At 34.5% G+C, this 576716-nt stretch overlaps 1 protein-coding gene and 1 non-coding gene across 4 annotated transcripts; one reads left to right on the forward strand and one right to left on the reverse strand.

Moving 5' to 3' along the window:
• The first annotated feature begins 31306 nt into the window (after positions 1-31306).
• NAV3 (neuron navigator 3) lies at positions 31307-363862 on the forward strand. Of its 3 annotated transcripts, XM_069491594.1 has the most exons (40): positions 31307-32103; positions 122270-122387; positions 123012-123064; positions 142601-142673; positions 144828-145008; positions 167579-167647; positions 170821-170960; positions 184752-185775; positions 195206-195321; positions 215218-215326; positions 216027-216410; positions 222410-222529; positions 270222-270354; positions 271124-271394; positions 272299-273007; positions 274999-275487; positions 279950-279991; positions 281439-281599; positions 288477-288665; positions 296815-296867; positions 299221-299244; positions 301728-301805; positions 310265-310348; positions 319766-319877; positions 325933-326054; positions 327012-327032; positions 327715-327887; positions 328178-328243; positions 329775-329928; positions 331101-331275; positions 337202-337299; positions 339839-339934; positions 340204-340372; positions 341519-341754; positions 349323-349477; positions 350717-350788; positions 351362-351558; positions 352494-352612; positions 355904-356107; positions 361234-363862. In XM_069491594.1, the coding sequence occupies exons 1-40, from the start codon at positions 31861-31863 to the stop codon at positions 361351-361353; spliced, it is 7152 nt and encodes a 2383-aa protein (XP_069347695.1). In that variant the 5' UTR covers positions 31307-31860; the 3' UTR covers positions 361354-363862. The 3 variants fall into 3 exon arrangements, with proteins under 3 accessions (XP_069347695.1, XP_069347696.1, XP_069347697.1); XM_069491595.1 differs by lacking the exon at positions 328178-328243; XM_069491596.1 differs by lacking the exons at positions 327012-327032; positions 328178-328243 and having other exon boundaries at positions 31861-32103; positions 361234-361677.
• A 110785-nt stretch (positions 363863-474647) lies between these two features.
• On the reverse strand, positions 474648-474754 carry LOC138397654 (U6 spliceosomal RNA). Its single transcript, XR_011235788.1, has one exon. It is a non-coding gene; the product is annotated as a U6 spliceosomal RNA (small nuclear RNA).
• Positions 474755-576716: the final 101962 nt, after the last annotated feature.

The raw sequence follows: 576716 nt of genomic DNA on the forward strand, positions 1-576716 counted from the left end.
AGAATCACAATGCAACAGGTAAAAATATGCTGCAATCAATTCTTTTCTGTGATAGTCTTTGCCTTAGGTCAACACTGAGTGTGTTCCATAGACATAGCAGCACAGCACACGGGACAACAGTCCTGTGGGGGGGCTCCCTTGTGTGACCTTGGCCAGGTTTTCAAACCCCGCTTCGTGCCTGTTGCCTCATCCATAAAAATGCTAACTTGGGTTACATGATCTCTAAGGTGTCTTTCAGCTCTAAAAGTCTGTGAATCTGTCAATATACTTTGACTTAATGAGTTTTGCACATTGAATACTCCTGAAAGCATTTAGCTTTTTCCTTTTTTTTTTAACAAAGACTTTTTCAGGTGTTTCCTCCTCCTCCTCCTTCCCACCCCCTCTTTTCCTCCTCCTTCCTTCTATTATGTAGAATTTGTAGAGATTCCAGGCTGGAGTACTGCTCTCAGGTTGGATAAATAATAGAATTTCCATTTCTAAGACACATTATGAGATTCTAAGAGATTGATTTTTTTTATGGTAGGTTAAAACAAAACAAAAATGAAAAGCAAAAACTTAATTTTGCCCCCTAACTGAACTCAATTCTCCATTCCGTTGATCTTCAATCTCATTCCTTTCTCTGCCCTCTCTAACCTTATGAATGGTTTCCCTTTCTACCCACTGGCCCCCAGCCAGAGTATGGACAACCAACCTAGATGTGTCCCTCTTACCTCCTACCGCACTCTCAGAAAAAGCCATTCCACTTACTTAGCAGAGGCTGTTCTACTTAACATATCTAATAGTTCATTCTCCTTTCCATTCCATTGCCACTGCCTTATTCAGGCTCTATTCCTTTTTTTCCTTTTTAGCTTGGATTATTCCAGCTAACCTGTTTCCATTATTCAGATGTCAAATCCCTCCAATAAATTCTCCACTTCTCTGCCAGAGTGGGGTTTCCTGGAATGTATTTCTGATTTTTATGTCCAGTTTCTTACCAACCCTCCATTGGCTGCCTCCTGATATGTTGCTTGGTTTAGTCATCATTAGCTGGTCCTTTCCCTGACCCTCTACACTCCATCTATTGCTAACCTACTTTCTTTTCCTCAGTGCTTTTTGTTGGTACTTGCTGTTTAGCTTTATCCTCCTGCTCCCACTCTGTAGAATACCTTTCTTTTCCTCATCTGCTCAGTATCTGCCAGGTGAGTACCTAGCAATCTTTCAAGATAGAGCAAGTCTCTGTTTAGCAGATTCCACCCCTGTGATACTTCTCTTACTGCCCCACCAGCTTACACTACCCCAAATTAGCATCTCTTTGGTGCCCCTTCTATCATTTGTAATATATGCAAGCATTAAAAAATGTTAGCAAATTTAGTCAAAAGACAACTGAGTTGCACAGTGGACACATGCTATCTTGACCTGACCTGGTCTTCTTTACAAAACCCACAGCTTCTGATTCGCCAGAAAAAAAAAAAATAGATATGATATGTTAACTGGCCCTTTAGGTGATACTCAGCATCTCTAGAAGAAAACATTCAATCTCTGATTTCTTAGTCCTCTACCCCCATTTTAGGCTTCTTTCCCAGATTGGTCTGGATATAAGGTGCAGAGGAAAGAGTGATTTTCATAATCATGTCAGTAAAGAATCAGAGTTTTTGTATACCGAAGCACTTATTTCCTATGATCCCTGGAATTATGACCCTTGTCTTCCTGGTTGCTGATCTTTGCAGGTGAGGTCTGCTGCTTATGTAATCTGCCATCTGGCCCCATGGTTTGGTCAGGGCCCACTTTTGTACACTGATTTTTTTTTTTTTTTTTTTTTGAGACAGAGTCTCACTCTGTTGCCCAGGCTAGAGTGAGTGCTGTGGCATCAGCCTAGCTCACAGCAACCTCAAACTCCTGGGCTCAAGCGATCCTCCTGTCTCAGCCTCCCGAGTAGCTGGGACTACAGGCATGTGCCACCTTGCCCGGCTAATTTTTTCTATATATATTTTTAGCTGTCTATATAGTTTCTTTCTATTTTTAGTAGAGATGGGGTCTCGCTCTTGCTCAGGCTGGTCTCGAACTCCTGAGCTCAAACGATCCGCCCACCTCGGCCTCCCAGAGTGCTAGGATTACAGGCGTGAGCCACCGCGCCCGGCCTTGTACCCTGATTGACCAGGCCTTCTTCTAGCCCTTACTTGTTTTAGAGACTCTCTAACCTTTGAGACTGTCCAATATTTGCGTCTGTGGCTCTGGGCATTTACTCTAGCCTGTGGGATTCACCACCAAGGGGGCCCTGTGGTAGGCCCAGTGACTCTCAACTCAGTGTCTAGGCAATGTAAGAACATTCAGGAGTGCAAACTAGAGCCTCTTTCCACCTGACCATGCCACTCAGGGCAACCTGTGCTGACTTGAGGCCCACCTTTCCTTCATGCCTTTCTCCACTTAGCTCATGTTTATAAAGGCATCTCTCTTCACTCTCCCCCTCCCCACATACACCTGTTTAGTGTCTTCCCCCAAAGGAGTAGGAAAAGGAAGGAGGAATAAAAAGCAAGAAGCTTGATTGCAACTTGGTGCTTTCTTTGTGCCTGTAGGACAACAAGAAGGTTTCTCTTTTACATTGTCATTTTTTCCTTCTTGATTCATTCTTATGGGCAGGCTCTAATGATAAAAAGGTACTTTTTTATTTTTTGCATTATAGAACAGATTCTCTGATAATATCCAATATGCTTAGGTCTTAGAATATGGTTTAAACATACTGTCATTCAATCCTTATAACTCCCCTAGGGCATAGGTGCTATCATTATTCCTATTTTACGAAGAAGAGCTGGGTCTCACAAAGAGTAGTAAATATCCCATTGTTCACATCAGGCACATGGCAAAGCCTAATGCCCCTACAAGCTGTGTGTTTAGTAAGCCCTCCGTATTCTTAGGTCCTGCATTTGTGGGTTCAAACAACAACAGATTGAAAATGTAGTTAGGCCTATGATGGTTGTGTTTGTACTGAACATGTACAGACTTTTTTTTCCTTGTCATTATCCCCTATACAATGCACTATAACAAATATTTATATTTATAGCATTTTCATCATAATAGATATTGTAGGTAATCTGGAGATGATTTAAAGTATATGGGAGGATGTGCATAGGTTATATCAGAGACTTGAGCACGTGCGGATTTTGGAATCTGCAGGCATACTAGAACAAATCCCCTGTGGAAAACAAGGGAAGACTGTACTACTCTAAAAGACTGCTAAATACAAGGCATCTTATATTCTTTAATTAGTATCATCTATTATTATTCTCACCCTCTGTATGCTGCAGCCAGACTTAGTTTCACCTAATTCCTTTAAATTGTCTTTTTTTTTTTTTTTAATATGTATCTCTGAACCATCTGCTTTTGACCCTGTTTGGAATGCTTTATCCTCCGCAGTGTAACAAGTATAAACCTCAGTCCACAAAATGAGGTGGGCAAGAAATAAAACAATCTTTTTTCATTTTAATTTCTATTTTAACCAACATCTGTCAGGCTGGCAGAATATTAATCTTAAGCCTTCTCTTAGGGCTCCCTTATACACCCACCTACCATAGTAACCAAATATCATGTAGGCCTAAGGCACTGGATGTGGGTTTTTCTGGCCATGTGAATGCATCTTCCAGACCACAGGCTATAGGGAGCATTGGCCAGGAACCCTGCTGCCCTACTCTGAAATCAATCCATTGCCACGTTTACACACTTTCCAGGGGCTGCTCCCACCCATATTAAGTATGGCAGGGATATTAAGGCGAGCCTGTTTCTGGAAGACACAGGATGTCTTTGATGGGCAACTTTAGTTCAGTGACTCACAGACAATTTTGCTGAACCTTCCTCAGATTACACGGCAGCCTGAGACACTTCCATCCTACTCTGCTCCATTGGGGTCAGACTTGTATTATAATCTGAACACAATCACAGTCTTTTTAATGCTCTCACCCTATTTTTTTCTCATAGGTGTTTCCCTTAAAGTCTTGTTACATTTAGTCCTGTCTTTTGTCTGTTTCCAATAAAACCTATACTAATACTGGTGGGATTTTATCAGGAAGTAATTTCATTCCACCATTACTACTTAGAGGCATAACACTCAGTGGACAGGTTACTGTGGCCCTTCAAGGCTGCTGGGCCTTGGCTGATTTATTCCATGCTTTCAATGCATGAATCTTCTAAGATTCCTATGGTCCTGTGAGCCTAGTTACCCCAGGAAGCTAAAAGCTTTTTTAGGCCTTGCTAATAACAAACTGCCCCCACTCACATACCAAATGAAGAAGCCCTCACTGAGCTTATACTCTAGTGAGAAAATATAGACAATAATGAAATGAATGAGTAAATAAGTAAAATATTTCAGCCAGTAATCTTAGAAGAAAAAAATAATAGAGCTGTTATGTAAAAAATTGGGTAATGTTACACTGAGATTAGGAAGGTTTCACTGAGAAGGTATTTTGCTTAAGATTTGAAAAAGAAGTAAGTGGTAGTTATTTTTTAATATTTCCTGTTTAAGGTATAGATAAGTTGTGTTTTTGAACTTATTATATTAGTGAGGAAAAGCACTAAATTTGAGTTCTAAAACCTGTTCATAGTCAAGTCTTGTTTTCTAGCTATCGGTAAAATTTTGGTCAAATAGGTAAACTTTTTAGGGTGTCCATTTCCTTATTGCACTTAAATAAGATGGTTTTCAAGATCCTAGTTATCTGGCTATTGATATAAAAGATTACTCTAGCCAGCCATCTATCTAAAACCATGTTATTTTAACGTTGACCTTAACACTTTCAGATCACAATGCAGTAAAGTCAGAGATACAGGATTACCTCATTTTATTGCACTTTGCTTTATTGCACTTCATAGATACTGCATTTTTTTTTTTTTACAAAAGGAGGGTTTGTGGCAACCTGGGATCCAGTAAGTCTGTTGGTGCCATTTCTCCAACAACATATTTTCACTTGTGTTTCTGTGTCACATTTTGGTAATTCTTGCAATATTTCAAACTTTTTCATTATTATATCTGTCGTGCTGATGTGTGATCGGTGACCTTTGATGTTACCATTGTAATTATTTCCCGCAGCACAAACCATGCCCATACAAGACGGTAAACTTAATTGTATGTGTTCTGACTGCTCCACCGAGTGGATGTTCTCCTGTCTCTCCCTCTCCTCATACCTCCCTATTCCCTGAGACACAACAAATAATGCTGTTGAACACTTAATAGATTAGATTATAGTATAAATATAACTTTTATATGCCTGGGAAGCCAGACAATTCATGTGACTCGCTTTATTGCAAATTACAATATTCACTTTATTGTAGTGTTCTGTAACTGAATTGGCGGTATCTCTGAGGTATGCCTATATCTGGATTTGAGTGGTGTCTTGCTTTTGTCTAAGATGAGTAACCTTGGCAAAAATTTTCAGCTTCTGTTCCTGTAAAATAAAAGCCCTATTTCATGCTGTCAGAATGGAGATAATATATGTACAATGCCCAGCACAAATGACCTAAATGGTGGATAAACAATGTCTCTTGTTTTTTTTTATTTCATTTACTCCTCACAAAATCTTCATTGAATATACATTATTGTTTAAATGTAATTAATTAGAAAACTTAAGCATACAGAACTCAACTTGCCCAGCTACCAAGTAGCAGAGCTAGTAAGAGTATTAATTAAGTTGTTAGGCTTTTGCTTTTGTTTATAGTTTACTTTCTACATGTGGTCTTGTATCAAAGAACACATTTGTGCATTCTCGTATGTATATGTTAAAGTTACTAAAATTTATTAGTATATATTTCATTCTATTATATATTTTAGGCAAATAAATTAGTATTAGTTTTATAATTTTTAACATTAGTTTCTTGATTTACTTTTCTGTACCTAAATCTTAAACATAAAATTTTTAAAAGGTAAAAAGTAGTTTACAGATAATTTATTCAAATAGCTTTTGTGATGACTGAGGAAGAAGTTAGGTTCAAAGTAGGTAAAACAAATTGGATATTTAACTAAATTTACTTTGGTAAAGGCAAGTTGAAATTAAGCATTTGCATTGATTTATTTTTCTTTTTCAAAACTCGTTGTGATATAGAAATACATTTATTAAGTGTAAATTAATATTGTTTTAAGATTATAAGCATAGCAGAATACATAACTATATAAATATGGTTGTAAAAGTAGAAATTATGGAAAAAAATTTGATTTAATAGCTGTGGGACTTTAGACAAATTGTTTAACCTATTGAGGCTCACTTTTCTCATCTGAGGAATGAGGCTAAGAATAAAACCTCTTTTATAGGCTGTTGTGAGAATTAAGGATGCCTGAATGTGTAAATGTTAGTTTTTTATCATTATTTTTAATATAAAATATACTAATTGCTATGATTGTTTGGGGAAACTTCCTTTCCTCTGACTTCATGTGACTGTGAGGAGGTTCTCGAGGGCAAGAGTCACGTAGGATTAGATTTTGTTTCTTTCACTATATTTATTATCAATGTAGATGTGCTATAAATATGTATCAATGAATGAATGAATGAAATGGAACTATTCTTTCATCCAAATGAATAATTTAGAAATTATTTCCCTGGAGGGGAGATACTGTGTCAGTTAGCTTTGCTACATAACAAAACATCCTTAAGCCATCATTTGGCAGCACATTGTGCCGTGGCTCAGCTGAGGTGGTGCTTCTCTGCTCCGTGTGCTTTGGCTGCATTTATGCATTTGCAGTCAGCCAGCTGGTTTCTGACCTCGCTCAGATGGTTGGCAGTTGGTAGAGGTTCTCATGTGGGCCACATATCTGTAGCAGCCTACCTTGAGCCAGAGCAGCAAGAGAAAGGGCACACCCTGATGTTCAAGTGCTATTAAGGCATCTGTTTTTATAGCATTCGTTGATTTGCCATTGGCCAAAGCAAGCGTAGGAGGAGTCAGTGTGAGAGAAGACAAAACAAGGGCATAGATAACGGGAGAAGTGATCCATTGGGGTTCCTTATTGTAGCAACCTACCGCAAATATAATTTTGAGTCTACTTTGTTTTATTGGATTTTTACCTTATGTGAAATGCTTTGATTAATATTCATGCTCATGAACCTGATTTTAAAGATTTTAATCAACATGATCCCTTACTTATAATTATTGTGTAATTCTAACTGTGTCAGAATGTGACTGAGGCAACCTTTAGTGTCTATGACTGGCAATAATTACTAGGAAAGTATTCCTTCCCTGATGATAATGATGCTAATGATGATGACAACATGAGCCCTTACTGTGTGTCACACACTATGCTAAGTTCTTTACATACTACCTTATCCTATTCTCACTGCAGTCTGTCTTTTTTTTTAAAAAATTTAAGCATGAAAGTGATGTACAAAGAGGTTAATGAATGAATATCCCCACCATCATATACTGGCAAGTGGTGGTGAAAATTGACTCCTGTTGGTCTAATGTCAGAACACACCCTTTTGACCACTGTACTGTATAGTATCACAAGTGTTATATGCATAAATATGCATGTATAATTTTTACATATGTATATATCTTAAATATGTAATTATATTTTATATTATCTTACTTCTTAGTTATAGTGCTATTGTATGTTTTGATTCTCCCAGAATCTCAACAGTAATCTTGGTGAATACTGGGAGTCAGTACCACAAAAATTACTGACATGATTATATGAATGCCCTAAAAGACATCATTTGACCGTCACATCTACTTGCTTTCATAGAAGTGTAACTTAGTTAAAACATTCCAATAATGGGGGAATAATAGTTTGGTAATAATAGACTGGTACTCTCATGGAACATCAATGGTGGTGTCACGAAATGGCTCTTGGGGCCTTGAATTTGGCAGCCAGTGAGAAGATTCCATTTGGCTTGCTAAGCATAGGTAAAGGCCAAAGGGAGAAGGAAAGAGCAGGAGGGGCTGTGTATTTATGGGTGGTCTTTAGAAATGAAACTGTTCCTAATGCTGAAATGGAACTTGGAACTCAATTCCTAAAACTAATAATATGAGGTTTTTAACTCTGCAAATCACACCAACTTCAGTTTGGCTGCTGTTGTAGGAAAGTGTTTCCTGCGATAGTGTAAAGTCAATGGATACTGGTGATTGTACAGTGGCCCAGTGTTCTTAGGATTCATATTCTTCTTCGTAAATGTGAAATTTTTGATGATTACTAAATATTTATAAAATAGGGCATTTACCTCATAAAAATACTTGGCTTAATTTTAGCCTTAGTTTTCTAATATTTACTAACAAATGAAAGTAAATGGACATTTTTCTTGTGGTTTTTAAGTACAGTAGGGACTACTATGGTCTCTACTAAGAATGGTTATGTACCTATACCTTTAAAACACACTTTGGCATCTGTAGAATTGGCTCTTATCTATGAGCTTATACCAGAATAAATTGTGAAGAATTAATTAGGGAATATTTTTAAGATATGCTTTTCGTGGATACAGATTTGTGAGATAAAACAAAGAGAAAACAAGTCATTTTCTTCCTGTGCTCTTAATGAAAGGTAGATTCTAGCAGTATTTAGGTTTTTCTTTCTTTACTTTCAAGTCCTTTTAGTTATCTAAGATGATCCTCGTCACTTATTAGTGTATTACAACTACTCATAGAGGGTTCTAAGTTTTTAAGAGGCAATTAGGGAAAACCATGAAAACCATCTTTTCTCACTAGAACTGATACCTGTTTCTTTGTTTTACCTGCCTAAGCATTAGAGTCTAAAAAATTATTTTCTAATCCAGATTCTAATTCAGATTGACCTTAGGTGCAAATATAACATGCCAGTCTTAGTTCCCACAACAAAAAATTGGTAAGATAATAATTACGTACCTCATAGTATGGTGGTGAGGATTCAGTGAACTAAATATTAATACATGACAGCAACCTGGCAGAGTGACTGTCACATAGAAATTGCTCAATTAATGGTGGTTTAGTCTATAGCATATCCTAAACAAGTTTTTTTGAACAAAATTAAACCTTAATTGAGAGTAGTTTTGGATAACTAAATTTTTAAAAATTATTATTACATAAATTTGGTTTTTCTCTCCTATTTTTAAAATTCATATAGTCACCATTTATTTGCCTCTTGCACATGCAGAGGGAGAAAGGGGGGAGTTATATTTACCAAGATTTCTGAATTTATGGAAATTTCTGTTTTGACAGTGTGTACTCATGGTACTGATTTTCAGAGACATACAAGGCAATGATATGTCTTTTTTATTCTTTTTATCTTTGAATAAAAACAGAACTTAGGATATATTTATTACACTAGGACCCTAAGAAAGTAGTATGCTCCATCCAAATTAGAAAATAGTATATAAAACTTAAATGTTTTTCCTTGGGCTTTGTTCTTACTAATACAGAAACCTGGAGTTCTTGCTATTACTCAATCCCCAATACTCCAGTTTATTGCCTGGAAAAATTAAGATCTATCTCTGACATCCTAGCTGCCCCATTTCCCAGCCCTTTGCCTGTTACTCCCTTAGCACATCAGAGACATCGATCTTCATTCTTTAACGATTTCTAAGCAGCTTGGTTCTTGTCTTAGCTTCCTTTTCAGTTAGTAAGCTGCTGAGTGACAGACACAATGTCTTACATCTGCCTGTTCTTTATAGCACTTTTGCTTATATTTGTTGCTGATGAAGTATTTGATGAATGATCATGGCTCTCACGGTCCCCACTTTGAACATCCTTGAATTATACATGTAAATATAGAAGTGAGTTCCTTCTGCCCACACACTAATCCACTACAAGTCAGCTGCCAAAGCTTAGATGCTCTCCAAGCTGTCAAGTGAAAGCAAATATTTCTTCTTTTTGTGAATGGTAGGGGACAGGGGTAGACAGAGGAGCAATGAGAGCTACCCAGGCTTACTTGAGTGTGAAAAAAATAAAACTCTGAATCTAAAACATAAAAAAAAAAAAGTGGGTTAAATCACTATTTAAAAGAAGCCATCTTTTAAAAGGAGCCTTTGACCTTAAAATGTTTGCATAAATATAAGAATATAAGAAATGATTCTAGCCGAGAGAGCTTGATATATCTTTTGATGCTACCTATATCACCTTTTTCTGCCTTTCTCTCCTTTCACAACTTAGCCTAGACTTTGAGGTATCACTGAACAGGAATCAGCAAAAAAAAAAAAGATACTAATAATGTTCTGTAGCAAATAAAATTTATCTTTCAATTATAATTGACTCTAGGAAAGAGAAGCATAAAGGGATTTGAAAAGTTAGATGTATCATGAATTTCATATTAGGTTAATTATGTGATTTACATTTATAACTCAACCAAGGTTATCTGTGATTTTTATGAAGGAAAAATAGACAATCAAGAAATGTGTTTTCTGCTACTCCTAGGTAGTCAAAAGGAAAACATACCTCTTCTCTGAAAGATTCAAGTAATTCTTTTCTAGAAATGGATTCTAGAGTAATGTGAATGTGTTTCAAGTACACTACACTGATGAAGCCAAAACAACTTTAAGAACAACACTTGTCTTGTATACTCAGTAGTTTGAAAACACCTTAAAATAATTTAAAGGGGCACATATAATATCCTATATTCAGTGACATTCCAATAACAAAAATCACATTGGTCAACTTTCTTTCTTGCTATATTTTTTACATGTTAGCCAATGAACCTGAGAAGTAAAGTTACTATTTTTCTTGTATTTTTACTAAAGAAAAAAGTTCAAAATAAAAAATACCTTTATGTGTGTATTCCTTTCTTTATATTTGAACTCTGACCTTGAAATTGGGTTAAATTGCTAATTTCCATTTTATAGCAAAACCACCATTGTGTGGTTTTTTTCCATGGTGATTTACAAATCAGTTTGGTTTCAGTGTTTGGCGGATATGTACTTGGTTGGTATATCAGATATGCTTTTGGTTGGGTTCCTGATTGCTCCAGTGCAGCACAAATTGAATTGCCAAATATTTTTATTGGCTTGTCATCTTTGCTGTTATAAAAATAATAAATTAAGGATCTACTAAAACCATATTCTCAAGTGCCTGAACTATTCAAACTGTGTTGCACAGGATTGATCTAAGTTTTGCCTTCTTTTTCAGTTTAATTTCAGATTCTGTTGGTTAACTTTTTAAACTTGTAAGTAATTTTACACTTTTTTATAGAAGACATATGTTTTTATACCAATAATCTGACCTTTTATTACTTAGTGAATAATTTATTGGTTTAAATTGACATTATATGGTCCCATTAGTAGATTGATAACTGCTTTAGGATCATAAAATATTTTAAAAGTTGAAGTGATCAGACCAACAAGAATTGAAGAGATTTTCTTTTCCAGGATCAAATACTTTTTGGAAATACTAATTAAAATAGCACTAAGAAATTTCAGTTAAAAGGCTGGCAAATGTGTTCCTTATTGAACCTCTTCATTCAATAATGTTTTCTTTACTCTTTAAAAAGTATTTCTGCCTAACCATTATAAACAAAAATAGGCAAATATTCAAATTAAGTTTTCTTTTTTTACTTTACCACTTAAAAGTTTTCTTTCTGTCAAATCAGCTTGATTGTTGGCTTATTTTAATTAAAAATAATTATTTATTTCAATACACTGCAGAGGTTTAAAAAATAAAACAAATATCTGTATAATCAGATTCCCCTGATGTGAATACTGATAAAAAATATACAAGGCAATTAGATTTCTGAAATGGAAAAATTTAACCTTATAATTTCAAAATGTTTCTCTAGAAATGATACCTTACACAGGCATAATAGAAGGATTTTTAAAATTTTAAGTATAAATGTCTAATTAGTATTAATAGTTATTAGATGCTAGTGCCAATTTATCTACATTGAATTCCTCATTTTCTACTCCTATTGCATACGAATATCTACTCATCATTCATCTATTCTTTTATTCTTTCAGTATCACTTAAGAGCATGATAATTTTCATAGTATCTGGCCATGTTTTCTATCATACAAAAACCCCTCTCCTCCAGAATCTAATTGGAATCTAATTGCCCTTGTAATCTAATTGGAAAAACTAATTATAGGCCTAATAATTAAAAGAGGGCACAATAAAACATGTGTTAAAGGAAGCCTTTTCTCATCACCACTATCCCCAAGTCTCCGTCAAATGATTTAGTTGTATATTCTGAAGGAATGTGTGTATGTGTTTGTGTTTGTGTGTGTGTGTATTTTAATCAAAGCACTTTCCTTGATTTGATACTAGGCCTTCTTTAGTTTGATTATATAATTACATAACATTCCACAGTTGTTGGAAGGGGCTAACCTAAGCTTTTCCAGCACCTAACACAGTGCCCAGCACATAGTGGGTGCTTACAAAATACCTGTTTACTGAATGAATATGAAATCCAACATAAGCACTCAGAGAGGTGAAAGTTAACTTGGGGTTAGAATTGTCAAGGAAGGTCTTAAGTGAATGACATTTGAGTTGGTCATAGAAAATAAAAAGAAGGAAATAGGTAGAAAGAAGAAAGCTAGGCATTCACTGTTTAGGAGTAGTGTAAAATAAGATGACATAAAATTAATCATTTTAAAGTGAAAAATTCAGTGACATTTTAGTACATTCACAATATCAGGCAGCCACCAACTCAATCTAGTTCTCAAACATTTCCGTCACTTCAAAAGGTAACCTGGTAACCAATAAGCAGTTACCCCACATCCCTCGCCCTCCCCAGCCCCTGGCAACCACCAGTTTGTCTCTATGGATTTACCTATCTGGATATTTCATGTAAATTAGAGTCATACAATATGTAAACCATTGCGTCTGGCTTCTTTCAATTAGCATAATGTTTTCAAGTTTCACTTACACTGTAGTTTGTATCAGTACTTTGTTACTTTTATCACTACATAATTCATTGCATCTATATACCATGATTTGTTTATCCATTCATCCATTGATGGACCTTTGGTCTGTTTCCATCTTGTGGCTTGCATGAATAATGCTGCTATGAACTGACATGTACACATATTTTTTTGAGTACCTGTTTTCAATTCTTTTGGATAAATGTCTTCCAGATGTAGAATTGCTGAATCACATTTTAGTACATTATGGTGATTTTAGAAAAAAATATGACCTACTATGTATTTGATAGTAGAACAGATAATTTTGTAAATATCAAAGCTATATTTAATTTGTTAACTGTATTAATGGAAAACTTATTTTCACATTTATGATTGTTTCAGTCATGACCATATCCCATTATAATGATTTTTTTTACTGTATATGAGTTTAAAATAGAAGTTTTACTTCTTTATTTGAATTTAGCCCGTAAGCTTTTTATCTTCTTGATACCCCCAGTTAATCTCCTATTAAGGTGATTCTTGACTTTGGAGATGCTGGCTAATTCATTCCATCATCACCATATTTTTATTCACCCTCACCCTTGACGTTTCTTCATCATATTCAGCAAATTGATAAACATGAGAATACATAATTTTGTTCCATTCTCCTTGGATTCTTTCATTCAGGGATATGTTCTTCATTTTGCGTTGTATTCTTTTACTGCCTCTACTCCGAAACAACATCTCATATCCTTTGCTAAACTCCCTGCCATTCAAATTCTGTAATTGGAACAAACTTTAACTTCAAGTTGTATTCCTTCAATTTACCTTATACCCTCCTTGGACTGGACATATTGAGAAATCCCATTCTAATGGAAATCAAGTCAATTAATGAAACATATAGATAAGTAAAGAATGAAATGTTTATTAAAATGACTTTCATTTCCCCCCTCCCAACTTTCATTATCACTTCAGAAATCAGATACTTAGTCCCAATGAAGGATTGAGGAATTTTTATTTCTAACGCAATAACAATTATAATACATTTGATCATTGAGCAAACTTTAGGGATTGGCAGATATTCTTTGTAAATAAAAAGTCACCAAACTCTTACAGGTAATGAGAATACTCTCAGCCCTTGGTGCCTGGTTAGAGTTTACATACAAGCAAGGAGCCTATATGCAGAGGACACCATTTTTTTTCACCTGCCCAACGTTGATTCTTTTGCTGATAGCACAGTCGTTTTACTTTGGGAGACCAGCTTCCTGCAACTGGATACTGACTTGGTGGGACTATATATCAAGGTGTTCTGCCTTTCCTGACTGCTGGGTAGAAATGTGAATTAAATTGCTTTTCCGGGAATGTGATCCTTGAGCAGAGTAACAAACAAATCTGGAATTGATCTTAGAAGGCCTTGAAGAAATTGCCCGTTAGTTCCTGCCACTCAGCTTACCAGACCTCATTGATTTGGCATTTGCTACAGTTCTGTATGCAACTTTGCCTCCTCCTTCCAATAGGTATATTTACACTTGAGGGACTAGCCCTAATCCTAAAGTTACCTTACTGAAAATTACTTGAGAAAAAGAAAAAAAAAACATCAAAATAAAAGGCTTAGGAAAAACAGAATAAATGTGTATCTAAGAGAGAGTTCATAAAGAAGCAGAAGGCTAAGACTGGCCAGCAACCACAGACAGTATTAGATTGGTTCAGATGACTAATAGCAAGCACTTAAGGGATTAGAATCTGTTACTAATCCAAAATATTTCAGTGAAGAGTGGCAAACTGTAAAACTTCAATTCCCTCATTTATTTCAGTAATAATTTTCTCGTATCTCTAATGTAAATACATCTCAGTGAATCCTTAAAGTAAAGCCTCTTTCTTGCATTTACCCTTATAGCATTTTACAAAATAGTGACATACAAGGTAGGGTCACCACATCAACAGTAACAGCAACATTTAGGAACTTGTTAAAAGAACAAATTCTCAGGCCCCTCTCTGGATCTACTACTTCAGAGACTCCAGGGAGGGGGCCCTGCTATCTGTGCTTTGGTAAGCCTTCCAGGTGATTCTGAGGTACACTAACATTAAAGAATCACTGGTCTAATATCAGAGGTTGTCAGACACAAATCTAAACTCCTAGAGGAGGTAAGGTACAATATCCAAGAAGACTCATGGCCCTTCATACATATGTTGAGGGAAAACTCAACATCCCCTATATCCCCTAACATTTTCTGCCCTATGATGAATTTCTCAAGGGTCAATTGGGAAGATGTGGCCTCCAAATCAGATATTCTGCTTTTTCTGCCATGGTTTGATATTGAACTCTACTTCCACTAAACTGTATACCATGCAAATTAAAAGAGAAATAAATAAAGCAACACCAAAGCAATGGAGATCTTATTTGAAATGTTACACCAAGAAAACAACAATAAGAGGAGGTTGAATTCAAAGAGAATTACTGGGTTAGAGCCAATATAAACAACTGATGAGTGGTAAGCAGAGGCAGTTAAAAAAGGAAGGGGGAAAAAAAAAACAAAACATCCTTTGGAGGGGACTGGGTAGAGATAGTCTGTAAACTGAGAAAGTGAGTCCTCAATAGCACAGGCCTACTTTGCTCCTTAATTAAACTGAAATTGTCAATTAGTGGGGCTCACCTGTGATTAAAAACCAACAGCAGCCAAAGAGTAAAATACTGGATGTGACAACTTTAAAGCAAGCTAAGACTGTATGTAAGCTTTTTACCTTGTACATGGTTTTGAAACACTGATTAGAATGCTGCTGCTAATGAGTGAGGTTGGGGATTCAAGATCATCTTGCATGTGAATCCCCAATGTCAGGAGAACAAGAATTATTTTCTCCAAGAGTTAAGATGTATGCAGCAAGATATGCTGACTTTGCTGTCACTTAAACTGGCACTGTTAATGGAGGGGTCCTTAAAAGCTGTCAAGGGCTGGAACCATCTTGGCCATCAGAGTGTATAGCAGCAGTGCAATGGATGAGATGGTAAGCCCCGATGGTGTAAGGGTTACATGTTTCTTGAATTTCAATTTTGGCTCTATTCACTGAGTCAGACATTCTTCATTATTTCCAAGTAAAGTTTTTAGGCCGAATAAATAGATAAAGAGCAAATAGTTTGCAGACAGTAATTTTAATCATAAGTGACTATTTAGCTTAGTACAATCTTTTAATGATAGGATTACAGTGAGTTATATTGTTTATATTGAAGCAAATGAAGGTCTGCCTTGATCAGGGGAGGGTACGAGCGTGGGCAGTGATGCAATTACTTTAAAAATCCAAGTGGTGAAACTTGACTATCTTGCCCTGTGAAAATGCAGTTATGTGATTATGCTACTATTTTCTCATTACTAGAATTACAGCATATACATTTTCAGGAGCACATAGTAAATACTGACCTTTTCTTTTAAATATTTAGGCAGGCTAGGGATCTCTACTATGATTAAATAAGTTTAAATATAATGCATCAAAAAATCCTGCTACAGCTCCTGATGAATGACTTTCAAAATTATCATGTATATGTTTTCCAACAAGTTGCAGCTTTTAAAATTACATTGTAGTCTCATATAATTATCACTTTATATTAGAACACTTTAGTTCTAATATAAACTGTGGTCATGGCTTACTGAGATGTCATAATTCATCAAATCTTTTTTCCCCCACATCTCATCTCCACATCCTTTCCAAAGTGTACACTGTAATTTTTAGATTGCCAAGTATGACCTATCGAAATGAGAACTTGGGTGTGGTACTTAGCAACTTTTAGATATACCAGTAAAATAAGAATCTAACACCCAAAGAAAACTGGATAATTTTCTATTAATATTTTATGATATTTTGGAACTTCTTTTGCATATGGAACAGGGCAGAGTAAGAAATTGAAATGCATTGTTTTATGTGTCTTAAGCTGGTCTCATATATCAAATGATTTTAGGAGACATGGAGTTAAGAGCAGAAGTATTGAGAAATGTAAGATAGAATTTCAAAGGCAGGAAGAAGCCTGATGGGAGAATAATTAAGAATGAATTGGTAGAAATTCATGGATAATTGCAAGGCATGCTGAGGGTAGAGAAACTTGGTATTTATTGGAAGGAGTTAAGGATGAAGACTGTTAAAAATACTAGAAGCAGGAGGTCTAGAAACACAGACCATGATTTTATGACAGATTATGCTGTACTGTCAATATATTATCTAATGTATTCATCATTATTTTCAGACTTGTTGGCTACTCTGTATATATGATTCATGTGTAAATAAGCATTTAGCTCAGTAAGAGAAGTTAGATTGTTAGAGAAGAATTCAACAGCCTCCTTCAAAGTGGATATGATGGGAAATGGAAATCGCTGTTCTCACTTTTCGGCTGGAACTGATATTGGGTCAGTTTTTTCAAATAGTCTCAGAGATGATGACATTTAACTTTTTTTCCTATGAGTTAATTATTAAGGTATACCCAGTAATTCTTTATCCAATGTAACCACAAATTATTAGACAAATGTAAGGTAAAGCCACAAGGTAGCTTCTATCTGCATCACTCTTGCGTGGTGCCTAGTTGCAGACTCCGCTCCTCTGCAACTAGTAGGCTTTGGACATCACTTACAGACACAATGGCTTGTGCTGGATAGCTCCATGTTTACTTCTTTTTATCATCTGTCACCCCTTGAACCCCCACTCCAAGCCCATTATATCAATAGGCGAATATGAAAAAGTTATTTGACATAAATAATGAGGGTTTAGGACTTTGTTTCAGTTCAATTCTAAACATCTTTATGATCCTTTACCTCTTAATATTTAATATATAGAGAGACATTTTCCAGGGATCACTTAAAGCTCACAGTTCCAAGGGAGCAGTAAAGTGCCATATATTTGTTAATTCTAAAAATTCTTGCTTATTGACAAACTGAATTGAGAGAAGGTGTGCCTTTATAGCTGGTATATTACCTGCTACCATCAAACTGTGGTTGCTCTTTTTACTTTTTTTATTTCTTTTTTAATCTGTTGCACTATTCCTATCTTCTGGGTGGTTATTTACTGACCCTTATTCCTAATTTACTACATACACTTTGGTGATCAATTCATGGAAGGATCCTTGCAGGGGCTCAGATGCTGAGGGAGAAATGGGATCAATAAAATGTAAATGGAAGAGAGCGAGAAAGAGCCAGCAAGATTTAAAGCTTATCTAAATGGAGCAGACTATTTTAAATTTGCCTGGAATTGCTGCACCCTCTTTAAGATTCACTAGTAATTTTACACTTTTATTGAATATTATGTGAAGGAATAATAAGCCCTTCTCTTTGCCAAAGATGCTTTGTTTAAATCAACTCCTCTGGGGAAAAACTCAAGAGGAAAAGCTGCTGAGTTTACTTAATATAAAAAGTTGGTTTGTTTTCTTTAAAGCAGTTTCCTTGATGGCACTGTTTGTTGATTAAAGTGCTCTGCAAAGTTCTTCTAGTGATTCTTTCAGGACTACACTATACTTTTGTCTATTGCTGAAGCAAATGTTAACCTCACCTGAGATTTCTCCAGAAAAGCATTTTCTCTTTTTCAAAAGCTCTTACGATTGCCAGATGTGCAATTAAATGGTCACTTCACCTTTATTATCATTTTTGTGGCATGTTATTTTGATTATTTTTCTTGTGTATGTACACTGTAGAGGTATGCTTACCATGTGCTTGTTATGTAAGATAGCTTTTAAAATCCAGCTTTGATGCAAGCTGGTGGGGAAAATCACTACTGCTCTCCCATTTAGCTCATTTAACCCTCAAAGGTAAAGATATCTGGATAAATGTGTTCCTAAGGATCTTTCAACTGTCAGGAAATATTTTTGTATAGTTCTTCCAACAGCGTGATGGAAGAGGCCTACATCTCTAGCACCTGACCTTGCCACTAATAGCTTTGGTCCCATTGAGATAGTACTTTTGAGATAAGGTACAAGAAGCCAGTGAATTAGAAGCTGAGGTGTGGTATAAATATATGTAGAAAATAGGCTTTTTTGGGGGGGGGTGTAGGGGAAGGGGGAGAAGAATGTAAGGATTCTTCTTCTGATGAATATAAACAAAAAAATTTAAGGAAAATGGAAGTTTAATACTTTAAATAACAGTAATCCATACAATTTATTTTTTCTAATGTTATTCTCAGAGAAATCCTAACATATTGTTTCATGAGATTCTAGGATATGTATGGTAGAAAATGTAAATATACCATTATTACAGAAAGAATCGTAGAAATAAAACTTCTAGAATGTACATGCTTTCAAGCATGGTTTTTAAAACTGTCCTATGACAATGATATAGTCTCTAATGAGCAGTTTTAATGTTTAATAGGAAACAGAGAAATTGGTTTTATGGGAGAAGAATCCCTCCCATCCCATTAGAATTATGAAACTTTCCATTTGTGTTTGTTCAAAGTTTATTGTTTTGTTTTGATTGGTTTGGTTTGCCTGTTTTTCATCAGAAGGTGTAAAAAGTTGGCAATGTCTTTTCAGGGAAGAAGAGTGTGTGATTGCTAACACACTTTGTTTTCAATGACCTCATGCATAAGTTAGCACTTCTGTTAGAAAAGTGTGGAGTAAATCCACGCATTTAAAAGAATCCAGGTTAGTATTATATCCAATGGTCTCCATCAGAAAGTATTTAGAGGGGAGGAAACAAGTAACATATTACCTTTCATTTTTAACATTTCATCTTTTGTCCTTTCTGCATATGAGGGAAAAAAACTTTTGCTCTATCTATTCCAGAAATATATGTGAGGAATTTTATTTTGCTTAAATAATATGAAAAGAAATGTATTAACTAATATACCGAGTTTAATTAGTAAAAAAGTTAGATTATTTTAAAAAGTTAGCAAATAGCTCATTTTCTTGATTCTATATGTTACAAGTTCACATGTAATGTATATTATACCTATTGTTGATAGATTTCAGCCCATCCCATTTTTAGCAAATCTGATATACTTTAGTCCATTACATTTTGGCTGTGCAAATTTCCTCCACAGTCTTAAAATTTATTGCAAGTATTTTCGGTGACTAAGAAGAATCCATCAGTGAGAGTGAAATCAATTGATTTTAAAGTTTCTTGTTATTATAGAGATTGGGAAAGAGAGGATTTGTGGCTGCAATAAATGTTTCTGGGACTTTTTTATGAGACCAGTAGGAAGCTTATAAGATTTTAGTTGGTGTTTTCCCCTCCTTTCCTTTTTCCTTTTTGTCTGAGCTATGTATAACATAATTATGATATAAATAAACTATTCAGTCTGAAAATATGGGAGTTGACTAATAATAAGAATTTTAAGCTGAGATTGCTAAGGTCAAACTACATCTTCTTTAGATGAAAATCTAATTTATCAGTACCTATTTAATAGAAAGTTATCAGCAAATTTTTCATTATTCTCGTTTTTTTAAATTTGTGAAATCTCCCTAATTCATAAAAAATACAGGTAGTGAATAAAGCAAAATATAGTGAAGTTTTAGGTGCTAAACTTATCAATTTTTTCTACTCTCATTCTTGCCCCTCCCCCTAAATGTTATAAATACTTTGTAGAAAGATCAAGGGGGGATCAGAGACAGAATATCTTGTTAAAATATTTAGCAAGAAAATATGGATACAGGGAAAAATGAAGGAAACAAAACAGCCTTAGCCTAAACTTTCAAATTTGCTCAATATTAGAAGCTCATAATACACATATATAATGTTAGTAATAAAAAAATTCCTGAATGAAAAGTTATATTTGTAGAAATCTATTGTGCCTTTTTAACATTATGCTTTTTCACTCAGCTGTTCTCATGGTCCAAGAATTTGAAACAGAAAAGAGGATATTTTAGGGTAACATATATATGGTTAGTAAAATCAATAAGCAAGAAATACGTAAGAGTTAGGCAGCAGCTTCTGTTGTTGTCAGAGATTATTCATCCACTATGAAATTTCTAGAAAAGGAATCCTTGAGATTCAGATAATATGAAAGTAAAGGGGAGGTATATCTGGAAATTAAGATTTTAATAAGAAAACTGACCAAAGAAAATGGATAGTGAGGTCAATAGATGAATAAAATGTTAATACACCACCATCTGGTAAGAAGCAGACAAAAAGGAAAAGAAAAACTTAGATTCGTTCATTCAGATTTTTTTTAAAGTGTACATGAAAGTTACATCTTTTATGATATGTTTTCTATTAATATATATTTCTGAATCTAATGGATTAGATGTCTGCCTAAGTCCATTTGGGATGCAATAACAGAATACCACAGACTAGGTAATTTGTAAGAACAGGAATTTATTTCTCACAGTTCTGGGAGCTCAGAAGTCCAAGATCAAGGAACCAGCACCTAGTGAGGGCCGCCTTGATGTATCCTCACGTTCACGTGTTGGAAGGTGGAAGTGGAAGAAAGGGTGAACTCCCGCCATTGAGCCCTTTTATAAGGGCATCCAGTCCCTTTCATGAGGTCAGAGCCGTCATGATTCAATTACTTTTTAATACTGTTGCATTGAGAACTACATTTCAACATGAGATTTGGAAAGGACAAAAACATTCAAACCATAACAATGTCTCATAGAGAAACGTGATTTTCTAGTTATTGGTCTCATTTTATTTTGGGGCTATTGAGAATATGGCCATTGCATATAGCTGTACACTGTACCACTATAGATGTGAAAGGCATTACTGCAGATGTTGGCTCCGAGTCACTACTTTTGTTCAGTGGAATAAACAGGTGCTTATAATGAATATGCAATTTTATGTTGCTTCCTATATGAATATTGCCATGATATTTCCTTAAGTTACTTTAATAGTATTGAATAAAATATTCAGAATAGTAGGAGAGTAACAATCAGACACAATGTTTTCATTATTACACTTTCTAATTTTCCATTCTGACTTTCATGTCTTCAGGCAGGTTGAATAATAGGGTAGCTTGCTGAATCTCTCAGTATTGCTCTTTCTGTCTCATCATCTGTCTCTCTGTCTCTGTGATGCACACACATACACACATACACATAGGTGTTTTGAAATATCCCAGAGTTCCTAGTAAAGTGTTGCATGATCTGACAAAGAAAAACATTTCAAGCTAGTATTGGGTGGCTTTTCTGTGTATTCTCCTTTAATAGATCTGAATGTTAGTTATATTTGAAATTCAGAGCCTGTGCTGGAACTAAGGGCAATATCTTCTCATTACAGGGAGTTATTAGGTCATTAAATATGAAATGTCTGATTTCAAATCAAAAGTTTAGTTTATTACATCTCAAACAAGAAGCAGTACAATTAATCAAAGTGTGCAACTAAACTATTGACTAGTTTTGCCATTGCCATCTTAAGGGTAGCTTGTTTATACCATCAGCAAAGAAACCTGGAGAGTGAGCGGTGATGAAATTGCAAAAGGCATTTTCCACAGCTTGTTTAGAATTGAATATTTTTCCTTGCAAGTTGTCCAAAGCCTGGAAGAAGTGGTAGTCAGTTGATGCAAGGTTTGGTGAATACGGGGGATGAGAGTTTCCAAGTCCAGCTACTGTAGTTTGAACAGCACTATTTTTTGGGGTATGTAGTCTTCCAAGAGAATTGGCCTGTGTCTATTAAAGAATCTCAGCTGCTTAATTGCAAGTATCCTCATCATTTCATCAAATTGATTGCAGTGGACATCTGCTATAATCGATTTACCAGGTTTCATGAAGCTGTACTGGATAATACCAGTGCTGGACCACCAGATACCAGTTGCTTTTTGTGATGACTATTCAGTTTTGGATTGTGTTTTGACACTTTTTTATCCAGCCATTGTGCTGAATGGTTGCAGTTGTCAAAAAGAACCATTTTCCATCACACATAACAATACAGTATAGAACTGGTTCATCTTATGTCATGATAACAGAAAAGGCAAGCTTTGAGAGGATTTCTCTTCTGGCATTTGTTTAATTCATGCAGTACCCATCTATCCAGCTTCTTTACCTTGCCCATTTGTTTCAAATGGTCCAATATTGTTGGAATAGTAACATCAAACCTTGCTTCCACTACAGCTTTCAGCCCATCATTATCCATCTTTGTATCAGGTCGCTCACGTGGCTCATTTTCAAGGTTAAAATCATGACAACAGAACTTCTCAAATCATCAACATACTGTGCGTTCATTAGCCACATCCTTCCCAAACACTTCGTTGATATTTTCAGCTGTCTATACTGCATTGGTTCTATGATGAAACTCATACTCTAAAATAACACGAATTTTTGACTTATCCATGATTTCACAAAAATTTCTCTTAAAAAAAAATCTTTGAAAGATAATCACAAGCCAAAATATGTGTTTGAAAGAAAGAGGGTATACCTTCACAATAAATATAAACCAAGAAGTGTCAAAGTGAAATGTCAGAGATATCAACTGTCAAACTTAGTACTTAAGGAAATTGGACACTTTATGCTTAATAACCTAATACTTTAACTCATGATTTGTGTTAAAGTCATAGTCTAATTATATTGGCACCCCACGTTAAAACATAAAGTTTAAAAAGAGAACTTAAGGAAAGATTTCTTCTCAATTCCTGAAAGAAGCCTGGTGTACCCTCAAAATATCTGAAATAAAGCAGAGATAGTTAACTTTGGACTCTGAAAGGGGAAGAGCAATGGATACGCGTAAAGTCCTAAGATGCTTGAGTTGTGAAAATGTGTAATATTCCAGCTGATAGTCCTATAAATCTTTTACAACCATAAGTTACCACCTTTGTAAATGGCATCTTTATTGATACCTTTTAAATGTCTATGCTTTAGCATGTGACCTTTTTTATTTAGCCAATTCTTATTTATTATCTTTAAAAATATGTGAAAATAATAAAATTGGTAAGGGAACAGTAGTGAAAAAGATACCTTTATAAAATAGTGTTATTATACATTGTTACATCTAAAATTATTTGACTGCATTTCCCAGGAGCAAACTGTTAAAACTTGGTTTAAGGTGGCTTTTTTTTTTTTTTTCCTTTATAACACCATGTATCTATGTACATGTATGGTAATAGGAATGGTTTTTTCAAGTATAACTATTTTTAAAGTTATAAATATCCTTTTTGATATTCACTGAGATTTGTAAGGTCTGCTGTCTTACTGGAGCCTTGAAATTTATCTGGCAAGACTTTCTAAGTCATTTTGTTCTAATAAAGTAGCGGTCCTTTCTCCAGATGTGTATATTTTTTACTCTGAGAGCTGATATCCTTAAAGAGAGAGAATCAACATGCAATGCCTTTCCAAAGCTTACTACATTTGCTTTTCATTATACTTTATGGTTAAGAGACCTTCTGAATTTGATAAGTTTTATTGGCTCAATTAACTATATCAGTAGCATATAGTAAGGAAGCCTGTAGTATGGTAAATGTATGCCATGTAGTACATACAAACAGTTTCCACCTCTCCTGAGAAGTTCCTCATTTTAGTGGACATCATGTGCATTCTGAAAAAGCCATTAACTGTTTTGTTATTGCATCCTTTGTGCTCTTCACCTGCCTTTATATTTTAGCCAGCTGGCTTACCTCCCTTTTCCCTGCTTCAATAAAGATGCATTTTCACTTATTGCCCCTCTCAAATATACTATATGCCTAACACATCTCTATGCATTGAATTTTTCTGAGATATCTGAGAAAAAATGATGCCAGTGGAAATTCTGGCAAGAAACATTCTAAAATAAACCTTAGTGTACTAAGTGTTTGAAGCCTGATCTGGAGAATAGTTTTCACTTCATGCTCACTATATCTATCTTTTAGTATTTAAATTTCATCATTAGACCTGAAGATAATCTAACTCAATGAAACATTTTGCAACCTGTCACTACAAATTATTTTTTCTGTGAAGTTTAAGGGAAGTTGTTATCTAGATGAAGGATAATAAAGAAATGAAGTTTCTTGAACCATAATGTGAAACTAGTAACACAAAATACAATTTCAGGATGGCTTGGGGAAAAACAGAATTAAGAATCTGACTCTTGTGCTTCTAACTATTATAGACTAACGGGGATCATACATACCTCCCCCCACCTTAACTAGAAACTGGACGAAAGTATATAAAAAAACATTATTCATCCATTGTACAAAAGATAACACAGGTTTATGGTCCCTGAAAGAATAATAGTCAAAGAGGAAGTTTATGATTGTGCCAGTTTACTTCCTGAAGGCAATATCCAGCCCACAGAGTAGGGATGGAGAACTCAAATACAGTCCAAAAATTGTGCTGAGTCTCAGAAATAGGGATCATAGTTTTGGAAAGCCTAGAAGGCTAACTTTTTGGACAGAGTACTAGAAAGGACAGAACTGCAGGGAGAGAGAGAGAGAGAGAGAGAGAGAGAATATGAGAAAGAGAAACTCACACAGAGAGATAGAGTATGTGAGATACAGAAAAATAGAGTGAATGAAGATGAACACTGGAGACTTACACAGGTGTTCCTTCTAGTCTTTGGGAGAGGACTTATATGTACAAGAGAAAATAAGCAAAGGCCAAAGAAAGAACCAACAGAAAGCAGTATGATAAAAAATTACTAGAGCTCACACAAGTTTGGGGATAGTTGGTATTTCCCTAGCCATAGTGAAGAAGCCATGAGACAATTGTTAGCTCTACAGAAGTGTATTTCTTTATGGGTGGTGCTGACTTAGCTCTTGACAAAAATCGAGGCTGTACCTTTTTTAACAATGTATGAAAAAGTCTCAAAAGCAAATTAATTTTGCACCATAACAGAGTCAAACACTACTTGAAATTCAGTATAAAACAATGTGCAATTCAAAATGTCTATCATTCACTAAAAGATTACCAGGCGTGTGAAAAAGCATGCCTGGTAACATGACTCATATCCAGGAGAAAAAAATTCATTAATAGAAACATTCCTAAAGAATGGCTGTGATGATGAAATTAGCAGACAAAGATGTTCAAACAACATTGTAAATATGCTCCATATGTTCAAGAAGGTAGAAGAAAACATAAATGTGATGAGGAGAGATATGGAAGATATAAAAGATACCCAAATGAAACTTCCAGATATTAAAAAATACAGTATCTGAAATAAGTAGGACTATAATAGATTAAATACTATAGAAATAAAGATTAGTGAACTTGAAAACATAGCAATAAAAGTTAAGTGAATGCAAAATGAAGCACAGAGAGTTTTTTAAAAAGACTTAGAAATTAAATACCTGTGGTACAAAAGCACATACGGAATTTGAACCCTAGAAGGAAAGGGGAGGCAGAAATTACTTTTAGAAATTATGGCCAAAAAAGTTTCTCAAATTTGATAAAAACCATAAACAAGGCCAGTGAACATAACACAACATGAACAGAACATAAAAAGTAGCAAAAATAAAATCGCTAAAAATGAGTGATAAAGAAAAAATCTTAATAGAAGTTGAAAAAAAAAAAAACAGCCAGGTCAGAGAGGGGACAAAGATCAGACATACAACAGACTTCTCCTCAAACTATACAAATGAAAAACAATAGAGTGGTATCTTTAGTGAAGAAGGAAAGTTGTTAAGTTAGAATTCTATACCCAGAAATAAATCCTTTAAAAATCGGAGGCAAAGCAAACTCTTTTTCAGTCAAACAAAAGTTGAGCCAGTTAATCACCAGTAAATCTGCAATAAAAAAATAAATGTTGTAAAAGATTGTTTAGGGGGAAGGAAAGGATACCAGATGGAAATTTGCATCTATACAAAAGAAAGAGCACTAGAAATGGAAATTATGTGGATAAATATAACATTTTTAAAATTTATTTCTTTTTAAAAGATTATTGGAAATAGAAAATAATAATAATATGACAATAGCACAAGAATGTACTGAGAACCAAAAAAATAAAATATTGTGAGATTTGTGTATTATATATAAAGAGATATAATATGATTTGAAGATTTACTCTAATAACTTAATGGTTTATGTGGCAAACCCTAGAGCAAGAATCAAAGAACAAGGTGAAATATACATCACCTACAGGAAATCAACTTTATAAAGACACAGATAAAAGTGAAAGTATGGAAACACTAATCCAAAATGACACCAAACACTAAAGAAATGAAAAATATTACAAAAATAGACTTTCAAATAAGGAATATTAACAAATATAAAAAGACTTCTCATTATATATAATAAAAGAGTCAATTTATCAAAAGGAAAAGCAATCCTAAATGTGTATGATGTCAATGATATAGGTTTAAAATACACAAAGCAAAGACTATAATATTGTTTAAAGGCAGTGTTAAGATGACAAAATGGTGTCAAGAAGTGAGAGGAGTCTGAGATTTTACCCTGCTTGCAAGCTAACAAGTTAACTTGACACACATTCATGTATACTGGCTAAAGACATTAAACTTCTCCGCTACAGAACAATGACAATTTACTATTCACAGCAATAGCAGTAGCTAGAATATCAACATTTTCTTGTGCTGGTTGCCCAATCCCCAGTTTATACAGTACAAGTGACAAAGACCAGGTTATGCCTGCATAAGCAGTGAGAAGAATTGCAGGAGAGGAACTTTGAGCTTAGGGAAATCTTTATAATTAGTTGCAAGCAAACCTGTCTTACCTTTTTTTTTTTTTTTTTAAAGGTAGACATTTTCTATATTATTAATATGATGGATAGTAAACAAACTTACTCTTTGCTTTAGAAGTAAATGTCATCTGTATCTTCCATGGTCATTTGCTACTCCAGATCTTTGAAAAGGTATTATAGTGGAATATAAAGGGACATTTAGGGCCTCTGCTCATAAAACTGCAAAAATGTGAGAGATATCTGGAGAATTGTCTCCTAACAAAAGGCAAGCTACAGACTAGAAGAAAAATATTTTTAAAATATGTATCTAAGATAGGATCTGTATCCAAAGTTTATAAAGAACTGTTAAAACATCAGTATTGACTAACCAGTGATATTTTGTCTTTTAGTAAGCATGCTTTTATGTTGACAATTGCTACTCTTTCTTATGAATAATAGTTAGCAAATTGCTATATTATGAGATTTTATTATTTATTTTTGAAATCACTGATATTAAAATTTAGTCAGGTTGGAGCTCTATAATTGCTTAAGACTCTGTCTTAGCTTTAGAAGGTGCTTCTAGAGTCATTGCTACTTTTCCTGTTAGATTTGATAGGGAAAATATGACAAATATTTACTTTCTTTTAATTTTCAGAATTTTCTCCCCTGAGTTCAGTCCTGTTAATCTTTATGATCCTGGCCATATTACACCTCTTGCTTTCTCTCTCCAATTCTCAAGACTGTAATATTTCCTTTGATAGTAATAGCTAACATTTATTGAGCACTTACTATGTGGAAGACTGTTCTAATTATGTCATAGATTTATTTCCTTTAATCCTCACAGCACCTCTGTGAAGGAATACAATTATTTTTTCCCATTTTATAGATGATACTGAAGCACAACAACTTCCAAATTCACACAGCTATTAAGGAAACAGGGATTTGCTTGCAGACAGTGCCATGTTAGAGCCATTTCTGAACACCAAACTACAAATTCTATAATTTATAGATATTAAAGTCTAGTGTGTAAGAGAGCCAGTTTATTTAAATATAACTCTCAGAACTTTCCCTCTCCCTCGTGATCCTTACTTAGTGGGTGCTGTGGTCTGAGTGTCCCCTCTAAACTCATGTTGAAAGAGTTGTGATGAAATTAAAAAGTAGGACCATTAAGAGGTTATTAGGCTATAAGGAATCCACTCTCATGAATGGATTAATGTCATTACAGTGGTCTTGAGTTTATTATAAAAGTGAGTTCAGCCCTCCCTGTGTCTCTCACGCACATGCTCTCTTGCTCTTCCACTTTCCACTATGGAATGATGCAGAAAGAAGAACCTTACCACTGGTGGGCTCCTCAGCCTTAGACTACTCAGCCTCCAGTATTATAAGAAATGAATTATCCAGTTTCAAGTATTCTGTTACAGCAGCACAAAATGGGCTCAGACAGCGGGTTTGGGATGGATCCAGCAAGCACTCCAGGTGGTGGTTCATTGACAAACCCATTCTGAATTTCACAGGATACAAAGGTCACAGTTACTGTAGAGAGTAACCATGAGTTTACAGTAACTGTGACCTTGGGCTAATTACTTAAGCTAATTACTCTGAGTGCCTTTGTCTCCTAGTCCTCAGAATAGTGATGTTCTTTTAGGATGAAATGAGATGACTGGCTCCTGCCACACAGTAAATCTTATTTAATAGGTTTATTTGTTATTGTTGCCTTTGATGGTGGATGTTATTGGAAAAAATCAGTTGACAGTGGCTACTAATGTTCAACCCTGTACTTCACTCAGAGTGAAATGATAATGTCTAATATACAAAAGGCATTTCAAAGTGAAAATACATCCTATTGAATGTGAACTTTTTTTTCAATTTCATTTTTCCAGGAATTAAAATACAGTGTGTTCTGCTGCAACATACGTTTCTAAAATACCAATTAGATTATTTGCAGTTGGTAAATAGGACAATTATGTTGGCATAACATAGAAGCTGTGTAGCTTTATATATGATTTATTCTAGGTAAAGGGAGGCAGAATAGTCAGAATAGAACTATAACCTTGGGGAGGAAAAGAAGCCCTTAGATTGAAGTGTAGTCAACAGGAGTTCTTTTCGAGTAGTTTTAAGAAAACTTTAAAAAATACAAAAAAATTTGAGTGCTTGTATCTGGGGCTCCCTTGTCAAAGGGAGATATTTCTGGCCTTGTGTAGCTCTTAAATATTTATAGTGTATATTTGGAGGTTATTCTGACCCTGTGCCCATTTCAATGGCAAGACCATTGGCTTGGAGTTTGTCTCCCAACTGGGTTTTTTCCACCAATTCTAATTAGTGTTGCAAGCATTTCTACTCAATTTTTAAAAAAATAATTCTGTGCTGAGCCACTTCTGTAGGTGGTCCAAATTATCTTCTAAGGTGTCAATATTATTTTTCCTAGGTATCTACTCCTGAAGTTTCATGTTTTGAATGGTCTTTCTAAAAATCTGTTTTCCCAATAAGTTCTATTATTTTAGATGCCATTTTGTTTGCAATGTGAGGATTATAGGATGCATATATCTTGTTATGACCTAAAAATCCCATTTTAGGAGCACGAACATCTCCAACTCTGCAATATCTTCTAGTCTCTGGAGCTTTTAGTGTGTTGAACGGTTTGTAAATTATAAAGTAATTTACTTCCTTAGAGAGATTGTTTCATTTGACACCACTAGTGTTGTATTTGTTTCTTATTATCCTACTGTGTAAAGCCCACTTGAGTTACTTTTTTAAACATCTGCAAGATTTCTAACTGGCATTTCAGTTTCTTCTATGCTGCATCAACAAGAATATATACATTTTATTTTAGTTATTGGGTCTTTTATCTATAAATCATTCCTTCTTACATGGAAGTACATAATAATTTATAGAGCTGGAAACAATAGGTCAAAGATTATCATTTCTTAACTAAAGAGAGACATTTTCACTATAGAGAAATATTTTCTATAAAATAGTTATGATTCTAGTAATTGCCACCATTTATTGAATGTCTACTCACTTTTTGAAGAAATTTACTTACAATATTCAGTGAATACAAAAATTTTTAAAGAAAATAAAGGAAAGAAACAGTAGTAAATCTTTGCCTTACAGAATTCTCGGACAGAAATATGAGAGTTGAAACAAAATTCTTATTAGACAAAGAATTGCTATTGAAATCACAACATTCTCACAGAAATATGATTTTTACTAAATGCTGGAGGAATTTCTCCCTGTACGCATTATCTAAGTGCAACCACTTTCAGGACAGTAATGCACAGTCCATTAGATGTTTTCTTAAAAATTCCCTCCTTGCTGTTACAGTTCCGGACTTTTAACAGAAATGGAACATGGGACAATTATAATAAACTAGTTTTATGAATAGAAGCACCATTGTTCATTGTCATTAGATATATGTTTGGACACTTCTTAGATGCTTAGGATTTTAATTTGGATTTAACAAGTTTGAATAACAATGTTATTTTAAATTGTATTTAAAGTTAAAATAGTATGGTCTCCCCCACTTTCTAGCTTCATGATTTTGGTCAAATTATTCAACATATCTGAGTCCTAATTATCCTTTCTGTAAAGTGAAGGAAATAAATGTGCCTATACTTTGAGTTATTCCAAAGATTAAGTGTGAGAATGCATAAAGTGCTTAGCTTAGTAACTGCTATTTAGTACATTCCACATAAGTATTAGCTGTGAATATTTTTATCAGCATCATCATTATTATGAAATTTAGAAAAATTTAGTGTCTAGCTCTCTGTGTTTATCTTATTTTCATAACCCAAGCAGGCATGGTCTACTGAATGATTTAGCTGCTTTAGCTAGTTGCACTATTGCATGAATTTAACCTGATTTCATGGGATGAAACAGAATGAACACTGTGGCTCATGGCTGTCAGTAGTGAAAAATAGCTGGAAATCAGACAAACAACTTTATTGCTGAGATTATTTCCGGGCTAAAAGTTCTTCCAACAGCTGTTTGTTTTGGCCATTAACATGTCCATTCTTTTTTTTTTTTCTTTTTTTTTAAGCTGGGGAAATATGATTTTCTTTAAAAAGAGAATGCAGACTGGTTATTTCTGAAGTCAGGAAGAACTCCTGTCCTTCCACTATTGTGGTCTTTTGGCTGCTCTTAAAGTTGGACTGAAGGGCTTTTCCTTTTGTTTTTTTCCTCTTTTTCACTCTCAAAGCTCAGACTCAGACAGCTTTAGTGAGAAGAAAAAGCAAATCTAGGAGCTCTTCAATTTTAGAGAAGGAGCTTTGTAGCAGTTACCTTCAAGAAAAGTTTGCTCCCCAAAGGAGTATTTAGTATTACATAGACACTAACTCATTGAACAGAAAAGGGGGGAGGGAGGGGAGAGAAGGAAAGAGAGAAAAAAGGGAAAGGGAGAGAGAAAGGGAGAGAGAGAATGAGAACATGAGAATCCCAGCCAGCAAGGAAGAAAGATACTTAACTAAAGAAGAAGGGAAGTTTTGCCTCTTCCTGAAAGTTATGTTATTAGTTTTTTTTAAAAAAATCAGGATGACTGCTAGTTTTGTTTAAAGTATTTGTTCTGGAAATACTAAAGTTGGAGTCTACCAGACTGAGGTTAGAAGCATTTTCTTTGGCAGCGAGAAGATACTTTTATAGAAGCCATGCCTGTACTTGGGGTTGCCTCAAAACTGAGGCAGCCAGCTGTTGGGTCAAAGCCTGTTCATACTGCTCTTCCGATACCAAATCTTGGCACTACTGAGTCACAGCATTATTCTTCAAGACCTTTGGAACTTGCTGAAACAGAGAGCTCAATGCTTTCTTGTCAGCTCACATTAAAATCAACCTGTGAATTTGGAGAGACGAAACCCCTCCAAGGAAAAGCCAAGGAGAAAGAAGACAGCAAGGTTAGTGGCTGAAGGTTACCTGCAGATTTACATAGCTAAAATGCAAATTTCCTTTTAGGTAGACTATAAAATATGTTATGAAATGGGGATTCCTATAAAAACTGTATTTTTAGTTTGTAGTTGCAAAAGTCATGGACAAATTCTCTGACTATGCATATATTGTAATCACTGAATACTACTTATTGATGAATGCTTAGTCCTAGATATTGCTCTATCACTGAGAACTGTAATCAATCACAAATGTAAGAAAAAGACTAGTTTTATGCATATTACAATGTAAAAGAAGATTTATTTGTAATAATCTTACATCATCACTTTCTCGAAATGTCATTTGCACTTTAAACAATTTCTGTTTGAATATTTATATCCTAGATGCTCTATTCATTGCAACATGAGGAAAATGAAATATTATTTTCCTTAATACTGCACATTTGTCTGGATTTTCACTTGTAAATTGAAACCCTACTGTTTTACTTATTACTGACATCGTTTTCAGTCATTTAATTTATGACATTTTGTGAGTAGTAGCTCATAGCCTTAGGTTTCTAAGGCATACTGCAGTCGTTTTCTCCTGAAGCTGAAGGCTAGCATGGTCCTGCAGCTGGTGAACTTCATGGGGATTCATTTGTACCTTGAGCAGCATCACTTTTTAATGCAGCATTACCTATGATGTCATGCTTTCCAAAGTCATCATTCTCACCCCTGGCTTCTTAAGAAATGTTTTGGTTTTAGTTTCCCCAAATATAAGTTAGAAATAATTTAAGACAAAAGATAAACTTCATAAAGAAATCAACTCTGCAAGTGCAAAAAGAAAGCCATTCCTTTCATCTGCTGTGCCTGTTCCATCTCTCTTCACCTGTTCAGATCCTTTAAGCTTCAGCCCAAATGCAACTTTATTCATAGTCATTGCTAGCTACTTCTTCCTCTCCTTTCTTCTCTTCTGGTTCTTTGTCTGTTGAAACATTTGTAGCGTCTTTATTTATTATTTTGTATAATTACCTGGATCATTTGTTCTATCTCCACCTAAATTGAAAATATGTAGAAGGCAAGGTCTGTATCTTATTCTGTGCTCCAGCTACTTCCCCCAATGCTTTATGCCTGATAAGAATTAAATAGTAATTGAATGCATGAACATAGGAATGAGTGAATCAATGAATGAATACAAAATTATTCTGAGAAAGATTTAGGTAAGTTTGTTAATCTCTTTGGATCATTTCTTCTTTAAAACAAGGAATTTGGAATGGATGATTTTGGGGATACTACATCTAACAAAGTATTGTCTAAGTGAGAAAAATCAGGTAAAAGAAAATATTTTATTAGAGGCATATAGTTCTTAGTCCAATGTGAGCAACGCAGAGTAAAAAGTAGGGAAGTGTAAATCATCAGCAAAAGACTTAAAATGTTTAACTTTCTGCACATAAATAAAAGCAAGTTCCATACAATTCCATTCTAATATTCTGTGTACCCGCAATGACTTGTACGGCTTCAATGGAAAGAATAGAAGGACTCGTTCCTCTCTGCTGCTCGTGGCCATCTTCTCCGCAGGTTTAGTCAAACTTCCATTTTGCTAAATGGTCTTGGCTTAAGACTTGACCACTATAAGTACTGTTTTCACTAGAATTTTGGTTGATCTCTTTGGTTAGCAAACATATTAATCAAACATCTGATATTCCAATAAGCCTCTGTGGTAACAAAAGTTGTATTTATAGGGATGTTTTTACCATGCCACTTATCAGATTAAAAACTTTTTCAAACAAATGTGAAGAACGCCTGGTCAGCATTTCAGAATATTTCTAAATGTCAAAAAGAAGTATATTTAGAGGGTTTTCTTTAATACTTTTTAAAAAACAACTGAAGCAAATAGAAAAAATGATCTAAGGTAGTTATATTTGAGAGAACTAGACTTGGCTGCAAATAGTAGAAAACTTGGCATAACAATAGTATAACCAAGATAGGTGTTTATTCCAATTTGATATAAAAGAAATCTAGAATTAAGCCATCTGTGGCTGGTAGGATGACTTCATGAAGTTGACAGAGAACCTTGCTCTCTGTATTTCTGCCACCATTATATGTTTGTGGCATATACCTCACAGTCTTAAGGAGATAATTGAGCTGCTCTCAATTAAAAAGATATACCTTGTTTAATTAAAGATTCTTCTACATCTCATTGGCCTAGTTATAGTTCCAAAGGCTTACCTAGCTGCAATGGAGACTGGAAAATGTAGTGTTTATTCTAGGCAGCCATGTGTCCAGCTAAAAATTATGGGTTAAATTTCTAAGAAATAAGAGACCATGGATAGTACCCAAAATAGATGACTGTCATCAAGAAGCATTTATGTGCAGTACTCTGCTAGTCCTTGCACAAAATGATCTTGCAGTCTGGTATGAGAAAACAAACCTACATATAATGATGTCAGAAATGTATCTTTAATCCAGCACTCCCTCGTTCTGTTCTTGCAAATGCCATCATTCCACTCATCTAATCTTGAATTCCTAGGCTGATATCTGGTGAAGTACATCACCATCTCATATCCCACGCCTTGCCATAAACTTTAGGTTTTAATTCCCTATTATAGCTTGGATTTATCCCCTTTTGCACATTCTTATCCTTTGGCCCTTGTTATATATCAATTATTTTAATAGCTCCAAATCGATACCTCTCCTGTGTCTCTCCACCATTATCCATCTAATGCATTCACTCCTGCTTAATAATAACTTTATTATAGTATCTTCTTATAATATCTTCTGTCAGGCATTCCAGTCTCCCAATTGTTGTCACCTCCTCTTCTGGCATAGCTTGATCTAGCTACTGTATCCCAGATGTCGTCTTCCTGGGTGTCCCAACTTCTTCAGACTGCTTAGTCCTGCTAGAAAATCCAGCACAATATTTTAAGGGCTTATGTTTTCCTTAGCTATATCTTGTTCTGATTTCTTACTTATCTTGAATATTCTAATCTCTCTGCTCATATGGATTTGTTTTTCCATTCTTCCTGGGCATTCACCCAAATAAGAAACAGAGTCACTTAGCCTTGGAACCTTTACTTATGAATCTGGAGGTGAAGGTTAAGAAAGAGTGTTCTATTTCATCACAGCCTAGAAAACAACATAGAGTTAAGCATTAGACATCCCTGTTCATGAAAGTTTCTTGGCCATAGCTATTGCTGAGAAATCCTCCCTGGCCTTTACTTCTCAATCCTTAGACTCCTTACAATTTGGTTAGCCCCTATTCTAATTTCCAACTTCTTTCCAGTCTTGGGCCCACTTATTCCTTTCCTTTTGGATTCCTTATTCAAACTCAAGATTCTGTTTTACATTATTATAGAAAGCAATTATTTTTGAGTACCTTCCCTGTACTTTATAGAGACTTTTTATTATTGTCATAACATTTTCAAAGAAAGCATTATTATCTACATTTACAGAGAAATAAACTAAGGATTAGAGAGAGTGGGAGATACTCATAAAATCAGATAGTAACTAGCACCAAAATCCAGAATTTGAATCCAAATTTGTCCCTACAAAGGCTTTTTATCTCTATTACCTTATTTATATTTTCTTTTCTTGATATAATGGCAATATTTTTATAGGTTTACCCTATCTTTCAAATTTTGGTGCTCTTTAAGACTCATTTCAAAAGTCAAAGACAAATGTAAATAAATTGTTATATAGGCTAAAAGGAAGGAGAGTTTATATACAGTTGGGGAGATCTAAAGAAATTTCTTGAAAGAGTAGTGGCATTTATGTCCGTGGTAGCATGGATGTTTGTTTAATATTCCTACTCATTCTGTAAGTTGGAAGGGCAATCAGGGTAATGTTTATTCCTTAGTATCGTGTTCACATAAGACTAGCACTAATGCTCTGAAAACAGAAGATGTTCAAATGCATTACTCAAATTGAATATTTAAAAAAAAATAAATAGCAATATAGACAAGCAAATATATGAATAGTATTGCAATAAGGCCAATTATTCTTTAGAACTTTAGGGCTGACAGAAATCTTCTTGAATGGAGCATTCATAATAGACTGAGTTGTTGGAATTTAATGGGCAGATAGGACTCAGATATGGTCAGGAAAAGCATTCTTTTGAGGAAAGGGTTACAAACAAGACCACCCACTGAGTGAACTGTTATAATTGGAGCAGACTATTTGTGGAAAGTAGAAGGGTTGGGTCCGATTATCAATGTAGGCAGACTTCATTAGGTAGACAGTGGGGAAACCTCTTATATAAGAATGAGACAAAATGATACTGGCAGTGATATTTAGGGGAAACCATTGCAGAAAGGTTTTAATCTAAACTAATGTTTATAGAGATGTACTATATGCCAGGTTCTGGGCCAAGCACTTCATGAAGTATCCTGTTCAGTCCTCACAATAGCCTTATGATATAGTCATTGTTATTATCCCCATGTTACAGATGAAGACACTGAGGCTCGGAGAGGTTAAATTACTTGCCAATATCTCAATGCTAGAGTGTGGTAGAATAGGGATTCAAACTAAGGCTGTGTTGTTACAGAAGACATATTGTTAACCAATAAACTAAACTGTAACAATAAACATCTGTTGGAGTTGGGTGGGGCAGGAGGGCTATTGATTGACTTGATTTCTATATAGAATAATAGGGTTTGTTTTAAGTACTAAATTAGCATTGATAGTGAATTGTAAATAAATCACTGGTTGTGTGAAGTGCCTAGAATTATCAGGAGAAGATAATTAAATTTACACATGGTCTCTATTGAATTGTTTGAATAACAGAAATAAATAAAAGGAATCCCATGATAGAAATATAGCAACAGATGTCAATAAGAGTAGATCGCTGGCTCTGGCCTCCAGCTGTTTCCTTCTTGGAGAAGTTGCCTGATTGCTGAGGATGTCAGTGCTCCTGTTGGCTTGCTCATATAGTAGCATTTCCAGAACTGGACAGGCCTACAGCTGCATAGGTCAGCTCTCAGGTCCCTAGATGATTCCGCCTTCCTTGCCTGTTTCTGCTGTGCTTGCACATTTAGTTATTTGTATTTAAAGAAATAAGATTATTTCTTTTTCTAGTTATAATTCTTGCTACAGGTTTCACAGTTAAACTGCTGTGGTCATTGTAATTGTTTTTCCCTTTGTGATAGCAATGGTATGACAATGTTATAATGGTGCTTGAATATTAACATTTTCTCTACTGGCAGAAGGCTCAGGTATTCATCATTATACATTTACTGTTCTGAGTAACAATTGGTAGAACGATGGCAATCTGGCACTGTTGTCTATTATTTTAGTTTATGAAGTCTTTAAAGATTTATATTTTATACTTTAAACCATAAGATTAATTAAAATTTTGATGTCAAATATGTGATTAATTATAATTGAAAAATCTCATACAAATTTTATATTGTTCTTTTGCAAGTGTCAATATTGTGTATATATTTGATGCCGATTTGCTGAACACATTTTATTAGTTTCCTTCTTTCCAATGTCATAGCCATCTTTCTTTCCTTTAACAAAAAAGAAGGCACTAAATATATTGTTTATGGAAATATAAAAATAGGTATGTTATTAATTTAATCAAAACAATTGCTATATGTTTGATATTTATGCTGTCACATCACCAATTACCCAGAGCCAATTTTGAACTTGAAATATTAAGTGACATAATTAAAAGAACATTGTAGTAAGAGCTCAAAGATTTAAATTACATTTTTTCTACTAGATCCTAAAAGGTTAAATCATTTAAGCTGTCTGAACTTCAGTCTCTGCCTCTGTAAAAAATTAAGTGAAATAAGGATAATAGTTCCTGATAAAGCCTTTCTAATGGTAACATTTTTATCTTCGCCTTTTCTCCTTCTTCCTGATTTTATACCATTTCTCTTATATATTCAGTGTCTCCTTTTTCAGTGAATCCTTTGGATCAGAATTTTTCAACCTTGGCACTAGTGATATTTAGAACTGATAATTCTGTTTGGGGGGCAGGAGTGGGAACCATTCTGAGCATTGTAGGATGTCTAGTAGCATCCCTGCCTCTATCTGCTATTTACCAGGGGCATTCTGCAGTTGTGACCACCAAAAATGCCTCCAGACATTGTGAATTATACCAGCGGGGAAGGTGAAAGTCAAACCCAGATGAGAAACACTATTTTAGAATCAACATCCAATAATGCTTAGGTCTCTACTATTTTAAATAATAGTTATTACATAAATTCTTTGCCTAGGCCAATGTCTAGAAGAGTTTTTCCAACATTTTCTTCTAGAAGACCCCAAAGGCAATCACAGTAAAACAAAAATAAATAAATGGGACCTGATCAAATTAAAAAGCTTATGCACAGCCAATGAATTTATCATGAGAGCAAACAGACAACCTACAGAATAGGAGAAAATATTTGCATGTTACACATCCAATAAAGGGCTGATAACTAGAATCTATATAGAACTTAGGAAAATCAGCAAGAAAAATTCAAACAACCCTATCAAAAAGTGGGCAAAGGACGTGAACAGAAACTTTTCAAAAGAAGATAGACTAATGGCCAAAAACATGAAAAAATGCTCAACATCTCTAATCATCAGGGAAATTCAAATCAAAACCACAATGAAATATCACTTATCTCCAGTGAGAATGGCCTTTATCAAAAAGCCCCAAAACAGTAAATGTTGGCATGGATGCAGAGAGATAGAAACACTTACCGACTGCTGGTGGGACTGCAAACTAGTGCAACCTCTGTGGAAAGTAATACGGAGACACCTCAAAGATCTACAAGTAGAACTACCATTTGATCCAGCAGTCCCATAACTGGGCATCTACCCAAAGGAACAAAAGACATTCTATAAAAAAGACATCTGCACTAGAATGTTTATAGCAGCACAATTCACAATTGCAAAGGTGTGGAAACAACCCAGTACCCATCAATACAGGAGTGGATTGATAAAATGTGGTATATGTATACCATGGAGTTCTACTCAGCCACAAAAAATTATAGTGATCTAGCACCTCTTGTATCATCCAGCACCTCTGGATGGTGCTGGAACCCATTCTACTAAGTGAAGTACCATAAGAGTGGGAAAACAAGCACCACATGTACTCACCATCAAATTGGTATTAACTGATCAACACTTAAGTGTGCATGTAGTAATAACATTCAATGGGTGTTGGGCAGATGAGAGTGGGGAGAAGGGGATGGGTATATTCACACCTTAGGGGTGCGGTGTGCACCGTCTGGGGGATGGACACGCTTGAAGCTCTGACTCAGGTGGGGCAAAGGCAATATATGTAACCTAAACATTTGTACCCCCATAATATGCTGAAATTAAAAAATTCAAATAATAGTAATTACAATAATAATAATTTTCACCCCACTTCAGACAATCACTCCATATTTTTGACTTTGCAGAGATGTTTCTTGAAAGTGTAGTTTATGTTCATTTCCACTGTGACAAGATTTGCATTTGCTTTACTTTTCTAATCTCTGACTTTTATTCTGTTTTCCTAGAGGTTACCAATGGCTTCTGGAAAGACATCTCTTCTTGGTTAACACCTTACCTCCTATCTTTATCTTGTCTGCAGCACTGGACATCTGCTGACCACAATACTCTTTTTGGAAAGTTCCAATTTTTACTAGTAAAGTGACCTTTACATGTCAATTAATATTTAAGTCTTAGTTTCTTCATCTGTGAAATGAGGACAATAATATAATCTATTTCATAAGATTGTTGTGAAGATTAAATGAGATATTGCATATAAACTGTGTGTCAACAGAGGGCTTAGTGCACAGTTGGTAGTTAACATTTATTACATATTAGTATTCTAATATTACAAAAGTATCTAATAGTTTAATATAGAAATTAATAATACAAAGGTTTAGTAGGAGAACAGAGGAGGCAGTGATTAATTCTCCATTTATGGGGAAAGTAACATTTCAAAGATGTCTTGAAGAATGAATTTGATTTAGCCAACAAAATGTAGAAAAAGAATATTTTAGATAGAATAGCATTTACCAAGGTATGAAATAGTGTGCTGTGTCTATAAAACTGCAGATTTTCCACCAACCCTAGAATGAAGGGTGCAAGCAAGAAAGATGAGGTGGATTCAAGGCAGTGGGAAGATGGACATTAAATGCCCCAGTGAAGAGTTTGGACTTATTCTATACAGGATGGGAGAAGAATGGTCAAATAGCAAAATGACACAAGTTGATATTTTAGAAAGAAGATGGTGAAATGAGACATGGAAAGATCGGTAAATGGGAAAAACTTCTAAATATAAAAGCAAAGGACAGCGTGATAGAGCAAAATTTTGACAAAAGTACCAAGCTCAAGAGCAATAGAAGAGGAACAAATCTAGTAAAAAAGCTATGGATGTTTGGGTTAATTTATTAATTATCGACAATCCACAAAATTCTACATCTTGAAGGCTAAATATATTTTCTCCATGCAGAAATGTTTACTTGGAAATGATAATTTGTGAATTTAGCAGCAAGTAGCAATTAGAACTAATGATAATTATTAACAGTTAAGTGCCTACTACATACCCAATTTATTATTCCAATTAAGGAGCTGTAGAAACTGAGCTCAAAGTGATGCTAGGGTGGAGCTGGAATTCCATCCTCAAATTCTATTTGACTTTTATGTCCTTACTCTTTCTCCCTCTGTGTCTTTTTCTCACAACAATGTATAAACAATAATCAAAATCAAGGTTGGCCGGGCGCGGTGGCTCACACCTGTAATCCTAGCACTCTGGGAGGCCGAGGCAGGTGGATTATTTGAGCTCAGGAGTTTGAGACCAGCCTGAGCAAGAACGAGACCCCGTCTCTACTAAAAATAGAAAGAAATTATATGGACAGCTAAAATATATATACATATACACACATATATATGTATATATATATAAATTAGCTGGGCATGGTGGCACATGCCTGTAGTCCCAGCTACTTGGGAGGCTGAGGCAGGAGGATTGCTTGAGCCCAGGAGTTTGAGGTTGCTGTGAGCTAGGCTAATGCCATGGCACTCTAACCCAGGCAACAGAGTGAGACTCTGTCTCAAAATAAATAAATAAATAAATAAATCAAGGTTATTCCTTTCTTTCTTTGCAAATACATAAAAGGAAAAGAAAATCATGGATTCTTGCCAGAAGCGCTGAATTAATCTTTGACGAATTTCACTTTGAACAGTTTATTTTCCCCAATTTCCACTGTTGGTCTGTTTTTGCTTGAGAAACTGTTCTTTTTTGGATTATGAGTCTGTAGGAGAAATAGAGAAATTTGGTATCTATAGGAAGGTTCATTAATTGGTTACATGGCAGGACTTCCCCACTGCAAATCATAGAATGTTTTGTTAAAGTGTGTTCAATTCTACCAAAGTAATGTTACCAGCTGAGAGGACCATGTAAAAATTTACCATTTTTGCAGTTAAACAACATGATGCTGTCCCCATTTAAAAAAAAAAATAGAAATAGGGTATCTCTTCTTTTTGCCATATTTTGATATGCTAAAGGAATCTTGTAAATCTGAAAACCTAGGGTAGGCAGGTTCACAATTTTTCATAATGAAATGGGTTAGAATAAATTTTATATGCAATCAAAATAACATTTTACTAGTTAAGGCAATGCTAACTTCTATATTAGATAAACCCTGAGTAGCTTAAAACAGTAAGAATTTATTCTTCACTTCTTTAATGGTCTCAAAGGCTGACAAACTATATCTCACAGGCCAAATCTGCCTTTTCACCCATTTTTCTAAAATAAAGTTTTTTGATCTTTTTGTTAACACAGCCATGACACTGGTTTATGTGTTGTCCATGGCTGCTTTTGTGCTATAATGGCAGAAATGAGTAATCACAATAGAGACTATGGCTTGCAAAGACTAAATATTTACTACCTGGTCCTATACAGAAGGTGGTTGCGGACACATGCATACGATAACCAGGAAGCCAGGTTTCTTCCAGCTTATCATTTCATCATGTTACCTCTAGCCAGCCATCAGTGAAAGAGAGAAAACTGAGGATTGCATAGGAGGCTTAGAAATTCCACATGTCACTTCCACTCAGTTTCGTTGGTCAGAACTCAATCAGATGACAACACCTAATTGCAAGAGATGCTAGGAAATACAGTCTAGCTGTGTGTCCAGAAATTAAGAGAAATGGTTTGGTGAACTAGTAGCCAGCATTTAGTTAGCTAGAGACTGGCTAATTAGATGTTCAAGATTAGGCAAAAATTTTCCATATTAAAACTATTCTAAAGTGCTCAAGGTTCTCTTCCAGATTATCAATAAATTATCTAGAATTATAGGGATGCATCTTTAATAGCAAGACATTGAATAAAAGAACCATAACTACACTCAAGTTACTAAATATACAGAAATGAAATCTTGCAGTTAATCTAGTTTTTAAAAAGTAGACTAGGCCTATTTATACAAAAATATAATATAAAAAGTGTACTATAGTCTCATGACTCTTCTGGATGTTTCCAACCTTATGATTTTTCTAACTACCTTCAATTTCTCCTGTTCCAACCTGCCCATCCAAACTCATGTGCTGAAAGCAACTCTCAGTCCTGCACCCTTGCTTCTACTTGCTTCCGTAGTCTGTTTTTAGCATTCTTCTCTTGCTAGACCTGGAAACTCTCCATCAGAGCTGGGAAGCAGAAAGGCCAAGGCAGTGTAAGATCTGAATTCTAGAGGTGAAGTTTAACAAATCAGGGTGGAGTCAGGTGTTACTGCATGAAGATGACATTTGCTGGCTTCTACATGTTGCCACATGGGTGGCTGCATAGTTGTGTATGGGAGCCATCTCTCTTTTGGCCTGGAGACACTCTGTTACTTCTGTTAGCACATTGTAAATTGGTTCTCAGGGGACTGAGTGGGAATATGTGAATGGATTATTGAAAAACCCACCGCCAGTATTGAAAGAAGTAACTCATGTTATAATCTTTTCAGACCATGGTAAGTAAATATAAAGAAGGGTACACAGAATAACCTCTTTTCAAATTCAAGGTGAATTTCTAAATGACTTTACTGGTCTTTGAATTTAGTTGGGAGCATATAAGACTATATCAATTCAGGATTTTACTTCTCCTTGACAGTGTTTGCTATTTAGTTTTAGCTTGAATCAAGTTAAATTAATCACTTTTTAGACTCTAAAAATTATTCAGATTATGTATTTTTCTTTATTCTCCCTGAATGTTCACTTTTTAAATGTAATCTTGCCATGCCTTTTTTGGATAATTTATTGAATTTCTACAGAGTGATATTTTTGCAGAACTTTTTATGTTAGTATTTTGACCCATATATTTTTTGGATTCTGTTTCACATTTCTTTTCTCTTCGAACCATCTGCTTTTTATAGCTATGTCTTCCTTCCTTTGGCTAGCTTTTTGATATCCACACTTAGGTGTTGCCTTCTTCTATTGAATATAAGCTTTATCATTATCTCCAACAATATGTTCTCCAAGCTATTTTCCTCTGATTCCAGCTAGACCTATTGTATTCCAAGAAAGTCTGCTATTTTAGTAAGTGTAAACCCTTCCAGTTACCACCTTTAGGTTTACATGGTAGATCCTAGGTAATTTTTCTTTTCTTATTAGTCATTTATCTACTGTCTGTATTCATATAAAATAGTTTATATTATAGGCATTGTAGAATGCCTATACTTACAACTGGGGCTCTGTTTAGGTATCTACATTTATTTTTTGCAACATTAAATTCCTATTTAATATTACCTAGAAATATTAGAGAAGATTGTAATACAGATTTCAACAGTCATAATTTTAATTATAGGTTTGGGGTATGGTTATTTTATTTAGAACTTCTTTCCCCTCTCTAGCTGTGAAAATCAAAAATACTTCCAGATGATGCCAAATTTGTCTTGGAGGGGAGGGTTGCCCCTAGTTTACAACCACTGATTTAGATCCTGTCTTGTTTGTGAAAAAGATTTAGTGAAATTAAACAACATACACAATATATAAGGTTTTAAAACATATACAAGTAAAATGGGACTATAAGAAGAAAAGACTAATACAAAAGGATAAAGCCAGAGGAAAGGCTGATATATAAAATGCGTGCTGTGAGACTCTACGGTTGTTAGTGGTTATGGGCACATTTGGGTCTGAGCTGTCGAGTTGCTGTTACGTGAAGGTTAAGTGAGTGATTCCCTAATCAGCACTTGTCTTAGTCCATTTGTCCTGCTACAACAAAATACCACAGACTGGATAACTGATAAGCAACAGAAATTGATTTCTGACAGTTCTAGAGGCCGGGACATCCAAGGTCGAGGTACTGGCAGGTTTGGTTTCTGCTTCCAAGATGACGCCTTGTTGTTGCATCCTCCACAGGGGAGGAACGCTGTATCCTCCCATGGCAGAAAGGTAGAAGAGAGTGAACCCACCCTCTCAAGCCCTTTTGTAAGGGCCCTAATCCCATCCCTGAAGGCTCCACGCTCATGACTTAATCAGCTCTTAGAAGCCCCACCTCTTAATACTATCACATTGGTGATTAAGTTTCAAAATACAAATTTTGGGGGACACATTTAGACCATAGCAGTGCCAAAATCATGAGGTAATATTTGCTCAGAAGATTCACATCTTTGGCTTTTTCTGTTTGTGCAATAAATTTTTCCTAGGTGCATTTATAGAGGTAGTACAATATAATTTAAATAAGAATTTTCTCAATAACATTTTTATTCCAGATTTCGGTTATTGTTTTTTACCCTTATTCTTCCGTTCTGTATGAACTTATTTTAAATTTTCATTTTAATGGTTCTATTGAATGTTTATCCATTGGGAAGAATGAATATATTCATATACATGTATATGATACATGCACATGTTTAATCATCCTATAGTCTAACTATACAGAGTGTATGTTGCATACAGCATCAGGAAAACAATAGTATGATGAGAGATCGCTAAACGTCTAGCCAGATGGTCCAAATTGGAGGTCTGGGTCTTTTGGACTCCACCTGTGTAATCTCACATGCTTTTACTAAATTTTCTCAATTTTAAGTTTAGAACAAGAAAATGGACCTTACCTAATTTTGGTCAGAATTAAAAGCATAGTATATATTTAAAATGCTCCACATATAAAATATTATTCAAAGTAAGATGTCATCATAACAATGTTAAGCCACTACCTATCTTTTTTTTTTTTTTTTGGAAGTGGGTGAAACTATAAACATAAACAGAATTTTAGCATAAGGTTATTCTTTTTTAAGAATATTAATAATTTTAAATCTAAGGAGAAATTTACATACAATTTGTATAAATATGTTAATATATATGTTATTTAAAATTTTCTGCCTCCATCCACTTTAATGAAATGAATAGTGGATCTTGAGGAATATGGATACAACTCCATAATTCAGATAATCTTATTTTGAATAAAAACAGTCTCAGTCACTACTGAGCTGGAGCTCAGATTTGCTTATGCTTAGATTGGGGCTCAGTAAAGCCTGAGACTGTCCCTAGAAAAGAGGATTATGTGCTCTTAAACTTTGACCAACGACCTATATCATCCTAATCTTGAGTGACTTTATTTTAGATTTTGCTATTGCACTTAAAAGAACCTAAATACTTTGTTTCCTTTATTGCTGGAAGCATATACTCTTGGAAAGAAGAATGTCCCCAAATCACCATGTTTTACTTCACCATTGTTGAATGATTTTCCATCCTATATTTAAGTAGATTATATATTTTAAAGGAGTTTGCTATTTTTTCATTTTGCCATTTTTAAATTTGACTAGGCAATTCTTTAGTATTAAATATACCAAAATGCTAGATTTAAAAATTCACTGCATTTTCACTCCAAAAAGCACATAGAAGATTACTGACCTTTGAACCAGGTGCCAAATTCTGGTTGAATGAAGATTGGGGAGGAAAGAGAGGGATAGGTTTACATAGCTAAGAACATGGATTCACTTAAGAGGTGATAAGCACCCCAAATCCATCCAATACAAAGTGACTAGAGATTCTATAATGTCAGATCCTCCTCCATTACAACCTATTAGTGGAGGTTCAGATTTTGTGTTTAGTGTTTTATTTATGAACTCTGAGATTCTATTGTCAAGGAGTTTATTCCCTAAAAGTTCATCCATTTTGTCTTTGCATAATGCATTAACTCAAGAGATTTACAATTAGTGGGGATGCTAAATACTGTAAGGTAATTCTGATAGGAAAATATCTTGAAAGATAAATAAGAAAATGTTTGATTAAGAAATGAGTTATCATGTAGAGTGAGCAACTATACTGGTTTTCTTGAAACTGTCCTATGTTAACGCTGAAAGGCTCCTCTTTGGGGAATCCCTCAGTCCCAGGCAGACTGGGATGATTGGTTACTCTAATTATGAAGGAAATTTTCTTGATTTTCTCTTTGATTTTATTCTGGCTTTTCTAATAGTCTAATTATTCTAATTTTATAGTAGCTGGAAATGTATTTTATATTTATCAATTTTAAAATATATCATTGCCTTATTAGTCATTGTTTGATGCTGTCAGTTCTCTATAACAGATTTAATAGGTCATGTCCTTTCTTTAACAGCAATTATTCAAATTAGGAGTAGCTTCTTTGGAGGTTTTAAGTATTCAAAGAATGATTTTTTTAATGAGATTCACTTGTATACATCTGTTCCTCATTCCTTATCTGCACCATTTTAACCAGTGTTGGCAATGAATATACTGCTATTTCCTTTTGTGAAAAAAGCTTAGAATGGTCAATAAAACAAAAGTATCTTAGTTCCCTGAGTTCATCAGGCAATTTTCAACACAAGTTCTTATGGGCCCTGAGTTAAATATGATGATATCTTGAGGTACTTCAGTGAGTTTGTTTTCTCTACACCTTCAGAGGCTACACACAGAGATCAGGACATATTTTACTTCGACAGCATACTTATTCCTTCATAAGACACACAGGATGTGGTCTGGGAGAAATTCCACACTTTAACAATAGACCATTGACAGAATGTTTGGGGAGTACAAAGAGGAAGAGAGCATCTGTCTACACCCAAAATTATCAGAGGCTTTTCTGTGTGAGAAAATCTTAGATTTCAGAAACATGTTTTTTAAGGTCACCATTTTCCTTCTCTGTTTTTATTGGATGAGGAAAATTGCCTTCAAGATAACAAAGCATTTTAAATTCAGGGGAGGAATTTCATCACATTTTGTCTAGTTATCCCAGGCACGAAACACATTTTCTGTAGCCCTTATGTATAGTCTGTGTGAATTAATCTGAGAAAATTAAAAAGGATGGGAAGATAAAAATCCAACTGTAAAGTAGCGATGCAGAGGATTCAACAGGAAAGAAGTCCTAATAGGAAGAATAAATGGGGAGTGATCCAGGTGTTGATTTTATCTACAATTCATTGTGCATGATATTTTCTCATTCATTCTGCCTGAGACAGAAGTTACACAGAGTATGGGTATCACAATTACTGATATTTCCCTTTCTCTTCTGTAGCCTTGATCACATAATTAAATTTTTATGAAATTTACTATTTCAAGGAGTTAAAAGGAAATCTCTGATGTCTTATCCTTGTGTTCCTTCTGTAGCATATTTCAGCTTTTGGAGGAGCGTTCCCATATATAGCACCCCATCACAATGTTGACTTGTATGATCACATCCAGTTGGTGCTGCAGCCAGTAAGTTGAAAGGAGAGTTAGAAATGTATCCCAATGTCTGCCTGTCTTTTCCGTCCTTCCTTTCCAATGTTGTATAAACCTTTTGTTCAACTTCTTGCTACCTGGATCCTCTAGTGGCTATGTTGCTACTCTCCAAAAGTCTTGCCAGAGGGTGCTTCCTATTATGCAGTAGGCTTTCATTTACAGGACATCTATAAAACCACGACATGGATAGTCAGAGTAGCAAAGATGTCCTTCTAATGAGTGTGGTAAAACTTCAGAGCACATTCCTTAGCTAAGAGAAAGTGCCGCATAGATGTGTTTTAGGATGAGTAAGACATAAGTCAAGGTGTGGGTCTTAGTTTCCAGCAGAAAACAACACTTGGATTTCCTGGCAATGTATTTATGTAATGACTGTGGTTTCTTTTTGTAAACTGTGTCTCAGACAGGGAGGAAGAAGGAACCAACTGGATTGTGTAACTTTATAAATAGAAACAGCCATGTTAAAATAACAAGACTGCTCTGGGTTAAGCCAGTGAATTTTGCTACTAGCAGTAAAGCTAGGCCACTGAATGAACCATCCAACAGAGTAACTTCTTAGGTTTGCCCCAAAATGCTTAGTGGAAAAAATCAGTGAGAACCTCTTACCCGCTTTCTATTGTACTCCAAGTATTTTAGTCCAAATAAATCAAAACCTTTTCTCTGCTGGATATAGTCAAGTTGGAGACACACAGGAACTTTGTCCTCCACTACAAATATTGAATAATATGCTCTCACCATTTTTAATACAGCATATAATTTACTAAACTTTAGAACAGTTTATCCTGGCAGTGGCATAAAATAGAAAGAGGTACCTACCTTACTATCTACTGAACAAATTATATGCTATGTTTGCCATATGTTCTGGAACACTAGGTGATTTAAATTCCATTGCAGAACCCAAGTAAAAGGAGAGAAATCTCTTCAATAAAGACCCCCCAAAAATCAATCTTATCAACGTGATTCCATTCAATTTGATATATACTTGAAAAGAGAAATTTGTGCTAGGTTTGCCAATCACTCAACGTTTGTAGATCAAAAGTTTTAAGTCTCTCAGTGAAGATTGTGTAATAGTAATGTTTTCTTTAATTTTGGTGGCTAGTCCTTCTCAGACACAGTTGACAAACTAATCTTCTTGAGTACAACCATAATCTTGGCAATCATTCAAAGTTCCCCTAATCTAATTGAAATTAAATTTCTCATTTAAACTCTTTCTTTAATTGAAGGCTGATTTGATTCATGTTTATGACTCCTGAGATTCCCTAACACAACGTCTTGTGTATAGTGGTAACTTAAACATATTTGTTGAATAAAAAACAGTGATTTTTATAATTTTATTCTTTTGACTCATGATTTGCTTCATGTGTTTTTCAAAAAGAGCTGTTCTAGACCCTATTTATTCATGGTTCCTTGAATATAAATATCAGCTCTGCTATTTCTGTATGAGTTGAACATCCCTTACCTGAAAATTCAAAATCTGGAAAACTCCAAAACCAGAAACTATTTGAGCACCAACATGATGCCACAAATAGAAAATTCATCACTTGATCACATGATGAGGTGCATCTAAAATGCAGTCAAAATTTTCTTTCATGTGCAAAATTAGTAAAACATATACAATATAAAATTATCTTCAGGCTATATGTATAAGTATTTATGAAGCATAAATGAATTTTATGTTTAGACTTAGGTTTTTATCTTCAAGATATCTAAGTGTATATATGCAAATATTCCGAAATTTGAAAAAATACTAAATTAGAAACCCTTCTGTTCACAAACATTTTTGATAAGAAATACACAACATGTATATCAGTGATCCAAAGTTCAAACCTTTGTAATTTTGGCCATGGTATAGTATACTGTGTCTATCTTGAGCAGTGCTACCCCAATCCAGTGGTGGTCACCGGTACCTCCAAATTTATATCATCAAACAGAGAATATTGAAAGTGGAAGGGAGAGTGAAGGATATTCTAATGTAAGTGTCTCCTTTTTTTACATGAGTAAAATTAAGACTCAGCAAAATGAAATGGACTATCTCATAGCTGTGTCTTTTTTAAAAGTGCACATGCCCATATCCTGAGTGTCCCATTTGTTGACAACTGTTACTTAGGTTACTCTAACAAACCTGCTTTGGAAAATGAATATGACTTTAACATAAAATTAAAGACTCAAAGTCTTATAGAAAGCCAGACATAGCCATGTACTAGAGAATCAGTAAGGAAATAGAATATGTTCAAGTTATGCTCCAGTACCTAAAAGTATCTTGGCATTCTTTGATTTCCTTGTAAGAACATAACTGGTGAGATCACTCTATTAAATTACAATGTCCATTCTCTATTACCAGGATAGGTTTATTGATGTTAATAGAGTTTTCCTTGTCTAGAATGGTGTATGATATGGATCTTTCAGTAATTGTAAGTCCATTGTAGTGTAGTAAGTCAGCCAAGTGCATTGTAATGTTTGTTTTCCTTAAGGGGATTTAAGAAGTGCTACTTCTCAGATGTACAAGAACATGTAACTCACTATTTTCTATAACATGTCTCTTCTTGCTTTAAAATCCCCATTCCTGTCGGTGGTAGTAGAAAAGAAGGTTGATGAGGATGGGAGAAACCTAAATTAGACTCTTTTCTTTTGGTTTAAGAAAGTCTCATTAGAGTAAAAATTTAATACATTTGAAGATAAAATTTCTTGTCAGTGCTGTGTTTCCTTTTTCTATGACCTTTCTCTCTTTCTCATTTAGAGCATCTTCAGATGGATGGATGCAGTGTATGTAGGGAAGGTTTTGTGTCCTCAGGGTAATGGGGGATGGAGTGATAAAAGTCTCTGGTTTGCTTGCTGCCATCTACATCCTTGATGGTCTCTGCTGAGTTGGCCCCATCCAGCCTGGCCACCAGCCATGCTGTTCTGTGAGACTTGGGCTTTGCACTGTGTGGACACCTATTTCTGTTAACCAGAGCTCATATTCTGCACCTGCCTCCTCCTAATGCCAGCTGTCTGGGTACACTACTCCTCACAGCATTTCTGCATAGCTCCACTGGGACACAGAGGCACTTCTGGATTCATGCATATCAGAAATACTATCTCAAGCCCTATCTGCCTAACTGTGTTGTTGCCATTTTGCCTTTACTGTGGCTATTCCATAATGGCAAGAAGCACCCTGCACTGTGGCCCCACCAACTACCAAATGGTAAGTGGGGCACAAGTCCTCTCAGCTTTCATCCTGTTCTTCAACCTATCTGGGAAATTTTCTTACCCAACAGGCAATCCTGGCCTATTCCCACGGATACGGAGGCACTAAATTCCTTCTCAAGAATTCCAGTGGTATCTTTTCTTAGAAATACCCCTTCTGAATCTCCTCGTTTCCTTTCTTCTATTTGAACTTTTATTTATCCTCGTGGTCACAGTTAGATTCTCTGAAAACACATCCTGCACCCTTTGCGGTGTGTTCCAGGGTACCACTCTAGACTCTGGTCTCCAAGATTTTTGCATTTGATGGATAAAAGAAAGTTTTTGAATTCAGAAAATACTTTCGCATTCAATGAAACCTGACTTTTAAGACTATTTTGTCACTATGGACTTAAAATTTTTTTAATAAACTTAAGTAATGAGTTCTTTGTTATAGACTGAATTCTGTCTTCTTGAAATAATAAATGTCATTGTTTCAATGGATGGAGGGATCTATAGGTCAACTAAGAAACAGAGGTAAAGAGGAACAAAAAGAATGCCATTTAACTATCTCAAAAATACATACTCCCTCCTACTTAAGTATAATGAATATATACATCATAATATGGCAAAACTCACAATTGTGGTTTTTTTCCTAGACTATTTTATGCATCGTCTAATACTGGCCTCAATTTTCATATTACTGCAACCTCATAAAAGACCACTAACAATAATGGCTATCATTCATTAAGCAGTACTTGCCAGACCCTGTTGCCTTAAATGCATTCTTATTTAATCTTCATGTGCACTACTATTATCCCCATTTTACAGATAAGGAAACCAAGGTATGAAGCAGCCAAGCAACATGATAAAAATGACCTAGATACTGCCTATTATGTAATTCCCATGGATTTAGCTTGGAAGAGGAAGAACTATTATTACAATAGCAGGAATTGAACAATAGCTTCATTTAGGAAATCAAAGCAAGAGTATAAAATAAATGAATAGCCTTTAGGAAATAAAAAGCTATTTGTTAAAGTATGGATAGATGTGGCTTGCCCATCACGGAGTTCATGTGTGACAATGGATAACTGATTTTCAAAATAGCAGTTTAAATTCTAAAAATTGCTATCATGCTTACAAAACATAATAGAGCATATCATTTACCATAAGTTTGTGAAAAAGAGTACTTAGTAAAACATTTAACTTGCTAGAAAAGATTTTTAAACCTTTACCTTAAAATTTTTATTGACATAAAATACACACCAAAAAGTACACATTTAATAAATGTGTAGTTCATGAGTTTTCATACAAAGAACACATTTTTGCAGCTAGTTCAGAACAGGAAACAGACATTTACAATTTCTGTCTGACATTTACAATTACTATTTAGATTATCTATTCTCATGGATATATATTATTCCACTATGTGAATTTTCCTGTAATTTACTTTTTCATTCTACTTTTAATGTGGGCATTTGGATGGGTTGCAGTTTGGGGAATAATGTTGCTGTGAACATTCTTGTACATGTTTTTTTGCAAACATAAGAAACAATATCTGGTGGGTGGATACATAGGGGTAAAATTGCTTGGTCACAGGCAATGTGTATACTCAGCTTTGCTGGATACTGACACAATTTTCCAAAGTGATTGTACCAAATCACTTTCTTTCCATCTTGAATATATCACTAGTTGCTCCACACCTCTGCCTACCAGGTATCCCCATTGCTATGAGGCCACAGATTCTCAGCATTGTCTGTGTAGTGGGATTTCATTGTAGCTTTCATCTATTGTTCTCTTAGGACTAATGGAATTGATCATCATTTCATATATTTAATTGACCGTTTGGATGTCTTCCATTGTGAAGTGTTCACCCAGGTTTTTTGCTCAATTAGAGAAGTGAGTCTCCTTCCTTAATGGTTTATAGCAATTTCTTATATTTTCTAGACATGAGTCCTCTGTTGAATACATACTTTGTGAATATCTTTCCCCACTTTGTGGGTTACATTTTCACTCCCTTAATGGTGTGTTTTGAAAAACATAAATTCTTAATTTTAACATAATCCAGTATGTCAATTTTTTGTCTTGTTTATGAAACTCTGCAGTTCAAAGGTCACAAAAACTATTGTATGTAAAAAAATTATTAGAAATAAAAGACTGAATGTATACATTTGATAGCTACATTTTAATATCTATACTAAAACATGCAGAATTGGACATTGCATAGAATAAAGATAATCTTGCCTATATTTTTGAAAATGTCAGATTTTATTTTGTGTTAGATGACTTTTGAATCCAGTAAAACTTCTACCTTAATGTACGTATGCCTTTTATAGTCAGTTTGATAGACTCCTTCTAATGGCCAGGAGTTAGTATTTCACAAGGTTTTTCTTATGTTGAGGTAAAAATTGCCTCTCTGTAACTGGAACTTACTGGTTACAGTTTACTGATATATTCTTTCTCTCATTTATTTATTCAACAAATATTATAGGGGTCCTATCATACCACAGTCTTGTATAGGTTCCAGGGATACAAAAATGAATAAAAGCCTCAAAGAACTCAGTGGACATTGAGAAGTGGATCAACAGAGGTAATCTTTTTACAACCCACTAGTTGGTGGGAAAATGAAAATACCTCACCTTATCGTTCTGTTCTCTGAGTAGAGGCTTTCATCTACTCCACACAGGATATGGATTCTAGATTCCTTATCCTCTGGTTATTCTTTTTAGACATAGCCTAATTAGTTACTGACAACTATAAAATTAAAATTAAAAATTACTAGAAATCAATTGTCCACATGATGTTTTACCAGCAAAGACACTGTGGTTCTGTTAGTTCCTACAGCTAGAAAGCAGCCTGTTTGATTTAGCCCACAGCAGCTTTATCACATTTTTGGCAGTGCTTCATGCCATTTTCACATATTAAACGTGAATAAATCTGAGTAAATCCCCTAGATCTTATTCTTATGATTGCTGTCAAGCCAAGTATCTTCCAACTTTTTCAGTTAATTTATGGATACAAAAAAAAATTGCTGACGATTAGAAGCTTTGTTTTCCAAGAATATTTCATGATGTAAGACAATGTTTTCGATTTAAAGGTAACTGAAAAACGGAGGATATAAAGTTATGTAATCATGATAACCCAATCATGTGTGTGTGTTGTATGTGTATGTGTTGCAATAAATAGAAGTAAGTGCACCAAAATATTTATGGCAATTACCCTGGATATGTTTTACATATGATTTAAAATCCAGCTATGCTAATTTCAAGTTTGTGTTTTCTTATCAATCATGCCATCTATTCCCACTATCTTTCCTAAATCTTTAAATAGGATGAGATACTATCTAAATGTCTTAAATCTAAGCATCTATTACTTAGAAATATTGATTAGTATATCCTTTTGGATGTCTTCTAAAACATTGAAATAGACAATGATCATTAATCAACATTCTTTAATTGTAATTTTCTAAATATTTGTGAAATTATCCATCTGTTCCATTGTATAGCCTGAATTTCAGTATATGTTTCGCAAAAAGTTGGTGAAATCATCATCAAAAGAGCAGCTGAAATCAAAATTCTATGTCTTTGTTATTCCCTGGGCTACCAATTTAGTAACACTATTGCAAATGAAAGGTTAGTTTGATAGACTCTATTCTTAGTGAATATATGATATCTCTAAAGGGCATTACATTATTTTTCTAATTTCTCATGAGGTCCTTGTTGGATAAGATTGTAATATATTATAAAAATTCTATAATACTTTGTAGCTCCTTCTATCAAGGTGGGGTACAGGAGTCTATTTCTTCCCATCTTGAATCTGGACTGGCCTTTGAATTTACTTTGAGCAGTAGAATGCAGTTGAAGAGATACTGTGAGAATTTTGAGCCCGGGCTTAAGAGGTCCATAGCTTTCCCACTTGCTGCTCTTGGGAACTCTACACAAATAAACATGGACTAGTCCGCGAGATAATGAACGGCACACGATCAGGGGCTCCCACCAACAGCTAGCTAATGCCACACTCCTGAGTGAGTTGTTGACTGCCAGCCCATTGCAGACACATGAGTGAGCCCAGCCAAAATCAGCAGAAGGGCCTCCCAGATGACCTTAACCCAAATTGTCAACCCACAGTATCATGATCTAAAGGGTGATTCTAATTTTAATTCACTAAATTTTTGATGGTATATTATATAGCAAGTGTTGACTGATGCAGATATGCACTCCGCTTTCATAATAAAGGGTATAAAGTTTATTTTACATGTAAATTTATTATTAAAATTCACTTTTTCTAGAAGTATTGGTATATTACAGTCTTCACTTCAATATAATTTTTTTCAGAAATTCATTTTATCATTGTGCATGTGCTAGCGAGTGAAAAGGAGCACTATATAATTATTTTTACCAATGGATACATATACCAAGAACTTGAAAGTTCCTGCTATTTGTTCTCTTTCAGGAAAAAGTAGGGCTTGTTGCTCTTTGCTGTCTAGGAACTAGAGTATTCTTGTTATTTATTTGTTCTAATAACATGAAGCTGTTTAAGTTTGAGAATAAATAACACTTTATCAAAGGATAATGACATGGTGAAATTAGGAGGAAATACTGACAAATGGCTCATAAATTCTGTGTGCTGACTGTTGGGCCGTGAGCGCCGTTTCCTCACATAGGAAATCCACTGAGATTTGTTGCCTTTGTTCTAATGTGTACAATTACACATGGGAAATATCTATTTATTTGAATTAAGAATATATTTGGGTTAACTCAATCTTTGAATTAAAATGTTAACTCCAAAATAATTTTAAAATATTATATTTTACAATATTTTCTAGTGGAAAGAATGCCACAGAGTTTTGAACTGATGTAATAAAAAGTAAAATAATAAAAATAACATCCTTAATATTAAATCAGTTGTCAGTAATTGTGAATATATAACATTATGTTAAGTTTAAAAGAGGAAAAATACAGTTAATTATCTATTAAATTAGTTTTCAGTAATTGTGAATATATAGCATTATAATGTTAAGTTTAAAAGAGGAAAAATACAGTTAATTATCCACATCTATTTTCTAAACAATATTTGAATATTATGATACGGCTTTTTAAAAAAATTTTCCCAGACACATCCTGGAATTATGTACTTTAAAGTTGGAATGGTTTAAATTGAAAGTAAGCATTTATGTTTTCTGAAAGTAAGCTTTATAGATCTTGAGTGGCTCTAACTTTTCGGGCTTCCTTTTGACAATGAAAGGATAAGAATGATTAAATGATAGTTGTTTAGACTTCATTCAGCAGTATCAAGTATTTAAAACTATTTTTATGACTTTGCATTGAATAACTTTTTTTTACATCAAATGCGTTCATTCATATAATCTGAAAAATGAGATGTCAGTCTAGGGAAATGTTAACCTACATATTTCTGATAAATGTGGAGGAGAATTCAATTATGGAAGTTGAAATCAAACTGTTTTACATACAAATGCCAGCTTTCCCATTTAGTGAGGGAATAAACTTGTATATGTTACTTAAGCTCCTTGTGCTCTAGGTCTTTTGTCATTAAAATGAAGATTATAATAAGACCCTCACAGACTTTTTGTAAGAGTTAGACATGTTTTTTCAGTGCCTGGAATAATATGGGTCTTCAATAAATGATAACTATCATATCGGTTCTAATTTTCTTTGAAATCACAATTATAGGGTATTTTTGTTGTTTTATTTTTAGTAGGTAGAGATGATTGCATGAAATAGGAAGGTTGAAACTTTTTGATTATTAAAAGTTTCATTAATTTAGAAACTAAAATAAAAATATAATCAATTCTGTTCAGCAATGTATTCAGATATTTTAACTTGAAATGTTAAAATAGCATCATTTTGGTTCCTAACAGCTCCTTTTCTCTGAATTTTAAACCATTATCTGTAGTCATACATGACATTTTTGGAGTTTTTCATGAACAAGAGAAAACAAGATTTTAGGAAAATGTCTGCCTTTGGTGATCTTTTCCTCAAAGGAATTAAACATATTTCACAGTTTCTGCAAAAAATTAATTACATATTCATATATAAAATCATGTCTGAAAACTAGGGATAATAAATTACTGCATTATGTAGATGAAATGTGTGGATGAAAAATGACTCCCCACACACATCCTTGTATTTGCAATGCCATAGAGTTGCTTAAGTTTTTATGGCACAAAAATTGATAAGTTTTGTTGTTGTTTTGTTTGGTTATTTGTTATCAGTATGCTTTTAAGGGCAGAGACCACATGGGTAAAAAGGACATTCACTTTAGCTACCAAAGACTACCCATGCAATTTGCCAAGAATAAAAATACTTTTTGCATTTTAGACAAAATACAATCCATGTTTATATCATGGGCTTAAGAATTTCAAGGGGTCACTTCTATAGGAGAGTTCCAAGGGAGTTAGGAATTTGGCCTGTGATTTTTGTTTTTGGCAGTGGCTTCTGAAATAAAACACAATCACTTATAATATTTCAAAAAGTTATCCATCATCCACACTGTAAAGTACATTGCAGTATTTTAAGCTCTGGAGTATGGTTTGAAAAATTCACTATTCATGGGAGGTGGAAAACATGAAAAGAAAATGAAAATGGGAGACAGGGGGTTTAGGAGGAATTGGGTTCCATGAGGATGAAGAATTTGACTCAAAATACATATGTTCCAGGAAATGTTTAGTGAGGACTGTGTTGTTAATTAAGATTTCCAAAGGTTCATTAATACATCAGATTCTTATGAACTATAATGAATGTAGCTACCATATTAAAGCTAACATTTAAGACTCCAGCTGTTTTCATACAAAATTTTAATAGAGATTTACCAGAAGAATTGGTGAGAAAATAGCTCTGTTGAAGATAGATTCAGAATTCACAGCCATATTTTATTATACTATCTCATTGTGGTTTTTCACACCATGGGAATTCAACTTCCAGAACTAGGAGAGCCTCTCCAGTTTCATTTTAGTCTGACCACTTTTCTTCAGGGAAGGCAAAGGCTCACAAATCAAGTTTGCTCATGTTAAACCCCAGAAAAAGATCTTAAGAGAAAATCTTGCTACATAAGCTTGCTTATCCATATAACAATAGCTGTTCTACCAAAAGCCCAATCCAAAGAAAATCTAACAGAATCATATTAAGTGTACAACTGGATATGCAGTGTTTAGCAGAGAAGTTTCCTGAATAATTCTGCTATGGTTTTCTACTGAGGAAGATGTAAGGTTTTTTACCTTAATATAAGCTCATAAAACTTTTGTGTCGATTGACTGGCATTACAAGTTGGCAGGTTATTTCTTCTAATTTATTTTCACTATAATTACAGAAAGTGTAGATCCTTATTCTGTTTTTACATGAATAATAGTATGTCATTCCCAATAAATAGTTTCAGTCTGCATACCAAAGGATGAGAAGTAGAAGTCACTTTCACAAATAATTGAGATATCTCTTCAATTTTATAGAGAGGGTAGAATAAAATTTCAGTTCAGGTATGACTATCTTTAATTCATGCAACTCACAGCATATTTTTGTCATACTCCTAAACTTCCTTTGGTATTCAGTTATGTTTCTAAGTTGCCACCTTAGAAACTATATTGTAAGGCTCTGGAAATTAATATTACAAACCTGTCTCAGAAACAATCTAACATATAACTCCTATCTTAAAACTATTGAGTTTTGTCTTGGAGAAATATGTAGCCCCTTGAGATATGGCTTTTGGTCCCCAGGGCAAAGGCTTTATGATGTAGTAATTTTTCAGGCTTAAGGAAAATCAGATGTAGCTTTCTTAGAAGAACAGTTTGTTAGTTGAGGCAAAGACTATGGTGATATCATGTTTGTTTTTTTTTTTTTGCTGTATCTTTCTGATTTTCAAGAAAATACTTAAAAGGATAATTTTGCCCTGAATTTGCACCCTGACACGCATTCTAATTCTTCTATTTTTCTTTTCCTTCTGCCCACACTGTCACAATTTGCATTATTCTTTTGTACTTAATTCTATTTCATCATAAGTTGAATCAACTTGTGCTAAAAAGTAAAGCACATTTAAAACATTTCCCTGTTTGTTAAATAGGAAAGTCCAGAACCTTGTCAGCATGCTTCTTTTTCTGTCATCAAACACATAAAATATATATTTGTATGTACTTATTTATGCATAAATCATCTCTGGTAGAATGCATAAGAAAATGGTAACAATGATTGCCTCCAGGGAAGAAATGGCAACTGAAAAACTTAGAGATAAAGGATAGAGGTGAGCTTATTTTACCTTTATATATATGTATATTTGTATATAAATATGCACATTGTATTTATATATAAAAATTTTATATTTACAATTTTATATATTATATGCATATATACATTATATATGCAAAAATAAAGCATGACTATAAACATAAACATATAAACATGTATATACACACATACATATATACTTTGTATTGCTTAAACTTTATAATTTCAAAATTAGAGAACCTCTATTAAAATATTGAGGAGGCTTAAATAATAGCTCTTATATCCATTTCATACTTGATTTAGAAATAGCCATTTCCAATGCAGTGCCATACCAAAATACACAATCATAAGTATGCAAACAAAAAAAGTTTATATTTACTTTTCTAGGTGCTAGACAATATTTCTTTTCTCTTAAATGTTTTCTGGGTGTAGGGCACAAATTGCCATTATTCAATATAGTATTATTATTTTGGGGTTAGAATAAATTGCATTATTTTATTTGAGTAAAATACAATGCTCCCAAGTCTGCATTTGACATTCAAATAGAATAAAGTTAGCCTTTACTGTCAAAATATTAGATGCAGATGTTAATGTCTAAAGTTAGGCCTAAGATTTTAAATAGAGCTCCATATGGTTTTATAACCAAATGGGGAAGGTTGCTGGCAGTGCCTCATACGATTTTGAATGGCAATGAACTTAGCATTTCAGTAATTCTTAGTCAAGCTGTTTTAATTGGCCTTTAAAAGGGAAATAAAGGACTTGAGGATCAAAACTCTCCTTCGTAGAGTGGGTAAACGATCATTTCAGTCTGAATTATTTGGCTATACTCAATATTCATTTGATGTATGTTTGTAAAGAAATGCAAAAAAGTAATTTAAAAGCATAGCATTGGAAAATTTCATTAATTTTTTTCTTAATCATGGAAACATTTGTCCTGAGCATTCATGTGCTTCAGCTGAGAGTTCAGTTTGAAGCCATAACCATGGTTGTATCCCATATAGCAAAGATAAAATTAGCAAATGATTATAAAAATCATATAGTCTTGTGGTATTTGTAGGGTCATAATTGATTAAAATCTTTCCCAGCTTAGAAAGAAGAACTGTATATCTTTCTTCTTTTTTTTCTATTTGTGTAAACGAGTATATGTATCTGTCCACGTGAAACTATTTTAGTTAATCAAACCTGACCAGAAGTTTTGTGACTTTTTGTCTACTCTTTTTGTTATCATATGGCATATGTCATGATTAGAGAAGACAGTATTTAGTTAGTTAAATTGATGCCATTGACATTTTGGTCAAATGCTAAGAAATCTGGAATGATTGAGCTAGTAAAATCAGCTCGTATGTCTCTCTTACAAGAACATTATTCAAGCAATGCTTCAACATTGCATGTAGAGTTTCATGCTGTATTGTGAAAACATGAAGCAGACAGTTAAATAACAAATGAATTATGACCTGCTGAATCCCCTGGACATTTACAATCTGCTACATAAGCAATAGGATGCATAACTTAGAGTTGGTATTACCTTTTGTCCAGATATTCATAGAAGCCTATGTGGTTTTAAATTGTCCAGACTGGAGAGGGGGTAGATTATGGAAAAAACAGAAATCATAGGCGGCCATAAAGAAACTTCCTGAAATCTTAAGTAATTTTCCTGAAGATTGTTTACTATTCTATATTTTATCACTTATTGTGTTAAGACTCCATAATTATAAAAATTAAGTTCATTCTTTTGAGCCATTAGAAAATAGACCTCCCTCCCCAAGACTAAAATCAATGGAAATAAACATTAGGTAGGATTTCAGTCATTTTTGTCAGTTGATATAAATTATATTTGTCTAAAGTACCTTTAAAATAAATACCATCACATATACAGAAGGAATTTCACACACAAAAATAGATACCTCTGCTGTCTCATTTCTGCTATGTTTTCTGATTTTTTTCCCCAGTGGATAATATTGTGATAGTTTTTTTAAATAACAGGCAAATGCAGTTTTTCTGAGATTTCTGTAGATGTGGGACACACATTAAAATAAATTTTTTCTGGTCATGGATCTTAGGAGGAGGAATGAATAATGTAATAGTCCTCTAATTTTCTATCATTAAAATATTATTTTTTAATGCTTTTAAGTTAAGTGTATAGCAGAGAACAGTTCATTACTTATTTCTGAAGAGTCTTTTGTTCAAAGGAAAATTTGGTGGGACATCTTAATTATCTGAAGGTTAATGACAAAGATAATGAGATATCTTGTCTTCCTTGAATCAGTTCTGCTTGTCAACGAGAAGAATTTGTTTTGCATTTTGTAATGCCAGAGGAGTCTGTGGGGAGGTGAAGGGAAAGTTGGAGGATCATCAATAACTGATGCTGAATCCACTGTGGCAAGCCTGTAGAATCTGTTGAATAATTTGAGATTGTTTACTTTGGCTTGATGTTTTGTTCTGAGATGGAGAAAACATTTATTAAATCAATAATCCTTTCTGTAATCCTTCCTAGCAAGGTCCAAGGGGTGTGCCAAGCAAATGATAACAAAAAAATTATAAAAAGGCAGCATCATTATTCTTTCTGTTTGAATTCATCGATAAATGAAAGCCCAAAGGGACAGTATCATTTCATTAGTGTGATATGTGACCTTTCTTAAAAAACATTATTTTGCTTAAACAATAACTTATCTAATGTTTCCATATTAATCAGGCAGAAGTTTCTTGGATGAGGCAACTATTTATTTTAGGACCTGAATGGGAACAGGATAAAGGAGGATACTGTCAGGCTCAATTTTAGAAGGTCATGTAAGCTGCACCTTTTTTTCTTTATCATCTTAGAAAAGTAGGAATAAAGTATTCCATTTTTTTATTTCTATAATATTAAACATTGCAAGTTACCATTCTGAGTTCGCTTTCTTCTTGGTTAATAAAAACTTTTTGCTCATGACTTGATGAACTGTATGCATATAGTTAAGGAACTGATGTCTTGAATAATCTTTGTTAAATATTTGCAGCTGCTCATACCAAGCCAACAGGTTTACATTTGAAATGGAAGGGCTGGGAATGGCCATTGTCCAAATACTATGGAAAGGAAATGCAAAGTGTAAACACACAACAATTTTGCTAAAGATATGCAGATCAGAATACATATTGGTATGACAAAGTTAATTTTTAACTTATTCATTTAAGGATTGTTAGAATGAATCATCTATATTTAAAGTTGTAGAAGTTTAATTCTCTTCAGTAGATGTCAGAGATATGTTGGGAAAATATTCTCTGACTACTAGTTGAACTTTTATGGACTACCAGGTATTTTTGATCACTTTGTATTTCCAACTTTATAGTCACTATTTATTTGATAGACAACTTTTTGAAGTCTTCATAATTATTTCAGCTATTTGTTTCCTATAATAAATAAGAACATAAGGTCCTTTCACTGGACATTCTTGCAAGATACCTTTAAAATCTACTAGCTTGGGTCTGACATGTCTCACTCTGTAATTTTCTTTTTGCTATGATTTCTTGAATTTATTGACAAATATTTATGGTAAATATTTAGGGATTCCTCCAGTTAGCAGTATTTCTGTAGTCTTTAAAGTATCCTTTTAGGTAAAAATGTTTGAATTTCTTACATTGGGGGAGAAAAGAAATTTCTATAATGAGAAACAGTTATGTTTTAATGCTACACTGAGGAAAAAACAAATATTTGAAAATAGGGCAATCTAAAGTTAAGACTAAAACAGTAACCTAAGGACAGTTTATTCACAATTAAATTTTGTGTTTATTTTTTATAGGGTTATCAAATCAGAATACAAGAACAGGAAACAAATCATTTAAGGGAGTCATGCAAGGTAATTAATAGTAAGAGCTCTCTTAAAGGCAAGTGAAGACATGGAAAAATTTTTTTTTAAAGACAGAAAAAAATAGTAAGAGATCTCCAAATTCTCAAATATTAAGACAAGTTACTAAGATTTTACAGTTTAATTATAATCACACAAGAATTTTGAGAAATGACTTGTGAAAAATTTATTCTGGTTAATTACAAGAAGTATGCCTTTTGATTAGGATTTAAAGTCCTCATATTTGAGGTATGAAAGGTATATCACAGCTCTACATTATTCTTGAATAGCTCAGTGAATAACTCATTTAATAAAGTTAAATGAAAAGAAATCCTTTTAAAATCTGATTGAAGTTTTAATGTATAGTCAATTTCTTCCATCAATACTGGAAACATCCAACCCCAATGAAGATAAATTTTTGAAAACCTCTAATCTGTATTTACTTTCCTCTTCAAGGTAACCAGGATCAGACATCTAGAATATTTTAGAGTATTAGAATAAAATGTGAAAGACTACAAGAATGGTAGCAGGCCATGAGTAGAGCTTTGACACTAAACCCTTTAGTAGACTCAATGGCGTCATAAAAACTAAAACACTGAAGTAATTAGTTTGCGTAACTGTAGTATGGTAATTGAATGGACCATAGAGTGATAATGTGACTCCATTCCTGAGACCCAAAACAGTGTAAAAAGTAGGGAACCTGCAGTTGTGGACTGTACTGACCCTAGTAGTGCTTAAGTATGGCTGAGTCTAGCTAAGTTACTAGGGAGGACTAGCAAGGGGAGTAGACTCACACCAGACACTGTCCCACATCTCAGACACATGCTCTGCATTGTGTATCTCCTGGCCCTATTATAAACCAAAGTGGAAGTGATCTTAGCCAAGTTTGAATCATTTTCTCCCAGTAGTCAAACCTCACAGATAATTCTAACAACGAGAGCTATTAAAATTGGAAAGAACTGGAAAATACAGCAGCAGCAAGCTGGGATCACTGGATTACAGTGTGAGAGGAACAACTAGGGAATGTGTTCCTATGGGCTAAAATAGGCATTTCTAAAAACATTTCTCAACTGTTGCATGAAAAGTGGTTAATTTACATAATTGTATGAGTGCCTTAAACACCACCATGTGTAAACTACTCTTGCAGATCAGTGCACACCATATGTAAAATGATCATTAGGAGGAAAAAGTGACAATGCAAAATCTATGTAATATGGAGGTCAAATTGAAGGGCTTTGGACAGGGCTGATTCAGTTCTTAGGTTTAATTCTTCTCAGTCCTGTGACTTTGGGTTAATTGTCTAACCTCTCTAAGCCTCAATTTCCCAACTATTAATATTATGAGGACTCAATAAAATAATGATATAAAGTTGTTGAAATAAGTAAATACCCTATTTGAGGCAAGGTTTTTGAATATAATAAATATCAAGTAAAAACAATATTGAATTGAAAAATATATTATGGTAATGATGGTTTTGATGAAATTCATCATGCAGTGCAAGTAATATATTATGCCCCAAATCATTTATTGAATAAATGAAAATTTGTCTTAATAGATGCGGCCCTGATCATGTCAGCCATTTTGACACATCCTTGGGGTTTTGGGAAGTACCATTTCCATTTGGAGTTTTCTTCCCATGCTCTCAACCTGGTTAAGTCTTACTTACTTTCAGATCTCAGTTTAAGCTTTACTTCCTCGGGCCCAATTTCCATGACCGCCAACTTAACTACCATGGGAGAGCTGCTGTGGAGCAAGTTCATCTAATACCTGTGATGCTTTAAATTATTGATCTTTAAATGGAGTTAATAATACCTTTCTTACTGTGTTATCATAATAAGTAATTTATGCAGGCAGGGGCACTTGGATCAATAAAAAATTGTTTCATTCTCCTTATATTTTGTAGATTTTGTTACTCTGCTCAAAGTTGAAAGTTTTCGTGAACAGTGTACAGAAGTACACATTAGAGGAAATTAAAGGAAACAGCACAACCAAACTATATTTCATTATAGGCAAATGGATTTATTTAACTTATAAATAAAAGCCAATTAGCACGGATAGAGTTTTATGCAGCAAGATTTTAGCTGCTACCAGTAGAGATCAAAGGGAGGTCTTTTGGGTATTTTTTTTTTAATTTTTAAATTTTTTTTTGTATTTTTAATACAGAAAAAACATTTTGAAGAAAAAATATTTTTAAGAAAGTACCTCTAACTTCAAACTTACAATAGGCTATAAACATTTAGCTTGTTATTCTGTACCACTCCATACATAGTTGCCCCAGGACCTTTGCACTTACTGTTTTCTACCTAAAATGCCCCTAGCTATTTATAAGGGTCATCCCCATATAGCTTTCTGCTCAGATGACAGCTCTTCAAAAAGATCTTCTGTGACAACACTTCTCAAAGAAGCACCGCCTCACTTTTTTTTTTTTAAATAGACTTTATTCTTTTAGGACAGTTTTAAATTTACAGAAAAACTGAGACTATAGTGCAGAGACTTTGCATACATTATCTTGCTTCATTGTTTTTCATAGCACTTAATGCATTACAGTTATCAGTGATGATGCCCCTGCATTCTAGCCAGGGTTTCAAAGCAAGACCCTGTCTCAAAAAAAAAAAAAAAAAAGAAAAGAAATAATGTAAATATGAAAACAAATTTAAAAATGTAATAAATGTAATTAACTTACATTTATATCAGTATTTTATTGCCTTTTTTGCATTATAGTATTATATCGTATCATGAATCATTTCATAGTTGATAATTTTGGATACGAAAATTATACAAGATCACCAAAGTGAAAGTGATGTTCCTAATATATTTTATGATTACATGAACTGGGCATTGCTCCTCAACTTCCTCAACATTGAAAACATGAGAGAAAACTAATATGAAATAAAAAGTCTATATAGCTCTAACTTTTAATAGAGTTCAAAGGGCTCATGGCACTCAGAGCAGAAATATGGGGAAGTGGGGGAAACCATGAATATACATTGAGGTCATTCATGAATGAGATGAAGTAAATGGCCTTTTTCTTCATGAATGAGTTATTTTTTGTCAGTGTTTCTGAAATTGATTTAAAATAGAGAATTTCTCGTGGTATTTAATACTGCATACACACATAAGCATTTAATTCAGTGGACAGGCCTTTGTCACTAAGTATGATGAACTATATTTGTAGCATCATTTAAACACACAGAGGAAGGTCTTTTTCAATAAAGAAAATTATAAAGATAATGGAAAAATCATAGACCCTACAGTTTGACACAAATATGTTTCATTTGTATTTCTTATGGCATACTGAAGAAAATATTGATGAGTTATAAGCCATTTTTTGGCTCTTTCAGTGTAGTGTGAGAGTTAATCTTGCCAATCAGTTTGTCAAACCTTTCATTAAGATTTAAGGTTAAAATTTGGCTTAAGGTTTGGCTGCCTACTTAATTTTTTTCTGCTTTATATGTTTCTGATGGAAAGTCATTTTTCCTCCCTCAGTTCTCCATCAAAATGAAAATGAATTCTCAGTACACACTTGAAAGATATAAGAATGGATACTTTTGTGTTCTTAATGACAGTACTTAAGAATTGTCTTGATTTTAAATATAAGAATCATGCCTCAAAACATTTTACACGCTCCATGAACATCTACAACCCTTCCTCAAATGTACGGAAAAATTCACTGAGAATTTTTAGGTAATATTTTGAAGTTAATTGTAAAGGTCTTGAGTTGCTATATTTCAAGTTTTATAAAAGTGCAAGATACATTAAGCTTTACACATTTCAAGAAATATATTAAAGAAAGATAAATGAGAACATTTTTATTTCTTCCCTGCTCATGCCATCTCTATGTTCATATCATTTGGGATTTTAATTTCAGTTATTATTACATATTTTAAAAATAATTAAAAATTTAGATGAATAATTTCAAATGGTCTTTGCTCACCAGTGTCACTTTTGACTATTTTAATAGATTCATTTTTTAAATATGAGAATATATTCTTTACTATTTCTAATATGATTTTGTGTCAGTATATTTTGAGACCTGGCATATTTAAAATTGATTTTATATCACTTTTATATGTAATGAATAGCTTGGCTGGATATAAAAGAGTAGGTTTATAGACATTTTTCTCAGAGCTTTGTTGACATTGCTTGATTGTTTTCTTATGTCCAGTTTACTGATGGGAATCCTGATACCATCAGATTCTTGCTTCTATTTATATAATCTACTTTTTCTCTCTAGAAGTTTCAAGATATTTTATGGATCTTTGATGTTTCTTTTCATTGTTTTCATACAGTGCGTTTAATATTCTATTCTATTTTAATTGGGGTAATACTGGTGGTGTTTCCACAAGGCTATGTAATGTTTTCCCTAGTACATTTTGTAAGCCCGGGATATGTCTCATTGTTGTCATTGTTTTTGCTACTTTGAATGAATCCCTTGCTAGCACAACTGCAGGTGCTGTGACTATCATGGAATATAAATGAAGTCCATCTAATATTCCATTTATTAAAAATAGGTCCCAGACATCTCTATGTGATACCTGACATTGTTGTTATGACCCCAGAGCTTAAGCCAGACTAAATAACTTGCTAAAACTTGCTGGCTATGAGACTTCTAACACAGCAAGGGAATGGTTTTCCTGGCTATGGAAGTGCCCTACCAGCAAATAGAACCTGGGAAAGAAAAGAAATAACAGAGGAGATTACATGCACATTGTAGCTGCACCTGACACACCCATTTGGAGGCACTCTTTGGGACTCCCAGAAATAACCTGAATATACTTTCAAAGAGGTCATGATCGTGTGAGGTGGTGGGGAGAGTGGCACTGAAATTTGAGATGTGATCTTTTTGGAGTGGAAATTTACAGATAGGCAAGGGCAGGAGGTTAGAATGATCCATATAGTAATGGATTAGAGTTGGAGACATCAGTATGAACTCTTGTTCAGCTTAATATAGTCACAAATTGTTAAATATGTCAGTATTTATAGATACATGGGGTAGTGTACACACATATATATTTCCTTGCTCTGTCAGCTCATAAGGGTTAAAAACAAGATACCCCAGTAGCAAGGAGCAGACCTAAAACCCAGACCTTGGTTTCTAATAAAGAAACCAGGGCTCCTCAGAAAAATGGCTGATTCTAGAACAAGAAATGCACAGATGATCCTAGACCATCTTGTAGTGCCATAAAATAAGGAAGTGCTCAAAAAAGAAAAACAAAACATATTGATGGGAATATGTCAAAGCAACATACAGAAGTCAACTGAAAAGGCTCCCAAAGGCCAAACCTGGAACAATTTGAGTAAGAAAACAAAGTTGTATTGGATTGTAGCCCAAATTGTAAAATAAATATCCATGAGTCCTTACTTATATAAATAAATTATTGAATAAATAAATATTAATAAGCAGGTATAAGACTTCCAAGCAAATGATGTAGATTCTCCACCTACAGAAAGAGAGCGTAACTCGCCACTCCTTAAGTGGGGGCTGCACACAGTGAATACCTTCCAAAGAAGTACAGTCTATAAAATGGGGACAGCGTGGGAGGGGCGGGGAAAAACACCTTTATGGTGGAGAAACCTGACAAAGACTACCTGAGCCAGGTGATCAAGGTCAGCATCATCATATTGATAATATCATCCTCTGATATGATGTGAGAAACACGGCAATTTACCTCTGTGATCTTCCTCCCCAAAAGCTTACATCCCCAGTATAATGATGAGAAAAACATCAGGCAAATTCCAATAAATAAGCATCCTACAGCATAATTAACCAGTTCTCCTCCACATTGTCAAGATCATCAAAAACGAGGAGCGTCTGAGAAGCCTAAGGAGACACGCCACCTAAGTGTAATGCGGTGTCCCAAATAAGAACCTGGAAAAGAAAAAGGACACTAGTTGAAAACTACGGAAATATGAATGAAATATGGACTTTAGTTAACAATGTATCAATCTCAGTTAATTAATTTTAACAAATATACCATACTAATGTTAGATGTTAATAATGGAAGAAACTGGGTCCAGAGTAACATGGGAACTATCTGTACTCCTCAATGTTTTGTAAATCTTAAACTAGTCTAAACATAAAGTTTATTTTTAAAAAAGGTAATGTCATCTGATGGTGAGGTCTCTGGTGGCAGGTGAACTTATACATGCTGATTACATTTGCTCTGTTTTAATTCTATGATGGTTTTTAGAGTTCCCATTAAATCTACTCTTTGCTCTGGAAGCAGCCTTTCACCATCAAATTCTGACCTGAGCTGCTTTCTGAGAATGGCTAAATAAATTAACCTTTACATCAGCCTCATGCGTTCCAGTAAAATGTTTATATGAAGGAGAACTAAATTTGTAGATTTTCAGTTCCCAGTTGAGTATATTTGCATCTGCTGCCTACACACACTTTGTCGCAGACAGCTATTTATTTTTACTGACCCTTGCAGGGGGAAGAGCTCTAAATATAAGGAACACGACAGTGTTTGGAGGTTGGCATCTTTATGCCACCAAATACAGCTGCTGCTAGAAGAACTATTTATGAGTTAGGAGGAGTTGCGACACAGTCCAGATTAAGCAAGTAGTTCTGGAAAGTCCCCAGGCTCAAAAATGTCTTGTTCACATCTTCAGGGAACCATAGTATTTTAGAGCAGCAAGTTGTTTTGGTAGATATCTGAATCAACTCTTTATATAGTACAGAATTTTTGCTCACAGAATTCATATGAAATGGGAAGTAAAATAATATTTGATCCACAGGGCTACAGGATGAATGAGGATCATGTATGTGAAAATTATTTTACAGCTATAATGTTATCTGCATACAGATGTACATAATTACTATTTATAGTTATCAGAGTTCACTGCCTCAAAAGCTAGTCTGTTTGACTTTTGATTAAATATAACTTTTTAAAGAGCACTTTCTCTTGTGAAGCCAAAGTTATCTTTTCTATAATTTTGTAATACAAAGCAGGTGATAATGAAGTCCTATAGATGAGTTAAAATGCTGGTCCTTCTACTTATCAGCCAGGGTCTTGGATAAATGATTTAAATTCTCTATTCTCATTTTCTTCATTGATACATAATGGTGGTAATTCATGCCTTACAGAGATATTTTTAATATGATCATCTGTGTAAAAATGTGCCTTGCTTAAGTGTTTCATAAATGGTAGAAGTTATTATTAATATGAATTTACCTTTTATGATTCAACAATAGGTGAGTGTGAATAGGATCCCCAAGCCTTCCCACCTTTTCAATGGCATGTCATAAAAATATATGTGAACCTTCATTTGTAAGTAATACAGAGGTAATGAGTGGCGTAATTCTGTTCCTCTTATTTTCTTTCTTGTTCTGGGAAGACACCAGCAGGAAGCCTGAGGGAGAAAATCTTTCTTTGGCAAATATCTGTGTCTCATCGTGGAATCACATTATGTAAAATGCAATTTTCAGGAAAATGGACAATTCTGTTAGCATGCAGTTACTTTATAGAGACTTCATATTAAGCAGAATGGGGGATAAACCTGCAGGCAAGCAGAAATCTGTTAAACTTCTCCATCCAGAGCCTCAGTGTTGTGTTGCTCAGACTAAGCATTGGAAACTTCAGTAGATACTGAAATGTGAATGGCCTCCTCTGGAATTGTACTATGCATTGATGCTGTCTCCACCTACCCTGTTGATTAATGAACAGAGATTTTATAATTATAGTTATGTGCTGTCTGATGATATTCTAGGCAGAGATGTACCACATATATGATTGTGGTCTCATGAGGTTGTAATACTGTACTTTATTTTTATTGCATCTTTTCTAAGATACAATAAAAATGATATGTTTAGATATGCAAATACTTAACATTGTGTTACCATTGCCTACAATATTCAGTACAGTAATGTGCTGTACAGGTTTGTGGCCTAGGAGTAATAGACTATACCATATAGCCTAGGTCTGTAATAGGCTATACCATCTATGCTTTATGTTGTTCACACAGCAACAAAATTTGCTAGATACATTTCTAGAATGTATCCCCATCACTAGGTGACACATGATTATCTTTATTTGTTATTTTTGTTTATTTATTGTAGAGATGAGGTCTCACTACATTGCTCAGGCTGGAGTGCAGTGGCTGTTGACAGGCATGATCATAGCGTACTACAGCCTAGAACTCCTGGATTCAAGAGATCCTCCTGCTTCAGCCTCTTGAGTAGCTGGCCTTGCATGACTATATCTTTAAGGCAGAATGCCCAGCTATCTATGCTTTCATCTTTCCTTTGGGCTAACTTAGTGGGTTTTAAACTTCACTTTGCGTAAATATAAGAGTTTATTGTGAGTATAGCACTTTCTAAAAAAAATTTTATTGTAATGATTTTGACCTTAGGAGCTAGCTTTAAGATCTCTCTCTCTCTCTCTGTCCCCCACTCAAATGCTCTTCTTTATTTGGAGGTGAAATCTTAAGTTACTATTGTGTTTGCAAATGGTTAATCACTCAGGTGGACTCTTCCTTGAAGTGTGTATCAGGACCTGATTTAATTATCTACCAGCATTAATAGAAAATGGGCAATCTTTTATAGCTTTCCCACTGGTCAGCAAAATCATTTGAAATTACACTTGGTTGAAAATCTATTTTCTTCTGACATGTTGACTAAGAGAGAGACTGTGAGAGAAAGAGAGAGAACATGTGCACTGACTGATTTCATAATAGAGTTCTATTTTCTTTCTCTTTAAGATGATCTCTCCTGCATTGGGCTTTTGCTATGATCTGTGTTTACTCCATTGGTTTTCTGTTTCTCTTTTAATTTTCAATTTACCACAGGGAAATTGGAAGTCACGTGTTCAGATGGAAACCTTTCATAGAAAAGAGTGATTGTATTTTCTTGATATTATTTTATAAATGAGGCACAAAACAAACTAGGTTTGGCCATCTGAAATACTGGTTCATGTTATCTTGTAATAATTTAAAATAAAGCCAACAGTAACCTTTCTGGGAGGCATAGCACTCAACTGTAGCTTCGCTATTGTTTGTAGCCCATTCAAGTAAATGAAGCAGTCCTGGTTTCTAAGACCAGTTGATTTATTTAATAACTAGGTAATCTTTAGCATGTTGCCTAGAAGCAATGCTAATTCTTGATAAAAGGGAGAATGGTCACGCTTGAAGGTTCTGACTTGGGGAGGGGGGGATGCGAGGAGGGGATGGGTATATACCTACATGATGAGTGCAATGCGCACTGTCTGGGGAACAGTCACGTCTGGAGCTTTGACTTGGGGGGACAGGTGGTACATGGGCAACGTATGTAACCTGAACTTTTGTATCCCCCATAATAAGCTGAAATAAAGAAAAAAAAGATAGTATGTTTTTCAAAGTTCTCTAGAGGAACAGAACAAATTGGATGGATAGATAGATAGATAATAGATTGATTAGAGGGGATTTATTATTGGAATTGGCTCATGTAATTATGGCAGCTGAGATGTCCCATGCTAGGCCATGGACAAGCTGGAGACCCAAAGATGCTGGCAATGTGGTCAGTCTATGTCCAAAGGCCTCAAAACCAGGGATGCTGATGGTGTAACTCCCAGTCTGAGGCCAAAAGCCTGAGAATCTGGGGACCCTGGTGCAAATCCCCAGAGTTCAAGAGCTGGAGAACTTGGAGTTATGATGACCAAGGACAGAAGAAGAAGGATGTTCAGCTCCAGGACAGAGAGAGTGAATTCACCTTTCCTCTACTGTTTGTGTTCTATCCATGCTCTCAGCTGATTGGATGGTGCCCACTCACATGGAGGGCAGATCTTCCTTATTCAGTACACTGATTCAAATGCCAGTCTGTCCAGAAACACCCTCACAGATATACTCAGAAATAATGTTTTATCAGCTATATAGGTGTTTCTTAATCTACTCAAGGTGATACCTAAAATTAACCATCACAGGTAATTCTGATTATTTCATTATTTTGGCAGTTCTCAAGTTCATGATTAATTGCATAACACTTTAGAGGGAGGAAAAGAATCAATGACAATTTCAAATTATTATTAGATTTATCCCATTTTCAGAAATGTTATGAAAAAATTGTCTTAGAATAAGTATGATGATAAGTATGTTGATGATGATGGATGAACGAATTCTGAAATCTCATCTTTATTGTTGGAGAAATCTATATTTATGGAACACAATATTTATTGGGGATAGTATACAAATGTTTTGTTGTTTGCTTAAGGTAAGTGAGGCCAATCATTTAATTATCCCATTATTGCTCCTGAAAATGAGGTTATTCCTACATAGTTTAGGAAAAAAACAATTAAAATATTAATATTTCTAGGAGTTAATAAGTGATTTTATACACTGAAGTATGACTGGGCATTTCCATTTATGTCACAGAGACACTTAAAATGGAAAAACTCTTAATATGTACTGTTCTCATTATACAGATGATCAATCTAAAGTCTGTGGAAACTAAGCAGTTTGCCAAAGTTTGGACTGTTACTTGCTTTTTATAATTATATATGTATATATATATATATATCTTATTTTCAGAAAAAGAAAATGAGAGCAGTTCATAACAATACCTTGTATAGAATAAGTACTCAATAAATTCTTAGTTTCTGTGTTGAGTAGTTGATCTGTTAACACGCACTTAAATACACTGGAGTTGGCCATATTCTTAAAAGAACATTGCTAAAGCAAAATAATCCATTTGCTGTTTGAATCGTTCCCTAGCTGTCCTTTTGCTTAAGACTAATTATAATCCAAAGTGAGATATAGTTTTAGTTCTATTATCTTTCTCACTTTTCTTGATAATGGCAGCAACTAAATCTTTCCATTAAAAAACTTTTATTTAAACAAATACTACTTTTTTTTGGTAATTCCTTCTCCCCCTTAAAAGCAACATCATTTATCTGTTGATCTAACCCACATATTTATCCCTCATTCCTGACATCAACTCAGTTACCAAGTCTTGCTTATTTTATGACTTAAATATTTGTTCAGCTCCCGACCCCCATTGTCTATCTGTGTTATCACTGCCCTAGTTTCAATCATTATCATCTCTTGTTGTACTCTCTAAAGGTACCTCATTGATAGTTGATAGTCCCAATGTGGTTTTACTGCCTTCCAGCCAATCTTTCACCTGCCCTCTGAGAAATGTAAATCTAACTGTAACTACATCTATATGAATGCTCTCTATTGCCGCAGGGTGAAGTTCCACCTGCACAGTGTGGCATACAAAAATGCCATGACCTGGCCCTGCATTCATTTACGGCCTCATTTCTCTGCTCTACTAACACTGAATGGCTTCTCCCCATTCAACCTGCTGTTTGGTGGTTACATTCTTTCCCCCTAGCTCCTTTGAACTTCCATACCTTCCTCCACTATTACCACAATGTACATGTCTCTAGAGATCTGAAACTTAACAGGTTATACTGAATATACATTATCCATCTCTGATTGTAAGTCCCTCATGGATAGAGACCATGTCTTATTCATATTTTTTCAATGGATGTAATTTATTTTAATTTTAAAATATCTCTAATTGGTCTTGGATGGCATATAAGTATTTTGTTGTTTCCTCACTAGACAACTCATTGGTGAACTCTTCATTCTCAAAGACATAAATGCATCCCCCATTTTTTGATATTCTTGCTTTTAACGATGGTGACTTGCTGAAAAAAAGCAGCTAAATTTGATATACATTTTATGTCATTTTCTTCATCTTTGTGAACTTGGAGATGCTTTTTTTAAAAAAAATCCTTTCTTCTTAAATATCTAGAACAGTACCTAGCAATAAGTAATTATTGGCCTGATATGAGCTATATAATTGTGGTTCCAATCTATTGTTGCTTTTTGCAATGATTTATAGCTCTCCCAATTGATGTTAGTCATCATATAAGCTTAAATTACCTTTGTATGAGATTTTTCAATTGTTTTCTTTTAGCATAGCATGGATTCCAAGCTCTGAGAAGGGAACATTCCCTTCTAGGCTAATGGAGGTTTGACAACAGTTTTCCATCCTCACTAAACAAATATGCATTAAGTTCCAGGTATAATGTTATAAACTAATAATAAAAAAAATGATCTTGCCTTAGAGAAGATGCCATTATGAGAAGCCAGAGGAACAACTCATGTAGTATCATATCTTAGATGCATTTAATTAGGAATTCAATTATAGCAGTTAGTAAGAAAGGGAGAGAATGAATGAGAGTAGAGAAAGAGCATAATTCAAATTCTATGGCAAAGCCCACCATTATATTCAGTTATCTCCTTCAGTGATTATGAGACTCACTTAGCTGGTTTCAATTTCTACACAGTTATATAGGGTTGTATATTTAAAGCTATGTATCTTCTACTTTATAGGGAACTTAACGGTTTTCAAGGGAAAAATCGAGTATGAGTAATTTTTACCTTATGTGGTAACTTTAAAACAAGTATCTAGGGAAAGATCATTACAATGAGTTTAGTTTTATCTAAATCTGTATATATTTTGGTGTTTCTGTGACACCTGTTTTTCTCCACTAGATTATTAACTCCATTATAGCAAAGACCATATCCATTTTGTTTACTTTTATATGATTAGCATTTAGCAAAAGCCCCAAGACTTAGTGGTAACTTGTTAGAGCAATGAGTGGAGTCATTACATGTTAATCTTCATTTTTCACTTTTAGAGACTTATTTAGATAGCTGTAATACTTTTGTGGTCCTTAATTCTGAACTTATTTTTATAACTTGTAACTTATCTTTTTATAGTTTTATATTCAATATATATGAATTAATTTATTTTTAAAATAAATAGTAAACAGTAAAATAGAACACCTCATTTCATCAAAAAAAATTGGTGAAGGTTAGAAAGAGGTTTATTAAGGGATAGAAACACTGCCCAACAAAGCAATGAAATTGATGTTATTAGAAATTTGATAAATCATCAGTTTTAATGATTGTTCATTTAATTATCTCAGTTTTTATGTGGCTAAAGGGGAGGGAAGAGGTAATGGGAACCTGTTGAATATTGTAGTTGTTATCTAATAAGGCAAACAATAAAGCATATCTAAAGACACACAGGTTTTAGTGTTATTTTTTTCTCGTAATGAATTCCTTAAGTGCCTTTTGGTTATGGATCTTTTAATGAGGAATATGGGGTAACATAATTAATGATGACTTTAATCATGGCTTTGCAAAAGATAAAAGGATGTTACTAAAATGTATATTTTATGCCCATCCTGTGTAAGTGTTGGTGATTTCACAAAATTATTCAATAGATTAATGCAGTGATCTCAATCGCTTTGATTTTGTTTTGAAATATTTTGTCTTAATACGGGAAGATACCTTAAAGTACTGAGGAGAAGCACAAGTTTATAGTCTCATTAAATGTGACCCTCAACTATTAAAAGTAAGCCTTTGGGTCACAGTCACATTCTAGCTGAATGATCTGATAAGTATATGAAGATTCTCAAGTTAACCTTGCTAAAGATTGATCTGTATGTATTAAGCAATGCGTATATGGGATGTAGAATTGGCATGAGTTGCTGACTGTTCCACAGCTTCACATGTTTTTATCTTGGTTTCCTTAGAGAGGTAAGTAGTCATATTTTGTGCATGTGGATGGGGCCAATGTTCTTCTGCTCAAGAATTTAGCCGAGTACTCAGAGGGAACCACAACTTGCTGTATATAATGTGGACAAATAATTTCTTCAAAAAAGTTTTAGGGCAGGTCTGGCTGATTGAGTGTTTTAACAGCAGAATAACCTCAACCCCTCTCTAAACCTTCACCTTTTAGACTCAGCAGGATGAGTTAACATCCACCTTTTGTTTGGGGTAATAGTTTATTTTATGTCAACTTGATGGGGCCATAGAGTGCCCAGACATTTGGTCAAACATTATCCTGGGTGTGCATGTGAAAATGTACGTGGATGAGATTAACATATGAATTGGTAGAATGAGTAAAGCAGATTGTTCTTCCTAATGTGGCTGGGCCTCATTCAATCACTTGAAGACACTAATAAAACAGAAAAAGCTGAACAAGAGGGAACTTCACCTGTCTGACTACTTAGGCTAAGACATCAGTCTTCTGTCCATGGACTGCAGTTTGCACAATCTGCTCTCCTGGTTTTTAGGCTCTTGGACTTGAAATAGAACAATACCTCTGGCTCTGCTCAGTCTCTAACTTGCTGACTACAGATCTTGGGACTTCTCAGCTTCCATAATTATGTGTGCCAATTCCATACATCTCTCTCTGTCTCTGTCTCTGTCTCTCTCTCTCTCTCTCTATATATATATACACACACACACATATCCATATACGTGGATAAATAGATCTCCTATTGGTTGTGTTTACATGGAGAACCTTGACTAACATAGGTAGACTTACCTAGGATTGAAGTCCTGGACAATTCATGGCAAATGTAACTATGTTATTACTTTATTTCAATAATAACAGTAAATATTCTTTTGCTCTGCATTGGTTCATGTTATGCTGAAATCAGTAAATTGTGTTATTTCAAATAAGAAGCGAAGTACCTTATCCTTCATCTTCATCACCATTAGTTTCAGTTAGGATTAATGACTATTGAATAGTTGAAACACAGTTGTTGCTAGAGATGTAGATTAATTAATAACTTTGGGTTCTTATTAATATGACTCCTAGGTCCAATTTATATATTTAGGGTAGAAGAAGATACAATCCTCACATTAGCATAAGAAAATATGACCGATAGTTACATTCTTCATATGCATCTGGTATCTTTTTCAGGATATATGTAGAACACATATTATAAATTTGGACTCTAAGTATATGCAGTAGCCTTTATTCTTGTCCTATACTAGTCTGAAGCCCAACTTGTATAATTATTCAAAACTGAACCCAAACTCAGTAGGTGGGGAAAATAAGGAACAAATCTAAGAATTAGAACTGGATCCTTGAATTTTAGCTTATGTTAGTCTCATAAGTCTTTGTTTTATGAATTCTTTTTCTAAACAAATTAAAATTCAAATTTAATCAAATCTTAGTTCTCAGTTAAATTTTTTGATCATTAATTGCCTGAGTACTTCGCTATTTGCAGCCCATTTCAATTTCTTTAATTTTAAAGAAATTAGGAAGTAAAGAAATAGGATAAATACAAATTTTATGCAGTAATTTGTATCTACTTTATATCTGGTTATCCACAATTAGAATTATAAAACATGTCTGTTTCTTACCTTATCTTTTTAATTTAGTGATAACATCTGTTTTGCTTTGATATCTATATAGTATCCCATAGGGCATATGGCCTATTCTATTTTGACTTAGAAAAATACTACTAAATCTCAATGTAACAACTATAAGGTTAGAATTTAAAGTATGTCAATGACTTCTTACACAAAGTAGGCACTTCATAGTAAATGTTAATTGAATATATCTAAAAGTTTCTCACCCAGCTGTCTCTAAATTTTGTAGGAAAGCTGCACAAATTCTCCTGAAAGTAGCTTCAAGTCACATCAACCTGAAATGCCTATAACTTTGCAGAAACTAGTTCAAAGGGAAGGAATTGTGCCCAATATTCTAATATGATAAATGATTTAATAATTTAGACACAAGATAGTTCTCCAAAGCAGCCTGTGGTTAGTCAAATATTTTCCACTCTTTCTTCTCTTAAGCAAGATTATCGCATTTCATAAGCAGGACTCCCTGTTAATTCAGTGTTCATTATGAAATATTAGAATTTTCCTTGGAATTGCTGCCTTAAATATTGGTGAGTGAAACAAACTGAAATAAAAATAACTTAAATATATTTTTACCAATGATTTAGATATAATCATTTATATCTGTGCTTTGATTCAGTATGAATTTACTACCAAAGATTATTTTGATATTAATTCAGTAAATGTTCCTGTGGTGAACATCGTTTTTATATTTTGTTGAACTCAAAATATTCCATAAAGTGCCTTGTCTTATATTTCCTTGTTTATATCCTTGGCAGATAAATATATGTAGTCTATTTGGGCTAGTGTCCATCTCACTTCTCTTATTCTGAAATCTAAATTTTTTTTCAGGACTCTAACAAATTTCCACTCCTATTATTATTTGTGACTTGTTACATTTTATTTAAAACAGTAACAACTGAAGTTAAAGTGACTTAATATAATGCATTGTGCCATAAAAATAAATAAACAGAGCCAACAATTTAATAACATTTAATCCGTGCAACCAAAGCCTACTTTAAGGACCTGTACATGATCCCTATAGTCAACAGCTATAGAGATGGCATTAATGTCCTGCTTTCCAGTCTAATGCCCTTCTGTGTTGTACTCTGCTGCCTTGCAGAGAAGAACCATTCATCTTAAGTGCTGGTATCCCCTTGTCCATTTATTTTCCTCCACATCGAAAGTGTCATTGATCCCTGCATTCTCTCCCATCTGTTCTGTGACCAACAGCCTTGCATGTGTTGTTTCTCATCCACTAGTCCGGAAGAAGCCTCTGAGATGGCAAGTCATTTTTCCAGTCTTTGTCAGTTTCATGTGTTTAGAGGAATTGATCTACACAGAAGTTTCTGAAATTCGTTACACCAGGAAACACTTTGATAAACATAATTTTTGTCAGATTATCATATTGAAAAGATACTCACAGATAATGTGGAGAAATAATTCAAACTAACGTTAAAATAGAAGGCAAATGGTCTCATAAATTACGTAATTGTGAAAATAAATGAGCACAACTTGATTTGGGTTAATATACAATAAAGATGTTGAGTTGTAAGACAGGGCCCATGATATAACCTATAATCACTAAATAGAAGCATTCAATGCAGGTGAATTGGCCAGGCTTGTCTATATCTTCTTGCTGATGGAATATGATTTCTTTGTGTGTCAGGTGATCACCAAAGATTTACCTAAGTTCATGGAGGAGTCATGTTCTAAAATTATTATAGGCCATCTGGATTTTATTTCAGCCTTACCAGTCACTAGCTGTAGATTTTGAAAAAATTATTTAAACCTATTAACTTCATTTTCCTCATCTCAAAATGGTGATAATGATGATAAAATATAAATAAAGTGCTTAGTACAGTACCCAGTAAAAAGTAACAGATATATGTTGGCTAATAAAAGGAAAAAAATAGGGGCAATGATTTTTAAGTAGGTAACTAACTGACATCAATTAAGTAAGTGAAGTAGCAAAGACTATAAATAATGAGTTTCATGATAATCATTCAGTGCCATTGAGTGACACCTATTAATACCTTATTGGATGTTAGTTTTCTGATGAATAAAGGTTTAGAAGTACTGACTTCCTTATAAGAATTTCCTCTATGTCCAATTATAGTATTTTTCCTTGCATGGTGTGGAAAGAGTCTTTAATAAATATAAAATAGATGCAAAGAAACATAAAGGGACCAATGAAAGGAAGTTGGAATTTTTAATAACCCAGGGAATGACATAGATAACCACCTACAGCTTATATCAGACTACATATTTTTTAATCTCAAAGTTTATAGAGGACCCATACTATCAAATCAAACATTTTCTTAAGAGTTTACTGTTAAGCAAGACTTTCTCCAATATTCTACATGAAGTTTTTTTCTCAAGCATAAAGCTGAGATAAGTGCTTGATGTTGTTAAAAAAAAAAAGACCTAGTTGAATCTATAATAATATATTTGTATTAGAGTTGAACTGCATAAAGTACTTATACTGACATTGCCTTATATGTATATTGATAGAAAGCATCTTATTAAAAGTGAATTGATAAAAAATAAAGTTTATTGTTTTTTAAATCAGATACCCAGTCTAAAAAAAAGATGGGAGAGTGATTGAAATTGTAGGCAAGCTTAATCTGACTTTCAAAGAATGAGTTTTGCTCGAAAACAAAATCAAAGGTAATAAATAGAATTAGTTGGCAAGAACAATACCTTGCTCAAATAAGGCTTTGGGTTAGTAACTACAGCAACTTCCATTCAGAATTTCTCCAGTGGTGTTAACAGCAAAATAAGGATGTCAGAGCTGGACATCTTCGGGTGTTTTAAGAGTTTTCATTTAATAGCTGATGTAACCATAATATTGCTCTTCTCTGTCTAGTTGTACTAATGTATTCCAAGAAAATTGTAGACCAAAGCCTATTTTCAGAAGAAAATACCAAGGATGACATAAAACCAGTTATTTTTGCTCATCAGTGTGGCTGCCTTCCTCTGATATACTTACCTAGTTTTTCCTCTCAAATGCATGATTTGATCTACTGGATTCCAGAGCTTCAGCTTCCTCCTCACCTCTTGACTTCCAGAAACTCCAGCAGATTGACTGTGGTTTGTTGACATTGGAACTTCACCCAGCACTTTCCCAGATATGTTTCCAATTGACTGTCAAGATGATGTTGCACCACCCTCCCAGCATGACAGTTATGAACACAGCCTATAAAGGTTTCTATCCCTCAAATAAGATTCAAAATAAAGTTTATAAGCCAAGTAAAGGTTAGAGAAAACATACATCTGTCATATTTCTTTAAATCTTACTCTAAGTGATATTTCATTTTAATATAAAATTTCAATAAATTGGGTTTGGAAAACAATAGTATACCCGTAGTAAAAACATAATGGGCTTGCTTATTAGAAAGAAACAAATTATTTGGATTTTATTATTTTAACCCACACTACCAGTTACAGCCAGCAAAATTAGAAAGAACTAGCCAGTATTTACCACAAGAGTTGAAAACTCAAATAAATCTCTACCAAGATCAGACAAGATCCTTATCTTAAAGAGTAAATGAGCCAAAAATGCTGAGTATAAGAAGCAACAAAATGGGATGAGGAGAGTTGGTTGACTGAAGAGTACAGGCTCCACATTCAAGGGACAGCTCCAGCTCACTGTTGACATGCAAGAATGTGGGCCCAGCTGTAGCCGGATCTTCTCATTTCTCGAAAGATGCCAGAAACCTAGAATTTCATATTAAATACTTTTGAATTTTAAAAACTGGTTAAAATCTTTTTAAGGCACTGTGCTTGCCAAACACAGCATCTTTGGAAAGCTTCATCCAGCTTACTACTCTCCTCTATCAGATATTCTTCCTATATTCCTATGTTCTTGAAACCAAATTCCCCACCTACAGAGGACTAACTCATTAAAATATTAGTAACATAAAGCGTATTTGAAAGGAATATGTGACGGTGAGTTTTGACAGAGGAAAGAGAGAAAAGGACCGGAAGGTTTCTTGGAAAATGCATATTTTCACAGATTCATCTAATGTGCATGCTTAGCATGCTAGTGACAGAAATGGGACATCCAGTATGAATACAGTAATCAACAAAGGAAGATGAAAAGTCAACAGGGACTCACTGGTTTGTCTGAGGCCACTTTGATTTTAAAAATTGGTTTAGAAGGAATGGTTGTGTGTGCATATGTATAAGTATGTTGTGGAAAGGAGGGAGATGGGGATGGTAGATTGTGGATGAAATAATTTTTGAAACGGGCTGGTCAATTATCTCATGATAAATAAGAAAGGGAACATTTTTTGATTTGGGGGCATGCAGCAAGACATAAAACTTAGAATCTACTGTCCAAATACAAGAAATACAACATATCTATTTTTATTTTTTTTTTATTTTTTTTTTTTATTTTTTTTTTTTTGGAGACAGAGTGTCGCTTTGTTGCCCTGGCTAGAATGAGTGCCGTGGTGTCAGCCTAGCTCACAGCAACCTCAAACTCCTGGGCTTAAGCAATCCTACTGCCTCAGCCTCCCGAGTAGCTGGGACTACAGGCATGCGCCACCATGCCCGGCTAATTTTTTCTATATAGATTTTTAGTTGCTGTATAATTTCTTTCTATTTTTAGTAGAGACGGGGTCTCGCTCTTGCTCAGGCTGGTCTTGAACTCCTGACCTCAAGCGATCCACCCGCCTCGGCCTCCCAGAGTGCTAGGATTACAGGCGTGAGCCACCGCGCCCGGCCCAAGATATCTATTTTTATTAGAACCTGCCTTTCTATTCTTTTGCCTTTGATTTTATATTGTTAATGTCCTCAGAAGTTCTCTTCTCAGTGGAAACTTTTACTCTTGAGCTATGTATAAAACATGTTAAGTTGTACATTTTCATAAATATTTAAAAGTGTCTGCTTTTAAAGTGGGGATCATGATTCTGTTTCAAATCTGCTTCCTTCCATGCCACCCCATCCTCTACTACTCTACATATATATACCCTTTTGTTTATTTGTTGTTTTGTTTTTTTTTAAATCCTGTCTGGAAACATTTACCCAAATGTTCCTTTTTGAACAAAAGACACAGATCTGATAAAAGGAGTCATGTTTCCCACTTCTTTGCAAAGAACTCATATAAAAGTATAAATTATAATTTATAACCACTGAAAGCAGGATTTAATTATATTCTGACCTTTTGTGGCCATTTGGTTTGCCTTTTGATCTCAATTTCCAGTAAAAAAGAAAAAAATATTTTATGCTATTTTAGGAGGGTGAAAAAGTTATGAAAATGAGAAAATGATGATGTTAGAAAATTAATGAATTAAGCCATATAGTAAGGTTGAACTTTTAATTTTATCATCATTTCTAATACCACTAACCAGGATTATTTTGAAGAGGCAGATCACTACAGCCTCATCCTTAGTTTGATTGTCAGGCTACACAGTTAATCTAAAAGATTAACTTTGAACCCACAGGTTCACTGTAGGTAGATATAAATATAGTTCATGGATCTGCCTGCACATTAAAACCAGTTTCATAGTGTAAATATTAATGTAACAAAATACGGTACCACCAAAGGATCCCAAACAAAGGCTCTTAATTGTGACTCTCTGTTTTGCTTAGATGTGTTTTACATTAGAAATTCAATTCAAGTACTGTATGCCAGGTTCTGTCTTAGGTACGGGGAATAGAGAGATGAATAAGACCAGGTGTTACAAAGTCAAAAATTTAAAGGGGATTAGCAGGTAATATAAATGATTGATATGGAAAAAGTATAGAACCTGATACAACTTGGTCTACATTGTTTTCCCTTAATTTTGACAGAGACATGGGAGAGTATGGAAAAATATTTCTCTAGTAAACAAATCAACATAACAAATGCATGATGAATAGCTAATGGTCTCGGCCTCCACCAGGGATGCACTTGGTAGTGAAGATGGCTGTGGGGAATTGGAAGGAACGTGCCTCCTGTAAAGGGGTACCTGTCACTCAGCTCCAGCTGATGGTTGCCATGTAAAACTTTAGGTTCTTCACTGCCAGATGTTGTAAGTATTTTAAGAGAACTGGGAAACCCAACCTCGATGTGAAACTCCTGCTTTTTCAATGTAGAATCTAAATTGCCTGGGGCAAACAGAGCAAAGCTATAGGTCATGGCCTGAAAGAGGCAAAGAACAGCCACAGAAGATCCACATTGGGCTCTTGGATTGCTCACACTTCAGTACCTCTGGGATTGAAGTGTGGTCTGAGGACCAGAGGCTTGGACATCACCTGAGAGCTTGTTAAAAATATAGAATCTCAGGCTCTGCTGCAGACTAACTGAAACCAATCTGCAGTTCAACAAGCCCTGAGATGATTTATAGCCTCATAATATATTTGACAAGCACATACTGGTATAGGAAGGCATCTGGAAGAACAAATTGATTTTTCTCCGAAGACTTTGACTTTGAATTCTTGGCCTTTCCCTTTTTCTTTTTCCTGTGCTTTCCATAGTCACTATGGACTATATCATGGATACTTACTCTGTTGTAGAAAACAGCTCATCTTAACTCTCATGCAAGTAAATCTTTAGTACCAACTTCTGGCAGTTTCAGTAAATGACTAGTGCATACTAGCATATCACATTACTCCTTTAATGTGATGGGAAGTTTGTCTGTTAACTGGCATTCTCCATATAATCCTAGAACTCTGACCCCATTCTCTACTGCCCTTTCGCCTCATCATCACTCTCTCATATTTCCTATGTCCATGAACAAAAGGGTCTTTTTCTAGTTTGGCCTTGGTTATACTTCTTTTGGCTTCAGTTTCATGAATTGATGTTACTTGGTTGCAGCGACTTGAATTGCAAGCTGGTAGGCTGTCTTAGACTTAGTACTCCTCTGGCTACTATGGCCTTTCTTCTGCCTTTTTTCCTCCATCAGTTGTACCTATAGTCTCTCTAGCCAATGCTGGTCTCTTATTTTGTCCTTTTTTACTTTTAGGGTTGGGGATTGTTGGCAGATGTGTGGGTGGGTATGTATGTATAATATGTCTCTATTCATTGGTATTCTTGCTATTCAAAGCATTGCAAGAATTGCTACAAATATAATGAGGCCACAAGAGAGGAAATCTATGTATTTACTAAAGATTCTACTCTTGTTGAACTCAACTTCCAATCTCATGTTCCTTTGTTTCTTCATAGCTCTGCCTCCAAATGGTCTGCTTCTCAGCTATCCTCATACTGAATGGCTTTACATCATTAATAATTTTTATTATAAGTACCTATATTTATTTGATAATTCATTGCTTTTAGTAATTATATTTCATTTGTTTCTTATAATAACCATTACAGATTAGGTATTTGTGTTCCCATTTTATAGAAGAGAATAAGATGATTATGGAAAATAGCTAACTAGACTAATACCACATACACTTGAACAAATACTATATTTCTGGCATTTGGTATTTTTTATACTGCATCATGATTCCTCTCCCAAGCATGAGAAAGCCTCTTATAAGACATTTGCATTTCATTTCATTTTTCATTTCAACTTTCATCAAGCTAATCAAACAATGAATGTAAGTTTTTATCATAGGCTTAAGCATATCAAAAAATATGTAAAATCAGCAGAAATATATTATATATTACATGATCCTACAATGTTTGTAATCAGAAAATTAATAAATTCTGGTAAGAAAATATATACATATACTAAAATTGAAATAAGGTACTTTGATGCTTTTCAGAAAAACTAGATCAACTGGTTGAAGATATAGGTCGTTTAATTTTAAGTAAATAATTTTAAAGATAAAACAGTGTGCTTATTCTTTCTATAATTATTTATTGTGTTCCCTCAGTACCGATCACTCACTGTCCTAAGCCCAGGATTTGCACAGTGGGATGACAAACATGAGCTCCGTGACATCATAGGGCTTACGATATACTGAGGAAGAGAGATAAAAACAATCAACTTAATTTCCTATCAAAATAATTATCCTTTCTACAAGTAAAATTCACTATAATTGCCTACATCTTGGATAACATAGGTGACCTTATTACATATAGCTTTCAGGACTTTCCACTCTTATTACTTAAGAAATACATTTTGTAAAGCTTTAGCTGCCATAGATCCTCTGAGGGATCTGGGCAAAGTAAATTGAAAATCTACAAAGAGTTCATGATTCTGGATGTCATTAAGAATATTCATGATTCACGAGAAGAGATCAAAATATCAATATTAACAGGGGTTTGGAAGAAGTTGATTCCAACTCACATGGCTGCCTTGAAGTGGTTCAAGATTTCAGTGGCGGAAGTAACTGAAGAGGTGATGGAAACAGCAAAAGAACTAGAACTAAAATTCTAGTTCTTAACTAGCAAGAGAACTAGAATTAAAAGTAGAGCCTTACATGTGACTGAATTGCTGCAACCTCATGATAAAGCTTGAATAAGGTTAGGAGTTGCTTGTTACTGATGAGCAAAGAAAGTGGTTTCTTGAGACGGAATCTACTCCTGGTGAAGATGCTGTGATAACTGTTCAAATGACAACGAAAGATTTAAAATATTACGTAAGCTTAGTTGATAAGGATTGAGTCCAATTTTGAAAGATGTTCTACTGTGGGTAAAATGCTATGAAAAAGCATTTCATGGGACAGAGAAATACTTTATGAAAGGAAGAGTCAATTATGCAGCAAACTTTATTGTTGTTTTATTTTAAGAAATTGCCATAGCCACCTTAATCTTCAAAACCTCCACAGTGATCAGTCAGAATCCATCAACACTGAGGCAAGACTCTCCACCAGCTAAAAGATTATGACTCCCTGAAAGCTCAGATGATCATTAGCATTTTTAGCAGTAAAATATGTTTAAATTAAGGTATGTATATTTTGGGCATAATGCTATGCACACTTAATAAACTACAGTATAGTATAAACATAACTTTTATATGCAATGGAAAACCAAAATTTTGTGTGACTGGTTTTATTGCAATATTCACTATATTATGGCAATTTGAAAGGAAAACTACAATATCTCTGAAGTGTGCCTGTATCTGAATCATAAAGTGATGCATAATTTATACGTTCAGAATTTAAAAGTTTATATGCCCTTTTCAAAATAAACTGTTCATTCACTAGCTACCAGAGACCCATAATATAATCAACTTAATTTCTATTCCTAATACCTATTTTTCTTCTGTTTGGTCTGATGTTTCCTCTGTTGTATAATAATTGCCCTTCTTTTCTTTGGCTATCCTCTTGAAAACTTGACTCATTTTTTGCTCTTTTGACCTTTAAGCCTGGTAAATAGACTTCTCGGTGGAAAAGACTGTTTTGGTCTCATCCAAGTTCCTCTAAATTAGAATCCCATTAAAACTTCTGTGTAGGTTGCGCCTAGTGCCTGCTTCTTTGCTTCTTTATGGAAAGACAGCTTGGCAGGTTTATTGCTAGATTTATTTAATCTTTCTTTCAATAGCTATCCTTAACTCTGCACTCACAGCCTAGTCATAGTGAGGGCAAAAGAAGGTACAAATTATGGGCATTAAGGAAATTTAACACAAGTAACTTCAGCAGTTATAAAGTTCACCTAAGTCAAATGTGGAAAATGAAGCTCTGGAGATAGCTCACTCTGTATAACTCCTCAAATCTGTACTATCCTTGCTATAGATCCTTCCTTCTCTGGTTCTTTGAATCAACCATATTTTTTTTCTTTTTTTAGCTATATGCCTCTCCTCTGCGTGAAATTCAGACTGAGCTGTGGCTGCCCTTTTGTAAGTCTCAGCTGATCTACTTTGGCTCCTTAAAGAGGAGACTTCTCTTTAGTTTCTGTTTGGAGTCCCAGAGTTTGCTTGAATATGCAGCTCTGAGATCCCCCAGTACTGTCTTTCTGAGTGGCCCGTGAGAGGTGTCCTTTGGAATTTGCAATAGCTGTCCACCACGTGTATATACATACAGTACTTGGGAAAGAAGATATGGGAATTTAATTGGCAACTTCATCATAGATGTCTATACCTTTATCTCTGAAATCAGTGATTTATAATATATTCTGAATTGTTATTTCTGGCAGTGTATTCTAGTTGTTATACATTGTTTTCAAAAATTATCTCCTGAAACCTTAGTTGACTAGATATTTTGTTGGTAGTGGAGCTTCTCTTAATTATCTCTTGCTTAATCATCACTAATGAGGATACTGTTTTACCTAAAATTCGTTTCCAGACTTATTGTTCTCACTCTCTGAACTGGTCAGTCCCATAAAACCAGGGACTGATCAATTTGATTGAATAAACTATTTTGTTGTTTTTAATGTTATGTAGACAAACCCTGATATTGAAACTGAGCCTATGAAAAATGCTGAAAAATGTGGTAAAGATTATCCCAAAAGGTAGGTGGTCATGAAAACCAAGCCAACAGGGAACAGAAAGGCACAGCAATACTTATTAAATTTACTTTAGAACTACTACCAGATTCTCTTTAATTCTATCCTAACTTATTTTGGGCTTAGGACCAAAAGTTGTTTTCATGACTTTTTCATTACATTTATGTCTACTCTAATTTTCTTTCTACACTTTATCTGCACAAGAGTTAGTGTTTGCTTTCTGCAGTGCTGGTAATGCCATGTGATTGCTTTAATTCTAGCAAGTACCTTATTTTAAAAAATACTAAGAGATCTGAAATGAGTATGTATTCAATGCACAAATCAGAGAATGAAGTTATTCTCATACTTACTGCTCAGTGATAGCAAAGTCAATACATTCTCCCCATGGCCTCCAAATGCCTTGGAGTATATCTCAAAATATTTTATCAAAAACTCACCTTTTGGAATAGCAAAATATTATATGTATCTTTAGGGACCTGGTGTTTTTCGAATACCAACTGGAATCTCAAAATCCAGATTCAAGATGAATAGATGTATTATAAGTTATAGAGGTTACTTTGGGGGGAAAAAACTACAAAATGTAGGGTCTCTGTATTTATTACTGGTAATATACAAGTGGGAAAAATAGTTTTCTTTTCTATATATTCTTTATATCATAGTGGTTCATTTTGTTTGAAAGGATTTCTGTTTAGATTTTAGATCATTATCTTAATTTCTCTACTTGTGGGGGAAGAAAGTGCCATATACATTTAAAAGTAGAGAAGACCTTCAAAATATATTAGTGAAATGACTTCAACTTATAGGAGTGTAGAAAACCTAGAGAACTTGTGTGATTTGTCTGAGTATGGGGGTTTGGTGCTATAACTTATTGTATTTTTTTCCTTTTTCACATTTACTTTCAAATATATTTAGTTTATATCTTCTGCTTATATATTCAGTTATATATTAATATTTATATCTGCTTGATTTTATGTCAAAATTTAATGCATTTCTCCTGGAAGTTTTTGTAAGTAACTACAATGCAACTCAGATTTTAAAAATAATATATTAGCTTTTGTAATAGTAATTATTTTATCATTTAATAGAAGCCATATTAAATATGGCTGAGCAGACCCATAAAATATTAGCACAAAAATTACTACAATAGTTTATTTTTGTGTGTTGATCACAGTGGTAACTTCCTGAGCTACCTAGAACATTTAGATTGCTGTTAACTACTGGAATGGACATGGCTTGGTTGCCTGCAAGCTCCCTTCACTTGTGAGTATTGTCCCCACAATCTTCTGAGCAGTTAACATGTCTTGAGACCTTGCTTCCTCTGGTCATTTCTGATTAGATAAAGAGTGGACTTCTGTTCCAAGCTATACTGATTCTGTTTTCTTTTCCATGAAAATTGTGAAGCATGAGTGTAAGGTAGATAGCTACAGGCTCTGGATTGATTAATTCAGAAACGTCAGACCTGGATTTGCCATGGATGTGCAGAGCAAAGAAAAACAATTTACCTACGACAAGAGAAGAATGAAACAGAGAAAATCAGGCATGAAAGACATTAGAGATAAACACAGTCAAGCAAACCGAGAGACAGACAGAAAGACAGAGAGAGAAATGAGAAAAAGCAGGCAAGCCTTCTAATTAACTTCCAATTACGTGCTTACAGTTTTTCCAGATCAAGCAGACTGTCCTTAAGACAGACAAACCTTTCAATCTTTGTAAGAAACTCCCCCTTTTAACTAACTCTTTGCATGAGTTTATGTTTATTGCAACCAACATTAAAAAATATTGCTTTTTATATTGAATGACACATTGAGACAATCATTAAGCCTACCAGGGAAGGAAAAATTACTGGTAGGAATGGACTTGGTTTGAGGATCAGAAAATAATCTCTGGGCAGTGTAGCAGAAAACTCTTACTTTGAGCCAGGCAACCTAAGTTCAAATCCCAGCCATGCTACATACTAGCTGTGTGATTTAGACAAGTTTCCTCACCTCTCTTCCTCAGTAAAATAGGGATAATAATATTATGTTGTGAGAACTTAATAACTTAGTTCATAGGAGGATTCAACTGAATCACTTGCACATAGTAAATCTATATAAGCGTTAGCTATTGAACTATTAATACTTACATTTTTATTAACTAGGAATAAAACAGCCAACACTATATAACTTTGAAGAGTTATAACCTTACTTACCACCTCTTCTTACTACTTAGTAGTCACATCTTTTTTCATTTCCTCACCACCATCCTGGTCTACTTATATGGCTTCAGCCCACCTCAGGTAGGCTTCCCAGACTCCATCATCTCCACTTTCTAAGAAGTTATCCTGATTGTCCCGCATCCATCAAAAAATCTAAAATCTGAATTCAAATCTGAAGTTCTTTGTCCAACTTTCTGGATCTTTTGCAATATGGTTTTCCGTCACCCTCTTCTCTGTCCCCTTCAGGCCATTCTTCTTCCTGTCCCAGGCACCTGTCTTCCATCTCTCACTTCAGTAAACTTGTTGTGAGTTTCCTGTGTGACAGGCTTTATTAATACTTGCTATTTGGTAGACAAAGGTAAAATACCGTCTCTCACCTCATGGACTTCTACAGGGTGGAGAAAGCATGGACAGTACAGTATATTGGCCTATTTAATAGTTAAGCTACTAAAGGATCATAGAAATAGTATTCCTAATTTGGGAGAAGGGCTGGGGAGTGTGGGCTCAGTAAATATGAAAATTTTCCCTGAAAAGATCTGACTTAAAGGATGAGTTAAAACTTGTTAGCCAAACAAATGTGGAAAAGGGCATTCAAATCAGAAGGAATAGCATGCACAAAGGCCTGGCATTAGGAAAGATGATGGTTCATTCAGGTAACATGTGTTTATTCCCAACTCAGTGTCTTTGCAAATTTTATTCATCTATGTGGAAAGCTGTTCCTCCTTGTCTTTCTACAGGATGAGCTTTGGGTGAAGTAGTTTCTGATAGCCGCCAGATGAGAGTTGTTGGTAGCCCTGTTATCTCTCAAGATTGAGCTCAATTTTTTCTCTTCTATGAAACTTATACAATCCAGACTTCCTGGTTCTTCCCTTGGGATAACTAGTAACACAAGTCACTAGTTATTTCTATCATATACTTTTATATCATTTTCAATTATTATTTTTTTTTTTATGTAAGAGTCCTCACAACAACCCTATAGAGTAGATATTATTGGACCTAATTTTCAGTTAAGAAAGCTAAGACTGAAGCATCATTTTCTACAACTATAAACACCTAAGCAATCGTTAATGTATGAATATATTAGATACATGCATGATACTGGGAAAGTTAACAAGATCAGTAAATGTTAACTGCACTATTTCTTATCTGTGTAACATTACATGTGTGTCACATATTTGTAAGTAGATATGGATGTTTATGAACTTTTCTTTCTCACTGTGAGTCCCTGAATAAAGTTGGTGGCCTGTGTATTAAACACAAAGTGGTTGCCACATAATTTTCTTCCATAATATTCTGAAGGGCTAAAAATAAACTACTCCTATGTAGAAACTATAGAGTTGTGGTTGACAGTGGTTTTTAGCATATTTTCTTATATTTTGTTATTTTAAAACATAATAAGCTGTTGTATGTAAGTAGCAATCACAAATTATATGTTTATTTTTTAGCAGGATGTTCCAAAACAACTTATATTCAAAATTGCTTGTTTCCACATAGATTACTAATTGTATATCGGAAAATAAACATAAATATTAAAATCACTATATTGTAAATATAACATAAAGCCAACAACATATGCCTCAAGAAAGTATTGGAGCTGACATATGGTTTATGACTTCTTATGGACTAAATATATTGCACTTCACTGGAAATCTTGGAAGTCTTTTATTTATTTATTTAAGCAACATAAAATTGTTTCCAAATGGGCATCACTTACCAAAATGCACATAAATGTGTTTGTGAGAAGAAGAAGAAACAAAGAAAAAAGTATTTTTAAGAGAAGAAAATGCAATTTAAAAAGAATATATCCTTGTTACTTTTTAGCTTCTGATGTCTAGGCAGTTTTGTTGATTATATTATTTTCATTTTATGGTAATGTTTGGATTTTCCACTATTTTTTCTGAAAATATTATTCCTGAAAAAAGCACATACTTTCTTTGATAACTGGCTTAGATATTGTTAAAATACCCTGATTAATGGATGGATTTTTCCACTGCATTACTATTCACAATATTTTGGAGAAACATTCAGCATACCCTTCTAAGAGATTTGTCTCTTTGCATAATTTATAGATCAGATTGCTCTTTTTGTATAATAATGTCACTTGATTCTTGCCCATGAAAATAGATTGAATAGTTTGTATTTAAAGAATTTAACAGTAAAAACAAACCATAAATTCCATAGGTCACTAAAAAGAACATAGATGTGGAAAAAGACAGACTGGATCCAAATCATCACCCTTCCATTTGTTGTTTGACCCCATTCAAGCTACTTAATTTCTATCAGCCTGAGAATAATAATATCTGCCTGATAGTTTTTTTGAAGGATTAAATTAGATACTGAATGGAAAGCCTCTTACTAAATGTTGCAAGTGCTCAAAATGTGGCTACTGTTATTTTTAGAGTTACATTTGTGGGTGTAGGATTTCACAACAATTTGATAATTAAAGATGACATAATTTTTTTAAACAAGAAATAAAAGTCACTATATGTGTCTGAACTTATGTAGTTGAGAATTTTTCAGGAGCATTTTTCCTCCCTGATCTTACTAAAACTTCAATTCAATTTAGGGAGGGCTGTTTGTATCCAGATAATAACTCCCTTCCACCCTGGTCAAAGTTGATCACAATGAATACTTGATAGGAGGAAAGAGCACAAGAGATTCTAACTCTAAATCTGTAAAAAAAAAAAAAAAAAAAAAAAGAAAGAAAGAAAGAAAAAGAAAAGATAGAAAAGAAATAATACGTTACTAGGAAATTTTAGCACTATATGCTGATGCTTGTAATAATGGAAGAAAGACAAACTAGCTTGTTATTTCTCTTTTAAGTAGAACTAGTTCCTTTGTGAAACATTAGATGATGCAACATACTTCTGCTTTTTAAAATCAGCTACTAGCATGGAGTTCAGCCACCTTTTGAATGCATCGCCCATTATCTATAATGATCTAATGGAAATGGAGAATTTATTTTATGATTTTCTTGTGCAAAAGATTTTTCATGAATGCTTTATATATTATATAATAATCTCTTCAATCTTTATGACTATCAAAGCTTTCTATTGAAATGATTGGACTGGTATCAGAGTCTATAGTTAGAATGTAAATTTTTAAAGGTCTAAATTTACTTTAGTCACACAGAAATGAATATCCAAAAATGAGGTTTTCTATACATTTCCCCTGTGGGATAGATAACCTTTAGAGAAAGAAGATATATTATCATACATACATATTCATTTAAATTTGTTTGTTGCTGTCATTCTTAAGATATCTTTACAATGTTCCTAGTATTTTTTATATTAAGGGTTTTTTCAGAATAGCTCTATTTTACTCTCAAGGCATACTTAGACTATGTCGCATAGGGAGTTCAATTAGACAGAAAATCGGAGTATTCTTATGTGTAATAGATTGTCAAAAAGCTATCACTATTTAAAAGCAATCTTTTACCTGTGTCTAAGTTTAGTTTGACCTGCACTTCAGCAACTGGCTAGTATCTGGCCACCAGCAGCATTCCTTATCTCTGAGAAACCACAGTTAAACTCACTCTGCACCTGAGATTGATGACAAGGCAAGCTCCTGGGTGCCCAAACAAGTGACCTCTGTGGAAGAATAGGGCTGAAAGTACCCAGGCTGCGACCTTTATTTTATGTCCAGGAGGTCCACTGGAGCTCAGAGAACAGTGTGCACACCGTTAGCCTGGTAGTGTGCCTCCAAAGTCATTTTACTTGAAATTTGAGATGTGAAAGAAAAGATTGCAAATAATAATGTAAAACATGAAGAAAGAGCAAGATATTGGGGTAGTATATATGCTAATCAGTAGAGACAAACAACGGAAGAGTGGAGGGAAAACCTTCAAAACTTCTGTATTTGGAAGAGAAGTGAAAATCATAAAATAAATTCTCCATTTCCAGTAGATCATTATAGATAATGGATGATGCATTCAAACGGTGGCTGAAGTCCATGCTAGAAGTTTTATACTTCTACCAGACAGTATGGTTCAGTGCCTAGGAAATAGTATGTGCAAAATAAAGAGATCCTGTATCAATGGAAGAATAAATGAATGCCTTCAGGGCCGTCATTTCAACCAAACATTAGCTTCAGAATAACTGAGTAGCAGTGTGCTTATAAAAAGTGATCAAATATCTCAAGACTTTTTGGTAAAACAAGGTCAGAAACAGGTGATCTGTTCTACTTTTAGGAAATTCTACAGTTCCCTTGAGGAAATAGGATTACAATCTGGCATTATCATAAAATTAACCTGTTGACCAGTAAGAGCATGAAATTTTGCCATCAAATAAATTTATAAAACAATTGATCCATCATGCCAGAATTGTTCAAGATTTTCCATCTCTGTCTTGTTGCCTATGTTTCTGTTAAAAGATCAACTAATAAAGCAGATTATAGAAAATTTTGTTTTATTGTCAATTTAAACTCAGAATTGTATCCTATGCTGGTCTTTTTCCGCAGCATCCTGGCAAATGATCATCCATTCTATATACAAAAACACCTATCATAATGGTAATGCTCCTTTAATATTTTCTAACTTAAAAATATCTGCAGCCTGATGGAGTGAAAAATTGCTGATAAGAATTCATCAAAAACCAGTCTTCCAGACTTGAAAAATGTATTGGAAGCATCAATTATTTATAATAACCTATGTAAATTTTGCATTCTATTACCAAATGTGTTTAACACAAAGTTAACGGTTTAAATAACTTGCCATTATATAATTTTCAAAAAAGTTTGGCCTGCTTATCAGATAGATGCTTATGCCAGTGATCACGCATTTTGTAACTCCAAGGTGTTCATACACTAGTTTCAGAAATACAGGCTTTGTAATCAAACAGTTCTATGTTTAAATCAAGCCTTTGCCTCTGATTTGCTGTGTCGTATTGAAAAAGTAGCTTAACCTTAGCAAGCCTTCTGTTTTTCACCAAGTTAAAAGGGAATGTTTTATTGAGTTTATGGCAAGCATTACTTGAAGCAATGCCATGTAAATTTCCAAATACTGTTGGGGATTGAATTGAGCCCCCCAAAGAAGATGTGTTGAAGTCCTTACCCTTGGTACCTATGAATGTTACCTTATTTGGAAATGGGTCTTTGCAGATGTAATTAAGATAGGATCAAACTGGATTAGGATGGACTCTAATGCAATTACTGTTGTCCTTATGAGAAGAGGAAAATTTGGACATAGAGACCTAGACAAAAATGTCATGTAGCATGGAAGCAGAAAATGGAGTCCTACCTACAAGCCAAGGAACTCCTCATAATCCTATTATACAACATGGTGTTAATTTGAAAATAGTTGTTCCCAGTGAACAAGGTCTGATTGCTAAAATGATCTTTTAATTTTCCAATGCTCACAAATAAATTGCTCAACTTTAAGCTAGTGATATGCAAATATACATTTCCCTAGTTTTAAAAATTGGATCAATCTCTACTTTTTAAAAAGCATACTATTATTATCTATGTAGTATTTAGTTTATAAAACATGTAAACATGCATTTTCTAAGAACTTTGGGAAATAAGCAATGTGTACTTGAAGATTTCAGTACACTTACAGTTTTGATAATTTTTTAAATTGCCTTTTCTCTTCAGTTATTTCAGTGACTCTTAATAAGGTTTTTTTATTTTCAGGTTACCAGTTACATTGGAGTCATGATTTTGTTTAATAGGTTCCAAACTCAATTTATGACATGTAAAAATGTGCATGGTGAAAAACACTCTTAAAATAGTATACTCGGCCCCAAAACATGATGTATATGGTTGAGCTATACATATTTACTTTATATCTCATGTACACAGCAATTCTTATGCTCAGAGGAAAGCCACTTAGCCAGACTGAAAGAATGAACAATAGAAAGAGTCTGTATGTCTAATAGTAGTTAAGTCAGTAGTGATGATTGGGGCATGGACAGAAAATTCTAAATGGTTCCTATAACATTTACTGTTTTCAATAAACTACTAAATGTTTAATATAGTTTAATAAGAATGAAGATTATGATGATTATAGCTAATATTTATCTAATATTTAATCATGCACTAGGCATTGTTCCAAGAGTTTTATATGTACTATATTAACATAGTTTAATTTTTTAAATTATCAGGATAATTTGACTTAGAGAGCTTATAGTTTATTGGGAGATTAGACCCCGAATTCAGGGATTGTGTGTGAATGATAGTAACGCTACTATACTATCCTTGGTTGAGAGGCTGAAAGCAAAATAGAAGAGTGTTTTTATCCTCTCTCACTTAAGTTCTATCTTTACCATATTACTAACTAAAACGTTTACATGCTTCTTAGCTTGTGCTGGGCTTCAGACCTTTTTATATAGGATTTTAAAAGTATATTTCTTTAGTTATATTCGCTTTCATCTTTCTGATGATTGTGCATATCCTTTCTCAGTCTGATCTATCTGGATCTTGGGTTTCTCATGAAACATATTTTTTAGTACTGTGCCTACTGTATATGGATTCATCAAATGTTGACTTTCTTTCTTTTTTTTTCTTAATTCTTTATGGATCTTAATCATATCCAGAGCAGAAATCCCCTTCCACCTCTGAGCCATGACATTTTAAGGAAGCCAAGTTGAGGTTTTATGAGAGGCTCTGCTTTTAATTGAATGAAAATTTCAGCAGATGTTTAGCTGGTTAATGTTTCCCATAATTTTTACATGTTGAATGAATGCCAAGTTTTTAAACTGCTTTAAGAAAAAAATCCTCTAACAATCTCTTCTGCAGACTAATACCATTGGTCTTACTGGCACATAAAGAGACCATGTCTTCGATTCACCGCCAGGAGCTTCATTCATTCATTCCCTCATCAAGCATTCAATCAGTCCATTATTTGAAAATGTGTAAAATGTTTTTGGAGGTACCCAGATGATTTATACTGCTTGTGCTTCAGCTGGACTTTGTGTTTAGCAGTTACTTTGATATCTTAGTGAGGGGTGCTCTCTAGTGTTTTGCTGCAGATGTTTTCATGTCATGCAATTGCAAGATAAATATTTTTGCTTTTATCTAAAAATCACATTTAAAGGGCAACTTTTTGTTTGGGGGATTCCATTAAAATAAATTATGGTCACAGGCATGGATCGGATTCCCTCAAAAGGTTAGCTAATGCCCTATCAGATGACCTTGTACTCCTTGCTTCCCCCCCAACCCCCTTATATGAATATGGAGTGACAGTACATGGAATTTTGCCTAGTCTATTGTGAAGTAAAGTTAATATTGAATAACTTGTTTAAAACAATTTTCAGATATCTGTTTTTATGCAGAAAATAGACAGTTTAACCTCAAAACAATAAACTAAAACCTTTTACCAGGTTGAGAAATGCATAGGTACCTTGTCTTTGTTTTAATGATCTGGTGTTTTCAGTTTTATGCCTAATACTTGTGTTTCATTATGCATATTATTTGTAAAATAAACTAAGTGGTTTTTAAAAATCCAAGCCAAATGCATCTCCATTAATTTCTGAAGATTTTTTGTTTAGTTATGTATGTTTAAGAGATATGTTACACCTTTTGCTTTCCAGTTGTCAGAGCCTCGAAGATACACTAACAAAATCTGAATGTCTTCCTTCATGCCTTATAATTTTCCTCTCTTCCTTTTCTGCAAAAATTTCTCCACCCTGAATTTACTTCCTGACCAGCTGCAAATTTTCTTTGGCTTTTTCCTCCTCCCAGAGTCAAGTGGCCTAATTTTAGTGTGCAATTAATTTTTGTTTTTAAATATAATAGTGGATAAATCACATATTTCACTTTATATGCTTTATGTAGGAGAATGCATCAGTAGTCATTGTGTGAATGATTAAATGAAACCCAACATTTATATAACAATTAGAAATTGTTCCTGGCATTGCAAAGAAGTACGGAGTTTGTTTAGGGCTTCTCTGAAATTTTTACTTGTATGGCCCTTTGGAAATTTGTCAAATAAATAACAGATGTAGAGATTATCAGTTACTGTTGAATGTTTGACAAAAACAGACATGCAAGCCAGGGATTTCCCACTGGGTCTCTTCACAGTTACAAAAAAGAAAAAAAAGAAAAAATCTTCCAGCCAGAATCAATTAATTCATCTAGATAGTGTGTTCTTTGTATCTTTTAATGTAATTTTGCTATTTTATATTTGCAAAAATTTTGTCAGAATAGGGAGAGTATATTTTCTATGATCCTTGAAGATAGTCACTCTATCTCTGAAAAATAATTAAATTCACTGCATTAGTACTTCTCAAGTAGGGCTGTAAAGACAAGGGAGTTGTAAAATCAGTAAGACCTTTGCTATGTACTCTATGGCCTCATACATTATTAATTCACTCATTTTATCCCATCAGTATTTATTGAGCACTTCCTCTGAGCTAGACCCCGTCCAAACCACTGGTGATACAGCAGTGAGTAAGATAGAGCGCTGGATGACATGAATCTTGCCTTCCAATGAGAGGGTGGAGGTAATTAGGAGACAAAGCTATAGTGTATCAGGTGATGATGATAAACACTTGAAGAAAATAAACCAATATAAGGGGTTAGACAGTAATGGAATTGCAGCAAGGAGAGACTATTTTATCAAAAAATTTAAGGAAGGCTACTCTGAGATGGTGGAATTTGAGCAGATGCATGGTTTATATGAGTAAGTAAGCTATTTGGATATCAGTAGAATAGCATCATGAGCAAAGAGAACAGAGAATGCAATGCCTTGAAGCTAGACTGAAGTTATTAATATATAGGATTTAGACTGCACCAGAATTTTTTTAAATAGCAAAACAAAAAGGACTATTTATTATTTAAAGACATTGGAAAATATGTACAACTGGTCCAATATTTCATTCAGAGAAGAAGAAAAACAAATCCAGAGACTGTTTTGAAGGGAAAGACTAAAGCCTTTTTCTGGTTGTATCTTATATATTCCAGGTCTTCAACTAAAAAGTATGGGAGAAAAGAGGAAAGAATGATTAATCCTACCAAGAGAAGGACAGATGTAAAGTAACAGAGTAAAAGCTATTAGGCATTAGCTGAAATGGGTGGGTCAGTGGTTTCCATAGATTTTAGCAGGCATTTTCAACAAAGTTCCAAAGTACAAAATTGACTGAGTGGAGTGGCTCACCTGTCATCCTACCACTCTGGGAGGCTGAGGTGGGAGGATTGCTTGAGGCCAGGAGTTCAAGACCAGCCTGAGCAAGAGTGAGAGCCTGTCTGTACTAAAAAATAGAAAAAAATTAGCTGAGCGTAATGGTGAATGCCTGTAGTCCCAGCTACTGAGGAGGCCGAGACAGGAGGATTTCTTGAGCCCAGCAGTTTGAAGTTGCAGCGAGCTATTATGACACCACTGCCCTCTAGCCTGGGAGACAGAGTGAGATTCTGTTTGAAAACAAAACAAACAAACAAAAAAAACCCCAAAAACAAAATCTACATAATATATAATAATTTTTCTATTGTATAAAAGATATTATATACTATGAATGACATCCTACCTATAGTATCCAAAGACAGGGCATTTGCAAAGACACGTTGGATTAAATCTACATCCTTCCATCAGCTTTTTGAGGTAGATTACAATAGATGCTGATTTTCATTATGATCAGCAGAAAAAATTATTACAAATCATGAATATAAATGTTGCTATCATCTCAGTGCCCAGAACACCATTTTTTTATTGTTACAATGAGTGTTAGAGAACATAGTCTTTTCAGAGTCAAGTTTTTAATGTGTAATGTTAAAAAATACCGAAGACACGGAAGATAGAATCCAATACTAGAAGATATAGAGAGCAGAATTCAGTCACATCTCTGGCAATATTACAAGTCAAGAAGATATTTACTGTTAATTTACTGTTAGGTCTAAATATTCTTATAGACATAGTATTAATTATTATATGAAAATCATAATGAAAAATAAAGCTAACAGTTTAAAACTTTGATTATATACTACATATACATTTTTATTTCAAAACACAATAGCTAATGATGTAACTAATAACTATTGTTTGTCCATTCCGTGCCAGATGCTATGGGAAGAGATTTACTTGTGTTATCACTCTAACCTTCACTATAACTAAATGATACACATACTATTATTACCTATTTTTACATATGAGGAAATTGTGATTTAATTAACTAACTTGACCAAAATTATAAAGTTATTAATTGCCAGAACAGGGAGTGTAGTCTAACCTCTCTCCAGAGCCCATATTCTTTACCACTATTTTAATTATTAACTTTAAATTAAAAAACTATTGATAATTTCTATCAGGATATTAAGAAAATGCAATGTGAAAGAACAAGGATTAAGTACGCACCTTTTATGTCATCAATTTTGTTCAATTATTTAAATACATTACTGAGGGTTTTTTCTCTCTTTGGAATTTATGTAGTTCCACATAACTAATGTTTTGTAGGTTTAAACGGTTCTATTTTCTGTTGTTGTCTTACTCATGGTGCTGGGGCATTGCCTGTTTCTCTTTTCCATTCCCACCCCTTTCCTGAAAGCTATATTGTAACCTACTTGCGAATGTCTGAATCTGTGGAAGGCACTGGTGGGAGGTCGAAGGGCAGGAAGCAGAGAAAGGCCAGAGTATTTCTTGATACCCCCTCTTTCTCTTCCTCTCGCTTTTTCACTCTCTCTGCTTTTGCTGGTGGGTTGACAGTTTATGCACTGAGTATGTCTCTTCTTCTGTGGTCTCATATCCTCCCATCACTTAAACCTAGCTTCTAGGATTTGGCAGTACCACACCACCTTTTCCTCTTGCTGCAGAGGTGATGGTGGCTTCCTGTTCTTGCTAAAATCTGGGTTATTTGGACATTCCCTGTTTTCTTCATGGCTGTCCTATCATTTCAGTTCATAGCCCCAAATTAATTTTTTTCTATTTAAAATATCTAGAGGTGTTTCTATTTTCCTGACTGAACCCTGACTCATATAATGACTTTTTGTATCCAAAGGCAGGGATCAAGTGGATCCTTATAATTGATAGTTTTTATTCATTAAGGTAAAAGAAAGAAATGGCATTTAGAAAAACTTTAATTCACCTGCCACAGTCAGCAGCATTGTTTTCCAGAAGTAAAGTCAACAAACTATATAAAGTTCAGATTGAGTTAATCAAAATCGAGCATTAAAACTTGAGTTTAGACCTAAAGAACAATATTTTGGCATCTCTCTTTCCATATGGAATGGTTAATTGTGATATTATGCTCTTCCCTCTGAACCGTAAGAGTTCCACTGGCTGTCATAATTAGAGTGCTTCCTAAATGCAATATGTTAAACACCACCTTGTGACTCTCCTTTTGGACAAGTTTCCATGGTCAGGGCTATTTTCTTTTAGAAACTGTATTAGCTTGCGTATTTCATTTACATTCTGTTAGTTTCATAAAGAAAAGCCATTTGGCTGGGTATCATTATAGCCAGCATTTTGGGGACATTTTATGCCAGTTAGTCTAGAGCTTTTGTTGGTTATTGATTCTGTTAGCACATTCACACTTATTTGAGTTATTGGGAAATGTATCAGGCAGTTTTTGCTAAGAAAAAAAAAAAAAGACTACCCATGTTTTAAAACAGTAACCATTTTTTTAGTTCACAACTTTGTGGCTTGTCCATTTAGGCTATGCTTATCAGGGAAGTCCATCTCTGCTCCACGGGCTCATTCACGTTTGTGGTCAGCTACTGGTAAGCTAGGTAATTGTTTCCAGGTGTTGTATGGCTCTTTGCAAGCTGGTTTATGATGATCTTATCTGATATAGTTGGGGTGACTGAAGCATCTCTCCACCTGGTCTTTCATGATAGTCCAGGTTTGTTCCCCCGACAGCTCAGAGTTCCAAGAGCAGCAAGCAGGCAAGACACACTGTGCTAGTGCTTTTCCAAGGTCTGCTTGTTTCATGTGTGCTAAGGGCAAATTGGGCAAAGACAGTCAAATAACCAACTTCAATTCAAGGTTGGGGAAATACACTTCATATATTTATGGAAAGAGTGGATATTGTGACCATTTTTGCAATCTAGCACAGAGAATGTATACAACTGGCCAGGTATTTCATTCAGGCAAGGAGAATGAAATGAACCAAAGAGCTGGTTTGAAGGGACCATATGAGAAAAATATTTTCACAGACAGCAAGATAGAAGAAGACTTAGAAACTTTAATTTAGGTTTGGAATGAGTATGAATATCATAGAAAGAGAACAAACAAAACAACTATTTGATGTCTATGAGCAGGGAAATGGATTCTTAGAGAGCAGGCTCTTAAGCATGGAATAATCTAAGGTGAAGGTCAAAGTGTGGTCAAGGATTTCCTTGCTTTGCTGAATCTTGACAAGGTGTCCACATTAATTGAAACATTGGTTGCACCAAATTAGGTAAACTTATGTGAATTGGTATATTTAAAACTTCCTTATCAGAAGGCCCACTTGTATATTACTAAGTTAGACTTAGTAATATATTGGGGTGTAAGAGTTGGATATCCAGCTTAACTTCTGAAAAATCTCACATGGTACTATTGTAAACTCTGCATTGGGATAAAAAGGAAGATACCCTGTCAAATTAAGCCATTGTCTCATGTATTTACCTACCTTTTAATCCTCTTTTACCAAAATATATAAGTAAGGAAAATATTCCAAAGTCTGTAATGTAGCTTATTTTTTAAACTCAAATATGTCACCTGGCAACCACTGAAGCACATCTTTATATCTTTCAAGGCAAAATAACTCATAATAATTTAGCAAACATCTGTTTTCTTATGAGAATAGGCATGTTTTCATTGAGACAGTCTGCGTGCACATTGCTCTCAATGCAGTTACACTCCCTTTGCTTTATAGTCAATCAGATTAACAGAATCTGGCTCTTAAAGGGCCACTGTTTATTCAACTCTATTGAAAATTTAATTGAGCTTTGATTGTCTGGTGGCCTTTTGTCATTGTGGGGGCTTTGTGAGTGGAATTTGAAGTGAACAACCCATAATTTCTATAGAGGACTGAGTAATCATTTATATTTCAGTTTTAGAAATGACACTGTAAATTTGGCAGGTTAAAGCTTACCACCATTTTAAGCAATATTCATCAAATGCATTTAAAATTTAGTATAGTGTTAAGAAGTTTGATACCTATGGTTAATATTTGAGGCTCTGACACTTATTATCTATGAGACCTTAGTTTCCTCATCTGTAAAATACAGTAATAATACTTTCTTTAACATGAAGCTTTGAGAATTGCACTAGTTGTGCCTGTGTAGAGTATAGCGTAGGGTAGTAGAGGGTAAGAGCTCCATACATCTCAAATGTTACTATTACTGTTACTCAGCTATATATAATTGGCACTCTGAAACCCATAATTGATATTTTGAGAAAAAGTATCATGCCATATATTGTACTTCATTTTCTCAGTTACTTTATTCAAACCAAGTAATTTTCTTTTGTTTGAAAAAAATGAATATTGTTTTACCAGTGGTCTAAAATTGGATATGAAGAAAACAGAAAAGGTAGATTTTAAAAACGTACAATAAAAATCCCAAACTATAGAATGAATTGTCCTAACTGAACTTTTAACTTATAAATTTTACGAATTTTATGAAGAAATGCTTCATAGCAATTTTTTAGAAGAACAACTTGCTATTGTAGAAAATTAAACTACTTTGTTAGGGAAATGTATAGTGTGAAAATTAGAATTATCAGAAAGATAGGTAGAAGCATTTGAGCTTACTTTTATGTACTAGTATTCAAACACCTTCTGGCTCATATACCCAAATATTTGCCATCTTTCTCCACTTGATTTGCATGCATATGTCCAAATGTTAAACAGTAATCTTTGTTACAAAAAAGGAAATTATCAAAAAATATTACACTTGAGATGCCTCTTGTCTTGGAAAGAGAAGATTATCAGAAAATTAGGTCACATTGATGACTATTTTGTCTTATGAATATGGATAGTAGTAGACTTTCCATTGTCACCATTCAGATTTACATGGGTTATCTTTCCATATCCATGTCACAAAGGGGAAAAGTATGGCTATAGGTATTTCCAAGTAGAGAATCTTGGGCCTATTTTGAAGACTTGGGTTTCTAACTAACTCAACATGACATGAAAAGGACATCCCTTTCTTAAACTCATCTGCCAGTGGAGAAGCTGAAATTTAAGTCTAGGGCATGGAAAATACTCAGCAGACTTTTTAAAAGGCTTAACTTTAAATCTAAGCTAACTATTTTCAGAAAAGATGGGAAACATTTTTTTTATTACTATAGCAAATGATGATACATATATTTAAGATATGGAATTCTGTAAATGTCAATATTCAACATTTAATTTGAAATTTTAAAAACTAATAAATATTTTTCTATTAAGACAATACCAACTGTGAAATAGTTGATGGGGTCATAGAGATACAAATCAAAATTCTATGTTTATTCTTGATGAAAATGTTGAAGAATGTGGATTAGCCACGTAGCCACAATCCTGAAACCCAGAATTAGCCATGCTTACCCACTCATAAACATTGGCAGCCTGGAATAACCAACTCATTATGACTATTAATATTTAAGCATATTAGGGCCTGAAAATAATGCTCTTAAGAACTGCAGCTTGGAACTGACTTCAGAAAAATTGTCTTACAATAAGTTTATTTCTCATAGCTAGATTCCTTTCCTTGGAGTTAACATAAGCCTTCTAATGTGAAAAGATGAAAATGGAAAACATAGGGTCAATTTTACATATTCTTAAGAGATGCGGTTATTTAATGGCCATACAAGGGGGTACAAGGCCAAACACCTTGAAAATTTTTATTGTTCTCCTTTTTATCATTTACAACAACAAAGATGGTATGGTGCTATTGAAAATGTATGGGTGTTATAGAGAGAGAGAAGCAGTTTCAAACCTAGCTCTGTGACTTACTTATAGAATTTGGGCACAGTAGTAAATGGATATGATCCTTAATTGTTTCATGTGTAAAATGAACATACTAATGCTCATCTCATAGGGTCCTTTGGAGGAGAAATGGAATTATATCTGTAAAGTGCCCAGTATATGGGCAGTAAATGCTGTACTGGGGTGGGGTGTCCTTCAAAACTTAGTGGGGACAAAGGTAATTACATCAAAGCTCTGTCTCTTAATTTTTGTATCAGTGAACTTGAACTGCAAGAGTTTCTGGTCATTTGCTTAATGGAAGCTACTGCCTCCATCAGTCCTGAAAACACTCCTTAATTTAGCCAGCAGTTCCAATTATCTGTTTTCCCAGAAGATGCCAAAATAGGTGTCCTAATATGGTTCCCTGGCTCTGTGTTTTAAAATCTTTGAGCTGTGAGCCAGAGAGTTTGAAAACAAAACAAAAAAAAATTGCCCTTTTGAAGGCCAGTGCTTTCCTGCAATCTCCTAACTGCTCTTCTGTTCCCTCAGGCTTCTTTGAAAGTCCAGTTCTTGTGTGATACCTTGAACCTTTAGTTATTCAGTGACTTCCACTCCTCTACTTCTGTGAAAATCTCTCATCAGTGTTTACTCAGACTGCAGTAGTTACTGTGTGCCCACACTCTGTTATCCTACAAAGGTGATGGTCTGACTGGACCTGAATGGGCCATTCCAAAGTACCTTGCCCAGAGGTGGGGAACCTGCAGCCTTAAGGCCATATGTGGCCTTCTAGGTCCTGAACTGTGTCCTTTTGACTGAATCCAAATTTTACAGAACAGATCCTTTTATTAATAAATTCTTGTTCATCTTTTATATTTTCATTTTACTTTTAAAATGAATGTATTTAAAATACCAAAGAATAAAATAAGTTTCAATGAAATGATTATCCCAGATTGACCAGCACAATTAGAACATTAGTAATCCTTAAGGGCTAAATTGAAGGCTGCCATACTCATCATTCAGTTCTAACTTCTCCTACCTGACTGGTGCCACTACTGCAGGAGGCTGGTTGGCGAGAGTTTATGGGGGTCGACTATGCCAGTCTGTTATCAGCTTTTGATAATGGTGCACTATGTTTCTGTTTGAAATGGAATTTGTGAATAGTTGCACAGCTCAACTGTATTTTTTAATTCTGTCTACTTAATGGCCCATGATGTCAAAGAAGACCAAGAGAACACTGAAGGAAGAAAACATATTTTTAAATGAGAATTGGGAATTGCAATATTATCTTATTTTTGCTAAAGATGAGATGATTTGCTTGCTTCATGATACTGCAATATCAACATTAAAGAAATTCAATGCTCATCAGCATTGTAGCACTCATAAGGACCATGCATATTTTAAATTAGAGGGAGAGGCCTGAAAGGTTGTATTCCAGAAAGTGAAAGATGAAAAGCAAAAGCAAAGACAATTTTTTCCAGCAGCAACAAGACCTGGAAAAAATGCCACTGAAGCAACTTATAATGTAGCTTATATACTCAGTGAAACAAAGGAAGCCATTCAGTGATTTAGAAATTTTTGAAAGAATACGTTGTCGAAATTGTAGGCTGCTTAGACCCCAATAACGTTTCAAAGTACAAACAACTAAGTGCCTCTTTCAAGGAGAACCATAATTGATCAGCAGCATAAATTAGACTTCAACTTAATGGAACAATGTTATACAATACTTCAAAAGGAATATATTTATTATTCAATCACTTTGAATGACTCAACTGATACTACTGACTCAGCACAGGTTTTATACTTTATTCAGGTCATAATAGAAGATTTTCTTTGCTATGAAGATTTACTTGCATTGGGCACTCTTGAGAACAGAACATGGGGAATAGATATCATCAACAACTTTTAAGATAAATGTTGCGAAGCTGGATTGAATTTGGTAAATTTAATGAGTGTATGTACAGATGGTGCACCTTCCATGACAGGAAAACATGAAGGGTTTATTGCACAGATTTAAAAAAGTATTAATATTAACAGATCCATATGCTCTCATTTCTGTTCCTTATATCTTGCATCAGCAAAATCTCAATGCTAAAGCTATTAAGTGACACTTTGCAGTGAGTTATAAGTATTATTAAATATATCCAAGCAAATGCAACACAGCATTGTCAGTTTTGTAACATGCTAAAATTGTAACATGGTAAATTATATAAGGAACTGTGAAGTATTCAATGTGGATTTGCCATATCATTCTGAAGTGTGTTGGCTATTGCAGGATCAGGTGTTAGCCAAAATTTTCTCTCTGTGAGAACAGATAGTTAAATTTTATGAAGAACAGAATCAGCAATGGGAATTATTGAAAGAAGATTTCCATAGGAATGCAGCATTTCTGTGTGATATCATGTCAAATCAAAATGACTTGAATATTTCTTTGCAAGGTAAAACTAAATTTGTATATAATATGTGGCAAAAAAATCCAAGCATTTCAAAAAAAAGCTGTCTTTTATCCAAAACACTACTTCTTCGAAAAGAAATTGATGAACATTTTCCCCATCTAGCAAAGGTCATTGATGAGAAGGATGATATATGTAAATCATTTGAAGAGTATGCAACTGTTACAGATCTATTAATTGGAGAATACAATGAAAGGTTTACTGACTTTGAGAATCATGACATCACACTCAAATTAGCATTTCAGCCTTTGCTAGTTGGTATCACCAATGCACCTAATGAACTACAGATGGAATTGATTAAGCCCTCAGTAGATGACATTTTAAAGCCATTGTTTGTTGCTTAGATCCAATTGAAATATGGAAAAATGCAGTAGAATACCCATGCCTTTGGCAACATGCCCAAAAGATGTTTTCTTCCTTTTCAATCACTTATTGCTGCAAATTTACATTCTCCTACCTAAATCAAATCAAGTTAAGGTCACAGATGACTGACACCTGTCTAGAGGATCAACTGAAACTGTGGATCTCCATGCTGCAACCAAATATTCAAATGCTTTCCAACAAAAAGCAGATACAACAAAGTGATTAAAAGGTTAGTTAACTTTAAAATTAACAAATAGTTTTCTTTATTTTTTTTATTTTTTTTTTTTTTTGAGACAGAGTCTCACTCTGTGGCCCGGCTAGAGTGAGTGCCGTGGCATCAGCCTAGCTCACAGCAACCTCAAACTCCTGGGCTTAAGCGATCCTACTGCCTCAGCCTCCCGAGTAGCTGGGACTACAGGCATGCGCCACCATGCCCGGCTAATTTTTTTGTATATATATATATTTTAGTTGTCCATATAATTTCTTTCTATTTTTAGTAGAGACGGGGTCTCGCTCTTGCTCAGGCTGGTCTTGAACTCCTGACCTCGAGCGATCCACCCGCCTCGGCCTCCCAGAGTGCTAGGATTACAGGCGTGAGCCACCGCGCCCGGCCAGTTTTCATTTTTTGAAATTATTAAGTACATAACAGATTTTTATAAAATAATGTACATTTGTAAGTATGTCTTATTGAAGTTTCTTAAATGTGGCCTTATTTGATTACAGCTAAATCAATGCAGCCTTTCAACATGAAAATATTCCCCACCCCTGGCCCCGCCCTTTCATACCATGGTGCCAGCCTAGATCCCTACCTTTGTTCACATTGACTTTATTCTTGTCCCTTTGGCTTATGTCCCTCAATCAAAAAACCGTTCTTGTTACTTGTGGTTCTCACTATAGGAATAATAAACAATAATGAATGTTCATATTACTGAATAGAATCCAAAGTCTCACTGTACTATTTTTTCCTTAAAGACCAAAAAATGTTCTTACTGATTTTCTTAGAATACCAGTGAGGTAATACTTTGAAATCAATTTTTATTATATAAGGAATGTAATATTAGAGAATATTTTTAATTATAGAGAAAAATATTGGTAATCTAATCACCCTCAATATAAATACTGTTATGCCTTGCATTTGTTTCTAGTATTTTTATATGAACACTTCAAGGTTGTTTTATATTATTTTCTTTTTGCATACTTTTTCATTTTGCCACACAATTATCATAATTTTTATTTTTCATGGCTAGCTAATATTTTATAAGGTGAATAAGCATACTTTGATAAAAAATAATTTCCCTACCACTAGGTATTTATTTTAGTTCCAATTTTTAAATATTCCAATTAATATAAATTTCATTTTCTTGGCACATAAATTCACACATAAAAAGGAGAATAAAGGATTGTCACAGAGGTATATGGCAAGCCTAAAGTCAATTTAAGAAATAAAAACACATTTTCTGTCATTATAGAATGCTACCTGCTACCTGCTAGATTATAATAGTGAAGGATTCTGAATTTTACATGCCATTGGTTATGTTTATACATACACTCATAAACACATACACTCAGAAATGTCAGAGCTAAAATAGAAAAGAGGGAGTGATGGATTTAGAAACTGATCTTGCAAATTTTTAAAAATATATTTTACTGAAATTTGGAACTACCAGGGCCATGGAAATAATGTCATAGATGATAGTTTTCCTGAATAGTTCACCTAAATCCATATGACCTCTTCTGCAGGTCTGTAAAGTAGGACTGTAACACCTACCGTGTTCACCTCAAGCGAGTATTCTGCAGAAAAATGAGATAACCCATTTGTAAATTATAAAGCAATATTAGGATATTAGATATATTTGGTACTTAGTCCTATTTTTATGATTGTTTACAGAAAAAAATGGTTATAGTAAGTGGAAATTTGACCACCTTATGCCCACACTCCCACCCCAGTACCAGTAGTAACAGATTCAATGGAACTTTTGGGGAACCAGGCTCCGAGTTTCAAAAGGAAGAGAGAGGAGTTTCTAGTGAGAAAGACCTTATAATAAGTGCTCGAAAGATGTAATTAAATGAATTGATGAAAAGATAACCAGAAATGAAGAGAAGGTCCTCTGCAAAAATTGTAGGTACAGGACCATAGTCTCTGCAAGGGAAATAAGAATTTTGGGAATGGATTTTACCTCACTATCAAAGTCATAATTGAATTCTTGTACATAGGGGAGTTGTTCTGCTAAGTGTCTTTGCAAGAATGTCTGCATATTTTAAATTAACACCAGCTGACATAACAAGCTCCCAGATTTCAATGGCTTTACACAGTAGACTTTTATTTCTCACTTACACAATCACAAGTGTTTTCTGTTTCTTGGGTGTGGAGTTGGGATACTTTCTTTTGTATAGTCACTCAAGAGCTGAAATTGATGAAAGTATACATTTTCATTAGGTGGCCCCATTGTTCCACCTAGATATAAACTCCCAGCTGGCCTATGGGCAAAAAGGATGGAGACTAGAGTACAGTATATTTTTATGGGCCAGGATTGGAAGAGGTGCATATTATTTCACTTTCTACTTCATTGGTGAGAACTAGTCCATGTTTCTCCACCTAAGTGCAAGGAGAGGAGAGCTAGAAATGAAGTCCTTGTGTGAGAAGCCGCTTGCTAGAGGATATTCTATGCGTTGGAAAGTGGAGCACAAATTTTGGTGAACAGCAGCTAAAAGGTAATAGGTTCTCTGACAAGGGGTGGTAGTAGAGGGACCTTCAATCATGAGGTAGCTGGAAGTGCACCCCTGGTTGGGTCAACTCCTTATAAAAAATAAGCAGTTGTACAAGTATCCATTTTCAAAATACATAGTTAAATTATAGTGTTCCTTGGAATATATTAGGTATAAATCAAATATGGACACAGAAATTCAAGATAAGGGTATTCCATGGAAATAAGTTAGTTTCTGTGTCTCATTAATGTAATTAAAAAGCAAAAAGTAGTTGATGTCAATATTGGCAAGTGCAATAGTTATTTGAAATTCCTGAATGTTTGGGGGAGATATGTTTTTAAATGTAATTCATGGGTAGTGTATTCCATTGATTGTAATAAACATGACTTATATAAATCATTTTGCTTTTGCAAATGTTTTCTATTATAGTTAATGCTCACAATAATCTTATGAGATAGGCCAGGGGAGATAAGGATATGATTCCAGCATTAAAAAGAAGAGAACTCAAGATCCAGTAGTAAGTGGTGGAACTGGGAAAAGAGCCCAGAATGATGACTCCAGGCTCTCTACTTTCCACTTCTGATACCCTCCGAAAATTCAACTTTATTTTTTGGGGGTATGAAAGGAGGTTGCAGAGGTGGAAGGCTGGGAAAAAAACACTAACTTACATCAGCTTCCCTACCTAATGAGAATTTTTACTTCTCGAGTCATCCACACTGACTGAGTGTTTTAGACCATGTTTCACATATCTGTTGAGAAACAACTTCAATCAGAGGAATAAGTTTAAAAGGAAAGACATTCTCTAAAATTTGGTTTGGAGGCTTGAACTGGAAACATTGGCTGATTGATTTAAAATCCTTGATTTTTATTTATTATCTTGTATTTGCCTATGAACATTATATGAAATCATATGGTCAACAGTCTGTCTTTTTTTTTTTCTTTTCTTTTTATTTTTAATTTACCTAAAATATTCCAATGCTTTTTAAGGAATTCAGATGAAATCCTTAGCATTCTAGCAATTGTGCAATTTAGCAATTGTGGTACATTTCAAATGGAAGGATTTCAGGATGAAATTTGGAGGTTTTCAAGGTGGCTGTTAATGTGATAACTTCGGAAAGTGTGGATGCTCTCTTAGTGATCATGTGGGTGTCTCATTATTTAAGCAGGATCAGTTTGCAGTGTGACAAAGCTGCCCAGTAGCAGCCAATGTAGGCTGATGATCTTGCAGGTGTGTGGATCTAGCCCCTACCCGTGGTGATTTGGAGCTATAACATGTCATTGGAGCAAAACCAACCCCCGGGAACTGATACGTAATTGTGTATGCTTGGAATAAAAATTAGATCCATCACGGTGTCCTTAGCAAATAGCAAATTAGATGACAGATCTCACCAATATGTTTTGTTATACTTTGTAGTAGTTTTAAAAATTTTAAAGTTAATGAAGTTAATGTAACAAGAAGGAAGAAACGAACGGTAGCAAGAAAGTAAACATTTTTAAGAGCCCTCCCCCACTTTTTTCCCTGGAGATTTCACTACTGCTGCCCATAAACAGTTGATGGATTCATTAGTAATTCTGGGGTGCGGCATTTTTATTTCTATTACTTTTAATTGTGGCATTTTAGCCCAGCAGGCAGTGTGTTCTTTCTCAGCTTCCAAGTTCTATGTTTTAGCCCAAGTAAATGTAAACAGTGCCTTGGCTACCTCTTTCTAAATAAGTAAATAAATTTTTAAAATACTCTTTGGTACAGTTTAATATTCAGATTTTAACTCACATCGTCATTTACGTTATTAGACTTGCAAACTGTTAAGATGGATTCCCCACAGAGCTCTCTAGAATTGCCAAATGTTGTAGCAGTCAAAGGGGACTTTTCCTCATATTTTGAGATGTATGTAAGAGGCAATGGCAACAATTGTGGAAGGCTAGAGTTGTAGAAGGCTTGTAAATGAAATAATTCCTTTTGTATGGGCTGAGAGTGCAAATCTTGAGTCAGAAAGGGTTCTATGCAGTACTGACTGTTGTAACCTTGGAAAAATACTTTACCTCTCTGTTTTAGGATCCTTGTCTTTAAAATGAATCAGTGGTACCTTCCTCTAAGGGAGCTTTGAAGACGGAATGAGAAGTGTTTAAAATAGTGCCTTACTCTCAACAATATTATTAGTAGAGACTACATCTTGGAGAAAGAATGTTATGTAGCCCTTTCTTGTCATTGCTGCCAGTAGCAATGGAAATGCAATTGAAATTAAGTGAAAGAAAATTGAAATTACAACCAGAATTGTGCCCTATCACTGTAATATCCAACTTCTTTTTCAAAAATTTACATAATGCCATATTCTTTGTAGGAGAAAATATCATTAATCAGGCCCCACGCACTTAAGATAGGATAGATGTTTTTTCATTATGTATTTGATTTCTGCCAGAGTGTTTGATTAATTGTCCACAATGACCTTTAGGTTGCCCAGGATGATTATATCACATAAAGTTAGAGGAGAAAAATGCTGACCAGGGTACCAAAGTATTCAGTACATTTGCAATGACAACAAGGATTAGAGAACAACACATGTGGCTTCAAATGAATGCTGAGGAGTCTTCAGAAGAGTGTGAGGAGTGATGATTTGCACAAGAATTAGGGAGCTCCAATGCCAGAGGGGGAAAGACCAGGCAGTCATCATTGCAGAGAATGCCTAGCAGGTTTTCAAAATCGTCTAACCTCTTCTCTACCCCAGCCTTCCCTTCCCCCTCAAGGACAAACTACATGCCTTGTCCTTTTTGGTGTTGCCCACAGGGCTAAACACAGTACTGCTTAATACATGTTGGCTGGTTTGATTTTATTATGGATGACACTGTGTTAGGGCCTCAGTTATTTTCTCTATAAACTGCATGTGAAAAAATCAGAATGTACTGCTGTTAGCGTAGTAAACCTTACCGTTCTTTTCTCATCAGCTTACATTTATATCATTTCTGTTCATCTAAAGATTTCGTATTCCAATCTGAAAATAGAGAAATGTCATTAGATTCCAAGTCGATGAATTGTGGCTACAAATTTAAAGAGATAAATGCTGTTGCAAACGAAAATAATATAATTTCAGTTCTAACAAAATCTGAAACTAGTTAAGGGGTGCATTTAGTGTCTGTATCCCAAAGAAGGGTCACTGGGATGGGTAGGGTTGGGTACATGACAGTTTAGGAGTTTGATGTTGATTATTTGTCCCATCCGGTTTTATGGGCAAAATAAATATAATAGTATGCCAAGATTTATTCTCTCCACAGGTAGAAAATAACTCTCAAAGAACTTGAAAAGTTAAATGCAGTAATAATGGGAAATGATAATTATGCATGTGAATACAGTTGTTTCTTAAGACTCATAATCTCTTCATGTGGAATATATTATTAGTAATATATGTGGCATGTACCAGAATTTTAATATGTTGGTAGTTAAGGAATTTTATTCTTTGCAACTAAATCAAATCTTTTATTTTAAAAAATAAGGAGATATATATATATTTTTAAAAACCTAAAAACAAAGGCATTTTTAGAGTTCTCTCATAGTCTGTTGAAGCCACCATGTTGCACAGCTCTGGGTGCATCATTTATATGAACTATGTGTTGTTGACCCTATAAGCTAGAAGCCAGACTTTTGTGAGTCTCTACTAAGTGGGAGACACTGAGATTTGGCTAACCCGAGCAAGAAATGTGGATTCTACAAACCCTGAACGAAATCTGTTTTACTTCAATTCCTGTTGATCCTACTCCCTCAATATGCCTCTTCTATATCCCCACACCTTTGGTTTGAGGCCTTTTCCTCTTACTCTCAGACTTTCAATAGCCGTATTTTTAAAAGAATAATTTGTCTTGTTATTGGACTATTAAAGTGAAATAATGTTTAAAGTTTTACAGGTAAACAAACAAAAGCTGTCCTCTGATCTCCCCACCAGCCACCTCCTTTCCAATAGAAGAAACTAATTTCCACCCATTTAGCAGTTTCTCATGGTCATTATTTTTATATTTGCAAATAATATGGTATAATACCCTAAGTTATCAATTTTGAGATTATCTATTGACTTTCTAGGATGGTCTGTGAAGACTTAGCTCATTATATTCTCCTTTCTCCTGACTCAATCCCCAGTATACTTACTTTATAATTTTCAGTTAAATTCATACGGTTTTCAGGTTTTCATTATTGTCATGTAAATACTGTTCACTGACAGACGAAGTGCTGTCTTATCATTACTGTCCCTTTCTTGAACAAAGTTTGTTGTGTTTCTTTCATCTAGAACTAATAATAATTACCTCACATTTTTATTTGCATAGTTTGTTTTTAATCTTAGTTAAAAAATTATTTTTTTTCTTTTCCAACAGCTCTATAAAGTACATACTAGTACAATTTTTGTCATTGTCAAAACTGTTCAATAATGTATCAGTTTTAGTATTTCCCTGGCATCAATAGTCCCAGAATCATTTTTCTTTGTTCCATCTAAAACGATTGCTCTCTAGGTCTGCTACGTAGCTGTTAGATTGGAGTCTCCTTTGTCATCAACTTGGAAAGGACTTTTGCCTCCCTCTTATATTTGGCCACCTGTGTGTTGTAGTTTATTATTTTTATTTCTAACAGCTTCCTTGTAAGGGAGGTATAGAAAGTATTTTTTTTTCTTTTAGAATTTTTTGTATATCTTTACTTTCCTACTTGTTTGATAGTTTGAGTATAGGATTTGAGATTGAAAATCATTTTCCTCTAGAATTTTATAGGAATTTCTGTATATCCTCAGGTCATAATGTTGCTGTAGAGACTTTTGATGTCATTATCATTCCTGATGCTTTCAAGTTACTTTGTACTTTTTTGATATTTTTTGTACCCCACCTTCCTGAATCTTTTAGGATATTCTCTTTATCCCTGATTATTGTTATCAGTTGTTATCTTTTTAACTGTGCCTAACACTTTGATAATTTTCTTCTACAGTTTTTTCTCTTTATTTTTGTAATTCACATTTCTTTGTCATTGGACTTACTAAATCTATTCTCTAATATGCACATATTTTTTCTATTATTGCCCAACTTTTTGCATTTTGCTCTACTTTCCTATGGATTTTTTTCAAATTAATTTTTCAGTCTATTAACTTTAAAAATTTCAGCTGTCATATTTTCAATTTGTAAAATGTCTACTTATTCCCTAGGTCTTCAAATATATGTGTGTATGTGTTAAGTATATACATGCATTGTCTGTATGCAGGTATTTATCATTTCTTTTCCTCTGCAATCTGTGGTATGCAACATCTCCCTTCTAGCGTAGAGTATTAATTATAATTTTCTTAAAGTCCTCTTCAGCTACTGGCTTTGTCTCTATTTTATTCTGAGTTCTTTCTAATTGTCCATTTTGGTATTTGCATTTTATTTCAAAGAATTTCGTCAAATGTCTGGTAACCCTCCTATCTCTGTGTATCAAGTATGAGATAATAAATAGCTACTTGGAAACTATTTGTGTGCTTGTGTGTGTGCATAATTCTTAGTGTCCTCTGTTTGTCATTTTAGGCCATCCAATGGCCAGTTGGTTGATTCACTAGGTACCATGAATGTCAATCAATATCTGTTGATCTTAGGGGCTATCATTGTTAAAGATGGATTTTTTAATCTTCTGGCTAGAATGAGAGTGGGGGATATAGAATCCTATATTCACGAAGGAGAAGGTGCCTATAAGGAGAAGTCAGTTGCTGGCATCTCAATATCAGTATACATAATTTTATTTAATTCTTCTGTTTTCATTCCCGTGCCTTCACCCTTTTGTCTTCCTGGTAATCCTAAATCTGGATTTTTGCTAGAGTCTATATTTTATGGCTCTTGATGGGATGAGAAGGGCAGGTAGTCACATAATTCTTGAATCCAGTTCATCCCACCTTCCATTTGATCTGACGCTCACACTTTCTGAGCTGTTCTGGGGTTTGGTGGGAAAATCTGTTCACATGACTCTGATATCTCCCTCTGTAGGCTCCTGTGGGTTTAATCTTCCTTTACTAGTCTTTGCCAAATCATGTGTCATTTTCTCATCTGCTTTCCATATTCATATATTGTGGTCATGAAAGATAGAGTTTGAGGTTTGATTTTTTGTTCCTGCTGTCCTGAGGGCAATTTTCTAGTAGATAGAGAGCAGAAAAGTATTTATTTCACCGTTTAGAACATGGAAGCCCTTAAGCAATCTCCCTTTAATTCAGTTTTTCTTTGCTCTAAGCTATCTTTTATAGCTGTACGTGAGGTAGAGTTTAGAAAGAGAAGCATGACTGTCATTTTTATGTCCCTTACTTAAAAATAAACTTTCACCTAAAATTTTTCATAAAACCCTCTTAGCTTTATATATAATTCCCCTGTGCCTCACCCTTACCTGATTCCTATCCTTTTCTTTCTAGTCTTTCCATGTTCCCCTTCCCCATGCTTTGGCCAAATAGAATTATTCAGAATTTTCTGAATTCACCATGCTATTTCATACCTCTGTTCTATGTAGATTTCATTGTCCGTGTATATTCTGCACGGGATATGCTTTCCCCTTCTTTCTGCTTGTCAAAACTCAACCTTTCACGTGTCATTCCTCAATCATCAGCCATTCTTCTATAACCTTCATAGTTGTGTTTTTTTTTTCTTTTGCCATTTGTCTTTAAACAAATTCCCTTTTAAAAATGGAATACGTTGACATCATAAGAAATTTTTTTCTGAAGTTAAGTGGGACCTATTGTGTGTTTTTTAGTAAATTATTTGATCAGATTTGAATTTTAAAGCAATCACTAGCTGTAGTGTATGACAGTGGTCCCCAGCATTTTTGGCACCAGGGACAGGTTTCATGGAAGACAAGTTTTCCATGGACCAGGGGTGGTAGGGGGAGGTGATTCAAACACATTATATTTATTGTGCAGTCACACCTCTCTGAAATGATAATCTGTATTTGCAGCCGCTCCCTAGCACTAGCATCGCCACCTCAGCTCCACCTCAGATCATCAGGCATTAGATTCTCATAAGGAGCATGCAACCTAGATCCCTCGCATGTCCAGTTTACTGTAGGGTTCATTCTTGTATGAGAATCTAATGCCGCTGCTGATCTGACAGGAGGCAGAGCTTATGCAGTGATGCCAGTGATGGGGAGTATCTGTGAATACAGATGAAACTTCACTCACCTCCTGCTATGTGGCCTGGTTTTTAACAGGCCATGGACTGGTACCGGTCCACCGCCCAGAGGTTGGAGACCACAGATATATAGAATAGCTTAATGCTTAGCCTCCCTGCACTCAGAGACTGTTTCTAGGACTGTTAGAGCATTTGGGTAAAAGATGATGAGAATCTGACCCAGGGCAATTAATGCAGCAATGGAGTGAGAAGGTCAAGAGGTATTAAGGAGACTAAATTAACAGAACTAGGTCAGAGATTGGATATGAGAAGTAAAGGAAAAAGGAAATTGTCAGACTTCATTTTATGTTTACTTTAGAATTAACCTGCCTTCATAGACCATCCACTGATTTTCTGAGGTTGTTTACTCATTAATATTCAGTTTTAAATCAACCTTCAAACTTGAAATTTTTGAAAAAGTTCATAAACAGTCAGCATTAACCTTGATATAAAAATTGAGAACTATATTAACTGAGGTGAACCAACTAGTTGGTGAATTTATTACATGTATTGTAATGTATTAGTGAAATTGGTATCACCAAAAGCTTTTAGTGAATTCATTTCATAATTGTATGACATGACACTCAAATATTGAGGTTTCTACAAGGTCTTCAAGAGTCATGGGATTGTGCTCCAGGGATCTCTTGCTCATACAAGTTCTGTAACAGCAAGCAAATGAAGATCCAGTCTGTGATCAACTTTTTGAACTGACTAAAAATAGCATGTATTATATTTTAATCCTACAGTGTCATTTTCTGATCTTCTTTGTCCAACATTGCCTACCATTCTTGACATTTTGAGTCATGACACTGAGGTGAACAATATTACAGCTTTGAAAAAAATGTGTAAGTTCACCTCTCAGGCATCTATTTTTATATAGTAGGAGAAAATTTATTTCTTCTGTAATAATTCAAAGTAACTCAAACATTTCTGGTTTAAAACTTAGTCTTTGAGGACAAAACTCACTCAGTTCCAGATTCTTCCTCTTCCCTTGTTCATCTTTTCCCCATGCAGTTATGGGCTGAGGAAGGTTGGCCAGTGGGGTTACTTATATCATGGCACCAAGAGTGACACATCTTGCTCATTGTCAATAGTACCCACCAAGACTGTTGTCTGATGAGTGTTGCAATTTATGTCTGTCAGACTTGAGTTATCATAACCTGTCCACATCTTCTGTGCCCTTTTTGCTTTTCTGTACCGTGTTTGTGCATCCTTCCTGTCCTGATTTCAAGTGCTCTAGGGTCACTGCTTTCTCTCCGGTAATTCTATATACCTCCCAGAGGATTAGGGGGGAAAAAGGGTGTTTTCCTATATTGCTGTTTTGGATGTTGTGCTTTGTGATTTCCTTCTCTGGTCCGAATGTAATTTGAAACAGCCTGGAGAGGTGGCCCATTAGGTCTGTTCGCAGGACTTCCTCTTCCTTCCAAGTTTCTTCCCAGTACTAGTTTTCTCTTTGCGGGGAAAATACTAACATCACTGGTCATTCTTCCCTAATACATGATTTCTGGTTTAACTTTATATGCTTAGTCCTTTGCTGCTTTCTAAGATGTGGGAGCCTAGTTATTGCCGTAGAAATCATTGGCTTTCAACACAATTTCTGTCCCCTATGGCTTAGAAGAACCTATTTGACTTTGCAAAGCTAATTAATTTGAATATACCAGGGAGTAGTGCTTATAGGAATGTAATGCTACTGCCTGAGTGTTGGGGAAAATGTAATGTTTTCAATAAATGCAAGGTTAAAGCCAGCTCAGCTAATGGTTAGCAATCATCTGATTACATTTATAATATTTTCTAATCAGGCTGTGGCTTAGTGTCTTTCTGTTTAGACTCTTATCTTGAATGAAGAAGCTGTCTTTTCCCTATTAATTCTCTCCATTTCTTTAATTGTTTAGTACTTATTAAAAATAAGTTACTTTATCCCATGGAAACATATGTACCTCAATGTAGTGTACGGAATCACAAAAATATTAGAATAGTATAACTGAGTGGGAAGTTTCTTATAAAGCATTCATCAAGTGCTAAAATAAATAATGGTTAAAAGTTTAGGAGTGGCTTACTGTGATAGACAAAGGCAGTCTGTTGTACTGTCCATAGTTAAAAAAAAAAAATCACAAACAAAAGTTTAGGACTCCATGGGGAAGCAGAACACATCTTATTCTGATGATGGTTACTGCATAAAAGCAATGTGGTGTTGTATATGTTTCCTTTGATTTCACCCTCTTATTTTATAACAAAAAATGGGCACTGTGAAAGAAATATCATAGGGCAAATGACTAAGCTAAGGGGTCAATACAACTTGCAGCAGTTTTCCTTAATTAGGTTAACTACATTTGGATGGATAGCTAAGATTTAATGATTTGACAATTATAATGGTTCAGAATATTAATAAACTTTTCATTTAATTAATGTAAATATATTTTATATTAAAGCAGTGAGCTAATAATACTTAACATTTAACAAATATATACTAAGTGAAAGGCCATGATCCAAAGTATAAATTCATTTAATTCTCGAAATAATTTCATTTGTAGATAATAATACTATTGCCATTTTACAGATGAAAAGACTCTGGCACCAAAAGAAGATAAATAAATGTTTGGTAAAAAGAAATTTCAACATTATGGAATGTTCCTCAAAGAATACATGCTATTACATAATAGGCAATAAAATTGATACTCATAAATGTGAAATATAAAATATGCCATCGTACCTTTGATTTATATTATTTTTAATTAGTATAAATGCATTATTATGAATGAATATAATTGTACTAGAATTTCTAATTAGTCCTTTGGTAACTGTAATCTCATTAATTAGCCTGATTTTCCTGAAGTATAATTATGACATGTGATGACATTGCAGTTCATCGAGACAGTTGAAGAAAACTGGCTTTGGATGTTCAGAGAGAAATCATATTTGAAGCTTTGGCTACAACGTTCATGATTAAAATCCTCAATGACCCTCTTACAAAAATTATCAAATATTGAATTATGATTAATTTGATATCATTCCCAGCTACATCAATTTCTTCACTAAAAAACCTATAATTACTTCATAGCATAATCCTACAGAACACATTTTTTGCAACTCATTCAGCTGAAGCTAAGAGGTTAAATACTTACAACCATACCCTAAATTTCAGATATTACAACTGTATCATAGTTTTCTTTGCCTTTCTGCCTTATGTCATATCCTGTGCAGAGATGGTCCTTCCTATAACTTTGCATGTTCAGGTTTTACTTCGTTCCTAGTTCTAATTCCAGTGCCTCTAATAATAACATTTTTACCTGCATATTTCTTATTTATTTCCCCTCTGCTATTCTCATTTCAAATTTTTCATTTCTTCTGTTATATCACATCGTAGTCTGCCTTGTAATAAACTAATTTATCCGTATAAGCCACCTATGAAATTGGAAAGTCTTCGTGCTTATTTTTCCCTTATCATTACATCACATTACTATACATTAGTAGGTCTCCTGTAACATTGAAACAACTCCTAGCATTTTATTTTTGTAAACTGTATGGTTTCAGCTTTTATTTATATCATTATCTGCTATTGAAGAGTCACTACAATTCTTTGTCAAATTGTCAACTCTGTGGTTTAAAATCCACTTCTAAATTCTATATTGTAATTTCTATGTAAAAACTCCATTTACTGCCTCTATTTTCTCCTATAAACACATTTCAAGAGGCTTAAATGGGAAATGACAGTCCAAATAAAATATCTCAGACAGGAAGGCATTTGCAATTATTTCATAAAATGATGCCAAAATATTGTCAGATACTGTATCTCATATGACAAATTCAATAAACTCTTCTTAGAGAAACACAGATTTTTATAGTAAAGTTTCTGTATAAATCAGTCCAGGTGGCTTCCTTTTCCATGGATGGGCAGGATTATTTTAAAAATGATAGAAACAGGGGAAAGAGAAAGAAATCCCCAATTGATTTGCAACAGGAGTTTCCTCAGTAGTCATCCGGGAAGGGAGTTTTGCTTTGTCACAAGTGACTAGCCCTTGATTTTGAAAGAGTGAATCATCCCCCTTTGAAAGGAGAGATAAGTAGGGGGGAAAGCTGTTTAAAAATTACTTTGCAACTATTTCCTTTTGAGCCATGACTTCTTAAACTGGAATGTGATCCAGAATAGCTTCCCTTTGAATCCAACATTTGTCTTAAGCATTTTTATTGTCTCTCTTTTCCCTCACCCCATCTCACTTTTACCCTCCCTCTGTTCAACAGATTTACACTGACTGGGCCAACCACTACCTAGCAAAATCGGGCCACAAGCGGCTGATTAAGGATTTGCAACAAGACATTGCAGATGGAGTACTCCTAGCAGAAATCATCCAGATCATTGGTAAGACCTGCCTTCTGATAGAAAGCATGAAAGTCTCTCCTCCTCTCTCTTTGGTGAAATGCAGTTTAAGTTGAATGCCTACTGAATTGGTCCACGTGTCTCTGAGATTAATGTGTCTCTCCCCTGATTTAATTAAAATGTTTATGTGAGGATGTTTGAAAAAGGTAGTTTGGCCATACTTTTGATACTTATAACTGTATTTTTACATACACTGAATAGTCAGAAATGAGCGCTTCATTAAACCATATGTCTCCCATGTGTGCATTTCTTTAGCTGGAGCAACTCATACGCTCTGAGATTCCTTGAAACTGTATCCTGATCCAGCAGGGACAATTGTGAAAGGTTTCATGTCAGCAGTCATTTGTCACGGGCTAAAGAATTACCAGTAACTTCCTTCTCACTCACTTTTTTATTTTTTTGCCTGATTTGTGCATACAGAATTGGTGGCTGCTAACAAGTGTACATGGCTTGGGAGACCAAGTAAATGTAGCAGCAGCATTTTTGCTTGTTTTTTTTTTTTTTTTTAGTCTGTGTGTGTGTGTGTGTGTGTGTGTGTGTGTTTCACTTCATTGCTTAAGCATGTCATCCTTCTTTTCTCTCTTTTATTTTATTTCTTGGCTTTAGCAAATGAAAAAGTTGAAGATATCAATGGATGTCCTAGAAGTCAGTCTCAGATGGTAAGAATCATATTTATTTTCAATATATAATGCTTATCTTCACTTCCAGAATTAGCTGCATTTGTAAATGAATTAGAATTTTTTTCTGCATGTCTTCCTGCTTGTTTAATAAACCATTTGATCACATTCTCTCATATGTATTTCTATAGGTGCAATTTATGCATGTGATAGTATCAATACAGTTGAATAAGTGTCACTCCTATATAACATATTTCCAGATGTTTTATTAGATCCTTGCCCTTGTTTTCATTGTTCTTCTGATGTTCTGGATAATTTAACACTAGTCTTAATAGCAGTAAATCCCATTTCCACTTTTCAGTGGAGTATTTTTATCTGAACAACTGGCTTGAAGAACAGAACTTGCCATGTGCATTTTAAAAATATATAAATAGTATTTTCTTTGTTCATAACAAAGTCCAGTGTAAACACATGAACTTTTCACTTTTTGGAAATAGTTCTCAAGGCATGCTGCCCTAAGTTTGCTAAGCAGGGACTGATTTTGAGACATGATTTATAGCCTCTTCCAGAAAGCTTTCAATCTGGAAGTCTGCCTATCCCCCAGCCATCTCTTATCTTTACTAACTAGTAAAGCTTTAAATTTTATAATAAAATCACAGATTGATAAACTGCTGAGATAAAAATCCCTTTCTTAATTAAAAAGACACAACTTAATTTTATTGAACAACCTGAAATACAAAATGCCTTAACTAAAGTTCCATCAGGAGATATAATCAGGAATGATAGCCAAATTCCACAAGATGAAGCTTCCCTAAAAACTCTTTTTAGCACAGATTAGGCATTTTAAATGAACTTAATGAGTTCTTGTCAGAAACTTGGAAGAATAGAAAAAAAACTATGAACTTTTAAAATCTGCTGACCTGCTTTACTTAATGTCAGAAGACTGAAATTCAGAATAATAAAAGGAATTTATTTTTAAAGAGTGATTAACTAGCATGTCTGTTTTTTTTAAATAAGCACTCCTAGGACCTATTATAATGTCATGAACTCTATAGCTGTTGTGAAAAAAAAAAATCACTGTAAGAGAAAGAGATTCTCTATGAAATATTTAGGTTTTAAAGAAACTTCCTGATCTAATTACTCTAGGCACAAACATGACTCTGTAGGAATTAATTACAGCTGTATTGTGAAGTTTTACTGAGACCAAGCTGAATTAGAATGTGGTCAGACCCTGCTACAATAGTAGCTCTGTGACGTAGGGAAAAACATGTAGCTTCTCTGAGCCGTAGTTTCTCATCTGTGAAATGAATCCTAATTAGAATGTCATAATGAGATATTTGTATATGACCATTTTTTTCAACAAAACTGAAATGCAATACAGAATAGTATTACTGCAAACTTTATAAAGAACACATGCATGAATTAACACCTGTTAAAAGATTTTCAGGGCTTTAAATTAAAAAGCTCTATAGCCCCTGAAAACCATATATTATGTTTCTTAAACCCAACACTGTTGGTTTTGCCTTTCATTATTTTAACCATAAGGAGTTGTTGGATACCATAAAACATTAAGTCTAGAAACTCTCACCTGCTCTGCTACCATTACGATTTGATTCTGATTACAGAGAATTCAGAAAACAGGCAAGCTTATACTTGATTACAGGAAAAAAAAAAAATCTCCAAAGTTCGTAAGTATGGATAATAGAGACACTATCCTTAGATACTTATCTGAAAAATCTGTACCTGGAGATTCTAAAAATCAGTGAAAATATTCTCGTGAGTATTAGACTCTGTTAATTTTTATTATTCTTTATTCCTATTAGCCCCCAAATAACATGTAACAGCTAGTAAGCATGTTATATTGATATTTCTGCTTCTGATTAAAAAAACAGACCCAAACCTGAGAAATGCAAATGCTATGAAAAAGGTAGTTTATCCAGCCAAAAAGTATGAGTTGGAATCGCATTGAATTTTGAGTAAGAATGACTTGGATTCTCATTTTTCTGATGTGGTTAAATTTTGATTCCGCAATTGGCATGGCCTCAATATACTGATTCAGAAGAATGCATAGGAAATAAATGTAACTTTTTGGGTTTAATTATTTTGCCTCCGTTCTTAAGAATTTGCTTTAGCACTGTGTTATTAATGAATATAAATTCCAGACTTTAACAGAGACAAGAAAGTGGAGGAAAAAGAATTATGACAGCACGATTAGGCTTATGAATTTCATGTATCTACTCCAGACAGGATGTTGCCAGTTTCTTTGTTGCATAACACCAGGAGGTGCTGCGTTACTAACAGTGAGTGCTGTTCTTACTCATAGCACCACTCTGACCACCTCTTTTTTGTGTGTCTGATCTTTTGTGGCCTTTGTTTGCTGTTTGAGTTTAATAACAAAAGATAATGTAAAACTAGGTCTGCTACTATTTCTAATCACAAATTATCTTTACTTAAATTTCAAACTTGATAACCTTTATTGAATAATTTTATAACTTTAAGAATAGAAGCTCTCTTTTGTGGTATAAACCTGCAATATATTGATGAATTTCCATAACAGCCAGGTAATTCACATTTAACTAATATTTTTTAAGCACTTAAGGTATCAGATATAAGAACATTTAAATGAACTACACATGAGGATCAGAGGAGTAAATGTTTAAATAACTAACAGCCACAGAATTGCACAGGCAAAAATAAAAGGATTGAGAAGGGAGTGAGTGTGGTGTATTCCAGTAACAGACAGAAGACTACTGTGGTTTGAGCACAAGAGGAGGTGTTTGGAGGGGAAGAGGGAAGCCTGATAATGTAGAGCCAAAGTAAGGAGTTTGTATGGTATTGTAAATCAGACAAGGAGCTTTTGGAAGCCTTTTAAACTGGGCTGCAGCATGATCTGATATATATATATTAAAAATGATCACCCTAGATGCTTTCTGGAGATTATAAAGAAAGTAAGTGTTGGTCTACAATTGGCTGTGTGAGATACAGAGTAAGGAGAGGTTAAAATGGCCCCAGTTTTTTGGCCGGAATAGGTAAGTGGTTACCATTAAACAAGATGATTATTATAGAGGGAGAAAACAGGCTTAAAAATGTGGAGGGGGGAAGGTAATGAATTCATATTTTAACATGCAGAGTTTGATGTATCTATTGAAACATCAAGTAGGAGGTAACTTAAGGCAATTAGACGTATGTTTCTGAAGATCAGAGAAGGGATTGGTTACAGTATACCTAGTACATGGGTAAGGGTTGAAGCCATAGACAAGAATAAAATCTTACAGAAAGTCTGTGTAAAGTCACAGGGGAAGAAAGCTGAGGTTTTCATACTAGGAAATATCAATATTTATGTGATAGAGGGGTAGGAGTCAGAAAACAGAAAGAGACCATCATTGAGAAAGTGGGTCACAGATGTGGATTGTTATTCCTTAGGGTAGATATAATAGCTGAAGCTAGGGTACTTGGAATAACCCAGCAAGTTAGGGCAAAGTAAGATGAGTAAGATGAGCAGAAAGTGGCAGATGCTGTCAAGTGCTATGTAGCCAAATAGTGTACAGGAATGAGGAAGTTAGTTCTGGTAATTAAACAGCCGGTGACGACCTGTGTGTGAACATCTTCTATAGGGTGATAGTGTGTTGAAGAGTAACTGAGAAATGCAGATATCCATTGAGTCACGAATAATCTCTTTCTAATGGTGTCCTGTTGAACAGAGAAGAAAAAATACACAGCTTAAGAAGAAGGTAGGGTGGAGGGGAGTTTTTGCGAGGGGGGAAGGAGAGAAGGAGGAAATAGTAGAGGGAGAGAAGAGGATCCAGGGGAATGGGGAGATAAGTGATAATACCAAGTCCTAAAGGAAGTGGAAGAGAAGGAAATTTTGAAGTCCATGTGGAATATTTAATATTGGAAAAGAATGGGGGTACATTTCCTTTTGTGTCATGTCATAAGAGGATATGATTCAGTAAAAATGTGGGCAATTGAAAGTGGATTAAATAGAAATTAAAGGGATTTGAATCAGTATAATGATTTTAGGATTTTATATAATACTAATGTGCTTTTTCCATGGATTCTATAATTGTTACCTTGTAATAAAGAAAATTTGAACATATATATCATACCTTATAATAATGGAAATTCAAGTGTATATATGTGTGTATTTATCACAACAATAATTTTTTCAAACATGGTCCAAAGAGCACATATTTAAGAAAAATATGAACCTGTCCTTTTATCAGTAAAATTATTGAGATATTATGGTTTATATTTATTCTGCATTTCAAAATCATGATTATTTTTCTTTAATGAGCTTGAGACAAAACTGGACCTGAAAAACAGAACTTAGTCTGTAGGAGCTCAGTCAATACTATATTTAACCACATCCAAAGATGAAGTTACTAATGTGGAAGACACCTGTTGAGTAATTCCTAGGTGGGTGGTATCGGGATTCAAAATATATGCTGCATGCCACAACTTTGGTGAGCTTACATAAGGAAATAAATTAGTAAACTATAAATACCAGGAATGTCCAGAATCCCTAGCAGATTAAAAATAGCAGGAAAAAATGCCCAACATTTATTTGAAATGCAAAGGCACAAGTGCAAGGTTCTTAGATAAAAATGTTAGACATGTAGGGTAAAAGTTGTTTTGAAAGCAAATTTTTCTTTATTTTAAAATAGACTATGATATTTAAGGATCCTCACAGAGGCACAAAGGAATGAGGACATTTGATATGAGAAATAGTTGCAAACCAAGTATTAGACTATATGGCACAGCTAAGGTGCTGGCAATTGTGGTTCACAGCTTGTCTTTCCTCTTTCCTAGCTCCTTCCTCTCCTTCACCCTGGTATCTCAATTGTTTTTCAGCCACAACCTTCAACATTATTTTCTATCATATCATATATATTGTTTAAAATTTGCTGATATGAGGATTTTTGGAATGCTTGTGCCTCTTACTGTTTTATTTAATTACTTGTAGCTGGAAAATTAGGTTCTGGTCTTCCCTATCTGATTGCATATCCCACAAGGCTGTGGCTTCTAAAATAATTACTGTTATGGATTTCAGAGGCATCTTTATCCCCTTTCTATAGTTTACGGTTATCTGGAAAGTGAAACTATTCTTGATAGTAAAAGTGTTCCATGCTTTTATCAATATTCTGTCCTTCAAAGTTTTAATTCTTTCAGCTACTGCTGGTAATTGCAGCTCTTTTAAAGGATCTTTTTAGGTAAGTTAAGAAGATGAGGTTCCTAACCAAATAGGGAAGAGATAAAATACTGGAATGCTCTTAAAGGTTTAATAAAATCTCATACATGGCATACTGCAGGATTCTAGCACTATGACTCAGAGGAGTGGAATATTGCTAAGTTAGTCCATTCACATGATCCCCTGCCATTTTTGAAACTGTTCATCTTCTGGAATGGCTAGAAAAAGATAGCTTAATGAAGACAAATGCTTTACTACAAATTTAGCTCTGATCTCTAAAGTAATGCTAAATGAAAATCTCTACTTTGAGCCTAGTCTTAATGATTTTATTATTTTCACATAAGCTCAAACTTTGGAAGAATAAGTATACACTCTTAGTATTAGGAAATTTATATTTAAGTTATTAAAATATCATCCTGATTTTTAAAACTGAGTTTGTCTCTACAAGTTACTTCTCATACTAGTAAAGTTCAAGTGCAGTAATTGAAATAACACGGAGGCATTGAGAGTCAGTCTGTCAATTGAAAGGACAGTGGTCCCTGGAATTCTAATTCTGAATATGTGACCTAGGAAAAATAATTTAGTAAATGTGCAAGGCATCTGCTCATTTCTGCAATGAGGAAATTTGACTGATGGACTCTGAAGTCCATTGGAACTCCTATTTGCTACATTGACTTTAAAAGACACCAAAGACTGTTATTTCTCTTCAATATTTTATCTTAGAATATATTTGAGTTTTCAATTCTTATAGGTTTTAAAAACCGTTTTTATGCCAAGACGAGAAAGATATTTCCTATAATGTATTGTCTAATTTACAAAGAAAAACTACAGCAACATGGACTTTATTTTGTTGTGGGAATTATTTGGCCTAGCATTCAGAAATTACATAACAATTAAAAATATAGGAATGCAATGTTGCATTAACTTCATATTAATAAGTAGTTTAAATGTGCTTATTGTTATCAACATTTAAATGTGTTTGTATAATTTATATGATAAATAGAAATTGGAATAAAATAACTTATTTTGATTTGGATTACAAATTTTTTTCTTCACTTTTGTGGAGAATATAAATTTTTGAGGGACATTAGTAAGATTTGTGTATATATATAACCATTGCAAATGTAGTTAATATTTCCACTACATATTTGAATGTTCACCATTTTCTTAAATATTTAGCATGCTCTTTATCCTGCTTTTTTTCCTTAAAATGCTATAAATTGTTTTCTACTGGCCTGTATCCCAGTAAACCAAAATGCAGTCATACATACTATTAGAAGACATATTTTGTAGCAATCCTTTTATAATTTTAGGGGTTTTCTTACCCTGAATAATTTGGCATTTTTAAGAACTTATTGCTTCATCTTTTTCAGTTGCCCCCTCCCTCAAAATTTAGTAGAAAATTGTCACTTATATAATAAGTATCAGTGATAAAATATTTAACAGTGGAATAGTTTTAGCAATCTTAGTTTATAAAATAATATGTTAAGATAGGCTATTTTCAATATGAATTGTGGTACTCTCAGCTTAAAAATCTATGATGTTAAATAGTTATATTTTTAAAACTATGTCTATAAGAAGAGAAAAAGGGCATGAAATAGGGAAATTTTTGTTCATTTGATCTCAGTTACCATCATTTGAAAAGTTTATGTTTGATCAGTTAAATTATTTGAAATTTAGTAGATGTGCCCAAGCTAATTTCTTCATGAAATTATATTTAAATGATTTTAATGTGTGGATAGACACAGACAAAAAGTTAACATCCCTTGTTACATTTTGAAAAATCATATCGCCCACCTACTTGTATTAGGCATGTTTCAAATATAACAAGAAATACTGGGAAATCATTACATAGAATTTTAGAGATGGACATGAAAGTTCAACAGTGTCATCATCAGTTATTGATTTCACTTATTGATTGAATGTCAACTATATATATCTGTGATACAGCACTAGATGTTTTCCTTGCCCTTTTCATATAGTCATCACAGCAAACCTGCAAGGGAACTGTGCCTCATTGAGTCTACCTGCATCCACTGTTTAGTTAGTAGAAGAATTAGGGTTTGAACTCACGTCTGTTTACTCTAGGCCAGATTACTTTTAGACTTATTAACAGATAAGTAAGGCCTGGAATTCATGTCGTTGGATTTTCAGTTCTTCCTCCTCCTCCTCCTCCTCCTCCTCCTCCTCCTCCTCCTCCTTTGTTAAAAACCTTATTTTTTTAGAGCAGGTTGAAGTTCACAGCAAATTTAGGGAAAGATACAGAAATTTCTCATATATTTCCTGCCCCGACATATGCATAGTCTCCCCCAATATCAACATCTCCTAAAGAATGGTACATTTTTTTATAATTGATGAACCTATGTTGATACATCACTATCACTCAGAATCCATGGTGTACATTAGAGTTTACTCTTCGTATTGTACATTCTATGGGTTTAATATATAATGAAATGTATACAGCATTATAGCATCATAGAAAGTAGTTTCACTGTCTTAAGAATCCTCTGTACTCTACCTATTCTTCCCTCTCCCCAACCCATGGTAATCACTGATCTTTTTACCATCTCCATAGTTTTGCTGTTTTCCAGATGCCATATAGGTGCCCACATACATTATGTAGACTTTTCAGATTGGCTTATTTGACTTACTAATATGAAATGAAGGTCCCTCCATGTCTTTTCATGGCTTGACAGCTCATTTCTTTTTAGTGTTGAATAATATTCTATTGTCTGGATATACTGCAAGTTATCTATTTCCTTACTGAAGGATATTTTAATTGCTTCCATGTTTTGACAGTTATGGACAAAACTGCTATAAATGTCCATGTGGAGGTTTTTGTGTGAACATAGTTTTCAACTACATTGGATAAATACCAAGGAGTGCAATTGCTAGATCATATGGTATTCATTTAGTTTTGTGAGAAACTACCAACTATTTTTCAAAGTGGCTAAACCATTTTGCATTCCCACAATGAATGGGAGTTCCTGTTGCTCTACATCCTTACCAGCATTTGGTGTTGTAGAGTTCTGGACTTTGGTCACTCTAAGAAATGTGTAATGGTATCTCATTGTGGCTTTAATTTTAATTTCTATGATGACACCTGACATGTAGCATCTTTTCATGTTTATTTGCCATCAGTATATTTTTTCAGTAAGGTATAGTTAAGGCCTTTGGCCTCACTTTTAAAAATCAAGTTGTTTTTCTGTTGTTGTTTAGCTTTAAGAGTTCTTTGTGCATTTTGAATAACAGATGTGTCCTTTACAAATATTTTCTCCCAGTCTGTGGCCTTGTCTTCTCATTCTCTTGACAATATTGTTCACAGAGCAGAAGTTAATTTTAATGAAGTCCAGCTTATCGATTATTTCTTTCATGAGTCACACCTTTGGTGTTGTATCTAAATTTTTTTGCGTGTGAATGATCAGTTGTTTCAGCACCATTTGCTGAAAAGACTGTCTTTGCTCCATTGCATTGCCTTTGCTTCTTTGTCAAGATCAATTGACTATATTTATTTGGGTCTATTTCTGGACTCTATATTCTGTTGCATTGATCTGTTTGTGTATTCTTTCACCAGTACTATACTGTCTTGATTACTGTAGCTTTATGGTAAATCCTGAAGTTGTGTAGTGTCAGTCCTCCAGTTTTGTTCTTCAACATTCTGTTGGCAATTCTGGGTCTTTTGAGTATCCATGTAAACTTTAGGATTAGGTTGTTGATATGTTTTTCTATGTTTTTCTAGACATTCTCTATGTATGACTCACAAGAGCAGTATCTAGTAGCTCAGATATGTTCTAACCCAGATGCATTTATTTTATAGAAAGAAATGTCTTTGAGTTATTATCCCGACTGGCTGGTTTATGATTATTTAACTTTTTATATTGTAACTGTTGTTGAGTCCAAGGGGCAACACAGCCTTTTAAATCCCAGGTCAAAGTCAGCTCCTAAGCATAATTGCAGAAAGTAAGAACTGGCATGATCTATTCTCAAGCACCCTTGTGAGCTGTTTTCCCTGTAGTGGCTCTTGTTGGCATGCTCTGCTCCTCCTCCTGATGCTTGTCTAGTCTTATCAAAATATAACTTAGCTTTGACATTTAAATCATACTTCTGGGAAGCCTTCCCCAGACATGTAGTGAAAATTGAAAACTTCATTCTCTTTGCTGCTATATGGTATTATTATTCTCTTTTGAAATTTATTGGATTATGCCTTGTGTTGTGACAATTTATGAATCTTTTCTGTCTCCTCAGCCATTTTACAAACTCACAAAGGCAAAAACCTTATAATTCATTTTTATATCCCTTTACCATCCACTTGAGTGCTTTGCATATAATAAACAATCAGTAGTTACTGAATGCATTAATCACTCAATGTTAAGTGTTGTGCCATGGTTTAGATTTAATCAAAACTATAAGGTAGATATTAATCATATAAATATATTTAGTACCTAACTGTAATTTTAATTAAATAATGCATAAGTAAATGTGAAAAAAGTCTGTGAATAGACAAGGTATTAATTTGTTAATATTGTTAAACTTGCATACAGTTATATTTCCTGAAACAGGTTATATCAGTTTTGTAGTAAAAAATGCTAAAAGCCTGGCTGTCTTAAAACACAGCTTAAAATGTATGGGTTCAATAAAGGGTTGTGCTAATTAAAACCACTACATTTTTTGAACAGTTCATTCGAGCTCATTCGAACCCCGACAAAAAAATACCAGTATTTCCAATACATAGTCTGTGCTTGATATGTCAAGAACACATGTTAATCCTCAGGTTTAAAAAAATTTTACAGTCCAAATATACTCAGGTCTGTCTTGACTTATCGTAAGTGAAGATAAAGAAAACTCCTCCTTTCAATCATTTGAAACCCAATTTGTGATTTAATAATTATTAATAGATATGCTCCTATTTAGTAAGTATGCAAGAGTCAAGATACATGTACAACTATAAAATTAGATAAACAGATAAATTTCTATTTTGAAAAATGGGCTGCCACATGGGTAGTCGAAAATATTGGAAACCAGTCAATGGTCATGAGAATATATAAGGGCAGTGGCTCTATCTTAAAATTTATGTTTGCAACATTGAGCACATTTTCAGGTATAAAAGAACCATAATAAATGTTAGAATGAATAAATAAATGGTTTTATTTTACAGAACTCAACATTAAATAGTAATGTTTTAGGATGCTATTAGGTTATTAAGTATGAAATGTCCAATTTCTTGAAATACTAAGTTTGACAGTTGGTATCTCTGACATTTTATTTTGATATTTCTTGTTTTATTTTTGCTGTGAAGGTACATCCTCAGTCTTTCAAACACACGTCTTGGCTTGTGATTATCTGTCAATTTTTTTTTAGAGCAATTTTTGTGAAACCATTGATAAGTCAAAAATTCATGTTATTTTCGAATATGAGTACCATTGTGGAACCAATGCAGCTGCAGACAGCTCAAAATATCAACGAAGTGTTTGGGAAGGATGTGGCTAACGAATGCATAGTATGTTGATGGTTTCAGAAGTTCTGTTCTGGTGATTTTTATCTTGAAAATGAGCCATGTGGGCAACCTGAGACCGAGGTGGATAATGATAAGGTAAATAAAAGCTGTACTGGAAATTAATCCATCTCAACCTACGCATGAATTAGCAGCAAGGTTTGATGTTACTATGCCAACAATATTGGACCATTTGAAACAAATCAGCAAGATAAAGAAGCTGGATAGATGGGTGTCACGTGAATTCAACTAGTATCAGAAGAGAGATCTCGAAGTTTGCCTTTCTTGCTGTCATGGCATAAAGGTGAATTATTTCTACACTGTACTGTTAAGTGTGATGAAAAATGGGTTCTTCTTGACAATCACAAGTGTTCAGCACAATGGTTCCATAAAGATGGAATGCCAAAACACAGTCCAAAACCGAATATTCATGAAAAGAAGCTAATGGTGTCTGTCTGGTGGTCCAGTGCTGGTATTATCACTACACCGTAATGAATCCTAGTAATTCCATTACAGCGGATGTCTACTGCAACCAGTTAGACCAAATGATGAGGATGCTTGCAATTAAGCCTCTGAGATTGGTCAATAGAGACAGGCCAATCCCCTTGCAAGACAACACTCAACCACATGTCGCACAGACAGCGCTGCTCAAACTATATAGCAGCTGGACTTGGAAACTCTCTGTCATCCACCCTATTCACCAGAAATTGCACCAACTGACTACCACTTCTTCCAGGCTTTGGACCACTTCTTACAAGGAAAAATATTCAATTCTCCACAAACTGTGGAAAATGCCTTTCGTGATTTCATTGCCCCTTGCTCTCCAGGCTTCTTCACTGCTGGCATAAAAAAGCTGCCATTAAGTGGTGAAACTGTGTCAATAGTTTAAGTGTAAACTTTGATTAATTGAACTGTTTCTTGTTTGAGATATAATAAACAAAACTTTTGATTTGAAAGTGGACATTTCATATTTAATGACCTCATAATATTATACAAATAGAAACTACTTGGTTCTAAAAATACGGACCAAATTCTGTTGAATTTGTTTAGTTTCTCCCTTAAAGAAAACACATACAGCAGTCCATTTGAAGAACTACCCTAACAAAATTATGTTTTTGTTTGAATTTTTTGATAACATCAAGTATGTTGATAGAATACAAAAGCCTCAACCAAAGTACAGTGTACCCATGTGCTTTTATACTTCTGAAAATAATGAGTGGATCAACAACTTAGAAGGTTTTTGTTTTTTTTTTCCATTATAAGCTCAATATTTTTGTAGTTATGTATCCATGCTTAAATTTAGCGTGGAGAGGAGAGGGCAAGTAGGTATTCCATGACAGTAAAATGTAAACCACAAATAGAAAAAAATGAACCAAGAAATTGTGTCTGACATAATAATAAGAAGTGAAAGTCCTGGGAATGACTGTCCATAAGCTACAGATGTGACTATTTCTTGAGCCAAATGAGAAATGGGTACCCACAGAACACAAAATGAATTTCTTTGTATTACTGCTATAAAGGGAGATTTTTATTTTAATATTACAGGAATCAAATGTAAAACACATGAATTATATAGTATCATGGTCCAAATATGCAAAAGATAATATATTACTATAGTTTGAACAGTACAATTCCTGCATCCACATGGAAATAAAACGAAATTGTATGTAGTTACTTTCTTTGAAGAAGATAGATTGAAGTTGTGGTTTCCAATCTTTGCTACAAATTGGAATCACCTGGGGATTTATAAAACGTACCGATAACTTCCTCCTGTCCACTGATGGTCTGATTTAACTGATAGGGGTGTTAATTGGGCATCTATGGTTTAAAAAGTTCTCAGTTGATTCTTATGTGCTGAAAATTTTAGGAATGACTGGATTAACAGTTTGGGAAGCATGTTTAACATAATATGGGTAATTCTCAGGAAAGGTGGTGAAATGGCAAAAGCAAAAGAGGCTATGATGCCATTTTATGCCATTGCCACTCTCTATTAGTATTAAAGCCTGTCATAATAATCATAGATTTTTTTCTTGAGCTATTGAGTTCATACTATGTCTGGTGTATTGTGCTAAGTGCTTTACATGGGCAATTTCACTGAATCTTGTAAGAAATAACATAGATTGTCTGCTCCTCATGTAATTTTTTAAAATTGAAAAATTCAGGTAAGAGCATTTTTATGAGCCCCACAGTCATGAGAATTCTTTGAAATTATTTATTTCCATTCATTTCAAAATAAAATGGTAACAAGTTTCCTCCACACATAATTTCAATGTTTATGGAATATTGATATTTCTGCATATTTAATTAGCAGAATTAGTAATCCTTTGACATTTCTAATTATCACAAGTTTGCTGGTTTTGGTTTTCTGCTGTGATCAACATCTTTTCTACTCCAGAGATAAAGTATTTTCTTCCCTGACCTTATAAAAGCAAAAGACCAGATATAAGTTTTGGGACATATAGCAGGCCAAATCTGTTAGAGTTTATAACTGTGCTATTTGCTATTTTATTAATTCATCCAGCTAGTCAACAAAAATGAATTAAGCATCTATAATACTTTGTGCCCCACATGGTATGAGGTACTAAGCATAGGAGGGTAAATGTAAGAGGAGAGATGCTTGTTCCCACCAGTAGAAATGAGTGTAAGTAACAGAAAGGAAAAGCTTAGGACACCATAGAAGTAAGTCAGCTGGGTAGAGTCAATATTCAGTAGATATGATTAATCTGATTACTATTTTAAATTAGGGCATGTTTCACCTCTCACAAAAATCAACTCATGGTGGATAACAGACTTAAACCTAAGGCATGAAACTATAAGAATTCAAGAAGAAAATGTTGGAAAAACTCATATAGACATTGACCTAGGAAGAGAATTTATGAAAAAGACCCCAAAGGCAATCACAGCAACAACAAAAATAAATAAATGGGACCTGATCAAATTAAAAAACTTCCGCACAGCCAAGGAAACTATCATGAGAGCAAACAGACAACATACAGAATGGGAGAAAATATTCGCATACTACACATCTGATAAGGGGCTGGTAACTAGAATCTGTATAGAACTCAGGAAAATCAGCAAGAAAAAATCAAATAACCCTATCAAAAAGTGGGCAAAGGGCATGAACAGAAACTTTTCAAAAGAAGATAGGCTAAGAAACATGTAGAAAAATGCTCAACATCTCTAATCATCACGGAAATGCAAATCAAAACCACAATGAGATATCACTCATCTCCAGTGAGAATGACCTTTATCAAAAAGTCCCCAAACAATAAATGTTGGTGTGGATGCAGAGAGATAGGAACACTCATACACTGCTGATGGGACTGTAAACTAGTACAAACTCTGTGGAAAGTAACATGGAGATACTTCAAAGAGCTACAAGTAGACCTACCATTTGATCCAACAATCCCATTACTGGGCATCTACCAAAAGGAACAAAAGACATTCTATAAAAAAGACATCTGCACTAGACTGTTCATAGCAGCACAATTCACAATTGCAAAGATGTGGAAACAACCCAACTGCGTGTGAATACATGATTGGATTAATAAGATGTGGTATATGTCTACCATGGAGTTCTACTTAGCCACAAAAAATAATGGTGATCTAGCACCTCTTGTATTATCCTGGATAGAGCTGGAGCCCATTCTACTAAGTGAAGTATCCCAAGAATGGAAAAATAAGCACCACATGTACTCACCAGCAAATTGGTATTAACTGAACAACACTTAATTGCACATATAGTGGTAAATTCATCAGGTGTTGGGCAGATGGGAATGGGGAGGAGGGGATGGATATATAAACACCTAATGGGTGCTGTGTGCACTGTCTGGGGGATGGACACACTTGAATCTCTGACTCAGGTAGAGCAAAGGCTATATGTAACCTAAGTATTTGTACCCCCGTAATATTCTGAAATAAAAAAAAAAATAAATATATTAGGGTTTGATTATTTCTCTTTTTCATTTGAACGCTTCAGACATGAAAACATTATTTTTTCCTTGCTGTAGTTCATTTATTCCCTGAGCAATTGTTTTGATTGCCTATGCTATACTTCTAGACTGGGGAGAGAGCAGTAGACAAAACAGAAAAGAACCCTCATGGAGCTTACATTATGGCTCTGCAAGGTATAAATTTAAGGCATGAGGCTTTAAATACCATAAATTTGAGGGATGTCTTTCAGATATAAATCTCCACTGCACACCTCTCAGTTGAACTTCAGATTATGTGTCCAAATGTATACTCAACATCTCCATTTGGATATTTTACTGACTAGGAACATGTGCTAAAATAAAATGCCTACATCCATTCATGGTCTTTTTCAACTCAGTGGATAGACTTTATCCTTCTTGTGACTGAGGCCAAAAACTTTAGTGTCTTTCTTGACTCTTCTCTTTCTCTTAAATGCCCGATCTTCCCATGAAATCCCTGCAAAATATATCCAGTAGCTGACCATTTCCCCTCATCTTCACTGCCACTACCCTTGTCTAAAATGCCATCACCTTTCACTTTAATAACTTGCAGCAGCCACCTGAAAGGTTTCAGTACTTTTATCCTTAATGTCTAGAGTCTATTTTCAACAAAACAAGAGATCAGTAATTTATTCTTATTTTTAAATTGAATTAAGGCATATATAAAAGGGTACATAAAGTACTATAATACAAATTAAGGTAAAACATACATAGAAATTGGATGAAGTACTCTAATTTTAAGTACACAGCTGATTGATATTTTTATATGTATACACCTGTATAATTACTGCTCAGATCAAAACAAAGAACACTTCCAGCATGCCTGTTTCCCTTGTGCCCCTTTCTAGGCCATAATCCTGAAAAGTTCACCATTATTATAATTTCTGTTTTCATGTCTAGTGTTTTTTTATCTTGAATTTCATATAAATTGGGCATCACTTGGTATGTACTCTTTTGTTTGGCTTCTTTTGCTCATCTTTATGAGAGCTTCTCTGGAGGTCAGTATCTTAATCTGTAAAGAGGAGTTTAGGCTAAGGTTAGGTAGGAGCTTGAATTTAAAAACAAACTGATGTCCAGCTCCAATCCATAGAATTTTTTATTTTTATATTCTGGGGTTAGGCATAGGGAATTAGTGTATTTTTTAAAATCCTGGTGAGAATCCAACATGTAGTCTCTGGATTCAGTGATCTCCAGTTTGTTGTTGTTTTTCCTATACTCACTTCTTTTATAAGTACAAAGACTTTTCTCCATTTTTCTCAGGTATACACCGAGCACATGTCAGATACCAAACACCATGCTATTTTGCTGAAATTATGCAAGATACCAAACACAATTCTTATCTTATAGAGGCTTAAAGTCTCAACAAACCCATTTCTTCATAAAATCAAAACTGTACCTGAGTAAATAAATACAAAAAGCCATGAAAACTTAAAAGACATCTCTATATGCCGAAAAACCAGATAGGAATGAAGAGAAAGAAAGACTTAAGACTGAGTTTGTCAAATAACCTAGTAATTTTGAAATAGTTATTTAAATTTGGTCAAATAACTGGTTGTTAATCAAGGGTTGACTCAAATTTCAACTCATTGTCTTTCCTTTAATAGTTTGCGTGCCTAGACAAATTAAAGGGGACTGAAAAACAGAGGTAAAAATATTTTTTCAGATATTAGACATAGGAACACAAAATTTGTAAGGGTATCCTATGAATTAACTGTGTGATAACATAAAAAATAATCAGTATTTTGAACATTGTTTTCTGCTTTGTCAGGTAACTGATTTAGTTAAAACCCTGCAGAGACCTGCTTCTGAGAATGAGTTTTCACTTTTTTATAAGTCATTGAATAAAGTGCCCCCCTAACCCCCAAAAGAGGCAGTGTAGACATGGCAATGCTCTGACCTTTTTTAAGGATGTGTTTTTCAAATTGTGGATTACCACCATTAATGGATCCTGAAATCTGCCTAGTAGATTTTAACCAACAATTAAATAGATTAAATAGCAAACAATACAGTGTAGTAGAAAGCATCACGATATCCTGAATTTAGTAAGGTTAAGTATTGTTCCGTAAATTTTTGTTTCCATTATATTTATGTATACCTATATTGGGTTGTGCTATTCAGTGAATTTCTTGGTAGGGTCACAGTCAACATTTTAGAAAATACTTTATTAAGGTACATGAAGGTATTCTAGTTAAAATTTAACCCAAATTATTGGAGTTAACAGATGATTTGAATGTTGATGGCTTGTTTGATATCTGATTCAAATAATATTGAGGAAAAATAAAACTGATTTCAATTACTTGACTCAATTTGATGGCAAAATCACTTTCATCTGTTTGTAAGTTACCAAAAAGTTTAAATGTTTTTAGTTCAAAGAACAAGGTTGAATATGGAAAAAACAGTAGTGAAAACCTTGTTTATAGTAGGTCTATTTGACCAGGATATTTTTAAGAGCAATTTATGAAAAAAGATTATTATGACAAATAATCTCTAGAATTTATTGAAATAAAAAATAATCATTTACAAAGTATATTATTATGTAATAAAAAGACCACTCAAATTATTTTAAAGTATGTCTCTGATGAGGAAACTTTGGTATTTAATGAGATCTCTCAAAGCTGTTTCTTTTTACTGTAAGTTTTTTTGCTGTTTAAAAAGCATAACATGGTAGGTACTAGTAAGTGTGACTGAATTTATAGAAGGACTGGAATTGAGTAAAGAAAAGATAGTATTTTCTTGTGTTTACTATGTTACCAGCCTGTTGGAAAATTAATTTTTGTCAATAAACAAATATTGTTGAAGAAGTATGCTCTAATAAACTGTCCTTTAATAGTAATATTGAAAACTATGTATTCAAATATTTATTCTGTTGCTATTACTTAGCTACTATAGTAATAATGGGGAACTGAATTAACTATGAAATTTTTGGTGTTCATCATGAATGATTATAAGGGAATATTACAAAACATTGAATGCTCCTGATAAGTAGAATCAAAAAGAATAACGAGTATGGTTTTAACATTTTTTTCTTTCTTTTATTAGAATCCTTTTATTTTTCCTTTCTGATTTCCCATGTTGAGAGAGAGTTCTATGTCTCTGACACCCAATCTGGGCATCAGTTTATTTTACATGCTGGTTAAATGGTAGTCTAAAAACTATTTTACAAACTATATTACAGGCTCCATTTATTCAACTTTTCTGGATTTTTTAGTAAACTAAACTGTTCTTGAGTAATAAAAGTAATTAAACTTTAGGCAATAATATCCTGCTAACATTTTGCAACAAATTACACGTTTTAGTCAGAAATCTTCCTTTCTGTAAAATGCATATAATTGCTATGAAATTAATAACATTGGGACTGTTAGTGAAAACATTTAATGATATTCCATCCAATTCCCTTTTTAAATTTTAGGCCATAATAATTATTTGGAGTGTTTCTTTTATTCATTTTTAATGAATCTGAAAGGCATAAACTTAAAACAATGCTTTAGATGGATACAGCAGAACACGAATTTGACTCATTTCTTGTTTTCTTTCTTCCTTTTCTTTCTTATACAATCTTATTTTTTACCAGAAAAATTAAATCTGTAGAAGGAAAGAATTTCAGGTGCATTTCAGCACCATAACTTCACTGGATATTCAGATGGTGATGGGCAGAGACACAAGACCCATTAGGTCATGTTGTATTCAGCATGTTCAGCTCTACTTTTTTTTGTTGTTGTTGTTTTTTTCGGTTCCATAATTTCAGTAAAACTTACTTTGAAGTGAATCAATAGAAAAATCATTTTCCTCAAAGCAAATGTATATACTTTGGCTCCAGTCATTTTTAAGCAAAGAACATTTCATTGGACATTATTATTTAAATTTAATTTTTGTACAAAATTATGTTTAAAAAGGAATGCAAATAGTTTGTGTATTTTATAAGGACAGAGTCTTGAATCTATTTTTTTTATTTTTATTTTCTTTAAGAGACATTTTGATCTTACTATAAAGGTAAGGGAGAGAGGACATTTGAGCTTTGTGTGTCCTCAGGAGTAACTTTTGATGAGAATTTAATAAGACAGAATATAATACCTTGCTAAGTTATTAACTTTAAATCTCTCATTTAATTAGAATTTTAAGATTTATAGACTACCCTAATACCCAGGGACATGACTCAAAAAGAATTGGAACTTTCTAGCTTTCTATTATCTTACCAAAGTCTTAGCTGTATAATTGTCATAAAATGCCATGACCAATGTTGAGATCAACCTCTTAATTAACATAAATTAGTCATTTGGTTTTTTTACTTCTCATTCTAAATGTTTACAAGCTGATAATCATATTGAAACCAACTATTTGAAATACATAAGCATCACCCTTTGAAAATAGCAAAGGCAATACCTATATTTAATCAGAGGATTTCTTAAATCTAGAAATACAAATACATTTTTAAAGTAAAGATTTGCTATGGTTTAGTTGAAAATATGCTTCATTTCTTTCATCTTGTATCAACACTTTCTCCATCTTATCTATCTTTTGGCATGGCATACTTAACAAATATTACTCGTTGAATCTCAGCTATCCACATCCTAGCATTTTAAGACTCATACATGCAACAATCTCATCCTGTATGGAGGCTTTCATTGAGATTTATTTGTAAAGCAAAAAAATCCAGTTTTATGTTAAGTAGGTGGGTTGCTAATCTGCAAGAATGCCATTCTTGATCAGTCCTTTATGAATTGTTTGTAAGTACCATACTGGACAATGAAAGCTTTATATTCATCCTGCAATTAGCCAAAATAATTCTCGTTAAACTCTGGTAAAAACTTCTAGTATGAAATGAATGTAAAGTATTCATTCTTTATCTTTCTTTCTGGTTTCATTCTAGCTCATGTATTTATATAAAAACAATCCTCTAAGTCTCTTTTTCACTGCTTTTCGTGTTGCAGATTGAAAATGTTGACGTCTGCCTTAGTTTTCTAGCAGCCAGAGGAGTAAATGTTCAAGGTCTATCCGCTGAAGGTAAGAAGAAACACAATTGTCACAAATGGCATCAATATTTCTAAAATTTTTCATAACCTAAGAAATGCAATAGAGGAGTATATACAATTAGAGTATATAGCTCCTTAATACAATAAAATAAATTGGTAAAGTTTTCAAAATAATAAAACATAAACATGATTATTAATGTATACTTTAATTATTTAAATATTTTCTATATTTTGCCAGACTGTTCTTTTCATGACCAATTATATGGGGGGCAGCGAATAAGTGAAACATCTGCATGTTATTACTAGTATATAGTATTTTTAGATTCTTAAGTGGATGGATGGATGATTAGATAAATGGTAGGTGGACATAAATACAGGTCAAATAGTACAATTATTGCTCAAATATTATTTTATCAATAACATTTCTATAATATAATAAAGTTGATAGTGATAGTCAAAATATTTGGTTTCAATAAGTCACTATGAATGCTTAAATTATTAGCACTAATAGTGTTAATAACTGTTATATATAAAGGTTTTAAATCATTAAAGTTTTGAAAGATCATCATTAAAAATGAAATATAGCACAATGGAAAAACATTGAACTAGTTTTGTCATTTATTTTTTTCTGAGCCTCTTTTTCTCTCACATATAAAAGTGGCAAAAGTTTGCTAAAACTTGCCATTCATAAAAGTTGCCACACTTAAGGAAACTAAATGCTATTTAAATTTCTTTTATTTTATATGCTATAATGTATTACTAAAGTACACATTTAATGGCCAAAAATCTTAGGTACAAAGCTAGTTGATGGTTCTGTTACTTAGAATAACATTTGAGTAAAATTCCCTCAGATAAATATGTTGCTTTTAAATGATTAAAGGCAGTGTAGATATGCTACCATTTGTTCATTTTATGTCTCTTACATCTTACATAGCAACCTTTTTAATATAAGCCTATTGGTTTTCATTCATCTTTTAAAAATATATGAATGCTCATCAAAAATGATTTTCTAAATTCATTAAACATGCATAATAATTTAAAACTCTTTAAACAATATCATTCAGGTTTACAGGAGAGAAAAGTAATACTTTCTCACTGTAGTTTCAGATTGTTCAAGTCAACTTTTCCATATTACAGAAAGTAAGGAAGGTCTGAGGGGAAAATAGAGCAGATGAAAGGTTCTTTTTATATGACTAGTTCTGCATAGTTCGGATTACATGATAAACCATCAGAGAACAAGAAATCCAAATAGTTTGTTAATTTTCCTGAACTCCAAAAGGGGACATAAAACCTTGACCTCATAGGAGGCTGTATTTTATTGTCAATAGCAAGTTTTATTTAAAATATGATTGCAAGTTGTGGAGCTTTATTTCAAGCTTTGCTTCCTTCTCTTCCTAATTTTTAAGTTATAACTACACTAGAAAAAAGTGGGATCATGTAGTACTTTGAGAATTTTTTTTTATCTAATATTTGAAAAACTTACATTGGAGCTCCATCTGCTAGATTTCCACTTATATTTATTCAATTATGTTATCTAACATCACATAAACTTATCTTTATTATTTATTTATATATCATAAATTAAAAATAAAAGAATTGGAACACTAAACATTGATCGAATGTGCTCTTTGGAAGATATATATATATATGGATATTTGGAAGATATATACGTATGTATATATATATATAAATATATTGGTGAGTGTTATAAATCCAGTTAGTATTATGAGATGCACCCACACCATCAATATTTATAAATGCAAGACAACCAACATTTAAATGGCTTGCTTTCTCTAGTTCATAGCCACTGCTGTGTTGGTACACGGCTGTGTGTATTTGAGAGGGAAAGAGTGTGCTCAATCAAATGATTAGCACGAGAGAGAGTGCTTTTCTATTTTCAAGAAGCAGCTACCTGTAGAAAAATTGTAGTTCAGGGTCAGCAAAGAATCTCTTTTGAGTGAGGTTTTTTTCTCTACTCTCTGCTTTTCTTCTCTCCCTGAAATTCCAAGCTATTTGAAAATGTTAGCATATTTCAGAAATTCAGAGTTGTTTGGATCTTTGAGAGACTCAAGTTGTGTTTCTATCTTGATAGATTTAGTTTAAGAGGATGGCATCTAAAATTTCATTTGTTAAAAAGAACATTCAATTTATGTTATACATATTTTGTATTTTCCATTTGATACAGAAATAAGAAATGGAAACTTAAAAGCCATTCTAGGGCTGTTTTTCAGTTTGTCTCGCTACAAGCAGCAACAGCACCATCAACAGCAGTACTATCAGTCCTTGGTGGAACTTCAGCAGCGAGTCACTCACACTTCTCAGCCGGAAGCCAGTCAGGCCAAACCCCAACAAGATATGCAGTCCAGGTAAGGAAGGGAAGCCGGAAATCTGTTTAAAAATAATTTGTTTAAATACAACTTGTTTTTAACAAAGCATTGTTTAGGAGTTTGAAAAACATACATACATAGTTGTGTCAGTGTGGTGGGATTATTTGGCTAGTGTTACAGAAGTTAAACCACTTTTCTTTTGGTTGGACAAGCAACATCTGTCATGTTTTAGGTGAAATATTTTGTTTGTTTTCTGATAATTGTTTTTCTGTATCAAAATGTGAAATGTCTTTGGTGTAAGTAATGTGGCATGGCTACTTCCTTCTGCAAATTATTTCAGTATTTAGAATGTGCTATTAAGTCCCAGTCTCTTGTTACATGGTTACCTTTCCTTGAAGCTTTTAATTAATTAAATCTGTCAAAAATTTCAGGTCTGTTAAACATAGAGCAAGAGGATTGGGAGCTCTGTTTGGTGTGAGATTGTGTGTGTATTTATATGCACATAGATGTATGTGTTTGTCTGGCTTGAGTCTTTGCCACATGTAGACACAGCTTAGGGGTGGGGTGCTCCCAAATCATGGCAACGTCCTTCCCTCTTTTATTACTACTACTTTTATCCAATTTGGAATTGTATCAGCCAGTGTTCAGCCAGAGAAGTGGAGCCAGTAAGAGATACAAAGTAAGAGATTTATTGTGAAGACTTGATTTACATGATTGTAGGGGCTGCCTAGGCAAGTTTGAAATCTGAAAGGCAGCCCAGGAGGAAGGGCAGGCTAAAACTCTTGTTAGGACCTGAAATTGCCATACACTGGTAGAATTTCTTCTCTCAAGGAAGCCTCAATTCTGCTTTTAAAACCCTTCAACTGGTGGAATGAAGCTCACTCAGATTATCTGGGATAATCTCCTTAATTGAAAGTCAATTGATTATGGACTTTAATCACATGCCCAAAATATCTTCACAGCAACACCTAGATTAGTATTTGAATAACTGGAACTGTAGCGTAGCCTAGTTGACACATCAAAAATGATTATAAAATGAAGTTTCACTTGACAAGTGTCGTGCAAACTGCTACATTTGTTCCTGAATAGTGACTGGGATCTCAGTCCTTAACTCTACTACTACATAAACGGCTATGATTGTTCTTCTCAAGAAGGGAGGATGTGAAAAATACTCACCTTTAAAATTGTATACACATTTCAAACAAATGTAAATATTTCTTTTTTTCCTTCTTAGAAACCAATCTTGAAACCTAATAATGCTCAGTGAACCTTGAGTTTGGTAATTAGAAATGACTCAAAAATAAAATTTCAAAATATATTCATGAACCACCTCCCCCTTACTGTAAATTGTTTAGCTGTTCAGGAAACATCTCTTTCATCTGTTAACCAGCCCTCATCTGAACCTTGTTTCTCACTTCATTTTAAGCAATATTTCTTTCTCTATATAACCATGGAAAATCTATTCCCTTTGGCAGATTTTTACTTATCAGCAAATTTTTAAGTTAGTAAAGAAAAAAATCAGTTTTTTTCTCAAAAAAGATAGCATATAATATAAAGTTTATGGAATGATGGGAGATAATTTTCATTATTCAATAATGCAGCTATTCTGTCTTTAAGCTCATTTTGACTTTTAGTTATGTCAAGTGAAATTGTGCAGGAGTTAATGTGGAAAATAAATCTCTACAGGGTAAGTTTCTTGGGTTTTCTTAAGCATAGAGAAGGAAAATATAGGAAACATCATGTTTTATTTACTATTATTTCTATGTGTGTGGATGGTTGGTATAAAGAGACCTAGATTTTGAAAGTGCCAGAAATATTTCATAGAGTTTGGTTTAAGCAATTTGAATGGGCAAGAGGCAAGAATAGTAGCTGAAAATACAAAGGAAATAAAGTGATTTTGTATTGAAGCATGTTGGCCTGGAAGTGATATGGAATATTATTTGTCATTGCTTTATTATACTTTATTTCTGTGTCTGCTGTGTGGAATTTCTTGCCCAGAATTTCTTGGTAGTTATGACCCTTTTGGGGAAATGTTTCTTTTCCTGTTCTTGCTGGATATATATGGCAGTTAGGAAACTGTGGTGTATTTTAAAATATAAAGCCATTTAAAATAATCATGGATTTTATACTATTTGGGAGAAGGATACATTTTTTTTTCATTGCAAGGTTATGAAAGTATTCTTTTCAACAATGTCCTTTAAGACTGAAGTAGACTCTGAAAATTTTTATTCTGATAAATTGGATTTAATTACTTTTTAAATTCATGTTTAATTTAATAAATGTTTGTAGAGTACTAGCTTTATTAAAAGCAGTACTCATGACCCTGGCATAGAGGAATTCAAAGTATTAGTTTCTATAGAATTTGTTATATGTTTTAAAAAATAATTATATTTCAGACATCAGTACTTATTTTTATTGTATAAACTGGTATATTGTATTAGTCTATGAATTAGAATTTATGTGGACTTACCTGTAACAATCAATATTTTAAAGTATTTTTAAAAGCCTATAGTAATAATACACATAGGAAAGTAATATAGTATATATGTATTAGGATCAAGATAATTAATGCAGAAAAACTCCTAATGACACATTTATCTTCATTTGCTGGAGCTATGAGTCATAAATCATGATTTATGATGTCTTTCTATTGATTTCAAAGTTCTTTCAAGTAATTACTTGAAATGACATCTTGCTATATATTTTCTGGATTTTTAACAAGAAAATATTCTTACATTTTTTTCTGTAGACTCATAAAAATTTCTTAGGGCACATTGTTTCATTTCAAAGAGAGTGTTTCTGTTTTGTTCTCTTACTTTAAAAGACATTGGCACAATTGTATATATTTCCATGATATTTATTTTATACATTAAGAATTTGATTTTGCTGTTTTGAAAATAACTCAAGATATTCTCAATTAATTTGAACATCTTTTATTTAAATTAAAATTTAGATTTAAAGGTTAATATATAAAATATAAGAGAGAGAATAAAATAAGGAGGGATAAATATAGTGTGGGTAACAAACTGTCCTCTTCTGTTCTCTCAGCTCCCTTTCCACCTTTGTGTGTATGTGTTCATGGCTTTATAGGTGTATGTGCATACATGCTAGTGTGAGTGCATGTGTGTGTGCGCACAAGTTTGCATATGTGTGTGTGTCCTGTTCAAGTGATACCTAGAGCTCTTGGTATATAAGAGTTCACCTCTGGAATCAGACTGCCAAAATTTAGATGCCAATTCCACCACTTCCTAATTGTGTGAACTTGCACGGCTTACTTAACTTCCCCTGTGCTTCAGTTTTATCATTTATTTAAAATAAAAAATAGCACTGGTTTCATGAGGTTATTTGGGGGATTAACTAGGTCAGTACCTATAAAACACTGAACAATACCTGGCAGATGCCACTCCCCTGATGAAAACCCTGCTATGGTCTCAAGTAGCCCAAGCTTGCTGCCACCTTAGAAAGTATGCTCTAGCCAATTCCTCTGCCTGGAATGCTTTTCCGGGATAACCACCTGGCTAAATCTCTCACCTTCAACCTAGCTGCTAAAATGTCACCTTCTCAGTGATACTCCATGGTTTTAATACTATAATCTGCCCATCTGCACTTTCCATTGTATTTGGCCATACTTTTCTCTTTTTTCCTTAGCTATAATCACCCTCTAACTTACAATCTATTTATTTATTACATTCATTGTTCATTATCATTACTTCTTCCACTCTAGAAAGTAAGCACTGTGAGGACAGTAATGTATGAAGTATCCACTTTAATACACTTTAGTACAATGTATTATAGTAAAGATGGGATTCAGACTCTTAATTTCTTAAATCCATTACAGGGAAATTCTTGGCTATATTTGGAGTGAATAAAGACTTGATTAATTAAGTCATTAATTCTCAAAAATTTGAAGACAATTTAAAAATTAGATTTTATCCACATTGATAATCTTTGGATGGACTTTACATGAGTAAAGGTTAAGCATTTTGCTTCATATTTAAAACTATTAAGCATCTTATTTGCATTTATTTAATACAAAAGGGTAAAGTCCCTCTCTTCTATCAAGGAGGGAAATATGAGAAATATTTTAATAAAAAGTTTTAAAAATCATTTATGAGAGTTGGAATCACAGTTAATACCTATAGATTAACTAACCTATAGATTAACTATCTATAGGGATATGGGGAAAATCCTATTTCTTATTTTAGAAAACAAGGTAAAATTGAATCTTATGATTTTCAAACTAGAAAATTCAATTCCGGGAGTAAATATCTTAGGCATTTAGGATATCTCTGCTAATCATACTTTTTCATGAGTTTCATTTTGACAATTAGAGTTCTAGTTGACAGGACAGGTAAAAGAAAGTTCAGTTTCACTAAAACCTTGTAAAGTACCTGGCATATGAAACCAGCCAACGATGGCCAGTAAATGAATACATGATTTTCCTGAGAATATTTGGTAAAACATTATAGCAAAAAAATTATAAAATGAAAATTGATTTTTTTTAGGTACTGATCTAATTATACATGAAGTATTAGGATGATAGTATATGTAAAAGATGAGCTTTTATGTTTGCCAGAAGCCTAAAAACAGTGATGATTTTCTTAAAATGCAGGCCTTTTAGCTTAATTTTTGACTGGATTATTAAATGACTTTCCATGCTGTTATTAAATAGTTGGTTAATTTAACTAACTCACAAATTGTGGTTTTTAAATCACATGAATAAATAGTTTAGCTTTATGTTTTATAGAATTAAAACATGTAAAACGAAAAGAAATTGAATGTGAAAGTGGAGGTAAGAAATTACATAGATAAAACAAGTGGCAAAGACAGAGTTAATGATAAATCTTTCTGAATTAAAAAAAAAAGTTCTTTGGGGAATTTGAGAGATTATGATCTCTGCAGATGATCACTGCCCTTCTGCTTTTCATTTGTAGGAGCAAATCAAGAATGTGTTCACTTTCAGTTAAGATGAACTTACCCCTACAGAACTCACAAGTGAAATTGCAAAATCCCTGGGCACATGTTTTCTGAGTGACTTGTCTGTTCCCTTTGCAGGCCCTTTCCAAGGTTCCCGTGACCCCTACCACACACGTTGCTCTTGGAACCCTCTTCCCATTGAGGACAGTTGCCTTCCAGGGTTTCTTTTCCAGGAAACATTATTTCCTTCTGGGAGATTCACTCTGAAACTGGGACGGTTTACAGCTTTTTGGCCAAGGGTTATAAATCTTGAAAAGTATAAAGGGAAGTTTAATTTAAGATGACAGGAAGGCTCTAGTAATTTAAGCCCTCATGAACCTGGCTTCAATTAGTTGCTTAACTCAGTTCTGTGTTGTGGCCTATCTAGGGTGCTCTTTTAAAAAGTCAGTGAATCAATTAACTTTAAACAAAACAAAAAACGAAATAAAGAGAGACATTTCTGAAAAATTTTTTTAAAAGCATATATTTTTTCTCATTCCTAGAGAGAAATAATTGAAGAGAAAGAAATTATTCTTAATTGACTGAATTTGGAAACCAAGAACGTGGTAATATTAAGAGAGAGAGAGAAAACATGTATATACACATGTGCAAACATTTTGTTTATGTTCTATGCTTTTATTCTAGTTAAAAAGCCTGGTGAACATTAGTGCTTCTGTTTTTATACATGAAGACTCTTCTTTACAGTTTTGCTTATTTTACAGTCAGACAAACGTGGGCTTGAATCTTGCCTGCCAATTCCCAATGGAGTGAAGGAGTGATTTTAACTTGCTGTAGTGCCAATGTTCTTACTTCTAATATTGGAATGGTGGTAAATTTCTCATAAGGGTGTTGAAGATACCACATTAAATGACTTATGTATAAAATGCTACTTAGCATGACACTTAGCATATAATAGACACTCCAACTAGCTATTTTCATCTTTCCTTCTCCCACTTGAAAACCATATCCCATGTATAAGAAAGTATATTGACCAACGTTAGAAACCTGAAGTCAGCCACATCGCTGTTCGCCCTTTCCCTAATCAAGTCTGTCCACTCCACTTTTAATTTTAATAAATATATAAAAATACTTCAAAGTAATAATAATCCTGTGATTAAAATAGCCTAATAATGATCAGCCCTTCACATTCCCAGACTAATTACATAGAGATAATGCCTTTAATATTTTTTAGGTATTTTATTTAGTAGCTACTCTCATATAGCTAAATAAAATACTTCTATCAGTAGTTTGTATTCATCATATTGGTTATCCTTTGATTCACACTTGCCCATTTTCCCCTACTCTCTTTAATTCAACAAATATGGATTAAGCCCTTAGTATGTTGCAGCCAATCTTCTTGGCACTGGATATATAGCAGAAGACAAAGTGGATTTAAACATCGTTGTTCTCTTGAAGCTTTCATTCTGGCAATGGGAGACAATAAAAAATATATATCAGTAATTTGCTGATGATGGAGAAAAATAAATCATAAAAAAGGGAATCAGATGTATGGGTGCCATATTTTTGCAAATTTAAATAGTATGCTAAGGAAAGTTCTCACTAAGATGATGACACTTCTCAAAGAAAGTGAGAAAACTTGTGTGATTATCTTGGGGTAGAGTATTTCAGGCTGACACAGAACAAGGACTTAGACCTTGAGTTAGGAGCTCATCTGGTTTATTTCAAGAAGAGAAAATATCTATTCCAGTTGGAGTGGATCAAATGAAAGAGGTAGAAAAGGAGTAAGATCTAATTCACAAAAAGGCAAGGATTAGAACAAATCTGTTGCCATTGTAAGGACTTTGGCTTTTCCTCTAGAGAGATGGGAAGCTACTACACTGTTAGGAGAGATATAAACAGGCATATAAATGGATTCTGAGTTGAAAATAGAGTGTAGTGGGGGAGAAGTACTAGCAAGGAGTCACAGAGAAAATCTTGGACTACCCTCGTAAAAGTAGAGAAAGGATGTTAAATTCCCAATGTATTCTGAAAGTACTGCTAGTAGAATTTGCTGACAGATTTGTAATGGAATTGGTAAACAGAAAGGAGACTCTAACATTGAGACTCTAGATTGTCAACATATTAGCAGTATTGTCTGTTAGAAAGATGGTATTTCCATTAAGTAAAATGGAAAAAAAAATGGGAGGATCAAGTTTGGTATGGAGAAGGTCAGATATTCACATATTGGCATGTCAAGTTTGAAACATCTTTGATATATGTTTGATACCATATGAAACCATTGATACCATCTTTGATACCATATGAAGTATTATACCATATGTATATATTTATTCTGAGTAGAAATATTGAGGAGAACATTGGGATTGCATGATGAGTTTAAGGGACAGATATAGCCTGTAGATAAAAATTATGAAGACATAAGCACATAAAAATTATGGAAATCTATGAGACTAGACATGATAAAGTTGCCAAACTGTGCATAGGTGAGGAAGAGAAGAAAGCTGAGGCCTTGGGTCAGGAGCCCAGCAATGTCAGAGATCAAAAAGAGAGCAAGACCTGGTGGAAGAGACCAAAAACAGTCAGCCTGTAAAGTAGGAAGAAAACAAAGAAAGCTTGATGTCCTGGAAAGCAAGTGGAAAACATGTTCCAAAAAGGGCAGAGAGGTCAATAGTCATAATTTATATGTAACCTCTTCTGTGTTCCAGTCGCTATTCTAAGTAGTTTATACACATGTTCACTCTTTCAACCCTCCCAGCAGGCCTACAACACAGGTACTGTATTCTTAGTCCTACTTTTCAAATAAGGAAACTAAAAATGGAAAGGCCAATTAAATTGCACAAAGTTTCATAGAGAGTAAGCTGTAAATTGAATCCAGGCTCTGATTACAAAGTTTGTGTTTCTCACCATTATTTGTGGGACCTCAACTACATGAAATGTTGCAGATAAGTAGGATGAGTATTGAGAAATCACCTGTGGATTTTGCACTGTAGACTTTGATTAGAGCTGAAAACTAATGGAGTGTCTATAAAGTAGCTACTATAAACATGTTCTGCAGAGTCAAGACATATACTCTGATTATTTCCTATTCAAAACCTTTCTGAAAGTTGCTATTTGTTTAAATTTAAGCATAAAATAATATATCACTTTAAATATGTGCTAGAGCTCATTGTATAATGATTTAGGGGGATCAGTCCAGGTAAACCAAGGGGTGTCTATCTGCCAGCATCTTTTTCTTTGAAAATATTCAATTATTATAGTTTAAATGCTTCTTGCTTGTTCAGGTGGTTAGTTAGTTGGTTTTTGTTTTGTTTGTTTTTTTCTATAAAAACATCTGCCCATGGAGTGGTAATAGATAAAGGATGACAGACATTTAATCTTGTTCTTTTTGCTCATGAGCTCATCTGCAATTTTCTAGTCCAGCTTCCCTCCTTACTATTCTAGGTTGAATCCTCCCTCCATGTGTACACTACGGCAAGGCTTTCCTTACTCTCCACTAATATTCCTCCACTTATTTCCTGTTCTCCAAAGTCTGTTGATGTCTCTTGCCTGTTAATGGCCCCTGTCTTCTATCCTGTTCTCCTTCATGTTATGAACTTAAACTTTTATTAAGCCTCTATTGACACATTTGTGGCACCATATTAGAGAATTTGAGTACACATGGACAGAATCATTCTTAGTTCTGATAACTTTTATTTTTCTTAACAAAATCAGGATCAATTAATTGAGCTTAATTTTCTAGGCATAAAATAAAAAAATTATAATTATACTTTATCTTTACAAAGGAATTATGAGAAGATAAATACGTTCGTAAAGTATTAGACTGACTCTTAATTTAGAGAATAAGACATGCTTTTTGACACAAATATTTAGATAAAAACAATGATGAGCCATTATTATATAATTTAGCCATAACTGCCAAAACTTTTTTACATGAAATGTGTATCATAATAGAACTATGACTCAGGATAACTAATTTGTGATTCATTTATTTAAAAAATTTACCACAGGACATTTTGATGTACTGTTTATACATTTAACGAACATTTTCTCTCAAGCACCAGAAATTTGGTTTTAACTACAAATATTAGATTTTTAGTATTTATAAGGGACTCTCTTCTCAAATAGAGCACTGGTAATATAGACTTGATTATTTTACTTGCAATTTTATACCATATGAAATTATTAATATTAGTTTTCTACTAAAGACTGACTTATTTTCAACTTATTGACCTACAATAGAAATTGCAAGTTTCTCAAAATCTTTAATAATCATGTTAAACCACTGAATTATTTTCCTGTAGTCAGATTTACATGGAAAACCAAATTATAATCAGGGGATGACCAGGTGAGCGTGGAATTGGATCTAGGGGATATACACATTTTAGCAACTGAAATAGTCTTGCCCATGAGGCTATAACTGTTGGACATGTCTTCATTATAAAGCACACTTTCAACATCTGCCTCTTCATATTCCCTTTTCTATACTTCTACTTCCGATCATCCCCACTGCATCCCCCTTTCTGATTGACCTCTCAGTCTCATAAGGTGTATTAAAAAGAAAAAACAAAAAGAAAAAAAAACAGCCTCTCTCTCTGCAAGGCTGTGTGGCAGGCTCTGGACCAAAGCTCACCATCAGAGAGATGTTTTGAGACTCCAACCACCACTTAATAATACGAAACGGATTGTATTGATGATTGCATTTGCTTTGTAGTAAATGGGAAGCAGCCTCAATAGAAAAGACTTTCTCATAAATTTTCACATACTTTATAGATATGCATTTACATAATTATTTTTAAATGTAATTATTAAAGGTAATTTTCGTGATCATATTTACTAAGAAATCATTGTTAACATATTTTATGCTGATTGTAATGCTTTTTAGGTCTTCAGAAGTATTAAATAATCCAATTTTTCACTTATCAGGGTGGACTTTGCCAAACTTATTTAAATTCTTAGTTTGACAAAATAGCTTTGTCTACCAGTATTTGGGGGACTTTTCTTTTAAGATTGCTGCATTAAAATGAACTTTTGGAATGGAGCTTTGAACGTACTGAGATGTAATTTAACTCCATACTGAAAATTGTACATGGAAAAAAAATCCATGTAACAGCATAGTATTTTGAGCTATGCATAAGTAAAAGCATTGTGGAAATCTAATTTATGGTAAAATTGTCAAAGAAATATGAGCCTGGTTTCCTGAGTTCTCCTTTATCTTGAAGTTTGAAATTCCTAAATAAGCAAGAGACTTTGATGCTGTAAAATCTTACACAGGCATCTCCCTCTTCAGTTACTGTTTTGAGATCTCACAAAAGCAGACCATGCAGGTGGCCTTATTAACTGTCTGTAGAAATTTAAGATAAGACAGAGGTTAAAATATATTTTCATACCACATTTCACTAATGGGATAAGTTATCACAGTAACCTGTCTCAAATGCAATCGGGATGATATTTCAGCCACCCAGTTACTAAAAAGAAACACATGTGGATAAAAGCTGTTTCTGACTCATTTATGGATTAGGCAATAACTATTTTCAGTGAACTCTCAGCAAAATTTAAGTATAAGGACAAAGTATTTTATTACATACTCTGAAGTGAGGACAGTTGTTGCAAAATGTCTTAAATATATATTGTTAAGGAACATGTATGGTTTTGAGGTATGAAGGATATATTTGCAGAAGTGGCTAAACACCTCTGTTTTTCTTAGAGCTAATAGCTTGTCAGTTATCATTTTGTAGAAGTTCACAAGGATGCTGCAGAAGGGAAAATCTTTACACTAAAGGAAGAATTTGGTTTAAGGCAATCTTTAAATCTTATTTCTGAATATATAGTTTCATTCTTACCCTGAGCAATCATAGGACATATAAAGATATATGTTTCAGTCTATCTCAGTCTTAAAAATCTTTAGTGAATGTACTTTACTGTCTTCAACATTTGTTCTTTTGAGCAAAAACTCTTAGCATAAGGGTTTTAAAAAATATATTTAATTATAATATGTCTTGGGTAATTTATTCACCATTTTTCTCTCAAGCTCTGTTCAGTGAATTTGAAAGGAAATAATTCCTGCCTTTTTAACATGATACATTTTATAGAAGAGAAATAAAATTGGGAGGTAAAATAGGCCACTAAAATAAAAACCTAAGAAATTTCTTACTTTGTATTCTGAGATTTTTTTTCTTTGTATTCCTCCTTGTTTCCTTGGGAGTCATGCTGTTAAAAGAATAAATGTGATATTAAGATTAAGCATGCTTTTCTCTTTCTTTGGGAATCAAGAGTACTAAATGTCTGACTATATAGGGATTCTGTGTAGGAATTTCCACTCTTAGGATACATTTATGTGACTCCAAGACTGAAGGTTAAATATACAAGGCAGGAAATAAGGATGATTCTAAAATAATTTTCTATAAAATTCTTAATATAGATGAAGTTATAAAAACCTATGAAATGTGAAAGATTGCCTTTACTTTGCTTCTGATAAACATAGTTTATTCGACTACTTCTGTATTAAGTGCATCCATTTAAAAAATTACTGCCTGTGCCTGATTTTTATGTTTTGATGAAGCAACCACTGTCTAGTTAGGCAAAGTCAATGCATAACATATGGTATGGCTTCATGAAAGATGATACTGTTGCTAGTGATCCTTTTAATATTACATTAGAGCTTAGTGTGCTATTCCACTGGTGATTTGCAAGTTCACATGTGACCTTTCCACAAATAAATTGGCCCCCACCATGTGCCCAGAGTTATAGTACATATGTGGTTGAGATACGGTGATGTTGTTACTTTTCAAATTGTCCACAATCTTAAAGAGTACCTAGAAATGTAAGTGGGTAGTTTAATAGGTGTGTTCACTAATTTAACAGAGTACAAGTTGCTCAGTGACCAAAGTTAGAGGAAAGTACGCAGATGAAGGCGCTGACGAAGGAAATGCCATTTCACATTCAGGAAACTGCAGCTATTTGGCTGAGGAGAAAGTTTAAGTAGAAATGTGTTCCGGTTATGTATAGTTGTTTAAAAAACACTCTACCGTCTAGTGACACAAAACAATAACCATCTGTTATACTCATGGATTTTGTAAACCAAGAAATCAGGCAAAGCTCTGAACAGATAGGTTGTCCTTGCTCCCTTATGTTGGTGGTATCAACCGGAGAAGGATGGGGATGGCTGGGGTGTCATGAACTTCTGGGAGGCAGAACATCTCTGGAGGGAGAATCCACTTCCAAGATGAACTCTTCAGTCGCAAGTCTGGCAGCTTAACTGGAATGGAGACTGCATATGACCACTGCAGCATGGTGGCCTCAGCGGCACCCTCCTTCTTAGACGGTGACTCTATTAGTTAAAGAAGGCAGAAGCCCACCCAGATTCAAAGAGGGAGTGTATAGCACAAAGATATCACCTCTCCATGGAAGGATGATCAATGAATTTATTATATGCCCGTGTTGAAGTAGTCACAGTGTATGATAAGACATAAGACTAGGAAAGTAGGCAAGGTCAATTTATGGAGGCTGTGAATTCTGTGATTAGAAGCTGGGACTTCCTGCATGTAAAGGAAAATTGCTTTGAAGATTTTTTAGCAGAGGAAAAATGAGGCTATTTGTAATTCAGAAAGACTGCCCTAGTGACAGGGTAGGGAAAAGATGTGCTTTGTGGAAAGACTAGGGAACAACACTGCAGCTATAGTGACAAGAGTGAACAATTTAATTTTAGTGGATATGACATGAGGGTCTGATTAGAACAATGGATTTAGTGACTGGAAGTAATGGTAAAAGACAATCATTATGTTTGTATTTTTGTTGACTAATTGGATGATGATGTATTTCAATAAGAAAAGAAAAGATAATACAATATTGGGAACCAATGAGAGGAAGGAGGTGGAGAGAAAAAAGTTCAGATTTAGCCTTCTTTGCTTTGAGATTTTAATGGGATTTCTAGATGATGGTTTCAGGAGAGTGGCCAGGGCTAGAAATATTGACCTCGGGACATTAGTTTAGCAATGTTTTATTGACTGAAAAAATAGAAGAGATAGCTCAGGAAAATAGTATAAAAGTAGGCAAAAGGAGAGCTGAGCACAGAACTCTGGGGACCACAAACATTTGTGGCTGAAATGAGCAAATGAGAATAATGTTCTTTTTGTTTGTTTTGCAGTGTGCTGAGTTGGTAATTTTATGCTAACTTCTTAAAAGCAAATGTTTTTCTATTGAGAAATGCCTCATCTCCTGAGACATTTAATCCTAGTCTTCCAAATTATTGTGAAATTTAGAATACAAATGTAATACAAAATTCAGGTTGAAATATTTAAATATACTACATCAAACTATATCTTCTTCTAATCACCATGTCACAAAACAAAACATTTATTTAAACTCAAATTTAAGATACTTTTTGGGTTATGTATACTGTCAAGAGATATAAGTTCTGGAAGGCCCACCCTGTATGTGTGTTGTTTTGGGAATGGTGGTTCTTGGATGTCCTATTGGGACAGTTTCTGATGGTTTTTTATTGGGCCAGGTCCCATAGACATGTATATTGTTGAGTCTGGGAAGCAAGAAGAGTGAATAGTACCTATAAAAATTTTAGGGAGGATAATATTTAATTGTATTTGCTTTCAAGAAATCCTGGTTTCAAAGTAATTTTAAACTTGGAGACCAAGAACCATCATTCAGAGCTCAGCCATTACACTGAAAGGGCCATACTTACGGGCTTTCTAGTAAGAATATATTAATAGTTACATCAAAAGTGATAGGTGAGAACCAAAGGATGTGGTGTTGGGAAGACAACCAAGTACAGGGTAATTGTAGGGACTGAGAAATATAGATGTTATGTTATACAAAGTTCACCAGAATATTTACAGAGCCTCCAGGGACTCTCAAATGTTCAGCTGAATTCCACTGCATTTTCTTAACTGTTGTAGCACTTATGTGTACCAGACACTCTTCTTAGTGATTTTACAATGTAGTCCTCACAAAAACCTTGAGATAGGAAAAGTAATCGTCCTCATTTTACAGATGAGGAAATAGGCACAGAGAGCAGATGAGCTGAATTCTGAGCAGAGCAGCTGACTTTAGAGTCTGTGCTATTAACCAATATTCTAGATCTTCGCTACTGGCATTTCAGTTCATTACTTCACAGAAAATAAATATTTTAATATATCGTTTTTTGCACATCTACATAATACTTTTGTGTTTCTCTTTCCAAGCTTGAAATGAATTGTTTCCATTAAATATCAAATTACACTTTTATGAAGAATATTTGAGTTAGTATACATGATAATAGGGGTTATAATTCTCAGAAGGAAAACAGTGATCTCTGCATGCTTAAACCTAATTTTTCCAACTGAATTCTTTCTAGTCAGTGCTAATACATGGTAGGTGGTCAATACAAGTGTTTTTAATGATTTAATTGGTTGGTTGTGTAAATGAATATATGCGTATTAAATAAGGAGAACACAGAACTAAGTTAAATTTCTCAATACCTATGTCTATTTGCCACTTTAAAAACCTTAGGGGGGGAATATGAATTTGGTTTCTTATTTATTCATTAATTCAACATCCAAAAGCATTTATATACTTTATAAGTGAACCATCGTAATATGATTATGAAGTGAACTTTATGATCACTCTGAAGGTGTGATTACTTATTCCTGAATGTCCATCGTCCCAGTATTTCCTATTACTTCCTCCACTCCTTGAATGTTGACTGACATAACTTAGAATTGGACTCTTAATTTTTTTTTTTTCTCTGAATGCCCTATACTGAGGATGTTTAACCTCGTTTTTCTATGTAAATGTACAGTGAAACTCAGGCCAGAGGCCCAGGAGTCATCTTTGATTCTTCCCTTTCTTTCAGTTCCTACGTCCACTATTTTAACTATCTCAGTTATTTACTTCTATTTCCTGTGCCTCTGTCTACATTCAAGTTCTAATCATATTTTGCTTGAATTAAAGCAGTGAGCACCTCTTTGGTCTCCCTGTTTCCAGTCTTACTAAATCTCCCAGTTTCATTCCTCCCTCAATTCCTCCTTTACATATCTAAAAAAAGTATCTATCTAATCTTGGAATTTATTATTTATTCTGCAATTAAAACCTTTGGGGAGTTCCCCACTACAAGTAGGATAAAGACCAAATTCCTTAGCAAGTTCATGTGGCTCTCTAGGTTCTTCCCTGGACAAACAGTGGGCATTAAAATATTTGTAGAATAAATGAATAAGACAAGAAAAATATTTAAAATGATCATAATAATTAAACATAAGTTGAGATGATGCAAATATCAAATGCTTCAGCTGAGATTTTTTGGAAGCAGCTTGACAGGATCCAAAGGAGATAAAGTTGATAAATTGAATGAGGTTCAGGTATTATATTTTGGTGATTTCTATTAAAAATAACCTATGTGTATTTTGTTGGGGGGCAAATGTGATTCTTCAGGTTGAAACTAAGGAATAAGATTTTATATATATATATGTGTGTATATATATATATATATTTTTTGACTCTGCATGGATGTCCACTGTTAGAATAACTAAAACAGAAATAGAGTCTTCTTAAAAAATCCTGTATGGAACTATTCGAATCTCCTTAACAATATTTTGATGAAAGTATAGAGGAGAGATGGAAATAAGTTTTAACTTTCATTATAATTCCTCTTGAATAATAAGGGCTTTTTGAATCCTAGCTAAGGATTGTGAGGTTAGCATACACATACCTTAGTAGAAAAAAAGTTCTGTGTTTGATTAGTGATGTCTGTAATGAATATAGGCATGGCTATTTATAATTTATGACATATTTTTAGCACTGACTAAAATTTTGTTTAAAAATTTAAATGATAATGTTTGCTTGGAAGACTGTGAGGATAGTTGCTTAGATACTATGGTTATAATATTTAAAAATATTTTGATCATTTATTATAGATTTCTAGGTAAAGAGACTTGTTAAAGGAAGTTGTTTATTAATATCTATCTGCAAGCCAAATAGTATCTATTAAAAGTAGATTTATTTGGGCTGTAAAAGATGATAGTCTATAGGATATTATCATAATATCTTGAAAATATTCACAAATCCAAAGGGCAATGAAAATATTCCAATTGATAATTTATAAGCATACAATATGGTATAAGAAAACAGAATACAGCTTCTAGATCTAACAAATTTAAGTCAGAATTTTAGCGCCATAATTTACAAGATGTATAATTTGTGCAAAATGAATTAATGTTTAAAAGCTTCTGTTTTCCTATTTGTCAGTCAGATGTATGGTATCACCTTTGCAGGACTATTGTGAGGAATAAATAAATTATTGTAAATTGCTGTTGCTTAATAAGGATACAATAATAATTAGAGTCTTTCTGTTCCCTCCTTTAACATACTTCTGATAATTCCATTCTTGAAACAATTTCCATTACTTAGAAGATGAAGATATAACATGCCATAGTATGGTAATCGCATCCATTAAATGTCAATCAGTTATTTAGTTATTGAACATATACCAACCCCGTGATAGGGACTGAGAAAGCAAAATGAATATAACATAATTCCTGCCCTGGAGAACAACACAATCTGTTCAGGAGACAGACACTTAACCTGACCAATTACCGTATATTCTAGATAGACTAAGAGACATCAAGGAGATATTTGGAAAGGAGATTTTGAAGTTTAGGAATGACTGGAGTTTAAAATACAGATTTGCTGTAAAAGGAAGGGAGGAGTAGATTAACTGATATTTGGGATTATGATTTTGAAAGTATTCATGGGCATAGCATAAAATTTTGGGGGTGGAGCAGTATTTGGGAAGTAGGAGTAGTAGCTGGAGATGTGGCTCTTGTATCAGGAAAGCTAAGCAAGATGAGGATTTCTAGAGGAAGGCCGGTGTTAGCATCTAGGGTAGCACTGTGATGGGGGATGAGTACTAAGAGGCATAGTTTGAGATGTTTTGATTACGCTGTTTGACTTTGGAAACTACAGATTTTCTCCTTCCAAGGAGACTTTTGTAGATATTCTCTAGAGCACGGCTTCTTCAATTTTATTATGCATAGGAATCACCTGGGGATTTTGTTAAAATGAAGATTCTGGTTCTGCAAGTCTGGGGTGGGATCTGAGATTCTGTGTTTCTAACTAGTCCCAGGTGATGCCAGTCTTGTTGGTCTACAGACCACATTTGGAGTAGTGAGACTCTAGTGGTTAGTAAAAATGGATAACCACAATTTAAGACCTGTTTACTTTGAGAAGCTTTCTTTCCTTATATTAAATGGATATTATAATTCCACGTGGGAATTTACACTGAAGCTGGAATAGGAAGTTCTGGCAGTTTGCATTCTTCTGTGTTTTAAACACCAGATAAGTTCCATACTTTAAAAAAAATAACTATAAATAGATTTCTCTTCTCCCTTCTATGTTTAGGAAAAATAAGCATCCCCTTGATATTCCACTTTATCAGAAAGATGAGCAGATACTTCCTTTAGTAGGACTCACAGTGAGTCTCACAATCCAAATATTTATTTCTTTTCTGCTTTTGTTTCTGATAAATTTTGCCCACTCTTGAACTAAGAGTCTCATTTGACAACATTTCAGGGAAAAAATAATATATTCAAGCTTCAGTCCAGATGTCTACTGGTTTTCTGACTAGGATTATTTACCCACACTTGCCTAAAGCTGTGTCTACATGTTCCCTGTGTCTGTCTTATAATAAACTGCAAGTTAGCTGTGCCTACTCACATGCTTTGTTACATATATGTTACAAACTTGAACTTGGGAAATGGAGTTATGAGCACTGTGAGGAAAAATTATTTTCTGCTGTCCAGGGAAGCATAGGCAAAGAAGCTTGTTAAGAAAAATAAAATCTATTGAGAAGGAAGGATTTTGATCTAACTCAGATCAAAAAAAGTAGTGTGAGAAATGGGGAGCGATTGATCATGTGAGAGTTTAAAAGAGAAAAATTAAGAGGAAAAAAAAGAGGAATATTGAGACTGAGGATTTAATATTGCTGTTCATCCTAAATTACCAGTGATTTTTAAGGCTGAAGTAGTAGCTTAACTTTTAGATAACATTACAAATGTTCACCTAAACCTCCCTTACTATCTTCCTGTCTTCCTTTCCGATGAAGAGACAGAACAGGGAGAGGTAACAGACATTTAAACATCATTACTAAGGACATTAAAACAGGTTGGCAGCAAAACTATAATTAGAACCAGAATTAACAACTTTCTAATTAAATTACACACATATACACACATATACACATATGCATATATGTACACACAATGCCTTGAACATTACACGATATTATAGAAATATTAGGTATTAAGCCAATTAATGATTCACCAATTGAGCTTCCAATGGAAGCTAAAGAGCCTGCAAAAAAAATAAAGAAATTGTTTTTGCAAAGAGTCCATGCTTCTTAGTCTATAAACATCTAAGAGTGGTAGAGACTTACATAGCAACAGGCCAGTGATTTTTGGTGAGGCTGCTGTTAGAAATGCAATTGGTATAATATGGTCTGTTAGTAGCAGGGATCACGAAAAATTGATGAAATTGATAAGGCCAATGAGTTAACTGCTGAAATAATATTTTCTTCTCAGTACTAGAAAATAGACTCTTATGGAATAAACCTACCAAAAATAATATTAATTGTTTTTGATATGCTAAGCATTTGTGGCAGTTATACCTTGCAGAGTAATTATTTTCTAAGTGATAACAATAATAATGATAATAAATAAGAATAGTTCTTATCCTACCTTTTATATTTTAACATACTAAATTCCATTCTAATTTCTCATAGATCCACTAATCAGATTCAGCCAATATAAACTCACAATGTACCTCATTTTATTTAGGTCCAACCATTCCAGGCCCCTAATCCCATTATTGATTATTTTGAATCAACTATTCAGCCTCATTTTATAAAAAAAATTTAAAGATATGTCTCTGAAAGATAAAATTTCTTTTTATCCTATTCACAATTCAAAATAATTATCACACTTTAAAAATTAATATTAATTACTTGGTTTAATTTAAAATCCAGGTGTTAAAAGTTTCCTCAATTTTCTCATAAAATTTTAACAGTTGTTTATTGGGTCAGGATCCAAATAAGACTATCTATATTACAGTTGGTTGTAAGTTCTTGTAAGACTCTATGGGTTTTCCCTCCATAATTTTTTCTTGCAATTTATATGTTAAATGAACTGAGTCATTTGTCCTGTTGAATCTTCCACTGTGTGTGTTTTTATTGTTCTATTTCTGGACTATACATCTTTGAAAAATTGTTTCTATTGCCCAGTCAATAATTGTGTTAAGGATACACTCCCTGTTACTATACTTACTATTGATTTGGTGAGGTATGACATATTATGTTTTCAAAATGTATTAGTTTTTTCTTTTAATAGGAGAAAGTTGGCAAACACTCAGTATCTATGATAGTCTTGTACATTTGATTGAATCACAAAATACCAGGAATTTTATTACCTAAAAATGATCCCAAAGTATTCATACTCTTTTAATTTTGTCAAATTGAACATGTTTCAAGTGTACTTTCAAGGAAATTTTCTGATAAATTATTCTATACTTTACAATAATTTAATTGAAAAGATTACCTTGGAGAAACCTTGCTATGTTTAAATAGCTTATTTAAAAGGTTGAAGTAGCTTATTAAATTTTTTGTTACATAAAAGCGTACAAGAATAGTTATGGAAGCATAGAAATGTAATATGGGTCTAGGAGAGGATGAAATGTTGCATGGACTTGATGCCATTTAAGATGGTCCTTGAAAAATGGATAGAATTTGGTATGACAGGTCCAGGTAGGAAGTATTCCCATAGGAATTATAGTATGAGTAAAAGCACAGAATAATACACAAGTGCAACTGAGGTAAGAACTCCTCTTAGCTAGAAAATTTATAAGGTGAGAAAGTAGAACATAAAAGTGGAAATGTAAGAATATTTTGTAGAGGCCCTTGAATGTCAAATTTTACTTTGAATTTTACTGGTCAGCTGCATGTTTTAGGAAATTTATTATATCTCTTTGGGCTTTTCTTTCTTCACTTATAGTATCAGGAGACAAGCCTCGATGCATTTTATGGTCCCTTCTGGTTCTAATATTGCATTCTGGAGACTGAATTTGATAAACAATACAACATTTGAATTCCTCTAGGCCAGAGGTGGTGTGGAAAGTGTTGAAGGCTTGAATTAGTGTGATAAAACATGGAAATTGAAGGAGAACATAGATGCCAATGGATTTGGAGAGGCTGAATCAGCATGACTAGGTGTTGATTGCTCTTCTGCAATAATTGAAAGGAGAAAGCAAAGAGTCAACTATTAAGGTTTTAATCCTGCAGGATTAAAAAAATGGTCCTATGAATAGACATAAAAAAAGAAATCAAAGGAAGGAATTGATTAGGACTTGGAGGATAAAAGAGGGAAATGGTGAGTTTGGTGTGTAAGCTTAAAGATTATGTAAATGGACAAGCCTTTTTTTCAGTCGATATTGATAGTTGGCAATATAAAGCAGCTTAATTCTAGAGGGTAGAATTTCAGTTAAAAATTTAGTAGGAAAGAAATTACTAAGCAAACAATATAAAAAAGTGTTTGAGAAAAGAGTACACACTACTGGGGGAAAAATAATGTCTTTAAGAGATGGGGATAAGAAGAAGACCCAGTAAATGAAAGAGCAAATGGACAAGAATAATGGTAGACAAATCAGGTGAGCTTATTAGAATGACAGTCTATGGAAGGGAAAGGTTCAAAAAGTGGAGGGACCAAATTGGTCAAATACAAAGACTTTAGAATTTCATGACAACTGATGAAAATTCTTGTGTTCTGGGGGATAACAGCTTTACAAGTGCAAAGAAAGCAGGGCAGAAGCTATCTTTTAAGAGATTAATTGAGAGTTTTATATAAATACATAGGCAGCAAATAAAGTATTTTTTGTTATAAGTAAGAAAATACACATGAACCAGCAAACAAAACTGATTTTGGCTAAACCATTCAACTTCTCTGGAGTTTGTTGTTGGTTTTCCAGTTCTTCACTGGAAATTATAATATGCCACTTCTTTAAAATCATGGAGGAAAAATCAATAAGGGGCTTTAGTTCCCTAACAAGAACTACATTGTCTCATTGTCATCTCTATTGCTAATATTTATGTCAAATTAGAAAGTATAAAGAGAGTATAGGATAGACATAGTGATAAGTATTAATAGTTCTCTTACTCTTGGATTGACAAGTAGACTTAGAAGTTCACAAAAGATTTTTCTTCATCTTGGGTGATTTTATTTTTTAATTTAAATTACTGTCTCATTGCATTAAGACAGTTTGGTTTTTATTTCTAACTTATTCCCTGAGATTATTGTTTCTGAGGTAGTTTGGCCAGTTGTGGACAGTTGTCTCAGTGCTCAGTGTAGTTAGACTACAAAATGTATTATATGCAAATAATAATATATCACATGCCAGATGTGAAAAATAAGTGGTCTGTGAACCTGAAAAGCCCCCTCTGTATGAGGATGTATTCCCCTTGAGGCAGGCAGTTTTAAGAACCAGCATGTTCCTACCACAGACTGGCTCAGTGTAGTAAGAGTTAATTTAGGAAACACATCATCATCCTAAGTAATCATTTCCTTGACTAAAATACCCTCTGCTTAGCAGCAAAGCAATTGGTTCAACTGCAGCAGAGTTCCAAGTGATTCCAGCACCCCCATGCTGTTTTTGTTTCCTTGGAGGCCTTGGAGACTGTGCATGCACAGCAACTGGGTTCATGTAGAGTCATCACAGTTCACCTGAGAAGTGGTTCTCCACTCCGGCATCAACCTATGACCACTATAGGGTGGGTGAACACGTCCTGGGTCTATTGGGTCTAACCATATCCTTCAGAACACTGATTCCAGAACACTTAGGTAACCCAGAAATGAGTTTAACAATGTGCAAATTTACATTTTGTTTATAAGGTATCGCTTTTCAAAACTTGTTTAAAAAATGCTTTCTTGTGTGTCAATGAATAAATATTTTAATTTAAAAAGTTATTAAGAAATGTGATTTAAGAATGCCCAGAAGTTGTCATTCATATTTCTTGTTTGTTTTGAAGAATTTAATGCCACTTGAATTTCAGTTTTTGTATAGATCTTTCTTTAGACGAAACATCTTTTATTTTCACTTGAAAAAAAATCTAGTACTAAAGACCAGCAATAACTCATTAGCTAGAAACCAGATTTTTTAATCACTTAGCTTCCAAAATAATATTTAGATTAAAAAAAGCAAATTAGGAAAGTTTGCTGAAGAAACTGATTCTCATACTTCTTTTTCATTTTAACCTTTTAAGAAAGAGATCTTTTGATCATATAAAGTTTCACTTATTAATCACATAGTGGTCACAAAGATTCTGGGGAGACAATGACTTCACTCAGACATTTATAAATATTGAATTTTTTATAAGGTGAAATAACACTATTTTTAAAATATTAATAATATCACAAAGCCATAATTTAAAGTCAATGATAACACATTATTATGAGGGGTGCACGGTATTATTTCATAGTGCATTCATAATCGAAGGTCATGTTGTATATGTTGCATTACCATAATTTTCTAATTAATTTGTTCTTTATACATGTTTATATGTGTTCCAATTGCATTTCATTAACTCATAGTTTTCTTGTAAGTTTGTACTTTCTTTCCATGTTCAAAGAATCTCTTTAATTCAATTTCTCTGTTTCTCCTCATACAGTCTGGCAGCCAGATATGCAACTCAGTCTAATCACAGTGGAATTGCAACCAGTCAAAAAAAGCCTACTAGGTCAGTTAATATTCTCTAATTTATTGCTTCTTAGTGATATTCAAGTAAATACCCAGTGATACTTTGTCCTATCTAAATTTTTTTTAAATGACACACTTCCGAATGAGAAGTTTGGAACACTGCATTTTTCCAGGCAGATTTCCATACATAGCCTTAGGGATGAGCATGTTTGTGTTAGATAATTAAGTGGATTTTGGCTTCTTTTTGGTCTAGTTATACAAAGTGATATGACTGGGCTGAAGTCTAGGTTCTAGGGTTAGAACAAATAAAGAAAAAATTAATTTGTAGGCCCCATTCTTTCCAGGTCACACAACCTGGAAGTTATACAACAAGCATTTACTTTTTGAGATGGGCATGCATTAATTACTGTATATTTTAAAGCCAAATTGAGAAACATGGCTATATTTTGGTGGAGAAGTTAGTTCCAGGTCAGCATGGACTGTTTTTCTATCTGTAGTAGTTTAAATTTTTGCTTATTTATGACATATGTGTTTTAAAGACAGTCTGTTGTAATAAAAACATTACATGCTGTTTGGAAAATATTGATACACAAAACTATGTTGAAAGATTGGATTTTTTTAAAAACAGTGTTAAATTGCTGAAGGCATGATGGTATCATGGAAGAGCTAAGTAAAGCCACGGCAAAAGTGTTTTGCACCTCTGAGCAGTATGTGAATTCTGTGTGCCATCTCACTCACTGGGGAAGTATCCAGTGGTTGTTTATTAGTCATTGTTCCATTAATGAATCATATTAGGCAATGCTTGACCACAAGGACTACTTCTGATGCTTTGAATTGAGGTAGGTGCCTTTTCCCTTGCCTTGGTTTTTTAAGTTCTGTTCATTTTCATAGTAGTCACAAAGATTCTAGAGAGACAAATTTAAAAAAGTATTTAATTAAAAACTGAAATAAATGATGTAAATTACAATGTGTAAGGAACAGTGACCTGCCATGTACAATGAGCAAATGAGCATTTTTTATTACTCCTTCTAAGACTTGGGCATGTAAAATATATTTTAAGTACCTTGTTTTAATAGAGACTCTCTCTCTTTCTCTCTCCCTTTGCTTCATCTCATTTCCCTTTTATTACTTTGATGAATGATCTGGAAGCTCTGGCTGCCTGTCAAATTAGGGTAATGAGAAGAGCAAATGCAATTTTTTAATTTGTTTTAATTTGTTCTTCTGAGGACTGACGATCACTTGGCTTTATGGGTCACAGTAAAGACTAAAATGTATTTTAATTGCCTTCTAGAAACGGGTCAGTTTTCATTGCAAGCAGGGCAGGTTTTGTGACAGAATTTGTTTATACATTGAGTTTGGAATGAATTTTCTGTCTATGACTATGTCTACAAGAATAGTGCTGAGATTTATTATGATTGGGATGTTTGGCCAAATAAATTCGTTGAGTTTTTTCTGCAGAGAGCAATCACTGGTACTATAAATTCCTAGTGTCTGTGGTTACTGTGCTAAAGTTACAAACCCTTGTAAATTCGTTTGAGCAAAAGTTAAATGCTGGAATCATTTGGAAAAGATTCTAATCTTGTGTATGACAAAACCTCTAATTAGCAAAATAGCTGAAGGGACTGTTTATTAGCCATATGTATTTAAACTGTAAAACATAGTCAACATTTTGAAACTATTAACTGTTCTGAAAAATCAACACTTTTGTTTTTAAGCTGGTATTTGTTTTTTCCTGATGTTGATTCCATTTTATAATGCCTGGTACTTTTATAAAAGCATTTATATTTTCTAAGGGTTTGATTTCCTAGTAATCTATGGAAATAATATAGTCAAGTAGTATTAATAAAGGAGAGTTAAAATTTGAATATTATAACAACTGAATTGTGAAATTTTGATATATTGGGCACCAATATACCAGATATAAACAACCTTTTCTTTAAAATTTTTATACAAGAGAACTGCAAAAAATATTCAGTACTGTATTTACAGGTTCTAGATTGTTTTTGTTTGTTTTTCTTTTCAAATAAAATTTTTCACAGTAGTACACAGTGACATTCGTATGGTGGCAGCCAGTGCTAGCAAAGCTGTTGTCAACCTTTAATATCATGTTTTTCTAAATGATATTAGAATGTCAATATTAGTTCTTAACTTCTAGTTTTTCATGTATGTGGATTTAGTTTATCATACAATGTGTGTTAGTATAAAATCAAAATCTCATAATTGCACATTTTAAACACAGCTCATTAAATAATTGATAATTGAAATTTTAATGTAAATATTGCTTAAACAGTGAAATAAACAATGAAAACTGATATATATATAATCCAATAAAATAACTGTAGGTTATAGGACCTCCTCTCAAATTGCCTCTATTGTAAGATAGCCTGTGTATATTTTCTCATGTCCTGTTTTTCATTCACAAAGACTAGCTGGAGATGCTGTCACTGTAGGTATATTTTAAATTGTCATTCAGCTAACAACTTTTTTCCTGAGATCTTCATTCTTTCTTGTCATATCTCCTCTGCGATCAGTTGGTTGCACATGGGAGATAACCAAGTACTTATTTTTGGCAAGAAAATGAAAGATTTTCGGTGAGGCAGACCAGTAAAATATAATTTAACTCATGATCTGGGTCCCAGCACCATGTTTTAATTAAAGTAGTAATTAGCTTAGATAATCAATAAGCATTTGCTGTTTTCAGTTTTTCAGTAGCTTTATTCTTATTAAAGCTTATTATTAACATATGAGCTGACTTAGACTATATCCACCTATATTTGTTAAAAACAAATGCCCCATACATTGAAAAGAACGCTGTAACAACAATTGTGAGTTGCTTATTAATGTGCAGAGAACATAATAAAGTTAAGTGTTATTGTTTCCCTTACTTTTCATGTAATTACTACGGTACTTATAAGGCAAAGTTTTCTTCATCAGGGGTGGGGTAAGTATAACTTTTAAGTTAAAGATTATTTTGATTATTCTACATTATTACTACTCTTTGGGAGCATGTTTATTGTAAAGTGAAACAAGATTTTTCTGAAGATCTCCAACTTTGTGTTTAGCTATTAGTCACTTAAACCACCATCTTCTGCTAAATAGATTTCAGAACATCATATATTGTAATTTTCTTATTTACTCTTCCCTGGTCAGAACCCTGCTTTTTGCCTTTTCATAATGTACAATAATGATGTAATGTTTCTCATACTATTTCAGGCTTCCAGGGCCCTCTAGGGTGCCAGCTGCAGGCAGCAGCAGCAAGGTCCAGGGAGCCTCTAATTTAAATAGGAGAAGTCAGAGCTTTAACAGCATTGACAAAAACAAGCCTCCAAATTATGCAAATGGAAATGAAAAGGGTAAGTTTTCACCTATTACATCATTATGGCACAAGTCTAACTTGAGTCTTGTGAATTACATGCTAAATCTAATATTTGAGCAGTGTAACAGCTTTTGGGATAGAAATGTTATCAGTGGAGTTTCATTATGTTTCCTAGCTGCCCCCTCCTGAATTCTAGTTTTCTTATTTGAAGAACATTTTAAGCAAATAAACTCATTTATTTTAAAGTAGTTATTTATATACCCAAGTATTAAATCTGTTTCTCAAAAGCACTTCCTCCCAGGAATATATAAATACTATTTTCTTATGCATTTTTAAGTTTTATGAAAATTTATCCTAAAATCATAAAACTATGTTGAATTTATATGAATCCTTAGCTTCCGTTAATGTAACTATAAGTGTTTTGGGCCGTTAAGGTTGGAGGACCAAAAGTTGAAACATAATTATGATAGGTATTTATCTTTGCAAGCAGCAGGGCCTGGGAATATCATGACCTCAGTTTTCCCCAAAAGATAAATTATTCATATTTGTTTTGTTTTCTTAAAATAGTACATAATCTAAATATAAAATACTATTAGGAAGAAAGGACAATTAGTGGGATTATTTGTTAGAGGCATATTGTAAATGAGGTATATGCCACCCAGTTCTCTGTGATATGCAAAATGTGCATTTAAACTCAAGAGACTCTGCCTTGCTGCCTGTCAGTGCATAGCAGGGCAGAGGGTGTGAAGTTTACACCTGAACCATGAGGAAATCAGTGTTTTCATATCACTAGAACTTCAAACTTCTCTTCATAGTATTGAGCTCTACGTGGAACAACACTTGAAGTTACAAAGTGATACAGATATTTAGTTAGTAGAATGGTTGGCAAGTTTGATTTGAATAATTCAGCCAAGTAGGAACACTTTTGTTTGGATTAGATAATTGCAAATCATTTCAGATAGGTGAATGATTAGACAGCTTTCTCTTACTCAGATATGAATTGACAGATGTGATCTATGATTTGGACACTCTTTCGTGAAAATCTCACCCTCCGATGAAAACAAAATTGGGCAGACTGTAAACCCATGAGAGAAGAGCAATATGTCTTGATCTTGCAATATCCCCAGCTCTTGAATTGAATGAAAAATTTTAAAACAGTGTATTTGGAAGTTAAGAGTTTGTCTTTAAAATATAAAATATTATAAAATCTTTGATTCAAGGTATAAGAAATATTACTAAAGACATACTCTTCTTGGGGAAAAGGGAGATGACGTTTCCTTATCAGAAAAACATTTCCTTTTGCTCTGTAACTTTTTTAGAAAGTGTTATATGAGTTTAGGCTAATAGTTCCTGTACATGGTATGAAATTTCTAGAGGAAGCTAACAAGCTTAGAAATAGAGATGTGTTGGTTGGGTGCAGTGGCTCATGCCTGTAATCCTAGCACTTTGGGAGGCTGAGGTGTCAGGATCACTTGAGGCCAGGAGTTCAAGACCAGCCTGGACAACACAGTGAGACCCTGTTTCTACAAAAAGATTCAAAAAAAAATTAGCCAAGAATGGTGGTGGGCACCTGTAGTCCCAGCTACTTGGGAGGCTAAGGCAGGAGGATCCCTTGAGCACAGGAATTGGAAATTATAGTGAGCTGTGATCACACCATTGCACTCCAGCCTGGGCAACAGAGTGAGACCCTGCCTCAAAAAAAAGAAAATAATAGAAAGGAAATAAAGAAATAGATAGAGATATGTTGAATGGACTGCCGAAGTATTTCATTAAGCTACATTATACCACAGTTATATAATATTTTTTCAAGACATTACTAATAATGTTGGCAGAGACTTACAAATGTTAGCAATGGGATGTCATAATATATCTATATGATTGTTCTATAATGTGAAAGTTTTTTCTTTAACTTCATTTCTGTCTCTAAAAGTAAAAATTCAAAGATAGATAAGCATTAACATTTTTCCATGACCACTCAACCTCTCCTACGTATATCTAAGAAGCAGTGAAAATTAGAAAGTAGCAATATTTATAATAACCACAAGATGGAGACAGATACATATAATAAACAGTCTTTGGTCATACAAAGCAGATTTCCTTCACATATTTACAGCCAAATACAAGAGTTTTCATGGTAAATTAGCCATTACGTTTAATTCCAATTAACTAAAAATTTCGAAACATTTAAAGTGTGTGATCTCACATTGAAAAATATTTATAATATTATACATCAAATCTAGGCATTAAATGTCTATAAACTGCCAGTAATAACTTAAGCTTAAATTGCATCATATGATGCAGCCATCTGTAATTTGTTTTACATACAATATGGAATTTGCTATTAAATATAGAGTTACACTGTTACATCAATACATCCAATATTAATGTTTCTGAATCAATCATTATGCCATGCTATGTTGTATTTCCAAAATAGTATCTTAAATTGTAAGGGCAAACAAAACAATAATCAATGTTACATATAAAACAATTTATAATTTATTCTGTATTCAAATAATGCATATTTTGATAAAGATGTTTGATTGAATCTTTTTGACATGAAGATTTATAGTTCTAGCATAATGTACATAAAAATATAACATTCCATCTGCTGACAAGTTGATCTGTATCATAAACTAATTTGCATACATATCTTGGGTATGACTAAGCAAGGTGAAAATTAAACAAGGATTTTCAAAGTTTACAGTATTATAATGACAGAATTCAGAAAATACTAACTTGAATGTCCTAATCCTAGCTATTCCTCCTTAGTTGTTAAAAATTGGAACATTTAAATTAATAATATATTTTAAGTTAATAAATTAAGATATTTTATTTGAAGGATGAATCAAATTATTTGTAATGTGCTCTTTGAATGCTTCTTAATGAGTTATATAAATCAGTTCAGAAATCTGTAGAATTTGTAATAGATAATAAAGGTTTATTAACAATTAAAACAATTTCACTTTTTTATTTAATAAAAACAAACTATTGAAAGCACGATAGCTTTTCATATGTATGATTTGTAAAAAAAAATTGGCTTATTTGAAAATGAATAAGGAAAGGAAATCAATAGAGAATCACAAATTACACTTCAAAAGATATATCTAATATAATTTTAATAGTAATGCAATTCAAAAAAATAGTGTGTTCATTTTACCATTTCACCAAATGAATTAAAATATCAGAGCACACTGTAATGGATTCTTATTTGCAGAGAAGGCTGAAATAGAAATGTTACAATAGAATGCAATGCCATCTCACCATTATGCTGAAGTGGAATATGAGAACAAATCTCTCAGAACAAGTTGCGAAATGAAGATAGCATCGTTTGTAAAGCATTTCTTTTGAGAGTCCTTCAGTTTCTTCTCCTGATGGCCTGCCATTCAGAAACTGACAATGAATAATACATTCTGATGCCAGCATTTATCCATTTGTCCAGGCACCCTTTAAGAGTACTCTAGACAAATACATACTCTAAAGAAAACCAAATATCTGTTCAATGGAAATCAGATCTTGTAAAAATCATACCATGGTTCATTTGGACATGTGCTTGCATGTCTGAAGCAAATTATCTTAAGAAATTATTCTTGTTTTACAAAATCTGTGCAATAAATCTGAACAATGCTAAATGGCTTATTATTAAGATTATAAATATCTCTTTATTTGGAATCCAGTTTCTGAATTATGATCTATAAACATGTATCGTTTGACAGAGTCCCTTAGTGGAGAGATGTTTTTGCATGTTGCCAAGAAACATGCCACAGAACGTGAGGGAATACTGCCATCTTATTACTGTTTCCCACACGTGATTGTTACATTATATATGTACACGTACTGAAGAGCAGGGTTCCTTTCTCTGCTGGATTCTGATCAAGTTTCTTCTGGTGGGGGAGCTTTTGCTTGTATTTCTACTCAAAATAGCATTAGTAAAATTGATGCCAAAGATTTAACAACATTTTAATTCAACATTATAAAACAATAAAAGTTAATGAGAATTTTGCATTAGTCATGAAATTTGGGCAGCTCATTGTCGGCTAAAACACAGATGTCTAGCTCTTAAGGACTTTCTCCATTTTTTCTAATTACTGTGAAATAACTTATAAAGTCAAAGAACTGAAGTTTTAAATTTTCGAGCCAATGCAAATGTGTTTTAGTTATCATATTACTTTACTGGTGATGCTATTATGTGTTTTACTGTGACTTTTTGCTTTATTACTTAACACTCATAGAAGCCTAATGTATAATGTCAACATCATAATTTCTAAAATGTTATGAATTTTCGTGAGCTACCATAACTAGGTACATATATCAGGGGATATGACTATATAGATGTGGACATATATGTTTTTATTTATGTATATATGTACACATAATAAAGTGTCCACAAATTAAATATGCCTGTACAAAGATTACATACTGTTTTGCAACTGGCAGATGAATGTAAGCTTCGCCACATTTCACAACACTCCACAAAGTGGCACTCTAACCTTGTACATGGCACAATATAAGCAAATTCAAAATGGAGAGAGCCTCCAGGATCCCTTACAACAACATCCCATGTTTCTGTGAGTCATTATAATTGACGACTGAGATGTTATACACGCAATCATTGATGCAAGGCAGTGTGGTGAGGTGCACAAGGAGCCATTTAGTAACAAGACATATTTGGATTTGAATCCTACTTTTTTTCAACTTTTAAAAATATTTTAAAGGTATTTTGGTATGTTGTTATAAAATGAGAGCCTAAATTAATTATTTATCAAACCAGTTGCTATGGCCACAGAGCTTAATTGTTTTTTTCTTTTTGCAATACTCTGGGATGCGTAAGGTATCCTATATTCAGCTGGCGCCATCTATGTCATTGAGCACAATGTCTGCTATACTGGGAATACCTTAGAAAGAAAGATGCTGTTGTCATCATTGTTGTTGTCATTTCCTATATTTCTGAGTTAAAAGCTATGTTGCTTCAATCTAAGCAATGTACTAGTCAGTGAGGAAAAAGAAATGAACAGTTTTAGGATGGTCCCTATGCCCTTTCTCAGGCAGATAGCACTGTTGGCATCATGGTGCTAAGCTCTAAAGATAACTGAAGTTCCATAGAAAATTGTTCTTCTCTATAGTTTCCATATGTCTGTTGTGACTGCCACATTTACTTCAATGTATTAATTTTAGAACTACATTGGCATTGATCACAAGTCATCAATATTTATTTGCAAGATGAGATAACTGAACATTAACTCTGTGAATTTAGATGTTTTGTAATCATTAACTAATATCCATTCTCACATCAACCCAGAGCAATGGGTGCAAGTAGGATGCTGAAAGGGATAGTCTATAGTTTACTTTCTAGTGTCTGTGTGATGTTCTCTCCATTTTTATTCTACTCAGTGAGGAAGAAGGAAAACAGGGGGTTACCCAATTAACTTTACTGTTCTGGCTTTCTGGAAAGCCATGCCAACAGAATTTCTGGGCATGCAGAAAACACGTGGAAAAAAAGATAGTGAAAAACCTCCAAATTTTCAAGACAGATAAACCTAAGTTCCAATTTTTATTTTGCCTTTTCTAAGTTTTACTATATGTGTGATTGGGGAAAAGTTACTTTCTCTTACTAAGCTTCTATTTCCTCATTTCTAATAAGAGAAATCATAAACATATTGTAGATTATTATGGGTTTAAATGAGATACCACGTATAAAGAGATTATAAAGTATTAAGAATAGAGTAAGCAGTGGATGAATAATACTATTTGGTTATGGTGGCATTGGCAATGTGGATGTGGAGGTGGAAGGAGAGAAAGCAGAAGAGGGAGAGTGGCAGAAAATTGCTATTTGGGGACCAGAGACAAGAGACAGGACTGTAAGCAGAGACAGTCTATGAAAATGCAAGGTACAAATCCATTTCAGGAATACCTTTAAATATGTGCAGTAGATGTCTGTTCTTTTCCCCATACTGAGAAGCAACAATATCAACATTCAGAAATGTGTCATTGGGTCTAGGCTACTTATTACCGAATACATAGATGGCAGAGACTAGAATTTGGGACTGCACCTACTCTGTAAAAGCCACAGATGCTGCCATTTCAGCTGCTATTGTTGTGCAACCTTTCTTGTGCGCAGTCCGGAAAGCCTCTTATTATTTCAATGCCTTCCTGATGCACAATGACCTATGATTTGCCCTCTTAATGAAACCTGAAACACCTCATTGCTGCTGTATAGAGACAGTCTGGGGAGAGATTTAGAGCTGAGCTTAGGGAAGTATCTTATATGTGTGTACTCACCTGAGAATGATTTTACAGCTGTTGCTATGACCATTACTGTAGGTTGGATGTGGATGTTCCTCTTATTTCATTTTTGGGTGTAGTGATGTTGAAATTCCTCTTCTGTACTTGAACTTCTATAGCAGTCTACCTAGTTAATATCTTCAGCTTGTTTTCTCTTTTCTAAGGAAGGAGCGCTCTTTCCTATTTTTCTTGTCCATTAGCCACTTAAAAAGTGTCCTGACTAGTTCTTTTCTACCTTCTCCCCTCAACCCTACCACATCTCTGATAGGAGTCTCCTGACTTCTTAACCTAGTTGCAGACATACAGCATGTACTCACTAAATATATGGCTAAATCATGAGAAAAAGGAAAACCTGATGGGCATGTTTTGTTTTTAGTGATTCTTTGCCACAAACTGCTAAATATCCAGATGAACTCAGAGCTGGCTGAAGTTCTGAAAGTTCAAAGAGTGAACAATGTCAATATTGTATAGCTGTGGAACATTTAATGAAGTTAGCCAATTTGGGTATGCACTGTCATAAGAAACAACCCTTTAAAACTAAAAATGTCAACAGTTTTCATTATCTGTGAGACTGTTCAACCCTTGCTGCTCAAAACATAGCATCATCTGGAAGCTTGTTAGAAATACAGAATCTTAGGGCCCACTTCAGACCTGCTGAGTCACAGCATGCATTCAATTGGGTCCTCTGATGACCTGTGTGCACATTAAAGTTTGAGAACCACTGTGTTAAAACTTAGCATGTTAGAAATTCTAATATGATTATAGAGTTTGGTCTCTAGAGTGACACAGTGTGTCAAAACCTAGCTCCACTACCCAGTCGTCATTAGCTATACTCCATTGAATGAGTTGTTTATGCTCACTAAGCTTTGGTTTCCATAAATGTGAATTACAAATACAAGCCCTTCCCACCTCATTGGATTGTTGTGAAATAACTTAGTTAAGGCCAGGTATGGTGATTCATGCCTGTAATCCCAGCACTTTGGGAGACTAAGGTGGGAGGATTACTTGAGGTCAGGAGTTGGAGACCAGCCTGGGCAACATAGTGAGACCCCTATCTCCACAAAAATTTTAAAAAATTAGCCATGCAAGGTAGCAGGTACCTGTAGTCCCAGCTACTTGGGAGGCTGAGATAGACTACAGAATCTCTTGAGCCCGGGAGTTTGAGGATTCAGTAAGCTATGATTATGCCACTGCACACCAGCCTGGGCAACAGAGTGAGACCCCATCTCTAAGAAATTAACATAATAATTTAGTTAAATAACCTTCAATTAAATGCCAATTAGTGTAATTATATTTGTAATAATTACTAATATTATTTTCATTGTAGAACAAGAAATATCACAAATAATTTTGAGATTAATGTAATAGAGTGATGACGAATTCAATGGGATGCCCTCATCTTCCTCTTAACAATATGCCCAGTAGAATAGGCTTTGATTTTGGGGGGACTGTATTTCTCTCCAACTCTGTGTCCTAATATATGTATGTATGTATTTTTAGTTTAAATAAATAGAAAAAATTTTATATAGTTCCCTAATATAATTCTATAAATGTTCCTCCTGCCTAAAGGCCTACATATCTCCCTTACGTCACCTATCTTGATCTTACTATGTAGCCCTCTGTGAGCCCTTGCCACTCTGATCTGCTCTACCATTTTCCTTCTCACATGCCACTGAGTTGACATTTAATACATGTCACCATGCAGTAGCATTTATCTTTTATGACTGTATTTTCTACCATCTAACAATATTATAATGTGTCTTAGAGTATCTTGGATAGAGTAGCCACTCAGTAGATATTAACAGATGATGTGCCTAGATTAGTGTCCTATAAAGAGTTAGAACTGAGTATCATTAATTAATATTCCTGGAAAGAGTAGAAAATTAGAGCCTTATGTAATATGTTGGACAAAAATCGGCAAAATACTTAGGTCATTGTGTGACATGCATGGGCATAAACACCATTCATTGAGTTTGAGAAAACTCATTTTGTTTGAAGGAAAAATTCTTAGTTTTCAACTGAATATGGCTAATTAAGAAATAAAGTTTATTGGATATAATACTATTATTAAAGGCATTTATTTGATAATTACTGTTTTCTTTGTTTCTATATCAAGGGATAGTGTTGTAATTGATAAGCCATTGATCTTGTCCTCCTGCATTTGAGAAATAGTATAACATAGTGGGTGATAGGATTAACTGAGAATTCAAACCAAGTTCAGTTCTCAGTTTTGTCACTTACAAATTATATAATGTTGACCAAGCTATTTAACCTCTTTTTTCCTCGTTTCTTAATGCATAAAATTGGGAAAATAATGGAAACCTCATGCTGTTGTTAGCAGGATTAATTGAGTTAATATACAACAAATATTTTGTTCAGTGCCTGACATGTATAATAGGTGCTATGTACATAGTATAATATGATGAATAATACAAATATGGTCTTTGCTTTCATGGAATGTACAGTACAGTGGAGTTTATGGCAGACTGATAATAGCTATAATAGAGGAAATGGTACATTGTGGACAAAAGTAGAGGAGCCACCTAATCCAGACTTGATGCTATTTTGGTTAGAGGTGGGTGTTGGAGTAAATTTTCCCCCCCCTGAGGAAGTAAAATCAAAGACTAATAAGGAGAAATTAATCTGGAGCAGTATTTGGCAGGTGTTCCTACATGTATGTAATCAATCTTCTCTATCTGCTACTGAGAATCATTCAAATGATGATGAAATGTTATCAGTCTCTGAAAGGGTTGGTGAAATAAACTTAGAATTACTTGCACTTATAGATAATAAGCAGAAGATTAAAATCCATTAACAGACTGTGAATGTATTTGAGTAACTGGAAGTTTTAAAGCTTGTTAGATTTGTCTTAAATCAGTCAACACACCTATTGCTTTTCAGAGCAACCTAGTGTTTGTGTATGAACTGAATGTCTTTCCATAATTATTCCAAACATGGACACAATTATAGACTTTACATGAATGCTGAAAACAGATCAATTTATCATCATAATCTTGAAAATTTAAGTATATCATGTAAGCATTTCAACTTTTCAGTGAACAACTACACTATAATGTAGAGCAGCGGTCCCCAATGTTTTTGGCACCAAGGGCTGGTTTCATGGAAGACAATTTTTCCACAGACTAGGGGGAGAGAGGATGGTTTCAGGAGATTCAAGCATGCTACATTTATTGTGCACTTTATTTCTATTATCGTTACATTGTAATGTATAATTAAACAATTATGCAACTCACCATAATGCAGAATCAGTGGGAGCCCTGAGCTTGTTTTCCTGCACCTAGACAGTCCCACCTGGGACTGTGACTGTGACTGGTGATGGGAGACAGTGACACCCAAAGTGTGTTGCTTATGTCCAGTCTACTTCAGAATCTGGTTTTGGTTGCTGTCACTGCAGGAAACCCTGCTTCACAAAGATAGGATGTTGGAAATAGAAGCAGGCTTTTCAGTGCTTTTGTGGAAATCTCAGGATATTCTCCCTTGACTTTAAGCCAGAACATAATGGACATTTGAAGTTGTCTCAAACATACTTTTAAGGCCACCGTCATTTGCGATCTCAAGCAGATGATCCTTTCTTAACACTGACAAAGTCAATTCACCTGGCTTATTCACAAATGGGTCATGGTGCCATTCCTTACCACTTAGGGGGTCTTTTGTGTTTTGGAAATAATACTCAAACTCTTTTGAAAGCTGAGATAGGTGATCATGCACCATCTGGGAGAAAGAAGGCCCTGGCTCAGTCTCTTCCAAAATCTCTGCTAATGTTTGAAAAACATGTCAAAAATCCCAATGTTCACTCATTGCCCCCCACAATTCCAGTTTGGCTTTGAATGCAGCCACTTTATCTGCCGACTTGAAGACAGCTGTCGCCCGCCTCCCTTCCCCAACCCCTGAAGTGACAGATTGAGTTCGTTGAGCAGATTGAATATGTCACACAAGTAAGCAAGTTTTGTGACCCATTCTATATCACTGAAATGTACTGCCAGTGGTGACTGTTTTTCTAAAAGAAATCTCTGGAGCGGCTCTCATAACTCAAAAACTCTGGCCAGTGATCTACAAATAGAAAGCCATCTCACTTCTGTGTGTAAGAGAAGACATGTGTGCTCTGTGTCCATCTCCTCACAGAGCTGTGTGAACAGATGTGCGTTAAGGGCATGTACTTTAATGTGGTTGATAATTTTAATCACATCCTGCAAAACATTTAGTTCAGGTGACATTTTTCAGCTAGCCAGCATTTCTCGATGGATGACACAGTGCGTAGACTCACATTCAAAGGCAACCTCCTTGACCCGAGCAGTGAAACCAGAAAGCTGTCCAGCCATGGCAGCCACTCTGTCTGTGCATATGCTGCCACCAAATGACCAATTCAGTTTTCCTGGTACGTAACCATTCAAAGACTTGAATAGTTCTGCAGCTGTGGTGTTGGTTGGCAACAAAAGTGCACATAACATATCCTCATGCTCATCTTCTGAAAAATGTATCACACAAAAACAAGCATTGTGGCCTTGTCAACATCGCTAGACACATCAACTTGGATTGTGCGACACAGTGACTCATTAATCCTCTCTAACAATTGTGCCTCAGTATCCTGTGCTGTTTCATCAATTTATCTAGTTATGGTGCTGGCCGGAAGAGGAACACGTTCCACCTTTTGAACTTCAGTCTCTCCTAAAAGTTCACAGCAAATGTCCTTAGCCGCAAGCAGGATTAACTTTTCACCAATAGTAAAGGGCTTCTTAGCTTTAGCAATGCAGTTAGCTACTAAGAACGATGCTCTAGGTACAAATTTGATGAAGTGGTGGCCTTTAGTAATTGCTTCTGTTCTTCGTGTTCACGTTTTTTTTTTTTTCTTTTGAAAAACTCCAAAGGCTTGTCTTTTAATGCAGGGTGCTTAGTCTCCATGTGGCAAAGCAGTCTTCAAAGTTTCATGCCTTTGTTGGATAGCCAGTTATCAAATATTATACAAAGCAGGCTTGGAGAGTGTGAATCACCTGCTGCAATGAACCTGTAATTTAAGCAGGACTGCCGGTATTTTCTTTTAAATGTAACGTTAATTTTGTTGGCAGTCTTAGGTCTTCTGCTGTCTAATCATTGGGTCTTTCCCCCTTTTCAAAGAAGCTTTCCAGCAACATTTGTTTTTTACTTATTTTGCTAGGGTTAGCTTGTGGACTTAGCAAAACTGTGACTGAGATAAATATGCAGTCCGGGAAAGCAGCATGAACGGAAGTGGTAAATAAAATAATGGGTGGGCTATGCATGGACTAAAATAAGTGTTGGATTCTGACTTAAAGCCTGCCACTAGATGCAGCTGTACAATTGAAGTATATTTGCTCACTTGCCCCTATGAAGCCTGCCACCAAATGGAGCTTGATTGTCACTTGCCACTCACTGATAGGGTTCTGATATGAGTCTGCAAACCATTGATTTGTTATGGTCTTGGTGCAGTCAAACCTCTCAGCTAATGATAATCTGTATTTGCAGCCACTCCCCAGCACTAGCATCACCGCCTCAGCTCCACCTCAGATTATCAGGCATTAGATTCTCATAAAGAGCACAACCTAGATCCCTCACATGTGTGGTTTACAGTAGGGTTCTTGCTCTTATGGGAGTCTAATGTCACCACTGATCTGACAGGAGGTGAAACTCAGGCGGTGATGCAAGTGATGGAAAGTAGCTGTAAATACAGATGAAGCTTCGCTCCTGGCCCGCCACTCACCTCTTGCTGTGTGGCCCGGTTCCTAATAAGCCAGAAACCTTTGCTAGTCTGCTACTTAGGGGACTGGGGACTGCAGATCTGGAGTATATATAGATATAGTTTTGTACTATTAGTATTAGTTTTTGCCAGTTGAAATGAGGAATTGTAGAGAGTAAGAATTAAAAGTCAAAGTTGGTATACCAATCCGTTTAAGAAAATTTAATGTTAATATAAAATGCATTTATTTATAATATTGTTAAGATAAATTTCAAATATCAACTGTTATTTTAGGTACAGTTAGTTTCTAAAAAATAAAATCTGCCTAACTCACAAAAAGTCAACTAACAATTTGATCTCTTTTCCTTTCTCTTTTTGTTATTTCCTTCATTGTATGTCAATTTCCTCTCTAGAAAAATGAGTAAGGCTAGTATTCTGTACCAATTGGCATGATTTCATATGGTTTATCATGTGTTTTGACTTTTTTAAAGAAGACATTTAAAATATAAGTATTGTAGTTTTACATTTATAAATATTTAATGAAATTTAATGAACTTTAATTCCTGAATATTCTGAAAAGGATATTCTTTATAAAATTGTGAGTATTTTATCAAAACAGATTTACATCTATTTTTAAATAACTGTATGTTAACACTGCCAAATTAACATCTAATTTAATCATACCCTCACCAACTCCCCCAAAATGAAAGAGGGAGGTATTCATGGTTGATGAAATGTAAGTTAAATGACTTGACCAGAATTATAGAGTTTCTAAATGTTAACATTTGAATTGAGGTCTTCTATCTGTAACTCAATCCTCTTTTATTCTATACCATGTTATGAAATCTCTTCTTTGATTTAGTTTTTTGTTCTTACAAATAAGACCTGTAATCAAACATTGATCAGTACTAGAACAGTCATATGAAATTCACATCATAATGTGACTTCTGAGTGGAACACAAGCAAACACTAGTGCATTGTAAAGTACTTATATGACAAATAGATTTATTTTCCTATAGCTGTCAAAAAGTAGCTTGATTTTCTATTAGGTGTTAGAGTTTGTTCAGATCACTATAGGAGACTGTAGGTGTGCTGGTTAAAAGCAGAGTCTCTGAAATCAGTTCAAATGCAGCTGTGTGACCTGAACAAGTTATTCTCTCTTTGCCTCAGTTGCTTTATAGAATGAGGATGATAATGTTAATATATACCTTGTAAGATTATTATACAGACAAATAGATACATATATAGATATAGATAGATTGCTTAGTATATTTTCTGATCTTTGGAAGCAGAAACTTCTATGATTATTTTACACAAAGAAAATAAAATTAACAAAAAAGCTTAATTATGATTCATAAGTATATTTAATCAGATAAGAATTAGCTAAACTCCCAGATTAAAGCAATTTCTCAACACGCATTATACCGGATATTTTTATAAGGAAATGTGGAATATCCATTTACTGGTATGAGCTACAGTGGTAGTTGGAAAAAAATACAGAGAATTGCTTAGGAGAGGGATGCTGTTTTATTCTTAGATATCTGTGACTAGCGAATTCATTTGGGTAAGAGTAATTTCAGAGGGGGAAAAACATGCTTTTTTCCCAAAATCAGTGCCTCTCAAATACTCTGAATTTTTGATATGTGGTTAAAAAAAAACCCAAAAAAACAAGCCAGTCACATCACAGACATAATTGATGCAACATAGCATGTCTCTTTTCAGTTCAGAGGAGAGACACTTAATTATTTATCGATAGTTAGGAAGTACCCAATGGTGTGGTGTAAGTGATCAAGACTAATCAGCTTTTTTCTTTATTTTTTTATTCCTAACAATGTCCAGATTCCTCCAAAGGACCTCAACCCTCTTCAGGTGTAACTGGTAACATGCAGCCTCCCAGTACCGCTGGGCAGCCGACTGCCTCTGCCATCCCTTCTCCAAGTGCCAGCAAGCCCTGGCGCAGCAAGTCCATGAATGTCAAACACAGCGCCACCTCCACCATGCTGAGCATAAAGCAGTCCAGCCCAGCCACCTCTCCCACACCATCTTCAGACAGACTAAAGCAACCCGTCTCAGAAGGGGTCAAAACTGCTCCCTCGGGACAGAAATCCATGCTTGAAAAGTTCAAGCTGGTCAATGCCCGGACTGCTTTACGCCCACCGCAGTCTCCCAGTTCAGGACCCAGTGATGGTGGGAAGGATGATGATGCCTTTTCTGAGTCTGGTGAAATGGAAGGTTTTAACAGTGGTCTGAACAGTGGTGGCTCAACAAACAGCAGTCCCAAAGTGTCACCTAAATTGACCCCTCCAAAAGCTGGAAGCAAAAATCTCAGCAATAAAAAGTCCTTGCTACAGCCAAAGGAAAAAGAGGAAAAGAACAGGGACAAAAATAAAGTTTGCACTGAAAAACCAGTCAAGGAAGAGAAGGATCAGATGACAGAGGCTGCTCCAAAAAAGACCTCTAAAATTGCAAGCTTGATCCCAAAGGGTAGCAAGACGACAGCAGCCAAGAAGGAAAGTTTAATTCCATCTTCCAGTGGGATTCCAAAACCAGGCTCAAAAGTGCCAACAGCAAAGCAAACCATTTCACCTGGCAGCACAACAAGCAAAGAGTCTGAAAAATTCAGGACTACCAAAGGAAGCCCTTCCCAGTCCTTACCTAAGCCTGTAAGCACTGAGAAAGCAAGTGCATCTAATTGCCCTGTTCCTTTGGAAGGAAGGGAAGCCGGCCAACCTTCTTCTGGTTCCTGTACTGTGCCGGTGGCACAGAGCAGTGGGCAGAGCACAGGAAATGGTGCTGTCCAACTCCCTCAACAGCAGCAACACAGCCACCCAAATACTGCCACAGTGGCACCGTTCATTTACAGGTAAGGCGGCCTCTGTTCATCCACAGTCGTAAAGATGTTTATAGGTCTGCATACTCAGAGTGCAAGAAGGAAGGCTGCGGGAGTGGTGCTTTATATTGTCGTTTTGGAACAATGTTTCATTCTAAAGATAGAGACCTAGAATTTAATCTGGAATATTAGTCTAGAAGAAAACCTACAATATGATCTAGTTGTATTCTCTCTGTCAGAAATTGAGGCCATCAAAAATTAACCTACTTGCTATCAAAAACAAGATAGAACCCAGATGCCATGACTTTCTCCTGTGTTTGTTACTGTTACTACTACTTTTATACTGCTACTATTACTAATAGTAGTCTTTTAAAAATTATTCTTGGTTTTATCGAGTTTACAGGTATTTTTGTTGTCACGCTTGGGAGAAAGTGTACCATAATGGTTAAAGACGCAGGCTCTGGACTCAGATAGATGTGAATTTAATCCCCAGGGCTGCCACTTACCTGCTATATCACTTTGGACAAGTTACTTAACATCTCCTAGTCTCTTCTTCTTCAGCTGTAAAATAGGTATCACAGTATACTTTGTAGTGTTGAGAATATTAAAAGAGGTCATGTATATCACATGTTTACGGTGTATCCTGTCGTACTGTAAATGTTCCTTAAATGTTGTTTATAAGACATTACTTTTTCAATGTACATTTTATATTAATTTCCTAACAGCTAGGCATAAGTTTTTAGGTAAAAATAATTACTTGTCTATTTATATTTTGTTTTTATATTTTGCTTTTTATTTTACTTCGTGTTTTCTTTTGTAGGTATTAAAATATACAGTGTATGCTATATGTAAAAATATGCATCCTACTACACAGTTGATAAAGATAGCACGCTCTGCCTGTTATCCTGTGATTTGTTTTCATTGATTAGAAATATGTCAGTCATGGCTGTGTCCCCAGTTTTATTCACTGCCTGGTTAGTAAGGAGATGGCCTAGGGAGGAACAATGTCTGCTTTTGGGAATCCTTCTTTCAGGTTGACAGTTTAACAAGAAGGAGAAAATTTTATGAATAGGAAACAGGACCTGCTATAATTAAGACAGGGTCAAGACCATACAGTTTTAAAATTTATTAAATTTATTAAATGTTTTTAAATAAAGCAAATAATTGTAATAATTTGTTTTCCCTCAATGAAAAAGCTAAGTGCTTTTTTTCTGGGGCTTTATACAATCAGCAAAACAAAATTATTACATTTAATCTTTTGGGACACCTCAATTAAGTCTTACTATTCATACTTTAGTACTAGTTATTTATTCATTTAAAGCCTTTGTATTTGGATCAGATGGGAGTCTGCAGCTCTTTCTGACTCCAGGGTCCCTATCTGACAAAATAAAATTTAAAATGTCAGAATCATAATCCACATTTTAAAAATATAACAAAAAATCATGAAGTTTTAAATATGTCACAGTCAGCACCCCTGTGGATTTCAAATAAATTCTGTAAAAACATCAGTCATTTACAAAAATCTCAAGTGAATTTTGTAGCAAAGTGTAAATCTAGAACTGCTATTTTAGTAAGCTTCCTTCTATAAGTAGCAACAAGCTTTTTTGTTTTTTTGGATTATTTGCAATAAAATATCCAGTGACTATAAATTTGTTGGTTTCCATATGAAAATGTAACGTTTAACTATTAAAAAGAGGGAGCAGCACAGCTTCGAAATTAAGTGTGGATCCACCGTGTGACCCTGACAAGTTCTCCATTCCCTTTGAGTTTTTGTTTACCCTCTTTAAAATGAAGACTATAAAAGTTCAGTAATGTAGTCAAGTAGCTAAGAAAACAGGCTATAAAGTCAGTCTTATGCTACCTTTGTTCAGAAACAGTGTCTTGTGATGGTTGAGATGAGAACCTCTGGAGCCACATTGCCTGGTTTGCAGTCTCAATGCCACCACTGGTAGGCGATGTGACCTTGAGTAATATATTAAAAAAAAAAAAAAAGATTTTGAAGCTCAAGGGATAATAACAGAAACTACTTCATAAGGCTATATTTAAGATTAAGTGAGTTGATATTTATAAAGGGTATAAGAACAGTATCTGCCACGTAGTAAACAACCTTCCCCAAACTTCAGTGTCTCTTGCTGTAAAGTGTGATTGATAAAGAATGCCTACCTTGATTAGTTGTTTTAAATATTAAAGAAAATAATTCCATGTAGAATTTCTAGCACAGAGCCAGGTTTGAAGTAAATGACATAAATGTCAGTAATGATTTTTATCAGTATCAATAATATAAGATAGTTAGAAATAAATAAAACTAGTAAGAAAACTTTACACCTCAGTCTACATGTAAGGCAATAATTGTTTGAAGTCTTTTATCAATTCAGAACAATTTTATAATTGATAATATATAAATCCTCTCAAGGCATAATAGTTAATATTTGTGCTTTTCAAATGTAGGTGGAACATGTTTGTACTACAGAGTCATGATGTTCACACTATGTAAGCCCCGATGTTCTTTCTGCCTCTCACTGCTCCAACTCCACGTAACGATCCTTCTTGAAAAATCTCTAACACACCGGGCCTAGCTAGAAGTCCAGTGCACTATCCATTGTAGCACAGAGCCAGCCAAAACCTTATCCATATTTTATTCTTCTCTTTCAATCATTGCCTCCCGACACATTCCATTTTAGCTAGTCCTCCTAACTCATCTTCTCAAACATACTTTCCTTCAATCAGACTTGCTTTCCATTTCTACTTCCCCTCTCCTGGTCCAAGCTATGTCACCACCAAATCTCACCTCGTTTCCACTGAGTCTCCAAGCTTCCACTTTGGACCCTTTACGGTAACATCTTTCACACAGCAGACACTCTGCCCTTCTAAAAGCATGAGCCGTGTATGTCATTTCAGTTACTGAAGCCATCTCTTAGATTTCCATAGCACTTAATAAATAAAAAATGCCACACCATGCTCTTCGCTGTATAATCTAGTCCACCATCTAATCCCCTAGCCTCACTATGCTGTTCGTCTAGCACACTGTATCCTAGTTTTGCTCTTTCTCAATATACCAACTCATCCCACTTTATGGCCTTTGTCATATATGTTTTCTCTGCCTGTGACACTCACTGCCAGATCACTGCAGCCCATCTTGTCATTAGAGCTCTGCTAATCTCCAACATCTCCAACCATCTACACCAAGGAAACTTATACCCTGCCTCTTGCTTATTAACTAGTGTGATTTCAGCCACATCCTACTTTAATGTAAGCTCATTGAAAGCAAGAGTCTTATCTTTCTTATTTAGTAGCATAATTGCCCACAACAGGGCCTACCCACAGCACACACCAAATAAAATTGGTGAATGAAACACCATCACCTTGGTTAGACTCACCTGCTATGAAAGAATTTTTAAAATTGCTGAAAATGTATAATATAACAGAAAAAAAAATTCTGAAACTGCCCACTTCCTATAAATGAGAGGGTTTAATTGAAATATAAACAGCTTTAAAACTTTTGAGGAATTAAACCATACCTTCTTTTCAATGCATTCATTCACTTGTTTTTTTTCTTTCAACAACTAACAATTAAATATCTATTATGCATGAGACATCAAGGGTAGAGTGAAAAATCACACATGATCAGAAAAATTACTGTTTCTGCAGTGTGTAAAATGGATTGTGAGAGAGGCCAGGGTAGGATGAACCAGATTAAATGTATACATAAAGGACCCATTTACTGACTTTCTAATTGTGTCACTTCTACATTTGCTCCTTGGCATTCTACTGTAAGAAAGATTTATTTTCTCCTCACAATCTATTTATTTAAATTAGATAACTACGATTTAATGTATTTCTACTATATTTAATGGGATATAATTTATTGCTCTCACAATTTATTTTGATGCTTAAATATTTCCAGATTTGGCCACTGGGAGCCCCTTCAAGATGGCTGTGTGTCCTTGCAATATACCCCCTTACTCTTTGAGCTCTTTGAGAACTTTCATTATGGCTCAAGTTGTTCTAGGCTGATTTTATACTTTTCCTAACTTGGCTTCAGCTTTTATCTAAGGAGCCCTGATTTCTTTTTGTGAAAAGTGATGCATAAAAACTAAGATTTCACTGCTTTTAAGTTTTCTAAGTGGTCAAAACTAAGAAGTATATATAGATATACACATATACACATACATTTTACATAATTATTTCAGTATTTATGTAATTTATTATATATAATTATATATATAATTACCCATATATATTGGAATTGGAAATACTGTTGTATGTGTATAATATATACAACAGTATATATTACAGAATATAATATAGAATATATAATAGTATACATACTATTATATATTATACACACACACACACACACACACACACATACTCACATTTCCAACTCAACATCACAGGATTTATTCTTCTATCCATACTTGGATTTTCTTTCATCAGCCTTGAGAAACCTGGCATCTCATTATCCTCAATATGTTTTTTTTATTTGCTCAACTCTCCTGAATCTAACGAATCTCCCATCCACACTGGACTGCTCTTTGCCCTGACAATTTCCCAGCCTGGCCCCTTACTGTCACTTGTCTGCCTTTCCAGCAGGAAGGAAAGAGAAAAGCAAGCACATTACTGGTTTTTGAAAGATATGTGTTTTTCCTTTCCTTTATAAGGCAGAAATTACAATACTATTAGTTAATGTTTCTGGTTCAAATCAGTTCTATTTGTGTCCACATTTATGACTATATCCATATCAAGATTAACTCATAGGGAGATATATTTCTTGAATATAAATCAATATGCAAACACTCATATTTATGGAGTTGGAAATTTGAAGTTTCGTAACGTCTAGGATTTACTACTGAATTCCTTTAAGTAGTAAGTAAGGAACAACATTTAGGGTAAACCAGTGGATATTGTCGCATTCAAATATTGTCAGTTATTGACTTAGTGACTAAGCTGTCTGTCAGCTAAAATTATTTGACTTCTGGAAGTCTTAATTTCTTTATCCTACAGCAACTACATTATTGCATTGTGGTAAATTTCAGTGATATGCCACAGGATGAAAAAAACATAGGCACAGCACTTGGCACATAGTAAGTGCACAAAATAGGTAATAGCTTTTATGATAATCATTGGTGTATTTAGACTTTTAGCAATTATACTATGAATCTTAGTAACAAGTGAAGGGCTTCGCTTATTAGAACTCTAAATAAATATTATTTTTTCAATGCTATATCTTGTAATTTCAATAGCTAAAACATGATGAACATCTTGTAAATGCACAGCAAGATAGTTTACACAGGGCAATGTCTGGTAAATATTTTGAAGGAATATCATGATAACCATTTTTCATTTTTCCAGTCAATATGAGGGAAATATGATATCAGTTTATGTGGAGACAGTGAATTATATCACTGTAAAATCTACTATATCTGTCAAAATATACCTTTTGATTAGAAGACACTCTTGAATCTGAAGTTCTTATAAATTTTTTCATAAATCAACCCAAATCTTTTTATTTTACTGGTATGAAGCATGCATAAAAATGGAGAACATGTTGGGAGTCTCCAGAGATTTAACTGAAGTTCTTTGATAATTTCTATAAAAGCCAAATCTTTAGCAGTTAGCATCAATTGCCCCTCTATAGACTGGAGTTAAAATCTATTTCTGCTTTAGCAACAGACGATGAAGTGGAAGGAAATACTAGAGAAATGCATGGCTTCTTACATATATAGAGTAGAGATTTATGGTCCCATTTACATATGACTACCAAGGACTTCTAAGTCTTTTTTTACAATCATTTGAAGCATATTTTTTTCATGTTCCTTTCATTGATCAATCTGTTTTCATATTATAGCTGGTGTAGATAACTCTTATAGGGAATACCGTAGAAAATACACCAAAAAACTTGAAAATAAGGTAAATAAGATTCTCTTATGACTTAAAATAAAAAGACATAAAAGAGTGATCAGCCAGAAATATGCACTGCCACATTTAAAAAAAAAAAAAGGCTTCCAAGACAAGACTGAGCTGTCAGAAATATGAACACATTTTTTAAAAGGCTGTCTCAAACAGGCGGAGTGGGGACTTAAGCAATGGAATTGAGCATTGGGTCTTATATATTGAGGAAGATAGCCACGAATCAGCTCCTGAGGAATGCTTTTTAAGATCTGTTTGTTTAGAGCAAAGCAAAATCTCTAGTCCCAAAACACATTCTGAATATTCTTTTGCTCCAGATTTTCTTAGAGGGAGATAGAATCTTTATTGCTAACATGGCCACAAGCATTCTGGCTCCTCTGACAGCTGCTGGTCTTGTTCTAATAGGAACCAATTAGCACTGGGCTTTAGACAAACATCTCAGTGAAGTACTTAATGTGACTCAGCATCTGAGAGATGAATCTGTGAATACAGAGTCTGCAGGACTATAGGCCAACCCTGGCTCACAGCCAGTTCACCAAGGCCCTGTGCCTGTGTGATTCCTCTTGGCGGGGAGCCAGTCAGCTCTCCCTGGGGTCCACAGTCTTACTGCATACTCTCCATTTAAACTTCTTCAGCAAGTAATAAAAATCCTTAGAATACTGCTGATGATTTTTTCTCTTCATTCAGAGACAGTAGGCTAAGAAAGAGGTCAAGGAAGAAGAGTGGCCCACAAGAAATGAAGCCAAGTGGAAGAATGGGCTATGGTAGATGTTAGAAATGAATGTGGAGGGACTATTGGTAGACAGGGTATATGAAGAAAATTGGAGGGGCAGAGAAGAAAAGAAGTAGGCTGCACAAAGAGCAGATGTGTTAGCTATTTAAATATTGACCAGAATTTCACATGCCTTGAGAGTATGCCTTTCCAGGTTTTTAGTAATAATAACAGTTGATTTCAAATTGTTTTGCAAGGCACATATTTTTCTCTGTTTCTACAGATGACAAACTGAAGTTCAGAGAGGTGAAGTAACTTGCATTGTCACATGAGTTAATAACTGTTCATTGGTGGGGCCAGATTTTACATCCAAGCCCAGTGCATTCACCATTATACCATGCTTCCTTCCATATGCATTATCTGTCAGTAATACTATTTTACTATCACTGTTAATATGATTTATTCATTCATTTGTCAACTATTTGTGTTTTTTTCTTTTTATCCATAGGACTCTGCTTGACAGGTTTATCCCATATTTGTTGAGTGAAATCTATATGCTAGACCTGTGGCTAGACATTGGGGTACACTTGTGAGCTTAAACATGGAGAACAGAGTCTAGTTGGGGAGTTTAACATTAATCAAATAAGCGTATTAATTTTATATTACCAGAGTATGAAGTGCTAAAAAGATAGGTCCAGGGAGCACTAAGTGCTTATAACTGGTGACTTGATCATTGAAATTAGGGAGGATTCTTTAAGAAACACTTACTTGAACTGAGACTTGAAGGGAAATACTCAACTGAATGAAGTAGGGAGGAAAACAGTCAAGTGCAAGACCCTGTTTAGGCAGGAAACCATGGAAAGCATGTGAAAGACTCCTGTGGCCACAGTGGAGAGGATAAAGGCTGCACTGTGCCAGATGGTGCTGGAGAGTAGACAGGGAGAGACCATGCAGGGCCTCCTGTGCTCCATGAGAGTTTCACCCAAGGACTCCATGAACGAGGACCAGGTTTGTTGAGAAAGACTGAGTTCAAGTCCATGTGTGATGGGTTTAGCGTATTTTCATGACAACCAATGGGAAATGTCAATTAGGCAATTATACACATCTATAATTCAGAGCAAAATTCTGGATTAGAGTTAGAATTTTGGAATTCTTGTGTGGACAACTTATAATTAATACAATTAATATAATGAAATCCTCTAGATAGACTATGGAATTGAAAACTGGATGAAGCTTAGTATATTCCTTTGTGAAACTCCCAAATTTTGCTCTTCATATGCCCTTCTTTTTACGACCCAGAACCACAACATTTAATGACTGTGTAAAGAAAAACAAAAGAGGAAAAAAGTAGAATCCACAGAGAATTGGAAACAAATTGGGGCATTTTTGTCATAAAAGCCAAGGTAGGAAAGTTTCAAAAAGAGAGGCGTGGTTGGCTGTTCTAAATGCTGCCAGGATATCAAAGAAAGTGAAGACTAAACATGTACGTTGATGTTAGCAACTTTGGGGTCGTTGCTGGCCTTAAGGGTATATCCTGTCACTTGAATAGTATATTCTCTTTCTTAATTTGCCATACTCCTATATTCAGTGTTAAGTTAGAATAAAATAGTATTAGACTTCCAGAAATTACTGGAGGCCAAGACACAGCTTTTGTATAGGATTCTTACATAGCTCTATCTTTTATGTATCAATTCATATGTATAACACATACATCCATACACACAACATATAGTTTTTCATAATTTCTTAAAATCTTAATGAACTCTTCAGAATTTCTAGATCTGTTGATTAAATATCAACTGTTTCTTGTATCAATGATTACACTTTATTTTTTCTCAAAATCAGGATTTAGAATGAAAGCAAAATATTAATTAAACACTAAGTCAAAAATATACTGAACTTTTCTTTCACATATTAATATTCTCTATATGTGTCTTTAAAGTAATTAGTATTTAAAGATCATTTGTCATGGTCCAGATCGAGTACTAGAAATAGGACTCTAAGTAAGGCGAATGATATGTCTACAAAGCACACAGTCTAACATGCAATATTGTATTAGCTTGCCTCCTTCTGTGTCTTAGTAGTTTATGCTGTGAATTTTTAAAATATATGATAGTTTGGATCAAATATATGTAGATTTCGAAGAAGCTGTATCAAGAAAGTAAGTGTATCTTAAAATGTTTGCTGATGCATAACAGGAAGAAACAATGCATGAAATAAGAGTAGACTGTCAAAAGAATATCAAAAGGCCTTTTGTTCAGTGCTTTTCATTTGGTACTATTCATTTTTACATGCTAACCACATATATAATATAAAAGGTAAGAATGAGAAATTGTTCTTGATCTTTGGTAACTAAGTCATTATAATGACATTTAAAGCTTAGAACAAATTTATTATTTATTTTTACTCAGATTTTGTATTTTTAGGATATATGTTATAGGATTTTTATGGAAAAAAGAATTTTAGGTGTGGTTTCAATGTTTGTATTATTTTCACAAAAACATAATTTGGCCAGATTTCCTCTAAAATAGCAAAAAGAATTGGATCTTTTCAAACCTTTTGCCCCAAATATGTAATCAACTATTGGTAATTACAAGCTTTCAAATTTAGAAAAGTCAAAGAAATCCGATTTAATATCTCACTCCCACTTGGATTATATATGAAAAGTAGCAAAATTCTCCTAGAGATAGACAGCCCTGTAACATCCCAGTCATAAAAAAATACTTACTTTGATGGAAAACTTGGAATAAATTGGTTTTTCTTACACTGTAGAACTTCCACTTTGATGAGTCACTGTTGACTACAATTGCTATTTCTTTATATTTTCTTGTTTACTATCAGAGCACATTCAGAAAATGAAGGTACCTCTTTACCAGCTGCTGACTCCTGTACCAGTCCCACAAAGACAGATTTATCATATAGTAAGACTGCTAAGCAGTGCCTAGAGGAGATATCTGGTAAGTGACCTGATTAATGGGTAGGTTACAGCTCAGAATTTTTGTAATCTCTCTGTAAGTCTTTTGTATTAAATCATATTTTTGCTATACTGTTTTTATGCAAAAATGAGCAGTGTATATCTCATGCTTCAGAGATTTTTAGATATTTGGCTTTTCTGCTTAGGATGATCTCTTTGTTACTCTGAAAAGAATGGTAATGCTTTCAGAAGCTGAGATTGTAAGTCATGTTGCCCTTAGTCAAGTTGAATATAATCAGAGAAAACCTGGAGAATCATCTATTTCTAAAAATGCAGCCCTTGGGTACATTTGGAGATTGAAAATGTTCTAAATGTTACCAATGTAAATTTCCCTTGGCTAATCCAACCCTGCTTTGTCTTCACTTCTGTACTATGTAGAACATTGTTATATGTTTGTTCCAAATGTGCATCCTGGAAATAAACCTAATTAGGAAAATATTATATATAGATGATGCAGGAAAAAAACATATATACCCAAGACACAGTTTATCAGATTTTTGAGTGTATAAAACAGCATTCTCAGCTTAAGCACTGTGTTTTTTCTAAGATCCAGTTAAGCCTAAGCCTATAGGGAAAGCCTTTGGTGTAATTTCATTATATGTAGATCGATTTTTAGGAGGAATCAAGTACCTCTTAGCAAAATATACTACTCCTAAGGGGAGAGAGAGTTTAGTATTTTGTCTGCTTCTACATGTAACAATGCATGGAAGTAAAGGTCTGTCTGTTATTCCAATAAATATCTGGCTCAGACTTAATATATTCACAGCTAAGTCCAAAGAAAAAGAAACTAAAGGAACTATTTAATTTTTAAAAAATAGTATAGCACTCCAGGGACTCAAAGTATGAGTATTACTCTGAAGCTCATGAAAGTAATCATAATACAAATTTGAGGGTTAAGAATCTTCCCCACTGCAGCAGACCTGAAACACATTTTGGCAAGCATTAGACAAATATCCTCCAGTGGATATTGATTACAATGACATAACAACATCCCAGTGGTACCTTTTGGAATTGATATTAGTGATATAATTATGTATCAGAGGTTTCATGTGGAGATTACAACTGATGCCAAGACATCGATATGGGGATGGCAATTGTAGATTTTTCAAATATTTGGGGGAAATGTTGGCTCTCCTGTAGCTCTCGGTAGTACCATGGTCAGAATGATGCTGTGTATCTGTATTGTGACCAGATGTTTTATAAACGTAGCACGGCATGAAGATGTGTATGCTTCACATATTTCTTTATACATTCACATCTTCAATATGCCTATAAAGTACTAGGGCTAAAATATGTAGGAGAAATGAATTTAATAGAGTTTGGATTGTAATTTTTATGTGAATTTCACAATGTAACATTGTTTTCTGAAATTAATATATCACCAGGTATCTGGTTGAATACATAATCCATATTTTATTTTTTTTCTACTTAATGTCTACCATTTGATCATTTTTTCATATTTCCAGTTAATATTTCCATTTAATATTCTGTTTTTTTTAATTGAATACTTAATAGTGAAATATAAACTAGAATTTAAAGTAATATAATAATTTAATGGATTTATTAGAAATAATAATATTATTTTGCAGCAGTAATAAATTGCTTAGTTAGAATCATAGATTTGAGTCTGATTTAGGTAGGAATATAATAAAAGAGAGAAAACAACAAATAAATGGTATAATGAGGCTTTCTAATTGTGTCATTCTAACTATCATCTGTTTAAAATTAGCCTGTAGCTGGATAGTGAAAGTGTCTCTCTGCACAAGCTTGAGATTTCATGGATGAAGGATGATATTTATTTATTGTTAATGAGTTAAAAATTGAGAACCATAACTGGAGAAATCTAGGTGAGGATATACTAGTAGCCCAGTGATGAGAAGATGATTATCATAGAGAAAAGAGATTGCATATCTTCATCATTTTTTAAATTTTGGCTTCTGGATCATCATCACTCTATTACAATTTCTGCCTTAATATTTGGAGATATTAATACATAGGTAATTCTTACAACACCCTGGCCCCAGTTCCAATGATATTGTCTTACAGTCCCTCCTGAGCTACTTATTGTCATGTTCGTAGCCTAGCTCTGGGCATCATCAGAGACTGCACCTTCTCTGTGTGCTCACTTTCAGGCACCCCACTCCTGCTGACTACAACCTCTTACTGTCCACTTCTTACTGTCCTCACCAAACTCTGCATATTTTTTATCCCTCCTTAATCAGCTAAATTCCTGTAATAACTGAATGTAATTTTACTCTTATACATACCCTCAATTCCCTTGCTTGTCTCTCACTTCATTGTACTCATTTGATGAAATCACAGATATGGTTACATTTAAGTCTTCACTTTCTCCATACCAACAATGAATGAACCAGGAGGAAAAAACGTCACGGGTGGATGTGACTCACTTTACATTCATCACCACCAATTTCAAGTGAATATTTAATGCTCCTGGCAATCATTCTATATTTCTGTGGTCCATCTACTCTCTCAAAGTCTTAGGTGAAAATGTTATGTCTTTCTTCTCAAAACTACAATACCACCTGTCCCATCCTTTCTCTTCATTGATGACCTTGATGTGTACTTCACTGAAAAAATTAAAGCACAGAGAAAAGAAGTTCACAAATTTCTGTTATCACATCTACCCAAGTATAGCATTTATACCCACTTAATACCTATTTACTCTGCCTTTACTTGGATTACTCTTTTTCTCATCCTTAATAGCTCCCTCTCCACCAAATCATTCTCTTTAGCCCATGGGATGTTATCATCTCTCTAACCTTAATTTTTTAAAAGAACAACTTCTCTTGCCCCCAAACTTGCCCTCCAAGTACTGCTATCATTTATCTCTTTCCTTTCATGGCACACTCTAACAAAGAGTAGCCTTCAATCACAGTCTCTTAGGCTTTTAGCCTCATTTCTTTACAGAAGCTGCTCCTATTAAAGTTATCATTAACATCAACACACCAAATCCAAGGATCAAGTCTCAGTCCTCATCTTATTTCACCTCTTAACAGCAATTTGTCCTCTTCTAAGAAAGTTTCTTCCTTGATGCTGTGATTTGAATATGGTTTGTTTGGCCCTACCAAGTTTCATATTGAAATTTGATCACAAATCTTGGAGGTGGGGCCTGGCAGGAGGTTTTTGGGGTTGTGGGTGCAGATCCCTCATGAATGCCTTGGTGCTATTCTTGTAGGAGGGAGGGAGGGAGTGAATGAGTAAGTGAGTGAGTGAGTGAGTGAGTGAGTTCTCTAATTCCCATGAGAATTGGTTGTTGAAAAGAGCTTGGCACCTCCTCCTCTTTCTCTCTTGCTCCTGCTGTCACTATTTGATGTCTAGACAATAGCAACCCTTCACCTTTCACCTTTAGTGGAAGCAGCCTGAAGCCCTCACCAGAAGCAGATGCTGCTGCCATGTTTCTTACGTAGCCTGCAGAACCATGAGCCAAATAAATCTCTTTTATTTATAAATTACCCAGCCTCAGATATTCCTTTATAGAAACATAAATGGACTAAGATACTTGGTTTCCAGGGTACCATATTCCCTTGGTTTTCCTCCAACCTCAATTTGTTTCTTCTGGTCTACTTTTCTACTTATACATTTTCTCCATGATTTCTTATAACTGAAATGATCCAGATTTCTGTCCCTAGAGTTCTCTACCTATAAGTGTTCCCTTGGTGATTTGATACTATCTCACGGCTTTAGATTTCATCCGCATACTGATAGCTTACGAATGTCTCTCTCTACTTTACTCCTCTATTCTGCATTCTGACTCACATATCCAACTGCCTACACTATCTCTCCCCTTGAATATCTCATAGATGCTTCCAACCTATTATATCCCAAACCGAACCCCTGATATTACCCTCAAAATTTGTACCTTTCAAAAGCTCTTTACTCAAGACTTCTCCATTTTGGCTAACGATAATTCCATCCTTCCAGTTGCTTAAGCCTGAAATCTTAGAATATTTGTTAGTCCTTATTTTCTCTCACACCTGATGCCCAATCCATTAAAATATTTTCTTGGCTCCACAGGTATTGTTGGCTATCTGAATTCAGAAACTAGTAGTATATATGAATCAACTTTTTGAGATATTTCTCAGTGTATGAACTCTTGCTATTTTCTTTGATAGATTCAGAAACTAAATAAATCCAGATGGTATAATATCTAAGTCACCATAAGGACTAAGGTACTAAGTAGACTAAGATAGCCTAGAATAATTGCGTTTTCAAAATATATCCAGAATTTAGTCAGCTCTCCTTATCTCTACTTTTGTCTGTTTTATTAACTGGTATATCCCCAGTGTATGGTTGGTGCATAGTTACCATTCAATAAATGTGTGTAAAATGAAGTTAATATAATGGACATAGCATAGAAATGAAAACCACAATGAAGAAGCAACCTAATAATTTTCAAATGGAAGCAATAGACAAGTAGGAATGATACCTTTGGCTTTGAAAGGCATTCAGAAAGTAGTCATGGTGAACTTAGGGTGAATAACATTCAACTGAGTGGAATGGAAAATAAAGTATAATTTTGGTTATCCTATGAATGAATAATCAAAGAATATTAGGAAGAAAAGTTTTCATCATTCTATAGAAGCAACATAACAGTTCAGACACTCTCTCTGATGAGCTGGGATTTTAAAAGAGCACATTAAAAAAAACAGAAGAAAGAATAAGAATAAATGTGTAACACAGTTGGTCATTCCTAATTAGATAATTCAGAATTCACAATGCTCCAAAATCCAAAACTCTTTAAGTGCTGACATGATGCAACAAGTAGAAAATTTCATACCTGGCCTCATGTAACATGTTGCAGACTAAATGCAGTGGCACAATACAATTTATTCAGCATCCTCAAGGGAAAACCAATCCCCACTGTCCCCTTTAGATGCTATATATCTTTTCCGTGCACACCCAGATACCCCCCACGCAAGCAAACCCATAAAGGATACTAAAACGGCACATGTGTGGACTGGACATGCCAATGGTAGGTTTCCCACAATGCCCCACATGGGGCTGAGACCTACATGCATTATTCACAGTGGGGCTTTTTGCTTATTTTTTGCTCTGTGGTGTAGATATATTATAGAAAATGTCAAAAAGGCCTGAAGATACACCCATGGGTAACAGTAATAAGAAAAAGAGGGGGCATTTATGTTTATCCATAGCATAGAAAGTCAAGCTGTTGGAAAACCTGGACAGGAGTGTAAGTATGAAATGTCTTATAGAAGAGTATGATAGTGGAATGACCACCACACGTGACCTGAAGAAACGTCTGAAGTTCAGTGCTGAAAGTGATGAACAGAAAGGTTAATGAAAAACAGAAAAATACTGCACAAAGCTAAAAATGAAGAGCTAGATTGTGTGTTGAAAGTTGATCCATTAGTGTCACAGTGAATACATGCCACTTAATAGCACACTGATCATGAAACAAACAAAGGTCTATCACAATGAACTGAAAATTGAAGGGAATGTGAATATTAAACGGGCTGGTTATAGAAATTTAAGAAAAGACGTGGCATTAAATTTTTAAAGTTTGTGGTGATAAAGCACTTGCTGATCACAAAGCAGCAGAGAAATTCATTGACGAGTTTGCCAAGGTCATTGCTGATGAAAATCTGACTCCAGGACAAGTCTGTAATGCTGATGAAACATCACTGTTTTGGAATTATTGCCTCAGAAAGACATTGACTACAGCTGATGAGACAGTCTCTATAGGAATTAAGGATGCCAAAGACAATAATTATGCTGGCTTGTGCTAATGCAGCAGCCACTCATAAGTCTGAACTAGTTGTGATAGACAAAAGCTGTGTCCTTGCTGTTTTCAGGGACGGAATTTCTTCCCAGTCCATTATTATGCTAACAAAAAGGCAATGGATCGCCAGGGACATCTTTTCTGATTGGTTTGACAAATATTTTGTACCAGAGACATTTGCTCACTGCAGGGAAGCTGGACTGGATGATGACTACAAGATTTTGTTATTCCTTGACAACTCTTCTGCTCATTGTCAAGCTGAAATTCTCATCAAAAATGATGTTTTATCCATGTACTTTCCCCCAAATGTGACTTCATTAATTCAGCCATGTGACCAGGATATCCATATATCAATAAAGAATAAACATAAAATGCTTTCTTAAACAGTATCCTAGCAGCAGTGAGTAGGGTGTGTGTGTGTGTGTGTGTATGTGTGTGTATGTGTAAGATTTTCTAAAGAAGTTTAGCATGAATGATGCCATATATGCTGTTGCCAGTGCTTGGAACACAGTGGCTAAAGACACATGCGTATCCTGGCACAACCTCTGGTTTGCAGATGAAGTGTTGACTGAAGGATTCCATATGTCAAGTCAGAAAAAAATGATGTCTGACCCTCTTACATTGCAAAAAATATACCTTCAGAGTCCATCAGTAAGCTGGAAGAAGTGGATATCAAAGAAGTTTTTAACATTGATAATGAGGCTCCAATTGTTCAGCACTGATTGATGGTTAAATAGCCAAAATGATTCTCAGTCAAGGTGATCATGATAATAGTGACAATGGAGGTGACGTTAACACTGCAAGAAAAATGCCTGTTGACAATGTGGTGAAAATGTATGATGGGCTTATTGAAGAACTAGAGCAGCGTGCATTTACAACAGAACGAGAAATCATGCCAGTTCATAAAATCAAAGAGAAACTTCTAAGACAAAAATTGTTGTTACTGAGGCAGCTGACTCGAGGAAACTTTTTAAAAAGCCATCCAGCAGAATGTCTCCTTATCCATAGAGGGCACACTTCCTGGTCCCTCAACTGCTTCTGATGTTTCCTCTCACCTAAAAAACAATAAAATACACTGTACAGTAACCTTTTAATCAAAACAGCATCATAGGTGAAAACTGAAAATCTGTTGGTGTTGGTTGCTGCTGCTGTTTAATAGCTGAGGCAAATATTCTGGTGATGCTACTGCTTAGTTACCCTGAACACAAAATTTTTTCACTGTATTAATAGTGTATCATATTTTTTACTGTTAAGTACTTATGTATGAATAAGTATAAGAAAATAATTGTTTATTGGTAGCATGTAAATTTAGAATCAGGAATGATGATGACTCTAAACAACCACAGATTGTCCATATGGGTGACTGAGATAGAGACACCTTTGCTTTCTGATGGTTGAATGTATGCAAACTTTGTTTCATGCACAAAATTATTTCAAACATCATGCAGGATTACCTTTAGGCTATGTGTATAAGGTATATGAAACATAAATTTTGTGTTTAGACTTGGATCTCATTTTCAAGATATCTCATTATAAACATTGAAAAATTCCAAAATCTGCAACATTTCTGGTACCAAGCTAATAGGAGGTAATCAACTTATAATAGAATAAACCTGTGAAAGAATGAACCTGTCAGAAATCTAAAGCTCATGAGAAGTTTTTATATATTAATGATACCTTCTCTTTCTCAGAGTCTCCATCCCTTTCCCAGATCTCTTTCTCTTTCTGATTTCTGTTGCTGCTGCTGCGTTCTGGCTGCTAGTGAAACCACAGACCACATAAGCACTTGACTTTTTTGCCAGATTCTAGCTTAGACTGGCCCAGAGAATATTCATTCAAAGATTTTTTGAAATGTGGGAATAGGAATGTTCTATGAATTGGAAAAAAAATGAATTTTGGCCCTCACTGCCATTATTCAGCTGTTTGACTTAGTTTTCCTTTCTATGTAGTTATTGATTATGATGATGCTTAATAAACTCACAGGATTGTTGTGAGATACGGTGTTATTCTTCCATCTATCTTTTCAGTAATCATCACCTGGCATCTTAAACATGACAGGCATGTCAAAATTTGGGAAAACAAACGTGTCTAAGACATAAGCCTATATAAGTTTGAGGAGCCTGAAAATAAGACAAAATCAAAATATACAGTGCCTAGGCAGGGGATTAGGCCAGTTAGGTGATCTATAGCTTAAGCACCATTGGCTGTATAGTAAACTGACCTTGGAGTCCTGGTGTACTTTTATCTGAGCAATATATATTGCTCCATCTTCTGCTAAAAGCACCTTGATTTTCTTCGGGGATCATTTTCTGTTCATGTTGTCCAATTCATGTTGTCCAAGTGAAATTGACCTAAGTAGTAAGTAAGAGCCAATAGAAACATCCCATACATTGACCACAGTGACTGTTTCAGGAATGGAAATGTGACCCAATCCAGCCTGATCGGAATAAGACTCAATCTCAGAACTTTTCCTGAGACTGTTATGAAAGAGATGGTCTCTTTTTCCACTAGACCTGAATCTTACAAAAAGAAAGCTTAGAACTGCTGACAGTGACCTACACCCTCAAATGAAACAAACACAGAGAAGACAGTACCTAAGTCAGGAGAAACTAAACCCAAAGTCATTGTTGGAAATGTCTGAGCCCCTGAATAATCCATGTCTCAAACTATTGCTCCCCCACCTCCCTTCAATTTTCAGTTATGTAACCCAGGAAAAATCCCTTTGGGTGCTTAAAACCAATGTGACAAGCATCCCAATTACATGACCCACAAATGTGTGATGTGTAAAGTTTTGCTGCACTGTTAAGGAGCAAACTAATGGTTCAAACGGCAATGCAGATTTGATAGAGGGATTCTCTAAGTTAGCTAGGAAGCTTAGGTGTTTAAATTTTAATCAGTACAATAACTCACCTGAAGTTACACAAACATTGTCATTAAATGGTAGTGAAAGTTTAAAAAGGTAATTAAATTATGGCATGAAGATAAGCATCAGAAATGCATGACACTGAATAAAATGTCATACTGGAGAAAACTCAAGACTTTCAATTTGGAGATCTTTGTAAGACAAGCATATCTCTCCAAAGTCTTTAAGTCCATCACTCAAATTTCCCTTTGTTTATCATGTTCTTTGTGAGGAAACCTAGTGATATTTACCCAATCTGATGATGGGTGTTCCAATCATTATTATAGTCAGGTGAAATGCATTATATAATTTGAGAATGAGTAAGTGAGCTTTTTACTTCCAGCCTATCCTCTAAGACTACAGTCCCCAATTCCTGGGGTTAGGAATGGGCCACAGAGCTCCCCTGCACACAGCCCCCTCTCTGTCCACCCCTCCCACTCCATCCCCATCAGTGGAAAAATTGTCTTCTATGAAACCAGTCCCTGGTGCCAAAAAGGTTGGGGACTGCTGCCTAAGATTCATGTCAGCATGACCTTGCTATTACAATGCTGGCTGAATTGATAGTACAGATTTTACTGCTTTGGCTTGGGTTTTATTCTCACATTCATTGACAAAAAGAATTTGTCCTCAGAGCCCATCCCTTTCATCACATGCCAAGAAATCCTGCCAAATGTAAAGTCAGCCCAAATTTTCATTCCACTGGTATTCAAGTTTTTAGATTTTTCTTTCTACATAGGTTCATACTTGTCCTTTCTTTGCATAAGCATCTATACCAACATGTATAACATTTGCTTAATAGACTCTCTAACCTTTATCTGGAATTTATATTCAACTGAAAAATGTTGATAGATGCCAGACTGACTCAGTATCAATAAAACTGGCATGTCATTTGTAAAAAGTAATATTAAAATAATTGGATGAATTCAGAAAATCATTTGAGAAGTAAGAATTTAGGTTAAACAGCAGGATACGCTAATGGTTACATGTTTTTTCTGACTTATCAAACTTTGTGTTATATAATGGGAAACATCTGGCATTTACAACCTTTGTAAATGATTACTGAAATTGCCTTTTCTTGAACATTTATAAAGATCAAGAAGACCCAGCTCAGGTAATTCAAATTAGGTTAGATCTTTTATTTGAATAGCCACATTATAATTATGTTTACTAAAGAGCTGAAAAGCATTCCTTTGCAGAACATTGCAGTAGCTATACTTTATTCCAGTTCTTAGGAAAAATTAGAATGATTCAGATTTTTATTATTGACTGGTTATATTTGTCTCCTTTGCACTGAGACGTCCTCCTCCACTTTGTGTAACATACATTTTGTGTGAATACAAATAAACATAAAAATACCCATGTGTGAATGCACACTCAAAGCAAGCAGGTATAGCTATCTCTAGAAAAGCAATAAGTGGGTTCCCCACTGTTGTTCAGGGTAGGACTTGAACTGATGTAATTCCAAGGGCAAAACTACTGTAACTACAAGTTGCTAACGGTATCTTTTAAACAAAGAAACAAACGAACTCCTTTTCGATGTTTCCTCCATTAGGGTTATTTCTTCAAAATAGTTATGGTCCCTCTTTACAAGCCCCTCCTTGTTGGCTCCTTTGGACTTAGCCCACCCCTTTCTGGGTTCATCCCTGCAGAAGGATTATATTTCCTGTCCCATTCAATCAGAGAGGACCATGTGATTTGATTTGGCAAATGATATGTGAGTGAAAAAAATGACATGGGCTGTTTCTGAGCATAAACTTTAAGAGCCATTGCTTGGAACTCTCACCTCTTTTTATTATGTCGAGAAATCAACATGTCTGACTGGGGTTGCTCTTTCAGCAAGGGTCTTAGAATAAAGCATACCTGGGGGCCAGAGCTGCAACCAACACAGAGTGGACATTAATGTAAGCAAAAGTGCATCTTTGCTTTGTTTTTGTTATTTAGAGACAGGGTCTCACTCTGTTACCTAGACTGGAGTGCAGTGACATGATCATAGCTCACTGAAGCCTTTAACTCCTGGGCTCAGGTGATCCTCCAGCCTCAGCCTCTGGTGTAGCTGGCACTACAGGCCAGGCACGTGCCACCAAGCTCAGCTACATCTTTGTTTTTGAAAGTGACTACAATTTCAAAATTGTTTGTAAATGCAACGTAACTTAGTCTAAACCAGGATTTCTCAACGTTGGCACTAGTGACATAGTAGACTGTATAATTCTTTGTTGTGGGGGGGCTGTCCTGTCATTGTAGGATCTTTAGCAATATCATTAGCCTTTACTCCTTAGATGTCACCACCACATCCCCCAGTTGTGACAAACAAAAGCATCTCCAAACATTGCCAAATGTCACTTAGGGGTCAAAATCACCCTTAGTTGAAAATCACTAATTTCAGCATAGTGGTTCTCAAAGGGGGTTTCAGAGCCAGCTGTACCTGGGAATATGTTAGAAAAGCAAAGTCTCAAGACCATGTCTGGCCTACTAGATTAGCAGCTGTAGGGCTGGTGCCCAGCAAACTGTGATTTAATAAGTTCCCCAAGTGGTGCTGAACACTTAAAGCTTAAGAACCAATGGTTTAAGCTTATGGGTATGCTCTTGTGTATGGGGAAAGGACATAATTATTGCTTCCATTTATAGATGAATAAGGTCAATCTTTTGACATCTTAAAGCATTAGGGTTCCCTTTTTTATGCATCTATAAGGCTTTAGGGTACATTACTGTATACTAATGTATGTAATACATGTGAAACAAATTGACATTTTGTAACTTCAACAAATTTCACCATGGTCTCATAACCTGGAAATTCACTGAGTAACAATAACTCAAATGAAGAAAAAAAAATTGTTCTGTTTAGGAATCCCAAGGGGAGTAGCATTTTGGCTTTTTAATAATATTTTATAAAATTATTGTTTTAGAAGCATAGTTTTTAGTTTCAATGATTTAACATATGTACCCTCATTTAAGCACATTTTATATAAACAATTTTTAAAGAGTGAAGAATTGAGAATCAGTATTAAAATTCACAGGTTTGTTTATCACAAAATTCTGTCACAAACAGTTGTTTTTTACATCTAATTTCCCTTTATCTATAAAATGGATCTAAGTATGAATACCTTGAAGGGAGAGACATAAGGACTAATTAACTTTGCAAAGTAAGTTGTTACCATATACAAAGTATAGGGACTATATTATTATAATGCTAATTTATATAGTTAAGAGACTGGGCATTTTCCTTAGTTGATAATTAGTAAAAGGAGGTAGAGAATCTGAATTAATTTTATCATATTATCTCTGAAAATGAAGATTTATGTCAATTAGAATGATACATTTTAATATTTCTGTGTATCCTTATTTTTCTGTTTATGGGCAAAAAATCTTCAAAAGTTAAATCCTAAAAGGTAATAATCTTCTCCTTAACTGTCAGTAGTACATATGAACTCTACTATATTGCAACTATACTATATATTAGTTTTTAAACGTTTTCCTAAGATCAGAATGTCATGGTGATGGTGTAGTGTACACAACCAGTACAGGGAAAATTCAAAACATTTATCTTTTAGGTTTTCTTTCTTTATCAAAATATTTTTAAAAAGAGCTGATTGTGCTGTGATAGATTTATGGAATAGACTTGGAAAAATGCTTAGTATCAAAAGACATAATGTACATTTTGTGTTTTCTGTCACATCATTATGTTCTACACACTTGACCATAAACTTTCAATTGTATACTTTGAGTCAAAATCCTGGGAGAAAAAAACCTTTTGAGTTATTTTTTGCTATTTTTTTTACAGGCAGGAGGAAATCTTTTTCTTGTCACATTAGGATTTTACTTCAGAATAAAAAGCCCTTGAATTTGTTCTTTAAAAGATGAAGTGAAGTCTTTCCCTTTAAAGCATTATCTGTTAGCGGTTGGAGTGTCATGCTCCATTTTTTAGGTCCTTTACACTCTTGAATTTGATTTGTGCTTTTACAGCACAAATCCCAACACTCAGAAGGGAGATCTGCCTGCTTCAGCTGCCTGCAGCTACAGAGAATTAGTCTGTCATTCTTGGCATCGCGGAGTGTGTGTTGTATTGTGAGTATATGTGTGTGTGTGTGTGTGTGTGTGTGTCCGTGTCTGAGGTTGGGTGACTGAGAGTCATTTACATGTGCATAGGGTTAATAGTATTGCATCTCATACAGGCTTGGCTCTGAAACCTGTGGCATTCTAGGCTGGACAGCTGCTTCCGTGCCTCTGTTTTAATTTAGCAGAATGTTTGCTGCCATGGCAGCCAGCAGCATCCACTGCAGCAGCAAGGAAGAGCCATAGATCTGAGAATGCAGGTGGAATACTAAAATGCGAGAGGCTCGTGCAGGGCTGGGCTTCAGTGCTTAATTTCTGCTCTTACTGGGCTCCAACGGGGAGGCTGTACTTGCTGCACTGTGTCAGCTCATTAGAGTAAAGGGTTGCAGACCTAGATCAGTTAAGGGCTGGTGAAAGGCAGAAAAGGAAAAAAAAAAAAAAAGCGAGACATTGCTCGTGCTTTACCTCCTCGCGTTTCGGAACACAGAAGCAGTAGAGGGAAATGTGGACCCATCATTCTGCTGAGACATGCGATTGGATGAAGATGGGCAAACATAGTTGGCTTCCTGGACTACTTTTCAGCTGGAGCAGAGTCTTTGGTGAACTCTTTTCTGTTTCAGTTATATTCAAGCAAAATATTTGTAAGTACTGCTGATCAGTGAAATGATGTGGCAAGCTCAATTGTAGCCAAATAATTATATATGCCACATCGCTAGAGTCTTCTGGGAATGTTTGAGCCTGAGCTTTAATTGAAGTGCATGTGATAATTAAAACCAAAAGCATCAGTTGCAATCACAGTGTGAAAAGACAATATGAAGTCCAATTGAAAGGAGGAAGCCACTAGAAGAACCATGCAGCAGCCTGCTGAACTCTCCGTGTTTCGGAGCAAAGAAGTAAAGAGAAAGGGAGCTTGTCTTCAGAAACAAAAATCTCTCACCAATCTTTCCCTCACCCATGAGGGGGAGAGGAGACCTGCGGTGCGCATTTCCAACTGGTTTGGAAATGCTGCCAAGGCCAGCCAGAGAGAGTCCAACTATGCAGAGAGGCGCTCACTGTCCAGGTTTCTCTCGAGGTCTGTGCAGTCCCTGTACCACAGCGGCAGCTCAGGGGCCTGGAACCTCCTGCCTGCTGGGGGCAGCCAGTCAGGCATTGAGAACTTAGGAGACTGGTCTGCAAGAAGAGGCTTGGAAGGTGAGAGTGATGAAGAGAGCAGGTCCGAAGATGAAAACATATCCTCCAAGTCAACCAGCATCAGCAGGAGCTGGGCTGAAGAGGAGGGAGAAAGCTGCTTGCGGGAAGGGACAGCTCACCTGGATGAGGATGTGATCCTTACAATGCTGGGCGATCTGGAGCAGGCACTTTATACTGACTTACTGGGTGAGTCCGTTTTGCTCCTAAAAATGTGCATGGAATTTTAAGATATTTCAGAATTTCTTAAATTATTTGCATTTGCCAGATATCTTTCAGTTTTTAGACTGATTTGTAAAAGACATAGTTGCTCAAAATTTTTTTAATTCCTTGTTTCTTGAGATGACTTTCTTTGTAAAGCTGAGCTATGAACATCAGTTTTAAAGTCTATTTGGAGAAAGTAAATACCAGTGATCTGCCATGGGCATTACTAGCCTGGTGTCCAGCACATTCTAGATATCCATAAATAAGTGTTAACATTCTAGAACTTTAAACATGTTTTTCATTTAGTCATTAATGGGGCCTATTTGTTCAACTTCCCTCAAGGTGACCTCACTACAGATATGGAATGAAGAATGAAGGGCCTCCTGGGTAAATTTTCTGTATAAGTTTCTTCTGCTGCCTTGATGTTACCTGAATAGGTGGTCCTTTTTATACTTCAGTGACAAGCACTGTGCATTCTAGTAACACTTTCAGAAATGGCAGAGGCCTCTGCTGCCTTTTACTTTTTTTTTTCTTTTTCTTTTTTCGGTGTTTGGCAAAAACTACTCCAGCATGTGCACATTGTAACTATTTAAACTACTCTGTAGGTGATTATGAACTTTTCATATTTTACAAACTAGGCCTTTCGGATGACATGAGTTTCAGCAGTACCTCTCACATAATCTTAATCTAACTAGGTAGGAAGATATCGAGTGATTATTCAGTTTTGTGATTAAACTTTAAATGGCAATTTTGCCACTTGCCTCAACAGCTAAAATGTATATATTTTAATTGTTATTTCTAAATTCAGTGTTCTACCAAAATACATTTACATCATACAGTCCATTCTTCAAAAAGTTGGTATTAAGCCATTGACTACATCATATTTTATGTCAACATGTGTTTCCACAAAGAACTCAATAGGAAGCTACTTAAATTCAAGAGAATTAAACCTGGCCAGTGATCTCTTTGTTTCTGATTCATGCAACTGATGCTAAATACAGGATTTTACTTATTCTTTATATAGACCCTCTTGTTACAAGATGTTTCATGGACTCTTTTAGTAAAACAACTTTAGAAGAAGAAAGCTTAGAGAGACAGCAGAGGCAAATATTGCTCAATTTTTCATGCCAGTTTGGTTTTAAAAGAGTAATGTTTCTATGGTTCTAAGAATAGTGATTTCTGAATTGGAATATGCCAGGTGTTCAGAAACTAGAGATTTACTTTTTCACTGTTGTGTGATTTCTGTGATGAACTGCTTCTCCTGAAGATCTGTGTGCAGTACAAAGGCGAGAGAAAGTCTTAATCTTTATGAACCTTTTTTCTTCTTTTGATCCTCTGAAACTGTAGAGTCAGATAATAGTCATTCATCTTTTGCTTTTAAAGTGTTATCTTTTATCTTGTGCTAAGTACCTCTTATGTAAGTATTTGCAAAGATATGAACAGTGTGCAGACAGTATTTTTTGGTTGCTCTGTTAAATTATAACATGCTGTGGGTGGGTGTATATATGACACATGCCTTTTTGTGCATAAATAACTGGAGCATTACTGTCAGAGGGTAAACTCTCAAATAGAAGTCTGTAGGCCATGGTTTTTAAATGGAACATCTGCTTACTGTACTTACATGATTGTTCTCTTTAAGGTTTTTTTTTTTTTTTTTTCCACTTATGCCAATATTCAAAAATACAAGTGAAAAGTAAGGGGGAGAATTTATTTAAATAACTGTAATATGAATAATCATATCTCCAGATAATGAAGCATTCTGATGCAATTCCCTAAATAATGATACACATTAAATTGGTGAATGTATCCAAACCCACAGCACATAGGAATTTTAAAATTTCTGCCACATGCTTGAATAGGTTCTTCTTATGACTCAAAATGGCCTCTTCTAAGTTAGTTTTTAGCCAGGGTTACTTGAGTTTAACTCTTTACTCTTGGCTATCCTAATAAATCGGACAGACTGGGGTCTGTGCTATAACTATTTAGGGGAATATTTAAAAAGTCACTATAAAGCTATTGGCTATATTTTGCTGTTTTTCCCAAAAGTGTCAAGATTAACCATACGATTTTAAAATTTTTCATCCATATCACTGTCAGTTGGGGTTATTCACAAAACTGTAGTTAATTCTCAAAATAAATCAGGCAGTGATACTCTAAATAACATTTGTAATGTGGATGGGGTGGAAGATATGATTCTCTTTGAATCAGGTTCATTCATGTACAAGTTAATTTACTATTAAAAGACAACAGTGCTGGCAAAGTTAATTACAATGTGTATAATTGAAACTAAAAAGTAAGAGTGAGATTACACAGATTAAGCGGTCTGTCTGCCCTAAGTAATAATGCAGAAGCCCCCAACTGAGTCTGTTATTTTGTGCTCTACTCATAGAGAAGGCCTTATAAGCAATGAGAAAGCCACGTGCGCCAACATTAAAAACTCAAGTGGATTTCGTAACATACCATTCTGGAAAATGGTACCTACCATTGTGTCTGACACATAGGAAGCCTCCTCCAAGAATAACAGCCGACTTTGAAGTGGGGGTGGATACAACATATTATTGATTAAATACATTTCTCATGTGGGTTTTTGCTGCTAACTTTTATTGTTACTAAACATTTGATTTTATTTGTGCTGTTATATTTACCCTTTTCAATTATGTGCCCCCCTCCTCAAAGCCTCCACACATAATTTGGATACAAATATATAGGATATTTCAGACTGTGCAATCAATCCTTAGGGGGTTTGTTAAGTGCACTTAGTTTTATCTTGCCTTTTGTGGGTCACTGAAAACATTTACTGCAATAAATTCTTTTTTGGTTATTATTTCTCATGACAGGAATAAGGTGGCAATTATGTTTTGCTCAGTAAGTGTGGGGAGGAAAAGGTCCATTTGTCTGATTGTCAGGAGTGGATGTCATGATGAGGAAAACCAAAGGGGGGTGGGAGGCTGGCTGTGGTTCTGAAACACAAGGGAAAGCATATAAACAAACAATGAATTCAATAGGAAGAAGCCAAGAATCTAAGATGCCTGTTAGACTAGAAAAAGGAAATTTAAAAAGATATGAAGAAATGTGAAAAAAAAAATTTAGTGAGACAGAATATCTAAAACTCTTTGACTTGGGGAGGTTGGGGGGGGCAAGGGCAATATATGTAACCTAAACTTTTGCACCCCCATAATATGCTGAAATAAAAAAATGATAAATAAATAAATAAAATTAATATAAAATATTGAACATAATACAAATATTAATTTTTAATATTATACCAGTCAGCAAGTGGTTGAGATGCAATTTGATTACAACTTAAAATTTCTCCCAGGGGGAAAGGGCTCAGGGCTGATGATGTATTCTAGAAACATGTATGAGGTCAGTGACTTGCATCCCCCCTCCCTCTGAAATAAATCATCTCAACACTCTCCTTGTTTTCTGATTCTCATCTTTCACCATCAGCTAGAATCTAAGACGTCTATACTACATGAAATCCTATATACTGAATCTTGGATTTAGTGCTTCTCCAATTTTGTCCCCTTCTTCACTATTTCATTTGATGCAGTTTGAATGCATCTTTTCTTCGCCTTTGCCTTTCCTTTGACTGTAACAATATTCTCTGTCCACCTTTGAGATTTTCCCTACAAAACCCTCCTTTTTATTCAAAATTTTGTCAGATTTTTTATAAGTGAAAGGTAGACTTCTTTAGAGCCATTTCTCAAACTGTATTATATATATGAGAGGCATGGGAAGATCTTCCAGGGAGAATATGGTCATAGTCTCAAGGGTTATCAACAGCTCTGAGTTGTAAAAGAATGTTAATCTATAGGATTAGAGATTGCATGACCTGAATTAGTGAAGAAAAAAGCTTATGCCATGTGCATGAGGTCCCAATATGTATTTTTCTATTTTTTTTAAAAGATACTTTAGGGAAGTTTTTCAGTACTTTCTAAATTTGAAATTATAATGTTATTAGGCATTTTTAAATTGTTCAAATTATCTGTAAATTAAAGGGAAGAAATGTATAGACTGGCAGCAGAATAGTGGCTGTTTTGGCAACCATCCAAGATGGGGAATAATGAACAAAATGGTAATGTTTGGTTGAAAAAGATAATAAAGGAATTAGCAGTTGTCTTCCACTATTTGAGTGGCTGCCACGGTAAAGGCTATACATTTGTTCAGTTGGTTTCAGAGCCACTGGGATCACTGGGTGGACATTAATGGGAGACAAATTATTGCTTATCACCCATACATGTTTTCGCAATTATACCTGTCTAACACTGGAAGGAGCCTTCTCTTGCTGGAGAGGTAGAGGCCTTTCCAATATTGAAGATTTCGGGCAGAGGCCAATGACCTTGTCCCCTGTGAGACATAGATGAGTTCTGTGGCTAAGAAGTAAGGTGAGAAAATATCTGAAATCCCCACCAACTCTATGATTTATGATGATAAATGTTAAATGGGCACATTTATTAAAAATTTAAAAAAGTCTGGCCTTAATGCTAAGGAGTAAATTATTAATAACAGGTTGAATAGTTACTTATATTCTTAAAACATATTATAGATATGCATCTTGACTTGTCTGTGAAAATTTTCATAGTATAATTTAATATGTGCTGTTTTTTTCTCTTCTCTTTTTCTTTCTCTTCCATCCTCCTTTCATTACCTTCCCTTACCTACCATCCTTTTCTGGCCTTCTCTTTCTTCCTCTCCTTTTCTTTCTCTCTTTCCCCTTAATCCATCCATTTCAATCCATCCTCCCTCCCTTCCTCCCTCCCTCCCTCCCTCCCTCCCTCCCTCCTTACCTGCCTGCCTGCCTGCCTGCCCGCCCGCCCGCCCGCCTTCCTTCCTTCCTTCCTTCCTTCCTTCCTTCCTTCCTTCCTTCTCTTTCTTTTTTATTAAAAATTTCCATTACTAGACATCCTCCTCAGCCCACATTGAACAGAATGGAAACTATGCTTCCACTACTCTCTTTCCGTGTTCTTCCTTTTGTCCAGACTTACCAACTTCAAATGGCCACTGGCTTGGGAAATATTGCATGGCCATAAACAAAATGGTTTAATGGCATTTCTGCCCTCAACTGATAGGTGAAATTGTATAAGGGCAGCATTTATCATACTGGCAGAGCTATTTGTTTCATGCCCATTAGACAAAAACATGTTGGGTTTAGATGCCTAGGACTTTACAACTAGGACTTACATCCTAGTGTGGATGCTTTGATTGCCTGTAAAAAGTTGAGAAATTATTAAAAATAAAGCCCATCCAATGTTGTGAATCTTGGTCCATGAATCTAATCAAATAAAAAACTTAAAAAGCCATTGTTTCTATAAGAAAAGGCCTCTAGCTTATTACCCAGGGTCCAAGTATATACTTGCCATATAAGGAAACTCCATCTCAGTTATTCCTAGTATACTTAGAAACAGATAATCATCGAAAAATTAGGATCCAAATAATCATAGGTTTTTAAATTAAGCTCAGTAACAAGGAGTACTGCACATTATATTTTGAAGTGATTCCCTCATTTTGCAATTAAGGTCATAAGCCTACAAAGTATTATTCTGTTATCACTTCTTAAAAACTATTACTTGTGATATTATATTTGTTTCTATTCACATTTTATTTCTAGAAAGATTTATAATTTGTAGAAAGATGATAATAGCCATTTGGAATTTCCTACCTATTTTTTTACATGTAGGAAGAGGGATTTATGTTATTTATCTGTATATACGATTATTCTGAGGACAGTATATGGCATGAATAGCAAATTTATTTTTATGGTACTTTCCTAGGTGAAGACCCTGAAACAAGAAGAATGCGAACAGTTAAAAACATAGCAGATTTGAGGCAGAATTTAGAAGAAACTATGTCCAGTCTTCGTGGGACTCAGATAAGCCACAGGTTTTTCTCAATTCTGTGTAACTTTTGGCCAATAAAGAAAAAAATTGCAATCAAGCACTTAACTTTTGCTATAATGATAGAGAAGCGATTTCAGTTATTCCTTACTATTCTCTCACTTAAATTTTACATGCGAATCAATTGGTGATTATCCTTAAACTGTAAATTCTCAGCATATACCTATCTCTCTATATATATCCTATGAATCTTTTCTTCAATATAATTTCCTGTTCAAACAGAAATAGCTACTGCAGCTACTACCATCACTCCCAAGTGGATTTTCATGCCTGCACTAGAGAACAGTGGCAGAAGGTGCAGTTGAAATGCATCTGGGGAAGGGTGGTAGGGAGACATTCAAACATGATTGTAGTTAACTTCCACAGTAAGTCTGGGAAGGTTATCGTGGAGTAAGTTAAAGGTTTGTTGATAATGTGAAATAATATTTTGTTTCAACCAAAGCATAACGATGGCTTTTGTTTTGAAAACAAACAAACAAAAAGAACTAGAGATAAATGCCCCTTCCCACATTTTGACATCTACAAAGTTGATTTGAATCTCAAAATGAACATATAATTTGGCTTTCATGAAAATGACATACTTCTAAGAAACAACCCTCAGCTCTAGCATTTTCTGTCTTCATCCATTCTTGGTCTATGGCCCCAAGTGAACCAGAGTATAGTTATTTCTCAATTTTATTTGACAGCACGCTGGAAACAACATTTGACAGCACTGTGACGACGGAAGTGAATGGACGGACCATACCCAACTTGACAAGCCGGCCCACTCCCATGACCTGGAGGCTGGGCCAGGCGTGTCCTCGACTTCAGGCGGGAGATGCTCCCTCGCTGGGTGCTGGCTACTCCCGCAGTGGTGCCAGTCGGTTTATCCATACAGACCCCTCAAGGTTCATGTACACGACGCCTCTCCGTCGAGCTGCTGTCTCTCGTCTGGGAAACATGTCACAAATTGACATGAGTGAGAAAGCAAGCAGCGACTTGGACATGACTTCTGAAGTTGATGTTGGTGGATATATGAGTGATGGTGATATCCTTGGGAAAAGTCTCAGGGCTGATGACATCAACAGTGGGTAAGTGGCTCTGATCTCTAGCGGCATTGTGTGAAGAAGGGAGGTGGCCTAGTGGGATGTATGCATTGTAAATAGGACACGTGAGTTCACTTATAAAGTCCTTAGAAAATGTGAGAAATCTGAGGTTATTTGGGGGGCATTTCAAGGCCTTTCCTCTGTGCATTCATAGGAAGTAAAATGTCCAAGATTTCTATGAATTTAATAATAAGGCACTAAATTTTTTTTGTTGTTTAAGGAAACACATGTGGCCTGTGTTTTTCAGAGTGATTTACACATGCTTCTTAAGTGACAGATTTTGTAGTGAAGGGCGTGGGAAGGAGACAGGAGGAGTTTTGCTGAGCTGCTTGATTTTTTTTCTTTTTTGGCTTGTGAGAAGGTGCCTGTAACTACTTTGAGGAACAAACATTTTCTAGCATTCTTCAGTTACGCACCTCCAATTTAACTTGAGGGAAAAATCACTTTAGAGTTGGAAATTTCAATCTATTTATCCTCTTCTGATGGTATCAAATTTTTAAAAATATTAGCCCCTATTTTTATTCTGTTTCTTATTACATTGCAAAATATGTTGTGATCATAAAACTATTAGAGTATTTTGGCAATTTGGAATATTTGGTTTAATCAGAGGATAAGCTGCAATGGAAATACGATATTCTATTGTAATTGTACACTCAAACAAGGTACACTCATAAGGGTTGCCTGTGGTGGGAAGGTTAAATAAACTAATATTTTTATGCAGGTTTTACAGGTGAAAAAACTGAGCCTACTTGGCCCCAACTGTATAACTCTACAGAAATGCCAGACTTGCATTAGAACTTAGATTTGTCTGACTTCAAAATCCAGTCTCTGTAATGTGTAGAAAATCTTGCCAATTAACTTTATCTATAATTTTCATGAGTCTGAGTTTTGACCTACTCTTTGTCTTTGTGCATCTGTGAGGACCAGTGAGGGAAATCATTCTTCTGTATGAGTAACGTTTCCTAACTTCATTCACGAAAAGCTTATGTTTGAATGATGATAAGACTTAAAAAAGTACAAAATAGCTTTTGATCGGATTTATAGGTAAGCTTTGATATCCTAATATCCAACAGCCTATTCCTGATATCCACTCTACATAAGTTTCTAATAATTTACAATTAGGGAGACAAATCATGATGAATTAGAATAGGTCGTAGTTCAGGTGCCACTGGAATCAGACTGCCTAATTTAAATCCCTTCCTGCCCTCTGTGGACCCCTCAGGAGCCTAAGTTATCCAATTTTTTTGTCATCTGGAAAAAGGGTAAAATTGCACCATCTTCATAAAGTTGTTAAGTGTGAGGAAAATCATCCACAAAATTTTACGGAACACAAAGCCTGGCATTATATAAGTGTCCAGTAAATTTATCATCCTATTCCTCCTCATCATCCTTACATTTATTCTAATAATCATCCCAATTTGTGCTTGTTGATCATTTTGTATGTACTTAACATACAAAATATATACAGGCAATACCCAGTTCAGAGAACATGAAGGCAATGCAGGAATATCTAATTCATATTCTGCCTCCATCTCTCCCTTCTTTTTTCTCCATTCTTTCTGCTTTCCCTTCTATGTCCTCTTTATTTGATCTTCTTAAATGTAGGCATATGTGTGTATTCAGTTTTTATATCCACCATTCAAATATATTTGGATGACTATTTAACTACATACATAAATGTACACATATATTTATATATGTACATATGCACACATAAACATATATACATATGTATATAGATATATTCAATCAATCTCAATAGTCATGGTAGTTATGTTCTATGAAGTCACCATAAGCACTGTATTAGTGAATACTGAACCATTGCTCCCAGGAGGAATATAGGTTAAGGTCCCTGTGAGCCTTTGGCCCCACCATTTTATCAATAGGTTAATATATAACTTTATGTGTGTTTCTGTTTAAAGACATATTATATAATATATATTGTTGATTCATTAACATGGAACTCATTTCATGCCTAAATGAAGCATATCTAACACATTTTCATTGTGAGGTACTTGAAGCCTTCTTGCACCTAGTAGCACAAGATAGCTCTTCGACATCATCATGGCCATTTTAAACAGTAAAATCTTCACCAGAAAGCACAAAACTGTGAAAAAGGTGACACTAAATAGACCATAGAAAGGATACTTATTTATGCTATGAAAGCTGAAACAAGAAGGCAATGTGGTCTTGTTTAACCTCAGCTGGAGACCTCTGAGATTCAAATTTTTCACTGTTCTGGTGCATGTCCATGAATGACTGTGAACGTGGTGTGGGTATTGATTTGGGGCTGCAAATAAACTTTAGCAAGTAGGCAAATTAGCAGATACGGAATTTGTAAATAATGATGATTGACTGTATATATTCGCCCTCATATAAAATGATTCTGTGGAGAGTAACAGCATATCCTGGGAGCAGTTTATACCAGTTAGGAAGGTGCAGCCACCATGCAATGTGTTGGTAATTTCAAAAGGTTTATGTAGATAAAAATTGAGCTAAGAGTTCAGAATAAGGAAAAAGTACTAAACCCTGACATGAAATAAAAAGGAGTGACTAAGAAAAGGAAATATTTTAGCTCTGTTTTCTAATTTAAATAGTTACAAATGAGAGAAATATATTAATATTAAAAGAGAAAATTTGTAAGAAAGTATAAATGCAGATGATATAAGTTATTCAGTAAACTCGACTGAAGTATAATTTTCAGGATCAGAGGGTCAGTTGGATTAGATAATATTCGATGACCTTTTTCTTGAGAATCAAGAAAGGGAATATATAAAGATAAGATTTGAGAAATCATTATGCTAAGAAGTTTAAATTGTACTTTCAGCAACGTAAAACTCTATTTCTTAGTGATTACAAAATAGTCACAGAGAAGGGCATGAGAATGCTGATGGTTTTTGAAAGGCCAGTTTAAGGAAAGCATACAAAATGAATTAAAGGGAGAAGCTCTGGGGCTGGATTTCAAGAACTATTGCAAGAACTCAGGATCAATGTCATAAGGCGAGAAATATGGTAGCGACATTGGTAGGGATAAAAGAAGGAAAATAACTCATGTGGGAGATAGATAAGTAGTTGTTTAAAAGGCAGTGTTTTTTAACATCTGAGTTCTTCATATAATAATATATATTACAAGCATACCTATACTCAGGAGCATTATGTATTTTACAGAACACTAGCTATACTAGTTAACAAGAAGAATCTCAAAATCTCAGTATCTTAACACAAAGAAGCTCATTACTTCTTCAAGTAAAACCTTCAGTGGTATTTCTGATATTCAGCTGGGGAATGTGTCCCATGTAGTCATTCAGAGAATAAGATGGATGGTAATTCTGCTACTATCCAATCATTTTTCCAATGTCACCCTGGGCATTGACATTCAAGAGGCAAATGGAAAAAGAGAGGAAGAACCATGGCATGAGAATATTTTTTGTATTTACCAGGCCTGGAAGTCAGGTATATAACTTCTACCCACATTTCTTTGTCCAGAGCAGCCACATGACAACATCTGACTATAGGAGAGGAGAGGAAATATGGTTCAGCTGTGTGACCAGGAGGAGGAGGAAACTGGTTTGATGAGAGCAGGCTGGTCTCTGCTGAACTCACTATGAGAAAAAAAAAAAAAGGACACTATCTTTTGTCCTTCATACTTATTTCATGCTTCATTTGAAACCTGATTCAGACTTTTGTCTCCTCCATTTTTGTTCCCTGAAAGTCTTTCAAGGAGCTCTTAGATAGTCTCACAAATGAGCCCATCTAAATATGCATCAGTGGTCACCATGTTTGGTGTTGACCAAGTAAATATACCCCAAATCCTATATGGAAACCTCTTCTGGTGATACATGCTTGACCTTACAACTTTTCTCTTTCCCATGGCAGAGTGTAGGACACTGAAATTTAAAGCATGACTCAGTTCTTTTCCCTGTGTGAAAAGTGACTACATTTGGTCGGCAGGTGATGTGGCTGGTCTCAGCTCAAGGGTGATTGGGGGTTATTGTGTGGAGAATACCCAGGAGATGCTGGACTTATTTGTTGCTGACTAGTGTGTGCTATTGTTGGCTTCCTTAGGAGGCAGCTCAACATCTTAGCCTAAAACTAAAATGGTGGAAGATGAGAGGACTGAAAAAATCCGAGGAAAAGTTTAATTTGATGGTGTTTTCTTTAAGAAGAAAAAAGGGCTGAGAAATGTTTGTGCTACAACTCATGAAAAAAAGTTAACCTTCTCTTCAAAATTTTTAAAAATAGGTTTTATGGGTCAATGAGACAAAAGACTCATAGATGCACTAATGAATGAAGATGTTTAATTTAGGAATTTTTTCTCATGTCACCACAAAGAATGTACTGAGGTCAATGTAATGAGAATGAATTTTCATTTTTTTCATGTACTCCAGGTATAACTCAGAAAATTAGTTAATCAGCATTCTGAGAATTCAAAATTTCTTGGAGCATGTAAAGGCTTATCTCTTCTCTTTTTGAAATTACTTTAAACACTTGGGGATATGAATCTGTCGGTAATTAGGAATTAGACAAAGGCCTCTTTCTTATAATGAGTCTCTGAAAAAGTCTCTATTTATGAAGTAAAAAAGGAACACCCTGGAAAATTGAGAGAAAAGTTACATATTTTAATTGGATAGAAATTGAAGTTATTTTCAGGTGTCATAGTGATAAATAGTTGGGCCAAGAATATAACCTAAAATTCCAATTTGTCACGTGACCTGAACACAAAATAATATATGAATTCCGAGGAATGAAATTTAAAAACAAGGCAGTGGGCAGGGGGTAGGGATTTAGGGGTGGGGAGATATACTTAATCCTGCTTCTGCCTTTATCCTCCCTCAACTCTCCTTTAGTAAACTTTGTGTTGATTGAAGTGTACATTAACAATGTGTGAAAGTTCAGTGCTACCTGAACTGCATTGAAAATATCTACCTCTTGCACCAAAGATTCCTAAATTAATGCATCTAACTTCATATTCAAGATATGAATTATTTTTAGTCAATGTAGAAATTCTAATGCAAAAAATAGCTGGTAATATTACTCAGCATTTATAAAGTATTTATGATGTGCTAGATAATGCTTTACATATGTTAACTGATTAATATCTCACCATGACTGTAAGAAGTAAATATATCATTACTATCTCCAGTTTACAGATGAAGCAATTGAGGCATTGGTAGTTTAAGTGGCTTGCCTGAGCCCACACAGCTAGGAAGTAGCAGCACTGTAGTTGAACCTAAGCAGTCTGGCTTCAGTCTCTACTTTCAGCCATCATGGCCCACTGGCCGTGTAGACATAGTAAGGGTATCTCCCCTAGGAGCTTGATTTTTTTTTCCAAATAATCAAAAAAGTTCACAGCAGTCATTCATTATTAGCATAGTTTTCTTAGCTAGCATGTTTGCTCTAGGGGGCATTTCTTAATGTTATCTGTGCTCCTCTAAAACAAGATGCTGAACTGGAGTTCTTTTGAGGGAGTGGTGAGGATCCCTTTAGATTCCTTGTGTGTGCATGCAATTAAAAATTAGCTAATTGTGACATGTAACAACTGATATAAGATGTTGAATATTAAAACAGGATTCTAGGAAGATGGCAGATAAGGTGGAAGCATATGGTGAAAGATACGGTAGAAGCATAGGTTTTGAATCCATTGATCCTAGGACCTTCAACTCTTCAAAAGTGGTCTTTACAAAATGAAATCTTGCTCTTATTTTACTAAGAGTTATTTTATCACAAACCTGTTAAAAAATTGATAACAAAAGAGAAAAATAGGTTTTATAATTGGCTAGCTACTTGTTGAAATAAGGAATATTGATTTCCTAATAAACTTGAAAAGATATTTTAATTCTTCCTGGTGAGTAAAATGTTTATACAGAAAAAACCTATAATATAGTTGAGAAATTATTGAAAATTTTTAACACAGCTTATTAAGTTATATTAATACAGATGAGTTTATTTAATTTTCTGTTGATCAATTAGATATTTCTTTTCAGGTACATGACAGATGGTGGCCTCAACCTGTATACTAGGAGTCTGAACCGGATGCCAGACACAGCAACTTCCAGAGATGTCATCCAGAGAGGGGTCCATGATGTGACAGTGGATGCAGACAGGTAATGCTATCAGCACATATGAGGGCTAGGTTGCATAAAAGTTTCACAAATAGCATCATAAGAGAAAACTCTTATAAACAGGTAAACCTAAAGACATTATTTTGAAATAATAATTATTTTGGAGTATTTTAAAAACTAAGATGGTTTCATCTACAAGACAATTTTAGCTCTATAATACTGAAAAATTGGGTTGCTAATTAAAATTTTTTTAAAATTTCAGGTTATGTAGTGGCAAATTTTATCTGTAAAAGCAAAATTATAAACATAGATTTATTTTCCTTTTTAGAAAGGGATATTGGCTAATAAATTTCTTTCAGTTCAGATGCCCTCAGATTTACCTGAAGGCTTTATATTATTAATATAAAGATTAAAACATATTTCAAATCATCAGGTACAATAAGCTTGGTGGTTTTCTTCAGGGTATTGTTGGAAACATACAGCTCTTGCTTTAGGCTAATTTCTGCTTCTCCACTGCCTCAAATTACTTAAAGGTGTGTGTGTGTATGTGTGTGTGTGTATGTGTATGTGTGTGTGTGTGCGTGTGCTTCATATACTAGATATATTTTGCTGGAAATTGCTCTGTTGATTTTATCAGAATCACCACTGTTTGAGAACATTGCCTTTGTAAAATAATGTTGTTAAGACGTATTCCTGACCTGATTTTGGTCCCTTGTCACTCAGAATTTTGGCTTTAATGAGCAGAAAAGGATTGCCCATTTCCAGAACCATGAAATATCAATACCTAGAGTATTTCTTTAATTCAGCATTTATGAGGAAGATAGAAGGTTAAGGCTTAATGTATTTACTTTCTGAAATAAGAATTATGTGCATTTCTGTGCAACCAACCTTGAAGGCTGGACAGTAAATTCTGATAGTAGTCTTCAGTTTATCCTCACTCATTTGCTGCTGCTATCTTAACTCATGATAACCAACTCATGTTGGCTATCATTTCTCACCCTGGACATATCCTAGTCTCCTAGCCTATGTACCATGAGTGTGTGTGTGTGTGTGTGTGTGAGAGAGAGAGAGAGAGAGAGAAGAGAGAGATGCACGTTAATTACAAACAGCTTATGACAAATTTTGCCCCCACCCCCAAACTTCTCTTCAACCATCTTCCCTCCCTGACTCCTTCATTAACTTCAGTCCTGCTGGGCTTCTTTTTGACCTTTGAGCAGTCAAAGCTCATTTCCATCTCAGAGGTTTTAATTGATGCTTCCTTTGCCTGGCATACCCTTTTCTACATTTCTTGTGTTATTGCCTTCATCGCATTATTTCCATCTCAGCTTAATGTTACCTTCCCAGAGAAGTGTTTCCAGAGTAGCTCTGATATACTCCCTTCCAGTCCCTTTCTTACTCACCTTGTATGATTTTTTTCACTGTACATATCACTCCCTAAATGCGTCACACTTACTTGTTTATGTGTTTGTTTTCTACCTCCCCCATTACAATGTAAACCTGTGAGTGCAGAGTTTTTATCATATTCTTTACATGTTGAGCTTTTAACAAATAATTGTGAAGTGAATGAACAAATGTCTCAATAGAAGCTATTTATTCATCTAGGCTATATATTCATCTAGGCTAGCAATAGGGTCCAATTGGGTAGAGAGGCAAATGAGGCCAGGAAGGAGCCAATGGACTGCAAGGATACTATGAAAGAGAAGAAAAGGGTTATGTGAAAAAATAGAAAACAGTGATTACAGGGGAAGAAATCCAAAGTGTGGGCTGCATTTTGAAACTAATAACCAGTGGAAAACATCAAAGGAGGGAAAATCAGCTAGTGTTTGGCAAATGAGGTTGTGATGGTAGAACCTAGGAATCAACACAAAGGTAACTTTAGTTTATAGACAACTGGGATAATCAACTCTCCTTGCTCCATTAAGGTCCCAGATTGGGCTCTGGGTGAGGAACCTCAGGACAACAGAAAGACAAGAAATGTGTCTAATAAATTGGGGTGAAAACAGTGGCTTTTAAAGTGCAGTACCTGGACCAGCAGCGTCAACATTGGCTGAGAACTTGTTAGAAATGTACATTCTCAGCTCCATCCAAGATTTACTGAATTAGGATCTCTGGGGGGAAGGCCCAGCAATCTGAGCGTTAGCCAGCCCTTCAGGTAATTCTTATGTGTATTAAAGTTCAAGCATCACTATGTTATAATGAACAAATAGAAACCAAGCCTACAAAAACATAAACACTTAGCATGAACATTTAGACATTAAAAAATGACATTCTGAAGTTCTTATTTTCTTTATTATCTGTGTTCTGTCAAGAGAAAGAGAGTATCAAGGTGTTAAAATATATTAATGGCACTAATCTTTAAATTGGATCAAATAATGACTTGTTGCACCTAAGATAAATTTCCTCAGTTTGGTAAATGCAGTTTTAGAGGGTCATCTAAAGGGTTTTAAAAAGAATTTTGTGATTTAAGAAGTACCAAACCACTTTATTCATTTGTATAAATTAAAAGCAATAAGATCATAAGTGCAAATCCTCTTAGCAGAAAGAAGTTTCCTTTTCATTATAAATAAGTCTGAAGGGCTTTTAAAGTCCTATATTCAGCAAGTGACTCAGGCTGTGTATAATTTTAAAATGCTTGATCTTAAATACTGTAGTTATGTAAGTATTTCTGTTAATTTAAGATACCTCCTTATATGGGACATGGTTTCATAAATTTATTTAAATTCTGATATCCATTCTAAGTGAGATAGGCAAGAACAGCTATAAAATATTACTTCTTTGTTAATTTTTATTCAACAAAAAGAAAATTACTATAATTGAAGTCATAGAAAACTTGTTCTCTGCTTATTCGCCTCACCCTTTTAAAACTGGAGTCTTAAATTCTACATAGTAGAACATACAAGACAACTGCAGAAAATGCCAATTGGGCAAATTTTATTCTACTATAAAACACACCCATAGAGCATAGCAGATAGCATTTTAAAGTCCAGAAAGTCTTTTGTACCATGGTCTGCTGATCATTTTCAAAACATATCTTCTCTGTGCTCCTGTAGCATGTTGTTCATTTTTCTGTTATGCAGTCACATCAGTAATTACATCATTACATGCGTATTTCACACATAGAGTATGAGACACTTGAATGTAGAATAATATAACTCATCTTTGTATCCCTAGTGCCTAGCATACTGCAGGAACTCAATCAATATGTCACATAAATGGTAGAAATAACCACATCAACTTATAAAATATAGAAATGTGAGTTTAAAAAGAAACCCATTACACACATCAAAAAATTTATCATACTATTTGTTTAAAGACCTTTCAGATATTATGTAGTTTGGACTTTTCCAGTGTTCCTTATCCGATAGTAGATATTCTAAATAAAAAATCAGTTTTCTGAGGTTATATACATTTGAGAAGCACTGAAAATCATAGCTCTTCTTGGAGAGTAACGATGAATATTAGTGTATCAAAAGTACCGAGAAGTCTTCCAGTTCAAAGTAGAATATGCTTAACCTTAGTTGATCCATTGCTTTGTAAGCATTTTCATCATTGATTTCCTCACTTTTTTTGTCTATGATGGTGATTAACTTGTTCCTGTAATATTTTAAGAAATATTTTTTTAGCCTAATGCCTTCACTTAGCAGATATAATAGCAAAAATTCAAAAATATTGGTTTATTAAGGTCATGTAACTAATAGTACAAAGACTCAGGTCATTTACCTTCTATCTTGTTCCCAACTACCTTTGTCAAAGGTCTTTTAAATATTCTGCAACATATTAGTGATTGATTTATTATAGTAAATTTATAAATAATAGGGTTTGTTTCCTGCTAAGAAAGCTTAAAAGCCAAAAGAAAAAAAATCAGTGGTGTATAATTTCTTAAATATTCTTCTAAAAGCTGTGCAAGTGAAAAAGCAAAGCACCATCACATAATGGCAAAGAGCCATCTAGCTAGAATAGCATAGACTTGAATTGTTTGTATTGTTACAGTGGAGACTTTAGCTTCCCTTTTAATCAACTTCTGGTTAAAATGTGAATGGACAACAGGGAACAACTGAATTCCTCTTGCCAGAGGATTCAAAATGGCCCCAGAGAACAGAAGAGGACTTTCAGCAGCTAACTGTAATATACTTTAAATATTTTATTGCTTAAAGATATTGTAGTTCCTTTACTTTCCAACACCAACCCCATTTCCCTATTAAAGTAAGAAAAGTTTATAGAATTGGTATAATCGTTACAGACATGTTGGAGAATCTCCAGCAACTTCACACATAAACAACAGGCATTTATTTTCTCACAGTTCTAGAGGCTGGCAGTTCATGATAATTGCATTAGCAAATTTAGTTTTTGATAAGGACTCTCTTCTTGGCTTGCAGATAGTGCCTTTTCACTGTGTCCTCACATGGTCTTTCCTCTGTGCTCCTGTGGAGAAAGTGAGGTCTCTGGTGTCTCTCTCTTCTTATAAGGACATACGTTCTAGGGTCCCATCATTATGGCCACATTTAACCTTAATTACTTCCATAGAGGTCTTATTTCCAAATACAATCACATTGGGAGTTAAGACTTCAACATATAAATTTGGGGTGAGGGCCAAATTCAGTCCATAACAGTGTAACTCCCAGGTGGTTATATTCTTGGAGATATAGTTCAGTCACTAAGTGCTGCCTTAAAGTAGTGAGTATGTGTAGTGTGCATGTGATAAACTCAAATTCTACAGAGATCAGAAAGGTCACATGCAATGAGTGAAGCAGGAAAGACATGGTTCACAAGGCATGCTGCAGGGGTTGTTCCCTTTGGAACTGCACAAACGTGGAAAACAGGGCCAAGGATTGATTGCCAAACCATTTGTTTTTTTTTCAAGTGAAGCCAAGAGTCTGGACTTTTGTGAGAAGTTTCCCAATTTTTAAGTATTGGTAACTCTCCTAACATATCTATGAGATCAGTGCATACACTTAAAGATACAAACTTTCTTCAGTGGCAGATAATCTAGAAAATCGCAGAGATAGTTATAGAAAGCAGGAGACAGTGAACATTCTCACTTATGGTTCTGTAAACACCCTAGTCCCTTGAAGTTTCTCACAGAGATACAGTTGGTGATGATACCACCTGTACAAAGTGAAAATGCCACCAGTCATGAGAAGCCTGTCCAGCAAGTGAAGTAACTGTGGCAAAACTATGTGAGCACATATCCGAGTTTTTCATACAAGACAGTACAAATCTAAGGTCAATTTCCCAGCCACAGCATCTCTCAGTGGACCTGGCCTCAGGCCTACCCAAGACCTATTATTGGCAGAATCTAATTAAATTTTGTTTAAACCACTATGTGAATCAACACTCTGCAAGCTCAGAACATATTTGTATCTCCAGTGTAGAGTAAGAAAGCAAGCTAAGAGAGCGAACTCTTGACATTTAAAGAGTGAATAAAGGAAGAACACCCATTGAAGAGATAGAGAAATCAGCTCCAACACAAAGGTCAAGGAACAGCTAGGGTTAACTGATATTTTTGAAATGGAGAGAAGGAGAAATGGACAACAATGTCAAATTCCATGGATAAGTGAAGTTTCTTATTAGAGACTTTATCAAAGTTAGTTTCAATTAAGTAGTGAAGGAACATGCTACGTTTTGAAAAACTGAAGAGAAAATGGGAGGTTAGGAGTTTGAAACAATGAAGGGACAGGTGACCTTCAGGGAAGCTACAGTGAAGGTGAAGTGAGAGGTCAGATAAAAGTCAACACATGGGACAGGATGAAGATTACTTTATTGCTGAATTGCTTTGTTTTGTTTTAGAGGTGAAGGAATTTGAGCTGGCATAGAGAGTGAATTCCTAGACAAAATGTGGCGATATATCTTAAGAAGGATAGAAGAATCTAAGAAAAGATGATAAGCCTGCTATAGATTGAATGTTTATATCCTTTCCAAAATTCATATGTTAAAACCTAATCCCTATTATGATGGTATTTGGAGGTGGGGCCTTTGGGAGGTGATTAGGTCACAAGGGTGGAAGCCCTCATGAATATTAATGCTCTTATAAAAGAACCCTCCCTGCACCAAGAGCTCCCTAGCCCCTTCTGCCATGTGAGGTTCCAGGAAAAAGACTGACTATGAGCCAGGAAGCAGACCCTCACCAGATACCTAATCTGTTGGCACCTTGATCTCAGACTTCCCAGCCTCCATAATTATGAGAAATATAATGCATTTTTCTTGTTTATAAACCACCTAGTGTGTGGTGTTTGTTATAGCAGCTCAAACAGACTAATACAAGGACCAAGGTCAGAAGCAGAGGAGGGTTAATTCTTCTTCTGAAACAGAAAAAGGGGCCATCAACATTAGATTGACGGTATGGGAAAATATCTGGAGTTCATAAATTCTACTTTCCCTCTAAAGTAGAAGCTACATTATTGTTGAGTGAGAAATGTATGTGCAGGATAGGATCTTGAGGAGATTACAGAATTTTGGAATAACCACTGACTATCGATAAAATTTTGTAAGACAAAATAAAAGCTTTGCAGGAAGGTATTAAAGGCCTAGTTAAAAAAATAACAGCTTCATGTAGTATAATTTACATAATAAAAATACATCAGTTTTAAGTGCACAAGTTGATGACTTTTAGTAAATTTATATAATTGAACAACTATCACCACAGTCCAAATTTGTAACATTCTATTACTGCCAAAAAGGTTCCCTATGCTCATGTGTAGTCAACCCAGCTCCAACCACCAGCCCTAGGCAACCACTTACCTGCTTTGTGCCTCCGTAGATTTGCCACTTCTGGACATTTCATATGAATGGATTCATACCATATGTAGTCTTTTGCCTGTGGTTTCTTTCACTTAGCAAAAAATTTTTGAGGTTTATACATGTTGTAATGTATCTCAGTAGTTTGTTCCTTTTCATTGCTGTATGATATGCTGTTATATAGATATACCACATTTTATCAATTTACCAGTTGATAGAAATGGAATTGTTTCTACTATTTTAGCTATTATGAATAATGCTTCTCTCAACATTCACGTATAAATCTTTATGGGAGCATATGTTTTGTCCCTCCTTGTTAAAATATCTAGGAATTGAATTTCTTGGTTATAAGATAAATTTATGTTAACTTTTTATGAAATTGCCTATTTTCCAAATTACTGTACCATCCCATTCCCACCAACAGTGTATGAGTATTCCAGTTTCTCCATATCCTCACCAACATTTGTTATCAGTATTTGTGAACATATATAGCTTCTTTGGTAAAATGTCTATTCAAATCTTTTGTGCATTTATAATCATATTGTCTTAGTACTGAATTGTAATTTTTTTAATATATAGTCATGCATTACTTAATAACAGGGATATGTTCTGAGATATGTTAAGCAATTTCATAGTTGTGCAAACATTGTAGAGTGTGCTTACATAATAAACCTAGATGGTATAGTCTCCTACACACCTAGGCTATATGGTATAGACTATGGGTCCTGGGCTACAAACTTGCACAGCATGTTACCGTAGTGAATACTGTAGGCAATTGGAACATAATGGTAAGTATTTATATATCTAAGCATAGAAAAGGTACAGTAAAAATACAATATTATAATCTTATGGGACCACTTTTGTATATGTGGTCTGTCCTTGACTGAAACATTGTTATGTGGTACATGATTATATTCTATATACAGGTATTTTATCACATACATGATACCACTGTGTAGCTTATCTTATAATTCTTAATGATGTCTTATGAAGTTCAAAGTTTTCATTTTGATTGTGTCCACTTTATTTTTTTGTGCAAAGAATTTTTTAAATAGCTCAAGGCCACCTGCTTAAAATTTAAAACCATAAATTTATAGTAGATCCAATCAGTATGTACTTTCTATGTAGCCTTACTCAGCAGCTTGGGTGTAGGAGTAGAAAAGTACATAATTGGAATGATACAGAAATGGGAATTGACTGACTGTTATAAGATATGCTATTTAGGGTATGGTTTAGGTGATTGACAATGGGACTTAAGCTGAATTGAGATTGTGGTGAAGCGGAGCATGCTGTTAGGCAGTGAGATAAAGGATTCTGAAGGCATGGAGTCCATGAGCATATCTAATAAAAGGAGGGGAATGAAAGAGGTTGATTAGTAGAAAGTTTTTGTCAAAAAATAAAGTAAAATAGTATGAAGTTTAACATTTGAAAGGTAGAGACTTCTTGGTTGATTACAAGCTATAGCCTGAGTTACAAAAGTAGAATGATCATAGAGGTCAAAATTTGATTACATAGATGATTCATACAGGTGGTCATAAGTCAGTATAATGACAGAATGAGTCTCAAAATGAGAGGAAGACAAATCTCTAGATATCAAGTTATTTATTGAATATGGACAAAATTCCACAAATTGTAATAACAAAGATACCTTTTCCAGGTCCATTTTGGATTGTCTATCACATTGTTATCTAAACTATATTCATAAATATATTTATTGCTAACTTCAACTATAAACTAATCAATATAACTATTTTTTTTACTGATTTTACATATATAACATGATTTTTTTGAAAATATAAAAGCATAATATGCCATAGAAGTTACTATTTTTATATTGTACTACCTGAAGGACTGGTTTTATTTGTGAAACTACAATCCACATGCTGAAATCACAGCTGATGACAGAGTTTACAAAAGGCAGTAGGGATTCTCATGATTTTACATGACTCTCAGGTTATCAGTCATTATAACTCTCCATATATTGAAGGAAGCCTAAGTTCAAACCTATAGGTATAGTCACACTGAGTCTCTAAATCTACAGTTGTTAACAATGTGCAGAAAGTTGCATTGCCATTACAAAGAGGGTCATGACAGAGTCTCATAAAATTATGTGAGGAGCCACTGATAAGGGTGAGAGGCCTTTTCTATTTCCATGCCTTTTCCAAATAAGAAAAGTGAAGGTAACAGATTTCTCTTAAGCCACCAAGCAAATATGTCAGGGTTCAGATTCATGATGTTTGTCACTAGTCTATGTACACTCTGATAAATCATTCTAGTCTGTGTTGATTTGTTCCACACAATCACAGAATTAGTATATTCCCATATCTTAAGTATGTCCTTCATTAAGCTTACTGGCTTTCCATAGTAATTAAAAACAAACACTGTGAAAATTAATAGGCTGAGATGGAAATAGATAAAATAAATATAATTACTTCATGTTATAATGAGATAGGCTGCCTTTTCTGACCACATTTCTTTACTCTATGTAAAGAGAGACCAATGCAAAACATTAGGGAGATAGAAAAACTGTTAGTTGAAGCACTCTCAACTTCCCTTTCACACTCTGCTCACCATTGCAGACTTTGGAACTGGTGCTGGACTTCCATTTCTTAACTAGTTGACCCTGTTTTGAATAACCTTATAAACTTCCAATACTTCTAGGTGATACCCCTTGTAGAATTAATTAACACTACGTATATATACTGAGAACCTACTGTCTGCCAAGCACTGTGGTCAGACCTGGGGACCTTGTACTCAAGGGTCTTCTGTTAGAATGGCACTAGAATAGCAGTTATTAAAACCAAAAGTGCCATTGAGGCTCAAAGAATACTTGGACAGTACAGCTACTGCCAGTTGTAGATCATAGCTCTAAATGCTACTAATTCTTTATAAGACTGGCCTTGACATTAAACTTGGCTAAAACTTCACTTTACCATTATAGAATTAATCTCCCAATAAAAGAGATGGTCCCCAGTACTCTTATTTATGCTTCCAATATGATTTGCTAATGAATCTTATAAAGATAGTAATGATGTTGAGGAGGAGAAAGAGAAGGAGTAAGAGAGCGAGGAGCAGAAGGAGGAATCATCAAGGTTGTTATAATAAAACTAGCTATAGTAGTCATCAGTATTGAAGACTAGTATGTGTAGCTCACATACTGTATTACTTAAATAAATTATTTTATTTTATGTTTGCAATAAAATTCACTATGAAGTGGATTTTATTACTGCCATTTTATAAGTGAGACCAAGAGTTCTTAGATCAAGTAACTTACCTATAGGCACTTTGTTAATAAATGACAACAGTAGAATTTGAAACCAGTTCTTATGTTCTTACTATTATTCTTAAAATTATTAATTTAAATAAAGGTTTTTTCATGCCTGGATGACATTTTCTGATTTTTATATTGTCTAATTTTTCCCTCTTGATTTAAACCTATTTACAGAATACAAGCATTTTTTTTTTTTAATTCAGTTCAAAAACATTGGTATGTTAATTCGGTTTATAATCCTATTCTATTTCTACTGCAGAGTGTCAATAGATCTGAAAAAACAAATGACAGAACAGTCTTCTCACATGTGTTAAAGCTTCTAAAAGGCTGGTTATTTTGTTAATATCAATAAAGCAATTTAGCATTGTTTTTTTCTTTTGCATATATGTATATAAATCTGTCATTATCTTTAAATCTAATTCTTATTGAAATATCTATTTCTAACAGGCTCAAGGAAATAACAGAGAAATTAAAAAGGGAGAAATATGTTTAGCTTATGTACAGGAAAATACCGAGTTACTTATATTAAGGAAAAAGGAATTTAGGCCTTTTATTAATATATTACATGTTTTTTTCATGAAGAGCCATAAAATAGGAAAGGTTATGTTAGCTAATTAAATTGTTGAATTTGATTTAAGAAGCTGCATTTGTATGTGACAGTTAGTTTTTTTTCCACTTCAAGAACAAGGGATAATTTTTTTTTAATAGGCAAACTAAATATGTGAGACTTTCGGTTTGCGATCATTAAATTGAGTGCTTCCTCCTGGCAGATGATAAATTCTGCATCTTCCTCACTTTGACTATACAGAGTAGATCGCAGAGACTTATTTATTAGAGTCATATGTGCTCTATTTATATATTTTTTTCTTGCATGACTTAATTTGTGTTTGAAATGGTCAAAGTTATTTCCAATAAGCTGGATTTCTTTTTTTTAAGTGTTAACATATGGTTTTTGGATACGTTGTAAATGAAAGTGTTTTCATTATAAATAGGTGATTATTTTCTAAATTGGTTATTTTATTGTAAAATCTCTCTGTGATTATTGACGAAAATTCACAGAATATACAAAAGTATAAAGAAAAATGTAAAAATAATCCATAATGCTTCCATTCCAAAGACAACTAAGGATATTGCTATAATATATTTCCTCCCAGGCTTGCCTACCCTTTCTATTTATATAGTTTGGGTTATATCGTATATATATATATAGTATATTTTCCTGCTTTTTTTCACTTTATTTACATAATTAACCCTACTACATAGTATTAAATATTATTTTAAAATATGAGTTTTAATGATTGCATGTTCTTCTATCATTAAAATAAATTATATTTCTAACGAGCTAGTATAATCAGCCATTAAATTTAAGATGTCTATCACATTTCTGATTTATTGACAAAACCATTAGCAGAATCTTACCTGATCTGGTTGTATGCCTACATCCATGTCTTTTTTCCTGAAAAGGTAGAATTTTGAACTCACTAGAAGGTGCCCTTTATATATGCTTGTGTATGTTTATGTGTATATGTATATATATATGAATATTTGGAATTTAACTTTTTCCACTAATTTTCATTCTGTGAGATAAAGTTTTAGAATTTAATTTTATTTTAGATTTTTTATTTCAAGTATATATTTAGGGTTTTTTTTAAACTACTAGGATTTATGAATTTGTTGTAATTTTAAAATATTTTGTCAGGTTTTCCTGCTGACAAGATAAATGATAAAACTTATTGACTGAAACTGTGCTCCTTCTTCAAGCTTAATTGAATATCCAGAGGTTCCTTATTTTTTTAGAACAAAACTGTATAATTCATTCCTCTAACAGTATAGTTTGCTCTGACCTTAGACAACTTGTAATAGCCACATCCACTGGAGAGATCAAGTATTTACTAGGTAAAAATGGAAATTATTACAATAATAGTTTCCTTATTGAATGTCTGGTTAGTACCAGGCATATTTCTAAGTTCTTTATGTGTATGAACTAATTTAATTTTCATAACAACCTTCTGAGTTTGATATTATAATCATCCCCTTTTTGCAAATAAGGCATCCAAAGCATAAAGAGATTGAATAACTTGCTCAAAGTCACACCATTAGTAAATGTCCGATCTAGAATTTAAACCTAGGTGAAGTTAAAAAAAAAAAATGAGAAAAATAATGGCATCAATAATGTTTTGTTTATTTTTAAATCATTTTCAGCTTCACTTTTGATCCCAAGCATGTTGTATTGGCTAATGGCTAGAACAGGTTAATCATAGTGAAAAACAATAGAGATGGTGTTCAAATTGTAATTCAAAACTATATTTTTGGAATATTTGGCACAGTAGATTTTATGCAGAGATATTTTAATACTCGAATATTATACCAGCTCTACTACCCCTGAAATTGTACAAATATGTTAGTGAAAAGTGTTGTTTTTAAATTTGGAATCCCATAAGGGTGAGAGTACAGAAGGAAAAAATGGCAATGAAGTTATGAAAGTGGCAGTCCAGGTAGAATGGTAATGGCTTTAGCTGGACCATGAAAACACTGAGAACACTGTGGGGATGCAATTTTTATCACAGGAACCCCAAAGGGCTTGGAAATTTTAAGATAAATTACCTTGAGATATAGGCATGAATGTGAAGTAAAAACAGGAGGAATTAGATCAAAGGCTTTTTAAGAAGTGGTCAGAATCTCAGGTCCCCAACCCAACTCTTGCATAACTGTCTCTTTTCTAACCTAGCAAAAGACTGGAGATTTTTTCTCTGGGAAGAGGAAAAAAGAAAGGGAATCTGGATGGGACACATAGCACAGTCGAGGGTTGAACACAGAGTAATTAAATGAAATTTGCATAATAAACATTGAGACTTCCAGCTTTTCTCCCTCCTTGGATCTTTTCATTCTGGCAACCAGGTGTGAGTTCATCTAATCAGGACTGCCATTTACCCTGTGCTTTCCCCATCTATCCTTCATGTGCGTACAAACCCTTAACTCTCTACAAACAGTACACGTTTGGAGAAAATAGAGTGTTGTAAGAAAGAATTTACCATAATTAATTATGAAAAGAAGATTTAGAGTTTGGATTACTGGCTTATGATTCCCATCTAAGCCACTGGCTATGGGTGTAATTCTGGAAAGTGATTTAACTCTATTGGCCTCATTTTTATATGTACAAAATGAGGAAATATTAGTAATTACTAAGTCCAATACTAAGCCTCTTTAGATTGTGATAGAAAATCATATTCAAACTGGCTTAAGACAAAAAGGTGTGCATTGTTTCTGCGACTGAGGCGTCCATAGGTAACTGAATTTGGATGTGGCTGTATAGAACGGTATCTGGTTCCCTTTGTCTCTTGGCTGTGGTACATTTCATGGATAAGCTTTGAGTGCTATTGAGTCTTACATCTTGTGCAAGGATGGGCTAGCATAAGAATTCTAAAGAGTTCCTTCTTATTTTTAAATAAAAAGGCAGTGTGAGATTTTTAGATATAAAGACTTAGATTTATAGCTTAATTAGCCAAAACTGTCTTTGTAAAAATTTGTTGATGGTCTCCATTTTGAAAGAAATGTACTTTAAAACAAAGCATGATTACTGCCTATCTCTGAAGTTTTATTAGCTTGCCATTGACCCATCCATCATTTTCATGACTGACAGCATGAAATGTGAGATTTTCCTCTCATTAGAGCAATACCCTCTCAGTTCTACGTAATTCAAAGTTCAAATCCAGTGGGGGAGAAACAAGCTTCTGAGAGGTTCCTAAGAGTCAGTTGACTTGGACAGGTTAGGTCTTCTGTACATTCTTAAACCAATCATGAAGGCCAAAGAAGCATCTTAACTGCCTACATCCTTGACTTATCTCTTAATATGCTTACTCTATGGAATAACCAGTGCACTCTTTCTTTACTCCCTCCCTTCTCTTTCAAATTTGGGCATCCTGGCTTCTGCCCCACCGGTTTACCTTATCTCTAACCTTGCCTAGCCTCACAGTGTACACTTTGAAAATATTGAACTACTTGTTGCTGGCCCCACATCCTAAAACCTGCTCTTCCATGCCATTGCTGATGCCTGAAGTCCCATACTTAACCTGTGTCCCCTAGTAACTCTTACGTATCCTCGAAGACTATCTTCAGGTATGGTCTCCCCTGTGAACTTTCCTCAAAACCTTATGGTAGGCTCATTGTCCCTCCTCTGTGTACTAAGTGCATGTCAGTCTTATAATTTACCATATTATTTTGAAAACTCTATGTCTTTTCCAGAATCCTATGAAATACCCAAGGATAGGGATTGTGTACCCTCAGAGTCAAATGCAGTTCTTGTCACAAAATATTCATCTGTTGTCCTGAAATCACATTTCACCGCGTGCATCCTTACAATGCTCTCCACATTGTATTAAAAGCATTTATTCCATGTGTTATCAGACTTTATAGTCTTAGCATCTAGCATAGAGCCTGATACACTGTTAATACTAAAAAAATGCTTATTTAAATGAATGAATGAATGAAATACTTTCTTTTATAGAGATCATTTTTTTAAGCATAGGTATAAAAAGAATTATGGAGCTGGGTTATTAACATTTGAAGGCATTGTGGAGGAGAATTTATTACATGTGACATTCTTTCAAAACCATACCATTCAGAATATTGCTATTTTGCTTTTGTTTTCTTAAGAAATTCAAGGCTTTCTAACTGGTGATTTTTATAAAAATATTTTGATCAAGACACTCAAACAGAAATTTCAATACCAAAATATATTATTGGGTTGTCTGATGGCAATTTTATCCAGAAATTCTGCCTAAAGTGTGTTTGAATTGCAAATAAAACATCAAAGAATTCATTTGAGTTTAGAAAATTTATTGAGTGAAACTATAGAATTATAAAATTTGGTGGGTACGTAATTTATACTAATATTTCTTAAAAAGCTACAATTATATATATACATATAAACTTCTCCACATTTCTTTTTTTTTTTTTTTTTTTTGCGACAGAGTCTCACTCTGTTGCCCGGGCTAGAGTGAGTGCCGTGGCGTCAGCCTAGCTCACAGCAACCTCAAACTCCTGGGCTTAAGCGATCCTACTGCCTCAGCCTCCCGAGTAGCTGGGACTACAGGCATGCGCCACCATGCCCGGCTAATTTTTTGTATATATATATTTTAGTTGTCCATATAATTTCTTTCTATTTTTAGTAGAGACGGGGGTCTCACTCTTGCTCAGGCTGGTCTTGAACTCCTGACCTCGAGCGATCCACCCGCCTCGGCCTCCCAGAGTGCTAGGATTACAGGCGTGAGCCACCGCGCCTGGCCCACATTTCTTAAGTTTTTTCACATTCTTCATTTTTTTTGTTTACCCTTGATATTAATTCTGCTAAACCAGGGAAGTTGTTAGAAAGCTCTATTCTACAAATAAAAATATGAAAAATAAATGAAGTTAAGTGAACTTTCAACAATTAAATCATTAAGTTGGAACTGAACTCAGCTTAATTCTTATCTAGGCCAAGGGTTACCAAACTTTTCATATAAGAAGCCAGATAATAAATATTTTAGACTTTATAGGGTAAGAGGCAAAATCAAGATATTATGTATGTATTTAGACGATGAGAGAAAACAAATGGTCCACAATTTTTCTAACTGTTTAAAAATGTAAAAATCTTTCTTAGCTAACAGGGTGTACAACTTGGATTTGGTCCATGGCCATAGTTTTCTGACTCCTATTTTATGTCATTCTTAGGTTTGACATTTATTCTCTATTAATTTGCTAGGGCTGCTATAACAAAACACTACAAATTGGATGGCTTAAACAACAGAAATGAATTGTCTCATAATTCTGGAGGCTAGAAGTCAGAAATTCAGATGTTGGTAGGGTTGGTTCTTTCTGAGGGCCATGAGGGAAAGATCTTCTTTCCTTGCCTTGTAAACAGCTATCTTCTGTCTGTCTTCACATTGTCTTCTTCTGTATGTGTCTGTGTCCAAATTTCTCCTTTTTGTAAGAAAATCAGTCATATTGGATTAAGTCCCACCCTAATGAGCTCACTTTCACTTGATTATCTCTGTAAAGACTATCTTCTTTAAATGAAGTCACATCCTGAGATAGTGGGGGTTAGGATTTCAATGTACAAATTTTGGAAGGTGTTCAATTCAACCCAGAATATTCTCAATCTGTTTGCACTACATCAAACATGATTTCTTTGCACTACATCAAACGATTTCTATGAGGAGGTCAAGTAACAAGTATGAGAATTTTATCTTACTCTTTCTGTCCTCCTACATTTAAAGCCACAGCTTTTTTTCTCAGCAACCTCACAGCATGATAATAGACAAAACTGCACTGAGCCAGAGGAAAGATGACCCTTTGAGGCTTACTGCCCCCACCCTACAAAAGACCCAGGAGATAAGGTAGAAAAGTGTCAATCGTCTGAATATTTAAACACTGTAGCAAAAGAGCAGCAATATTTAGAAAAATCAAATTATGAAAAAATTAATTTTAATCGTATTTCTAGCAAATATTTTGCTGGTTTTTAAAAATCTTAACTCTGTGATCCCCAAATAGATCAAAAGACTCATACACAAATAGTACCCTCCTGTGTCCAAGCAGCACTGAGAATCGACTCTGAAATAGAACTGTCATTTGAAATCCTCAGCTGTGAATATGCCTTGGTGTTAGGGAGTGTCAGGCCTTTGGTAGCAAGAACTGTCACAGCATGCAGAACTGATGTGCCTTTGAGTCTTATATCCAGTGCAAGGATGGACTAGCACAAGAATTCTAAAGAGGTCTTTTTTATTTTTAAATGAAAAGACAGTGTGAGACTTTTAAGTGTAAAAACTTAGATTTTACAGCTTCATTAGCTAACACTGTCTTTGCAAAAATTAGTCCATAGATATCAATTTTGAAAGAAATGTATTTTAAATCAAAGCATACTATTTCCTATCTCTGAAGTTTTATTAGCCTGCCATTGACCCACCCATTATTTTCATGACTGATAAAGTTGTTATCAGCAAAAGGAGGCAGGATTTTTTTTTTTTTTTTTTTTGGTATTTGATATCTGCTTCATAATCCCAAACCTACTTTAATAGGACTTATATCACGAATACATAAGATAACATACAAAAAGTATATTGTACAGTGCCAGTCACAATTCTTTTTCCTCCTCTTCACAGAAGAAATTATTAGTGGAAGTCAGAAATCAGTTGATTCTTGAAAATGCTCACTTATTTACTGGTAAGAAACCAAACATGAGGATCCTTTAATTAGAGAATGGCTAGCTGCCCCAGTGCACTGATTGTACATCTGGAATGAAACCATTTCCAAAGAGAACACTGTAGAAGTGGTTAGGCCTGTTTGCGAGATGGAGTTTCCATCAATTCCATGCATGGTAAGTGATGGCTACTCTCTTCCCTACGTAGGACAGTAGAGAAATGGAAGGTAACTAATATTTTTTGAGCTAACTATTAATATATGACAGATGCTGCACTAAGTGCATTATGTTTATAATCAAAGCTATTGTGGTCTGCATTTTGCAAATGAGGCAATTGAAGTTTGGGATATGACAGTTAATATATTAACTATACAAAATGCATGATGTTTATATTTTAATACCTTGTGAAACTGTTCCCCTCCCCTCTTCCCCCTATTCTGTTGACAGTAAAATCTTAAGTTGTATCCACATGGACATTCTTGAAACTGACATTTCAAACTAGAATAGTTTGGGGATAGGGTATAGTTAATGATTTTTCTAAAAGTATTATTCACATAGTAAGTACTCATCTGGTACAAGTTGAGGTATAAAACATAAAAGTACAAAGGGCCAGTAGAAAATGGAAAATGAAAATATAATGTCCCCTTAGCAAGGGAACCACAGGACTAGAACAGGCATCCTTCTCTCGATCATTTTCTAAAGATCAACAGGAACGCTTTTGTAACATTAAGTTGTCTGTGTGTTACAGAGAGTGAGCCTTAAATTAACTTTTAAATGTTTTCTATCTTGAAACATGCTTTTAAAATGAATTTTCACCTGCATAAATGTTCTCTTTGGATTAAAAGCATAATCACCACACTTTGAAGAGATACTTTTCTTACCATTTTTATTCCATTGTTATTGTAATGACAGCAACTCATTAACACAGTGGGTGTCAGTATTGATCATGACTTTTAGATTTTACTTTATCCCATTATAGTTTAATCTCTATCTAAAATAGATCATAACTCTTGATCAGCTGCTGCTTTGGAGTTTTTCCAAGATATCTGACCAATTACTCATGGTAAGATATGGTGTTCACATTGATACTGGTGGTCCTGAGGGACCCTGGACTCTTTTCTCCAGCTGTCATGCTGTGTTTTGCAGAATTCAGTAGTATGTGGAGCCTTAAACGCAGAATTAATCTTGAAAGTCAAGTGCACACTTCAGGTACAATCAGCACCATCAAATAATCTCAAACTTCTTTCTCTGATGACTTTATTTAGCTGAGCACATGAATCCGATAATAACAAATAGGCTAATTTGAAATGCTGTCAACCACAGACTATTTAGTAATGGTAAATGGAGTTTGGTGTGTTTTAGAGACGGTATCTATGTGACAAGCTAGCACGTATGAAGAAGAAAGGCAGTATAATGGGAAAAAGAGAAGTCAGAATTTGATTTATTTTTTAGGAGAAAAACCTACCAGGCTTTATGTGTCTTTGTTTAATGTGTATATGAAGCATTCAGTTATTTTATATTTTTATAACATCTCTAGTATTTTATGAACTATATAGCATTATAATATACTAACAGAGAGACTAGTTTTTGAGATGCAAAGGACTGTTCTATTCTGAAGAGAATATTGGTCAGGGTCAACAGGCACTCTTATGCCTTTTATGATTCTCTATGTATAGGAACAACTAAAGAGCCTGACAGTTCAGCACTGCAAGGCCATGGCAGGCCTAATACAGATGCAGATCTCTATGCTCAGCACAGCTTGAGGGCCCCACAGTGGTGATTGCAACCCATTAAGGTGCATGAACAGCGGCTGATTAGTAGGAGAGGTACTCTCTGGGGTGGATGCTTCTCCCAGCTTAAGTCAGCTGTCCATCTCGCTGGTACTCTCTTGCACACTGTCATCGTTTACTCTCACTGTCTTTCTTGCTGCTTTCTCTCTTAAAACCCTGGCCAAGCTATTTACCCACATGGGAAATCTAGTAGGGGCAGATCTATAAGCAGGTGAGAGGCTTGTCTGAGGTGCTGTGCTATTCTTTCTCTGTAGAAATGAAAATGTTTCTCCCCTTTCCAAGACAAGGGCCTAAGGCTTCAGTTGTCTTTCCTGAATTCAGGAATCCTCAGGGCTGAGCCTTCCACATTCACCCATCTCTTTCCCTTTGAAGTCCACATTGTATATTTCTGCCACTTTCTGTACTACAAATATAAACTTTTATTATAAAATGTCAAATGTCTCCAAAACAAGATTATTAATTAGATCTTTTCCTGAGGTGCTATTTTACTTACCTCATTCTCTGGCATATGCACATGTTCAAATATAAATGTATGGGATAAAATATAAATCATTTTATCTTAATTATTTTATCAAATTAATGACCTGTTTTGAAAATACCTGTGCATATGTTTTCAGAAAAATTTTTCCTTTCAGTTCAGTTAAACTTTTTTGTTTCTGTGAAGTTTTAACATGAAGATAACAAGTTATATGCTGAATATTTTGGAATTTTGTTGACAAGTGATATTGTAATATATATAAAATTTTTAAAACAAAATATGAGCCATGACCCTTGTACCCCACAGATGTATAATTCTGCAAATCCTCTTTGTAAACTACATTTTCCATAACTTGCTAATATCTGAAACCCTTCTATGCTGCTTAGAATTTAAGATCCACTGTCAGCTAAATCGCCTCTATTAGTAATCTCTTTTGGAAACATGCCTTTCACCTTCTTCTCTTCACTGATACCTGCCTCTGCCTGAGGACTCTGCTTCCGTGCAGTTCTTACCCATACTCTTTTACTGCTGGACCTGGAGGTAGGTTAAATGTCCATTTTCACTACCGCCCTCTTTCCTAAAAACAGCCTGTGTTGTCTTAGTCTGTTTTCTGTTGCTTATAACAGAATACTTGAAACTGCATAATTTATAAGGAAAAAAAATTTATGAATTTATAAGGAAAAGGAATTTATTTCTTAGAGTTATGGAGGCTGAGAAGTCCAAGGTCAGGAGGCTGCATCTGTTAAGAGCCTTCTTGCCCGTGGGCATTCTCTGCAAAGTCCCAAGGTGGCATAGGGCATCACATGGCCAGGGGACTGAGAATGTAAGCTCAGGTTTCTCTTCCTCCTCTTATAAAGCAAGCAGTCCCACTCCCATAATAACCCATTAATCCATGAATGAATTAATTCCTGGGGGCGGATCCCTCATGACCCAATCACCTTATAAAAGCCCCACCTTTCAATACTGCCACATTGAGTTTAAGCATTAACATGAGTTTTGGAGGAGACCAACATTTAAACCATAGAAAAACCCCTACGTTCAATCTAGATCAGCTGCTATTCCTCACTGTTGTAATTCCAAGAACCTGACTTCACTCCCCTGGGTTATTCAGGATTTTAACTCTCATTTTTTGTCACTTTCTAATACTACTCTGGTAGTAATTTATTATGATATCAGTATCCACATACACCTGCCCATAGCCTCACTTCTCAGAACCTTGACACCTTGTCCTCCAATGACCTTGCCCTCCATTCTACTCATATGTTAGCCACACTTCAGAACTTGTCCTTAGTAAAAACTCTACCCTCTCCATTCAAACAATTTTGAATATCCAGCTTTCTAACAATTGCCCCTATTTTTCCAGTTCACTCCCTTTATTATTCCAGCTCCAAGACTAATGTAATCCAACCAGAACCTGCAATTTGTTGATCCCAACTTTTCAGAATCCTAAATCCCTTCTGTGTTCTCATATTATTCTTTGTACAGGTTAGGTTCCATAATCCATCAGAGAACAATCAATCAAACAAACAAACCTTTCTTGGATATTTCTTCTACTCCACCACCCGTTTCTTCTTTTGCTTATTTGACTAGCAAAATTCAACTTTCATTACGTCCAACATTTTATCTTCTCTGCTCCTGCCCAGGTGAATGGGACTGGAGAAAACTTGAAAATTTATGGAGGCTGCTTTCATAGTAAGCCAATCTCAAGTGGACTGGTAATGTGTCCAGAAATCCTACATTTCCCTGGTACACTCACTATTCCATTCTCTTAACCAATAATTCACAACCATTTTTTCTCCTTAGACTTCTAGTCACTCTTTCCAATTCTCAGTTACCATGCTTACCATTTCCCTGAGAAAATGGAAGCAATCCAAATAGGTCTTATCATTCCAGCTAGCCCGCTACTTACAGGTTACACTTATATCAGCCTTACCTCCCATTACAATGTATGAACTGGCTCAGCTACTATCCAGGGTTAAACACTCCAATCAGGCTCTGGATTCCATCCCCGCTCTGTGACCCACATTATAGCTCCAGTTATTTTTAAGCAGTCCTGGATCATTAATTGTTTTTTGTCTTTATTAGGTCATTCCCATCAGCACACCAACATGTTGAAGATTCTCTTTTACTGTCAATAAAATAAGGACAAAAAAATGGTCCCCAACCCTTAGTTCCATATTGCCCTTGAGCAATACCCTTATTCTCTGCTCTTCTTTACATTAAAATCATTTAAACAGAATTTTTTTTTAAAGTTCTCTTGCTATCACCAATTCTTCTCTTCCTATTGTCTCTTGAATCCATTCCATTTAGTCTATTACCCCCTCATTCTTCAAGAATTGTTCTTACTAAGGTAATCAATGACTTTCTTATTAAGGTTAGCAGTGACTTTCATTGATGTCAAATAGATGTTGCTAACTTCAATGGTTAATTTTTATTTCTCTATGTAATAATTTGACCTCTCAGCCCTATTTGTTATGGTTGACTACTTAGTCTTCTGTGAGATCTTCCCACCCCCAGAATCATTTATAATGTTTAGTAGGAGAGTAAAATGATGACATTTCTCTCAGGAAGTCAACTTGATAGACAAAAAAATAAAAATAAAAAAGAGAAAAAGACATACATAAGGTATTGCAATCATCAAAAGGATGGGTAATAGTAAACATAATCAGGATAGTAGTCCTATAAAAAGAAAGAAAGAGAAGTACAGAATATATATTTTAAATTTAAAACTAATGCAAATTGCAACTGATTTGATGTTAAGGTGAATTGATGTTAAGGTGAGAGTAACAAAAATCTGTATTTGTAGTAATAATAGGTAACTCTCTAATATCAGTGGCTTATTATAAGCACTTATTCCTTGTTCACAATGCATGGCCCAGCTGTGAGCTTACTGCTGCTATGGCTTGGCTTTACTTGTTTCCCTCATTCCTAGGCCCAGACTGAAGGGATAGCCCCTGTTTGAGATATCTTTTCTTGGGACAGAGAAGAAGAGCAAAAGAGCCAGCAGAAACCTGCACTGACCCTGACCCTGACCCTTAAAGGATGTGGTGGATGTCATATCTGCTCACATTCCATTGGCCAAAGCACATCACATGGCTAAGGTGAAAGTCAATGAGACGGACTTGTATAATCCACAAAGAAGGAAAGTGGATAGAATATTTCAAAATAATACAATTTACTATAGTGGCGCTTCACACAAGCTTCAGTCCTCCTACAGTGATTATGAAAATTATGAGCAGAAATAGAAGATGTAGTAAAAAGATGGATTTAGGAAAGAAGAAGATGAATTCAGTAAGAAACAGATTGTATGTGGGCTGAACATCCAGGAGGAGATATCAGGCAGGCAGTTTGAAGTGGAAAACTAGCACTTAGGAAAAAGGTCAGGGTGAAAGATTTTTGAATAGAGCCAAGAACAGATTATTTGCGAACACAACATTTTGGCAAAGGGGAATGAAGAGATATTACTACAGGAAACAGAGTAGCTGGTTCACAAACTCAAGTGTTGAGTGAAATGCAACCTGATAAAAATGTCAATTGGTGATTTATACTCTTAAGTCATCCAGACCATTCAGCAATGAGTTCTAAATTCTGTTAATTCATCAAAGAGACAATATGGCATAGAAATTAGAAGCTCAAGCTCAGGAATGCAGAAACTCAGTTTACCTTCATACTTAACCATTTTATAACTCTTGGGCGGGATTGGGCAAGTAAGTTACTTCTCTTCTCCAAGCCTGTTTTCTCTTTTGCAAAAATAGTTAACAATAGCATTTACCCTTATAAAATTGTTGAGTGGATTAAATGAGTTTATGTTTCTAAAATATTCAGACAGTTCCTAGCCCATTTTCAATATTGAATTGGTATTAGTAGTATTGCTAACAAAATTACTTAAAAGAAAACATTAACTCTGGCTTTCTTTACCTTTAAGTGTAGTCATTTCTTGAAGCATATGTTCTTTATTTACTAATGTTGAAAATTCTACTGACAATAAAAATGTCTGGGGTATGTATTATTAGTCAATTATGTGAAAAATACAAATCAGATTAAATTCAATTATAAAAAACATAAAGAACTTTGAGTAATAACATGTTTATTTTTAGATTGATTACACCCAAATGCTCAGTTCTTATCCTTTGCAAGAGTATGGCTCCACGGGAAACATATTTATTCCTACCAATATTTTTATCACAGTGAAATTGTGAAAGGCTGTTTGGACAATGTTGATGCTAATTACCTTCAACCTCCTAAACTTCTATGCTTAATGAGAAGTCACATGGTAATGATCATTTTGAAAATGGATTAATTATTGCTGAGGGATCATTCCATTTAGCTTGAAGTGATAAATGAAGGCAAACCTTAGAAGTTGGCTAGAATTAAAACTTGGAAAGATGTATCTATTCAACTGCCATCATTTCTGCTGCCACTTGTCACATGGATTCACTTTGCATTTTGTCCTTTCCTCTATTATCTCTTCTTTCCATTGTGATATGTCATCATCTGTGTGTTGGGATTCCAGTGGTTACACTGGTAGTCTTTCATACTAAATAAATAAATAATCTTTCAAGAAGAAGATTTCCTTTATGGTATGAACACTTTTTCCTATTTTTTAATTAACTGCCTGTGAGGTCTTAAAAGTTGTCAATAAAACAATAGATATTCTTGAGCCTGTACCCCATATTGCTGCTTTATGATATTTTGTGGTTTTTCTGTCAAATTGCTTTTTGGTGTTTATTTTCTTTAAGCATCAATAGCCATGTGTTAGGCTGCAGGGCTGATTAAAACCCAGACTCCCATACGGGGCTACAGATGTTGTAGAATTAGAGAAAATTAGCTTCAGGTCTGGCAGTGATTTTCTAAAAATGGTTCTGTTGATCTCACTGAAATCGAGGATTTCTTTGCTAAGCTGCCAAGATACATAAATCTTCTATGAGAGCTGATTTCATAACAGATCTTGACACGTATGATCTAATTCTGGAAAGCCAACTCCTAGCTGAAAATCAGCAGCCTCGGGGAGGATTAAAGATTATGTTGGTATCCACATGTGTACTTTGTCCTGGATGGCACAGAGGAATTTGGAAGTTATTTGATATGTTCAGGAGAAATCCAGAAGCATCTAGCTGTTACCAAAGTAACCTCCCCGGAAACTGGTGCACAGCAAGAAATGGGTGTGTAGGAGATGGGGTGGTAACCTGTGTAGGATTTAACACTGAGTTTTATGTTTAACTTTTTAAAAAAATTTTATGACAGCAATGTTAGTGGGTGGTAAAGCAATCTAGCAGTGGTCAAGAAGATTATTATCATAAAGACACCTTCTTGTCTTTTTCTGAAAATAATGGTTTATAAAATGCAAGCAATACAGTGGATTTTCTGCTTTTGAATTTTTTCTTGTATATATATAATGAGTGTTTTAGAGTTAACATAGCCAGCTAATTATTTTTATGATCATGTGGATATTTTGTATTTATTTAAGGCCATGTTTATTTATCCTAGTTTCATAGGCGAACTTTGATAATAGCAGATTATAGTAGATTAATTTGAATATTAACTTACAGATCAACATGACTAATATGAACTATTTTTATTGCAAAAGCCATATAACACAGAAAGATTTTTCTAAATTAAAAAAACATATCTCTTCTAAGCATAATTGATGCTACTATTTTTATTTTCTTTTTCAGTCTTTCTTCCTCTACATATTTTACCTATATGATAACATATAATGTTCATTTGACTTTATGTACTTCTTATTCACTTAACATATAAGGGTTTTTATGATTGTTAGCAACAGTCTTTATTGTTTTAACTATATAATTCATGCAATATATAAAATACATTAAAATAAATTAGTTGATAGTTCCAAAATGCATGTGAAGAAAGCTAAATCTATAAATGACATATTATAAATAAATATAACAGGTTAAAAATACAAAATTAATTCAATAATTATCTTTCTTTCCAAACATCTTTCCAACAAAGAATAGAACACCATTATTGTGGAATGTGTGAATGGATTATTATTGCAGATAGTATTATCTCTATTAGGTGGACAAAGAAGGAAGACCCAGTGATCATGTTAGTTTTGCAGCTTGTCCTTTTCCTTTCATCTTTGAGCACTTTGTCTAAATGCACTAACATAAACTTACAGGTGATGCTAATAGTGTCCTCATTAGAAGAGAACAATCAAAGACCTTCCTCCCACCTTTTTCTTCTTTCTTTGTCCTCTTTTCAATAGAGAAACTCAGGAAGCAACTAAAATAAGCAAACCTCTCATCCAGAACTCTACATAAATGCTCCAACTCCTGTGACCACTACAACTCTCTAGGTCTTGCTTCTCTTAGGCAGCAACTACATCCTTCCACAGGGGTTTCCAGAGAATTTGAAGATGGGCTGCTCACCCATAATCTGAAAGGATGAGCTGGGAAAATCACTGTGTGTCCCTCACCACTGCATAATGGGACCAAAGACAAACATGTTGTACGAGCATAGGCAGGATCCAAGGAAACATCTTGCATGTAAACATACTAAAACCCCCAAACATCTCTTATCAGCATTTGGATAGTAGTTTTAGCTTTCAACCTTTCACAAGGAACTATGCAGTTTATTGTCAGTAGCTGCTTATTGATCTGTTAGCATTTGGGATTATGAAGGGATTCTATTTTCCACATATGAAATCAGCATAATAGGAATATTTGTGCATTGCACTCTCTTTGAAAATATGGTTGTAGGTCAGGTAATTTATATTTATTTAGTCAGCCAGTTTACCATGCTTCCCCATACCACCACTCCCTCAACCTCCCAAAAACCAATTTCTAGAATTAAATCTGTTTATAAGCTCTGATTTCTTCCCTCTGAGGTTTTAACTCAAGTGAAGAAATTATCCGATACAGGTGAAACAAAGAAGAGATAAATGCTAAATACATGGTGATGCTGTAATTAAGAAAACACATGCATGACCATTTTAACATAAAATAAAAAGACCATTTTAACATATTAAAAGAACCAAGACACTTTGTCTTGGTTAAACAGGTGTACTGGTATTTCTAATTTGTCAAAACCTAATCTATAAATCCCTGAATACTTAGCCTTGTCATAGATATACTGTATTTGGCTTTGTAAGGTTTCCTTTTCTTATTTTTAAGCTGAAATAAAAATTTCAGTTATTTTTACTAGTTTGGATGCCAATTTTTAGGTTTACCATTATGATTGATTCTTGAAATTTTTATTCAGTTTGAATGTACCAGTTAGTTACAGGGTCAAGAGTGGAAATTAAGACACAAGTTATGCTGAGATATGAGGTGTTCCATGGGAGTTGGTTCCCTTCTCCCCTTGACCATGTGTAAGTTGCTACCTGTGATGGCCAGGATACATCTGTCTTGTTTGACAGAACCTCCTCAGATACTACATATAACTCATAAGGGATAATTTCACATCCCAGATGCTACAGTGTATCTAGCAACCTCATCCTCCATTTTTCTTCAACTCAGGCCTTGATCATCAGATGAGCTATCTTCAATCCCTCTAAGCTTTTGCTCTCTCTTCTACATCTGTTCAAAATTACCCATGTCTTAAACTCTGGATTAGGCCCTTTCTCTTCTTCTCCTTAGTGCCTACTTTTATATGATCTTGTTTGTTTGTTTTATTAATTTATCTCTATTAGCTTTTTGCACAATGAGAATCATTATCTAGGTTTCTCCATCTCTTTTATCTCCACCATCCCTACATCAAGTGATTGCTACTGTACTTTGTTATATAGTCTCCTCCTCCTCCCCAAAATATATATTTTGAAAGTTTAATTAAATTGAAAGTGTTCCTATAACCATACTTCTTTGGTCTCAGTACTGCAAATGATAATGTGGATAACACAATACTAAGCAATGGAAAATTTAAAGGTATTAAGAAATTTATTCAAATTCTAATTTAAGGTTGTTTGAATTTAAAGCCTCTGAAGCTAACATCAGCTACATTACCTGAAGATGCCTGCTGTCACCACAGAAACTTTGCTTTAAATGGTTCCAAACTGTTAGATTAATATAAAGTATCTGATGAGCTTTTTGGATTATTTTCCCAGTGATCATGGTACCATCATGGTTAAATACATATTTGTTTTTAGTATATTGTAAATTTCGTTACAGAGTAACCCTGGGGGCACTTCTTTTGTAGGTTCTGCTTAAAATTGACACCGTATATATTTTTAAAGTTTTTCTAGAACAAAAACTTCTATGGTTGACACACCTTACAACTGCCTTTATGGCCTATCTTTAAAGTGATAAAAGAACTACCATACTAGTTGCTTTCATATTTCTAAAATTCATTGACTTCAAAGATGAAAAGTCAAAAAGATGTGGGAATTCCACAACAGTCTGTTCATGGGATCTCTTTTCACTTTCAAACTCTAACAATAAAAGTGAAAGATGAATGGTATTTTGAAAAATGTCAGAACTATTTCTGTGCTCTGTGTATGTGTGTACGTCCAAACAGATATAAATTTTAGCTTTCTCCTCAACTGTTATATTGAAAAATGACATAATATATTTGCAAAGTGTATAGTTTACATTTAAAAATGCCTTTTTGAAATACAGCTGATTGCTAACATAGCTAATTAATGGAGACTCTACTTAACATATGTGCTTAAAGGGTTCAAAATCATAGAAATAACATTTATGATTTTATTGATGTTTTGCGATTCAAAAGCTAAAGCAAATATATTAATATTAGTAGCCTTACTTGTGTAAACTTAGGTTGACTTCAGGATAGCATTATGATGGATTCCTTGAAAGTGTATTAGCCCTGTTCTGCTAAAATGCATAGATAACTATTTGATTAATTTTGACAATTTATATTATAGAAAATCAGTAGTTTAAGGATTGATCCTATGATAAATCCCCATTACTAAGATTGTTTAATTGACCAAAAACCTAATTCAAAGCAAATGTTAACTGAAAACAATGTATCAATCAGGATCTAGCATATGAATCATCTGTTAATGGGCTATATTTTATACAGTTTTTCCTTTTCTTCCTGTTTTTATTTTTATTTTTAAAACTAGCCAGAATATGCAAAATCATCATCATGCTCTGTCCATTCTCACTTACCCTAAATTAGAGTTGTCATAATGAAAAGAAAGAAAATAGTAATTTAATTTTTCTAATATTTTTCTTTCCTAGAATTAATTTATTATTTATTCAGCAAATATCTATATCTAATGTATATAGCACTGGAGATACAATAGTTTACAAGATAAGTCAAAACACAGATTTTATATAGCCTAGATTTCTGCAGAATTTCTTGAATTCTTAGAAGTTTACATTCAAGTTAAGGACTATTTTAAGTAACATTGCAAATTGGGAGGAGAAATATGATGAGGCAGGAGAGGTCAACCTCATACACAATTGCTGGTTTATACTGAGAGAGGGCCATAGTGTATAAAATAATAGATTTTTTAAAATATGCTCACACTGGTATGGTAATATTTTTCAAACACCAGAAAGAAACTTGTTTCACCCTTTGAAATTATTCATTATTTTTGAAAGTATTTCATCCATATTTTCCTGGGTCTTAAGGCAAATTCCAAGGCTATTTCAGATCAGGAAATATAGACTTTTTGTTTTTCCCTGTTACAAAGCACAGGGCAACTGACCACCTGGGTTGGTTGGGTAAATCCCCTGGGGAAACTCACCAAACCATGTCTGCTTCTTGCAATGATTTTCATTTGATCATATCCTGGATAGCCACATTTTGTTGGGTTCATCATCATAGACCCAGTAAGCACTTAGCAAATTCTTAGAGTATGAATGAATAAATGAACAAAGAATGATTTAATAATATACAATGAATATGAATCACTGAATAACATTTTCAAGTTTCTGTGGCTAAATTTGTGACTGCCTTTTGTGAGAACAGGCAAATTCAGACATAGGTTTTACATAATGTATTTTAAATTTTGTTATTTGACTTAAAATTGGTTAAAATTCAGGGTCTCAGTTACAGATGTTTACCCATCTATCTTTTTCTGTATTTTATATGTTTATCGAAGACAAAAGCTAGTTTTTATTTACCCTTTTATAATCAGCAATTAACACAAAGTCTGGGGTATAGAAGGTACTCAATAAATCATTTATGGAGCAAAAACCAAGAAGGGACATTTTAAGCTTTGTTTAGAAAGTCCAAAGTACTCTTAAACCTCATGAGACATGAAATTGTGATGAAAGTAATGCAGCAAGTCCAAATATTATTTTTGGAAGTAAAACACATATCACTATGGTGTAAAAATTTGCCAGAGTAGTGGAAAAGCTACAAGGACTAGAGGCCTGTTTCAGTTGGCAAAACAAGGAGCTCTGGGGCTTTACAAACAAAAACAAAACCAAAGAAAACAGCAGAGTATTAGAGTTTTAAATAGGAAATCAAACCTTAAAAAATCAGAAATGAAATATGTAAGCTTTTTTTCTAGTAAATATTATTTCTTACCCAAAATCATCTTTAATTGTACATTAGAAGATATATTGATTCCAAAAGACTGTTGTTTACAGAGATGAGTCTTAAAAATAATAATTATTTTATTTTTATTCCATTTTTGTTTTTGAAGGAGAATTTCTAAAGTATCGATTTTAAATGCAATCTGAAGATTCAACATTTATGCTATGTTGAATATGTTCTTTTGAGAGTATTAAGAAAAACTGCACAAAAATGTTTGTGAAGTCTTGGGCCAGTTGGGAATTTCCTTCTAGCAGATAGCTATAAAGTTTACCAAAAGCAGTCTAGAAAATATTAATTTCAAATGCCTGAGGTTTAATATTATATCCAGATGGTTAAATAATGGCCTGCTCATTTTTAATTGAAATGATTCAATTAAATTGATGTAACCTTTTAAAGAGAAGAAAATGATTCCCCAAGCCAAAAAATTGTATTTTGTAAAATACTAGCAATTACTGACATGATTGCAAATTGTGTATTTAGGCTATGAGGATAATACTAACACTGTTATATCATCATGAATATCCTAAAGCTGCAGTCCTCAATCCCCAGGCCACAGACCGGTACCAGTTAGTGGCCTGTTAGGGACTGGGCTGCAGAGCTCCGCCCCACCCCCTTCCATGGAAATATTGTCTTCCATGAAACTTAGGAACTAGAGGGGGGTGCACAGCAGGAGGTGACCAGCCTGTGAGTGAGCAGAGAGAAGCTTCATCTGTGTTTACAGCCACCCCCCATTGCTCGCATCACTGCCTGAGCTCCACCTCTGCACCTCCCCACCCCTACCCTCTGTCCATGGAAAAATTGTCTTCCATGAAACCAGTCCCTGGTGCCAAAAAGGCTGGGGACTGCTGCCCTAAAGCATTTAACCTAATCATGATACTTTGTAATAGGAAACTATACATGTGTACTATTTTAGTTATTAAAAAAAACACAAAGCAATATGATGAACATTGAAAAAAGAAGTCAAGCTGTTTTTATTTACCAGTTTATATATCTGAAACAAGTAATATCTAACATATTTCCTTGTACATTAAAGGTATTAAAAATATCTAATGACTTGTTAGCATCTCTGATATGTTTCATATAATGTATTTATTTTGTCAGTACACTACCATAGCACAGTATATGAGACCTCAGTACCCAAATGTCTTTCAAGTTATGTTAGGTACCATAAGAAGACATTCTAATTGCTAGAAGTGACTTCTATAAATTTCCTCAGTCAATTCAAACTCAAGAATGAGAGCAAGAGAGAAAAACAGAGAGAATATGAATGAATATGAATGTAAACACAATTGAAATAGTTCTGGTGTTTCATTTCATTATTCCACTCTAAGAGCCCATGCCCCGGAATGAGTACAGATGGATGAGTTATATTTTTGGTTTTCTTGGCCTTTTGTAGAGTGCAATACGTAATGATTCTAGTGTTTAAGATATGCTTCTTTTCTATAACTTGGCTCTTTATATAAGCTAGCTACTTTATGTAGGGCTAAACTGAAGAAATTGTGATATATTCTAATGAGACCTAATGAGATCACCTAAGTAAGTATAAAGAAAGGAAGATCGGTGAAAAGACTCAGACTTACGAATGCCAAAGTTGGCATCTTTTGCCTCATTTGAATTTTCACTGGATTTCGACTGGTCTTTTTTGTGTTGTTAACATTTAAAACAGAAGAAGTTGCCAAATTGTTAAAACTTTTTTCAAATATTTTGAAAAAGGCAAGGAGTGATTAGGAAGTTGATAATATTTTAGCTCTACAAGAATGACATCTGCCAAGCTCATCCAAATTTTTGTTAATTTCAACATATGTTTGTACGTGTTTACAAAGTTTATTATACTCTAAATAAAAAACCTGTCCATAACTACCTTTAAGTAGATCATATCCTAATTAAAAATAGATAAATAAAACAAATTCAGTTGGGTGAAAGAAGTGCTATAATCAGGATTATAAATATTTGAATTGGACACTCACAGGATACAGAGGAAGATCAGGTACGAGCCTTGGGTGTTTGAAAAAGGTTTTGAGAGAGGAGACAATTTAGCTGAGGTCATGTAAGAGTTAGTTTGGGAAGAATGTATATAGAGAGAAATGCAGTAAGGGGTGCATGAGAGAACACTTGAAGTACAAAGCAGCTCTGTGTGACTATATGTAGGCAAGCAATGGGAAACTAGGCTAAAACATAGGCAAAGATCAGAATTTGAAGAGTCTTTGTACCACGCTAAGGTTTTCAGAATGTATTTCCATTCTTTAAAGGATGCACTATAAACCCAGACCAGAGGGAGAGATACCAATTAGGAGATTACAGCAATAGTCTGCTGGGAAGTGGTGATATCGTTAGTTAAGACAATGGCAATGGGAATGAAGAGATGCAGATGGAAGGAATAGAGATCTGATTGAGCTTGGTGACCAGTTGGACGTAGGTTGAGGTTATGCATGATGGAGAAAACTAAGTTTTTGTTTTTGGGTAGGTGGTTCCCCAATAGTACTCAGAATGGACATGTATGGTTATATAGGTTGTATACTATCCATATATGCACAACTGAGTGGCTGTCTAGCTGAAATCCAGATGACACTCTCCATGTAAAGCCATGCTCGTGGAACTAGACAAAGGCTACACAGGCTAGTGGCAGACCTAGAAGTAACCCATGAGGAATATAGGTAGGTTTAGTATAAACTGTACTGATAAAATTCATTTTCTGATTCTAACTTTTTGACTCATATGGGTCCAAGAAGAGTATTCAATATCTCATCTTTCTGAAGCTAAGATAAGGTGGTACTAGATTCACTATTTGGTAAAGAGAGAGGGATACAATCCTCGAGATCAGTCCCATAAATCAGCATCTCACAGGATATGTACCAACCCATTATCTGAACCTAGTTCTCTCTTGAGGAACAGGGAATAGCATGATAACCTGGACCACAAACTGCCTGAAAATGAGCTGCTTTTCTCCAAGCCTTTTCATCATTCTTTCTGGCAGCCTCCTCTTTATGCCTTCACCAAATCCTGCAAAATTGATTTCTGCTCTAGTGATACGAAAGCTTGCTGTTTGAGAGGAATGGCTGCCTGGTTTGTCAAACCTTTCTTTGTTACTGGGTATCACATGTCTTCTCCTTAGGTTCTGAGCCTTTTCAGCTCCTGTAAATCCCTCACTCCTGACTGTGCTAGCACTCAGTGACCTCCTTCTTTCTTGCTTCTGTTCTGCCCTGACCTTTCCTTTCTGTGTATGCCTTGACTCTAGTTTGCCTTCCTGAGGTGAGAGATGGTCCAGGTTAAGGAGCAATAATCTATGAATTGCAATCCTGTTTTGGCAGGAAGCAGAAATCAAATGGAAGTTACTAAACAGAGGCCAGAAACAGAGACAAGGGTGTGGGTTGTAAGGCAGTGGCAGGGGAGCATCTGGCAATGTTTTAGACCTGGAGATAGGTTAGGCCATGCATCAGCACTGAGGAGACTGCCGATGAAATCTCAGAAAACTAAGACACCTGGCCAACCAGGGTGGCATCATCAACCCACCTCTCTTTTCAGGTTTTATCCTTTTCCTCTGTTTAACGCAATTCAAGTGTCATTCTTGCATTTTTTCTTTATCCATGTTACAATATAAGGAGACAGCAGTTAGCTGTTTGTTCTAGGAAATATAAATGGCCATTTTGAAAGTGTGCCAGACAGGAACTGCTGCAAGTTTTCATTGCTACTGCTGCCATCTGTTGTTCTTCAGTGCAGGGATATGAATTTCTTGGCGAAGATCTCTCTAATTCTGAACGATCTTTCACCCCCTTCTAGAGATATTCACTCACTGGCATGGCTTTTTAAAGCAATGTTCTTTACCAAGGCAATGTTCTGAATGTTTTAGAATGGAAGAATTTGGAATGTTTTATTATAAAACACGTTATATATCTCAGATGAAAAATATTTCTTCTTTGTTAATAACATTTCCCTTTTAAAAATAAAAATATTTTGTTGAATTCTTATTAGTTTAACGTAGCTGTTTCAAGCAATGTAAAAGAGAATAGATACGTTTTCAACGTTGTTCACAGTAAGCTCTGTAACTAAGTTGTTGAGCTTTATCTAAGCTTTTATTTCTACATAAAGTTTCCCTTTTCACTCAACCTTGAAATTATAGTAATTTGAGTGCTTCCGTTCTTCCGAAAAAGATAGCTAATGCCAAAAATCTTTCGAGTGAGAAAAAAAGGTTTTTGAAAGGGGAGACAATTTAGCTGAGGCTTAATAGCTCTGATTGCTATTTATTAAGTAGAATGCCTATAACTAAATGTTCAGATAGCCAAAAAGTAGTCTGAATATTCAAAGGTGAGAATTACACATTTTCTAAATTAAGGTAAAAGTGTGTCTCCATAATAACTTACTGATTTCTATATTCCCAGTGTCTGCCATTATGGTGCCAGTCAGTACATGCTTGATGCACTAATAAACGAGTAAAACTATGCATGCTACCAATTCTTCAAAATAATAGATCAATTTTGTAATTTTTGTTTTGTTTTAAAAATTTTTAAATTTAAATTTAAAAAAGCTTTTTAAAAGGCTTGAATTCTTAGTTAAATTTGTATATTTTTAAGTTGTAGTCAGTCTTTAAAAAAAAACTTCTCCACATCACTATGATATTTAAAACAGCATGGTATTACTGCACAAAATCAACAAATAGGTCCGTGGAACACATTTATTAATCACTACAAAATGCTCAGATATCGTATATTATGACTTGATAAGTAAATAATAATAAACAGAGAAGTAGTTGTCAATAAATGTTCTCCAAGAAATTCACTAGCCATTTGTAAAAAAAGGAAAACAAAAACCATAAAACAAAACAAAAACAACTTTCTCACCCTCACAGAAAAATGAAATATAAAAGAAAGAGGAGGAGGAGAAATCAAATTATATGTGTAAAATTTCCTGAGAGAAGATATTATTCCTGGGAGAAAGTATTATAAAAGAAAATACCAAACATCAGTAGAGTTGACTAAAACATTTTTGAACAAAAAATTTCATTAATAAAAAGAAAAAACATGGAAATAGATTTAAAAATATGTGCAACATTTTTTAACAGGTAGAAATCTAATATAAATGAATTATTTAAACTCTATACACAAAAATATACAAATGTCATAGATAATTTATGGAAATAAAATAGCTAATAAAATTATAGAAAACTCAATCTCACTATTTGATGTATGTAACTTAAAATTATAATTACCTGTTTCACATGTCAAAACATTTGAATTACTGAAGGAAACCACACTACCTAAAAGCATCCAAAGTTTTGTAAGATTAGCACTCTCCTATAGTGTCAGGAGTATAAAATTCTGTGTTCTTCATTTGTTAAGCCGTATCTGCAGTGTTTCAAATGTTCATGTTTTGTGAATCAGTCATTGTCTTTCCAAAAATTTATCCTAAGAAAATAATCAAATAACATAACCTAAATATGTATGTATAAAGGTATTCATTGCAGTGTTATTTATAATAGTTAGAAAAATTATAAAATATTTCATTCATCTTAAAATACAAATGGTTAAATATATAATAATCCATATAACATGATTATAGAGTCATTATAAATTATGGTTTAGAAAAATGTTAATGACATTAAAAATCATTGTAATTAATATGAAGTGAATGAATAAGGTACAGATAGTATAATCAGCAAGATGCCAATTAGGTAGATTTGCATGTGTATATGCAGTACATCCAGAAAATGATTGGACAGAAATCATCCAAATGTTAATGGTGGTTACTTCTGGGTGAGATTACAGTTGATTTACTCTGTTCCTTTGTATTTCTGGACTGCTGAGTTTTCCACAATGAACATACATTGGTTTGCAAATCTATATAAGATATAAAAAGATACCAAATGGTCTTCAATGAATCTTTGAGTTAACTTTCATGTGTATCATATGTTATATTCTCAATTTACCAAAAATAGAAGACTTTTAAATAAACTTGTACTTATTTCAACCATATGACAGCATCTTAAAAATTAGCATTAAAATAAACTAGCAAAACCATTATGAGCATTGTTCCAATAATGTGTTTAGACAAAAGAAATGTTAATAAGCTTATTTTATCTCCCTTGTGATTTCAGCCTATGTAATTAAAAAAAAACGATGTTCCTTCTTTGCCTCAGATATCATTAAAACATAAAAATCTGCCTGACTGCATAAATCCATTCTAAACATCACTTATTACATTTAACTAAGTCTACCTAGGGCTTCCTTTTATAAAGAACAAGAGCTTTCTATTTTTTTTTCTTTTTATCTAACACTGTCTGATGCCACAATAGAATAATTGTAAATCTTCATTATTTGTTCTCTAGAGAAAATAAAAGGAAATAAAAAGGTCAGCGTATAAAGCTTATTGATTGTTCATATTATACAAAACCCACACAGTATTAATGTTAGTCTCTATGAATATTTCATGGATAAATTCAGAGCATTATGTGCACACTAAAAATAATGAGAATGAAAACACTTCGACCTTATGTGTATAGGAATTGCTAGTTTATCAAGAGTTATACTCTTAAGCTATCATATTGTAAACTCATATAGGCTTCCCTTGATTTGTGACAATAATGATACTAAATGCAAACAGATCATGGGATTAAAATTATGTTTTGATAGATTTCTTTTTTTTTTTAACTTTTCCAAAAATCCTTCCATGCATTTATTGTCAGTAGAAGGCATACAAAAGATCTAGAGTCATTTTTTTCTCTTTAACCACATTCCAATCAATAGCAAATCCTGTCATTTCTACCTCAAAATGTGTCTTGAACTGACTTCTTTTATTATAATTTACTTGTAATTCCTCATCAAAAACTGATGAATGTTGCAATAGCTTCTTCACTGAGCTCCCACTTCTATTCTTCCTTACCTCTAATATATTCATAGCACTAAAATTGTATTTTTAAGACATATTGTCTGCTCGTGTCATTTCAGTGCTGAAAACTATTTGAATGCCTATTATATTTCTAAGAAACTCTAATTTCTGACCACTGTCTATAAAATCCTCCTTTTCAATCTCAGAACCTGCATGTTCCCCCTTGCCTGCTTCTCTAGTCCCACTGGTCTCTTGATTTTTGTTACCTCCAGATTTTTACGCTTGGTGTCTCTTCTTCCCTTATCACTCTTTCCTCTGCCCTTCCAGCTTTACTTGCCCACATAATGCCTATTTAAAGTTACCTCTTCAGAGAAGCACATATTCTATCAAACTTAGTCGGTCCCTCTCCTTTGTATTCCTTTTACTTCATCCACTTGATTTTGACTACAGTCAGTAATTATTTGCACATTTGAGTGTTAGAATGAGGGGATGACTCACGGATAATGACTGTAGTTTGGTACTATGTAAGACTACGGTTATTTACGGATTTATTTCACAAACATTAAAGTGCTACATTGGGCCAAATGCCACCCTGAGCACTGAGACTATGAGAGAGAAGCCACTGTCCTTTCTCTCATCCACAATCCCATAACTGAGACAGCTCTGTAGGCAGAAAAATCACAGTATGATGGAAGCGCAGTCGTAGTAAACACAGACCTGGAAGAATTAAAGTTTTCTTGGACATCATAGGAGGATTCATAGAGGAAATAATGTTTCAACTGGATTCTAAATTGGTTATTGAAGCTCCAGCAGATTGCACAGTTGGTGAGCAATGGCAGGATGTAACACCTTAGAAGGTAGAAGGAAATTTGTAAAGACTACAATAAAAATCATGTACATTGTATACATTGAGAGTAATTTAATTAACATAAAATCACTTTAGTGTATTGATATTGATACATACTGAGGTTTTTCCAATTTGAAAATCTCTTTTAAAGACTGTTCTTTCCTTCATGGTAATAAAACATTTTCCAGGGCAATGCTGAATAAAGCTTTCTTGAAATACACTTTATTGCTTTCTACCAATGACCCTGAAGTAATACAGAATTTACACTTCAGTGGTTGCCATGCTCAAACTTGACAGGTAGTCAGTCCATCGTGTTTGCTGAAAAAAGTGTATGGTGTAGGACTAAGTGGTTTTGTGCTCATTTAGTTTTCAGGAAAAAATTATTGACTTAATATTTTGATACTAAAACCCAAAGCCTAAACAGTTAATTCTTAGTATTTTTATTATTATTGCAAAGGTCGTTGTGTCTAAATAATATTTTTAAAAGATATATCTATCTCCTTATGAGTATTATTTAAATTACCATAAAATGGGGAAAAAAGCTATTATGAGATATGGAGGTATTTTTTTAAATGGTGCCTTCATTTTGTTACACAAATGTTATCTACTTTTCTCTTAAAAACAAAGAGCTTGCCCAAAAGATTTTACAAAATGTTCTTATGGGTAGCTAAGTTTACTTCATTTTTCTTTTCATGAAATGATTATTTTTAGTCGTAAATATTTATTAAAACCCTTAAAACTCTTACCCTATGATATGTTATTAGACTATTGGCCATCTTTTAGGTTGGAAGGGAGCAGATTATATTTTTTTCAGTATACATGTCATGAGAATTTTGACAATGGACCTCTGACATGCCAACAAAATTTTAGGAGATTGTACCCACTCTTTATTCCAGTCTTTAGGTTTTTTTCGCTTCTGCTATTTCACCTATACCAGAAAATACCCATTTTATAATAGACACTTGTGGAATAAATGTAAATCTCTCATCTAAGTATCTAACTCTGTCTAGATACATCTAGTGTATTATCCTGTATATTTGGTGAATACCCATAGATCTCAAGCACTGGAATGAAAATTTTAATTATATTATCACAATGATTTACCTACCACTGACAAACTTCACTCCAGAATTTGTCTTTTTAACTTTTTGAGGTGTTAGAAAATGGAGACAAGGATATGTGAGCTTTAATTTAGAACCCATTTCAAGACCTGTTCAATAAATCAAAGTGATGTTTAGAAGACTGAGACACAAGTGGGAGTGACATCCAGGAATCTAATTCAGTGTACAATAACCCATTCATGGTTGTGATATAGAGTACAATTAAGTGATTATGTCAGCATTAAGAATTGGGCGAATAGGCAATCATTATTCATTGATTTATTAAGCTAGTGTTGATTGAGTGCCTATAGCATTCAAGGGACCATTCTTAAAGCTGGAAATATTAATGGAACAGTGAATAAAACATTCAAAGATTTCCAATTCTCATGGATTTTCATGTTCTTTGATAATAAAACGGATAAATTAATTAAATATGTAGTATGTTGAATGATGGTAATTGCTAAGAGAGGGTAGGGCAAGAAGATAAGAAGTATGTATGTAAAGAGGAAAATCCTAATTGTTAGGGCATCCAAGGAAGACCTAACTGAGAAGGTGGTATTTCAGTAAGGATCATAATGAATGGATAAGTGAGACATGTGGTACCTGGAGGAAGAACTTTATGCTGTTGGAACACCATGGCATACCACAGGCTCTTGTTCCATATTGTTTCCAATACCATTGACCTAGAACACTCAGATACTAACAAATATTATAATATCCATAGTTATGTTTCATAAATAACCATTCAGTAGATAAATGAAGCATTCAAAAAGGTACAGAAACATTGTTTACGTGGTTATTTCTTATATTAACTTTTAATAAACAAACAAAAAAGTATACTCTCAAAAGGTTAGAAGGGAGAAGGTGTTCCTATAGAAATCAGAAATAATGTCACCTTAGTAGACAGCACTTTACTTTCATGATTGCAGTTAAATTAGAGCAGAGTCCATCTAGACAATTCAGTAGTGAGCACATTTCTTTATTTAACTAATGGACAATTTGAAGAGATTGAGGTTACTGTTGAATATCTGATGTGTAGAAATTGGTTGTTTATTGACACAAAATTTCTCTGCTTTACATGTATGAAGAGGACAGTTGACCCAGCAATAGGAAATATCAAAGAGGCTGACTGAATATCTGCCATCTGAAGTGCTACGCACCAAAAACACAACAGTCTGCTGAATAATTACAAATAGCATTTTTCTCTGGAATGACTTCTAAATTTGAAAAATTATTTTAATAATTATTTAGCTAACATTTCAGAATCCCTCATCATAAAAAGCCGAAAAAAATTACTTTAATCTATAATGCATTTATTTTTAAGCAGGCCTGCCTCTAACTCTGAATCTATTGGTGAATGTGAGGATCATAGCTATAAATACACTACACGATAACTAAAATTGGCCCAATTGAGTTATTGAGCATTAAAAATCTATAAACTAAAAGCTATGGCAAACAATCATTTTCTACTTAGAATAATTAGTTGCCATTTGATCTATTTCTCTTCCTCCTTTGTGTAATTGTTTTATAAGGTCTGTGAATTTTATACTTCCATGTGTTTTTTTAATAGTTTTTTATTTCAAAATGTTAGGGGGTACAATTCTTCTTGTTACGTGGATGAATTGTATAATGCTGAAGTCAGGGTTTTTAGAGTGCCTGTCACCAGAATAGGGTATGTTGTACCTGATAGGTAAGTTTTTATCCCTTACACTCCTCACCCCCCCTTCTTATTTTTCAATGTCCTTTACACCACTTTATGACCATGTGTACCTATCATTTAGCTCCCACTTATTAGTGAGAACATGTGGTACTTCTTTTTCTATTCCTGAGATATACCACTTAGGATAATGTTCTCTAGTTCCATCCAAGTGGCCGCAAATGACATTATTTCATTCATTTTCATGGCTAAATAGTACTCCTTGGTATATATTAATATATACCACATTTTCTTTATCCACCCATAAATTCATGGGCACTTAGTTTGATTCCACATCTTTGCAATTGTGAATTGTGCTGCAATAAACATTTGGGTACAGGTGTCTTTTTGATATAATGGCTTCTTTTCCTTTGAGTAGACACCTAGTAGTGGGATTATTAGATAAAATAGTAGGTCTACTTTTAGTTCTTTGAGGCATCTTCACACTATTTTCCATAGAAGATATACTAATTTATAGTCTCACCTACGGTGTATAAGGTTTCCTTTTTCACTGCATCCATGCTAACATCTATTGTCTTTTGGCTTTTTAATACTGGCCATTCTGACAGGGCTAAGGTGGTATTTCATTATGATTTTAATTTGCTTTTCCCTGATGAATAGTGATGTTGACATTTTCTCACATGCCTGTTGGCCATTTGAAAAATCTCTGTTCATGTTTTGCCCACATTTTAGTGGAGTTATTTGTTGTTTTCTTGCTGGTTTGTTTGAGTTCTCTCCAGATAATGGGTATTAGCTCTTTGTTGGCTGTACAGTTTGCAAATATTTTCTCCCATTCTGTTTTGTTGTCTATTTACTCTCCTGATTATTTCCCTTAGTATGCAGAAACTTTTTAATTAAGTCTCATTTATTCATTTTTATTGTTGCAATATTTTCCTTTGGGGTCTTAGTCATAAATTCTTTGCCAAGGCCAATGTCTAGAAGAGTTTTTCTTATGGTTTCAGGTCTCACATTTAAGTCTTTAATCTGTCTTGAGTTAAGTTTTCTGTATGGTGTGAGATAAGGATCTTTTTTCATCCTTCTACATGTGGCTATCCAATTTTCCCAGCACCGTTTCTTGAATAAGTCATCATTTCCCTGGAGTATGTTTTTGTCTGCTTTGTCAGAATTCAGTTGGTCATAGCTATGTGGTTTTATTTCTGGGTTCTCCATTCTGTTCCATTGGTCTATATCTCTACCTTTGTACCAGTAACAACCTGTTTGAGTTACTGTAGCCTTGTAGTATAATTTGAAGTCAGGTAATGTGATGCCTCCAGATTTGTTCTTTTTGCTTAAGATTGCTTTGGCTATTCAGGCTCTGTTTTTGTTCCATATGAAATTTAGGATCATTTTCTCTAGATCTGTGAAAAAGGACTTCAGTATTTTGATGGGAATTGCATGGAATCTGTAAATTACTTTGGGCTGTATGGACATTTTAACAATGTTGTTTCTTCCAATCCATGAGCATGGGATGTTTCCTATTTGTTTGTGTCACCTATAATTCCTTTCATTTGTGTTTTGTAGTTCTCCTTGTAGAGGTCTTTCACCTCCTTGGTTAAGTCTCTTTCTAGGTATTTTCTATATGTCTGACATAGAACTATTTTCTTTGCAGCTATTGTAAATGGTATTGCATTCTTCATTTGACTCTCAGCTTGACTGTTATTAGTATATAGAAATGCTATTGATTTGTGTACACGGGATTGATTTTGTAACCTGAGAGTTTGCTGAATTTATTTATCTATTCTAGGAGTCTTTTTTTGGAGTCTTTAGGGTTTTCTAGATACAAGATCGTATCTTCAGCAAATGGGGATAGTTTGACCTCCTCTTTCCTGATTTCATTGACCTTTATTTGTTTCTCTTGCATGATTCCTCTGGGTAGGACTTCCAGTATTATGTGGAATAGAAATGGTGGCATTTGGCACCCCTACCTTGTTCCATTTCTTAGGGGGAATGTTTTCAATGTTCCCCCATTCAGTGTGATGTCGGCTGTGAGTTTGACGTATATGTCTTGTATTATTTTGAGGTATGTTCCTTCTATGCCTAGTTTCTTGAGGGTTTTTATCACGATGGGGTGCTGGAATTTATCAAATGATTTTTCTGCATCTATTGAGATGATCATATTTTTTGTTTTTACTTCTGCTTATGTGGTGAATCACATTTATTGATATGCATATATTGAACCATCTTTGCATCCCTGGGATGAAACTCTCTTGATCGTGGTGGATTATCTTTCTGATCTGCTGCTGAATTTGGTTTGCTAGTATTTTGTTGAAATTTTTGCATCTGTGTTCATAAAGGGTATTAGTCTGTAGTTTTCTTTTTTTGTTATATCTTTTCCTGGCTTTGATATCAATGATACTGTCTTTGTAGAATGAGATAGGGAGGGTTCCCTCATTCCCAATATTATGGAACAGTTTCAGTAGAATGGGTGCCAGTTCTTATTTGTAGATCTGGGAGAAATCAGCTGTGAATCCATCTGGACTAGGGATTTTCTTTGTTGGAAGTTTTTATATTACTGTTTCAATCTCACTACTCGTTATTGGTCTATTCAGGATTCTTATTTCTTTCTGATTCAGGTTTAAGAGGCTGTGTGTTTCTAAGAATTTATCCATTTCCTCTAGGTTTTCTAGTTTGTATGCATAGAGGTTTTCATAGTGCTTACAGATGATGTTTTATATTTCTGTGGCATCAGTTGTAATGTTTCCTTTTTCATTTTTGATTGAGCTTATTTGAGACATTTCTTTTCTATTTATGGTTAATCTCACTAGTGGGCTATTAATTTTGTTAATGTTTTCAAAGAACCAACTCTTTGTTTCACTGATCCTTTGTATTTCTTTCTGGTTCCCATTTCATTAATTCTGCTCTGAGTTTTATTATTTCTTTTATTCTGCTAGCTTTGGGTTTGATTTGTCCTTTTTCTAGTTCCTTTAGGTGTGACATAAGGTTGTTAATTTATGATCTCTGTCTTTTTGACATGTGCATTTAAGGCTTTGAACTTTCCCTTTAGCATTGCTTTTTCTGTATCCCATAGATTTTGGAAACTTGTGTCACCTTTGTTGTTCAATTTGAAAACGTTTTGCATTTCTTTTTTGATTGTGTCAATGAGCCAAAGATTGTTCAGCAGCAGGTGGTTTAATTTCCATAATTTGTGTAGTTTTGAGTTTTCCTCTTGAGTTTCTAGTTTTATTCCATGTGGTCTGAGAAGATACATGGTATGATTTCAATTGTTCTGTATTTACTGAGACTGGTTTTGTGGCCTAACATGTGATCTATCTTGGATAATGACCCACATGCTGATGAGAAGAATGCATATTCTACAGTTATTGGGTAGAATGTTCTGTAATGCCTATTAAGTCCATTTGGTCTACAGTCCCATTTAAGTCCAGTGTTTCTTTGTTGATTTTCTGCCTCAGTTATCTGTCTAGTTCAGTCAGTTGTCAGTGGAGTATAGAAGGCCCTGGCTTTTATGATGTCACTATTTATTTCTGTCCTTCAATCTAGTAGAATTTGCTTTATGAATCTGGGAGGTCCCATGTTAGGTATATATATATATATATATATATATATTTATGACTTATATCTTTTTGAATCTTGTTTATCATTATACAATCACGATTTTGTCTTTTTTTCAAACTGTTGTTAAAGTCTGTTTTATCTGATATTAGAACAACTACTCCTGCTTGCTTTTAGTTTCCATTTGCATGGAATATTTTTTTCCACCTCTTTGAATCTATGAGAATCTTTGTGAATTAAATGGGTTTCTTAAAGATAGCATATATTTGGGTTGTATTTTTTAATTCGTTCAGCCAATCTACATCTTTTCAGTAAGACCATTCACATTCAATGTTAGTATTGATATGTAAGATACCATTCTGGTCATGATTTTTGTTGTTACCTAGTTGCTTTGTTCTCTCCCTTGTGTTACTGTTTTATAAGATCTGTGAGTTTTAGCTTTTGTGTGTTTTTCCACTGATATGTATTGATCTATTCCATGTATAGAACACTTTTAAGCATTTCTTATAGAGCACATTTAGTGGTAACAAATTCCTTTATTGTTTGCTTGTCTGTGAAAGATTTTATTTCTCCTTCATTTATAAAACTTAGTTTTGTAAGATATAGAATTCTTGGCTGACAGTTATTCTGTTTAAGGAAAGGTCCTAAAAATAGGACCTCATTCCTTTCTGGCTCGTTAGGTTTCTGTTGAGAAGTCTGCCATTAATCTGTTGGTTTTTCATTTGCTTGTTACTTGCTGTTTTCACCTCATGTTTCATAGGAGTTGCTCCTTCACATTGACTTTCGTCAGTTTATAACCCTTGGTGATGCCCTTTTTGCAATGAATCACCCAGGTATTCATTGAGCTTGTTGTATCTGGATGTCTAAATCTCTAGGAAGACCAAGGAAATTTTCCTCAATTCTTCCCTCAAATAGGTTTTCCAGGCCTTTTCTTTCTATTCTTCAACCTCAGGAATGCCTATGATTCTTACATTTAGCCATCGTATATGGTAAATAAGAATATAAGAAATATAAAAAAATAAGAAATAATCTCATATTTCTTGTAGGCTTTGCTACTTCCCTTTGCTTCTTTGTTCTTTATTATTGACTGACTATATTAATTCATAAGAGTTGTCTTTAGGCTCTGAAATTCTTTCTTCTACTTGGTCTAGTCTATTCTTAAAACTTTCCACTGTTTTGTATTTCCCTAAAAGAAGTTTTTTATTTCCAGAAGTTCCATTTGTTTCTTTTTAATGTATCTATCTCTTTAGTAAATTTTTCATTCCTTTCCTGAATTATTTTTCTGGTTTGAGTTGGTTTTTCATTTTTTCTTGGATCTCATTGAGCTTCCTTACAATCTATATTTGGAATTCTTTATCTGTCACTTCAGCATTTTCATTTTGGTTGGGATCCATTTCTGGAGAATTGGTGTGCTCCTTCGGAGGGGGTGGGTCCTTTCACTCTTTTTCATACTTCTAGTGTCCTTACACTGATTCCATCTCATCTGGAGCAGCTGTTGCTTCTTGTTTTTTGATTTTCTTTTGTTTAGATCAGACATTTTTCCCCCCTTAATCTTAAGGATATGTCTGTAGCATATGTTAGGTAAGGATTTTTGAGTTTGCTCATGAGTACTTTGATGGGGATCTAGATTTGGATGGATACCTTGGTTATAGATATCCTTAGTGTGGTGGTTTTCTGAATTACTAGTTATTTGTAGGAGTAGCAGTAGTGTACTATGTGTGTGGGCAGATTCCCTGTCTCTTTTTGACAAGGAGATATGGATATCTTTGAAATCCTTTCTCTCTCAAGCCTTGTGGTCTTCTTAACAGTATGAATTATATTGCGACACCCTGTTCAATCTCTAAGTCAGTAGGTGGTGCTTGTCAGTAACAGCCAGCCACACCATGTATGACTGAATAAGTAAATGCTACAAAAGGCTGTATAAGTTGTCCTCCCTTCCAATAGGTGATGCTTGCAGGAAAGAGCTAGCTGCAGTGGTATTTTTGGAGACCTGTGAATGGCTCTAGGACATCAGGAGAAGCACTGAGGTGCCCTAGGTGGTGGGTAGGGCCCTGGAGCTCCCAGGGGACTCCTTATTTTCCACAACAACAAAGGTAGATAGAGGAGCAAGGCTGGGCTGGGCTGGGCCAGGTGAGCCTGTGTTCAAGCTCCATTAAGGCAGGTCACAAGTGCTGTGTCAGCAGCAGTCAAAGGTCAGCTCCTAGACCGATGGGGAAAGCCACCAGGGAAGGGCTAAAGCAGCCTCACCAAGCCAAAAAGTCTGTTCATAAGGTTAGGGTGGTCCTGAGAGTCACAGTCTGGCTGTCAGGAGTGGGTTTCACTCTTCTCCCTCCTCCCCTGCCCTGTGGATCTCCTTCTAGCATCTGGCCACAAGCAGTAGCCCAAAACTAGGTGAGCTAGTTTAAGCCACATGTCCATTTTATGAGACTTAACTTTTGTCTATATATAATATCTTTATCCAGTGTGCATGGATACATTTAGGAGAGCATAGGTAAGTGGTAATACATCCCAATAGACTAGGAACCTTCCAGTAAGTGAAATGAACTCTGGTACACCTCTTCACATTGTAGAGTTCTCATTCTCCTTCAGGTTATCCTGCTTATCTTACATTATTGCTGCATCATCTGACACATTGACTAAATGAAGGTGCCCATGTAGCCTGCACATGAATATTAATATAACCTATTTCATTGATTATTCTTTAGATTAAAAACAAATATACAGTCATGTGCTACATAATGGCATTTTCATCAATGATGAACTGCTTATGTGACTGTGGTCTTATAAGATTAAAATACCATATTTTTACTGTACCTTTTCTATATTCAGATATGTTTAGATACACAAATACTTACCATTGCGTTACAATTGACTACTGTATTCAGTACAGTAACATGCTGTACAGGTTTGCAGCCTAGGAGCAATAGGCTATACCATATAGCCAAGGTGTGTAGTTGGCTATACCATCTAGGTTTGTGTAAGTATGTTCTGTCATGTTCACACAACAAAAAAAAAAAGTCACTTAACAATGCTTTTCTCAAAATGTGTTCCCATTATTAAATGACACCTGACTGTATTCAGAATTTCAGATATTTCTCTTATATCCCAAATGGATTCCCTGTGTACCCTGTGCCTCAGGTGCATTTCATTTTAGAGTCTACTGCTTTGTGAAGGAGGGGTCGATGAAGGGTGTTGAGCAGGGATGTGGCCATATGTGATTATTTGACCACTGACCCAGGTTTAACAGATCTATTGGGAAAGATCAAAAGCAAGAAGACCAGATGGGAGGATGTTTTATATTGTCCAGGACAGAAATGCAAGGCATGGCAGGAAGGCAGGAGGGATCCTATGATGGAATAGATTTCAATATTCAATTCTTGGTGAATGATGGGAAGTAGTTACTAAGGAAAAAGAATGAAGAATGAATTTCTGGTTCCTGACTAAAGCACAGGCTTTTGATGTTTAAAACAAAGGATGAATACTTACATGCTTTATGATTCCTGGTGGCTCTTTCAGAAAAAAAAAATCAGCTGTAATGTTATTCTTTCCTGATACCATGCAATATTTGTATCAGTGTTTTCATTCATTCCACAGACGTTCCCCTGGAACCCGGATCTGCTCTAAGCAATGATGTTTTTCCAACTATCAGATAAGGTTATTCTCAGGCAGCTACTCAATTCTTACAAACACGATTTTCTCAAAATGGAAAGTAAATAATTTTTCATCAAAAGATTTTAAAAAAAGATAGTCTTCCTAATACATGATTAATGTTATATGAAAATGTAGGTGACTTGTATTATGCATCCTGTGTTTGCTTCATTGCTCCTGCATGTCTTGCCTTTAGCTGGGATGACAGCAGTTCAGTGAGCAGTGGTCTCAGTGACACCCTGGATAACATCAGCACTGATGACCTGAACACCACATCCTCAGTCAGCTCTTACTCCAACATCACTGTCCCTTCCAGGAAGAACACTCAGGTGAGAATCATCTCCTTCCTTTTTCCAGTGCTTTGCCAACTTCTTCCTCCAAATTATTTTATTAAGGTGTAGAATAATCCCTTAATCCACAATAATTGCATAAACAGAATAAGGCAGAGCTAACGTGGACTCCCTTTGCCACTCCTAGACCCTGGACTGTCTTTATCATAGTCTTTCCTAAAGCTATAACCCTCAGGAGGTGCGACAATGTGCAACTCAGCCTATTTTGAATAATAAAACCAGCTTATACATATATTTTTTCTATTGACTATAATCTAATCCAGAAAGACCTATATGTTGCCGTATCTCTTTTTATAACACTGATATATTTGTTTAAAATCTAGCAATTATTTTAAAAGTATAATTTTGGATAGTTCTTAATTAATTTTATATTGATCGCTGAAATAAATTATTGGATCTCTTGTGAATGATAAATCAAGAATACACACTGCATAATCAGGTTTTATCTTGTCTTACTTTTCCTTGTTACATTTCACATAGAACATGTCTTCTTTTCTGGAGCATTTAATTGGGATTTCCTGCACATATTTATTCTGACATTCTCTAATATGTGCAAATGAGAATTATGTGGCTAAAATTAATAAAACCTGAGTGAAGACAGATTAAAATAGAAGAGTTTTTGGAATTCTTTTGAAATACAAATTATTGTTATATTTTAACCCGTTATCTGAAAGAATACTCTAGTGTCTTAATTCACATTTTCTTGATTTTTATGCACAAAGTTTTTCTATAATGTTTTTCTTTATAGCTGAAGACAGATTCAGAGAAACGTTCCACAACAGATGAGACCTGGGATAATACTGAGGAGCTGAAAAAAACAGAAGAGGACTTTGACAGCCATGGGGATGCTGGAGGCAAGTGGAAGAATGTTTCCTCTGGACTTCCTGAAGACCCTGAGAAGTCTGGGCAGAAAGCTTCCCTGTCCATTTCACAGACAGGTTCCTGGAGAAGAGGCATGTCTGCCCAAGGAGGAGCTCCATCTAGGCAGAAAGCTGGAACAAGTACACTCAAGACTCCTGGTAGGCTTGTCGTTTGGCAGCTGTGATTCAAGTGTTTTAATTTATTGTTTCCATTTAATTTTTATTTTCCTTTATAATAGGTTTTTTTTAAAAAGTCAGATTATTTTTTATATAGTTAAATGGTTTTTCTATCTAAGTTTCACATACTTTATCATACAAGCCCAGGTAAATATGAACGATCTGGGCATTCTCTAGAAAGCACCTTCATGACTGGGACTACTTTGTCAATTATTTCTGGTCATGTGGAAATAAAATAAGGCTGTTAATTTAAAAGTCAGGTTTCTTTTGTTATTACTTTTTAAATGCAAGTTTGTAATCTTTATGCTGAGAATGCCACTGACTTTCACTAAACTCTGAGAGAAAAAAGCAATAATACTCATCTAATGAATTGGAATACTGAAGATTTGAAATGTTTGTGAATTAGACTTTATGAAAGAAGACTGAAAGAATTCTGCAAAATTGTACCCTTCTTTTTTTGGAAGACTTCCCTTATTTTTAAAATAGGGCCTAATTATAAACAGTGGCACCTAAAGTACTGATATAACAGGGTATTCCAAATATAATCATCCCACAGATAATCAAATGAATTACTTTTCTAGTATTTATCTTGAATAGGACTAAGTGCTATCCTTATAAAGGAAGAGAGTTGCAAGATATAAGACATAGCAAAACTGTGTGTTTTCATTTTATCTTTTCGATCTCTCATCACATTTCCTCTGACAGCTAAATTTTTGTAGCTATGCAGTCAACCCTCTTCAATACATTAGAGTTTATATCCAAAAATATAAACATGAAGGAACTGAAGCAACATAAAGAAAGCATTCACCTTTTACACATTGTTTCAAGAAGTGTTATTATGATATCAAAATATGCAGGCACACATGTTTCTATATTTCTCAATTAGGGAAAACTGATGATGCCAAAGCTTCTGAGAAAGGGAAAACTCCCCTGAAAGGATCGTCTCTGCAGAGGTCTCCTTCGGATGCAGGAAAAAGCAGTGGCGATGAGGGGAAAAAGCCCCCCTCAGGCATTGGAAGATCGACTGCCACCAGCTCTTTCGGATTTAAGAAGCCGAGTGGAGTAGGGTCGTCTACCATGATCACTAGCAGTGGGGCAGCCATCACAAGTGGTTCAGCGACACTGGGCAAAATCCCCAAATCTGCTGCCATCGGTGGGAAGTCAAATGCAGGTAGAAAAACCAGTTTGGATGGTTCACAGAATCAGGATGATGTTGGGCTGCACGTTAGCTCGAAGACCACCTTACAGTATCGCAGCCTGCCCCGCCCTTCAAAATCCAGCACCAGTGGCATTCCCGGCCGGGGTGGCCACAGATCTAGTACCAGCAGTATTGACTCCAACGTCAGCAGCAAGTCAGCTGGTGCAACCACCTCAAAACTGAGAGAACCCACTAAGATTGGGTCAGGTCGCTCCAGTCCTGTCACCGTCAACCAAACAGACAAGGAGAAGGAAAAGGTAGCAGTCTCAGATTCAGAGAGTGTCTCTTTGTCAGGTTCCCCCAAATCCAGCCCCACCTCTGCCAGCGCCTGTGGTGCACAAGGGCTCAGACAGCCAGGATCCAAGTACCCAGATATTGCGTCACCTACATTCCGAAGGTAAGGATGTGTAAAATGATGCTGGGAAAGCATAAAATTATGTATGTTATATACCCATGTTATATATATAAACATATATATTTATATATCCTATATATATTCTAACATACATATATAGTAGAATCTTTTAAAGTGCAGTGAGTTCTAAGAAGCTGATCCTATAAATATCTAGTAAAAAAAAGATGCTCGTTTTGAGAAATGGTTAAACTTCATGGTTTCACTATCATTGTGTGTGTATATGCCACACAGACACCATATAGGAGACTTAAAAGCAGATGGCAATACCTAGATGTAGTGCTGAAGCAAGGTATTAACTTGTAAAATTTCTGTTTCTCTTTCCACAATTAAAAACAAAACAAAATAGGTCATTATGGCTATTGGCATTCATTTCCAGTGTTTGTTATCTTGCTGGCGCTTAATGAGTTGATGATCATGAATGTAGATGAAGTTATGTTCCTTGTAACCGATTGGACAGGAACACTAGACAGATTCATACAGTACTATATCTTGACATACTAAAGAAAATCAAGGTATAATATGATTGACAGAATTTGAAAACATTTGGGTGTTGTGTATAGGAGAACAACTGAAAAGTGAGCTAAGTTTTCTAACTCGTCCTCAGTTGTCTTTGACATGACTCTGGTAAGCACCATGATTTGATTTCTGCATTGATATTGTGTTTGGTATTAAATATGTAAAGTTTTGCTCTTAAGATATCACTGTTTTTAAATATGAATGTGTTTTTAAGTGGTAGGAAAATATATACAGTTAAGAATTTGGGACAAATATCTAAATATCTCTGGGTCTATTTTTTCAACTGTAAAATGGTAGAGTATGTTCATTACATGGTAATATTTTTAATGTTTATTTTTATTCTGTTGACTAAACCCAGAACTTTGATATCTTGGAAATAAAAGATCTTGAAACATTTACTTTTACATTCAAGTAATCTCAGATACGTGATTGCTTGAAAAACCTAGAGGTTATATTCCTCAGTGGAAATGTTAATCCTAAAGAACTGTCTTTTTGAAATGTTGATTCTCATTGGAAAGAATAAAGTATGGCTTGTAGAGAGAGTAAATATTTCTGTTGCTTAAGTAAAAGCCTTAGAGTGCCCTCCTGTGGCCCATTACCTATGAAACAATTTCTCATATTCGTCATAAAATATTTCACTATAGGAAATATGGATTTCATTGTAACTTAATTAGTAATCATTATGCCATTACTTCATATCATTTTATTCCATATTGACATGAATTTGATTATATCATCTACTTCATTTACAAAACTAAAATGTTTTCTGAACTAAACTCCAAAATCTAACAGTACCAGCTATATTTCAAATCACCGTTACAAATATGTATTTGAATAAAGCACTGGCAACTGACATAAAACCCTTTGGCCTCTCCTGGGGAAAACACAGACCAACTGACATGTTGCCGACAGTGTCCATTATTGTTTCCAACCACCTACTCCGGACAGTCCCTCAGGCCAGCAGATATTCAACATAACTTCTAAACCTTGCCTTAAGCATTCCTTTTAGATTTTTAATAAACTGTTTAAAAACAAAAGAAAAAAGAAAAAAGTCCATTTAAGTGTGTCTATCGAATGCGTAGAAGTTGTTTCATTATAATGGTTCTATAAATAGATAACAGCAAGTATGGTCAAACTATTCAATTTGAGTGAAAGATTCTACAATCACTTAAATTGTGAAAGCCAGAGATTTTCATGTTTGACTTACTTTTGTGTTGCCCACCTCCCCTTTTCCCCAGTAGCAGTCCAGTACTGACTTACCCTTATGGTGATGGGAGAGATTTTCAGCACTTGATTTTAGAAGTCCAAGCTTATAAAGTTAATTAACATAGAGACGGGAAGTGCTTGGTCGCTCAGTACACCAAAGCACACTTGGCTCTGTGTACTGTAACCCTAAATATTAAATGTGGATATTAGTTTCTTGGAACAACTGAAGTTGTTATTTGTTTTTCTTTTAGGTTGTTTGGTGCCAAGGCAGGTGGCAAATCTGCCTCTGCACCTAATACTGAGGGTGTGAAATCCTCCTCAGTAATGCCCAGCCCTAGTACCACATTAGCGCGACAAGGCAGTCTGGAGTCACCGTCGTCCGGTACGGGCAGCATGGGCAGTGCTGGTGGGCTAAGTGGCAGCAGCAGCCCTCTCTTCAATAAACCCTCAGACTTAACTACAGATGTTATAAGCTTAAGTCACTCGTTGGCTTCCAGCCCAGCATCGGTTCACTCTTTCACATCAGGTGGTCTCGTGTGGGCTGCCAATCTGAGCAGTTCCTCTGCAGGCAGCAAGGACACTCCGAGCTACCAGTCCATGACTAGCCTCCATACAAGCTCTGAGTCCATTGACCTGCCCCTCAGCCACCATGGCTCCCTGTCGGGACTGACCACAGGCACTCACGAGGTTCAGAGCCTGCTCATGAGAACGGGTAGTGTGAGATCTACTCTCTCAGAAAGGTGAGCTTTCCTGGAGCCATTGATAAAGTCCTCACCCCTCCTCCCTGCACCGTGCCTAACCCCGCACCCCATTAAATTCCCTTGATTTCAGTGTGAGTGCCACTGTGCAAAGGGATTTAAGACTGATGGGACTGGGCCTTTTATTTGCTCTTATTACCAAATTTGCAGAGGAATAAAACCATTAAGCATAGAGTGATAAGATAATTAAGTTTCTTAATATAAATGCATACGTTTATATTCAGTAGACAGTTTCAGTAAAATTCAAAGCATGTATTTAGATATGGAATGAGGTCTTCTCAAGACATTTTAGTGATTTGGCTTAAGCTCCAGGACAACACAACCTCCTTGTGATGATTTAAGCATTTTTTTTTAACTCAAAAGAATAAGTTTTTAAAAATATTTATTTTTAGTATTAAACAAAAAGCTTAATTTAAGCATTTTTAAACACCAACTTTAAATGATTCTGCAGTTATGCTCAGAGCAATATGTTAAATTTGTTTCATTTGTACTTCTATGAAAAAATAGCAAATGAATCGCTGGGGAATCCTAGTTGACCTGGAAAAAAATCAATTTTCAGCCATGAATTCTTAGAGAAAATTATAACACCAGTGCTATTTTTAGCAGACCCCTTGAAAATTAATCATATATATATATATTTTAATGAAAGTGGAGAACATAACAAGGCATTTCTTACCTAATATACTTACCAGAAAGCATTACTGTTGACAAAATGACTCTAGATTCTTTCCCCCAATGTATCCTTTCTTGAATATATTGATACTGACTCTTAACCCCAGTAAAATGTCTTAAAACCACCACTTTTTTCCTGATAAACTTAATTCTGTTTGTTTCTTGGCACAAAGATACCTTTCAAAAATGGTCTTGGCCACATGTGAAAATTACTACTGGTCATATCAAAAATGCCTGATTTCTTTTCCTAAATTTTTTTCACTCAGTTATTGATGCTGACATATCTTCCCTTCTCAAGATCTCCAGCCTTACTTCCCGAACAATTTTTTAAAACATCAACTAAAGCCCTTACAGCCTAGACTTTCTGTAGTGCACCAGTTGTCCCTTAGTCTAAGATTTCTCACTGTGTTCTTCCCTATTTTTCTAACTTTTGTAAAATACAAAGCCCATACCAATACATTGCTTCTATCCCACTTCACTTCCCACTTGCCTAACAATGAATGAGACAAGGACAGCCATGCAAATGGGACTTTCCCTTGATAAAGTAACTTTACAGCTAACAAATATTAGTGCTCCATACTTGCTTTAGTGGACTGCTAATTGCAAAATATATTTTTCCTCATAAACATAAACTAGGTCAAGATAAGCACCTGGGTGATAGATAGCAATTAAAATGTACCCATTTCCCTTTGGGTTTTGCTATTATATGCAACATACATAAAAATAAGTAGGTGTTTGATTTTCCATCTAAGAAATCAGTCTTCCTATACTATCTTAGATTCTAGTTTCAATAATTCAAGGTAAATGGGCATCCACACATATCATTTATAAAACTTCTAACAAATCAGGTTATTGAAAATACATTAACCTTCAGTTTTAATTAATGTATCTGAATTGTGTACTCACATGTGAGGAATCCAAGTAACAAGTTGATAACCAAACCAAGCATACTGGAACTAGGTCATCATTTATTAACCACACCACTCTCTAAAATACTGGTTATTTTCTAATTATAAAGATGACTGTAACAAGTTGACCATTTAGCCAGCAACCTATTTATTCAGCATTCAGACATTAAAGATTCATAAATATAATCAAGTAACTACTCGTAACCAAGTAATCCTCAAAAAAAAAAACTAGATAGTAAGACTGATGAACTTTATAGCTAGAATCAAAATGCAGTTTTAATATTTTACTCCTATCTATATTTTAGCTGAAGTCAATATAAATTTTCACAATAGAAATACACTAGCAGATATACAGTTACTTACTCTTTTTAAGCAGATCTTTTTTATTGTTGTTGTTCAATCTTTGAAATAGGCCAATTTTACAAACGGAAATGTTCTAGTATTAAAATGACCAAATAAAGGCTTTTTCTAAAATAAACTTAAGCTAATTTTTAATAAAAGAAAATGCTACATCTTTGATTCTTAAAATATATTGATGAATATTAAGCTGTGAAAAGTAAATGTTAATAGTTTATATGTATAGTATATAGTATAAATATTAATTAGTTCCAGTAAATTACGGGACTGAAATAAATTTTCATATAAGAATTTGTGCTTTTTCTTTTCTTGAGAACAAAACTACAAGAAATGTTAGTTTACTTGAATCCTTTTAAAGTACAGTTAAGAAAGTTTGTGATCTATTGAAGAGAAAACTAGATCTAATCAATGATTCTGGCTTAATTATAATTACTTGTTCAGCAGATTGTTGAGAATACTGAGGAAATCCACAGAGCCAAACCTGAAAATGTGTTGAATTGCAAATATTTAAGGCAGATTAGAGTTTTGCAATAGAGATGTATGTAGGTTCATGACTTACTTGTTTATCTACAATTTTGGAATATTTTATTGATTATTTATATTCAAACAGTAATGTTTCATACAGATTTTAATTTTTAAATTCTTCTCCATTAAATTGAATAAAATATAATAATAAAATAATACATAAATACATACATACATTCTTTAACAGTTTTCCTTCTGTATCTGCTGTAGGTCATTGGTGGCCTAGCCCACATTTGTTTTATTTTGTATTTTGTGACCTAATCAAATTTTCTAAATGATTTAAAGTAGTAACCAACTTTGCAATTTCCTAGTTTGTCTTTAAATGTCACATTAGGCAACTCTGCTTTCACATTTCTCCCCAGCAACTGTTGGCTCTGGGCAAACAGTGCCTGTCCTCCTCAGACTATTGACTAAAATCCCTGCTGCACTCATTTTTACTGCCTACTTTGCAATTGCTGGCTTATGAGTTTGCAACCCTAGGAGGTTTGCAGGTTTACAGAAAGTGGCTACATTATAAAATCATTAATATCCAGATTCAATCATTTTTCTACTTAAAGCTTTAATTTATATTCATAAATTTAAATGTATTTTTTTCTGTTTTTTTCCATTAAACTCTGCATCATATAGATATATAATTTTTTATAGAACTGGATAACACTGGCAAAAGAATGACTATTTTTAATTTTCTGTGCAACATTAAACTTTAATTTGGACACATGAAAGACATACTCTTTAAAATGGCATATGACCATGTAAATGCTTTGGCATACGTAGTTCATATTTGGTGGTTTTTCATATTTGCTTAATATGATTTGTTCATTTGTTTATCCACAGTACTAAGCAAACTTCTGTAATCAAGGTATATACTGAAACTGGCTGCTCCATAATATAGTAATCTTATGTGGACATCCCCAATAAAGTTTTGTAAAGCCTTTGGATGGTTTCTATTGCAGTGCTAAATAATGGAGTAAACATAGAAGAAAACATTTTAGCTTTGATTTTGAGTGATTAAATTTCAAGTCAGTATACTCTCATTCGTGTTATATCATCCCCATTATCCATATCCTGTGTATTTAATTTTGATCACTTGAGGTTCTAAAGGAAGAGAACTATAATCCTGCAATTCAAATTAATTCTCCTCTTTGCTTATCTACATACCAGAGATTATAACAGAAATTCCTAGACTTGTCCTACTTAGTTGTTGACATCCTCTTCTTCTATTTTTAGAGGCCATTTCTCATTTTCTCTAGACACATCTTTTCATCCCTTCTTATTTCCAATTGAGAATTACTTAAAATAGAGATGGTAAAATTTATAATCTTTTAAATACCTAATCTATGATTTCTAAAAGATGGCATAGCTTAATTTCATTAAAATATTTATTGAGAAATAAATAAATGTTTATTTATTGAGAAATGTCTATTTCTCAATAAATGAGGTTTTAAGCAAATGCTCATTATGTATTCTTTCTTTTCATATGTAAATGGGGAAATATGCCTTTATTTTTATTAAAAATAATTTTAAGACAAAAGATAAGTAGGTATTAAATGTTTTATATTTTCTCTGTCCATTGGAATTTGTCACTTTAATTTAGCCAGAACAGCTCTATCTCAGTTCCACTTTTATGATTCTCTTGCACGTGAAATCATAGCAAAAGTCTAGTCAGTTGCACAGGGAAAGGAAAACTACCATAACATTAGGTAATTAGAATCCAGAAGGGAATTACGCTAACATGATTTAATCTATTTTCTAATAATCATACCACTAAATTATCATTGAATGGTACTGGATTAGGAAGAAACTCAACGTGTTACAGCAATGGACTTTTTATCACCCTTCGTTAGTCTTTTCCAATGATTTAAGCATTCTGTATGTGTTACCAAAAGATTATTTTTTGTAGTTCAGAGAATCATTTTTGTTGGATGTGTGATTTGGAAGTTTTGTTTACATTATGTCCTTAGGGGTTTTCTTTGTTTTAACAGCATGCAGCTTGACAGAAATACACTACCCAAAAAGGGACTAAGGTATATATTTCTCTCAGCACAATTACTTCCTCTCTCTGTTGTTATGTAAGCTTTGTGTGCTGTCTCTTCTTCTTTGTTTGTTTGCAACGTAGCACCTGACATAAAGATGAAATCACTTTTAATCTTGATGTTTTCTCTGGCCTGAAGAGTTGGTGAGATAGCCCTCAGGTAGAGATTCTAGTAGAGGTTGAGGTTGTGACTCAAATTAAATAAATTCCAATATGCATACCACTATTTTGAAGAAATGAGGCTTCTTAAAAAACTTGTCCCAGGCATTGCTTTTTTGGGACAGCAAATTTTGGGAGAATACAGAACTCACTTTTACAAATTAAAATAAAATTATTAATAACTTCCCTAACTTTTGCATCTTGGAGGCATATGCTTGCAAAACCTCAGAACCCTTACAGTCTACAGATGTATCCACTTAATGTTGAAAAGTTGAAGGATGGTTTCATTTGAATCAAAGAAAACATTTTCATCATTATAGGATAAATATTGTAATTAAGGTATGATTTTTATAGAATCCTTTTCATTAAAAACTCAAACAGTTTTAATTTTTATTTTTCAGGGGTACTGGTATCTATCAGATCAATTTAAATCTGAATCCAATATCATTTAATCCCAAAATAATTGTTCAGTTCATAATAAAAAATAAAATAAAAATTTAATTTATGGCCATCTTTTACTGTACACTTTTATCTGAGGAAGGGATATAGTATGAACTACTATTAGAGGCATAACATTGTATGAATATTACAAGTTGGCTGCTCTTTGGTGCTAAGAATTTACTTATTCGGTGAAACAGGGAGTAATGGGAAAACTAGATCTTTCCCCATTATTCTTTTTCTCTCTGATTTTTTAGCAATAGCAAACAGCAAGTATTCCATTTCAATGTTTTGTTCCATAAATTTATTTTCAAATAAAGTGAGCACATTTCTCCCTTATTTTTTTTTTTAATCCAGACGTGGTGTCAAGTGGCATTTTAACCAAGGAACTGTTTTTCATTTAAAAAACAAAACAAAACAAAACAAAACAGCTTGTGTTCCATTTCCCATGCCTTTCTGTGAGCATCACTGTACTTCCCATGGTTCTGGCCTACCCTATCCACCATTTGTAGTCTATGTTTTCACACTCTCTACATGCTTCCAAGTACTATGCTTTTGAGTCCTCCTCAATTAACTTGGCTGTTTGCTCATTGCTTATGATTTCCAACTTCATATCTCACAGAAGCATAATTTTATTCTCAAATTCCTTTATTTTTTTTCTGTATGAGATTCAAACAGATGGTGTAAGATCATCTGGAAGAACTGAGCAATTATAATTAGATTCAATCTGTGTAAGGTTGTCTTTCATTCTGAGTAGGAAACTCCTCTCAATTGTTTTGCTGTCCTGGTATTGCCTTGCCCTTGTAGATGTGCTTAAGTGTTTTAGCTGTGCTGTTTTGCAGATATACCCCGTCATCTCGGCAGGCCAACCAGGAAGAAGGCAAAGAGTGGTTGCGTTCTCATTCTACTGGAGGCCTGCAGGATACTGGCAGCCAGTCACCTCTGGTCTCCCCGTCTGCAATGTCATCTTCTGCAACAGGAAAATACCACTTTTCCAACTTGGGTAAAATATTCTAAAACATTGATTTCGCTTTGCTTTTTTCATCATCCATCCTCATAGGAGCCCTGGTATCTATTAAAAACTTGTTTGAAAGGGGGATAAAGATACCTTAACAGTACCTTTTAATTATATGGTTGTTTACTGTTCACAAAATAATTGTTTATTCGCATGAGAAATGCTTAACATAGTTATTATTGTGATTATTTTACAGGCTAGGCTTTAGAGGGTCAGAGAGATCTTTTGACTTGAAAAATGTCTCACCATTAGTAACTGGCAGAGGCAATAATCAACTCCAAAACACTTGGCTTCTTCAAGCCCAGGGCCTTTCCATTCTAGCTCAGATCCCTCGTAAAAAACAGTGAAACAATCTTTACTTTTTGCTTTAAATGTTAAAACATCCTTATAACAAAATTAAAGCTTTTTGTAAAAAAAAAAAATAATTAGGAAGAAAAAATATGCACTTCCATGACTCCAACATAACTTCTTTTAACATTGATAAAGTTAAAACTTTAAATGCATAGAAGAATTACTGTTAAGACAATACTCTGTGGAAATTTTACATAAATACAATGAAAAATAAATTACTATCTTAACCATTGGGTTACTTTGTGCTTGGCATCATTTGTATGAAATATAAAATCATTTGCATAAATGTCATAGAAAACACGGGAAGAGTGACAAAATAATGAGAGAAGTCTGAACATGGCCAGTTATCATTTAATAGATCCAATGACTTTAAAAATAGATTTCTCTTCTATAAAGTCACATATAATATAGTCTCAATTTTTTCTCTATTTACTTGAAAGAAAATCTTTCTAACGTACCCACAGAAGGTCTTTCTTAAATAACTTGACTTTTCACTTTCAACCCAGGCAGGACTCAAGGCTAGTTCTTCTCTATTATACGTAACTCTTCCCACTGTACCGATTAGGGCTTTTGGAAATTAAGAGCAATTATTTTGGTCATGGTTCCATATGAGCTAATGAACTAATATCAAACCCCAAATTTTGCTGCTAAACCTATCCACTGTGAGACTTCTTTACCCCATAAAGCCAAAGGATATATGGCTTTTGTTTATTTTGAGTTGCAGTTAAAAAAAAAAAAGCCTAATACTTTAATTTCAAAAAACCTGAATCAAAAAATATATTTGTAGGTTCACCTAAAATACTCTAAGTTTGCTAAGTATCTCATATCTCCTATTAATTTTTTATCAACTTTCATTAACTTGGTTAATTGACTCCTTACTCCATATTTTTCCCCACTGGTACTGTTCTGATTAAATCCATCTCTGTTATTTTTTGAGGGGAAAAAAAAAACCTCACTGGTTACTATATCTGACATTGGTGAAGTTATTTAAACTCAATTTTCTCATCTGCTGACTGGATACATAATAACGAGGTCATGTTGTAAGAAATGACTAAGATGTGTACAAAGATGGAGGAGTGTGTAAGATTTGATAGACTCTGCCAAATCATCATTTTTATTGGAAATCATGTCTTACACTATCAGAGAACAGCAGTCATCAGATATGCCTGAGCTTTGTCTGAATGTTTTAACTGGGTGTAATTCACAAGACTGTAACACACCATTTTATGTAAAGGAGATTCACAGCTTGGATTTTTGAAAGACTAGTGCAGAACTATGACATTTGAATCAAGGATTCATTTACCAAGAATGTCAAATATTTGCACGTGGATAAATGTATTCCAAGGTTTACATAAATTAAAGTTAACATGGCATCTGAAGCCAACATGTCCATGGCCACATGTGTTAAGAAGAATTGGTATTTAACACACTCAAGAATGGATTTTATTGCATTGTTTTCAAAGAGTTAAAACATAATTAATAAATGAAATGTGAATTATGCTTTTACTAACAAAATGTCTCTGTGGAACTTTAATGTTCTAATAACTTGAATTTGAAAACCACTGATCAAATACATCCTTTATATCTCGTTGCTATAGAAACCAAGATTCTGAAAGGTCAAGTTTACTTTTCTAGGATGTGAATTTTCCCTCTAAGACCATTGTACTTTATACCAGAGATCTCTCAACAGCATCAGACAGGCCTTGACTTTAGTGACATAGCCCTCTTGATTCTCATCATACCTTTTTATCTACAATTCTTTCTCTCAGAGTAGCTTATCTTAGCATTGCTCTAAAATTTATTATGTAAGTAAGGTCACTTTTGAGAGTGAAAGAGACTGTTAATAATTGTTTCAGACCTTAGTTTAGTTGTAAACACCAGGCAATGGAATTCATCCTCCATCTATTCCTCATATTTATATCTTCACTAAGTTTTTTTCCTTTAGATTTTCTCTCATCCTAGACACACTTTCTGTTCTTATCCACAACTTTAATTCTTACTTTTCAAATCAACATTCTTTTTTCTCTGAGATTTTTTGAGCTTCTAAATCTAAAATTCCATTAGTGTGCTATACCACATAACCATTTCAAGCCAAAGAATTTTCTTTAGCTCTTTTTTCTATTTTCCTTATATATCACATACACCCTTCTTTCAACTACTCCAATGAGAGTATAATCAACAATTTTTCTTGAAACTACACCATCCGTTCTTTCACATTCTGCATTTTCAGTAGAGCAAAAACCTGTGATTTTATCTTCCAAATATCTCCTACATTTATCTCTCTATTCAGTAGCATTTCTTTGCTCAAGCTTTTTAAACTGTAGACAATCAGTAAATTTCAAATTTATCTCACTTCTTCTACACCCATATGTCTCAACATTTTCATCTATTGTGAGGTATAGAGGAACACCTTCCTATTCATGTCAACATACTCTCATGTGATTAGCCAGATTTTACAAGCATATGTAGTTTCAAATCAGGCATTCTGAGATCTCTATGTTGTTTTATTTTACGATGGAGATAAATACTAATTTTAAAAATACGAAAATAATTTTAAAGAGTTTTCATTGTATCTCTAGATCACCTGAACTAATGTTTATTGGGCAAGAAAGTGGGTACTGTTAAAATGCAATCATAAAGTTACTTTATTATAAATTTTTCTTAAAAAATATGTAAAATGTAACTACTTAACTTGGATATGATTAGCATTATCCTACATTTGTCTTTGGACATCACTTGTTTTCAATTTGATCATTATCTTTTTTGAATTATCAGATACATGATCATTACTAAAATTCAGGAATTGTAGTATCCATGTTTTCTTTATTCTTTTTTCTACTATGTACTAATGTGCTAATATGTAAAAATTTTAGAAATATTACTGTAAAAATCATGTATAACAAACATTAGAAATTTAAGATCACTATAATTATATCATTTTCAGTAGACTGCTGTGAACTATTGCCTAAGTAATCTACGGTTTGTGTGCAGTTTCCAGCATGCTAGCTCTATAGAAACCATTCCCATTCAAGAAAGAGTATCAGAATATAACTTATGTAAACCAAATAACTCTTTGGATGAAAATTCGTTTACTACTGGTCAAAGTTCTTATGCGGCATCTCATAACTTGGTGAGACTCATTGTCGTGTCTCCATGTGTGAAAACAATTGCTCAGATTCATTTTTCACCTTGCTGCAAAGGTTACATGCAGAAACATTAACATCAACCTGTCACTTCCCAGTTCTATTTATTAGATGGATCCTTTTGCACACAGTGAGTGTTAAACAACTTTGTGTAAGAACAGTTTCTATGCTTTTGCTTTCGAGCATCCCTCCACCTTGAATGCCCTTCTATTCCTGTATTCACCCTTCAACCTAGTCAGAATGAACCCCTTTTTTCTTTATTCATGGAAGCATAGAATCACACAGTTGTAAGAGACCCACATCTGGTTCAATCATTCATCTATTGTGTAAATTTTTATGGTATCTCTAGCTCTTCTATAAATCTACCAATGACAAAAAAATACTTAAATCTAGAAATACTAAATACTTAAATCTAAAAATACTTAAATCTAGAAATAACACTTTTGAAATTCTTCCTTTAAAAGACAAATAAAATTTTCCTGGACTTTCACCTATTGTTCCTGGCTCATAACCAGATTCCACAAAATAAGTCAAAATTAGAATCCATATGACAACTCTTCTTATTTAAAACAATATTATAAACTTACAGGTTAATGTTCAGCTATAGATACAAAGATAGGAAGTGATATGGAAGTATTTGAAAATCCAGTCCACATTTCTATTGTTCCTGCTTTCCTCAAACCACCACAAATGAATATATATAATCTTAATAAAAACAGTTGCTTTGTTATGCAAATGCAAGTTAAGGCAAGGGTCCATAACCCTCTTTCCTTAATAGATTGCCACATCTACTTGTTTCCTATTTAGAAATTCTTATGTGTCTACTGGCTTCGAATGGATCTTAGAGGCCATTTATTCTGCCATTTTTTAATTCATGAAGAAACTAAAGGGTAGAGATTGGGATATTTGCCTGAAGCAGAAGGAGAGCGAAACCACCACTAGAAGCTTTTTACCAATTTGTGCTGCATTACAGAAATTTTATCTGTATTACATATGTCTTCTATTATATATCTTTTTTTGATCTATTTTACATGTTAACTTTTCTACTTTTTCATTCACTTCCCCTAGTGGCCACACTTGAAATTAAGGACTATGTCATATTTTCTTCCTATTCAACTGCAACACCCCAAAAGCAGAATTGTTCTAGATATTCACTTAATTGAACATTTTTAATAGTATGGGTATATTTCCAATGGAGATACTATCAAAAGTGTTTATAAATGCAAACTATTCCCTCTAAAATCTGCCCTAATCCTCACTAATATTTTACCTTGCATGAGTTAAGTGTTATGTTTAGAAATTGTAGAAGCACACTTCACTTGGATATCTATGCAATCATATTGGTAAGAATTATGCCAAAAAATGAGTAAAATGTCCTCTGACCTCTAAGATGTACACATTAATAGGATGCACTTATAAATGTCTTGCATTCATTAAGAGAAGAGTCAATTCATAATGTGAAACTAGAATAGGGTTATTTACCCCAATCCAGGTACCTTAAACATAAACATTCAAGTCTTGAATGCTTTACAGCATACTAGCTGTTGTCAGATCTAAAACTGAACTGGGACTAATGGTTGCCGCTGGCTGAAGGCATGTGTCTGAAAGACAGATTCTCTCTCTCTCTCTCTTTCTTCTTTTCTTCTTTGTTCCTTATTTCCATCATTTCTTCTTTTCTTTCTATGGATTATACACTTTGCAAATCCATAGTTTCCTCCTTTTTCATTGTATTTCTCATATGTACACATAGTTGTGATTCTTAATCCTGTGTTTCCTTTTACTCCAGTCCATAACTAGCTCTATCAGAGGATTGTTCTTTGTATTAATTCAGTTAATATCTGCAAAATACCAAGCACAGTGCATTGCAAATAGGACATACTTTCCTTCAGTTACCTCAGAGTATGCCGTTTCTGTTTTACATTATTTTGAGAGTCAGTAATTGTATTAGGAAGAAGTGTAGTTCCTGTATCAAAGTAAAAAATAGCAAATTTTAAAGTGATATTAGACCAGTTCTAAGCCAATGGCAGACATTCCTCAAGGTTTTGAAAGTACTCAGCAGTTCCCTTCATATCATCAGAAGTTCCTGCCTGCTTCCTTGTATACCAATAGCAAACTTGCTTTTCTTACACATGAGAATTTATGATAAATATATTTCTCAGTTTTCTGCTTTGTTTTTGTTCCAAATTTCAGCTGTATTGTTTTCCAATGCAATTGTACATTCAATCAACCAAATATTTCCTTAAATTGATAATTACCAGTTGGCCTAAAAGTTCAATGCCATTAGAACTATTTGGTGATAGGCAATAGGTGAATAAATTCTTATTTCAAAATACAGACTTGAGATACTTTTTTTTGAAATATAACATGTTTGTGACATTTGACAGTCTCACTGCGGTGTTCCTGTCTTAACACAGTAGAACATAGTTTTATGCAATTAACCTTATGACAGGTTGCAGATAACATGTATATTACATTTCATTTAAAGAAAAAAGTTTATTTTACTCTTCCTCTTTACAACCTAACTCTGACAATGATGAACTTACATCAATTAAGAACTCAAAATGACTGAAAATCTTTGCCTTAGAAACATCTAAAGGGTCTTCTTGAGAAACTTAGTTTCTTTTTTTATATTTTACTTTCTTTTTGATTTTGCTTTTCCCATTAAAGTGATGATTATTCTTTTTTTTTTTTTTTTTTTTTGGAGACAGAGTCTCACTCTGTTGCCCGGGCTAGAGTGAGTGCCGTGGCGTCAGTCTAGCTCACAGCAATCTCAAACTCCTGGGCTTAAGTGATCCTGCTGCCTCAGCCTCCCGAGTAGCTGGGACTACAGGCATGCGCCACTATGCCCGGCTAATTTTTTATATATATATATTTTAGTTGTCCATATAATTTCTTTCTATTTTTAGTAGAGACGGGGTCTCACTCTTGCTCAGGCTGGTCTCGAACTCCTGACCTCGAGCGATCCACCCTCCTCGGCCTCCCAGAGTGCTAGGATTACAGGCGTGAGCCACCGCGCCCGGCCGTGATGATTATTCTTTAAAAAGAAACCTACAAACTCTAGAAAAAAAACCTCTTCCTCACAACAGATAGCAAAAAATACCATTTTATTATATTTTTAGCAAAGGCAGTAGAGGTAACTTGTTTTTGTTTACTGTTGCTTTCAAAATTGACATAATTCATGACAGAAAGAGAGACTCCAAAGTGGCTGTTATTGAACATATCAGAGGTAAACTCTTGGTCTACCTTGAATAAGGACACCCTATAAATTCATGTTTCCATAAGAATTGGGATCAAATTCTTACTTTCTGTCAACCTATTATTTTTATCACTCAAGTCCCGGAGTAATAGGCTGTGTGTGCTTTGTTTTTCAGTGAGTCCAACAAATCTGTCTCAATTTAACCTTCCTGGGCCCAGTATGATGCGCTCAAACAGCATCCCAGCCCAAGACTCTTCCTTCGATCTCTATGATGACGCTCAGCTTTGTGGGAGTGCCACTTCTCTGGAGGAAAGGCCACGTGCCATCAGTCATTCAGGCTCTTTCAGAGACAGCATGGAAGAAGGTAAGTGTTTGGGGGCAGGGGAGATAATGAAGCTGAAGTCACTTTATTTAACTCTGAGAGAACATATTGTATCACTTACATCATAAGGATTGCTGAAGAGGAAATAAATAAATATAATTCTCATTTAGGAATCTTGAAGCATAAAAAAGTTTTATTCTTTATCAATCTCTGTTTCTTTAAGTACTTGGAAATATGCCAAAATTTGTTAGATCAATACTTGCCTATAAAACAGTTTAGGATAAATTTAATATTCTCATACAAAAATAAACATAATTTTAGAAACTATTGCCCAGACGCATCACGTATCAGAAAAAATGTTTTGTTTGACTCTCAGTTAAAGGGCCATAAATATATACAAACCAGAAAAATTATCTTATGAAACTATCATATGTTGTTGACTTTTATTCTCAGAAACTCTCTCTGGTGTTTGTTTTTTATCTCATCATTTTAGAATTCATGTTATACCTAATTTTTGCTTTATAAATCATTTTTCTTAGTAATAATGGCAATAAAATTCTCATCTGATCTGATAAATATCTTTATAGTTGTATAGTTCTATGTGAATACTTTAAATAATCTGTTAAAAACTCTAGAAGCTTAATTGATGTTCAAAGGTACATATTTTTCCAAACTCTATAACCTTAAATGTTAACTTTGGTAATAATAACTTGAGAGATTTTTCTCTTTTTCTCAATGAATGCTTTTTTCTTAAAGTAGCCATAAAGGAAACTTGTCAAATACAAAGTATAACTCATGTCAGCTAAAGATAAAATAAAACTAAACATAAAAATTTAAACTGATTAGAATAAAACCAAACATAAAATCTGTCATACTGTTGTAGAATAACTACATATAAAATATGTAGTTTATATGTAGTCTTAATAACTACATATAAAATAAAGGTCCTCAAATCTTGAAATAAACCAGGGCTTAAGCCTCTAGACATTAATTTATTTATGGTATTAACTTGGGCAAGTTTCTTAGCTTTAGTAGCCCTAGGTTGTGCATCTGTAATTTCATAAGTTTGTCACAATGATAAAAATGAGAGTATTATTCTATTCCTTTCTTTTTCCTTCCCACCTTGTTAGTTAAAGTATCATCTGACTAAAAGTTTAGATGTCTATGAAAATTGAATTATGTGTTTTAGGTCATCATGGTACCTTTAATATGCTGGCACTAAATCAGTAGATCACAGTTGTCATTACCTTTTGTGATATTAGCCAAACCAGTGAGTTCACTGTAGCAGATAGTGAATCCTGTCGAGTCCACTGATGGCTGCAGTGCAGGTAGACAATATAAAACTAATCTGAAATATAAAGTTATTGATTTTCTGAAACAGCTTTTTATAATACTTTAAGATAACATCAGTGAAGATGGGCATCCTTGTCTTGTTCCAGATATTAGAGGAAAAGCTTTCAGTTTTTCCCCATTCAGTATGATACTAGCTGTGAGTTTGTCATATTTGGCTTTTATTGGGTTGAGGTAAGTTCCTTCTACATCCAGTTTTTTGAGAGTTTTTATCGTGAAGGATGTTGAATTTTATTGAAGGCTTTTTTTAGCATCAATTGAAATGATCATATGGATTTTGTTCTTCATTCTGTTGATAAGATGTATATCACATTAATTTATTTGCATATATTGAACCATACTTGCATCTCTGGAAATGAATCCCACTTGATCATGATGAATAATCTTTTTAACATGTTTTTGAATTGGGTTTGCTACTATTTTCTTGAGCTTTTTTTTGCATCTGTGTTCATCAGAGATATTGGCCTGTAGTTTTCTTTTTTTGTTGTGTCTTTGGTTGGTTTTGGTATCAGGGTGATACAGGCTTTATAGAATGAGTTTGGGACTATTCCTTCTTCATCAATTTTTTTGGAATAGTTTAAGTAAGATTGGTATTAGTTCTTGTTTGAATGCTTGATAGAATACAGTGAAGGCTTCCTGTGCTTTACTTTAATGGGAGACTTTATTACTGCTTCTATCTCATTACTTATGTGGTTTATTCAGGTTTTGAATTTCTTCCTGGTTCAATCTTGGTAGGTTATAAGTGTCTATGAATTTATCCATTTCTTCTAGATTTTCAAATTTATTGCCATATAGTTGCTCATAGTAGTCTCTAATGATCCTTTGAATTTCTGCAATATTAGTTGTAATGTTCCCTTTTTCATCTCTGATTTTATTTATTTGGGTCTTCTCTCTTTTTCTTAGTCTTGCTAAAGGTGTGCCAGTTTTGTTTATGTTTTCATAAAAAGCACTTTTTGTTTTGTTGATCTTTTGTATTTTGGGTGGATATCAATTGCATTTATTTCTGATGTTTATTATTTCTTTTCTTCTAATTTGGGGTTTGGTTTGCTGTTATTTTCTAGTACTTTGAGATGCATCATTAGTTTGGTTATTTGAGGCTCTTCTACTTTTTCAGTGTAGGAAATTATTGCTGTAAACTTTCTTCTTACTGCTTTTTCTGTATCCTAAGTGTTTTGATATGTTGTATTTTCATTTTCCATTCTTTCAAGAAATTTTTTTATTTCCTTCTTAACCTCTTCATTGACTTTCTGGTCACTCAGGAGCATATCTAGAGAAACTAAATACTCCTAGAAAATCCCAAAGATTCTGCAAGAGACTCCTGGAATTGATAAGTTCAGCAAAGTCTCAGGTTACAAAATCAATGTACACAAATCAGTAGCATTTCTATACACCAAAAACAGTCAAGCTGAGAATTAAAGACTCAGTAGTAAAAAAGAAAATAAAATACCAAGGAATATATTTAACCAAGGAGGTGAAAGACCTCTACAAGGAGAATTATGAATCATTAAAGAAGGAAATTGTAGAGGATGTAAACAAGTGGAAAAACATATCATGCTCATGGATCAGCATAATTAACATTATTAAAATGTCTATACTACCCAAATTGGTTTACAGATTCAATTAAATCCCCATTAAAACACTAATGTCATTTTTCACAGATCTAGAAAAAAATAATTCTATACTTCAAACCAGTAAAGAGCCCAAATAGCCAAAGCAACCTTAAGCAAAAAGAACAAATTAAGAAGCCTCAATTTACCAGACTTCAAACTATACTACAAAGCTGTAGTAACCAAAACAGCACGATACTGGCACAAAAACAGAGACATAGACCAATGGATCAGAACAGAGAACTCAGATATAAAACCATCCTCATATTGCCATCTGATCTTTGACAAAGTAGACAACAACATAACACTAGGGAAAAGAATTCTTATTCAATAAATGGTGCTGGGAAAATTGGATAGCCACATGTAGAAGATTGAAATAAAATCTGCACCTCTCACCACTCATAAAAATTAATTCAAGAAGGGTAGCAGACTTAAACCTAAGTCATGAAACTATAAGAATTCTAGAAGAAAATGTTGGAAAAATTCTTCTAGATATTGGACTAGGCAAATAATTTATGGAAGAAGACCCCAAAAGCAATCACAGCAACAACAAAAATAAATGGGACTTGATTAAATTAAAAAGCTTCTGCACAGCCAAGGAAACAAACAATAGAGTGAATCGACAACTTACAGAATGGGAGAAAATATTTGGATTCTATACATCTGATAAACGGCTAATAATCAGAGTCTACAAAGAACTCAAGCAAATCAGCAAGAAAAAAATCAACCCCATAAAAAGTGGGGAAAAGACATGAACACAAACTTTTCAAAAGAAGATAGAGTAATGACCAATAAACATATGAAAAAATGCTCAACGTCTCTAATCATCAGGGAAATGCAGATCAAAACCACAATGAGATATCACTTACCTCGTCAGAATGGCTTGTATCATAAAGTCCCAAAACAACTGATGCTGGCATGGACGTGGAGAGAAAGGGACACTTATACACTGTTGGTGGGACTATAAACTAGTATAATCTCTATGGAAAGTAGTATGGAGCTACCTCAAAGAACTAAAAGTAAACCTACCATTTGATCCAGCAGTCCTACTTCTGGGTATTTACCCAAAGGGAAAAAAAGCCATTTTGCCCAAAAGACACTTGCACTTGAATGTTTATTGCAGCACAATTCACAAGTGAAAAGATGTGGTGTCTACCCAAGTGCCCATCAGTACAAGAGTAGATTAATAAAATGTATATATATACCATGGAGTACTACTCCATCATAAAAAATGGGTGAACCAATACCTTTTGTAACAACCTGGATGGAACTGGAGACCATTCTCTTTAGTGAAGTATAACAAGAATGGAAAAACAAACACCACATGTACTCCCTATTAAACTGGAACTAATCGATCAACTTTCATGTGCACATATGGAAGTAAAACTCAAGGGAAATCAAGCAAGTGGGAGGGTGGAGGAAGGGATGGGGAAAATCACACCTAACAGGTATAACGCATACTATCTGGTGATGGGCACACTTATAACTTTGACTCAAACTGTATAAAAGCAATTCATGTAGCCAAGACATTTGTACCCCTATAATATTCTGAAATAAAAAAAAAAATCACCAAAAATCTACTAGAACTAATAAACAAATGTAGTAAATTTGCAGGATATGCCAACAGTAAATAATCAGAAAAGGAAACCAAGAAAGTAATCCCATTTATAATAGCTACAAATAAAGTAAAATACCTAGAAATCAACTTATCCAAAGAAGTAAAAGATCTCTATAATAAAAACTATAAAACATTGATGAAAGAAATTGAATAGGACATAAAAAATGGAAAGATATTCCATGTTCATGGAATGAAAGAATCAATATTATTAAAATGTCCATTCTACCCAAAGTAATGTATAGATTCAATTAATCCCAATCAAAATACCAATGAAATCTTTACAGAAGTAGGAAAAAAATCTTAAATCTTATGCAGAACCACAAAAGACCCAGAATTGCTAAAGCCATCCTGAGCAAAAGAACAAAACTGGAAAAATCACATTACGTGACTTCAAATTATACTACATAGTTGTGGTAACCAAAACAGTATTGTACTGGCATAAAAACAGACACATAGACCAATGGAACAGAATAGAGAACCCAGTTATAAATCCACACATTTATGGTGAACTTATCTTCAACAAAGATGCCAAGAATGTACATTGGGGAAAGGACAGTCTCTTCAATAAATAGTGCTGGGAAAACTGAATATCCATATGTAGAAGAATGAAACTAGACCTTTTTCTCTCACCATATACAAAAATCAAATCAAAATGAATTAAAGACTTAAATATACGACCTGAAACTATGAAACTACTAAAGAAAAACATTGGGGAAATGCTTCAGGACATTGGTCCAGGCAAGGACTTCTTCAGTAATAACTCCTAAAGCAGAGGCAATGAAAGAAAAACTGGACAGATGGAACATATCAAGCTAAAAAGCTTCTGCACAGCAAAGGAAACAATCAACAAAGGGAAGAGACAACCCACAGAGTAGATGAAAGTATTTACAAACTACCCATCTGACAAAAGGTTAATAACTAGAATATATAAGGAGGTCCAACCACTCAATAGGAAAAAATTAAATAATTTGATTAAAAATGGGCAAAGTATCTGAATCAACATTGCTCAAAAAAAGACATACAAATGGCCAACAGATATATGAAAGAATGCTCAACATCATTCATCATCAAAGAAATGTAAATCAAAACTACAATGAGATATCTCACCCCAGTTAAAATGGCTTTTATCAGAAAGACAGGCAATAACAAATGCTGGCAAGGATATGAAGAAAGGGGACCCCTCATATACTATTGGGGAGAATGTAAATTAGTGTAACCACTATGGAGAACAGTATGGAGGTTCCTCAAAAAACTAAAAATGAAACTACCACATAACCTAGAAGTCCCACTGCTGAATATGTATTCAAAGGAGGGGAATTCAGTGTATCAAAAAGATATCTGCATTCATACGTTTATTGCATCACTATTTACAATAGCCAACACAATGGAATCAACACAAGTGTCCATTAATGGGTGCATGGATAAAGAAATTGTGGTATATATACACATTGGAATATTATATAGCCACAAAAAGAATGAAATCCTACCATTTGCAACAACATGGATGGAAGTGGAGAACATTATGATAAATAAGCCAAGCACAGAAAGACAAATCTCGTGTGTTCTCACTCATATATGGGAGCTAAATATTAAAAACAATTGGTCTCATGGAGACAGAGCGAATGATTACCAGAGGCTTGGAAGGGTAATGGGGAGGGAAAATGAAGTGGGGATGGTTAATGGGTACAAAAATATAGTTACAGAATGAGCAATATTTGATAGCGCAAAGTAATTATAATCAGGGTATACTTTATACCTGGATTACCCTTTTTAGCCAATAAGTCAGGGTATACTTTAAAATAACTAAAAGAGTGCGATTGGAATGTTCCCAACCCAAAGAAATAACAAATGCCTGAGGTGATGGATACCCCAAGTACTCTGATTTGATTAATTCACATTCTATGCCTATATCAAAACATCATATGTGCCCTATAAAGATATACAAGTATTATGTACCCATTATAATTAAAAATGAAAAAAAAAGTAAAAAAAAATAAATGATTTATTAAGCATACAGGCAGCTTTCTAGAGTGTAGCATTTACAAGTAGAATGAAGTTTATATACCGGGCAATTCTGGCCTTCCATGTATGAGGATTAAATAATTTGAATTGCTAAAAGCCTGAGTGGGCTAGATGGCTTTTTGATGTTCATGCATTGAATACTGAATTGTTATAATTCTTAAATTGTGATCTAGAATCAGGGCATTATTGAGCTAGATTGAAGGGATGTTATTGACATCCTGCCCAGTGCTCACACTGACATATGAACAGACAGAGCCACATGCTATAAGGTCATAGATCTATAAATAGTAAGTAGCATCAAAAGAACAAAAATTACATTGCCTGATTCATTTTCCACCTTTCTTCTGGTACACCAGGCTAACCCTTTAGTTCATAAAAGTGTTATTTGAGGTTGAAATATTTTTTTTTAATAACTTACTCAAAGAACAACATTTTGTACAACTCATAGAATGGTAGTATTTGCCCAAGTTAGAAATTAGGGGTAGGGGGGTTTCTTCACTGCTCTTTTGAAATACGTAAACTCTGTTTTAAAGAGGTTCTTCTTGTTATCTCTCAAATTCATTCCCTTGTTTCATCCAGCTGCCATGATCCTAGTGCAGCTTTTCCAGCCCTCTCCAGACTGAGGTATAAGCACCTCCCATATGCTCTTGTAGTACCTACTACATTGGTTTCCATAGTATTTCTATTATGCTATTGTAATTACTTTTTAATTATATCTTTCTATTTCTTTTTGAGCTTCTAGGATTGGGTCTTATTTATTATTGTAAGGCCAGTTATCTAGCAAGGGCTTGTCACAGTGCTTATGGTCATCTAACATTTGTTTAATGGACAATGAGCAGAAATAACTATATTATCACACAATGAAAAGAAGAGAAACTTTTCTGCAAATATAATTAAGCACAATTTTACCCACCTTTTGGATTTAATAGATTGGAAGTACAGAAGTATAAAGCAGGCTTTTAAATGTTTTAGATGATATTTTGATATACTTAGATAAAAGGCAGTATGTAATTTCCATTTTTAATTTCTATGAAATACCACCTTGAAATAAGGAGTACTTCTCTATTACTAAAATTCCTAAAGAAACAATAATTCTACACTTATAAGAATATTATCAATGCATCACAGATAATGTTGAAATAGCAAGCTGAATAAAAATGCTTATTTCCCTGAAAGTATATGGACAAAAATTCTGAAACTGGACCTTTGTTGTATAAAAATGCAATACATAACTTTTTTAAAAAAGTTTAAGAGTTTATGGCAACTTTTAGCTTGAGTTTCCATAATTTTCTATGTATTTAATATTGGAGTCTTTTATAGCTTTCAATATGTGCAAAATAAACTGGTTGGGCCCATGTTTGTCAATTTGTCTCTATAACTTTGTCAATGAGGTACTTCAGGGAATATGTGTGGGGCTTTTTCATGTCTCAACATCTTGGTATCCAAAAAATTGTAGCCAACTTTTTCTTAGAATCTTATAGTTAAGTGTCATTATTTTATTTCCCTAACCACCTGTTCTTTACTTTTTCGGTAGAGGCCCAGGGTTTATGAGTAAACATCATTATTTTAGCTGTATTGTTTGTGTTTTCTCCAGTTCATGGCTCTTCGTTGTCATTGGTCTCCAGCACTTCTTCTCTTTACTCTACAGTAAGTATTGGCTGTTAAGAAAAAGTTTCTAGTTTTGCCATGCACCCAGATGATTAAATAGATCATTTTACTGTTAATAGATCACATACATCTGTGACAGTTACACAAAAGTTGTGGAGTGATATAAGGGCATAATCTTTGCTACTGCAGACCCAATTAGCTGGAAGGTGCTCTACCAGCCATTCTGTGTCCACTTATATGTGCTTCCATTTGATTTTTATGTACTCATTGTAATCAATAAATGAATATAAAATTGAATTTCATAAAATCTATTGGGGTATGACTTGGAGTCCATGAAACAATTTATTGTGCTATACCATATTTTCATAATATTGACTAGTTTTCCTTGTTTTTCTGAACCAAAAACAATATCTATGATATTTTTCCTCTTTATTTTTTATTTTTGAATTCATTTTCTGAGAAGATTATGCCAAAAACTAAGCGCCTAGAAGAACTAGATAGACATTTTTAAAAATACATCTTTTGATATACAGTGTGATTTTAAAAATGTTATTTCTCAAGAATGCCAATGTTTCAACTTCTTTTGCCAATGTGTGAAATTGTAGTTTATTTTTGACAAGATGAGTTTTTCTGCCCACTGAATATAATTTCATCTTTTTTTTAAAAAAAAGTAGCCTACAAGAAGTTATGTTTTAAGAGAGGGCACCTTTATTTTTAGGTGACAGTGAGGTATATACTAAATTTCAATAAGCCTTGAATATTATGGATAATCCTTAATCCTGCATTGAAAGGTTCATGAAAAGGTCGCAGCTTTGGCTGTCACTGATCCATTAAGCATTGGGGGCAATACTAATTTTTCACTCGTTTTCATTAGATTCAAATGTTATAGCCTTCTGTATATAAGTTAATCTTACATATTTACTGCTTTAGACATTCACTCTAGATCAGACTGTCATTAACGGAAACAATATTTTTCTTATTTCTCCTTTTAATGCTGAAATTTACCAGTAGGTTCTATAAATTAAGAAATCACTATTAATGTTCACATAAATAAGTGTGCTCTTATAGGCTAATGGATAAAGTTATGAATATAAAAATGTACTGGAAAAAACACAAAAGAAATGTGTTGAGACTTAGTGTTCCTCCTATTGAGTCAATACTGCTACTAGTTGGGGACTTGTATTCTGACTTAAACCTTTGCGATTTAAATCTCTAAAGATTGAAGGATCATTATGATCATATTTTAAATATATGCAACAGCAATATTTGAATAAAACTACCATCATGAAGCCTTGAAAAGACTAAAGAATAAAAAGAAAAAAATACAGTTAGAAGTATAAACACTATATTACCAACATTTTTTAAAAGGTACAAAATATATAGGAAAGACAAAATACAGGTTAAAAGAGATGCTTATGCATAAAATATATCCTGATGGTTAAGTTGCTTTGTTTTATTTTATGTTTTCTGGAGGTAAAGAGATAAAAAGCAGTTCAGGTACTTTTGTATCAGTAAACCTGGAAACATCCCCAAAGTAGAGATGGGAAATAAGAAATTGTTTTTTCAGCTTTGGTTATTCTCCAGCTACTCACAGGATGAGGGAAGTTCCCGCATGTAATGGTGCACGTAAGTCATTTTGTGGCATTTTGCCACCCAGCATGAAGAAGAAAAACAGAGATAGGAATTTTCTGCAACTGAAGTCAAATATATCCTACAAGTTCCTATGGCAGCCCTCATTTCCATAGCTGTATAGCAAAGATAATTGGCAGCCACTTTTATCACCACCTTAACACTGGGCCTATTAGTGTTTTAATGACTTGTAATAAACTTAAGTAATAATTATCAGGGAAAGGAAAATAGAAACTAATAATGTTGATTTTCTCTGGTTATCAGCAGAGGTCAATTTCCCCCCCATCTTGATATGTCATTCTTTATGATCAGTAAATCAAAGAAAAATTCTGACTCCTACAGCTTGGCTACAGATCTCTATAATTTCATGGAGTCCCTTTCCTACAGTCTGTGTAAAAATAATCCAGTATTTTAACTTTTTATGCACCCATCTTTTTTAGCATCTAATTTTATAACTTTTGTTTTTATTGCTATGGTTTAGATCTTAGGGTCTGTTAATTCTATCTTTTGCTTTTAAGGCATATTATATATCTATGGATCAACTTAACTATATTTTTTAAATACTTTATGTTTCATATATAAAGAAGTATTTATTTTAAAGTATCCTGTTTTTACTATTTTAATTTAATAACTATATATTTCACTGTAATGTTAGATCGTAAAGACATTTTAAATACATATAATTATTTTATTCATTTATACTTGTGGAATGAATTGAAATTAGTTTTTGTAATTAAATTCTGTTTCCTTTTATTTTTTACAGGCTGAAGAAAAGGCTCATTCAGAGGTAAAAAAACTTGCAACATTTTAATATTTAACTAGTTTACATTTATGATGAAATTAATGTTGTTACCACTAGAGGGCTCTGTGATACAATAGCAGAACTCTACGGGCCTGCTGAAGAAAGGCAGCCAGTTGATAAATGGCCTTTGATATTGCCTCTTAAAATAAAATCAAAGGAAGTTTTTACAGGAATCTCTCCTCTCACATTCTAGATTGAGCCTTAGCTCAACACCTAATAAGTTTTCTCTAGTAGTAAGTACTCATGAAAGCATTGATGAATGAATGAAGACCTGTGGTCTATTTTATTAGTCTTTTCCCCACTACCTGTGAGACCATCTGCATAGGACTAACACAACCATTAAATCTTAGGCATCAAGCCTCCACAACACAAGATACCAGCATCCCAGACCATCTATTTTGTGCCATGACCTTGCTGCTTCTAATCACTATTTTATGTCAGCGTAGTCTATTGTTCTAATCACACACATTTCACAAATACATACTTCATTGCAATCATGCAAATCAAACTACAACCTGGAGAGAATATTCTTTTTCTTTCCCTTTGTAAAAGATTTGTCCTGGCCAAAGAGAGAAGGAGGATTTTAATTATGACTTTACTCAAAGTGAGGTAATGACTATTTAATTGGTTTACACTGAGGCAATCAGACCACAGAGAAAATAAATGCCTTGGCAACAGCTTTTGCAGAGGAACTTCTTTCCTGTGAAATCTTATTTTATTAGCTATTAAAAGTAAAATTTGTTCTGTGTTTAAAAATATTGAAAAAGTATTGATTATACCAATTTATAATTGTTGGACCAAAGTGTGAATATGATTTTTTAAAACTTAGCTATTTTATTTACATCACATGCACATGGCAAAATTTCTAACATTGATCTTAATATGACTACTGAGGTATAGAAATGCTACATTTATTTGGATTATTAGTAGTTATCCAACTTCCCTTTTATCATTTATGCCCTATAATGGGTCATGGTTTTTGAACAAAACTTAAATCACTTTATAGTTTCCTGCATTGTATTTTAAAGGACTTGGAGTCATGTAACAGAGACTATTAATTTGAGAAAGGCTCTTTGAGTTTGTATTAGTTTAAGAATAAAATAGACTCTTTGCTTCCTGAAACTATTCATGTTCATCATCATATAAATGTAACTCAAATGTTATTTTGGACTGGGTTGTTTCTCCTTTTAAAAAAGAGGAATGAAATGAAATCACATTTGTTGAAATTTTACATAAATGTCTACTATCTCTGCTTCTAGCTTTGTTTGCCTTTTTTTTTTTTAGAGTCTCTCAATATTGACCACCAATTCTTTTCCATAATATCTAATGTACAGAGAAAAAAAAACAGCTTATAAACTATGTCAAAAATGCTCTTTCAAACTGAGACACCATTCCAACACTTCAACTACAACCACAGAAGACTTGTTTTTGAAGAAATGAGAAGCTTCATAGTAGAATGTTTGGCATCTAAGTAACTAAAATCCCTTGGGACTAGAAATATACTCGTAGTACCTAGTCTCAGAGCATTACAAATGTGCTATCCTCAGTAATCACTGTTTATATTTCATGACAACATGAGACATGCAGATTAAACTGCAGGAAGTGCTCGAATTAAAGTTTTAAGCATGATATGCTATACATTCACCTTTTTCTGTTTCAGTTTGATTGGAGTATGAACATAACTGAAAAGAAAGACATTTTAGAATATTCATTTTGTTGGTTTATCTAGTTAGTTGCATACTATTATTGGTGTTTTCTCTTATTTTTAAACTATGGATAATCCATGAAGAATTTTTACTCTGGGCTAATAATAACTCATTGAATAAATGGTAATGTAATACACTTTTGGGAAGGCTTCTCTCTCAGTAGGATAGCTTTAGCCAATAAAATTTTCAAATATAGACTCATTAAATGTTGAATGAAACCCAAGTTTCAGTGACTGTAGGGTATTCTCCACCTTCTGAGAAGTTGCTAAACTATAGAAAATTAAAATGTACACAGAAAAAAAATTCCTGAGATTTTCAGAGAAATAACAGAGTACACTTTTTGCTAAAAAAAAAAAAAAAAAAAAAAACAAGAAAATATGTATATTTGTATTTAATTTTTGCAAAAAAATAGTTTTCTACTTCAATTTTATTACTACAATATTCTAGAGGAAGAATAATCAATAGAGAAAGTAAACTGCCTCTTGAATCATGCAGGGATGGCAAATGGAACAAGGAAGCATCCTTTGATTTGTGGATGTGAGTACCAGCTTTGAAGCTAGACACTCACCCCTCTTTGTATGAGTAACATTTGATTACTGTGTAGCCAGTGTTCATATCTCTTTTCTTTTCAGAAATTGGTGCTAGTACAGTGGGGGTAAAATGAGCTAAATATAGTATTTGCTTTCTTGAATTAAATTTTTGATTTTAAGTAAAAATCTACTAGCCTATTGAGTTGATTTTTTTTTTTTTAATTGCATTCAGCAAATCCATAAACTACGGAGAGAACTCGTTGCATCACAGGAAAAAGTTGCTACCCTAACGTCTCAACTTTCAGCAAATGTAAGTCACTTTTGATTTCTTAAATATATTACAACATATCTTGATATGGTAAAATGGCATAATTTTAGTAACAAACTTACAAACTTTCAATGTCCAAAGCAATCCAGTCTTAAGACACTGAATATTGGAACTCATAGAAAAGTTAAACTTTTCTGCACACTGAATAATAAAATGTAAACCCAAATTGTCAAGGGATCACAGTGTGATTAAAAGAACTTCTTGCTTCTTATAAGATTTGAAGTAATAGTAACAGCTATAAGGGTTGCTTCTTTTCTTGTTTGTTATTTTTATCAGTTCTGATGCATAAGTCTCTCTCAAGCCACAATATAAGAGAGGGTTTTAGTGTTTGACTTTGGAAGATAAAGTATTCATCTGCTCTGCCTCCTTCAGCTCCATTTATTGAACAGTTAATTAAGTATCCAATTAATTCTAAAAGATGAACTTAGGTCTAAATATGAATAGCTTAGCTGCATTGTAGATGAGATACAATTCCCTTAAAAAAAAAAACCTTGGCAGCCTTCTCATGGCAGTTTAAAAAGATACACTTTAACTGGTGCCAAAGCAGCCCAGGATGGCAAAAATGATGACAATGAAGACCATCAATTAAATTAACATTTATTGAATATCTTCCAGTGTGCCAGAGAGGACACAGAGTAGATGCAGAATAATAAAAGAGAACATGTGGCATTGTGTCCAGTCCTATGGAGCAATAGTGTTAGAAGCAACAGTGAGGGGTAAGGAAACACCTGCTATTTTGCCATATGCCCTGCCTCTCTCACGCAACATTAGTTTGCTCAATTCTGCTGTGTAGCTTCGGGCTTGCTCCCTGCCTCACCTCCCCTACCTCTTATTAAATAAGAGACAATTTAAGAACAAAAATCATTGCACAGTGTAAGTTCCACAGCATATAAGTCATTTTCACTCACAATGTATACATTTTACCACTGTATTTGAATTTTTTCAAGTTTGGAAGAATCAAATTAATTTTAGATTGACACTATTTCTTGTAGATGTTGTTAGGGGATTTTTAAAAATAATAGCAGGTTTAGAGAATTGTTCAGGCAATATTGGAAAATAACAGTATTATTTAAGTTTATTGTATTTCTTAAAGAGAGAATTCAGAGGCAAGTATAAATTTCATAATATAGGCTAGGAACCTAATATGTCTAGGTTCCTGAATTTGTGCCCCCAGAGGACATAGAACAATACAAATGCTGGAAAATCCTGGATTATTTAGAAGGCTCAATAACAGCATGTCTTGAGTGGTTACTCAGGATTTTATTTTATTTTGTAAATATCTCTTGGTTGGCCTCATCATATAATTCAGATATTGGAATAACAAGTGGATGCTAAATATAATGGAAGATGGGCTGATTAACAGTAATTTTAAAAAAACTATTTCCATTTAAAAAGTAATATGTGCTTATTGTAATAAAAAGAAAAATTAAAACTAAAAAAGCATTTCATAAGAAATGTATGTTGCATTCTTTTGTTTTTCTGAGGTTCCCATTCCCACTCATGATTATTGGTTTCTTCTGAATCCTTTCAACATTTTTCTATTATATAACCATATATATGTATGTGTGTATATACACACACACAATACACACTTTCAAAGTCTTATACACAAGCAACAGGAACCAAATTCTAATGTAGGGGAATAGTTGTGGACGTCAACTGTGTGCTACTGTTTGGATATAGAGCCAAGATTTTAGAAAGATGCCAGCCCTTGGCTACCTACCCCTTTTGCTCTAATCATGCATGTAACTCTATTTTCACTGGTGTGTTTTCACGACCTTGGAGCACACATTCTCAGCCGAGTGTTGATATGACCAAACAAAGTGTGAAAATTGATTCTTGTGGTTAAGAAAAAATTTACTCTTTTTACGTAAAAAGCACAGATATACATACAGTACATAAATGGAAATCCAGCATATCTGTGGCATTAAAATATGAAGGAACGGGACAATTAGAAAAAAAATGTATAATGCTTCCCTAGGTGGACAAAAGTGATAAAAATAAAAATAAAAGTAAGCAACACAGAATTAGAAGAAGCAGTAACAAATAGATGATTTTGTGCTAGTCTTTATGCTAGTTTAAAAAGTGCTAATCTTGGAGAAAATGCCCAAGTTTCTCTGGCTTCCCCCACCCCCAAGCTATATCCCTGTTATCATTAGTAGTAATTTTTGTGCACAGATGGGAGCCTAATATATATTCTATCTTTATGCTCCTTTTTAATTTGTAATGTATTTTTTTTTTTAGAAAGCTTCTCAAACCACCTAAGATCCACACAAAAACCTATACATAGCGGCTTTATTTTTTAATAGCAAAAAATAAACAGGAAACAACCAAAATGTCCCTTAATAGGTCAATGGATAAACAAACTGTGATACATCCGCACCATGGAATACTACTCAGCAATACAAGTAAAGGAACTTCATACACAAAACAACTTGGAAGGATCTCAAGGGCATTATACTGAGTGAAAAATAACAGTTACAAAAGGTCACATTCTGTATAGTTCCATTCATATGACATTCCATAAATGACAAAATCATAGAGATAGAGAACAGATTGGTGATTTCTAGGGGTTAGGAATGGTGAAGGGAGAGACAGAGTATGACTATGAAGAACCAGCAAGAAGGAAATCTTTAGTTTTGTATCTTGATTGAGGTGTTCATCATTACATGAATACATATAGGTAAATCTATACATGTATATCAATATTGAATTCCTGGCTTTGATACTATAATTATATAAGATATGACCATTGGAAGAAACACAAGGGAACTCTCTATACTCTCTTGGCAACTTCTTGTGAATACATAATTATTTCAAAATAAAAATTAAATCACCTAAAGATCTACCACAATTTTTTTGAAAAGATGTCTTGATTTTAGTGTCCCATGAGTTTCAACCTTATTCCACCGTTTAGTGTTCCTACATTTGGTGGTGATATGGATTGTTAAAGCTTTTTACCATTAGAAAATTGACTTGCTAAAAATATCAAAAATTTTTACATGGCAAAAATACAAAAATTAAATGAAAGTCAAAAGTTATAGGTAATAAATATGCATTATCTTCTACCTCATTAACAATGCACTTTATTAAAATTCCCTTTTATGCTAAATATTGCAGTGTCTGAGAACTTATAAAAATGATTATAAAATAATTTTAATGTCGATTGTATTTTAAACATTTTAATAGTATCATTATGTAAATGATACTATGTAAATATGATACCATATTTATGTCCTTTTGTATTTTTAAAAGAATAATCTCCTTTATACATTAATTTTTAAATTCAGGATATAATGGGGGTACAAACATTTTGGTTACATGTAATGCATGGGCAAGGCAAATGTAACCAAAATGTAACCAAAATGTTTGTACTCCCATAATATCTTGAATTTAAAAAATTAAAAAAAATTTGAGGCCGGGCGCGGTGGCTCACGCCTGTAATCCTAGCACTCTGGGAGGCCGAGGCGGGTGGATAGCTCGAGGTCAGGAGTTCGAGACCAGCCTGACCAAGAGCGAGACCCCGTCTCTACTAAAAATAGAAAGAAATTATATGGACAACTAAAATATATATATATAAAAAAAATTAGCCGGGCATGGTGGCGCATGCCTGTAGTCCCAGCTACTCGGGAGGCTGAGGCAGTAGGATCGCTTGAGCCCAGGAGTTTGAGGTTGCTGTGAGCTAGGCTGACGCCACGGCACTCACTCTAGCCCGGGCAACAGAGTGAGACTCTGTCTCAAAAAAAAAAAAAAAAAAAATTTGAACTACTTATATGTCACCTATTACCTACAAGTCATTTGGAACTCATTCCTTTTCATTAGTATTTGCTTTATGATGTCACTTCAGATTTCATAGACCATAATGAGCCATCAAAGGATTTAGTTAATACTTGATTTTTCCTCCGTTCTAAGAAATGCTATTTTTACATTTCATTCAGAATGTGTTTCATTTCATCTCATATAAGTTAATATCTGTTAGTGTATGTAATATATACATATATTTTAACATACTTGTGCATAAATTGATCATAGGGGCTATGAATGAAATTATTTCTATATAGCATTTCTTCAGTATAAATAAAGGATTTTTAAAATGTACAATTCATATTTGGAGGTAGAAATAAATCTTTATTTATTCATTCAGACTATAAGTAAACTTTCTACCTTTCGGTTAAATGTGAGTGCAATCTCTACAATGAGAATTATTGTATATAAATGTAATAGCTGTAATTTATAAAGATAAATTTCAATGAGTTCGGTTCTATGGAAAATATCAACTGGTTTTTTAAATTTAATAAAAATGCTATTTATTTTTACTCAGTATATGAATTCCTCTCACAGGACTTACATGTTTTTCCTTATTTGGGGATTATTTTTGTAATTGATATATCATATATTTGAACCTGGAAAGATTGATTATATTTATATGGAGTCTATATAAGAATCTGTGTTTAATTTTTTAAATTTTAGATGTATCTGATTGTGTCCTAAAATGCTTTTTTTCCTCTTTACTAAAAGGGGGAGTGGTAAGTCAGAAAAGTATTCCTTCGTTTCACCCCTCATTTGTCTGGCAGGGTAGAGCCTCCATTCAGCAGAATGTGTACTAAGCCTTCCCTGCCTCTTGTGAGTTACTCTGAAAAGAGCTGCATAAAACATGGAGAGACTGCAAAGTTAATTCTAGTAGTATATCTTTAGAAACGAGAGAGGGTGCTACTGCGTGGCCTTCCCTGAATCAATACTCCACTGACAAATAGCCCAAAAACAGGAGCCACACAGGAGAAGACAACTGCAGATGCATGGTCTCATTATACAGTAAGCCCTCTCACCCACACCTTCATGCAGCCAAGTCAGGTGGGATGTATTTGTTTGTTTTTTAATGTACTCTTCACAGACCATTTGGAAATAGGCACTAAAGCTAGTTATTAGTAACATTTTCAAAGACATTACTGAATGAATGTGTAACAATACAAAAGGTACTTTTGTCTTTCAGCAGATAAGTCTTTTAACCAAAATCTCTTGGGTATTATTTTCTTTGAAACTGTGTCCTACTTCTTTGCTCTATTTAATATTTTTATATAATCTGGCAGTTACTCTTGCTTTTTCACATTTCTTCTAAGAGAAAATTATTTTGCACATATTAAAAATGACAAACACTGAAAAAGGACAAGTTTATTCAGTGTAAAAGAAATGTGAAGTCTTATTTATGTTTCTGAATCATTCTTAGTTCAACTACTAGTTTTCAAATATAAAGTCCTATGATACATATCTCTTATATGTGTGTGTGTGTGTATATATATCTTCATGTCATTCTATGCTTAGAATATTTTTTACTTGGTTGATGGGCTGTCACTTCATTCCGTGTGAACACGTGCAATGTAGACATTATATAGAATGATATTTCCTCTTGTTGTTTAGCATCACAGTTATTCTCTTTACATGTCTATTCTATTATGTTGTATGATTCCAAAACCAAAGACAGTATGTATTAAAACTATCTTCCCCTAAGAGTCAGTCTTGTCTATTTTTTTATGGTAGAGATTGACAGAATCAATAATCTTATCTATTTTATTACCTTACCAGATTTAACCTAATACAAGTCAAAGGATATTTGTCATCATATTAAAAAAATTTTACTCTAACTTGAGAATCATACAACTACAAAAAGAAAATTCAGAACCAAGTAAACTATGATTAACAATCCCTCTGAAAATCCATATCTTTTTTGAAAATTGTCTTATGGTATTTTGCAGATAAGATATATTATCCTATAAGTTTAATCAGTTTTACTTTCCATTTTTTCTTTATTAAAGGGATAAAGATCATCATTGCTAGAAAAAAATGTACCTTATTTGCTTCTTTTACTCCTTTCCCATTTACCCCATTTGGTGAAAAATTTAATCTTTAATTACTTCGAAAGTAACAAAGTTAATCTGACAAACTAAGCCAAAATGACATAACTTTAAAACAATATTCCACTAACATAATGTTAACATACCTTTCATTGAAAACAACATGGCTCAATATATTTTTTAGTAACCAATTAGAAGTTTTTTGTGAATAATTAATGAAAAGCAATTTTACAGAGATTACAAACTGATATTCTGATGGTACTTAGTTGTTACAACAAAATGTAAGCATTATAGTTTATACAGCATATCCTTTGCAATCCTGATTTCTCTGCCATATTTTTAATTCCTATTAAACTGATAAAATATGCACAAAGGGTAAAGTGAAGTAAATTTCTTCAAGTTTATACATTCACAGTCCAATAATTAAACCTTACATTTGTCTACTTTGCAACAATTAAAACTTTGCAATATTGAATAGAATCTTATATTTCCTTTAGTAAATGCTAACAAAAGGTTTCTGCTGGAATTTTCCTTATTTTAAAGAAAACAAGCAGTTTTAGTTTTAGGTTTCAGTAACCCATTTGATGGTCATGGCGGGATTACTTTCAATAGCTGAAACAGAAATCATAAGTGACTGTCATGGGCAAATATATTGTAAATTTGCTTATAAGAATGCTTTATGGCAAAGACCATGTCCTGCTATATAGCACATGGATGAATCTCAAAAACAATGTTAGGCAAAAGAAAACAGAAAAGAGTCATGCCATATGATTATACTTGGATAGGTTTTACAATAGACAAAATTAAAACATAGAAGAAGTTGCAATAGTGGTTATCTTTGAGGAAGGGACAAGGAACAATGATGGAGGAGGGGTGAGGGTCTTGAAATATCCTATTTCTTGACTTGGCTGGTGAGTACATGAACATTCTCTATGTGATAAATCAGTGATTGTACAGCTTCATTTTATTCACTTTTACATATGTATTTTTTTATAATTCAAAAAAAAAAAGATTATGAGAAAATGAGACATAGCCTTACACTATTTTCTGAGGGTACTAAGTTGGATGTCATGACATTCCTTGTTACTGAAAGTATTTTACACTATAAGGTAGTATTCATTCTTCAGTGCTATTTATCCAATTAAATCTGCTAACAAACCTGAGTATGTGTGTGTATATGTGTGTGTGTAAGAGAGAAAAAGAGAGAGGGAGAAGGAGGGGAGAAGAGAGTGGAAAAAGAAAGGTAAGGAAGTGGAAGAAAATGAAGAGTTGTACTGACAGATTGCAGTTTAGTAGATATATTCTCTACAAAATTGTTTTCTCCATGTTGCAATCTCAGGGCAGCCCAGGATGAGTTCATAGCTAGGAACAAAGACACTTTTGTATCATGGTGCTAATGAAGGGGACTTGTGGATTCTGACTCTTACCAATAATGGAATAAACTGCCAGAGCCCTAATTCTCAGGACTCCTGTGATCCGTTTCATCATGGGTGCTTCAGCATTTCAGCTCTGCTACAGCTACAAGGAGATGTATTTTATTTCAGTCCTCTCACTTCATTCTTTCAAAAACAAAATCAATCTTTTGCCGAGGACTGACAAATTTTGCACTGTATATATTTGATTATAGTTTTAGGTTGTTAAATATCTACCCAATCCTTATGTCCTTTTAGGGGCACAATAAAACTATATCAGTTTGAGATATTGTACATATAGTTCGACCTCAAGCCATGCTGAGAGATTGAAGTACCTCTTCATATTTGATATTCTGGATTCAAACAACTGTATAATGGCATGCCAATAGAAACTGGCCTGTTTTAGAGCTGTAATAAGATTGCCAAATACTTCTTAATCATAAGAGTTATGGTTATGTACTATAATATGTATAATTCTCTGAAATTTAAAATAAAACCCCAAAGCCACAAAAGCTTAATGTTAAATAAAATATGACTGAATATTATTTCTACCTAGTCGATCTATATTTCCTTAGTTGAAGGGAATATAAAGCAGAAAGACATGGCTTTTTATTGAAAAAGTTTGGAAAGTAGAGACAACTCTTTTTGATTCAATTCTTTGTAAGCAGAAAGAGGAAAGATAATGTTATACCTGTCAGCAGATGTCTGACACTTGAAGGAGAGTATCATTACAATAGAGGAGCTAACAATATCTTCAAAGGTCATCATGAAAGTATAAAAATGAGGAACATTTGTCCATTGACTATTTCAGTGACCTCTTTTTGGGCTTTAAGTTTTAAAATCTTGGCAGCTCAGACTTTATTCAGCATTTTGAGTAACAAATCCCTCTATGCCATGCAAGTCAAAAGATATTATTATTTGCAAAATGCCATCTTCTTTCAGAGGTTAAACCCATACTAAATGTCAAGAGACATTTAAACACTGATTTTTAAGATGCCAATGTTTAGAAATGATAAATGAAAAGTTGTGTTAAAGGAGAGTCACCATTGAGAGCTAACCACAATGTTCATAGTATTTACAGTTAGAACACTTGAAATAAGCATTCTTTAAAATGAAGAGTTTTCATCTGTCCACATAAGATTCTGACATTTAAACTATGTTTCTTCCATTTTGTTCACAGGCTCACCTTGTAGCAGCTTTTGAAAAGAGTTTAGGGAATATGACTGGCCGATTGCAAAGTCTAACCATGACAGCAGAACAAAAGGTACGTTCAGAAACTGTTATGGGAGCTCGAAAGAAGGCAGCAAGTTGCATAGGATGCTTAAATAATACCTGCAGTTCCTTAAAAATAATACTATGGAGCATCCACTCTATGCTAAATTAGAACAATGATAAGATATCTTTACTTTTCCAACTTTTAAAGACTTGTGATCAGATTAATCCATATTGGAACCCACACACAAATGCACACAGAGTTCTCTCTAGGCAGGCTATTCTTTTACTTCTGATTGGACTATTAAAATATCAAATGTTAACCGAGAGAAATAGTCATGTAAGAGTTAGAATATTCTAGTATCAAACTGTTATGCAGTTGACAAGAATCACACTCTGACAAGAGTTTTCACAAATACATGGTCACTAAATGTAGTTATAGACCATGGCTGTAGGCTGAGATATGCAGGATGGATGCCTGGAACAGATGTTAGGACTCTACAAAGTGAGGGACTTCAGGTTACATCATCTATGGAACAAGGGACAATCCTGTATAATTTTGAATAGGAAGAACTAGTTGGGCATCTGAAGATGCTGCCTTTGATGTAAAGTAATTTAAATTACATCAAAAGCTTTAAGATCAACCTGAAGATGAAGAATCTCATGGTGTGGTGTGGAAGAAGAAATACTAAAAAGAAAGGAACATAGAATTTAGTTCACAAAGACAGATGTATTAGAAAGTTCCGCACTGACTAGGGAGAGTCTGGTCACTTTCCCTGTGATAACAAGTTAACTTCTCTGCTATTAGTCCAGTGGCCTTAACTTCTTTGGTTGGGTATCAGAGTCAGGTAAAGCCTCTGAAGTTGGGAAAATTTTTGTAAAAGCTATATATGTGTAAAATATGGTCAAGTGTCCACATTTTTCATCTAATTCTCAAACAGATCATCATCTAAAAAGTTTTGGATATTTTTAGAATCTATTCCTATATCTATCCATAAGGATGGCTTCAATTTTGTCTTTAGATTCTATAAGGTATGTCATTAGGTTTACAAAATTAACATGTATTACCAAATTTTGTCAGTTTGCAAATTTTTTTTTAAACTAAATGAACAATCCATAATGAAATCAAAAGAGAAAATCTACTATTCCTATAATTGCCTGGTATAACTAGCAAAATTTATTCTATGTATTCTAATTTATTCTTCTATTTCATTGATTTCTCTTGCCCTTGAAAGAGAACACTATCCATTCCTGTCAAACCTGTTCAAAGACAGCTAATAAACTCCTTTGAGCTCACAAATTGTATTCTCTTTCCCTTCTTCTTTTCTTTTCTTTTCTTTCTTTATTTCTTTCTTTCTATTTTTTTTTTTTTTTTTTTGGTAGTTTGCCATTTCTCTATGTAATGTTAAGAATCCAGCGAATAAAAACATTGGAGCCCAGTAATATTGAGTGTGAATCCTGGTTGTGTCTGTTAAAAACTTTGTAATCTTGAGCAAGTTCATCTGACCTTTTCTGAACCTCAAATCCATCATTTTAAAAGAGGGGATGATAATAAATGCCTTGTAGGATCATGGTGAGGAGTAAGAAAGAAACTGTAATTATGTCACATGCATATGAAGTGGGCAATAAAGAAAATGTTACCTTCCTTTATATTTCTCTCTTTTTCTCTTCAAAATTATAAGATGAACCAAACTCATCATTGGGCATATGCCAAACTTATTGCTGGAAATAAGAGATAGTATTTCAGTCTCAATATTTTTAAGAAGTCAAAATTAATAGAATTTTTTACCGCCCATATTTCCTTCAACTCTTTTATATTTATAAATAAATTTTCTCATAGAAGCTAGAAAAATATACAGGCATGTTAATTTACAATGCCTATGATTAATTCCTGAATATCTAAAAACATATCTCTCTAATATAAGGAATTTTATAATTGTGTGCACACTATCCTTACAATAACATTGCCAAAATTTTGAAATTTCCTCAAAAGATAACATGATGTCTGAAATTGCCTGTATCATTACTTAGCTTAAAATCACTTCTTTTCTAATTGCAAACTATACTCACACAACAATGTTGGTAACTAGTTTATTTATTAATTGAGATTATAATTTTCTCATTTCCAAAGTGGTTTTGAGAAGCCTGTACAATTAATTACAATATCATATGGCATAATGCAATGACAGAATCTAATGAAAACCAGTAGAGGAATGTATATAACAGTATACCTGAGCCTAGATGATTGCTACCGGAAAACACTAAACTAAATTGAATGTCAGGGAAGCTAAGGCACAAAGGGAGATTGCTTGGTATGTTTCAATTCTCATTTTCTGTCCAGAAGAGCATAATTTAGATTGAAGAGACAAACTCTTCGGCACTGAATTGAAGGGCAAATTTATTGCAAAGGTTTTTAAATTGGGGTCATGGAATAACAAAAGACAAAATCGCTGTTCAAATAGACATTTCTCTAAAAGCTGAGGGCATAACATTTAATCATATTTCAGTAAAGGCACTTCTTCAGGGAGCTGAGATAAAAGGGTATATTGCTCTCTGGTGATCCAACAATCCTGGGGAAGAGCTTGGGAAATATAGAGCAGAGATTTTTAAACTCTGTTCCCGGAGTTCCAATGTTCGTTTTTGTCCATTTAGTCACTCATCAAATTTATATTGAATTTCTACTGTTCTGAGAAGAGACAGTATATATAAGATACATACAGAATGACAGATATAGGTCTATTTCCCTACATTTAGATATAGATATCTAGTAGAATATAAGCTCTAAAAATGTATTATACATACATAATATTCCTCATGGAGTTTATATTCTTCATATGTATGTATATATTTATCATTAGGTTTATATTTTAGTAGGCGGCAGATGATAAAAAGTATAATTAAAACATATAGGATTTAAGGTAATGATAAGCACCATTGAGAAAAGTAAAGCTGAAAATGAGGCTGTTGGGAAGCTGGATGAGAAGCTAACACATGGAGAAACAAAGGCCAAGGTGGTTACATGTTTTTGTTTCCATACTTAAGAAATAGATAAACTAAGATCGAAATCCTAGTCTTCTGGCTTCACAGTGTCATTTTCAGCAATCACATGGCATTAATACCCTGATACTATTAATACATCAAAATTTTAGTTTGATTTATAGACCAAAATCCCTTCCTTGAATAGGGAGGGATTCATTCCTAACAATTTTCCTCTTTCCAGATGCCAAGTAATACTGATTCTCTTGCCAAATTTGTGAGCCAGAACACTACTTTTATACATTCATAGTCTGGTAAGAAAGAAAAGACATGTATGAATAACTCAGAAGGCAGAAAATTATCATGCCATTAGAAATATAACAGTACAATGTCATGTGGCTTCTCAAAGAGGACCATTGCATCTTCATGCTGGTTACAGAGTGTAGGTGGCACAGAAGAGACTTTGGGAGGATAAAGAGGATAATTCAGGGAAAATGCACAAATGTATGTCATAGAGCAGCAGTCTCCAACCTTTTTGGCACCAGGGAACAGTTTCATGGAAGACAATTGTTCCATGGACAGGGGTGGGGGGATAATTTCAGGATGATTCAAATGCATTACATTTATTGTGCACTTTATTTCTATTATTATTACATTATACTATATAATGAAATAATTATATGGCTCACCATAATGTAGAATCAGTGGAAGCCTGAACTGGTTTTCCTGAAACTAGATGGTCCCATCTGAGTGTGATGGGAGACAGTGATTGTAAATACAGATGAAGCCCCCTGCTCACCTCCTGCTGTGCAGCCTGGTTCCTAACAGGCCAGGCTGTGGCCTGGGAGTTGGGGATTGCAGTCATAGAGGAAGGAACAGCATGCCTGAGCATGATCAGCAAAGAGGAAATTATGGGAAATTTGTGGGAAATGTGAAACTAAGGCTAGAAAGATGTTTAAGGAATCTGGTCTTTGAAAATGAGGAGCCTTTCAAAGGTTTTTGACACTGGACTAACAGGATGGTTAATGAAGATCAACTGAGCAGCATTTTTCAATAGTTTAACAGCATTCCCAATAGCTTCTGGAAGATGGGATGTTATATAATACTGAATCTGAACTAATACTGATGTTATATAATACTGAATAAAGAGGCAAAAGTTAACAGAATTGTCAATATGCTGGATGGAGGGTGGAATTGTCTGTAGGCATTACCCTATATCTAACCTAAGATTCAATAGATTATGATATTGACATAGTTTGATCAAGAGTTTTACCTTGATTTCAGATCTGTGTCCACTTTAGCAGCAGTTCACCAGGGTTCCATGAAAGAATTAAGACCTAATGCCCTGAGCCATCCATTATATGTGATGAAATAATTTCTTTTCTCACCATCTAGAATGGTACTAGCTATGTGCCACCATTGTCAGAATTCAGAAAATAGGCTGGGTGTGGTGGCTCATGCCTATAATCCTAGCACTTTGGAGGCAGAGGTAGGAGGATTGCTTGAGGCTAAGAGTTTGAGAACAGCCTGAGCAAAAGCTAGAACCTTGTTTCTACAAAAATAGGAAAATTAGCCAGGAATGCTGACAAAAATGAGCCATGGTACACATCTGTGGTCTCAGCTACTCAGGAGGCTGAGGCAGGAGGATCACTTGAACCCAGGAGTAGGAGGTTGCAGTGAGGTATGATGATGCCACTGTACTCTAGCTGGGGTGACAAAGCAAGACTCTCTCTCAAAAAAAAAAAAAAATTGAAAAAATAGTCACTCAAAACATTGTGCAGGGCTTAATTTTTTCATAGAATGCTAGTTGAAAAAGGCTGTGATACAAATCATCAAAATGGCAGGAATTCTGAAAATCTGTATTTTTTATGAGTGAGATTTTACAGAACTGTTAAATCTTTGTGTTCAAATTTACTAAAGCTCACTGAAAAATATTTAGGAATTTGAAATTCAGAAGACTTTCAAATTAGTTCTCTGCAGCTATTATACCAGGGCAATTAGAACATATATTAAGGTATGATAGGTTAGTCATGTTAGAAGGTCCAAGCTGGACAGAGGAATATCTCCTCATATGAGTGATGAAGCTCAGATACTGACCTTTATGCTAACTATAAAGCCTAGGCTAGGGTTTGCTCATTCTTACCTCTGTGAAACTACTTTTTTGGGTGACTAGCTGAACAAGAATTTAAACCTTGAAAATGAGGAAATTTGAAGACAAATCTTTGAAAATATATAACATAGGAGCTAAAAATTAAGTTGCATTGGGTCTTTACGCTAACTCTTCCCAGTTTATATTATATTTGTAATTTGGAAGTGCTTTTAAATATATATTGCTAGAGTCAGACAATAACTCTATTAATCTTTTAGGACATAGAATAATGTGAATGCATAATTTTCAAATTACTTACACTACTGGGATTTAGTGAATTTAATTCAGATGATGCAGTAGAGATGCCAGGTTCTTTCAGAGGAAAAATTAGCACGATTTCAAATATGAAGGAGTGGGGTGTGGAGTGGGATGTGTTCCAGGAAACTATAGCTGGTTATTGTGAGATTAACTGAGTGTCAGTGTGAGGAAGCAAAAGATAGATTTAGTGGAAAATTTTAAGAGCCTTGCCTAGGAGGTAAAGTTGATTGATGAGATTTGTTGCCAAGCTTGTGAGGTTCTCAATAAGGCCTGTATTAGTAAGAAATTTGGAAAGAGGTCCGATATAGTTAGGAAGTTAGGTTGGAAAGAACACCAGGCAAGGCTAGTATTATGACACAATATTTGATCATTTTTTTAAAGCATTTCAAGTCTGACCTTGATAACTTGTTTAGACTCAAAGACATGCACAAAACTGTTAAAAGAAGATGTTGATGCCATCCAGCCTTTTTTACTTGAGAAACTTTCATGGAAAGTTAGAACCTTCTGGTCAGCAGGTGTTGGGGACATCATTATCTTGAATGGTTCATTGAGGAGACGTGAAGTTATACTTTTTGGTTCTCAGGTTTTAAAATACTTACCACTTTTGAAAAGTATGAAGTACCAACAAAATATGATCTGATCATTTTATTCCCAAAATCATTTGCAGAATTATTCTAGCCCCAATCTTTTCTTTTGTATTTAATGAGAAAAGTAGGAAACTAGAAACTACTCAACTGGAGAAGTTGACTTTAAATCCATATCTTGACGTTATATACATGTTTCAGATTTTTGTCTGAAGGTTTAATAGGATTCTCAAACTTAAGTATCTCCTATTGGTTACTTTCAAAATAAAGAAATTATATGAAAATATTTCAGATTATCTAATGATTTTGTACTCAGCCATCTCTGGCACTCATTTCTAAGCATATTCCTGATCCAAACTCCCCACTATGAACACAAAAGAAGGAATTCTTAGATGTGCCTGGGGCAGCCTTGCAATTTCCATGCATTATTAATGGCTTAGAAAAATATAGCTTAGAAATAAATGCGAACAACTAACTATAATTATGAGGGGAGAAATGAAGACTAGAAACAAACTATTGAGAAACAATCTCTACATCTCAGTTTAGCTTTTATTTTAAAATGCTTTATGTTCATCTCTATAACACTATTCAGAAAGAGAGAAAGGAAAACCTGATTTTGTTGCTCTCCAAAGTAGATGATTCTACTGATTTAGCCATATTGAGACTTCTGGTCAAAAAAAATAATAAGGTTTTTGATATTTTATATGGCACCTAATTCACTAAGTGATCAAATACCCTCTTGCACTCTGTCTGTGCATGCAATAAAGGAGAAGTTTTATGTTATTCTTTCAAAAGGAGAAACATCTGTTTAACACAGACAAAAACATTTCAACAAAACCATTCCAATATTTACTGATATCATAAAACAACAAATAAATAAGCTAAATTCACTAAATGGTCTGTAAGCACAAAAAAGGCACCTTTTCATTTTTTCTAACAGAAAAGCAGAGTTTAAAAGGTATGGAAACATTTCACCATGGCCTTTATGGGTGAGGAAAAGTATTTAAAGCAAAGGGAAAAATTACATGGAAAGGCTCAGAGTGACAAGGTGAGAGCAGATATGAACTGAAATAAAAAAGAAGAAAAGAATTTTAGCAAATATGGAAAGATACCTAGTGCAAGTTTGAAGAAATTATGTCAATGTAGAGTTTAGCTATCTTTTTAACCAAAGACTATGGACTATTTTGTAGGTATTTGCTTATACTTAGAAAGTTATCCTAAAGAACTACTAATATGAGTTTGGCTGAATTAATTTTTTCATAGATATGACTTTCCAAAGTTATATAGTAAATACATTTCTTATCTAGTTATTCTTCCTTTGGGTTTACTGTGCCACACTGAGTAATGACTAACCTGCTGATATCTGTTGTTTCTAAAAAGATACTTAATTGTAGTAAGTAATCATTCTTTTATGTCATGTTAAACACAGTATTCTGAAAAAGCAACATTCCCTGAACATTCCACTTTTAATCTTTTTTAAAACAGTTTTTAGAAGAGATTTCTCTAGAAAAGATTAAAGTTTGACACCAAAATCAACTAACTCAAATTAAGCTCAATTTTTAGACATTTGTGTGAGATCTTCTCATTTCTATTTTTCTCCTTTAAAGCTACAACCAAATGTTTTAGCAGATTTTTAATCCATAGCACAAGCATTTTATTTTAAATTTAAAGATGAAAATATGACTTTAATTAAAATTTAATTTGCATCCTAGTGTTCATGTTGTACAAGTAATATTTAAGTTATGTGATTCCATTAAATATGCACCATATGTATCCTTTTTAAATAAATTTATTGTAAAAACAGAATGAATTTCTGGAAAATATTTTATATCTTTGGGAATAGAAAATATATTAAGTTTTGGTAAACTTATCTTGCTAGTTGAGCAATGGACAGAAGATAGAAGTTGGAGAGACTAAGAAATTATGATGAGTTGGGTCTGACTTTTACATCATGACCTTGGAAATTTTGCACAAATATTATATTTTACTTACATAATAAATGAATATGTGTGGATTACAGTCAAGTATTTGAAGACTCGTCTGTAAATCTAGGAATTTGCTATTGCTTTTTCATTATGAGATTCTTTGACTTGTAAGTTACTAAAAGTCTATAAGAAGGTTTGTTTGTTTGTTTGTTTGTTTTAAACCTAACTGTTCTCTATCAGAAATATGGCAGATAGCCAATGAAAATAGATATATGAGGTGCCAGGTATCTATTCCAACTTGGATATCATTTCAGTTAGCATTGCCTATCTTTTTTTAAGTGCCTAAGTTTAGAATAGTCACTGAACATTCCCATGTATGAAGCAATTTTCCGGAAAGATAATTGTTGGTGATGTTTACCCTTTTTTCATATATTCTGGGAGACATCGAGTAAAGATAACTTATTTACTGTGGAATGAAGAACCGAAGCCCGATTTTTTGGCTTTGTGCCAAAGATGCTAGAGAAAATGATGCATGACAAATACATTACCAAGGAATTCTTTCTCTAAGAGGCTGACAAAGATCTAGTTTTTAGGATTGTATTACCACCAAAAAGGATACCCCTTGTTACTGAGCTTCTAATGGAAATATTATCTATGCCGAAACAGCCTTCAGTTCTTTTTCTTTCTTTCTTTCTCTTCTTTTTTTGTTACGCTATCATCCTCATAATAAATCATTTTTGGTAAAACAATTCACTTAACAAATAACTATGAAAAACAAAATTTATACAATTATTTTTATTGGTATATATCTTAAAATTATTTTAAATTAAATAAGAAAATATATGCTTTATAAAAATATGACTTATAAGCTGTTTTTCTGGGGTAATTTAACCATTATTTAAGGACTATATATTACATATATTTCTATTCACATATTTTTATTCCTGTGTTGCTTTGGCTTGCTGAAACTGGGTCTCCATACTGAGAATTTTATTAAATGAAAAGTATCAGAATCTAAGATAATCTTGATAAGCTAGCAGAATTTAATAAGATAACATTTAATAAAAGTGAATTAGAGGTAAGTTCCAGGTTTTACACTTGAATACAAAGAATCAATTATCCAGATGAAAAATACTTCAGACAAAATCTAAAATCACTTGACAAAAACTCAGGGCTTCCAGTTGACAATAAATGCAATGCAATGCAACAGTGCAACACTGATATCTAATATATCAGTAGGTAATATCTAATATAATCGTAGGTAATATTAATGATTGTGCTATCTAAATTGGATGATATGATATCCTGCTTTACTTTGTACTGATCAGCTCTGGGTGCCACCCTTTGAAAGGAATAAAGACTATTCAGATCACTTTTATAAGACAAAAACCAAGGGGAAAAAATTCTTTCTTGGATAGAAATTGTTAGGTACAACTTGACAAGATCAGCCAAGCATCCAAATCTTCCAGGAGGATGGTACTACATAAAATCAAACCTATTTGATAGCCAGCTATAAAAAAGTACATCTTATTTTTCTCTCTAGGTATTAAAACTTCCAAACTCTGTTTATTCCACAGGAGTCTGAACTTATAGAACTAAGGGAAACCATTGAAATGCTGAAAGCCCAGAACTCTGCTGCACAGGCTGCTATTCAGGGAGCGCTGAATGGTCCAGACCACCCTCCCAAAGGTATATTTAGAAATATTTCCATTTTCACCCAATATAATAGGCATCTTCAATTAGAGTAAAGCTGTATTTACTCAGTGGCACTGCCTTTTATAATGAGTAAGATGATACTAATGTGGTCAGAATTCAAGAACAGTGGTTTTCATTATCAAATAATGTTTAAATAGGTCTTAAGAAATTTGCTTCTATAGTTGTACACATTTCTCTCAACTCAATTTAGTGAAGATGGAGATGGGGTGGTTGGTTAATACATGCATGTCTGACTTGAAGCAAAACAAACTCGGTATGAGTATGATCATTCAGATTTGTATATAAAAATAAGATCATCAATATGGTGACACAGCAAGTAATTAGCTTTGAGAGCAACTTCAGGGTTGGGGCAAAAAAAAAGGTATATTCCCTGTAGACAATTTTAACACAGTAAGCAAACAGACTAAAAGTTGTTCTGTTTTTGATTATTGCCATGCTTTGGCAATTCTAAACAATGGAAATAATTTTTCTCTGCCACCACCTCCACCGCTTGGCTAACTGCTGAAGAAATGCTCATTATTAATGTTGTGTCATTTTTTTCTCTTTATGTAGGTTCTATTTATTCATGTCTTGACTCTTTTCAATACATTCACTATGCTCAACTTTTTCCCAACTTAAAAATCTTTTTTCTAAATCTCAGTGCCCTATTATCTCTCTTCCCATTTCCAGATAAATTCTGGGGAAATTTTTAAGGACTCTTTCAATATCTCCAGCCACCAATCACTCTTTAGCCCACTGGAGTGTAGCTTCTCTTCCCACCACTCCAATAAAACGATTCTCTCCAGGATCCATAGTGACTTATATGTCACTCAATCCAGTAAAACATTTAAAATTCTTATTGTATTAGACATGGAAACAGCGTTTGATACTGATGTCCATTCTCCCCTCCTTGAAATGTTCATTTTTTTCTAATGTTCATGGTATCACGCATTCTTGGTTTTCCTTTTGATCCTTTGAAATCTCTGAAGTTTCTTTTGTAACTCCATGCCTTTGTCTTTATTTGTTAATTGTTGATAACCTAAACTCTCTTACATATGATTCTGCACATACCTTCTCCTCTCCTGATTCAATAAATCACCAATGTCTATTAATTCTACCCCTTTAATATCTCTTGGATCTCTTCATCTTCTTTGATCCTACCATCACCATCCATTATCTCTCCTATGAACTATGGCCATGAGACCCTAAGTAACCTTCCTGTTAAAATCTTACCCCACATTACACCATTCTTCACACTGAAGCCAGAGCAGTCATCTTAAAGCATATTATCTAGAGGTATCCCATCACCTTTAGGATGAAGTAAAAACTCCTTACTTAATATGACATAGTCTCCCTTTACAGCTTCATTCATTCAACAATTATTCAATTACTGATTCTGTGCCAGATGTGCTAGACTTTATCTCTTGTTCTTTTGTTGCATTGTATATTACGTATTTCAACTATCCTCAATTTCTTTAATTCTTCATAAGTTATTTATACATTCTATTTATTCCACTCCTAATATTCTACTCTGGTCAGCATAAAAACTTTCTGAAACACTGTAGGAGTTAACCTGCGTATGTCTCCTTGACCCCTAAACTGGATGAAGTCCCCTGTAGTATGTTTCTAGAAATAGCTGTACTTCCCTTATTAAAATTGACATCACCCTATGATGTCTTTATTTAACATATGTCCTTCCTGATTCATGATAGAAGGATTTGTTTCTTTACCCTAGTGTCCATAGTGATTCCTTGTACACAAAAGGAACTTATTCAAATTTTATAGAAAAGAATAATATAATTTTTACAATGTACTTAAATTTAAACTTTAGGAAAACAATTATATAAAGTGAGGTATACTTAAATTGAAGGACAAACTAGTTCTCTAGGGGCTACTTCTGCTAAGAATTTAGCAACTTTCCATGTGGGGGCGATGATTTATGTGCTGCATGGAAAATTACTGCATATTTAAAGCTTATCTTGGAGCTATAATAAAGCTGCTTATGTTCTAAATCTTTGTGTTGTAAATAGGTCCAGAAGGGATTGAAAAAGGCTTAATCCTTACTTTAACAAAGCACAAGTCACTGAAGTGAAACTTTCTGAAAGGATTCTTTTTATCTTTGGCAACAGGTAGCTTAATATCTACTAGAATTGAAAAATAGGAATTCCTTTTGCTCAGAAATGTGGGGGAGGTGGTGCCAAAGATGAACAAAATAACAGTTAATATCTAAATTGATCCATAAATATTAAAAATAATTTGCTAGATTTTCAAACTATCAAAACAGGTAGTTATAAATGGTTGAATATATATAATATATACGGGATAGTTAGATTGTATTTCTGTACTATTAAAGCTCAGTATTAATTCAGTGAACACAAAGTGATTCTTATCGCATTGACCATTGGCATTATATGGAGAAAATAGTCAGATGTATCTTTCCGTGGGTTATTAAGGTGAACGTATGACCTATAAATTTGTATTCTGAAATTATATTGAAATTCAGTTTTAGAGACCTTTAAAATATTTATGTCATCTGTATTTTTAACAAATGATCTTAAAAGATAGATTTAGAATGAAGCAACACTTTTATAGACAGGTCAACCTATGGCAAAATTGCACACCAATTTATTAAAGTACCTTTCTAAAGGTACTTTTTCCTAAATTTATGTATCATGTTTATTAACATCTGATAATTATAGTCTATAATAAAATAAATTTATTTGTTTACAGACATATTTAAGCACCTGCTATTAGCACTAGGCACTCTACTAGATCTTGAAATACAGAGATAAAAAAAGAATGACCCTGTACTCAAAGGGCTCACAATCCACTGCAATGAAAGGTTTTTTATATACAGATATATAATGATTATAAGAAGCATAATTATTATAAGGCTGAATTTGAAGGTAATGGAATATTTTACTTTTCAAAATGTACTTCTGCTTAAGTCACTACTTCTGTGTAAATATGGGATAGATTTTCCTTAAGTTATACCAAGTACAGTTGGATAATATATGTATTTAATTGCTGTCAACAGTAAATATTTTTTAGAAATAATGGTAGACAAAGTTGTGTCGAACAAATAATTAGAATCGATTTATTCAACAACTACATATTGATTGCCTACCACATGCCATTCTCTGTACAAGGTCCTGGATATTTAATGATAAACAAAATTGATGTGGTCTTTGTCTTCATCAAACATTTAGTGTAGTGGGAGAACAGAAAATAAGTGATTGTTTGTGATCATTGGTGTAGCCGAGCATGAACGCTGAAATAACTATAAGTTCTAAAATGGATAAATAGGTACCATAAAGAAGAAGGGTACAAGGGAACCTACTAGAGGTTGCATAATCATGAAAGGCTTTCCAAAATGCTAATATTTAAGGTGCTATCCAAGGAATAATTACCAAGTCATACTATAAATATTGAGGGAGGGGCATTCCAGCAGAGCCTACAGAGAGAAAAGAGATTAGTGCCTTTATGGAACTGCTACAAGAAAGATGATTAGCAAAGGTGAAATAAGTGCAACAAGGTTGGAGAGATAAGAACAGATGAGATCACTGAGGTTGTGGGGCCATATTTAGGAGTTAGAGTTTTTTCTGTTCTTACTAAAGTAAGAATCTATTAAATAGTCTTAAGTAAGGGAGTGATAATGAAGTTTTTCTTTTAAAAAGATTTCTCTAGCTGTTGTTTGTAGAATGGTTTGAAGGTGAATAAATTGGATAGCTCTTTTTGCCGTAGAGTTGATGTTGGTAGCCAGAACTGGGGCAGTGGTGGTACAGAGGGTGGAAAGTGGAAAATAAATGAGTGAACAAACATATAACTGAAATTTTCACTTGTAAAATAGGCTTCTCCATTTAGTCAGATTGCTGATAGTCATTTAGTTAGCCATTCTTTACTGATCTCTGTGGTGCCTCATGCAATGGATTAAATATTCATAAGCACTAAAAAGGAATTATTAGAGAAAAGTAAAATGCATTCCCTTCATTCCATGATATTGAAATTATGCCTTTGTTAATCTTTATTGATAAATGCAGTCATAATTGAAGGTAACTAATACCTCCAAGGAGTACTTTTGACCTATGATTATAATAATTTACCTATCTTTTTAAAAATCTAGTATTAAATAAATTACATATAATTTATTAATTCTGGGTATAATAAAATTTCTGGAATACTTTAATACTTTATGCTTTTGCTCTATTTGTGAAAGTTAATTACTAGGAAAAAGCTTGCAAATATCACATCTTGTTCAAAAAAGCTAATAGCTAATTGCAGCAGAAATTTAAAACATAAATACTTGCACATATTCTTTCATTGTTTATATGATTCCACATTAGTTGATTAAGAGAAACTAGATTGCTTTAATGTTGAATTAAAACCATACAAATAAATACTTTGATTTAGGTTTTGAGATTGGTAATGTCTTTGGCATGCAAAAACAGTAAATATTTCCATTAGTATTTTTTTAAATAATTTTAAAAGACCAAACTCTAGGGATTCTGAAAAATAACTATATATTTTTCCTCCTATAAAATTTGTCAGCATGATTACATTAATACAAAAATTAAGGTATTTATTGATATGTGTATATATATGAATGTGTGGTTATGTATATATGTATGTATGTGTATGTATATACACTTTTTATATCCCCACACATATACTCATTTAGTATATGTTTTGAAAGTAACCAGTTATAGTTTCATTGCTATGGGTCATTTTTACTATTCAATAAAATCAGTCAAGTGGAAAGGCTTGATTTTATACTATTATTTCTATGAAAACTTTGTGAAGGCTTTATAGTAATTTTTGACATCTTACAAGTTCCATTGAAATTTTTTGCTTGGTTAATCTGCTTTGATGTCAATTATGTATATTAATAGAAATGGCCTAAAAGCATATTTGACTTTACATATAATCTTATAAATTTTCTCAGTGTCTCACTAACACTTAATATCAGTTCACTGTAAGTAGATAAAAATTCTATTTAAGTTTTAATTTTAATAACTATAAATAAATCTTATATGGAATAAGTGTATAGCTTCAAAAATGATTAAATATCAAATGTTATTCTCTTCAAGGTGTCTTTTTTAACTAGAGAAGCACGGCATGCTTTGAGAAGTATGGCGAGGCCATATTGGCAGTTAGCACAATGAATGTTAGAATCAGTCTAGGTCTAAGGTTGGCTCTACTATTTTTTAGCTAAGTGACCATGTGCAATTTACTTTTAGGAATTAAACTCATTTTAGTTGTTTGCTTTAAGAATAAAATTAGGTACTCCAGGGATGTATTAAGCATACAGTAAAAGCAAGCTTTATTATTACTTATTGTTATTAGTATTACTGTTACTATTCTAAGTCATGGACAGGGACTAGGGGTATGTTAAAAGAATTGCACTGTCTGGAATATGTTTTTTGTTTAATCAAAAACTCAGTCCACCTAGACTCTCTTTTGAGGATGTTCCCTTCATTGGCTGTTTGACCTTGGTTGGCCAAGGTACTTAGCTTCTTTGCACTTCAGTTTGGTCATCTTGAGACAATGTGCTTACATGACTTCCCAGGTTTGCTTTGGCTCTAATGTGGTAGAACTCTATGAAATGGAAAGTTGATATATTTGGCTTTGGTAACTTTATCCAAAGCACAAATATTAAAAAATAATTCTTTCTCATCCTATTATGAGTTTCCATTTATGCCATGGAACTAATCATGCGGAATAAATCATTTTGCAAGAGCTGTTTAATCCAGGTGTTCAGTAGAGATCACTAGCATAGCATTTTATTTTTGGACAAAACTCAGAACTCATGAAACTAGCAGTACTACAGTCTTATATGAGATTACCATTAAACCTTAATGTAGATAACACAGTTAATTACAGTAAATATGGTTGTAATTTATTAAACTTACAAAGCCAAAACTGTGTTGAAAGAATCTGTACGAAGCCTTGTTAACTTTAGTTGGGGAACTTGCTTTCAAAAAGCTTAAGAGACTTACTTGTTTAGATTGAAACTCTGCGAACAAATGTGATACTCTCTGTCTGTTGCTAGATCTCCGCATCAGAAGACAGCATTCTTCTGAAAGTGTTTCTAGTATCAACAGTGCCACAAGCCATTCCAGCATTGGCAGTGGTAATGATGCTGACTCCAAGAAAAAGAAAAAGAAAAACTGGGTAAGCCATTATCATTCATCTAATTCAGAAGCTTATTAATGCACCATGAGTTAGCCTTTTTCCTTTGGGGGTTAGAGATCTGCAGCAGTTTAGAAAGGGTCCTCTTCAGCTGACTGGTACCTGTAATACTGTACTCATCACCAAGATTAGGGTGGTGTGGTGCTTTAGAGCAGACATTTTGGAGTCAGGACTAAACTTGGGTTTGAATCGCCACTGGATCTTGGGCAGTTTACTTCACCTTTTAGGGACCTGAGTTTTCTCATCTGTAAAAATAGGATAATTAATACCAACTCCATAGAGTTGTAGTAAAGAAAAATAAGCTAACAACTGTAAAGGAATGGCTTTAAAAAAGGATTTATTGTGTTGGTAGAGATAAGGAAAAAAAGATTATGATAATAATGGTGGTGGTGGGGTGGTGGTGGTGACGTTGGAGGAAAAGAAGAATTGGAGTTGATAAAGGGAAAGAAAAGACCTTGAAATCTCCACCCTCCAGAATCCACAGGGCTTACAGTATGAACAAAGTTTCACTCCCTAAGAAATAAACCACATTGATATCTGCTTGATTTTTTTTTTTTTTTTTTTACCAAGAGAACATGGAAGAAATACAGAATTGCCCTTTAACAGAACTTTGCCTTACATTGCTAGAGATATAATTTATGGCAATATTAAGCAATTGCTAAAAAGCTAAGCGGAAAATACTATCACTGCAGAAAGTTTAAAAACAATGACCTAAAGGATTTCTTTTAGTATTGTGAAACAAAGGTAGATTTTTAAATAAATGCAACTCTTGATGAAATCCAAAATATAACTGAGGATTTTACTGGAGTGCTTTCTATAAATAATGAAAGAAATATCTTTTTTGTTTTGAAAAAATGTTTATGCAGGTAATATTTTAAAATACTGATCAGCCTTCATTCCCTTGATTTGTAATTCCACACTCTTTCATGTTTCTGCAAGGTGAACTCTAGAGGAAGTGAGGTGAATATAAACCATGGACAATTTGGCATGCATCTATAAAAAAACCCTACCTTGGCATGAATGCTATTCATTTTGGCAGTAGGCTTTTATACCTTTTAAAAACAGATTACCTTGTATGTCTTTTCTTTGTGTCTTTTCATTTTAATCTCCAATTTTAAAAAGAAGTAAAACCACTTTCTGAATAGAGCTGTAGGGAATACCAATTCTGGTTTTGAATAGTCTGGGAATTGAAAATTTGAATAGAAAATCACAATTAATGAAGTGTTAGGTGAATTTGATTTCATTTTGCTTTTTAAGTTTGTACTGTCAGCGGGACATGACTTGATTGTAGCGCTAAAGTGGCCATTTAAAACAAATTGCCTTGAAGAGAGAAGCATTGGGAATGGAGATCCCTTCAAGGTACTTAGTTTTAAATGAGTGCTCTGACAGCCATGCCCTTGACCTTGCACTATTTAAAAGCCTTCCATGTTTGCGCTGTGCTGGATTAATACAAGAATAAAATGAAAACACAAAACACGGTATCATTGTTTTTTTTAGAGATACTGTGCTGCAACTGTTAATACTCTGCTTATACATACTGACCCCAGGCAGTGGCTAGGATGGCGCCTGCAAACTAACGCCCCAAAGCAAAAGCTCTCCACGTGCAAATAGACAAGAAGGGTAATTTCTGTCCTCCTTTCAGCTGAGAAGCTCTTTCAAACAAGCCTTTGGGAAGAAAAAGTCCACCAAGCCTCCTTCCTCACATTCTGACATTGAGGAGCTTACCGATTCGTCCCTTCCAGCGTCCCCCAAGTTGCCTCATAATGCTGGGGACTGTGGTTCAGCCTCCATGAAGCCCTCGCAGTCGGCCTCAGCGTAAGTTACTCCCTTTGGCGAATGCAGAAATATTTTTGGAAAACAGCTGTAGGCCAAGCCCACGTTTATGTTCTAAATGTAATTGGATTGTACTTTCACAACGGCAGCACCATATCCGTGCCAATTATTTTCACATCTTTCTGAGAACAATGGACTTGGTTTCTGTGTCATTTTTCATATATTAGAAATGGAGTGTTCCTTGATCTCATTCTCCACTTTTCTAAATCATTATTCTCAGGTCTTTTCACTTGCATTTCTCCATGTATCTGTCTAACTGTGCGTACATGCAGGTCACCCCTTGTCTGGCCACCAAAGAAACGGCAAAATGGCCCTGTGATCTACAAGCATAGATCCCGGTAAAATGGAGTGTGATGCATGAAAACTGCAAAGATCCAGGTTTTAACCTCCGTAGTGTTTGCTTTTGCTTTCTCTAAAATCACTCACACGCATTTTAATGATAAACATCTCTTCTTTCGTTCTGTTTTCAACTAAAATTTGATTTCCTAAAACCAACCTGCAACTCACTTTTTATCCTATTAATCTAACATAGCATTTTTATAGTAGCCCACTTTTTGATAGTACAGCAGTCCCCCCTCATCCATGCGGGATCCTTTCCGAGACCCCCAGCGGATGTCTGAAACTGCAGATAGTAACAAGCCCTCCATACGTTGTTTTTTTTTCTATACATACATACCTGTGATAAAGTTTAGTTTATAAATTAGGCACAGAAAGCGATTAACAACAACTAATGATAAACCATAGAACAATTATAACAATACTCTGTGATAAAGTTACGTGAATGTGGTCTCCTTCAAAATACTGTAATATTTTCAGACCATGGTTTACTGAAGGTAGCTGAAGCCACAGAAACCAAAACTGTGGATAAGCGGGGACTACTGTACAAGAAAGAACAACATATTTGGGATGTAGAAACGTTCTGATGAGATGATTCTCTTTGTTTTATATCTATTTAAATCAGATTTCCTCATATGCCCACAATAAGGACTAGCATTGAACCCCCATGTAGAACAGAGCCACTATGCTTTGACTACATCATTTCATCATTTATGTAGGAAGGAAGAATATAACCATTGTTATTTTGTGCCCACAACCTAGTCCTCAAATGTTAAATGGAAAAATATCAGTTAATATACAACACATTCTTCTGATGCATTTCCTACAAAGTTGTCCACAAAACAACACAATAAGGATATAACATAAGACCTTCCAACCGCCCTCAGCCTGCTAGTGTGGGTTGAAACCTGTGATTTAGCTTCATTAGCTGTGATCTCCTAAATCAGCTGAGCCTAACAGGAACATTATATAACACTCACCCATTATTTAAATGTCCAAAATTAATCTCTCTGATTTATTTTCTACAATATTTATATTGGATTTTCATGGCAACTTGAAGACAGTGTTGTGGCAAATAAGGTTATTTTTTTGCACAGTTTTTCAAAAGAAGAAATCACATTTTAAGGATGTAATAACTTTGCTTTTAAAAAAAAGAGTACTCACATGTTGCAAATGGAGATTTAAATCCCTTGAAAAACGTTGGAATGCAATGTAATAATACTAGGATTTTTCTGCCCTATAAATATCAACAAGGAAATTTTTAGGATTAGTTTATATTCAGGAATAGTAGACTGTTTTTAAACTTCAGAAAATGGGAAGAAAAGATTAAAAGAAAGAGCTATTTTCAATTTTGAATCTATGAATGCATTACTATTTGTAAAATTTATTCTCCTTTTCTCCAGGTTTTACCAGCAGGAAATAATTTCTGTACTTGCTGGATAATATTGCAATTCAACTTTTAAAAGTGGCATTGCTTTTCCTAATCCTCTGGCTTCTCCAGACCGCTGATTTTGTGTTTGTTTCCTTCTTCAGGATCTGTGAATGCACAGAGGCTGAGGCAGAGATAATTCTGCAGCTGAAGAGCGAGCTCAGAGAAAAGGAATTAAAATTAACAGATATTCGGCTGGAGGCCCTCAGCTCTGCTCATCATCTTGATCAGATCCGGGAAGCCATGAACCGGATGCAGGTCGGTGCTGATGCACTTTGAAAGAACAAAATGGAGAAATCAAAATGCGCTTATTCTCTTCTCTTGGTTATTACAGAACAAATTCCGCTTTTAAACGCATGTGGAAATGTACTCTGTTTATTCAATCTTTGCATCCCATTTCTTAATGGAGAATTTTGTCAAACCTAGGTTTGGAAGTGGGAGTGCAAACCAGCCAGTTGTACTGAAGAACCATTTAAGATATTTACCCTAGTGATTGGATTCAGGTTGAGAGTGAAGTTTTTAGAAAAACTACAATTCTTGCTTCCTCCCTTTTCCATGATTTACCTTTATCTTGGCTTTTTGCCTGTTCTTTTGAAATCTGACTTTCAAATACTTTCACCTGTTTTCTATTGAAAAACAAAAGTAATGAGGAAACTACAAAAATTCAACATAAGCTTTCAGAATATTGAAGTAAAAGTGATTTAGAATGCCATATGTAAAAGTAAAGCTCTTGTATTTTTTGGAAACATCTAAAGGCTAAATTCAGAACCAGACTAAGTTTTCGTTTTATTGTTGTAAACCAGTAATCACTTGGCACCACAGATGACTGAAATAAGAAAAGCTCGTTGCTGAGCAGATTCATCTGCCACTGTGTATATTCATCAAATGGCTTTTGTTTTTATGAGCTTAGTGCCCCATTTTGAGGGAACAAAAACTTTTTCAAATGTCAGCCAGAATTCAAGTAATTTCAAATCACCTCATTTATTTTTGTTTTGCTCTGTTTTTCAACTCTCCATGAATTCACAATAGCATTACAAATGTTATTATTTGCCTATGAGATTTTAACATCACTTTTAAAATGAGAAGTTTTATGAACTATTTAATTATATTATTCTTAATTCAAATGAGCCCAAGGCCTGGAAAACTTTTCAAAAATATGATATATTAAAAAAAGTAGTTATAAAAATGTTTTTATTCGTTACTATGTCTATATTTGTGACTACAGGAATGCATGTATGTGAGAGACAGAGAAAAGGTTAACTTTCCTTTTTTGGAAGGGAGTCCTGCTTCCTAATTTATATTTGTTTATTTACCATATTACCACATGCTTTATTTAACAAATAGGCTAATTAACTCTGACAACAGACTTGGTGCCATTTTCTCTATCCAACTAGCTCATTTTTTTTTCATACTTTTCATCTTCCTAACAGAATGAAATTGAAATACTGAAGGCTGAAAATGACCGGTTAAAGGCAGAAACTGGTAACACAGCCAAGCCTGCTCGGCCACCGTCAGAATCCTCAAGCACCGCCTCCTCCTCATCTTCACGGCAGTCGTTGGGACTTTCTCTAAACAACTTGAACATCACAGAGGCTGTTACCTCAGGTGATTGATTGCACATGCCTCCCCGAATCACAGCATGTCCGTGATTGAACAGGGGCAGGGAGAAGCTTGGAATTTGGAGAACCTTACACCCTCTTAAAAATGTTAACACTCTCATGCTCAGAAATGGTCCTATTTTTATCTTATAAATTAATTCAACTGAGCTGTAGTTTTGAAAGCACATTCTCCGTGAAAAGGTGAATCTTAGAGATACGATTTTCTAGCATTTAAAAAAAATTACTTGTGCTTGGGAATCACTTTCTCCATGACTATGAAGATGAAGAAATAATATTTTCGGTGATGGGGATTAGTACTCACAGATGTAATAATAACCTCATGCAATTTTTTGGTGTTTTAAGTATACAAAACCGATTCACAGGTATATCAGGACCTATTTCTAAATTTGACTAGATGATCCAACTAGATGATACTGTTGCCTAGAGAGAACATAATGCTACTACATCCCCAAGCCTGCAGCTCTATTAAATTTTTGACAAACAAAAAGAACATGCCAGATTCTGTTATTGTATTCAATAGTACTAAGAATGCAACAAGAGTATAGTTTTTATTTGAATGAAAATGTAATTATATGATATAATGTCATCTTAGTATCTGATGAACCATTCAATTATAAAGTATAACTGCTCCTGTGGCATCAAAAAATTTTATGGATTTAGAATTTAGGGAACATTTGAGTGAGGATCTGTGGTAATTTCAAAGTACAGCCACCAGATGGCGCTTGGAAACCAATAATGTATATTTTCCTGGGTAACATTGGATTCCATTATAGAACAGAGACACTTCACTGCCTGCCTTAAATTACATTAAAATATAGAGGATGCAGCATGGTGATATTGATTACATTTCCAATCAATCACATCTCTTATTTCTAAAAATTCAGAATTTTTAAAAGTCTGCTATTATGGCTGCCCTTCATAATATAAAATAAATGTTCCAATTATATACTGGCCTTCTTCATCTTATGTATTAAAGGCAAGTGGGAACTTCCTATAATTCAAGAAAACAACATTTACAAATATTTGTCGAGGGATGGAGGAAAGAAACAAATTCTAGAATAAGCATCAAGTAAAACTAATATTTGTAGGCAAGAAAAAACAGATTTCAGAATTACATGAACTTATAGATCATTGGGTAATGTAAGACTATGGGAATACATAGTAACTTGAATGTGTGGATTGTACACAAAGTACTATTGTCCACACTCTTCAAAGGATTCTTAAAAAGAGAAAAAATTTAAGTATATAGAATCTGAGAGCTTATGTCCTGAGAAATATTCTTTATGTTGGCTTGTTGATGAGCCTGACAGACAAGGGAACTGGAGTCCACATCTAATGGGAAAGCACTAACCAGTGCTTTTCTATGTTCCCAGGCTCAACTCCTAGGGAAAGACAGGGCTGGCACCTTCCAGGACAAATCATTGGCAGGATTTCACTGACTGTTACATAATTTTGTTCTAGTCTGTGGAAATATGATAAGGTTTAAAGGAGGCAAGATTAGTACTGTATGTAGCTTAGAAAGAACAAGTTTATAAAAATAAAATTAAAATTAATGTTTAGGTTAGAACTAATAAATATAAAATCAAAGAAATTTATAATTTCTATGTATATTGGGCTTAATATACTGATGGCCATGATTGAAAATTAGGACAATTTTTTTTTTTTTTGTGGGTGATAATTTTAAAGATTTTTTAAAAAAATATACTTACTAAATTACCTATTTCATCAGTTATTTTTAATTCTATATTATTTTATTTCCTTAATTATTTTTCAGTAGTGCTATTTATATCTGAATAAACAAAAAAATTAAATCACATGACTAGAATATTGTTTTCACAATATTCAATTCACTTTTGTTTAGTGGATTGAAAACTTGGAAATCAAAAATGCCTTCATGCAGGGGCTTTTTAACAGTTTTAATTTAAAAAGAAAAGGGGTCAAGAGAAAAATAGTTGACAAATGTTCAGTTCCTGAAACATTAACCGCATGGTTCCATGCATCCAGTAAAGACATAGTTTGAGAAGACTTGAGTTTTTTGTTAGAATTTCACTTGATTTTAACCAGAACGGCAGATCTTTTTATTCTCCCTTCAAAATGTTGCCAGAGAACCATAACTTATTTTCCATAAAAGACCCACAGAGGACTCACACCTCAAACTTGCTGCTTTTCCCTGGAGTAGTTTCTTTAGGTGATCATCCTGTGAGCAGGGGAGACCCAGAGTGAGTCATGATGTGATCCTCCTGATGTCAGTAGAAATAGTTCAAATAAACACACAGAGAAAAGATACAATGGTTAGAGCAGCAAAACTTACTGAACACGGAGGATGCAGTGCTTTAAAAGCATTATCTCTTATGTTCCCAATAATCCTATAAAGTAGGTGCTGTTTAAGCCCCATTTTAGCAATGAGGAAACCAAGGCTTAGGAAAGTGACTGTAATAATTTGTTCAAGATCATGCATCTATAAAAGTAAGTAGCAGAACTAATATTTGAACACAGGTCTGGATGGATCCAGTACCTATTCTTTTTTTTTAATTTTTTTTATTTTTAATTATGGGTACATAATAGTTTTATATATTTATAGGGTACATGTGATGTTTTAATTACTGTATTAATTTTTCTTTAAGTAGCCATATAACAAAAGCCAAGGATAGTCATTCACTCATTAATAAGTATTTATTCTACTATTGTCAGGAGAAATTTCATGTTTTAAACATTGTTTTTAAGACCATGACATGGAATGAATAGCATGTTCCAAGACAAATTTGAGCAGATATGTGGATCAGCAGTTAGGTTAAACCCCTTGCCATAGACTACTAGGCCGTGCATGATTTGGACCTCACCCTCTTCAACATCATTTTCCTACCACTCCCCCCTTCCCCTTGTCTTTACATTCCTGCTACCTGAACATCTATCTAACAGTTCCTTGAACATGCCCAGCTGCTACATCAAGGCCTTTGTACTTGTTCCTGTTGACTAAATCCGTTTTCCTGGCCCTTCACGTGCCTAGCACATCTTGGCCTTCTGGTCTTATCTCCAAACACCACCTCCTCAAGGAAGCCTTCCAGGATGACCTATCTAACTAGAGCAGGCTCCCTTTAGTTGCTCTCTAGTCCACTGCCCTGTTTATATCAGCAGAACACTTAACACATTCTGAAATTACCTTTTTGAGAATGTATGCTCCAGAAAATCAGGGAATTCATTTTCGTTGTTAACCTTGGTATTCATTCCCAGTGCCCAGCAGTCTCTGATTATCATTTATGCTTAATATTTGTTGAATATTTATGAACATTTATGAGGAATTAGGCAAAGTACTAAAGAAGTAATTTGGTTATGAACTACAAGAAGTTTAGATGTAAACAGCTAATGATAAACCTTTCTAAACTTTTGAGAAAAGGAGCGAGAGAATTAAAATGACATTTAAGGAGGAGTTTTGTTTTTGAGTTGGGTAATTGAAAACATGAAAGACTATGAGATGAGAAGGTTAATGTGGGAAAATAATTAAATTCCAGTACAGGAGATTATCTTTGCTGCTTTAAAAATTTCTACCAAAAATTTCCATATTTCTCAAGCTATAAAAGTTGTTGTTTAGTTGTTATGGTCTTAAAGCATTCTTTTACTGTTCACTTTACAAAATTACATATTCTTAATGACTAAGATTATAGAAACCATTCCATTTTTCAGAAGCCATATTTTTAGATTATTATTTCTATGATGTAACAGTCACAGCCCTTCTCTCTATAAGTTTAGAGTCCTCTTGTCACTGGGCACATGTGCTCTTTGGCACGTACTGAGTTTTCTTTATCCACAGGACACTATCTTCATAGTAAGCATGACTCTATAATAGCATTGTTGTTGAAAGAAAACCTGTCTGTATTAGGTCATTAAATAGGAAATGTCTGATTTCAAATCAAAAGTGTAGTTTATTGTATCTCAAGCAATAGTTCAGTTAATCGAAGTATGCACCTAAACTATTGACATAGTTTTGCCATCGTAACAGTAGCTTATGTCAGCAGCGAAGAAGCCTGCAGAGTGAATGATGATGAAATCGTGCAAGGCGTTTTCCACAGCTTGCTAAGAATTGAATATTTTTCCTTGCAAGAAGTGGGCCAAAGCCTTGAAGAAGTGGTAGTCAGTTGGTGCAAGGTCTGGTGAATACGGTGGATGACAGAGAGTTTCCAAGTACAATTTCTGTAGTTTGAGCAGCATTGTTTGTGCAACATGTCGTCACAAGTGTTGACTTGCAAGAGGATTGGCCTGTCTGTATTGACCAATCTCAGTGCTTAATCCCAAGTGCCCTCATCATTTTGTCCAGTTGTTTGCAGTAGACATCCACTGTAATCGACTGACCAGGTTTCATGAAGCTGTAGTGGATAATACCAGCGCTGGACCACCAAACAAACACTAGTAGTTTTTTTGATGAATATTTGGTTTTGGACTATGTTCTGGCACTTCATCTTTATCCAACCATTGGGCCAAACACTTGTGATTGTCAAAAAGAATCCATTTTCCATCACATGTAACAATAAGGTGTAGGAATGGATAACCTTTATATTGTGACAGCAAAGAAAGGCAAGCTTTGAGGTGATTTTTCTTATGATGCTCATTTAATTCATGTGGTACCCATCTTTCTAGCTTCTTTACCTTGCCAATTTGTTTCAAATGGTCCAATATTGTTGGAATAGTAACATCAAACCTTGCTACAAATTTATGCATAGGTTGAGATGGATTCACTTCCACTACAGCTTTCAACTCATCATTATCCACCTTGGTCTCAGGTGGCTAATGAACCACGTGGCTCATTTTCAAGATTAAAATTACCAAAATGGACTTCTCAAACCATCATTGTACTGTGTGTTCAATAGCCACATCCTTCCCAAACACTTCATTGATATTTTGAGCTGTCTATGCCACAGTAGCTCCATGGTGGAATTCATATTCAAAAATAACACGAATTTTTGACTTACCCATGGTTTCGCAAAAATTACTCTAAAAATTTTTGAAAGATGATCACATAAGCATTTACAAGACAGGATGTATTAATACCTTCACAATAAAAATAAAACAAGAAGTGTGAAAGTGAAATGTCAGAGATATCAACTGTCAAACTTAGTAATTAAGGAAATCAGACATTTCAAACTTAATAACCTAATATTTGGGATAGTTTGCCTTCATAATTCTCCAAACTGGACATTAATCTGGTATAATATATTTTGAAAATTAATCTTCAATCACATTAAAAGGTTGGTATTTTAAAAGTTAGCTAGCTTTATCATGCTTCTGTAACTCTTAGCTGATTACCAGAAATACTATTTTGGTTTTGAAACTATTAGCATAAAGGGTACAGAGGAGTGATAATTAATATACTTCTATAGGAAAGTATAATGCCATGGTTGAAATTCAATAACAGTATCTAATATATAATTATAGATATAAGGCAAGCAGTAAAACACCTGGCTATGTGTCAAATGCTTGAAAATAATTTCAGTTGACAGTCAATCTCAGCACCTTTACATTTATAAATTACATGGGTATTGAGCTTGGATATTTTAGATTGGATAGAAAAATCAGATTGCTTTTCAGTTTGTCATGGTTATAATGGTGACTAAATATTACTCAGGTATTACTCAGACCTGTGTATAATAGAAAAAGCAACCGCTTATTTCCTTATCTAAAGGCAATAGCCCAACATTTGCATGAAGATCTTTGGAGGCAAAAATAAATTCTTAGATTGAAACTTTAGCTGAACCACAGTAATTCATCTTCTTGAAAGCTGAGGTTTTCAAACCAGTTTGGCTAGAATGGGAAGCAGACCCCTTGAAGGATATAGAACTATCAGGGAGAAAACAATGACTGTAAACAAATCTGAACTAATGTTACTCTATTTTGTATGTCTTTCTTTTAAAATTCGGTAGATATTTTGCTAGATGATGCTGGTGATGCAACTGGACATAAAGATGGCCGCAGTGTGAAAATTATAGTCTCCATAAGCAAGGGCTATGGTCGAGCAAAGGTATTTCTTTAATCCTAACTTCTTTATAACTAAAGCATGAGAATTACTGAGTCAAATGTGTGTTATATCTAAATATTTGTTCTAGCAACTATCCTATCAGGGGTGTTTGCCCTGGCATTAGCTTAATATATTATACAAGCATGAAATTTAGGGATAATAAGGAAATGACATCATCATACAGGTAGAAATATGTATTACATGTACCTCACATTCATTCACTGAAAACAATATTGTCAGCCCCCTCTCATTTCTAAAACTTAATAAAAGTTAAATTTTTTTGACAAAATATCTTGTCTAACATTTTAGTGTCACTTGTAGATTATAGATAATGTTTATGATCTGCAGTAATATGTCACTAGAGCTGAATTTGGTGTTTGTGTAAAGAGAAGATTATAAGTTAAATGAATATTCTAGATATCAGAAAGACACACATGTTCTAGTGAACTGAGTAGGACAAATTCCGTTGATGCTACATGTCTATCATTTTTAAGCAAGGTCCTAGGTGATCAGCCAAGTATTTTAATTTTTTTGCGATCAAACATTGCCTTCAAATTGGCAATGTCATTCTAACTCTACCCTTTCTTATAGCAAGCAAAAGAAATTAAGTTGGATTTTCACTTCAGAGGCCAAGAATATAAATTTGTAGGTATCTAAATTTTTTTCCATCAACATAAACAAAATTTCTTTTAGATTTTAAAATGATTTCAGTACTTAAGTTTGAAAAGTGAGAGAGAACTTATGATTCTTTACATTGAGCCAATGGTCCAAGGATTCCAATGCCACACACTTTCTGCTTGAGCTGCAGATTGGTGCCTACTTTTCCCAAGGGGGTCTTTATATGTGAGACTGTAATAGTCTCAGTGAAACCTAAACTAACTCTAATTTAAAAGCAGGTACTTATAAAGAATTGTATAAATGTACATTTTGACTGCTTTATAAACACACTAGAACAAGTTTTACTTTTCAGAATAATTCTAAAAGATAATGTCTTTGAACATTTTTCCTAAAAAAGCTTCCAGGAAAGTAGTTGTCTTAGTCTGCTTGGGCTGCCATAACAAAATAACATAGATTGGGTGGCTTAAACAACAGAAATTTATTTTCTCACAATTCTGTAAGCTGACAAGTCCAAGATCAAAATGCTGGCCAATTTAGTTCTGATGAGGGCTCTATCCTCGAGTTGGTGGATTTCTAGCTCCGCCTCACACAGCCTTACCTCAGTGTTTGTGGATAGAGAGAGAGAGAGAGAGGCCACTCTAACGCCACTAATCCCATCAGGAAGGCCCCACCCTCATGATCTAATCTGACCCTTCCTCCCAAAGGCCCCATCTTTAAATACCATCATACTGGAAGTTAGGGCTTCATCATATGAATCTGGGCAGGTAGGGGCTGGGGGCATAAATATTCAGACCATAACAATAGTAAAAAGAAATCATCACAATCATCAGCCGTTAATTTCTCAACTTATTCTGAAAAAGCTATTGGCTTCGAACTCAGGTTATACCTCAATAACGGTGATAATCATTTACCCTTAGAGGGTTAAATATTACAAATAAAGAAATCAAGGCTATGAACCAGCTAAGTGGTTTAAGAAGGTCATATTTCTTAATTAACTGCTAAGTGTTGTGTAGAATTCACATCTTCCAACACTTGACTCAGTGATTATTCTACTACCCCTTAATGATCACATACTTAGTGACTAGAACCAGGATTGTAATATGTCAACTATATGTCTACTGGTATCATAATCAGTATTTCATGTAATTATTTCCAGTCATCATAAAAGAGGCTCCAGTTAGACTACAAATCCTGAATTGTTTACTTTCCTAATATATGCAGAAATTACTCAAAATCCCATCCTGAAAGAAAGATTTGGGACCATTATTTGTATTATAAAAGAATTATTTGCTTGATAAAATGAGTCCTGTAGGTTTCTCTGGCAAGTTCTTTTAAATCATGAATTTTCTCATTAATTCAAAATGGGACCTGCTTTGTAAATATGCAAATGCCATATTGTCATGGATAATTTATTTCTTAAAGCTAAATTGGATTTTAGATTAAAATTAATAAATAAAAAAACTGAATTATGGACTTATCAAAGATAAGATCACAAAATAGTAAGGTGAAGTTCTAGGATTCATATGATATAGTTCTATTCTCTCTCTGAATATTTCCCTTCTACCAAGCCGCTTCTATTCCAGAATGTCCCCTCACTGCATTAAAATGCAAGACTATTCTCTGAGGTCCCATTCCCCTTTCCCTTCTACTGAATAGGTCATGAATCAGTTTTCCTTGACATAGAGCTTCATGTCATCTCTTTCTTTCTTGTTGCTGTTGCTATTGCTGTTACTTTGTTTTTTTGTTTGGTTGGTTTGCTGGGATGTGTTTTATATTCTGTAACCCACCAGGTGTGTTTGAACTCATAGGCTTAGTAAGTATTTTGATCTTAATCTCCAACTACATTAATAGTTTTTGATATAAAATGTGCTAATTAAAAAAATGTACAGTTGGATTTTATCTGACTTTATTTGTTTTTATTTAGGATCAGAAGTCCCAGACGTATTTGATAGGGTCCATTGGTGTTAGTGGAAAAACCAAGTGGGATGTCTTAGATAGTGTAATTAGACGTCTCTTTAAGGTAAGTTGTGCAAGATATGCTGACATTAATTTTCAAATGTGTTTCTTTCTAGCAGCTTTACTTCACTAGTGTGTAGACACATCTGCTTTTCATCTCCTCAAATTTCAAATAAGGAAAGCTTTCTCCCTTTGTGGTGTTTGATATTGACGCTTCTTATGTTAAACATTTTTAAAATTGACACCTAGTTTTATATTCCCATGAGTTTGTATTTGTTATAGATGAGTTGAACCTCTGTTTTGACTTTACTTTTTTTGTGTGTACCATTTTAGGAATATGTGTTCCGAATTGATACTTCCGCTAGCCTTGGTCTGAGCTCGGACTGCATTGCTAGCTACTGTATAGGAGACTTAATTAGATCCCATAACCTAGAAGTGCCTGAACTGCTGCCTTGTGGATACCTTGTTGGAGATAATAACATCATCACTGTGAACTTGAAAGGTAAAAATAAAAATGAAATGAAAGCACAAGTATAATTTTTTTACCATTCCTCCCCCCCTTTATTTGCAGTTGGCCTCAAATTTTCCTATTGGAAAACTGTGCTAACCGCTTTGATAGTTTTGGTATGAAATGAGCCATGTTAATTTTTTAAAATACTACAATCCTACTGAAACCACTAAAATCCAAGGAAATTAAATTCTTTGAGTTCTGGGATGTGAAACTTGGAATGTAATTTTGAAGATTCACCAAAAAGAAGTAATTTAGGGAATTTTAAATTTCTAGATTTTCTCCATTATCATCTTGCATTACATGAGGATTTCAAAAAATTATTATGTATTCTAAAGTAATATATTAATTACTATATATTTGATTGATTTTAAAATATGTATACCCAGTAAATACCCATTAAGAATAGAGACGTTAAGGATCAAGGATAAGAAATTCTTTGCTTTGAATGATGTGATTAATTATAGGCTAATATAATATCTGAAGTATATTTGTCTCCATAATTCCTTGTTTGTTTATGTTAAAGAATGAGAATACATCTATATAAACTGTGAGTTAATAGAGAAATTTGTCAATATTTGATTTTATTATTAAAGTACTTGGGTTAGTAAAAGGAGACACTGTTGCTACCTTCTTAATTCCTTCCCAAACATCACAATTTATATTCTTCAAAAGCTTAAGTGCTTGTACATCTGGAATGTGTCATGAGAGACAGAAGGGAATAAAGAGATGGGAAAGAGTAAGAAAAAGGAAGAACATACAGGCTCATGTATATATGAGTGTACGTAATCCTTACATTTATTCTTAACATACTTAATGATATTCAAAGGTAAGGAAGATTTTATGATAGAGTTTATAATGCTTCCATTTCTGGAAACATAAGTGAAAAACATGACTTAAACTGGGAAGGGAAGCCTAAACAAAAGGAAACAGCTTGCTTTTGTTTGGATGTTCACTGATATGTTTTCTGCCTTATTATTAATATGTTTTCTTTCTTAAAGTGGCAACACATGTTTGTGGAATAGAAATATGGAGGAAATTATTTTGTAAGGACGGCATTCATATGACTAATAAAGCTCTGTTAAATTCTAGCTTATGTAGGACACTAAGGCATGCTATTCCCTTTGTTTCTTCCTTCAGGGGTAGAAGAAAACAGTTTGGACAGTTTTGTTTTTGATACGCTGATTCCTAAACCAATTACCCAAAGGTACTTTAACTTGTTGATGGAGCATCACAGAATTATACTCTCGGGACCAAGTGGTACTGGAAAGACCTATTTAGCAAACAAACTTGCTGAATATGTAATAACCAAATCTGGGAGGAAAACAACAGAGGATGCAATTGCCACTTTTAATGTGGACCACAAGTCAAGTAAGGTAAGTCAAAGAATCCTAAGAGAACAGCTGATGTTTATCCATAAGCATCCTAAGCAATCAAGTTTTAGGATTATGTGAGACTTCTATGTTGCACATGGAAAAAATATCCATCTCTTTGACTAAAACTCTAATGTGGCAGATGACCAAACTCTGTTTCATGAATTTGAACAAGATTGCCATTTTCAATAACATTCAATTATCAGGACTGCACAGGCTTGGAAATACACAGAAGTATATAAATAAAATGACAGAGCCCTATTGCCTGATTTCCCTTAGACATCATTTAGGAAGTATTGGAGTAGAAAGAGGTCTATGCACAGTACTAGGGAAGCAAGAGGAAAGAACAGCTCTTCCGGGAGGAATCAAAATTTGATGAAAGAGCAATACTTGGTTCAGGTCCTATTATCAATAGATAAGTAAGAATTAAGTTGGATGCTGCAGTAATGGGAATTTGGGAATAATTAGAATATTCCAGGAGGAAATTCTAGGAACAGCAATTTGTCACATTTCTATAGGATTTCTGTTTAGGAACCTTAGAAAACTGAACATTGTTCCATTTCACCGTAAAGTAAGGTCTAATTTCTATAGTTATCAGCCTGAACACACTCAGATATTAAATAGGTTATAAAAACTAGCCAATATTTTCTTACATTCTAAGTAAAATAAAGAATTGAAAACAGCAAATAGTTGATGGCTAACATATTTCTAACTCTAAACTAGTTTTACCTGTAATTATTTTTTAAAGTCTGAATTAATGTAGCGTAAGTTGTTTCTCTGGGAAAACTGCAACTGTTACAAGCAATAACTTGAAGGAATCCCAGTGATACTGGGTCAAATTATTTTTTTAAAGATAACCTAATTTACATTTCCCTGATTATTAGAGACGTTGAGCATTTTTTCCGGTGTTTTTTGGCCATTAGTCTATCTTCTTTTGAAAAGTTTCTGTTCATGTCTTTTGCCTACATTTTAGTGGAGTTGTTTGATTTTTTTCTTGCTGATTTGCTTGAGTTTTTTTTTTTTTTTTATATAGATTCTGGTTATCAGCTCTTTATCAGATATATAGCATGCAAATATTTTCTCCCACTCTGTGAGTTCTGTTTGCTCTAATGATTGTTTCTTTGCCTGTGTAGAAGATTTTTAATTTGATCAGGTCCCATTTAGTTATTTTTGTTGTTGCCATGATTGCTTTTAGGATCTTCTACATAAATTCTTTGCCTAGGCTGATGTCTATAAAAGTTTTTCCAACATTTTATTCTAAAATTCTTGTGGTTTCATGCCCTAGGTTTAAGTCTGTTATCCATCGTGAATTGATTTTTGTAGGTGGTGAGAGGTGCAGATCCTGTTTCAGTCTTCTACCTGAGAATGGATTTTATTCAAAAAGTCCCAAAACAACAAATGTTGGCATGATGTAGAGAAATAGGAGCACTCATACACTGCTGGTGGGACTGCAAAGTAATACAACCTCTATAGAAAGTGGTGTGGAGATACCTTAAAGAATTAAAAGTAGAACTACCATTTGATACAGCAACCCCACTACCAGGTATATACCAAAAGGAAAAAAAGACATCCTATAAAAAAGACACCTGCCCTCGAATGTTTATAGCAGCACCATTCCCAATTGCAAAGATGTGAAAACAACCCAAGTGCCCATCAATACATCAGAAATCAAGCAGGTGGGAGGGGGGTGAAGGGTCTGGGTAAATTCACACCTAACATGTACAATGTACACCGTCGGGGGCATGGGCACACATAACTTTGACTCAAATGGTACAAAAGCAATTTATGTAACCAAAACATTTGTACCCCCCATAATATTCTGAAATAAGTAAGATAACCTGGGTAGGTGTTCTAAATCAACCCAGTCTCTCAGAAACCTGAAGTCTGGAGATTTTTAGGACTAAACATGACTTCCCAAAGCAACCCAAACCTATTTGATTCTTGAAATAAACCAGACATATAGCTTAATGAACAAATAGTACTTTATAAGGTAGTTCATTAATTCCTGAACACTGACCAAAACAGTGATGTATATAAAGTATTAATACAATGGGATCTCTTAAAGTTAAATAAATATAGCACATAGAGTCTGAATATTTCACTGGAAGTCAGCACTGTTTAAATTGGGGTCGAACCACCCATTGTCCTTTCAGCTAAAGAGAGACATGGAACCTGAGAGGTAGAAGAATATGTGACTCCTCTGAACACAAGTAGGAAGAGCACAATTGTTTGTTTGCTTCAGCTGACAGGTTTAATGCCTCCGGTGAATTCTGTGTCTCTTCATATCTTTATATAAAAGCCCTTTAAAACAATTTTTTTTTCCAGCCAAACACATGAAAGGCTTTTTGAGGTCTCTTAGTCATCCTCTATGTCTGCTCTGGCTTTTCCTCAATGTTGATATGAGAGAACTCTTACAAGTTCCTTCTTTTATGGGACAAAAATAAAGTAGTTAGAAAACAAGGGTAAAATAGATTTATTAGAGGAGACCCAGGCATTTTGGTAAAGTTGAGGATCACTTAAAATCAAGTTTTGACTTAAAGATTGAACTTCATTAGAGTGTAGCTTGACATGCTAACACAAAGTAGGTAATTTCCATTAATTATAAAATATACCTCTCCCTAAAATCCATTTTATATGCATTTTTATTTAAGTTTAGTGTTTAGAGATGTTCTTAATAATGTTATATGAGTTTCATTTTAACTTTTTCTGATTAAATGTTTCCAACACTCTTATTTTTTGCTTTTTCAGAGGAAAATCATTTGTGCCATCATTAGGTTACTTCGATTTTTGTTATCGCAAAATAATGAAAAAAAAAGCATTGCCAAGAGTGTTTGAACAGAACTAATGATGCTAGAAAACAGTAATAGGAAGAAACCAATGGACAAATCACTTGGCATTTTTCCTAAGAAAGCACAAACATAACTAAAAAATGCTTTTTCTTTATGTCATTCTTTGTGGTTGGAATATATATGAATGCTATCAGTAATGCTGAATACAGAGTCACTGTCAGAGAATTTGGCCTCTTCTTGCCAAATTGACAAAAAAGCCACAGTTTCCTTGGGTGGTGGAAGTGAGGGTAAGTGAGTATGATGTTAAGAAAGAGGGGATGACAGGTTGATATTGGGTTAGGGATAGCCGTTAACAGTATAGATTTACCAAAGTAAAATGCCAATGAGGCACGAAATAATAAACCCTTTCCCTGAAAAAATGGAGATGTGCAATTGCTGACGTTTTATGCTATGCCATAGATAGCACTGATGAGACAAATCCAAAAAGCACTTACTGATTCAAAAAAAAAAAAAAAATTCAAATAAGCCCATCAAATGAAAAAAATCTCTTCATGTTTTTGGTACCTCTGCATTTTACATTCTGTTCCTCTTCCCACACTTCAAGCCCTCCCTCAAGCTGCCAGCTGGAATATTTTGATTGAGAGCGGTACACATAAACAATTACACTTTGTGACATTTGATATAGGAGGCCCGGAAGGCTGAAGATGGATTTGTAAAGGAGATGTGGCCAGCGGAAGCCACTTGGAATGTTAGGTGGGAACAGATCAGAAACCTGGACCTGGCAGATTCATTTTTAGTGTGTTTAGAGTCAAAATCAGAGAAAGCAATGATCAGCTGTTTTTATGTAACTGCAGCATTCTGTCCATGTTTTCAAAGTATGGAACTCATCTCACTGTCAGTGTCCATCTGGTAGATGTGCCTGTTTTTTCCTACCTCACTAGATCTGGAAATAAAACTTCTAATGCTGATAAATCGAAGCATCTTTTAATGCTACATCAATCTAAAATTTCATCTCCATCAAGCTAGAGTGGGGATTGTGAAGTTATTTCAAGGGGGTCTGTGTAAAACTCTTAAGTTATATGAAAAAATTCTTTCTGTATGTCTACTTTTATATCTGGTGCATAGCTTTCATCAGATTCCTAAGGAACCCACTACCCTCTCAAGACAAAAGAGAGCCACAGTAGAATCTAATGGCCCTGCTTGTTTATAAATCACCCAGTGATCTCCTAATTATGAAATTCATTTCTTCTGCACTCTCTCTTTCTCTGTCCCTCTCTCTCTTGCTTTTCGATAGGATGATCTCCTCTTTTTGGAAATTCTTCTTTCTTTCATTTTTATCATTCTCTCCTCGTTTCTTTCCTACCCCCGTTAAGTTCCTTCTCACCCTGGTAAGTTTCTTCTCTGGGAAGTTCTCTCTTTTGCTCACTGCTCTTCCTTCACTTACCAGTAAATGAAAATATTCCGCAATATTCTGTTCTCTCTCACTCTATTCTCCTTTAGATGAGTCCCATGACTTCGACTTGTGTTGACTTGTATGGTTGACTCCAGTTGAGCACTGTTAGCCATGCCCACTCTCCCAAACTTGTAAGCTTTCTGTTAACTTACAGATATGTGTCTATTTAGCTGCTAAATACACATGTTTAGAAATGATTATTTCAGCTATGAAAAACTACCATAAGTCCATCCTCTTCCATTCTTCTTCGCCACAACCACCGTGTACCCCAAATTAACACCCTTTATCTCTTGGACTTCTATGATTATTTTCTAGCTGCTTGATTCACAATCTCTGTTAAATTTCCTTTCTCTCTTTCCCTGGATTTATCATTCACCTCATGGAAAGAAGAATATCCTTACATAATTAAATCTGATCACATTAAAATCCTTCGATGTTTTCTTACTGCTTTCTGCACTAGATCAAAAATACCACACTGTTCCCTGTTCAGTCTCTTAGTATCTCTTGGCTTCGATAATTTCAATATTCTCTTGGCTAATCTCTCTTCTTCATTCTCAATATGCTTACCACATGTTAAATCAGATTCTGACTATTTTACTCAGATTCCCAGGACAGTCAATGTTTTTTCATTGCCAACAGGAGAAGTCCAGTGATCTTACCATCACTTAAAGTTGAAAACTTTCCTTTCCAATTTATTTACTGCCACTTACTTCCACAAAATACATATTACCAGTTTTTTCCTGTATGGATATTATCATTTTATGTTTGTGACTTTGATTATAATTCTTACTCTGTTTGGAAAGCTCTTCTCCTATTTTTAAGCATCAAAGTTTTACAATCCTAACAATAAATGATTAATGGCAAATAATATTGCCACCATAAAACCTTTTCCAGAAGCTACAAGTAATATTTACATGCTGTAAACAAAATCCTCAATCTATACTTTTTTTAAGTAATGTATTTTCAACTGTGAGTTATAGTTTTATATGTAAAATGCCTAACCTTTTATTCCAAGAAGGTAATAAGCTTCTTAAGTGCTTTTTCCTTTTCTAATTAATCATGATGCCCTTCACGTTTCTGTTTCCTTGAATCGTTCTCCCCTACTGAAAACAAAAATGCACACAAACATCTTGATGGTTCACACTTGTTTTTATAATAAAATCTAACTTCCTGCACATGGATTCAAATTTTTTTCTTTTTTCTCTTTCATCGCCACCACCCCTGATGTGTACCATATTCTTCTGCAACAACAGAACACTTATTTCCTGAAACACATCATACATTCATACTTTCCAACATTCCCTTTTTATTCTTTATACTTCAGTAGTTTGTCTTCACTGTATCCTACTGTTCTCTGAACCTTAAGGTGGGCTGGGCCTCTCTTAAATCTCCCTATAGTGTTTTGTGCATTTCACTTATCACACTGTATTATGATTTACTTGTTGACCTGCTTCTCTGCTTATCAACTCTTAAGTTCCTGGAATATAGAAATTACGTTTTATCCCTGCATCCTTGGTGCCAGAGTACCTGGCACATACTAAATGCTGATTAAGGTGTGTTGAATGAAAAACTGCATAATTGTTGAAATTCTACTCATTATTCAAGATTCATCTCAAATGCCACCTCCTAAAGAAGCCCATCAAGATCCCCAGGTTGAATTAATCCCTCTTTCTCTTACAGACCACATGCCTCCTTTAACCTCTTTCATGAAATGTTTCATATTGCATTTTATAAGTTCATTATTTATGTGTGTGCCTGCCACCTTCCCCAGGCTCCAGTATACCTCATCCAGAAAACTGTCCTTGACACCCATCCGCTAGGTGGAATCTTTTCCCTTGACCTCTTGTAGCTTGTAATACACTTATACTATATTGAAATCATTTATCATATTTAAATTTCAGTCTCTCATGTGACAACTCTTAGAGCCCACAGGGCAAGATAGTCTGATTACGCTTTTTAACCCCCATGTCCAGAGAAGTACTTAGTGCAGTTAATAATAAATATTAAATTTATTTGAATTCCATGATAGCAGGAATAATGCTTCCTTATTTTTGTATACCCTAGGACTTGGTCTGAGACTATGAACATGGTAGATAGACAGTGAATATCTTATAAGTGAATGAATGACTTAATATAGCTAGATTAATGATATAAATTTCATTTTTTCTTTTAAGGTAAATGAAATTCTCCAGACTATTCACCACTTTTACACATATTTGTTGGTATTCTGTGATTTAGGCAAGATTTATTCTATGTGATTAGCTCAGTATAAAACAAGTAGTACTTTAGTTCTCGAATAAATTTTATATTTGAACTTAAATGAATATCACTAAGTGCCTCAAAACCCTGGCCACTCTTTTATCTCCTTCTACTTTTAGTTCTACAGTGGTATTACAGACAGAAAGGCTGCATCTAGAGTGAGTAGTTCACATACTTACCTGGCTGCCAGAAATTGGGATCATGGAATTGTTTTTAACCCTGAGCAAAATTTGCAAATTGAAAATGTCATTGTAAATATGCAAATATTATGGAAATGCTCTTACTGATTAGGATAATTCTAAGAAACCTAATTATGTTCCTGGCCTACCCATCTGTGAGAGCAGTCAATCAGCGAACTGGTTATCATATTTAGATTAAAAGCTATTAGGAATAATACCTATAAAATACCAAAACCTCAAGAAATGCTAAATGCTAATGTTAAATAATCCAGTGAAATATAAAAAAATTTTTCTTGATGTAAAATCACATCAGTTGCATGCAGATTATAAATAAATAATTAACCACACTTTTACCAGAGACCTGTGGCTGCATGTGTAGATACACTGCATCGAAATGGATTGGAAATAACATGTTAAAAATATTAGTGGAAACTGAAAGGTGCCATTCTGCACTTAGTCTGTACTGGAAATATTAAGGTTTACTAAAATCCACTTTTATTACTGAAATACAAAAACTAAGAATGAAATCTCAATATGTATTATTTATCATAAGAGTTCATATCCAGAACTCATTTTGATTTTTCTTTTGGGGAAAAAAAAAAAACACTGAGAAATATGCCCTCATGTTTATAGTTTTATATTTGCTGCAGGTGTGTGGTACTGGCTCTTCTCATTTTGCTTTCCCTTTTCTCTCTTTTCTTTAAAAATTTTATTCTCTCAGCATGATATGATTTTTGCTTTGTAGAATAAGATTTTATATGAATAGAATGATCTACTGTGACCATCAATGAAAGAAACTGGATGGAAGACAGAATGTACTATTCCTAAAATAGTGATTGCTTGCCATTGGTATAAATGTATCATCAATGTCTTTGTTTTATTTTTGAAAAGGAATTGCAGCAGTATCTAGCTAACCTGGCTGAACAGTGCAGTGCTGATAATAATAGTGTGGAGCTTCCAGTTGTAATAATTCTTGATAATCTTCATCATGTGGGCTCTCTGAGTGATATCTTCAATGGTTTCCTCAATTGTAAATACAACAAATGGTATGCTTGTCAAATATTTTGAATAATCAAATATGAAAAAATAGTGATTTTTTTCAAATTTGCTTTTTGTACTTTTATGTATTTTGTTTATTTTTTAGTCTTTAAAATTTATTTTACTTTTTTATTTTCATTCCTTTTTTTAAATTGATAAAATTGTGTGTATTTACTGTGTACTACAACATGATGTTTTAAAGCAAATATACACTGTGGAATGATTAAATCTAGCTAATTAATATATGTATTATCTCACATAATTATTATTTTTAGGCTTACAGTGGATACCATTAATTTGAGAAACTCTTATTAATATAATACCATATTTCCAAAGCATCCATGTGTGTTCCTTAGAATATTTATTCATTCATTCAACAACTATGTCTCAGGCACTTTTATGGAAACATACTTCCTTGATAATGCTAGCATCTACAGACATTCTGAATGTCTGGGAGACAATTATCAAAGATGGAATAGTTTGAATCAGAAAACTTAAGAACTATATGGAGACTTTAGAGCTCTGGTTTCATTCTCAGTCCATATCAAAGTTTAAATTCAACATTTCTATATAGATAAATTTAATACATTTATATATAATTCTATCCATTAGTGAGTTGATTTCAACTATATACAATAAAATAAAAGGTTACGTGGGGTATAAAAAAATCTGAAAACACACTTAGAAATAGAGCGTAGCATGGCCTCTAAAGAAAGGACATATAAGAACATCAACATAAATGATATTAGTTTTAATGTGACAAATATCCTAATTATCTCTGATTTAGAGATAAAAAAGTTATACATCAGCATAAAATAAAGATTAAAAGAAGAATACAAATCCTCCCATGTTATTAATAATCTTTAACATAACTATAAAATATTAAAATAGTAGTAAGTAATGAATTTTATAGCATAAGAGTTATAATATGTTAGAATGGGGCAAGACCATTGTGATTATTCTGTCTAAACACTTTATTCTTTACTCTAATGTGGGCTCAGAGACAGAAAATACCTTGCCTCAATGGCAGAGCTGAAATTAGAACCCTAGTATTCATTTCCAGTCCAATGATTTTTGTCATTCTCCAACTTAACATTACAAAATTACCCTAGTAAACAACACTAGTCTTTAAAAACTAGTGTTAAAATGGAATAATCTATCTTTATCTTAATAGTTTATAAGATAATTTTAATGGATTAATTACTTTTATCTCCAGTATATCTAAATTTTCTATTTACATTTCCTAGTCCATATATTATTGGAACAATGAATCAGGGAGTTTCTTCATCACCAAATCTAGAGCTGCATCACAATTTCAGGTAAAGATAAGTTGAAGCCCGTGTGTGTATGTGTGTGTGTGTGTGTGTGTGTGTGTTGTTTCAGTCTGTCTTTGGTGGTGGTTTTTCTGTTTGTACGTTGACAAATCCTGCCAGTGGTGACCTGTGGTGTGAAAATAATTCTCACTTTTTCTGGAACTCTTTCTCAAACAAACATTTTGTGATCCTCAACCTGTAATCAGAAGTGTTTCTTTAAAAAAAAGAAAAGGAAATGTTTTTTCTGCTCACCATGTCCCCGGCTAAAGTAGAGCACTTTCCTTCTAAGTGTGAGAAATGTGAAGAGAGTTCCTATTTCAGGATTTGTGATTTTCCTACAGAAGAGTGTTCAGCATGTAGACTCCCACGCACTTCTGACGCACATGAGCTCCTTTTTAGCTCAAAAAGTGGAGTTAGCTACATTATAGTTCTGATGCTAATAGACTTCCTAACCCCTTTGATCATTAAAATGTGGCCACCAATTGAAACAGGAACATTATTACTTTATGTTGGAAAAATATGATGGACTTAAATTTTAATTTATATAAAAATTTCTGAATTATTATTATTTTTTTGTAGGTGGGTATTATGTGCAAATCACACAGAACCAGTGAAAGGCTTTTTGGGCAGATACCTTCGAAGAAAACTGATAGAGATAGAAATTGAAAGGAACATACGCAATAATGACCTAGTCAAAATAATAGATTGGATTCCTAAGACGTGGCATCATCTCAACAGTTTTTTGGAAACACACAGTTCTTCTGACGTTACTATTGGTGAGTTCCAAAATTACAATATGCCATTTTCCAGGAACTAAGAGTACGTGGTAAAGATGGCCAGATTGGATGGTAGAAAATAACAAGCAAAGCTAAACTTTTTTCAAGCTCCCAAAGATTTAAGTTCCTTTTTTTCTCTTCTGAAAGTTTGCTTTCTTCTTAGCTTTATATCTCCAATGAGATTCATTTTATCTGACAATTATGGTTCACTAAAATGTTACTGAGATCAAATAAGTTCAATATGGACAAATATCTAAAAGTCAGATAGCCACTGGAAATAGTATCTGTTTAAGGTACTTTTATTGCTAAAAACAAATTTTAGCTAATAACTCATATCAAGTATAGTTGTGAGAGATTTTAGTTGGAGATAACTTATGTGTCTTATAGATAATTTAGGTGTTTTATATTTTTCATGAAGACAAAACTGTTTGAATTATTTCTTTTTAGTTGGCATAAATGTGTACATCTGTATTCTTTCTTAAATTGCATGTACAGAATCCCTTTACCATTGTTATGGTTCATAAAAATTTACTTAACTACAGACACAGTGGAGATTAGAAAGAATAATTCTACACTGGGATCAGAATACCAATGCTAAGTCTCAGTTCTACAAATAATGACATATTTTATGTTTGGCAGTTCATTTTAGCACAGCTTTGTTGTAAAATCCAGGTTGACTGGATTATGATCTTTATGATTTCTGCTAACTCTAAAATATTGTGCTTTAGATAAATATTTTATTACAAATGAAAGGAGAACCCAGAAGATTGGGTCTTCAGTAAACTTACTTTAATAATAATCAAACTGTCCAAGATTATAACTCTCTAAGAATCTTGGAAGAAATACATTAACTCCTCCAAAATGATGTCAAAATATGTGTCTAGATTATTAAATAGAATGCTCTGAAAAATTTTTTGTTATTTGTTTTTTCTTAGGTCCCCGACTTTTCCTTCCTTGCCCCATGGATGTAGAAGGTTCTAGAGTGTGGTTCATGGATCTCTGGAACTATTCTTTGGTACCTTATATTCTGGAGGCAGTAAGAGAAGGTCTTCAGGTATAGTATTCAATTTTCATTACTGTATTACATAACAAAGCAAAAAAGAGCATTCTTTTAAAAGTAAAAAAAAATTCATTTCATTTCAGCCCCTCTCTTTATTTTTAATTTAAGGGTGAAAGTATATCACTAATAAGAAAACCCTTTTTCTTCAACAAAATATATTGTCCCTGTTCCATCAGTCTTGGTATTTCCTTAAATTGGATTTGAAATTTCATGAAATTGTGGAATTAGGAAACTATTTATGATGAGTATAACATAATCACTCACATTATTTTGGAAGAATCCTCTTTCCTTTTCAATAACTCAGCCAAGGTTTAGGCAGTTTTTGCTTAGGCATCTCTGTTTCTGGTTTTCACAACTGCTAAGAGAATTAAGATATAGTTCATGTTTTCCACATTCTGTCATCTACAATGCTGTGTTGTATTTATTTTACTATCTAAAAAATTTGTCATCTGCTTTCTGTTCTTTTGCTCCCTTTTACTATCATGTTCTCTTCATCCAATAGAATGGAATGGTGGTATTTAGAGCAATCATGATATTTCTACTGAATATGATGAATATTATGAGGATGCTCTGAATCTTCAGAGATAAAGCTAATATCCTAAAGAGTGCTATTGACTCCGTATTTAAATAACCCAGTCTCATGTTTGTAAAGATATGAGCCAATTTAGCCCTACCAGGTGGCTCCAACAAAATAAAAGATTATACCAATGGTTTTTATTTTTCAATTATATCATGTTTTAGGATTCTTCTAAAACTATCATGCTGCCTAGGATAAAAGTTGGTCTCTCAATTTTGATCATTTACACCAAAAAATAATTTTATAAATATTCATTTGCAATATTCTAGAAATTATAATTTTAAAGTTAATATTTAAATGAATTATTCTCCAGATATAATCTTGATATTAATAAACTATTACCTAATCTTTATATATGAAATTCTTATTTCATATATTCTTGCTGATATATTGAAAGAAAAGGAAGCTATCTAAAAACCCCAAAATGATAATACTAAAAATGTTTAGCTTCCTTAGATATTATTTTTAAAAGGTGAATGGGTTCTTTTTTTCCATATTTAAATCAATATTATTTATAAAACACTATTCTGAGAATTATAATTCTATAAAGCTTCCATTTGGGTTGAAGTATATTTACTTAAGCAATAACAGTTTCCCAAACTAAAACTGAGAGATACTTGAAAACTATTTTTGAAAAGAGAGAAAAAATGTCTCAGGTTCCTTGCTGTGGTTCAGGATGTTTAGTAGTAGGTTAGTGTGAAAGATGAGTCAACTGTGATGTACGGGGTATAGGAAAGGGGTGACTCCAGCATATGGGAGGGGAAAAAAATGACAACATTAGGTTGGTAGACAGTTCTCATTGCTATTGAAGACTGTGCTGGACCAGAAAAGTCCATCAGCAGAAAATATTTCTGGGGTGATTCACACATGCCTTCTGAAGGAACAGGAAGCAAAGGAATCATATATGCCACAAACCAACCCCTTGGATTTATTGGCAGCAAAGAACCTTGAATTGGAGGAAGAGGTGGAGAAACAAAGCCTTGCAGCAAAGATGAAACTCTGAGTCAAGAAGAATAAAAACAATTTCTTTTGAGATGAAGGCTGATTCTTCGATGAGGAACCATATGGGGAACGCTCTCTGCCAGATGTTCTAGTTGGAAAAGATGCTAGTGATACAATGGATTTTGATTTTTATTCTAGTGATTCTATTTCCTGACATATCAGCAATCAACTCAGCTCATTCTGAATGTTTAAATTTCTCTTCTTTCAATTCTTATTCTATAATATCTATTTCACTCAGAAATACAGAGTTGGGGGCCCATGTAGATTTTCATTGTTCACTTCCAATTTTGCTGTCCTGGATGGTTCTTTAAAAGCCTGGAATCAGTTGATACTAGACTCAAATTCTTTTAATATAATTAAGCCTTCTAAGAATGACACATTTTTCCTTCAATTAGTTTAAGGTGTACAGCAAGCTATATTTTACATCTTCTAAAAAGGAGGTTTCTAACTGACAGAAAACTTCTGCTCAAAACAAGAGAAGTATAATAGAAAAAAAATCTAATGATTGCCACCTCTACCTCCTCTACATCTCCTAAGGAAATGTACAGATGTCAGTACCTAGACTCTGTTCCTTTTGTTAGGCAAGGCTGAAAATCTTCTTAAAACCTCTCTAAAGGAAGCTCAAAAGAAAATTTCAAGACAGTCCCTGAAGTTTTCATGATGTCAGTGTCCACCATTTTGATTTTGTCTCACTGAACCAAAACAAACCATGCAGAACACCCATCTGCCAACAAACCAAAGTTTGTCATCTGGTGATCAGGATTGTTCTTGGTAGAGCAGGTTAAGGGGATAGGGGAATTACATTAAGGAACTACTGTGCCCATGTTACTGTCCTCTTCTCTTAATTTTAGCTTTTCTTTGTGTGCTGCTTCTGGTTTTCTACTTTCTACAGGGTCTCATTAACCTCTTTCTCTTCAGTGTTCCTTTTCTAGTTTAGTTTCAGCTTTCCTTCCAGCTTAAAAATGTTTAATGTCTCTTGGATTCATCTTCTTTCCTCTAATGCACTGCCAGTACTTTCACTAGGCTATATCGTCTCTTTGTTACTGGGCTCTTTGCCTCCATACAAGTTCTTGCGAAGTTGATGCACGATTTTTCCTATTTTTTTCTCTTCTTTTACTAGTGGCCTTATACATAACCAGCTAAAAAGAGTTTTTACAGGAAGCAAGGGGATTATGAGAGGAAGTTGATCAGAGGAAAATGGTTATCAGAGAAAGTATCCTTACTCTCAAAGAAAGTTGGAGTACAAGTGTATTAGGCAGAGATAAATAAGTCTCTTTTCTTTTATTTATCATCTTTCCAAAATGTACTTTAGTAGAGAACTCTCTTTAATGTGAAGCATGATTTTTTTTCCAGTCCTCCATAACCGGAGCTTTTAATTTCAACCTTGAGCTTTCTCTTGGGTTGTGAAATTACTAATAAAGATAAATGTGGGAAGTCATTTCTACATGCATTTATGGCAAACCTTCCTTATATTCTCCTCCAAATGCTGATTCCAGATATTCAACTTTATTTTGTGTAGCCTTGAAGTTTAAAGCAAGCTATTTAAAGAGATACATGTTTAAAGTCTGGTAAATTGTGTACATATACTTAATTCCCTTGAAAGTCCCATATGAACTCAATGTACAAAATGAAATTTAATTAATAGTTACCTTTTTTACTGAATAGAAATGCCTGTTATATGTGCTAACTATGTGGTCAACTTTTAGATGTATGGAAAACGCACGCCGTGGGAAGATCCCTCAAAGTGGGTGCTTGACACATACCCATGGAACTCATCAGCTCTGCCTCAGGAGAGCCCAGCATTGCTGCAGTTGCGACCAGAAGATGTTGGGTTTGAGGGCTGCACATCTGCAAAGGAAGCCACAACCTCAAAGCACATTCCACAAACTGACACCGAAGGGGATCCCCTGGTAAGAAACTGATGTTTGATTCTTCTTATATAATCTTCATTATAGTGTGAGGTCATTCTATTTAGTCATTTGTATCAAAGACATTAGTTATCCTAGGCAATATTTGGGACAATTTTAACTATTACTTTTGGCCTGCTTTCGTTGAATGAAGTTCTTAAAATGAAAACCCAACTCGTGTGTACACTTGGAGAATTAAAGAATATTTACATACATCTATTAGCCTGACTAAAGTTAAAATTAGTCTTTTGTTGCTTACAGTAGAGAAAGATAAGCTGACTTGGAAATCAAAAGGAAGTTATTCTTTATTTACTTTTTAAAATACTAGAATAATTTGAATAAACATCTATAAAACTTCAAAGTATGAATATTCTGAAAATATTAAATACATGGTATTACTAGAAAAAAAGACTATTTTAATCTATTTTTTATTTTCATAGATTACTTTCTATATACTGGTATTAAATGTAATGTGTTTGTTAGCTCACCATTCTATGACTAAAGAGATTATCGAACTTGTACAACCAATACAGAAAAATGATACTGAAATAAAAGCCATTTGTTACTTCAAACAAGCGAACTCAAAAAGGAAATGATTAAAAATCATAATCTATGACTATACCCAAGGACATAAAATGACTTGATATTTTATGGCATACTCTTGTATCAACAACCTTGAAACATACACATCATCATCTCAGCTGATAATTCTAACATTTTTGGAGTTACATGTGGGAAATCTGATAAACTTCCAAGATCCTCTCCCCAGCAAATGCACACACATGGGAAATTTTCCATGCTATTTTAAGATTTCCATAAAGTCACAGAAGTATACACATAGACCTACCTAGAGTCCAGGGATTCCCTGTTTAAGATTTCTGATTGAAGTTATAAATTCTTTAAGGGCCCATACATATTTTTATAACATGGTATCTGGCCCTTTAAATGATATTTATACATAGTTAGAAATCAACAGTGGCGGTGAAATCCAGGTTTGAATCCAGCATAATTGTGAGCATACACTAAATAATTGCTGATAGATTGGTTAAAATTTGATAAAGATAAGCTTTAGAATTCAAGTATGGATTATTTAATCTGCATTTTTTTATAAATTCCAGTCCTACCACTGCAATTTTGGTACACTATGTCTGTTTCAGATAAGGAGAGACATTTATGGGGTTTGTTTTCAGTGTTAGTCTGTACAGCATGCAACTCTCCCATTTCCCACAGTCCAGGTCAGCTAACCTCATTAAGCACCTGGTTCTGAATGCTCTTTTCTTCAAGTAGGGGAAAGAGATCCAGGATTTCCCATTCTGACATGAGAATTGGGCTGGAAAATTCCTAGTTCCTACTCTTCTGCTCTACTGAACATCTTAAGAAACAAGGGGTGATGATATCTTGCATGCTGAATGGAAAAAGATATCATTGAAAAATAATTATTTGCACCAGGCATATTCTCCTAAGAAAATGAATATTCTCCATCTTCTTTTATTACTGTGTATTTCTATAATTGCTGATATAAGGCAAAATGTTTGCAGTCCAATATAAATCAGAAATCCTAGCAACAAGATCCACAATTTTTTTTTTTTTTTTTTTTTTTTTTTTTTTTTTTTTGAGACAGAGTCTCACTCTGTTGCCCAGGCTAGAGTGAGTGCCGTGGCGTTAGCCTAGCTCACAGCAACCTCAAACTCCTGAGCTCAAGCGATCCTCCTGTCTCAGCCTCCCGAGTAGCTGGGACTACAGGCATGCACCACCATGCCCGGCTAATTTTTTCTATATATATTTTTAGCTGTCCACATAATTTCTTTCTATATTTAGTAGAGATGGGGTCTCACTCTTGCTCAGGCTGGTCTCGAACTCCTGAGCTCAAACGATCCGCCCACCTCGGCCTCCCAGAGTGCTAGGATTACAGGCGTGAGCCACCGCGCCCAGCCAAGATCCACAATTTTGTGTCAGAAATCTGGTTTTGAGTCTGAACAAGGATATGAATTTTTGATATATGTCTCATTGTTTTAAAAATGCAATGTGTATTCATCATTAACAGTGATCTAAAGGTTAATAAGTATGTACTTAGTGCTAAGAACTAGTTATCAGGAGGTAGATAAGATATCATTTCTGATCTCAAGAAGGTCACAGTCCAGTAGTGGAGAGATATGTCTACCTATATAAACTACGGTAAAATAATGATAGAGGTAAATGCTAGGTAAAGTTGTGGGTGTACTGAGGAAGCGATTTATAAGAAGCTTCACAGGGGAGATGCTTGAGCTGGGTCTTGAAGGATGAATAGCAGCTCATCATATGGTTGGAGGGAGAATATCTAAACTTAAGGAAACAGCATGTGAAACATTATAGGACAGTATAATAAAAATGATGAGGTTGGGAAACTATATACAAATTGGTGGGAGGAATTAAAGCTACAGAAGTATACAATTGCAAGATCATGCCGAGTCTTGTTTATCTTTACAGTAAGTTAAAACTTTGTCACATAGAGAATGGAGAGCCACCAGAGCTTTTTGAGCTGTGACTTACCTAGTTAGATTTGCAATTTCTAAAGATCATTTTCATAACAGAGTAGAGGACAGATTGAAGGAGAGAGGATGGAAGCTGGGAGACTAGCAGATCTGTAAGTGTCAGATATGATAAGGACCTAACCAAGGTGTTAAAAATGATAGACACTGTATTTATGATTATGGATGTCTTAGTCCATTTAGTGTTGCTATAACATAGTACCTGAAGGTGGATAATTTATAAAGAAAAGAGGTTCATTTGGCTCATGATTCTGGTGGCTGGAAAGTCCAGGATTATGCAGCTGCATTTGGTGAGGACCTCATGCTGCTTCAACTCATGATGGAAAGCAGAAGAGGAGCAGGAGGAGTGTGCAGAGAGATCACATGGTAAGAGAGGAAGTCAGACTCTTTAACAACCTGCTCTTGTGAGAGAACTAATCCATTCTTGTCAGAGTGAGAACTCACTCCCCGCCACTGGGAGGGCATTAACCTAATCATAAGGAATCTACCCCCATGACCCAGATACTTTCTAGTAGGTCCCATCTCCCAACACTGCCACAGTGGAGATGAAATTTCAACATGAATTTTGGCAGGGACAAACTATATCCAAGTCATAGCAATGCAAATGAGGAAGAAACAGGGAAGAAGAGAGGAGAGAAATACTTTTGTAGAGGATGATGATCTATCACAATGATGAATGAATCATGCATAACCTTACATCCCTCTGTAATCTCATTTGATTTGAATTCACAAAGTAACACTATGAGAAGGCAAAGTAAATCCTATTGTACATATTTATTAGGAATCTGAGATTTGGAACTTATTCTAATAGAACATATTTACTATATGGCACCATGTTCAAAACTTAAGACTTTAATAATACTATTATTATACAATAAAACTTTTACAACATTCAGCATTCAAGTATTTTCAAATACTTGTGACTGAGATACAATCATGTCTTTTAAAACAGACATCATTAACTGTTTCTACTCTTTGTAAATCAGGAGGGTGCTCAAAAAACACAGTTCTGTCATATAAATCAGCTTCACCCAAATAATTGAACATATAGCCAGCTACTAATGGGGATGGATTAGTGACAAAACAAAGGAGGGAGGGAATATACGTGAAAGTAGGGGTATGTTTGGGAGAGAGAGAGAGAGATGGAGAAAGAGAGAGAGATGGAGAGAGAAAAAAGAGGGAGAGAGAAGAGACATAGAAGGGAGAGAAAAAACTGTTGATGGAGACATTTGGCTTTTTGGCTTACTGGGTTTGAGAGGTTATTACCAACTACTTTTATTTTATATACTAATGTAGCTGTACATTCAGAGAGTTAGACTGAAAATTGGTTAAAAATATTATGCTGAAGACTATTAAAATAACTTCAAAGTATACTACATGTATAGCCTGTCAGAAAAACATTCTTGCTGAAGTTGTTGATTTCCAGTTTATCATTTATTTTACAAGCATTGATTGAACACTCATTTTACACTGAGCACACAAACATGATAGCATAACATATGACCAGGAAATCCTTTTTTAGATTTCTCCTTTCTATTACTCTAAGTTGGAAAACAAAAGATCAACTTTGAATACTTCATCAAATAATAAAATTAGTATGCATTAGGCAATATAAAAATTATTACAACTTACAGAAAACCTTGATAAGAAAAACAAGTCCACTACCCTCATGAAGATAATGCATCAATTTTTCTGTGCTTTCTAAAATCGTTAAACGGTTTATCCACAATTTGCTTTCAGACAATCTTTTTTTTTTTTTTCAGCTTCGATCTCTAACAGTGGAACTCTAGATCTATCAAACTCCAAGCAATTCGCTGCTTTTTATTTTATAATGCATAGCAATTCTGGCTGTCTTTCTCCCCAGGTGCTTTCTCACATATGCCCCTCTTACTAGAACAAACATTACCATTCTCCCATAAGCCTGGGAAATTGAGACAGCCGCTATTGTTCCAGAAGGTGGTTTTTGTTTTCAGTGATAGATCAATCATATTCTAGCCAGAAATTCAACAACAAAACTTGACAGTGATTCTTTCCTTCTCCCTCTTCAGATGCTCATGGTCCGCTTCATTCAGTCACCTCCTCTCGAGGTCAGCTCCTAAACAGCAGATGGTGTGTTTGCGTGCAGCAGCTGGCTTCATTCCACTCCATGCCCTCCTTCTCTCAAGGGACTGTGTGCGTGTGCCTGCGTGTGCGCCTCTGTGTGGATGAACATTCACGACTTTCAGTTGCCATTCAGTGCTTTCTGCCTCTCCCAGCCAAGAAGCTGGGCAGCTTGGCGTACTCTCCAGCAATGAACCCAGATGTCCAGCTGTGATACAGTTTCCTTTCCAGTCTCCCTGCTGGAGCAGTATTCATTCACAACCCCAAATAAAAGAGTTATCCACAAGCCCTGTTTTGTCCTTATGGTTTGGTGTTATAGTCATATTTGAGGGAAATAGTGTAGGAGCCAGAGGCAATGAGTGAAAAATCTAAAATTATTTTCCCATTTCGCTGGAATGGGATGAGATGGTTCTTCAGTGTGGCTCAGGTCCTTGCTTTTTATGGGGCTGGCTTACTCAATGCATCATTGCCTACATCAGTGTCTCTGTTTTCTTTCTTCAGATGAATATGCTAATGAAACTCCAAGAAGCAGCCAATTACTCGGGCACACAAAGCTGCGACAGCGAAAGCACCAGCCACCGTGAAGACATTTTGGATTCGTCTCTTGAATCTACCCTCTAAAGGGCGAAAAAAGTTAGGGGGAAAGGACTATGGTTTTAAAAAATGTTTGAAAAGAAAGGTATTTTCACTAAACCACTGCCAGTATAAAAGCACCCTGTCAAGGGCCCTGACCCAGAGTCGTGGTCTCCAAGGAGGCAGCAGAATTAAGTCTGAACCGCCAAGATGCTAAATTGAAGTGGAAGCTTAACTTTATTTTATTTCTAAGCATTTTTATATTCATGGAGTGATAGAAAGCTCCATTACTCAACTGGAAACGACCCTAATGACAGGGCAACTGAATAGATTGCACATGGGTTAGCCAAACTGGACCTTCTTTTTTTCCTCTTTAAAGTTTACAATGCAGACCTTTTTTTGTCCCTTCCTTTTGTTTCCTCTGCGGGGCCGTTTGTTCTCCCCAGGTAGGTCCATTCTTCTAACTTGTCCAACCTCCTTTGTGCCACGTGGTGCTGGGCACAGGGCTCCAGTAGTGTTTGTGTTGTGCGCTCACCCCGTTCCAAAATGAATCCAAGAGGCCAGTCCTCCATAAGCACAAATGGAATTGTGCAACCACCAGAAAAACACTACTGTGGCAAGCTGGAGAAGTGCCAATTTAATTCTGACTGCCATGTTCTCATGATGTGCTCCACCAACTTTTTAGTATATGAGTCACAGGTTTTATAAGATTGTTTTTATCACAGTGGTCTTTTTAAACCACCTGCCCACTCCCTTAACAAGAGTTTTATACCAATTATTAGTCAACACTGACAAAAGGCTTTTTTAGGGCTTTATTTGTTTGAGCCTTTTCAGTGAAAGAAGGAACATTTCCTATGGTGCTGTATCACTGCCTTAAAACAGATTTCTACAACAGTTTAACAGTTGGTTTAAATCCTAAACCATTGGTAATTTCCACTGTCTTTTCATTTACAACCAAGCAACACCAGTTAACAGTAGCCTCATCTCTATATATCTTTCTCTCTCTTTTTTTTTTTTGAAGAAATGGATAGGAGAAAGATCAGTATTTTTACCTTGTGAATAGATTGCTTTGCCTATCCTCCAAAATATTCCAGTAATCCAAAAACCCTCTTTGACCGTCACCTAAAAGCTGAGACATGTGGCGAAATTCTATCCAGTTCGAAGTGAAAGAGTTTCAGAAGGCGGGAGGTTTTGAATTTTTATCCAGCAGAGCTGGAAGCACTAGATGCAGCATGAGCACAACTATTCGGCTTTCCTTCCCTATTCTTTTTTTTTTTTTTTAATTCGTTTTGACGCATGTTGTTTTGATTGCTATTGTTGTACATGAGAAATTCAGCATTAAAGAACACTGAAGCAGTAAAGTCACTGTGGAAGAGGAAGTGTTTATACTGTAAAAGAAGGTTAGATTTGCACAGTCTACTGGGTAGGTATTGTAAATAATAATTTTTAAAACTTGCACAAGTCAAAACAAACACAAACAAAATTGTATTTTATCCTGTTGGTGTTAAGAGGTGTTTCACTTGCTGAGATTTCCTGTACGTTGCAAACAAATACAGAATGCAAACCCTCAAAGCTGTTATTATCTGGTGTGTTTGTCCTGTATTTACAGTTGTTATGACTATGCAGGAGCTATCAGTGCTAGAGTGAGCATGCTTCAAAACTGTACATGAAGCCAATATATTTTTGGATAAGTAAAACTGTCTGAAAGTACATCTGTCCTGGCAGGCTTTAAAGAGCGTGCATGAAAACTGATCAGAGTCATTGGAGAAGTTACCAACACACACAGAGGACAGATTTTAAGTTTATCAAACCCAAGGGCTAGGCCATGGTGTAGACTTGTTCTATGCATGTGAAAATGTGTTACTTTTAGGACGTGTAATTGGTGCTACTCTCTGTGACCACTCATGGGTCAGTTGCTATAAAACAACAACAACACCACCACCACCACAAGACATCTGTGCAGTTTTCAGAGTGTCACTAAGTGTATAGGTCCTTACACGGTGCTATTGCCCTAAGGGAAATCCGAACTGAATTTATGCACATAGAATTGTCACCCTGACTTTGAAGCCTCAAACATGGATCAAATCTGTTGTGAAACATCAATATATGTAGCTGGATGAGTGACTAGTTGCCCTTGTATAATATGTGATCTAAGAAAATTGCTAATCTTTCCCTGCCATTTTGAGAAACGCAGTCCAAACATGAGCATAAACAGAATTTCCTGCAATACATCCCAGTAGGTCCACCTAGTTTACAACTTAAACTAGTTTGTGAAACATTTGTCTGTATACATTTTATATTTTGTACATTTTTGATGTAACATATCATGTAAATAGGCAGAAACAGTGAAATAAATCATCTGAAAAGTTTTTGTAGTCTTTGTAAAGCCCCAACAATAAGTACTTGGTGTCAATGGACTTAACTGGATGATGTATTTTCTATTGGTTTATTGTTCCTCTAGCTTGTAAACCAGCTTGCATATATTTTTTTGCAAATGTGCACCCTGTATCTGTCTAAATTATTACTTTGCCATTAAAGTGGAATTATTTATTGACAACAAAGTGTGGTGTCTGTGTATGGAAAAAAATTGAACAATAATGCACCAAGAAGTGTTAAGCTTTAAAATGTTGCTTCTGCTATTAATATACCATCAATAGGGATGTGTGGTAATTTATATTTTATATACATCATAGAAAAGGCCTGAAAGCTTCTAAGTAAAGGCAATAGGTTTATCTTTCAAAATGAAATTTATTTATTCAGTGGACATTTTTAGAAAACCTTGAATAGTCTTCCTAAATGGCTGACGATAAATAAGAATTAACATAAATTAAAATGTTGATATACACTGAGTTAGACCAATTCATTAAATGCTTCTTTGTTTTTATTTCATTAAATCTTCATTTGACCTTTTAGCTCTAAAAATTAAAAAAAAAATAATTCTTTGGGTGGTAGTTTTTTGTTTTTTTTTAACAGAAGATTACAAAAAGAAAAAGGAATTCCTTTTAAAATTATAATTTCTTTCAAAGTATCATGGGCTTCTCTTTAACTTCAGTAATTGGAGTGTATATTTGAATGGTATAAGTAGGGTTTTAATTCTAAAAGCAGGAAAACTTTCAATTTGGGATAGTTGTAGAGCAAAAAAAGAAAAAATATTAGTTAAAATGGGTCAGTCATCCATAGTGAATTACAATCAGCACATTTGTTCCTTCACTCAGTTTGGGAGATACAGGAAATTTCCACAATTCATTTTATTCAAATAAATATTGAATTAATCCAAAACTTAAATACAATTCTGCTAAATGCAATATCAGACTGCATAAGAATTAATCCCAATGCTGTCATTCTTCTCTGCGTGACCTTGGCCAATTTACTCAAACTCTGTGTGCTTCATTTTCCTCACCCAGAAAGTGATGATAATAATAGTATCTACCTCTCACAGATTACTGTGAAGATCAGATGGGTTATTACATGCAAATGTCTTGAATAGTGCCTAGTCCTCCAGACATTATAGCTGCTGTAACAACCATTATTATATAACAAAATAATAACTATGAAATATTTATTATTCTATTTTCATTCTTGAGAATAATATGTAGAGAAATTTAACCTATTTAAATTTTTTTTTTTAAGGAATGTATCTTTTAACTCATTTTCCTCATTTATAAAATGGGGATATCAATAGTACTACCTCACAAGGCTGCTGGGAGGATTGAGTTTAGATCTGTAAAGCACTTAGAACAATACCTACCATTCAGGAAATTATCAGTAAGTATTAGCCGCTATATTAACACTGTCATTAAAATAAATGAATAACATTAATAGTATAAAATATTCTCAGGATTCAATTTATTCATCTGTGTAATGGGATAATTATAGTATCTACTCATATCATTTTAAAGAGTGAATATTTTAAAATACATAGAGCACTCAGAAGTATATGCCACACCTTAAATGTTATATGTGTTGTCTACTATTAAAACAAAAGCTTTTTATGTACCTATTATGGGCCAGCCAACTTTCTTAGGAATCAGAGGAGACACAGGCCATGGTCCAAAAGGACTTAATAATCAGTAGAATAGAATCTCTGTCCCCTTCACTTCTTTACTTTGATAGACACCTACATTCTTTACTGCAAGGATGGCCAGTGAAAAGCCCACTGAATAGTTCACTGAACAGGTGCTACAGGATATGATTTCAGATGCTAATAGAATCAATGATACCAGTGAATAATGTTTGAATTTGGAGAAATTCAAGCTCCTTTATTTCAGGCTTTGGACTTTCACATTAAAAAATAACATTATTTTTATAAAAACTAGGCCATCTTAAAAAATGTCTAGTTCTGTCTTCAGTTAGTGAGGATGTTTAAAAAGAAGCTTCAATAGTGCTTTTATTTTGTTTTTCTTTTTTAGGAGGGACACCAATTAATAGATAAAATATTCCATTGCTGAATTCAATATTTTTTAATTGAGTGAAAATGATTTGGATAAGTAATCATTAGAAGACCTCTTCTCCACATGAAGTATACATTATCTCGCGGCTATCCAGGCATTCACCAGTAAGAAAACATATTCATAGATATTAAACATAGCACATTCTAAACTAGAATCTTATTAGGGGAAAATAAAAGTTCTCAAGTTGTTTTCCATGAAATTGTAAAATATATATATATTAAATACAGTTTTCTTTATTATTGGAATTTTTAACGCTTGACCTTAATATTCCAGGATGGCATAGTAAAGTCGAAGTTGATAAACAACAGAGTGAATATTTTTTTACATGGATTACTTGTGAAAATGATAATTTTTCAATATACTGAGTTATATTAACTATAATTTTTTATTAATTCATCTGATTCTTTTACTATTTTTACCTTTAAAATCAACTTTATTGAGCTACAATTTACATCCAATAAATATTTTAAGCTCAATGAGTTTTGACAAACATCATGTGACGATTATTACCCCATTCAAGGTAGAGAACATTACTATTCCTGTCCATTCTAGTTAACCCCTACCACCCTCGACCACATGGAAATACTTGTTTATTTGCTTTCCATCACTGTAATTTTGCCTGTTCTCAAATTTTATATAAATGGAATCATACAGTGTGTTCTCTCATGTAAGGTTTCTTTCACTCAAAATGTTTTAGGGATTCATGTTGTGTGTATCGGTAAGTATTTTCTTTTTATTACTCAGAAGAATTTGAGTATGTAGGAATTTTTTTCTTCATCTGCCAGTTGGTGAACATTGGGGTTATTTCCACCTTTTGGTGATTATGAATATAAAGCTACTATAAGAGTGCATGTACAGGTTTTGCGAAGACATATGTTTTTATTTCTCTTGACCTCAAAATAAGATCGCTGGGCCATAACGTAAATCTATGTTTAACATTATATGACACAGCCAAATTATTTTCTGAAGTTATGGTTTTATTTTACGTTCCCACCAACAACGTGTGAGAGTTCCAGTTCTCGTCTGCACCAACACTTTCTGGACTGTAGTCTTTTCAATTTTAGCAATTATAATGGATATGGAATGGTATCATTATACGGTTTAAATTTGTATTTCCCTTACTACTGATGGTGAACATATTTTAATATTCTTCTTGGTCATTTGAATATTTTCTCCTAGTCTATGACTTACCTGTTCATATTCTTAACTATTTCTTTTGAAGAACAGTAGTTTTACTTTTTTGCTTGGTCTTCATTTCTTTTTTTCTCATTTTTCAAAATTAACAAATAATAATTGTACATTCATAGGAACATGGCGATGTTTTGATGCATATATTGTACAGTGATCAGATCAAGGTAATTAGCATATCCATCACCTCAAACATTTATCATTTCTTTTTGTTGGAAATGCTCAATATCTTCCTTCTAGCTATTTGAAATTATGTAATTTATTACTGTTAACTATAGTCATCCTACAGTGGTATAGAACACTAGAACTTATTTCTTTTATGTAGCTGTAATTTTGTATCCTTTAACAATTCTCTCTCTACTTCTCCCTTCCCAGTCTCTAGTATCCACTGTCCTACTTTTTACTTCTATAAGATCGGCTTTTCTTTAGCTTCCCCATGAGTGAGAATATGCGGTATTTCACTTTCTGTGCCTGGCTCATTTAACTTAATGTCTCCAGTTCCACTCATGTTGCAGTGAATGACAGGATTTCATTCTTTTTTATGGCTTAATAGTTTTTCATGCTATATAAATACCACATTTTCTTTATCCATTCATTGGACAAGCCAGGTGTTGGACACCTGTATTGATTCTACATCTTGGCTATTGTGAATTGTGCTACAATAAACAAGGGGTGCAGATGTTTCTCCAATATAATGATTTCCTATCCTTTCGATAAATACCCAGTAATGGGATTGCTAGATCATATAGTAGTTCTATTTGTAGCTTTTTGAGGGACCTGCATACTGTTTATCTGTAGTGGCTGTACCAGTTTGCATTCCCACCAATGGTATATAAGAGTTCCCTTTTCTCTACATCCTTGCCAGCATTTGTAATTTTTTATCTTTTTGATCATAGCCATCCTAATTGATGTGAAATGATACCGCATTGTGGTTTTGATTTCTATTTCCTTGAGGATTAGTGATGTTGAGCATTTTTTCATGTATTTCACATTGGCCATTTGTATATTGTCTTTTGAAAAATGTCTGTTCAAATCATTTGCCCATTTTTTGATCAGAATTTTTTTTTCTGTTGAGATATTTCAGTTCCCTGTATATTCTGGATATCAACCCCCTGTTGGATGAGTAGTTTGCAAATATTTTTTCCATTCTGTAGGTTCTCTCTTCACTCTGTTGACCACTTCCTTTGTTGTGCAGAGGCTTTTTAGTTTGATATTATCCCATTTGTTTGTTTTTGCTTTTGTTGTCTGTGCTTTATTTTTTTAATTATTATGGGTACATAATAGTTGTTGTTGTCTGTGCTTTTGAGCTCTTATACTTTTCACCTTTTTAATGTGACTACTAGAAAATTTAAAATTAAATGCATTGCTGTATTTGTAGCTTACTTGATGTTTCTATTTGCGTTAGTGTAGCTGTAGAAAGACTGATATTTACAAAATGTAAATGTGACCGTCTCCCTCATTTCTTTTGTATTTTGCTTTTCTAAAATAAGACTCAGATACCCAAGGACTACAATTCCTTGCTTAAACTGGGTCTTGCTTATCCTTCAGCTTCCTTTTTTCACCATGTCCATTGCCTCCATTTTGGTTCTGTTCTCTATGGCTGTGATTCCCAACCCCTGGGCCATGGACCTGTACCAGTCCATGGCCCGTTAAGAACCTGGAAGCACAGCAGGAGGCGAGCAGCTGGGCAGCGAAGCTTCATCTGTATTCATAGCCACTCCCCATCACTCACATCACCGCATAAGCTCTGCCTCCTGTCAGATCAGTAGAGTTATTAGTTTCTTATAGGAGCGCAAACTCTACTATGAACTGTGCATGCAAAGGATTTAGGTTGTGTGTTCCTTATGAGAATCTAATGCTGCACAATAAATGTAATGCACTTGAATCATCCTGAAACAGTTCTCCACCCCCCACCTCGTACTCCAACCCCGTGGAAAAATTTTCTTCCATGAAACTGGTCCCTGGTGCCAAAAAGGTTGGGGTCTGCTGCTGCTCTCTGGCATTGGCCTAATTGCAGAACCTAGAAGTAATTGTTGAAACAATATCAACAAGGTAGCTATGAGCATGTGTCAAAGTTTTATTACAATCTTGCTTCATGGTAAAAACCTCTAGGAAGCCAATTTACAGGTTACTTCTCTAGTAGAGATATTTACAGAAAAGGTAAATTAGAAAAAACAGAAAAGAATATTTAATGATACCCAGCATTTTGACTGTCAGGTAAATGAGTAAGTGACTGGTTCCCCAGGACAAATATTAATGCCATAAATAATTAAGCAATTATTGAAAATTGCTAAATGTATTATCAGAATTCTAATTTATTCAAAGACAGAGAATACATATTACACTAAGCAATAAATAACATTTTGTCCCAGACCAGGTTGGCACAATATTTCTTTTACAGTATTATGCTTGCTTTTAACCCAAGGCCTTTACACATTCTCAAATGCCATTTTCTTAGACAAATTTTCATCCCTAGAATAGGTCAAGAATCTGTGTTATTTTCTTTTTTAGAAGTGTGTGTGTGTGTGTGTGTGTGTGTGTGTCTTGCAATTTCAGGGTCCAGTATATAGTGTATTCTCAATAAATATGTATTGAATAAAAATATTTTTGAACATGGAGACAGCAACTAAAGTTTAGCATTTGTTAAACAAATGCATTAAATTTGATAAGAACAACTCTTACAGGTGTGGAGCTTCCTGAGATGCCAGATTAGTAGTTAGAATGCTGACTAGTGACCAGAGAAGAGCAGATAACCAGAGGAGGACTAGTGTTATTTGGTAAAGACAGTGTACTGCCTCATGCTTGGGATATTTTTTTCCTCTTTAGATTCAATGTGCTCCATACTTTCTATCAAGTTTTTTTTTTTTTTTCTGCTTTTCAAGTCTTTTGAAGATGCGTTAGTTATATATAGTGCAATTTAAATGTGTGGGGGTTTTTTTGGGAACAAAGAAAATACACCAAGCAGTTGGAAATGTAATGCTAGAGCCTAGAAGACAGGTGGCAGCTGGAAAGATCAAAATAGGAATCCTTAGCATAGAAACAAGAACTGAAGATGTGAATTTCGCTTTGGGATGATTCCCCAAAAGAGAGATCTTGACCAAGTACAGAAGACTGAGAATAGAACTTGAGGGATAGGGTGGAGATCTTTATAGTTCATTTAGATTTTATTTACCAATTTCCCTAATATATTTATGCACATTTAATGCAACATTTATAAAGAAATGTAACATAAGGGGGAAAACATTGAATTAAGAGTCAGAAAATCTTTATCCTAGTCTTGTTTTGTGATGTCTCCCGGAAGAATCAACTAATGCATTATCTGTGTTCTTGTAGATTTTATACACTAAGATGGTTACAGATAATAAAATTCACCCAATGTAGCTGAAATGGTTCTATACATTGTTTGTGATACAAATAATGTGTAACTATAAGATATTCCCAGGGGATAGTAGAAAGTCTAGATATCTCTAGTCATAGCCCATCCAAGAACCTTTGAGTACAGTTGTGTTCCATCTAGTTTGGTCCTGACTTGACCTGCTGAGCAGATGCAGCTGAGTATAAGCTGGTTTTACATGGTGGTGTTCAAAGTGTAGAAGCTGGACCAAACTCCCCACAGACACATCGAATATGGTGGAGTGGTCATTTGCCTAACATTGGCAGCTCTTTGAGAGTGAGCTGCCTAGTTCCTGGACAAATGACTTTCCCAGTAAGCTATTTGCATTCCCTGGTTCAACCCTTCTTTGGGTTGCTGCAGGATGTGGGACTTGTGTGGGAGGGTGCATATCTTCAGCCCCTTACTGGTGGGGCTAGATACTCACACGGTGATGGAGCAATGCTGCCCAGAGCCCAGTTTTGGTTGAACTTGTGCGACTGAAAGCCAGCACTATTAAGAGCAAGAGTCTGGCTGATGGTGGCTGGAGATAAATCTTCCCATTTGGCCATTATGTAGATGCTGGAGGAAAGTCTTTTCCAATATTAGTAGTTTCTCAAGGGAAGGAAATTCACCTTGACTATACTCACTTATGAGGCTTTATGTACTTCAGAGTAGCACTTCCAGTAGAGCTACCTATGCAATTTTAAATTTTCTAGTAGCCACAGGTGAAACATAATAATGTATTGTATTATCACAACATATCAAAAATATTAGCATTTTAACATATGATCAAGCTAAAATACTTTTAAATAAGATCTTTTACATATTTTGCATTTTTCCTCATTTTCTTTTTTTGGCACCAAGTTTTCAAATTCCAGTATGTATTTTATGTTTATAGCACATCTCAATTCATATATTAAATTTTTATCAGAACAACTTGACAATTTTACAGTTTTAAAAGTAGATTGACATGTCTAAGTTGTTCCAAACATACTTAACCTATCAGTTTTAAATTTAACCTTTAGGTAATTACCACCAAATAAAGCTAAAATTTGAGTTCCTAAACTGCTATAGCCATTAAGTGCTAATTAGCCATGTGTGTCTGGTAGCTACTACTAAACAGCACAGCTCTAGCCACACTTGGTAAACAGCTTTCTCAGAGCACATGTAGAGCCTCTTCCTAGGTGCAAAGGCCAACCTCGGGCTTTGGATTCAAACTTTTTCAACTTACTTGATTCTGAGACCTATACCTTCACATCCAGTGCTGGCTTGCAATAGTTCATTGTAACTATTTCAGTGACTTTGTTACCCTTTATTCACAAGCTTTGGTAAAGCTCACCCTTGTCTGTCTTTTCTAATATTTCTCCTTCAACCAATGGGTGAAAAAGCATGGACTCCTTTATAAACGTGTCCACCCCTTCTCTAGATCTCTAGAACAGCTCAAAATCATATCTATAAATTTAACTACATATATAAGAATTTTATACACACACACATGTATTTTCATTCTGTAATCCCAGGACAAAGGTTTTCTACTGTCTTAGTCTATTTGGGCTGCTATAACAAAGTATCATAAATTGGGTGCGTTATAAGCAACATAAATTTATTTCTTACAGTTCTGGAGGCTGGGAAGTCCAACATCAAGGTGCTGGCAGATTCAGTGTCTGGTGAGCGCGTGCTTCCTCACGATGGCTGTCTTCTAGCTGCATCCTCACATGACTGAAGGCGTGAGGAGCTCAAAGGGATCTCTGTTAAAAGAGCACTAATCCCATTCATGTGGGTTCTGCCCTCATGACCTAATAACCAGCAAAAGTCCCACTTACTAATACCCTTACATTGTGAGGTTAGAATTTCAACATAGGCATTTTGTGAGGACACAAAAATTGGTCCATAGCACCTACTCTTTCTACATTTAGATTAAAAAAAAACCCTCCTCAAATTATTTTTTGTATGATAGGAAATGATCCTTTCTCTAGAACAAAAAAAGAACAGCATAAAACTTAACCACCTAAAGGCATTTGAAACAGTCGAATGACTCCCAGAGTAAGACCAGAATTTCACTGCAGAACTATCAGTAATATTACCGTATATAAATATAAGCAGAGAATGTTTTAAGAGATTGGAGATAGAAGAATAAGAGAGAAAAATCTACAAACATACTAAAAATGGACATGCAGACTAAATATGACAGAGGAGAAACAGATGAAAGCAGTACTTTTCCTGACCTGGAAAAAATATTCCTCAGGGCTATCCCTGCCTTTGTCCCTAAACAACATTCTAATTGCTAACCTGACTTCCTCAAAAACCCTAAAGCCTGTAAAGGTACTTTGAAACGTAATGTAATGCTTTTTCTTATATATTAAAGTTCTTTTTCTTATATATTAAAATTTAGTGGTTATTTTTATTCAAGTTTAGAAACACCATATTTCCTTAACTATATATGTTTTCTTAATATCTGCTACTAGAAATTCATTCATCTGTAGAAGCCACGGGGGTAACTGTAGAGAACATGCTGTAAGTAGTCCCTCTGTGAGTGCAACCTACTAATTAGCCTTTTTTTCTATGGTGAGCCCTTTAGCTGTTTGCTTTTTTTCATCATTAACTGAAAGTTTTATTAAGTAGCCTGAGAAAAAGATGTCTGTTATACCAGGGGTGCACTGGGAAATTTGAAATTATTAATATGCCAAATACATAACTGCATTAGGATTGAAGTAAAATAAATTAATTATCCTATCAAATAAAATTATAATTGGTACTAACATTATGTTAATTGTCGACCTGAAAATAAAATGTCGATACGCCATTAGCATAGAACAACAGTGGAGGAAAGTTTTTGGGTAACCAGCTGGTGTACTGACTACATGAGATCGGACTCCCGCATTACTCCTGCAGGACACCATGGATTTGCAGTCTGTTCTGGAAATTTCCTTCTCAGAGAATGAACCGCAAAAGAGATGCAAGACCTCAAGAGAACTAGAAAATAGATCATGTGCAAACAGATGAAAACATTTCTCCAGCCAAGCAAATATTGATACTGCTAGAATCAGAGCTGTAGTTACTGCATGACCATTAATTTCAAAGAAAGGTCAAGTTGCAGATCTCAACAATATCAGTAAGGCAAGAATAAAATAAGAGTTTGAAAATAACCACAAAAAATGCTGTGAGCAATTCTATATCATTACTTTTTTGTTTTGTTTTTTTTTAGAAATCACGGAAGTGTTAATTTGAAAACAAACACACAAAAAGACTATGGTCGAATAATTGAAACTTCTAGCATGTCATAATGTATTAATAATACTGTAAGAGATACATCTATAAAGTCGTGTAATCAATTTTTAGAAGGTACACAAAAATATCTATTAAATAGCTTTCTATCACTCTTCATACAGAACATGGGATGTAAACTGAAGAAAAAGTGTCTGGAATCCCAGAGTAAATACTACTGTGCAATCAAAGGCCAACAGGTTAGTTAAATGCATACCTTATTTAATATGTATGGGAAATTAATAGGAAAATTCCAATAAAAAACAGGATTAGTTATATTTTCACATAAGCTTTGGCATTTCCAAACAGACTTTAATAATTATCTGTGACCTCTAAAGATAAAACATTTGCTTAATTTATTAAATATGCATTAGTTTATAACCCCATTGAATAAATAAATGGTTGATTTTTAAACATATAATAAGTGCTAATGAAAGGGAAATATTTTGGCCTTGAGCCACAGGGAATAGAAATATCACCAGGAAAGAGCTACAGAAGGAGTCTCTGTCCATCTCCACCCTCAAAGCAAGGGGCTTATACAAATAACAGGGTCTAGAATTCTGGAAAAGAGGGGTGGAGGTGAGGGGGCCCAAGGCTTGACCATGTTGCATTTGTAAAAATCTCATGTAAAGACTATTAGCCAGCCTATTCCCCCACATTTCCTCCAGGGGTCTAGCCTGCTCTTAAAAGCCCTAACCCTTATTTTAATCTCCCCAGAGCAAGAGGAATGACTTATATGAATGGTAAGACATGCAGCTGGTCACATGTATCTGCCACAGAGGACAGAATGGACTCCTAAATCTGCGTCAGCTCTGATCCAGCCTACCAGCTTCTATGCAGTAAGCATCTCTGGGCAGATTTCTGCCAGCAGGAGGAGGAGATGGAGAGCTTGCCATTCCCCAGTTTCTCCATCTGCAACTGAGTGGGTTCAACTTTTTTTTGTCTTCAAATTGGGGTGTATGTGTGTGTGTGTGGTGGGTAGGGGAGTGAGCTAGGACATCTCAGTGGCATCAATAGAGCCCATGCATACCCACTTCTTAATTATAACAGAAAGATTAAAAAAGAGAAGGAAATAAGAAGCTACTTGAAGCTTGCTAGCCATCTTATCTTTTTGGTCATCTTTGTCGTTAGCATTCTCTTCATAACACAGTGACTTGGGCATAATAGATGTTCAACTAGTGTTGTTGCGTATGTAAAGAGAGTCTTGTGAGGGCTTCAAGAGAAAGTACTTATGGATTAATTGTTTTGCTACTTAAGAACCACTTTGGCCACAGAATATTACTGTTGGGGCCAGGAAATGAGAATAAATTTATTTCCAGAGTCCCTAGGAATAATCTTTCAAAATTTGTTTACCAAAAGGGAAACAGTATCTTATGAAATTTCTGTACTACGGTTCACTACATGTCATTCAAGTTGGGAACCTTTGGGAATGCAAATACTTGCTGTCTAGTTTAAAGATTCATCCTCAGTCAAGAATAAGTGAAGCAGATTTGTGGAGGCATACAATATTAGCTACAAAGAAACAATTATCCTCAAATCATTTTTAGGAAAAAATTATTAGGGAAGTTTCGTTTATCTAAATTACTACAAATTACTAATTGCAGAAAATATCCACAAAGCTAATAAATTATCTCTATTAGTGCTCTTATTCCTTTCATTGTCTTATATTTTCACCCATCATCCCTTTGTAAATAATTTTATTTGCATTTCAGTCAAAACTTATTCATTTAACTAAAGAAATTCAATCAAAATTTATTTAAGCCCGACTTTAAGTGATGACCATTAGAAGCACATGATAGAGTTGGTTACATTAGAAGATGGAAAAATGCTCAGAAACTCTCCCACCTCACCTTGATTATACCAGAGATGGTAAACTAATGCTTCATTGACTGATGTGTGCTAATTTTCCTACTAAAGATTTTTAAATAATTTTAAGTTCTTACTGCATTAGTTTTCTATTGCTGAGTACCAGATTGCCGCATTCTTACCAACCTAAAAGAACACACAATTATTAGCTCACAATTCTGTAAGTCATTAGTCAGGGTGGGCTGCTGTGGGTTTTCTGATAGGTGTCTCATAAGATCAAAACAAAAGTGTAGGCTGTGGGGAGCTCTTATTTGAAAGCTCTCAGGAAGAATTCACTTCCACACTTACTCAGGTTGTTGGCAGAATTTAGTACCTTCGTCTGTGTTATCCTTCTTCTGCTTTCCCCTTCTGATACCATGGGATTAGATTAAGCCCACCTAGATAATCACCCTTTTGCCACAGTCCTGGGAGTAATATGTCGTCATATTAACAGATTCCACTCACATTCAAAGGGGAGGCCATTATACAATGAAGAGCGCCATTGTGAGTCATTCTTAGAATCCTGCCTATCATACTTACCAACACTTAAACATCAAGGTATTTCATATCCACATCCAGAAATCCCATTTTTCTTAAAAGCCAGAATATCTGTTAACATTGGGCTGCATTCCACAGTTACAACGATAGGCTAGACCTGATAAACTACAACCCCTTTCTGGGAAGCATTCTCTGAGTCTGCCTTTCTCTATTAATATACAGCCACCCAGTTTCACTCTGTATGTATTTCAGTTTTCAGCGTCAGCCTTAAACAATAAACAATACTGCAGCACAAGAATTCTGACAGAGCACATATTCATACCTCTCCAAACCTAAATTTATCCAAGAAACTAATCAGCTCAATGGTATCTGCACTTTGAAGATAATGAGACAATCTCAAGCTAAGCACCGATGTTCCTTTTGCCTCTCAAGACGGATTTGCGTAATAACATTTCAATAAACTTAGTAATTCTGAGCATGTACTGTCTTTGGGTCTAATAAGTGAATAATACAGCACAAATTAAATGCTATCACTGAGTTAGCCCATGCAAAAGACACAAATGTACTCTCAGTGGACAAATGTCTTCCCATGTAATCATGCCAGCACCAGAAAATGGATTCTGTCATAAAAAATAAATTATCCAAGAGTCTGGCCATGTTCATACAGCTTGGCACTGAATTCCATTTTTCTTATTCTTCAGCTGAGAGCCTAAATAAACACTTATAAAGCAGTGTGAAAGATCACATTGTTTGTCTAAGTTGGATTCCACAGGCTTGAAATTCAGATGTATGAAACTGCAGCAGTTGGGAGGCCTGCTGCTTTTTTATGTGCCAGTTTCTCCCATCACATACTCATTCAGTTAGGTTTCCCAGTTTCAGGAGGCATAAAGGTGCAGAGAGAGGCAGTGCAGAGCCTGCAGGATGCATGTTTTGGGAGACTGTGAGAGGAGAAGCTGGGGTTCATAAGGATGGAAGGAATAGAATTAGATAAAAATTGTTGTGGGCTCGATTGTAGGAACCCTACATTTGGAAATTATCCTATAGTGAACAGAGCACTGTTTTATTTAGAGCAGCAGGAGAATACAGCAGTTAGAAAGCACAGCCTTTGGAGCCAGACTGGGGGCAGGGGGTGGTTCCAATCCCACCTGCTATAGTTTGGGTGTGTGTGCCCCTCCCAAATCCATTTGAAACTTAGTCTCCAATGCAATGGTATTAGGAGAGGGGTGAGTCTTTAGGAGCCGAATAAGTCATGAGACTTATAATTCCTTATAATGGAATTAGTGAATTTATGAATTTGGCTGGAGGAAATGAGCGTTCACTCCCTTTTGCCCTTCTGCCATGTGAAGACACAGCCTTCATCCCTTCAGAGGACACAGCGACAAGGGGCCGTCTTGGAAGCAGAGACCAGACCCTTACCAGACACCAAACCTGCCGGTGCCTTGATCTTAAACTTTCCAGCTTCCATAACTATGAGAAAGAAATTTCTATTGTTTATACATTAACCAGTTCAGGATATTTTGTTGTAGCAGCACAAATGGACAAGATGCCACCTCTCCACTTACTGGCTATATAACCTGGGGGAAGTTATTTTGATAGTCTATATCTTAATATCATCATATAAAATGGAAATTATAATAAATTTTAGTATAATCATGGCAGTTAGAACAGATACAGAGTCACCATCCAATAAATATGAGACATCATTATTACTGTAACAACCCAGGTGAGGGCTGGTATTGAGGTTTAAAGAAAAATAAATAATAAATCCTAAATAAAAGTTGTTGAAAAATAGAAAACACAACCTTGATCCTTTGTAGTAGGCATTTAGCGTCCTTTGTTGCAAGCAAGAGGCAGGCACACTGGTCTCAGTTAATTATACTTTATTTTAAACCTATTTTTCTTCTCTCTGATTCAGGTCTAATGCTTATGCAAGCCTTACTGACTTAAGGGTCTTCATGTATCTGAATATGCTCTTCCTACTTATTCCCTTGCTCAGTGTTTCATAGTTAAATTTCCTGAAAGAAAGTGTGTAAGTGGTTTTCCCAATCACCATCACATGTGGATCTCACAGTCTGGGCAGTTTTTCTGCCAAGCCACTCCTCGAATTCCTGTCCCACCTGTGGACGGCTGCCTTTGTGTCAGAGACAATTGTTGGCCCAGTCAGCTGTGTCCAAAGTGGCCGAGAAAATCCTCATATACATGGTCCTCCCTTCTCCCTGACTGCCAAGAAATGTTGTAGATTAGTAGATTATTTTGCTGTCTCCTCTACTCTTGAGGTCATTGGTGCCTTAAGCTGTTGTGACTGAGAGTCTGCAAGTGAAAAAGCAGAGGGCACAACCGGCATTACTGCCAAACATTTCAAGAGTGGTGGGGGAAATAGCTAATATGCTCCGTCAGGGCCCCAGGCCCAGAGGAAGGCTCCTGTGAACGCACATGTGGTGGGCGGAGTCGGAGAGTGGGAGAGAGTGGGTCATGGAACCGCAGAGAGGGTGGAAAGTGTTCTTTTGTCAGAATAAGAAGAGGCTCTGGGGCATTTCTTGGCATTAGAGACTAGAAGTCTGGGAGTTTCAGTAAGAATTCTTGTCAGCTATGCACTCAGGTCCTCTTTTTTGTTCTTTGAGAAATCAGGGAAAGATTGGAAATATCACTTGAACTGTGCTTCTAAAACCGCCATTTACAATTAATAAAGGGGTGCAAGGTGGGAACTGTGGTAAGGGCCTAAACTTTGCGAAAGCACAGGCCTAACTAAGAATAATGGTAGTAATGAGCCACTGTCCCCCATTTGCTTCTCTATAATTGCTACTCTGGAGTTGCACAGCTGGTGGTCATAAAGATTCTTAACTTTCTCTGTAGATAACATCACCTTTTCAAAACCTAAGGGTAGTTTCTGAGGTATCTTCCAGACCCCGCATTCCAGTGGATTGGCTGACCCACCCAGACCTGCTGCCCATACCAAGAAACTGACTCAACCAGAATTGGGACCCCAACCCAGGAACCCACTCAGCACAATAAGATTGCCTAATCCTTTGCCCACCAAACTATCCTTAAAAACCCTGACTCCCAAATTCTCTGGAAGGCAGATTTGAGAAATTCCTTCCATCTCCCCGCTTAGCACTCTGCGGAATTAAACCCTTTCCGCTTGCAACCCCGACTGCCTCAGTGTATGGGCTCTTGTCTGTGCAGCAGCCAATACAACCTGGTTGGGCGGCAACACTTCCGTGATTATGACACTTCCCTGAGCCTAACTGTGTGGGGCACAGCTTAAATAGGATTATGTAAGGGACCGTCAAAGAGGAATTTGGCATGGCTGTCACTCTGAGGATGCCTGGAAGGGAACAGTTTAAGTGGACTTTCCAGCAATAGATCCTAGAATTGCAAACACCGTGAGGGTTGCTTTACCTTCCTTCTGAGTATAATATGTACCCAATTTCTTAGGAAAGAGGAATATTTTTAAATGAAAAATACAACATAACACTTGGAAACTTACAAATGAATTTTTTAAATGCATGTCTTTTTACAATCAAGAAAATTTAAGGTAAATACTTGCATTTAGATTGCACTTGGTTTCTAAATGTGCTCTCAAAAGATCATCATGCATTTGTTCTAGGCAGTGGAGAGCTGTGATTAAAACCTTAGGTCCAAACTAAGACTGAAGTAAGTTCAAATGCCGGCTTTTCCACTTATTAGTTCTATTTCTTTAGATCAGTTAACATATCTCTGCTGGACTTAAATTAGGTGCACAAATTCTTTAATATTCTTACCTTCAAGGATTAGAGCCTAATTTCCTTCCCCTTGAGAGTGGGCTGGATGTAGTGACTTACTTCTAATAAACAGATGAAAGTGAAAGTGACAGGGTGTGAATTTGAAGACTATATCATAAAAAGCACTTTGACTTCCTTTCTTGGATAGCACACTCAGGAGGCTTGGATTCCACGCCCTAGAAGAAACCAGCAGTCATGGTGTGAGGCCACACTGAGTAGCCCTATGAAGTCCACCTGGCAAGGCAATAAGGCCTCCTGCCACCATCCAGCAAGGAACTGAAGCCTTCTGCCAACACCCATGTGAGTGAGCCATGTTAGTGTTAATCTTTTAGCCCCAGTCAAGTCTTTGGATGACTGCTGCCCCAGCAAACATCTTGGCGGCAGCCTCATGAAAGACCCTGAGCCAGAACCACCCAGCTAAACTACTCCCAAATTCCTGACCCATGGAAACCGTGTGAGCTAAAAATGCTTGTTCTAAGTAATTGTGTGGGTAATTTGTTATGCCACAAGTTGGTTTTAGCAATATTTCAGAATGCCAGAATTTGGTGAGAGTTTAGGGAAAACATACCCTTGTGCCAGCCATTACAGTAGCCACGAGCCACATGTGGCTATTTAAATTTAAATTAGTCAAAATTAAATAAAATTGAATATTCAATTTTCCAGTTGCATTAATTATTTTTCAAGTAACTCTAGAGTCACAAGTGGTTAGTGACTACTGTACTGGATAGTGCAGAAATGGAATATTTTCACCATCTCAGAAACCTCTATTAGACAATATGGCTCTAGAGCAATGTAGTTTAAATTGGAGCCTGCAAAGGCCTGGGTAAGCATGAATCTATTTTGGAATTTTTTTAATTTTATTTGAATTTAAATATTTCAGGTGTTTAACACAATGATTATTTTTAAAAATAAACATATTCTGGATCATTTGGACAACTATCTTAACCCCAAGTATTGCTAATTGATTTCTGTGCTGAATTTTAGACCTTGAATTTATATGTTTATGATGGAGTTCCAATCAGGCAGTGCTATTCTAAATGTTGAGGGCTACTGTTAAAAGAATAGAGTCAAACTCATGCATAAACAGTGGACTGTGAAAATACTTGTGATGCACTCAACTCATGGTGTCAAAAGTGCCGAGTGAAAATTCAGCCGTGAGAAAATTCATTCATTACATGACACATTAATCATTTGAGGAGTCACTTTAAGCCAAACAGCATTTTCTTCATGTTAAATTTATACTCTTTGTTTGACTGTTATTGATTATATAATTTTGTTTATATTTGTAATTATCTTTGATTTTATAAATGCGTAATGGTTATAAACACAAATATATTGCTACTTCTATACATAATTCTGTACATAAGTCTCTCAAGCCACCTCATGAATTGGGGTATTTTGCAAAGAAGAAAACCTGTAGAGAGACCCTAAAGTTGCCATGTGCAGTGTTATTAACCATTACCGAAGAACCAATGAGGAATATGCCTACAAAGAAGTCTAGATTTCCTTTCAGGTAATGGACTTACATTTTAACCTGGACCTTCCAAGAAAAGAATGCCTAAATCTGAACAATCCTGCAGGAATTAATTTCTTGCACGGTAGCAAGCCCACGAGGGAGGGAGGTATTTTAAAATGGGGAACCTCTCCTTGCACTTCACAGCATAGCCAGTAGGTGGCCCTGCCTATGCTTTTGCAAATGCAGGTGACTATAAGTGCTTCTTTGATGATGCTTTTCATTAGCTCTGTGAGATACCTAACTATTGTGAACAGGCTTCTAAACAGAGAAAGGCCTTTGATGAATGCAGTAGAATTATATTAAGTAAATGGCACATCTTTTGTTATGTTGATTGTGTGCTGGTTTTTATTTGAATTGGGTGAAAAATAAAAAGGTCTGAATTTCTCCCTCAGCTACACACAAGTAATTCTTTCCAGCAGCAAGCAGAGCCAGGTCAACCTTTTCTGGGTAAAACAGCTTGGCCTTGGAACATGCTGTTTTCTCCAGTGTCCTCTTTCCTGTGCCATAGAGTGGCCTTGAGAAGTGCTTCTCCCTTATTGATGGGAGAAACCAAACTGCCTGTAGTAACTGCCAATTTGGATGTCAGTGCTCTTGCTTACTCTTTTTCTCCTTTCAACCCTCAAATCCACTTGCAAATGTCTTCTGTCGTCTTCTTCAATTCTGTCTTGTTACCTGCCCATATTCCTACATTCTCTATCCTGGCTTAGTTTATTTCTTTTTCTTTAGTTACACTTACATGTAAATATTTTTGGATTAGCATTCCAAGAAGTCTCTCCAGCTTTTTCCTCTTGAATCTGTTGCAATTAGCCTTTTTTAAGTGCTACTGACTTCCCATTGATGACATTCACTGAAATGGTAATGTTATCTTTGTGACATATTTATGCAAAGAGGAAACAGAGCCTGCCTTCCTACCTCTGAATAGAGGAAGTGCCCATTTTCCCACTAAATTATTTCCAGAAGCTCAGAGAATAAATTAGATCTCCTTGAAACATATTTCCCAAAGGAACAACTTTATGACTAGGGAAGTCACAGGATCTGACCATGGACATTTGTTTATGTATGACATATCTGCATCACCTCCAGGGCCAAGTGCTTACTTATTATATAAGTGTTAGGGTAAATACACCTGATCCTTTTCCACTTACTAGTTCCATTTCTTTAGATCAGTTAATGTGTCTGTGGTGGAAATGAAATCTTATTGTACTTTATATATTATGTCTCTCATTGCAATTCTTTAAAAAATAATTTTATTTTGTATGTGTGTCTCAACACTCATTAACTATAATAGAAACACTTATGATGGATTAAATTAAGCATTTAGCCCATTGCTTTCTACTTCTATAATAATTTAAAATAGTAAAGTTAGGTGGCAATGCTCTAAATGGGCACAATTATATCTTGCTTGTTTTTGTACAAAGGCCTCTCATATTCCTTAAAATGTTAAAAAAAAAATTCTACCCAAGTACATAGGATTGGGTCATTGGGTAATGAATGCCTTATTGAAACCTCATATGGTAGCTAAAATAAATATCAATTAAAAATTAGAAAATTATATTTTTCTTGATTTTAATATGTAGAAGGTTTATGTTAAAGGGGCATATCTTTTGACTGTTGATTTCTTTTTGAAGAACTATCCAAGAAAATTTGTATAGATAATTTCCCCATAGTCTATGTTCAAAATACTGTCATTGACCTTTCAGTGACATTTACATCTGTGGTCAAACCATTCAAAATAACCCTTGAAAGACTAGATATATTATTAAAGCATTTTAATAGTGAATTTGAGTAGTTAGAACAACTTTTGGCAATGAATATCCTTTTACATTTTGCAGTTAAATTGATAACCGATTTGTTAGAGTTACAAAATCAAAACCACATGCTTTTATATTTTCAAGCTTTTTTTTTCCAAATTTTATTGTCATTTATAAATCTAAATAATTTTTTTTTGAAAAAGGATAGTCATTTTTACTTTTACTTATTCTTTAATTAATATTTGATTAACTCAAGTTCAATGGTTTAAACTCTGTTACACAATCAATTCCTGGAATAACTTAGTTAATTAAATCCGTTTTTTTAAAACTGAATTTATAAATTTAATTTTTAAGCACTTCAATTTTTTTAAATACTGATTTATGTGCTTCTTGTCTGAATTTGAAACATATTGATTGATTGATGTAAAAAAAAGAGTTATGCAGTTCTTACCCTGTCTTAGGCTGCCCTGCTGAGTTGGTCACATAGCCAGACAGGTCACCCTGTAGCTAATTCACTCCTCCTTTGAAAAGGAGAGGGTAGGACAGGGAGTTATTATCTACTAGAACTCCTGCAGATAAGAAGTTGAAACCAAAGCAAAGATGTTCCCTAACTCACCAGCCAATGTGTGAGCATGCATGCATGCAAACACACACAAACACCCTTTGGTTTTATGTTCTTGTTACTCTTTGGGCTTAACCATTAAAACTATGGCCCAAATAGGGCTGTGACTGTCTCCATCAGTGGAGGACATCAGCCTGTGACCTGTCAAAAAAAAATTGCACTGGATACAGTTAAACAGGCAGAGAAGACTTAATCAAGTCTTATACTATTGCAATAGGAGCCAAGACTGTTGGGATTGGGAGAGAGAATGAACTCAATTTCACTGAAACAAAAGGCAAGAAAGTTTTTTAGAGTCTGGAATAAGCTAGTAGAAAAATACTGGAAGACCAGAGGTTGGGGGCTTGTCAATGTGATTGGGCCATCTGTGTTTGCAAATTGGCTTTTATCCCCAAATTAGGCTCCTGCCCTCTCGCAGAGATTGGATATTGGGGCTCTGTCTTTCTAGATGATTACATTTCCCAGGTCTTGGAGAAAGACACTCCTGGGTTGTAGAACATTTACATCTCAATGGGATAAAGTAAAAATTGACATTGCAAGTTTCCTAAAGTACATGCTCTAAGAAAAGGGAGGTCAGGGGCTGACAGTCAGGGATAAACCTGTCTAAAGTCTAGTTAAGCTAGAAGAGAACTGTTGAGGCCTTTTTGGTCTGAACTCAGTTGGCTGGTGTCAGTTTTGCACCCAGAAGGCTCTGAGATGGATAAAACAGTAACCCCATAAATCAAAGCTGAGCCACTCTGTATCCAGGGAAGAAAAAAGGAGGAAAAGGCAGCCATTCTCTCCTTTAGACTAATATTTGGGGTTGCCTAAGAGCTATTTGTGTAATAGATCAGCCTTAGATCTGTACCAATCTATTCTTTAATGTGCTTAAGGTATAATTATATCCTTTTGCTTCTTCCTCCCATCTCTCAAATGCTACTTCATCCTCTTTTAGGAGGTACTTAAAGAACATAATAAGCACAGAAATGAGTATTGATACTTGTTCCTCTAATATATTTAGTGAGCATGATAAACGATAGAATTTTGCTTGATTGTAATGTAGAATTACAAATCAACTTACTAAGCTCTATTCTGATGAAGAGGATGAACAATGCAGATTAAGGAAAATTCAGGCCTGGAGAGTTTCATTTTTTTGAAAAAAAAAAATATTTATTCAGCAGTCTTCTTCATGATGTTCTGAGCTTTTCTGCCAACTTACAATTTAATTTTTCAGTTCTACAAAGACTCAGTAACTAAATCTACTAAGGGCAAAGTTACTGGTTTTTATTTAATGAAAGCAGTGGGTACCATGCAGAAGGTAAGAGATGGACTCTATTCATAGGGAGGAAATTAAGTGTTTAAATTTTGATTAATTCTGGAGTCCATATTTTTGGTGATAAGTTGATAAGATATTTTACATGAAGAAAAACTGAATTCAATAAAATTGAAGTGTAAGTATATTAATTGAAAAAAGTAGAAAAATGGTAGAAAATCAATTCATTTTGTAAGTGCACTGATAAAAAGCTGCTACAAAGGGAGTTATGTAAATGTAATGAATTAAAACATTTATCTTACAAACTTGATAAACAACAGCATGTACTTTAGAGGGTGAAAATAATTAGTTCCTCAGCTCCCATGTGTACCTAAATCATTGTTACAATTATATTTGTTTATTACTTCAAAATGACTTTTTATTTCAGTGCAACAGAGACTTAGAAACCTATAATAGCATCATTTTTTTCCTAATAATTTTTGTTTGTATTTAATGCAGGGGATAGATTCCCATCTTTAATAACATCCTTCTCCCTTTCCTCTCTTTCCTTAAGACACAGTTACCCTGAGAGCTATCCTATTGTATGCAAGATCATTTTAGAAACAACTACTCCTCTCCCCAGTCCTTCTCTAATACATTATCTAAAATGCAATCTATGATTGTATTGTAGAGTGAAAATAGCACATTGTCACTCTCCTTCTTAAAACCTTTCAATATCTCCTCATTATCTAGTATAAAGTTCCCACAAGGCATTTTATAATCAACTCCTGCAAACTAATCTAAATTCATTCTACATTAATGGCCCCCACGTTGAACTTTATATTTCAGTCACACTGAACTTGTTATTGTCCCCTTAATGTTTTATCGGTTTTAGGCCAAGGCTTTTGTATTTGTCATTCCTTCTGTCTTGAATAATCCCTAATGTACTTATATTACTGACATCCCAAATTACAAAACTTCCTTTAATTCTGGTTAAGTTCCATGAGTACCTACTATATGCCTGTTAGGTCTGGAGCCAAGAGAGACACAGGAATCCTCATGTGTAGCAACATGCTGTTGATTTTGAGCATCTGGGTGCAGATGGGTAGAGGCTGAAAAATGTCCAGGAGAGAAAAGAGGAGAGGCTTGGGCTTTATAGAGGGTTTTTCTGGGAGGAATAAATAAATTCTTTTCAAATAACCTGGAGAGATAAGGAAAGGAAGTTCCCCTCTTGCATTCCTTTCCTTTATCTCCCTAGGGAACAACTGGGAGTGATAAGAGTTGTCCTTATCAGAAAGGATAAGGAAATTAAGCTCCCCTTTTACATTTCATTCCTTTATCTCCCTAGGGGCCTGGCAAAGGCCAGGCACCTAATATACCCCTAGGAAGGGGAGAGGAGTGGGTTTTATAGGAGGTTTGGATGGAAGTTTGGGGAGGGTGAATTGTTTAAAGCCAATATTGCCAAGCAGTATTCTGGGGCCTAGGATACAGTGATAACCACCCCCAACACACACACACACACAAATTTTTACCTATGGAGCTTGTATCCTAGTAGGAGAAAAACAGTACAGTAAGTAAATATTTATACAAGTTAAATAGCATTAGAAAAGAAAGAAAGCAGAGAAGGGGAATTGAAATATGAATTGTGACAGATGACAGATGGGGCCAGGGAAAATCTAACTGGGATGCTGACTTTTGAGTTAAAACCAGAAAGAAGTGGTTGAGTCTATCATGTGGATACCTGGGGCTGAATCCTTCCAGGCAGAGGGAAGACCAAGGGCAAAAGCCCTGAGGTTGGGAGCATGCCTAGAAGATGCAAAATGTAGAATAGGGAAACCTGGTAAGAGGCTATTGCAATAATTTAGACAGAAGATGCTGGTAAATTGTACCGGGGTGGTAAATGGAGTGAATAGGATGGGGGTATTTTGGGGAAAGAGAAGTCAAGGATAATTTCTGTCATAGTTAATTTTGTGTCTACTTGGCTGATATATGTAACAGGAGGCAGTTGGTCTGGTGGGTACTCTCAGAGCAGGGGCTCAAGTTTGGTGTGTTAACGTCAAGATGCCTATTTGACATTCAAGTGGAGATGTTAAATGAGAGATTGCTTAGAGAAGTCTGTAGTTCTGGGAGTAGTTTCATCCGGAGATTATGAAGTCAGGCCCTCTTCAATCAACAGAATTTCATATAACCAATTTGACACATTAGAACAATCTCACATAAAAAGATCCTCTGTTTTACTCACTTGGTCATCTCAATCATTTACATAATGTTCAAATCCATATTCATTTTGATCTTCTGAGAAAAATATTTTGATTTCTTCCTTATTCTCAATTGTATATTTGACTACTTTCCAAACTGTTGCTTTCTATCCTTTTGAAGTTTGTTTGTGAGTCCAAGACTCTGCCTCCTTTGTGAATCATAAAGCAATCCTTGGTGCATTTGTGTGTGGGAGTTGGACAGGTGGCGAGAGATCTTGTGCAGGAAAGAAAACATAAAATTCTGGTATGAGGTAGATACCAGCTCCTAGAGAACACAGCACTTGAAATTTAGATCCAAATGTGGGAGTTATAACAGTTTAGATGATATGTGAAACCACACCACAGAATGAGATAGAGAATGAGATAGAAAGAGGTTAAGTCCAAGGACAAAGCCCTGGGGACTCCAACATTTAGAGTTCAGGAGACACAAAATATACATAATAAGAGAGTAAAAAAAAAAGGTAGAAAGAATACCAGGAAGATACAAAAAGAAGTATAAAACATTTTAAGGAAAATGAGATCAATAGTATTAAATGCTGTAGAAGGAAATTTTCTCTTGCATGTTTCAATGCTAACTCAAATTCATGATCAGCTCTCCACAGCTTGGTGCTTTTGTATGATTCCCACATCTCTGTGAAAGGAATTCCCAGCAGCAATGTAGTTGCTCAAGACAGTAACCTAGGAATCATTTTTAATTCCTACTTCTTTCTCCAATTCCTATCCATTAATGAGTCCTGCCAATTTTATCTTTTATATTTCTCTTGAATCCACTCACTTCTCTCTGTTTCCATGTAGACTACTATAATAACCTCTGCTCTACCGGTAGTCACTTTTCAAATTGATTCTCCAAGTGATCCTTTTGAAATATAAAACTAATTTCCATTCCTTTCTCAATTACCCTTTAATAGCTCCCACTGTGCTTTTAAGATCAGCACAAAACTTTTTAACATTTACTACCTCTACCTCCAGCCTCGTCTCATAACAACCTTGTTATGAGTGATATTGAGCAAAAATAAAGAAATAAATGAATGAATAAATAAATAAATAATAACTATCCCTGTTTCTCTGTCCTTCACCACAGAATGACATGTTATCAGAGAAAACAGGAAATTAAACATAGGAACCTAATAATTTTGCTTGACTAAATTCCTCAAAACCTACAAAAATGATTTTGCTAAATAAGATTTTTTTTTTTTAGTTTTTAATTTTTTGTTGCTAATCAAAAAAATCCACAAAGTAGATGGTATATGTCTAAGTGCTAGAGATACCAGGGTATATATATTATAGTCTTCACTAAAAACACCACTAAAGTACTAGAGGAAACAGGTATTTTGAAATAACTTTTGGACAAAGCACTATTATAATTAGCACAAGGGAGATAAAAAATTGGTGGTGTGGGAAGAGACCAATTACTTACAACTGGATTAATGAAGACTTAATAATTTCTGAATCTATACCATCATTTCTGTTGTTGCTGTTTTTTTTAAATTAAAGCCCATTCTTTGTTCAGATTGTTATTTTTTTAAATCAAAGAAGGCCCATACAAGCATTATAGCTTTATATGCTACATTTGTGTGTCTGTCTTCCTATCAGTATATGGGATCCTACTGGGTGTATTCACTTTTGTCTACCCTATATTTTTAAAATTTTGTTATTTTTAAGTGAATAAGTAAATGATTGAGTGAAAATGAAATGAGCAGGAAGGCAAGAAATTTGGACAAATTTGAAATTCTTCACAATATTGCCTGGTTCTTAGATTAGGTCTCACTGTTACCTTGGAGATAAACTTAGATGAGTTTACCTGTGGATTTATCTATACCCCCAAAGAGCATGCAATGAGCAGAAAACATGCTCAGGGATGAAGGGGCACGAATAACTAAATAATTGTGGAATTTAAATTCTATGGGTTTTCTACTGCTCCCTGGATTTTTAAAGACCTTTTTAAGTATACGTGCTTATGTAGCAACTCTCCAGTCTTTGAATTTGCTTCTTCTCAATTGTTTGGTCATTTCCCTTGCCCACGGCTTACTGGGGGAAGTATGCAACTGGAAATATGGATTCTCTGTGCAGTGAGATAACACATTAAAATAGTGAATCGAAACTTCCTCGTATATGATCCTTTTCCTAGGTAGACAGAAGCATGCACACTGCCTGGAGAATTAAACTGTTGTGGCAGGAATGCAAAGAGAAAGAGACAAGGTTTAGTTTCTGGCTTCCAAATTGGCTCTCCAACCCCACATCAGAAACAATAGTCCTCACCAGGAGACGGCTGAACACTGTCAGTCTCCCCTGCCAGGGAGCAGAGTGGGAGAAAAACCAAGGCTTGCAGGCCATTCTTGCCATTAGAGCAAGCTTATTATGTTCCCTGTGCTGGAGAGACTTATTAGTAGTTCTTGTCAATGCCAGGTGAGTTTTCTGCCAAAAACTGCCTGAACTTGTCCAGGCGATGTGCAAATGTGCTTGGAGACACCGATTCAAATAGGAGACACCTATTTGAATGGCCTCATGCAGACAGTCTCTCCCCCATCTTCTCCCTGATCCCACTCCCCTTTTCAATCACCTAGGATCCTTGTAAGTCATATGCTCCAAACAGAATGCACTGCACAATGAAATCCAAACGGTTAATAATGCCGTAAAGAGAAAGTGCATGGTGCATTGCTTGGGGGAGATCAAGCAGTGATGACACACTCACCTTTTATACTGTAAGGCTTTTTAATTTCATGGGAAAACAGACACTCTGGGAAGCCTGGTTTTTGGAACTCTGATAATTTAGAACAGAGAAGTTTTTGAATGCATATGTGTTTTGGGCAGGAGTAAAGAGAAACGTTGAAAATAATTGTAACACTGTCATGAGGTTGTGCCAATGGCTGGAAAAAGAGTCAAGCATTTTGGCATTTCTAACACATTCATCTTGATGGATTCTTCACCTTAGCTGTCTCTCCCCTCGGAATAAAAGCCAAAATTTTACAATGGACTTCTAAGCTATAGCCCATTGGTGGATCTGCTTTGTTGTTGGGCCCTCTTCCTTGTCTCTCTGACCTCTTCGAGTGCTCTCTGTTTACTTGCTTCACTCAGGACACACGGGCTTCCTTGCTGTTCATTGATTACATGGGCACATGTATGTCTCAACACTTCTGCAATTGCCATTCCATGTGTATGGAAACCTCTCCCACACATTTGCATGGCCTGCTTTTATACTACCTGTGGTAAGCTCAGTAATGGCCTCCAAAGACATCCAAGTTCTGATTCCTAGAATCTACACATTTTACTTTATAAGGCAAAGGAGATTTTTCAAATGTGATTACACTAAAGATTATCCTGTATTATCCAGTGAACTCTAAATGTAACCATTAGTGCCCTTTTGAAAGGAAGGCAGAGGGCAATCTGACGCAGAAGAAGGCAACGTGACTGCTGAAGCGCGATGCTACACTGCGGCTTTGCAGATGGAGAATGGGGCCCTGAGCCAAGGAAGGCAGCTCTAGGAGCTGGAAATGGCAAGAAACAGATGCTCCCCCAGGGCCTCCAGAGCCAGTGCAGCTCTGCCTATACCTGGATTTCTTCCTAGTGAAACTGGCTTTGCACTTCTGATGTCCAGAACTGTAAGGGAATAAATGTGTGTTGTTTTAAGCCACTAAGTATGAGGTAGTTAAAGCAGCAACAGCAAACCAACACACCAATATTTGCTCAAATGTCAACTTGTCAGCGAGTGCTTCTATAGCAACCTTATTTAAAATTGTAGCCCACTCCACTCTATTTCTCTTCCCTGTTTTTAATTTTCTCTGTAGCTCCTTTCATCATATTAAATATTTTGTTTTTTCTTGTTTCTGTCTTTCACCAATGCATATATGTTGCACAAGAGTTGACTTTTTTGTCTCTTTGCTTCACCAGAAAATTGCAGGAAATAGCTCATTCAGCAAATTAAGTGGAACAAATGAATATCTTTTAACATAGGACACGTGCAAAAGGAAAGGAACACAGGACAGGAAGTTACAGAGGATATAAAGGAACTTACGAATGTGGACACATTGCATACCCTGGAATAAGAGAGGTGGCTTGCCTAGAATGGGATATAATAAACGCTCTGGATGTAGTGAACCGAGATGGGGTGGGGAAAAAGAGAGATAGCACTCGAAACTAAGGGTTCCTACTTTTTCTTTTCTAACTATTTTGCTGAGACTTCTAGAGAATAAAATAGACCTAGGTGGGAGGATTAGGATAACTCCTTTAGGGGCAAAGGCAAAGGAAGTAAAATAAATCTTGATATCCTCACATTTTGTTTTCGTGGGAATGTGACACCATAAGCCCATAATTTTCATTACAGTGAGTTGCCTAAGCATATAAGCTTTATTTTAAAGTAGCAGAAGGAGGAAAAAATGTATTGCTTTGAGGACTGGCACAAAATTCCTCCTGGGAGAGAAGAGTCATGTTCGGTCATAAGTATGAGGATGAGGCCCTTAGGAACAAGCAGATGGTTTATGATAAAACAAAGAGCTGGCTAAACTTTTCTGCAGCAGAACTTATCTGAAACCTTGGGTGGGAGCTACCGCTAACTAATGGAGCTTGGTGTGAGGAGAAAGAGGGACAGCAACATGGTGCAAGGCTAAAATTCTAGTAAAAATACTACCATCACAAATTCCCTAGGTAAGTTTTAAGGCCAGGGGTGTCTGATAGTCAATGTTACATTATTTGTCCTCCTGTGCAGCTAAGTACTTTTATCCCTCACTCTGTTGTCTCCAAATTCTTAAATAAAGTCTGCAGTACACATAGCCACAGGTTGGAGGAATTTGGGAGGTTATGACTCAGTGGGGCAGTGGGGTATAGAACAAGGGACTGCGCACAGAGGAGGTTTAAATTGGCATGGAGATTGAGAATTAAGCTGAAACAACATGGAGAAACTCAAGCTTGCCCACCATATTGCTACCCAAATAATCACCAGGGATTTGAGGAATTCAAGCCAATTTCTTGCAAATATCAAGGATATTACCACCACAGCAAGCTGGAGAAATTGAGCATGTCCAGGAGGCAGATGTTTGGATTACAAGTTTAACAGGAAATATTCTTATTTTATTTCTTTAGTGGATTCCAAAAAAATAAATATGCTAGCCTATATAAAAGACACATCTGGGGTGAAATTCAAGAGTATAATGAAATCTTGCACTGGATATTTTGGTCCACATTTGTCCTTTGGATCTTTGTTCTTCAAAACTAAGCTCTAGCACATTCTTTCCAGGTTGTTTTCTCTTCCTTTCTGCCACGCTGTGTACATGCTGTTGCTTTTGTATTCATGCTCAGCAGTGTGTTCTCTGACACCTGTATCAGTCAGAATCGTCCTTTCAAAAGAGAGAAGATATAAGAGAGGATCTGGAGGTCCACTTTGGAGTCTCACTTTGAGATGGGCTTGGAAATCAAACAAGAAGTGCAAACCATATTATTAATCAAAATAGATTCAAAGGAGATCTGTCTGGAAGCACTGCAGAGAGCAGTAATAAAATTAAATAAGTGTCTGTGGGTAGTTACACAGGAAAAAATGTTTTTTTACTTGTAGGATGGCAGATAAATGGTGAAGGACATTAAGGTTTGAAAGTGCCTTTTGGAGGAGAGCTGTCAGAGTGGCCATTTACATACCTGAGCTGGTTGTCAGAATCTTTGGTGCAGCCTAATAGCTCCTCTGCTTTGGCTGCCAGCAACTGTCATTCAGAGATCATAATATAAGCTAAGAGTCAGAATCTCTTCATTGTGTCAGATGAGAGGCTAAACGTTTTTACAAGCAGTGGGACTGAATATTATGCCTGATATTTGGAACACAGGTGGTCTTGGCTCTTTGAGTCTTTCATCGGTCTATTCATTTGGCCAAAAGATCCTTACAGAATTCACAGTGGGTGCATACTATGGCTTGATACATAAATGATTTAGATGCATATCCTTACATAAAGGAACTTCCAATTTAAAATGAATGAAAAGGCATGTATGAATGTAGTCAAAAGTGATACTTGTTGAGAGTGTGAATGTTATCAGAATATTAATTTAAGAACTTTTTTCTTTAACTACTGTCCTCATTTTTTTCCTCCAGAGACTGCAATGGTTAAGGCACTACAGATAAGAGGTTTCCACTTCTTGCCTCTACTCAGTTCTTTACCTCTTCCTCCCTATTCAACGCATTGTAATCTGATATTCACCCTCACCAACCTGTAGAAAGTAGCCTTTGCAAACATCACGAATGACATCCTTCTATCAAGAAATTTCATAGGTTTTCAGCCTTTAAGCAACTTCTTCTTACATCTCTTTACTTCTTTCTTTATATTCTGTTCAATATTTATATGATGGACCAATACTTTCATCAAGAAACTGATTCTATCCCCAGCTTCCAAGATGGGCCTCTCCTGGTTTACCCCAACCTTGCTGACTTCTCTCTTCCAGGTCTCTTTTCTTGCTCCCCTTTCTCTGCCTACACCATCTGTGAAGGTGTCTCCCAAGGTTTTATCATGGCATGTTTTTCTTCTTTTTTATCTTTCTCTTCTATGCTCTTTTTCTTAAAAATTCTCACACATAAACACAGGTTCTATCAGGTTTATTGCTGTTGGCTCGCAGATTTCTATCTTTACGTCCAACACTTTATTTTTTTTTCAAATAGAGATAGGGTCTCACTCTATTGCCCAGGCTGGAGTGCAGTGGTGCAATCATGGCTCATTGTAGCCTCAAACTCCTAGGCTCAAGTGATCCTTCTGCCTCAGCCTCAAGTAGCTGAGACTACAGTCATGAGCCACCAAGGCTTGCTAATTTTTAACTTTTTTGTAGAGATTGCTATATTGTCCAGGCTGGTCTCAAACACCTGGCCTCAATTGATCTTCCCACCTTGGCTGCCCTAAGCCCTGGGATTACAGCCATGAGCCACAGTTTTCAGCCTCCAACACTTCTTTTATACTCTTTTTATTTAAATTTCCAGTGACAAGACCTCCTGGATATTTCTCAGGCATTCCAAACTTACATTTCTGAAATTGAATTTATTAAATTCCCTCTACATACATTGTCCATCTCCCCAAATCAGTCCTCATCCTATTTATCTCAGAAAGGTTCTGCCATCATAGTACTTAATGGCTTAAACCAGAAAGCTTCTTTCTTTCCTTCCTTCTGCTGCTCCACACTTTTCAATTTCTTAATGTCATCTGAATCCACCATATTTTCTTCATCTACAAAGTTATTATAATTATGTTCATTATATTTTACTTATGCTACTAATATAGATTTCTATTTATTGTTTCCACTTTTTAGCCTCTCCTCCAATCTGTCCTCCATACTGGTAGCATAAATATATTTGAAGTCAGTCGTGGCTATCTACGTCCCTGTCTGCCAATATTTCCCCCAGAAACAGTACAGATCAAGAAAGAGGGAAAAATAAAACTACACCAGAGCTACACCTTCAGCATAGTTTAGAGACAGAGAACGTTAAACTTTAAGAAAATTCTGAGACAAGAAACAGAAACACAAAACTCAGTCTGGTATCTCTTTCACTGCCATCCAGCCCCTCCTATAACAAAGTCTTCAGTGAGAAAAGGGGTCATAACCATTGTTGGAGAGAGAAAAGAGGACCTAGGATTGTCCTACAGTTGGTCTAAAACTACTACCAGAAACACCAAGATCCCCTAGGAGGTATGGAAACAATAAGTGTGTCTGGTAGATAAGAGCATGGACCGCAGGGAAGAATTTCAATGTGGGTGGAATTTGAAGGGGCAGTCTTTGAAAGGCATCATTTCTGAGGAGAAAAAGAGGCAAAAGGGTAGGTAGAAGTACCACCTGCCAATCGAGTGATAAAGGGGAAATAAACAAAAGGGAAAATAAGACAAGAGAGAACCAAAACATCAGAGGACACATGACTTCTCCTCCCACCCCAACCAACCCCAAGAAAACAAAGTTTCTTCCCTGCATAAAAGGCAACAGAGATGCACAATAGCCTACAATTTAACATCTACACCCAGCATGACATTCCAGACTCCTCACAGACTGCCATCTCCTACCTCTTCCATGAAACATTAATCTTTTCAGGTCCTCTCAGATGTAATACAGTGGTGGATTACCATATTCTAGGGGCTTATCCTTATTTAGAAAATGTGGAGTTGGATTTTAGGACCCCTCATATGGTTAGTGCCATTAGAGTCATAGTTAACCTGAGCCTCTTCATTCAAATTAATAAAACACTATTAGACAAAACAAAACTCAGGATTCCAAGCAAGTACATTAGATGGACATAGTAACAAATGGATCAAATCACATTGTTTCTTTATAGATGAATCTATATGAAAATCAAATTATAATTATAAAGTTGCATATAGGAATGATGAGATAAGAGTAAGGGGAGATTTGCTTAGATGATTTCAATGATTTGTGATGTAAAACTGTGCTATAAGCAGATTCATCTACTTCTAATACTGCAAAATTAACTAGATGCTGATATTCATGGGCCAGGGTGTCTTCCTCTCCAGACAGAATTGAAGTCCGACTCTTAACATTTGTCTCTCTGGACCCCATTTTAGAGCTGCCATTCATCTTATTATTGGCATATCCTTTCCCCACTTATATGATGGGAGAGTAGTACAGTAATATGTTACATGAGGTTTAGATTTTAAAATCAGGACATAACTTGAAAATTATTACATATAGTCAAAGTTACTCCTAAAATTTATAAATGAACTCATAGAGTATAATGATTTTGGATATGTTTATATATAAATATTACTGTATGTAATACAGTACAAATACAAAAAGAATATATATACAAAATATAAATTTGCAATACTCAATGCAAATTAGTGACTCAGATTACACTTTGTTGCTCTCACTATAGGAGGCATGCTGGAACTGAGAGCAACTGAGAGTTCTACAAATTCTTATGTATCATTTCAGACCCTCTGTGTCCAAATAGTCATTGAATAGAATGGTGAGCAGAACCACCTAACTATTCAAATTATTCTCTCTCTTTTTATTTCTCACTAAGGGAATATAGCAAAATTTGCATATATTTAATGCACATAAGCTATGTATATATTTCCTTAATTAAAAATCATAATATGTCTGCTGTAGCAGTTATTCAACAAAGGTTGGTGAAAAGACAGATAGATGGATGAACATAAATGTGTTCTCTGGTAGAAATGCTCAGTTGAAAAAAACTAGACTTTGGATTTGCATAGAAATGGATTGCAGTCCCAAGTTTACCATCACTTAAGAACTACATGGCTCTCGAGTCCCTTCAACTCTAAGTATTTGCAAAGTGGGAATAACAGTATATTGGAGACGCTGGCATATATTAAATCACATGCATGGTAACGGTCATTAACTATTTTCATCCCTGTCTCTCAGGAATATTATCAGAAGATTTATTTACAGTTTGCTAAGTTCTGTTATGGTACTATAAGGGAAATAACAAAATAGCCCTTTTCCTAGATTGGGAAGATATATAAATTTGATTGGAAATTGAAAATGGACTTGGCTTTATAAGAGTTGGGAATGATATAAGCATTCACCATATGAATCTTAGAAAAACTATTTTCTATTTTAGTTCTACAGGATAATCACTGAATTTATTTGTAACTCATTTGTGAAGATTGAGGTGTTGCGGATGTAAGTGGTCTCCTAAAATAAAGGATGATGTCAAAACTAGAAGTGAGGAGAAAAAAATACATGTATTGGTTGAGCCAAACTGCCAACTTGGGTTGTGGGTTGTAGAGAAACTAAATTTTGTTCATACTTTTATGTATTTCATCTATATGATAAAATAGAGAATATTCTAAAATTAATTGATATATATATATATATATATATTTTAGTGAATTGGCCCTAAAAAGTTAACTAATGGGTGTCAGGAGGTCTGTGAATCTCTTGAACTTGTGTGTAAACATTTGACAGAAATGTTCATATGTACTCTTTTTTTTTTTTGTTCAGAGACAATAGCTATACTTCTTATCAGATTTTCAAAAACATCCATCAGCCAAAACCATTTAAAAACCTTTGCTTTTGATAGAGGTAGAGGAAGTCTGTCGAGATATGTCAGTGCCTTGTGAAAAAGACTTAGACAGAAAAACACCATATGTGCTTTGGAAGGCAGTGAATGAGTGGGAACATTTATTTCAGATGGTCAGGCAAAAAGTAAACATATCTACACTAATTAGACTAAAGGTGTTATCAGGGAGGATTAACATTGTGTATATTACTTAATAAAGTCTGAATTTTGTCTGTTGGGAGAATGATGAATCATGAGGAAATAACTTCAAGCTACTAGAAAAAAATAACCAGAGAGCAGATATATTTGTTAGGCCGAATGATGGAAGGTTGAGGGTGCGGCATCATAGTTCATTGTACAGAAAATGCATGACAACATTGGCTATTGGACTAGAGCCACAAGGACAGACTTTGGACAATTTTCAGTATTCTATCAAGGAATGACATTTACACAACAGATGAACCAAACACAGCATATTTGTTTTTGAGTTTTTGTTTGTTTTGCTCTATGTGGAAAGTCCTTATTGATCTAATAGTGTAGTAAAACACTTGTTATTTAAAAAAAATATTGTTATTTATTTAACAATAATGTTTTGTAGATACCAGAAGCTTAACAGTGGAATTTGTGTATCTAGTTTCATTATCATCACCATTATTAACAGAGATAACATTTCTTTGTTCCGTGTTCCTTACTATGCTATGGAGTTTATGTACATCACCAGATTTAATCCTTAAGAAAAGCCCTTATATAATATATGCTATTATCCTGCTAGTTTTAGGGAAAGAGAAACTGAAACTGAAGATAACTATTTTACTTGTGTAAGGTGGCACACGCCTAGGTCTGTGTGTTGCTGAAACCCGTTCTCCTACCATGTTTCCAACAGGTACTTCCATTTTAGTTTTGAGAGAGCATTAAAAGAGAGAATTAGCACTGAGAGAACCTGGCACCATTTCCTGCCTGGAAGCAGTGATTCAGAATGATGTACACTCTAAAAAGGAATGAAAACATTGATTATGATTTGCATCAAACTCGAAAACATAGCAAAGGGGAAAATGCAAAGGGAATGTGACAGGGACTTAGAGGAAAAGAGAGGAGAGGAAAGGCTCGTGAAAATAGAAGACGCCAAGACAGAGAGCAGAAGCTAAAGACTGCTAAAGAGAACAGGAACACTTTTCTCTGTGTCATTCTCCACCCACACAGGCACTTGTACTGAGCTATGGGAAAATCTGTGAAGTATTGAGGAAGTACCCACATTCTATTATCATCTCTTCTAATTTGTTTATTGAGAATTATCCCAGAATTCAAGAAAGCCAGTTTTCTCCCCTATGTATGTAGTTTCCGCAGTTTCCCAGCTTGGAAGCTTTCATTTAATTTAAAAAAAAAAAATCAATTTTTTGTTCATTTATAAACTGTCTGAACTATAATTTTTAACTACTGGCTTAAACTCTTTTTCCTACGTATGTTGTCTATGACATTTTTGGTTCATTTTCTTTAAAATTTAATCAGTTCCAGATAGAATAAAGGAATTTATATATTCCAGAACCATAATTTCTTTTTCAATGTGATTGTGTTATTTTTGATGAGTTTTAAATAATGAAAACTTATGTCCCTGGCAATTGGCTAATGGTAACAATGGTAGCCTTTGAGTGCTGACAATGTATCAAGCACTATACTATGATGCTAAGATGTATTGACTCATTTAATCTTCACAATAATCCTGTAAGGAATATTGTGCCAGACAGCTGATTGCCTACCAGTCTGCATGTCCTTTTCTCCTTATTACTGAAATTTTATCCAAAGTGACAAAGTGCCAGCTGAAAGACTCCATTTGCAGTCCTACCTTGTAGCTTCATGCATCCACGTGGCTGAGTACCAGCCAATGAGATGTGCATACAACTGTTGTACGGACCTTAGGCTTTGGGGAGGTACTTCCTTTGAATTCACCTGCCAGAAGCCCACTTTCTCCTTTTTATAATCTGGAATGCAGGCCTGATTTCTAATGATTTACTATGATGGCTTGAGGACGGAAGCCAGTGCAAAGCATGGAGTAGCAGAAATATATTACAGAAGCCTGGGACCTGGATGCCTCTTTGGACTGCCTGCTTTGGACTGGCTGTATCTGTACTTTGCTTATGAAAGAGACTAAACCATATGTGTTTAAGCCATAGTTATTTTGGAGAGTCTGTTATATGCTACCCTATAGAATTTTTGACTGGGAAACAGGAATTGTTATTATTTCAATTTTCTGGATGAAGAATCTTGCACCTTCACTATGTCAGATAACTTTTATTACAGTTAGTAATTAGTAGTGTTTGGATTCAAACTGGGGTTTGTCTGACTCTAGAACCCAAAAATTTATTACTAGATTAATACTGATAGAGTAACTTTATTGTGAACATGCAAATTATGTAGCATTTGACATAATTCTTTTCAAAGCAGCAATAGTAGTTCATAGAGGGTTAGAGATAGGAGCTAGGCAAAGCGGGGCCATGAATACCTTTCCCAAGGGAGTCACTTTTATTTCTATAGCCACAATCTGATTGTTCCTCTGTCCATTCTTCACCTCCTGCTACATGCTGTCCAGTAATCACACGGGGAGCTGGAACAGGGGTGTGTACAACTCCTCTCCACCAAGAGAAACAATACAGAACACTGTTTATGATGTACTGTATAGGCATGTGCACAAAAGGCCCTGTGTCCTAGGCATGCCAATCAGTTTACCTGCTACAATCCACTTTTCTTTCTTGCTTATTCTTCTTGACCCCAGTCATAGCCATTTACTTCAAGGCCCTTCCTGCCTCATCTCCTCCCTCCTGCCCCAAGCTGATTGGACCAGTAGCAGCACCTAATAGAAGCCAAATTCTCCATAGACCAGGCTAAGTCAATAAGATTCCCCATTTTAGCAACAGAGATCATAGTCTGCCCATGTTTATGTAATCTCCAAGTTTATATAGGTATATTTTAGGTCTGTAGAAAAAATTATAAGGAGGCAAAAAGGCTGATAGGCAGAAAAATGAAGCAGCCTTATCAAAAGAAGTGATTTAGAAAACACACAGTTGTACTAACTGAATGCTCATAGCAATACTAGCCTAATTACCTTCTGTTTATTCTTACGATTTCAACCTCAGCATCACTTCTAGAAGTGGCTTCTTCTATTCTCTCAAAATCAGTTGGGTTTTGGATTTAATATTTATACTTCATACAATTTTACTACTTCTAAAATTTTTAAGTACTTGGTTTCATGTCTGTGCTCCCCAGTAAACTGCAAGTGTCAGGAGGTCAGAGACAACTTCTCATTTATTTTCTGCTGCTTGGACAGTGCTTGGCACAAAAAGATTACTCAGTGCATCGTTGAAGTAGGCTCCGTGACCTGAGAGAAAGAGCTGATTGCCTTCATCCTCGAGGCCACTTGCTGACATGATTGCACCTGGATACAGTGGTGCTTTGGATTCCATGTTCTGAGTGTCCAATAAATTACCATCTTTATTGTTATAATAATAACCTCACCTTGTCTTTCTTAGATTGGCTTGAATATGTTTCTGTTCCTTGAAAACAAAGTAAACCTAATTAGAAAGAATGTGTATAAAGTAGTTGGTTAGGTAAATAGAGAAGGGAAAGGCCAAAAATTTAGAAAAGTATAATAGAAATCGCATCATGGAAAATAATGACAGATATGCAATTCATTGATTGCTACATCTTAAAATAAGTGTAATTATGATTCTTTTGATAATACTATATCCAACCTCCATTTTAAACAACAATTAGAAGAATATCTTTTGATAAGAAACAATTTTTAATAAATGGTGAAAGTTCAAATTGAATAATGATGTAAATTTTCTTCACTGGCTTTTTCTTTTAACCCAAAGAGGAAGAAGTGTAAGGGTTAGCATTGCCAGAAGTAAAGAAAACCTATTGGAAAGGATGTTTTATTGGAAATCTCATTTGGGTGATTGGCATGTCCATTAGAACCTCCTGACTGAGGAAAATAGTGATTTAAAAACCTTCGTTCTGTTCAACCTATCAACTCAAATACAAATTTCCACCACGTTTTGTGAATTCATTTAGATGTAAGTTATAAATAATAAAAGTCATAAACAAATCATGGTGGTAGACAGGGAATAAACAGGTTTATGTCTAGCACTTTGGAAGGAGTGTTTGCCTAGAACAATTTAAGTTAAGAGATGCCACATCATTACTTTCCTTGAAATCATGCTTCATAGGTGACAGATGGCACAAAATCAATAGCTGATCAGAGAATAGCACTTGGCATTTTATCCTGTGGGTGGTAAGAAAAGGGTGTTTAAATTTTAAGGGAAAAACATAGTGCACAAGCAAGATTGGCACACAAAGACTGAGAAGAATGCTAAGAAAAAGAGCCACTTTCTTTCTATTCAATGACCAGAAAACCAGTGTACAGAAATCTGGCTTGTCGCATGTCAGAATTTAAGTCAAAACGATAATTTAATTTGGACTTATATCCCTAAGATTTACTGTTTAATTTAAAATTACTGTATCAATAGTCACATAGTCCCTCCTTTCTTGGGTAAATACATATGAGCATTGCTTTATGCAACTTTATGTGTAGCAGAAAAATCAAGGGCTGAGGAGACAATTGGTGCTCAAGCCCCAGCAAGGTGCCTGATTGCTCTTACTAGACTTATCATAAGTTATATGTCATCAGGAGAAATATCCCATGATCTCTTCTCTATTCTTCATCTTCTTATATCCCAAGCTATTCATGCTGAGTTGATGGGCCCAGGGCCTGCAGGTCTGTTGCCCTGGTACCATTCTGCTTGTTGCCACATGGCTGGATCTGAATGTCCCTATCTGCACCCCAGGTGCACCATGGTGATACTTCATCGCTTTTACTGTGTAGGCCATGAGCATGAGGACCAGGCATCAAATACAGAAGAGAAAATTCAGAAATGTTGAGAGATGACTTGTTTGCTCACTCTGTGTGTGTGCGTGTGTGTGTGAGAGAGAGAGAGAGAGAGAATTTGAGTTACCAAAAAGGGCTGGTGTTAGTTGATGTTAAGGATAAAACTCAGTAAAGTCTAGCAGTTCTTGTATAAATAAGGAGTGGTTTATATAAGAACCTTGAGTCTATGCAGGTGTATATGGTTAGCATAGACTTCATGAAGAAAACATTCATTACACCTGGAAAAATCCAAGACACAAATCACATTTCGACTCCAAGAACTATGGCAAGCAGCCAGCTGTTTGTGAAACTGGAGATGGGATATTCATCATGTGACCAAGACCAGGAAAAACACAAGGCCAGGAAAAGAGCAGGTAAGTGTGTGTCTGTGAGTGTGTGTATGTATTTTGTCAGTGCTGCTATTCTCTTCCCTCAGAAAAGCTTTCCCACTGAAACTTCAAAGTTATTGAGCTTATGAGCAGGGATGAAGAGAAGGTTGGGGGGAAAGCAGTTCAAATTCCTGGAGCTGGTGGTCAGAATGGGGGCCCAGGGCTAGTCCGTGTTAAAATGATTAGCTCTTGTTGGGGGACCAGAAACAATGTTTGTCATTTCCAGTTATCATTTCCAGCTAAGGTAGAGCAGGTAAGCTACCTGCCTGTAGGTATTCCATTAATTGCCTCATTTAGGAGATTTGACCTCACCTCAATTAAGTGGGGCAAAACAAAGTCCCTAAAAGTATCTGGAGTTCTATTTTATGTGGGATTAGGTCCTAAAGGTAGAACTTAACATGGAATTTACATACATTCAAATGTAGCCCCAAGTATCCCTGAATTTTTGTATGTCGATGTAGACTATGTTGTCCTGCAGTAATAAATAGCATCCAAATTTCTGCAGGTTAAACACAAAGATTTATTTCTTTGTCATGAAGGTTGGCTTCATTTACCTGCTAGAAATCTGGGACTCATTCTTGATATGTCATTCCTTATCATCCAAATTCATCTATTTTTCCTCTGTAAATAAACATTTTTATCCATCTCCACTCCCACTACTTTGGTGTCCAATGTCATTATCTTCTTCCTAGACAAAGAGAAAGTCTCCTCATGGTGTCTCTGCTTTGACTCCTTCCCCTCTGATCAAGTCTCCACACAGTATAAAGAAAGATTTTCTTAGAGTTGTAATCTGTAATAGCATCTCTCCGTTTCAAATCCTCATTCAGAGGGTACAGTCTGAAATCCTTAAGATGTCTAGCAAAGTTCTGGTAGATCCAGCCCTACCAGCCTCCTCTTCCATTTTTCTCTGTCCTTGCTCCCTCTACTTTAGCTGCAGTGACTTTCCTTTTGTTTCTCAATCTCTTTCTACTCCATCTTTGCTCAGGGCTTCACCCTCAATGCTCATTATGGCTGAATCACTATCTTCCTCTCCCTTTCCACCTGTCCTGTTCCGTAGCTGATCCATATTAATCTAGAGAGCCTCAGTTTAAAAGTCAATTCCTAAGAAAAACCTTCCCTGCCTGCCAGGTCAGATGCCCTTGTTCAGTTGTGCTGGGGACATCTTAGTACTTACACAAGATACATGCGTGTAAGTACTTTTTGAAACCTATCGGATATATGAGTGTGGCCATTTGTTTCCCGATGATCTGGATGGACTAGCTACATGGGGGCGAGGGGGCCCTCATAATCCACTTTAAAACCTTTTCCACTTTGTATATAAAGCTCTTCTTATGGACTCACTATAAGAGTTTGCACTGAATATTGTAGGGCTCCTGAAAACAAATATTTAGTGGAATCACAGATGTAAACCTGGACCATTATATTTAGTTCAAAGTGAATTTTCTAGGATAGCAGTTTAAAGACAATTAAGACATAGTAGTAAGCACAAGTAATTTCTAACAGGCATTTTTCCTCTCCTGATAGTGTGTTAATGCTCAGCAACAAGGGACAAATTAAAACAGATTCAACTTAGTAGAATTACAGCATCTCCTGGGCTTGTCTTTGGATTGTGAAAGCAATCATCTGGGTACATTCTGAATTGTCCAAGGAATCAAAAAAGTCTTGTTGCATTTCTAGGTATGTAGCTGCTTTAAACTCCTTTATGCGTTAGCATTAACATTCCCATAGGCTTCTTGTAAGGTACACACACATACATTAAACAAATTCATTAATATAATGAGCATTTTGTATGCCTACATTTTGGTTCTCAAACAATAGACCATTTGTCAGGTTTAAGAGCTAACAAAAATATTTTTAAAAACCCAGCAACAATAGAAATTCATTCTTTCGTGGTTCTGGAGGTTAGAATTCTAAAATAATAAAAATGTTTTAACAACATATACTAGAAATGCAGTGTGCAGTGGCATGTATTAATGCTCGTACTTTCTTTTCCTGACATCCCTCTTTTTTTGATTTGTTTTTAGCCAGCAGAGACATCAAGAAATGTTTTTTACTGTATCTGCAAATATAGGAAATATGGGTCTCAAGTGAAAATTTTTTTTACTGACTTAGAAGTAGCAATAATTATGAACAAACTTTTTACTTTCTGAGAAATCGGTTTGTGCCAAGACATGGCAATAAAAAGAAGATAAAGCATACCAGAAAGTTATGCATTTAAGGCGTAAGACTTCAAGTTCTCATATACTACAGGAAGGTTGACAAGTTAGCCATTTTAGGATATATCCAGCTGACATTTGGTAGCACTTTCACACCCAACACACATTGGCATTTTATTTAAAAATTATTTTCCCCAATGTTGCTGCATATGTTAAAAGATGCTCAGCATATGCTTTTGTCCCTCTCAGATAGACTATGGAGTTGATTAACTTTCTAAGTACGCAAGTAAAATGTTCTTGTGAAAGAAAGTGACTAAAGCCTGCAACATCTTTAATTGGTGCTTAAATTCAAGCAGCTGTCTTTCTGCAGCAAGCCTGGGCCCTGGAGAACCTGCCTAATGTAGTGCTCAGGCTTTGTTCAAAGCATCATCCCCTTACTCTATCCCTAGAGCTAAGTTTTGTATGTTTTCCCTAAATTAACTTCCTCTTTTAGGAGCAAAAATGCTGTGTGTGAGAGGTTTCTAATATAAAATGTCCATCTTGTTTCTAGAGCTGAAGGCAGTCCCAGCTGAAATATTAGCTCTTGAATTGGTGTCTGCAAGCTACTAGTGGACAGAATTTAGCCCTTAAGCCCAATAGATTTCAGAGCTTATGTGTTGTTACCCTCCTTTTCATTGTGGAATGTTTATAAGAAAACTCAGGAAAAAAAAAAAAAACCCAAAACAAACAAAAACTCTCTTTAGCATGCACTTGTTCGACAGGCAAAGAATGCCTTTAGTATTATATACATCATGTTTTGATTGTCTCAAGGTGTTAAACCACATTGATTCAGAAAAGGGTTTCACAGAGTTATAGGATTTAAAGGGTTTATTCTGTTTTGCTGCCCTGAAGTGAGATTATAGTTTACGGCAATGGGCTAAAAACATCTCTTCTGTGGTAAAGATCACTAGCAGGAAGGTTTTTAGAGACTACCCCTGAAACCTGGTCTATATCAGTGCGTGGTCTAAGGACCAGCAAGATCAGCATCACCTGAGAGCTTTTAAGAAATGCAGATTTTTCTGACCAGCAGAATCTCAGCTGTTGGACAGGAACGTGTGTTTTAACAAGTTTCCCAGCTGATTGTTATGTCTGCTGAAGTGAGGGATGGATAAGAGTAGAGAATCTGGGGTCAGACTGCCTGAGTTCAAGTCCTGTTTGGAAGTCTTACTAACCTGTGCGAACATAGGTGAGTTCCCTCTCCCTGCCTCAAGTTTTCTCATCTGTTAAGTAGGATGAAAGAAACTACACTCATAGATTTCACTCTTGGGATTAAATGAGTTCGTATACATATTTACTTGGTACATAGTAAGCACAAGTAAGTGTTCTTAGAAGCTTACTGTACGAAAATCTCTGACAACATTTTTGTATTCACAAACTTTCATAGGGTACTGAAAGTCAAAATGAAACTTTATTAGAAATCCAAGGAAATCGGAAGACTTTTTGAGGTAGGAATAAGATTTTGTCATTATATATTCAAATCAAGAATTGCTCTGATTCTGCATGTCCTGAAGTTCACATGGATTAGGATGGGAAGGGGGAAGGAATACATTATAATGGTTTTTCTGTAGAATTTGATTTGGCAGTCATAGTAAGTTTGGGCACAAGTTCTGTAATTTATTAGCTGTGAGACTTTATCGACCTTTTTTCTTTTATGGAAAGTGCCTTTTGTGTCTGAAGAAATGTTTATCTTCTAGACTGTTTTTTTTCCAATTTATAGTTTTTAGATATATAATCCATTTTGAGTTAACTTTGTGTATGGGATGGGATATGGATTATTTTCACCTTTTTTCCTTATCAATATGTGGTTCTTCTGGCACAATTTGTTGAAAAGAGTAGCCACTGGACTGTGTTTTCACCTTTGCACCCTCCGTTGACTGTATGTACGGCTCAGTCTCTGAGCTCTTCTGATCATTTATATTAATATATCTTCCTTACGTGAACACCACCCAGTCTTAATTACTTTAGCTTCATAGGAAGTTTTGAAATTCAGTAGTATAACTCCTCCAACTTTGTCCTTACTTTAACATTGTTTGGCTATTCTATGTGCTTCATCTTTCAACATAAATTTTCCAACCACCTTCTTAATTTCTACAAAAAAAAAAAAAAAAAGGACTACTGGGACTTGATTTGGTTTACTTTCAATATATAGATCAATGTGGAAAGAATTGATATCTTAACAATATTTTTTTTCTAATCCATAAATGTGGAAAATATCTCTATTTTGGTCTTCTCTAAGCCTCTCAGCAATGTTTTGTGTTTATCAATGTATAGCTCTTTCACATGTTTTGTTAAATTTTCCCCTAAGTATTTAATAGTGGGGATGCTATGTAAGATAAGTGTTTTAAAATTTTACTTTCAAATCCTTTTGTTAGTTTACAAATAAAATTGATTTTTATATTCATTTTTATCCTGCTGCCTTCTTAAACTCATATTAGTTCTAGTAGTTTTTTTGTAGATTCCTTAGGATTTTCTATAAATACAAAACAACTATCATCTATGAAAAGACAATTTTACTTTTTTCTCTTCCAGTATGTAATTTTTTTCTGGCTTACTGCTCTGGCTAAGACCTTTGATACAATAATAAATGAAATGACAAATGGATATTCTTGCCCCTTGGTATCTTATCTTAGGGTATTTTTTTCATAATTAAGCATAATATTGGGTCTAATTTTTTTTAAAGATACTTTCATCAAACTAAGGAAATTCTCTTCTGTTTCTAGTGGAGACTATTCAGCATGAATTTACATTATATTTTGTGAAATGCTTTTTCTGTACTGATTGAGATAATCTTATAATGTTTCCCTTCTATAAAATATGGTTCATTATATCGATTTCCTAATGTTAAATTAACCTTGCATTTCTGGGATAAACCTAACTCATTCATGATATACCTTTTACTAGTCCTGTAGTGTTTTGATATGGGCTAAAATTGTATAGATTGCCAAGGTGTTCTCCTCTGATGTGACTCTTTTTACAATTGAATTTTGGTAAATGAAAGGGTAAATTTTCTCTTTTGCAAAAACAAAGTAAACAAAAAAAAAGCCACAAAAGTCAAGCAAAATGACAGGTGGTAGCAATATATATTCTAAAGCAATAGTTAATAACACAGTCTCTGCTGACATGAATGATAAATTCATCCCTTTACTCTTTTAGAAAGAAAATCATTGGCTCACGCCTGTAATCCTAGCACTCTGGGAGGCCGAGGTGGGCGGATCGTTTGAGCTCAGGAGTTCGAGACCAGCCTGAGCAAGAGCGAGACCCCACCTCTAAAAATAGAAAGAAATTATATGGACAGCTAAAAATATATATAGAAAAAATTAGCCAGGCATGGTGGTGCATGCCTGTAGTCCCAGCTACTCGGGAGGCTGAGACAGGAGGATCGTTTGAGCCCAGGAGTTTGAGGTTGCTGTGAGCTAGGCTGACGCCACGGCACTCACTCTAGCCTGGGCAACAGAGTGAGACTCTGTCTCAAAAAAAAAAAAAAAAAAAAAAAAAAACAAACAAACAAAAACAAAGAAAATCATTTGGAAACTTGGGACTTATAAATTGTTGTAAGCATATAGCTTTCAATATACTTCACAACCAATTGTAACAAACTAATTAAGCCATTGTAGTTGATAATTAGAAATTTAGATAGGGTTTATATATTTATGCCATGAGAGTATTTGTAAATTCATGACAAGCAGCATTGTTTGGAAGAAAAATAGAATGTTAGCATATTACTGGTAAATTTGGCATATAGGTCTGATATATTGCATAGTAACATTCTCTATTTCTGAAAGTTCCACGTAGAAAAATAAAAATAAACTTTATATCTGAGCCCAAGCCATTAAGAACAAACAAAACAACAATAAACTCTTAATAGATCAGAAAATTGAGCAGTGCAATATTCTGAAACCCAAACTTACTTCAGGTTGACATCAGTTAATTTATATGTTGTCATATATGCTGACTATTATTATATTTCTCTTGGCCATTAAAAGGACCCTTTTGAAGAAATGAAATTAGCTTTAAAATAAATAAAGGTAGCCTGAAATGACTTATCCTATGTTGTCTCAAACCACCACTTTAAGCATTGGTTATAAAAGTTTTTATTCAGAACAACATAAATCTCAACTGTCTGTAGGTTAAGTAATACTCAGATTATAAACATCATGCAAGCAGTGCTGGATCTTTCTTCCAGGGCTGTTTCTTCAGTACCTAGCACAGTGTCTGGCATATAGTGGAATTATGACAGTACTTATTGAAAAATAAAACATTTATTTCTGTTTACTTTTTTAAAACAGGCAATAATTTCATTTGCCAAATTTCATGTTCCTGTCATCCCTCCCAATCACTATAATTCTATTTTTTAACATCCATAATATTTCAGGGGCACACACATAAAAGCATAGATAAAAATATGAATATACATGTGCCGACCATCAAGATTATAAAATAAAAAATTACAGATACAGTTGAAACTGAGTTAATTACTGTGTTGAATATGTTTTTTATTTCATTCATTTTAAAAAATAGTTACAGGTGTTGGCTCACACTTGTAATGCCAGCACTTTAGTAGGCCAAGTCAGAAGGATCACTTGAGCCCAGGAGATCAAGGATACAATGAACTATGACCATGCCACTGCACTCCAGCCTGGGTGACAGAACAAGACCCAGTCGCAAAAAAAAAAAAAAGTAAATAAAATAAAAATTAGTTTTACTACATCTGCAAATACCTATAAGCAATTTATGAGCATTATGATTGATTAGAATTTTTAAAAAAGTTTATATACTTACTATCAAATTGTGCAGCCCTCCAGCAACTTCTTTTCCCTGATCTCAACATATTTGGGAGATTCATTTGTGTTTATAAGCATGTGTCTGTTTCATCAATTTTTACGACCATATACCTTTTCTTTGTATGGGTATTCCAAATGTATTTATGCTGCTTCTTTGATAGGTTGCACTGCTTTTTTTCATATTACAAACAATGCTGAAAACATATTTGTGTATACATTTACCCAGGGTAATTGTGTGAATGTTTCACTAGGTATTTTGAAATTTATATCATTGCTAAATCACCCTCCAAAGAAGTTGTGCCAATTTATACTTCTGTGAGCACTATGTGAGAGTCTCCACCCTCTTAAAAACTTGTAGAATCTTCTTTGATCATCTTTAGAAAAACTGAGTAACCCTTTATTTGTTTATTGGTCTCTTGGTTTTCCTCATCCTCAATTGCTTGTTCATATTGCTAGACCATTTCTCTATTTTATTTTTATTTTCTTATTAATTTGAAGGGTTTTTTTTTTTATTTCAGCTCATTATGGGGGTACAAAAGTTCAGGTTATATATATTGCCCATGCCATAATTTGAAGGTTTTTAAAAAATATATTTTTCATGGTAATGCATTGTTAGATGAGTCATTACATATGCTTCCTCCTATACTGTCACTTGTCATTCCCATTTCTTTATGGTTTCTTTGCATGTGCAGAAATTCATATGATGATTGTTAATATAGTTCATCAGTCTTTTCCATTATTTCTTGTGTTTTTATTTTTTGGTTTATTCATAAGCCATAAAAATATGTGTCCTGTCTTTTATCTGAAACATTTCAATTTGTTACTTTATACAATTAAGTATTTAACCCATCTCCAACTTTTCGTATTCAGTACGTTGTAGGAATCTAATTATATATTTTTTCCTTATGGATAAGCTGTTGTGTGAAGATCATAGTGTATCCTTTCCTCACTACTTAGTAATGACACTTCTATCATTTGTCAGCTTTGAAGTATGTGTGCATGCATTTCTAGACTCTCTATTATTTCCTACTTAATTTCATTTATCCCTATAACACTAGTAGACTGGTTTAATTAGCATCTCTGTTTAGTTTTGATATGTGGTTGGACAAGACCCCAAACTTCATGCATTTTCTCCACATTTCTCTCAGTTATGCTTGGGTTTTTACTCTTAAACATTAATTATACAATTAGTTTATTACTTTCCATGGAAAATTTTATTTGGATTGAAATTTCATTGACTTCATATATTGATAGTGGACAATTAAAACTTATTTAATTTATGATATTGGGAGTTGTTATCTATTTGTTATTTTTCTCCATTTCTTTTGGTCTTCTTTAATGCCTTTCAATGAAATGTTTTCATTATCATCATAAAGGTCTAGAACAACTTTGCTGGGCATTGCTACATACTTTATGGTGGCTTTTTGCTATTGTATATATCATCTTTAAAAAAATAAAATTTTATGTTTATGATACATGGAAATATAACTTATTTTTAATGTTATTTTCAATTGTAGATACAGAATAGTTGTACTTATGTATATGTGATATTTTGATACAAACATAGAATGTGTAATGATCAAATCAGGGTCATTGAGGTATCCATCACATCAAGTATTTATCATTTCTTTGGGTTAGGAGCATTTCAATAATTTATTGAATAAACTAAAAGAATATTATATATATAACAATATTCAATAAATTATTGTTAACTATAGTTACTCTATTAGGATACCAAACACTATATCTATTCTTTCTAGGTTTTTATACCCTTTAACCATCTCTTCTTTATCCATTCCCCTACCCAGTTCCCTTCCCAGCTTCTGGTAACCATCTTTCTACTCTCTATTTTCATGAGGAGATGAATGAATTAAAAATATGTGGTACATATAATTTATTTTTATGTACTAATTTTATATTCAGATTATTGACAGAAATTTTTGTTCTAATATTTTTGTTCGTTTTCCTAGATTATGTGCAATCACATACTTCCTAAATGAGATTTGCCTCCCAATACTTAATATTATTGTCATCATTATCATCCTCCTTCTCATCATTTCAGTATGACGGATAAAATCTCCAATACAAACCTGAGATGAAGTGGCTGTGATAGTTACAAAATGACCCCCAATGAAATGCACATACTATGCTCATGCCCTCATGTAATCTCTCACACTCTATGTGGCCTAGCATTTAGCTTGATTTAAGCAACAGAATAAGATAGATGTGATGGTGTCTGAGTTCAAAAGCCTAAACTTGACAAAATTTTGCAGTTTCTGCTTTTGCCCTTTTGAGGTACCTGAGATGCAATGTAAAAAAACTCTGAGCTATTTTCCCGAAGAGGCCACATGGAAAGAAAGATTTCAGGAAATGAAAGACTATGAGGGGAGAGAACTCCTGGAGGATGAAAATATACAAGGAAAAAAAGAGAGAGAGGGGGGCTTCAACTATTCCACCTTAGAAACTAGACATGTGAGGGAGGCCATCTTGAATCTGTCAGCCAAACTAAAGCCACATGAGCAAGCTCAGACAAGACTTAAAATAAACAAGCAAGTCATCCCATTAAGCACTGTCCAACCATTAGAGAATCATGAGAAAAATCATGATTATAAAACACTGAGTGTTTGGATGGTTTGTTTCACAGCAATAGACAACTGTTACAGTGGCAATGGCGAGATTCTTATATTTTATTGACTTTAAAGATAATGCTTCTAATGTTTTACTATTACACATTATAGTTTTCTGTAGTTATTGTTTTCTGTAGTTAAATGTTTCCTGCAGATTTTTGGCAGGCATCCTCTAACAGGTTAAAAAAAGTTTTCATTTGACCATAGTTAAATTTTTTTTCAAATCCATTTTCCTTATCTGTTGTAATGATGTTAATTTTTTCTTTCATCCATTAGCATGTGTTAGTTTCATTTTAAAATGTTAAATAGTCTTTGAATATCCAGATAAACCCAAATTTTATGCTATTTTATATACATTTCCATATTCACTTTGTATTTTATTTAGGTTACTATATTTATGTTCACGCATACAATTTTTCTGTTATTTTTCTTTGTTCAGTTCATATCTATACTTACATTAAGTCATACAATTATTGTAAATATAGACATTCTTTGTTATTAGTATTTAACATTTACTTGAAAATATGTTGGACAGCTAATTTTTGCATATTATATGCCTATCATATCCCAATTTTTAAATAATATGAAAATATATCCTCAGGCCATCCAATGCTCTCAGTTTCTTCACATGTCATTAAAGTGTTCTTAATATAAGGATTTACTATATAGAAAGCACTTAACCATTTATTCTATTATTTCTCACTATGAAATAATGATGCAATATCAGATATAAATGACATTTACAATATGTACATACAAAGAACATGTCTACAGTGTAAATATCCAATGAAATTTTAGTGTAAAGATATTCATTTCAACTTAACCCAGGTTGGCACTATGCTCAGTTGGCCAGCATCAGCCAAACCTGGGGCCCAGGGAACAGGTGGAAATACATCAGTGATAATGTAGAGTCTTTTAAAATAACAGATCAAAATATTTTCCTTTGAAGAAAATTCAGAGTAGACCGCAGGCACATTGCCTTCTCTGGCCCTGGGTGATGTACAATTTCAACATTTTTCCTGGTGTATAAAGGTAGATTTTTAATAGGCAGTTTTGATTCAAATAGTGAATTTGGGTAAATATTTACAATTAATTCATTATATTGAATATTCACATCAAGAAATGTTGAGTAGTGAGGGATAAAAGCTTTAGCTTATTTCACTAGTTTTAATGAGTAGCACTTTAACATTTGGTTAAGTTTATTCTAATTTCTATTTTTTTATGAGCTATTTAGAAATGCTTTTTAAACTTTTCAAGTATGTTTCTTCTTTAGTTATTTTGAAAACTATACCTAAGCAAGGTGCTTTATCATCCAAGAATGTGTTCTACATGTTAATTATTTTGATATTTGACGATTGTTTTTTCTTCTTCTTTTTGTGAGACAGAGTCTCACTCTGTTGCCCAGACTAGAATGTAGTGGCATCATCATAGGTCACTGCAACCTCAAACTACTGAGCTCAACCAGTCTTCCAATCTGAGCCTCCTGAGTAGGTAGGACTACAGGCATGCATCATGATGCACAGCTAATTTTTCTATTTTTTGTAGAGATGGGGTCTCGGTCTTGCTCAGGGTGGTCTCCTGAGCTCAAGCGATCTTCCTGCCTCGGCCTCCCAGAATGTTAGGATTACAGGTGTGGGCCACTGTGCCCAGCCTTGGTATTTGTTGGAAATTTATTTTAGTGCTTGATGCCTAATAAATTGCTTATAAATGAATTATATGAGCTTGAAAAAATTGTACAGTCTTTATTTTTGGCATGTGCAGTTATTTATATATATATATATATACACACACATACACACACACATATATATATATATACACACACACACATATATTATTCCAAATTTGGTAACTAATATTTTCAAATCTTTTATATTCTTACTATTTGTCAAATGTGCCAATTACTGGGGGAGTTGTACAGATATTTTTAAATTTCCTACTATGAGAGTAAAATTTTTAATTTTTCCAGATAATTAGCTCAATTATATGCTGAGATTTGTTCTTGAGTATATTCTGATTCAAAATATTTTCATGAGTAGTATTATATACAGAAACCACTTTTATTCCTAATTGTACTTTTTACCTTAAAACGTAGCGTACTTGCTATTACTACAACCATGGCAGCCAGCTCTCTTTAGCATTTTGATAGTACTTAAATAAAATGTACAACTTGAGAAATGATGTTAGTTTTGCCATCCAATTCCTCCTTATTGGTCAGAATCAAGTTCTAAATAATTTCCAATGTTTAATTCTGTCTCCCTCTGGGACTTTAAATTTTCAAGAAAGCTAATATATATAGAACTTGTCAGATACTGTATTTTGAGTCAAAGTATTCTCTCAAGGTACTACTATGTTTTCTTTCTGTGCAAGTATCTTATTCCCTATTTAGTGGCCCTAATCTCTAACATTAACCCTAACCATGATACAGGCTCTAACCCCATGGAAGAATCTCTTGAGTAATTTTTGCTTTTTACAAAAGTATTCTTCAGTAATCTTACCTTTTAGAATCTTGGTTTTTCTAAGTGGACATAGTACTTGTGACTCTTTACCACTCTTCTTTCACTTCTTAATGGGTCTGTAAGTCCTTCAAGCACTGTACTCCCCTCTTACAAAAATCCTTCAAGTCTACAAGTTGTTTTTTATTTTTTCGCCTATAAATTAAGATTCACATTACTTGGGATTTGCATAAAAATATATTAATATATTTGCATTTGGGTGTTAAGTATTTCACTGGTTCCTAGTCCAATTGTTTCTTCATACACTCATTGATACCACCCATGAGATTTTCCTTCTTTGAGTGTTATAGCTACTGTTTTCCATAGTAAATTGATTTACATATTTATCTGGATTTTTTTTTTGCCTCCTTCATCACATTTAGTTTCAATTCTTCTTGATTAGTTTAGTTAGCCTCCAGGCAAATGCATTCTCCAAGAAGAAGATGGTGTTTGAGATTGACAATGCTTAGAAAATAAGATGAAAATAAAGAAGGCATTCTGGATAAAATGACTGATACGGAGGTAGAAATATAAATATGTGACTAGGGAATATTATAAAGATAATTTTGGGATTTCTAAAAGAAGGAAATGAGAGCTTAGGTAGAAATAATAGGTATAGGCCACAAAAATAACCTTGAATTTCAAGCTGAAAAGTTTAGATTTTATCTGCAGATGAGGAGTGTTTTCGAAATGATATTCTAAGTAGATTACCATGGAAGTGGCATATAGAAGACATGGAGACAGAAAGCACATACATAGGTTTTCTTAAAAATCTGAAGTGAAATTCCAGAGAAAATGGAAAAGAAGTGAGAAATGTAAGACTTACTGAGGAAAATGGATATGACTGAGGTGAAACAGACAAAAGAAAAAATAGGGTAAGATATTTTATCTTTTAACTTTGAGACAATAGTATTATATACATATGGAAAATTACCTGGGAAAACTAACTGGGGAAAAAAGGTTGAGTTTATGAGTTTATACATGGTGAATTAAAGATACTTTCAAGTAGACTTGGGTGAAAACTCTGTTAAATGAAGGCACAATAGAGACTGAGAGACACAATCAGGGTCTCCTGTATTAGGGAGCACGTATGTGTGGTAGACTGAGAGGGATGCTATATCACCACTTTTTCATTTGCAAATTATAGAAACCTAACTTGAACTAGTTTAAGCAATAAAGAATATTTATTGGAAAAATACTGGTGTAGCTCAGGCTTTAGAACTTCCAGGGGCTTAAAGAACAGGAACAGGGGCTTGGCCAAAGCCAAAATTCTTTCTCTCAGTCTCTTCATTCTTTGCTTGTCTTTCATTGGCTCTAAAGTATTTTCTTCTATGGTAGGCAAACTTTCCCCCTGTGATAGAAATTGTGATTGCTGAACAATTTTGGAATCACATCATTAGAGCGTTTTCTAAAGAGAAAATAATAGCCTCAGTTATGTAAAATCTGAGAAAGGGCCCTGATTGATCTGGCCTGGATCATGACTCACTATGGTCAGAGGCCAGGCGGACTATGGTTAAGATTCATTTCTGTGGATAGGAAGGTGGGATGTCTCACCAGAAATAGAGGTAAAGGAAACATTATCAGTACAGAGAAAAGAAACCACCATTTTGTTTAAGGGAGTTCAACATATACCTCCCAATGTTATTATGCTCTAATGATGAAGGCATATATTTACAGCTGTATAGCTGTGCTGCCTGTTAATACTAATGCATGCTACAACAGTCAGCGGGCCAACACCACCAATGATAATTAAAAACAAAACAAACTGTTGGACTGGTGCTGAAGTAAAAGCAAAACTTTAGTTTAAATGGATGCATACTGTGTCTTATAGCAAATCTATTAAATATATGCCTCTAAATCAAGTAAGGATGCCATCAAAGTCATTGTGTTTCTTTGAAATAACTGGAATCAAACATGGTAAGACATCAAAGGAGAAGTTCAAGGATCAGCAAAGGAAAGCCACATTGCTTCAGGAAAAAAATTGCTTGCTTTATACCACTGGAATAGGTTGAAGTCAAAAGGATGAAAACAATAAGCCATCAACTTATGACAGCTTGACTCTGACCAAGTCAGAAAGCTAATGATGTTTTAAGTTTGGCTCATCTATAACAAAATCTACGAGGCAATTGATGTCTGGAGAAAGCAGCAGTCATGTAGAAGAGTGAAGGTAGCCAGGAGCAGAATAGAAAAAAAAGAAGCCTATGGAGAGAGAAGCAGAAGTGAAACTGTTGAGTCACCATTAGGGTAGGATGTAAGATGTGTGAATTAATTGGGGTGCTACTGGGAGAGTAACAAGAAAACAGATCTTTGGAGCTATTGTTATGCCCTGAACAGCATCTCAGTTCTCCATGAGGTTTGATTACGTGGCAGTTAGAACTGCTTTTTGTTTGTTTCACTTTGACATTGATCTTGAGGACGGACCCCCAATAACTGAAACAATTTCTCTGTTCCTGGAAATGTCAACACATAAAGAATCCTCATTATATTAATACATGTTATCTTTTAGACAAATCTTTTGTTTAAAGACAATCAGTTTCTATTAGCAATATATAACTTTTGCAGTGTTGCATCTGATTAATTTATGTATACTATTTTGCAAATTGGTGAGATTTGAACAGTAAATTCAAGTTGAACTAAACTGAATTTTCTGTGTGATTTTTCTAGTTTAGTAAGAGCATTCCTGTGGAGACAATATATAGTATGGTTTTAGAGCACATGGACTCTGGGGTCAAACTAACCTGGCTTTCAATCCTCAAAGAGTTCTGTGTCCTCAGACAGGTTTTTGAATCTTGATTTTTAACATTTTTAAAATGGAGATTAATAATAGTGCCTCTCCTAGGGCTGCTTTAAAAATTAAATAAAATAATATATTTTCAGTAGCATTATTATCACATAGTGCTCAATAGCTCAATGAATATGAGCAATTAACTATCATTTGATTAGTATGTTAACTATTATTACATTGTATTAACTTACTGCTCTGGGATAAATAAAATTAACTTTTGCAAATACTAAAGCTCTGTTGCATATTTGCCCAGGTTATTCATATAATTGTCTTGTTATACTAAAGCACTTGTACGATAGGGTGGCCAGTCAAAAACAAACATGAGAAAATAATAGGTGTTTGTTAAGGCCCTTAATTATTCCAAACGTATGGTAATGATCTTTGGATTATCCCTTCTATTAAGTGGTAAATGAGTTAAGTAAAATATAGTTGCTTCAAACATGCCGGAGTTTTGGAAGCCTAAGAAATAAAACTATCATTTCCCAACCTGATTTCTGAACAACTAGGGTATAAGATAAAAGAGCAAAACAGATAGGGAAAGGAAAAATAACAATTTTTATTTATAATGCTGATACTGCAGATGGTGTCTTAGATCTACAGGAAGGTGGTATGTCTAACACAGAACCAGAGAATTAGAAAGACCCAGCCACAGGCAACTCTGGCCTGGGGCTAGGCCTTCATGCTTAGGGTTAGAGCACAGATGGGCAATGCTGAATGTGTATTTCCTTCAAATAACCTGACTTCAAAATGAAAGAAGAGGAAGTGACTGGACTCCTCAACTTTTCATTACAAAATCAATGGCCAGTTTAAGTTATTATTTACCACTTGGAAGAAGTGAGAGGTAGAAAGCCTATCACATTGGAGTTCCCTACATATGAAAGGGAACATCAGAAGAATAAAAAAGGACTGTCTCCAGCCTCCTCCATCAACTAAAACACATTTATTTACTCTATTTTGGTCTCATAATTTTTTTAAATATGCAATTTATCTTGTATATAGACATCAGTTATTGTCAGAATATATCATACTGTTTTTTTTGTTTTTTTTTTTTTAAGACTAGCCTAAAAGACTAAGTCTAACAAAACAGTAAACATTTTTTTTTTTTTTTCAAATTTTGAAAATACACACACTTCACTGTGTAGGTAATGAGTAGAGAAGAAGATTATGGTTTAGAAATAAAAAAAGAGAATTACAGTGTTGCAGGAAAAAAGCACTACTTTAAGAAAATAGGATAAAAACTTGTCAGCCTAGGGACTGATATGTCCCCCTTAAGAAGAGTGCAAACCTGTGGGTGAGCCAGGTCATAGTGTACTCCGGAGTTCTGCTGTGCCCCTGCATGGAGTTATTGGGGTAAAGCTAAACCTGGATCATATGGAGTATAGCATAGGTAGTAGTGTTGGAGAGAGATCGTTAGTTCTGCATTTTCACCCTTAGGAGAATTCATTTACATGTGATAATAAATTTTAGGCTGATTTTTCTCTCATTAAAAGCTGCCAAACTGGTCCTTTCCTCTAAGGTCAGGACTTTATAGGAGATGGCTGCTAAAAGAACTCTGAATGAAAATGGATAACAACTTGCACTCAGAGTTAATATTTCAGTATTTTGCAAAGGCAAGTGACTAACAACTATAAATTGCCTCTTCTTTGATTGTAATATTTTTAGACTCAGAAAAGTTGGTGCTTCTTCCACCTAACAAGCACTGTCTTTTTATAACTTGTGAAAAATGTGATTAAATGGTGAGATCACAGCTGAATGAGGCCTATCTTCAATGGAATAACCTCAGTGATATGGCATTTCCATTTCAGACGTTGTTGGGAATCCCAGTTGAGCCTGCGTAGTGGTGGTTAATATTATTATTTGCACCTGGCCTTAACAGCTTAAGTTTTAGTTCCCCTCCAGTGAACTTAAATCTAAATGGTAAATTCATAGAGAGGAAAAGGGAAAAGTTTGAAATAGTGGAATATATGGATTAAAATCTAAAAGTCTCACAGGAAATTAAAGTTCTGGGTAGTGAAAAATTTATTTTTTAAATTTTTTTTCAGTGACAGTTAAGCTGTTAGGTAATTGCTATATTCTAGCAGAAGGATGTTGGTGAAATCTGCTTCCCAGAAATTGGTGTTTATTACAGAGGGGAATGTGGCTGCAATAGATGAGAAATACTACTAGGAAACATTTAAATCTTTAAGAGAATTAGAGGAAAATATCTGAAAGTCACTTTTTAAAAAACAATATGATTTTAACTTGTATTTTGCTTTGCTGGTGAATTCCGGATTCTAGTTCTTGAGTATGACTTACGGTTTTTATTTTAGAAATGTACTCTGTTTAGATATAGATAGGATACAGAGGATTTTCTTGGACTAGCTGTTGCTAACACCTGAATTGATACTGAGAATTATGTCTACTTTCTTCAACTTTAATTTTGATAATGTTAAATGTTTCTTTTTATTTTCCCCCTCCATACCAAATGGGCTTCCTTCGGTGAATTAAAGTACAGTGCAGCGGGCGTTCTCCTAAGAACCTCATGAGGTATGAGGAAGTATTTGCTATGCATCAGTTCTAGTCAATATGAAAAAGTATTAGACAACAATTTCTGCTGTAATACTTATTTAATCATGGAATATTTAGGGTTATTTTGATTTCTTGGTAATGTAAATTTCCTAGTGTCTAAAATATCAGTCTCTAGGTGCACAAAGTTGTATTGACATAAATGAGAATGCTTGGCTGATTAGTAGTGTGTGAAACTTGCCTCTTATGTGTGTCTAAAGCATTCTATCTAAATTAACTACTCATTGATATTGGTTGAGAAGATACTTAACACTCAGACCTCTAGTCTTCAAAGTTGAGAGGGATTTAATTTTAGACAAATTAAAGAAAAAACTCAAAATATAACTTTGCCACGTTGACATGCTGTTTCAGCTGCCAGGTAAGACAATTCTAGTACAGATAATACTAATTTAGACTCTTGTTTTATTTTGTGAATCTACCAAGAGTAATGGCTTTTAATAAACTCAAAATAGAAAATTGAAATAGGTGAGTAAGTTATCAGCTTCTACTTCGTGTTCATTTCTTCTTTCATCAAGTACTTACTGAGGTTTTTGTTTTAAGACAGAAAAAGATATGGATGGGGATAAAATACTGCAGCTTTATTGTTAAACTGAATTGGAAAATGTATTTCTGATACGGAGCTACAATCAGGCTTCCTAATATTTTTCCTACAGAATAAGATCCATGTACTCAGAAATGCAGGCATCTCCCTTTAACAGGTGCAGAGCCTGCTTTCAAAAAGCAAAGAAAGCGTATATCTTGAGACACAAGTACTTGAAAGAAATATAGAAGTAGGAACTTACAGGCTCGGGTTCTTCCCCCTAATTAAACAATTAGATGTCACTTTTCCTCTTTAGGAGGGAGAAGTCTGCGTATTTCTCCATGCTTTTCTCTTCTAGAGTGTGCATGTTTTCTCTCCTCTGTATGAAAAGTATGGGATAGAGAAACTGTCTCCGTCATCTCATCCATCCTTGCCCTCCCTACAAGTATTTGTTCTAGGTGGGTAATTGCTAGTTGTTGTGAGACATTCACAGGTTAAAAATTCAAAATCTCTTCTCCCAAAGCTCTATTAAATAAAAGGAAAGTTTATACTTAAAGTACTAAGTGACAAAGCTACAATATGTCATTTTCTTCTGGTCTAGATCTTAGGAAGAACATTAAGGTAGAGTATTTAAGCTGGACTTTGAAAGGTTAGTAGGATTTAGTGAGGAAGATATAGATGGAAAGGCATTAAACATAGGGAATAACATAAGGTAGTAAAAAATCAAAGAATAATAGTAGTTGGATTAAAGAAAAAAGATGGATGTAAGACATTTTGAAGGAAAAATAAATAAGGTGTGCCATGCAATAGAAATGGAAGAAGATGTCTTTGTTACAGAATGTCTTTCTTTCCTTTGGGTAAATACTCAGCTGTGGGATTGCTGGATCAACTGGTAGTTCAACTTTAGTTCTTTGAGGTATCTCTATATTACTTTCCATAGAAGTTGTACTATATGCAGTCTCACCAGCAGTGTATGAGTGTTCCTGTCTCTCTGCATCCACACCAACATTTGTTCTTTTGGGACTTTTTGATAAAAGCCATTCTCACTGGAGTTAAGTGATATCTCATTATGGTTTTGATTTGCATTGCCTTGATGATTAGAGATGTTGAGCAATTTTTCATATGTTTGTTGGCCATTAGTCTATCTTCTTTGGAAAAGTTTCTGTTCGTGTCCTTTGCCCACTTTTTAATGGGGTTGTTTGATTTTTTTTTTTCTTGTTAATTTTCCTGAGTTCCATACAGACTCTAGTTATCAGCCCTTTAGTGGATGTGTAGCATGTGAATATTTTCTCCCATTCTGTAGGTTGTCTGTTCACTCTAGTGATAGTTTCCTTGGCTGTGCGGAAGCTTTTTAATTTGATCAGGTCCCATGTATTTATTTTTGTTGTTGTTGTGATTGCTTTGGGAGTCTTCTTCATAAATACTTTGCCTAGGCCAATGTCTGTAAGAGTTTTTCCAACATTTTCTTCTAAAATTCTTATGGTTTCATTTAAGAATCTAAGTCTGTGATCCATCTTGAGTTGATTTTTGTGAGAGGTGAGAGATGCGGACCCTGTTTCAGTCTTCTGTATCTGACATCTGCACTTGAATGTTTATAGCAGCACAATTCACAATTGCAAAGATGTGAAAACAACCCAAGTGCCCATCATTACATGAGTGGATTAATAAAATGTGGTACTACTCAGCATGGGGTACTACTCAGCCATAAAAAATAATGATGAATATCTCTTGTGTTTTTCTGGATGGAGCTGGAGTCTACACTTCGAAGTAAAGTATCACAGGCATGGAAAAACAAGCACCACATGTACTCACAATTAAATTGGCACTAATTGATCAACACTTAAGTGCACGTATGGAAGTAACACTCATTGGTAGTTGGGCAAGTAGGAGGGAGGAAGAGGGGATGGGTAAATTCATACTTAATGGAAGTGGTCTGCACTTTCTGAGGGATGGGCATGCATGTAGCTATGGCTCTGGTGGTGAAAAGGCAATATATGTAACCAAAGTGTGTGTACCCTGTAATACTCTGAAAAAAAAAATGGAGAAGAGAGGAAAATAATTTTAAAAAGAAAAGTGGGGTTTGGAATCTACATATTAGTAGATTTTATATTCCTGAATTCAACTATTTAAGAACTATTCTCAAAATTTCATGACAAATGTTAGAATGGAGTTAATTGAATCTCATAGATACATTCTGATGTTTACATGTGCTTATGCATGTAAAGCCACTTGAAACAGATACTGATTGTGTCGGCTGTGAACTTGGGTCAGATCACTTAGCTAAGGACTAAGTCCAGAATTCACTTTCACAATGGTTGATGTCAAAGTGGGGATTCAAAAGTCTTGGGATGTATTGGTTTTAAAACGTAAAAAAAGTCTATTATACTCAAATTGAGATCTTATTCTCCCAAAATCTCTAAGCCTACTATGTCCTTTGCCCTTTGCAAATTTTTAAATTATGGCATACAAGAAAAAAAGAGGGAAAACAACACTTTATTAACTTCCTTCAGTTTCTTGAACACTGCAATTTTTTTTTTAATGTCAAGCCCTTGCCTTCTACGTATAATGCTCTTACCTTAACCGTTATGTGACCAGCTCCTACTCATTATTCCTGTCACAATTCAAATAACACTTTCTTAGAATATCCTTCCTTGTATACTGTAGTTTCCTTTCTTCCTTAGACACTGAATTACATCATGTTTCATTTTTACTTGGAGTACATATGAATATATCATCTTTATTTGTCAACTTAAGTATTTTCTGCCTTCTTCCTCTAGATAGAAATTCTTTGTACTTCTTCCTCTAGATGGAAACTTTTTGGCATTAGGCATCATTACTGTCCATGTGTACTAGTCTATTTTCAGTGCACCAAAGAATGTCTAAAAATCACCATGCCATCAATAAATATCTATTGAACGAATGAATGAATGAATATATGAATGAGTCCTCTGGTCTATTTTGAGGAACTTATAGGTATATATCCCAAACCTTGACCAACTGAGGGTAGCATTACACCAATCTTTGGTATATCCTTAAGGAAAATATAAATCCCTAGAGCCATTGACTTTATATGGTTCATTTTGTTTTCAAATAAAAATAATTAAGTAAACAAAAAGTAAAAATGAAGGTATTTCTATTGTTCTCACTTTTGTGATTTTCCATTTTTTTCTGCCAGAGCCTTGCTTTGTTTTGATATAGGTAGTTCCTATCATACATATAGAATTGGTGAGTTGATGGCTATATCAAGGAGTACTTGGCTGGAGAGAGAGAAACCCAAACACTGTGTTGCTTTATCAACATGATGTCACATAACCAGTGAGCAGAATTTTTGCCATAGTGGTCACATTCCTTTGGTTCACCAGAGTTCTCCTGTTACCTTTCATCTATTATATTTCATCTTCCTATGAAAAAGCCATGAGAGAATGGTGAAAATAAAGAAGAAAACAATAATAACAAATAGACAACAATAGCAACAAACTTGTACTGAGCTTTCTAAAATTTTGTTGTGGTGTTCCATCTCTTGAAAGAATTATAAAAAAAAATTTAGTACCTTTCTGAAGCTTTTAAGCCTATATTATGTACCTTTGAGGACCTCTACTCCTGACACTGATGTCATATATAGGTGAAGAAAACTCGTAGATTTGAAAAAGGGAAATGACCTGGCATTTCCAGCTATTACTTTAGTTATTTGAATTTTATAATCATTTGTTTAAAAGAGCCCAGACACCCATACTGACCCTAAGTGGGTCAATTCACAGTCACTGTCTGTCTCATGTTGCTCTTTACACTGTACTGAGAAATTGAAGACAATCGTCACGGTCCTGCAGCTACAGTAAAAAGCATTTGAAGCTAAACTTTTATCAGTAAAGATACCTTTTCATATCCAGACTGCAAAAATATATGAATTTTCTGCTTTAATAAATCATATTTTTATTAATCCTAATAGTAATTTTAAAATGATATTTTCTAATGCCTGATGACTTTACAACTTTTTTTTCTTTTTGCCACTATTTCTGAAGACTTTTGAAGGTCATTGGATAACTAATAATGTTTGTGCTAAATTCTCACAAATTCTATCAAAATGCTGAGCTATCCTGATGTGTGGTGATGTGACTCTACAGGTCTCAGAAAAAAATTGTCATATGTTTGTATGAAATAGGTCAGTAGCAAGAATATATGTTGAAAGGAACAAAAAGAAATTTTAATGTTTGAGGAATTTTGAATTTGATTTTCATTTCAAAGAACACTAAAATGTTCTTGAAATATAAGCAACAAGAATAAGACATGTAGGTTTAAATGTTTCACAAGCTACAAAAGATAATACAAAAGAAAAGATGAGAAATATGTTGTTGACCAATGCAATTTCATAAGGCAGTGATGGAATTATAAGGGTTTATAATTGGGCATTGTGTGTAATTTCACCACTTACTAACTTTGTTGAATAAAAAGGAGACTATAAAAGCATGGTTTCAAAAGAAAAGAAATTTAATTCACTCATAGAACTTGCAAAATGTTTGCTAAATTCAAGTTTACTAAGAGCTAAAGTCAGCTTTTAGTTGTTCATACTCAATATCCATGATAATCTCTTAAATCAATTGACATTGTAATTCCTAAGTAGTAAGATTTTGCTGGGAAATGCAATTTGGATGAGAAATCTAGAAATCAATATGCTAGCATTAAATCAGCTCTCACCTCTCTTTCCTTAGATTTTCTGTTTTATTTTCTCTTTCCTCAGCTTTTTAGGTTTTCCCTCAGTTTATGATTCTTTATCAGTACTTTTTGTTTACTTACAGAAACAATATTATTAGAGGAAGCATTGCTATGCACATTGAGCACTCCTGATTCAGTTATGCAAGCTTTAGAATGTCAGCTTGTTCTCAGCTCTAAAATTGTATTTGCTTCACTGAATTATTTCTCCTTCACAAGGCCCCTGGTGCCAAAGTACAGCCCCAAGATGGAAGTTTTGAAAGAGCTAATCATGAATCATAGTGGTTAGAATAACTTGGAATAAATGGATGAAAAATATATAGCAGCACCTTAGGGTTACTATAGGAAAAAATGGTCTTTGATTATCTAGTTTGATGTCTGGTTTCTGTATTGCTTGGTAACAAAACAGGCATATAGCTAGAGGCGGGGAAAAAAAGAAAAAAGGAAATTGTGCCCATAAAATCTTAACAACTTCAGGGAAGAAACTTTGTATTTCTTTTCATTATTCATGTGAAGGAATCCTGACTTGCTCAAAGACTGGTTGTTATTTTACAGTTCATTAATCATTGAATGCTAAGGGCTGTGGAGGAACAGAAGGAAGCTGGGGTCAGCCAGCTAGAAGACAGCCCATAATAATGATAGCACTGCAGAGGTCTTCAGCTGAGGGTGGCCAGCCCAGTCACAGGGCCCCTTATCATTAGTCACCATTACGGGTTTGACTTCACATACCCTCAGCTTTCAAGGAGGGCCATATTGAAACTCTAAAGTTCTCTGATGCAATGACTCAATGCCAATACATTTTTCTATATTTTTCAATTATAAAAACTGAGAGGGATTCGAGATAATGACTAAATCAACATGTATAATAATAGTCCTTTTCCTTAAGTAATTATCGGTTGATACTGCAAAAATATTACAGGTTTGGCAGAATAATTATTACTTGTTTGATGTTAAATGTACACTCATAATTACTGTAGCACAGGTACGTTTTTTCTGGTTGCCCTCCAATTCTTTCCTCTTTCTCTCATTTTTCCCTGAACTCAGTTGCAGACCTTGGAAAATACATGAGCATTATATAAACTTGTTTTACAGAATTCTTATGGTCACATTTCCTGGCTATAAATGCAAAACAGAATTATATTGTAACATGATCCAGATAATAATAAGTGTTGCTTACAAAAACAATAAAAAATCCAGTGCTTTTCTTTGTAAGAGCCTTGTAAGAAACATCTCTCTTCTTTCAGATGGAAATTGTTTATAAATACCAGAAAAGTGCCCAGAATTGAATGTCTTTCAGATAATAGCAGAAATTTTCTGATATTTGACAGCTTTATTTACTGGTTTTGGTGATAGCTTTTATGTTTTAAAATTTTACCACCAATAATTTCTAATGTTTTGTGTATTTACATAAAGATCAATAGAAAAATTTATAGAAAACTCAGTATTAGACATATTTGAGATTTTATTAATTTAGAATATATTACCTTTCATATAGAACCTAATAAGAAGCTTACTTGTACATTCTATGATACAAGTTTTGCTACATAAAATGAATTTCAAAAAGTAGATTGTTAAGAAAATATTTTAAATGAATTAAAATTTAATGAAAGATGTTTTCAGAGACATTTTTGAAATTTGGAAACATCTATTTACTTATAATTGACTTCCTAATTACAAACCATTTTATTGGTGCAAATAATTTATCTAAATACCTATAATAGACAATGTTAACCTTCTGTTTAAGATAGACTTTTTGATGCTAAAATTCTAACATTTCCCCTATATGGATTAGTATTTTCCTCATTGAACATTCCACTAAGAAGTCTATTTAGAATCAGGCTTGAAACTTATTTTGATGTTTTGTCAGGATGATGTGGCCCAGATGAAAACTGAAATAAAACTGTCAATTTAGGTTTGTCTTGATTCCTCTTAAGGGAATTTCTTTAACTATGGCAGTGACAAGATATATTGTCTGGTCCTTGTTTTTTAATTGTTCTTGTGTAACACCACACAGACCCTAGGGGACTATATTTTAGGCAGTATTAAGTCTTTAATCAGATTTTCCATCTGCCTGTACTCTGACCACCCCTAATCCACACACAGGAAGGAATGAAGAAAAGGAACCTGGGCACTTCAAAATGCAAAACGTCATAGATACAACGAGCATCTTAATCAGCCAGGAGGGATGCAGACTTACAGAGGGGATGAGCATTACGTAGACCATAAGGTGGTCCCCAGACCTACAGTGGGCAAAGCTGGTCAGTGGAAGCAAACTGTTTCCAGCTAAAATCAACTTGTTTACTAGAATTCTTGTTTGGCAGAGTTTTGGCTACCATGCCTCTCCTCTCATCTCCGTGACAACTATTCTAATTACTTGCTGACATCCTGGTTAAAGCTTATGTAACTCACTATTGCAAGTGCTTGTATCTTACAAATTCTGCCTAGAGCCACACAATAACCCAGCAGATGAATTATGGGTGAATAAAAGGAGACTTATTATATTTGTAAAAGGTTTCACCACAGGATTTTTTTAAATATTGTACTCTTTAAATGGAATAGAAGTAATTCCATTAACCTAAAAAAGACTTTCAGAAAGATATCCATATTTAGTTTTAGTTAATTCTTGCCATGTAGCTATTAGCACAGTGGTGATATTTTGAAATACCATTAAAACTAAATGAGTTTCCAAGTCCTCTAAATATTCATAATTTGTCAAAATTAGAAATTTCATGGAATTACTCAAAAATGTTTATGAGTAAAAAACACAGAATACAAAAACAATATATTTTAACATTAATATTTGCATAGTACTTTATAATTATATGCTATTTTCACATGCAATAATTTGGCTTCCTGGATATATGTAGAGGGAGATAGATACAGTTATATAGAGGATAAGTGCCAATAATTAAAGTAAAAGGTGAAATATGTGGACTAAAAAAAATAAATGTATAGATTTTAGAGAGATGAAGTTAATCAAGAATTATTCACCTTTGAAGATAATTATGAAAAATCAGTGAAAATCCATAGGACTGGATATGTGTAAGTGTGAAAAATTACCTATTGGGTATGGTGTGTACTATCCGTGTGATGGGTACACGGAATGCCGTGACTTTGCCACTATACCATTTATATATGTATCAAAAAACCGCTTGTAGCCCCTAAATCTATTAAAATAAAAAATGGAAAGAAAAAAGTGAGTTAATTGTAATATTTCTTAGTCGAAAACTATTTTTAAAATAGAACACTTATCTACAGCTTTGAGTGGCAAGCTATGTAGTGAAAAATTATATCATATATTCAGCCAGTTTTCATTTTAATGTGTATCTATTGGGTACCCTACTAGGTTTTAGGCATTGGAATAGGTACAAATGATACCAATATAAATGATCATCCAATTCTTAATTTACAATGTAGTGAAGGAGACATACATAAGCCATTCATCTGAAAACAAACCAAGGAACAAAATATTAGTAAAATGGAAGTACTGAGGAGTACCCCAAGGTAAGGGAGAATGCGGCAGTTCTCTCTTCTTGACAGTCAAGCAAGGATAACTAAAAAGGGAGGGCAATTGAAACACGAATTCATTTGATGTGCCTTAAGTTGCCTTGTGCAAAGGAAATCAGATGGTAGAGCATAGGTAAAAACAAATATCAGTTGTAAATCTATCTGTGGAAATCAGACCATAATTATAAAAGTTTTACTCAGAGGTACCTAGAAATCATAATGCATTTAAATTTACAGTAATTTACAGTGACTAAGATATAATTTCAAATGATTTAGTAATTATAGATACTACTTTAGAGCCATTAGACATTAATTTAAATAATTATGGAAGAGTTTCCTGAGAATGACTACCGATCTCTATATTTCCTTATTTTAAAAAGGATGGCCTTATAAAGCAAATAAAGAGATGACTTGTGTTAATAGACATATTAATGAGAGAATGACTAGGAAAATTGAATGACCAGAGAAATTTCTAGAAAGCAACTTTTTCATTATGCTAAAGCTACAGAATTTCAGAGTACATAAAATTTAAACATTAAATATCTCAACTATATAGTCAATGTTTATTTTGTAACATATTTCTAAATGTTGTGGCAGACTATATTATTTATAATTTTTCCTTCCTTCTCTCTGTCACAATTTGTTATGGGCCGTTATATTTTGCTGCCCCTATAGATTTTGAGTTAGGCCATATGATTTCCTTTGCCAATGGAATGAGGGCGCAGTGAGAATCTGTCAGTTCTGACATGAAGCTGCAAGGAGACTTAGACTTTGCTCAACCTCCTTGGAGATTCTTTGAATCATTCCATCTGAAATAAAAAGGACTTTCTCCGAGTATCTGGTGGACTAAAATGAGAAACACATGGTCCTGAACCTAATCTCCAGTCAGAAACCAAACTTTACCAGCCAACTTACATGCGTGTAAGCATGAAATAGTTGCTTGTTTAAAGCCATGGAGATTTTGGGGATAGCTATATAGCATATGTCAGTAGAAACCTGTTAAATACAGATAGTTATTTCCCTTCCTCTCAAATCTATTTCACTGCCTCTCTACAGTGTGAGGATGATATAGAAAAAGAAATCATACTAGCACTTGCTCTGTGCTAGATACTGTTTTAGATATTTAACACATGTTATGTATAGTATAGCTTAGTGATTAAAATCTCAGTTCAGTTCTCAGATTCATCACTTACTACCTGTGTGTCCTTGGGAAAATTACTTAATATTTTGGTGTCTAGTTTCTCTTTGATAAACAGAAAATATAGAATATATCGCTAGCTTTTTTAAACATATATATGAGATAAAACAAAAATATTTGCTAGACACAGAATAAGTACTGAGCAAATGTTAGCTGATATTATATTAGCACTCTATATCACAGGCTAATGAGGCAAGTTTTATTAAATCAGTTTTAAAGATTTTTTTAAAAAGTAGGATTAATCATAATAACTACTCTTGCATTATTTTGAACTCAGGTTTTCTTAATAATAAAGTCCATGCTTGTTAAACAGACCTATAAGTTAGAAATGTCTTTCTCCTACAGATCCTACATTTAAAAAAAAAAAAATCTGTTAAGACTTTTTAATGTCAAGTTGCTTTGGGGCAAAGAATATCATAAAGTCCAGTATACCCATAACCCAGTTTTAACAATTAGCAACATTTTAAAGCATTTTTAAATTCAGAGGCTAATCACAAATGTGATAAGACAAGTTAATTACACAAGTTATAAAAAAAGTTATCTATTACTTTATAGCAAATTGCCTGAAAAAAGTTAATGGCTTAAAACAAAAAACATTTATTATCTCACAATTTTTCTCCCAATCTGGCTTTAAGCACAACTTTGCTGGGTGCCTGTGTCTCTGCCTCAAGGTCTCTCATGATGTTTCAGTCAGGCTGTCAGCCAGAGTTGTGGTCTCATATGAACGCTCAAGTAGCAACAAATTTACTTCCACGCTCAGTAACATGGTTGTTTGTAGGATTAGTTCCTCGGTATTTGTTTGATAGCTGTTAGTGGGAAATTTTCCTCACTTTCTCCATTCCTTATCATTCATGAGCCTTCCTCATTTCCTTGTCACATGGCCCTTTTCACAGTGTAGCTCACAACATGACAATGAGGTTCCCTCAGAACAAGTGAGGGAAAGAGTAAGAACTAACACCCAAGATGGAGGCCATAATCTTTTTCAGCACTTTATCTCAGAAATGATCTTCTCATTACTTTTGCTGTATTCTTACTTGTTAAAAATGATTCTGTAAGTCTAGTTCACACGTAAGGGAAGAGACACAAGGGCGTAAATACCAAGAAGCAGGATATTGGCAGGAAAGTCGGAGGTTGCCTCACACACGTTAGGAATAACCTTAAAGTGGAAGATTTCTAATACACTTGTTTTACAAATCCATAAAATGGGTATTAATCAAGACTCTTGTCTGACTTATATGAGAACTTGTGATTGTCAGGTGGCAACAGGGCTCTGGGCCTGGTTGTGGAGTTGTATTCACAAAGCTCATTAAGAGGATATGATTGTCTTTAATCAACTAGACCAGTGTTTGTCAATCAAGGATCAATGAAATGCTGGGGTTTTAAGAAATACTTTTAGGATTCTATGCTATTAAAAATATGAGGTAGATATTCTACTGGAATTAGGAAATGAGGTCATAAATTTGATTTAAAAATAGGAAATGTACCCATTAGAGAAATTATGGTTCATAAAATCTACTCTTCTATTGGCCTTTTGGGCAGTTGAATCTAAAAAAAAAAAAAAAAAAATTGTTAAATGAATTACTACATGAGTGAATGAATGAAACTTATTTGCCTATTAAGCATGCTAATGTGATGGGTATTATTTGGAATTCTTATCTTTGTCATCAGTCATCTGAGTAATGAGGTTTTTCTTGAATGGAAACTAATTCTGGTTGCTATGTACTCTCTTAAAATTTTCCATGGATTGGAATATCTAAGTAATTTGTACTTTTTTTTTTTTTTTTTTTTAAAAAGTCTTTTACTCTATAATAAATGCTGGTTTTCTATTTTCATCCCTACAAGTTTTCTTTCAAATTATGTTGACATTTTGGTTGCAATTGAATGACATAAAATTTTTCTTTGAATTGTGAATGGATAAGTTTGTACCCAGGCCTCAATACATAGAAAAACATTATTGTTATTACATGTTTTCCCAATGATTGATGACATTGTGAAGTTAGATTTTCACTTTCCAGTGCAAAATCAATTTTTCAGCTAGAGTAACCTGCAACTATAATGAGTTTGGAAAAATCTTTTTCTGGTTTCATGCTGAGATTCCATTAGCTTCATTTAGAGATTGCTATATACACAGATGCACAGTACCAATGGAATGCTGTTTTTTTGTAGTTGCCCCAAACCATTCAGTGGCATGAAGCTTGAATGGGTGTCCTGAAATTACAGCCTTTGGAGAGCCTTAAAAGTCTGGGAACAAATGTTATAGTGTCAATTAATGTAGATGTCTTCAAATCTGCAAACTTATTTCTCCAGAGTAAATGTTTTGCTTGGGGAACTTCCAGAAATAATAAGCTTTGAATTCTCCAACTAAAAATGCTCTTAAGATGCCTGTGTTGAGAGGAAGCTAATTCTTTATTTTTGTTTTTGGATATTCAAGAAAGCCAAAGCAAAATGTATGTAGCACATTTTATCTACTAAAAAGAAATTAACATTACATTTTATTTGAAAGTTACAATATGTTAGCAGTAATAATTTGATTCATGCTGTAGTATTTGTTGGTGTGAAATAGTTCCTTTAATTAATATTTGAAGCTGAGTCAATCATTTTAAAGCAGTATTGTTACATGTATAATTCCCATGAAAGAAAATTTAATGACTGAAATCTGCTATCTGTGTAGTTATGATAGAATCATTTTACATAATTGTTTTCATCTTTTTTCTGGACTGTCTCTCCTTGGCTGTGTCCACATGACACTAATATGTATTTTAAGGCAAAAGAAATTATTTGGTCAATTTATACCCTTTTGTAATGACAAAAAACCCACTGATACTTTCCACAAAATTTTGTCAAATCACCAGTATTCTCCATTTAGTTTATTCAGAGTTAGAATGTCTAAAAAATTGTTCTGAAGTTGACAAAAAGGAAGTCAATTTAGTACCTCCTGGGGAAAAAAATAAATCTAGTGCAAAGCATGCAATGTGAAGGAAAACTTGTGAAGAAATAATGGTAAAATATCCTAGAGGTGAGAGCAGAGAAAAAATTGTATATGACCTTGCATTATCCACCCAACTGTGGCAAAGCTGCACAAAATGCCATTGAGATTTCCCACTGGATACAACTCCATCATATTACCTATTAGGGAGGTGACAGACTTTCTACTTTTGTTGCCCTTGTGAGAAACCCCCTGGAGTATCAAATTCAGTCCTGGACAACTCAATACTAGAGAAATAGAAGACCCCAAAGGGTGTTTTAAAGAAAACAGCATCTTGTAGGAAATTTCATAGAATTATAGGGCTGAAAGGAACCCAGAAAGGTCATCTAATCTCCTATCCTGGCTCTGGGAATGATTGCATTTAAACCATTGAATCTCCTGTAAGAAAGGAAATTGTACAGTATTTCTACTGTTTTAATATCTCAGATATATATTTGGGACATTTAACCTAAACGCATCAGACTATAACTCTTTAAATATTTTTTTTAATTTCAACAGAGCACACAAATTTTAAGTTTAAAATTCCATAAATTTTCACAAATATAGCAGTGGAATTACAACCTAAATAAAAATACGCAGCATTCCCAGCATTCCAGATGCCTCCCTCAATTCATTATAAGTCAATATCCTATCTCACACTCATGGTGAAAGTAACTAGTGTTTTTATTTCTATACCTGTTGATTATAAATGAAATTGTGCCTGTTCTTTATTTCTGGGTTTCTTTGCTTAATGTTATATTATTTGGCCTGGAATAAAAAAGTTTGTTCTTTTTTATTGTTCCATGATGTTCCATTATAAATATATCACAATTTATACATTTCACTGGAGACAGACTTTTTTTCTGCTTTGTCTATTAGCAATAAGGTTGTTTTGAACATTTCTATACATGCATTTGGTAAATATATATATGCATTTCACCTGGGAAAATATCTAGGAGTAAAATTGCTGAGTCATAGAATATCTGTATGATTTCTTTTAGTGGTATCATCAAACTCTCTCAATTTACATTGTTACTATCAGTGCATAAGAATTTATGTTGCTTCCCAATCTTACCACTACTTGATGTTGTAGGTTATTTTTAAATTGTAATCATTCTAGTAGTATGCAATGGTATTTCATTGAGGTTCTAACTTTGTATTTTCTTGATGACTAATGAAGTTGAATAGCCTTTCATATCCTTATTGGGTATTTTGATAACCTCTTCTGAAATACCTATTCATGACTTCTGCCATTTTTAATTATTCAGTAAGAAAATTATATATCATTGTGCCTGTGTGTGTGTGTGTGTGTGTGTGTGTGTGTGTGTGTTAGATATGAGTCCATCTTTTATACAGATAGAGCATTCAAAGTTTGTCCTGGAGTTCAGTCCACAATAGCCAGCCTAAAAAAGAAAGAAAATGGAGAATTACATGGGGATACGTTTTCGTAGAAAGCTTGAAATCAATGTGTGTCATCTCTGTACACATTCTGTTAGTTAAAGTTTATTTTGGCTATAGGAGTTTCATTAGTTACAAAAAATGTAATCTTGTTGATTGGGCAAGTAGAGAACACCAGTTTGTTTGAACACTTAACTCTGACACAAAAACATTTTATATATAAGTTTTTATTAGAAAGCAAGGAATCTCATTGTCATAATTAAATCAAGCTAACTTGGTAACACATGTTTAGATTGTCTGTCTATTAGGATCTCAAACTATGCCTGTGTATAACCATTTATTTTTAATTTTGATTATTTACATTAATGAACTCTAACTTTTTTATATTGAATTATTTTCATATAAATTCTTATTGTATTGATTTCTCAGTCTTTTATAGAATTCCAGAGTTGAAAACTACCACAAAGGTCATTTGGTCCAATACTTATCCAATGCATAAATCCCCTCCAGCTGGTTAAACTCATTTTTAATTCCAAAGCTATTCTCCAAGCTTCTAGTCATTTCATCAGCAAACTTAATTAACAGGGACTCTATTCAATCTATTGACTCATGAGGCCAGCTTAACAAAATTAATAAATATATAATTTGGCTGACTGCACAGTGAGGTGAAAGATGTGGGAGTAATGTACATTACCTCAATGCCTGTAATTCCTTTCACAACATTACCAAGCAATATTAGATAATGCTAAATTCATTTTGTTATGAAAAAAAATAAAGTCTAGTTACAACAGCATACTATCGAGAGATCAAAAATAAAATATTGTATTTGTAAGTTAAAATGTGCTGGATGGAAAATTAACCTTTCAGATGAACCACAGGAATCAAAGAACACTTAATAAGCTTATAAAAGTTTTCTTGAAAAACATACCATTTCCAGAAAAGTTACTGTGATTATAGTAACAGTAGTGGCCAGGCTGCCAATCTTAGGTGGCACCATTTATATAAACTGCACTATGAAAGACATTCTCTAGGGTTGGGCAGTTCACAGACATTTGATCTAACTAGTTTGCTCATGTTCAAATCTCAACAAAAAGGAAAAGAAAAAGTTTAAGTATGTATTATGCAATGTGATAACAACGATAGCATTAAACAGATCTGATCTCCAGTTACTGAGTAACTTGATTCGTATTGAAGACTGTGTGTTCTTTTATCACTACCACCATGATAGTGCTCATAGGCCATATATATCCAGTGAAGATCACTGACTGATCAATTGCACATGAAAACTTGTTTACAACAGAGGTATGATAAGAACCATACTATAATTGATGACATTTGTTGAAAGTTACCAATTGTACAAATTAGGATTATGAAAATAAATCTAAACTTTTAAGTTTTGTATTATTAAAGGAAAATTTTTAATGGTTTCAAAAGTGGCTTTTGCAAACACAAAAGATTATTCAGAGGTCAACTTTGATTTTTAGAATTTATATTTGATTTCATAAAGAGGCTAGTTCTTAACATTTTAAACTAGCCTACAAATATTGTTATTCAGATTGTAAGTCTAGCAAATATGAACAATCATTTTTAAGGGGAATTTTGATATTTGGTGTCTTTCATAGAATTGGAAAATAAATGCCTTTAAGTATTTTAAACTGTAATGATAAATTTTAAAATAGTTTCTTCTTTATGTACTTCATTTACCTAACTGACAAATCTTATTCATTCCAATTAATTTAGGAGTGTCTCCACAAGGGAATTTTTGGGTGTTATGTTCTTAGCTGACTGATACTGCTTATCAACCATAAATTTAATCTAATCCAGGGATGAAACCTTGCAATGCTCAGAACTCAGACGTCTTTTGTAATAGGTGCATGATAATCATGGACAATTAAATTAAAATCACTGGAAGATTTTGCAGATAAAAGAAGAAAATTATTAGTCATAGAGCACAACACAATAATTGTCACAGTCAAAACAGCAAATAAAACAATTACTTGAAGCTTATTTCAAGGTCGGCTTTAGACTACATAAGAAAGTCAAGTTCTAGGATAGTATATGAGCTTATCTTCTTAGGTAGTTATTACTATAGTTAAAATTAACCTATTATAGAAATGGTCAAAATGTTTTAGGTGAAAAAGTGACAGCAAAACAAAAAAAAAGTCCTATTAATGCTATTTAATACAATTTAAATGTGATGGAAGATATGCGTGTAAAAAATGCTTGAGAGACTGTAGTGGTCTCTCTCTCTCTTTTTTTTTTTTTTAACAAGTGAATTATACCATTGTTATAGTCTGAATGTTTGTATCTCCCCCACATTCATATGTCAGAATGTGCTCACTAATGTGATGGTATTAAGATGTGGAGACTTTAGGAGGTGATTGGGTTACAAGGGCAGAGCCTTTATGAATGAGATTAGTCCCCATATACGAGAGGCCCCAGAAAGCTTCTTGGCTCATTCCACCACGTGAAGAGACAGCAAGAAGATGCCCTCTATGCACCAGGAAACAGGCACTCATCAGACACTGAATCTGCCAGTATCTTGATCTTGGACTTCCCAGTCCCCAGAACTGTGAGAAATAAATTTATGTTACTTATAAGCTACCCAGCTTATGGTATTTTGTTATAATAGATTGAACAGAATAAGACAAACATTAGTATGAATTATTTGTCCTTTATATTTGTCATTGATACATTCATATATTAATGATGTCTTGAAAACATGAAAATTTACAGAATGATGGAATAAATTACTTGTGGATCAAAAACACAGGATATACAATGATGATTTATTGATTATTTAAAAAGCATACTTATTGAGAAAAATAGAAGTAAAATTTGTATTAAAAAACTGTGGAAATGGTTACTCATATTAAGGTAATTGCACACCCTATTTATTTTTCTTCAAATTGTCTGGCTATTATTTTCCCTCTACAACTTCACATAATTTTAATAATCAATTTGTTGAATGCAAGAAAAAAACTACCTAGACTTTTAAATGGATTTCATTGAAATTATCACTTTGGAGGCAATTGATATTTTTATATCATTGAGTATTCTAATTCATGAAATTCCCTCGAACAAATTGCCCATTCTTTATATCTCACAACATTATTTTGTAGTTTGATGTGTACATTTATTTTTTGTATTGTCCTTCCTGTGGACTGTCTATGCTTCAGATATATTCTACTAATCTGTGTATCTTCCAATGAGTCCTTTCTTGAGCTGTGTCTAATCTGCTGTCAAATCCATTTGAATTATTTATTTTTGATATTTATTGCATTCTGTAGTTATGGTTTCTACAGGAAACTCAGTTATCTCAGTTATATGCTGACATATTTCTCAGTTTTCTTTAATGTATTAATCATGCCTATTTCAAAGTCCATGCCTGATATCTCTAATATTGAAATCTCCTGTTGGTTTCTTTCACTCTTGATTGGGGTAATTTGGTCTTTTCTGCTGGTCAGGTAATTTTTGATTGCTGAATATTTCATGTATGAAAGATTATAGACACAATTTGAGTCTTTTGAAGATGTTACCTTTCTTCAGCGAGGAATTTCTATTTCTTCTGGCAGAAGTTAGACTAGGAGAAGATCATTTAAACCAATCATAGATTAAATTTATTTGAGGTTGGGTTTCTTTGTGAAGATTATTTCTGGTTCTCCATTAATTTTCTGGCATAGCCTTTCAAGCATCTCAACTGAAGATTTGGAGATTTTAGCATGGTCCTTCCTTACTGATAGATTCTAACTACATATCTTTTCTTCCTAGCCTTCTGAAACTGCTAAAAGCTACTCAGTGGGTCACAAACCACTAATAAGCTGGTAAATGCTTCAAGGACAAAAGATGTACTAAATGTCGGACCATCCCTCTGCATGTTTCTTCAGGATCTTGCCTATAAGTTTGGATACCTTCGTAGCTCTTCCATGCCTTCAAATCAATATTTTTAATATTAATATATATTCACCATCTTTTCATATTATTGGTAAAAGTGTTGGTCTGATAGAAGCTAGTTCATTATAGCCGGAATTAGAAGTGGCACCCTATTTCTTCTTTAAAACAAACAAACAAAAACATTCCAGGAGTATTTATACGACATAGGCAAAGTGACTAAGCAATAGATCCTAGACACTCTTAGCAACTTTATGCAACTTTATTTCCTAACAAGAAGATGCACATTAAAATTTCCTTTATTAATGACTTGTGCTAATACTATCTTTTTGACAGTACTCTGGGCATTTCTCCTCTGTGATCATGTTAACCTGCTCATTGAGTGAAACTTTCTTGACATTTTATTCCAAATTACTAAAATTATATTGTTTCCAAGATGACAATTTTAGGAAATAACATGTTCTATACCACAATATAAAGAAAAAGTGCTATCAATTATTGTAAGGTGGCAAAGATGTTTAAAATGCTTCTTGATTTCAAAAATGATAATGTTAATGTAAAACTATGTGAAATATGAAATCATACAGAATGAAATTTCAAACAGTAAAAAACACAGTTTTTAAATTAAACTTAGGATCTCAAAATACTGGCCAAGGAGAAAATTTGCTTATCATAACAATCTGATATATAATGTGGGTTTTTTCAAAAGTCATATTTTGGCAGTTTATAGATAAAAAGAAAATTAGTATAAATAAGAAAGAATTTTAAAAAATTATTTTATGATACAAAATCTTTATATTTTAAAATGTGCACACATATTACATAATAGGGTCCTCACATATTCTAATGTGACACATCAAAAGTTCTTTTGTGAAGCGTTTGAAAATTACTAATTTTGAGTAATGGGTAAATTTTGTATCCTTTTAGAAATTCTTCACAGTAGAGGTCCTTTAATATGTGTTGAATGCTTGCTAGTTAAATGTTATTATATTGAAAATCCTCACAAGTGAAAATTTGAGGAATGAGAGGAAGGACATTATAAGCATGCATATGTCTTTTTAGTTTCTAAGTTTCATTAATTCAACAAGTATTTAGGACTGGTGTACCAGGTAGAATAATGAACAATGAAATTACAGTTCTCACTATACTACAAGGTGCTGATGGTACATCAAGGAAAGGTTTTTGTTTTCAAAATGTGTAAAACATAACAATGGGAGAATCAAGAGTGAATATGTCATTTGAAAACATATGATAGAGGGCATAATGACAAGAACAAGATAGTAAGGGTATAAGTACACAGAAGACACTCTATTTCTCTACTGGGAGATAAAATATGCTGGGCAAATATTCTTGGCTTCCAGGGCTCACAATCTCTTGAAGGCCCAGGATATGAGAAATTACGGTCTGTTTAGAGTCCGAGTTATTAATAGTTTCATCTGGCTGAAAGAGTAAATTGTTTGAGGTGGAGAGCTAGAAAGTAGAATTACAGGGACAATCACAAGCCAGATTAACTTTAGTAACCATGTAAAGGGAATTAGTCTTTACCATGTAGGTTTAATAGGGCAATTAAAGAAGTGTAGCAAAAAAAAGTGATATAATCAGGTGTTACAGGTGTTTTCTGAGTTCTGTTGATAGTAGAATTTGTCCTGTTTAGCAACAGATGGTTTTTCAAAGAACAGATGCAATACTGCTGAAGGTTTGTCATCATCTTCATCTTTGGCTTCATCCTCAGGGTTCAAATTTATTTATTACAGCTTTTATAAGTGTTAGGTATATGTCATTGCATTTTATATGTATTAACTCATTTGTTCTTCACAATTCAGTGAAGTATATTCCCCTACTTCTTATTATCTCACTTAATGTAGTAAGAAATAGTTTGGCTGCAAGAATTCAAGTAACTCGTCCTTATTCATGCCAGTGAAGTTGGGATCCAATGGATAAGTCCACAACCCGAATCCAGATCCTGTGTTCTAGCTCTAGCTACTCAAGTGCAGTCCACTAACCAGCAGCAACTGCATCATCTGAGAGCATGTTGGAAATACAAAAATTTCAGACCTCACTCAGACCTGAATTTTAACATCTGCAGGTGATTTACACACACATGAAAATTCAAGAAGCACTGCACACTCCTTCTGCACCCAAGACTTTTTTGGGGAATTCATTCTGTGTTAAAAGTCTAAAATGTCTTATGTTCCTAAGACCTTTATTATGGTTTTTCAGTCATCGCCGGAAATTATACCTGCATAATATCGATACATTTGGATAAAAGAAAACTCACTTTTGGATATTTTGTCTGCACAGTAAAATGCTTGTCATGCTTCCGCCTTATCCACTCAAGTTAGGAGCACCAGAATTGGAGGTTAAGCAGGTCTAAACACACATCACAAATAAAAAAATGTAGGCCTGCTATGTGTTTCCCAAAGGATACGACAAATATTACTGGATCTTTTAGATCGTATGTGGACAAGATGTCACACAGCAATGACAGAACATAATTCCATTTTAAATTATCTCTCAATCCTCTGATCAACCAAGATAAAGTATTTTTCATACTGTTGATTTCTCTTAACACATTTCTACCACTGCCCTTTCATAAGAAGAGAAAAATAGCTTTATGGCAGGCAATAATAATAAAATAGAATTTTTACCATTGTTTTTGTGCATTCTTGTTTATAATCTTTTTATATTTATAAAGCAAAATAGATTTGAAACTTCATTGAAAATACATTTTAAGTAAGAATATTTTGATTTAAAATCAAGAAAATTACAATGCAATTGATAAATGCACATGGCAAAAACTGAGATAGATGTTAATACAGAAGATTGATACCACTGATGTACAAGATCATTAGTTTTAAAATGATAGAAAGCTAAACACACAAATCCAAGAATTTTTAAAGAGTTTTAAGCAAGTTTAAGAATGCTTGTTACTTCAGTGTCTTTTATTCACTTTTGTTTACAGTAGGGTGTTAGCTGACTGCCCTTGTAGGAGGGCAAAGGGTCTGGGTCATCCTATGACTCCCCACTCATCCCTCCAACCATCAAGACACCTGGCTGGAGGAAGGAACATGATGCCATTGGTTGCAATTGGGACACATATTTTCTTTTGACAGGAGCACAGATTTCCCCTCTCTGGGAAGATCCCTAAAGACAGAAGCTAGTGACTGCTCAGCCTCACCTCTACCATGTCCCTGACCTTGTCACTTTTGGAACAGAACCAAAAAATTTCAGGATGAGACAGAGTATAGGATATATTATATGAAATAGCCTTATAATAGAAAAACTACTATACAAATATTAATGACATATATTAAGGAAAAATTATTTTCCCCATATATAATTTATCAAATAGAGTGAGGGGAAATTTAGATTCTTCCTTAACAATCTTTTTCTTTTTTTAATCCAAACCACATTTGAGTAACACTAACTCCTTCTCAGAGCCACTAAGATCTATAAATCACTATATTTTTTAATGCTGAGGGAAAGAAAAGATTATCTCTAAGTGCTTCAAATCCCAGCGGTGTTTTTAATGAACCAAGTTTGTTTTTAATCAATACTTAAGCTGTGAGGCTTTTCTTTTTTTATTTTTTTACGGTGTTACTTTTAGATTTCTGTGCTTAGAAAGAGATAATAGCAAATGTCATGCTTGAAGAAAGGAAGTAACTTTGATGCCACAAATCAATAGGAAGCATTGTTCAGCTAAATATGAGAGATAAAAGTGAAAACAAATGCCATTTTCCATTCCTGTAAGAAATCATCATTGTGATGCATTATCTGCAGGTGGACACTGGAAACAGTAGCCTCTGAGCCTAGAGCTTTAGGATGTTTGCAGAAATCTTTCCAGGTTAATATGAGTTGAGTATAATGCATTCCACCGTTAAACCTGTCTTTAATTGTTAATCTCTTTATTTGAATACCATTTTATTGTGTACAAAGTGCTTTTACATCACATTACATTGTTTAAATTTCAGGGCAACCCTGACAGGCAGGCAAAGTGGGTTTTTTTTTTTTTATTGTTATATTCTTCCTAGAGACTTAAAATTGGAACCTCAAAAATATTTCTCAGTTAGTCTAAGGTCATACAAACTGGTGGCAGAGCACAATGGGTGCATAATTCATGTGCAGTGTGAAGAGAGACAATCTGTCCTTATTTCCTAGTCAAAAGTTTCTCAATAGTTATTTTAAAGAGAAGAGTCTGAAAAAGGTTCCACTTAGTTTCATATAAAGAACTAATTAGATGCAAATTAGACTCTTCAAACATAATCTAATCAATATTAATTTATTCAGCTAATATTTATTGTGTACTGACTGTATGCTAGTCTTAGTTCTGACATTGAGAATAGGGAAAAAAACAAGACAATAGTAATCCCTGTGTTTCAGAAATTTGCAGTTCAACAAATTATGGATAAGCATTTTCCCTAAATGTTTATATACAGGCTTCCTATAAGTGGTTTGACATTATTCATTCAATGTATTTAGTTTTATTTTAATTTTAGTTGATATATAATTGTGCATATTTATGGGGTACAGGGTGGTGTTTTGATACATGCATGGAAGTGTAATGATCAGGTTAGGGAATTTAAATATATATCAACTCTAACACATTTGTCATTTCCTTGTGTTGAAAACTTTCAAAATCTTCTCTTCTAGTTATTCTTGAAATATACAATCCAATATCATTAACTATGGTCACCCTACTGTACAATAGAATACCAGAATTTATTCTTCCTGTTTAACTATAACTTTGTACCACTTAGCCAATCCTTCCCCCTTCCCTGCCCAGCCCCAGGTAACCACTATTCTGCCTCATACTTTAATTAAATTAGCCTTTTTGTATTACACAAATAAGTGAAATAAATGAGATTATGTAGTATTTCTCTTTCTGTGCCTGGCTTATTTCACTTAACATAACGTCCTCTAGGTTCATCCATGTTATCAAAAATGACAATACTTCATTATTTTTTTTGTGGCTGAATAGTTTTCCATTATGTATATAGCACACTGATGGACACTTAGGTTGATTCTATATCTTGACTGTTGTGACTGATGCTGCAATAAACATAGGAGTGCAGATATCTCTTTGACATACTGATTTTATTTCTTTTGGATAAATATTCAGTAGTGAGATTGCTGGATCACACAGTAGTTCTATTTTTAATTTGTTGAGGAAACTCCATACTGTTTTCCATAATGACTGCATTAATTTACATTCTCATCACTAGTGTATAAGGATTCCTATTTCTTCACATCCATGCTAGCATTTGTTATTATTTATCTTTTTCATAAAAGCCATTCTAATCTGAGGGAGGTGGTATCTCATTGTGGTTTTGACTTGCATTTCCCTGATGATTAGTCATGGTGAAATTTTTTTTTTTAATATACCCATTGGCCATTTGTATGTTTTCTTTTGAGAAATGTCTATTCATTCATAGGATTATTTGTTTTTTGCTATTGAGTTTATCATATATTCTGGATATTAACTCCTTACCAGATATATAGTTTGCAAATGTTGTCTCCCATTCTGTAGGTTATCTCTTCACTCTGTTGTTTGCTTTCTTGTGCAGAACCTTTTAAATTTTATATAATCTGATTTGCCTATTTTTGTTTTTGTTACCTGTGCTTTTGAGTTCTTACCTAAAAATTTTTGCCCAGACCAACATCAAAAAGTTTTTCCTCCATGTTTCTTTCTTGTAGTTTTACAGTTTCAGGCCTTACATTTCAGTCTTTAATTCATTTTGAGTTGATTTTTATATATGGTGAAAGATAGGGGTCTAGTTTTATTCTTCTGCATGTGGATATCCAGTTTTTCTAGCACAATTTATTGAAGAGACTGTTCTTTTCCCAGTGTATGTTCTTGGACCCTTTGTCAAAAATCAATTGGCTGTAAGTATGTGGTTATATTTTTGTCTTCTCCATTCTGTTCCATTGGTCTATTTTTATGCCTATACCATGTTGTTTTGTTTACTATAGCTTCATAATGTATTTTAAAGTCAGGTGGTGTGATGCATCCAGTTTTGGTCTTTTTGCTCAAGATTGCTTTGACTATGCAGCATCTTTTGTGGTTCTATATAAATTTTATGATTTTTTTTCTATTTCTGTGAAGAATGTCATTGGTATTTTGAGAGGGATTGTATTGAATCTATAAATTACTTTGGGTAGTATGAACATTTTAAAAGTATTAATTCTTCCATTCCATGGACACAGAATATCTTTTTATTTATTTATTTCCTCTTCGATTTTTTATCAATGTTTATGGTTTTCATTTAGAGATCTTTCACCTCCTTGGCTAAATTTGTTCCTGGATATTTTTTTTTTTTTTCAATTTTTTTGTAGCTATTATAAATGGGATTGCTTTCTTGATTTATTTTTCAGATTTTTTTTTTTTGCTATTGGCATGTACAAACACTACTGATTTTTGTATGTTGATATTGTATCCTGCAATTTTATCAAATTCATTTATTAGTTCTAGCAGGTTTTTTGTTGAAGTCCTTTCCAATTTGGATGCCCTTTATTTCTTTCTCTTGCATAATTGCTTTGGCTAGGACTTCCAGTACTCTGTTGAATAAAACTGATGAAAGTGAGCATCTTTTTCTTATTTCAGATCTCAGAGGAAAAGCTTTGAACTCTTTCCTGGTCAATATGATCTCAGTTTTGGGTTTTTCATATATGATCTTTATTATGTTGAAGTGCATTGCCTCTATATCTAATTTGTGGAGAGATTTTTATCATAAAGTGCTGTTGAATTTTATCAAATGCTTTTCCTGCATCTACTGTAATGATCGTATGATTTTTGTGTTTGATTCTATTAACATGATATATTAACTGATTTGCATAGGTTGAACCATCCTTACATCCCTGGGATGAATTGCCCTTGGTCATGATGAATGATTGTCTTAATGTGTTATTGAATTTGGCTTGCTAGTAGTATTCTGTTGAGCATTTTTGCATCTATTTTCATCAGGGATATTGGCCTGTAGTTTCCTTTTTTATTGTGCCCTTATTTAATTTTGGTATCAGGTGATGGTCTATGGAATGATTTTGGAAGAATTCCCTGCTCATCAATTTTTTGGAATAGTTTACAAAGTATTGGTATTCACTCTTTAAAGGTTTGGGAGAATTTAGCAGTGAAGCCATGAGGTCCTGGGAGTTTCTTTGATGAATGAATTTTTGTTACTGATTTAATCTCCTTATTCATTATTGGTTTGTTCAGATATTCTATTTCTTCATGATTCAATTTTTGTAGGTTGTATGTGTTTAGTGATTTATTAATTTCTTTTTTCTAATTTGTTGGTATATAGTTGTTAACATCTTCTGATCTTTTATATTTCTGTGGTATCAGTTATGATGTTTCTTTTTTCACCTCTGATTTTATTTGAATCTTCTCTTTTTTTTCTTATTCTAGATAAAGGTTTCTCAATTTTGTTTATCTTTTAAAAAACTCATTGTTTAGTGTCTATTTTGTTTATTTCTGTTCTGATTTCATTATTTTTTTCCTTCTATTTTTGAGTTTAATTTGCTCTTGTTTTTCTAATTCCTTGAGGTATAATTTTAGGTTGTTTCTACTTTTTAATGTAGGTTTATTACTATAAACTTCCCTTTAAGAACTGCTTTTGCTGTATCACATAGGTTTTGGTATGCTGTGTTTCCACTTTCATTTGTCTCAATAAATTTTTAATTTCCTTTTCAATTTTTTTATTGACTCATTTGTTATTCAGGAGTTTATTGTTTAATGTCCATGTATTTGTATAGTTTCCAAAGTTCTTTCTGGTATTGATCTAGTTTTCTTCCATTGTGGTCAGAAAACATACATCATATGCTTTTGATCTTTTAAAATTTGTTGAGGCTTGTTTTGTGGCCTAATATATTATCTATCCTGGAGAAAGTTTCACGTGCAAATGTATTCTGCAGTTGTCAGGTGGAATTTTCTGTTAGGGCCATTTGATCTACAGTGTAGTTTAAATTTGATGTTGCTATTTTGATTTTCTGTCTGGATGATCTGTACGTTGCTGAAAGTAGGATGTTGACATCCCCTACTATTATTGTATTAGGATTGCAGTCTATCTCTTCCTGCAGATCTAATAATATTTGCTTTATATATCTGTATGCTCCAGCATTAAGTACATATATATTTATAATTGATATATCCTCTTGCTGAATTGACCACTTTATCATTCTACAATAACTATCTCCGTCTCTTTTTTACTTGAAGAGTTTTTGACTTGAAGTCTATTTTATCTGATATAAGTATAGCTACTCCTGCTCTCTTTTGGTTTCCATTTACATGAATTGTAATTTTCCATCCTTGCACTTTCAGTATGTGTGTGTCCTTACAGGTTAGGTGAGTCTCTTGCAGACTGCATATACTTGGGTCTTGTTAAATATTCTGCTTGTGTATTCAAATTTAAGGTGGATAAATTTAATACCACAATTCTCCTTGTAAGAATGTATCATGAAGATGTTAGACATACACACAAAAAGTGCATACATTGGATTTTCTTCTCAGAATTTCATAGTAACTAAAATAAGAAATAAATACTTTCATCAGTACAAGATTAGTTATATTATGACACAATCACACAATGAAATATTATTTAACTATTGTAAACATTTATGTTGATAGTCATGAATATTAAAAGCTGCCCACAATATATTATTTTTAACAAATACTTTAGAGAACATATCTATTGTTTTATCAAATTCATGTAATATTATATAATTTTATTACCATGGAAGTTATCTGAAAAATGTGAGTCAAATATTAGCTATCTCTGAATAGTTGGATTTCCACTCATTTTTGCTTTTTTTTTAGGCTTTTTATATTTTTTCTATCTTTTATAATCATGTTGTGTTTAGGATTAAAATATAATACAGTTTTATTTAAAAATTATTCACAAAAGATTAATTATTTAAAGAGCATTCATGGTTGTCTTGCAATGAAGTATGTTGATAGTGAAATTTTGGAACACATTTCTGTGATTTGAATATTTAGGACCTTTTGCCTGCTATACCTTATTTAATTTTTCATATTATTTTGTTACTTGAACTACTTTGACTTGAGTCTGTTGGATTATCACATATATTTTTATATGTTACTAAGCCTATATTAGTATCATTCTTATACTTGAATTGTGTTCATGGACCACATTATAGTCTCTTCTTCCAGTTAGTTTCTGATTACCAAATCTAAAAGGAATAAAGAAGGCAGCTTCTCTTTTCAGCTGCAGTCAGAGTACTAAAACCTCTATGAAATCTTTTGATTTAGAGTTTAAATAGTTTATATTTCTTTGCAGGTAGAATTTTTCCACAGACAAGCAATTATTCTTCCAAAATTCCATCTGAGGATACAATGTCTTCTGCTTTCTGAGTCCTGATTTTACTTTAGATAAGAAAAAGGCCATTTGGCTCTGTCCAAGATGAATGCAGAAAGGAGGACAATTTTTTTATTTAATGCCTTGATTCATATACTTCATATTTCCTGAAGTTTTTATTCTCTCTTTGGAAATCTTTGAGTTTGTGAAAGAATTTCTAAACTTCTATTCAGTGGAAACTTCTGCAAATTCTCATGTATAGATTTTAGATTGTCAAAGGTGAAGGCAGTACCATTTCTGATATAAATGAACAAGTTCTTTTACTGACATGATACAATATATCACCAAAGATTGCCTGCTATGTCAATACCAGGGATTGAAAAACAGGAGCATAAATAAAATTAGAGAGTCATGTCTTTGACCTTCCAATTCCAAGACTCTGGTCAGTAAAGCTCTTTAATTTCTGTGTTGAGAAGAGTCATGACAACAGAGAAGGGAAAATAAATGTGTGGTCTGAATTGCCAATTCGTGATCCAAGGAGTCATGCCCATTTCATATGTTGACTTGGTCCAAAGGATCTTTGTTTTGAGGCTGACTTCTCCACTCATTACATATGCTTAAATGTGAATCAGCAATAATTTCTTGCCTTCATCCGGGCTGTTTAATATTATACATATGTATAATCACCTTTTTAGAATGACATTGCCAAAAATGTTTTCACAGAGGTGGTGACATTGACTTGTTAACAGTGGCTGCTGCAGCTGTGATACAGAGGACTTTGAGGCCAGCACAGGCTCATCAGCAGAGTGGCTAAAGTTCTTTAGTGATATCTGTCATATGCGTCACGGGTGCAAAGACTCCCCACCCCTGCTGTCTCTATAGATGTCACCAGCCAGCATTCTAATATTCTGGAAAGTTACACAAACCGGGTTTCTTTGGCTAGTTAATAAGAGACATCCTTGACAATTAAAATATTAGTGAAAATACTTAGTAAAAAAAAAAAAAAAAAGACATTTTGCTGTGATGATTAAAAGAAGACTCAAACCAGGGTCTTTCTAATCTTGTGTGGCTTGAGCAAGACATTACAATGCTCTGTCTGTTGTTTCTTCATTGGTAAAATGGGATGATACTTGCCCTTCCTCAGAAGGTTGTTATGAAGCTATTTCATATTTTCAGTGTTTTACTCTGAGACAAGTAGTTTGCTGCACATTACATTTAGTCTTTAGTGGAAAAATCTAGAATAAAAAGGGAGGTAAATGGTTTTTTTTCTAAAGGCCAGATTTGCTAGGCCTTGACCATTATGATCAAAATTATATTATTAATATCACTCCAGGAGCAATGAGTACAACTGGTGTGGAGATCTTGGTTACCAGTGCTTCTTGCAGAAATGACCAATTCTAAGACTGGGTCAGTAAATATTCAAGGCAAGCCTGTTGTAGCATCTTGTAATTTCAGAAAATACAGAAGTACTAACACACAATGAAATGGGAGTCTGTCAAAGTGACACAGGAACCAAATGAAACAGCTCCTTATAGCCACAGCAGCAACAATTTGATAAAGCAGTACTAGATTTTTACTCAAAGTATAAAATTAGTATCTATGAGTTGATACTGATATAAATAAAGGGATAAAGAAGTAAATGGGATGGAACAAACAAATCTCCCCTGTGGAAAAATTTCAAATAATTCATGTAGATGTTCTGTTCTCAGGGAGATGAATCATAACTCCCTACTTCTTTACAAGTGTGGGCTGTACATAGTGACTCCCTTCCAAAGAGTAAGTATAGGATACTCTTTGGCCTCCCTTCCAAAGAGTAATTTCATAGTGGGGAAACCTGACAAACATTACCTTAGCCAGATGGTCAAGCTTTACACAACAGTGGTAAGTGTAGTATACCATAGAGTATTGCTCAGCTATAAGAAATAATGGGGATATGAAATCTCTTAAATTCTCCTAGATAGAGCTTGGAACCCATTCTACTAAGTGAAGTATCCCAAGAATGGAAAAATAAGCACCACATGTACTCACCAGCAAATTGGTTTCACTGATCATTACCTAAGAGCACATTCAGGAAGAACATTAATCGGGTGTCAGGCAGATGGGGGGTGGAATGGATGTATATATACATAATGAGTGCGATGCGCACTGTCTAGGGGATGGACACGTTTGAAGCTATGACTCGAGAAGGTGTGGGGGGGTAAGGGCAATATACGTAACGTAAACTTTTGTACCCCCACAACATGCTAAAATAATAATAATAAAAGAAAAACAGTGTTAAGTGATGTTGATAGTATGTACCCTTGATAAAATGTGATGTCAGTGGTCTTTTTGAAAAAATTTACCTCTCCAGTCTTTTTCCCCAAATCTATTACTGCAGTCTAATGAGAAAAGGTACTAGATAAATCCCAGCTGAGGGACATTTTACAAAATACTTGACAGTACTCTTTAAACTATCAAGGTCATCAAAAACAAGAAAAGTCTGAGAAATTGTCAACAGCCAAGAGACATGCCTTAAATGCAATGTGGCATTCTGAATAGGATCCTCAAACAGGTAAATGTCATTAGGGAGCCAGGCATACATGCCAGTACTCCCAGCTATTCTGGAGGCTCAGGTGGGAGGATTGCTTGAGTCCAGGAGTTTGAGACCAGCCTGGGCAACATAGAGACCCTGTCTAAAAGAAACAAAAGAAGAGAAAAAAAGAAAAGAAAAGAAGAAAAGAGAGTCATCAGGGAAAAACTAAGGAAATCTGAATTAAGTTTGGATTTTAGTTAATATTAATCATACAAGGTATCATTATTGGTTCATTAATTGTAGGAAATGTACCATACTAATCAAAGGTATTCATAATAGGCAAACTGAGTGAAAAACATGAAAATTCTCCATACTATCTTTGTAATTTTCTTTAATCTGAAAATATCCTAATATAAAAATATTTTAAAAATTATATTAATAGGAGAAATATGTCTTCTTCATTTGAATATAACAGGGTTCATAAAGGAACTCACAAAAATAAAATTTTTCCACTGGGAGTAAAGTATGAGTTATTTCAGACTCTTTAGAAGAAATCAGCCAGAACTAGGAGTAAAAGTTCCCTATTCTAGTCCATTATGGAAATACTAGAAATACTTGGAGGTACCCTGTGGCTCAGAAAACAGAGAGGACTTCCAGGTGCAGTCACCTCTAGTTAAGAGGGAGGGCACAGCAGTCTGTGTTCCTGGACACCACTGGCCGAGGCCCTGCCCTCAGCAGAAGGCAGCAGTGGACAGGGCCATTTTCCTCAGCATGGCTTGTGGGCATGGCAAGTATTTGGGTTATTTTTTTTTCCCTCTTCTACCCATAACCATTCTTTTCCAGACTAGAAATAATTCAATAATGCAATAAGGAAATGTTTACAAAATTTGTTAAGAATGAGGACCCAGCTATATTCACAAGGAGATTCTGTGATAGGTGACAAGGAAAATGGGAAGCCACACATCCTTGGAACATGGTAGTGACAGAAAGGCTGAACGGTTCCCTGAGAACTTGAGGCAGGTGTGGCTAGGAAGAGTCATCCTATGAGAAGCACGTGGTTTCCTCCTTTCTCCTAAACGTGATTATTTTCTTTGACTTACTTAGTCACATCCCTTTCATTCGTATTCTTTTTTGTCACTGGCAGCTCATTGCTGGTCTCCCTTAACCCCATGCCAGCTCCCTAGCAAGTCTTTAAGGCTTCTAAAATCAGGACTGTGGTTTACTTTTATTATTTAATTTCAGTAATTATTAAGCCACTATTTTTGTAATTGCAAATTTTTCTTTTATATCCTTTTTGTCTGTGTTTGCCTCTAATTGCACGTGTTACTAATACTGTTTGGTGTGCACTATTGAAATTTTTGTTAATGTTTTAGATAAAAATATAAAAGTAATGAAAACAATTTCTACCCTGTTATTACATGGTTATAAATATTGTAATTGTATTAAACTATATTGTACAAATCTGTCTTCTAACAAAAAATGTTCTCTATAATAGAGACTGGTTTCCCTCACAATTTATATCAACGAACACCAAAATCAAATCTGAAATTTGAAAGGATCTCACAAAAGAAGAGTCAGAAGTTAGAGTTCTCTACTGATTACATCTAAATCATGCTCTATAAAATAAAACATAAAATTTAATGATAAATGTGGTGCTATAAGATTTTGCATATATTCAAGATTTTTTGGAATAGTTTTTTTCATAGGTAAAATTTTAAGGCTAAGGAGATATACACACACATATAGTTGATAGGTATACTGTGAATTTTCTTATGCTCTACAATAATAAATTTTTACTTTTTACCGTGATCTATCTATTGGGGACATGAATCTCTTCGTTTTATTTCTTTTATAAGATTCTATTTCACTGAAGCTCAAAGATAATAAGGACCTCAGGCAGTGCAGTACTTACTAACCTATTTTTTTTTTTAAGTGTGGAATTGGCAACAATTCCAATTCCAGTTTGAAATGAAAGTGTATCTGTATAATCTTTCTTAAAGGGCAAGCTACATCACATATTCCTTTGCTCATGTGACTGTTCATTAAAAATAGATAATAATTGGTCTTACTGCTGTTGTTAAAGATGAGTACTTAGAACTATATTAATGACCTGACTTGGAACACAAGAAAAGATATTTTCAAAGTCTTTATGAATATCTTTGTGTTTTAACCTGACAGAATATTTAAATGCAGTTAATTTCAGTGGATGAGCTACTGGAATACTATTCTTTCTAAAAAGCTGTTACCACTAGTTCCTTGTTACCACTGACAGCGAATATTTACTTTAGATCTTCAAGCATTTGGCCAAGGAGTAGAAACCATTCTAGGCTCAACCCCACGAGAGCTCAAGTTCTAAAATAGAAAACTGTTGCCATGGACTTCAATTACCATGTGGTGATTTCATGCACGCCATCCTGGCCTGTTCCCAGGGCCACCAAACTGGTTCATAACCTCATGCCCTTTCCTTTGATGTTTCAATAGCCTCCTAGGTGAACTACCCAAGCTACTGTACTCATGACTCTGAATTAATGTCTTTCAAAGCATGTTTTCTGATCATGTCACTTTCTTACACATGTACATTAAGAGACTACTAAATAGTTTAACAGATATTATAAGTGTTAACTGAGTTCAGGAACTATGTCAGGCCCTGCTAATATAAAGATGAATAAAATAGCATTTCTGTCTTTCAGACATTTAAAAATCCCAGGAAAATATTTTATGTAGTACTTATGTAGAACTTCCTAGAAATGAAGTGCATAATTTTATGACCATATTTATATGTCTATATGTGATATACACACATACACAATCACAAACATGCAAATACATTATGCAGTCATATAGATAGAGGTAGGATATAGATATAGACTCAGATATAAACCTGAGTCTATTAACTGAGGTATGCAAGAAAATCACATTGCACTTTATATAAAAAAAATTAACTTCCAATCTGAACCTTCATTCTATTCACATAGCAGAAATTTACTAACAGTATGAACCTTCACTAGAGTTGTGGCCCTATTCTGGCAGCTTGCTTACTATTCCTGTAGGGAGAGGGCATATAATCTTGCATGTGACCTAAGTGTGCTGGCATTAACTAAGTTGACCAGTTGTCTGGTCAACACAGTTCTCTGTTAACAAAACAAAACATGTTTTATTCCCATCTACTTGGTGATACAAGTTTTGGTCTGGAAGCCCTCAATTAGTTATTCATTATTCCTAATTTTGGGGCATCCCTAGTCTCTTTGACTTACATCTTTCAAATATTTTGTTTATGATTAAAAAACAAATTCTCTCCCTTTCTCTAAAATGGCTACTAGGCCTTTACAAATCAAAGCTAAGTGGCTTTTTTTTTTTTGCACTGGTTTCCACCCTCTCAGTGAGTACTGAACAGTCCAATGGCTTGAGTGGAGGAGAGGAGGGAAGACAGTGTTTGAGGGAAGAGCAGGTGCTGAGCAGAGCGCAAAAGAGGGAATTTACATGGGGAAAATTATTTAATAATTCAAAAATGTTCTATCCTTTAAACATATCTCTGATATACGTATGTATCATGGTTATAACACCATATTATGTTACAATTATACTCATATAATTACTATAATTCTCATAATTATAATTATTTTTTATTTTATTTTTTTATTTCAGCATATTACGGGGGTACAAACGTTTAGGGTACATACATTGCCTTTTCCCCACCCGAGTCAGAGCTTCAAGCGTGTCCATCCCCCAGACGGTGCACACTGCACCCATTAGGTGTGAATATACCCGTCCCCTTCTCGCCCCTCCCACCTGCCCAACACCCAATGAAAGTTACTATATGTGCACGTAAGTGTTGATCAGTTAATACCAATTTGATGGTGAGTACATGTGGTGCTTGTTTTTCCATTCTTGTAATACTTCGTAGAATGGGCTCCAGCTCTATCCAGGATAATACAAGAGGTGTTAGATCACCATTGTTTTTTGTGGCTGAGTAGAGCTCCATGGTATACATATGCCACATTTTATTAATCCACTCATGTATTGATGGGCACTTGAGTTGTTTCCACATCTTTGCAATTGTGAATTGTGCTGCTATAAACATTGGAGTGCAGATGTCTTTTTTATAGAATGTCTACTGTTCCTTTGAGTAGATGCCCAGTAATGGGATTGCTGGATCAAATGGTAGTTCCACTTGTAGCTCTTTGAGGTATCTCTACATTGCTTTCCACAGAGGTTGTACTAGTTTGCAGTCCCATCAGCAGAGTATGAGTGTTCCTATCTCTCCACATACATGCCAAAATTTATTGTTTTGGGACTTTTTGAAAAAAGCCATTGTCACTGGAGTTAAGTGATATCTCGCTGTGGTTTTGATTTGCATTTCCCTGATGATGATTAGAGATGTTGAGCATGTTTTCATATGTTTCTTGGCCATTAGTCTATCTTCTTTTATTCTTTTTTCAACAATTTTTAAACACCTACTGTATGCCAGTCATTGTGCTAGGTGCTGGAAATACAGGAAGGCCCATAAATCTCGTGGTGGAAATAAAGAAGTTATGGCAGAAGTTATGGCACTATTATATCACTGATAACTCTCTTCTGAATGCATGGGCATGAGCAGCATGCACAACAATGCAGATAGTCCCTTAGGCATTTACAGGAATGCCAAATACTACAGTATATATGCTTGTCCATCTAATGATATTAAACACGGTATTTATTCTGGGCTAATATTCTAGACACTAAGATTTTTCATAAATTCATGATCTGATATTGAACTCAAGTATTTTATTTTTAAACTAATATCTGTACTGGTGTATTATGAAATAGTTGTCAGTTAATCATGAGTGTAATCTTAAAGTCTTGATGCTTAACATTGCTATATAATCAGCCATCTAAAATGGTGGTAAATAATAATTTCTTTTTATTTCTTGTTTATTTTTATTGATTTTTTTTTTTTTTTTTTTTTTTTTTTTTTTGAGACAGAACCTTGCTCTTTTGCCTTGGCTAGAGTGCAGTGGCATCATCATAGCTCACTGCAACCTCAAACTCCTGGGTTCAAGTGATCCTCCTGCCTCAGCCTCCCAAGTACCTGGGACTACAGGTGTGCACTACCATGCCTAGCTAATTTTTGTATTTTTAGTAGAGACCGAGTCTTACTATTGCTCAGGCTGAACTTCAACTCCTGAGCTCAAGTGATCCTCCCACATTGGACTCCCAGAGTGCTAGTATTACAGGCGTGAGCCACGGTGCCCAGCCTGAGTGTTTATTTTGTTCCAGCTATAAATATAATGATTTTATGTGAATTATTTTATTTAATCCTCACAATGATATACTCTATTTTGTTATATCTATTTTGTAAATAAAGAGTTAAGGCTTAGAGAAATAAAATATGTAAAATCACACAGCAAATTGTACCTTGCCTTTAGACACCAGTGCTAATAAGTTTTTGTGTGGCGAGAAGAGGGACATATGAAAAGGAATATGATGAATTAAGTCCCATGGTTTATAATTTCTGTATCTATAAATTGGCACAATAGTAGAATATCTCTCATGGAGTTTTACATATTAAGAATAGATAATGTTCATGAAGTATTTAGCATATTGATAAGACCTATAAAATACTGAATAAATATTACTATATTTTTAATAAATGACTTAGGAATAAATATACATAGAACAATAGGTGTGCAAAGATTATATTTCAAGTATAACTAATGGAGCAGAAGTAGAGTTGAGACATTGTTTCTCACAAATGACTACTGAGCAATGATGGCAAAAACTATGGGGTTGGTGTCACTGACCAGATTATCACTTGATTATCTCTTTACTTGGTAATAACTTTAGTTGTCTCTTTTCTTCCCACAGTCTGTGAACCTGCCTGCACTCTTGTGCTCTTTTTCTTTCTTCCCCTCCATACTGTTTCTTCAAATTTTCCAGCAGTTTTCCTTCATCTTTCCCTTTCTCTCTATCCTTGATTTTACAGGCCTTTAGAATTGGCTGTGACATTGAATTAAGGTGCATGTCCAGGAATTTCTTTTCTCATCTGGGGCCTTAGGGATTTATCTTCCCCACCAAAATGTTAATCAGGCATATAACTTTTAATAGGACTAGGGTGATAATAGGTGGAAACACTCTCCTGCCCCCCAAATGCTAAAAATTCAGAAGATGTTTTTATTTTAATTTTTTGTAGGAAATCTGTTTTTCAGTGTGGAATCACTTTTTTTTCAGAATTACATTTATGTGAAGATATTTTTTATAATCACGAGAACTTGCTAGTAAACACATTTTACAATGTTACTTCTTTGAGAGTTGTTCCTTTTGTATTTCCAACATGAGATTTATGGCCCTGCTTGTATTTTCAGCACCTAGCACGATGACTGGCATACAGTAGGTGCTTAAAAATTGTTGAGAAAAGAATAACTAATTATATGAAAATAATATAATAATTATATGAGTATAATTATATCATGATAATTATGGTATGTGAATCAGTACTTTTTGGGGGCAATAAACTTATTGACAGGTTCAATGTCAGGTTTTTTCAGTTCTTGGTGACTGCCAGAAACAAATTCACATACACACCTCAAAAAAGGCAAAATTACATATGTGTACACACCTCACAGATATATCCCAAACCTAATGTAATAAATAATTTAAATACTTGCCTCATTTTGGAAGTCTAATATTGATGACACTGTGCACAAAATTCATTTGACTCTCCAAAGAGCCCAAGGACGCTTTTGAGAATTATTTCCCTGTTTAAGAATGCCCTAGGGATAAAGCTTTAGTGGATGCTCTTTTCTTTTTGCAGGCATGTTTTAGCTGGTCTACTTGAAATACTGTTAAGAAGCTTAGGCAATCCATAGTTATTATCTGAGAATTCTATGTTTATATTTTGGCTATTGCAAAGAGACTTTAAAATTTGACTTATAAAGAATGACTCTGAATACCAGATGATTAATATTTTACAAAAACAAAGAATAAATTGTGAAGCAAAGGAATTCATTATCCTTGCTAAAATAAAATTACTAATGTGCAAATATGAGAAAGGTCATTGTATTTGATACTTGCATTATGCATAAAGAGATGAAGCTTCTTTTGATGTGTTTATTATAATGATTTGCCATGGGACTGAGTTATGAAATCACTGCATATAATTAAAATGCAGAGTTTTTTAGTCCTGGAGTAACACTCTAGTGGGTTTAAAACATCCTAAGACACACCCTGCGCTATTTATGCACGTACTTTATGTTCAGAGCAAAAAAAGGAATTAGCTGTCTATGCATCAGATGAGTAATCTCATAATAAAGCATAATTGCTGTGATACAGTTGACATCTCAATATGATTTGATTTTGTCTAGCAAAAGACTATTTCATGATCTTTTTCATGGGAGTATTAAAATAGAAGGTTATGGAATGGAGCATAGATTGGTGTAGTGATCTTATATACAAGATTTGGAGTCATAACACATGAATTCACATTCTTCTGCCTTCTCCTTCTGATAAAACTTGGCAAATGTTAATCTCCCCAAGCCACCACTTCTTGCAGAGAAGTTTTTTAGACTAAAATAAAAAATACTAAAAACACAATTAAAAATATTATACAAAAAATTTTTTAAAATGTGAGTTAATTGTCAAAAGTAATGATTTTTTTTATTGCAAAAAATTAATAAGAGTGAGGTATTCTCAGTGACCACATTGAAATAGAGGTGATTCTTCTACTTGCTGACTTCTATATGGCTCTTGCAGGACCTATCACAATTCTAAAAAAAATTGTTCATGCAAATATGGTTTTATTTTCAATTTTTAATCTAATGTTTTCATTATTTTCATATCAGTTTTTTAAGGCCAGATTTCCCAAGCAATTTAGCATTTACCCTTTATATATCTATGCAAGAGACTTACATGTGCTGTTTCTAATGGTTTTTAAGGAAATCTTGGGAATAATTTTATCCTATTTATTCTTTTCTTTGGCTCCATTAAGAGATTGCCACATTACTTAGTGAGTCTAAAATTGACTATCCTGTTTGTATATCTGAAACACCTTGAAGCTGGCAGTACTCGAGAATGAAAATTACATTGATTCTCTGACTTGAGTAAAAATATCTGCATAAAATGTTTAAGACATTTTCTTCTCTTCCTTTTTTCCCTTTATATCTTAGTTCCACAAATTCAGCATGAAAATGAGCTTGTAGTCATATCTAGGACAGTCATCCCAAAACATTTATTTAGATATTTAAATCATTTCTATATTACAGAAGATATAGAGTGGTTTTAACTAATGAAGTACTTTTCTATATTTTTAAACAAAATATTAATATATGTGGTTCAGGATAATTAAATTACATAATTAAATATTTAGACAGAATGGATTCAGCAGTCCTGGATTACCAGCTGTGTAACCTTGGGGGACTTAGCCAATTTCTCTGACTTTCTCTGTCAATGTTCTCTTCCATAAAATAAGAAGAAGGATAATGGCACCTAATCTAGGAACATAGGTCTGTAGTAGAGATCAAATTATGCTTACACATTGTGTAAGGTTGAACAGTAAACTATTAAATATCATATACACTTACTTTCATATTAACAGATACCTTTATTACAATGGAAATATACTTTAAATACATTTCATTATGGCAGGGTCTCTTGTTCTAGAAATGCTTTGGTTGAAAGAAAGCCTTCCAATTTCTATCTATCTTTTTTGTTTCTCCTTTTTTGTTAGCCTCTCCCTCTATCTTTTCTCTGTTATCATGATTTGGTTTTTGATTTTCTCTCTTCCTATGGTCTAACTAGTTGGGATTTTTCTGTGATACACTAATCCACCTCACCATGCCTGTCTCTGAGTCATATTCCTCATTGTGGAAAATTGTAACATCACTCATTCAATCACACATGCCAGAAATATTCCCTATTCTTTAATTTCTATGTACAAGAGGTTACCAAGGTTTGTTAAATTTATCACTCAAATAGTTTCCAAATCTCTCTACAGACAGTCTTTATTCAAGTCTCTCTCTCACTTGGATTATTAGAATAGCATCTTCATTTTCCTGTCTTCAGTCTTACTTTGACCCAAAGTATCCTCCTACATTCTGTTCGAGTGATCTTTCTGAAATCATTTTCGAAGTTTGTTTTCCCATGGCTTGTCATTTTTTGATAGGTTCCTGTACTTTACAGGACAAAGTACAAACTTCATATTATGGGAAACTCATTTCATGCTGTTTTCCCATATGCACCTCACTGCAGGTGCACAGGCCTGGTGGGATTTCCCAAAATAGAGCCTGAACTCCAAAACTCTGTGCCTTTGTGCATGTCCTTTCCTTGAAATATTTACTCTCCTTTTCACCTCTCATTACCTAGGAAAATGCTCACCTCCAACATAGCAGGCCTAGAGACTATCTGAGGCCTATACGCTTCTGTGATTTTAAGGAATCCTTTACATTCCAGGACTGTAGCCTTTAAGATTTTATATTTATTTTTCTCATATTTGCCTTCTTCTCTAGGCTGAATTTACTCTTCCCTGGTCTTTTCCTACTTAAAGAACACAAAAAGCTTCTTAAATGTTTCCTGAGAGAAGGAATTAATGGCAACTCAGTTTAACCTTCCATTTCTTGTCACCTTCAAAATAATAAGAAAAGGAGAAGGCAAGGGAAATCTTGAGAAATAGGAAGAAAGTGAAAGACTGGTGATAATAAGCTGCCATCTGCCTTGAAACAGAAAAGGAAAAAAAAACCTCTTATCTTGTTTGTTTGGGGCTTCAAAAGAGATTGTTTTTGACTTGTGTTGTTTGTGGCAAGTTAGGGCTTGTCCTCTGTTTCTCTGTATTGTTTTTAATGCACATTTGTCGACATTATAGTGTAATGAATAATGTATTACAGTGAGTTTTCCAAATTTTTGGATTAGTAAATGGCTTTCTTTTCCATGGAAGCATTAAAACTAGTGATTCTGACAAAATGATACTTCTCGCTTTTGAACAATAGACCTTCTTTTCTCTAACCTGAACATCTTGTTGGTAACTTCACAGTTATTACTAATATCAGATAAAAACACATTTTGAAAGAAATATATTTAATACTTTTTCATTTATGCTAGGTTATTTGCCTATACATTATTATCTATTTTTAAGACTAAAAAGAAATATCTAAGTAATACATTAATAAAATTTAAAAACAGCAGATCGTTATCAAAGAATCGTGAAATGCTCAGGTAAGATCATATTTCTGAAGCCCAGGATTCATCGTGACAGGAAGCTAGTGTATCATATTGTCATGGCAACAGGATGTCTTCTTAGGTTTAAATTTGTTTGTGTTGCAGATCCATAACTTAAAAAGCTTATCCAAAGCTTTTAAAGAACAACTTGTATTGCTCTCATGGTTCATGCTGCATGCTAAAAATTCATGGCAATTTCACAAGTGGTAATTTCAGTGTTCTTTACTTGTTTTTTGTCTCCAAAGTATGCAGTTATTGGTCTAAAATTGTTATGCCTGAGTGTTTTATTTTGTTACTTGTGTCACTCCAGTACAGAACTGTGGGGGTAAAATTTTTCCCCCATATTTACTGTACGGAGACTCTGGATTTATGTTTTGGATATAAATCCATATATTCTTTCATGGAGGCGATAATGATAAAAAGCACAGAGCTACGTTAACCTGCTGAATATTCAATACTTAATAAGCTTAATGTGTTGTTCCAAAAAGCAGAACCTTGCGGCACTCTTAATTCTTTCTGCTTGGCAAAGGCACTTACCTTGCCAAGAGATTCTCTGTAAACAGTGAAGAAAAACAATGATCAATGGTCCTGTTCATTGCCTAGGAGAATGTCCTTGACACTCCTCACATTGCAGCACAATGATGACAGCTGGGTTCTCATTTGGAAGCAGGAAACAGGGATCCAAGGGAGTAGGAACCACAGAGGGTAAGAAGGGAGGGAGGGTGGAGAGAGGAGGGAGGAAAGAGAGAGAGAGAGAGAGGGACAGAGAGAGGGAGGGAGGGAGGGAGAGATGACCATTGTTGTTGTCTTTGCAATTGTTAACCCCTTAAAGATGGAAATTTCCCACATCAATATGCGCTGAATTATTCCCTCCAGTGAAGCAAAATATTTTTGTAAGTTAGCTTTGTCTTTAAAGAGGCATGTAGATGAAGGTTATAAAGTGAATGCAAAATAAAGAAGGTCCTCTGTGATGGTATTAATCCTGAATTAGGAGGAAAGGCATCTGCAGATTTAAAAAAATAACCAAATAACTAAACTGGGAGCAAAACTTTACCATGTATCATTTTTTTCTATTGCCAGTTATTTATCTCTTTGTATACATGCATGGGTGATGAAAAAGACAAAGTACAAGACATTCAGTAGGTTTTTGAAGGGGGCCTCAGGTACTTTTATCTTGTTACTATTTTTGTTGTTTGATTTTTTTCTATTGTGTCCTAGGTATGATGTAGATCAGTAGTTCCCAACTTTTTTGGCACCGGGGACTGGTTTCATGGAAGCCAGTTTTTCCACAGAGAGGGCAGGGGGTGGTTTCAGGATGATTCAAGTGCATTACATTTATTGTACGGTGAAACTTCTCTGCTGATGATGATCTGTATTTGCAGCCACTCTCCAGCGCCAGCATCACCACCTCAGATCATCAGGCATTAGAGTCTCATAAGGAGCACACAACCTAGATCCCTTGCAAGCGCAGTTTACAGCAGGGCTCCTGCTCCTATGTGAATCTAATGCCTCTGCTGGTCTGACAGGAGGCGGAGCTTATGCAATGATGGGACAGCAATGGGGAATGGCTGTAAATGTAGAGGAAGCTTCCCTCACTCACCTCTTGCTGTGCGGCCTGGTTCCTAACAGGCCATGGACCAGGGGTTGGGGACCACAGATGTAGATTACAAGAGTTAAAATCTTGAAGTTCTTATGTCCATTTATCTATTAATACTGTCAGTTTGCCAAGAAACATGATGACTTTCATAGTTATATAATTTATAATTTGATTTTTAAAAACTTAATTTGTGGCTCTAATTGTAATTAGTATTTGTAATTCCTCCTGTAGTCTTTAGTCATATCCTTCAGGAAAGCAAATGAGGAGTATTGTGTTAGATAAGAATAGAAAAGCAACTCTTTATTTGGTCACCAAATATTAGTTCTTCACTTCTATTGTTGGGAAATTAACTAAGCTTCTAACATCCCTGGTGGTGATACAATAGGGCCATTACACAAAGATAGACAATGACATTTTAATATCACAACAAGTCAGTTGTTCAAGGCAAAGATTTATGCCACATTGTGGGTGTAGAATAGACATTTTTCTTTTAGGTTTCTCAAGCTTGGGACTATTTATGACTCAGCAGATCCCTGGCGACCTGAAAGAGGGCACACTTGTTTTAAGCATCCAGCTTATAAGAAAATTGCTTTTGGTGATGGAAAATTGTTTTCATATGTTTCTTTTGGTATTAAGTATTATGATATTATGTATGGTTAGAACATTTTTCAAAGAGCCAGGATTTTATTTGAGATGGGCTGAAGAAAAGTTCCAATCTTTTTAAAAATGCAACTGAATCCCTCTCTGCTCTTCCCCTATACTCCCTACATTTGCACTAAGGGAAGACCAAGCTCAAACTCATTTGAAGGAGGGAGAGTCATCACCGGGGAAACAGACAGTTTCACTTCTTCAAAGACTAAATGTGTATTTGTGAAGAATATTCAATCATGTTATAGTCAAGTTCCTGAAACCTATTAATGTTATTTGGAAAAAGGTCTTTGAAGATGTGATTAAGTTAAAAATTTTTAGATGACATCATTCTGGATCATCTGAGTAAGCCCTAAATCTAAGGACTAATGTCTATATAAGAAAAAGGAAACTTTGAGACAGAAAGACAGGAAGAAAGTAATGTGATCACATGTGCAGAAACTGAGTTGATGCAGCCACAAATCCAGGAATGCCAACTGCCATCAGAAGCTGGATGAGGCAAGGACCAGAATCTCTCCTAGACCCTCTGGAGGGTGCACAACTCTGCCTATATCTTGACTTAGGGCTTCTGGGCTTCTTAACTGCAAAATAAATTTCTGTCATTTGATGCTAACAAGTTTGTGATAATTTGCTACAGCAGCCACAGGAAACTCACACATAGAGGATCATGGGACCTAACTCAGATGTGTGGTTGCCACTTTATTAGCTTAACTCCTCCTGCCCCGGTCTGTGCAGAGTCCCAGGGAAGAAGCCACCAGTTGGACATTGAGGAAGCCATGGTGGTGACTTTGAGTTATTCCTCTTTGCTTCTGCAGGCACTCTTTCTTGGTTCTTGTGCATCATTCTGCTCTAAATGTACAAACTTCTGCAACACGTGCTCAGTAAATATGTATTATTGCTATTTTTCTAAACCCAGCTCTACAAATTCTGAACTATACTTTCTAGCATAAGCCAAGAGAAGATGAAGTGGAACATGTAAATTGGTATGAGTTTAGCATAACCGACCCTGCTCTCAAGGTCTTGACAATAATTTAGAGAAGTCACACACTCTGAAAAAGAAATCGATTGAGACACAAAGGAAAAGAGGATTTTTCCATGGAGTGACACCTAATTTAAACTCTAATAAACAAAAATAGAGAATGAGTTAAGGTCAACTTAGAAAGCTAATAGCATGAAAGAGTGTTGAATCAACAGAGGCCCTGAATTTACAAGAATTATGCTTTACTCCAAGGTAAAACAAAAGTATGGTAAAGCATGACCACTTTTCTTGTTTTCTTAGAAAACAAGAAATAGAAAACTATTCTTATTTTCTTATTTTTATGAAATAGTATAATCATAGACAGAAGGAAGAAGAGAGGAAAAAGAAATGGAAATCAGCAGAATTTCAAGGTTGGATAGGAGGAGCAAAGGTAGCATTTATGGATTTGGTTCTCATAAAACACTAGAAGGTAAGCGTCATTACCTTCACTTTATGAATGAATAAATTGAGGCTCAGTGATGTAAAATTAAGTGTCCAATATCCTCAAGCTATAAATGGAATTTTTGAAAAGTGCTTGCCCACTTTACCAAAGGCTAATATTGAATTGATGATAATCAATGAATAGGAAATCTAGAGAACAATATTACCTGGTAGGACTGACCTTTCTTTCTTTCATATCCTGAATGTATTTATTTATAAATGTTTCAGATGGTATTATGGAGAATAAAACAAACAATATATGCTTACACAGGAAAAGAAAGAAAACAAGGAGGAACTATTTCCCTCTCTTGGATTATAGCATTCCTAGGAAAATAACTCAAAGTGCATGGACCTTTACCTCACCATGACTCATCTCTGACTTTCATTCAGATATTGTGTTACTTTGCACAATTCAGGAATTTAGGCAAGCAGGCTCTAACAGGTCTAGTTTTCACAAAAAGCAGGAAGTTCAAAAGAGGCTTTTGCAATCTGTGTTGTTAGCAAAAGTTATAGTTGAGAGGCAGAAAAACACTTTGTCATTAAAAATATACTTAAGAGTAAGAAAAATAATTTTAAATTTAGTTCCTGGTGTATACATTAAAACAGTAGGTTTCTAAAGTGAGGTCCTTGTGCCAACAGCATCAGCATCACTTGAGAGCTAGTTAGAAGCGCACATTTTAAAACCCACGTCTAGAACCAGAAATTCTGGGGCTAGGGCCCAGCAAACTCTACTTTAACAAGCCTTCCATGTGATTCTGATGCGTGTTGAAGTTTGAGAGCCACTGCCCTAGACTTTTCAGACAAAGAATAAACAAAGGGAATGAGGGAGGGATGGACCTACAAATCCCTCTGCAGTGGTTAATTTTTCCAAGAAAGGAAGTGAAACAGCAATAGAAAAACACAGAAAGGTCATTTAAAATATATTTAGGAAATGACTTAGACATACAATCAGAGCTTATATAAAAAGGTAGGCACTTATATTCTTACAACTCATTGCAGAGGAGCTCAGAGGCAAGACTTTCACAAAAGAACAGAAATCAAAACACAGAGAAATGCAAAGGAGACATTGTGCCCACACTTTTCATCCTAATACAGCATAACCAAGAACAGAAATCTTGGGAACTTCAGAGCATTGTGACAATAGTGGATGTAAGTATAAATTGCTTCCATCTGCTGATGTGTGTGCTGTAATACAGCTGGACTATGTTCCTCAGATCTGCCCTCTAGCCCCAGGATTAATTTGTCGGGTATCTGAGGAGCAATGCAAACCTTGCTTGGCTTTTATTGCCTTCAGCTGTTCCTTTGCTACTCTGCCCGATGTGGCTGTGCACCTGCGCCTCATTTCCCGTGGCTTTGTGCAAGTGTTATTCAGAGTACCCTTATTCCCATCAATCAGCACCCATCAGGGAGTGGAGCTCTTTGAAATAAATGCTGACTTGTGGCATCTGTAAAGAGTGGAGTGTTGGAGCTAACAAGATGTCAAAGCAGAAGTGACAGAATAGAATCATGGAGCTGGCGAGAGTTCTCGCCATCTTCTAATCTGAACTCCTTACTTTTAAGATGAGGAAATGCAACCATGAAGAAATGAAGTGACTAAAACAAGGTCCCACATCAGCAAAAAGAATACAACTCCATATTTCAGGCCTTAATTAATGCAACTGATACTGATTAAGCATCTATTAAATGCTAGGCACTATGTGAACAATGATGAACAAGACAGCGTCCTTGCTCTCAAAATTCTTGCCACCTAGGGAAGAAGCTAGATAAGAAAACAAGCAATTGAGTGGAATTTGATAACTTTTATAGTAAAGATAAGCCTGTGGCGCCTTGTGAGCATGCAAGTGGGGCACCTAAGTCAAACTTGGAGCGAGTTAATAATTACCATGTACCAGTGACAGCTCTGTGCCTTCCATCCTTTTTGGTTTTAAATGGGAGTATCTTTTGCCATCGTCCTATGCTTGACTCACCATTGCATATTAGGTGTGTGGAGGATAGATAACTAAAGAGGACTTTTGGGTTCATAAGTCCTCAGATTGAGAGGTACTGTCCCTCCAGGAACTTCATTTGTTGAATCTCATCTGAGGAGCCTCATCTGCATCCTGGGATGATTTAGCTGAGAGATCCTGGCCTTCAAGCCAATGACACAATGGGATGAGACTTGGGGGCTCATGGGAAGAGGGTTAGTATATTTTGCATGTGGGAAGAATGTAACTATATTGGTTAGAGCGAGGGCAGACTATGGTCATTAATTTACAAAATAGTCACCACCAAGTCCTTCTCTGTTTGTATGTACATGCTGATCTGTACATCAACATGTGAGACTGAATTGCCCTTCCATTAAATTTGGATGATCCTGAGTAACCCACTTGGGCAATAAAATACAATGGAAGTCACATTTGGGGAAGTGAGACTTCATCTGGGCCTATGGAAACACTCTTGTTTGAGAAGCTCCAAGAATCCAAGCCACAGAGAGTGAGCACAGTTGACAGTTCTAGCTGAGGTACCTGCCTACCACCAGCATCAATGGCCAGACATGTGTGTAAGTCATCTTGAACATCCAGCCTCACGGAGTCTTCAGATGACTGCAGCCCCAACCAATGTCTGCCTGCAGTTGCACGACAGACTCCAAATGAGAACTGCCTGGCTGTGCCCAACCTGCAGAACTAGGAGAGACAATAACTCATTTTATGACCTCAAGTTTTAGGATGGTTTGCTATACAGGAACATCTGAAATAACCATCTAGGACTAAAGACATTAACTAATTTGCCAGAAGTCACGGAGTAAATGATAGATCTCAGATTTTAAATTTTTAAGTCATATTATATCACTTCAGAGTGTTCTCTCTTACCCACTATATTTTCTTTCTTTTCACTGTTAACATTTCAGGTACTTGCTATGTGACCTTGATCAAGCCTAATTATTTATCTGTGAAATGGGAATAATAAGTATACTTAGCTCATAATTTTTGTGCATATATGTGTGAAGTTAAATAACTTGTCCCAGATTATACAACTAGTAAATAGTAGAGCCCCGAATTTGAACATATGACATCCTTTTTTTAAATTTGAGTTCTTAACAATTATATTACTTCATAAAATCTATACAATTAATACCCAGTGCACTCTCACTGTTTCATGGATATTTTCATAAGCTTCAGCATCTAACAGTGTAGTGAAATTCACAGGGAACAGAAGTTCCTATAGGAGTGGTTGGGAAATGCTTAAACCATCCATGAAGAGACGGCTAAGATAGGGAATCCCCTTAGTCTATCTTACTGTCAATGAAAACTTTATTGAAATACAGTTTAAAATACTGTTAGATTCAGTCTTTCAGAGTGTATAATTCAATATTTTTTTCACAGAAGTATGCACTATCACCACTATCTAATTTTAAACTTCTCATCATCCACCAAAGAAAACTTTTATCCATTATTGGTCACACTTTATTTCCCCCTCTCCCCTTAGTCTATATTTTCACATTAAAAAAATAAAACATCTTCTCTATTTTTGTTTAAATATTAATAGATATTTAGAGCTATCAATAGGAGGAACCTAAGAAAAACACACAAACACATGGAAATTAAACAACACGCAACTGAATGAACAGTAGGTCAAGGAAGAAATTAAGAAAAGAATTTAAAATTTTCTTGAGACAAAATCGAAATAAAACACAACAAAATTTATAGATACAGCAAAAGCAGTGCTAAGAGGGATGTTTATAGCAATGAACACCTACATCATAAGAATAGAAAGACTTCAAAGAAACAACCTAATAATGTATCTCAAGGAACTAGAAAAGCAAGAACAAACCAAACATGAATTAGTAGAAGGCAAGAAATAGTGGCGATTAGAGCAGAAATATATGCAATTGAGACTAAAAAACAATATAGAAGATGAACAAAATGAATATTGTTTTTTAAAAGATAAAGAAAATGGACAAACCTTCAGCTAAACTAAGATATTGAAGGAAAAATACACAAAGTCAGAAAAAAGATATAACTGATTACATAGAAATATAAATAATTATTAGAGACTATTATGAACAACTATATGCCAATAACTCAGAAAACCTAGAGGAGCTGGATAAATTGCACACATACAACCTACCAAAGATTGAACTAGAAAGAAAAAATCACAACAAAGCAATAACAAGTAATGAGATGAAAGGTATATTAAAAAGTCTCCCAGCAAAGAAAAGCCAGGACCTTATGGTCTTATTGCTAAATTCTACCAAACATTTAAAGAACTAATATCAATTCTAACCAAATTCTTCAAAAACATTAAAGAGGAAGGAGTACTTCCAAACTCATTCTACAAGGCCATTACCCCAATACCAACACCAGATAAGGACTCACACAAAAAAGAAAACTATAGGCCAATATTATTGATAAACATAGGTGCAAAAACCTACAACAAAATGTTAACAAAAAATTTCAACAACATATTTTTAATAAAAACATTATTCATCATGATCAAGTGGGATTCATACCAGAGATTCAAGAATGGTTCAACATACCCAAATCAATGAATGTGATACATCACATTAATAGAACCAAGGGAAAAAAATAATTTTAACAGGTGCTGAAGAAGCATTTGATACAATTAAACATGACTTTATGATAAAAACCCTCAACAAACTGGATATAGAAGGAACAAACTTCAAAATAATAAAGGCCATATATGATAAACCCACAGCCAACATATCGAATGAGAAAAAAATTGGAAGTCTTTCCTCTCGGATCTGGACAAAGACAAGGATGCCCATTTTTACCACTTTTATTCAACAGAGTACTGGAAGTTGTGGCCAGAACTATCAGGCAACAGAAACAAAGAAAGAGAATCCATATTGGACAGGAAGATGTCAAATAAGCTTCTACACAAACACATGATCTTATATTTAGAAAAAACTAAAGACTCCACCAACATAATTTCATAACTGATAGATGATTGCATTAAAGTTGCAGGATACAAAATCAACGTAAAAAATTAATAGCATTTATGTATGCCAATAGGGAGCAATCTGAAAAATAAACAAAAGCAACTGTATTTAAAATAGCTATAAAGAATATAAAATATCTAGGAATCAATTTGGCCAAAGATGTGAAAGATCTATACAAGGAAAACTGCAAAATACTGATGAAAGAAATTGAGGATACACAAAAAATAGAAAAATATTCCATGCTCATAGATTGGAAGAATTAATATTGTTAAAATGACAATACTACTCAAAGCAATTTACAGATTCAATGCAATTCCTATCAAAATACTGATGGCATTCTTTACAGAAATAGAAATAAACAATACTAAAATTTATATGGAACCACAAAAGACCACCAATAGCCAAAGCAAACCTGAACAAAAAGAGAATAGCTGGAGGCATCACACTACATGATTTCAAAATATAGTACAAAGCTATATATAGCAACTAAATTGGCACGGCACTGGCTTAAAAATAGACACATAGACATGGAACAGAATAGAGAATCCAGATATAAATCCATGTAATAGGTCCAAATATACAGTTAGAAGAAATAAGCCCTGCTATTCAATAGATCAGTAGAGTGACTGTAGTTAACAATAACATGTTTTACATTTCAAAATAGCCAAAAGAGAATAATTCAAATGTTTCTAGCATAAAGAAAAGATAAATGCTTAAGGTGATGGGTATCTTAGTTACTTTGAATTGATCTTTACATGTTATTTGCATGTATCAAATTATATATATCACTATATATATTATGTATCGATAAAGAAGAAAAGAAATAGCTATATAATGTGTATCCTAGGGTAAGTTTCAGTACACTTATATCTTAAATAAGTTACTAGGTACCAAATTGTATTTAATCCATATAACTGAGAAACACTGTTTCACAGTTCTGTTTTAAATAACTACATCAAATTTCTGTGGTAAAATATGAATTAAAAGCTTTAAAAAATAGCCACCAGATATTGTGAGTAAATTATGTCATATTTGCAATAGAAATTTTACAGAATTTTGACTAATAACTTCTAATGGTTATACTTCATAGAAGCCCATAGTGCGAAAGTCTGTACAATAAAAGCAAAGGCTTTTAAAAAGAACTCAAAGTACTTGGTAAACCAAAGTGCCAAGTGGAAGACAGAAACAGACCACTGAGGCAAAAAGACAAACAAAATTGCTACAAGTAGGTACTGGATTTGTGTCTTTATGGCTGTCAGTGTTTCAACATTTAGTGCATTATTTTTAGCAAAGCACTCAATACGCATTTCAAAAATGACAAAAGCCACCATTTACCTACAGATCTATAATTCTAGGGATGAGCAAGGTGGAAAAATAATAGCCTTTGTCTACAATTCCTAAGGGTTGTCAACTTTCAGAGGTATAAAGCATGTCAAAGATGTCTTTTACTAAGGTCTTTAAAGTTTTGCTAAGGTTGGAAATAATTGCTACAAAATCATAGTTCTGATAAATCATTCTAGTAAAGAGTGTGAGGACTGAAATTAATAGAGAAGGGCTATTAATTCCCATTTTGTAAGAAGATATGATGAATCCCATTCCCAGAAAAGAAAACAGGGTCTGAGAGCTTAAATGACTTGGTGAGGGTCACCCAATAATAGGAAATAGAGAATTCAATCCTCGACATGTCTAATCTCAAACCAAAACCCTTTTTCCATTATACCTTCCCTATGGCCAGAATGTTCTCATGCTTCTTAAGAAATCGTGCCACAGATACTGAAATTGCTTCTTAATCCACTAGATATGGGAGTAGATTGAACAGCCAAAGCAAAATATAGAAAGTATTTACCAAAAAATCTTATTGTTCTCTCTTGAAAGGTGTCTGTGTGGTCTATATAAGCCATCTGTAATATATATATCACGTATATGTGATATGGTAGAATGTGTGTGTGTATATATATACATATAGGTAGTAATGATAATGTCTGAATAATCTTAAAAACTGAAAGTGTTTGGCATCAAAAGAGGCGATTTAGCCTATTTAAATAGATACAACTAACTGAAGAGTCAACAAATCCACATCCATACTCTTTTTTTAAAACTTTCCTACTGGGGAGAAGGATGGGGACCTTGAATATTATTTTTCAAAAGTGGAGGCCCAAACAGTTTGAAAACATTTATTTTTCTCAATGTTTCTTGGCAGCAAGGACCTTGTATTTTCAGAGGAATGGTTAAGGAAAAATACCATAGTCTTTTTTTTTTTTTTTTATAAGGAGTAAAACAGGAATTTCAGGAATTGTAGATCTATATAAATATTAAAATATATCATCAAGCATTCCTCATACTATGACCTAGATCAGTTTTAAATAGTAGCATGATTAGTGAAGACATATGCCAAACTATTGTAAAGAACAGACAATGTTGATTTCATTTTTTATTGTGCCCAATGCTAAATTCTTGTCCCTAATGTAGGAATTATAATCTGGACTCTACCAGTATAATAAAACATGGCAGATACGGTAAACTGTCCACTCATAGCTAATTTCCATCTTTATTTACCAACATGTCCCAAATTTATTCTGTGTAGCAATGTACCCAGTTCAAATATTTGCCTCCTGGAATTTCTTTTTAATAATGGGTACCCATCTGATGCAGTTCTTGCCGGTGAAGTGTAAGCAGATATCTACTGGGTGTGGATTATGGGAAAAATCTTCATTATCCTGATTAAAAGGGATAGTCATACTGATAGGTCCCTTTTACCCTTTCCTGTGTGCAAGGCAACTATCTAGCAACCATTAGGATGGTAGATCCACACTAAGGATGGCAAAGCAAAGCAAATGCAAAAGCAAACAAATAAACAAAAAACAAATAATAGGCAAGAGTTTGACATTGTGGAATGGTTACTCCAATCTTGGTTTATTTCCTTATTCCCTTCCTAGGCTTTTTAGTGAATGAAAAAAATAAAACCCATTTGATTAAAGAAAGTTTTTTTTTTTTTATATGGAGTTGAATTCAATCCCTAATGTGATTCACATATTGATACTCAACAAGGTCAGGTATTAGTAATTATCAGCTGTTCTGGATCAGCTTGGTTAACGTTTCAAGTGATAGTTCACAGAACTATCTTTCCTGTTTCATTTGATATTTTAATTGATGACCTGGTCAAATGAATCAGAATTCAATTACTATATTTATAAATAATAATAAAAAAATGATATAGTCCCACAAAATATACTGGAATTCAAAAGAAGTAGAAATATCAACAAGTGCTAATAGTAAAGATGATAATTTACAGTAGCAAAGAAATAGCTAGAGAAAGAGCAGAGTATTTTTGTAGATCATGAGGTAATATGTTATTATTATGGTCCTGGGGTTGACAACTACCTATCCTTACCAGTATATTAAATTAAATATGCCTGTCACCTGTAGGGATTGGAAAATAATCTGTCCATTCTAATGTGCATTAGTCAGACACTTCCTGTACAGTTTAAGTGCATATTTGATCATTACATTTTAAAGAAATGCTCAGAAACTAAATAGCAGAAGAGTGACAGTGACATAATGATTAAAGGGCTGAAAATTGAGTCTTAGAAGAAAAGGTTAAAAGAACTGGCATTTAGCCTGGAGAAGAGCAAAATGATTACTATTCTCAATTATAAGAAGTTTTTTTTTTTTCAATTTTTTGGTGTGACACTGTGGTAGAATGAAAAAAAGTTGTTACATTTTCAGAGAATTCTTGATCACCTATTCAATGCACATGCATATTTTTTTAATTCTACTATGAACCAGGCCCTGGACCAGGTAAATAAATCATTGTTCTTTTCTTTAAGAATTTCAAAGACTTGATACAGGATGAGGATGGTTGTATTCCTTAGGGTAAAGGCTAAGTTGATATTACAACTTAAATATCAATATTCAAATACTATAAAACTTGATTTTATTTTCATGTAAAACTTGATTTTATTTCATGGATTTTCATAATCCAGCCAGTCACAGCTATGGGAGTAGATCTTTTCTGGAAGATCTTCTCTGGAAGGCATTAATGACCCATTCCTTCTACCATGGTTCTCCACTTTTGAAGGTAGTATGCTTGGTCTCTGGTTGAACTGAGTCACCATCCACCCATGGAAGATAGGAAAGACACCAATGGATGGTATTAATTTTATTTTAAGTAAGTGAGGAGGAAGCTGCCATTAAGCTTACATTCCATTGTTGTGAATTTAGTCATATCACTATACCTAGGTACAAGGAAGGCTGGGAAATATTGTCTCCAGCTGGCAGTAATGTGTTCAACTACCATCATTTTATCATGGAAGAAAGAGAGAAAGATGTTAGAAAACATCTAGAAGTTTTCCATAGATATGAAATACTTGCATAAATATTAGCATATCAGTATTTTCATTCTTAAAAATTATCTGGAGAAAAGCCAACAATGCTGTTGGATAATTAAGTGATACTTTTTCTAAAATCAGAAGGGTGCATCTCATCAACTGTCTAGGTCTTGGTCTTGTATGAACAATAGTATATACGACTTGGGGTGTTTTTGACTATTTCTGACAACTTGTTTTAAGTCTTTTTGTCCTCTGAGAATTTCTATCTGTAGGAATGTATAGAATACTTAAGATTTCTGAAATTCTGTAAGTGAAGGAAGGAGAAGATCAAAGAGTAAAGTTGGTTTTGAATCTCTGTGTTCATTCATCTGTTTGCTATGAAGCTTTTAGTCTTAGGGAAACTTCTTCACTTAACTGCTGAAGCATCCAAGTTGTGGTTCTGTTTGTCACTTCTCATAGAAAAAGCACTTTGAGTCACCATATACTCTTATCATCTAATAAAGCTCAAGCATAAAACTATTGAAATCTCCCTATGATGGATCTTCTTCCTGCACATATTTTTTGTCTTTAATTTAAATGGGTATTTTCCACAACATCGTATCTGATTCTGATGTCATATGCAGTGCATTGGCAACATGTTAATGTGATTTAATAACATTGTCAGGCTCAAAATGAATTTAGTTCAATTCTTACAGCTCAGAACCATAAGCATTATAACAAGTTTGTAATATATGGTAAGACTATTAAAATAGTCCAAAAAAACCAGACATTCAAAAGTTCTTCTAACGAAATTGTTTATAATTTATTCATCAGTAGATATAATTTCAAATAGAATAAATCACACATCCTGCATCATCCTGTAAGTATTATTTACTTTTTACAGATCAATATACATGTTCTTTAAGTGGCTCTATCTTGGTGTTTTTTTTTTTTTTTTTTTTTTTTTGGAGACAAAGTCTAGCTCTGTCACCTGGGCTAGAGTGCCATGGCATCAGCTTAGCTCACAGCAACCTCAAATTCCTGGGCTCAACTAATCCTTCTGCCTCATCCTCCCGAGTAGCTAGGACTACAGGCGCGTGTCACCACGCTGGGCTAATTTTTTCTATTTTTTAGTTGCCTGGGTAATTTTTTTCTATTTTAGTAGAGATGGGGTCTAGCTCTTGTCAGGCTGGTCTCTAACTCCTGAGCTCAAGCTATCCTCCCACCTTGGCCTCCCAGAGTGCGAGGATTATTAGGCATGAGCCACCGCGCCTGGCCATGGCTCCATCTTACAACAATAATTATGGACACGAATTCTTTGAAAACAATAACAAATACTTGTTATTGGATTGAATAAATGAAAAAAATACTTATGATTAAGTCTATTAGATTGAATAAATTTCATTTTATCTATCTTAAAATAGATTTTTATAAAGCATATTTGTATAATACAGTCTTTTGCATAAAATGGCCAATTAATTTGACTAATTTTTTTTTTATTTTTTTTATTATTTTTTTATCATTAATAACAATTTAATTTTACAGAATCAAAGAGTCTAACAGTATATCTTGTTAGATACAGTATGTCCTCATAATGTATACATTATTTCTTGTACAATGATATGAAATAATATGGGAAATATTCATGATAAATTATTAAGTGAACAGTGCAAGTTAAAAACAACAGTTTCATATTTTTTAAAAATATGGAACGCTTCACGAATTTGCGTGTCATCCTTGCGCAGGGGCCATGCTAATCTTCTCTGTATCGTTCCAATTTTAGTATATGTGCTGCCGAAGTGAGCACTAATTTGACTAATTTTTTAAAGAAGTTTCCAATAATATAAAACAAATTAGTTTGACTGCTTTTTGTACTGATTGATGAATTGAGTAGTCATTTGAATCAAGGTGTTCATATTGAATGTGTGTATAAAGCCTTTGTATCTTAAAGTGCCAGTTCTATTAACTTCCATCTAAGAAAATAATGATTTATATAGTCTTAAGGTATTGAGACTCAAATTACATAGTACAAAATAATTTAGGCAGTCAGATTTCTGTGGCTAAAACATGGCCTCCAGAAACTTCACATATTCAGTAATTATAGCTTTAACGCTTGCAAGACTATTTTAAGTAATCACAGAGAAGAAAATTTAATGTTTTAGATATAGCTGAAACCACAGAAAAATTACGCCTACCTTTTTATGCCCAATTGGAGTAATTCTTTTCAAATTTACTTGGTTATTTTTAATATAGCTATAATAAATTTCCAAATAATTTACTCAAATCTGTCACTACAATATCCAGAATATCTGATTGCTGTTCAATTTTTCACTATCTTTTTGATTTCCTGACAATTGACTAGATTAATGCTAATATGATTTTAATAAGATTCAGCATTTTAATGGTGGGTTTCACTGCTGATTTTATAAATGTACCCTTGCATTTTTGATACTGTAGCAAATGGAAATATGGAAAAGCTAGCACATCTAAACTACAGCAGGACATTTAAGAAGGTTTATCATAAAAACCTCATGTTTAAGCTTTAAAAAATCAGCAAAAATAAGAGATAACTTAGTAAGTGATTAAAAATAATTATAATTGTTGCTAATCAGAAAGGAAGTATTTAGTGGTAGGCTGGAAAGTTTTGCCCTTTTCAGTATTGTGTCTACCTATAAGGAATTTATATAGGCATATTCACAAAATTTATGATGATACAAGATGTGAATTTAAAAATTCCATGTATTTTTATATCAAGTCTCGACAGACTTTTGGGATGGATCCCGCAAATCAAGTCCAAGACTTCAAACTTTTCCCCATCATCCCTCTTTCCCTCAACAACAACAACAAAAGGATAGTATGATATTCAGATATGACTCAGAACCAGCAATTGACAAAAAAGACTTTGAAATGTAAGTGAAAATTTTCTAAATTAATAGAGGTACAATATCTCAGACCAGAGTGGGTCATGATCACTCTCTACTTTGATTGGTCAGTTTATGACTGGAGTTTTGATTTCAAATATTTAAGCTTATAGTAAAGTACGTGGTAAAGTAACTCATAAAAGGAAGGGTTCAAGGTACCAAGCATGTTTATACTACTGGAAAGAAGATCTAGGGAGAAGGCAGAAAATGATGTTTTCCTTATTCTCATAGGAATGAGAGACTAAACTTACTCTACACAGCACCAAATGTATAAATGGGGACCTAAAGACAGAAAAATTAAGGCTTGATTTAAAGGAGGATTTTATAACATAGCTGTCCCTTCCAAAGATAGAAAAAAATCTCTTAAGAAAATAATCAACATCTCATCTTTTGGGTGTTCAAGAATAGACTAGACCATATTTGGGCAAATATGTTATTTCAACAGTGTATCTATTAAATAGATGATAACACGAAGTGATGCGTGATAATCCTTTCCAAGAATCTATTATCGATCCTCCATATTTTATGAGATTTTTCTGGGGATTAAGAGGTAATACACACAGAAGTACTTCAAAAATCTTATATTTTGGGAAAAAGTTTATTTTAGTTCTGTAATTTTAATAATTTAAATTCTGGATTCATATAGAAACAATTTAAAATAAACTTAAATTTTAGTAAAAATAGCTGAAATTAGAATTTGATATTTATCAACCCTATGAGATAATTTCCTTATTTTTGAAGTAGCAGAAGTAATCATGAAGTGTTGATAGAAACCTCTTCACCTCAAAAAACTTCTATTTTCTTTTGATAATATATAATAAAATGAAAATAATACATAAAATGAAAATCATTTGTACTACATATAAGCAGTTAATATCTACCTTATGTAAAGAGCTTGCACACCTATACCAGATATGATCTGAAACCCTTAGAGATAAACATGTAAAGAATAAAACAATATGCACAGAAGGTAATATAAATATTAAAAATAATTCTATGAAAGTTGTTTTCTAGTAACTAAAGAAATGTCAATTAAATCAACCTTGTGAATAACTTCACACTTATTAAATTAACAATATTATACATTTGATTGTACCCAGGTACAAGTGATCTGATTGGGAAAGTTATATACAGAAGCTCTTTTCTTCTATTTTTATTTTTTTAATGACCCATAATTTACATATTTGGGGGTACATGTGATAATTTCATACATGTAATCATAATCAGGGTAATTGGGATATCCATCACCTCAAACATTATCTCTTCTATATGCTAGGAACATTAGAATTGTTCTCTTCTAGCTATTTTGAAATGTATGATAGATTAACGTTAACTATAGTCACCCTACTTGTCTATCAAACACTAGGTCCTATTTCTTCTATCTAAGTATATATTAGTACTCATTAATCAACTTCTCTTTATTCCCCCATCCCCCAAACCGTTCCTGACCTCTGGTAACCACCATTCTACCCTCTATCTTCATGAGATCCACTTTTTTAACTTCCACATATGAGTAGGAACATGTGTATTTGTCTTCATATGGTTGGCTTATTTCATCTAACATAATGACCCCCAATTCCATTAATGTTGCTGCACATGATGGGATTTCATCCTTTTTTATGGCTTAAGATATTCCATTATGTATAGATACCTCATTTTCTTTATCCATTTATCCATTAATGAGCAGTTAGATTGATTCCATATTTTAGCTATTGTGAATAGTGCTGCAATGAACATGGGCATGCAGATACCTCTTCAATACATTGATTTCCTTTCTTTTGAATACATATCCAAGGGTGGAATTGCTGGATAATATGGTAGTTCTATTTTTAGGCTTTTGAGGAAATACTATGTTCCATAGTGGCTATGCTAATTTAATTTACATTTCTCAAAACAGTATACAGTGTTCTCCTTTAATCCACATTCTCATCATCATCCATTATTTCATGTCTTTTTGTTAATAGCCATTTTAACTGGGGTAAGATGATGTCTCTTTGTAGTTTTGATTTGCATTTCTCTGATGATTAGTGAGGTAGAGCATTTTTTCATATACCTATTGGCCATTTGTATGTCTTCTTTTGAGAAATGCCTATTCATATCTTTTGCCTATTTTTTAATCAGGTTATTTGTTTTTTAGCTATTGAGCAGTTTGAGTTGCTTATATATTCTATTAATCCCTTGCCAGATGGATAATTGGCAAATATTTTCTCCCATTCTGTGAGTTGTCCCTTGACTTTGTTGTTTCTTTTGCTGTGCAAAAGCTTTTTGGCTTGACTATAATCCCATTTGTCTATTTTTGCATTGGTTGCCTGTGCTTTTGAGGTCTTATGCACAAAAATCTTTGCCCAGAACAATGTCCTGAAGCATTTCCCCAACAATGGTTTTCTTCTAGTAGAGTCATAGGTTCAGAACTTAAATTTAAGTCATTAATACATTTTGATTTGAATTTTGTATACAGTAGGGGATAGAAGTCTAGTTTCATTCTTCTGCAGATGGTTATCCAGTTTTCCCAGCACTGTTTATTGAAGAGAATGCCCTTTGCCTACTGTATGTTATTGGTGTCTTTGTAGAAGAGTTGGCTGTAAATACATGGATTTAAATCTGAGTTCTTTGTTCTGTTTGTCTATATTTTTAAGCCAGCACCATGCTAATTTGGTTACTATAGCTTTGTAGTATGTTTTTGAAGTCACGTAGTATGTGATGCCTGCAGCCTTTTTGTCCAGGATTGCCTTGGCTATTAATTGTCTTCTGTGGTGCCACATAAATTTTAGGACTGTTTTTTCTATTTCTGTGAAGAATTTTGTTAGTATTTTGATAAGGATTACCTACAATCTGTAGATTGCTTTGGGTAGTATAGTCATTTTAACAATATTAATTATAATATTTGAACTTATAAGCATAGAATATCTTTCCATTTTTTATGTGCTTTCTCTTTAATTTCTTTCATCAGTGTTTTGTAGTTTTCCTTATGTGGATCTTTCATATCTTTCATAAAATTGAGTCCTAGATATTTTATATTCTTTGTAGCGCTTGTAAATAGGCTTGCTTTCTTGATTTCTTTTTCAGACTGTTTGCTGTTGGCACATATAAATGCTATTGTTTTTTACGTTTGGTATTTTACATTACTGAATTTATCAGTTCTAACAATTTTTTTGGTGGAGTCTTTAGGTTTTTCTGAATAAAAGATCATGGTGTCCCTAGAAGCTAATTTGACTCATTCCAACTCCTATGCCCTTTCTCCTTCCTTTCTCTGGGAGAATGTTCTTCTTACAGATGCTCCTGCTGACCAGCCACTCTGATTTGGCATCTCTGCTAAGTTACAGAACACAGTTTCCAGGGCTGGGGATGGTAGTCCTGCCTCCCCTTTCTGTCTCTGGTGGTGCTCAGAGATATCTCTCCCTTTAGGTATTCACGATGTTTTCCAGGGATTTAGTCAGCAACAGGTCTCCTGCCAGGAAACTCAAGATGATGGGAAAGCTGGTTGTCTGCTTTAATCTCACTTTTTCCAGTGTAGAAACCATGTGTGGAGAGAAATTTGTCATATGCTTGCTGCCAGAGAGATTGGGGGGGGGGTCCCAGATATGAAACTCTAATTCTCTAATCTTACTGTGTTCTGGGAATTTTTTCACTTCTCTATGGCCCCAGGGCATTGACTCTTCTTCATGTTTATATTCTGACATATTGCCAGTGACAATCTTAGCACTGTGTATTTGTTTTTGGTGGAAGTAAAGCCAGCTTGCTTCTGTGCTGCCATTTTAGAACTAGAACAGCATAAGTACTCTTTAGAAGGTATTGAAAATTGATACAAATTCTTTGCTAAGCAATATCATAATATGATCATTGGTTTCGTGTGGGGAAACTATTCTCCACAGGTCTCTTTTATTTTTGTACATCTTGTGAACAGAAGCACTGATAAGCTTTGTCCTAGATAATCTTTTAAATGATATTAGGAAAATAGGGATATTTCCTTTTTTACTGCTCAACGTAGTAAAAGTAATGTCTCTCTCCAGGGTAAAAGGCAGTTATACTTATTGTCCATTATAAAATATAGATTGTTTAAACCAGGGTTCCTCTCCTGTAACAGCTTACTGCATGTGTAGGAGTTATCTACCTTTTGTCACATCACTTGTGGGATTTGGCTACTGATACAAGTTTCCTTGAGAAACTGATACAAGAAAAATGATGATATTCTGGCTATTTTTATATTTGTGTATAAGAAACTGTCCTTTGTCTCTGACCCAGGAGTCTTGGGTGTTCTTCCAATATCCATGAAAGGATGGCAGACTATCTTGTTAGCTTCAAATAGGGTAAAACCCAAGTTTTTGACATTTTGTATAATGACAATTCAGTGTATTTAGAAAGGGCAGGAACTTTAGAATCAGACCACTTTTATTCCAATTTGATCTTTGCCTTTATACAATGCTAGATAAATCTTAAAAGCTTTCCAAGTCCCAATTTCCTCATCTCCAGAATAGAGGATAATAATGCCTAACTTTTTTTTTTTAATATTACATCTAGCTTAGTTTTTATTTTTATTTTTTTATTTTTTTTTTATTTCAGCTTATTATGGGGGTACAAAAGTTCAGGTTATATATATTGCCCATGTACCGCCCACCCCCCCACGTCAGAGCTTCAGATGTGTCCATTCCCCAGACAGTGCGCATTGCACTCATCATGTAGTTATACCCCATCCCCTCCCCTCACCCCCATCCCCCCGAGTCACCACATTCAAGTGTGACCATTCCCCAGACGGTGCGCAACGCACTCATCATGTAGGTATACACCCATCCCCTCCCCCCACTCCCCACCTCAGTCTGATACCCAATTGATGTCATTTCCAAATGTGCATTTAGGTGATGATCAGGGAACCAATTTGCTGGTGAGTACATGTGGTGCTTGTTTTTCCATTCTTGGGATATTTAATAGAATGGGTTCTAACTCTCTCCAAAACAAAAGGGATTCTATATCACCGTTATTTCTTATAGCTGAGTAATACTCCAAGGCATAAATATACCACAATTTACTAATCCATTCATGAATTGATCACATTTGGGTTGTTTCCACTTCTTTGCAATTGTGGATTGTGCTGCTATAAACATTCGGGTACAGGTGTCTTTGTCATAGAATGACTTTTGTTCCTTTGGGTATATGCCCAATAATGGGATTGCTGGATCGAATGATAGGTCTACTTGAATCTGTTTAAGGAATCTCCATAATGCTTTCTAGGCAAAGAATTTATGAAGAAGACCCCTAAGGCAATCACAGCAACAACAAAAATAAATGAATGGGACCTGATTAAATTAAAAAGCTTCTGCACAGCCGAAGAAACAGTCACAAGAATAAACAGACAACCTACAGAATGGGAATTTTCGCATACTACACATCAGATAAAGGACTGATAACAAGAATCTATTTAGAACTCAGGAAAATCAGCAAGAAAAAATCAAACAGCCCTATCAAAAAGTGGGCAAATGACATGAATAGAAATTTTTCAAAAGAAAATATAAGAATGGCTAATAAACGTATGAAAAAATGCTCAACATCCCTAATCATCAGGGAAATGCAAATCAAAACCACAATGAGAGATCACTTAACTCCAGTGAGAATGCCTAACTTTTAATGTTTATGAGACAATTAAGAGAAAATGCAAGTAATGTGCTGACATTTTGCCCACCACATACCCAAATACAATTAATGCTGATCTTTGTCTTTCCCTCTTTTCCCCTCAAAATCCATCTGTTAGGAATTCACTTTAAGAATATTAATCAGCAGAAGATAAACTTGATAAACTCGTGATTTATAAAAGCATTTATTATATGTTAGTCTCTTTGTCACCAGACATGATGCTTAGCCAGATATGGAGCTGTACTGCCTGGAAAGTGAGACTGTAGCCTAGTCATCTAATCCATTAAGAGCTTTCTAACCATTAATGAATGCAGTTCATAAAATGTTCCTATACAGTGTTAAGACTAATGGCAAAAGGGTCTGGAGAGAAACATGAAGCTTGGCAATTAGATCGGGCAGCATCTTAGTCCATCCATGCTGGCAAGGCTGAGGAAAGGAAGAATTTTTTCTTGTTTGCTTTTTTACCAGATCTGCCTAAGGGGTTTCTTATTTTCTCAGATCTCTGATGTTACTTCCCAATTTATTTGAAGCAAATTTCTCAGCAAAACTGTCTAAAGCAATTTTCTCTCTCTCTTCTGTTTCACCATTTTCAAAAGGCCTGGATAACGCTCAAATGATTCTTCCATCTGTTTCTTCTCCTAATCCCATGACCTCAATCCTCTTCCTTGGAATTATATCACCCTTGAAGACTAATTACTGCCTGGGACCCAACTCAAGTTTGCCTCCCTCCCTCTGACTTGGTGATTGTGCTGTGCCTGATTCTCTGTAGGACAGGGAGGTCATGCGAGTTCTGTCCTGATGTTTCCCAGGCAAACTTTCAAGTCTCTGTCTGTCTCACTTACTCCCAGAATTCTATGTGGTTACAGATGAGTTTATATCATTTCCCTTCTAGAACAAGGCTGAGGTATATAATATTGGGAAAAAAGTGAAAAAAGAAAAGAAAAATCTATCAACAGGAAAATAGTTAAATCAATTATGGCATATGGCCCTAATAACAGAATCTGCTGCTGCTGTTGTTTCAGTCTTTTGGTATCACAAAAAGGAATTGCAATAAATTACCATTTATGTATGTCATGTTTTACACATACAGGTAAATTGGAAAAATAAATTCTCAGAAGTAGAGACTAATGCATCAACAGTGAATGCATTTTCATTTTGATAGTCATTGTCAGGTTGCCTCTATAGAGTCTCACCATTTTACTCCCACTAGCAACATATTGGAGGAATTACTTCTTGATAAACTTACTAGCACAGTTTGTTATAAATTTTAGATTTTTGCCATATTTATAGTGGGTTAAATATTGTATCTTGGTATGGTTTTTAGTTTGCTGCTCTTTTATTCTGAGAGAGATTATGCTTTCATATATTTAAGGAACATGTGCTTTTTTCTTGTAACCTATAAACATCAAGTTCATATTTGTACATTTTTCTATTGAGTGTTTTTTACTTCTTAATTTCAAGTAGCTTCTCATACATTCTTTCTGTGATATACATAATTTCAGAGTTTTTTTGTAATTTGCTTTTGATTATATTGTGTTAAATCACACAAAAGTTTTATGTATCTGTATGTATACTTTTATCTATATTTATGTATTATAATTTATAAAACTTTTAACGACTTCTGGATTTGAGGTCAGAATTTGGAAGGCCTCCCCTACTTCAACACTATAGAGATATGTGCCTATATTTTCTTCTAGTATTCATATGATCTTCTTTTATCTTTTAAACTTAGTTACTTCCTATTCTGTTGTTCTATAACAATTTGACAGTTCCTCAATTTGGGATCTCAGTAGGAGAATAAATTTATAATAGAGAATAGAAACATAAATTTTAAATTTTTCTTACTAGTCAAAAAATAAGGAAATACTCTAACATGTTATATAAATGAAATAAATGATTTATTGTTGATAATGTCTGCATTATTTATGGGAAATAAGAATATATTTATATATTTGGAGTAGATTGTACAACTAGTTTCCCTGGTTTCTTCGAAGTAGCCACTTTCTGTGAACGTCATGGCAGTCTATTTTCAGGCAAGAGAAGACTAGAAAAATTTTAACCATTTCCAGGTATATTCCTACCTCAGTATAAAGGAGAATAATTGAGAACATGAGGCTCTTCTCCCTACTAGCTATATTACTTTTGGGAAGTCATTTACCTCTCAGCCTAAGTTTCCTTATAGTCAAATTATGAGAAATAATATCTTCTTCATAAAGTGGAGAGGATGAAATGAGATAAAGTGCTAAGCACAGTGCCTAGCACATAGTGAAATTTAATTAATAACTATTTTTAGTTATTGAAGTTAGATTTTATTTTACGTGATTCCATAATTTTTAAAAGATTAAAATAGTGCTGGGAATATATGCATTTATGTTAACTGAAAATAAAGGCAGCATTGAAGTATATATTAATATGGATCTTCAAATGCATTGTGTCATTTCACTGATTGAAAATGGCAACTTTGGTCTATACCATGAGGCCCTGGAGATATTCATCTCCAAAGGATTTGGAGAACAACCTTGCAAAAAGTCACTGGCTGATGACAGTGCATCAGTTAATCCAAGTCCACACCTTTCTAGAAGAATCTAGAGTAAAAGTTACGAAATCAGGGAATACATTGTGAAAAAGGCCCTGGTATGGCAGTGTCATGCATTTTAAGTCTACATAAGCTTTTTTGTAGACAGCTTGAGATGGATGTTCAGTGTGTGGTGTCCCATTTTTAGACATGTTCCCAAGGTTTCGTTATTTTGTCTCTTTATTCTTGTACTTCAGCAGCTAGAAATGGCTTTGCTGCTTCAAAATCCTGTGATATCTTTTTACTGTAAATTTAGATTTTTAAATGCCATTGTCATTTGGTGGATGCATTTGTAAGAAATGTGCAAATCAGCAAGTTCTTTCTGAAGTGTATTTTCAAATTATCTTTACTTAATGAATAGTTCTAAGGAAAAGGCATGGGTAATAATCATTATTCTACTTTTGTTCTTGCCACCTTGGCAAAACTACAGGAGACAATGGAAAGCAATCAATTGTTCTAATCTCTGAATAGCAATAAATTTTTTGTTACTGTGGTTTCTGGAATTTGGCTCTGTTCAAGCTATTATTGGAAAGCTTGAGCTATAGAAATATAAATAGCATTAAAGAAGTAAAAATGCATTCACAAGCACACAAATAGGTAACACCTTGTTCAGACAGTGACCAATTGTTTTCATTTGATAGAGCATTTACTTCAATGGTGATATTGAAATTTTGAATAGCAAGAAAAATAGCATTACTACATATTCCTACATAATTATAAGGCGGTATGTCAATTGTTACTGTTAGTAAAGACAGAAGGCAGCATTCAGCTTTAACATTCATTAGTTGGATTAATTTGAGGATATAATTAACTGCTTTGAAGCTCAGTTTCTGCATGTGTTTAACGTGTTAATAGTACCTACCTCAAAAGATGATTGTGAGTATAAAATAAGAACATGCATATGAAACTGTTAACACAGTGTCTAGTCTATAATAATGCCACAAGTCTAGTTATTAGTATAAAGACAGAAAGAGGAACACATGCTTATTTTATTGGCATAGATTCTTGCTTTATACCTCTATATGTGAGCCTTCATGTGAATTTATTTTATACATGAAGCTTACTGCCATAGTTTTATATTTAAAAACTAAGTGGTTGATTTAATTTAAATTTAAATCGCCAGAATGGAAACCATATATAAACTCATATTTGCAACCAGATTTTTGTTTTCAAAGTCTGTTTATGAACCTATTTGTTCAGAGTTTCAAGATTTAAAAAGGGTGATTTAAGGTTAATATTTAGTTCTTTCTGCAAGTACAAGAGTATGAGTATATTCTTTGAAGATTTAAAAAATTCACATTTTTTTTCTTGCAAATGTATGTTGTATCTTGCATCTTTGTCTAAAATAGGCCACCCACTTTTCAACATTGAAAATATGTGGAATCAGGACATGCTCCAACTTGATGTTCCCTGAGACTAATTTGGGGTTGTCCTATCCAGTGATATAGTCACTTACCACTTATGGCTATTTAAATTTAAATATAACTTAATTAAACTTTGATTATGGTATTAATTTAAAAATATTGTTCATTAACTAAATAATATTAGCAATTTAGTTCCTCAGCTATACTAGCTATGTTTAAAGTCCTCAATAGAGTATGTGGCAAGTGGTTATTACATGGGACAACACGGACAGAACATTACCATCACTGCAGAAATTTCTGTTGGCTAGCGTTATCTTACAGAATCTTAGAAGCTACTCCTTTACTTATGGGGGTATTAGTCTCTGATCTTGTGTGGCTTGAGATATTGTTACAACCAGAGTCTTCTCCAATCTTAAGGTTTTGAGTCAATTTCCAACCTTCTGCATTAATATTAAGCTAATTGGCATCTGACATTGATGCTGTACCTTAGTCCAATGATCTTCAATCTTGACCGCACATTGGAATCAGTGGAGAGTTTTAAAAAATCAAGACATCCAGGCCACATGCTACATCAGAGACCAATTAAAATTGAACCTCTAAGAAATGGCAAGCAGTCATTAGTATTTTAATGTGCTCCCCAAAATTCCACCATTTGGCAAAGCTTGTAAACTCTGGATCCAGCCACCCACATCTAATTGTCCCATGTGTCACTCATTTTTCTCATCACCTGGTTATTTTATATTGCAAAGGCACACGGGTCTTTCCACACTTTGCATTATTTACGTTTTTTCTTTAAGATAATACTTCCTACTATTATTTCTTTATGCCCGTGTAACATAATTTTCTCACAAATTGCTTAATTTTATTATCATTTTCATTCCAAATCACAAGTCTTCTTTTCCAGGTACTTTTCTCATTCTCACTGCTTTTGCAATTTTTAGGTGATGGTGAACATAAGTTCATAAAACAAATCAAAACCCCCACCAATTAAAGAAAAATTATCAGCAAGAAAAATTAGATAGGAGAGAATAAAATAACCTTATACTACCCTTCTTCCACATGCTTGTAAAGGTGAGAGTTAAGGGGCTCTTGCCCTAGAGTGCAGCTTTGTATACATGCATAGAACTTCTTAATTTAAAAGTTCATAAATGTAGGAGCTTCTATACTGACATCCTTCCAACAAAAAAGATTTTCTAGGAACAAGTTTAAAACTAATTATTTTGGGAAGGCTCATGGTGCAAAAAAGAGTTTATATTAAGAACTTTAGGCAAATGCTAACATTTTCTTAAAATAACAGGTGAGGAAAATCTGTGGATGGTGATAATTGAGAAATACAATTTGCTAAATAACATTTTAAGCCCATGTGTCTACTGAAATTGTGTTTTGTTCATTTACTAAAATAATCCAATATGACGGAAACTTCTAGATGTTCCCTAAAATCTATTCTACCTTTTGTTCATAGTAATAACACTTTTGGTTGAATACATTAAGATTTTTAAAGAGGGCCTGCAAAGAAAATAAATGCAAACAATATATTTGAAGGACCAAATATAATATATACAGTGAATACCAAATCATTACAGAGGTGGATGAATATATTAGTTTGAATATTGGTTCATCTTGATAGTTGAGAGCAAAGATAATAGCAGCTTGATCAAAAAGGCTATTTACTCTTTCATGTGAAAGCCTAGGAATTTGGTCCAGGCTAGCATGGTAATTTTGTAATTATCAAATAGCTAGGGCTCTTTCTATTTTGTGCCTTTTCATCTTTAACAACAGTGTCTATCTTATGATGCAGTATTTTTACCAAAGGAAATGACAATGGAAACAAAAAACAGAAGGCACATTTCTTTGCTTTATGGCCATGATTTGGAGATTGCACATGATAGCCCCGTTCACTTTCATTGGCCAGAACTTCGTCACAGTGTCATACCTAGTTTCAAGAGAAGTTGGGAAATGTTATCTTAAGTTGAGCAGCTCTGTGTTTATCCAAAAATCATGTCACTATGTAAAAGTAAAAGAATGCATTTGAGAGGGAAAATATTAGTCTCTACAGTAAGGCACCCAAATGTTCAGCCATATATCCTTCCCTCTACCTTCAGCACGCTCTCCTTCTCTTCCTCCAATGAGACAACCACTTACCATAGCTAACTCAAAATCCAGGATTTCTGGAATATGTACAATCTTCTTCTTCAGAACTCAAGCCACAGTTTAAAATAAAAATTTTATCCATGGCCAGCCTCAGAGTCTGGCTTCTTTTCTGGTTAGGAATAACCCATACAGGTTTAATTAGAGAGGAGAAGACATCAAGTCTTGCCCTTTAGGCATCTTCTGAAAAATATTGTCCTACTTGAGTTGTCATGTTGTATTTCTCATTAGAAAATGAAATGTATAAGGAGTGGCAGTCAGTAAAATATCATTGAGGGTTTAATTATCAAGTCACATTCACAAAATCTAGAGAACAAATCCAATATTAAGCTTTACTAAGAATTCAAAGGAAACAGAAGTGATATATGGTAAAATATGAGACTAATAATACCACAGTGTCCACCTCTTTCCAAAATTAACATCCACTCTGACCCAGATTTAATATATGAAGTCTCTGAGTGATAGCTGTAGGGCATTGCTGACACAAAGAGAGCGGTTATGGTCATAAAACTCATTTTATACTCATAAAACTCATTTTATACTCTTTTAATCATGTAGCTGGCATGGCATTTTGTAGCTGGCCATGCTTCATAAATTCATAAATTCCAGGTTTGTTTACCATTAACAATCTGAATGATCTAGGTAATTTTAAAAAATCATCCAGAAATAAGAACTCTTCATTACCTCCCACTTGTAGCTACTATTAAGATGTTTTATTAGCAGGTTTATATAGAGATTTAATCAGATCATTTTTCCCAAATAATGATGCCTTATACTAGGGGAAAATGTGATAGACCATATAACATAAAGTCTAAACACAGGATAGTTCAAAGGTTGGGTCAGTGTTTATTATAACATCATAGACCCAAGCTCTTTCCCTCTTTCTGCTCTACAATTTCATTGTGCTGGCTTTAATCCTTAGGTTTGTTTTCTCATGGTCAATAGCAGGCTGCCACAGCTCCAGGACATCCTATTTTTATGAAAGATAAAAACCTTTTCTAAAAGTCTATCAGAAAACTTAACCTTGGGTCCCGGTTATGAGGGTTGAGTCACATGTCCATGATCTACTTGAGAAAGATTGGATGACTATATGGCATTTTCTGCCTCTATAGTAGAGGAAAGTAGGAAATATCAGCAAAGAAGAATAAAGCAGAGGAGGGAGTGGCTACTCTTTATGCAACTGAAAGTGTCCTCCACATCTTATAAGTTTTATTTCTAATGCAAATATAAAGAGCAAGACCATTGTATTTTCTACAACTCTAGACAAGTTCTTCCTAGCCCAGAGCTAATCTCCTATACTGAATTTTGATGAAATTGCATTGTTATAATAAAATGCCATTGTCTGGAAAATACGAGTATTGAGGGTTACACATGAGAAATCATTTATTGAATTAACTCAAATTAATTAATTAACCAAATTAATTTCTAAGCTGAGCTGAAAAGCAAGTCCCAAAGATGATTCAGAGAAATTTTTGTAATAGTGCTATTCTGTTGTCCATGTTAGTATTCATCATCACTATGAGAAGGTCTATAATTTAAAATCATGATGATATAAAGCATGTGACCCTACATACATTATGTGAAAAGTAAACAAAATCTAGGTGTGGTTATTGTCATTATTGAACAAGTTAAATTGAAAATTCTTTAAAACTCACAAAATTGTTATGCTTTAGCATAATGATGCATGCATTTTAAGCAGATTATTTAGAAAAATTTATTCAGGTTAAATTACCAGTTAAAAAAGATTTTAATCCTTTCCTTTTTCATTAGTGTTTATAGAATTGCATAGTAGTTAGATTAAAGCTCATTAGTGATTTTTGCTAATGTTAAAAGAAAAACTATGTGACTCTCCTTCCTCTGAAGTTGAGATTCCCAACTACACAAGGAAATTTCGGTTCAAACTAAATGTTTTTCAATGAGATATAGCTGAAAACTCTTATCCAGTGTAATAGTAATTCTTCAGCATATAATTATTTTAATAAAACTATTATGTTAATCAAATTATCAGCCAAATTAATTTACCTGATTGCTTTTAAACAAACGATTGCTTGGCCTTCAAGCAACACTTTCGGTTGATCCCTGAATCCTGCCCCAAGTTTCAGGATTTTCTACAAAGCAATAGAGGGAAAGAAAACTCTAGTTAATAGGCTGTGCATGATGACTTACTGTAGGTGAGAAAGCATAACTATAACTACCTTAATGTGGCTACGGTGGTAGAAATTCAGAAGCAAAAAGTGGTATAGTGGAGGGAAGAGCATGCTGTGAAAAAAGGCTTTAAGTTTTGAGCATGTGAAGCCTTTGGGAACACTGAAGAAAAGATAGTATTTAAGATTCAGTGAGAACATAGAAGAAATGAGTGCTGGATTCAGGAAAAGACAAGTAAAGGGAGATTCAAGAATGCAAGTTCCTGGTAAGACAAATACTGAGATATCGAGTCTGGGAAATACAGAATTAAAAGATGGAAGAATTAAGTGATGGACTAAATCTGTATTTCCCCCCTAGCTTCCTTTCATATGTTCATCCTTTTGGTCTTTAAATAACTACAGCACTTAATGGTACATGTCTGATTCTCTGTGTTTCCTTTAAACCACTATACCCAGACTCTTCCTCTTTATGCAGAGAGCTTCAGGGTCAGAACTTCTGGCTGCCTTAGTTCTGAACTGCTTTTGCATTGCAAATCTGATCATGTCAAGTTTGCTTAATGAGTTCAATGCCTTTCCACTAGTCATATGATAAAGACCAAAATTCAGAAAATGACCTACAAGGCTCTTCATTACCCAGCTCTGTCCTGTCTCTCCAAACTTATCGCTCCCTGTCTCTATCACCCTTTTCTGCTTCACTGTCTGTGCTCCTGTTCCACTGGCTTCTTTTCATTTCCTTCAATACCTACTTAAAGATCTTTGTGCTTTTTCTCTTCTTCTCTTCATTTTAGCCTACCCCATGTTTCCTTCAGATCTCTGCTCAAATTGCACCTCTCCCTTTCACAGTACTTATTAGAATTGGTGATCACGTGTTTGTGACATACTAATTTCTGTATTAGTTGGAATCAGGGCTGAATCTGTTTCTAAAAATCATAAAAGCCTGGACATGTCTAGTAAATAGTAAAGACAAGTCCAGTAAAAACATACATGCAAGTGTCAGAGAGTATCCTCAGAGAAAACTCGTTCTAGATAACAGACTTCCAATGGAGATAGGATGGGAAAACCATTCTCCAAAGAGGCATATCTGAGTTACATGGAGTAGGGTTATCCCTAGCTTTTGCATGTTCTAATACACTCTCCTCCAGAGATGCGGCCCAGTGGCTGCAGACACTGCTTTAGGTGAGTTACTATCTGCCAATGATGGAAGGATGGTATGTGTCTGAGGTGCATGAAGTGGAAAATATTTAATACCTCCTGCCTGCTCCAATCTCTGCTTCCTCTGACACTAAAGAAAATAAAAGGCAATCAGGAAATAACTTCTACCATCTCCATCATTATGTATCTGCACCTGTATTCCTATACCCTGCAATCCCTCCTGTTTCTATGCATTAAGTTCTCCTGCCCCTAAGACTAACTTTTCTGCTTGCTCACTTGATCTTATCCCCTCTTACATAAGAACATTTCTCCATTAATTTCCTTTTCTCTAGTCAGTATCTTTATTACATCCTAGTTTACTGGCTCAACCCCACAGATATAAAAACACACTGTAATATCAACCATGTTAAAAACAAAACAACTTTCTTGACCCAATATTTATCTCCAGCTGCTCCCCAATGCTCTGGTCACTTGCGTGGTAAAACTCTCTAAAAAGATTGGCTATATTTTGTGTCTGAAATTTCTTTCCTTCCAATTTCTCTTGACTCCTCTCTCCAATTAGTCTTTCATCAATGCTATTCCACTAAAACAGGTTTTGTCAATGTCATCAAAGACTTTTAAATTGCTAAATCCAGTCACTTAGCAGACCTCCTTTTATTAAAACCATCATCAGCATCTGACACTTGATTAATCCCTCCTTCTCAAAATGTGTTTTTCATATATCTTCCAAAGTACTATTTATGGTTCCTCTCTATCCTCATGGACTACTTCTTCCAAGTCTATTTTATAGATTTCTTCTCATCGCCCCAATCTCTCACTGCTGCAGTGCCAGGGAGCTCAGTCATAGCTCCTTTTTTCTATTTAGCCTGGTCTAGAGGGATCTCATCTAATCTCAAGGCCTTAAACACCATCTTAAATATACCAAAGATTCTCAAATCTATAATCAGGAACAGTTATGTATAACCTACTTCCTTTTCAACATCTGCACCTGTTTTTTTAATAGACACTTCAAGCTTAAGTAAAAAGCAAACGAGTGAAATTTTTCTCTCTCCTCCAACTATTTCTGCCATAGCAGCTCGGCAACCATAGAGATTTTTTAAAAATATAAGTCAGGGCCGGGCGCGGTGGCTCACGCCTGTAATCCTAGCACTCTGGGAGGCCGAGGTGGGCGGATCGTTTGAGCTCAGGAGTTCGAGACCAGCCTGAGCAAGAGCGAGACCCCATCTCTACTAAAAATAGAAAGAAATTATATGGACAGCTAAAAATATATATAGAAAAAATTAGCCGGGCATGCTGGTGCATGCCTGTAGTCCCAGCTACTCGGGAGGCTGAGACAGGAGGATCGCTTGAGCTCAGGAGTTTGAGGTTGCTGTGAGCTAGGCTGACGCCACGGCACTCACTCTAGCCTGGGCAACAGAGTGAGACTCTGTCTCAAAAAAAAATATATATATATATAAGTCAGATCATGTCATTTCTCTGCTCAAAACTCTCCAACTGCATTCCTGTCTCATCTAGAGTAAAATTCAAAATACTTACAATGGTTTACAGATATTTCTATTGATCATCTGCTCCCTTTGATTTTTCTGGCCTTGTGTCCTCCCACTGTGTTCTGTTTTCTTAGATTCTGTCTTTGTCGATTTGGCATCCATTAATCACAAGGCCAGACTAATTGCCAAAGTTGTTTATCTCTCTCCTGTGATCCAGCTTTCACAGTGTGTGAAAATCATCCTACAAACTCACCAACCAACCGTGAGTCTTTACCCTCAACGACCCCTTATCTAACTCACAGACCAAGCCAATATTTCTCCTGCACTAAATCAACCAGGGCCAGGTACCGAACAGCTAAGGATAGCTCTATGCTTTGCCCCAAAGCCCACCAGAATTATTCAGACTAGCCCATCATAAGGTGTTTACCATGTTCTCCCTTGCCTTTACCATGGAAACCCCAGTAAGGCTCTGGCCAGTGCTTTCTGGTGAAATGATGAGGATGGTTGCAATTAAAGCAGCTGAGATTGGTCAATAGAGACAGGCCAATCCTCTTACAAGACAACACTTTTACAAGAGACATTTCCTGCTTCTGCCTCCTGACCAAACCTGGCGGCTGCCTAGGTGGCCCTGTGTGGCACAGTCTGTTCCCTACTCTTGGGAACTGTGAGTGACAAATTCTTCTCTCATTGACATTAGTTAGCCTCTCTCTTTTGTCACTTGGTAACCTGTATAAATTAAGTTTCCAGCACAAATCACACTGTTCATCTCACTTCCTCCCCTCCAGCCTCACTGGTTGATCTTACTGTTTCTCAAATGATCCAAGCATGTTCTCTTCTCAGAGCCTTTTCTTTGCTCTTTCCTTTAGCTGAAATTCTCTTTCTATAGTTGTCCAATGTAGTTCAATTTTTCCTTTCCTTCAGGACTTGCTCAAAGGCCATCTTATCATCAAGGCCTTCACCGACTGCCCTTTAATAATAGCTCTTTCCCCTCACCCCCTCCCACCCTATGTTGACACTCTCTGGTCTCCTCAGTGTGTTTTATTTTATTTTTTCATGGAATTAACCCACCACCTAATATTTATTTGCTCTTCTAGAAACTTAGCTATAACATAAGCTCCATGAGGAAAAAAGAATTGTTCACAATTTATCTCTAGGGCCTAGAATAGTATTACTGATTTCAAATCAAAAGTGTAGTTTATTATTTTAATATCTCAAACAAGAAGCCATACAATTAATCAAAGTATGAACCTAAACTATAGACACAGTTTTGCCATCTTCATGGTAGCTTGCTTATGCCAGCAGGGAAGAAGCCTGGAGAGTGAGTGGCGATGAAATCTCAAAAGGTGTTTTCCACAACTTGCTGAGAATAGAATATTTTTCCACTTCCTTGCAAGAAGTGGTCCAAAGCCTGGAAGAAGTGGTAGTCAGTTGGTGCAAGCTCTGGTGAATACAGTGGATGACAGAGTCTCCAAGGCCATCTTCTGTAGTTTGAGTAGTGTTGTTTGTGTGACACATGGTCGAGTGTTGTCTTGCAAGAGGATTGGCCTGTTTCTATTGACCAATCTCAGCTGCTTTAATTACAAACATCCTCATCATTTCATCAAGTTGGTTGCAGTAGACATCTGCTGTAATCAGTTGACCAGATTTCATGAAGCTGTAGTGCATAATACCAGTTCTGAACCAACAAACAGATACTGTTAGATTTTGATGAATACTTGGTTTTGTTTATTTATTTATTTATTTTTTCTGAGACAGAGTCTCACTCTGCTGCCTGGGCTAGAGGGCTGTGGTGTCAGCCTGGCTCACAGCAACCTCAAACTCCTGGGCTCAAGCGATCCTCCTGCCTCAGCCTCCTGAGTAGCTGGGACAACAGGCACGTGCCACTATGCCCAGCTAATTTTTTCTATATATATTTTTAGTTGTCCTGCTAATTTCTTTCTATTTTTAGTAGAGACAGGGTCTCACTCTTGCTCAGGCTGGTCTCGAACTCCTGACCTCGACGATCCTTCCGCCTCAGCCTCCCAAAGTGCTAGGATTATAGGCATGAGCCACCGTGCCCGGTTGAATATTTGGTTTTGGACTCTGTTTTGGCACTTCATCTTTATCCAACCATTCTGCCAAATGATTGCGATTGTCAAAAAGAATCGATGTGTAGGAATGGTTCGCCTTTATGTCCTGACAGCTAAGAAAGCCAAGCTTTGAGATGATTTCTCTGCTGACACTCATTTAATTCATGCAGAACCCATCTCTCCAGCTTCTTTACCTTGCCATTTGTTTCAAATGGTCCAATATTGCTGGAATAGTAACATCAAACCTTGCTGCTAATTCACGTGTAGGTTGAGGTGGATTCGCTTCCACTACAGCTTTCAGCTCATCATTATCCACCTTGGTCACCCATGTGGCTCATTTTCAAGATTATAATCACCAGAACAGAACTTCTCAAACCATCGACATACTGTGTATTCATTAGCCACATCCTTCCCAAACACTTTGTTGATATTTCGAGCTGTCTGTGCTGCATTGGTTCCATAACAGAATTCATATTTGAAAATAACACAAATTTTTGACTTATCCATGGTTTCACAAAAATTGTTCTAAAAAAAAATTGAAAGATAATCACAAGGCAAAATGTAGGTTTGAAAGACTAAATGTCAGAGATATCAACTGTCAAACTGAGTACTTAAGAAATTGAACATTTCATGCTTAATAACCTAGTATTTGAAATAAAGTGAACATTTATGAAACATGTATTTATTGAATGAATGAATAAATAAATGCGACCACTCCTAGGTTGGTCCAGGGGCAATGCACAAAGAGATCAGAAAGGAAAGGTTAACACTTGCCTCTTTGTGTTCTTGTTGTAACAATCCCACTTTGCCCCTACCCACATCACTGGCAGACAGACACATGTTTCAGTCTGATTTGGGAGGAGGCTGAATACACCTGAATGTGAAAGAGAAAATCTTATTTACATATAAAAATATATGATTCCCATTATAAAGCAATAACTAAAAACAAGAAAGAATAACACAAAAGGGAGAGAGTCGCCCTGGGACTACCCTGGGACGCCTGATGGAGTGGCAATAGCATCATCGTAAGGCCCCATGGGACCCAGATGACATGGAGATAAATAAGAGTTAGTATTCTATTTGTTCCACTTTCTTGCAACAGCATGTTGAATTAAATTGTGTTCAGAAATATTATATATGGTAAAAACAAAAGTCTAACCAAAGTCTTGACACTACATAATTTATTGAGAACTTTACTTTTCTCTCATCAAAAATCACTGCCTCACTTCATATGGAAAAACATAAACCACTGTGATATTTTCTTTGAATTATTCATACATTGATTTTTATATATTGTTGTACTTTGTGTTCTTTATAGATGGTAGCAAATAGATAATATGTTTCTTTAATGTTTTATCCAGATATAAAATTTAAATTTTGGACTATTTTCCCTCCTTTTCCAGATAAGAAATCTTTTCCAGTCTTGAGAACTTATACAGGCTTCAAAAATTTTTTCCATAAATTATTTCTGGCCAAGTATTTTAGATATGAACATTGAGTGATTCTATAGATGAATATGCAGATAGGCTTTTTGATGCTTGTGGTTTTCCATTGTTTCTCAGCTGGGTAATTAAAACTTAAAACAAAGGCAAAATGCTACCATCCCATCTGTTTATATGGTGTTTGCAGCCTACACTTTTTTCACACTTAACCTTTAAAAAAACTCATTAAATATTTATGTTTGCCAGGCATTATTGGGAACCACTTTATGGCAGAAAAAACAAAACGGTATATATCTATGCTGTTATCCAATTCATATAATTTTAGGGCATTTTAAAATTATTTACAAATTCAAATAGAGATTTAAACACAAAAACCTGATTAACTGCAAAGAGGAAACAACAAATACATGCAACAGGTGGTATCAGCCATTATGGAGTCATGGCCTAGCAATTTGTTTCTCCAACTCTCCTGTTTGTCTTTCTGTCCCTACTTTCATTTCTTGACCTAGAGGTTGCTTGGTTCTCTCCAGGAACATCTCCACTCTCCTTCCCTTCCAATGTATCTTTAGAGCAGCTGCTAGAAAAATCTTCCTCTATCAGTGTAGTAAACATGTACGTCTCTGCTAAAAGTCCTTTGATGACGTCCCGTTGTCAATAAAATAAAGCCCCATTTCCTAGTTTGGAATCCAAAGCCCTCTTGATTTCACCCCGCTGAGCTTTCATCTCTTGCTGCTATCCTTCCTCTATGTTACTCTTTCCTCAAACCAAAGGATTCATTGTTCGCTCTAGATGATCTAAACTTTTTTTTAAAATCTCTCTTTGTTCATGCTGTTTTTATTTTCTGCCTAGAAGACCCGAATCCTACTGTTCCTTTAAAACTGCTACCTCCTTCCCGAAGTCTTTCTAATTACCTGTGGTTGGAATTAATTTTCTATAGATGTTGTTACCTGTAACATTTTAATAGCACTTACAATATTCATCATTTTATTCCCATTGTTCACTTCAATTGTGTTGAAAGATAAACTTAGGTACCTTAAAATTTAAAAGGGTTTATTTGAGCAGACATCAATTCATGAATTGGGCAGCTCTAAGACTGTAGGCAATTTGGGGCTCCAAAATTGGGGAAGGATTAGGATGGCTTGTATAAGATGAACACTGAAGCAAGGGAAAGAAAATAATTGGTTAAAGTGCAGCAGTAGCCTTATTTGGGTCATTACAGTGAAAAGTCCCTAGGTAAAAGTTATTTGGTGGTTTCTGATTAGTTACAATTAAGTTTTGTTTTACCTTTTACACAGAGTTGGGTTTCTGTTTGCATACTAGAAACCCAGGGCACTGGAGCTGCCTCAGCCTAATAGCCTCCCAACTAATTTTTAAAAAAAACTGTTTTATCACATTTCTTATTAACCAACATGCTTGAGCAAAGACTACTTCTAATCCCAGGTAGGCCTTCTACGTTATCAGTTTAGACCCTTGAATGTGTAGAACTCTTAAATATTTATCAAACCAGAATTGATATAATTATATTTAATATAATGTAGTTAAATAATCTTTCCTCTGTTCATGGCATCCATATGCTTGATTTATTTTTTCACTTGTTTCCTGTCTTTGAAACAGCCTGGCTAGGAATTAGTACATACATCTCTCTGACAGGCCTTCTGTCAACATTTTCTCACAGAGATCTAATTTTGAATATTTAATCTCTCAGTTTAGGGTAGTATTGGGGAAAGCTAATTTTTTATGCACAAATAATAAGAATCTTATTCATAAATTAGAATTATAAATTGGAATTATAATAGAATTCGCCTAGAAAACTAGGACATTATTTATAAATTAATAAAAATAAAATCAACACCCACAAATGATTGCCACGTTTTATGTTTCTGACTTTTGGTCTTAGTTTTTCTCTTCCAAAATGTGATGTGGATGATCTCTAGAGTCATTACAGCTTGTGCATTCTGATATTTTTTTGCCTGTTTTAATAGTATCATTCATCCAGACCTCATCTAATTTTGCCACTTTTATTTTCATTTTTTAAAGTTGGTTATTAAAATTGAGTAAGCAATCTGTGGTAGAAACACTGCGTTCATTAAAGAAACAGTCACATTATTAACCATAACTCCCTGCTGCTAAAGGACAACAGATGGACTCGCAGATAGGAGCCCAGCCCCGCGTCCATCGTGGATGCGCGAGCCAGCCTGCTAGCGCGGCTTCTCATCTGTCTTGAGAACTGGATGAAATTATGGATATAAAACTGCTTAGTAAGGTCTAAAGCATTAGTCACGTCCAGGGAATCATTATTATTTGTTTTGTCACCAGTTTTATAGTGTGATTATAAGGCCATGACATTGTCGTTTTAAACAAGTTTACTAGCAATTAAACGTCTGAATGCGCTTTTGGCTCTTCAAATAATATTTGGGAAGTTATCCACTTCTTCCAATGATGCTGTTATTTCTCCAATAAGATTTAGAGAGAGAACCATTGCTAATGGGTCAACTAAATGTCTTGTGTTTTTAAAGAAAACTAGTTGTCAATATGGTATACTTGTACACATTAAAGCTACATAATGCAAAATATACAATTTTGGGCAATGAGACATTTAATTAAAAACAGACATAAGAAACTGCATAAAAAAGGGACTATCCGTTTTTGGTTTTTTTTTTCCATCTGATGTGATGTAATGAGAACTATACAGTATGAAATATTCTAGCCCAAAATTTGAACCTGTGTCTTAGCATCTTGATCTAAATCCCAAATTAAAAGATACAGAAAGCAGAGAGGAACATCAAATGGCAAGGTGACATTTGACAGTCAGTTTAATCTATAATTTAGAAAAGTTAATAAAACAAATACCTGCCTCTTTTGCAAAGCAAAGGGACTATAAAAAAGAGTAAGGTGTTTTTTTTTTTTTTTTTTTGTAGATTGAAACAGAGTTAAGTGACACATCAACAAAATGCAAAGTATTGAACTTGTTTGGACTCTAATTTTAAACAAATCACCTAAATCTCTTAAAAGACATTTGTGAGACAATCAAGGACAGTTGAATACTGATGAGATATTTGATAATTTTAATAAATTATTTTTATTTTGAACCTACATGTGACAATGGTTTTATAGTTATCTTACTAAAAAGCATGTACCTTTTACCAGTACATACAGAAAAATAATTTTCTATTGAAATGTTGTAATGTCTAGGATTTGCTTTCGTTTGCTCCCAACAGCATGAAGTAGAGTGAAATAGGGAAGGAAGGAAGAGATGAAACAAGACTGATAGAATATTGTAGTTGATAAAGCCAAGTTATAAGTGAATTGGTGTTAATTGTACTATTCCTTTTAATTTTGTGTATGATTGAAATTTTTCATAATAAAAAGTTTAAAATAAGAGGAAAAAAGAGGCATATAAACAGAAATAAGAAGAGCAAGAATATTTCTGGTCCTTAACAACATCCTAGCTTATTGAAGATAGCACAGCTGCTACCTTGCCCTTGGGTTACATGAGATATCCTCAAACTCCTCTTTGTTTAAATTAAATTTTCACTGAAATTCCATTTGCAACAAAGATCTCTAAGGAATATATACACACAGACAAAAGGAATGCTAATGAGCTTCCTTAGTAGTCATATTAGAGAACTAAAAATGTTTTGATCTACTTTAAAAATACCCTGTAAAAGACATGCTTTATATAGACATCATTGCTTCCTTTCAAGTGCCAATCATTGCCTTAGAGAAAGTTTTCTGGGCTATGTGTTGGGTACATTTACAATCTAAAATAAAATTAAAATTGAGACTACTGAAGAAGTATTACTAAGAAAAACAAAAGAAAATTAGCCAGAAATATGAGAATTAAATCAGTGATTCTCAACCAGGGTGATTTTGCTTCACAGGGGACATTTGACAATTCCTTCAGTTATTTTTCATTATTATGATTTGATGGACCAGGAGGTGCTATTGGCATTTAGTGGGTAAGTAAGTGCCAGAGATCCTGCTAAATATCTTAAAATGCATAGGACATCCTCCCTCTCTTTTCCCCTGACACAACAAAGAATTATATGGTTTAAAATGTCCATAGTGTCAAGCCTGGGAAATCCTGAATTAAATCACACAATAAGCAAGTAAAATGCAGGTTCTGTCATTCAGAGGTTATTGATCCCTACCCTCAGGTATTCCTGTTAGCATAACGTAATGAAATTGAATTTGAAACCATGACTTTAAATATAAAGCAAATATTCCTAGAATTTCTTCATTTATTTTAGCATGTCTTAATGTATACTTACATTGTGTACATTATATACTAAAATGTGGAAAAATGTGTTTTTTAGTTTTAATTAAATTTTGGGAAGCAAATATAGTATATCCCCCAAAAGATTAATCAGTAGTGAATGCTTTTCTAGCAAATCTAAAAAGGTTATTTGCTATTTTGAAAATTATATCTTTTAACACATTTGAAGTGACTAATTCTTTGCTAGTGAGATGAGTTATAAATAGTAATTTGTCTTTCTGTCAAAGATGTAGGTAATTTTAAGCTGACCTACAATATAATTTATCAAAAAATTGTGAACATATGTATATTTGATATTCCTAGATGAAATTTTATTTTATTTTTCAGTCTCTATATAAATAATGCAATAATAATGTTATGAACATCAAAGTTGCCTGAAAAGTTATCTCTTATTCCAATAACAGTGTAATAGTTCTATTTAGAACAGAAATGTACTATTAAGAAAGTAGTTTTTTGTCTATATGGGCCCTCAGTGTTTTAATTTAGGAAATAAATTTCTTATTTAAAAACCCATTGTGTTTTCTAGATATTTAAACAGAAAGAATAAAGAGCTAATATTTTCTCCCTGATCACCTGTTATTATATAAATTATAAACACCATATAGTGGCAAAGGGAATGTATTGAATGTATTGTATTTAAATGATTTTTTAAAATAATTTATAAAATATGCCATGGCATTTTAAAGACATATCCAAAAGATATTTTACTTCTGTAAGCACTTCTATAATTTTCTTATAATTCGTTTTCCAAACTGTTTGTCACACATCATAGGTCCCTGGTTTCATGTGAATATGCCTTAGATTTTAGAGGTGTCTTTTGTAAATGATACTACTAGATTTTGGTTCATAATCCAGTCTAGCTATACTTTCCTTCAACTGTTGAATTTAGTTAATTTTTTTAATAAACAGTATATTATTATTTGCAACTATAGCAACCATTTCATTATATACTCAATTTTTGTCTGTTTTTCTTAAGCATTATCTTCTCGTTTATAGTATTTTTAATTTTGGAAATTTAATTCCGCCCCCAATTGATTTTATAAATCCTCTCCTATTCCTATCATTTATCAGCATAATTTTTACTTGCATACTTAAGATATGATGTTAATATCTCTGTAATATTCTTGAACAGGTAGAAAATTTTACAACCTCCCAGTCTTACGTGTCACATGTCATGAATTTCAAATTCAAATTCTAATTTTATTTATTTTTTGTTACTTCAACCAAGTGGTCTAAATAACAGAAATTTATTGTCTCACAATTTTGGAGGCTGGGTGTGCAAAATCAAAGTGTCAACAGGATTAGTTTCTTCTGAAAGAACCAGAAGAAACCAGTCCTTTCTCCTTGGCTTGTAGATGACCATCTTTTCTCTAAATTTCTTTGTATCATCTTCCCTTTATACATATCTCTAGGTTTAAATTTCCCCTTTTTATTAAGGACTCCAGTCATATTGGATTAGGGCCCATCCTAATGACCTCACTTTAACTTGATTACCTCTGTAAAGACCCTATCTCATAAATAAATCACCAGGGGTTAGGACTTCAACATATGAATGGGGGGGGGGGGCGGGGATGCAAATCAACTCCTAACACTCTCCAAATTAGATATTATTATTATGACAATTGCAAATTTTTGCTGCAAATGTTTGATTAAATTTACCCATGTTTATCATTTTCTTTGCTCTGAAATGAAATGTTAGATTCTAAAATGTTTCTTTCTGGATTTGACTACTTGTCAAAGCAAGTTCTTTTAGTGAGGTTCTATTTGTGATAAACTATCCACCTTTCTCTGAAAATGTCGTTATTTTGTCCTAGCTCTTGAATGATAGTTTATCTATGTACTTGCTTCTGGGTTGACAGTTATATTCTTTCAGAAGTATGAAGATACTATTCTACTGTCTTTTGGCTTCCTTTGATGCAGTATGAAGTCTCTTGTCAGTCCCATTTTTATTCCTCTGTGCCTCTTACAGCTTTTTCCCATAATTGCTTTGAAAATCTCCTTCCCCCTTCTTGTTTCCGAATTTTTATTGTTAAGAGTTTGAGTTTGGATTGATTTTTATTTATCCAGCTTTGAATTTATTGAGCCTCCCTGAATGTGAACCATCATATCTTTTATTAGTTTTAGAAGTTCTCAGACTTCTTCAAAAATTTTGCTTGCTTTTTTTATTTATTCATGTCTTTGAATTGGAAGATGTGTTTCATTATATCCTTCCTGTCTCTTAATCTTTTTATATTTTCCATCTCTGTTTTTCTGACTTTGGAATTATTTCTTACCTTCTTGGTAAGGGAATCAGCTCTGGATTTGTGAGTATCTATTGGATTTTATCTAATATAAGTAATTTATTTGGTAGAGTTTTTCAAGAAAATTGTTTTCCATAAAGTTCCATTAATCTTTGCAGAGCTCAGGACAGGTGTACAAACAGAGGCCTAAATATCCTATGTCTACATGTTTAAGCATTATAAATTAAATCATTAAATATGTTCTCTCTTCCAATCTTGACTATTAAACCTTCCTAATGACATGGAATGTAATATTTGAATTTAGAATTCTTGAAATGTTCGTATTTCTCTGCTAGAATATAGTGGTACAAACGAAACTGACCCCTAGCCCCAGGGCTCCTGGTCTGCTGCCTGCAGACAACTGCACTTCTCTACCCACCATTGATCCCATCATATAATGGAGAGGGTTCCTCCATTTGCATGTAGATACCACATCCATTCATCCAAGTACCATTCCTGTCCCTACGAATGGCTCTCCCTTACCCATCTTTCCAGCCTTGGGATGTGAATAGCAGCAGCTCAGGCTGCCCTGAGGATGACCAAAACAGGGAAGAGACCCCAGCAAGCTGTGAAACAGGCTGAGGTCAAATGGGCAGGGAACATGATCTAGAAGGGGAGACGTAGAAACTCTGACTGGCAGGTCTCCATAGGCACATATTCCTTACCCTGTGAAAATGAATGGGAGCAGAGAAGGGCCACTGCAGTCCCTCCAGTGTGTGGGGCTCAGGCATGGGCCTCTCGTGCTTAGGCCTCATGTCAGTATTGCTGTTATTCTGGAAATAAAAGGAACCTCATTCATTCCTTAAACAATCAGGGGCTTTTCTTGAGCCCACTACTTTACTCAAAGTAATCTGCTTGTAAATAATAAATACAGCAAATATAGCCAATATATATCTAACGATTTCTATCTGTCAGACACCAAGCTAGATCTTATATATGTTTTCTTACTAACATCTCTTGGTTTTACCACTTTCTATCCATTCTTACTGTCCCTGATTAATTCAGGTCTTTATTATTTTTCTCCTGGGCTATTGGAATAGTTCCCTGACTAGTCTTCCTATCTTTCCTGTTACCAATTTATTTTTAGGCTTTTTATTGATTTCAAGATGAGATTTAAGTACCTAGTGTACTTTCTAAGGCATCTGTGATATCAACGTCTTTTCTACCTTAACTCTTTATCAGCCCCTTTTACATCTTCTAGCCATATAAAAATATTTGTAATTTCTCAAGTACTCTTTTCTATTTCACAAACCCATCTCTTCATTTTCTCTGCCATTTGTGCATTTCTCTCTGAGCTACTTGTCCCCTGAAGCCTTTCTTTGCTAAGCTGGTAGAATTCTTTATGTAGGCTGAGGCACTGCTATCTGAGCACTTAAAAATTGATTACATATACAGTTTTTCCTTGGTATCCACAGGAGCTTGGTTTCAGAACCCCCTGGGGACACCAAAATCCATAGATACTCAAGTCACTTATATAAAATGATGCAGTATTTGCATATAACCTACATACATCCTCCTTTGTACTTTAAATCAACTCTGGATTAGTTATAATACCAAATACAATGTAAATGCTATGCAAAAGGTATTTATACTGTAATGTTTAGGGAGTAATGACAAGGCAAAAAGTCTGTACATGTTCGGCACAGATGCAACCATCCATTTTTTTCTTTCTGAATATTTTATACCTGCCATTGGTTGAATCTGTGGATGCAGAGCCCAAGGATACAGGAGCCAGCTGTACTATGTTGTTTTGCGTGTTTGTCTCCCCCTGCTGGACTACGAACAACTTGTCTTGATTGATTGTAGCCTCAGGGGCTCGTATGTTGTGAGTTACACACCAAGTACCTGCTGACATCAGTTTCTGAACAAGTGAATAAATAAGCAGTTAAATTATATTTTGATTTGTTGCCTGTGCTTTTAAGATGATGTACAAAAAAATCAGTGCCCAGATCAAGAACATGGAGTTTTTCCCCTATGCTTTCTTCTAGTAGTTGCATAGTTTCAGGTCTTACATGTAAGTCTTTAATACATTTTGAATTGATTTTTTATATGATGAAAAGATAAGAGTCTAATTTCATCTTTCCACACATAGATATCTAGTTTTTCCAACACCATTTATTGAAGAAGTTGTACTTTCCTGATTGTGTTTCTTGGCACCTTTGTCAAAAATCAGTTGGCTGTAAGTGTGTGAATTTTTTCTGGGGGCTCTCTATTCTGTTCCACTGGTGTATGTGTCTGTGTTTATGTCAGTGTCGTGCTGTTTTGGTTACTATAGCTATGTAATAAAATAAAACTACCAAGTGATCCAGCAATCCCACTACTGGGTATGTACACAAAGGAAAGGAAAACAGTATGTCACAGAGATATCCGTACTCCCATGTTTACTGCAGCACTATTCACAACAGCCAAGTTACAGAATCAACCTAAGTGTCCATCAGTGGGTGAACGAATAAAGAAAATCTGGCATATATACACAATGGAATACCATTCGGCCACAGAAAAGAAGGAAGTCATTTGCCACAACTTGGATGAATCTGGAGGACATTATGTTAAATGAAATAAGGTAGACACAGAAAGACAAATACCACATGATCTTATCATATGTGGAATCTAAAAAAGTTAATCTCATAGAAGTAGAGGGTAGAATGGTGGTTACTATTATAGAGGCTGGGATGATAAGGGGAAAAGGAGGATGGGGAGATTTGGGTCAAAGGATACACGGTTACAGTTAGACAGGAAGAATAAATTCGAGAGATCTATTATGTATCAAGGTGACTATCACTATTGATGATATATTGTGTTCTTGAAAAAGACAAAGGGAGTGGATGTAAGTGTTCTTACCACAAAGATGATGATAACTTATGTGAGGAGGTTTGAATTCCATAGGACTTATCATGCCGTATAGAAAACTGGCAGTGGCTTTGTAGCTGTGCCAATTTCTGCAGGCACCTTTTGTGAAGTTCAAGGTACACGTTCTTTCTCCAGTGATTTTTGTTTGTTTGTTTTTACCAAATTATCCCTCCCTGATATTAAGAAAAAAACTCAGACAAAATAGAAAGAGTAAAAGAGAAGAATGACACCTCTTAGTTGTCTGGCTCTGAGAATAGCTCAAAGAAAGCTTTCCAAGAAGAAAACAGTTTTTCTTGCCTTTAAACCTTCTCCAGAGACAGTGGGACCAAACTGTAGCTTTTCCATTGTAGTTTCTTTCTTTTTGTGTAAATAACGTATAACCATGTGAATGCTTTTTGCTGTGGCCTGTGTTGTAAATATTTCATTGCAAATGTGTTGGTTCTTGTGAATTAAAGCCTATCTAAGAGAAAACAGTGTATAAAGGATAGTTGTCAGTGAAGAAGCTGTAGAAAGAATGTAATTATCTGTTGCTTTCCTTCATTATGTTATATTTTCTTGGTAAATTCAATACTCAACCAAATATTATATTGTTACTTTTTTGTCAGAACACAAAGGGCCATTCTAATGACTTCTACACATTGCTTAGGAGGACCCATTCTGGGCTGTTCTGAAAGGTTTTTTGATGGCTTGGAAGATAGACACCAGTCCTTAGAAAGTCTCCCATGTGAATTGTCACAGGTGCTTTAGCTGCTAGATCATAGAAGTCAGGTTATAAAACTTGGTTTGGGATCAGAATCTGATACTTAAGGATGCCTATTGCTTGGCTTGGGCAGAATCTCAGTCTGCTAATTGAGAAAATAAAAATGTTTACCCAATTCAGTACTTCTATATTTTATAAATATGATTGTAATTGAATCCAAATCAACTTTAAGTTTGGAAAATGTCCATCAGTCAGAATTAACAAGATGTGAATGTTCAATGGTGACTTTCCTGTAGCACAGTTTGTTAAGCATTTTTCCCCCCCAAACCCCCAAACTACCCCCATCCCTTCCACTCCCACTCCACAGCACTGTGTGTTCTGGCTTTCAGGAGTACTTTCATATTCTTGCCTTTATGAATTCGTTTAAGAAGCCTTCATTAAAGAGTTGTTATGCATGGCACTGCTTTAGGTGCTGGAGTACACGAGATGAACTAGGTGCAGGCAGATTCCTAAGGTGTTCATGGTCTAAAGGAAAGGTCAGATATAAAACCAAGCAATTATAGCACATGGGGTAAATACAAACTCTAGGACGCACACAGGAGAAAGGTGGAGCAGGATCTCTAAAAGGAAAAAACTAATTCCAGATAAAGCAGATGACATGAACAAAAGTTTGAGCTAGAGCCATATGATATTTAGGTTGATTGAGCGTTGCTCAGGCTTCAAGTGCAAGATGAAGAGGGGTAGGATTTGAAGCTAACATTCGCATGCATAAGTGGGACTATTGTGGGTCACTGTGCAGATTGTGCGAGCCAAACAACACAGCTAAGTCAGCTTGATTCCTCTCTATGGTGGCCAAAGTGACGCATGGTGTTAGGGGTAAAGGAAGGGGTGAACGTAAAAGGGAAACATAATTCTACAACATAATCAGCTAAATGCCATCTGTTTGGAATTACCCTTTGTCTGTTAGTATATGTTAACAGAAAATCTGTACTTTATGAAACAGCATCTTCTAATCATGAGTGGCAAGTTTGTTTCTGGATATTATACTATTTTGTGAAAATACTGAGATAGTGAATCAATGATCATCAATTACAGAGTGTAGTTCAATGGAAGAAGAATGGAAAATGATAAATATTTTAGATAGATTCCTCATTACAGAAGGGGCTGCTGTAGATGGAGCAGAGATTCTTTGTTAGCTTGTCGAAATAGACAAAATCACATCTTATTACTTTAAAATGGGTTTTGCTCTTTTACATCTGCTTTGGAAACACTTATAAAATGTTACATTTGTACACTTCTACAAGTAAAAGTATTAATGACATACGCTATTTTACAAGCAATTTTATTTTTAAAATATTTTTTGTTTCAAAACCCAGAAGCATCAAAGTTCAGCACCACTACCTTCTCTGAAGATTCAGTATATTGCCTCAAGCCACATTTTTAAAATAAAGCTTTTTCTAAGATTCATTTTAGTTGGAACACTTGCAAAACTTTATTCACTATTGAAATTTTTATCCCCTGAGAACTAGTGTTTATTTTCCTCAAGATTTCATATAATTCCAAATCAGAAATTTAAAAAAAACAAAGGGAAAATAATTAGTTCTTTAAAGATGCACATTTGTGTTTTTCTGTTGTGAAACCATATGGAACACACCTCCTCAGACCTGTGCTAAGCAAAGACAGCCAATTTTCTAGATCCTATTCATGTGTTGGAGATAAATGCAGTCTGAAAAGGATGTGACTGTGAGTTCAGAGGGATGCTAAAAATTTGGGGTATGATAATGGGGGTATTATTTTTTATTTTGAATAGCAAAAGTAGTAAACTGTTGTTACGCTGTGGGGTGTCAAACCCACTAAAACTCATTTGCACTCATGAATTAACACCTCCGGATTCTTGCATCTTTAAGCTTTTTATCTCTAATTGTGAAGGATTTAGTCTCTAGTTATAAGGCTGATAGGAGAGATTTATTTTTCCGTTTCTTCTCTTTTTGTTGATGTTGTTTTGTCTTGTATCTAGGAGTAGGTTTGTTTTGTTGTTCCTGAAATCATTCTACACCTGAGATTATCCCTAAATGTGAGAGTCCTTTAATAATAAAGGATGCAGAATTAGACTGAAGAGCATGTCCCTTAAACTTGCCTTCTAGAGCCACATATTTAAAACTGATGGTTTTGATGCACTAGTAATTGTAGACATTAATTTTGGGGGTTTGACCAGCATTATTGCTAGAGTAGATGAGTAGAAATTATTAGAGGATATTACAAGTAGTTAGGGTACATTATGTGTTGTTAAATTTTTGTTTCAGTTATATGCACAAATAAATGAATGGAAAAGACTGCTAGATATCCCTCAAATATCTATTTTCTTCTTAAATGCTAAGCAACTACATTTTGACTACATTTCTCAGCCACCCTCTAGCTGTGTGGCCATATGACTTCTGGCTACAGGAATGTGAACAGAAGGGAATTATGCTACTTTGAGGTTGTGCCTTTGAGAAAAGGAAATGTAACCTGTTTCTTATCCTGACTTCTACTTTAGCTGGGATGCAGACATATTGGTGAGAACTAGAGAAACTTGTACCACTAAATAGAAACTACATATTGAAAATATCCAGACAAGGAGATTGAATGACCCTCGAACCCCGATGATTATGAGGCCTCATATTATCCCTGGACCTCCTAGCTGACTGCTAATGAAGAGATACACAGACATTTCTCATTTAAGCTTTTATTATTTTGAATTCTCTCTGACCATGGTTGAATTGAGTGGAATGTAGAAACAACACTTAAAAATATTATATTGGCTTAGTGATTAGATGTCAGGGAGTGAGGGTACAGAGCTTGGACTGAGAAGGTATTGATAGCACATATATCGTGGCAAAACATTTCCTAACTTTGATTTGGAAAGACCTCGACTGTAAGATTAAGGCCAACCAACACTTTAGCTCATATTTGTTGCCTATTAGCTGGACTTTTTAAAAATATTTTTTTATTTTTGCCACATGGCAAAATCTTACTAGCGATAACAAAAGTTAGAACTAGCTACTTCCAAGGAGAAAAATAAGAGAATGTGTAGTTCTCTAAGGTAAGCTTTCTGTTTTCTTGGCCTGTGATCTAAATTGACTGAGAGTCTTATAATTCAGGGCCTTATAAATCAGTCCTGACAGAAAACAAAGGCTTCTGTGCCCAAACTGAGGCAGTGATAAGATGAGTCTCTAAATCAAGAAACAGTCTGAGCAGGAGATAAGACTGGACACAATCATTAAGACTACCAGACAAAGGGAGCCAGCCCAGTGGGAAACATTAGATTAAAAATGTTGCCTTCCTACTGAAGGCAGTTGTTTTATTTCTCCTTAACGTGGTCACCATTAAATTGAGCAAGAGGGAGATTGCTAGGACACAGAAGTAAACAAAAGACCAGAGTTTTCAGGCTAAAAAACAACATATAGATGAGTACTTTGTCTTTTTTTTACTTCCAACCAGAACTGATGGAAATAGAGTCCATAGACCTATTAAAAGTTTTTGCTGCATTGTATTGCCAAAGAAACCACATGCCAGGCTTACAAAAGTCTGTCATAGTTCACCCCTTAAGCAAACTTTGTCTCCCTAAACCTGTACCAGCCATTGGGAAGCAGCTGGGCAACATTCTGAAGCTCCCAAGTTGGTAATACTCTCCACTGTCTATGTCATATGTGGCTGTGGAGATAATGGACGTGAAAGAATCTCCCTGAAGGCAAAGTCATGTATTCATAGGCTAATGACCAAGGAGGTGTGCTGCAGAGAGTGGGACCAAGAGCTGCCAGGTGGCTTAGCACAGGTATTAGTCCACTGTCATGGTAGTAAATCCAGTCCTGCTGTGTTGTTTGTATTCTTCCCTTTTAAAAATCGAGTTTATTTTTCTTTAATTTTATGTCTGTCCTGTTCCTATTCACCACTGTATATTAGGTTGGGCAGTGAGGGACAGATAACTTAATTTTGATTTACAGATTGCCAATTCACGAGAAGCCACTTTCAGTTTTGATAGAAATGCATGTCACCCAGATATGTGAGACTTGGAACAGGATACAGGACATGGATGGAACTTTTCAGTTGTCTGTTTTGGAGAGTGGGAATGTTTTCTTTATTATTGAGAAGAAAATTATGACCTAAATTTGCAGTGATGCCAAAGACTGAAGTAGGCTTCAATATCCATTCTCCTTTTCTGTTGCAGAGCAAACTACCTTTCTACCAAATTCATGCTCCCATCCACACTGCAGAGTTGATCTTGGGAAAGGGATGCTCATGCAGGGACCTTTAGTTTCTATGCCTTCTTGTATCTACATAGGATCATATAACTGCCTGCCAATGGATGTTCATGAAAGTCACATGTGAAATTTGTCATTTCTTGGCCAAGGTGTTTAAGAAACATGAATACCTTCTCTATCCTCCTTTTTCATTTCCCCACCAATGGAAAGAAGAGAACACCACTCTTACTCCCTGGCAATGGAATCCATGTATTGAATATGGTAGAGCCAACATCAACCTGGGCCTCTAAGCAAATGCAAAACATAAATGAGAGGCCGGGCGCGGTGGCTCACGCCTGTAATCCTAGCACTCTGGGAGGCCGAGGCAGGTGGATCGCTCGAGGTCAGGAGTTCGAGACCAGCCTGAGCAAGAGTGAGACCCCGTCTCTACTAAAAATAGAAAGAAATGATTTGGACAACTAAAATATATATATAAAAAAAAAAAAATTAGCCGGGCATGGTGGCACATGCCTGTAGTCCCAGCTACTTGGGAGGCTGAGGCAGTAGGATCGCTTAAGCCCAGGAGTTTGAGGTTGCTGTGAGCTAGACTGACGCCACGGCACTCACTCTAGCCCGGGCAACAGAGTGAGACTCTGTCTCAAAAAAAAAAAAAACCATAAATGAGAAATAAACTTTTATTTTGTTTGACCTATTTTGCATTTGGGGAGACCTCTCTTTTTCTTTCTTTTTTTAAAAACAGCTAGCATTACCCTACCCAACACATCTGTTTACTGAATATTAATAGAATATTAATTCAGCACGTGGCCACCCAGCTAAAGCCTGTATTTTCCAGTCTCTTTTGCATTTGGATGTGACTGCGTGATTAAGTCCTGCCTGTGGGGTATGAACAGAAGTGAAATCTGTAACTTCTGTTGCATGTGCTTTAGGCAAGATGTATATCCTTGCTATGGCTTGAATGCCCCCCACCAAAACTCATGTTGAAATTTAATTGCTATTCCAGGCCTGGCCCTTCCATTTGAAATTTAACATGAGAGAAATGAATTTCTTTCTTTTTTAAATCATCGTTAATTTATGTCTCTTATAGCATATGAACATCTGTTCATGTGCTTAATTTATGCATATATGTGTGTAGTTGACAATAAAATTTATTTTTGCTATGGGTAGCAATTTAGAAAAGTTTAAATAGACCATTCCATTATATTAATTCTATTAATACTATTTTAATCTGATGTTCGTTCATTTCTCCTAAGCATTATCTTCTTCATATCACCTCCGTGGATTTAAGGGTTCACGAGCTCAATGCCTCTTGATAGTAATTATGCTATCATCCTCCCTGATAAATAACAACTGCAGTCAATTATGCCAAAATTAAAGCACTTTGTGCCTTTTGCCTTGCAGACTACCAAAGGTGTGGCTGGGGACTAAGGTATCCTACCTATTATGCTTAAAGGATTGGGCATATGCTAGGAAGCCATGGAGAGAGTCCCAGGAAGCCTCAGCTGTTTCCTGTATATAGGATAAGACCCTTGGGAATCCCATTCACTGCAAAGTATGACTTATGACTTTTGAATTTTAGTGCAAGTAAGGATAACTTAATTTTAGCTCATATCAATAAAATACCTGATCCTTTTTCAGTAGGAATAATATAACATTAATGAATAAATTAATAAATGAGTGATCATATTGGTTACTTATAACAAATATGTTAATGATTAGCAGAAAAAAACTAAAAATACTTAACCACATGAAGCCACATTTTTGGTAACTTATAATTTATTTCTACTTCCCATATAACTTGATGATTAGTTATCTCACTAAGAAGAAGTCAAATTTAATGTGTTTTAGGCTTTATTTATTATAATGGTAATTATATATGGATTAAAGTTTTTTATTTCTTTAATTTCCTTTTTTTTAAAGCATCAACAGCTCTGGGCCTTGTGAAAGATAAATATCAAAAGATGAATAAAGTATATGAATCTGCAAAATAAACACAAAAACAATCAATGCCATTTACCCCTCCATCTTAATATCTTAATTGCCTTCCACTAAAGGAATATATGTAATACCACCTGAAAATCAACACTATTGTTGACTCACTTGTACGCGTGTTTTACTCCTGGGATACTAGGTAACTGGCTATTTACTAGGTTGGGAAGCATCTATATTCTGATAATGTTGGGATCAAGGTCTTGCAAATAAAAGGACATTTATTTGGGATATAGGAGACTTGTATGTCTTCATCTACTACTATTAATAGTTATGTGACATGGCAAAGTGTAGAAATATAATGTTTGGATCCCCATTTCATCTCTACAATAAGGGACTCTGCTAAATAAGGTCTAAAACACCTTCAGGTTCAAATTATGACTTAAAGGAAATAAAATGTAATCAATAAAGGAAAGTGACGTGTCATCATGATGGAACCTGTTTTAAAGGATAGGGATGGATGCAGATGTGTATATTTTTCTTTTGAGAAATAACCCAAAATTGAGGACTGGACATCAAACTGTATCCTAGAAAAACTTTCATTGCTTCCAATTTTTTCTTATTGTTGTGGAATCTCACCCCTCCACCTCAGCGTGACAGTAAATGTACGGTTAAGAATTTTTCCCCCAGATGGCAGTGCAGCATTCCAAGTTTAGAATGGTCTGGCCTCGTGCTCTTGAAAAAGGCATTACAAGCTTAAGTGCCATGTTTTTTTCTTTTGGAGGAAATATGCTACAACGCTAATGTAACAAGACTGGAATAATCACAGACAAATAGCTCATTATGAAGTGAACAGGGTAGAGATCCACTTCTGTCTGCTTGTGAAAGTACCATGTCCAATAAATATTAAGTAAAAAATCACACGAAGTAATCTAATGAAATAATAGAAGTTTTAAAAATGATTGGGTATAATAAATCACCTATATTTAAAATTTTTATTTTATATGTTATTTTATCAGAGTTTGCAAACATTTGTTAAATGTGATAGGATTAAGTAGTTTCTCAGCAATTATTTTTAAATGATACAAATGAAATGGGCAGCAGCCACCATAACCTTCATTTAAAGGACTGCAAGCTGCCTTTGCTATCATGCATGCTGAGACTTGCTTGGGAGACATAAAAACAAACAAACAAAAAATAGCTTCAGATGGTGAGCATGAACAGAAGCCAGGGAAGGTGTTACATTCCAGTTTCATGATAAAAATCCAGTGGAAACATTGAGAGCAACACCATATCAGGTCATTAGTATGATGGTCAAATAAGTGAATTCTTTAAGTTTCCATTTTATATTAGATAAATTATTTCCTTTAGAGTCATTATATGATGTGAAGGTAGTAGGAGGAAAGTTGGGAAAACAAAATTTTAAAAAAACAGTGAAGAATCATCTTGAACATAAGAAATATTCATTTTTGACAGGTTTTGGATTGTGGTCACAATTTTATGTTCCGAAGATTCCTTCACATTCAGGTCTAAAGGAGCCTTCTGTCCAGTTTCACATTTTCTAGTAAGAAAAAGGATTCATATCACAGAGATTGTAGGTTATAAAAATAAAATTTTGTAAACCACACAATGTGGACTATTTTACTTGACCTGCTGCTTATGAGTTGATTGTTACCTTTACCAGAGACACCCCAGATGAATACTTAATTGCAGTGTAAAACCATACAGCCGCCTTTATATAGTTTTCCAGGCATAGCACCATTGTTCTCTATTCATCCCATTAAGGAAAAATCCATACATGCTTATATGCCCTGTAATCCATAATCATTGCTTGGGAAACAAAGAAATATAAGATATATCTGCCTTCAGTGAGCTTAGACTCTAGTGGAGGAGATAAACAAATTGCAAATAACCATAGAACACAAGTTGTAAAAGAGGCAGCATGGTAAGGACCGTGGGCCCTAGAGCCAGCATGCTAGGATTAAAATCTGGGTGCTGCCCCCAAATATTTCTGTGGCTTTGGACAAATCGCTATTCCAGTTTCTTTATAAAGCAGATGATAATGAGAATACATACCTTATAAGATTGTTTTGAAGAAAATGAGTTAATTGCGTAAAGTGCTTGGCATATAGCAAATTCATTAACACATAACAAAGAGGATAAAAAGTCCTGGGGTTAAGAGGGGGGAAAGACCAGTAAAGAAACTTAACACTTGAGATTTAAGAATAGCCTTTAAGGATTGTTAATGATTTATTAAGGGGAGAGGATAGAAAGGGCACTTCTGGCTAAGGTAACAACATGCTAACTGCGAGGGGGAGAGGCAATAGCCATTTGGTTGCAAATAGAATAAGGAAGCAGGAAAATGTAGGTCCAAACCTATAGGACAATTTGCACCGGGCTAATGAGATTTTGCTTAATCAGAGATATAGGAAGTCACTGAAGATTTTTTACACAAGAGATAGAGAGTCAGATATATGCTATAAACATATCATTCTGGTATCTCTATGAAAGAAAAATTGAGTGTAGAAAAATCTAGAGACAGGGAAATTAGAGATGAGAGTGGCAGCAAAATCCAGAACAACAGGGTTAACCGTGATCATTGCTGAAACATGATTGGTTGGCTTGACAATTAATTTAAAAATTGCATTATCTTCCTAACGGCCCTTTCAGTAGTCTGCAAATTTTTACTTGCCTTTCCTATGTGGATGCAGGTTCCCATTACATCTCTTACATATACATAGCACTTCAGACGCAGAGTTTAAAAATTCTACACAAAGTAGCTACATTTATCAACATGCTCACTCTTCTATTTTCTTAGCACTTTAGACTCAAACACAGAAGGAATCTCCTCCTTTTTTAATAACTGTATTTTTTTTTTTTTTTTTTGAGACAGAGTCTCGCTCTTTTTGCCCTGGCTAGAGTGCCGTGGCGTCAGCCTAGCTCACAGCAACCTCAAACTCTTGGGCTTAAGGAATCCTTCTGCCTCAGCCTTCCAAGTCACTGGGACTACAGGCATGCGCCACCATGCCTGGCTAATTTTTTCTATATATTTTTAGTTGTCCAGAGAATTTCTTTCTATTTTTTAGTAGAGACAGGGGTCTCGCTCTTGCTCAGGCTGGTCTCGAACTCCTGACCTCGAATGATCCTCCTGCCTCGGCCTCCCAGAGTGCTAGGATTACACGCGTGAGCCACCACGCCCAGCCAGTAACTGTATTTTGTTTTGAGGAAGATTAAACTTGTAGAGGCTTATAAGAGCAGCTTTTTTTTTCCTTCCCATTCTGCTCTTTGTTTACCTGCCCACTGCCAGTGATAAACTTGACCAGCACCTCTTTCCTTTTCCTCTTGTTGTTGTTTTGGTTTTTTGTTTTGTTTTGTTTTGTTTTATTTTTTTTGCTTCATTTCGTTTTCCCACCTGCCTCTGATCTCTTCCTTGCCTTCTCCCTTCTGCTTCGGTCCTCTTTCCTCCCTTCCCTCTTCCTAAGTGGAATCAAAATATTTTAACACTTTCCTTCTCTCTTCCCATCACTGAAGCCAGAGGGTTCTTCATTTAACTAATGGACCTTGGTGTTCTAAAGAAACCGTGCAATCTGAAATAAAGCACCAGGCAGTCCAGATGGGGTAATGATTCTTGCTCCCTGTTGCAATTTTGGAAGAATAGCCTGAATTACTGAATAGAAACAGTATGATTTGAGCTCTTAAATCTTCATTAGAATAAATTCAATTGTAAGTCTCTGGAAAGAAGAGCAATAAATGGCCTTGTTTTAAGACCTGCTGCAGAAATGGTCCCAAATCCCAGCTTCTATCAGTCACCTGAATTTAGATTAATAAAGGGTGTCTCATTGGCCGGTTTATAGAAACTCAATGGAGCTTGCCAAAAACAACAACAACAATAAAACCCAGTATTAGTTAAAAATAAGATGTATTTAATAAGAAAAGAAAACCAGGAAATAGCAAACTTGTAGGACACCAAGCTCTCCTAATGCATTTCACAACATATCTCCTGGTCTTTCTCATGGGAACTCTGGCTCATACTCGCTTTGGCAGTCTGACTTTATGGACTTCACGTGTGTATGGCCAAACATAGTTGTCCTATGCTCCTAAATTGACATGTTCTCAGTTGCAGGGGGCAGCAGTAGTGGATTCTTTCTACCCAGAACATGATAACTTGGCCCAACAAGAGTGAGCCTACTCACCCTTGGTACAATTAACTTGGGCCTTGGAATCATAGAGCAAGGATATGGCTATAGGAACTCTATTAGTCATAGTGTACCTGAGTGCTGTGATTTAAAAAAAATCAGTGGCTTTTGTGGCTTTGGCTTCTTCTATGATGTCAGAATCTTTTACTAGATCTTCTTCAACTGGGCAACCAATGGGTGATGAGAGAGAGCAGGTGCAGGAGCCCTTGGAATGGTTTTTAGGGGCCAGGCCTAGAAGTGACATTCATCACTTTCATGCACGTTCCATTGCTAGAGCCCAGTCACAGGGCTATTTAAATGCTAGGGAGGCTGAGAAATTCAGTTTATCTATGAACACATCAGGGAAGAAATGGAATCATCCTTTCAACAAGGACTATCCTTGTAGGTCCTCAGGGAAGTTGTCAAAAGAGCAGTGTTGGGTGCTGGACAGGCACCATAATGATATCTTCTATTGTAAGATATCTGTCTGTCTTTTTCTGAGACTTCAGCAATGCCTCAGTTGGCTTGCTTGGTTCCTGCAGCCTAGTTTGAATTGTTTGTTTCAGCTGAATGATGTTATTTTCTGACAGCATTCAAGAGAATTAAAGAAATGACTTTACTTCCTTTCACTGATACTCAGCCAGGTTCTCAGATTGTTTATTAGTAATCTCTATTTTTTTTTTAATGTCATCTCTAGGGGAGAAAATCCTATTTCAGCCAAGAGATTTCATTCTGTAATTACATCACAAAGGATCACTTTATATGGAAGGCATTAACTTTCAATTTGTGTCAGCTTCAATTTAAGCAGATGGAAAACTATGGAATATATACCATAAACAACCATTTTTTTAAAGCTTAGCAACCAAGAATATTTCAGCTAAGTCAGCTGACAAGTCTAGGACCTGCTCATCTTTCCTATGCCTGAACAGTTCAACAAATAAACATGTTGTTCATAAAACACAAAATGGATATATTTCAGACAGGAGAGAACAGACCTGTCTCTCAGAATGAGGTTTTGTTGTTTCAATGCATCAGACTTTTTTTTCCTCCCTCTCTTCTTGCAACTATTCTAGAAAGACTGGCTGCAATTGCTATGTGAGCTAAACTTTAAGAAATCTATAATAATCAAACCTTTAAATTGCCTCGTCTGTTTAACAGAAATCTGCCAGAGAATATGCTGTGGGAGTGGAGAAAGAATGCTAGCTTTTAAAAACCATGTCAGCTCATCACAGAAATGTGATTTACACTCTTACTACCACACCAGTAGTAAAAATTTAGGAAATAAGCCTTTTCATCTTTAGTTACCCATTTCTTCTACTAAAGCCAAAAGAGACCCCATTGGTATGCAAGCCACTGAAGTTCACAGTGCGCTGTGGAAGTGTAGATGTGCACGCCTGCAAGAACATAGATACCAAATGTGCATGTTGCGATGTATACTGAAAGCTAATCCTTAGATTGTCTTTAAGAAAACCAAATACCATATCAAGGCACTACGCCTAAGCTTATGCATTTTCTAAGCCACTTAACACATCTTAGAATAAATACATGAGAGTTCATGGACCAGAGACAGCTGACTGGAGACAATTTGTTATATTTATGAGAGGCTGAACATAATTGAAAGTTTTGCTTTGTTTTGAATGACGAATATGTTTAAAGACACGGCGACCCCCAACTCCTCATTTGCTAAGCTAGAAACCTGGGGAATGATCTTTTCTCATCTCCCACATCAAATCATTTATGAAGACCTACTGAATCTACTTTCTAAAACTCACCTGAATCTATTCACTTATTTTCATCTAAACTGCTATCACTTCATCTGGTTTCCATCATCTCTCACCTCACAGCCTTCTTTGTGCTACTTACAGTGAGGAGTTCTGTTCATCAGCATGAACATCACTCTGGAGCTTGTTAGAAACGTGGACCTTCAGGCCCCACCCAAACCTACGTATTATGTGTATTTTGACAAGATCCTCATATGATTTCTGTGCATGTTACATTTTAGAAAACACTGACATCGCTCCCTGCCTCTAGCTTCACTCACCTCCATTTCATTCTGAATACTGAAGCCAGAGCAATCATTACATAATTAAAATCTGATCATGATCTTGCTTAAAACTCTTTAAGTTCTTCGTATCTTTTAGCTCAAGAAAGTAAAAAACTTTCAAATTAAGTGATTAAGCCCTTCGAGACCTGGTTCTTGGTTACCTCTCCAGCTTCACCTCATAAGAATTTCCCCTCCCACACTATGCTAGAGCCGTCTTTGTTCCCCATGTGATATTCTGTTTCTCAAATGGGGTTTCTGCACTTTCTGTTCCCTGGCTTGGAATATTCTTTCCTACATTCTGATCAACCTCAGTCTTTTAGGCTCCAATTTAAAGGTGAGTTTTTTAGGGACCCTGCCCTCTTACTGCCCAGATCTCATAGCATCATTTCTTGCCTTATCATAATGTTCAATATTGTATTAACTTGTCCAATGCATGCACTTCTCAATAAACTTTAATTTCCATGAGGACAAAGACCATGTCAGTCTGATACAGACCAAAATCCCCAGTGCTTGACAGCAACTGATACATGGCAGTTATGACAAAGTGACCAAATGAAGTCACTTCTCATAAAGATGAATGGGCAGTTTTCTACATCTTTAAGAATAACTGTCTTCTAAAACTATGAAGCATGGTCACAGGGAAGATGAATCAGACTTATTATGATGGGTTCCAAAGCACAGGAAGATATAAGCAGGGCCCATGAATGACTATACTATTATATCCCAGCATGTTGTTAAAACTAAAATCTCTGTTGAATAAATCAACCAGGATCAGTAAATAAAAGTTTTAGGAAGAGAGAAATCATTAAAGAAACAACTTAGTGTCATTTAGCAGGTGCTAATGATGCAATGGATATTTTTCATGAGTAAACTCAGATTATATGACCATTTAAAGATGGAATATGGAATAAAAAATTCCTACCTTAAGAACTAGTTGAGATATATGTTATCTCAGATCCTTTGCAATTCTAAGAACCCATTTTTCTATCAGTTCCTCTGTGAGGGGAAATAGTATTAATCATGAATGCCAGCCTTAGTTTACAGAAAAAAAAAATGTGGCTCACTCTTGTTAAAAATTATATTATTAGTCTTATGCAGAGACTGCAAGTAATTTGTTTTTTTATTTGGCATGATCAAGAAAACATTGACACTAAATATGTCTCCAGTTGGTTGTCATTAGTCTTTAAACTCTCCGATTAGAGAGTCACTCCTTTGAAAATGTTTCTTCTCCAGGCACCAATGTTAGAAATGTAAATGTCACAGGAGAGGCAACATATTTGACTATTATCCATAAACTTCATCTTTATTTGAGGTCTTTTATGAGAACCCATTCTTACAGTTGAGAGTAAACAACAGAGGGGAGAGGGATAGAGTGGTAGCATTTTAAAGGTGAGAGGGCTCTTGGTCCAGATTCAGCTAAAATATTTCTCTATCAGAGACTTTTTTTTTGGATACCTCAATCTAAATGATATGTCCCTCCATGTGATTTTCTGCTATATCAACTATCATTCATTTAAAACATATTTATTGAGTGACTATGATGTGCTAAGTACTATGCCAGGTAATTGGAATACATCAGTAAAGCAAAGAGACAAAAAAGAAAAAGCGGACAAAAAAATACCTGTCACTGTGAACCTTGCATTTTGGGGAAAGGGTGTTCCAAGGACCAAGAGTGTCAGTATCACCTGGAAGCATGAGAGAAATGAAAACTGAAAAGTGTCACGCAGACATGCTAACTCATGTCCTGCTTTTTAACAAAATCTTCAGGTTATGTATGCATATCTAAGTTTGTGAAACACTCTTCTGCTGTACTTGCTCTTATTTCATTTTTCATATTTTTAAATGATGTATCTGTTTATTTGCTTAAAACCTGTTTGTCCCCTTAAACTATAAGCTGCATGAGGTCAAGGGGGGTTAACAGGTGGCAAAGTTGGAAAAGACGGGTAAATGTAAACAGTAAACTTCATCTGCTATTCAACTCTGCCAAAGCACAGCCTTCTGCTGATTTCTCGTTCAGCATCACCACCTGATTCATCTACTGCCCAACCAGTAGGGCAACTGGATCCTTGGCAGGAGAATTAACTAACATCCGTGAATTCTATTTATCTTCTTTCTCAGCTTCATCTCTTTCATTTTTTGTACTTGCATGAAAAAAAAATACCAGCATAAGAATATTTAGAATAAAATTTGATAGTATTAATTCCTGAGGATAAATTTTTAAAAAAATTGTGTTTTTTGGTATATGAGAAATCAACTCAGTATTCCTACCTCTATTTTATCCCAGCAACAATCATTTACGATTTTATTTTCTAATTTTATACCATAACTTGGTCCTCTTTGACATGAATAACAAGCTTTGGTGCATGATAGAATTGCCCCCACATTGTACTCTTTATAACCTATACTTTATAGCAAGTATTGGCAAACTACATCCTGTGGGCCAAATCTGACCGCCCATCCCTCATTCGCTTTTATTTGACCTGAGAAGAGAGAATTTTTCTACATTTTTAATGGTTGAAAAAATCAAAAGAATAATAATATTTCACAACACATGAAAATTATATGAAATTCCAATTTCAGTGCCATAAATAAAGTTTTATTGGAACACAGCCATGCTCATTAATTTATGTATTGTCTATGCTTGCTTTCATGCTAGATAGTGACAGAGTTTAGTACTTGAAATAGAGACCATATGGCCAAAAAAATCTAAAATACCGTTATCTGGGCCTTCACAAGAAAGGTTTGCCAACTCCTGCTCTATAGTAGCATTGCCCCCTAGAAATACGATGAGAGTCACATATGTAGTCTTAAATTTTCTAATAGCCACATTAAAAAGTAAAAAACAAAAAGTGGTTACTTTAAAAAATATATTTTATTGAGCCTATCATAGTCCAATTATTATTATTTCAATGTATAATCAATATTAAAATTATTAATAAGATATTTTACATCCTTTTTTTGTATTAAGCTTTCAAGATTCAATGTGCATTTTACACTTCAGCATACCTCAATTGGAATTAGTCAAATTTCAAGTCCTGATATCCACAGATGGCTAGTGGCTGCCATATTAGACAGTACAGTTTTGGAGTATATAGTTAAAAGTTGAATAATTTAATCTATCTTAATTATAGGCATGAAATTAAGTGATTATAATAAAATCAAATAATATCAGTGCTAGGAATATGGCAGAAGGAAATTACACCTCATAGCTTAAAATACCCATTCTTTGATGTGTCAAAGAGATAAAGCATCATAGGTACATGGAAAATAATATCATAAAAGTATCTATAATTTTTGGTTCTCAGCTTTGCATTACAGAAAATATTTTTGTTTCTAAGCATTCTCGAGAGAGAAGCAAAACCTTGATTGGTTAGAATTTATTTATCAGTGAAAAAGGAATGGACTTTATTTGTGGATTAGATTTTTCTGAATGCACTATAGAAATAAGTGGTAAAAAAAAATTGGGGGAAACCTCAGATAAAAGGTACAATTGTACCCTATTAATAGCCTATTTATTATTTAGAGTAATCCATTTAAAATAGACCACCAAGAAGAACACCCACTATTAAAAAAACAAACAAACTTATTTGAATTGGACACTTTGAAATTAGGACACTAAAAAATATTTTTAGTATAGGCCACCCTTTCCAAAGAGATCTATTTTTTATAATCCCATGTAAGGCAGTATGGCTTGCTTTCAATATCTGGAATTTCTATCCTATTTAGCATGCAGAATAGCATTCCACAGCTTTCCAAGTTACTAAAGGAAAGCCTCCGTCTTTAGTTCTTGCCTTCACTTACCATCTGTTCTTTTTCAAAAACACAGTGCCTCAGCTGTGCTGTGGAAATTGACAATGTTAATGACTTCTAGCTCTGTCTTCTACTTTATGGCACTAGGTAGCCCCAATTATCTTTCACTGTCTCAATTTCTCCACCTGTTAAATGGGGATAATGATCATCAAATAATGCACGCAATGTAAGCAGGGGTTGGAAGTGTTCTGTTTTGTCTGTTTACTTAGATGAAAAGAACATGGTGTTGTCTCAGTGCCATAGAAAAACACAGACAATGTCCTTTGCTATTTAGCAACTCATATGCTCTAAAAGATCCAACTTTCCTTAATTAAGTTTGGCAACAAATGGGCATCTCCTTCAGGTAAAACCTGCTTCATAGCAAAAATAAAAAGATTTGACAAGCCTTTGGGACAGTTCCCAGTTCAGTCCAGGGCATTAGAGGATAATTCAATGAAAGAGATAGAAGGTCTGAGAACTCAAAAGGATGACTCCTAATTTCATGCAGTAACAAAGCTTGTTTGCAGCTGACAAAGGGGGCATCAAACAGGATTTTCATAAGGAAAATGTGCTCACACCTGAAGAAAATTCTACATTTTTGTTTGTTTGAAGTAGTCCTATCTCGTGCTGACAAAACCCATTCTTTTGTATATTTTTCTTTGTGATTCTTCTCTCTTATGGCCCTGAGCCTTGTAATGATGTATTATTTCTACAGAGGTCAGGGTGTGCTTTATGATGGATGAGAGATCCTACAGTCAAGGAGATCCATCATCTGTTACAGTTGAGTTAACTGAAGTGACTCTGCCTATGGCCGGTTGTCTGGAAGAACACTTTAAAAAAGAATCCAGATAAGGCATGACATGCACTTTATTTCTGTGTGGCTGATACTGCCACAAGATCCTTAGAAAACCACCAACCTAATAGCCAACTAAAACGAGAAACAAAAACATGGGCAGGAGACCTGTGACAATTTGGACATTTAGCTGATTTTTGAAGAAAACAATCTGAGCCATAAGAGTGTCCATTTCCCTTAATCAGGCTGTAGAGTTGCTGACTATGTCAAAAAGAGCCCTATTTGGAAACTTCTGAGTTATTTTTAGCATAGTGAATGAATCAGTCTTCATAGATCTACATTATCAATAGTAAGAATTAGAGCGAGCCCTCAAAATTTTACTATTTTGTTATGCCAAATTGAAACTTAGCATGAGCGTTCAACAAAACTATACTTAGAAGAAATATTGTGAGCTTAGAGAAAAGGTTCTAGTTGAGGTTGTTTTATTCACTAGCTAGTAGGTTTAAGAAGTTTATTTACCTGATCTGAGCCTACCTTTCCTCAGCTTTTATGTGAATGCTTTAACCTTGACGTGTTCTAAAATTGCACTGACCAGTATGGGAGCCACTAGGCACAAGTGGGTATTGTGTTCTTGAAATGCAGCTATTGCAACTGTGGGACTAACTTTTTGTTTTTATTTAATTTTAATTCATATATAGTCAAAGTAAAAACTAATTCATTGTAAATTTGTTATAATATTGATTATTCATTAAAATAAAATTAGGTAACATATTATTAAAATTTGTTTATCTTGTTTTACTTTATCTTCAACATGACTACTAGAAAATTTTAAGTTGCCTATGTAACTCTCATTATTTTTTTAGACAGTGCTATTCTAGAGAAATAATTTCCATTAACTACCCTTCTACTTCTATGGATGTTTATAAAAATGGCTATAAATATTAGAAATATTAATGAGCTATAATTATCTTTTTTCTATAGATATAGTTTTCTTTTTCCATTTTAAAAATTAAAGCAGTTTTCATATGAGGGAGCCTATATCCTAGAGGAACAAGGATAAAAATTTCACTTTCCTTAGCAATACAAACTCTTCATATTTACTGTTAAACAGTGTCTGTTCTGCAGCTCTAGGTAAGGCCTCTTACTTCAGATTTAACTTTTTTCCTTTTAAGAACATGTCTTAGACACATCTTTTGGAGATTAAAGGCTATTTGTTAAGACAGTTGCTAAATTTAATAGCTCTCTCTTAGTTGAAAGAATAGAGATAGGTGTTTGCCCATGCTGTTTGAGGAGGGTAAATTTTCTAGGTGTTGAAAGAAATAAAATATTTGCTTTTTCTTTATCAGCATGGAAGATCTTGGTGCTGCTAGATATTTAAAAGCAGTGTCTCGACCTTGCCTGCACAACCCCTGACATTTAAAGGCCAGGGCAGTCAAGCCTATCTCAGAGGTGAAAACTGCCAGTTCAAGATTTCATCGGCCAGACTCTCCAGATGCCATATTCATGGTTAAGGATTGAGATCAGCATGTCATAAAGCCTTAAACATAGCACAGAAGAAAATGCATTTAGATATATGATTCCACACGGGCTACATAGTCTCTGAATAAGTAAGATTGATATTTAGGCTGAGATCAGGCATGTTTATCTAATAGTTAGGCTTCTCAATTTAAATATTATCGACAACAGTATCACCATATTAAAATATATTCTTGACTGCATATTACCTTGCCTTAGGAAAACATCTTTATTCCAAACATAATCAAGTATCCATTGTTTCATCCTCTTTGTTTGAGAATAGTATACTATATTTTCGAGGGTTGATACAACTTCCTTGTGTTATTTTCTTCAGTATTTTCTCCATGCTTACAAAAACTGGGAGTTTGAGGTTTCTGCGGCTGCCCCTGAATGGTGTCTAATCAGCATCATTCAAGTTCTGTGTTTTGTCTTTTATCTGGTTTTTGAGTGAGAGAAGCCTGGCTGCTTTCGTGTAGACATTTCTCATCTCTTATCATTGTTATTCCAACTAATTTTCTCAAGAGCCGAGAAATTTTCCTTCACCCTAACTGCCTTTGAAGAACTTCTGAAGGCTAATCACTCAGCAGTGAAACAGCATTGATATACCTGACTGCTTTTATATCTTTCATTCATGTATATTTTATTTTTCCAGAAAGAGAAAAGGTAGGATATGGTTCATTGAACTGAGAGTGTTTTTTAATGGCTCTTTTTCTCCCTTTCTTTAGAATGATAATCACTAAAAATATCTTTTTCTAGAACAAGATGTTTGTGTGTTCTTGGCATTAGGACTCCCCCACTGCCTGCCCTTGCTGACATCTTGTGTCTAAGGGAGATGAGCACTGACTATCTCTAGAAGAAATCATTTCTCACGAGTAAGTCAAAATGACAGACCTTGCAAATAAAGATATTGTGCTGATACAGATATGAAAACAAAGCATATCTGAAGTCAAACATTAGGTGTCCAGCATAGCAGGACATTTGTCACAGTGTTCTTGGAGACTAATCATCTGCCATCTACAGAGAGAATACGAATATTGTTGGTGGCACAGACCATCTTTTTAAACGTAGCATGCAATTAAGGCCACCACAGTGTAGTTCAATTCGAAGATACATTTTGATTATTTTTATTTTCTTAATCTGGTCTAATTTGCTGTTTTATTGCCTGATGTTTTATAAAATCTGAGCTGGGAAATCTATTCATATTTTCATATAAAAGAAGAATTCTCTAATTCCAAATCACCTGCAGAAAGTTTATTCTGGAGTTCTTGGTAACATTCTTCCCTGGAAAGATGATAAAATAAAACATGTCAATCCTTTCTGAGGCTAATTGAGCTGCTTTTGTGCTCACCCTTTCTTTTTCTCTCTTTCTCTAATTTAATCTTTCAGTATTACTGATACCAATATTATTTCTTACTGGCACTGCATATTTTTATGTACATAAGGGTTTAACAATTTAGCACCATTGATGACATGGCACCCAGTCACCTCCTTTTAGTTTAGACATGATTTATCAAATATGTTATATGGCAATAAGTGAAACAAATAATTCTCATAAGTCATAATAAAAGGCCAATTAGCAACTGATAGAAATGAATGAGAACACTGAGCTGTTTACACTGTAAAATCGCTGCTCTGTACTAGCACTTCAAGAACAAAATAAGAAGTGAGGTGGGAAAATTTGGGCTTTGAACCAAAGAACATTTTTCTTGCTTGTATTTTTCTCACTGGGGTAGGGAACAGTGCTCTTTGTCGTGGTTAGAAAAAAATAATAAATGTATGTGCCTCTTACAGAAAGGCAAATCATTAAATGTGATTTCCCCAGTTATGTTCTGTACTCTTGGTTCCCTGTATAAAAACATTCTAAAAAGAGAAATCTCACATTATTACAAAGTCATGGGTTAAACTTGGGTGTATTTTATTTAATAGATTTAAGAGAATTTTAAAGGCAAAGCTGTTGTTATGTGCTGTTGCCTGACCAAGGTAACAATGATTTGTTCATCTGCTTACAATTAATTCCTCATGATAAATGATCCTATTGAACAAAGTTTTTAGATGTTCCAATGTATAAATAATGGCCAGCCACTCTCTCTAAAGAAAGCATCAACTATTAATATTTTCAAGGTATATTGAAGAGGTTGTATCAGACAAGATTGGCTAAGTAATTCTGTAACAACTACAAAATTTTGGTAGCTTACGAAAGAAAAAAAAAAGAATGTATTTTTTTTCATGCTACATGTTCATTGTGGGGCAGCTACAGCTCTATTCTACTTTGTTTTTATTCTAGGATCTATGATCCATTAACTGCTCTCTGAAACACTGATGAGTGAGTTGTCAAAGGCAATAGAGACCATGTAAACCATGCACTCACTCTTAAAACTTTGTCTCAAAATGATACACATCACCTTCACTCACTTGCTCACTTTTCACTGATCTAAATAAGTCATGTGGCCAAATGTGTTAAACAGGATGGGATGCATCAACTTTCCACAAGGAGGAGCTTTGAAAGGGAGGCACAAATATATGTAAACAGTAATATAATCTACTTTAGAGATTATGTATCTCCCTCACAAGGGAGATTAGAGCTAAAAAATAGCTGATGGTTTTATAGATGTAAATTATGTATTTTTTTTTAACCACTTTTCACCTTAAAGACTTAATTGCCTCAACTATACATACCAAAAGGAAATCAACATGTTTACATTTCTAAAACTTAAATTAAAAAAAGACAAGTTGAAGTATGAAGAGAGGGACAGAATCTGACTGTTCCTCCATTAGGATAAAAATTAGGATCAAATTGTTATTTGCGAATTTACCAAGTAAAATCTTGGCATATATCTGTGCCAGATCAGCTAAAAACTGGGCAGAACTATTCATTATAACAGATTTTACCATAGCTCAATGTATTTTGGACTTTAAAAATGAATTATGTATTTAATATTTATTTTGAAGAGAAATAAATAGGAGACAATTTCACAGAAGTCTCTGATAATTTGCCACAAACGTTTGGTGTAATAATTGTGAAAGGGCAACAAAAATTTTGTACACATTTATGGACATTCCCTAATCACCAATTTTTTTTATACAGCTATGCCCAACATTGAGGAATCTTAAAGAAACATGTTCACATTTAAAGAAATATATCCCACGTATTTCCCTGTTTCTTTTTATGAAAATCACTTTATTTAGTTTGGTGTTAATATTCTAGTCCCAAGTAATTTTTGTGAGCGCTCTCCTAGAAAATGCCATCTCCAATTCTGTATTCATAATTCTTCACTCATTTCCTTATCTTCATGGAATTGGGGTAATTGTTAAATTTGATCAATTAACACTAGTAATATTTGTTTACTACTTAATGGAGTAGGAATCTTGGTTGAATTTAATGAATTCAGCACTAGGAATAGATGCCACTTCATAATGACTTGGTAAGACTTGGACAGTGTTTGTAAGCATGAGATTTGAAGGTGAAGGTCAGTTCTTAGGTATATGGAAACAGCTACAGATTGGGGAGAAGCTCAGAGGTCCTGAGGATTTGAATCAGAGCCAGAGAAATTGAGAAGTTGAGTCACTGTGGACTTCATTTTCTTGTTGCAATGTTTGTGTTCCTGTTCATCTTATTATATATTTATGGAGCACAGTCTGTGTGCTTAGTGATTTATAACAACATGAAAACATGAATCACTACCCTCCGGAGCTCACAAACCAAAAGAGAGAACAATGACAGACCTACAAATATACAGCGTAGTATGGGGAATAGGGTGCTTCTTTTTATATGCTTTTAACTTTCCAAATCTCTATTAATTCAACTCTGTGCAAAATATACACTGTCATACTTTCTTTCTGGCTTATCTTCACTGCAGAGTTGTGTAAAGAACAGACAATTATTTCCTTTCTCCAAAATGTCCAAGGTTATCAAGGCAGGGCCTTGTCTTGTTATCCTCAGTTTCAGATTTAGAAGTTGACTCATTAAAACAGCTGTTGCTTACCTTATTTTACATAAAATAAAACTGATGTTTAAACCCTCAAAACAGCATACAAACATCTAATATTAACTGCCTAATATGTTTTCAATATAATGGATGAACATTTTGCTATCTTCAATGTTTTGTTTGAATTGTGTTATACTTATGAATAAATAATTCTAGTGTGTGTTTATACTACATTCTAGGATAACATCTAGAATCAGATGTTGTTGCAGTTGAGGTTTAGGTTTAAATATTCAAAACAGGCCAAGTAAAGAAGGAGACTTAACAGATGAGAATGAGGTATGCATTTCAGGTTGTGAAGTCCAAAAAATACTGTGGATACTGCCCTAAGTCTTTGTATGAGAGGGAATTGGGAATTTATGTCTTATGGATATTGCTTAGCTATTTGAATCCAAATATCTAATATCAAATTCATAAAATAAAAAAAAAATCTCACTGAATAAATATATGAAGCATGATAAACTATGAACACTGGAGCTGGATTTGGGGGTTTCAAATACTTCCCTAGCTAATGGGGATCAAATATATATAAAACACCTGGCACATAGTAAGTAGCCATGTTTTAGTTGTGTGACCTTGGCCAAATTTTTCCTTTTTTTTTTTTTTTTTTTTGAGACAGAGTGTCACTTTGTTGCCCTGGCTAGAGTGAGTGCCGTGGCATCAGCCTCGCTCACAGCAACCTCAAACTCCTGGGCTTAAGCGATCCTACTGCCTCAGCCTCCCGAGTAGCTGGGACTACAGGCATGCACCACCATGCCCGGCTAATTTTTTTTATATTTTTAGTTGTCCATATAATTTCTTTCTATTTTTAGTAGAGACGGGGTCTCGCTCTTGCTCAGGCTGGTCTCGAACTCCTGACCTCGAGCGATCCATCCGCCTCGGCCTCCCAGAGTGCTAGGATTACAGGCGTGAGCCACCGCGCCCAGCCCAAATTTTTCCATTTTTCTAAGCTCTTTTTTTTTTTATATTTGTTAAGTTGGACTAATACATACCTCTCAAGATTGCTTTGAGGATTAAATGAATATTAACAATGCCTGGTGATGTTTCTTATAGTTGTGTTTGTTATATATATGTTAAATTATTCTTAATTATAAATTGTTGAATTATTGAATTCACTGGTGTAACCTTCAAAACTAGATTTTGGGCCAGAGGTTCTGATTTTGAATTTCAACTGTCACTTACTAGCTGGATCTTCTTGGATAAAAATATAATCACCTCATTTAAAATATAGAAATACTAATGGTACATCTCAAAGCCTTGTGAAGTCTAAATGAGTTGACCGTATATGAATAGCAGACAAAAACTTCCTCCACAAATATTTATTGAATATTCACTATGCAATGGAACGTTTTTAGGTTTTGGAGATACAAGAGTAAGTAAGATGTAGTCATTGATGTTAAGGCCATAATAGATGGTCTTAAATGTATGCTAAATCTGATCACATTCATTTAATATCATCTAATGGAAAATATTACCAGTGAGGATATTAGTTTATGCAAACTCAAAGGTTTTCTGTATGACAGAAGTGTCAAGGTGTAAGAATACAAGTATTTACTTTTACATTTTTGATAGGGAGTATAAACGTTTTTCTTGATAAATGTACTAAAAAGTGCTATTTGGCTGGGCGTGGTGGCTCACACCTATAATCCCAGCACTTTGGGAGGTAGAGGAGGGAGGATTGTTTGAGGCCAGCAGTTGGAGATCAGCCTGAACAACATAGCGAGACCCCATCTCTACAAAAAATGGAAAAAAAAAAAAAGTTAGCCAGGTACAATATTGCATGACAGTAGTCCTACTTGCTTGGGAGACAGAGGTGGGAGGATCGCTTGAGCCCTGGAGTTGAAGGCTACAATGAGCTATAATTGCACCACTGAACTCTAGCCTGGGCGACAGAGCCAAACTCTGTCTCAAAATAAATAAATAAATACATAAAAATTAAAAAATAAAAATTGAAAAAATGCCATCATTTTATGAGTAGCAAAACAGAAAAATATTTTCTTCAAGATAATAAAAATGAAATCTCTGAAGGACTATTTTTAATCAATGAATTGAAAAAAAATGTTGAAGTCTCAGTTATTTATGAATGATGGGATTTCAAATTTCTGAAAAAAATTGAAATCACATTTGTTTGATTGCTTTATAAACATCATTTATATGACCAACTTTTTCTCATAACCTGAATTTCAAACGAATGCAATGTACATACTTCTCAATTAACAGAAAAGATATCGTTTTGGGACTTTTTGAAAAAGGCCATTGTCACTGGAGTTAAGTGATGTCTCATTGTGGTTTCGATTTGCATTTCCCTGATGATTAGAGATGTTGAGCATTTTTTCATATGTTTGTTGTCCATTAGTCTGTCTTCTTTTGAAAATTTTCTGTTCATGTCCTTTGGCTACTTTTTGTGATAGGGTTGTTCGATTTTTTTCTTGCTGATTTTCCTGAGTTCTATATAGATTCTACTTACCAGCCCTTTATTGGAAGTATAGCACACGAATTATTTTTTCCCGTTCTGTAGATTGTCTGTTTGCTCTGGTGATAGTTTCCTTGGCTGTGCAGAGCTTTTTAATTTGATCAGGTCTCATTTATATATTTTTATTGTTGCTGTAATTGCCTTTGGGATCTTCTTCATAAATTCTTTGCGTAGGCCAATATCTATGGAGAGATAGGAACACTCATACACTGCTGGTGAGACTGCAAACTAGTACAACCTCTGTGAAAAGTAATTTGGAGATACCTCAAAGAGCTACCAGTAGAACTAGCCTTTGATCCAGCAATCCCATTACTGGGTATCTACCCACAGGAAAAAAAGACATTCTATCAAAAACACATCTACACTCGAATGTTTATAGCAGCACAATTCACAACTTCAAAGATGTGGAAACAACCCAAGTGCCTGTCAATACGTGAATGGATTAATAAAACGTGCTATATGTATACCATGGAATTCTACTCAGCCACAAAAAACAATGGTGATCTAGCCCCTCTTGTATTATTCTGGATAGAGCTAGAACCCATTCTACTAAGTGAAGTATCACAAAAATAGAAAAACAGGCACCACGGGTACTCACCATCAAATTGTTATTAACTGATCAATAGTTACGTGCACATATAATAGTAACATTCATAGGGTGTCTATGTTCTCCTAGTATTTTACATTATGCTTTTATTATATCACTTAAACTGTTTATTATTTATGTTTTTATTTCTTTAACCATAATGTGACATTGTTCTTATTTTTAAATCTTTGCTTTTAAAAACTATATATTTCTTTATTTCCCAAACCTAATATTGTAATGACAACTTGGTTTTTAAGAATGGTTGATGAATGGCACAGTAATGAATATTATAGTACTTAAACCATTTAGAAATTTTCTACATGTAGTAAAAAATGGTGTAATTATTATCATCCCCATTTCATAAAAAAAATAATCTAATAGATTTTTATGGTCTTAAAAAAGGTGTACCATGTCTAGATTCACACTGTCACGTTGCTAGTAAGCCCAGATTTAGAACTTAGATTTAGCCATTTTGTCCCTAAAGCCTGTCCTCTATGCAACTAAAATACACAAATTTTCAGCTGGTGAAAATGAAAATATTTGATTTGAAAGATATAGGTAAAGTTAATATGATTTGAGTTCCTTAAAAAAGGAGAGCATTAGAAAAATTTTAAGACAAATAGACCAAAAGCTAGTGAAACACTAAAAGGATTTAAATGATTTTGAGGTGGTTCAAATTTAGACCAATCTGTTGTTTTTATTTTATAAGACAAACAATTCCAAATTTGAGATAAAGTTATTTAATATTACATTGTTTTAGTTAATCATTTAATTTACATATTCTTTTTGTATTGGATATAATAAGAAAAAAATGACCTTGTTGAACAGCTTCTTTTGCATTCTGTTATATATTTCCATGTTGAAATATTACTGTATCATGAAATCAGAAAGAAATACATTCCCTCGCTGAGACATTTTTTTGTGTAGATCAAGAGTTTTTAACAAGGAATGAAAATGGAGATTAATCAATACCCTGAAATTGTAAGAAAAATTTTGTGTATACGTGCGCATATACATTTTTCTGGAAAGAAGTTCCATAGCATTTATGAAATTCTCAAAGTCATTTATGACCACAAAGAATTCACATAGAAAAAAGAGCTTTGGAACAAGAACTGCTTAAATCCCATTTACAGGCTCCCGTGTGTAAATTGCCTTCTTTTGGGGGTTGTTGGGGAAATTAAATAATATAGCATATGGAAAGAACTGTATATAGAAGGTGCACAGTGACCGCAATTTATAGTAATTCTCATTCTTCATCGCTTGAGGACAAAATTAAAATTCTTTAGCTTGCATTCAAGGACATGGAAGATTTTTATCAAACTTCCTTCTCTGTCTTCATTTTCCCACATTCTTATTCTCTAGTCTAGTCAAACATGATTATTCACTGTTAAGGACTACACTTACCTTCTTATTGCTTTAGTCTCTTGTTAATGATACTTACTCCCTCCAAACTCATTCATTTCATTTCATTTCATTTTTACCCAAACATGAAGGCCCAATTCAAAGGTTACTACCTCATTGAAATCTCTGATAAATTTTCCATGCATAATTATTACGTTTTTTTACTTTTCTCAATTCCAAAGTGCTTTGTAATATTAATGATTTTGAATATAACTTACTTAACTATAAGGATATGTATGTATGCTACAAATTCGCTCTTAGGCTATACGCTTTTTGGGTCAAGTACCACATTTTCCTCACTGTATGCATAGCTAAAACCCTCACTATATTTGTGTAATTATTGAATCATTCTTTTCAACCCCCTACTTGCAGACCAGAAATAAACCTCTAATATACTATACTTCAAACTTGCAGTAAGCTCTCTGGCATGAATAATACAAAAATTCAAATTCAAGAAATAAAATATTTCCCTTTCCTTCAGAAAAAAATACAATGTATCCCATGTAGTACCTGAGTCAGTGTCTGAGCCTACACATGAATTAAAAGTTCTAAAATAATTCAGATTTTCATTTTAGTAAAAGACATCAGAGTATATTTTATAAAGTTAGTTCACTTTGCCTTCAAAGTAATAAAACTCCCATGAATATTAACTACAGAACCTGCAAGTGTTTTTCTCTTTTTAGTTTTGGTTCATTAAAATGCTTGTTTTGTGAAATAACTTTTGTTTCAGAACTGACTACCCTGACTTCCTCATCAAATTATCATGCATTTTCTTCCTCACAAACTGTAACTTCCTGAAATGCTCCAATTTCCAACTCTTTGTTTACAGTAGCCGAATATTTCAAGAGCAAATTTCCTCGGAAAGGCTCTATTGTAGACTATCAAGAAGAAACATCTTGCCAGTGGGAAGTCAATGCTATTCTAACCTCTGATAATTCTATGCACAAAAGACAAATTTTTAAGTTTTATTTCATTAGAATAGATGTCTGTAAAAGTGTAACTGTTAATAATCTGTTTTATCAGTGTAAATTAATTATTTTATGCTCTATAGATGCTGCAACTTAGGTAATGACCTTTCATTTACATAACAGGTAAAGTTGAGTTTGTGTAGGCAAAAATTCAACTTTAACTACATCCCTACTTTCCGTAAATCAACATTTGACAAAGAATTACCTGTCACAGTTCTTAATCAACTTCATTTTAGTCTTTCCCCTTTCCTCCTAAAATGTTTTGTGAAAGAAAAAAAAAAAAGAGGGGAGGAAGGAAGCAAAAATTGTATTTAGGATAGCACTCAGTGAACTTAGGCAGAATAAATTTCTTGCCTGTGATGAAACCAATCAATTTCAGGAACACTGAGAAACTTTATTTATTGATCATAAAGACCATTGCAAGGGAATATTAGGAGAGATTCATGTTATCACAAAATGGTTCTAGAAATTGGCTTCCCTTTCCCAGTGAGCTGCTGTACATTGTCTTTATTCGTTTATCAAAACACTGCACTTTCAACAAAAGAATGAGCTTGCTTGCAGGAAACAGAAAAAAAAAAAAGCAAACAAAACAAACGAACAAAAAAAACCCCAAACCTTTTTTAATGGGAAATAAAGCATTTTGATAAGAATTTTTACAAGTCTTTATGTTAAAATTATGGTTTGCTTAAAAGAAGATGAGATTTTGATAAACTTTGATTTTAACTGCATTAATCAAGTAGTCTCTGCCTGAAAATGTGAAGGCTGCATATTTTTAGAACCATTTTATCATACATTTCATGTCTTTACAGCATGTAGTTGCTAACTTTCCTAATAAGGTCACCTTTCAGTAAATGGTGCGTGTTTTCAAATTCATGTGGGGCACTTGCCTAAAAATAAGGCTAATTTGTGTGAGCTGAGGATTCTTATTTTATCCCATGTGTCTTTCTCACTACAGTACACCCAAAGCAGCACAAGAAAATGTTTTTGGTAGCACTTATTCACATTGATCTTTGTGTCTTTCTCTGTACAGTTTAATAAAAGAATTAAGTAAGGTAGGAATTAACATCTTCCCTGGGTTCCCATATTTGAAGGTCTATGAAGGAGAAACTAATGTTTCCCAGTTGTTTTGTGGTGATACAACATGGAAACACAAGCTCTCCATAGAAAGGGACTCGATAAACCTTGTTGACTGGTTGCTGGAACCACATCGTCAAATGGGGAAAGATTAAAGAACTGTTGTTACTTTCTCAACTCAGGGGTAGGCAGATCGAGAAAGCAGGTCTTGTAACCACAGCTCATGAGGTGGATGGTTTAGAAAGCAAAAGGTTTCTCATTTAGAGAGCTGGCAAAGTGTGTTCCTACCATTTTAACCTCAGCTATGCCCTCATATGTGGACTTGGTTATTTTTGTAGGCAGTGGAAGGGACTTGGTGATCACTTTCTTTGAATGTCTTAGCCAAGGTCTTCCTTCACTTGTAATTTTCATCCCCATGTGAATCCCTTAATAAAAACCCTAAGCCTTTTACCTCCAAACAATCAAATAACATATTTCCAGCTGAAGGGTGTTACGGTTTCAAAGATAGTTTCCACTGAAGCTAATGAGTGTTCTAGAGTGTTAATTGAAACAGCAGGAGAGAATGGTGACTTTCAAAATATCCCAGGGGAGTCCAATGTGCCAAGATGATGGCATAAATAAGCTAGACTAATGGACTTTGGTTTCTTAAGGCACAGACCAAATGCAGAAATTTTAAGAAAGAAAACTTTTCTTATGCCATAGAAATTTGATAAACACCATTCATAAATTAATATAAAAAATCTGTTTAACACAGATGAAAGAATTCTACCATCTGTTGTTAGTATTTCATTTGTTTAAAATCTATATATGGTATAAATACTCTTATTTTGATGCACAAGTTTTCCTTGATAGGAAAAAAATTACTTAGTGGATTAATCTCATTTAATTTATATTTTAAGAAATTTACGATACATAGATTATTTTAATCTTATTACTTCATTCATTATTAAATATTTATTGAGCACCTACTACAAATAAGATATAGGTTGCAAAGATGAATCAGAAATGAATCTTGATTGCAACAAATTAACAAATCAGTAAAAGATAAAACGTACACATAAAACTCTAGTGAAAGTAGAAAATGATAAATGCAATGTAAAAACACAAAGTGCTATTTATTTCAATGGTTTTGGCCTAAAATTTAATGAAAACATAGATCTCCATTTTCTTGACTTATAAATACAGTATACTAGATATAGTTTACTATTTGATGTTAGAAAATTTACAATTCCCTCATCCTAAACATTGATTCTCATTATACAACAACATGGAAAATAGCAAAAATTGCAATGCATCAGTTATGACTCCATAATAATAGATTTAGCAATAATCATGCTGAGAGTAACTGAGTTCTGCTCAAATAATTAAGGTGTTTTTGTATTACATCTTGGGCACTTTAATATATTTCACTATTCAATTTTCAGACACATATTACAAGCCCACAAGGCTAAGTGATTTTAGTGTTGTGAGGAGCTTAACTAGTTTTTGTCATAAGAACAAAATAATAATTTTAAATTATTTGCAATTAAAAAGAATCCTAATACCCCACCAATTGCCAGTATTTCCATTGTTTATGAGTAAACATGGTCTTTACCTAGGTTAAAGAAAAGATTTTTAAAGAGAGAGAGGGAACTTCTTTTACTAAAGGCAATTAACATAAAAGAAATTAAACTCAAATGAAATCAGGGCACAGAGATGACATTGTGATAAAATAGTATTTAAGGCTGGAGGATGTGGGTTCAAATCCCAGCTGTGTGAATTGGATACGCCAACCTGCATATTGAAATCTACATAACTACTTCAAAGGTTTGTTATTACACAAAAGAGTGTTGGCAAAATTACATTGCAAACATTAATTGTTTTGTAATTATCATTATTATTTCTCTGAAATTCACGTAAATTGAATATACTTTTCTTTATGCCTAAGTAGAAATGTTTTCTATAAAGGTACTGCTGTTTGATTAGTGTCATTTTTACAGGAACAGAAATCACCTGCCTTTCATCAGTTTGCTTATTAGGCATATTAATTAATTTCAGAAGAGACTGTTTTTGGAGTTTCATATTGGAAAATTTGGACCTCAAATTGTATTAGTTTGCTAAGACTGCAGTAACTGAGTACCACAGACTTGGTGTTTTAAATAACAAAAACTTATTTTCTCAAAGTTCTAGAGGCATCTGAAGTCAAGGTGTCTCAACAGGGTTGTTTCCTTCTCAAGGATGTGAGGGAAAAATTTGGTTTGTCTCAATGGATGTCTTCTCCCTGTGCCTTCGCGTGGTCTTCCCTCTTTACATGTTTGTGTTTCAATTTCCTCCTCTTATAAGGACACACATCCGTCATATTGGATTGAGGCTCACCACAATGACTTCCTTTCAATTTAATTATCTCTTCAAAGACCTGTACCCCCAATACAGTTACATTCTGAAGTACCGTGGGTTAGGTCTTCAAGATACGAATTTTGGGATAAGAAAGATGAGACACAATTCATCTCACAGCATGTATTATGATGGTCTGGAATAAATTTATATCATTTATCTTCCAATGGTATATAATGATTAGTAAATGGCATTAGATAACACCTAGAAATTGTAATAAAATATGAATATATATATATATAAATACTGGAAAGTATATCTTACATTCTACTCTATTCTCTTTTTAAGTGGAATTATTGTCCCAAATCATAATTTCCTTCATTGAGCCAAGAAAGGAAGGCATCTATTCAAATAGCAAACAAATCAGCAGGCATCTTATGCCAGGCTAGGCCCTCTGGAGATGCTATATATTGGCTAGCAGTTTATTTTCTTCCAACCATATGGTTTTGTGCAGATGACTTAGCACAAAAATAGCCTCCTTCAGTGAATAGTGGTGGTGCCGTGTGCAGGAAGCTCGCCCTTCCTTTTTAACCACTCACAGAGGTGTAACCCCCACAGGAAAGGCATCTGTCCTCTAGCAAGAGTTCAAAAAATGGAGGTTATAGATCTGACACTGAAATGTCGCAGACAATCATTTTTTAAACAGAAATCTGCCATTCCTCTACATTGAAGTTCAGAACTTTAGTAAGGAGACACAAGCTCTCTCTAGAGCTACGGTTTCCTTCACATAGAATTTTTTTAGCATTTTAATGTTTGGTTCTGCTGGTCCATTAAACCAAAGCAAAATGATATAGTCTAGTACTTTTCCCCGCTTTTTCTTCTTTTATTTGTTCTTTATTTTAAATCATGCAGACTTGTATGTAGGTGCTAAACACCTATTCATGATATTGCAATAAGAAAACATACCTACAGTGCTATATGGTCCTAAGTTTGATTTTAGCTTTATCGCTTAATAACCTTGTGACTAGAAAAAACTGCAGTAACTTTCAAACCATAGACTTTGTTTGTAAAATGAAGGCAGAAAGAGTAAATTATGGCAAACAGCTAATAAAGAGACTAAATATCAGAGCTGACACTAAAAATAAGTCAGACCCCACTGGCTTGATTTGTGCATGGCAGGAAAAAAGGTGCTGATAAATATGTGTCATGTTACTCTTCTTTCATTCATCCATTCATTCTCCAAACATGTTGTGTTAGGCATTATTCTACACTCATGGGATATACCATTGAATAAAACAAATGAAGACCTTTGACCTCATAGATTTTGTATTTTAGTAGGAGGACATCTGCAATAAATAAAGAATACAGAAAAATTAACTGCATGTTATAGTTATGTTACAATGAGCAAAAAGGAAAAAGTAGAGCAACTTAAGGTGAATCAGGATGCTGTGTTGGGGCGAGGCATTGAATTTCAAATGAGTTGTCCGGTCCTCAAAGGCTGTTAGAGGGCCTACCATTTTAAAATGGAATAAATATTACCTGAAATGAATCATTTTCTTATCAATTCTTTTTCCTTAAAAATAAACTTGGCTTTCGGTGTAAGGAATAGAAAGTTTAGCAAAGCACATCTGGTATCGAAGATATTTTATTAAATAGCCTATTTCTTTGTCCATCTGTTTAATAAATGGATTTACTCCCGTAGTTTTTCTTTGTCCCTAAGAAACCTGATTTTGAACTGGCTTGCTAAAACCTGTCCCTCACATTTCACTTCCATATCTTTAGACATGAGAATGTCACTGATACTACAAAAATCACAAGGCATTCATTTCTTCTAGGCAACTCTCTGTAGCCTTTTTTTTTTTTTTTTCATTTTTGTCTGAGTGCCATGTGACATAAAAGGAAAAGAAAGCCAAATTTCAAAATAAAAATTATCAATGGTAATGTGTTATTGAATAACCCCAAGGCACATATTCTTCCAGGTTAATTTGCTGTTAGCAGTAACTGTGCCACCAATTCAAGGCTTTGTGGCCAGGTTTTAAAAGTAAGTCCCTAAGCTAATGAAATGTTAGCAAAAGGGCAAAATTGTATTTTTAACAAGAAAGGCAAACGAAGATAAAGGAGCACAAAGGCATAGAAGGTAGCTTGAAAATATATAATGCTCTGTGAAGCTGGCAAAACATTATGAGACATCTAATTTCAGCTGTCAAAGGGGTTTGCATTGATTTTTGTGTTCATTGTGTGTACTCTTAGGGTCTTCTAAATGGAGTCCTATTTATTTGGCTCTCATATAACCTGTCTTTCTCAAGGGAAGGTTAACAGTACTTTCCAGTAGGAAAATAGGAGCTTAGTTTAGATTGGAGTAGTTGAGAGCCCATCTTGTTTCTGTTTAGATTCAAAAAACTGAAAAGGCTCAGATTTTTTCAAGTTAAAGAAGTTAACAGGAACCCAGGAACCCTAAATCATTGCTCTAAATACCAGTCATCTTTGTTCTGCTGCTGCATGGTTGTGTTACTTGGTATCTGATCCGTCTATTTTCAGCCTCAACCCCAATCCCACAAAAACTACTTCTGAGAATGAAAAGAAAATCATGACTCAGTTAAAATTAGTTCTTTTGTAAGAAAGCACTTAAAAGCTGGCCAAAAATTAAACCCAGACCCTAACCAAAAGAGTCTGTTTAGAAAATATAATCTGTACTTATGGATGACTCATTTGTGTTGTGGAAAAATATTCTTATCCTGAAATTCCTTGGCAATAGCTTATTAAAACAAGCCATTTTACTATCATACTTTCACAATATGACGTAGCTATTCTAATGGCACTCATGAATAGAAAATGTAGTTGTCTTTCTTTGGTCATTATATTTTCTTTTGTCATCTTATATTGGCTTTTTATTGGAGACTGAGTGGTTTTGTCTTTAAAGCTCTTGTAATGGATTATTTCAAATTCTGGTTTTCTGTAACAGTATAATCCCAAATATTAGACTCTAGAATCTAATAATGCTTCCACTAAACAGACAAAAAGTCTAAAGATAAGACAACATGTCAAGTATATTTTATAGTTTGTTTAACTACACCAGAAAGAATGATGGTTGATTTTCTGTAGTCCATCAAACTTTCAGATTATCAGCGATATAGCTAACCATTTTGTTTACTAAATCAAAATGAGGAAGTTAAGAGTTCCTGTACACACACACACACACACACACACACACATATGTGCATATATATGTACATATATATTTGGCTGGAACGGGGAAATTTGGGGGTTTGCATTATGTGTTTAAGATCCCCAGAAGCAGTCTGTTTCATATTCTAACCCACTTGAGGGGATTCTGAACAAACATCATCAGGTTAAAAGAAAAAATAGACAATGCAGAGGTATGTCTCAGAATTCCTTCATTGCATATCCCAAAAATCTACCAAGCTGATAGTTTTAGGAAGACATTCCCCATTTCACAGATACACTAAGATCTTTTTCAAGTGTATAACAATTCTAGAATGTCAGAAAAGACATCTTGTGGATAGCATCTTGGCCTTTTGAACTCAAGTTATTCTTGGACCAAGGGCAAAATCTCAAGAAAGGGAGAGTAAAATATGTAGTATGGAAGAAGTAATAAGCAAAGTTGAATAACTAAAGACTGAAAGATAAGCCTACTTCTTCCTGAATGACAGAAACTTCTGTAGCCTCTTTCTCTGAAAACTATACTATACCACTGGCCAAGCCCAGAAGAGGTCAAAGCACTGTCAGTAGTAGCCAGATGGCAGGGCCAAAAATTTCCTTCCTAAAATTTAAAGCACCATATGAAAATTTATATTATGGTAAGGATGATTATACTTGTTTTTTGAAGAGACATTTTAGGAAGAAAGAATGAGAACAAATGCACCTACAAAGTGTGAAGTGTTTTTTATATATGTTACCTAATTTTATCCTTACACGAGCTCCATGAGTTAAATACTATTTCCTCCAGCTGAGAAACGAGAAAACTGAGGCTCCCAGCTCCTGTGATCCTGAGACTTGACTGTGACAGGCCTAAGAAGTGGTGCAGCTAAAGCATGAACCTGGTTACCAAACTTACACTCCTTGTACATCCATATGCTGGTACTGTGCTCAGACCTGGATTTAGACTAAGTTATTTATATGTCTTATAACAAGTTGTAACAGAGGGATCATTATGACATTATCCTCATTTTACAGAATAGGAAACAATTTCAGAAAGGTTTAGAGTAGTAGTTCCCCAAACTCACTGACCATCTGAGTCATATGACACATTTTTAAAAATACTAACTGAAGAGATTTATGCCCAGATATTTTTGTTTAATCAATCTGAACCGTAGCTCAGAGATTTGTAATTTTCTAAAAGCTCCTGAGGTGGTTCTAATGTGGTACTAGAGTTCAGAAACACTGATTAGCGGATACTTCTGATAGTTGCAGAAGCAGGGATTTGAACCTTCATCTATCTATGCTCTACCACCATGCAAAGCTGGGAAATAGGTGGAATTCACATGTTATTATCAATTTATTAGATAATTTATTAGATATTATCTAATGTAATGCTTATTATGATGCCCTGGGATAAATATTTACCTCCTGGTGTTTATTGGACACATATACAATTATACATGTTGTATTATTTATTGGTGCATGATAACATTACTACAAGCTAAGCTTAAAATAACACACATTGGAGATGTCTACTTTCAGAAAGATGGAATAGGTGTACTTTTTCCTATTCCTCTTGTTAAGAAAAAGTAGAATCTCTGGACATTACATATATAACAAACATAAGTAGACTCAAAAAAGTGTAGAGAACTAAACAAGAAATTGTGGAATTGGTGGAGGGATAGACACATAGATCAATAGGAAAAAATGGAGAACCCAGAAAAAAGACTGGCTGAAATATTCCCAACTCATTTTTGACAAGGGTGCAAAAGCAATTCAATGGAGGAAAGATAGCCTCTTCAACAAATGGCCCTAGAGAAATTGGATATCGATGGGCAGAAAATGAATCTCAACTCAAGTTTCACACTATATACAAGATTAATTCAAAATGGATCATGGACTTAAATGTAAAGCATAAAACTATAAAATTTGGAGAAAAAAACTTATGATTTTCAGGATATAGGGTTAGGCAAATAGTTCCTAGAGCCAACATCAAAAACACAATCCAGGAAATGAAAAATTGTTAAGTTGGACTTTATCAAAACTAAAAACTATTACTCTGGGGAGGCTTCTGTTAAGAAGATCAAACTCCAAGCTACAGACTAGGAGAAAAACATCAGCAAAACAAATATTTGAGAAACAAATAGTATCTGGAATACATAAAGAACTATCAACACTGGAAAAAATAAGCACACCAATTTGAAAATCAGCAATGGGAAATTAAAAAATGAAGATAAAGGGCCATTTCACCAAAGTGTATACACAGATGGCAAGTCAGCACATGACAAGATGTTCAATATCATTAGTCATTAGAGAAATAAAACCAAAATGATATATCATTACACACATATTGGAATTTCATGTATATGCTTACATGTATACTATATGTTTTAATGTACATTTATAAGTAAAGTATATTTATGTAAATAACACCAAATGCTGGTGGGCGTGTGCAGAAACTGAATCACTCATCCATTGCTGGTGGGAATGTAAAGTGGTGCAGCCACACTGGAAAACAATTTGTCAGTGCATTTAAAAAACTAAATTTGCCACTATCATACAACCCAGTAAATTTCACTCCTGGGCATTTATTCTAGAGAAATGAAAACTTATGTTCACTAAAACCTATACTAAATATTTGTGGTCCTTTTATTTGTAATAACCCCAAACTGGAAACAATTTAGATGTCCTTCAAAAGTAAATGGTTAAATAGTCTGTGTTTTTTTTCTTTTTAAACGTCAAATAAACTATTGTGACATGAAACAACTGGGACGATTTCCTGGAGAATTATGCTGAATGAAAAAATTCAAACCAAAAAGGTTAAATACTGTATGATTCCATTTATATAACATTCCTGAAATGACAAAAGTTATAAAAATGGAGAACACATCAGTGGTTGCCAAGGATTAAGTAGGGGGTGGAGTGGGAGGGAAATGAGTATGGCTACAAAAGGCAATATATGAGGATCCCTAAGGTGATAGAATTTTTTTTGTTATCTTGACTGTGTCAATGTCAATATCCTAGTTGATGTATTATACTGTGATTTTGCAAAATGTTTCCATTAGGGAAAACTGGGTAAAGGAAACAGGATATCTCTCTGTAGTACTTCTTACAACTACATGAGAATCAAGAATCATCTCAAAATAAAAAGTTTAATTTAAACTTATTTATATTTATTATCTCACTTTTTGTGTGGGTTAGAGGTCCAGGCATAGCCTAGCTGGGTTCTCTATAAGGCTGAAATAATTTAATTGTCAGCCAGGGATAGGTGCTTATCTAACAGCTTAACCTGGGAAAGTCAAAAAGAGATTTGAGGATGCTACATTACTGGCTTTGAAGATCAAGGGAGGGGCCGTGACCCAAGGAAGGCAGGTGGTTTTGAGAAGCTGAAAAGTGATTCTCCCCTAAGTGTCTAGGAAGAACACAGTCTTACCGACACCTTGACGTCAGGACTTTGGACTTCTAGAACTGTAAGATAATAAATTAGTGTTGTTTAAAAAAAATTAAAATATGGGAAGTTGATTTGCTTTCACACTCATGATTGGTAGCATCCACTTTTTGTGGATTGTCAGACTGAGCTTTGATTTCTTGCTGGTTTTTCCACCAGAGGCCATGCTCGGTTCCTTGTCACGTAGACTTCCCTAACAGGGCTACTTGCTTCATCAAAGCTAGCAAGATAGAGAGTCTCTTAGCTGGACAGATGAAATAATTGTGCATAATATAATCATGAAAGTGACAGTCCACCGACTTTTCTGTATTCTATTAGTTGAAAGCAAGTCACAGCCTCCTTACACGCAACGGGAAGGGATTACAACGAGCATGAATACCAGGAGACAGGGATGATGGGGACTATTTTATAATGGCTCCATCACGTGTCTATAGACACTTCTTTCAAAAATTTTTTTATTTAATAAAGTGCTGATTTAATTGAGTTTTGATTTCATCAAAAATGTGTTCACTACTTTATTAAATACTTGGCAGTTGTACAATATGATTCAAAGTATCATCAGCTAAGTTCTACATTTATAGTGGATCTTGCACATAAAGGATGCTACAGCATTTTTATCATAGGAAATAAGATGTATTCAAGCAGATTGGAAAATATTGCATCTTAGTTACATTAGATATTTTTAGACTATATGGTAATTTTTTTAGACCTCTAGAGAACTTGTTATATTGCTATGTTTATAACCTAGTGATCTGAGAAGTAATGTTAATATAATATCCCAAAACATAACAGTATTATTTGGGAATAGTTTATGCTGTGGATGAAATTTTTTCTACTGCATCTTACCCATATTACAAAAACTGTCTTTTTAGAAAACTTTTTAGTTGCCTTGAAAATTTTAGAAATACTTTCAAAATAAAAGATGCATTTCACATGACATCTTTTTCAGAGTGAACACATTTAAGTTCCCTGTGACCTAGTAAATACATTTATGGTATAATTAATTTAGTAACAAATTGTAGATTTTTATGAAGAATTACATTGTTCACCTCTCTTTATGTATGAAAAACTAAAATAGTCTCTTTTGGAAATTAAGATATAAGATTTTCATTTTTCTTGTGCTTCTTGTGTGCTCCAAGATTTCTTAAATATTCCTGTGGTATCTCTGAGAATAATCTTCAAGAGTTTCTTAATGTCCAAATAATGTAGATCATCTAAAAATAGCAGTAATAACAGCAGTCATCATCATCATACAATAATACTTGCTATCTAGAGAGCTCTAACCTCTGTAACAGTATATATGTGAGGTCAGGAATGGACAACTCCCTCTCTTCAAAGAAAAAGGATTCCCCTTCTTTTAGTGTATTTGGAGAGAAAGATATTTGTCTTATGTCTATTTAAAATTATTCCCTGCTAAATCATACCCATATGGCTCCTACTTCTCTGTGTTGCCTGATGTGCCCATGCACTGTTGCAGGTTGAGCTGTTTGTTTTAAGCTGAATATCTTAAGCGTAAGATGATGTTCCTTCGGCATCATCCCCCGTGGCACCACTAAAACAAGTTTGTGGTTGTGAACCACCTTCTACTATAAATTTTAGAATTTTAAATATTTAGGACTAAAAATTTTAGGACTTAAAATCTGGTAATAGAGGAGCTTATCGCACAGTACAGAAAAAAGAATAGCTTTTAAGTATTGTTATTATCAGGGTCCTTAAAAGTTTCTTTGCTTTCTCTGTGTGGGAGGATATATCATTGACTTATATTATTATCTGACCTCTGCTCTTTGTCATGATTACTGAGCCTTCTTCACTCCCAGGGTCTTGTTCGTGTCCACAAAACCTCCTCCTGTTCCAGCTGCCTGAAGGACTTCCAGATGTGTGTGTTTATTATTCAGAATACTCTGCTATCCTCCTAGATTACATTCAGAAGAACTTAGCTATTATAGTTATAAAAGCACCTATCTAGATGCTTTTCCAGATGAAAGTAGTTTTTTGCCTAAAAATAATTCTGATGTTCTCTCATGGCATCTAACTCAAACTTCTGGTATGTTTAAAGGGTACAGTTTTTCTATCAGCATCATAATAATAACCACTACCATTTTCTGAGACACAAAATACCTATAGTTATCATTTATTGAGCTCTTCGAACATGGTAAAGGCCATTCTATGTGTTTCATGTTCCATATTTTGAGTCATTTAATCTTCAAAACAACTCCATTAGTATTCCATTTTACAGCATAGGGATTATGAGAAGAGGCTATATGCTTTAAAAGCATGTATGCCAACAACTTTCCAATGATAACCCTTATTTCCCCAGGCTTCAATATTAAGAGACTCATATTTTGGGAATTTTGTCTATTTTTCTGGTGAGTAAGAGAGCCAGAATGTAAATCTAGGTTTCTCTGGTTTCAGAACCCACTAACATAATCACAAGACCTCAGAGTATACAAACCTGGATTTTTTTGAAGATTTTATGATATTATCCATTATGGAATTAAAATAATGTTCTCACTACTCAGGGTGTCTATATCCTAATCCCAGAAACCTGTTAATATATTAGGTTATATGGCAAAGTGGAATTAAGACTGTAATATTGAATTAAGGTTGCTACTCAACTGATCTTAAATAGGGGAATTATCCTTGATCATTTTGTGGATCCAGTATAATTGCAAGTGTCTTTTAAATGTGAAGGAGGGAGAAAGAAGAGTCAATGTCATAGTGATTCTCTCTGAGCAATCACATAGAGGAAAGACTTGACTGGCCATTACTGGCTTTGAAGATGGAAGGAGGACATGAACCAAGGAATGTAAGTAGCCTTAAGAAGGTAAAAGGCAAGAAAATGTAATTTCCCCTAGAGCCTTCAGAAAGGAAGACGGTCCTCCTGACACCTTGATTTAGCCCAGTGAGATCCATTTTTGGACTTCTGACCTCCAGAATTATAAGATAATAAATTTTTGTTGCTCTAAGCCAATACATTTGTGATAATTTATTATAGCAGAAATAACAAACCAATCCACCTATTTTGGCCTTTTATTCTCTCTTATTTCAGTGTTTCCCATTTGAAAATCATTATGCTTGATTGCAAAGGACAAAGCCCTCTTTGACACATGGCATTGATACTCTCTCTGTTTCACGTTTTCCCTCCGTTTGTCACTATCAAGTAGCAAACCTTGCACTTTTGTTTCTTCTTGACCCTAACACAGTTCAATGGCCATTTTGTTGTTTTTTTTTTTTTAAATCTAATTTTTCGCTGAAATTTAGGGCTCTAAATTTTGTATAGAGAAAAGGAAACAGAAGGTATGGCGACAAGGTGTTCTTTAGATGGTGTGAAGACTGGAAGAGGTGAAACATAAAGATGGAATGGGAGTTTTTTATGCAGAAGTTGTCCGGATAAAGAAGAAATAGTAGAAGGATGATTGAGGCAGCAGGGGTAACAATGTGGCCCAAAACACAAAGTTCTGCAAGTGGAAGATCATTGGAAGACACAATGTAAATGAGGCAGGAGTGAGAGATGAGATTGGAAAGGACCATAAACTAGATTATAAAGGGGTGTGAATGTTCTTCTGGGAAATCTGGATTTTATCATGAAGGCTATGGGAAACCTGTGAAGGATATTTAACCTAAGAGGAACATGATCATGAGTTTGGAAAGTAAAAGGTGAAGGTAATGTGGTGAATGGATTTATGTAGCAAGCCTAGAGGCAGGGACATAAGTTTTTTGTTTTTTTTAATACACTAGAGAAAGGATAATAGTAGCTAGAACATGTATGGTAGCCGTAGGAGTAGAAAGAATTAGAGTGATTTGAAAGATATCAAGAAAATAGAATCAACAGTATGTGTTGACTAATTAAATGTGGGCTGTGAGAAAGCAAAAGAAATTATGTTGCTGGCTTGAACAGGATGTATGGTGTGTATGCTCACCAATCTGGGGAATATAGCAGATTTGAGGCAGAATATCTGGTGCTAGGTTTTGATTGAGTTTCAGTGACTCTGAATCATTCTGTTGAAAATTTGAGCCACTACTATGTTCTCTTGGTTTTTTATTCTATATTCTTGTTGAACATCTCTCAGTGGTTTGTAGGGCCTACTTTTTGCAAGCTGATAAATGATCTAAAGTCTTTCTTTGGCTTATGTTGTACAAGCTTCTGCCAAGTAATCTGTAATCATGCACAGACCTCTTTCATTAACTTAAGTCCACTTATATGGTTTGTTAGAAAATTAACAACATAAATGAACATTGAAATATCATGAAGACCTAGAGGGATGACACATGGAGACACAATATTTAATGAAGAAATAGTGGCACAAATGAAAGTTTAGGATGTAACAGAATGATATAGCTGAAGCTAATAGAGGATGACATCACAAATCTGTAAGAGATCAATATGACATTTAGGACAATTGGTGAAAAGGTTTCATTGACTGCTTTAATATTGTAGTTATGCCACAACAAAAATCTTTGAATGATTTGATAATGTCATATCAATGACAAAAGGATCTGTTAATCTCAATCTACTGTTCCATGCATTGAACTAAATGGGGCTATTATTTGCACATGAAAACATTTTTTTAAATTTTTAATTGGATTTTTTTCTAGTATTAAAGGCTTAATATTAGTATTTATTGAGGATTACTGACTAATGTCTAGAAAATGTGGTAAGGAAATTAAGCAAAATATTAGATGAGATCCCTGTCCCCAGGGAGTTTACATATCTATTAGGAGAAGCAAGATTAACAAGCATAGGAAATCATTAAAACTACAAAAAGCTAAAAGAAAATCAATTATCTATGTTGACAAAAGTTATCTTGTATATGAGGAACTCAAGAAGTGCTAGATGAATTCACCTGTAATATTTTGTTTTATTATGATAATTCTAGATAGCAAAATATTATTTACTTTATGGAAATGCTACAACTACTTGAAAAAGATAAATCTCTTATATATTACCTGTATGTTTTCTAAAAAGTAGACTATGTGTTATTTGGCCAACCAACCAAAGTATCAAAAGGGCACATCTAGTAATTGATGCTTGTGTCATTTATATATAGCATGTAATTTTTGTGTACTTTAGGAATATTCTGTAATAAGGGAGGATGTACTTAAGCTAATATGATCTTAATTGGGGTTTTGGGACCTTTGAAAATCTGCCTCTATAAACAGCCCCTGGAAAAATGATTTCCTGCAAGGGGAAAAGACAGATAATTTAAAAGTCTAGGAGAGCCTGTCTAGCATGTTAGTCTCTGCTCTGCAGAGCAAATCCCTTGAATGCCTTAAAAGAGATTGATTTTTGATGTAAAGGCACATTTAATCATAGCTTTGAATGTTTGAAAAGTGTCTGTGAGGGCTTGCCTCTCAGTGGATTGGAAATCTATTAGTGTATAGCCAAGAGGTCACTGAATAGCAGAAATAAGACTTTTCAAGTGTTCTGATGCAAAATTTGATGGGACTTACTAAAATCCTACATTTCTAAAAGCATAGCACTGAACCTCCTCCAACAGAAATAAGACTAACAAAATACATTCTCATGAGCACATGCTGCTGTCATGGTTCCCACATGATGTATTAAACAGTTAACCAATCTTGCAGACTTTTCAACAAATCTGGCGCATTTATAAAATATTACCATCTTTAAAAAGCTTTTAGTATCATTGGCTATAATATTCATTCTAGATTCTTCCAAACCTTTTATAAAATATAAAGTATGTGCTTTATTGCCTACCATTTAGTTCACTTGTATTTCTTTACATTTATAGTACATAGATAAGCAGTTTTTATAATGATGTCCTACAAGCCAACATGGCAGAATTAATTTCTTTTGTATCTTCTCTCATTTAGTTTGCTACTGCTAATTTCTAAGTGTTGTTCTTTTTAGCTTGTTTCCCTTTCCATCAATTTTCTACTCTGCCACCCCAGTGAACTCTTTAAAATACAAACCAAATAATGTCCCCTACTGCTTAAAGTCTTCTAGTCATTACTGTTACCGATAGGAAGAAATCCAACAACAGAAGCTATGAACTAACCGGGCAAATTCCTTGGACAAGTAGGCAGCATATGTATTAATGCATCATTCCACCATGCTGGCCTCCAAACTGGTCCCCCAGCACAGGAGGTTTGGTGCAGCTATCAAATAAAAATAGCAATCAGTGATGACAGTTTCTAAGGTACATTTTGTTATACCAAGTGTCCAGTTCAAGCTGATTAGTTTTATAAACTCATCCAATAAACGTTGCCCAATCTTTGCTTTTGGATCTCATTTAACTACAGTATACTTATTTATCATTTTTATTCAAATTTAAAAAGTGAAGTGACCCTTTCGATGATTCTATTAAGAAGGTTGGGTTTTAGGGCTAAATAAGTGTATTAACCAAAAGATTAACACAATTAAAAGGGTACGTTAGAAAATATCATGGAAGCAGAGAAAAATATAGGAGGCTATTCCAGCTATCTAGACGGGAAATGTATATGTTGATCCAAGCTGGGTGGTGACTCTGGTAATGAAGAGAATTGAAGTATTCAAGAGCTACCTAAGGGAGGAAGAATTTCATTGAAATTGAGCTCCTGACAGTAGTTGAATATATGAGTCTGGCACTCAGGAAGGAGATTTAAGCAGGAGATCAACATTTGACAGTCATAAGCATATATGATTGATAATAACTAGACGCATTGGTCTGGATGGGTACCTGTCCCCAAGGAAAGTGTGTAAAATACAGGCCCTAGCACAGAATCCTAGGAAATGACAACATTTAAGGATTTCAGGCAGAGATTCTCAAAGCAGAGAGAGGAATAGGGGTGGCGAGATGGGTTGGGGGTTACCAAGGATAAGAGAATGCCTAGGAAATAAGGGGAAAATATATAGTTTAAAAAAAAACAGCACATTATTCCTTTGCTTTGGTTTCTTTTTCACCTATATTTCATTTACTTTCAAAATTTCAACTAATATTAATTTTAAAAATAATGAGGAGTGAAATTTTTAGGCCAACCAAAGGAAGTAGGTAAGTTTTTAAGGGTCAAACAACAGAATGACCTTGGACAGAGAAATTTGGAAAGGGGAGTGCAGGAAGGAATAGTCAAAGGGAAATAAATATCTCTAGGCAGAGTTTGGCTGTATAAAGAGGGGAGTGGTAATAAGGTAGCAGAAAGGGATCATAGGGTTGAATTGGGAAAGATTGTTCGTAAAGTGGGAAACGCTTGATGATACATAAGTTCTGAGGAGAAGGATCCAGTAGAGAGAAATAAGATATACTGTATAAAGCAAGTCACTGGGAAAGAAAAAAAGGGACTCAGAGCTCATATGACATTGCCCTTAGATAAAAATTGTAACAGCTCTTCCACTGTAATTGGAGGCAAGAAAGAACAATTAAGTTATATGGAGGCTTTAGGCTTGGTGACAAGAAGTTATGAATTAAATTTTGTTCTTCCTTTTATCTTAGAGCTTCTGCCTTTTTATAGAGGAATTTAAATAATTTTCATTGTTTTCAAACCTGTTTTCTTAATCTTATGTATGCATGCATATCTGTATACATGTAAGTGTATATCTTTATACATATATGAATATATATGTGTATCTGTATAAATAAGTGTACCTATAAATGTTTGTATGCATGAATATATGTATGATACCATGAGGGGTTGTGTGTATATATTTTTGTTTGCTTGTGGGAGCATATATACACTCCAGACAACATAGTTTACAGGTTAACAGTGAAGACTTTCAGACCATATGTATGTAATCCTGGCCTCATCATTTATTAGTTGTGTGGCCCTGGGCAAATTACCTCACTTCTTCAAATTTCACTTTTCCATCTGTAACAATGAAATAATAATATCACGTACTTCATATGGTAATTTTGAGTATTAAATGAGATGAGTCACACACATTTATGGGAGACAGGGCACATAATAAAATACTCTGTATGGTGTAGATGTTATTATGTTTCATCTTTGCCCTTTCTGCATTTTATATATATTTTTTTGCTTCCTTTTATATATTTTTGTTTGCTTTATATGGTGACTGATTTGTTTTTATATTATGCAGATATTTTGAAATTAGTGTTCTGTTTCTGATCCAATATTTTAAAAAATCTACCTTATTTTCCATTTTGATTGAATGAAGACTTTGTAGTGCTTTAGAATATAAAGAATTTAAAGTCTCTGTTTTGTTCTACACTAACCCCTGCCTTGTTTCAGGTGATACATCTATCTTTTAAAAATGTTAAAAATATCTTTCAGTAAAAATTGTGCACACCTAATATTTTACAAACACATTTGTCATATGCTTAATTACTTCTGTCTATTATATGTATCTTTTCAATGTTCATCACTAGCCTTTCCTTCCACAATGTACCATCCTTTATCTTGTTTATTTGTTTCATCTGTCAATCACCTATGAATCCTTTTAGAAACACTTTTTCAAAATAATGGTCTATTTTGTGACACTTTGTCCTGCTATTGCCTTCCCATATGAAGAGCAGCTTGCCCAAATGTGTAGATCCTGGGTCGTGATCTTCCCCTTCAACCTCTGTGGATACCGTTCCCTCGTGTTTGGGCATTTGCTGTTTGAAAGGAGTTTTGGGCCATCTTGCATTTACTTTTTCTGTGTTTGAAGCATTCTTTATCCTTAAAATTCACTAATGTCACCAACCTATTTTTTGTTGTGTAGATTTTGTTATTAATTTTCTTGGAACATGAGTCTCAATCTCAAAACATCCGTTTTTTTTTAAACTGGTGAATTTTCTAGAATTTGTCATCTGATTATTATTTACAGTCCATTTGTTCTGCTTTCTTTATAGACGTCTCTCTTATGTAAGCTGTATTTTCATTTTACTTGTCATTTTCCTCATTTTCTCTGTTAGGACATTCTCTGCCCTTTTCCTTTGGATTCTTTAATTTCTTTTCAGTTTTGTCCTGTAAATCACTAATTAAATTTTCTGCAATGTCAAGTCTGCTAATTATTGAGTCAGAGTAAAGTGTTTGTTTTTTAATGCAATAAGTGTGCTGTTTAGCAACAGTTTTTCCTCATTTTTTCATGTTCCTGTTTCATAGTAGCAACGTTTCCCTGCTTTGTTCTTCCTTTATTCCTTAAGGAAAATGGGGAATCTGAGTCAGACATAATTTTTCTTTTTTTTGTACTGAAACTCTTTCTCATGTGTTTCTCATATGCTCTGGGTTTTGCCAAAAATTATTGAAAGCCTCTACCCAAATCCTTCATAGAGGACTTCTTCAGGTTACCAGTGCTTCAGTCTGCCTCCTGACGGTCCTAATAGAGAGCCTCACTTTTCCCATGAAATTAACATGTCCAAACTAGACTAACAATCATCTTCCCCTTCTGAACTCCCACGACAACTGCACTATCATTCTGCCAATCATCCAGCTTCAATCAGTGTCTTTTATGCTTCCTCTTTTTAATCCTTTCAGAAAGACTTTCAGAAAGAGTTCCCACCTCCACAACCATTCATGTGATGGTTCCTTTACATTTGTGCTATTCTTTCTCATACTACACATTTATTACTTTAATAATTACTCTCTTGGCATTGTCCTGTTTCAGAGCAATCTGTGTAATCTTATCAGATTATTCTTTTTAAAGCTAAATTCCAATAATGCATTTCTTCAGAAGCTTTGAATAAGTCTCTTTTATTTATTGAATTAAGTATACACTCCACATGGCATTCATGACTTGTCACAATATCAACCAATATCGAGCCAATCTACATTTAAAGCCTTATCTTCCACTATCCAAAGCATACTACAGTCTAGATTGGCTCACTAGTCTGCAGGCGTGTCTGTGGCTGCCAACATGTATCTCCCTCGAAGGCATTCCCTTCACAGTTCAATTTAATACTAGAAACATGTATTGAGCTTCTATTATAAGCCAAGAATATTTGCTTATTAGAAATTAAAATATAAATATAATGTATGTCCTTAACTTACAGGTGACTGATATATACAGCTCTTGATACAATGTAGTAATACACTGGCCCAAGTCAATAAAGTGCTATGAGAGTACAGAATGGAAAGTGTTGAAGTACATCCAAGGAATTTAGGGTAGTCTTCATAGCGAAGATGGCTTCAGAGCAGATATGTCAAAGATGAATTTGAGTTTCTTATCCAGGAAAGAGTAAAATGGTATTCCACAAAGTGGGGACAACATGGGGAAAGTTTAAAAAGCATAACAATTTATGGTATATTTTGGAAAATATAAATATTCTGGCATATTTTTATCTCATGTACACATACCAAAGTCTAGGCCTGGAAAATAGTATGTGCTTAATAGATATTTCTTGGATAAATGAATAAAAGACCATCGAACTTAGAAATATTAAAGGTGCATGATGGAAAACAAAGTTGGAAAAAGTTTGGTTGGTGTGGATTGAGAAGGAGTAACTGACCATTCATAATATAGATGTGTTTTTTCTTGGGTTTAGGGAATAGAAGCTGGGAGATCATCAGTGATTGAGCAATCTGAAAGCTCATGAAGCCACTGATGAAGGAAAGGGTCTGCTTTAGACAGCTGCCAGACCCTCTGAATATCAACTTAGGACAGTGTAATTCAAATAAGATCTGTCTTGTCCTCCATTCTCTTGGGCTCCAACTATGGTGTTGTAAGATGTATGTGTGCTGGGAAGAGAAGGAGAGAATCCCAACTATCCTCCCTTTTATTTACTGTGAGCTCTCTCTCCTCGCTGGTCCCCATCTTTCACCTTCTGCTGGATTTGATGGGCGGGAGAAAAGGATAAGTCTGAGTGTTAAATCAAGTTGGACTTAATGTTTTTCTTACAAAGCTGAGATGGTATTTTTGATTTAGTGTGACCATTTCCTGTGAATGACTAAAAGAATCATGGTATTGTCTGAGTTTTCATCCTGTGGAAAGGAACAACTAAATACATTAAAGGGACAATGGGAAGCTGTAATAAATTTGCTTTATGATCACATCCCATGAGTCATATTCATCTAATGTACCAGTGACAGAAAGAAATTTTACGAACTTATCTGTGTTTGAGAAATATCATCCACATACTGAAAGGGTAATAATCTGAAGTGAAACGGATGAGTTAGGAAGAACATACTGTCCTGGCAAAGTTCTTTATCTTCAGGGCACTCCCTCATCCATTAAGCCTTTCCCAGTTTCCTTTTTGTACTTTTTCCCTCCAAATCAAAGCTGATCACTCATTGATTCATTCGATAAATATTTATTGAGCACCTACTATGTTTCAGATATTTTTATCATACTTGGAATACATTAGGGAATGAAACAAATGTATCCACATGGGGCTTATATTCTAGTTGGAGAGATTAACCATAAACAACATACATGACAATTGAGTAAATTTCACAGCACACTAGAATATAATAAGTACAGTGGAATAAAGAAATCAATATAGCAGGGTAAGGAGATCATGTTAAGCCTCCTTTAGAAGGTAAGATTTGAACAAAGTCTGAAAGAAAGTGAAAGAGTTAATCATGTGGATATCTGGAGGAAAGAGCCAATTCCAAAGCCTTAATGTGAGATAGAGTTGGGTGCTTTGTGAAACAGCAAGCAATTCAACGTGGCTGAACAGAATGAACTATGGGGAAGAGTAGTGGGAAATGAGGTCAAAGATACAATAGCAGCCAGATTGTGTAGGGCCCTGAAGGTCATTGCAAAGATTTTGATATTAGCATTGAGTGAAACATGAAGCCTTTAGAAGGTTTGAGCAGAGGAGTGATATAATCTGTTTTATGTTGTATTAATAAAAATATCATTCCTGTGATCTTTGGTAGCTTTTTTTGTTTTACTGTTCATATGACATTTACAATGGGCTATTTTTTGTAATGTGGTTATTTGTGTGTAAGTATCCTCTTATAAATTCACTAAGGATAGAGTCTAAGTTTTACTCAGTTTTGTATCACCTGGAATGCATAACCAGGACTTTGCATATAAATGATGCTAAACCCACATTTCTTGGTATATGGTTTTATATTCCTCCAGGCAAATAATATTGACATTGCCTGACAGTCAAAGAATTATTCCATCAACTAGAATATCTGATTGTCTCAGACTAATTATTCTAGTATGCCAAATAGTATAGAATTGATTGTACAATTGATTTTTCTATATGTTTGACTATAGTGTAGAAATTAGGTCATCCTATTCTACCCTGTTACTCTCTATAAATAAGAAAAAAGTTTCTTTTGAGCCTCTAATAATATCTGGACCTAATTTTTAAAAATTTGTTTGTTTGTTTCTCTATTTTCTGGGTCCTTTATAAGACCTTGAACTCCCTGATTGTCTTGTTCACCTTTGACTCCCTGGTGTCCAATGTACTATTTGAAACATAATGAATGCATAAAAGAATGAAAATAGTCTCCCATTATTATAACACCTTTTACAACTATAAAGGATCATCCCATTGAATGTGAATCATCCAAGTTTATTTCTCTGTCTCATGCTTAGAGTCAGATTTCTAGCATAAACAATTTCCATTACTGTGAGAAAAAGAAAAATGAATGAATGAAAGAAGAAAGAAGGAAATAAGAGGAAAAAATGGAAGAGAGAAAAGAAGTAATGAATAAAAGGAGGAAGGAAAGAAGGAAGATAGGAAAGAAGGAAAGAAAGGAAGAAGGGAAAGAGAAGGATGGAGGAAAGGAGAGGAAAAAAAGAAGGAAGGAAAATGCATCATCGAGGCTGAGGCTACTTTCCTCCCATATCCTTCTAACCTCCTTGTGTTATACTCTGCTCACAATTTGTTCCATATTCCTTTGCATCTCACCATTTTTAATGTTTAACAAAGTGAAAAGTGTATTACAGAATAATACTTCCTGACTTGCTTGACATTGAGTGATCAAAAAATCCATTTCTCGGTGGGATTTTTATTCTGTAATAAAGAATAAAACACTATAGCTGCTTGTCAAGGAACTGGTGAGATTTTCCTAGCCTCTTTTACATACTAGGCAGCAAATATGCAGAACATAACAGCCAAGAACCTAGTGATTAATGTAGCTGACTGTGGAAATCAACTCCAGTGAACTCACTTTTTCTTCTAGACCAGAAGTTAATAGGCACTTTCTGGTGTTTTCATTCAGTGAACCTGCTGTGCGCAAGATGCCTGCAGGTGTAGACAGATTCATTATATCATTTGGAGTATTCTAATCCAGAAGAGGTTCAGATTAGACCTTTGAACGATTCAGATCCATGACTTTATAGACAGAGATGGGAAGGCATTATTTCTGGGGAGTTAATAGGCATACTTCACAAAACCAGGTATCCAAGGATCCTGACCGTTAAAGCTTCTTACATAAAAGCAAGGCACCATCGCCATTATTTCAATCCAAAAGAAAATGTAGGATTTCAAAAAACATCTAAGAACTGAAATCTTATCCTGCTGACATCTCACACAATCTTGTAAGGTATCAAAAACATGTTATCTGTGGTTCTTTTCAGAATCTCACATGACAAATATAGCATCAGCTTTGTCCAAGAGGTAAGGAAGAAATCCTACAACAAGGCAAAAGAAAGTGGTAGTAATATAGAAATCAATGCATTTGCTTTTCCCTGACAAATGTGTAATTCACCCACCAGGAACTAAATAATCCAGGCACGGATCATTTGCTCTGTTATGTGTACACTGAAAGTAAAAAATGAAAACAAAAACAAATGAGCATTTTACTGAGGCTTTATCAACAATTTTGTTGGTGTGAATCAACAATTTATTTTATGATATTATCCAGTTATTTTCAGAAATGGGCTGAATTATTTTTGTCTGTAGGTTGCTCAAACTCTATTACTGGCAACAATTTACCTATGCTGGCTTTATTAAGACACTAGCTTCTTTTTATACCTCATCATTGTGTCAGGCATGGAGTAGAAAAGTTGTCATCATTTAGAGTGCTAGTCCTGGAATCAGGCAACCTGTGTTACAGGACTGAGATCAAATCCCGTCACATTCTAACACCCTCTGTTGGTTTACTTTAATTGTTCTTGGCATCAGCTTTGTTATCTTAAAATGAAAATAAAACTATCATTAAGGTATGTTATACAGAGTGAAAAGAAAGTGAACGTGAAAGCCCCCTGTAAACTTGGGAAAAAAAAACCAACCAACCAACCTACGTATTCCTATTATCATATGGTCAAACCTTAGGCCCCTATAATTTGTGATCAAACAGAGAGTATCATTTTTTCCTGTTTATTCCTAAGATAAATAATTTTTGTAGTGGGTTGAATAATGGCTGCCCAAAAGATATGTACAAGTTTTAATATCTAGGAGTTTATTTGGAAAAGACATCTTTGTTGATGTAATTAAGTTAAGGATCTTATAATGAGATCATTCTGGATTTAGATTGGGCTCCAAATCCAAGGATAGGTGTTTTTATAAGAAAAAGGCAGGCATCTCTCCACTCAATAAATGGGACCTGATTAAATTAAAAAGCTTCTGCACAGCCAAAGAAACTGTCACGAGAGTAAATATACAACCTACAGAATGGAAAAAAAATTTCACATGCTACACATCTGATAAAGGACTGATAACTAGAATCTATTTAGAACTCAGGAAAATCAGCAAGAAAAAAATCAAATAACCCTATCAAAAAGTGGGCAAAGAACATGAATAGAAATTTTTCAAATGAAGCCAGAACAATGGCCAAGAAACATATGAAAAAATGCTCAACATCTCTAATCACCAGGGAAATGCAAATCAAAATCACAATGAGATATCATTAACTCCAGGGAGAATGCCTTTATCAAAAAGTCCCATAACAATAAATGTTGGTGTGGATGCGGAGAGACAGGAACACTCATACACTGCTGGTGGGACTGCAAACTAGTGCAATCTCTGTGGAAAGCAATATGGAGATACCTTACACAGATACAAGTAGACCTATCATTTGATCCAGCAATCCCATTATTGGGCATCTACCAAAAAGAACAAAAGACGTTCTATAAAAAAAAGACATCTGCACCCGAATGTTTATAGCAGCACAATTCATAATTGCAAAGATGTGGAAATAACCCAAGTGCCCATCAATACATGAGTGGATTAATAAAATGTGGTACATGTATACCATGGAGTATTACTCAGCCATAAGAAATAATGGGGATATAGCATCTCTTGTGTTCTCCTGGATAGCGTCGGAACCCATTCTACTAAGTGAAGTATCCCAAGAATGGAAAAACAAGCACCACATGTACTCACCATCAAATTGGTTTCACTGATCATCACCTAATAGCACATTCAGGAATAACATTAATTAGGTGTCAGGCAGATGTGAGGAGGTAGGGGATGGGTGTATACACACATAATTAGTGTGATGCGCACTGTCTAGGGGATGAACGCATTTGAAGCTCTGACTTGGGAGGTGAAATATGCTGAAATAATAATAAATAAATAAAAATGTATTTGGGATGATTAAAAAAAAAAGGCAGGCGGAGATTGGAGACACAGAGACACACAAGGAGAAAGAGATGTGTGAAAGCAGAGATTGGAGTTATGTAGCCTTAAACCAAAGAATATCACACCAAGGATTACTGTAGCCCTCAGAGCTAGAAAAGAGGCATAGGGAAGATTTTCCCTCAGAGTCTCAGAAGGAACCAACTCTGACAATACTTTGATTTTGAACTTCTAACCTCTAGAACTGTGAAAGAATAAATTTTTGTTATTTTAAACTATACCTTTTGTGATATTGTGTTAGAGCAGCTCGAGGAAACTAATACGATTGTGACTAGGCCATTGTTAGAATGATCAGCCTGGACTACTGAGTTTACAGAATTTATTCTGGATCTGATGTTAATGATAATTAGGAAAAAAATGGCTCCCAAACACTTTCAAAGTGCTTTCCACACTTCCATCAAATGATACGAACCTGTTTGACTAGAATGATTTCATTATGGAGAAATAATGAAATTTGAATATTAAAATTTGTTCTCCTTTCAAAAATCAAGTAGGCTAAGCTGCAATTCTTTTTTTTTTTTTTTTTTTTTTTTTTTTTTTGAGACAGAGTCTCGCTTTGTTGCCCGGGCTAGAGTGAGTGCCTTGGCGTCAGTCTAGCTCACAGCAACCTCAAACTCCTGGGCTTAAGTGATCCTACTGCCTCAGCCTCCCGAGTAGCTGGGACTACAGGCATGCGCCACCATGCCCGGCTAATTTTTTGTATATATATATTTTAGTTGTCCATATAATTTCTTTCTATTTTTAGTAGAGACGGGGTCTCGCTCTTGCTCAGGCTGGTCTCGAACTCCTGACCTCGAGCGATCCACCCGCCTCGGCCTCCCAGAGTGCTAGGATTACAGGCGTGAGCCACCGCACCCGGCCAAGCTAAGCTGCAATTCTAAAAGTTACACTTCATATTTGAAATACAAAGTTATATTCCATTGTTGAAGTTTAGGCAAAAATTATTTTTAAAAATTTAAGTTTCTTTTCTAACCCCTTCTAGAGTAAACCATCCATGCGTTTATATTTACATTTTTGGTATGCGTGTATGCATAGATATTCCAAACATTGTATTTGTTTTATTTACTTGGAACTACATTTGTCACAAAATGAATTTTGAAAGATACGTCTTCATGTTATATTATTTTAATAGACTTAATGACTAATATATTTTGTTAGATATTTAAAGTATTTGATACATATTAATAAGTAAAATACATGAGCTATTAGTATTTCTTAATATAATACTTATAATAACATGAAACAGAAGAACACTTCTTACACCTTCCATAGTAAGTCATGTTCCTGACTCTGTCTTTAGTCTTGGAAGGAACCAATAAATTAATTACATGGCAAAAGTAAAAGGGAATGAGCTTTCTATGGTTCACTTTTTTTTTCTTTTCTTTTTAACTTGGAAGGAAGTTCTTGTCAACCTGATCTCATTTATTTTTAGCTCTTTATTAAATTAGGGTGGGTAGGGGGAGGAGGGATCCATAAAGATAGCATGAAATCATTCAGCAAAAAACACTGACTGCTAAGGTTCTCTTGCTATATTCTTCTGGATTAGAGGAAAAATTGTGACCTGAATCATTGTGCAGGTGAGGAAATAAAGGTTCTCAAAGATTCCTGAAAATGAATTTGTTTGAATCTTGTCAACTTGGAGGATGTCCAGGCCTGTCTTCAGCCCGGTCATCCTCTTCTTGTGCTTGTCAGGAAGGATTAGGCCAGGGATTCTTAATATTTTTGTGCCATGTACCTCTTGGCAATTTAGGGAGGTCTTTGGATCCCTCTTCTGAATTATGCTATTTTTCCTTTGCTTCTTTGTTCTTAAGTTTTTATTTTGAAATAATTATAGACTCACAGGAAGTTGTGAAAGTAGTAAATACAGTGTTTATCCTTCATCCAGCTTCCCTCAATATTGACATTTTGTGTAACTGTAGCAATTGACATTGATGTAATACTGTTAACTAATTTCAGATCTTATTCATCGTCAGTTTTCAAATGCAATTATTTGCTTGTTTGTGTGCCTGTGTGTATGTGTATGAATAATATATTTTCTTTTCACATTATCAAGATTGTTGACTTTGAATTTTCTGTCTCATTCTATGTTTCTCGTATCAGATCTAAGTTTGTCATGCAGCTGTGCCTTATGGCCTTTATTGTCATAATATCTTCCTAACATCTTCATTATAGTTACCTCAGATCTGCAAACACTGATAAAATTTTATCAATGGTAAAATGATGGGACAAAGTAAAAACATAGAGCATAAATCAAGTATTCAGTGCACCTACATTTATGAAACTCTTGGTAGGTACGAGTTTTTCTCTAGGAATTAGAGAGTCTCTGCCAAAGAAGGAAAATTCAGCTCTTCTGGCAACTGCCATTATAAATAATTCACTAAAAAAAGAAAGAGGAATAGCATAAGTTTATTGCAAGAATAGATCATTCTTTTCATGATGCTTAGAAGTTTTGAAGTAAAGAATATTATTTTGATTGAAGATGTGAATTTAAGATTTAATTTAGGCTCTATGGCCTTACGTAAATCAGTTAACCTCTTCAAGTCTCAGCCTACCCAGCTGTAAAAGAGAAAACCAGATGCTCTTTAGGGTGCTTCCAAGTCTAAAATACTATGAATACAAAATAGTTTTTTTATAGTCTGTTACAAGTATGTCTTCAACAAAACTAAAAGCTAAGAAGCAGCTTTTTCCTTGGACTCTCAAGTCCCTTCGTATTATGCCTCTTTTAAATTAGTTCTCTTTTTGGATTTTTTGCTGATCCTACATTCCTCCTTCTACATATCCCACCATTTTACACTATTATCTAGTCTGTCTTTTTTTAAAGCATGATACACTCTTAACAAGTATTATCCTGGGCCGGGCGCGGTGGCTCATGCCTGTAATCCTAGCACTCTGGGAGGCCGAGGCGGGTGGATGACTCGAGGTCAGGAGTTCGAGACCAGCCTGAGCAAGAGTGAGACCCAGTCTCTACTAAAAATAAAAAGAAATTATATGGACAGCTAAAAATATATACAGAAAAAATTAGCCGGGCATGGTGGCGCATGCCTGTAGTCCCAGCTACTCAAGAGGCTGAGGCAGGAGGATCGCTTGAACCCAGGAGTCTGAGGTTGCTGTGAGCTAGGCTGATGCCATGGCACTCTAGCCCGGGCAACAGAGTGAGACTCTGTCTCAACAAAAAAAAAAAAAAACAAAACAAAAAAAAACCCAAAAATAAACCAAGTATTATCCTGGATAGAATTGGAGCCCATTTTACTAAGTGAAGTATCGCAGGAATGGAGAAACAAGCACCACATATACTCAACATCGAATTGGTAGTAATTGATCAACACTTATGTGCACAGATAGAAGTAACATTCGTTGGGTGTCGGGCAGGTGGGAGGAGGGAGAAGGGGATGGGTCTATTCACAGCTAATAGGTGCTGTGTGCACTCTCTGGGGATGGACATGCTTGAAGTTCTGACTAGGGCGGAGCAAAGGCAATATATGTAACCTAAACATTTTTACCCCTATAATATGCTGAAATAAAAAAATAGTATTTCCCAAATATATTTGATTACAGACCTTCCACTCACTTTCATCAAAAAATATTAAGCAAGCCACTTTGGGAAGCTCTGTCCTCAGTCTTTATCCTCTAGCATCAGAACATTTCTATTTTATGATTCTATCGCACTTGGGCCCCTTTTAGGAGAAGATATTTGATAAACCTGTTTATTTTATTCTGTTATGGGGAGGGGATGCTAATATTTCTAATTAAAGTTAAATGATTTGGCTTCTTTTATAATAAATCATATTCTTCCTAAAGAAAGTGTCATAATGGAGAAAACTCACTTTTGGTTGTTGGTGTTCTGTATCATGTGATCTGCAGGATTTTGATTAGATAGGCTTAACTTCCCTCACATTGTACAAGAGGGTCCATTTGTGGACCATCTACATTATCCGATTTTTACATGTGCACATCGATACATTATTTTGCTATGTAGTTATAATTTTAGAGAACAATATAATCTCATTTTTGACATTTAGAACATCTGATTCCATTAAAATTTTTAACAAAAATCCAGTTTTCTGTTTTAGTAGTGGTGAAGGAAGGCAAATCAGACGTTTTTATAACATCAGTTCTTATTCTTTCTTAGTCTTTCCAGTAGTGAGTATTGTCACTCAACATTGGTGACATGCCTGACTTGAGATTCACCTCCTCCCAGATTTTGCATACCACTTCCGAGCTTTCCATCTGATAGGTTTATCGGACATCTATCATAGGTGTCAGAATTTTACATTATCACTGTAAAACTCTGTTACGTGTACATTATATCCTATCATTCTCACAGCTATAATAGCCTCTTAAAAATTTGGCTTTCCAGCCTCAGCATAGATACTCTGGCTCCTGATAGAAAAGACTGTAATCGTTGTGACAACTAGAATGTATGTAAGATCACCATCAACTCTTTAGCTATAAGACAATCCATATTGATTTGATACTTTATCTTTCTTCATCATCTTACCAGTTTCTCAAATCCTTCTAAGAGCTATATATGATGAATAACGTTATTATTTACAACCTCTTAGAGGCATAGAGAGATTAAGTGACTCACTAATCATGCAGCAAAACTGGGACTAGTCAGTTCTTCTGAGTTCTAAAGAAGGAGTCTTAACTGTACTATCCTTATACCACCACACCTCATATGAGGCAAGTCATACTTCATGTATGAGAATAAATATCAGTTCCTAAAATACTCATGCCTTCTCAAAGTGATATACCCTACAACTCCAACAAAATGATATCTTTACACCTTTGCTCAAAATCTGCCAGTGAGTCCCCATTTATTTTTCAGATTATCACTCTAAATTCTTATATGATCTACCCTCTTCTTCCTTAACTTGCTCATTGACTACTTTTACCCTCACTCAACCTACTCCCATGCACCTGGCCTCCTTGATGTTCTTCAGACATATCAGGCATAGTCCAACTTCAAGTTCAAGGGAACTGGCTGTTCCCTTTGCCTGAATCGTTCTTCTCCTGGATATTCACTTTTCAGACAGTCCCATGTCACCTTTGCAACAAATCCTACCATGACTGACAACTTCTAAAATTGTGACAATCCCCCCTCCACTTTATCCTCCTTACTTTGCTTTAATTTTTTTCATAGCACATATCATCTTTAATACATTATGTTATTTATTTATTTGCTATGCTTATTATCTGTTATCTCTTTCCCTTAGCTAGAAGGTCGACTTCTCAATGATAGGGATTTTGTCCGTTTTGTTCACTGGTGTATCCACAGCACCTAGTAGGGCTCAATAAATATCAGTAGAATTAATGAACACACACCTTGCCGGTCTCTCTATAGGTTTGCAGACACCAACCCTGCCTTAGAACCAGGCTTTGGGGTGTTGTCTGTCTTTCCTAAGGGAGAAGATTAACAACCTGGTGCTGCTCCCTTCGATGAGAAGGTGACAGAACAACAAGCTCGCTTTTGCAGCTGGAGGGAAATCCAATTTAAAAACACACCATATTCTATAATGGAATATAGTTTGATAGAAGATTTTGAAAATAATTTGAAAGCTTTCTGGTCAGCATTACTTTTATCAACTGTTATATCTCTATAATGTAGCTCTTCTCTTCAGCTTTGAAATTGTAGAATACTTTTCCCTGGCTGAGTCTGAGGAAAAGATTATCTAAGTGTTATTTCTCTTAAGATAGGGTGAGCAAGCTACAGAGAAATTCACTTACAGCATTGTACTTGTTATATTTCTCACTAAATAGAAATGATCTTCTTAATTCATGGGGCTAGTTTGCAAATGTCCAACATTCTCCAATTAGACATATATGTCTCTATTCATTTGGTATGTATGTGTGCATGTGTGTCTGTGTATGCGTGTTTAGTGGATTTGTTGTTTCAGACTTTAGTATTTGTTTCAGTGCCTGAGAAAGTATTTTAATTATTTTCATCCTGAAAGGGCACAAACTCTGTTCAGAGAGGTAGTACTTCATTCTTACACAGGATGCAACGTTTAAAGTCTACTTACTATCATAATACTGCATTTCTAATCGCTCCAGAGAGTGATTACTTCAAAATAAATAGGAAATATTTTAAGGCTTCTTTGCTTCTCCTACTTTTGAATAGGAGAAAAAATGATGGCCACTTAGATGTTATCCTAACAAGCTCAATGCAAAATATTACTCTCCCTTCTATCATTTTATATCTCATTTCCTTAAAATGTTGGCTGGCTGGAGACAAAGGGAACTTCATTCAGTGTGGATTGCCCAAAGGAAATGTTAATTGAGGGCAATGGTATTGTGTAACAACTCACTGGCTCTGTCAGCTGCTTAAATTTGTTGATTTACTTGGGAAATGAGAAAGGAGAAGGTGTGTTTGTGGATAAGCGCTTGCACTTTCCAGGATTTGTGTTGAGCCCTAGAAATGGAGGTGAGGAAGCCAAAGAATAAAGAGAATACAAAAGACACAGACACATCTCAGGAAAACTATGTGGTTACAATAAGTGATGTACTATTTTTCTTTCTGAGTATTACATTCCTGTTCTCCATGAAGTTTATTATCAAGTAAATGAAATGGCAACTTATTCATTCCAGGGTTTCATGAAGCTTAAGAACAAATCGCTCTCACAGTCTCTCTCTGTTTCCTCCCTTCCCACTTCCTCCCTCTCTTGCTTCTTTGTAAAACTAAAAAGAAAATTGACTTTATTTCAAGATGTATAGTCAAGTGGAGTCACAGTACATTCTCTGAGATAACCATTAGGTGCTCTTTCAAGCTATTTTGTAACAGCCAATTTGCTGAAAAGTCAGGTTAGATTAATTAAATAAAAATAAGGAGAATGCCCTCAGTTTTAAAGCCAATTGTACTGATTCTGGAGGATATTTACAAGTGTAATGAATTAGGAGAGATGTTGGATTTGCCCCCTAAAACACAACATTGTTTTAAAAAATAATTACTGAGCTAACAAATACACTTTCTGTGTCTATGTGAGCAATATGAAGTGACCACATTCAATGAGGTTGGGGCAGGTTGAGAAGTTTAGGGGAGGACAATCCTTTCTCATAGTGCCTGAAAATAAAGACTATTCTTTGTTTTTGTGTAAGGGTTGGCAAACCCTTTCTGTAGAGAGCCAGTTAGTAAATATTTTAAGCTTTGATAGTCACACAGTCTCTATCACAATTACTCAGCTCTATCACATCTATTATGTAGTGGTTGTGTTTGGTAGGGGAGAAAAAATATCTTTTTCTTAGCCTTATTAGGTTCATGGCTGAGGCCCTATAACAAAAGACAGATTAACAAGAGAAGGCATACAAATGTATTTGAAATGTCGACCTAAAAGAAACTGAGGAAAAAAATCAATAATGTAGAGAGTTTATTTGGGCCAAGTTTGAGTACTGCAACCCTGGAGACAGAGATTCAAGTTGCTGTGAATATATATATACATGTATACTTTGAATAGTAGCAGTTACAAGTGGGTTTTTAAAGAAAAAAAAGAAGGGATACTTTTTAAGTTGATAACAAGCTATTGATTGGCTATAGTTTGTTCTTTATATCACAAATTCGAGGAACATGAAGATAATGAGTGAGGGTCATGTTGTGCAACTTGTGGTAATACTTTAGGTAAATTTATCAGCTAGTCTGGAAACTACAGGGAAGGAAAGGAAAAAAAAATGTGGAAAAAAAATGCTTTTAAACAATTAACCCTAGGCATGGGTGTAGGGCAGGGAGGAGGTATGAGTGAAGTCTCATGCTCAGATCTCTCTTTTGCATACTTCACATTCTTCAGACTTCTCTGAGTCACTTTTCTTTCTCAAATATGTTTATGTGACATGGGAGTCTTTATAAGAAAATGAGACCAAGAGAAACAGTTAAAACTTACGCATTTTTGGAGAGCCAGGTGTGGTGGTGCCTGTAGTCCCAGCTACTTGGGAGGCTGAGGCGGGAGGATCACTGGAGCCCAGGAATTTGAGGCTGTAGTTCACTATGATGGTGCCTGTGCATGGCTGCTGCTCTCCAGCCTGGGCAACACAGTGAGACCTCATCTATAAAAAGCAAAAAACAAACAACAACAAAAAAAACCTGTGTATTTTTATGCTAGGTTTGATGAAGTGGATGATTGTAGAGCAATAGGTTTGGACAAACGAAGTATGATCTAATGGTAATAAACTGGGGGGAACTTAGCAAGTCCTGTTTGTTCAGATTCTTCTATGTTCCCCTGTGTCTTTAGAGATAAGGATGTTCCTTTCTTATAGGTGTAGTGCAGGCACCTCTGAGGGTCTCACTTGTTTCAGGAGATCGGAAAATCCGTCCTAGATTTTATGACCTACTTCAGAGGAGAAGGGCAGGGGAAGGTGAGAAAGACCTTTCTGCTTCTGCTATTTTCTCAAATGCCAAGATGCCATATTTTGGGGTAGAATGTCATGAACCCCATCAATTTCAATAGAACTTTATTATGGACTCCATAATTTTTATTTTATGTAATTCCTATATGCCATGAAATATTCTTCTTTTCTGAACTTTTTTTTCAGTCAGTGGAAAAATATACAAACCATTCTTAGCTTGTATAAAACTCAAGATTTAGACCACAAGCCACAGTTTGCTGACTTCTGTTGTAAAACTCCAATGAATGTGTCCCAAGGATGGTGATGGATATCAACAGATGTTTAGACTGGGTCTATGCTGGATATTTTGAGTTTTAAAAACTTCAATTCCTTAAATTGTTTGATTTCTCTTTGTAACAGATACTAGGTCTAGACTGATAAATGAATATGGTCCTAGTCCTGAAAGACTTCTCAATCTGGTAGAAGAGACAGATAGACACCTAAACAGTTGAATATAATTCTCCATTCTAGCAAAGGTGAGTATAAAGTAGATACAGAAACTTATATTCCACAGTGATTGATTTTCACTGAGAAGAATGGAGGACTCTGGGACACTTCACAGAGTTAACGAGATGGAGCCAGGAGGACCTTTTAGGATCGGAGTATGAATGAGTGATTTCCGTCCACTGGGTTGATTTGTTTATAGCTGTAGTTTCTAATTTTCCATAGTTAAAGCAGCACTTGGAGCTATAATATTTGTTTCAAATCATCTGCAGCAATTGGATTGTTTTTCTTTTTGTGCATTATAGAAAGTAAGCTATTTTTTTTTTTTTTGGCCAAATAAGATAAAACACCAAACACTTCTCCAAACCAGATTAAATATTAACTTGCCTTGACAGAAATCAATTAGAACATCAAATGGGTAATTGCTTATACTCTGAAAAGCACCATAAACTATAATAGAAAGAATAAGAAAGCTAAAAATAAAACCACAGAGGCAGTTTCCTCATTCATTTAATCATTTATTGAATCAAATACTTACCATGATAAATGCCTAATAGTGCCAGTGACAATTTTGGATGATGGAGGTACAGTGGTGAAAAGAAAAACTTCTGATTGCATTCTAGGAGATAAGACCAATAAAAATGGGCAAGTAGTAAGAATTTAAAGAATAAAAAGTGCTCTGAAAATTTAAAAACATAAACTATTATAATGGTAGAATGGGAGCTAGAAGAAGAAGAGGAGCACCTTTGTTAGGACAGCCAGAGAAGGATGTCCTGAGAAAATATTTTACCTGGAACTTTAACAAATATAAGAAGTCAGCTGTGGACAAACCTGTTGGCAGAGAATTCTGGGGCAAGGTAATATTAAATACAGAGAAAGGAGCTTGGTATTATTTTCGGGAAACAGGAATAAGACCTACTTAGAGGAATTTATTTAGTGAAAGAGAGGAAGATGATTATAAACTGAGATAGAAGATAATAAGGCCGGGCGCGGTGGCTCACGCCTGTAATCCTAGCTCTCTGGGAGGCCGAGGTGGGCGGATCGTTTGAGCTCAGGAGTTCGAGACCAGCCTGAGCAAGAGCGAGACCCCATCTCTACTAAAAATAGAAAGAAATTATATGGACAGCTAAAAATATATATAGAAAAAAAAAAAAAAATTAGCCGGGCATGGTGGTGCATGCCTGTAGTCCCAGCTACTCGGGAGGCTGAGACAGGAGGATCGCTTGAGCTCAGGAGTTTGAGGTTGCTGTGAGCTAGGCTGACGCCATGGCACTCACTCTAGCCTGGGCAACAGAGTGAGACTCTGTCTCAAAAAAAAAAAAAAAAAAAAAAAAAAAAAAAGAAGATAATAGCACTCTTTAGTGTTATAATAAGTAGTTTTGATTTTATTCTAAATGCATTGGGAAGTTACTGAAGGGTTTCATTCATTAAAGTAATATTTGCCTCATAACTTAAAAACTCTGCTGTTGTATAGAAAATGAAATATAGTTGAACAAAGGTAGAAGTCTATTGCAGGTGACTATTCCTATTACAGGTAAAAGTACTTTATACCAATTGTTTGAAGTAAGAATAATTTTTTATGCTTTTAAATCATTCTAAATGTTTCCTTGAATTTTTGAATAGATAGAATTGGCCAACTTACAAATAAATGTGCCTATTGGCAAATGAACAAATTTGCCCATATGGCTTATTATTAATAGCATTTATAAGGTGATGGGCTTATATCTATCATAACTAAAACCTCACAAAATGTTTATTGAAAGCTATCACCAAGATTCTAGTGAATATCTAATTTTAAGATATTTGTTGTAGGTCTTCTTTAACAAGCAATTTTGTTATAGGGCCAGGAGGAAGATGAAAATGCATAAGATATAACCCTACCTTTTAGGAATGATATTTTATAGGCAACCAAATGTTTGAAATAAAAGGAGGCATAAATGGAGCTGAGTAAAACCCAGTCATTATCATGGCCTTGAGTGGAAAGAACAAACCTAAAGTAGAGAAATATATTTACCGTAATGGTTTTTTATCAGATATTGCTCATCTGCTCTTCTTAGTTCACCGTCAGAGACTTTAAGGAGGCTTCTGGATGAGTTACATCAGAGTTAGCTACGAGTCATCAAATGGCAAACGTGAAAGAGCAGTGGTGGAATCTGGAAGGCAATGTCTGCCAGCGGAGAAGTCAGCCTTGCTACCCTTCAGCTCTGCTGAGCAGGATATGGGCAAAAGACTAATGACAGCAAGATACCCCAAAAGTTACCTGTGAATAAGAATGGGATAAAATACTTTAAAACATGGCCTTAGGAAATCCTGGAGCACAACTTCAGGCAATAGACCATAGCTGTGAACTGTTGTCGGGGAGAACAGCAGTATCCACAGCAAGCCAACACGTATGGTCTGAACAGAGACGATTTTTCTTTATCTTTCCTTTTTATTAAAAAACCAAGTGTCCAACAGTGGGTGAAAAGAAGCATAATCACAGACATTATGTTGCTTTGAATCCAGGCACTGTAATTAAAACCCAAAAGAACATATTAAAGACTTTGTGGGAAAATTATCACAGGAAGAAGAAATCAAGCTGTAATAAAAGATAGAGTGGGATAGATGGCAAGTGTACAGTTCTGCTGATACAAGACTGGGAGCCTGTTGCATGTGTTGCTGAAATGTTTACCTGTATTCTGAAGTCAGGGAAGGAGGCAACACAGGGTTTTGAATAGAAGAATTACATGAATATGTCAGCAGAAGGATAGTTTTAGAGCTGAAAAAGTTGGGGTGATCTAAGTAGATATTTTGGGAAGAGCATTTCCATCAGAGGGAATAGCAAGTACAGTTCAGAAACTGCAAGGTGGACAAAGTGGCTGAACTGGAGCGAGTGAAGACAAGATTTGCAGAAGATAAAAATCTGGATGTCCAGAGGAATCAGATCACAGAGCGGCTCCTAAGTTGTGGTTGGAACTTTGATTTTTATTCTAATTGCAATGAGAAACCATTGAAAATGCTCTGAATGAATGAGTGACATATGTTTTGCATTTAAGAAGGAGCACGTTGGTTACTCTGCATAGACTTAAAAGTAGAAGCAGAGAAGTTGATGGGATGGTAAGAGACAATAATGGCTCATATCAGGATTTCTAGCACAGAAAGGGGTGATAAGTAGTAAGATTCTAGATATGTTCTTAAAGTAAACCTGACAGCATTTAAAGATAATTTAATGTAAAATCTAAGAGAATGAGAGAATGTGAATAGAACTTCAAAGCTTGGAGCACTTCAGTGAATGATGAGCCTGGGATGGAAAACCCTGAAGAGCGGAATAGTGACCACGCAATGGTGGTGAGGTAACTTAATAGTTCAATTTTGGATATGTTACATTTGACATGTTTGGTAGACAACCCAGCAGACATGCCATCTGGGCAATTGTATATGATTTGAATTGGAGATGACACTATCAACAGAAGATCAATTAAAGAATTTTTATGAAAAAAGAACACAGACACACACACATACACAACATGATGATAATGTATTTTGAATCTATTTGGTACAGGACTGGACTCAGTACTTTTATTATTTGTTCTCCATCATAATCCTATAGGGGAAGGCAGTAATTTCATATTACTTACAGGAAAACTGAGAGGCAGGAAAGTATAAAAACTGTCACGTGGTGGATTTGTTATTCTAAAACCTGTGCTTATTATGACAACTAATTACCTTCTCAACAAAAAAAGCAGCAATTATGCTGTACCAGCTGGGGATAAGTTAAAATGAAAATTGACCACTAAAAAGTATGAAAAACTTAAAAGTTTTGGGAAATATCACCCATTCTCATGAGAATACATTCAGGGTATATGCCAGTCTATGCATGGGTACCTAGAACAAAGAAGAGTCATTCCTGAGTTTTCCCTGTAAATTTTCCCCTGACTGGTCTGTGCATTCCTACTTCTTAATTGCTCTTTACTTTTCAAGAATAGAGAAATTATCAGTGTAGACAAAAAGATGAAAAGGCATGGCATGAATTACATGGCTCCAAATTAGGTATTTTATCTTTTCATAGAACTCTTCCCATTTTATAATTGGATATTTGTGATATTATTTGATTATTTCTTCCTTTTCCATGAAGACTTACGTTTTTTGAGGACAGGGACTTTCTATGCTTTAACCACAATCATAACCCTAGCCTGTAGCAAGGTATCTGGTATATTTCAGTACTTATGTGATATTCATTGAATGAATTAGTGACTTAACAGAAGCCTTTGGCAAATTCGCTTGCATTTCATGGGGCAGCCTGACTCTGACTTTCTGTAGTATTGTCCTTATGAAGGCAGTCCACATAAGAAGCCCTTTCCAATATTCTGCTATTAAATTCAGGCCGATGACCACAAAAATCTGAGAGTAAATTTTAATTTGGGGACTGTGAATGATAACCTTTCTAGAAACAAATTTAATAAGCTCTTTATACATATTCCTTTTTTATTCTTTAAATAAATATTTAATTGGCACTATGAGCTTGACTTCATGTCTGTATTCCTCTTACATAAAACAGGGCTTGGTTCATAGCCTCACAGGATATTCTTAGTAAATATTTGTTAAATTAATGAGTAAATCCTGGTAGGATTATGTATTGATTCAAAGTTCCAAAAAGCATAAAAGCTGTAAGGTGATAATAGGTTAAAAAAAAAATGCAGCTGCTGTCATGGGGCTTATGTTAGTTTTTATTTTATTTCTTGCCATGTAATGACAATCTTATCACTTAGGTACTCAGATGTTTCTTTTGAGCTGCCTGAACCTTCTTTGATATGTGAAATTCTCCTAACCATAAGATAAAACAAAAGTTTGAATATAAGTTATTCAGAGAAAGAACATAACTGTGATAGAACAGCGTGAGCCTTGCAGAATTTTTTAGTACAGTGAAAAAAAAAAAAAAAATGGTTTTCAAAGCCCAGCAGTTGCTACTATGTATTTGACCCACTGTTTCAGCCTGCAATTTCAGATGTTGTGCAAACTCTGACAGAATATAACACCACCAAAAGAACAGTGTTCACTTGCTGAACCTTGCCTCTTGCTGATAGAATATAAAGCATAACAGCAAAGAAAATTTTAGGCTGAGACTTCAGCTTCAAAAGACAAAACATGTGGGTTGCTTCTTAGCAGGAGTGAAATATATGCATTTCAATGGGAAAATGAGATGTCAGAGGTCACAGTTGCTGTGGAACAAATCTCGAAGAGGCATCAATATAAAAATGATCATTAAAAGTACCATGAAGTTGACAGGGGGCCAGAGCAATAATACTTCAGAATGCTGACAAAAGAGGTAAGAGAGCAAAAGTTTTCCGACGTGCCAAGCAAATGTGCTTTTATTTTATTCCATTTTTTACCCCCACATATAAAGCACAATACTCTAACATGGCAAAAAAATTTTTTTAATAAAAATACTAACTAAAAGCAGTATAAGAGATATAAATATTCTTTCTCTTATCAAGTAAGATGGTCCTAACAAGTACACATTAAAAAATACTCAATTTTGGAGAATCTCCTTTCATGATGCATGAGGTTGATTTTATGTGGAGTGTTGGACAGTAAGGACGAGGATTTTAGTACATCAGTTGAGACTCTGGCTTGGGCAACTGATTGATTGGTGGTGCCATTCACTGAGTTAGGGAAGATAAAATGAATTTATTCCAGTGAAAGATAAGGTTTTCTTTTAAACATGTTCTGACTGGAATATCTGCTTTGTTTACTACTGAATAACTCATGCCTACCAAAGACATGTCCTAGCAGTTGCTAAATGTATATTTGTTGAACAAATGAATGACTGAATGGTATAAGCAGAACTATTAAGCATACACTTGGGGAGATTTCGGCTAGAGACATATATTCAGAATCATCAGTATTGAGGTGGTAATTCATGAGAATTTAAAAAGCACATATACAGGGAAGTTACAAGAGTCAGTGATAGACTTTAAACCAAATATATGTGTTCTTATAGACAACAAGTTGTTTTTCTGTAGCCCCTAGAGTTGACCAGACACGGTTTAGGACTCTTGCAAGTGTAGGACTTTCTGAAAGTGTTACCATTGAGAACAAGAGGATGTGCTTGAAGTCCTAGTCGTCTGCCTTGGGGAAGGACAAGGAACAGGAAGAAGCAGAAGAACAAGATAAATATTGTGAGTCCCTACTGACATTGTACTATTAGAGCTTTTGTAGCTATCTCAGTTAATTTCTATATCAATTTTATGGGGAAAGGAGAGTAGATATTAAACTGATACCATCTACATCTGTTCTAATTGATCACACTTCCAGTTGATAGGAACCTGTGCCTTACTAATAGATAAATATTTTGAATACCCACTCTTGGAGGTAGGTATTGTTGGCCACATTTAACAAATGAGGAAAATGAGGCTGAGACTGAGATTCTAAGGTCACAGCACTGACAATTATTTCAGCAGAGATGTGAACCCACCGCACACTTACGCCATCAAGCCAAAGGCTGCCCTCAACTTCTCTCCCTGAGCATTCAGCTCTTTCTTCCTCCCATCCCTGATGGCACAGAAGGAACTTGTTTATAAAGGGCCAAGAACTCTGTGTGCATAGACTGGTCCCTGTCATGTTCACCTCCTGGGTGTCCTCTCAATGGGCCAGTGGTTGTTTCTGGTTAGAACTTCCCATAAAAATATCCTAGCCATTACTTATTTCTGTACAGATTTGTAGAGTCTTCCTGTATCCCCTCTGGTCCACCCTCTTCTGTTAGCTTTTAAGTTACTGATTCTAAATGTGATTAAAATCTGCCTCCTTGTAATTGCCCTCAAACTACCCAAAATATATTTTAAACACATGGCTATTTTACAAAAAGAGTATCTTTTATGTAACAGATATCTACAAAACTGACTTTTGTTGTCTATGCTCTTTGAAGTCTAGAAGCAGTATGTTTTAAGTGTGTAGACAATCATGAAAGTGGTGTGTCAGTGAATACTGAATAGCATAGTTAAATGGGATCTGGAATTGCTCTGACAGGAAATGTTCAGAGACAGAGATGACAGCTACTTAAACGGACTAATTTAGGTAATTTAGATTGCTCGCATATTGTGTATAAAGCATTCTATCTTCTTTAATAATGAGCAACAAGTTGAAAGACTCGGAGTAGGCAAGAGTGAAAAAAATCCATTTCTGATGAATCCTTTGATAAATTGGCCCTAAAATTTAAATTTTATATTTAGTATTCTTAAAACTATATAAGCAGGGAGAATTGTCGAATTCATTTTTTTCTAACAAATCCGATTTGATTAAAATTTCCTCTGTTGAAATGTCTCAAACTTTAATTAAGGACTTTTTTTAATGGTTAAAACTTTAAATTTAGGGAGTCATTTTTCTTTGCAAGAGCTTATAGGAATATCTTTTTTAAAAGCTTCAGCTGAAAAATGAGCTATAATGGCAATAACAGTATCACAAACACAATTTTAATTAACATTGCATTAATTAGCAGCACATAGATTAGAATGCAAGAAAATGTATGCCTATGTGTTTCTGGGAGGCTGTATTAGTACAAGTTTCTCCGTGTTTTAGTAGTTTTAATTATTTCAGAGAGATTTACCATCTACTCATTAGCATCTTATGAGCACAGAGACTTTCTGAGAGAAGGTGTGAGTTATATCCTGAGAATATCTCTAACATAAGTTCCAGTCATGGATATAAATAGTCAGCATCAACCTCTCTATCTCCCTCCCCTTCCACACCCAATCATTCAGAGGCCCAACAGATTCTACTAAATAAATGATTTTATGTTTTATTTCTCCTTTTGAACTCTATCATTTTAATTCAGGTTCTCATCTTATACTTTATCAGTCTCTCCTCAACCTACTTCCTCACTCTGCTTCCAGAATTACTTCCATTGCAAATATATTTAGTTTGTTTCTGACACTCAGCATTCAATGCCATCATTTTTTGCCTTTTCAGAAAAGGCTAAATCTCTCTGAAATAATTAAAACTACAAATTCCTCTAACTACAGTGATTTTTTTAAGCTCATTTGGCCAGTCCTAACCAATCAAAGTCCCCCTACTCACCACTCCCACTTCCAGCACAGTGATTTGCTCAGCAATAGGATGGTCACTCAAGTTAGCACAGACTGAATCTTAAGATGCATAGTGTAGCTGCAGAGAAGAAATATTCTTATCCTGCATAAAGTAGAACTTGGGAGGGTGTGGCCTTGAAGCCACTGGTAGCTGTCTGGCCACTTGAGACAGCTATGGAAAATGGACGCTGTTTTCCTTTGGCTTAGAACATGGAGAACAATGTGGTTCAAGCTCTCTGGCAGCTTTCTTGCCACTAGGAGGAGTCTTAGGTAAAACCATCATGGAGGAAAGCAGAGATGTCAGAATGAGTCCTGGGGCATATTTGAACTCAGTAACTGTTCCATGAAGTTACTTTCATGAGGCAGTTTTATTTGGTACTTCTTTAATTTGCAACCACTGGATTTTAACTGATCCATCTTTAGACTAAGGTGCAAACTTTTTGTGTACTTGCCCCTACTCATCTTTTGACCAGCTCAAATATCACCTGTTTTAGCAATATTTTCTCTAACTCTCCAAGGAGGAATTACCTACTCGCTTCTTTCGATTCCCAAA

Source organism: Eulemur rufifrons, chromosome 16 (genome assembly GCF_041146395.1).
Source record: "Eulemur rufifrons isolate Redbay chromosome 16, OSU_ERuf_1, whole genome shotgun sequence".
In the NCBI taxonomy this organism is placed as follows: domain Eukaryota; kingdom Metazoa; phylum Chordata; class Mammalia; order Primates; family Lemuridae; genus Eulemur; species Eulemur rufifrons.

Bases quoted from the DNA above. Each gene is read 5' to 3' on its own strand.
- NAV3 (XM_069491594.1), top strand. From the start codon at position 31,861: ATGCCTGTACTTGGGGTTGCCTCAAAACTGAGGCAGCCAGCTGTTGGG. The intron at 328,244-329,774 runs GTAAAATGGAGT...TTCCTTCTTCAG, and splicing joins ATCTACAAGCATAGATCCCG to GATCTGTGAATGCACAGAGG. The intron at 340,373-341,518 runs GTAAAAATAAAA...TTCTTCCTTCAG, and splicing joins CATCACTGTGAACTTGAAAG to GGGTAGAAGAAAACAGTTTG.